This window comes from Leptidea sinapis, chromosome Z, assembly GCF_905404315.1.
Source record: "Leptidea sinapis chromosome Z, ilLepSina1.1, whole genome shotgun sequence".
NCBI lineage: Eukaryota > Metazoa > Arthropoda > Insecta > Lepidoptera > Pieridae > Leptidea > Leptidea sinapis.
This window is the reverse complement of record NC_066312.1, coordinates 21,326,631-21,903,346: the sequence shown is the minus strand read 5'-3', so window position 1 is coordinate 21,903,346 and position 576,716 is coordinate 21,326,631. Positions and strand designations below refer to the sequence as shown.

The window sequence follows — 576,716 nt, the reverse complement described above, 5'->3', positions numbered from 1 at the left end:
CGATTTTTTTTTTCAAGTTGGTCCCGGAGATGGTAACAAATTTTACAAACCAAGCGGACAATTGCAAGTCGACCAATGAGGCTTCCCTATGATTTTTTTATGATACTTACAAATGTATAGTTTTCAGATTTTGTACTTGAACGTTGACTTGTAGATTAAGACGGTATTACTTACCAAATTTCATAGTTCTAGGTCAACGGAAAATACCCTATAAATTTTGATTCCCTTGAGAGTCTCAAATGTAAGTATCTTTTTTTACGTTAATTTAGATGTATTGTAGACTTTTTTACACAGCTTAAAGAGATGTGTTTATTATTTGAATTTAAACTCGATACCTCCCGCGTTCTCGATATAAAGGTTATTGGCAGACACACAGTCGGACAGATGGACAAATAAGTGATCCAATAAGGGTTCCATTTTTTCTTTTGAGGCACAGAACCCTAACAAGGGTGTGTGATTAAGCCAGTGGTGCAAACTTCAACAAGGCAAGGCTAATAATACGAAATACAAAATTCTTTTCTACTAATTTGCAAAGTAATACATAATACTCACATTATCATAATTATTTACAAACGTTACAATCGTAGGTATATCTCACTGCCTGCTTGACGCTTGCTCTCGCCCCCACTCGCACCGCATGCCAATTACACCCGAGCTAAGACGAGTACCGAATCATCTTCCTAGTCGTTTCTTAGCTCGACGTTCTTGAATACGATATACCAGTAATCTACGTCATATAATACCAGTAGAGTGGTTACGGGTTATATGAATACGCGATATAGTAAATTCCCGTATAACGTTTTTATCACCTCGTAAATCGTAATAAGAATAAAAATAGTTAATCAAAATTAGAAACAAGTACTTCCAATTGTTTGCCTAATTTTTACTATTTTATTAAAATTTATAATATACAAATGAAAAAAAAATTACCATTGTTATAACGCATTTCACACATGTGCAAAGGTACACGAAGCTAATTATAAAATGTACAAATCATTGCAAATGTCACAGTTCAGAAATATGTATGCGGGAAATCCCCTGGTTATATAGCGATGTGCCGGTGTTATGGGGGCATTAAAATCGCGTAATAGGGGGCATTACTGTTATTAGTAGACCCGACTGACGTTGTCCTGTCCAATAAAAATAGTGACGATTGAGTTTCAAATGTATATTAATCGCGTATATAAAGCCAACTTTGATTCCAAAAATATTCCCAAACCCGTTTTACAACATTCCGAGAATCTTGAAAATAAAGAATAATTTTTTCCTTTAAAAAAAGCTAGCTATATTTCGCCTAAGTATATATATCTTTTAAGTCGTCACTATAAATATTTCATTTAAATTACTGAATATACCATAACAACAGGAAGAACATTGATACAAGAAACTCAACGGCAGCTCTTTTAAATCAAATATAATATTTTACAATGGATGTTATATAGATAACAGATTAGTTTGTAAGGCACTGCATTCAATATATATCTACGGTATAATAATAATAATATTGACACACTTTTTACACAATTTATCTTGCCCCAAGTTAAGCATAATATATAGCCTGTGTTATGGGTTACAAGACAATGATATATTTAATACAATATACTTACTTAAACATACATAAATACATTTAAACATCCATGACTCGGAAACAAACATCTATATTCATCATATAAATGCTTGCACCTACCGGGATTCGAACCCGGGAGCTTAGTAGATAGGATCGCTAACCACTCAGGTATACACGTTGTTAAAGTTAAAAGCGTGTTAAATATTTTATAAAAACATAAAAAATAAACTATATGGTTATAAATTATTCTTTATTGGATGCATCAATCTTTGGAGCTTCAATTCATTGTTTGTGTAAAGATGTGAACAAGTTGGTCATGATTACATAATTTAGTTGGACCAAACTGCACATAATTATACAAGTTTTTACATTTAAATAAACATAAATGAGGTTATAACTTTTTCCTCTCTGATTTTAAGCACGACAGTATAAAAAAAACTAGATATCGGGTATATGGTATATACAACAGTTCTACGTACGCAACGAAAATGGAACTAAGTCGAAAAGATTTTAGAGCGATGATTTTAAAAGTTCTCTTTCTCTCCGCAAGACTGTGCCGCTCGTCTTCAAAATGCTTTTGGGAGAGAAGCACCTTGCTTGAGCACAGTGAGGCGATGGTTTGCTGAATATGAGAAAGGTCAGGTTTCTTAACATGACAAATTTCGTGAAAGGCGGCCTTCAACTGCCGTCAACGAAAATAATGTGGCTACTGTTAAGCGGCTAATTGAAGTAAACCCGCGGATTACCTATGAGACAATTCATTACCTTTGAGACAATTCCAGGACTATTGGGGATTGGGTTGAGCCAAACTCAGAAAATTTTACACGAAGAATTGAAAGTTCGGAAATTTTGTTGTCTTTGGATCCCTCATGAACTGACAGCGGAGCAGAAGCGGGCTCGCAGATGCTAATGAAGTACGACCACGGACATTCTAATGCTGTTTATAACATTGTCATTGGAGACGAAACGTGGATTTATTGCTTTGAACCCGAAAAAAAACAGCAATCTTGTGAATGGGTATTTGAAAATGAGAACAGGCCAACAAAAGTGAGGCAGGCGAGAAACGTTGATAAAAAAATGATCGGTTTGAAAAAATGTATAAAATGTAAAGGAAAGTATTTTGAAAAGCAATAAACATAATATTTTCGTTATAACATGTTGTTTTTTTAAGTTACGCAAAACTTTAAGTTTGACGTACGTATGCGACGTAAAAGTATGATTTGATAAAAGAGCGAAAAAGAGCTATCTTTCGGACGGATAAAAAGATATCGATATACAACGGTAGCCGCAAATCAAATTATATTTGTTAAGTCACATACTTCCAGCTAGACATATTTATTACATCAGTTATTAATTAAATAATTTTATAATCACCGCGTTGCTTCGTTGCATAACGCCGGAAGCCTTCCGAAAAAGTGAATGTATCGCGCAATAGCCTCTCCAGTTATGTTTGTATATAGATATACTTGTATTTATATTATGAGAACTCCAGGCTATACGTTTTGTTTATTATATTGCTAAGTTCATTTAAAGTGACCTCAAATACAAATAGAATCTTCTATTGCCAATGACCTCTAAAGCATTCATTTCTGTTCATTCAAGTATCTGCCAATTTCAAGTGATCCAGCGATGCACTTTTCCGGTATGAGTGTGGCGTACAGAAAAATGGGGGTTAATTGCGCAGTGTGAACCCATCTAAAAATCATAAATACAACGCAAGATTCAAATACTTAGCTTATATATAAAAGATTATGCATAGACGCAAAAATTATACAAAATTTAAAACAAAATTCATACATTCCCTCGGTCCCAATAAAATACAACAAATTTAATAAACTCAATACAGATCAGTTGTAAAATAAAAGTATTTGAATTCCTTCAAAGTCTCGCCTGGCAAATGATGTAAATATTCGGGAATAATGTAGTCTAAAACCATTGGAAATGTGTAATCAAACTTAATGAGTTAAAATGAAACAAAAAACATAATTCTGAATGATTTTATAATATTTTGTAGTAATAAAATGATAAGAGTTAATATCGTATTTGTGTAAGCAGCTTTTACATTATTGCTTTATAATTGCCAATTTTTTAAAGCATTATAATGGATATAGTTTATGATCCTTAAGAGATAGACATATGACATCGCGGTCTTTTCTGTAGACCTCTATATGAGGTACAAAATTGAACCCTACTTTATTTATACCTATTAGAAAAGGTTTAGACAGCGTTTTCGTTGAAAGTTCCCAGACGGCTTATTTTTTTCCGAAAGCGACACCTCTAATAAATATCGTTAATGTACACAAAAATGTACCTTTCTCGAGAACCACGCTATCCATGAAAAGAGATTTATTTTTTATATACGTACCTATAAGAGGGCTCAGATGATGGGAAGTGGTAAGGATGAAGAAGCAACCGCCCTTACTACCTACCAACTTACAAACCTACTTAACCAACTTAAGTTCTACTCGAGTATACTCTAAGCTTGAAAGTCCTTATTGATTCGAGAAAACTGCACCAGGTAATTTATTCCACGCTTCAATTGTGGATTTAAAACTTTGATTGTGGAATGCCAGACGTCATTTTGACGTAACGTCCGGTGGTGGATTTATTCCTTGTTACACTCTATGTTTTCTACGTGAATAAGTATCAATTTAAAATCGTAACTTCTTGAATCAATATTCAGCAACACAAAAAAATAATCAGCACTTAGCTAAATCAATTGACTATCAATAGTTTTTATTTTTTTTAATATATATATATTTTTTTGACACACTTTTACACAAATTCTTGCCCCAAACTAGGCATAGCCTGTACTACGGGTACAAGACAACGATATATATATATATATATATATTTAAACAATATACTTACTTAAACATACATAAATACATATAAACAACCTTGACTCGGAAACAAACATTCATATTCATCATATAAATGAATGCACCTACCGGGATTCGAACCCGGGACCTCTAGCTTAGTAGTCAGGGTCACTAACCATTCGGCTATGTGGGTCGTCAATTATATTTGAATAAAATGTTTTCAACAGTGTACTGTACTTATATAAAGTCAGGCATAAAAAGGATCAAAGTATATAACCATGGAGTAATCGTATATGAATAGTTGATAGTAGTTTAAAGATTTACTCGTAAAAAAGTTGACCTACACAGGCGTCGAGAACGTCCATTTAAATATTAAAAAATATTCATAACTTTTACGCAAACATCTAACTACCTATATAAAAGAACATATACAGTTAAGCACGCGTTCTCATTATTGGGGAGAGTGGGAGGCTCCTTTGCACAGGAAGCCGGTAAGATTATGGGTACCACAACGGCGGCTATTTCTGCCGAGATGCAGTAATGTATAAACATTACTTTGTTTTGGTCTGATGGACGCCGTAGCTAGTGAAATTACTGGGCAAATGAGACTTAATATCTTATGCATCAAGGTGACGAGCGCAAATGTAGGGCCGCTCAGAGTATTTGGACTTTTCAAGAATCCTGAGCGGCACTGTATTGTAATGGGTAGAGCGTATCAATTACCATCAGCTGAACTTCCTGCTCGTCTCGTGCCTTATTTTCATAAAAAAAAAATTAAAATGTATTCGTGTTTATCAAAGCAAATACTATTACAAAAGATATTCTGAATAATAAAATAGATAAATAATAATTAGATAGACACACTTTTACATAAGTTAGATAGATAATGTATATGTGTGCATTTAATACAATATACGTACTTAAACATAAATAAATACATATAGACATCGATGACTCGGAAACAAACACACATAATCATCATATAAATGTTTGCACCTACTAATAATAATATTGAGATTTGCTCTATGCTTTGCAAAATTACACATTGCAATACACCGAATTCGGCCAGATATAAAAAATCCGATAGCACAGCCCTTGTTATAACTAGAAGGATATTCTGCGCCCGTGTAACGAGATGGCACTTATCCTCAAAGTCCAGCTAAGTAAGTATATCAGAGTCAAACTAGTAAGTACCCATTTCATCGCAAAAATATATAATTAAAAAATGGAATTACTGGAAGAATTTAAATTTCCATCAGAATTCACTTTTTCTCCAAAGGCATTTTGAACGTTATAGAAGTATCAGTGCAGCACGGATGAATTAATTAAAAAGGGAAAAAGTTGTGCATCCAGCAACCTGTATAGCCGAGTGGTTAGTGATCCTACCTACTAAGCTAGAGGTCCCGGGTTCGAATCCCGGTAGGTGCAAGGAAACAAACTTCTATATTCATCATATAAATGATATGATGAATATAGATGTTTGTTTCCGGGTCATGGATGTTTAAATGTATTTATATATGTTTATATGAATACTAGCTGACCCAGCAAACGTTGTATTGCCGATATTAAAATCGCGATACAAAAGTAACTGTTGATCGGAGATGGGTGAAAATTTGAAGTTGTATGTATTTTTTAATGCTGACTCATAATCAAACAAATTTAAAAAATATGTCAAAAAATTAAAAAAAAAATCGTGTGGACCATCTTAACATTTAGGGGTATGAAAAATAGATGTTGGCCGATTCTCAGACCTACTCAATATGCTCACAAAATTTCATGAGAATCGGTCAAGCCGTTTCGGAGGAGTACGGGAACGAACATTGTGACACGAGAATTTAATATGTATGTTTATATGAATAAATGTATGTTTGAGTAATTATATTGTATTAAATATATCATTGTCTTGTAACCCATAACACAGGCTATATATGCTTAACTTGGGGCAAGATAATTTGTGTAAAAAGTGTGTCAACTCAGCTGATCCAACATACAAAAAAGTAAAAAAAAAACAATATATCATATTATTATATAATATCAATTAAATATCAGTTATATCAACTTGTGGTTACAAGCAAGCCACAAAACCTCTACTAGAGCGTTATATAATGAAACATCTTTAGTAAATGATAGTCTACAAACCTTATTAAAACTGTGTTACGTGAAGATTTTATTTATTTTAAAAATTACTTTCAAATCTTGCAGGTCATATGAAGTAGTAAGTAAGTGTAGTTGAATATAGCTTGTATGAAATAACCAATACAAGCTATTTTAAAGTACACTCAAATCGACTTTAGGCCACTTGAGAAAGATTGCGTATCCTTATATTATAAATGTGAATGTTTGTTTCGTAGACACACATAGTCTAAGAATTTGACAATTTTATCTTCTTACAATAATATACATATCTCCATAAAGATCTCAAATACATAGAGAATTTTTTGACACTTTATTTGATAATGAACGACCTTGTTTAGTTTTCCAAACGTTTATGCAACAACTAACCCAATCGATTGGGAAAAATTATTTTCAAATTCATTATATTTTTCACGTGAATCAACTTTTTTTTTTAATAGCTTAAGGTAATTCTAATAATAGCTGTGATTAAAAGTCTCTTAAAATACGGTGCTGGTATTTTACAGGTAGACCAACATCAAAGACGTACAAATTTCTTATTCGCTTTTCTGTTTTGCATATCTGATTTATTCGTACAAAAATAAAATTTAAAATTAAAAAATATTAAGCGATACAAATCGAAATTAAAACCATCCAATCTCTCACTTTGAATCAAACTGCACAATGTGCAAAATTATCTTAAAATCAGTTTCAGTAGTTTTAGACATCAACGCGGACAAAAAACGTGACATGAAATTTTTGTAGGTACATAAAGAAGGGTATGGGAAGGTAATTACGTGAGCATGATACAAATTTATTATTGAATTATTATTATAAATACCCCTCGACTACTGTTTCGGGACCCAAATACACACAGTCGTCAAAGAGAGGATGTGAGTAATCAACTTATTGATTGTTAACTCTGCCTACCTTATTAGTAACAAAATATATACCTCTTTATATCTTACTTATCTACCAAGATGACAAGATGACAAACATAGTACGAGTCACCTGTTAATTGACCCTAAGTGATCACTCCGCCTAAACTCCCTGGCAACAGTGGAGGAATATATCTTACTTATCTACAATCTAAACGTAAAAGACGTAGACGCTTCTCAATGTTCGAAATAAAAATCTATCCATTACGCTACTATTATTTTATTTCTCCTAGTTTTGGAACATAAAATGTAAGAAAATGAATATTTTTTGGTTTTCCAAAGCCTAAGTTCGATGTCTCGCAAAGTGGCGGGATGAACCGAGCAACAATGCAGATGCAGCTTCAACGCTTCGGCCTCTGTGCGCGATTTGTTTTGGCCGGACATGGAGTCCGGCCTATGACATGGCCGGATTTAGTTGGTCCGGTGGGCGCCTCGCACCATTCGGTCCGGCGTCGTACTTGGTACGGTCAGGACGGTAATAATAATAATTGGTGCGATGGACAGCGCGATGTTTCGGCCGTACCAAATTTGATCATGTGCTTCGGCTATGAGACGTCACCTGATGGTAAGAGATCAGTTCGGCATCGCAATTACAGCCCTAACATTGAGATATAAGGTTGAGTTTTATTAACCCAGTAATATCACTAGTTACGGCGCCCTTGAAGACGAAAAACAATAAAATTTGCGTATCATTTATTACTCCACGGTACATAAAAAGGCGGCGCTGTCGTCCCTTACCAGTGAGCATACTGTGGAAAGAAGCCTCCCATTGTTAAAATGATTAATAAAATGAGACCAATAAAACTATTATAATATTTGTATATCTTATCAACAAATTTCATTGTTAGCATCGCTTGTGTGTATCTAAACTTTTTCCACAATGTGGTTTACAAGAAAATTTCTTCCACACACATTCAACTATAACAATAATTTTCTTGCGCGGTGTTTCAAGGACTATTCGACACGGGTTTGCCTTTTTATAAACGGCTGGCAACGCTTTTGTTATTTCTCCGCTCTTGTTTATGGAAAAGGAGAACAAACGCAGTACGCAACACCAGAGTTATCACAGAAGCGTTGCCTGCCTTTAAGGAAGGTGTAAGCGCTTTTTTTAGGTACCCATATCGTATTGTCCCGCAAACAACGCACAAGGAAGCTCATTTCATCCTAATTTGTGGCGTGTCGTGCGAAGGTGGAATTCAACGGCAGTAATCAGGTCAAACAGCTCTTTGGAACACTCCCCGTGATAAATGCGATAGAAGACACACAATGAAGCGTCGTCTTAGTTCATTGTAAAGAAAACAGAATACAAAATCAGGTATTAATTGGACCTTCTTTCATACAAAAAAGCTGTAGTTTTTTTGTTTTTGTAGCTGTAGAACATAACACAATTAATACTGTAAGTATCCAACTCTACTCTTTGTTAATACTTTTGTTTTAAATATTTTAAATAATCGATCAAATTAAAATACTAATTGTGCATGCAAATGTTAAGTATTTGTCTGAATAAAGGCTTATTTATTTATTCATGAATGTTCAAAAGTTAATTGTGTAATAGAGTATATTCATAAAATATTTCTGTAAAGTAAATATATTAATATGTTCATACTATTATTTACTTATCATATATTTGAGCGTGACAGCACTAACCATGCTACTCCAGTTGTATCATAATTATTCATCACACGAAAAAATTCCGCTACTTCAAAGTTATAACATGATATTCATATTTAATTTTGATGTGAGTCAGTTTCTCAATTTAAAGATGTGCAGACTTTTATATAACAAGTAAATTAATTATGCATTAGTTATTCTTCACATAAATATCTCGTCATTGTTTTAGTTTCTGTCTGATTCGTATTAATTTAGTGATATAACAGACGTTCGTCCACATTTATTTATTTATCTCTACATACTACCACCATCTGTACAACATAATCTTAAGGCTTTAGCTATCATTTAAATTTAGTTTTACATATTTTTTCTAAGTGATCATTACGTTTACAACTGACTGGCACAATCTTTATTTAAATATTATTATTATTTATCAAGATTAATCTTGATGAAAATTGCACAAATGAAAGGCTACATTTATCATAATTTGCTGCTTCCTGCCACGATGTACACCACTCCCTTGGAAACTCTTATAAACTTTAGATTAAATGTTCTACACTATATCATTTTCTTTATTCCTAACATCATATGTGTAAAATAAGTTGATTTAAACTTTTTATTAGAAATTATTTCACAATCACAGGTTTGATCTTCCTATCCTCGCCGGGATCATCATAAAGGGAATCCTATTATTATAACTCCGCTGTCGTTTTTTTATGTGAATATTATATTTGAATAAACATTTACAGCGTTTTGTGAATTAGAATTACTTCCAAGTAACTTGCTTACATATTAGTTTTACAAATTCTTTACTTTCTCGTGATCATACAATAATTAATAATCTTCATTGTGACCACAGTGGTCAAATAACAACATGTTAATATTTACTAGAACTTAAAATGACTGGGCACCTTCACTCTTACACCAAAGTACCCTCATAAAAGCCGCCACCGCATCTCTTGACCTCTGGTATCGCGGATTGAAGATTAACTTCCTGATACGTGAGCTCCAAACCTTTTTGCTTCTATTATAATTTAAAAAAAGGATTGTGTGGTTTTATGAAACCACGGTAAAAGTGAAACTTTTTTCACATTAAGACATTTAACTAAAATTATTTGGAATAATATTCCATTAAGTATGTGTATAAAAATCACTTTATCAATCTTAATTTTATACTTGGAAAATTGGAACGATAATGGGAAATAATAAAAGTAGACTAAGTCTCCATCTAATATTTTAATTGAACTCTGTGTCTTAGCCCTGTTTAAAAATATTGATTGAAAAGGATTAAAAATGATGAAATTTGAATACTTTTGAATACTTTTAATTCTTTTTCATCTATACTAATATTATAAAGCTGCAGTGTTTGTTTGTTTGTTTGAACGCGCTAATCTCTGGTACTACTGGTCCGATTTGAATGATTCTTTCAGTGTTGGGTAATCCATTTATCGAGGAAGGCTATAGGCTATGTTTTTTTTTCAAAATTAGGGATCCGTAATAAAATTGCTATTTTGTAACACAAGGTGTAAAATCGAAAACCTATTTTTGCGTGCGCTGCAAAAACTATTGACAATAGAACAAAATGATGTACAGGCTATAATATAGGCAATATTTTATTACTTATAAAACTATCGCGTGAATTATACTTTATATGGCAAAACAACGTGTGCCGGGTCAGCTAGTGTATATATAGATATACAGTTTACATGGGGTGACTGATTCCCAATACTTTTAAATCGACATTTTTAATCAGGGAGAGTACGACATACATAATACTTAACAATAATTTAGGTGGCACAAATGAGTAATAATCTATACACTACACGGTCAGCTGCTGCGAACTATAGGCGCCGCCCGACCGTCACGCGACATGCAACACACAGACGAAAAAGTTTAAGACGTTGTAATAAAAGTTTCACTTTAAAAAACTTACCCTTAAAATTCTTCTGACGAATTTGAAAAGGTTTTTACTTCTACCACTGTCGTGGTTACTTTACCTCATTATTACTGGTTACCGTGCTTACCACAGTAATAAAAACTGGCTTGAACGGTTAAACAACCACAAAAGTCGTATAAGCTTGTATGAGCTGTATTATGGTAAACAATATTATAAATTGTTCTTGTGACAGGTTCGTCATGCCCACTTAAACACATTTGCTTCAGCCTCAGGTGGTGTTTAGTGGGTATGTACGTAAGCTCTTGTGAGTCTCACGTATCCTGCGTTGGTACGCATGAGCATTCACCACCTCTATCCCATCATTTTTGCCTGGGCTCATAAAAAGAGTTAGTTGACAATAAAAAAAAAGGTAACTGAGGCTGGCTTTGGGCAAGTACCCGCTAAGTCTTTATGAAGCGATCTCTCTTGTGGAGACAGAGGCGCAAGTTTTCAACTTAATCGTATAGCTCATGACTTTTGAGTATTTCTGTTGCAATATTATGTCAAAAGAGTGGAAATGAGTTTCTTGTCACTTCTCATTCAAGCTCAAGAATGAGAAGAGACACACAAGAAGAGGTGGTAAATAGTAAATTAAAAATAAATTTATAACTTTTCAGCTTTTTGATTTGCCTTATGCGGAATAATTAGATATTGATCATTATTTTATAAGGATTTTTGAACGCGGTCCGTTTAAAAATCCTTTATACAATAGCGCGTATTATTTTTACTAACATTTTGAAGTGAATACTTCTTTTGGCGCACTAAGAAATATTATTTGTTGGTGATATGACTGAGTTATCCAAACAGGAACAGATAAAATGAGAGAGGTATAGCAGTACGAAGAAATAAGTATTTGTTACCCTATTGAGTACAAAATATACATGCTCGATGCTCAAGTGAGGTCTGTCAGTAACACAGTCGCAATAAAAATCTGCCTAATGGTAGGCTTTCCTCCATTATAAATTAAACATATGTAGGATATGTTTGTGTAAATATGCTGTAACATATTCTATTTCATATTTTGTCTCCTTCATATCTAAAAGATACCTTTACTAAATCTATTAGATCTGCCTACAATCTCATCTTACACTGTCATCCTCATAGTAATTCATTTTATGAGAAGTCTATTGCTGTAACTGGAGTAAAATTATGGAATAAATTCTTATACAATGATGCTTTCCAACCACTACTTCAAATGTCAGATATTATTTAGTTAACTTTCAGTACTTACACCATCATCAATTGAAATTATTGTATTTATAATATAGTATATTATTATATATTTATTAATGTAAGTGTAATACATTATCTAATATATAAAATTCTGATGTCGCGGTGTTTGTAGTTAAACTCCTTCGAAACGGCTTGACCGATTCTCATTCACCGAAATTTTGAGTGCATTTTGAGTGCTTGGGTAGGTCTGAGAATTGGACAACATCTATTTTTCATCCCCCTAAATGTTAAGGGTGGTCCACGCCAAATTTATTTTTTTAACTTTTTTGGCATTTTTTTTTAAATTTGTTTGATTATGAATTACATACAACGCATTATAAAATACATACAACTTCAAATTTTCACCCATCTACGACCAACAGATACTTTTGTATCGCGATTTTAATATCGGCAATACAACGTTTGCTGGGTCAGCTAGTTAATTAATTAATTTACATTTGTATTTCTTAGATTTAACGTAAGTATGTATGTATTAAATCAACACACCTTTTTTAATAACTTATTGTATCCATTATCTCTTTTGGGTTGTCTGGAAGAGATCGCTCCAATCGATACGACCACACATTGGATTCCTACGGCTGTAATTAGCTTCAGACATTTATTATAAATTTTTAATTTTACGTCTGTATGGTATTTAATAAAGTGTATATCTATATATCTATCTAAATACAAATAAAATGAAAACTCAATATGCTGCATACTTGTAAATTATGACAATTTTAGTAAAGGAACTAGGTACCAAAAAGTTACTTCTTTACACAAGATAATATGCAGTCGGCGTAATTATTAGTAATGCTGTAAATGCATATCTTCGTAAGTTAGTGAGTTTTATATTGGTCTTAATAGGCAAATCAGATATGCTGATATTTAAATTTCTATGACCCGCAATAATTTACATAAGCTAAAAGTTCTCACACTGTTCCTAAGATTTCTTTTAATAACTATATTCCAAGTTCAGATCAATTTTTGTTACGCTAGAGGGGTGAACATTCACTGCATTATAAAAGTCTCTCGGCTCGCGAATACTTCTCAAACTGTATAGAACGTTGTGAACAGAAGGCGAGGAAAGCTACTACACAACATGGCTTCCTATTTCGCCGTGAGTAATTTTCCTATTGATAAAACAGGAAATTATAGAATCTTACAACTGGATTTCAATAATTACTTTATCTAAAGTTGCTTTCAAAGTCAGTTTTGCATTTAAAACAAAGCTAAGAATATTCTTTTTTTGTAAATAGAATAAACATTATTATTATTATTGGGGAATAAGGCAGGGCTAAAGAATCGGCATGCCATTGATGAGATCAAACACACATTATTAAATATTATTATAAACGTTGATTATAACCATATACGTGGATTATTGATTCTGTGATGATTTTGAAAACAAATTTTTATTTTAATCGTCTTCAATATATTTAGAGAGATGTGTATTAAGATTTATTAAGTATATTTGTCATTATAAACTACGTTAAGAAAATATTAATAAAGTAGTTTCCAAATTAAATAATAGTAATTCAAAGTTTCATCTTTTAGTATCTGACTTGATAGCTAATGACAGTTGAATATAATAATAGCTATAATAAACATTTATTCTTGGGTTTTTGCAGAAAAAATTGTGATCGCGTAATTCGCGTGTCTTGCAATCAATATCAACTATTTGTCATTAAATTATTTGAATCTCATAAATCCCTTTCCAGGCCCGAAGAAACAGGCGTAGGATTAGCTGGAGTTTTTTTTTCTAGTACCTATTCGGATTATAGTACATATACATCTTTTTCATGAAGCCTGGTAGTATATTATATAGTCCTATCACTTACGTGTGCTATCAACTCAATTATGTTTTTTTAATACTGTAGATGTATGACTTATTACCAGCGTATAAGGTTTTACCTCTTATTATCATTCTTTTTGTACCGGACTCTCCACCGAATTCCGACGAAGGACAAAAGAGCATTAAGCTAATTACGCATAATAGTACCTACATAACTCATTTTATGTTCCATGAGAAATTCGCTTACGTCATCTGTGTTAACGGTTAATGTATCTCATGTTGCTTCGACCACTTTCGTTTTCAAAGGCGTAAGCAAGCTTAAGGGAGTTATTATATAATTATATTGTTTCAGTTCAGCTGTATATTCTTGGCAAGCGTTGGTATCTGCTCTGCAACATTTGGAAGCGAACAGTAAGTCAATGTTTTTTTTTATGGGATAAGATGATATGACAAATATAGTACGAGTCACCTGTTAATTGACCCTAAGTGATCACCCCGCCTAAACTCCCTAGCAACAGTGGAGGAATCACAGGAGTTGCCAGCTAATTAGATAGATGTACACGCTTTTTTAAGTCACTCATGGTCCATATTACTATGTCCATATAAATCTGCTTTGTGCGTCTTCTAATATTAAGGAGATATATTGTATCTCCGCGTGCATTGGATGTATGGGATGAGTTTGAGCGTGTAAATATCCAACATAATTTCATCTTTAAGTCTTAGGATTAAGCATAGTAATTTTTCGATATGATCTCATTACGCTACGCTTACCAGGTGACGAATGCAATCGTGAAGCTCCTCACTGTATTAGGTTTTCATGGGCGTATAACTCTAGTATGGGGAATATGGTTGATCTTGTCACTTTGTATCAAATAAAAGAAAGTTATCACCTTCATTCATTTTTTATGATACTCAGATACTTTTTGCGTAAGAGGGGGAAAGTTAAAATAGGCTCAAATGATGGTTAGTGAAAAACCGACTCCCCGTGGTTATCCGTCGTTATAGCCACTCTTGTCATCGGCCTTTTTAGGTAAGAAAAGAATTTATTTGATACCATCGATAAACTCGAAGTAGGATTATGTTCGGTTTATAACGTGTGACAAGAGAATACAAAAACAATACCGACACACGGATCAACAGCGAACGAAGCCAACATAATTTATTGTAATCATTAATTCCAATAAACTTAGCAGTATTAGTGGACAATACCAGGAAGACAGAGCCATTGTGTTTAAGATAGTTTTTGCTCTGTGACTCCATCCGGTCACAATTGTAATAGGTACCAATTTTAACAAACGAATGCGTTAATTTTATAAAGCAGGATTCATTATCTTTTATTGTAAGTTGCCATCAACCTTTTTCTCTTATAATATCTAGAAAACATCTAGAACATAAGATGCAAAAAATATAAATGTACATAAATTGCATAGCTTACATAATTTTATCACATATATTATATTGTCAGTGAGGTTGTAATGAATTAATTAATACTACATTAAATATTTTTTTTTTGTTTTCTCCTTTTTTCTCCACATAAGTAAGAAGGATAAGAATAATTTATTAGGGTACAATATTAGTTACATAGTTGTTATAAAAATATCTGTTACAAAGTATACATTGGTACAAAGTAAAATTTACTTTTACAAGTATTCTGGCCTCACACTAGGATTCCCTGTGTCGTGAGGTCCAGTTTCTACCCCTATCTTAGTTCAAAATAAAAATAAAAGAAATTCACGTGTGTGTATGGATGTGTGTGTATGTGTTTGTGTGTGCTTAGTAAGAAAAGACAATTGATAACGGTGGTCTAATAATTTTAATTGTTGTTTTTTAGTTTAGTACATTTATAAGTTTTTCTGTATCATCGTAGTTTAAAACTTTTAATAAGTAAAACCATAATATGAAATCTCATAGTCGTATTTGCGTGTAATGTGTAAAGATAAGGGGCCCCGGACTGGCTTGGCGTGGGCAGAATTTAATCGAAGAGCATTTTTGATACCCTGTGCTACTTTTACAATTTTCGCAAATTTTTTAACACCAAAAAGCCCTGTTACTCGCTGGTATATATAATGTAGCTTTCTAAAGGTGAAATATTTTTAAAGCGGCTAAATTGTATTTGAGTTTATTTATTAAAACATTCAATAATCTTTTCTCATTCATATAATAATAATATTAGTTTAGATTTATAATATTCTCAATTACTACATTGGAATTTTTCGGATCGATTTAAGAGATTCTTAGTTATTCAGTGTCTTGTTAAATAGTTAATATTGAACTTGGACTTGTAACTAGCGAAGTTCTCACCGATCGTCTTGTGTAAGTTAAATGGTGAAATCGCATTGTTTCACCATTAGTTTCACTGTATACCATTGTGATCTATCTGTTGTGTTGTTTTTTTAGAATCACAATAAGATTTCCGCGCGAAGAGTAATCAACAACCAGCCAAGTGCGAGTCGGACTCGAACACGAAGGATTCCGTACCATTGGGATTAGAAAAAATTATTTCTGAAGTGAAAACTTCTGTAGCTGTAACCTACTAATATTATAAATATGAAAGTTTGTATGTCTGGATGTATGTTTGAACTTCTTTAACGCAAAATCTACTGAATAGATTTTGATGAAACTTTACAATAATGTAGCTTACACACCAGAATAACAAATAAGCTGTGAATTATACAAAATATAAAAGAAGTGAGATTGTTACTAATGAATACAACTAGCGCCATCTCTTATCAACTAGCAAGCAAAAGATCAATACAATTTATATGGCAAAACAACGTTTGCCGGGTCAGCTAGTTTTTTATAAGTATTGAATGAGAATGAGCGGCCACGTACGGCTAAGTAACTTGTTGTTGCAAAGTGCGTAGGGTGCGCGATCAGTCATATTTACATTTAAAATTTACCGGAGTAATTTATAACTATGTGTAAACATTTATAAACTAAATAATAATACAAAAAAGGTGTATTTCATGAAGATTTCACCTCTGTCTTGGGGTCATCACACTTCACACAAGGTTAAGTAAACTTAGGCTTACCTGGCTACAACGAGTATTACCCAAGAACCTCTTTGGGTTAAATACGATAAAATAATTCAACTTCATTTTGTATTCGACATCTACTTGTAAACTATCTGTATATATCTAGAACTATCAACACTGGCTGGGCTTAGCTCCAGTTTTATATGAGCCTACTTAGCCTTTCAAGCAACGTCATTAGGTGTAATAACAATATAATATTAAATAATACTTTGTAATGAGAATAAATAGTTAATAAAACTTAAATTTTCGCAGTTTACCTAAATCGTTTGGGTTCTTCACTAGTTGTAGCCGGGTAAACCTAAATTAACTGAACCTTCTTGGAATTAACATATCTATGATAATAACATGGACATCTCATTGTTACAGTATTCATATCCGAGTACATATTCCTGATCATCATTCATCTCATGGGAGTGAACATCACGGCGGTGGTGGATTCACCGAACATCTCCACGGAGGATTCATTGACCACCTCAAAGGAAGCCATGGCGGTTACGGCGGAGGATTTGGGGGTGATATAGGTGGACATGGAGGATTCGGAGGCGGACATGGTGCTGACTTGGGAGGTCACGATATTGGCCATGGTCATGATTTTGGAGGCGATCATGGATACACATTAGGGCATGGTGGAATTGGGGGAGGCCACGGTGACATAGGAGGGGGGCATGGTGATATTGGAGGGGGACATGGAGGATATGATGCAGGTCACGGTGGATTTGGCGGAGGTCATATCGATATTGGAGGTGGGCATGGCGGATATGATGGAGGTCACGGTGGCTATGGTGGAGGTCATATCGATATTGGAGGTGGGCATGGTGGAATAGGAGGTGGTCATGATGATATCGGGGGAGGACATGGTGGATTTGGAGGTGGGCAAATCGATATTGGCGGAGGACATGGTGGGTTTGGAGGAGGGCATGGCGGAATCGGCGAAGGTCTTGGTGGTATAGGAGGAGGTCATGGAGGTGGTTTTGGAGGAGGTTATAGCAGCCATGATGATGGTCTATCTCACGGCAGTTTCGGGGGTGGACATGGTGGTTTTGAAGGTCAAGGAAGCTTAGGTGGTGGCTACGATAGTCATGGTAGTGGCTTCGGAGGTGGCAGTTTGGATATCGGTGGCTATGGAGGCCATGGTCATGGCTCTGGTGGATATTCCGGTCACAGTTCTGGTCATACAGTCGCTATACAACATCATGATAGCTCTGGTGGTCTAGGAGGCCTTGGTCACGCCAGCCACGGAGGCTTTAGCGGATCTTTTGGCCATGGTGGTCATGACAGTTATAGCGCTGGTGCTCTGGGTGGTCATGGAGGTTTTAATGGGGGTCACTCCGGCTCGGATACTGGAAATGCTCATGGAGATAGTTATAGTATAGGTGGCCAGGCAGATAGTTACAGTGTAGGTGGTCATTCAGACTTTGGCGGTCATGGTGATAGTTACACGAATGCAATAGGTGCCGGTCATGGCGGCGGGCCATATCATAGAAAATAGGAAACCTGTTTTGATTAAACTGCGTCAATGACAATTCCACAGTGAAATGAATCCAGTATTAAAGTACAGTCAACTCATTTGGTTTGTAGAGCACAATCGAACGATAAAAAATGTCAGTATGTGTAAAGATTTACAAGAATAAAGCAAAAATTGCCAATTGACTAAGATAATGTCGCCTGAAGATACCCACTAAAGTAATCTAGAACTTAATGTTTTGGAATACAGAGCACCCACTGAACGCATATAAAAAAACGAGGCACCCAAATGAGATTCTGGAATGGGCTGCAAATTAGAACTGTACACAAAAATGATGTTGTAAATAGGTATAGATATAAGTTATTGTTATGTTTGAAAGACTTAATTATATTATATTAATTTAAATTGTAGTTTTATTGAAATTATATGTATTTTAATCATGCTACACAGTTCTTTGGAACAAATCTAATCAGACTTATTTCAAAATGTGCTCGCGAATATTTTTTTTGTAAATGTACTTTGAATATAATTGCTTAGTATGCGAATAGATATGTTCTTTATCTCTTTTCTGATCTTTAATCATGATATTTTCAGTGATTTTATAATTTTGATCGAGTACATAATCACATGTTATATACTTGAAACATAAAGTCACACATGGGCATTTCTTGTATATATATTTTGCGAATCTCGGAATCGCCTCTAAGATTTTGAATGAAATGAATTCCAGGCGATTTTTGGGAAGACATATTTTTTCCAATTTTTATAAAAAAAAGAGTAGAGGCTCATCACTCAGTTCCTCTTATATATGTTGATACGAGCAATATATATCTTGTACATACATATAAATTTAGTAACTGTATTATGCGTATCTAAGAAAAGGCTCCAACGATTTGCAGTAAATTCGACCTTTTTGGGGTGAAAACGAATTGAAAATATCTAGACACGACCAGTCTATCGCCTATTTCTGCCGTGAAGCAGTAATGTGTAGGCATTACTGTGTTTCGGTCTGAAGGGTGCCGTTGCTAGTGAAATTACTGGGCAAATGAGACTTAACATCTTATGTCTCAAGGTAGCGAAAATTCGAATGGCACTACAACTACGTGTAGTGCCATTCAGAATTTTTGGGGTTTTTCAAGAATCCTCAGCGGCACTGCTTTGTAATGGGCAGGGCGTATCAATTACCTTCAGCTGAACGTCCTGCTCGTCTTGTCCCTTATTTTCATAAAAAAAAACAAAGATATGTTCAAGTCTCTGAGAATATGAGTTTTTCCCAGGTCTGATCAACTTATTTATATGAGTTTAAATCTTCCTTTCTGATGTTGCCAGTACCAAATAGAATAAGTTACATATGTAACGTATAATATCTATAGTATATAGCTCTTAATATATATAAATTACTTGACACCTTGTTTGTCCGCGATGGACTCCTAAACTAATGAACAGATTTTAATGGGGGAGTTTGGTCCAACTTGAGAGATAGGGTAGTTTTTATTTCGATTTGGGACCCATAAATATTTTTATTTGCAATATTTGTTTTGTATGGAAATATTTTCTATGAGAGAATATAGTGACGCATGGTTTGACAGTTCCGCTGTGAAACAATTTCATTATAACAACAGGGAGCATTTTCTACGAAATAATTCTTGATGTTTTGAAATATTATTGGCAAATTCCTATAAAACTGTTTTTTTTTACTATCTACAGAACAACGTCTGTTGGGGCAGCTAGTATAATATAATATAAAGGAAACAATAAAGCATCATAGAATGTTAATTTTGTATTAGTGTTGTATCTCATGTTATTACTGGTAATACAATTAGAACTATTTACTGAGGGTCACATTCACTTTTCGTGTGCACATTTAAAAGTTTATTCAAAGTCCATAGAATTTCGTGAAATAATATAGCTGGTGTCCATTCCTACCCAAAACCATATAATGTATAAATAGACCAATTTCTGCCAACAAGTGTAGATTATTGTTTTTTCATTGGAAAGGAACTCAAGGGTAAATTATTACCTTAATAATAATAGGAATAGTTCTTTGGTGTCAGTCTAATGACTGACATCAAAAAAACTATTCCAAAACAAAGTAATAAATTCACTAGTCTATATATATAAAAATTAATTGTTGTTCGTTAGTCTCGCTAAAACTCGAAAACGGCCGGACCGATTTGGCTAATTTTGGTCTTGAATTATTCGTGGAAGTCCAGGGAAGGTTTAAAAGGTGAATAGATATGAAAATTCTCGAAAATAAATAAATATGCACAAAAATTTTGTTCTTCCTTTGATGTGTCCCCGTCGTTCAGAAATCAATTTGAAAGAATAGTTTAAAATAAATAACTAATTAGAATCTTTCTATCTCTCAGAACTTAATTTTAGCTAACTATAGTTGGTAGAATAACTACAGTTTTAAATATCTATCAGATTATTTTCATATAGATTAATAAATCATAAGTTTTGTCACAAATTAAATTTCCGAACCTAATCATAATATTTGTCATTTGACAACCAATATGTCGTCTATGTCGATTGATACCTTTGACAAAGAGTGCATCCTTTTATCTTTGTGGGTGACGATTACTGCTACGTGCGCGAGAACTTTCTTTACTTGGGTTATCCGTTGTGATAGTGAAATTTCAAGTTATGTGCCTTTTTTATGGAATAGGAGGACAAACGAGCGTACGGGTCACCTGGTGTTAAGTGATCACCGCCGCCCACATTCTCTTGCAACACCAGAGGAATCACAAGAGCGTTGCCGGCCTTTAAGGGAGGTGTACGCGCTTTTTTTGAAGGTACCCATGTCGTATCGTCCCGGAAACACCGCACAAGGGAGCTCATTCCACAGCTTTGTAGTACGTCGAAGAAAGCTCCTTGAAAACTGCACTGTGGAGGACCGCCACACATCCAGATGGTGGGGATGACATCCAAATTTGTGGCGTGTCGTGCGAAGGTGGAATTCGGCGGCAGGAATCAGGTTAAACAGCTCTTCGGAACACTCCCCGTGATAAATGCGGTAGAAGACACACAATGAAGCGACGTCTCTACGCAACGCCAAGTGATCCAGCCGTTCACAGAGCACTGTCAAATGGATCGAGCTGATACTAGGGTGCGCCAGACCAGAGATGACAGCAATATTCCATGTGTGGCCGGACCTGCGCTTTGTAGCTTGAAGTATTGCCGTGCTCTATTGATGACGCCCAGCTTCTTCGAAGCCAATTTGGCTTTGCCCTCCAGATGGCCACGGAATTGGCAATCGCTCGAGGTTTCGAGACCCAGTATTCCGATACTAGGCAAGGCTTTTTTGTTGATCGTTGATTTTTTCTTATTACTTTATATAGCAATACAACGTTTGCTGGCTCAGCTAGTATGCAATATAAATAACATAATTGTGTATTCTTCTAGAACTTAATAATCAAATTAATGTAGTAACAATTATTGTTATTTTTGGAGTCGGTGTCAGCCAAAATCAGAGTTAAAGTCAAAAGTCAAATAAACTTTATTCAATAAGTTCTAAGCGCTTCTGAATATTCGGACCAAATGTTCGGAAATAGTTGAGCTCTTGAGAAGAACATACAAGAAACTCAACAGCCACTCATTTCAATCAAATAGAGTATTTTACAAAGGCTGTAATTTACATTACTAATTTGTTTGTATGGTGCTGCATCCAGTATATGAATCGTGTTTAAATATTATAAATTATTTTATAAAAAGTAATAAGAAGAGCTTGAATTGATTATTAAAGTGTGAGAAGAATACTTCTTCTTCTTCTTCTTCGCGTGTCTCTCCGACTAGCGAAGGTTGGTGGTCTTGGTGGTGGTTGGTGAGCTTTGTAGTTTCAATTGTTTGTCAACACTTTTTGAGAAGAATACGCAACTATTATTTACGTTTTACCAATTAAAGAAAGCTCAATTTAGGATTGCTATGAAATATAGTAATCAGCCGTTAATTTATCTTATAGGTGAATAATGATGAAGATTTTTTCAAATCCCTACTAATATTAAAAATGTGAATGTAAGTTTGTTACGCTTTTACGCCTACGTGGTGAAAAGGACATAGGTTACCTTTATACCTTTAATTGCGAATGGAAGTGTTGAAATAGGGTAAGGAAGATTGTATGAAAATTCGACATTATGGAAGATGACAGCATAAAACTTTGTTGCACTTGATAAGATATAAATACTTAATTATTTATTCTAGCGTTCTTAAAATTTCACCCTGTGTAGGGATGAAATAGGGGATGAAAATTCGTATGGAAGTACAATCAACGTCAGGCTTTCACACCTAACTCCAAATTAGATTTTGATTATATTTGGTACAAAAATAGACATAAGCTACCTAATTATATTAATTAAGGGCATGAACGGGTTGAAAGAACATTTCAGCTACATTTTCGGAGATAAAACTATGAACTTTGTATTTAGCACTTGATAAGAAGATTTTCGATATCCTCTTTACCATATAAGAGCAGCACTAGCACCGAAAAAGATTAATTTTCATGTGTATTATTTGAAAAGTATCCTAATAAATTAAAAAATGCTGCCCAATATAAGTATTGAACGCGGACGAAGTCGCGGGTAAAATCCCAATAAAAAAAGGCTGCATATTTTGAATTTAGAACCCAATTTGGACAGTGACATCAGTGGAGTAGCAGTATATAAATTAAAGGGGAGAAACAGACAAGAGGCTTATGTAATGTAAAGGGAAATCTATGTATGGAACATCATTGACGTATAAACTAAATGTTTGTACACGTGAATTTGAGATTTTTGAGTTACAAGATGAGATTTGAAAAAATATAAATTACAACAATCATCTGACATATTATATCATACACTATAATATATAATATGTAGAACTGTTCGTTATATTGATTTACGGCCGTTTTCAGTAACGTATCTCTAGTTACGGATACATTGCTGTCACCGCTTACTGACAGGATCTTATCTATCCATAGTTATGTCCAATATAGATACACGGCTGTTTTCAATAACCTATCTATCTTTAGTTTAACTTACTAGAGGTAGACAAATCTATTTTATACGCTTACTTACATTTCAATAACCGATCGACGTAAAGCATTGAACTATCGGCCGTTTTCAATAACCTATCTACCCTTAGTTTAACTTACGGATACATTTTTGTCACCGTTTAATGACAAGATCTTATCTATCCATAGTTATATCCAATATAGTTATAGTCCAATGCTATCTGTCAATAGGTAATTGGAATGTGAGTAAGCGTTAAAGGACAGATTTGTCTACGCCTATTAAGTTAAACTAAGGATAGATAGGTTATTGAAAACGGCCGTAAAACTATATTGGACATAACTATGGATAGATAAGATCTTGTTACTAAGCGGTGACAGCAATATATCCGTAACTAGAGATACTATAATGAAAACGGCCGATAATCCAATTGTTTATGTCGATAGGTTATTGAAATGTAAGTAAGCGTAAAAGGATAGACTTGTCTTACCTCTAGTAAATTAAACTAAGGATAGATAGGTTTTTGCAAATGGCCGTAATAAATGAATATTGTATTTAACCACATAAATGCTACTACTTATAATACACATATAAATAAAGCAATTCGTGCGAAATTATTTCCTAACCATTCAAAAATGCTCAAAGTTAATCTACAAGTGTTCACTTCACCGGCACTCCCGGAGTGCAACCCGTATTTTTTTTAAGTTTGTACTTCATCATGACTTGTACTAAGTAACCTATAAAATTTTGAATAGTGTTTAAGTGAGTAAATAAAGTTATTTTGAATTTTAATAACGTATACACTGCACTAAGGTTAAGCCTAACGTCTGGCACTTTAAAAAGCTCGCTGTAAAAGTATTTGTTAACTCGTAAGTAGAACGTAAAATACTAAGTATACACAGTGATATGTTATATAATCAGATACTTACTTCATATACCTACCAGTCCTCAGCCTGGTTACTGTTATATAATTTGTCTGAGCCAAGTGAAGGGAGACTGCGCTTCCGAGAACACCTCATCCGTTGCACGTGACCGGCCTGTGTGCTACATAACAACTTCCTCCTCCAAGAGCCTATAATTTCACTATTTGGTAGGCAAATCATCAATAAAAGTTCCCAAAGTAAATAATACAATTCTTCATTATTGTATATGTTACCATTATGGTGTAATCATAGTATTGTAAATATAGTTAAAAGATTTATTTTATTTGAATAAACATATTGCCAAGAATGTGTATAATCACAGAGTAGGGTTAGAGACTTAGTATAATCCTATAGCTTTAGGTAATCTATTGTATCAGAGTATATTTTATATTTGTATATTGTTTACTATACAAAACCGAACACGAAGCTAGTATATTAGTAGTCGGCTTGTATATTAAATCAATTTAGATGTACGTTTCAACTTTGTAATACAGTAAGCAGAAAAATTTACGCGGTCAACTCTTTAATAATTAAATCTTTCTCCGACACAAAATTAGTCAATTAAATTGATTTTAATCGGTTAGGACTTGCTAGAAACATGATTGAGATTAAGAAAATATTTTAAATATTTTGTACTTTAGCAACTACCATCTCTTTTTCTTATTGTTAGCCATGTCACTTTGTTACTAAATAAAACTTTTTTTCGTATGTAATGAAAAAAGAAAAAGCTGTCTTTGGGGACTACAGATAGAAGTAAAAATAAATAGGTATCTTGTGAATTGTATTTATAAGTACATCACGCTTTTTGTTCACCCAAAAAGTGCTAAACGAGCCCTAAGAATGTTTCACTTCATTAATATTAATTATTCAAACATAGCCTAGATGCCCTAATTATAACATAAATTGCCTATGTATTCTATAGAAATCCAAATTAATTATGTATGTGTACACTAAAACTTATAACCTTATTTTCAAACGCCTACAAATAAAATATTGCAATGTTAACTCTGTCATTCTATGGCCAATGCTTTCCTAGCAGGCGTTTTTTTTACGATTGTACCGATTATCTAAACTAAAAATGATTTATTTTTATACAGTTTGGGTTAGGAATTACGGTCATAAAAACTTCCAAATTTGGTTTTAGTTTTTTACTTTCTACGAATCCCTCAAATGCATGAATTCTCATTTGCAACATATTTACAACCACTTCGACAGTTTAATTACATCAACGAATTCACTAAACAATAGGCATAAGAAGATTAAGGCCTCATTCGCTCGAGAGCTTTATCAAAGTCCGGCAAAAAAGATATGAATTGAATGATAACAGGACCCAAATGATAAATTCGTATCCTACCAATTATAAGTAATTTTACAATTAATGGTATTTATATTCACATTCACTTCTAGAGTAAGCCCCCATATGAGCACTATTTTTTTTACTTGACGCAGTGAATGTGAACGCCTTTAAAACGCGACGCTATTATCGACCTGTGTTTTATTTTAAGCACTGAGACGTCTATTAAGATGTTGTTTATTTGACAGCGTATAATATTTCATGCAGTGGGTTTACACCTTACGCTTTTTTAACTCCCCAGCGAATAAGGCCTAAGAATTTACAATATCACAAGAGATTTTACTTCGAAAACACAATGGGATTAAATCGTCTATTAGTTAATCCTACAGATTAAACTAAAAAATAAATACTTCATTATGCTAAATTTTATCACCATATTTACGTTTACCTCTTAGAGATTGGTATTGAAAATGTCGTAACTGATCCGCCGTGAATCTCTGTAAGTATTGTCCATTTTTGTTCTCCTGGTTAAAGCTTTTACTTAAATCCTTCTCCTTCATGTCTTGCCTAGTATCGGGTACGTCTAAAGTCTGACTTTTAGATTCATCAGTGCTTTTGTTGTTGGATTCGGGGGTTTGCGTTGTTGCCATTGAAGAAACGTACTTATCAGTTAATTTCGTTGGGACCTCATTAAATTGATAGTTATTGTTTGACTCTTCTGTAATCATTGTCTCATCTTCTTTATGCTTACCGTCAGCCGAAGAGAAATATTGTGGAGCCGTTGATGACTTAGACGTGATTGCTGTAGGATTTTGTGAGTCAGTCATGGACTGATCATACTGATCCATGTCTCCTAAAGCTGTTGGACTATTATCATTAATTAAATCATCAATAAGAGCCTCGTTACCTAAATGGTCAACAAACGTTGCATGCTCCTGACCTTCAAAGTTTAAGTTTTGTGTAGATATGGATTTCTTACCATTTTTTGTGGCAAATGAAAAAGCATCATTTTTGTCTTCAGAAGTAAATAAGTTTGACGTGCCCGTGTAAGATTCATATGGATGATTACTAGCGTAAGTGTCCTTGAAGCTTTCGTACTGGTCTTTTTTATACTTAGGTGATGCATTTGATCCGGAGCCAGACGTCGGATAGTTGTTTCCTTTAAAGTCATGAAGGATTTTCGAGGTAACACTAAATGGCGAAGATGGGTTAGATGAAGTTGATCTATAATCATTAACAGATTTTCCATATAAAGCTGCTAGTTGGTTGCGTAGTTTAATATTTTCTTTCTTATAAGATAAATCCGACATTGATCTGTAACTGGCAGTGTCCTCTTCTGAGGCACCAAAAGCAGTTGGAGTTACAACTGGGCGCTGTGTTTTTTTCTGCCTATTGTCTGAATAAATACCTTCATAATAAGAAAAATCCGTATTTACTGGTTTAATGGGCTTTTTATAAGGATGAATTTTCCCTTTTTGTAGCTTTGAACCCAGATGAATACCCTGAACATTATATGAACCTTTAGGAGGTGAGCTCATTGTCTCCTTAGTTATTTCTACGCCAGAGGGAATTTCACCATGGTCATGAAAAATATGATCATGAGTAACTTCTCGCGGATTATAAGCTGCATATTCAAGTTGCGCTGGTGCTGTTAATGGCGCAACAGGTGCCAGACTAGTATAATGATTTGCAGGAATCAATAATGAATGAGCGCCTTTGTATGGAAATAGTTGTGTTTGCCTCCCAAGTGTTGGTATGATGGGAATTTGATTTAGTCCCACCAGGTTTCGAGTTGGATTATCGTTATACAACAGTTTATGTATATGTTCCTCAGTATATTCATGAATGTGTTCAGTATCTCCATCTATTATTTTCTCTACTCTTGGGGGTTTTTTAATTTTTCTAATAGTACCAGTTCCGTGCAAGTCTGAGTAGAACTGTTCATGAAACGTAGATACAGGATGTTCCACCTCACTTGCTGGAGGTGGAGGCGGTGGAGGTTGTCTATGACGACCTGGAACTCTTTTGGGTTTGCCTTTCTTGGCTATCTTTTTCCGTGGTTGATCGTTGACCTTGATAACTTTCACCTTCTTGTTGCGTTGACTATTGGGTCCAGGTGTTGAATAAACTGATGGCACGTAACTGTCTGATAAGTCATGCGTTATGTCGTATTCGTTGTCTTCCATTGTAGACTGCGTAGGCCCATAGTATCCTCGTGTATTATAAAGAGGTAAGAGTTGAGATGCGGTTGGTATTTTGTGATCACTATACATGTTGACAGCACTCAATGGCATTATGTTGGGCACCCCAGGTATGACACTACTTGATATAGCCATAGAACCCTCAGCACTCGGCATGTATGCCGGGGCATACTGTGAGGATGCAGGGTGGTTCGTTATGTATATCTTCTTATGATGGTGTATATGCTTCACTGTCTGTGGTAGGTGTATACGAATTTTTTTTCTGCAACAAAAAGAAATTAGTAATGAAGGAAACTCATTGTAATGCGCGTAACAATTAAAGTTTGATATTTAATATGCAATGTGTGTCATAAATACGGAAGGCACATATTATGTTAAGTTCGCATGTTGGCTAGCTCATTTTACGCACACTGTTCCGTCTAAAGTCAACGGACTGCAGCATTGCTTTCCCTGTCGGTAATGCAACGTCACTACAATGTGATCGCACGATTAACTTGTACGAGACAAAATATGTTTGTCACTTTCTATGATGCTTCATTATTATATCATTTCATTTCAACTATGTGAGGTTTCATGCATTATGGATCAAGGTGGATCAAGTTTTAAATGGAATGTTACTTATTAACAAAACCCACCCCAATAATTTTATTGAATTTATAAATTTGTATCCACAGATTTACACTAGTAATTGTACTCATATGTTCTATTCGCAAAAAAAATCTGTAAAAATTCGCATAGCACTATAATTTTCGCATGAATGTTATAAATTATGTAAAATTTTTAATAAAAATATAGATAGAGTTTAAGTGCTGGTATATTTTAAATACGGGGTTTGATGTATTATTTTACATCACTTTTTTTGTTACATTTTTTAATAAATGATATGGCCCGACGCCTATACTCAGAATTTTTGAAAAACCTAATATTGTTAGCGGCTGAAGTGCTTACACTTGGCAGCAAGACACGCCGCTATACAGCCATTTACACGGCATCCTGAGTTGAGAAACTCCCACAGATTATGGAATAGTAAAAAAAAAATTAAAGGAAACTCACTTAGGTACTTCTGCCTCCGTTGTTATCGATACCACAGCTACCAGAAGAGCGAGCTGTAACAATGAAATATAAATGTATTTTTATGTCAGGTAGTCAGTATTTGGTTCAATTTATGATAGGTATTCACTTTCGTTTATCATACCAATGACATTTTTTTTTATTTTTAAAGTAAAATCCCTCACTTCTGGTATTAATTAAATTAAATTTGTAATCAAAATATATATTACGTGCGGGACTCGCACTCGGTTTCCGTCCGAGCGCACTTCCACTGAGCCATCCGTTCGAGCCATAACCTGAGAGTTGAACAAGACATACTAGATTTACGAACGATTCGTCACTATAACGGTTGGCTCAGTGGAAGAGCGCGCGGACGGAACCTGAGAAGACGCGGGTTCGAGGCCCGCATCGTTCATATATTTCGATTACAAACATACCAATGACAAGGCGTGCTGGCGAGATTGATAAAATTATGTGCAGAGTAAAAATTTCTTACACCCGAAAAGAAGGAAGAAAATACCAATAAAAGCACCCGTGAGGCAACGTAAAGAGAAATCTTTGTTACATCAACTTAATAAGAAGGCTTTTAATGCACCTTACAGTGGAATCGTGAAAAGGCATAAAGGCATAAAAGGCATTTATTTTCTTAAAATTGATTTGAATATGCTAGATACTACTACCGCTTCGGAAACAAATGGCGCTCTGAGAGTGTGTGTCAACCCTGTGTCAACTATATCGTATAACGTCAAAAAAAAATATTTCACAACATGGATATTATTAATATTTTATTTAAATTAATTTGTTTTAACTTTGACCATAATTATAAAAAATATTTTAAAACGTGTACTACAACCGATGTTGGTAGAAATCTTACTAATATTCTAAATGATAAAAAAACAATACCCTTAAGTTAGCTGCAGGCAAGGGGTGGCAAAAATATTACAATAAATTTCTTGGCCACATTATTATCTTCTCATTATAATCTTCTTTCCTTTCGATACTTTATGGTTAGATCGCATCTTATTATAAGAAGTAGAGTCCAAAGTATTTTTCAGCATTGTTGTAAAATAATATTCCATAATATCATTAGGTATCTTATTTTGCAAATCTTAGCTTTAAATATCATTATTAGTTCTTAATACTGCGAATTTAGCTAGAATTCTAATATTTATAAAGATCTGTGAATAGTACTTTTTATATCGATTTTAGTATTTTTTAAAGGTTCTATAGAATATATTTCGGATACCTATTTACCTACAAATTTAATAAAATAATTGCCACAGTGAGTTAAATTTAACTAAAAGTTATTACTTGAAAAAATGTAATACAGTTCACAAAATCCTATGTTTTCCCTGAAAAAGTTGCTTTATTAAATAGTATTTTGTGCATAATAGAGTGGAAAAAGTAAAATTGTTAGTGAAACAGCACTAATATTTGTCAGATTAACCAGTTCCTGTAAGCCGGCACTCATAAGATCACGTCATCCCAGCTTATCACCAACACCAATTATCACTATCACTTTACACAGATGCAGTACCGACCAATTTGCACCAATCCATTGCCACCCTCTGTTGCCAACCAAGGGACGAATATCGAAATAAAAATATATGATTGAATCACTCTCCTATAACTGTGGTCGCAACTTGTATGATAATTGGTTTCGGTGCGCATGTGCATTTATAACATTACATTTCACGCCTGAAAGAGTCTACTTTTATGTGCACTATCCTAAATTGGCCCATATGTTGGACATTTTTATGATAAAAGATGAAGAAAATAGGACAACTGAGTGTATGTGATTACCGCCCATGCTATGTTGCTGCACCAGAAAAATGGTATTAGCGTAACCGGCAATTTAAGGAGTACGTGATTATTACACGCTATATATTAGATTAAGCTGCCTATCTTATCTAATGGAATTTTTAAATCGATTTTTCTCTATTTACTCAAAAATTAGCACACACACAATAAGCACTGACAATATAATATTCTACTACTACTAACCAGGATATTTAAAGATATGGTATTATATGATTTGAATAAAGTTCATAAGAAATAAGATAGTAAGTATTCTAAAAATCTAAACAATACGTTTTAGTAATAATATTAATAACTTCGTTTAAGTAGTTCGCTCTGTACATTTTAGTAGTCGCTTACTCTCGCTTAGTTAAACCTGATTTTAAATCTTTTATAATGTTTTATTAGGCTTTATTAGTGATTATTTAACCATACTTCTGGTGAAATAATTAAAAAATTGATAATTCATTTGTGAGTTAACAATAATTGGGCTTCCCGAGAGATAATGCAAGTGGACTACCAGCTTCCTGCCGGCGCTACATTCAGGTCGTTGTGAACGGTTATTACTCCAACCCGATGCTCATAAGTGCTGGAGTTCCCCAAGGCTGTGTTTTATATTCTACACTGTTTCTTCTGCATATCAATGATATGTTGGACACCTCCAACATACTTTGCTATCCAAAGACAGCACTGGTGTTGCCGTATACACGGGCCATGCCGGTCTCTCTAAGGACATCGGGTGCCGTAAGAAACCTCTGTCTTCTATCGAGTCTAGTCGAAAAGGTCGCAGAATGAACCTTGTCCAATTTAACCCCCAGGAGCCTGAAGTTTGCGCGTTTTGATCAGATGCTTCTTTATTACCTATGATCTATTGGTTCAGGGCCTTCATCGCATGCAAAGATCCCACTGTTGGATTCTTATGGTACGTATATTTTTGATAAAACTAATTTTAAATGAACGTTTAGGGAGTATGCTATGTATTAATGATATGTTGCCTATAAAAAATTGGCCACAAGTACCTGTAATTTATTTTAGTTTAATTAATTTTCTGATGTAAATTGCACCTATATGTTTTTTATAATAAATTGTATGTCATTTTAAAGGAAATTATGTCAAGAATTAAAAAAAATATGGTTGCCAGTTAACGCACAATAAAAGCTGATCATTCAATATTGAATTTGGTTAGGCACGAAATGTTGCATAAGTTAAATGTACACAGAGATATGAATTGATTCATCATTCACATTTTACAGACACGCAAGCAAAATCTAACATACAGATCTTCTGATTCTCTTTTTCTTAGGTACAATCAGATAGAGAGAGAAAGTATTTTAATTATTTAAAGTTTTATTCCATGTTTCTTTTGGCAACATTTGGAATTGGGGATAAAAACTATTAAAAATCAAGTAATTCACGATGACTCAGCGAAGCGTTTCGATTTTTCTACTCTAGCAAAATGTGTGAATCTGTATTTTTTTTAATTATTTATCAAATAACGGTGTCAGTTGTTAACACCAGGAAACTATGGTAACCAAGGCGTTACTGTCTTACTTAATACGTTAGTACTTCATAAGTACTTAAGGTTAATATCATTGCAAATATAGTCATAATTTAGTGAACATTCCTGTAGATAATAATTTATTTTGTTTTCTTTTTGTGTTTATTAATTATTGTATTTTAAATAAACTACAACTAGCCATAATTAAGAACATTGTTTATTTCTCTTTAATTTCGATTAGTATTGTATAAACACTTTTTCTATGTAATTAGCATTGAATACCTAAAAGTTTTACATATTAAGATGTGGATAGCGTATCTGACTACAATTTTATTAGTTTTATATGTACCTATTCTGTAAGTCGTAGTTGGTTGCTTTTCCTAATAAAATGAAATACTTACGTAAGTATACATCCTTACTGCGTGGTAGTTTTGTATTCAAAATTATTTTAACTTCTTACGGCCACATTATTACTATAATGCGAAGCTTGTCACTACTGTAGAGAGTATTCGCTATAACTTAAAAATTAATACTAAAAACTTTGATCAAATCGACATACTGCAATGATTGCCTTGCACAAAGAAGCTATGGAGTCGTCGGACATTTATAAGACACTTTAAAATACAGGTATCAGTCCTATTTTCGTATTTCGTAGTACTATTGATAGAAATACAAATACATCCTCTATCGAATACCATAAATTTAAAAATAGGCTGTATAATGCTATTACAGCCAGTTTTCCCGAGATCCTTCAAGGAAAAATATCGCAAGAAATGAAGATATTATTTTATGTTCAATTAAGATGATTTTTTATGTTAGTAATTATATTTAAAGGCCAGGTACGCTCCTGTGATGCCTCTGGTGTTGCAAGAGGATGTAGGCTGCGGTGATCACTTAACATCAGGTGACCCTCATTTGTCCTTCTCTTCCATAAAAAAACCGCTATGGCTCTTTCGCGTATCATCAAAGAAAACCGGAAGCATTGTTGCTTATCGCCGAAATCCTAAACACAAAATTTAACTAATTAGATTAAGGGATAAAAAAATAGGTGCATATTTATTTACAGCAGAATTTACAGCCAGACTAGGAACATTCACTGAAGCAGTGATAATTAAAATCTTAATTAAATATTATGTTGGCCTAATAGTAACTATAAATGCTTTTACAAATTGTTATAAAACAATATTACATAAATTGATTGAGTAAGAATTCGACCGGAAATGACACGTTCATTAGTTTTTTTGATAAATGAATGTGTATTAAATTTAGTTAATAGATCATTATATATTGTTGCATTGTGATATAATCAGTACATAATACATAATAAGGAACTAATTTCTGACGAAGTAAAGTCGTGTAATATCGATGCATTAGTCGCGTTTTTTTAAGTTGTGACACTCATTCTCACATTTTTTTATGTTTAAACTGGACACGCTTTGGTCTTTTTCTTTATGGATGAGGAGTAAATATCTACATGGAATACCAGAGAAATTCTAGCCAGCCTTTTAAGGACGCGTTTTTTTTGAAGGTACCATCGCCATATCGCCTTATCCTTGAAAGACGACGCAAGAAAGTTCATTAGACAATTTGGTAGGATGTGTTAAAAAGTTCCTTTAAAAATACACTGTGGAATATACGCTTATGGTGGTCCAGTTGGTATGAATGAATTCCAATTTATGGTATAGATCCAATTGGTGGACATTCAGTAGGAAGTCAGGATTCAGGTCAATTAATTATTCGGAACACTGACCGTGATATATGGAGCAGAGGACAAACAATGAAGAGACAACTCTACGCAAGTCTTCTTTCTTCTACTTGTGTTACTTCTATTATTTTAATAATTTGCTGCAACTCCAAAATTGTAGATCGCAATAATTTATTCTGTACTTAATTTAATGTCTTCCATTGCTTATGCCTCCAGTATACCAGTAACTGGCATTCTTACCAGATTATATGTATGGTCTTAGTCTTATAGTCTTAGTGGTCATGGTCTTATAAGACCATGATCATTGCAATTTAATCATTTTGTATGTAATACTGTTGGTGCGTCAGTAAATAAATAAATAAGTGTCATGCAGTCGAACTCAACTCATCTGTTTCAATAGTACCTACTGGATTCCCTACGATTCGAGAAACTCTGTCAAATGGATGGAACTGAAACTGGGTTACACCAGATCAGAGATGAGAACAACGCTATATATGTGCCTGGAATTGTGACTTTGAGAGCACTAGATTATCTTCAAGCCTGGTGTCAAAATTACCTTACTCTGTGACGACCAGTTGAATCAAATCGAATATAGCTGTGCCTTCTCTTAGAGTTCTTCTCTTTCTTCTTTCTCTTAACCTTAGAGTTGGCTATATTCTGATACTAGGCTAGACATCAAGGGGAATGTTATTAGATACCGTAAAGCTTCAGTCTCCTGGGGGTGAAATTGAACTTGATTATTTTACCCCATTTTATGCTTTTCAAGAGAGGACTTCATAGAAAAATAATATATAACAATTTTCTCCGGCGCTGCGTCGACAAATTCCCGTCATGGCCGGTATATGGCAACTTCAATACTGTCATTAGTATAACAATGCATGCTGGAAGTATCAACAATAGTATTGTTGATGTTTAGAATGTGTTGATAATAACATATTTTACCATAGAGTATATTATTTGGTATTTGAGAAGAGCGATGAAAATCACGTGTCCTCCGGTGACATGATTTCAAATTTAGTTGAAAGGCTTATGCCAAGCTTATATTCAAAGTAAAGAAAATCGTCACTGTACTACAGAGGTTTGTATTGAATATTGTTTTAATTCATGTTTATGAATAACCGATGTTAGTTTGTCGATCCTTCCAAGATACTCGTAACGTTATTTAAAACTTTTATAACTTTATCACCTTTTATTTTGGTTACGTATGTAACGATGATGATTTTACTGAAAAACAAAGCTAACTAACGAAAAGAAATTAGTGTTGGCGTATTGACTCAGAATATAATAGCGTATAAACTGTCAGCCAGCCTGATGATGCCTAGTGCTAAAAAACGGAGGAGCTAATGCCAAACGGAGCTGACTTTTTACGACTTGTCAATCAAAATCGGTTATAGTAACAATAAATTTGCTTACGTATCTTGCTGTATCTCCGTTATAGATGTTTTTCTTTCTTGCACGCTTTGTTCGTCTATGCGGCTTGGATAGGAGAGTGTAAAAAGCAACCATTCGCTGGATTTTGTCTTTGTATATGGACAGGACCTTTGAGCTCTTCCCGGGTACGATATATTGTTCTGCATTGTTTGAAATCCAACCTCTGCTATCATACTTAAAAAAAAGTTTGTAAGCTAAAAACAGAGTAGAAACTGATCTCTTATGACAACCGAATATCATGCTGTGAACCGCGGGTCTTTTCAATTTATTTCTTAGACGTCTATTTATAAACTGGTCATACGTATATTCAGATTTCACAATAGCTTTTTCAATTTATCATAGCAAATTTAAAAGTTAAGTAATGAATATAGGAAATATAATCAAATTATGAACATATGAAAATTATGCGCAGCTGATCAAGTTTTTTCTTAACTTCGAGTTCAAACAAAGCGCTTGTTTCGCCTTCAAATAACGCATTCATGTGAACGGTGTTTTTATTATTCGTTCTAATTAACTAATAACTCGTCCCTCCAACTTACCGCTCCGATTCACCGTTCGGGCACATTGGGCAGGTTAACAACATTGATTGGGCTACTATAAGGCTAATTATCTCTTTGGTTTTAAAGTTTATGTCTCTCGATAAGGTCAAATCCACCTGGATGATAATCAAAAAAGGAACTTTCGAGAAACCGTTGAGTAATTGAATATTTCACAATGTACAATTTAGTATGTGAGAGCTTCCATTACTAAAAATCCAAAAAAAGCAGATAGTAATTAGTCCGTTTATTAGCACAAATGTATTGGAATTCAAACAACACTTTCCTATCAATTTTATTGTAGGAGTTATAATTTACATTCATTCTCTAGTAAACTTTTATATACTTATATCAGTAACGCAAAATATTAAAACAAAAATTTGAATTTAAGATTTACAGAATGTAGATGTTAGACTTATATTAAAGCTAAAAAAATTAGTTCAATAATGAAAATAGCTTGTATTATATCCTTAATATTTTTCGAGTTAATTATTTTGCTATAGGAATAGGAATTTCAATTATTTGATGCTCATTTCAATACATTACTTAGAAATTAGGGTATTAACGGCGTCTGAGGGCAGGTTCGAAATTCTAATTATAATTTACTTTTTATTTTATAGAGACTGAAACCATTTTGAAAAGGTTTTAAGCTCTCAAGAGCTAGATTCAGGTAACCATAGAGTGGGTTTTAAAAAAATTATAAAATAAATAGCTGCGTTGTTTCGTTCATTAGGTGAACGCGACGCCGCATATGATGGTGCAAGTGAAACGGAAACCAATGCTCGCATTTAAAAAGTAACATACGCGCTGTTGTATCAGTAATAGTAATTTGTTGTTTTATTCACTTTCAACAGGACTATTAGCGCGACCACTATCATTAGTCTCTTCGATGCATTATTGTTAATGAGCAGAATTTATAACGTATGGTCACAGTACATATGTCTACTGTAGTATGGTTCCGCATTTACGACGTGGCAACTTATATATTTCTGACTGTCTATTGTCAATTTGTGATTGTCTACGACTTACAAAATATGATTTATTTTGAAAGTTTGAGCGATCAAATTTTACTATAAATTGATTATACAGTAATCATTCCCTTTTAAAGACGATTTTATCAATGGAGGCCCAACAACCAGCCCTGTTATTGCAACTACTGCAAGGTACAAAATATGTATTACTAAAAAATTGAGACATAGAGTCTCTCTTTGTCGTATCCTCTCAATTAGAGATCATTCCTCTAATTGCGACAACCTGTATCATAATACTTCGCTACGATATATCGAACGAAGTTAAGTTCCGTGGCCACTTGAAGGAGTAGGCTTAACTTCAATGGCTCAGTAAAGCGAGACAGTACTTCACTACAAGCCACCGCCTGTAACCATATAAGGCGGAAATTTAGCCGCACATGGAGTACTGCTCTCACTTCTGGGCGGGCGCTCTCCAGTACCAGGAGGTCTATTACCAAAAATCGAAAGCCGATGTTTCGGTCCGAAACGAAAGAATGACGAACTTCGAATTAAATCCTATTACCAAAGTTTATCGGATTCGAATAGTGTGGACGGATATCGTTTCGGAACCATAAAAAGTGATGTTGTAGTTACGATCATAATAATGTCAAACAACGAAAAAGTAAATTACAAGAGACAGACAATGTCATTTGGAAATAAGGCAAACGAAAGACAAAATGTCTAATCACGAACTTCGTATCGATCTTCGGATCCGAAACACTTTCGTAATAGGAAAATGTACGATCCGTCAACCGAAACATCGTATTACGATTTGGTAATAGGGCTCCAGCTTCTTCCATTTGACCGCAAACAACAAGGAGCTCGAATTCTCGACGATAATGTCGCCTCCGATCGTTTTGATTATTTAACGTTGCGTAGAGATGTGGGTCCTTCTACTGCACTTATCACGGGGAGATCTCAGAGGAGTTCTTCGGGTTAGTAACAATAGCCGAATTCCACCACCGGACATTACGTCATAATGCAATAAAAGCTTGTTTTCTTAGAAATAAACTTTACCCACGGTGGGCTTGGATTTTGAGTAATGGAAGGAAATCGTAAAAGTCAATTCTACAATTTTGAATTGTGTAGTTGGGCTTATCTAGTTTTCAAGGCTCGATCCGCAACCTATATTCAACTAATGTTTATTAACAATATAAAATATTGATAAACTAAATTAATAGAACATTTCAACATTTCATATTATTAACACTATTTCGATGTGCTGCTAGATAATCAATACATTAATACTTCAGGTGGATTAAACCTGTTGGGATACTTTCCATTGGCATTCGCATTGATATTACTTAGGCAGTAACTCTCAAGTAATCAATGGATTCGTAAATCGTTGTAAGGCTGTGTTCTATCTCCTACACTATTTCTACCAGTCCACTGATCAACCAATCCCTTATTTTCTCTATTGAAGCAACTAGCCGTTCTCGCCCGCTAGCTGGGCGAATTTTAAAAGGAAATAAATTAATGACGGAACGTTGGAATTCAAAAAATAAGTAGCCATAATCCACCATCTAGGATAAATTTCGCATCGAATGGTGGTAGTTTAATGTCGATACGATCAGTGGTTTAGGCGTGATTGATCCCCAAACAAAGAGCATTTTCATTATATATATAAGCTATATATATGTATATATGTGTTGCTGTCAGAATTTGAAGGGTTGAAATCCGCGTGGATTTACTCACGGGCGTCGGTAGTAAATGAAGACGTGCAAATGTAATTTTTGGTTGAATTCATAAATCACTTTCTCAATAGAATTTTCCTGATTGCGAGTATTTTCACAAGTTTCACCGTACTGCGGAAATGTGTTTCGTGCACGCAAGCTCCATTACACCTGTCCCCACCCTACACAGGATATTTCTCAGTCATCGTAAACGATTAACTCAATAGCTTGTCAAGTATATTTTGGCGAGTGGCTAATGTTCTGTTTAAATTAAATATAACTATTATTAATATATTTGTTAATGTGTTAAACTTTTTAGTATAATTCTTGGATGTTTCCAGATTTTTCACTAGACTAATAAATTAGGCTCACTCAGACTGAAAAAACTATGGCCACATAAATGAAAGATTATATGATATATAATCGGGACATGTAAATGCTAATTAACAATATGAAAGTAGACTGAGACTTGACGAAAGACAAATACAATATATATATATATATATAATATAGCCAGACTAACTAACTACGTTTAAGAAACCGACTTCAAAAACTGAGAAGTATCAAATAACTAAAAATTTAATTTAATACACCTTTAATGCAAACCTTTACTTTTAATATTAATAAAATACTATTCTTTGTATGTGCTACATATTAATAGCTTTGAAGTCGGTGCTGGGCCAAATGTAAAAGTAGGTACCTACACTCGCTACGCATGACTTTTAGCGAGATAGCTTAGTCCAGAACAAAACGACCCAAACGGACAGACACGCGTGGCTAGACAATCTCAATAATTACAGTAAGTAAGCTGTTTATAATATTAAGTTTTTTAGGGCTTGGCACCGACGTTTTAAGTCGGTCCTATCAATAGGTTTGCGTAAGAGGTGTATTAAATTAAATTTTTAAGTTATTTGATACTTTTCAGTTTTTGAAGCCGGTTTTTTTAAATGTATTTTTATATTATGCAATGTTCAAGGCAGAATCAGATGAAAGAAACATGGTAATATCATAGAATAGCATACAACGACTTCAGATATTTCTCGATGAATCAGGTCACTTTCGACCTTGATTGTAGACTATTTCCAAATTTTATATAAATACAATGTGGTCCCAGAATCTTGTACTAAAATTATTTAGAGAAAATTTTGGATTATTGGTATTCCTAATGTCATTTGATCACGTCTTTCAAATTATTGACATGTCTTAGAGTCAAACTCAAGTTTTAATGGGGGGTTTACCTGCTGCAAGAGTAACAACATCTACTTAATGCTTCCGCAATGTGGGGACTGATTTCACGGGTACAATCAGTACAGTTAAGGGGAGTACTACACGTAGCGCATGTACCTACTTGTAAGGTTTATGTGTGCGTTGTGGTATCTTTAGCAGTCAAGAACGTTCATTTAGATCCAGCCACTTAAATGTCTTCTTCAACCCTTTTGGCCACTTTATTAGTATATATAGATTTATTTATTACACGTACAGTTTAGTATCACGACGTCACCTTTGTTAATGAGACATAAATTTCGGCACTCAACGGTATTTAAATGAAATGTAAATTCTCGGTATAACTTTGCTGCTAAACCCTACAACTTGCAGTTAATTGGCGGTATTTTCGAGAGTGTCGTAAAAGTGTTGAAACATTATTACAAACTAGCTGTGGGATCTCAGCTATTGACGCTGGAGGAAAGGCTCACCGTACTCTACAAAGTTCAAGCTGTGTTAAATTTATGTCCACTTAGTGATTACCGGAAGGTCTCTACAAATCTTTACCCAAATCAGAAATTGCAGACACTTATGTGCGAACTTGCTCTCGCCGGCAAATGGTTCAAAAACTTATTCAGTCCTTGGTGCAACTGGTAATAAGAATATCTTCATTCCTTGTAGCAAAGGTCGAAGTGGTGCCTGGGTCAATCAAAATACGTTCAAATTGGAGACGTTGTTCTGATCGTGGAACAAAATCTTCCCATATTGCAATGGCGTACAGGAATGGTAACTTCAGTTCACCTTGGGGAAAGACGGAGATGTACATGTCGTCAAACTCTAAACTCCCAACTACCTATAAGACATCAAAACCCTATTTAAATATTAGAAATTGATAAGACTTAAGTTCCCTAGCTGATACATTTAAAATTCCTAACGTCAATCTTTATATTAATAAAGTTGTTTTACTTTACATTATCTTCCTACCGTTTCAATTTGAATGAAAATAAGATTTGAACCAACCGTTATGAAATATTGCATTTCTGATTCTGAGTTCCGAGTTAATTTTAATCTCTTTGTTTGAATCTGTGAAATCAACTGGGGAAAATGTAAGGACTTGTAAACTATCCTAGCCTCAATTTTTCACCATATTTGTTCCTTTCTTATAGTACCAGTGGCACAACCTGATGAACGGTGTGCTCCTACGTCTGGAAATTATGATGTTACTCAAACGCATGCGTCCTCCCGATGAAATATAAAAACTTACATAAGAAGGCCCGTACGGAGCTAAAACTTTGTGTACGATATTAATTATCTGTGACTTCCTTTTAGAATACCCAAGTACCTCTGTGCTTTTAGTGTTCGTTTAATTTTCACAAAGCTTAGAATCTTGTTTAAAGAAAAAAAAAATTAACATAAAAAACAACCGACTTCAAAAATTATTCCAAAACAATAGATATAATATGCACTAAAAAGTATAAAAATAATTGCGTATTTGTATTCAATCTCGTTAATTAATCTAATTCTAGTTACGATAAATGTTATTTTTGGAATCGGTGTCCTTCCGCCGCGACCCGCTCTCGCCTCCTCACGACTCAAGCACATCTCACCTATAACTGTATGTAGTATGTAGTAACAAACATATCTTGGATGACACCGACTCAAATTTAACCGAAAATTACAATAATCGTAACTAGAATTAACTAATTAGATTGTAAGTATACAAATACGCAATTATTTTTATACTTTTTAGTTCACATTATGTCTATTGTTTTGTATTAGTGTTTTGAATTCGGTTGTTTTTTTGTAATTTTTTTTTTATTTTATGATTTTTAGTGTATTTGAAGTACACTAACTAAGAATTTGTCTAAATATGTGTAGATATACTAAAATTTTCAATGCAGCAATGAACGTAAGTTCTTTGCAATTTGATTACAGACAGTTAGATATTCTGCCACAAATCGCACCCTTACTGTAAGTCGTTAAGGAGTCTTATTGATCATCATATTCGACTACGACAATTACTTGACCATAACTATGTTATGGTAGATGACTTAAATATCCGGATAGCATAAAAAAGATTTGGCCGAGTATCGATAATTTGCTCCAAAGAATTAAAGAGTTCCGTTACTTTGTCATGGATTCCGTAATCAGAACCTAACCAAACTATCTTTGAATTATATCCTTTCCAATAAAAAGAAAGTATCATCGAAATCGGTTGGCGCGATATTGAGTTATTCGTAAATTTATCATCCACTTTGCTATACGTATACTATGTATAGCAAATTAAAGACTTTTATGGTTTAAGATCGACATGACTTTAAGATCTGGACCAAATTACAAGGACCACACGGAAAGCACCGACTTCAAATAAAAAAAGAATTATCAAAATTGTTTCATCCAGTCGAAAGTTTTGAGGTAACAAACATAAAAAAAGAACATACCGACAAATTGAGAACCTCCTCCTTTTTTGAAGTCGGTTAGAAATCAATTTATCCCCACTAACGCGTGGTCTACTACCATTCCATCGGAAACAAACAGCGAGTGCAATGAGAAGAAACAGTGCAAGAAACACTCCCAGTACTGTATTATGTTGCATATTCCTCTGTTGCATAGTAATATTTATGGTATAGCCAGTTTAAAAAGAATTAGCTACTATTCAGATAACGCCTGGGACTTTATTATTAAAGTGTATACTTACGTTTACCCTTAATGCTATATTCTATCTTATGAATCGTACTAGAAAGAGTTACAAGTAATATAACGCGTGCCAGTAAAGAAACGATTTTAAAATGGCGGCCGCTAATGATGCTCTCTCATTCACATGTAATATCTGCCATCCCTATTTCCTTGAAAACCGCACTGTGGAAGAACGCCACACATCCACAGTTGATAACTTGCTCATAATTCATAATTGACTTGCGATGACGCGACGTCTCTATTTCAAATCTAAATAGATTGTTCTTTTAAAGTGTTATCTCTCACTTCTGGGATTATGTATACAAAACTAATTTGTACCAAATTTTAAAGAGGATACTGTATTTTGTGAATGAAACGCGTAAATTTGGCCAGTATAATCTTCGTACACTTCCCCAAAAGAATACTTTTAATTTTCTTCTGGAAGATTCTAGACTAGATATTTGTACTACAATAAAATAATTTTTATTTTCCATAACAAAACTTACCAGATGGTTAAAGTATACCAAATAAAATAATCAACACCATTCATAAAACCATCAAACGCGCTCGGCATTACGTTCCGTATCAGATTGTTCTTGAATATACCAGGCATAATAATTATAATATGTTATTTGATCAGTAATATGGAGCTAAGTACAACAAGATACATTATAGATCGCTGAAGCCCACCGACCCATTTTATATTCTTTTTACTCTTTCTGATTATTAGGCCACATTAAAATGTCTGACAATGGTTCTCAAACTTAAGCTGATATATTTGTTTAAGTCTTGCGCGAAATAATACCGTAAATAAGTATTTTATCGTTAATTACTGGATAATAATATACAATACCTACTTTACTTATTAGGTATACTTCGCTATTAATAATGCTCTGTCAGTCAGTAAATCTCAGTCTGCAATAAATCGCTTTACTATTGTCTCAATTTTCTAAGCTACCGACCACTTCTTCTCGATTGTGTTGCTCATTTCTGAAAATAGTAAAGTAGGGCTTAACCACTCCTTCCTGTCCTCGGGTTTCCTCAGGGCTGGGTTCACTCGGAGGCCAGTATGATTGTTAACTTAACGACGACCGGATAGGTTATCGAACATAATAATTATAATTTAATTACTAATAATTTAAATAGATTATCAAGTATTATTTTTGACTTCTATAGAGTCTAATATTAGGTTGAACATTAATTAAGAATTATCTTGTTATCTTGAACGCACTTCAATAAAAAAGTAACGACATCCAATATGAATAGGTTCTTTATAAACTGAATATTTCTTAGTAGGCAATTATTGCAGATTATTTATAAATGAGTTTTCTTCAGATACACTCATTATTATTTTTTAAATATTTTGTCATTATAAATTATTCTTGTTATTTTAAGTAAATTTTAGTTTTTTCACTAAAATGTTTATTTTGGTTATGTTAACTTTTTACGTGTTCAGCTCAGACTATTTAATGTAATATGTTAAGGGGATAACGGTACTGGCCATTTCCTATGAGTAAATTCTGTAATCCGTAACTTTAAGTGCTGTCATCCTAAATAAATAAATAACAAAATAACACGGTAGCTAAAAATTATAAAAATAATTAACATTTCTGGTGGACTCGCAGGTATTATACACTATCCCTACAGATTATAATATACATAATAAAATAAATAATAATTAAATCCTAGTTAAAGGATATAACGGACGAAAAAACTTAACCCCCTTATTCATAATAGTCTGCTTACTTAAATCATTGCTAATTCACACTCTGTCTTCTTCTATTGACCTAAGTCAGAATGAGAAAAAACACTTCTTAGCGGCTGTTTAAAGTTAGCGGACCATTATGAATAAGGGGGTATGTATTTACTTGAATAACAAAGTCTACATATTTTATTCTATAGTGATTAACTCTACAAAGCACATATCCTTTCAGACTCATGAATAATAGTTATAATATGAAAATATATACACGTTTTAGTACATTACTTCATTGATATTAAAATGTCATATCTTAAAATATAATTCATAATAGTATTTAATAATGTGCAATCTGTTTTTTATTTTGGTTTTAAATACAAGAATATTTAAAGTAATTATTTAATCTATCATTATGCATTATAGAATATATTAAATTAATTATATCATAAAAATGTACAATAATGATATTTGTAAAAGTTTGAGAAGCGCATCATTTGAGAAGTGGTCTCCTTAAGATTTATTATGTACAAGGAAAGAAGGGACGACCGTATAGCGATGTATTAGAAAGTCGGCTTATCTCATTTTTTTGGTTACGGTAAATCGGCTCTACTGACGTTGTAGGCGAAGAGATGAAATTTTGTTTTAAAATATATTTTACATTAATAATTATTCAAACTATAAAATTTGAACATTCACCAATGTCTGGCTGTAATGATGATTATATGACACGCTTACGTACGATGATGATGTAAGATGTACTCTAATCCATGGTTCGTTTTGTGTATTTATTTTCATTATTGTGTTTATTTATAATGCGTGAAATTCAAAAATACCACTCATGGTAGAATTGTAAAAAATGTTTTGAATGTTTGAATCTAGTGGCGAGTTACGATTTGGATTTATATTATAATTGATACGGTAGATGATAGAAGAGATAGAATAGGAACCTATCTTGATCTTACAAATTCGCATAAAAATATTAATGCGTATTACATTAATTATTAAGGTACAACTAGGTTGAATTAAAAATAATAACAATTAAATTTATATCTTTTAAAAATAGTGGAGCTTTAACGAGAGGGAATGAGATTTCCAATCAATTATAAGAATACTTAGCTTCAGCATTTTACATAATACAATACATGCAAAGTTTATAAGCAAAACTACTCAAACGTCTCGTGTTACTTGATAAGTCGAAAAAAAAAAGTTATGAGTACAGTAAATGCCTTAAAATACTCATAGTACAAACGAGTCGCAGTCGCAAGTGTCACAAGTTTGACGTTTGGATCATCCATATCTTCCATTTACACACGTCATTTGTTTCATGAGCAAAACTGGCTTTAATTCAACATTGTTGTATATTTCTTTTACAGGCCCATTTTCTATATTTAGATGTTATTGATTGATTGATTATGACTTGATTATGTCATATTGAACCGTTTACTGTGGCTACACAGTAAATGGAAATAAAAGTATTTATAATATATCATAGGTACCAATATACATTTACGTAATCATATCTACAAATTTCATAGCTTGGGCGGTTGGCTTAGTTGGAAGAGCACTGGGAACATAACGAGAGAGGCGTTGGTTTGAATTCCGCATCGTCCATTAATTTGTGTACAAATTAAATTAATTGTGGACTTTGCTCAGCTTATCCAAAAAAAATTTCGCTTTAGAAGGATGTAACGACGAGTCGAAGAGAGCTCAGACACGTAATAATGATTATTTTCATCATTTGCTGCGAACTATTTACACAAAGATTACTAAAATTCAAACTCCAAAATCTCTCTCGATATTCAAACTTGAAAATCTATTACGAGAAATTTAAATTAACATGTGTATAATAATTTACATATCAAATGTATGTTCTTTTGAGAAGGGCTGGTAAAAAGTAACTTAGTTTAAACTTACAATATTATCCAATAACATATTAAATCATTTATTATGTCTACTATGAGTGTACACATTACATACAGCTTAAATAATATGTGTGTTGTCCTATTTAATATTTAAATACTTTTCTACAATTTTTTAGTCAGTAGCTCCTGGTCTATAACCTGGGGCACAGAGCGGCCTACGCGTTGTTACTCATTTGCCGCACACGACATCCTCATATATTCCTGGTTTTCCATTAGATATGTTTATTATATGAGGCATCTTAATCACAGAGTACGTAGACCGTATCTTTGGAGTAAAATTACTCAAGGAATCTACTTTCTCCCTGAACAGTTTGACATGCGGTGTAGTTTATTATTATAATTAATTAAGAGAGATACTTTTAATGGACTGGGGGTCGTTGAACCTTTCTATTATTATTTATTGTATTGGTATCATATTTATGCGGAATACGTCTCATAACATATTAAGGCACGATTCTTGAAAAAGTTGTTAAACCTCTTAACAACACATTCCATAATCCAGAATAGTTGCTCCACTCCTTAGCACGTGGTCATATAGCTATTTCCACACAAGCGTAGTTGGACACGAACGTCTCTGACTTCATCTGAACATAATACTTGCTGTCATCTAGTCCTGATTATGCTGTGATAGTTTAAAGCCACTAAACCCACAACTAAAACAATCCATCAGATTGGCACTGAATAATTTTTCCAAGGAGAAGGTGAGTTTGTTTGGTTGTTTGGAGAGTGTGGCAATTGATAACTGGCCTCAAAATTGGACGTAAGTATAGTTTTAAGGCCATAAACGATAATTTTGAAGGAGCATCATAATATTTATTATATATTATGTAAAGTTTTCAAGAGTACCTATGCAATGCTCCATACGCCAAGATAATTTTGAGACCCTAAATAAATCCATAAGATTGGCAGTGAAGAATATTCTTATGGAGATTGTGAGTGGTTTAATTGATAGCTGGACTGAAAGTTAAAAGTATAGTACCTATTAAGATCAATAGGAAGATACTGATCTTTAGAAAATATAATGAAAGCTAATGAGAGCAAAGTTTTCAATATGTGCATGATATATGGATGTCAAACATGGACCATGTTAACAAAGAAAAATATGCAAGAGTTGAAAGTGTGCCAACAAAGCAATGAAAGGAGCATGTTAAAAAATAAAAGGCAAGACAAGTTAAGACCAACACAAATCAAGACGAAGACGAAATTATAAAGGATAGACACTATAAAAGGATTAAATTGGCGATGGGCAGGACATACCATGTGAAGCAATATAGAAAAATGGAGAAAAAATATATATATAAATAATATAAAAATATATATCAAATTATAGATTTGTGTCCAAGACAAGGGAAAAGAAAACAACCCATTAGATGGGAAGATGATTTTCAAAAAGAGAGTGGACCAACGTGCAGACGAGCTGCTCTGGACAGATCACAATGGCAAAACATGAAGGAGACCTGTGTCAAAAGACAAGAGAACGATGATGAAGATTTATAATATCACTTAGATTAGAATATTAGTTAGATTAGAATGTTTATTAGATTAGAATAATACTTAGATTACAATATATTATATTGTACTAATCTTTGCATTGTTTGCAATAAAGGCTTATTCATTCATTCAAGATCAATATTGATCATTTTGAATGTGCTTCACATAGCCTTACAATATACGAGAATATAGAAAACCTAAGCATGCGAGAGAAAAGAACATCTCTGACGGAGATACAGCAAGAAGGAAAGGGAAAGCGGAGGCGTGACCAATTTTGATTTGTCGATGTGTGCGTTAGCTAGTTTATATTCAAAATATTATGTTGATATTAAGAAACTAATTCCATGCGTAGCTGACGCTTTACGACATGTCAATCAAAATTGGTTACAGTTACAATAGTTTGGCTTACCTTTTCTATTTTGCTATATCTCCGTTAAAGAATAAAGAGCCATCTATATGAAGCTAATAAAATAGCGACATTATGTGTGTATTGTATGCTCGTGAAGATACCTTATGCTACAGCTGCATAGTGAAAGTATTGTATTGTCTGCATGTGTATGTAAATCGCAATATCATAGTTCTTTATTGTTTCGACAGATGTCGTTTACTACATACATATAACGACCGAACAGAATAGTTAGAAAACTAGGTTTTTCTATTCCGTGCATATAAATACTTATTTTGTGTATATTTAAGTATAATAAATAATATTATTAGAATTCAACATGATCAAACAAAGCCAAAACTCAGTAAAAGTAATACACGTTAATAGATGTCACTGTATTCGCACACATATGTAGTTTTAGTACCGCAGACTCTCTACATGGCCAACAGCGCCAAAATGGCGAATATCAAACAGGCACTAAAGCACTTTCGCAGCCGCCAGTCCAGTAGTATATAGTAGAGGTCAGTGAGATGGCATATAAAGGCTTTTTATATGGACTATATAAGCTAGACTGACAGCATAGTCTGTATGTAAATTGTAATCGACCACTATCGCGGTCTGTCAAAATCTATATATCTATATGTATATATAAAAATGAATTGCTGTTTGTTAGTCTCGCTAAAACTCGAGAACGGCTGTACCGATTTGGCTAATTTTGGTCTTGAATTATTTGTGGAAGTCCAGAGAAGGTTTAAAAGGTGAATAAATAGGAAAATGCTGCTAAATTAAATGAAAACAACAAATTTGTTTTTCCTTTGATGTGTCCATACATAATTTCTATGAGAAAACTTATTGACGCACGGTTTGACAGTTCTGCTGTGAAACAATTTCATTACGACAGCAGGCTGCATATTTTACGAAGTAATTTGATGTTATGATATATTATTGACAAATTCATATAAAAACACATTATTGCAGAATAATAAACACTTCTACAAAAATTAACAATTTTCTATGATCTTCCTTTATTAGCCGTTTAACTTAATAATTCGGATTTCAGTTTATGTAATAAAGTGGTCGATAAAACTTGAACATGCTGTAGATTATTTAGGTTTGAAACCAGTTTCGTCTTTGAGAAGCTGTGAGGCAATAATGAGGCTCCTAGACTAATTAATAGACATAGTTGAATTGAAACCGGATGTAATAACTTAAAAACTACTATTTACTCACAAAAATCTTAAAGACAAATCGGTACTCGGCTTTATTGAAACCCTCATCAACGTCTCATAAACAGCACCCTCGAATAAATCGCTAACATACTTCGCTTATTTAAACATATATTACTGAACGAACATTTTAACGACACATTTTAACCACCTGAAAAATAATATGGACTTGATTATCACTTTTAACTCAGATTGGAAATGTTTTCTGACCATCTGGGATTTAAAGCTGCGGTAGGGTAAGTTTAAATAATATCCGGTGCGAGAGATATGTACGTAGATATATGTACAAATCTGTATACTTTAGTACGTTATATATTAACTAGTTTTTGTCTGCGAGTTCGTCTATTTAGTATTCGGCTCATATATTTGTGTGCTCCAATGATTATTTTATTTTAACGGCGGCAATGTAACTGTTAGTTATTGTAGCTGTTAGCTGTAGCTGTTAGTTATTTTTAACTTAATTCCGCGTTTATAACTTCCGACTTCCCTCAGATGTCCTGGGAACTCGGAAGCTTATACACGACATATTTAAATCATATTGAGTACAATGGTGAAAGTTAATGTTTATGTATTAATATATATATCGTTTCCTTTATACACGTCTGATGTCTTTTATATGAGACTGCATTAGTGCGGTAACAAATAGTTTAGGATATCCAAACCAAATTAAGTTCTTCCCTCATAGCAAGGGTAGTTATGTAGCACATATATACACGAAGAGGTGCACAATATAAATTTTCTTAAATATATTATAACTTCTTGCTCTGCTCCCTTATGATAAATACCCAGTTAATTTTCACATCTATTAATATAAATATAATATGTAAATGGAATTCCACGAGTCTGTTGATAATAAAAATACTATTTTTGTAACTTAATGTAATGAATTCTAACCACATGAAGTTAGGCCGTGATCTAATGAGCTCTTAGCTTTTAAAATAGCATAGCTTTTAAAGTAATGGAGTCAATCATCAACCGCCAGCTCTTGGGATACCTAGAGGAGCACCAGCTGATCAGCGACTGCCAGTACGGTTTCTGTCAGGGTCGCTCAGCTGGTGATCTTCTTGCATACCTCACCCATAAATGGGCGCAAGCGGATGAGTCGAAGAGAGAGGCGTTGGCGGTGAGTTTTGACATAGGGAAGGCCTTCGATCGGGTGTGGCATAAAGCACTTATAGCGAAACTGCCATCCTATGAGCTTCCCGATCGTAGCATCAAGCTTGTTATCAACGGTGCATGCTCCGACTTAAAGAGCATAAACACTGGTGGCCCGCAAGGCTGTGTGCTATCCCTACACTGTTTCTTCTGCATATCAATGATATGGTGCAAATCAGCAGTATTCATTGCTGTGCAGACGACAGCACAGGGTATGCTTCCTACACCGGCCGTGCCAACATGTCTCGGGATAGCGTCGACGAGAACCGGAACAAACAAGATCAATTTTATAAGATTTGTCATATTATATTATTGATAATGTTACGACACTAATATTGCTAATACCTATTAAGTTTGTAGAGAAACGCATGTTTCCTCAGTGACCTTCTCAATTTCATTTCAAGTTGACTGAGTCGTCACGGTTCATGGCGTCATTAACCGATGGTAGTGCTGCTGATTTCAAAGACAAATCTTTAAGATATCAGAGCGTACTAAAACTTCTTGAATAAAACGATATACTTTACCAGTGGGAGGCTCCTTTGCACAGGATGCCAGCTAGATTATGGGTACGACAACGGCGCCTATTTCTGCCGTTAAGCAGTAATGTGTAAGCATTACTGTGTTACGGTCTGAAAGGCGCCGTAGCTAGTGAAATTACTGGGAAAATGAGACTCAACATCTTATGTCTCATGGTAACGAGCGCAGTTGTAGTGCCGCTAAGAATTTTTGGGGTTTCTCAAGAATCCTGAGCGACACTGCATTGTAATGGGCAGGGCGTTTCAATTACCATCAGCTGAACGTCATGCACAAAAAACAGTTATTTTAAGAAGTATTTATACAACTGTATACATTTGTATATAACAATAACTTAAAGGATTATTTACATGATAAGAAAGCTTGCCCTAAAGGTATTGAGCTTAAATTAATCTTAGTAAAAATATAGTGTCAATAATTATTACATGAATTATATTATATTTAAGCAAAATGTTAAAATTGTAAGTGGAGGTGTAGTGAGTAACATAATGTATAACTATATAATATTATGTCTAATTATTGATGAACATTCTTTTTTTGAGTTTTGACTTTTGGTTGAGTTCTCGTTTGTTTTTTGTATGCTCGCACTTCTTGTGGTCGAGGGAGGCCCATGCGTCATGCTCGCGTCAGGACAGGTCGCGTAACCTGATCGAAAATTCGTAAGACAGTCGTTAAATTTATGGATGAAATTTGGTTTTTCTGAGAGATAAACTTTTTAATGTGAAATAATTGTATTAATTCTGAAGTGTTTAATTTTTTATGTAGTAAAAATTGTCATTTTTGTGTACGACAGCGCAATAAAAATATTTTATTTAATTTTAACCATATAAATGCTATCACTTTTACACTGTTAACTCACTTCTGTCGCCACTCCCGAATTGCAACCCGTTATTTTTTTAATGGGACAGTATGGCCAACTTTGAAACCACCACCATCCTAGAATATTGTATCATTTAATAATCTTCATTCATTGTCTTGACTTTTGGATTAAACTGTTACTATTGTTAACATATTTTTACTGTAGCGTGTCGAAGTATCTGTATGATGACGACAGTGTAGTGGAAAATAAAATATTTATACTCCATACAAAAACTTGAAAATATCGTATGGATTGTTAAAGTAGCACTTAGCCTACTATAGTATCAACGTAACTATAAATAAGTGTAACTCTTTTCCGCATGTCCTACAAACTAACAATAGCTAGTTGCGTTATATGTAATCACTTCACCGATACTAACAGTGAGAGTGTTTCCGACATTCTCGTCTTAATGCAGGTTACACTTGCACGCATATCTTTTGTAGCAAGAATGTTCTAGATTTTTCAAGTTCGCGAACGCGTATATTATAACGATTGCATAGTTTTAATGAAAGTATGACCATTTAGGGTTTATTTGGTACTTTTATTATATTTAGATTATTTGGGATTTTCAAGGCTGCACCTATTTGTCTTTACTGAGAATCAACGCTCTAGTTATTGGTGCCGTATGCTGCGAATACCCTGGAGGCCTGTCGCACAAACATTTATATATAAAACAGCTTAAGTTATAAAATTCTCAGCGTCTCTGCATAGTCTGCTTACAGTGCATAATGTGTTAATTTGGCCATGTTGCACGCAGAGGAGCGGTCAACCTTGAGCGTTTAATAGTGGTAGGGTAAATAGAGGCTGAAATACCTAGAGGCCGTAGTCCTAAGCGGTGGTCGGATCAAATTTCCGAAAAGCTGATCGCCATAAGCACCGAATCCCACCAGGCTACGGAGGCACCAGGCATCTATGTCATATCGACTTGAAAACACAGGGCAAAGGTGAACGTGGAACAAAATTCCTTGATAGACGCTCTGTGGACGAAAATCACATGTGAACCGTGATGTTGATATTTAAGTTGGTTGTGTTGCTCTACAAATACTCCCCATGACAGATACATACAAGACACACAGTGTAGCAATGTATCTACCGGTCTTTGACTGCAGGGACTTTATATTTTGTCATAGCTAGTATTCACTCCTATTGAATCAAATTACTGTTGATAAATTTATTTCATTGTTGCTACATTTTATTTATGTAGAAGAACAGTTTATATATTATATTCCTCACTTAAAACGCCTTATTAATTACCATCACAATTAATCTTATTTTATAAGTCGTTAAAATTTTTATAATAACGCAAAAAAATGTTAAGCAGTTTGTTTTTGTTAAGTATTGTATACGAGAATGTTTCTTGAATTATTACTATTTCGTTTACTTAATTTTAGTTTTATTATTAGGTGTATTTTCTAGTCATCTAACTCCTTTTGGTCTTAGTAAAACCACGTGCAAGAATAAACTATTGTTTTCGTAACTAAGCTCTGCAGCATTTATTAAATGCAGTGCCTTGTTAACGAGGGTATATTGCAAATATCACTCGGAAGTCGGATGTACTTTCCAAGGTTACGGTTATTAGTGGGCCGCAATCGCAGAGGCGTTTCATTGACCTCAACGCAATACCTGCAAGTTTTTTCGTTACTGGTTCGGGCCTCAGAAGTTCTTGTCTAGGCGACAGTCCCCAGTCAGCATTCTATTGAGTATGCATAGGTTTATTCTGTTCAGTGATAGGGCTTCATTCGTATTTCTGCTGCTCGTTATCAGTGCTTTGGGATGGTTTCAGCCTGTTAATTTTCTCCAGCGTTTAATTGCTTTTGCCGACTGACTGGCAATGTCATTCATTATATTTCGAGCATGTCCGTGAGTCTCCATCTGAGAATCGCTCTGTTGTTGAAGCCTTTCTTGTTTCTCTGTTGAAGAAGTATTTCTTATATTTAGACGTTCACTGTAGTTATTAACGTTCACTGCTGGACAAAGGCCTCCCTCAAAGATCTACACGATGATTGATCCTCCGCTGCCCTTATCCAACGTATTCCGGCTATCTTGACCAGATCGTCAGTTCAACTTGTGGGGGGCCTTCTAATACTGCACTACACTACACCTATTATTTTTATTTGTTTGAAAATATTTTCCTTTACGTCTAATGTTTTGAGAAAGGATTTCTCGCCATTCCGTAGAACTTATGTGTCTTTTAGCACTACTTTAGCGGCAACTACTGCCAACTATAATTATTAATAGAAGTACTGGACCCAATCGCTCGTAGTAATTTTGGTCAACGGGAGCCGAGTTGTCCGTTGGACAGTAGGTATATATGATAATATCCATCAGTCCTCAATTTATTAAATTTGTAATATAAACATAAAACTGTTTAATTTTCTGCCTTGCAATTACTGTTAATAGCAAAATCTTTCTTCTCTTTTCTCTGCATAAATCAAAGCTACGACAAATCTCGTACTATTTCATTCACGTAACTAACAAATGGATCCGATGATTTCGCTTCACGTATATTACAAAATTATTATTTAATGTACTTATTATCATTCATCGCCACAAGAACTCATAAGACATTGTTACTTTTATTTTCAATATGAATGGTAATGGCATTTTGATTGTACCGACAATTTAATTGCACTCAGAATATTCACTTTCATTTTCATGGGAAAATACTTGCCATAAAGAACAATTGGCAAAGACAATGTGAGCGACAATCTTAGAAAATCTCAGTATGTTAGATTTACTTTTTCTAAAAGCTAAGTCGCTGACACAAATCAAAGTACCTTTGTGTTGATGCTTTTATATTTCTAACAGAACCTGTGACTAGACTAGGCTTGACTCTGAAAAACACGAAAAATATATTATTAGATAAACCTCGTCATGGAACAAGCTTGCAATATCTTTCTCAAGATGTCGAGACATAATGTTGAAATCATCTGTCATTAAACTTGGAATAAATGAGCGTATGGGCGACCCGACTGGGTGACCAATTTTGATATTAGTTGATTGGCTTCTTGGATTGAGCTTCACTTGGCTCTCTGAATGGCGATGAATTTTTGTGTCTTCCAGAGGATTTGTGATTGGTTTAGATTCTCAATCCCGCCCATATAATATAATTCTCCTGCTCATGTGTATGTTACCTAACGGCTGTACCGATTTTTCAAATTTAAGACATAAACTTATTAGGACTTTCCTGCGAACTGTTCTATTTCATCCCCATGTAGGTCAAAGATTAAAAACGTTAGAACTACCATTTTTTACATTGTATTTAGTGCCTTAATACATTTCATGATTTTATTTCAGAAAATGACGATTTCCTATGCAAATTTTCGTCCCTTATTTCATCCTGTTCATGTCCTTTTTTACAACAATAGTAGCTTATGTCTTTTCCCAAGGTATTGTCTATCGTTTGTACCAAATATAATCAAAACCGAATTCGGACTTAGGCGTGAAAGCGTGACTTTGTTTGGACTTCCATGCGAACTTTCATCCCCTATTTCATCCCCACACAAATCGAATTTTCAGAAACGCTAGAGCAAGCTTTCCTTTTCCAACCTCTTTTCTAATCTGTTGTATTAAATTCTGTGAGTGTAAGTATCTGCATTAAATTTAATCAAAATCGGTTCAGTGGTTTAGTCGTGAAAGCGTAACAGACAGATATAGTTCGCATTCATAATATTTATAATATATATATAAATTAATTTCAAAAGATAAATAACATTTAAGTTTTATTAAGATAAGATTACGTCATAAAAAATAAATAAATGCTTTTAAATTTCTAACAGAACCTATAGCTATACTAGGCTAGTCATGGAACTAGCTTGCAATATTTTCCTCAAAATATCGAGACATAACGCCTTACTCGTAGTATTCGCGTCCATTTCTGCCATGAAGCAGTAATGTGTAAACATTACTGTATCAGTCTGAAGGGCACGGTAGCTAGTGAAATTACTGGGCAAATGAGACTTTGCATCTTATGTCTCAAGGTGACGAGCGCAATTGTAGGGCCGCTCAGAATTTTTGGGTTATTCAAGAATCCTGAGCGGCACGGCATTGTAATGGGCATGGCGTATCAATTATCATCAACTGAACGTCCTGCTCGTCTCGTTCCTTATTTTCATAAAACAAAATCAAATCATCTGTCAGTAGACTTAGAATAAACGAGCGACCCGACTGCCTGTTAATGTGTATATTAGTAGATTTGTCAATATGTATCGTACACACTGACAAATCAACTAATATCAAGCTTCTTTCTTGCTGTATCTTCTTTAGTAGATGTTCTTTCTTTCTATTGCACGTCTTGTTAGTGTATTCGCTAGTATTACAATATACTCTATGGTAAGTAGTATTCTCATACGGATACGATTTCGGCACTTCCAAGCTTAAAGCTTGATTGTCCGTAGTCGGCGAGTTTGACTTCAGGCACTTTCCCGTCTTCCCCTTCTTATATTTAAAATATTCCCCCAAAAGCTTTTAGAAGTTAGAAGATCGCTTGACTCATTCAAAGATATGGAATGAAGCTGAAACTGGGAGAAATCATTTAAGATTGTACGTACCTCACGTTAAGGTCTCTTTTTCTTTGTTTCTAATGATTGTGATGGTCAACTTGAGAGCCAGTGTCGCGAAACGACTTGACGTTGCAATATAAATGGAAGTTAGTCTAAATTTCTTTATCATACTTTGTCCCACTTTAGTACTGTTTGGTCTTGTTCCGCTGTGCATAATGAACAACAAAATTTGGGTGAGTACCTAAAGTTACTATATTTCTTACGTGTAATTTCCTGTATATGAATATATTTCTTTAAAAATGTAACATAAATTGCCTTTAATTAATAACCGCAAACCTTTCTCACTTTTTATCCAATTTATATGACTGTCTTGTATTATTTCATATTCGTTTAGATGTCAACAGTTCTTCTATGAAATATGTTTTAACGTATATACGTAATTTATTAACAAAAGAGAATGTAGCTTTTTAATATGCAACTAAGACGTAACTATATCATTAAATTAATAATTCTAATAACAATTTGTGCGTGGTTAAATATACCAATAGTAAACGTCTGTATGTTGGTACTCCGGAACTATAACAAAAAACAATCTCAACGTTATGAAACAGAATAAGCAAAAGAATCACAACCAAGTGAGAGGCAAAACAAAGTTTTATTTTTTGTTGAAAGTGCTCGCTTACAACATTATTGGAGAAGTCAGACATACTAATAGTTTCTATTTTTTATGAGAATTATTCAAAAGTCGGGATGTCTTCAGTTTACACAATTTTTTATGACAAACAAATGGATTGGATTGGAAATGGAAACAGGTTTATACATCAATAAGTAGGTAGTTATATTACGCTATCATAAGGGTTGTGTCGACACGTAAGTAAATAAAATTAAATGTTAATTTATTACAATTAATGAAATACATATTGTTATGCCTCTTGGCTTTTATGAGTAGGTTTGTAATTTAAGCTTTTTGTTATTTTGATGTTATTTCATTGGTGCACTACTGAATGCTTAAAAAACCAAAACACTAAGCCTAAGTAGCGAATGTCTTTTCTCTTGCGAAGTACTTATTAAATTTTTAAAGATTTCATTACTAAAATTTTTCTCTAAGCTCTGACCGACGTTGAATAAATGATTTAGTTCAGAACGTGCTTTTAAATGGAGAGTTCATTAGGTCCAACATAAAATTCAGACATATTCTATACGATAGCAATATGGACATCATATTTGGAGGGTTTTGTATACAGTGTATGGAAATATATATTATTTATTTGCAAATATGTTTAGTGTATTACTTTATAAAAATTGTTTCATTATGTTTTTTTTGGAAACATGTAATTGTGATAGTTATTTCACAAAGTTTTCATGTTCACTTTGCAATTTTTTAACTAGCAGGCTGTTATGTGAAAATCGAGTTATTAAATTAATTATCTGCTTACTTTGCATAGTGAATACTAATTAAACGTTATATAAGATATTTTTTACAGTAAAATACTTACTATTTGTATCTATTTTGTTGTTTTTAACTTTAAATTAGAATCTGTTTCTGCTTACAATCTGCTTTGTGTTAGATATTGTCTGAACCCGCAGGCCGAAGCAGTGACTTACAAAAAAATCAGGTATAGAATAGGTATTGAATTCTGGTATGGATTTTAAGGTCGCAATATACTAAGAAAGATCGCATTCAGCGTCGCTCGCTGATACGCAATAAAATACATGAAAGTCCATGTGCCAAAACTTCCTAACGGGCGTTTTCAATAACCTATCTATCCTTAGTTTAACTTATTAGACGTAGACAAATCTATCCTTTTACGCTTACTTACATTTCAATAACCTATTGACAGATAGCATTGGACTATGACTATATTGGACATAACTATGGATAGATAAAATCTTGTCATTAAACGGTGACAGCAATGTATCCGTAAGTTAAACTAAGGGTAGATAAGTTATTGAAAACGGCCGTTAGTGATATTATACTCAGATAGTTACTCAGATACTATTACCTATTACAGATAGCTAATCTTAATATATTCTTTTTAGTTACTATTCGCGTGTGCGGCTGCAATTACGTCATTTGTCGAATGCGGCGGTCACGGGGGTGGACACAAGAAAGTCATAATCCATGTTCCACTGTACGTGAAGCATCATCACCACAAGCATACAATCGTGAAGCATGTTCACCACAAGAGTGGGGGCGGTGGTGATGACCACTACGAAGTGCTTGGCTATACCTACGGCGAGCCCAAGCCAGCCCCGCATTTTGGAGGAGGTTTGTTTATGATTTTCTTAGTCTCACTAGCTTCAAGAAAGATCATGTCATAAACGGCAGCGTACGAGAAAACTACGATCATTATTTATTCATCTTACATCACAGAACGGCACCCCAGCAATGATGCCAGCAATCACTTAAACATAATTTAGAATTTATGGCATACCTTCCAACCAAATAAAAATATTTTAAATTTACTGTACGTAGCCTATTGAACATCTAGAAAGGATAGGCGACTTAAACTCTAGCCACAGCTGTGTATAAACGCGAACTAAAGTTCTTCCAAATTTAAAACTTTTTGTCTTTTCTTACCGTTGTCACTACAGAATTACATGACAGGGAGAAGTAATTTTAAACTTTTCATCTCGTTTAATAATAATGCAGTAGCTAACTAATATGATAAACTGTAACATCGTCTAATTCACAGACATGGACCCAAATAGATGCCACGCATATGTCCTTCGCGTGTCAAAAAAGAACAAAAAGAGGAGCAATGCTCTTCCTTTGACGCTTTTATTTTATTTTTTATTATGATTTATGATACATTGCCGATTTTAGTAATAAGCAATACTGACTATTGATGTACTGAAAACGTCAACTAATGATGACGTGAGTGGCTAAACGTTAGGCTCGATGCACTGGCATTTTTAACGACGTCACAGTAGGTACAAAAAAAGGGCACGCTTGGTTTTCACACCGACGGAGGGATTTGCGTTATCTATTTGTCTATGATCTAATGAACTAATGTTTATCGTGGCGAATAAACAAATTACATAGCATTAAAATTATAGGAGACAGAAAGCTATAGTATGAACCAAGTAAGCAATTGTTATAAAGTATAATGACATAAAACAGTAGACTCCATGTTATTTTAACTATCAACTTTAGTTAAATAAAAAATAAAACTTAACCATGTACCTAATTTTTAAAATTGTTTGAAACAAATCATAGTGTTATATATAAATCCACAGTTTGGATGATATCTCTTACAAGTATAAAGATAAATAATTCCTGGTCTAAATCTAACCCTAAGACCATCGAAATTACTTAAGTACCACACTGGTCTAATGGAAATCGTATCTGCCTATCAACACATTACATAATACTTTTCCATGCCATATTCGTATGTGTGACATTTAAAAACACTTTATTTAATGTAAAACAATGCCTGAGACTATATTTACAATACTATGATTACATTATTTTTATGACAATATGAGCAGGACGATTAGCTCAGGATTCTTGAAAAACCCAAAAATTCTTAGCGGCACTGTAATGGTGCTCGTCATCTTAAGACATAAGATGATAAGTCTCATTTGGCCAGTAATTTCATTAGCAACGGCGCCCTTCAAACCAAAACACAATAATGCTTACAAATTACTGCTTCTCGGCAGAAATAGGCGCCGTTGTGGTACTCATAATCAAGCCGGCATCCTGTGCAAAGGAGGTCCAACTGGTAAATGAAAATTATCATTACGGGGAAGTGTACCAAGAACACTGGCAGCATTTCCGCGTTGGATATTTAGGCTGATCCTGTGACCGAAATAGCTGCAAGCACTTAGGTTACCAGTAGCCCTATTGCGGCTCGTAGATAGAACATTGTACAATTTTTTAATTTAATGCAGTTTTAACTGATGTACTCCAGGTTACTCAAATATCTACTTATATAATATGACCAGGCTTTGATCAATATCTATTAATCCTCCAGTGGCTAATAATGATAAGATTACACATAAATTATTTATAGAATGGAAAGTTCTTTTAAGATATTTTAAGAGAGTTTTTTTTCAACTTAGTTTTTAATACCAAAATTTAATTCAACATAAAGATAATGTTGCTAACTTTAAATAGATAAACTATTATACTTAATTGTTTTATGCAGATTATTTTGTTTTGTAATTAAACACTATTTACTCATCAGGTCACGGATGGAGTGCAGCTGAAGAGAGCCAGGATCACGACAGCCCAGTGAGCTTCGACGGTGGTAATCATGGGAGCTACTCCATTGACTCAGGAGATGACTATAGCCAACATGGGTACTGACTGAGTAACATTATCTGACCTCAGCCACCACTGATATATTGTAAATGCTCCATTCACTTGGCAATTAAGAAGGAAATGATTTATTCGGAGAAAGATTAAGAAGAATCATTAAAACGGTTGTGTTGTAAACGCACCAAGAGTTCCTTAGCCAATCAATATTATAAAATCTGTCTATCTCTTCCTTAGCCAATCAATATTATTAACAAAAGGAAATATTGAAGTTTTTAAGCACAAATCTTTGTTCAAACAATTGTTATATTGATTCATAATAACAGTAACCACAAGGTTTTTTGTAATTCTTCGAGTGCGGTAGTTTAGTGAAACCGAATACCGATTCGTTCAATCGAGTCCTTCAAATTCAAAGAAACTTAATTCAAATAGGCTTAAGCGCATTTGAAACCTCATTATAAATATTTTATTTAAATTACGGAATCTACCATATGTTCGGAAAAAGAAGAGCTCATGGGAAGAACATAAAAGAAACTCAACGACCGCTCTTTCAAATCAATGAGTACGAGTACTCGTATTTTACAGTATTTGTTAAGCTTTACAAATTAGTTCGTAGTATCTAATACTTAAATCTTGTTCAATAATTAAACATTCCTTATTCCTAAAATTATACTTATCCATCTAGAAAAGAAATAATTCCTCTAAGTTCTGACTGCGCAGTGAATTCCTAGGGCGTAATTTAAGATCGTAACTTAATACAAGGTAGAAAGTACGCTATCTGATGACATATTTGTTAGATAAATTAATATATAAAATATAACTTTTTCTAATAACTTTCGATACAAATCATGATTTAGTGCGCTGTAAATCATATGATATCTTCATCAAGCTTATTTCAATCGTCTATGCCGCGCAGTATTATCAAGTGTAAATATATAGGTTCGTTTGATTTAATGATTCGAAAATTTTATTTGATAGAAATGCATTTAATAATTTCAATTGCTAGGTACAGTGAAAGTTAATTATAATTTTGCAAATGGAAGAAGTATTATTAATTATAAACATAAAGTATTTTATATATATTGTTGTTTATAAACGCTATATTATGTAGAAATTAAGTAAATTGTTGTATAGTTTTAAGTGTTTTTAGTAAATTGTTGTTTTGTTAATCTGGATTTTTATTAAAGGGCCAAATTATTAAATGAACATTTATGTAAGTATTTAAGGCCGTTGGTGTGGAACGCACTTTGGGTTGACATTCTGACTCCTTCCCATGTCCGAACTACTTCAGATGGTATTAATGTTGCTTCGCAGCCAATGACAGCAAACATTTCAAATGTCCGATGTCCATCTCAGTTTTATCTGGTCAATCAGTATATAGTTTTGTCTGAGGACTACTGGAAACCAAAGTGCTGGCAGCTATTTCAGCCAACGGATTAGCCTAGCTATCCAACACGTAATTGCTGTCGGTATCCTTGGTCACTTCCTCGCAGTGATACTCTTAACATCATAGTAAGTATTGTACTTAGTTGTAAGCTTAGTTAAAGATTGGTCTCCGCTGCGCTCCCACTAGATGCTGCACTACTAAGGAACAATAGCATTTTTAATACAACAACTATTAGATGCTTGTGTGCGTGGTATCTTGAACTCAATGGCATCTTATAAATTTTGTAACATACGCTTCATGTATTTTAACATTGAAATAAATTAAATACAATATACTTACTGATGATATGTGATCCCAGTATCTTTCTTATTTCTTGTAGTATTATTATTACAAAGTTTTAATTATTAGCAAAGTTTAACAGAAAATGTAATACGTCAAGACTGGCTTGAGTAAGCCCACTTGGGCGTAGTATTAGTTGCCGCACTTTGCGACCACGCCTGCTTAATCGAAGGTTGTAAGCATTGTTTTGAATAAATGATAATCAGTATTTATGTAGGCAACAACTTCGATAAAAGGTATGGACAAACGCAATGACAACTATACAAAAATGACATCTGTCATTTTGCTTCGCACATACACATTCTGGCTGCATCATTCTACTTCTATCGTGTGGTCTTAAACACACCGTTTTTTAAACATTATTTTAACCAACCTCATTTAAAACACTATAACAGCTGAAACACGGTTCTGAAAGAAATTTTCTCGATATAAAATATACGAAAGTAAACCTTTGTGCGACGCCAATTTGAAGATTTTGATGACAAAATTATTTTTAAGTTCAATATGACCTGTACTGAATTTTACTGAAGCATTATAGGAACACAATTTTTTTAAATTGTATTATAACAAAAGAAAAAATAATCAGGTCATTACATCAACGCTTTTACAGTATTGGGGTGAAAGGGTAATCCCTTACTAAGCGTTAAGTCTTTTCACTTCAATATATTATTTTGAACGTATGCTTTTAAGATGGAATATTTCTTTTCGGTACCTTTACAATTTATAAAACACCAACACAAGTGCACCTCTATTTGCGAGAAAACTAGGTGTGGATTTTTTTTTGAGAAAAGTGAGGATGACCTTATGGTAAGTGATACGCCCTACCCATTATAATGACTCCATTCTTTAGGCCGCACACACACGCCGTTCAGGGTTCTCGATTGAACGTAAATTCCGATATAAGATGTTTTGTCTCATTAGGCCAGTTATTTCACTAGCTGCAGCACCATTCAAATCGTAGGAATACTGGCCCAAACAACACTATACAGTTTAGCTGGCTTTGAAACACCCATGGCCTAACAAACGCAGGCATGAATCAAAATTAAATTTGAATTTGAATTGAAATTGAATTTTTATATGTCTTCAGTCCATTTAATTCAACCCACTCTGGGCTTATCCAACTGGGCAACTCCAATATGGGCTTGGTAGAGTATTTTCCATTCACCTAAAATGATGGAATTCGGCCACCAACAAGGATATAGTTATAGCATATGTGAAAATAGAGTCCCAAAATGAGTATTTATGTTTGAAATAAAAATAAACAAATTCAAAAATCAAATATTATTCAAATTCAAATATTTTTGTTCAAATTATGACTAGACATCAGAACGGGCTCAAGAAACTCAGCGGGTTTTTCTTTTTTTAATATGATTTCGTTACAATCAAATCTAGAATTTAAATAGCCTGAGAGCGGTCGCTCCATTCCCAATCTGTGGTATCATTAACGAAGTCATTTAAGTTAGGCCTCAGGCCTCGAAAAAATTACAGGCGGAAGAATATCATGATCTTTAATATTCCACGCTATTGCCGTACGGTTAGCGCTTTATTACAATGGGAGTATGTAGCCAGAAGCGCCTAAATAAAACTGTAGGCTAAATGTAAATTGTAATATTTAATTGTTTTATCTATAGGGAAGTTCGTTTTATCAAATTCAAATTCAATCAATTGATCTTATTTAACTACCAGAAAACTCAAGTTTGCGGATTAATCCTAACAAATTATCACTATCGGAAGCAATGCTGCAATACTGCAAGCCAGCCACTAGAATGAGGGCTCTACAAGGCACAGGCTCAGTTACTTAGAGTAGAGTAGAACTGTTAACTCTAGGCTGGTACAGTACTAGTTCCAACCACTTAACAATATGCACCGCAGATCTGCTAGAATTTACAAGGTTTCAGTCACTAACCTGTATAACTACTACTGGACAGGCTGTTGCATATGTTTGACAGCAAAAAAATTTGTGCCTATTTGAAGCGCCACTAGCGAGCGTCCAGAGAACTAATTTTGTCGCATAATACAAATGGCTGCGAAGGAACGTACAATACTCTGAAGTATTTTTGAATTTGAATTCATTCATCATCAAGAATCAACGTAATAAAGTACACATTTTTTTTTTGTAAATAGTTTCCTACCATCTATCGATGTTTGCTGAGGTTGTCATGACTAGTTTTACTACCGCAGACTCTCGTTACATGGCCAACAGTGCCAAAATGGCGAATGTCAAACAGGCACAAAAGCATTTTGACAGCCGCCAGTCCAGTGGTTTAAAGTAGAGGTCAGTGATTTCAGTACTCTGTGAATCTCGTCTTGACGTTTGGTAGAAACGTAGCTTTATTGTTTGTTTTCTACCAAATTCACGGGGAGTGTTTCCAAGAGCTGTTCAAACCTAAATAACCCTGCCCAAGGGCAGGGCAATTGTTGTGCGACCATGTAATTCAATAATTACATGGTCGCACAACACTCCACAAACATTAATATCGTCACCAACAATCTGGATGTGTGGCATTCCTCCACAGTGCATTTCGAAGGAACTTTTGTGTATGTTATAAAGGGCTGGCAACGCTCTAGTGATTCCTCTAGTTATCTAGGAGAGGATGTTGGTCGTGACAACTAATGCCTATTTAATACGTCTTTTAAAAACATCTACACGAACAGCCAAGTCAACCGAATGAAGCTTCGTCCTGACACTCTGCGTTTATTTTTATAGCTTCTATGGTCAACTTGTTGTATCTGTTACAAAAATTATTGTAAAAACATGGCCACTGAGTTTCTTGTATTTTCTTGTTACGAGCTCTACTTATCCCAACAAAAATTAATAGGTTCAGTAAATTAAATAGCAAATATAATGATGAATTCAAATTTTCAAACGTGCCTTAGTTGAACTTGTTTCGTCTTTCCTCACCTACTCATTAGTTGTTACTTTAAAATAATATTGACTGTTCATTGTCAGTACATTTATGAATATGAAACGTTGTAATAATAAACAAGATGCAAACGTAAATTTTCTTCTTTTTGTGACTAAATTGCGCAATTTAATATTTCTTTGTTATTTAATGGTTACGTTTCAAGTTAACACTTGCGCAATGTCGGAACTTTGGTATTGGAGCGTGGTGAATTTGATTTTAGACTTTTTGGAGACCTACATAATAAATACGATACTTTGTGTGTGACTGAATACAATTCTATTATATTCGGAGTCTCTACCTATTGAAAAATCAATATTTAACTTTCCTTTTACATATTGTTCGAACAATCGTATTTTAAATATAGAATTGTGTTGACTCTAGCCAATTATATCAATTATCGATGGCGGATGGGCTGATTTGTAGCTACACTTACAGAAAAGAGCTCTTTGCTCAATCTTTATACAATTAGCGTTATACTAAGCACTGTTGATTTTTAATAGTGTTTCATTACATTTTTAATAAATTTAATTGTTGTATTTTGTATATATTTACAATCCATTAATGGATTATAAGTAAATTAATTATATTATTTAAGTATATCTTAATACAATTACTCCCAGTTGTACGCCTGTAAATCTGATGACGATACACTACATGATATTCAAAAATGTGTGACGGAAATAACAAACTCAAATAATATTTTATCAGTTTAATTTATCACTAATAACACCAAACAAAAACAACTTATCCTATACAATGGTTAAATATTTAATCTATCTAATCTTTGTCATTTATTTTTATTGTCATTTCGTCCCTTTGTCTATATTATTAGAACTCATACTTAGTATAAATGCTTAGAACTAAACTAAAGATGATTTAACTCCAAATTTTACCTAATATTCTACTGTTTCAAGACCCCCAGTCTTCACAGACTCCTGGAACCCTGCGACTCTTGAAAAAGAAACTGGTGTTTCATCATTTAAGCCACCAGATGTTGCCAACAGAGCCCTACTCCCCATATCGCTTCCGATGATAACATTTGCCACGTCATCGAAACCATTCGTACCCTCTATATGTCCTGAGAATTCTTCAGGTGCACTTGGTTCCTTAACATCATTGTTTGTAAATGTTTCTAAATTTGAAAATGCTGTTGGTACAATTGATGCAGCAAAAGGGTCATGATTATTAGAATTCTGGCTACCTTGGTGGGGGAGGTCTGTGAAATCATGCTGAGGTGCTGCAGCTGCATTTCTTATAAAACCATATGTACCAGAAAATGTTTGAGGCAATGTATTAACAGCTGTAAAAACATCATCTTCATCATCGTTCCCCTCTTCTGTTACTTGGTAGCCGTGACCTGTGTTCGGACCAGCACCTGGTATGGCACCTGGCAGTGAATCAAATACTTTCACTTGCTTGATTGTGTGGACAACGCCCCGAACTTGCGGAATGTTCTGACCGGATGTAAGAGAAGGAACATCATGGTTGTATGTTGGAGTGTACTCAAAATTCGTGGATGGCGGTTCGTAATTTACAGCTGGTGGTTCGTAATTTACAGCTGGTGGTTGGTAATTTACAGCTGGTGGTTGGTAATTTACAGTTGGTGATTCGTACTGAATAGTTGGTGGATCATAATTTACCACTGGAGGTTGGTAGTTGATGGAGGGATAGTCATGCTTTACGCCGTGACCGTGATGTCCCTGGTGACCGTGATGACCATGTCCACTAGAATGCCCTTTAGATACTGAATGCGTCGAAGTTTTTTTGTGATGATGGTGGTAATGATGACCGTGTGGGATATGTGGCTTATGATGGTGGTGGTGATGATGATGCTCCTTCTTTGGTTTGTGGTGATGATGATGAATCGTTATTACTTTTTTATGGTGATCATGGTGTATGAACTCCGGAAGATGTATTTTCAAATTGACACTGTAAAAAAAAATATAATAATAATTTATATTGCAATTTTATGACGGATACATACAGATAACACAAAAAACTTTCATATTATTGATGTATTCGTTCGCAAATTAATAAAAGCAATATAATTGGAAATTCATTCGCTATGCGTCAATTTTTCAACGATTCACATCATATTAATATAAATAACATATGAAGTTTGGGTCTTACTGGTGTTTTCCTCCGTGGCCTCCTGCCTCTCCCTCCACAAAGAATATCACTAACACCGACAAATATCTCAACACATCCATTTCAACTGTTCTTTCTTCAATCACAGAATATTCACATTGTCTTTAAGTAAAATAGTCTATCAGTTTTTATATACTTTGTAAGGTTATTGTAACAGCGCCAACGGGACCCGACTACGGTTTGATAGCAAAACACTCTGAAATGACCATTTATCTCATTTCACTTAAATAAACCAGTAATGTCTACAAAACGACCACATCAGCCTTTACCAATCAACCATGCCAACTGCCGCTATTATATTGCGCAAGATTCGCCCTTATTTTCATCGGTATTGATATCATATTGCATTGCATGAAAAGATAGTACAGACGAAGTCTTTTTTCACCCGTAATAGTATTTCGTTGGCGTTCCAAAACAACGCATTCGAAGGCTTGGTCGATGCTGTAACTATATTGCATGTTATTATTGCTTGAAATGCGTACTGACCATTTCCGTTAACAGCGCAACGCTTAGGTTATGAGATAATTAACTGGTAGATTCACAATGTAGATAAGTGATGATCATGCGATTCCTATTTTCAATTCGACCATATAATAATATACGAAGCTATGAGAAGTTGTAAGTACATATCCGGAGCTCAGAAGCATAAGAGCGGATGCATAAATCCACCTAAATGTTGTTTTGTAGTTTACGAAGATAAGCGATTCTAGCTCTTTCTAAAGCTCTTCAATACGCAAATGTATTTTCCTCCTCTCGAAAAAAAAAATCTGTCTAAAGCAGTAACACTTGTATTTCTAATTTCCATACTTATATTTGCAAGCGCATAATGTTGGTTGTGAATACTTTTTATGAATCTAATGATAAGCCGAAATACGCGTTGTTTTTTAAAATGTGGCATGGTGCTTCTTATCCAATGACGTTCTATACATAAACGGTGACAGCACGGTATCCGTAACTAGAGATACGTTATTGAAAACGGCCGATAGACAATGCACGTTATACAAAATTAAATCCGTAATATGGCCCATGCCACAAATGACACCGTAGTAAGCTTGGACTGCTGTCTATACATTTCTGCGTTTACTCCAGTTTTTTAAAATATTATTGGTCAATAGGCAGTAATGTAAACACTTTTTCAGTTTAAGCTGCGTATTTTGAATTTAGAACCCGATTTGGACAGCGACATCAGTGAAGTAGCAGTTAGGTATTTTTTTAAACCCCAGACGAAAAAGAGGGTTGCTATAAGTTTTACGTTTGTCAGTTTGTCCCTATTTTCTGATCATAACTTAGACAAACACTCAAATATAAAAAATTTATCTGCACAAAATAATTCGGGAAACCGGTTTTTAAAATGTTTAGTTCCCTCAAATAAGTTTAATTTGTTAAATTTTGTCTTTGAGACATAGAAATCTTTTCCAGGGTATCTGTTTGGCGTTTGTAGTGTAAGCGGACACCAACATATCTTGGTATGGCAACATTTGTCAAATTATAAATATGGCTCATTGGACTTTTGTATATGCGTCAACTTGACTAAATTGACAAAATATATTGACTTTCGAAAGAGATTTCAATACTATTAAAGTTAAAAAAGTTTTATCATACTTTATGGGTATGAATTTAAAAACGCTTAAATCTTTTAGTGGTGATATAAAAATCAAACTCGAGGAAATGATTCGAGCAAATGCAACTTATATAATTTGTAACATTCTTCACATCTCTCTTTTACTACCAACTGGCGCCAATTCTCTTTCACTATCTCGTGAACGGAAAACCTGAAAAAGATAAATAAGTTATTACTAGGTTACGATACGTCTGTGATACCATTTAAATAGCACTAGTTTCTAAATGTTCACGTTCTTGTAAGCCGTTCATATTCACTGCTAATGACTTTCTGTGCACAAAATACAATATTCTTCTAAGGCTAAGGGCCCATAAAAAAGACTCTATTGCCAATGACTTTCCCTACAAAAAATACAATAATATTACTAATCACTGTTCACTGGGCCTTTAAAAAAAGAGCGACTCTATAGTTTTCATTTCTGACTGTGTGCTTGTCGCATCCTTTCATATGTCATCTCCTGACAAGCGGAGAGAAAGGGATGTGAATACTTGTCAATAATTGTATTCTTTTAAACTGGTATTTTTTTAACTTGTCATATTTAATGAAAAAATATTTATTTTACTAAATTATTTACGCTTTTTGCCAACCCATCTTATAAGATGGGTTGGCAAACGTATACGAATAAAACAATCTTACCGGTGATAAGTTACACCATCTTTTTTTTTAAAGCATACTTAGACTTGGTGATTGACACACAGTTGACACATGACTAAAGAGAAAAGTGTGCTTAGATTGTCTTTGAGCACACTTTTGCGTTCCGCTATCAGACTGCGAATGAAATGCCCATATGTATTGAACTTGCGCCCGTTCTCCTCAAGCCTGAGGCAGTCTATTTTGAATGGGTTTTTGACGTTCCATAAGTGATTTTGAATAAAAATATTTGAATTTATATTTAATGTAGGATATTAATTAAGAATTAATCATATAAAAAAGTAAAATTAATTAAAGAAAATTTGGAAAATTCCTTCGTGAGCTATATTTTTATAGTATGTAAAATTAAATTGTATTAAATTCATTAAAATGTGAGATTCTTTATGCTTTTATGTGTTAAATTATGCAGTTATACATAGGCAAGCATCAATTAAGCGTGAAATTGTGATTTTCTTTTTTAAACACAACCTTTCTTTTTTACAGTATTAGGTGCCAATATTGCGTCCAAAGGTATCAAAAAATATGCGTGTAATCGTGTGCACTATTCATAAGTCGAGATACTAGAGATGCCTTGTCGTGTTCGTGCAGCCTACGAACACTGCGTCTTCCGGTACGTAGTCGCCATACGAGGACTTTACTGCCCCAACGGCCATCTGTCCATCGAGATATAAGGAGCGCCAAAGATTTGATGCGGAATATGTAGACGAAGTAGAACGAAGAAGATTCTGAATCACCTAATTATGCCAAAATAATTTTGTTCATACAAGTCGTTGTTTCAGACCAAATTCGTCCGCAAATGCTCACCTTCAGGACACAACAGTCGTGATACGAAGTGATGTGGAGAAGCTTTAAGACTGAGATCTATTCAGCTTACTTAGACTTTGCTCAGACTTTACTTACAAGAAACTTAACCAAGTGTGAGCTTAACATATACTTTGATTTCGTTTATAATACTCGTATATTCATTTGACAACTGAAATTATTCTGAGCTGAAGCTAAGACAGCCTAATGTAAAAGTCAAGTTCGCGTTTTATCACAATCAGCTAAGTTTTTCGTAAGTTAAGTCTGAGCAGTCTAAGTCCACTTTACAGATCTCAATGTAAGAGTTTTTCAAAGTCATGTTTATCATGCTGAGATAGCAACATAAACAAATTGATAGCATGACTAATACACACTCAGTCAAGATTATTTAAACAGCCTATTTCTGCCGTGAAGCAGTAACGTGTAAGCATTACTGTGTTTACTTAACATCTTATGTCACAAGGTGACGAGCGCATTATAGTACCGCTCAGAATTTTTGGGGTTTTTCAAGAATCCTGAGCGGCACTGCATTGTAATGGACAGGGCGTATCAATTAACATCAGCTGAACGACCTGCTCGTATCTTTCCTAATTTTCATTTAAAAAAAAGATGAGCCCGGTGATAGAGTCCTTAATTATAGTAGAGAGTAGGGATAGAGGTACTTAGTGATGTGGTTCCCGTTCGGGTACGGTACCCATAAAATGCTATTTTATTTCAAGAACAAAATATAAAATTGTAACATAATTAGGCAAGACCTATTACTATTCATAGTTAGGTACCTATTCTTGTCATTAAAAGAAAATTAACGAAAAGTATGTACACTTTACTTGATGAATTTTTTTAATTGATAAAATCCGTTAGAAAGAGCTCTGTGTCTATAATTTACAACTGCATTAAATGAACTTAAGGTGGGCGTTCTCACGTATTATGGGCCATAAAGCTATTATTAGTGGCTTCGATTAAAATAAGGGTGTAATAAAAATCCAAGTATCGACATGATAAAAAGAGTAAAATAAATTATTCCCGCACGATGTGATACAGCGTATCGAGTGTCTCGTGTATACAGGATGTAAGTAAATAATTATTTGAATAGCCTTTTTTAAAACTTCAATGGCCTTTTACGGGGATAGTTTTTAACCGACTTCCAAAAGGAGGAGGTTCTCAATTCGAACGGTATTTTTTTTATGTATGTACACCGATTGCTCTAAGATTTATAATCCGATTAACGTTATACTTCTTTAGTTGCACATACAAATAATATTAGTGGTAAAGGTTTGCATAAGAGGTGTATTAAATTAAATTTTTAGTAATTTGATACTTTTCAGTTTTTGAAGTCGGTTTTTTAACGTAATTCTCGTTTATTGAAGTGAAACTTTTATTACATCGTCTCACTTCTACACTCACTCGTCGGTAACTTTTTCGTCTGTGTGTTGCATGTCGCGTGACGGTCCGGCGGCTCCTATAGTTCGCAGCAGCTGGCCGTGTAGTGTATAGACTATTACTCATTTGTGCCAGTGCTCTACGCTATTTTCTTTGTTTTTGTCAGCGTTTAATGTAAATATTACTCCAAAAATTATTAGTTAAAATTCTATAATGTGAAAAAAAAGTTGCACTTTTACCGTGATTTCATAAAACCACACAATCCTTTTTTTCTACATAATATTAAAGTCAAAACAACGTTAGCCGCGTTGGGTATTTTTTGGTGGGGGAAAATCTTATGGGTTGGCGTCATGACATGTATAAAATAAAATATATACAAATATATATATTCTTATTATATAAGGCTACTGGAAACCCAAGTGCTGGCAGCTATTTCGGTCAACGGATCAGCCTTGCTACCCAACGGGGTAATGCTGCCAGTATTCTTGGTACGCTTCCACGTAATGATAGTTTTAATTTTATGTAGTCGTAGTATTGTAAATATAGTTATAAGATTTGTTTTGATTAAATAATGACCTTATTATATATTATATATATATATATCAATTTTTGTATGTATGATGAGTTCGGGTCACCGAAATGCTTATTATGCCGAACATTAGTGCTGTGTATGTCTTATAAGTGAAATTGAATGCTACTAGTGAAGTGTTCATTTTCTATGGAAGAGAGGACAAACGAGCGTACGGCTAACCTGGTGTAAAGTGATAACCGCCGCCAAAATTCAACAGCAGAGCAAATGCAAGAGCGTTGCCAGCCCTTAAAAAAATGTGTGTATACAATGTGTATTTACTGTGTATTGTTGGAATAGTGTTTGGTTTGATTAATCTATTACGCAATTAGAGGCAATTATGATAGGTATTTCAGCATGACAAATGAAGATAAGAATAACAGTAGTGTATCGTACTTGGTGAAACTCTCATTTTCAAGAATAAGTGTAAAATAAAGTATAAGCAAGCATACAATTGAAACCACTCAGCAAACATAATAATTAACTGATATAAAATTGATAATAAAAATAATAGGGCTGATCTTTACAAGAAAACAAGAATAGGCCAAGAAAATTTTTCTGTAAAAAAAATAGTGAGAGAAACCAAACTAACCACCAAAATTTGAACCAAATTTTTTTATGTCACGATTGATAAAAAAGTGCGAAAAGTCATAAACCTCTTAGATATAATAGTGTCTCTTCTACAATGACGTCTTCTATCGTAAAATTTTATTCACTTTTGCATATATTTCAACTTTGAATAAATTCTAAGTTGAATAATATATACAGCAGGCAGCAAGCAAAATAAATTAGGGGCCATCCATAAAGTACGTCACACGAATTTTAGGACTTTTGAACCCCTCCCCCCGTCCTTGTCACAGGTTGTCACATTTTTATAATACCCCCCCCCCCCTCCTGATGTGACGTCACACATTTTTTAAATTTATGTATGTATTTAAAAATAATCGAGAGAAAACAGCTATTTTAATTTTTAACGATAGAAAAGCGAGCGAGCACTCGCCGACGACTTAAACCTATTTAAATCCTTACCATTCAAAATCCTCGTGAATTTGAGTGTCTCACTTGCATTACAACGCCGCTCTAGAAGTTAAATGACGTTGCATGAGAGATTATCGCATAGCGAGAATGCTAAATTATTAATAAATATAGATCAAGTTCGTAAATTTTTAAAAATTTTAATTCACATCCAAAAAATACTAAAAGTATTTTAAATTTTAACATGTGACGTCACAAAAGTATTGACCCCCCCATGCCCCTTGTCACACGATGTCACACTTCGGTGATACCCTCCCTCCCCATTAACGTGTGCCGTACTTTATGGATGGCCCCTTATTAGCATACTTACATCTGAACCATGACTGAGGGAGTCAATGTTATAATGGTAGATTTTATTTGTAATAAATAATAATTAAAAACAATTAAAATATAACATGTTTATTAATTTTTTTTTGTTAACAAAAATCAAAATATTACCTTTAACAAAACTGTTTCATAATGTTATTGTCAAAGTGGCATTATTTATAGAAAATTAATAAAATACACGTAGTTAAGACACATTATGTATTAAAAATATTAACATTATTATATAAATATTTTAAGAGAAGAAAAAATATAGATTTATTTTTAGCATTAATATTTATAACCCCCTGTTATGATTTTAAAACTATTCTGCCATAGTCTCAAACATAACCGCAAAGTAACATATAGAGACTTTTTTTGAATTACATCGAAATCAATACAAAAGATCATATTAAGAAAATGAGTAAAAAGTTCCCGTTCATATATAAAATAAATCTTTGGCTCATCCTTATCAAATAAAAATGATTTACTTATTTAAAGTATATCTGTTTTTACCTTAATTATAATTTTGTACGATATTCTCAATAGAATTACACAATGTATTTCATTAATAAAATGATACCAATAATGGATAAATATTGAAGTCTTGATAAACAAAATATTTAACATAAACAATAAGTGAAAATTAATTCACATATTTTCCGTTTATTTTACTTGATTTAAAGTACAAATTACATTACTAAAATATCTTACTTAATTGTTATAATAATTATAAATTACATTTATTCTAGAGTAGACAATTTATGGCGTTAATTTTGAGTTGTAAAAGTTAAATGTTCGTTAATAATCTTCAGTTTTTTTTTCAATCTAATGAAATACTTCTTTCTCAATTGTATTGTCCGCCTTGTATTTGATTCTGTAAAAGAAAACAATGATTGAAGTAATAGTAATAACAACGATCACGATAAGTGATGCTTGTGACGATTTACACAATCAATAAAGTTATTGTAGTAAAATGCAAGATATGTGAGTGTTTATTATCTACTTATTTTTTAGTGTATGTAAAATTAATTATTATTGAAGACAAAAAATATATAGATAAATATATAATTAATAATTTTGAAGATCTGAATACTGGTTCAAGTTAGTAAGCAGACACATAGAATGCGTTTGAGAATGAAGTTATAGTTCCATATCCAGGGCTATCTGCAAGGCAAAGTCATATTGGCTTCGAAGTAACTGGTCAACGTTCTATTGCTGTTTAAAGTGCAGGTAATATGTAAGCACCACTGTGTTTCGGTCTGAAGGGCGCCGTTGCTGGTATGATTACTGGGCAAATGAGACTTAACATCTTATGTGTCCTGGTGACGAACGCAGTTGTAGTGCCGCTCAGAATTTTTGGGTCTTTCAAAAATTCTTAGCGGTACTGTATTAAAATGGGCAGGGTGTTTCAATGACCATCAGTTGAACGTCTTGCTCGTCTCTTCCCTTATTGTCATAAAAAAAAGGTCGAGTCACAAAGAGTAGGTATTGACGTCGTTTCCTGGTCTGGCATGGTTAATTAGTGTTTAATTAATTAATTAATCAGTCACCATTAATCCACCACCGCTAAACACGCACAATTTAAGATATAATCGTAACCATCCGAATGTGTGGGATGGAATGCGACATGATTATCTACAAAAAGAGCGCGTACACTAACTTAAAGGCTGTCAAACCTCATGTTATTTCGATTCTGTGAGTGTTAGCGTCGATGCTGACTCATCATCAGGTGGCAGTGAGGGTTAAAGATTCACAGCATCTCAAAACATGCATAAAATGGGGAATGAAATGGTCTTAATAGATTAACTTACTCTGGGCTCCGATCCATAGTCCCTTTTGTAATAAGGTGCTGGCCTTTGCTTCTGGAATAAAGGTATGTCGTTCAACTCTGGCAAGTCCAAGGGATCATTGATGGGTAAGTCTGGTAGGAACTCGGGGATTGTGAGAGTCGGAACTGGCTGGCTGTGGGATAGAACTGGCTCGTCATGGAGGTGCATGTGGTGAAAGTGCTCATGCTCTTCTGGTAGCAATCCTATGTCGTGATGCAAGCCCATGTCGTGATGTTTATGATGGTGATGGATAGTTTTGTACACTAGGTGTGTGTGTTTGATCTTCTTGACTTTATACGGGACGTGGATGATCACTTTCTTCGATCGGCTGCAACAATTATACAATATGAATAGGAAATCAAAATAAACTATTATGGAATATTTGTTAATCGGATTTAACATTGACACACAACCTATTATGATTCATGTTGTTATTCTCCAAGTAAGCCTTTTTTTAAGGAAATTACTGAGCATTGATTATAATAAAATAAAATGCTTTAATGACTACGGTGTAGCAGGTGGCAGTACATGAGTATCGTAAAAGAAAACGTGTGAAACTTTCTAAAGGGCAACGATCTTATTATTCCATTATTCCTCTGATGAATATGAATAAGTTTTTGCTCACCTGAGGCATCAAATGCCTCTTACAAAAACTTATTAATGGTAAAATTTCAATAATGGAGAGTTTATATATCTTAGGGTGCCGTCACATAGGATGCGGTCACACTTCGAGCGATCCGCGATCGCGTTTTAATAGAACAGGTTTTTGACTGAGTCGTGAGCAACCTTACCAATTAAGGTATTAGCCATATATGTATAAAGAACAAAGGCAAAAGAAATAGAAAGATGTCCCTACTCTTTCCCTTTTTCTCTTCCTTTCTTATCTGATAGGACTACTTAGTTAAGGTATCTAGGCTATGGCCAGGCAGGATAAAAAGACATCAAAAACAATTCTAAAGGAATCAATTTTGAGAAAATAAATACCTTTTCTGCATTTTATGTCTTTTATGAATACAACCTCACGCACAAATGGTCAACTTCCTTTAAAAAATTGTTTGTATAGGTATATAATATTTAAGATACGCAGAAGACCGGTCTTAATATAAAATGGTAACAGTAACGAAAATTTTCATAATGAATAGATCGTAACGAAGATATGGTCATAAAAATGTAACTGAATATCCATCAAACTTAGATTGATATCTTAAAGTTGAAACATTGCTAGGGTTGCCACTCCTACCTAATTGAATATATTTTACACTGCGTAAACTTGTGCTTTACAAAAGTTAATTATCACGAATTTATTCGATTGATAGAATTTCTAAATAAATAATAATATTAAATATAATAAAATAATATTCAAAAAACTAAGTAGCTAACTCCAAGCGTGGCTGACTCTCGCGTTAGTACGGTTTGCAATTTCAATACGATTACGTCATGTCATGATATTTTCGTGCTATCACTGCACTGATCTGTATAAATACCACTGGACAGGCTGTTCCATATATTTGACAGTAATTTTTTGTGTCTATTTGAAGCGCCACTCGCGAGCGTCCAGAGAACTAGTTTTGACGTATAATCTGTGTCGCTGTAATAGTTCTGTCAGGAAAAAAATTCTTCTTGTACCTACTTAATATATACTTAATTTATAATAATCAGTATCACAACACTTTAACATCAATCTATAACACTGAAAAAATAAATCATAGTTTATTTATTAATAATAATCTCCTAGTGATGCTTGTTTTGCACACCGTAACACAGCGACAATGTGACGTCATCGGGTCGGATCCAAAGAGAATTTAAACACTACGGTTACAACAGGATCCCAGAAAATGTTCAAAACAAAAGTATTACGTTATTCAAAAGAATTGTTGTCGTTTGTGTGGTAAAGGTTACTATAATATAAATGACTTTCTTAATGATACCACAAATTGGGAATGGAGCGACCGCCCTCGGGCTATTAAATAATAAGTTTAATTGTACAATATTACTTTGTAAATATTTTTTATGATGGAAAAAAAAGCCCGCTGAGTTTGTTGCGCCCGTTCTTCTCAGGCCTGAGGCATTCATCTTGGAATGGGTGTTAGTTTTTTTTTGACTTTCAATTAGTGATCTCACATCCTATTTTGAATAAAAATGTTTGATTTTGATTATGGTCCAGAGATAATTTAATCGTGTAGTAAAGTAAAATGAAAGTTGTCATCATGGGTACATAAATCTTCAAGCCACATATAACGTAGTACGGGCGAGCCTTTAGTAATAGCATCAAAAGCACGCATTTCCGTCACACTCCACTGGCTTTAGTTTTCTTCAAATTGCGTGCTATTACCACATTACTTCCTCCTTATGTTACGGTAAGTAATTGTATACGGTCTTTGTTACAGTATTCGTTGGTCGCATGTTCTATTTGAGTTGAACATTATTAACGTTATACTTATTTATTATGTCATCTATATACAATTGTAAAGAGAGAGTTCGAATTTTGTGTTTTATTAATACACAATGAATATGGTTTAATCACCGGAACGTCTTATGGAAAAAATCACTAGTTTAAATTTATGCTATATAAGTAAGCTTAAGTTATGGTGAATTATAGTTATTATTTGTAACACCCGATTTTTGTGAATCTCTCGCAATCTTTACCAGTGTCCGGGCCAATCCTTTGCACAGGCCGTTACAATACAAGTCTCTACGCCTTATGGTTCCAGAGTTATCATGATTAGTCAATATATAAGTGGAGATCTCTTATATATAGATACCACCATTTACTAGTGGGAGGCTCCTTTGCACAGGACGCCGACTTGGTTATGGGTACCACAACGGTGCGTATTTCTGCCGTGGAGCAGTAATGTGTAAACATTACTGTGTTTCGGTCTGAAGGGTGCCATAGTCAGTGAAATTACTAGGCAAATGAGACTTAAATCTTATGTCTCAAGATGACGAGCGCAATTGTAATGCCGCTCAGAATTGTAGGGTTTTTCAAGAATTCTGAGTGGCGCTGCATTGTAATGGGCAGGGTGTACCAAATACCATCAGCTGAACGTCATGCTCATCTCGTCCCTTATTGTCATAAAAAGAGCGAATAGATGGGATTTTAATAGGATTTCAGACTACTGTTATATTTTATGACGTTCCTCAGCCATAATCGCTTGTTATATTTTAGTAGCAATTTTTTTTTGTTTTTTATTTATTACTGTTAGGGGGGAGTGGCATAGATTTAAAAAAAATTGGCAAGGCTAACATCGTCATTCATCACTAAATCAATTCGACGATTCCATTGTCTAAGCCTTGTATCTCGTTATTTTCTATATATAAAATAATTCTACGGCTATTATTTTATGGTTTTATAATCAATTTAAGGCTCTATAAAAAATCTTAATTTTAGAATTCTCACTCCAGACGTCCACTGCTGGACAAAGGCGTCCCCCATAGATTTCCACGACGCGGACGATCGGTACTGCGCTGCCCTCATGCAACGTATTCTGGCGATATTGACCAGATTGTCGGTCCATCTTGTGGGAGGCCTAACAACACTGCGTCTACCAGTACGTGGTCGCAAGGACTTTACTGGCCATGTGTCCGTCGAACTGTGGTGGCCTGTCCACTGCGACTTCAGTTTGGACTAAGTCGGTGACTTTGGTTCTTCTGATTTCTGGATTCAATCTCGCAGGGAACTCCGAGCATAGCCCTCTCCATTGCCCTCTGAGCGACAACAAGCTTTCTCATAAGAGTTCCACTGATTAAATGCTAACATATAATTATCTACTATTTTATTTTCTATTGGTAACACTTTGGAGTGTTTATGTTGATGAATAGAATGGTATTAAAAAATGACATATTATTTTCTCTGTATTATGCGTCTTGCTTGGCTTGTTGTTTTGCTGGCATTTATAAATGCTGTTTTAATAAAGCTTTTATGATATAACCATGCTGCTACCCAGGCTTGGGTTTAAAAATCTAACCTGTTAACGTTTAAGTACCTACATAAATAACTTTATATTCAGTGTTGTTACACCTTTAACTTCTTGCCACAATGTTGCGGTTTTTGTTTAATTAAGATTATGATTTTTTTTATCGAAAGGATGATAAACGAGCGTACGGGTCACCTGGTGTTAAGTGATCGCCGTCGCCCTCTCTTGCCAAAGGAATCACAGGAGTGTTGCCGGCATTAAAGGAACGCTACGCTTTTATGTAAAATATAAATAAAAAATGGATATTAAATTTTAAAATTTAATAGAAATATATATACTCATTTATTTAAGATTATTAAAAATATTTAATTGAATCTATCTACAGTGATTTTTATTGAACACCAGACCATATGATTATATGATATGATATTTCGCTCTACCTTTTGTTAGGGGCGCTTATCGCATTTCAACCGACGATTAAAAACGGATGATAAAGCACTACTTTAACTTTAACTTTTTTGGGTCGAGTTAGTAAGTCTTTTGTTGGGCGATGTATATGCTTCTACAATATGATCCCAGAAAATATACAAAACAAATGTGTTACGAAATTTAAAAGAATTGTTAAAAACGTTTGTGTGGGAAAGGTTATTATAGCATAAACGATTTTCTTAATGACATCACGGATTGGGATTAAAGCGAACACCCTCAGGCTCTTTTATTATAAATTTTTATTGTAGGATATTACATTGTAATCCATATTTTATGTAAAAAAAAAGCCCGCTGAGTTTCTTGCGCCCATTCTTCTCAGGTCTGAGGCAGTCTCTTTTGAATGGGTGGTAGATTTTGAAGTTCAATAAGTGATTATAAATCCTATTTTGAATAAAAATATTTGAATTTGAATTTGAATTTTAAAAAAAAGATACGTTAACACTCTGAACAAAATGATAGACACAAACTGGTTCTGACAGTTAATAAAACGTTATATTTAAAACCAGGTCCCTAAAGTCTAAACCACTCCCATAACGTTAACACCGCAAACGAAATAATAGATACAAACCGATTTTAACCAGTAATGTCGTCAAGCAGATACGTCTTCTACTCACCATATCATAAGTAGTACTTAATAAAATAATTGAAAAACATATTTTTCTATATCATAAGTAGTTTATAAATTATATGTCCAATGTTACAATTTATTATGAGAGATCTTTATAAAATAAAATTAATTTAAATCAAATAAATGATGGACTCACCTTTCAACATGTGCTATTAGTATCGCAAGGAACATTGCTAAGCAGAAAAGGAGCTGAAAAATCAAAACAGAAATGAAACATGAAATTATGTTAGGATTTTCAAAGTTTGTCGAAGAAAGTAATCACTGGTAGGTACATGCATCAAGCATCTGTCATGTGCTGTCACCAAGAAGCCTGCTTTTGTTATTAAATTTAAACCTATTTTTTTTTAACCTTTTCAGTACTTGAAATATGTTTGATATGTTTGCATAAAACCATAATTTTTATACAGGGTGTTTTTAATAACGCATTCACTATAACTCAATATTTTTTTATAATTTACTAGATACTTAAATGTATTACTTAGATTGGAACGTATTTTGTTGTATACTAAGCATAGATTAAAATATTTGTAAGATGATGAAATTAGATTTTTAGCCCTTCTCTTCACTTAAGCACAACTTTACGAATATGGAATGATGTCTTCGTAAACTACAAAAATTAAATTTTATAGGCTTGAGCTCTGATAGAACATTAATCATATTCATGTACCATAGGAAGTGACAAAACATAACATATTGCAAGAACACTTCGTAAACGTTATAAAGCTACTTCAGTTCATAAAGGGGTTTTGACGAACTTGAACTGCACCTTTGCAAATGAGACTTAACATCTTATGTCTCAAAGTGACGAGCGCAATTGTAGTGCCGCTCAGAATTTTTGGGTTTTCCAAGAATCCTGACTGGCACTGCATTGTAATGGGCAGGGCGTACCAACTACCATCAGAACATCCTGCTCGTCTCGTACCTTATTTTAATAAAAAAAAACTGATAAGAAACTGATAAAAAATAAAATTGTTTAGCAGAACCACACAATAACCATGCATCATTATCCACTTTATAATCTACTATACTAAAGTAAGCCTTCCTTGTCAAAATCATCATCATCAGACGGATGTATATTTTTATTGAAAAGAGCGCAAAAAAAGAATGCTGTGCGCTCTCAGAGCGCCATTTGTTTCCGAAGCGGTAGTAGTATCTAGTAGTTATTAGAAATGACATCAAAAAGAATTCTAAAGGAATCAATTTTGAGAAAATAAATGCCTTTTATGCCTTTTTAAAAAAGCTTTATATATATATTTTCCAGAATCATCTCAGTGAGTCCTCGTAAAGATTAAATACCAAGATCCATGAAGGAGCCCTTAGCCAGAGCTAACCTAGTACACGGCACGTACATTTTATTATTTCTTCTTGAACTGAATAAATTCACTCACAATTTTTTTGAATTTAGTAATAATTTATTGGTAGCTTTAGTTCGCATATAAGAAATATAATTTAAAAGATGAAATTGACAAAATAATTGAGAATAGAGACAAATTAAATAGTTAAGTGAGAGTGATCGTCCTACAGTCGCAATTTAATTAAAGGCAAAATATTGTATTAAACTATTACTTAATGAAATAAAAAGCTACAAGAGAAGCAAACTGTTCTATTCTATGTGTGAGTAAAGGGCTCACATAATATGTATTTTGTAGAAAGAGTTTATTAACTTGATTGTTTTCCGAATTTCTTGGTCGCATATTATAGACTAGCTGACCTGGCAAACGTTGTTTTGCCATATAAATTATATATGTAAACCTTCCTTGAGCTTCAACAAATGTATTACAAAAGATTTCATTGAGATCGGTCGAATAGTTTAGGAGTTATTAGGAAACATACATTCTCTTTTATATATATAGATTATTACTTTAATAGCGAGATGTATTCACATCCATCAACTGTCTGATCATTATAACGACAAAAGCTGCACCAATTAATCTATTTGTAAAATTACTGATATGTGGGCCCCACTGTAGTTTATTATCTATTTCAGTGTTTTATTTTATATAGCATTACCTTAACTTCTGTTTGTTTGCATATTTGGTAGTTGAAATCGAATACTGTTTGATTTACTACTATTTAACGATAGGTTATTATTTGTGAACCAATTTAATACCCTTAACATACTATCATTAAGCATTTTTCTATCCACCGTATTGTCTTGCCGTTTTATTTTGAATAATTACATAAACATTCATCTCAGGGTAAGTGATCAGACATATTGTGTATTAAATGTTCAACATTCAATTATGTATGTTGCCTGTCCCATTTTTATTACGAGTATCATCAAAATTTGCATTTTTTTTTGAAAAACGCAGAAAAAGCATAAAGTGCTTGATGTCATTAATTGCTTTAAATATTTTATTGACAGATATTTGTAAAATTCTCTTTAGTTTTCCCTTCAGAAAAAATGTAAACTCGGATCGGCAATTTAAGGATTACGAATTAATGTAGAAATCTGCTGTTACATATTTTCTGCATCAATCTCCGTGGTGTATATTCAATTATCCATTTGTCAAAAAGTACATTTCGGATCTTAAAAATTATTTTACTTGTCTTGTATATTATCGAGTACCAAGTTATAAGCTCTGTTTTAGATTAGAAATAAGAGATCCCCACATGAATTGCAATAATGTAAAAATGTGCGAATATCGAAGTCAATGCTCTCAAAATAATATTATTTATTTACGGTGTACGTGGATGGGTGCATCAACTCTACTCAATAACTTTAATTTTTATTTATTAATTTATTTTAAGCATTACTCCTAAGTATATACATAATATATTTTAGTTGAAATGATTTTTAAAACGATGAAGCTGTATATCTATATATATAAAAATGAATTGCTGTTCGTTAGTCTCGCTAAAACTCGAGAACGGCTGGACCGATTAAGCTAATTTTGGTCTTGAATTATTTGTGGAAGTACAGGGAAGGTTTAAAAGGTGAATAAATAGGAAAATGCTCGGAAATAAATAAAAACAACAAATTTGTTTTTCCTTTGATGCGTACCCTGGCGAATTTATGGACGCAACGGTTTGACAGTTATGATGTGAAACAATTTTATTACAACAAGCATTTTTACGATCCATTCTTGATTTTATGATATATTATTGACAAATTCATAAAAAAACATTATTTTATTTATTATATACAGAACAACGTCTGTCGGGTCAGCTAGTTGTTGATATAAAAGAGAGACAATGAGTTTATTGCCACTTCTTCTTATTAAAGCTCAACCTTTTGCGAAGTGGCGGTAAATGTAAAAGGAAAAGGAAACTTGACTTTCATTAGTGTCGTTTCCTTGACCTACATAAATAAAGTGATTTTGATTTGATTTGATGGATATGTCGGGATGCAACACTTTTCTAACAAACAAAGCTCTTATGATATCAAATTAAGCCTGGAAGTTGTCGGTGAAATTCTAAACCATATCTTTAATCTAAAAGACACAGCATATAAGAAATACTCGCTATAAATTTAATTTCAACTTTACATGATTTCTCACTTTTAAAATTTGATTTCAAGACTTTAAGTTTTTCGCTTAGCAACGTCATAATAAGTCATTTAATTTCTCGAAATTGACTCCTTCATAATTCCTTTTGACATCAATAATTAATATACTATCACTGCTGCTCCTCTGTAACCTTCAACGAAACATGATTTACTATGTATGGTCATTGGCACCTTCCATATAGACTAGGCTATATCTTATCTTATACCGCACAGAATATTATTAATTACAGATAAGACGGACAGTAATTCCTACTGTTACAATCGCGTGAATTTCGTTTACAAGACTAAATAAATGTAGTCTGAAAACTTCTATAATACAAGCATTATATCAGTGAAAGTCCTGTCAAAATCAAAGATAAGCCGGAACACACAGATTGACAAATTAATTATTATAAAGCTGTGGTTTCACACTACAAACATAATTTTTATTAAATTTTAATCGACGCAGGCATACTAGACTATATTATAGATCGATATAGACTATATATACTTATGATTACTCTCGTTAAAGTGTTTTTATTCCACTAACCATTTGGCAACCGATAAACTCTTGCTAAATCACATAGGCCGCTAGCAAAAATTTTTTAATGAAAATCTCTTAATCTAAACAAATAGATTTAGAACTTGCATTGCGATATCAATAATTTGCAAATACTCACCACAGTTCTCGAATCCATATTCCAAGTGGATACGCAGTGGGGTAAAACCGCAAGTGGTAAACGCACGTTCTGCACTAGACAATCTATTAATGAAAGTGGATGCACCTTGTGATACTTTATATACCATCGGCTGGGAACTTGCGAACTATTATCCAGAACATACTATATTTTATGCAACATTCAACGAAACGCAAAGCTTACATAGGGATAACTTGAGTCAGTCTATATAATATGTAAGAGAGTAAGAGATTCTAGGCTATAAATTTGATAGAAATATTTCTTTCTTTGAGTACAATTTCTGGGTTTCCACGGAAGACCAGCGTTGTGGATTCTTTCGAAACCACAACTATGCTGAGTTGGGAGCCCATTGGCGTCATTAGATCATAATTAGATTAGTATAACTTTAAGAACTATTATCAGAATGTATAATGACGTCAGTAAACAATTTTTCTTTCTTTCTTTCTTTCTTTCTTTCTTTCTTTCTTTCAATTTGTCTGTCGGATTTTACGTCACCCGTTACGGGCTTTAATACATCTTAATATATATAAATTACGTGACACGTTGTTTGTTCGCGATGGACTCCTAAACTACTCAACGGATTTTAATGGGGATTACTTCATGGAGTGCAGTTTGTTCCAACTTGAGAGATAGGATAGTGTTTATTACGATTTGGGACCCATAATTATTTTTATTTTCAATATTTGTTTTGTATGGACATCTTTTCTATGAGAGAATTTAGTGACGCACGGTTTGACAGTTCCGCTGTGAAACAATTTCATTATAACAACAGGGAGCATTTATTACGGAATATTTCTTGATGTTTTGAAATATTATTGGCAAATTCCTATAAAAAAGTATTTTTTTAATATCTAAAGAACAACGTCCGTCAGCTAGTTATAATATATGGATCACTCAGTAATACGTGTTAACTTTTTTTTTCCTTTCATTTATTTATTGCTTTTGATTACAAATTAATTAGATTTTTTTATTATGAGAAAAGTTCTGTTGGGTCAGATCTAGTTTTTACTTTTAAGTTAAGATTTAAGTTTTAAGATCTTGTTAATTCTTTTTTAAGCATGAATTAAAATTATAACAAATAAGTATTGTATTAAACATTATAATAGTCATTATACTGTGATACCATTTTTTTATATAATGGAATAGTAAATATCTCTATTTACAAAAAACGGAATACGCAAATAACAATAATATTTAAAAATTACGAACTACCAAAAAGTTTATTTGGCTCGTAACAAAGTTTTGAATTTTGAATGTATTAAGTGTATTGTGCTTTGTCAAATCAAATAAAATCAAAATCAGTTTATTCACGTAGTTCACGGAAATGACAATAAGGAAAAAATTCAAATATTTTTCTTATTGAATCTACCGCTACTTCGTAAAGGGTTGAGCTAATGAGAAGAAGCAGCAAGAAACTCATTGCCACTCTTTTATATCAAGATTTACATTTAAGTACATCGATTTACAAATCATTTCATATTACATTATAATATGTAAAATGTAAAATGATGCAACACCATTCACATCACCAAAATTTTCAAGTAAATCGATCTTCTTGAGTGTTATAAATAAAAATATATAAAACGTACAGCTATGTAAATCAATGTTAAATTAAAGTATTTACAATCAATTTGTTTAAAAAAAACCTCTTGCCGATGGAATCTCTGCGAAAGAATATTCAAACCAAATTACAAGTCTCTAGGCCTTATGGTTCCAGAGTTATCATGATTAGTCAATATATAAGTGGAGATCTCTTATATATACATAGATACCACCATTTACTAGTGGGAGGCTCCTTTACACAGGATGCCGGCTAGGTTATGGGTAACACAACGGTGCGTATTTCTGCCGTGAAGCAGTAATGTGTAAACATTACTGTGTTTCGGTATGAAGGGTGCCGTAGTTAGTGAATTACTGGGCAAATGAGACTTAACATCTTATATCTCAAGGTGACGAGCGCAGTTGTTGTGCCGCTCAGAATTTTTCGGTTTTTCAAGAATCCTGAGCGGCACTACATTGTAATGGGCAGGTCGTATCAATTTCTATCAGCTGAACGTCTTGCTCGTCTCGTCCCTTTTTTCATAAAAAACAATATAAGTTTCAGATTATTATATTAAAAAATTGCAACTAATTAACTGCATCAACAAATAACTTACCCTGATTACCCATAGGCCTACTTTTACCTGGTCAGCGACTGTCAACAATGAAGTCCGTGAAAACAACTTTGGGAATGATTCTAACAATATCGAGATATTTTCAAATTGTTTTTATCGTCATCACAAATTAAGACATTTACGGCCGTTCCCAATATTCTGTCTATCTCTTACTTGAGATAAAAATCTTTACTATCGTTGACTTTTCTATCCCAATAAACTTATCGAGGGTAACTCACCTTATCCGTGCTCGCTGTCTGTCAATGAGACGAACGTATAGCTTACCAGCGATAAGAAGTTTGTATGGAAATTACAATGCACGCGTCCCAATATAAGGCGATAAGAATGACTTATCGGGTATATTGGGACAGCTTCAGATTATTGACAGCTAATTACTGACAGTAGCAGGTAGTAAGTTATCTCTATCTGTAGATAGTATACTATGGGAACGGCCGTTAATGAAGTTTGGAGATACACAGACGTTTATGTAATGTTGTAATTCTGCCAAAATTATCAGGATTTCTTTTATGCTTGTTTTTATTTAAAAAAAAGTAAGATTAAGTGTATTTTCTTGAGTCAAAGATAAGGTTCCTTTCGCTAGCATCAGTAATCAGGTGATTATTTCTGTCTGAAGGAGAATATGACGTAGGCAAACATTAATATTACGAGTGTTTAACAGTAAAAATTGAGTATTAGTGTGTGAATATGAAGAAAAAGTATGAAACTCGCTTTCAATGAGAGTGATATCTAAAGCCTGGCCACTAACTCCGCGATTCTGTATAAAGTCAAAGTCAAATAGATTTTATTCAATTAGATTTAAACTAAGCGTTTTTGTTTCGTCACAATAAATATTTCTTTTAAATTACTGAATTTACCATATGGTCGAAAATATTAAAACTCGTAAGAGGAATATCCAAGAATCTTATAGCCCACTCTTTTCAATCAAATAGAGTATCTTACAATAGTTGTAATCTAATATATAAAATTCTCGTGTCATGGTGTTAAACTTTGAACTCCTCCGAAACGGCTTGACCGATTCTCATGAAATTATGAGTGCATATTGGGTAGGTCTAAGAATCGGACAACATCTATTTTTCATCCCCCTAAATGTTAAGGGTTTTTTTTTTTTTTAATTTTTTTTTAATTTGTTTGATTGTGAGTCAGCATTAAAAAATACATACAACTTCAAATTTTCACCCATCTACGATCAACAGTTTCTTTTGTATCGCGATTTTAATATCGGCAATACAACGTTTGCTGGGTCAGCTAGTATATTTATATAAGGAATTAATTAGTAGGGTGTCGCATCTAATATATACATATAAATCATTTTCAAAGTTAAATGCGTTTTGAATATCAAATATTAAAAAAAAACTGTATCAAATATAAATTAATCGTATAAAAAATTATAGTCTTAAAATATATTTGAATATAGGCGACCTGGCAGAAATAGATAATGAGTGACAATGTCAATGTGTGAGGTAATGCCAAGCGTGGCTGACTGTTTAACACTTGTTAGTCAAAATCGGTTACATTAACAATGGATATTTTTACGTTTTCCGCCTTACTGTGTGTAGGTTAGAGTTGATCTTCTCTCTTGCAAGCTTTGTTTTTTAGAATTCTGTAAGTCTATGTAAAGAACATGTTGAATAAGTGAGATATGAAAATGTTTGTATTCTAGATTGTTTTTAAAACGCTGACTGAATCTATCTGTTATGGTATTTTTTTATGAAAATAAGGGACGAGACGAGCAGGACGTTCAGCTGATGGTAACTGATAAGCCCTGCCCATTACAATGCAGTGCCCCTCAGGATTCTTGAAAAACCCCAAAAATTCTAAGCGGCACAACAACTGCGCTCGTCACCTTGAGACGTAACATGTTAAGTCTCATTTGCCCAGTAATTTCACTAGCTACGGCGCCCTTCAGACTGAAACACAGTTATCCTTACACATTACTGCTTCACGGCAGATATAGGCGCCGTTGTGGTACCCATAATCTAGCCGGCTCCCGTGCAAAGGAGCCTCCCACTGGTAAAGTAACTTATTATACCACTGAGTAAGTGTGACTTATGTTATATATAATATTATATTATTAATAACCGTGTTATTAATAATCATTTAAGTTACTGTAACCCGTAGCCGCGGCAGATGGCATCCAGTGTTTTTAAAAATAAAATTAGTATAGATATTTAAACCATTATACTGATAGTAAATAATAGACAATACTTCGTACTTAACGTCTGTGTTGAACAATACGAGTCCATGGGAGCGTAGAATATCCGCTGATAACGTGGCCACAGTAGCAGGCTATGGTAATGAGTTAATACCGTAAATTAACATTTTGTTATTAAATTGGAATAACTTGCATTAATGTTAGTCGTAGTCATTCCCCTTAAATTTAATGCTTAAGGTTCTAATATGATTTAGGACATGTAAATCTGACTTTTTATTTTTTGAATTCTAGTTTTAATGACTATGTTGCAACAGACTGAGACTTATGAGACGTCTCTACGTCCGCATTTGCGATGCTGCTCACTTTTCATTTCAATCCTGAGCGACTTTGCATTGTGATGGCAACGAATATCATTAACCACTACATGAAGATATTGCTACTCTCGTCACTTTTTCACATAACAAATATATAATTTGAAATGAGCCCGATAGAATTTGAATATAAACAAAACAGATACCACAACAAATGTCTTGTTGTCGATCTGTGAATGAACTTCATTACTACGAGTATCATAATAATATGTTACGCTTTATTTCTTTAATTATTGGTGCAAAATTTACATTTTTCTGTTATGTAGGAAGTAAGTATATACGTTATGTACCACGTACGTGTAACGATTACTTATTAATATTAATGCGTCAAAACATGAACGTAATGTAAGCATAATACTAATATAACGCAAAGACATGCTATTTGCCTAATAGTATGAGCCTGACTCGCACGACCATTACATACTACTTATAATTTTTATAATATACTAGTTGTTACCAGTTGACATAAGCCCTCTGTATCACTTACAGCTAAGATATAGAATATTTGATTAATGTATCTTTGAGCACACTTAAGAGCTGTATGAGTAACATGGAAGAAAGTATCATCAACGCCAGATTAAAAGACAAAGTTAAAAAAAATCATATCGCAACACAAATTAACAGAAACTTAGAAGCATGCTTCCAAAGAGTCATTGCTGAAGCGAATACGGAGAGTTGTTTCTTGGAATTCTTGAAATACACAAAAATTCCGAGCTGCAATACAAAAGCGCTCGTCACCTCGAGACATAAGATATTAAATCTCATTTGCCAAGTAATTTCACTAGCTACGGCGCCCTTCAAACCGAAACACAGAAATGCTTATCACAGTTACTGCTTCACGGCAGAAATAGGCGCCGTTGTGGTACCCATAATCTAGCCGGCATCCTGTGCAAAAGAGCCACTGGTGTATGGATAGGGCTGGATTTCACCACACGTTAATTTCTGGAAATACACAAGCGCTCGTTTCCCTTGAAATTTATTGCGTAGCACAGCCACTTTGTGGAATCATATGCCGGAGGATGTATTTCCATGCCGATACTACTTATACGATACCTTCAAGCTTAGAGAATACTCCCACAAAGGCCTTCACCTCTAGCACAGTTGATATCAGGTGAGCTTGATATTTTTTTTGCATATAAAAAATATTATAAAGTTGTATTAACTACAATGCATATATTATGTATGTTTCAGCTTGTTTACAACAATAGAGAGTTTCATATAATTATTATTCAGGATAACTTGTCTGATTTTGTTAAAATATTACTTTACATATTTTCATATATTCAAGCTACCACAGCAAAAAGTATATTTGAATAAAGAGCTAGTGAATGATGAGGCCAAAATGTGTCTGTAAATTTTTTAATTTACAGCCACACACAAAAAGTGTAATTTTTTATATCACGTCCCTCAGCCATTATGTTAGTGACGGAGTTCCCACTAATGGGTTTCCTTATTGGCTAATTATAGTTAAAAACTTTGAATTTCTTAACTATGTTAATAAGCTGAACCACAAACAATCTTATCTAATTATCTTATATTGGATGCTAAAAATAAGTACTTATAAATCAAACGCGATTCTCAAAAACTCATTTATTGACCACACATAATACATCGTAATTCTATCAGTCTTATACATAATTATAAATATAGAAATAAATTATTATAATGAAGTAAGCGGTGGTTGGTAAATGTTTATTGCTTAACGGACTTTGAATTATCTGTGACGGTTACTTGTTGAGCTATAGGATAGTTCTGTGGATATGTTTGTGCCACATAAGGTCCCGGGCCAACTTGTTCCTGCAGCTTTTCTGCTTCTTCAGGAGCTACGGGGCACATGCATGGCACTAGTTGTACATGTTGAAGTGAAACTGGTGTTAGGCTTGCACCAGCTGGTATGCTTATTGGAATTGGTGATAAGTTTTGCTGCATCTGTACTTCGGGTTGCATGTACTGTTGTTGGGGCATTTGATACATCTTTCTGGACTCGTAGGGGTACACGTATTGGTAGCGGTATGGCGATACGTTTTGCGGTATTGATTGAACCCACTTTTGTGTTTGTTGGTTTCTGAAACAAAACATTTGGTTATAAAGGCGCTTCGGTGTATTTATCTTATTATTCCATCGGTTATTCCATGTCACGTTGATTGTATATTTGTACATTAAGTGCAGTTAAGTCTAACTTGAAAGATAGGATAGAGATAGTTTATACTTCGATGCGTGACCGTTTATCATTTTTATTTCAAATTTTATATTTATACTAGCTGACCCAGCAAACGTTGTATTGCCGATATTAAAATCGCGATACAAAAGTAACTGTTGATCGTAGATGGGTGAAAATTTGAAGTTGTATGTATTTTTTAATGCTGACTCATAATCAAAAAAATTAAAAAAAATATCGTGTGGACCATCCTTGACATTTAGGGGGATGAAAAATAGATGTTATCCGATTCTCAGACCTACCCAATATGCACTCGAAATTTCATGAGAATCGGTCAAGCCGTTTCGGAGGAGTTCAAAGTTTAACACGATGACATTTTTTTATTATATTTATATATTAGATGAGCATTTTTATGAAAGAACTTTTTGCTGTTAACAGTTCTGCTGTTTGATTTCATTGCAACAACAGAGACATAATTATTAATATTTTGATTAAGCGTCTACAAATTACATAAATAAAAGATTAGAATTGATAATCTTATAATAACATTAAATAAACATTAATTATACTAAGATATAGTAATATACTATAAAGTTTTAAACACTTTATATTCATAATCCAAGCTAATAGATAATAGGTATATGGACCCTTTGGTAGCTTGTTTTTGTTTGTAATCCTTTCACTGTTTAAGATTTTACAATGGCTTTTAACAAAACAAAACAGCATTGTTACTATGGACCCAAAAAAATATTTTAGTTCAGCTAGTATAAAATGACTTAAAGTTGCAAAACAAATAAATTACTCCATCTTAATTTAAAACCACTTAAAGTGGGTGGACTAGGGCAGTAACAGTAAACATTGTAAGCCTCTTTATATGTAACTACTGGAGTTGTTGACAATATAATTTTGGATAACTTAATAAGCTCTAAGATTACAAATCATACATTCAAATAATATTATGCAAACTATCCTACTAAAAAGTACTACAAACTAAACTACTATCTATTTTAGTGTTATGATATCTCATATCGTATGACAATTGAACGTAATTCCAGAAAAACGTTCCAAACCACAATCATGTCGAAATTGAGTTAAGAATACAATACTGGTCACGTGATTCATATTAACGGACTGACAAAAATGGCAGCCCTACTGTCACTGTTTAAATGACATCATGACTTAGTAGCCCAACTCACATGACGTCTACACTAATATTTATTAAACTTTAAACACGAATTCCTTAAAATGTTATGTTTGAGGCTTGAAACGTTTTTCAGGAACTACGTCCATTTATGGAATCAAATAAAAATAAATTTCAATTTTGATACTATGTGTAACTAAAATAATATTAGTGAATAACTTCATAACAATAGTAATGAAAAATATTAGAAGAAAAAAAAAGAAAAACAGGGCAAGAAAATTTCGCACACTGTCCAATAATTCGCAATATAATATAACAATACTTGAAACATAAATCACCTCATCCATAACTGTAGTGTAGAGTGTAGACATTCTATACAAAAAGTAATAAAATAAATTAACAATCGCGTAGCATATTTCAAAGTTTGTAATTATTTCGCTGCGTAGATCCTCTACTTTAATTCACATACTGGGATTTAAAAATTGGAAAGTAATTGGAAGTAAAACTAATTTTTAAGTAACTAGGTGTTATTAATTAAAACAAAAGCATTCCAGATTAATTAATTTCGAATTAAAACCATTACAAATTAAATCTTAAGCTGTATGAGTTATAGTAAGTTTCTTCTCTCTCGGAGCTTTTATGAAGCGGTGGTTGTTATTTAATTGACATCGAAAAGTAATCTCAAGGATTTAATTTTGAAAAATAATTCCCATTATACGTAACTGAGTATCTTGCCAGAAACATATCATAGCTGTATTATAAAGCTTTCATTGTTAAAAGATTAACAAGTAATATACAAAATTACTAGCTGACCCGATAGACGTTTTGCTGAACATAATAGAAAGAGTTCGTGCTTCTATTGATAACTGCGGGCCTACCATGAACTCAAATTGCGATTCAATTGACAACCTAAAATGGACTGCTCTGCTATTTCATACCACGACGTGATTAAAGCTATCTAATTAAGATTGACGTCAAATCAACTGATTAAATCGCAATGATGTCAATTGAATGGCAAACTGATTTAGTTCAATCATTCATTCGTACCATTAGCTTATATATTACACACTGCAAAAGAAATAAATGTCAATTTTTTTTCTTTATTTCAGTATTTATGGCAAGACTAGATTCGCCTGTATTAGAAGATCTATTATTAAAAACAACTCACCCGGTATCGGAGCCCCATTTCAGGAAAAATGCCTCCGATGAAGCGACGAGCACCAAACTTAATAATACACACATCTGTAAATAGAGAATCATTTTATCATGTAATCTCAAACTTTTTCAGTAAGCTGCGCACTTACAATGATACGATACATATAATATATAGATAGACGTAATATTAAAACATCCAGAGTAAAAACTATATTCGTGACAGACATCGTGAAATTGAATATATATCTCGCCAATTCTGCTAATGCTCTTTGTCTTCGTCTCAGTAATGACTTGTGTATCTGTGCGTTACCGCTATGGGACCTATTCAGGCATGCATAGATGCGGAGATGGTCATCGCATTCTACGGATGCATCAAATCAAAATCACTTTATTCATGGGAAAATGACTCAAAGTAATGACACTACTGAACATCAAAAGTTTTCTTTTCTTTTTATATCTACAGCCACTTCGTAAAGAAGTGGCAAGCAACTCATTTCCACTCTTTAAAATCAACATTTAAAGCTTCTACTTATTACAAATCATTTCAGTTATAATATATGTAAAATAATGCAAACGAAAATACTTTTACAACGCCTTTCAAATACGAAAAAAACCAAGTTATTGGGATACATGGAACAATATATATTATGCATCAATCCACACACACTGTATATAAATGAAGGTATTGGGCGAGCATTTTATATAAAAACTACTGCTACTACAACTTTTAATAAAAACTACTTACTCTAGTACTAAATTTCATCCGGTGAAATGAAATTTCTCTATTTTTATACATAATATGAAAGTCAATTTTTTTGCTATCGGTTCAACAGACTACCAGGAGGCATTGTTCTGAGAAGAAGCGGCAAGACTCTTTACAGTTTTCACATTATCCATACATTTTTATCATCTACCATAATACGCTTTCTTCATTAAAATTTGCTTAATATGAAGCTTAAATTTATATAACGGTAGTTCAGTTATATGTGGGAGTTTATTATATATTTGTATACATTTCGCCATGAATGAGTGACCAACTTTATGAAGTCTGAAAGTTGGAACAGCAAGTCCATTTCTATCTCTTGTTTTTATATTGTGATTATCACTGTTCTTTAAATATGTATGTAATTTATTATCAATATACATAATTTTATTATTTGATATATTATATATACTGGGCAAATAACTAAACAACTGTCAAAATATAGATTTTTTATAGAACTTTAAATAAATCTCGTAGCGGATCACGAGTTCTTTATTAATAAATGGCGTATGACTCTCTTTTGTAACAGAAACTCAACTGAAGATATAGAACAGAACAACAGCAGAATATCAACTGATGATCATCAGAAAACATACCATATAACTACAACTAACCTTTGCTGAAATATACAAGAGTTGCTGTCTCCATACTAGACAGACACACTAAACCTAGTTTTTTTATGGCACAAACAGCCAAGCTAAGTCTGCCTAATAAGGTAGTAATGTGAGGATTTCATCGCAGACATGAATCTACGGTTATATAAATTGTAATATTTGTAATGACCTGTTTTACATTTTGTATAGAAAATGTAATACATTTGGTTTTATTTGAATTTAATAATTTAATAATATTATTCACACCGTCAACATTTTCTGCTTGTCCATTTAGTTTATAAGTTAGTGATGTTTCATCTGCAAATAATATCGTCTCACATAATTTGTTTACATACAAAGGCCGGTCAAAGCAATAGACTCTAATATGGAACCCTACGACACGCCCATAACAATAGGGGCACCTGATGACTTGGTTTGATTTATAACCACTGTTTGTAATCGGTCACTCAAGCATGATTTTCCTAATTATTTTTATTGAGTTTATTGAGATGCCGTAATATTGCAATTTACACAATAAGGGTTTATGTTCTAATATACTCGGTGGTAGATTTTTCCATAATCAACATAGCCTTAAACGTAGAGTAAAAAAACATAATCATATTATTATTGCACTCTCAATAAGTTAATAATAATAATATAAAAAAAATAATAATAATAATCTTAATGTAAGCCCTGCCCATTATAATGAAGTGCCGTTATAATTCTTGAAAAACCCAATATTATGACAGCACTGCGATTGCCCTCAGCCGTCTAGTAATTTCCCTAGCACCAGCGCCCTTCAAACCGATACACAAATAGTCCTTAACATCATCTCTCGGCCGCATAACAGCGCAGTTGTGAAGACTGTGCCTGTTTTTAGCTACATCATCAGCCCCTGATTCATCAAGCAAGTATTTGTGATAAAATAAATAACTAAGAACTCGATGGGTTTCTTCTGGTTGGTTAGACGTTCTCCTAACCACCTTACGACTACCAGAGACTTATGTAGTACAAGACAAGTGAGCTCAAACTCAATGGGTTTATCTTGTTTTGAATACGAGTTCCCATGATCACATTTCAGCTCTATCATCATACACTGGAAATCATCCAGCACCAAAGTGTTTGCCAAGGCAGAACAAGTAAGCTCAAATTCAATGAGTTTATGTTGTTTTGCATACGAGTTCTCATGAACACATTCCGGCTCTAGCATTAGACACGGGAAAGCATCCAGCACCAAAGTGTTTGCCAAGACAGGACAAGGGAGCTAAAAATCAATGGGTTTATCTTCTCTCGAATAGGAGTTCCTAAAATACATTCCAGATCTGGAATCATGCAGCACCAAGAGTTTACCAAGACAGAACAAGGGAGCTCAAATTGAATGGGTTTGTCTTCTTCTGTGTAGGAGTTCCCATGAACATATTTATTACATTCCATTCAATTAAGTGACAAAGTTTAGAGCTTTGACACATTTCAGCGTTAGTGTTTTGGTGCATTTATATTATGTTACGGAAAACGCAGTATGAGTTATTCTATGTTTTTTTTTTTAAATATTCATACCTATTGACGACAAGTATAGACACAAGTATATCACAGACAAGGCTTAAAGAGCCTTAAAATCCCTAATTCAATGCCGTGTTTGGTTTACTGACTAACATTAAAGGAAATGATTTAACTTATTTTAAGTAGCATTCTGTTTCACATTTAATATTACCAAATCAATGTTTTAAGACATTTGATGCTCAATTTCTAAGTTTACATAAACGTCAAGATAAAAAATAATTATGCCGTCTCACTGAGTCAGTGTCGATGAAGAATTATTTGAGCGCAGCGGAACTAATAAATAAATACCATGAACATGGGAACAATAATTATTGCTTCAAAACTTTTATAATATTTTTCAAATTTATATCATCGTGTTGCTTTTAAACTTTGATACATTTATAAAGAAAATTAAGAATACATAATTCGTCGCTTTATGTTTTTGTGTTGATTTTTATTTATTGAAGCTAATGATAACGATTTTGAGGAGTACAATATAATGGAAAAAGAAAATGAATAGTAATTTTGTTTTAAAATTTTATTTGTGTAATAATAAATAGTAACTATGAGATTACTTTTTCACTTTTAATGCTCTGAAATTGCTTATTTGTGCACGATATAGACTGCACAAAATCGATTTTTGTGCACAAGTGCATAAACTTATCTAGTCATAAATGTATCTATATTAAGGCAAAGAAAATGAGCCATACAGCCAAACACAATAAAAAGTTCAGAGATACAATTTGTTATTTTATAATATTTACTTTAATTTATTTGCTTGTGTGTTTTTAAGACATAAAAGATATTAAAATTTAAATTAAAATACAGTAGGTTATTTAATTAATTAAAAAAATATATATTATATTGGGACGTGTTAAAAGGCAATTTCCATACAAACTTATAAATCGCTGGTAAGCTATAATCGTCCGATTGACAGACAGCGTGTAGTGTAAGGATAAGGTGAGTTACCGTCGATAAGGTTATTGGGACAGAAAAGTCAACGATAATTACGATTTTTATCTCAAGTAGACAGAATGTCTTATATACTTGTATTTACGCAGGCACCTACAGAATTTATGTGAGTTCTCACAACAGATCTCTGCGTTTATCAGCAGTTTAATATCAATAATAAATCATACCGAGTATTGCGTAAAATCGATATAAGATATTCATAAATCTAATAAAATTAAAGATTATTTTTAAATATTACCTACGGAAGATGATAACAATAGATTGACACTAATCTATGCAACTGCAAACTTAAAAAGCTACAAGAAACAAAATCACTTAAAATCCTTCTCTTCGCGTAGGGAAAACAAAATAACCACCATTAAACTAAACAATAAATTAAAATGTTTTTAAACATTGTTCATAAGTGAGCGCCTCAATAAAGGCGTTAACATCCATGTAACCCCTCAATGACTTGCGCAAGCGCATACCATTGAAGCGTCAAGGCTTCGTCAATCGGAAAGCTTTAACAAAAGACAATTCAATCTCCACAAAGGTAAACACATTATCGTACAATAGAAATTCAATAATCATTGTTATTCCAATACTAATCACAAATATTTCTTATCAAAACAGTTTCAAGTGGCTTTTATTTTTGGAACAGAAAATAGAGTCAGTATTACAGGCACAGCGCGATAGGATTGTCTATTATTTTGTAATTAAAATTACATTTCTTAAAATTTTCGATGTACTTAAGTTTAGTAAAACAGCCATTTAATTTTAAGCGATATTAGTCCCTAACTGCACGGTCTTTACAAATCAGAAAAGCCATTCTTTTTAAGTACAATTATTGGAGTCGTTAACTGCAACGGACCTTACAAATCACGAAAAGCCATTTTATTTTGAGCGAAATTAATCCGTAACTGCACGGTCCCTACAAATCACGAAAAGTAATTATTCACGTCGCTGAAAATTTGATTCGATAAATATTTCTCACTTGATTGATCTATTCAATTCATTCAACAGTCTTTTATTTTTAAATAAGCATTGGGAATGAAATATTTGAAAAAAAAAGGTGAATTAATTTTGTAGAGCCGGATTCGAATCCGATACCAATAGGTACTCTAATAGCCGGATTCGAACAAACAGATTCGGCTTACTCTTAAAGTCGTAGTAGATATTGGAATATATTCATACAGTCTCGGTTTTAAAACATTAAGTATTAAAGGTGAATTACCTTTAAGACGTCAATTCCCAATATAGTATTATTATACTTTAGATATCAATGTAAGATAAATAATTAAACAACTTTGATGATGCTGTGAATAGTAGTAAGGAACGCATGAAACTTTTAATTTTTATGCTCTTTATCAATTAGTTAACGTATTAGGAGATTGAGCTTCTAGATGAGCCGATGAATATTTTCTTAAATATTAAGGAATAGCATCGAAGCCTATTACATGTGTATCCCCAAATGGAAAGTACTTCACATTTTGTAATAAAATATACTAAACGAAAACCATGCAATACTTTAAGCTGATCAGATACCCATTCATTTATAAAAAAAACGTAAAAATGAATTATCTATTTTTTTTTATATTAATATTAATCCAATTAATTACAATACATTTAAATAGCAAATAACAGAAATATATTACGCAAAATAACGATAATATTATCTTACTCACCATTAAATTACTGCTGATTTTCAACATGGCACTTATTGTAATACTTAAATTAACACGAAAATGTGGAAACAAACTAAAATTAAGACACGTATAGGTCCCCACCCAATGTAACCACCGAATGACCGCTCCAATAGGACCTGTCGTTTTTTATACTCAAACATTCCTCTGAGAACCCGGTTGTCGGCCCTACTGTAATAATAATCTTATTAACTTATCTACTCCTATCTTTACGTAGAACGTACCGTTATAAAGCCCGAATTTCGTTAATATACGGGCCACTTAAGATAATGTTACGCTTTTTTCTCATGTATGAGTTTTGACGAAGGGCTGATCTCTTAGTGGCAAGGGAGGACATCCTGGCAATCGTGTCTAATCTGTATGGCTCAATATTAAGTTTCTTGACGCGTGAAATTCTAAATGGCTGTTCAACGAATCAACAAAAACTTTCTTCGGATTTGTAGACACTTAGTTATCTCTGATTGATATTGTGGTTGTTTTCATTATGATTTTATGAATTTCCGATGCTTAGTTTTTTAGTATAGTTTAGTTCACCCTGCTGGAGTTTTTATTATTTCATCTGTCAGATATTCACACCTAAAACGTGAAACGACAAATAGATCAACGTAGTTAATAGTGAAAGGTCAAAGGTATTATAATATTTGTTGCAAATTTTTATTTATATATTATACATTCTCACGTAACTAAGCTTTGCGTTGACTTGACTCAAGATTTTTGACCAGGGTGTCGAATTTGAGTGTCGGTGTACACAGGTATCGTAATAATTCACTCTAAAATTATCAGAGCCCCTAACGAAAACATTACCTTTTGGGTGCGTACATATGTATGTGCGTACACACACACACACGTTTTTGTAAGTTGTATATTTGCAGTTCAAGTTTCGATTAGAGTAGTATGAATTGGAATTTTTTGACGACAATCTCTAGCCACTGTTCTCTCTAACTCCACAGGGGCAAGAACGTTAACAAGTGAGGATTTTTTTTAAATAAAATGTACCCTGTCCTGATGACACTATAATCTATCTTATAGGTACCTAATACTTTTTATATTATTACAATTATACTTAAAAAATTAATTATTTACAACGACAATAATTGTTTAGAAATTTTAAATAGTTAAGAAATATCATACTTAATATTAGAATTCTTGTGTACTTATATATAAAATTCTCGTGTCACAATGTTCGTTCCCGTACTCCTCCGAAACGGCTTGACCGATTCTCATGAAATTTTGTGGGTATATTGAATAGGTCTGAAAATCGGCCAACATCTATTTTTCATACCCCTAAATGTTAAGGGTGGGTGGGTCCACACGAAATATTTTTTTTTTAATTTTTTTTACATTTTTTTTAAATTTGTTTGATTATGAGTCAGCATTAAAAAATACATACAACTTCAAATTTTCACCCATCTACGATCAACAGTTACTTTTGTATCGCGATTTTAATATCGGCAATACAACGTTTGCTGGGTCAGCTAGTATACAATAAAACTCTATACCAAATTATATCGTCGTACGTATTCATCAACATATTTTATTAGCTTTGTTTGCATATTTATATATTATCTGAGTAAACAAATATTTCTTCATAACTTCTACTGATATATCATCTTAAACTTTTTAAAATTCCAGCCTTATTCCCAACATCCTTAAAGGAAGTTGGTCATAAAAATAATTAGGTCAATGTGATCCCACGAATCCAAACATAACGGTACAAGAGTGTTTCTATAATAAAAAAAGTATATTAATGATATAGTGCAGTGAATAACTGAGATTATAAGCTATCGAATACCAGATGACCATCGAAATAGTGATAAGCTTACGGAACCATTAATGCACGCAAAGCCCTCACAGTTATGACGGCATTCCTTACTTTATAATAAGACAAATAAACGAAGAACCTATGCATGACTTTTTATAATCATCTGCTTTACATAGAAAAGCGATTAGAATTTCAACAGCTTAGATAAATGTTACCGTATACCCATTAACTTGTGGTTAGCCACATATCTTATATTCACGTTCGCTTATTTATTTAAATTGCTTCTAGCCTGAGCTTTTTATTTGATCGAGGTAATGTTTTATATTTAAGACTATTAATGTTATTCATTGGTTACTTAATGTTATGGAATGGAGCGCTGGGAGGTTTATTATCATTACGTATGCTAACTACTTAATTAGAGTGTTTGAAGCAACTTCATAAAAAGTTTAACTTGCATTGTTAGAATTCAAATAACTCGCCGCAGGGTTTACTTACGCTGTCGACGTATGGGGGTTATTAATCAAACCAACAATAGTGTTTACAAGTGGGCTTTAATATGTTTATATACAAAACAAACCAAAAATCATTTATTCACTCAGGTCAAAAATTTATATACGTAAAAATTTTGACAAAAATAAACCCGCTGAGTTTCTTGCACCCGTTCTTCTTAGGTCTGAGGCCCAGGGTCTAAAAATTTTAATATTTTCCATATTAAATCCACTGCAGGTCGGTATATTTACAAAACACGTATCAGCTTTTATCAAAAACGCTAATTTAACTTGTTTATACCAGTTCTGCAGGTGTCAGAGGATGAATATGTGGGCGCATTTTAATATTATAGCGGTCGTATCGAATTACGCAACGCCTTAGGTGCATTTTTATTTTATTAAACTATTATTGACACTGGTTACTGGCATCATACGCACCTTATTACCTCAATCATTTGCTCGATTCCATAAAAAGATGTTAAGATATAGCTGAAACAAAAACCAAGACAATATACATTTCGCCATTAATAAGAGGCCATGGATTCACACCAATTAATTTGTAACAAAAAGGTGTATGCTTAGAACACACCACAGAAGTGAAAACTTCATAAAACCGAGGTTAATATACGACCAATGACGTTCTATACATATGGACATATCATTCGCAGTCTGATAACGGAACGGCAAAAGTGTGCTTAAAGCCAATGTAAGCATACTTTTCTCTTTAGTCGTGTATCAACTGTGTGTCAATCAACAAGCCTAAGAGTGCTATAAATAGTGCTTAAATAATACATTAACGACTCAAAAAAAAGATGGTGTGACTTATCATCGGTAAGGTTATTTTATTATATAACATTGATATGCAAGTAGCGGGAGTAATTTAATAAAACGAGTATTTTTTCATTATTATGGTATAATATTATTTCATCTTTCATCTGTCCCATTCTGACTAGATCCGCTTGTCAGAATGGGACAGATGAAAGGACACAATCAGAAATGTATAGACATAGCAGTTCAAGGTTATTGTGGTGTCATTTGTGGCATGTGCCATATTTCGTCTTTGATTTCGTATGAGGTGCATTGTCTATGTGTATAGAACGTCATTTTATACAACTGTTTTTTGTACTACATCAATTCGAATGATATGTCCATATTTATAGAACGTCATTGTACTACATCTATATACATAAAAATGAATTGCTGTTCGTTAGTCTCACTAAAACTCGAGAACGGCTGGACCGATTTGGCATATTTTGGTCTTGAATTATTTGTGGAAGTCCAATGAAGGTTGAATAAATATGACAATACCCGGAATTAAATAAAAACAACAATTTTGATTTTCCTTTGATGTGTCCCCCGTCGTTCAGAAAATTAAATAAAAATAATAGTTTAAAATGAATAACTAATTAGAATTTTTATATCTTTCTAACTTTCTCAGGAGGTAAAAATTAAACTTCCTTAAAACACGGTTAAATAACACTTAAAAAAGGGTTCCTTTTGTTTGTTTTAAGTTTATTTTATACAAAAGTTTACGTCTTTTATATATCGATTGAGGCAGTACGAATGCTGCCAGGTCAGCTAGTTCATAATGACAAATCTTTGAGAGAATCGGTCTTTGATTGGTGTTCAAAGGACTTGTGTGGTCTTTTATGTTTTAAATTTTTAAAGTTGATAATTGTAAGTTATTTAGATTTAGGCCTTCCAATCTAGCTTTATTTGATGATTAAAATAATTTTAAACACCTGCGTTTTCACAAAAAAAAAATGAAAATTACTATCACTAATTTAGATATTTACTTAAAACTGTTATTATAATATGATCATTTTTTTAAGAATTCGATGAATTTATTGTTTCATTCAAAAATTGCATTCACTGGTATTTTTATGTTGCTGAAAATTAAAAAAATTAATTAAACCACACTTCATGCAAAAATGGGACATGTATTTTTCTTTTTGCTGCTGTGAACACTGCTCCATAGATATCGCATACATTAAATTAATGATAATAAATTTTATTTAAAATAAAATTAGTACATAATTTATAAAATATCCGGACGACCGATTCTTTCTCGGATTTTTAAGAATGTACAAAACTTGAACAAAAAAAATTAATAGGACATCTGGATAAGAACAGGGGTGTACTTTATTTATATATACTATAGTCTTTTATAGTTTATTTATATATAGTGGCTAAATTTAACTTTGTATTTTAATGTTATTGTAGCTGTTTCTCATTAAAACACGGATAAAACTACATTATTTAAATTAAAACCTAGCTAGATCGATTTATTGCCCCCGAACTCTCCTGTTTATAAAATTTTATGAAAATCGTTTCCGAGATTTATATTATATATATATATATATATTATCATGACGTACGGTATTTTAGTATGGGGTCATGCTGCTGACGTTGATATAGTGTTTGCTCTGCAAAAGAGAGCTGTTCGTGCTATATATCAGCTTGGTTATAGACAGTCTCTCAAAGAAAAATTTTAAGAAATAAATATACGTTCACAAAAATCGTCACCTTTTTGCTCTTAATAGTGATTTTCATTAATATACCTAACACTAGAAATAAGGGATTGCTTGTAACTAATTCTAGTAGGCTTCATAAGATACATAATAGCTTTAAGGGTAAATGTATACACTTCTATAATAAACTCCCAGCCACTGTTCAGGCATTATCTATAAATAAATTTAAATGTTTTATAAAAAAATGAATCCGTCGTAAATCCTATTACTCCACAGCTGAATATCTAAATGATCGGACAGCCTGGGACTAGATTGTGATTATTTTATAGCGATAGAAATGACTGTACAATATTGTATATTTTTATTGAAAATAGCGCAAAAAAAGAATGCTGGGAGAGTTTCTTGCACCGTTTCTTCTCTCTCATAGCGCCATTTGTTTCCGAAGCGGTAGTAGTATCTAGTATATTAGAAATGACATCAAAAAGAATTCTAAAGGAATCAATTTTGAGAAAATAAATGCCGTTTATTATATACAAGAATTGCTCGTTTAAAGATATAAGATATATTTCTAATCAGGAAAGAACGAGAATAGAAATTAATAGAAGAATTTAATAAAATTGAAACCAAAAAAATGCAATATTATAAGCTTTATTATTTAATCCAAATTCGTTTTAATCGTCAAAGTTGAATCGTCTACCACCATCAAAGCGGAACCCATAGGCTGCTGCGTTTTTCACGTCGACGAGAGCCGGGTTGCGGTGCTTGTAGAAGCTTCCGTGGCCATGTGCAGGTCGGGACGATCCATTGGGCACTCCGTGGGCCACACGAGGGTAAAACGCTTCAAATTGACCGCTAGATGGTAAGACCGTTTTCAAATCCATGTCTTCTGGATCGTATGGGAGGCACAGAACATGGAGTATGGTCAGCATAAAACATACCATGCGTAACATCTGTTAAAAAAAGATAATTAGGTAGTGATTACTTAAATAATGAAATCTTTGTTTCTCAAAATAGTAAGGGATAAAATAAACAAAGCAAATACGTGCGTACGTTCGTTATTTGGTTCGTCAGTTTTCATTGTAATAACAATCATAAACCTAATAAATCAATAACATAATCTGCAGATCTGTAAGGATGACACCATTCTTGCAGGAGTTTTACATCACAATTTTTTTTTCACAACGAATAAACTTAGCTGTTTCGTGATCCCAGCCTGTTACATAATTTATACGCCACTGATCGGGTGATTGTTACCTTTTGAGTACCGCAAAACTAACGCATTTTTGTAGTAAAGATAATTAACAGTGCGTCTACGCTAGATGAGTACAAGCGTAACGCAAGGACTTGTTCACATACAACGAAGAACGGCCAGCAAAACGCTTTCCTTCTCTTTTACTTGCCATCCCTCACACACTATCTCTTTCGGTCCATAGCTTTTCTTTGACGACAGTAGAACCTGACATCGTTGTGTCAGAAGATGAGCAGGCCAACGCTATTAAGTGCAATAAATCACCAGGTAAGGATGTCACAGCCAAAATATAAAAAGACCTCGGTCAGTAAGACACAAAGGCGAGCAACGAAATCTACAAATCTGGACTACTGGAAGATGGCCAAAGGGCTGGATAAAGTCAATATTTATACCGTGGCATAAAAAAGGCTTCTCAAAGACTGCGAATATTACACGACCCTTGCGTTAATATATCACGCACGTAAGAACCTTCTACATATTATTAATCGACGACTAAGATACTTTTCAAGCCGACACATACCTTAAGAGTAGGCAGGTTTCGTGAAGGGCAGGGCAACGCGGAAACAAATACTGAATCTCCGCAAATCATCGAGATGAGCAGGGAATTCCATTGTCCTGTCGTCCTTTGCTTTACTAACTACACAAAATCTTTTGACTACATGCCATGGGACAAGCTATTAAATGTTCTACTCAAAACGGGAGCTCGTGAACACCTCGTTACTTTGATCCTGAGTCTATACACTGAAAAACCATTTTTTCATCAGAATAGGCAATATATGCTCTAATATGTTCCAAAGTAAAACGACGACTTAAACATAAAGATGCAACATTTGTTTAGCAGTGAACAGAGCGAAAGTTAATGAGATGATAGTTATATTATAGAAACACAGCATCTGCGTCCCTGAGATAAAAAGGAGAATCGAGATAGCAAAATATCCTTTGTCCCCACTAAACAACAACATCTGGAGAAAAGAGGAATTGGTATCAAAACTAAAAAGATTGATAAGAGCACTAGTTTTCCCTATGCAGTAGAAATTTGGACAATCTTGGCTCTAGAAAGGCAAAGGGTTCATGTATTCGAGATGTGGTGTCGGCGAATGCTAAGAATATCTTGGACGGCATAACGCATCGATGCATTCAACTTATACACACAGCGTATTCCTTATTATTCAATGCATAGAGACGAAAAAATATTTGGAAAAACAAATTGTGCCTGAAAGTACCGAAGGCTAAAGAGCACATGGTCGTTCTTCAATAAGATAGACCGACCAAATAAAAGATTCGTCATTGAAATTCTTCACGTTTGAAAGAGACGTACTATACAGAATCCGATGGAGATGGATCAACCGCTCCAGATGAAACTCAAATGCTGACCGAGATCCTCAGACATGAGGGACTGACCCAAGAGACTGGAGCCGGTCTAAGCCAATCATTAATTCGTTAATGTGAATCAGCTTACGAGCCCCGAATAAACATACAGCGATCGTTTGACTCTTTTTCTGTTCTTTGATAAACACAAACTGATTTGTGTTCCGTTTAGCGACAACCGTGCTCACCGCGCATGCATCTTTTTAGATCCAATCCACATCCGTCTCATGATGGCTTCTAGCAGTCGGTGATCTTGCGGATGAACACAGAAGGCTGCCGAGAGCGAGCAGGACCGCACAGCACACGAGGGCTCTTTCACTATACAATACTCAGACAGCAGAACTTTTGCATTTTCGTGTGTGTTTATCCGGATGCCCTCAGATATTGTAGCTTAGCTTGCCTTTGACCTTACCTGCTTACCTGCTTGAGTCGATACGGGCTTCTTCGCCTCCGACCACGAAACTACAAATCTTGGTAAGTTGGCTTTAAGCTTCGGCTATATTAATTGCACCAGTCACAATTGCAAAATCAATCCAAATGTATGCAAGGACTTAAGAGGTCACTACAGAAAACTGTTTTCTAGCTCAGTTCGTTCTAGATCCACACTTAGCACCAAGCTGTTATTGAGTAGAGCGACTGTGCTCATCTAGGAATAAAACCACCTTTATTATGGGTTTGCCATGACTGCATAGTCTACACAACAAAATTGAAATATCGAATACAGGTACATTAATATCATGAGTATCCGTAATATTAATTCTATAGTTTTTTTTATAAAGCACGACTACAGGAGAATTCGAACGTAACGTAATATAATTTGGATTAAAAATTAATTGAATAGTTTCTGTATTTTCAATAAATAGGTAATAACTCCAATAACGTTAAAACCAAAAGACAAAAAAAAACTACGTTTAAAAAACCGACTTCAAAATCTGAAAAGTATCAAATAACTAAAAATTTAATTTAAAACACCTCTTTTGCAAACCTTTACCTTTAATATTAATAAAATACTATTATTTATATGTGCTACCTATTGATAGGTTTTAATTCAGTGCCAAGCCCGTAACAAAATAAAACTTAATATTATAAACAGCTTACTTACTGTACTTATTTAGGTTGTCTGGCCACGCGTGTCTGTCCGCTTGGGTTGTTTTGTTCTAGACGAAGGTATCCCGCTCAAAATCACGCGTGGGGCGTGTAGGTACCTTTATTGCATTTGGCTTGGCACCGACTTCAAAGCTATCAATATGTAGCACATACAAATAAGAGTATTTTATTAATATTCAAGGTAAAGGTTTGCATAAGAGGTGTTTTAAATTAAATTTTTAGTTATTTGATACTTTTCAGTTTTTGAAGTCGGTTTTTTTAAACGTAGTTTATTTTTAATTTTTACGTTTCAGTGTCAGTTAATAATAATATATAATCAACTTGAATGAAAACTCCAAAAAAAAGCCGTACGCAGAAAACAATTATGTCATCCAATTAGACCAAAATGTTTATATAAATGTTCATAAAATGAAAACTACTGGGCCAAACTATGTAAAATTTTATGGGACCAAATGGCATCTATTTCGCATCAAACAAACGAATAATTACGTAAATCCGATCATAAATCTCAGAGTAATAGGGGTACATACAAAAAAAATACCGATCGAATTGCTGGCCTCCTCCTTTTTGACGTCGGTTAAAAATACCATAAATCTGTGATTAAAAAATTTTAATTGAATAGATTATATTTTTCATCCTGCTCATAGATAAGAAAGTGTATACGAGATATATTTTTCTTCAATCCTAACCTAATCGATCCCACTAACCATCACTCAATAGATGGATGGATAGACTCAGATGTTCATAGTTCATAACCTCGTCAAATTATCACCAGCAAGGTGACGCTGACATGCGCTTCGAAAGTGTTATAATATTCACTTATCTTTTTTCAATTAAATTATAAGCATTAAATATGATTGAAAATTTACGCATTAAGTTTTAATTATAATAAATCATTAGTTAGATTTTCCGCCACAAGCCAATACTTACTCAATACACTTAAAAGACTACATTAAAAATGCATTTTATCACTCTACCCATAGTTCAAATACTTATTAAACTTTAAATATAAAAGTAAAGGTATAGGTCCCTTTCTTTTACCTTGTGTTCGGTAGCTTAAGAGTATTCTACAATACTATTTACAACATAATAATTATATTTCAGTGAAACTTAAGAGTCAAATACGAAAGATAGCTTAAATTCATACTTTGGAAACATACTCAAACCTTACTGAAATAAATATTTATATAAACGCTGTGCGTTAATCTTATGGTAAAATTGTAAGAGAGAGGTAAAAAAAAAGTAACTTTAGAAAATTTTGTTAGTATCGTAACAGTCTGAGCATTTTAAAGGATTTTAAAAATAAACGTACCTTCATGGTTGCAGATGTATGAGTGAAATGAGAATTGAGATAATATGTTCGATGCTTACGTAATGTAAGGTGTGGGCAACCTTGGAACAGTAACGCGTGCTAAACACGACTAACTTAAAGCAATCTTTCGCCAATACTTTCCCTTTACACACCAGTACAATGAACGATTTAGTCTGAGACTTGACTATTGGAAACTATTAGAAAAAGATAATATTTAACTACAGTACCAACTATATTTCATAGATTTGTAGTATACTGATGTAAATTTTTTTTTTCATAATACTGAACAGCCTTGATGGATATATCAAATTTCAAAATTATGCTGCAATATTCGGCGAAAAATGTGTCCGACGGTAGAAAATATCAAGCGCTCAGCAATCAAAGAATGCGAGAAAGAAGATCAAGTAGAAGAAGAGATAAAGCAAGATGGAAAAGGACGATTTTGATATACATTTCGGAAAAAATCAGCCACGCTTGGAATTAATTAGCGCCTTAGTATTTTGTATATTAAATTGCAATAAAACGCACACATTGACAAATAAAAATTGGTCACAAGTATCGGGCTGCTCGGTCGTGTATATGCTACTACAATCTAATGATTAATATTAAACAGTATTTGACGTTTGAGTATTTTTGTTGCGTCACTTTACATATTACATTGTAATTAACGTAATTTGTAAAACGTAGAAGTTGATTGTTTTTGATTTTTAAGAGGAAAAACTAGTTACTTGCCACTTCTTCTTCTTTTTATTGGAATGGATATACTTCAAAGGTACTTTGGTGATAGTTTGGTTATGTTCGGCTAATGGGATCCATATTTTTTTTATGTTAATAAAAATATAATATTTGAGTATTAGTTTCTCTCATTAAACGTTACCTTAACTTATTAAATCCAAATCCCTTTAGAACGTAGAGAAGTAAAAACTATAAACACAAGCGAATAAATAAACATACAAACTTTCCCCTTTATAATATAAGTGTGATTTTTGATTAAAACGTAAAAAACCTCTAACTGAACAGATCTTGATAGGAAAATAGGGACAGACTGACGAACGTAAAACTTATAGCAACCCTCTTTTTCGTCTGGGTTTAAATAAATACCTAAGTGCTACTCCATTGATGTCACTGTCCAAATCGGGTACTAAATTTAAAATATGCAGCTGAAACTGAAATAGTGTTTACATTGTTGCCTATTGACCAATAAAATTTTAAAATACTGGATTAAACGCAGAAATGTGTAGACATAGCAGTCGAAGGTTATTATGGTGTCATTTGTGGCATGTGCCTTATTTCGGCATTGATTTTGTATGGGGTGCATTGTCAGTGTCTTGTGCATAGAACGTCATTGAGTACAGTGACTGTGAGTGACAGTATCTGTATTTTTAGGTGTACTTTTAAAATAAATTTGAAAAATAAGCGCTAAAGGAACTTCCGACAATTCAATTTGGTATAGTAGTAGTTTATACATATCTAAGTATCCATTATTACTCTACGGTACTAGTCAGCTGTACCTACACCTTATTAGTATTCTTAAAGCTCCTAATCCATAAACGTGACGTACGTAAATTAAAAAAAATACCTAATTTTTACTTTAATATATATTTTCATTTTTCTGCCTTTATAATTACATTTTCACGTTACTTTTAAGGTTTCCTTTGAATTTGATAGCTTTTGTTAATTAAATTATTATTTCTTTTTCGTTTTCTAAATGCCTAGGCAGAGTAAATTTAATCTGATCTATCTAAGAATTATCAAGGGTAGCAAAAAATATTTATAATATAGTTTTTAAGAAGAATTCTGAAACTTTGTTTGAATGATAATTGACGACGCGGTCTCAAAAGAGTAGTTTATATTGATACCAGCAGCTGATTTTCCTTTTACTTTTTGGTTGGAAAAACTATTATATTTTGAACTATAATGTTATCTAATACAATTAAAAGTAAAACAAACTTATGTTTAGAAAATGCGAAATCTGAAAGATACATTTTAATGCTCTCTATTGATTATGACCGGCGCGATGCTTAACTTCGACTACTTCGACGAGGAGGCAACGAACTACAGTTTAATAATGTAAAAACAGTGACGTATGCCCACCATTTGAACATAAAATAAAAAACTGTGTTCGCTTGAGATCGTATGACGAACTTTACGCAAACCATCACGAGCAAGCATGATTCCCTCATCCCAGTCTCGTTCAATACCCACGAAATAATGTTTTTTTTATGACATTAAGGGACAAGACAAGCTGGACGTTCAGCTGATGGTTACTGATACGTCCTGCCCATTATAATGAAGTGCCGCTCAGGGTCTTGAGTCATAAGATGTTAAGACTCATTTGCCCAGTAATTGGTAGGTAAAACTTATAGGTTACTCCTAGTTTCTCCGTGTCACGTAATTCTGTAGTGACAAAGGTAAGATAAAGACAAAAATTTTAAAGTTGGAGTAACTTTTATAAGATAGTTACAGATTTTACAGAGTATCTAAAAGTTCAAGTTTTACAGTTACTTTCTCATTAATAAACGCAGTGTATAGTTACTCCAAGTTTAAAATTATTTCTCTGTCATGTAGTTCTGTAGTGATAAAGGTAAGATAAAGACAAAAAGTTTTAAATTTGGAATAACTTTACTTCGCGTTTATTAATAACACAGCTAAAAAATTTAGCCTGCCGCCAATGAGAGAAAATGTTTAAATTAGTGTAATTTTCTTAAAATTTAACTACTCATTGTTAAATTAATGTAGGTTAGAATATTCTTTGTGTAAAAGACTTGATACACTGGAAGTATAAATGAAAACGAAATAGTATAATCACCATTTATTTACTAAACTACCAATAACGACCGATAAAAATACACAGCGACCTGAAAATAAATAACTTACAGAAAATATTAAGCACTAACTGAGTTTCAGCATCTTATCTTAATACCTCTACTTATCAATAATAAATACATTTTTAAGTATTTAAAAATAATTTTCAACTCTATAACACTTAGGGCCTTATGATAATGCTCTTTACACACTGAATGATATCTTATATCACTAGGAAAAATAATACAAAAAATATATAAAAATCAACTACTGGATGACAGAATATGAAGCCTGTCTTTAGGTAATTAGATTGCAATCCAAATGTATACCAGAATATGAATAATTTCGCAACCATCTAAAAAAATGGTTGAGAAACTGAAGTGGAAGTGGGCAGGGCAAGTACCTCGACGGACTGGTGCCCGTGGGGGCAGTTAAGTCCTCGAATGGCGATACCGGAAGACTTAGTGTTTGTATGCCCCTCACAAGATGGACCGATGATTTGGTCAAGGTTGCCGGAAAACGTTGGATAAGGGCAGCGCAGGACCGATCGTCATGGCGATCTCTGGGGGAGGCCTTTGTCCAGCAGTGTGCGGCTGAAATGATAACGATGATAAATAATTACTTGACAGCTAAATTAATATTTATCGTTGAATGCTGGATGCTTCGCCAGGTAATTTATTTGTTTTATAATATATATTGCTTGAAAGTGAAATTAAAGAAAAATAAACGATCTGTTTGGTAGGCGAGTACTGGTTATCTTGTGATAAAAAGTGATGGATCATGGTAGCAGAAATGAAATAAGATTTGTCAGGCCAATTTCTCAGCATTAAAATTTTGTTGGTCAAAATAATGTTGTAATAAAATACTGGTTTGAACAGCTGATTATTAGAAATTAAATTGACTAGGCCAGCTGTTAAAAATAACATTAATATTGCATTGACCAGGTTGTTTAAAAATTAAATTTTATTGCACAAGCCAGCTGTTTAGAAGTAAAAATTTTATTGATCAGGCTGGCTGTTTGATAATATTATATGATTGGTCAAGACAAGAATTTGTTAGAAATGTAAAATGATTTCCTAAAATTTTGTTTGTTAAGCAATAAAATTTAATTGTCTAGCTTGGTAATGAAATTTAACTGTGTAGCCCAGCTGTCTTCTAGTAATGTCTTTGGTCAGTCAGACTGTTTTTTTTATAATATTCATTAGTCAGTCCAACTGTTTTTTTTTTTTATGGAATAGGAGGACAAACGAGCGTACGGGTCACTTGGTGTTAAGTGATCACCGCCGCCCACATTCTCCTGCAACACCAGAGGAATCACAAGAGCGTTGCCGGCCTTTAAGGAAGGTGTACGCGCTTTTCTTGAAGGTACCCATGTCGTATCGTCCCGGAAACAAGGAAGCTCATTCCACAGCTTCGTGGTACGTGGAAGAAAGCTCCTTGAAAACCGCACTGTGGAGGACCGCCACACATCCAGATGGTGGGGATGATATCGTAACTTGTGCGTGTCATGCGAAGGTGAAATTCGGCGGCAGAAATCAGGTTGAACAGCTCTTCGGAACACTCCCCGTGATAAATGCGGTAGAAGACACACAATGAAGCGACGTCTCTACGCAACGCCAAGTGATCCAGCCGTTCACAGAGTACTGGGTCCCCGACAATTCGAGCTGCTCTGCATTGCACGCGGTCAAATGGATCGAGCTGATACTGGGGGGCGCCACACCACAGATGACAGCAATACTCCATGTGAGGCCGGACCTGCGCTTTGTAGAGCGCTAGAATGTGGGCCGGCTTGAAGTATTCCCGTGCTCTATTTATGACGCCCAGTTTCTTTGAAGCCTTTGCCCTCCTGATGGCCACGGAATTGGCAATTGCTCGAGATTTCGAGACCCAGTATTCCGATACTAGGCGAGGCTTTAAGGGAAGTGTTCTCGAAGAGCGGTGATACGGCAAATGGGGTTTTTTTAGTGGTAAACGCGCAAACTTGAGTCTTCTGGGGGTTAAATTGGACAAGGTTCAACTTACCCCATTCCGCGACCTTCTCGAGAGAAGACTCGATAGAAGACACAAGTTTCTCCCGGCACTGGTCGACGTTTTCCCGAGAGAGACCTGCATGGCCCGTGTATACGGCATCACCAGTGCTGTCGTCTGCATAGCAATGCATGTTGGCGGTGTCCAACATATCATTGATATATAGAAGAAACAGCGTGGGAGATAGCACACAGCCTTGGGGCACTCCAGCGTTCACGGGCTTGGGATTCGAGCAATAACCGTCGATAACGACCTGTATGCTGCGCCTAGTGAGGAAGCTGGAGGTCCACTTGCATAAGCTCTCAGGAAGCCCAAATGATGGAAGTTTTGCGAGGAGCGCCTTGTGCCATACACGATCAAAGGCCTTCGCTATATCCAGACCAACTGCCAGGCCTTCCCCCTTGCTTTCAATAGCCGCCGCCCATCTATGTGTTAGGTATACCAGAAGATCGCCAGTCGAGCGACCATGGCGAAAGCCGTACTGCCGGTCGTTGATCAACTGGTGACCCTCAAGGTATACCAAGAGCTGGCGGTTAATTATGCTCTCCATGATTTTGGAGAGTAGGGAGGCAATAGCAATAGGCCTGTAGTTTGCCGGATCCGAACTGTCTCCTTTTTTTGGGATCGGATGGACAAGGGCTGACTTCCATGAATCAGGGACTACGCCTTTTGAATAAGAGTGCCGGAATAAACGCGTTAGCACCGGCGTCAACTCAGGGGCACACGTTCTAAGCACGATTGGAGAAATGCCATCCGGCCCGCTCGACTTCCTGACGTCCAACGAAAACAGAGCTCGCCTAACAGTTTTCTGTCGGAACTGTACTTCAGGCATGGAGCTCTGACACCGCGGGATGGTCGGCGGTGTTTTTCCGTTGTCGTCAAGAGTCAAGTTGGAGGAAAAAAAGAGTGCACAGGAGATCGGCTTTCTCTTTTGCCGTATGGGCCAGGGTGTCATTCCTCATGTGCAACGGCGGCATGGACGGCTGGTTGAAGTTACCAAGAGCAGCTTTCGACAACGACCAGAACTTGCGTGTTCCGGTCGGGTAACTGGAAAGCTGCTCGCCAATTTTGACGACGTGCTTCGATTTCGCACGGGCGATTTGCCGCTTAAAAAATCTGGAGGCACGGTTATATTTCCTCTTCAGAACTTTGCAGTTCGGATCCGCAACCCAAGTTCGATACGCCTGTTTTTTGCAGTCAGATGCTGCTTTAACTGACGCATCTGTGCCACTGTGATCTGCCACCGATCGGTACTACAGAGCTTGGTATAAAAATATCCATGCCCTGCAGCATCACATCGGCTACTGCAACGGCGCAGGCACTAGGATCATCCGAAGGGAAACAAACCCCGCCCCAAGGGTAGGATGCAAAAAAGGAACGCATGTATAGTAGTAATATTTTAACGATCGGATTGGCTATTCGGTTGTAGGTTAGACCAGCCGTTTGGTTTAATTTTATTGGTTAAACCAGCTATTTGCGAAAAATTTCATTACAAAAACCAGCTGATTGTTGAAGTCATTAAATAAAATGTTAAGGGATTGCAATCTATCCTATTATTTTATGAATAGTAAAACCATTTGATGACGATATTTGAATAAAGTGAAATTTCTTACGAGTATGGAATAAAATGCGTGCAAAGAAGTTACAAATATTTAAAACGTTACGATCACAATCTCTGGAATTATAACTGTTATATATATTATGTCAAAAACTACATATTTAAATGTTATAATATTTGTAAGTAGAGATAATGTTATACTATCCTTATTGAGAGCCATAGTACATAAGTCGATACTCATACAAGGCGTAATACCATTTGAGAATAATACATTGATTTCTCTAAGCGGGTATTTCATAAGTATTCGAGTAGCGACGATATATTTAGAATTTTACAATAAGATTATATTTTGATTTGGGCGATGACATTTTCGATATATTTGTTGACTATAAAATATCACATCAACGAATATCTTATAATGGTATATAATACAAAAATACGTCGAAGCCAGTCTTGTAGATACTGGGAAAGTATATATCTATTCACTCTATATAAGATTTATACAAATAAATATCATTAGACACAATATGGTGACATGCATCAACAAATCGGGCTATCTGTTGTTGAACGTTAGTTACCTAATAAGTAAAGCCGTTGTTCTTATTTTAAAATAATCAGTTCAATAAAACAATGAACTATCCAGCCTCTAAAACATCAAAGCTATGATTATTGCCCAGCGAGCTTAAACATTAAATAATAAGTATTTATTGCTATTAAACCACTGACCTGTATAAATACCACTGACAGGCTGTTCCATATGTTTGACAGCAAAATTTTGTCCCTATTTGAAGCGCCACTCGCGAGCGTCCTGAGAACTAATTTTGACATACAATACTCTTTATTTCTACATTTTGAATTAACTTCGCTCTTTTTCCGTGTAATTTATACATCAAGAATCAACATAATAAAGTACACATACACACAAATAAATAAATAAATAAATGTTTTTTTGTAAATAGTTTCCCACCATCTATAAATGTTTGCTGAGGTTGTTTGTCATCACCAGTTTTAGTACCGCAGACTCTCGCTATATGGCCATTAGCGCCAAAATGGCGAATATCAAACTGGCACATAAGCACTTTGGCAACCGCCAGTGCAGTGGTATTTAATAGAGGTCAAAGTATCAAACAGAATGCGCTCATAGACCCCCCAACCCTCCCCCTCTATCTCAATCCTATCACGTACGAGAAAACCAAAAGGTTAGTCAATGTGCTACAATTTTCATTATTTGTGACAGCCATTGGTAAGTGGAAAAATATGTTTTAAAACCAATTAAGTTATTTCGAATGCTTGTCGAAGTATGTTAAGGCTACTTTAAAGTTGCTAGTATCAACCACGGCTTAACAATAATTGTCACTCACATATTCATATGCCGTTCATTTACAACATCACTACTTTAATTATCTACTGTAAACCAACGGTCCTTACAATTATACAACAAAATATATCCATTATTGTTATATTTCTCTCTTAAATATATAGATATATGTATTTATATTTTGACAACCTATTCGCTATTTTTGTGACACTTAATAACTATGATTGAACTACACATGGGTAACATACTAGCAACACATCTATGAAAAATAAGTTGCCTATTGATAACAACCTTGTAACTATATTAGGCCTATTAACAACTATAAAATGTGGAATAACCCAAAAAACTACTACGAAAAATGAATATTGTAAAAGCTACATTTGTTAACATCACATCAAATTTTATATACAAGTTAGCTGATCCGACATATGTTGTTCTGTATATAATGAATATAATACTGTTTTGTATGAATATGTCCATAATATTTACATCAAGATTTATTTCGTAAAATATGCTCCCTGTTGTTATAATGAAATTGTTTCACAGCAGAACTGTCAAACCGTGCATCAATAAATTCTCTCATAGAAAATATGTCCATACAAAACAAATATGGGAAATAAAAACTGTCATAACTCTCAAGTTAGACTAAACTGCACTCCATAAATTAATCCCCATTAAAATCCATAAATTAGTTGAGGAGTTCACTGGGAACAAACATCAGGACACTGGATTTATATATATTAAGATGTTTTATAACCAATAACATTGTCAAACGATTTGAGCTTATGGATTCAGTTAACTGAACTTTTTGCGAAAGCGTTTTTTTCTGAAACACTCCTATCAGTTTGTTTGAAGCTACATGAGAACCATACTGCTATTCTAGTTATTCTAATTCAGTTTAAGTGAGCTTGCTTTGAATAGTAATTCTAAAATTTTTCCTATTTTTTCACGACAAACAAACCTTAACTAAATAAATTATTTGATGTCATGCTAACAAATGTGGTGTGTAAATATAAGACAAAGTGAAGCATATACATTGAATGCTTTAAATTTGTTCCGATTACTACCATTTTACAAGTAGATACAAGTAAGAATTCATTATATATCATACACAGAGCAGTGATGGAATCTTATACAAATTAAATTTATTTCAAATTAAATTCTCATGTACTGTGTTTCTACAAAGAGTTAGTAATATACGCTAGAAAGAGATAGAAAATGTCATCAATCCTCATTTGGATGTCCTAAAAAAATACTTTTATTGACTTACGGCCGTTCCCAATATTCAGTCTATCTCCGGTTGTGGCCTACTTGAGATAAAAATCGTAACTATCGATGACTTTTCTATACCAATAAACTTATCGACAGTAACTAACCTTACCGTACACGCTGTCTGTCAATGGAAGGACGTACAGCTTAACAGTGATAGAAGTTTGTATGGAAAATTGCAATTCACGCGTCCCAATATAAGGCGATAAGAATGACTTATCGGGTATATTGGGACAGCTTCAGATTATTGACAACTAATTACTGACAGTAGAAGTTAGTAATTTATCTCAATCTGTAGATAGTATATTGGGAACGGCCGAAAATGGACAAAAATTTCTAGCTAGTTCCAAGGGCCCCTGTACTAGGTATGGAACCTGTGTGGTATATTACTGGGTGCCCCCGCACATACACCAAGACTAGAAAGTCAACAAACAGAGTGGGGATAAATTTAAATTACACGATTGTGTGTGTAAAAATAAACATAAAGAAAATTTAAAAGAAAGTAAAAAGAATAAAATAAAAACATGTGTAAGAAACTGCGTGTGTGTGTGTGTGTGTGTTTGAAGCTAATAATTAGACTATTCTGTGATGTATTCTATAATTTTATGTAAAGAATATATAATATTATATTTATATGATTCCATTCAAATTCTTAACGCGTGATAATAACGCGGTTAGAAAGATCTAGGTGACGTCAGTTGGCAGTTAAAAGTTTACAAGCAGTCTGCTTTCATATCAAGATACATATATATTATATATGCATATTTTAAACTTTAAAATTAATACATTACTATAAAATACATAAGGACTAATGCTATAATATATTTTCTTTTTAAATATTTAATGTTTAATGAAATTTTGGTGTTATTAAGTCATATTTTAAAGATATTTTTTCTAAAACACAAACTTTTTTGTGTTAACAACAAGGACCTCATTATAGATCCTATTTATAAATATATTCGTATCTATATCACAAAACTTTTTTGTTGCTCATTGCCTATATAATAACAGAAAAGGCTACTTAATTATCATTACTTATCATATAAATATTTTGTTCGTTTTAAAATATTGCAATGACTATTATATAGGTACGTTTTAAATAAAACAATTAAAGGTCTAACTTCAAAAATATCGATCAACTTTTGCTATAATATTTCCATATAATATTATTTTGGCCAATAATTTTTAAATATTGCCAGAGCCGAAACACGATCACAATAAATTCTCTCTATGGAAAATAGCTCCAAAATAGACGTCTGCGCAAGTACCAGTAAACGACACAATATTTGAATTTAAAACGGTTTGGTAAACTTGTACTGTGATGTACAAGATCTTTATTTCTACAAAATCGAATCACATCATCAAATCTTGAAACAATGTCAAATGGCGCTAATACAGATAATTTTATACGCATTTGCCAACTTACTATCCCTTTTACTTTGTACAGAGATAAAAAGAATTTTGTATTTGCAAAACTAATATTATGTCCTCTGTACATAATTGTAGAAAATCAATGTTTACAATAAGACAACCTCGAACTTATAAATAAAGTCATAAGCGATTCTTATATTAAAATACTATATGTTGTATATTTCTGTGTTTATAAAAATATAATTTTGACTTATTTCGTGCCTTACAGAAAGTCTAGTGCCTTGAAGTAAGTCTGATACTGGATTGTCGCTTAGTTGAACAACTGACTGATTCACTTACATTAATAATCTATATGGATTCAAAAGACATTGATATGACGTAATATTTCACACATGGCACACTAAAATAATGATTTACGATCTTTTTCAATAACCTATCCATCGTTAGTTTAACTTACTAGACGTAGACGAAACTATCCTTTTACGCTTACCTACATTTCAACAACCTATTGACAGATAGCATTGGACTATAACTTCCAACTTCCTTTAAATGTCTCCTCTCCCTAGTTTTCACTCCATTTGTATATATTTTGTGTAAATATATTAAAATAAATAAGATTAAGTTGTAAATAGCACTAAGTACTTATATCAAATAATTTAAGTAATTATATTTGTGTATGTCCCTTATAGTCCTAACAGCATGTATATTTGTTTCAGGTATAAGAAAATAAAACTTCTTTCAATCTTAAGCACCGATCACTACCATTAAAATTAGTAAAAGAATACTCTAAGCTTGGTGGTCTACCTTAACGTGACATTGGCAAACTTGTGGTATACCTTCCACAGGAGCCATAGTAGGAAGAATAGAATAGAATAGAACTATGGATAGATAAGATGTGGTCATTAAATGGTGACAGCAATGTATCTGTAAGTTAAACTAAGGGTAGATAGGTTAATGAAGACGGCCGTAGATGATTAGAAAAAGAGTATTGTAGTAGGCCCTAGTTCAGTGTGTTTTTGCGAAACATATCTGTTCTAACGTGGTTTTTATACAAGTTGTCTTCGATTTTAACAAATATAGTGATAGTATAAGCCTTGAATGAAGTAAATAAACAAAATTATACAACAACGGACAATCAGAAGGTAAAGTTTATGTGCAATCGATCAATTGTAATGATTAATATAAAATGAATGGATAAAATTAATATAATTTAATTTAAACAGTGTTTTCAAGTTTTAATAAGGACATAATTACGTCAAACTATGGTGTTAAGATTGATTAATGACACAAAGCAAAATATAAGCAGTATACTTCCACCCCTTAAATACACATGATATTTCCATTAGACAATAAAAAATCTGTACCCCAAGACACGTATTCAAAATTTATTTCTTAATTTTTTTTTTCAGCCAAGAGATGATGAGAAAACGCGCATAAGTGACCATCGTAATTCTAATAGTACAAAGCGTAATTAAGTGTAAATGATATGAAAAGCATTCGCAAAAAACGCCTTAATAAAAATTGCTTAATAATATCAGTTCGCCAGACAATCTTACATCAAACAATATGTTTTAATGAAATAATGAATTCATTTGTCAAACAATAAATAAATTGCAAGAGTCTGTGCTAAAGTATAGTACACAATATTTACATTAAATCACAATAAATTAAATTAAACAAAAACGAGTTGCACTCCGGGAGTGCCAGCAGATGTGAAAACTTGAACATTAACGTTGTGCATTTTTTAAAATTTTGGAATGGTTAAAGAATATTTTCGCACTAATTGCTTTATTTATTATTATAAAACTACTAGCATTTCTGTGGTTAAATACAATATTCCTTTATTGCGCAATCGCACACAAAAATGCCATTTTTTATTATATGAAAAATTTATCTCATCAAAACTATTATAATTATTTTACATTAAAAGTTTATCTCTCAGAAAAATCAAATTTCATCCATAATTTCAACGACTGTCTTACGAATCTTCGATCAGGTCAGGTGTCCTGACGCGAGTTTATCATTTTATACCCATTCCAAGGAAAGTGCTCAACGACGCTGAAGTTTTCACTTTAAAGCTTATCCAAATCAAACCAGACCTATATGTACGATACAAGAATAAAAAACCCATATATCAAATATAATAATATAAGGAGGTACAGGTAATATTTGATACTAGTATATGAGATAATGCCATTTAAACACTGTACAGGTAGCTTTCCAGTTTGGATTTACGCGAAGGCTGGGTGAACGGTGAAAACCACAGAATAGAAAACCTCCCAAATACGGACTGAATGCTCTTCCAGCGGGACTTGCGGATCCAGCGAGCTTGTTCCTTCTTGAGTTGCTCGATACCCTGAATATAAAAAAAACTTTAAAAATGATGTGTGATTCAACGAGTTAATCTATAAATAAATATGTGCAATAATTTGTTTGTTTCGGCTAATCTCTGAAACGGCTGGTGTAGTGTTTTCACTAGCAGACAGCACATGTTAAAATGAGTAAAGTAAGGCTACACATGATTAACTCGTTAGGAATTTGGGACCATAATATTCTGTTGCAATGCTTTCAACAATATCTACGCAACATACTTCTCTAAGCATACTACATTGAATAAGTGGTAGTTTGACTTTCAATTATTGATTTTAAATCCTATGTTGACAAAGATATTTGACTTTAAAGCCACTAGTAATCACTCGTTTGTAGTGTGTGTGAAATGTTTGAAGTTATTAGCTGTCACCGTAAAGTCTGTAATACACCAAAAAAAATCATTCCTTATGAGAAGAAGTAACAAGACGAACAAGATGTATACCTGATTGTAAGTAATGCACCCTGCCTTTTACAATACATATAAGTTATTTTGTCTCAGAAAAACCTTTTGCACAAAAAGAAAAGAAAAAGTGTGTTGTAGGTACCGTTTCATCATTCCAAATTGCATGCAGCTGCGTTACAAGCATAACAGCGGTGAAAATAGCAAACAGGAGGGCTTCAGCGATCAGGAACAATAAGAGCACCACAGTGGCAGGCGGTGAGTACGCACTGCAGTCGCGCCATTCATGTCGGATGCAAGTCACAAATTGGTACACAGAGAGGGTCAACGAGTGGATCGAAATGGCAGCTATGTAGAACTGAAATCATAATAATCTTATATAAGTCGCACAGTTTGATATTGATTAGTTAAAATAATAATAATAAAATAAGTATACACCATAGTAGTTTCTTAGAAAATGCAGAGCAATGCGATATATCTTTTCCATAGATTAATAATAAGTTTCAACATTTTAAAAAACCATCTGTCTAGAGCAAAAACAACACATGGTGCTAAACATCACAAAGACAGCTCTGACAAGTACTATCTCGACTCCTGTCAACCGCAGTCCACCTGAAAACATGGTCTGCATAGGTCACGGAGCATCAGTTTAAATGAAATAATATTAATAATGTAAAAATACAGTTACAATAACACGCGTTTTAATTTTATTTAAATGTGTAACACTCGCAGTAATCTAAGAAGATACAATGAAATGAATGATACTTTATTGATGTGAAACATCTATAGGTAAACCCGATTGTTGGCGTGGCGATACAGGCCGTGGCGACGCTTCGCCACGCTATATTATTGTTACCGCCATCTATACGTATTAGGTAGTACTTTCTCTTGTGGTAACTTCTAATTTCAAAAGTTCTGTTTATTGTGGTAAAACAGAACTTACACAATTATTATAACAATGTAATACTAATAATTATTATACTTTCATTTGTGGAGTAAATGCTTAAACAGTGATTCTAACCTAGTAACCTACATTATTAATATTTGTCCTTATTATAACCCGAATTTCACAAGTTTTGTTTCTTGTGGTAAAACCGAATTTACATAATTATTTTAACTCGTATTACTTACATCAATTTTCTGTTATCTTTACTTTTGTGCCTATTGCTTGTATAAAATTTTTTTTTCGATTCATTTCGATTTTCATATTTATTATTTAACATCAATGTTAAAACATTTACAACTTTGTTGATTTCTGCTAAGGTTTAAACAACCTTATTAGATTATGATCTATCTGATGCGACTATACATATATATATATATATTACATGACACAATATATATATACATATATGACATAATATATATTATGTCATGTGAATAGGTATAGGTTCGAGTTTTTATGAAAGAAAATATAACTCGAACCTATTTTATTGTAACATAATATATTAATATATAATATACTAGCTGACCCGGCGAACATTGTTCCGCCTAATAGGCAATAAATGAGCAGATTTTGGATTTAATTAATTTCAATATTTTAATAGGACAATAAATATAAGGAAATAAAAAAAAATCAAGTTCGTTAATGATTCTTTATTGGCTGTGTATTTTGGTGCTTGGGTTACACTCTTCAGTGAAGCACCTCCGTGATAGACGACATTTACCGTTTTATTAACATGCGCACAGACATAACAGATAACGTAGATGGTCTACCATCCCATGAATATGCCACTTATAATTAATTGAACATGGGAAATGGATTCTAGATTCAGACCACAAACTTTGAAGGATTGGGTTTAACATTTGAATGGTCACGGCGAATGCGAGACGGATCGGAAAGGAAAGATTTGCGTGCTAACTCGACATGCAAAATGTTCATGAAGTAGTTGCTGCAGATCTTGAAGAATTGATATTTTCATTGCTGCATTGATCTCTTGACATCGATCAAGTTATTCCTCCATGTTGCCCATGTAGTATAATTGTAAAAATTTATGCTGTCCATCTTCGAGAGGTTGCAATGATCCAATCCGATGGTGAATCTGTCCTTATATCTACAATATCTAAAGCAAAGTCCGTATTACTGATTTATAAACACTTTTTTTTAGAATTAGCATACATAATACACAAGAATAAGTATAGGAAGTATGTTATTCTTTTACTGTACTGTGTGTAAGTATATAAATAAATAAATACCTTGAATGTCCTCGTTATTAGATAATGTCTGCCCCAAATGGGGTCATTCAGAAACAAACATTGTATTTTTGAGTGTTTGCTAGAAAATGTCGTGATTCGGTAGTTTCCCACTCTCAAACAATAATAAGTACTGCAATCGTATCGAAATGCTCCTCGATTCAAATCAGTACTTCATAAATTTCTTCTTGTGCGTCGAAAATTATCTAGTTGTTGATCTCTGAGGTTTTACTGGACGATTTCGTATTGCCAGCCGATCCGTTTACCGGGCTGCCTTGCATTGCTCTTGTGATTCATAGCACGAAGTCGATCCATACTAACACGGTTCTATTCACCTGCAATTTCTTGTTCTTCTTCAGTCCTTTCATTCGCAATGTTTCGAATCCTAGTTGCATTACGTCTTTGTCGGGAATAATTTGACGGTCGTGACCAAGACGATCAAATGTTAACATTGTTAATGATAATATCGGCACAATAAGCTAATAGAAACTCGAAACAAACACACAACCCGTCAACTTGAATAACATGATGTGCACTGTCAGTTGTATTTTATTAAGCATGTAGCGTGAAACTAACAAAAAACTTCATTGAATTCTTCCTATTCTCGAGATGTCATCAAAATGTCAATCCATACAAAATGTATCAGATTATTTTTATATAAAAATATTTTTTCGTGATTTTTTTGATATTTTATTACTTATTATCCTATTCCAGACTAAGAGAAATCCAAAAAATCTAACAACAGAAAAATTGATCTAGCCGTTCTTGAGTTATAAACGGTGTAACTAACACAACTTTATATATATATAAAACAATATATCTATATATACATAGATACATATAGATTAGATTGTAACAAGTATAACCTGCTTTAACTGCCATCTAGCAACAACATTTTATTCAAATTCAACACTTTATTCACGTAGGTCACAAAAATGACACTTATGAATGTCAAAAAAAATATAAATATTGTTTCTTATTGAATTTACCGCTACTTCGTAAAGGGTTGCGCTAATGAGAAGAAGTAGCAAGAAACTCATTGCCACTCTTTTAAGTCAAGATTTACATTTTAGTTGTTTTACAAATAATTTCAATTACAATATATGCAAATAACGCAACAAAAATACTCAAAAGTCAAAAACTGAAAGGCTTGCAAGAGTAAGTCAAAAAAAGGAAATTAATACTTATAAACACAAGAGTTATTGAGTATAGTAGATGCATCAATCCACACATACCGTAAATAAATAGAGGCATTATGTGAGCATTTCATAAAATAAAATATATAATAACTTTAACTTTAAAGGAAATAATAATAATAAAAAAACACATCAAGCAGACCTCCCGGTAACAAGATCATCCAGCCCCCACGAGTAGCGCCCGTTCACGAGCATGACGCATGGACCAGCCATCGCCTCCCTCGACCATATTTTAGGGAAGGGAACGACCCACCCCACGTCGCCGCCACAAGCAGAGGCATTTAAGCGAGCATGACGATACCTGCCACGAGAAATCTACCGAATAACAAAACAATTCTAGTTCATCTACATAATTTGCAATACTTACTAAATGCCTCTACTTACAATTTTGTTTCAAATTACATAACTCATGATAATGATTATTAAAATTGATTAAAAAACAGAAACAATATTAATATTTAAATTATATAACTATAATGACATTTATCAAACTAGGACAGACATGTAACAGCCCAGCAGCTCAGTCCCAAGGGTTCTTTAGATCCAGATATTCAGATATTTTATAGTACCCTTTTGTATACAACTTTTTCTTTAGCACTGATTTATATTCATTTAAAGGTAAGTTCTGAATGTCAATAGGGACCTTATTATAAAAACGTATATACAGACCTCTGAATGAAGTTGTGACTTTTTGGAGTCGACTTACATGAACAGCAAGCCTATCCCTATTTCTAGTATTGACATTATGAGCGTCACTAATTTTTTTAAACGAATTTATATTTTTTTTTACACAAACAAGGTTTTCATATATGTATTGCGATGTCAAAGTCAAAACTTTTATTTTCTTAAATTTTTCCCTTAGTGACACTCTTGGTCCTAATTTATAGATGGCACGAATAGCTCGCTTCTGCAGTGTGAAGATGGTGTTAACATCGGCAGCATGTCCCCAAAGTAAAATACCGTATGTCATCAGACTATGAAAATAGCTGAAGTAGACCAACCTCGCGGTATTTTCATCCGTAAGTTACCGAATTTTGTTAACTGCGTATGCTGCAGAACTAAGCTTTTTCGCCAAATTCATAATATGAGGACCCCACTGAAGTTTGGTATCTAAGGTAATCCCTAAAAATACGGTTGTATCTACAGGTTTCAACTCATCGTCTTTTACTACAATATGTGTGTCAACCTGTCTAACATTAGGCAGGGAAAATTTAATACATTTGGTTTTTTTTTCATTAAGAAGGAGATTATTCGTAGTGAACCATTTCACTACTTTGGAGATAGCATTGTTCACGTCATCAAAAGCAGTATGCTGTCTATGTAGTTTAAAAAGTAAAGAAGTATCATCTGCAAACAATACTATCTCATGTTTATTTTGTACAAAGTATGGTAAATCATTTATATATACAAGGAATAGGAATGGCCCAAGAATCGAACCCTGTGGAACGCCCATGGTAATGGGAGATCCAGCTGACCTCTTACTGTTCACTTCAACCATCTGAAACCTGTTGCCCAAATAAGACTTCAGAAGGCCAAGTGCTTCTCCCTTGATACCATAATGATGTAGTTTCCTGATTAAGATTTCATGATGAACACAGTCAAATGCCTTGGATAAATCACAGAAAATACCAACGGCATCCTGACAACTATCCCAGGCTTCAAAAATTTGCTGAATAAGCTCAACACCAGCATCTGTTGTTGAGAGACCCCTTAAAATCAAATTGTTTAGTGCTCATTAAGTTTAAATTGTAAGTTGTTGTTAAGTCAATAGTGACACTGGGGGAATCAGAATTACTAGGTAAGTTAGCAGAACACATTGTAGGTGAATTGCAGATTAGTTCTTCAAACAGTGACTGTGTGTGGGACATATTCCTGTTATTTTTTTGTGAGTCCAAGATAGTAATTTGCTTATGAGCATCCCTTAGCTCCCATTCTAAGTCAGCAATGCGTTTGAGGGCAACATCAAAAGCATCACTGCTTTGGTCAAAACCAGCCAACACTGTCTGAAGTTCATCTCTATGACTTTGTATAATAAGCATTTCAGAGTGCAATTCTACCAACTCACGGTTGTCTGTACCGATTTGGCTAATTTTGGTTTAAAATTTTGATGTTTCACATCTACCAGGCGTCCCGTGACGGCTTATTTTTTTTTTAAATATCACCATTTTATATTTATGGAGCATCGATGTATGGAATTTATGGTCACCTGCTGGAAGACGATCTACACCACCCTGTTTCTTCACAACGCTAACGGAATTACAACCTTCAAGTATGAAAAGAAATGGGTTTCGGAAATCTATTGTTGGGCGATGTATATGCTTTTGCAACATGCTCGCAGAAAATGCATAAACCAAGTTTTATGAAAATCAATACAAAATCAATAAATTTTACTGTAACAAAATTTTATAAAAAAAAAAAAGCTCGCTCTGTTTTTTTGTGCCGTTTCTACTTAAGTCTGAGGCATCCCTTTATAGGCGATATAAAAATATTTAATTAAAATATTTGAGTTTGAATAAACAGTAGGTGAAGAAAGGTTGCACAAGAAGTCAACTTACAGTAAACAGCACGAAGAATTTCTGGTTATTTTCGCCAACACAATTGTTGACCCAGGGACAGTGGTGGTCCATTTTCCTGATACAGCGCTGGCACACAGAGCAATGGTGGGCTCTATCTGGCTTGATACTGCAGCATTTAGTACATTTGTATACAAGCTGACCTTCGCGAAAAGTCATATGTTTAATCATTTCGTTGGTAGCATTTCCTTTCGGTACAGCGCCCTGAAATATTAAAGTGGAATTTTAAATGTTAATTAACATTTTAGCTTGTTTATGTATAAATTGTTTGAAAAGTTGACCAAAAATATTATATGCGTTATCTGTGTTAAATGCATATAATTTTTGTGTCAAAGAAACTAACGTGACACTTGAGGATAAATAATTACCAATATTTTTTAGATGACATAACAAATTAAGCGCATAGTTCTTGAGAGCGACATTGCGAATTACGATACGATAAAACTGTTAATTGGAGACTAGAATATGCCTATACAATTCTTCAGGAATCTATCCATTTGCACTTCAGGCCCGAACTATCGTCGTGTTTCGGTATAACTTACCATAAGAAAATATTGTTAAAAATAAATCTTAGGAACAGTTTTGCGTTACTAAGTTTCATTCAATTAAACGACAGTGCATACATAATTATGTAAGCAGGTGTTGAGCAAAAATTTTTGAGGAGTGACAAAATGGATTTGGTATCTTCTGTGATTTATCTAAAGCTTTTAATTGTGTTCGACAGTCAACGCTGGTCTAAAAAGCTATGTCAATAGGGCATAAAATATATTGCGCTCGATCTACTGCTTTCATGTGTAAAGAATATAATTCCAAAACAAATAAATGACGCGATACCTTCTTGGACTCCTCTCAATAACTAATGTTCCACAAGGGTCTATTGTTGGACCGTACCTATTTTTATTTTACATTGATGATCTACCTGATCTACCGGAAAAAATATAATGTATATATGGAAGGCTTATTCAAAGTGAAAAGAAACCAAGATAACGAAGGAAACAATGCTCTATCCGACATTCTGTTCTGGTTGAGTTTTAATGCTATAACTTAATGTGTAAGTAGCGCGAAAACCAAATATATAAAATTTACTGCATCCCTCAATGACTTTTTTGTTAAACAATAAAGAGGTAACCTGTGTAATCGGCTATATTGCGTGGCATTACTCTTGATTCCAAAATATTATGATGGGGCTCTAATATTGGAAGAACTGGCTAGATTAAAGGTATACCTTTTTTTTTCATTACAAATATATACTAGATTCAGTGATGTAGCATACGCGATTAAAAAAATAAAACAATCAACTGACAGTGTTACTTCTGTAGTGTTATGTCCCATGGTAAATTATTTGTAAAAACTGTGATAAACTGTTAGCACAAGGAACAAACATAAATGTGTTATGCCTTCAACTCGATTATTCAAATTAAAATATTTTTATCAAAATAGGATTCAAAATCACTTATTGAACGTCAATAACTACCACCCATTCAAAATAGACTGCCTCAGACCTGAGAAGAACGGGCGCAAGAAACTCAGCGGGCTTCCTTTTTAAATATAAAAATATGGATTACAACGAGATATCGTACAATAAACATTTATAATTAAAGAGCCTGAGGGTGTTCGCTTAATGACACCATAGACTTCCCAGTCTGTGGTGTCATTAAGAAAATCGTTTATGCTATAGACAATTCTTATATATTCTTATAAATATAACAATTCTTTTAAATATCGCAACACATTTTTTCGGTACATTTTCTGGGTTCATATTGTAGAAGCATATACATCGCCCAATAAATAAGAGACTTACTAACTCAACTTAACCGAGTAGTAGGCATAACAAGTTAATGTAATGTAATGCCAAGAAATTTAGCAATTTCCACTTTTTACCACCTCTATGTTTAATAAAATATTCGCATATACATTTTTGACATTTGGCGCGGTAAATTTAATATATTTAGTTTTATGACTATTAAACAATAACTTACTGGCGCTAAACCAGTACACGATCTCAGATAGAGCATTATTTACTTCGTCAAATAAAACTTGGCTTCTTTTCACTTTGAATATGAGTGAATCCGCAAACAATACCACCTTGTGTTTTTTTTCTACAAGATCTACCTAAGATCAATTATATAAATTAGGAAGAGGAAGGGACAGACCCTTATGGTACCCCCATAACGAGAGGAGTCCCAGGAGATATCCTGCCATTCACATCGACCCTCTGAATCCTATTTTCTAAATATGAGATCAGAAGATCGAGCGCAGAGCCTCCTATACCGTAGTGACATAGCTTCCTGACCAGAGCTGAATGTTGAACATAATCAAAAGCCTTAGATAAATCACAGAAGATACCAAGTGCATTCTGTGATTCCTCCCAGGCCTCAAAAATATTCCTGATGAGTACAATGCCTAGTCGAGCGTCCCCTAGTAAATAAAAATTGTTTTATATGAAGTAACTTAAAAGGCTTAAAATTATTTTTTTAAATATTTTACTAAGGGTTCGGCAACACCGAAACAGGCCGATAGTTATTCGGGTCAGAAGTGAGTCCCAATTACAAATTTGTGTAATTTTACTATATTTCAGAAGGTCAGGAAACACGCCATGTTCAATACAGCTATTAAAAACTAGTGCTAGATATGGTGCTATGACATCAATAACTCAACTTATTATTTTTACAGATATGCCTCATATCCTATCAGCAGTTTTTTTCATTTCTAAAGATCTGAAATTTATAATTACTTTTGCTAGGCTAACAACACTGAATTTAAAATTTTGTATTAATATTCTTTAACATTTTTCTAAAGAAGTGACTCAGCAACACTGGTGGAGGAGACAAGGGTGCTTGTGATAGAAACTGGAATGACGATGAAGACGAGCGGCACAGTCTTGTGGAGAGAGAGAACTTTTAAATTCATAAATAATAATCGCTCCAAAATCTTTTCGACTTAATTTTGGTGTGCCCCATGAATATTATATCGAAGAAAATTCAATTGATTGAAGATTTGATAAAAATATTTTGCGTAATTATTTATGCTATAGTAACATATAGGTTTCTAATGATATCACATCTTGGGAATGTAGCGACCACCCCCAGGGAAATTATTGACGAAATTTTATGGCAATGCAATGCTATAAAAAGGCCTTTTCCGCGCCAAATATTTACAGATCTGCAGCATATCTGTATCATTTCAACGGGATCCGTTGTGTGAGCCTTACAGTTCTTCCAATAGGAAGGACTTCCAAAAGGAAAAAAATTAAGAACGTCGGTTGCGTAATAACGCAACCGACGTTCTTAATTTTTTTCAACTTTATAATCTTATATATTAAATTCTCGTGTCCCGGTGTTTCTTACCAAACTCCTCCGAAACGGCTAAAGCAATCTGTTTAAAAATTTTGTGTCGATATACACATAGGTCTGCGAATCGGCCAACATCTATTTTTCATATAAATATATTTTTGATATACTTTTGACAATTTTTTTTATTTTTATTTTATTATGATTCAGTATTGAAAAATACATTCAAGCTCAAATTTTCGCCCTTCTACGACACCTATTTTTGTATAACGATTTTTATATTATTCTACTATATGGATTCCATCCACAAATCCTCTATAGGTATGCAAGATGGCAACCGAATACTAATAATTGTCGTAAAATATATTTGGTAGGTCTAAAAATCGGTTGCATAAATTTATTATACCTCAATTTTTTTTAATTACTTTATATGGCAATACAACGTTTGCTGGGTCAGCTAGTTATAATATATAAGACCTTATAATAATAATAAAAAGCCTTTTATAGTTTAAAAGTTGATTGTATTAAGCGTTTAAGTCACTTTGATACGAGTAAATAATCAACTTAGTTCAGCATGCACTGGGTTGGAATGAAATGATTAAATTCCTCACTGGCTCACGAGAGTTGATAGGATTTTCAAATGAATTTCCAGTCCTGTTGCGGATATTACATTTTACGAGCGAGAATTTTATTGATGCCTGTGTTTGTAAGCTATGTATAGTGTAGCTGTTGTATTTGTGATTTGGATCGTAAGTTTATTAAAAAAATACTGTTCAGGATATTGCATATCGAGCTGCATTAAAATTAATGTGCATTCGTGGTTGAAAAATTTAAATAATACATTCTGCAGACAGAAATGAACTACTTTCCACAAATCAATAAGAGGTACGAACTCTTACGCAATTATTATTACTTTCGTAAGCAATGAAAAGTTGCCCATAAGAAGGGTCGTAGGTCGCAGAAAAAAGGCTTGGCTGGCCAACATCTGAGAGTGGACAGGAATATCGAGTGCACCAAAACTATTTCGCCTCGCAAAGAATAAAGTAGAATTTGCAAAGCTGACTGCCATCCTTCGCCAGTATACACATTTCTACATAATCCTATTCCCGAAATTAAATAAATTTGGTACCCCAGACTTGACATTAAGCAAATAATATAAGCAAGTAAATCACTAACAACTCAGTAGTAAGTACTGGCAGCTTCAGAAGTTCTTTTTTTATGATAGTTATACAGATACTTTTTTGGTTTTACTTGTGGTCATTTGGTATATTTGTTTAGCTAACACAGCTAGTGTTACTTAATTATTGTTCATGTCCATCTGTTTAGATAAAACTTTATTGTATGTGGAACATTATTATCTCCATACAATGACATTCTATATACAAATGGACACATCATTCGCAGCCTGATAGCAAGGCAGCAAAAGTGTGCAAGACAATCTAACCACACTTTTCTCCTTAGTTGTGTGTCAATCAGCAAGTCTAAGTGTGCTTTAAAAAAGTGCACAAATAATATGTCAACGACACAAAAACAATGGTGTGACTTATCACCAGAAACTTAATTTTATTTATCTAAGATATAAGATGGGTAGGCAAAAACCTTAAGTAATTTAGTAAAACTAATATTTCTTTCATTGAATATGGTAGAATTATTGACAAGTATTCACATCCCTTTCTCTCCCTCTCATCAGAATGAGACAGATGAAAAGACATGACCAGCACACAGTCAGAAATGAAAACTATACAGACACTCTTTTTTTTAAATGCCCAGTGGACAATGATTAGCAATATTGTATTTTGTGTACAGAAAGTCATTGCCGGTGAATGTGAATGGCTTACAACAGTGAACAATTACAACCTAGTACTATTTTCACAGTATCATAGAAGTATAAGTGTGTTTTATTTTTCACCTTTCCCATACATGAGATTATGATAGAGAATTGATGCCAGTGGATAACAAGAGAGAGATGTAAAGGGTTTTACAAACCAAATAAATTGTGTGTCATTTGCTCGGATAATTTCCTTGAGGCTGATTTATATTTCACCACTAAAGGAAATAAGCGTTTAAAAATTTGATGCTCAAAAAGTATGATAAAACTGTTGTACCATTGAAGGTGACAATTTTTGAGAACATATATTAAATTTTCTTAAATGTACCAACAATGAACACTCATAATGTTTTTCTCTTTCATTACTTTATAGAGCAGAAGAAAACTTTTTTTAAATTGTATTGCACATAACTAAAGTAAATGATTGTTTACATTATTATAACAATGTTAAACAAGGGTCAGAATGTCAGATAAATGGATGATAACATCATGATCCCTTCTATTGATTAATAAAATATCTTCAAATTGTTTTTGAATTATAGTTTAACGAGATGATCTCTAAATGCAACAATGTATGTATTAAGTGATTAAGTGATACATAGTTTGAATCAATACTTACAGGATCAGTGAACATAGCTCGAAGGTGTGATGCAAAAGCAAGGAATGCTAATGTTTGGTAGATGATGATATTGACATAGCTGTATATTGGATATTTAGATATTCCAGGCACAAGCATCACCATCATTACAACAAACTCTGCATAAAATATTAGAAGCCATGTCAGTATTGCACATATTATCCCACAGATATCCTGCAAAATTACAAATTTTTTAATATGTTAGACCATACTTATCGTAAATACAATTGTTTTTAAGCCAAGCAATTAGCTAGTCTAGTACTGTAATTTATTGACAACACTGTTAGTGACCCCTACTGATCTAGAGGTACCGGGTTTGTTTTATTGTATTAAATATATTGTTGTCTTGTGCTCATAGTTACAGGCTTTGCCTAGTTTGGGTCAAGATAATTTATGTCAAAGTGGGTCAAATCCTGCTTACCAGCGATATACTATATAAGGTGTAATAAGCACAAAAAGACAATGTTGAGTCCTGGACAGAGCACTTAAAATATATAGTACTTACTCTAATACACCATGCCTTGCCCCCACAGCACCTGTTTTGTGTATCACGATCAGGGCGGACAAGGACATGGCTATCCATCTCATCTTCATCAGAACTGTCAAAGTACTCTCGTGACATTTAGTAATAGCCACCTAAAATAGCACAAAGAAATAAAGATTCTCAAGACTTACACTTCTGAATCTACCTCTACCTATTTAAATAGATAGTGTAGCAATTAATACATTTATTAATGTCTCAACATCCAACAAAAACAAAAAATATTTTAATGAAAGCTCATTTTAGATGTAAATAACATCAAGTTAACAAACATATATATTTTTTTTTAAAATACAATTGAAGAAATCAATTTTCATCTTTGTACTAAACCACTTTCGCTTTGCACGATCCTAATAACTATTATTTCATTAATAACATTCACAGTACATTTTCACACAAAACAAATGAGTATGAAATAAAAGTTAATGTCTAATAACCGCAATATTACAGGTTACCGTTATAACATGTAAAAAGAAATAAGAATGTACCTACCTAGGCACCCTACGAAATTGAACCTTACACGATTTAATAATTAAGTAGGAAATAGAACTATGATAAGGGTTTGATAACATATATTTTTAAGAGTTCCATAATTAGTTTTGTAAATCCATTTGGTAAACAACTAAAACAATTATTATCAATGATATTACACAGCCACAAGTTGATCGTACACTTCTTCTTCTTTGGCTGAATGGCGAATGCAAAAAAGATGTAGGTTTAGGTAGATACCTACTGGGATAGCCGATAAAAATCAATACAAATTTCAAAGAGTACCTTTATACTACAAACTTCTTATGACCCACAGAAAATCATTACCACAAAATATTAGCGACTCTGTTGGGTGTTTTAAATTTATTTCTTTTTGCTAAGTTGATGGCAATGCTTGCTTTTGCAATTTACCCTATTATTAAAAAAAAAATAACTGAAAAAGTATATTAATTATTGAAATACAATAACTCTTTAAAATAATAAAAAACGTGTGGTGTCGTTTACTAAAAAAATTAAGCAGTTTCCACTAAATTCCACTGTTTAAAATTAAAAAAAGTGTGTGTATACTTATGTGTGCACGCAAGAAGTTATACTTCTTTGGCGTAACAAAACAATTCCTTAAAATTATTTATTTGTTGTGCTATTCTACGTTTGTAGAAAGAACGATATTGTAAAAATCATGAAATAAATTATTGAATATCAACGAATACGGCTGTATAGGCTTGAACCCTTTGCGTCAGAAAATGTCTGAAAACTTTTATTTTTAGATGTCGTTGTGCGCGCGCAATGCAAGAAGTTTAACTTCAATAACATCAAAAAGGTAGGTACTGTAAACGTCAGTTTTGCTTTTATGTCAATGTAATTTTGCAGCTATAAACCCAATGACGTTCTATACGTCATATGAACATATTATTCGCAGTCTGATACGGAACCGCAAAAGTGTGCTAGACAATTACGCACAGTTTTCTCCTTAGTCGTGTGTCAATCAACAAGACTAAATGTGCTATAAAAAGTGCTGAAATAATACATTAAAGACAAAAAAAAATATGTGCCTTATCATCGGTAAGGTTATTTTATTTATATAAGATTGATAAGCAAAAAGCGGAAATAATTTAATAAAACGAATATTTTTTCATTAAATATGGTCAATATTATTGACAAGCCCCAGACAAGACCCGCTTGTCGGAATGGGACAGATGAAAGCACACAGTCAGAAATGAAAACAATAGAGTCGCTCTTTTTAACCGACTTCAAAAAAGGAGGATGTTCTCAATTCGTCGATATGTTTTTTATGTTTGTTACCTCAGAACTTTTGACTGGGTGAACCGATTTTGATAATTCTTTTTTAACCGACTTCAAAAAAAGATGAGGTTCTCAATTCGTTGGTATGTATTTTTTATGTTTGTTACCTCAGAACTTTAGACTGATTGAACCGATTTTGATAATTATTTTTTATTTGAAAGCTGGTGCTTCCCGTGAAGTATAAATATATCCCTTTGCAATTTGGTCCAGATCTCACAATGGCAACAGAGAAAACCATAAAAGTCTTAAATTATATATAAGCTATAAGTATGTGCGCAATAAATTTACGAATAACTCAATATCGCGCCAGCCGATTAATAATTTTCGTTTTTATTGAAAAGAATATACTTCAAATATAGTTTGGTGATAGTTTGGTTAGGTTCTGCTTATGGGATCCATAAAAAAGTTACGGAAGATTTCAAAGCTTAGGAGCAAATTAACGATACTAGGCAGAATCTTATATGCTATCCGGATATTTGAGTCACCTACCGTCACGTCGTTATGGTCAAGTGATTGTCGTAATCAAATATGGTGATGATCAATGAAATTTCTTAACGACTTACTGCAAGGGTGTGATCTGTGGCAGAATTTCTAATTGTCTGTAATAAAATTGCAATGTGCTAACGTTAATTGCTGCATTGCAAAAGTTCATAGATCTACACAAATTTAGACAAATTATTAGTGAGTGCAGTACAGATTCAATAAAAATCTAAAAATAAAAATAAATTAAAAAAAAATTATAATAATAGACGATAATTGGCGCCAGTTGGTAGCAAGAGAGATGTGAAGAAATTTACAAACCAAATAAGCATATTTATATTTCACCGCTTACACTACATATACCCAAAAGATACCGTGGAAAAGATATCTAATGATAAAAAAAAACAATTTTATTTAATTCAAGGAACTTAACATTTATGTAACCTGTTTAACTAATTATTTTGTGTAAATAAAAATATTATATTTGAGTATTAGTTTCTCTCATTAAAGGTTACCTTAACTTATTAAATCCAAATCCCTCTAGAACGTAAAGAAGTAACAAATGCAAATACATGCCAATAAATAAACATACAAACTTTCCTCTTTATAATATGAGTGTGATTTTTGATGAACAACGTAAAACTTATAGCAACCCTATTTTTCGTCTGGTTTAAAAAAATACCAAACTGCTACTCCACTGATGTCACTGTCCAATACGGGTTCTAAATTCAAAATACGCAGCTGAAACTGAAATAGTGTTTACATTGATGCCTATTGACCACTAAAATTTAAAAAAAATCGGAGTAAACGCAGAAATGTATAGACATAGCAGTTGAAGCTTCTTATGATGTCATTTGTGGCATGTGCCATATTTCGGCTTTGATTTTGTATGAGGTGCATAGTCTATATGTATAGACCGTCATTGTACAAACCTATTTAAATATTCGTTTATTCTATTTTGGTTTGATTAGGCCTTGTTACCAAAGGCGACTTCCAAACAATGTCAGCAAAGCAAAAATCAAATATCCCGAGGTGTTTCCGAAGTACCTCACTCTGCTACTTAGGTACTTCAGTCTGCAAATAGTGATCATCCAGTCGTCGTCAAAATTATATTATACAAGTGGGCGGCAATGATATCTAAGCAAATACCACGAGCATGTGCTCATCAGATATTTTTCGAATTCTTGTTAAAATAAGACAATAGGTTACAAATTATACCTATTCCATATTATATCCATCCAAGTGTAAAAGAAAATGAAAATTGTAGAAAAATAATAAATAGTACCAAAAAATTACCCATCCAGTTATGCTACTTTGTATTTGAAAAAAGCTTGTCTAGTGTATAAATTGTAAGCTGTCATTTTGTTATTATATTAGTTAATTATACCCATTCTAAGTAATAACCGCAATAAGTATATTCATCCAGATAATTACCTTAATCGGAAATAACGTGATCTATTTACGTTTTAGGCTACCTGTCACCCATTCATAGCTATCAAAGATTCTTCACGATATTTCACTGTCTCACAAAAACGTGAAATAGAGTTTCGAAAAGCATTTTTTCGTAGTCATTTGCTTTTTTCCGTTCCCGTTTCTTGGGATGAATATTGCAAGAAGCGCGGCACCTTTCGTAGGATTACCCAAAGCTAAATATATCACAATGAAAAGCAACTAAATGTTGTAGTTTACCTGAAGTTATCTAGAAAAATCTTACTGTAGTTTACAGAACAACCTACTACAGATACTAAGAAGTTAAAAATAAAAAAACCGACTTCAAAAAGTAAAAAGTATAAAATAACATAATAAAGATCTAATTTAATACACCTCTTATGCAAAACCAATACCTTTAATGTTGAAGTCGGTGCCAAGTCCTAAACAGTTCAGTTTCCATTCTCGATAATTCATTCTAAATGTTCCATCTCTATAGCGAAACGTCAAAAGCTTATGTTGTGTTATCTGTGAAAGTTTGCTCTGTCATTTTTCAATTTTAGCAAAAATAATACATTTTAAAACTTTGATTCACAGCTTTATTATTATTGCATTAGAGTAATTCATTGCATGTGTGTGTGTTCCTGAAATACTTATAAATGATGAAGACAAATCTAAAATTCATCCTTGTTTACGTTTTAGGACAAGTAAGGTGAAATAGACTATGAAGGTCATATGAAGTTCTAATAAAGGTCGGTACTCTTTGACATTTGTATTTACTTTTATCAGCTAAAGACCCAACCTTACGCAATAGTACCTACACCTATATTTTTATTATAACATATATTTTATTTTTTCTACGAAAAAAAAATCCAAAAGCGAATAAGCCTCCTGAACTACAATGATTTTTTACTATTATATCTTGTTTTAATGTAACCTATTTTTTAATATATATATATGTTGCAAGAACATCAAGTGAACCATGCTTGTTAGTCCTTCTTTTCCATAAAAAAATAGGTTACATTAAAACAAGATATAATAGTAAAAAATCATTGTGGTTCAGGAGGCTTATTCCCTTTAGATTTTTTTTTCGTAGAAAAAATAAAGTATATGTTATAATAAAAATATAGGTGGAGGTACTATCGCGTAAGGTTATATATATATTATATTATATAGTATAGGATATAAAATGGAAGAGTTCTTGACTTTCGGACGTACACAATTTGTAAATATTGGCCACTTGGCTTGTCAAGAGACAAACCTCTATCATGGGGTTCCGCAAGGTAGTGTCCCTCTTGTAATTTCAATACATATGACAGTGTTGCTTTTACATGGAAAAAACTAGAACGAAACCCGAACACATACTGAAAATGTGCTTTGAGAGAAGTCCTTTGCTGCCTAAATAATTGTAAACTAACGTTAAATGTAGAAGAAAAAAAGAACTAAGTAGAAAAGATAAAATTTATTACATTTAATTATTACAATTCATCGTCAAAATACTCAACCTGAACAAAATCATTGTATAAAATTGCATACATATAATACTAATAGTTATATTATTTGTAATCGCCGATCTCTACATTCTGTAACAAAGAAAAAAGAGAGAACTCTAAAGATCGTTTTCTTAATTGGAAATAATCTATCCAAAACTTTACACCAGATAAAAATAATTCCCAGTTTTCGTAAGCTTAGAAATCGAGCTGATATTGAAACACTAATCACAGTATACTATGCTCTAGTTCAAAGCCTACTCAAATATTGTGTCACACTATGGGGAGGTGTCCGTTAGCACATTAATGCAGCTAGAATGCGGAAACAGAGGAATTCTAAAAATCTTATATAGAAAGCATCTCAGATATAGCACTAATTGCATCTATTCAGTATCGGATTTATTTTGGCCCGCCAACTTTATTTGCAAATGAATATCCTTAGGAAACATTAATATTTTACTTTCGAACCTATGCTAAAACGAAATTAAAGTGAAATTTGTACGACAATTCTATGTTTACATTACCCAAATATATAATGCAACTAATACAGGATTAAATATGTACCCACAGACTTTAATACAACGGACTAAATTTCTATGAGACCGAGAATTTGGTTCAATAAAATCTCTTAACAAGCAATGTAGGCAGTTTTTTGATACCTTTACTAAAAAACCATTCGGACGGGAATCAATAAGATGTATCAGGATAAATGTAAGCTTTTCTATGTTTCACTTTGAAAAAAACTTTTTGTTAAATGTAAACAATTATATTTCATATATTACAAATGCTGTATTTGCGATTTTTTTGCGATATTGAGTTATATACACCAAACGATTCAGAAAAAAAACTGCATCGTTCAGTCTCACTCTCATGCTTCTATGACGACTTTTGATGTCGCTTATGTATTCGAATCTTTGGTGATTTTTTATAGTTTTCGGCGACTAAACCACAACTTTCTAACCTTTTTATAAAAAATGCCATATACTCGTAGACAATTTTTCTATATAGGATATTGTACATAGTAAATTTTACCTGATTTTTATTTTTACTTTGGCTTTTAGTTTTTTTACTTTAGTACTTTGGCTTTTAGTTTTTTTTACACGGACCCAAAAAATTAAAAAAACACACTAAGACATTTTTGCCCTCTTGCTTAAGTTTTATTTTTGTGACTTAGATATTTTTACCATACCGTAAGTTATTGTAATTTGGCGGTTAGTGAATAATTGCCCTTTCTGACTATTTAAAATATGTCGTTTAGTAATTTTTTCTTTTTTTTCTTTTATGTAAAAAACATGACCTGCCTACTTTATAAACATTTTTGTCGCTTAGATATATGTCACGTGATTTGATTTTTATATGAATACGGCGGTTGTCAGATTTGTAAGGGATGCGTTTTAGTCGTCGTTTAGTATCATCGCGGAATGAGCTTAATAGGGCTGTTAGGAACAAAAACACATTCTGGGCGCGACGCACCGTCGCTTGGTTATCCCATGAGACTGCACTCACGCCAGTCAGACTGCTTTCAAAAGTAAGTAAATTTCATTAAAATAATTTTTTCACCTTTCGATGTAACTAAGTTTATAGATAATGAATTATGTAATAATAAATTTTACACCTACTTACATGAGCAAGGTTATTAAAATTATTTTCTATTTGTTTAATGGAAGAGGTAAAGGAATTGGAAGGCTTAATTACTAAATCTACTTCGTATGTTTTTTTTTTAATTTATTTCTTGTAACACGTACATAGATTTCATTTTAAGCATTTTAGTCTTATTGATTCATAAATCTTCGGTGAAAAAGCCTATATATGGCTGGTTGTAAAAACGAAACTCAGTTCTGATTTTGGATTTTAGTAGTTAAGTTTAGATTTTGTGATTTTGTCTTTCCATTTGTTTCCAAGAATTTAAGAAAGGGATTTTTTATTATTACTGTTTTGTTAAAACTATTACGAAAGACATTATTTATGTTACAAAATAAAAGTGAGTCGATTTTTAAATGTTTTCTTTATTTTGTCTTAATTTAAGCTTTATGTACTCATTTTTTTCGAGCCCCAAATTAAAATATTTCAGTCAACATTCACAAACATATTGTTACTTGGTTAAATTTATCTTGTTGTTAACAGCTTATTGGAAGGTTTTTGACCAATTTTACCCAGATCATGAAAACATTGGATTCAAGCTTAGGATTTTTTACCGGTCTTAAAAAATACAAAAAGAAGTATAAACGATTTATTTCCTGCATTTAATAATTTGTTTCTTGTCGGTTGGTAATTTTTTCCGGTTTCCAATTTTTGTTAAAAATTTACTAAGCGACACTAACTCGTATAAAATACAACATTACGTTCAATGAAGATAATAAAAGGTATTATTACCAATTATATTTCGTTGAAATCAAGTTATTCCAATAAATCGATATTTTTTTATTCATTATTTTCTGAAATCACGAATCTTTTGGCTCTCCTATAAAGTTACCTCCATGTCGCTTAGTTAATTTTCCACCGTCGATATTGTGACTCGGGTAAAACTATTAGTGTTTAAATTCTCTTTAACTATATCTTTGTTATGGCAGTATTTTGGTTGTCACTGTTTTAAGTTATGTTTATTTTGATTACGACAAATTAAAAAAAAGGTGACTATGGATAAAAAATCAATACCTTTGGAAAGAATATTTCATATAAAATTTATTTGATACGAGTTTGTTACAAATTATATTGAAAAAGTTAGGTGAAAAGCAATTTTTACATCTGGAAGCTAGCTCCTGTAGATTCACTACGGCTTTGGCAACCAAACACACAACACCCAACCATGGCCTTATCTTTTATAAGTTGAAAGGCATTCGTATCTCACACCAAATATGTTTAAAAACAATAAAGTCACAAAAATTCTATCCGCAAGCTCGATGTCATGACAAATCTTTGTTTATTTGTCCCAAAATTGACATTAGGCCAAACAAATAAATGGGTTACGCGATGGAGATGCAAGATCAATAGCTTTGTCCCGCTTTTTCTTAGCCTTAGTTCTAAATCACTTGTCTTTTCTATTTGTAATGAAGTTACTGATGCTACTTCTGTAGCGTTAATATTCTAAGTCTTTATAATATGAAACGCCATTGACCTCGACTCAATAGCACATTCAACAAAGAGTTATGGTCGATTTTTCCTTACTTCACTTTTCCTTAAGAGATAAATCATAGAGATGGGGATCATCGAACGAATGAACGACTGGGCACCTATTACGAAAATCGAAATACGTAGTTTCGGTCCGAAACGAAAGAACGACGAACTTCGATTTAAATCCTATTACCAAAGTACTGCGGATCCGTATAGTGCGGACGTAATTCGTTTCGGAACTATAGACATAAAAAAATTGTACAAAGATGATATGAATGTACATACTTATATTACCGGTAAATCGTGCCAAAACCGATAACAAATTAGAAATTTACAAATAAGTTTTTCGTTATGTTAACATGTATTTAAATAATGGAATTGCTTTATATTCCGTTTAAGTTATCTATTTAAAAAATAATCCTATTTTACTGCAAGAAATTATGCTTTATTAGTTAAATTAAATTTGACGTATCATGTCATCTACTGCATTATATTTTTATTTAGTCTGTGGTAGTATACTTTCGCGGTTTTTTAGTTTAAATTTTTTCAGAAGTAAAGTGAAAGTTATATGCGAGTAAGTATTATTTAGAATAGAATAGAATAGAAACATTTATAGTGGCTTTATTAGTATAATCTCTTCACAAAGTTTTTCAAATAAAGTATGATTATGGCGATAATTCATAACAATTTAGGGAATCAACCATCGGGAATTTGTTTATTTAATAAATATTGCCGGAGTTGACGTCGCTCTCTTGCTCTTTCAAGGTTTTCTTCGTACAAGAAGACCTCTTCGTACATTAAAAAACGTGCCATTTTATAATAAAATAAATATGTTTTATCTAAAACGAAACATATAAGTCTGTCGTTAAAAGTGACGTTGTTGTTACGACCATAACAATGTCAAACAACGAAAACGTATGTGTCGAGTGAATTTAGGAATAAGCTAAACGAAAGACAAAATGTCTAATCTCGAACTTCGTTTCGATCTTCGGATTCGAAACACTTTCGTAATAGAAAAATGTACGATCCGTCAACCGAAACTTCGTAATTCGATTTTCGTAATAGGGCTCCTGAATTTAATGGTTATTATGCAGTGAATGAAAAGTATCAGGTAGAAGGGTAAAAATAATACGACAAGTTATTTTATTAGTTTTATTAAGCTAGAGGTCCCGGGTTCGAATCCCGGTAGATGCAATCATTTATATGATGAGTATGGTTGTTTGTTTCCGAGTCATGGATGTTTAAATGTATTTATGTATGTTTATAATATGTATTTATGTATGTTTAAGTAAGTATATTGTATTAAATATGTCGTTGTCTTGCAACCCATAACACAGGCTATATATGCTTAATTTGGGGCACGAGAATTTGTGTAAAAAGTGTGTCAATATTATATTATATTATTCTGATTCCGACGAAAACAACTTTACCTATCTTATAATATTGGTACCTACAACAAAAAAGCAAATAATTAATCGGGAGATTTCCGTTAGGAGCCTCTAAGAGTCACCTTTAATGTATTAATAAAATTCCTCTGGATGGCTCCCTAGGAAACCTTGTGCAAAGCAAACCAGTGATTTCGGTCCGTTTTGTAATTTAATGTAAGACTATACAATTATATATTATCTATAAGAATATGCCTTATCTTATACTATTATTTTAAAATAAAAAACTAATAAGCGATCGGGAAATTTCCGTCGAATATAATAAACTGTTCAGTAAGTTACGAAATGATAATAATTACAATATCAAATGAACTCAAAAAATACGTGTAAGCTTATCAAAGGTATTTAACTCGTACCAAAGAATTACCAACCCTGTTATGCTACTTTGTATTTGAAAAAAGCTCGTCTAGTGTATTAATTGTAAGCTGTCATTTTGTTATTGTATTAGTTAGTTATACCAATTCTCAGTAATAACCACAATATATTCATCCAGATAATTATCTTAATCGGAAATAACGTAATCTATTCACTTTTTAAGATACCTGTCATCATTATGATGTCAATATATTCATCCAGATAATTATTTAAATCGGAAATAACCTGTCATTCACAGCTATCAAACATTTTTCAAGATATTTCACTGTCTCACAAAAACGTGAAATAGAGTTTCGAAAAGCATTTTTTCGGAGTCTTTTGCTTTTTTCCATTCCCGTTTCTTGGGATGAATATTGCAAGAAGCGCGGCACCTTTCTTAGGCTTACCCAAAGCTACTTAAAATAATTACTATTTAATATATCACAATAAAAAGCAACTAAATGTTGTAGTTTACTTGAAGTTATCTAGAAAAATCCTACTGTAGTTTACAGAACAACCTACTACAGACACTAAGAAGAAAAAATAAAAAAAACCGACTTCAAAAACTAAATAGTATAATAGAACATAATAAAGATCTAATTTAATACACCTCTTTTGCAGAACAACAAAATAATGTTTAAGTCGATGCCAAGTCCTAAATAAAATGAAAGTTCAGTTTCCATTCTCGATAATTCATTCTAAATGTTCCATCTCTATAGCCAAACGTCAATATCTTATGCTGTATTATCTGTGAAAGTTTGCTCTGCCATTTTTCAATTTAAGCAAAAATAATGCGTTTTAAAACATTGATTCACAGCTTTTATTAGAGTAATTTGTTGCGTGTGTGTTCCTGAAATACTTATAAATGTTGAAGACAAATCTAAAATTCATCTTTGTTTACGGTAAGGAAAAATAGACTAAAGAAAGGATATATATTGTGATCTAAAGAAGATTATTATTCTATGCTACCAAACGTCAGTTAAGAGTTAATCCCAAATCGTCATTAGCGATGACATGTCTGAGTCATGACGTCTATATTCAATTGTCAGAGCAGGGACCGATCAAGAAATACACGAAAGTACCTACTCCATCGTACTACAAAGTACAACTTGTAGGTACCCACGGTACCTACCAAAACGCTTTCGTAATTCGTATAGAAGTAGAACTATAGAATAAAAGGAATTCGGGAGTACTTAAAATTTATATGTTAATTGATATTTTATTGTAATCGTCACAGTAATTTTAATTTTTGGATTGGTCTATGAAATGACATTTATTAATCTATAATACACTTAATTTAGTTACTTACTAAAATAATGCATCAAATAGTTATGAACTAGACAACGTGAACTTGAGTTATTTACTTTATTTTTCTACGAAGAAAAAATCTATAGCCAATATGCCTCCTGTGAGTATTATTTGACACCACAATGAATATTAACTATTAAGTCTTGTTTTAATTGAACCAATTTTTTAATGGAAAAGGACTAACAAGCATGGTTCACTTGATATTCTTGCAACACCAGATTTATGCCATAGGAGCATTTATACAGTCTGAGGTCATCTTCCTATGGAAGAAAGTACCTTGAGAATAACACTTAGTGCCATACAAAGATGGTGAGGATGTATTTGTGATCTTGGTGTTGTTTTTTATTTCGGTTAGAAGACTACCAAAGTCCAGAATAATCAATCAAGGTGTTTAAAGATATGATATAATTCTGATGTTTAAATTTTAGTTCAATCAAGTATACTTATTCATAGACGAAACCTGTATATTCTATGCAAAACTTTTTACTAAAATATTCTATATGTATAGAAATATTATCTGTTTGTTTATATATATTATAACAACTTCATTCTTTGAGGATTTATGGCACATAATAATTTTAACCTAATGATTGTCACTGTAATTTGAACATTCACTTTTTGAATGTTAATATCTTTGTTGTAGATTGAACTTTTCAATATATTGTTATATCATAGTGAGTACAAATTTATGCACTCCTTTGAATAAAATAGATAAGATTACATCACATGCTATTCTAAAAACATATGATTCTTTAATTTATATTATAATTTAGTTTGGTACTAAGTGCTAATAATAATAATATCTTTATTTAAAGGTATAAACCCAGCTAAAATTACAATAATATAAACAGTTCAATTTCAAAAATTAAATAAATTAACTCTGCTTGTGTTTCTACCACCTAAGAGTGATCCTTTGTTGCCTCATATTTTAGGACTAGCTGAACCGGCAAAAGCATTGCCTATATTATAGCCTGTACATCATTTTGTTCTATTGTCAATAGTTTTTGCAGCGCACGCAAAAATTGGTTTTCGATTTTACATGTTGTGTTACAAAATAGCAATGTTATTACGGATCCCTAATTTTGAAAAAAAAACATAGCCTATAGCCTTCCTCGATAAATGGACTACCCAACACTGAAAGAATCATTCAAATCGGACCAGTAGTACCAGAGATTAGCGCGTTCAAACAAACAAACACTGCAGCTTTATAATATTAGTATAGATTTATTATTTTCATAATTATAATATAAAACAAACCTTGTAACTATCTTTACAATACTATGATTATATTAAAATAAAAACAAAAATACTGAATGCTCTGTTGGATGGCTATGTAGACTGAAATAGCTGCCAGGGTTACCAGTATATTGGGGCACACAGATAGTACAAAATCAATAAATTGTTATTGTCATTATTTTATATTTAATGCTAGGATGTGTAACAACATTGCAACCTCAAGTTTCTGCATTATTATATATATTTTTTAATGTTACAGCAACCAAAGAAAGCGCCCACAAAAGGAGCAAAGCAAGTAGTTGTTGAAAATGAGGCAACCATTAACTTTTATCGCAATATGGCTGGAGCAGTAGCACTCCTCTATTCTGCAATTATGTTTGGCTTTTACAATGATCAAATCACATCTGGACTTGTGGTAAGCATAATTTAAATAATGCTCCAACTTACAGGTGTGATCTTAAATTAAAGTCCCATTCTACAAAAATTCTGTGGCAATTTCACATGTACTTCAAGGTACTCTAGTAAATGTACACTTATTAAACTTATTGTACTTAATAATTATTGTGTGCTTATGTGTAATGCCATCTTGAAGAGCTGATTTGTGTAAATTTATTTATATTATTACACAGCTGAAGCCAAAGTTAAACAAATATGAAGTATGATAAATGTATTCTCAATACTCCTGGATCTGATCATTGAAGTAAAAATACCAAAAGTATTCAAACAGTAAATGAATAAAAATTTAATTTCAGTTTCTTAATGTTATGGTCATGATTGTCTATGTTGGATGCTATCAAATGATGAGATACATGAGCCAGGCTTTATATACTGATGAAGGTGTGCTTGTTGATGCAGGCCTCGACCTCAATATGGAAGGTGGAATTGGCGAGTAAGTATACCAATCATACTCCAATATGTAATATCTACAATGGAAATGAAAAGGCTATGGTGTATTATGTGTATTATAATCATTATTAAAGTCCGTTTTCAATAACTTAACTACCCTTAGTTTAACTTACGAATATATTGCTGTCACCGTTTAATGACATGATCTTATCTATCCATAGTTATGTCCAATACAGTTATACTCCAATGCTGTCTGTCAATAGGTAATTGAAATTTAAGTAATCGTAAAAGGATAGATTTGTCTATGTCTAGTAAGTTAAACTAAGGATAGATAGGTTATTGAAAAATGCTGTAAATCAACTTTACTTACTGACATACCTGAACTCTTTCATATTATATATTTCTAGACTACTGTTGAAAGTATGATTGGATAGAACTATTTGAACTAATTTTTTTTATCTAAATAGGACTTTAAATTCACTTACATATTATCAACATGTTTTTCAGACAAGGATATACTTAGATGTGAAAAAAACAGGCCCCTATAAAAAAATAATATTGTATTACAATTAAATTTATTTAATTGAATAACTCAGTGCTGGTTACTCCATTGCCAAGGTGATATCATAGAGAAAGTCATATATAAGTATGCATTGCCACACAAATGTACATTACTATTTCATTTGAAATTCACAAGATAATATGTATTTTTTCTTTTCATGGATCCTATTGTAAAAAGCATATACAATGCCCAACAAAAGATTTACTGACTCGAAAAGGTGGACAACAAAACAAACACAAACATCCTCTCTTGTTTCTGCAATGTGCAAATAAATAACATATGCAAACATGGAAACACATGTTATTGGATGTCTAATGATAAAATATTTCTTTTTCAGACATATAAAGGACATTGTCATTTTGACTTCAATTACACATGCATTAGCAATAATATCAAATTACTTCTGGTTGCTTCTACTTTTCATTCCTGTCAGAGGGTTTTGGCTTGTGTGGAAGAATTTCCTTGGACCTTGGTTCTTCCAGGAAGCCCCCCAAGATGCTGAAATGGATGAGAAGAAACGAAAGAAAATGGAAAGAAGAATGCGCCGGCACCAATAATATATACATTTGTAAAAATACTGTTAGCTTATAAGCAGAACGGTATGAGTGTGGTTAGAAGGTGATCTTGTGTCTCTATTACTTTATTCCAATTGAATGAGTCTTAGAATTAATACCATTATCAGAATCTTAAGAATTGCTATTCAAATTTATACACAATATTTGCGTATTATATTTATAGTACATAGCACTTGTAAGTCATAAATAAAAAGTAACATAGAATGTCAGACTACAGAACAAATCATCGCCACGCTAAATTAAGTCTGTGTAAACTTATTAATGGTTGACCGCTTACTGTTTACAACTGATTACAGTTATCAATTTTTTAATAATCACACCGTTGTGTGTCACAACATTGTGTTTCACTTGTTAAAATGCTACCAATGAAGAAATTGAATGGGATTACATTTCATCTGTAAAGAGCACATTTTCAATTCCTTCTATTAAAATATTGTTTTTTTTTTGTAATAAGTCCCTAAAAGCGTTCATGTATGGGGTGTTAGGTGTGGGCAGGGAGATTTTTATGGCACAATGCACTGTGTAGAGTTGTGATTAAATATACCTTCTGGTATGTTCTGTATTTTGACTGTAAAATATTATATTATATATAATAATATATTATTGAAGACCATTTTTTTATTCGCATTAAAATGAGAATATGGAACGTAAGCAGGCATTATTTATATGCTTAGTATAAGTTTACAAATTAATAATTCGGATTTGGGTTCATTTAATGAATTACTACAGGATTTTTGTCAAATATTTTGTTATTTCTTTGACAACACAGCATTTGTCATTGCTTATATATTACCATATTAAATTTTTCAGTCTTGTAACCAAAGACTTATTGAACCAGGCGCACTTATAATTACAATCACGTAAATTACATATCATATTATTAGGAAATTGTTGAAAGTTATGGTACCAGCATGCATATGGATTACCATTACCTACGTTTAAAAACTACTCTGTGGGAAATAAGTCAAAGCTGTCACTTACTTCACGTTACGTTCACTCACCTAGTGCCGAGGTGACATTGACAGGAACGAAATAATCATAATATTGACAAGAATCACTAGTGTAGTGTGCTCAATTTTAGTCTTTAATACAATTTTCAAAAATATTAATATTGTAGGTACTTGAACAAATAGTTGTTCAAATGAGTGCTTAACATATCATAGTAATTTTGTAGTTCTTTTATTTAAATATGAATATAATATATGTATAAAAAAGTACTTCAGTAGTAGTTATTGTACCAAATTATTACTATAATAATATGAGGTGGAATAGAAAGATAGGTGTAAAATACAATGTTTTTCCTTTATATACAATAATTGATTATTTGTTCTTGTTTTGTCCATTTTGTTCTTGGGACTGGGAATTTTTAGGAAATCGGATGTTAAAAATATGCATTAATTTTTTTTTTATTTTTACATTGAAGAAGTTTTCGGCGGAACATTTTTTCAAATATTATATTTTCCCGTATTCGATCTTTTATTTACCAATGGCCTTAAATTGTGATGTAGGTACATAATATCGATTTTGGACTATAGTATAATGTAAAACCGCGAGCAAAATAGAGTTTTGTTTAAGCAACAGAAAATGTTGATTGTCTTTAAAGATTTGATGCTGGAAAAGATATTAAGTAGCGTGATGATAAGTGATCATCTCCATACTACTTACTAATTTTGTCAGCTTTTACATTTATTGAAAGATACACATGACAAGTTGAAAACACCAGTGAAGTACCTACCTTAGATAATTTATATGTCTAGATAGTCTTGTGCAGTTAGACAACCGATAAAAACAGGCCAGGAATATAAGTTTAGTGTCCGACAAGCTACGCCTTACACCCCCGATTTGTATGACATCAATGCACGCACACTAACAGTACCTACATGCATTGCTCAAAATAGAGGTTATGTCTAAACTTTTTTCGTCGTTTTAACGCTTAAAGCTTTCTTTTTGTAACATGTGTTATGAAGATACAGTAAGACAGAAGTTGAAGTTGTGGCTGTAACCGATTTTTTAAAGTGATCCCTGCGGTCCACATACCCTTGCAACCAGCCCAGCGAAACTGCGATTGTATGAAACGTGCTGTCATTGGTAGATTGACAGGTGACGGCTATAATCTTGTAAAAAACGGAGATAGATGAGATCCACTACGTTTTAAGCAACTGTTGTCATTCAAACTTAGACGGATTAGCTTATTGTACAGCTTGGTTGTACGAAGAAGAAAGTTCCTTGAAAGCCGCTCTGTGGAGGACCGCAACACATCTAGATTGAAGGGATGATTGCTTAATTTGTGGCGTGGTGTGCGAAGGTGGAGTTCAGCGGCAGGAATCAGGTTATAAAGCTCTTCGGAACACTCCCCGCGATGAATGCGATAGCCCCCGAATTTTTGGAGGGTCCGTAGCTAGTACGTAAGTCTGTCCTGGCTTAGGAGCCGATCTAATTCCTAGCCAGCAGATATGTATGAGCAAAAAGCAATCATATATCATGACGCGACGTCTCCACGCAAACGCCAAGAGATCTGAGAGAAAGCCGCACATTAATCAGATGCTCAAGCACTACAATATGATCTGTCTTGTTTGGAGAATTATTGTGATATGAATTGTTTGGATCTTAACCCTACCAAATGTAATTTGGTAACTTTTAGCCGTAAGCGCAACCCCATTCTCTTCAATTATAAGCTGAAAGGTCATGTACTGAAAAGAGAGAATGTCATACGAGATCTTGGAGTGCACCATGATAGTAAATTAATATTCGACAGTCATATTGATATCATCACAGCCAAGGCGCTAAAGGCACTAGGGTTTATATTGCGTAATTCTAAAGATTTTAAACGCTTACGACATTTAAAATCTTGAACTGCACATTTGTGCGCAGCCATATGGAATATGGCTCTGAGGTTTGGAATCCAGTGTACTTATGTTAGCCGTTTACAAAAACATTCAGAGAAGGTTTGTGCGGCATTTATGCTTCCGCACTGGTCAATCCTATGACTCATCTGAATATATTAATATTTGCAAAAGGCACCATCTACTTCCTCTTGAAAAAACATCGCGAAATCAAGTTCAATCCACTTTTATATCTTCCTCATACTAGTACCAACTATAGACAAAATACATTCCTTTGGCGAGCAAGTAATAATTTTAGTAAATTATCTAGGGATAATACAATCGATCTTTTCCAGACTAACTTTATATCAGCGAGGAGCATGTTAAACCGGCGTTTCTTTAATAAGTATTAAGATAGTAGTTAAAAGTAGTACTGTAATGTCACTGAATCTTTACTTGTGTATTAACTGTTTTAATTATTTAATTGATTTAAATTGTGCATTGTATTTTATTAGTTTACTTTAGTGTTCATTAGTATCGTTGAAATTAATTATTCTGTAATATGACCTATAATTGGCTCACAGTTATGTAAATTAACATTTAAGGTAGCTAATAGCTGTTGGTCTTCCTAATAAATAAATAAATACATAGAGCACTGGATCCTCGACAATTCAAGCAGATCTGCGTTGCACGCAGTCAAATGGTTCGAGCTGATACTGAGGTGCGCTAGACCAGAGATGAAAACGCATTTATTTTCATTATAAAAGGCATTTATTTTCTCAAAAGTAATTCCGAATTATTCTTGATGTCATTTCTGATATAATAGATACTTCTACCGCTTAGGAAACAAATGGCGGTCTGAGAGAAGAAGCGGCACAACTGTTCCAGCATTCTTCTTTTTTACGCTCTTTTGAATTGAATATACAATATTGTACTATCATTGCTATTGCTATAAAATAATCATAATCTAGTCCCAGGCTGTCCCATCACTTATATATTCAGCTGTGGAGTAGTAAGATTTACGACACAGCCATTTATTAATAAAACATTTAAATTTATTGATAGATAATGCCTGAACAGTGGCTGGCACTTTATTATAGAAGTGTATACATTTACCCTTAAAGCTATAATGTACCTATATTATGAAGCCTACAAGAATTAGCTACAAGCCAATCCCTTATTTCTATTGTTATCATAATGAAAATCCCTATTAAGAGCAAAAAGTTGACGATTTTTGTGAACGTAGGTATATATTAAATTTTCGTAAATGTCAATGGCAATGAACAGTCACAATATTTATTTATTTCAATTTTTCTTTGAGTGACTGTCTATAACCAAGCTGATATACCTATATATACCACGAATAGCTCACTTTTGCACAACAAACACTATATCACCCGTAATCATGATGCTGTTAAAATAACTGAACTACACTAATCTAGCGGTAGCAACAATCTTAAACTCTCTCTAATGTTTCTAACGGCATATGCCGCAGAGCTGAGTCTATCTGCTAGTTGGGCAATATTCGGACCCCACTGAAGCTTTTTATCTACCGTGATACCCAAGAAGTTGCCGTTTACGTCGAATATCTGAACTCTTACGCTTAATTTTAGGAGTAAAGTTTCAATGTGGACTCAGTCAAATGCTTTGTATAAATCACAAAAAATACTCAATGCATCCTTTGACTCTTCCCAGGCGTCAAAGATGTGTTCAATGAGTCTAACCGGCATTAATTGTTGATAAGCCCCTAGTGAAGCCAGATTGATTGTTGTTGAATAATAATTCAATTTTTTATATCCGAATTTATTACGCGATTATTAATATTTAAACAGTATTACTTAGTTAGATACTTATAATTCTTATAACTTAAAATTTAGCGGCGCTGATACATAGGTACTTCTACTAGGTACATATAATAAATGAGGTTTGACTAATGAGTTATCGATATAAATACCTAATAAAAATAGTAATATTTGTACGTAAATTTGTATTCCGATACTAGGCCAGGCTTTACGGACAGTATTGTCGAAGGGTGGTGATACCAAATGGAGTTGTTTAAAATCTGTCTAATTAACCACTGGAGATAAAAAATAGATATATTTTTTATAATTATATATAATTATCTAATTATTTTATTTTATTTTTTGTTTATTTAAGAATTAAGATGTACCAACAATAACTCAACATTAACAATTGATTTGCACTTACATACTAATTCTTGGTTGGTTATTCTAATTAGGTACATTTGTACATAATTATGAAAAAATTAAGTAAGTTAGCAATAAATCTTAATTCTAGAAACTACACAATGTAAATAATTATACAAAAAATAAAAGTAAGAATTAATAAGTCATTAACAATCTAATACAAACTATTATCTATCGTGGTCGTATCTTCTGTTGGAGTACTGTCAAATTAAAAATATTTTAATTAATATTCTAGGCACTCGAGTGGTTTTGGCTGATCACGTGATCAAAGTACTGCGAGTACCTGAACTTGAAAACGCCAGTGCTCACAATAGAATGTTTATGACGTCATATAGGTCCCTAGGGTACTGCGGCAGTATACTGGCAGTCCATAACGGAACGAATTTTTCTACAGTGATATCACTGTGCAGTGCATATCGGAACATACCCTTAATCTGTTACAGTAACGTGATCGATTTGAGAGGCATCTTTGAATGACAAGAATTTTGTAAATGATTTTTGAATTTTTTCCATGCGTTTTATGTGGCATTAACCACTGTAGATAAAAACTCTGTTTAAATAACCAATGTAGATACTATCGGTCTAATCAACCACCTTAGATAAAAAATCTGTCTAATTATGCGTTGTAGTTACATAAAAACTATCTTTCTAACTAACCACTGTTGCACAGACCATATTTTTATTGAAACTTCTTTCAGGTGACATACTCTATAATCTAGTGGCCTTACAAATAAACTTGGTATAATGTTATACAAGAGAATAACCCAAGAAGATGCAAAATGTTTACAAAAAGACATTTTGCTTACGATTGGTTTATTCGGACGTATAACGTTTCCCGCGTTTATTTTACAAGGCTGCCCGTCATTCGGAAATCTTCAGAATTATTATTGTATTGACAGTATTGTCAGCGATATAGTCAACATTTTGCTTATTCTTGGTTTATTCTCAGGTATAACTTTATACCAAGGTTATTTGTAAGGCCGTTTATCTTGGCTTTGCATAGCTGTATGCTCTGTGGGAACCTTACTTCTTCACCTTGACTAAATAAATTAAGTGCTCACCTCAAATGGTTCTTCTAGGTTCTTTCTTATCTAAAATGATATATCCTCTATGATGCGAAAGTTATTTCTTTCAGGGCGCTTGCCAGTTCAATACTCGTTCAGGTTTTTAAAGATGGCATCACCATCACCAATGCGGTGAAAGTACTAATGGTACATCGCATCTTTTTTGTCTATTCTTGAAGCATTCTTTACACGAGTCCAGTACCTAAGTACTCAATAAGTTCACAAGAATCATTAGGAATTTCCAAGAGGAACATATAAGTGTATAGATATGTACAATTATTAATAATTCATTTTTATCATGAATATGGATGATTGTGTCCGAGTCATGAATGTTGATAATTGATATGAAATTATACATAGGAATATGTTTAAGTGTGAATATCGTATTAAATATATCGTTGTCTTGCACCCATAGTACAGACTCGGTACGTTTGATCTAGGTACGTGCTTTGTACACAATGGCGTGATCACTGTTGACAATACAGTACCTATAAACGAGTCGCATAGCTCAGTACTTAGTGACTGATGATTTTGCTATAAGATATGGGTTCGAATACCGGTAGCTGCAATCATTAATGTAATGAAAATTAATGTTTGTTTCGAAGTCTACTTATGTGTAATTATTGTATTTATGTTAGTATGTTTCAGTGTCTTTATCATTGTGGTAAATATAAATAAGTATTATAAATAAAATGATGGTACTTTGGTTGGTGAAGTGGACCCTGTTTTAGATAATTTGAAAATTTTAGCTCAATCGGCCAATTTGAATTTTCCAAATTTACGTGAAGTGATTGGTATTTCACTTAAAAATATTTGCGCGTTTACAGATCATGCATGGTCTCAAGCCTATTTACCGATACGGTTTGGTGGTTTGGGTAGGTACTTGTAAAGTTTCGGTCGTTGCCTCACCAGCATTTCTATCTTCAGTTCATAGTACGCATTCTTTGGTTACTAGAATTGTAAATCATGTACCAGGTAACCCAGAGATTGCGTATTTGAACGAAGCTAAAAATACTTGGCTAAATATTTAAAAATTTTCAGACGACTTAAAATGTCAAAAAGAATGGGACGAACTTCTCTTTGTAAGTAAGCACATCAATGTAGATGTGGCGTTAATGGAGGCTATCCTGCCTAAAATCGGCGGGCCGTATCAGTCGTCACGCCAGCTTTATTGAAGTCATCCGCAGTCCTGATGGATTGACCCTGACGGCTTGGGCACGGGGAAGGGTAGCGTCGACACTCTGGCTCCTTCTTATATTCAAGTTACGTCAGTTGGTGCTGATATAAAATATCAGTGATATAAATATGATGATAAATATCAGTGAGTCTTACATCTTTAGTCTTACAGCCGTTTGGTGCCGAGGCACTTGGCCCGTAGAGCCCAGAGGCGCAGAGAATGTACAAAATTCTATCTTCGCGCCTCAAAAGGGCACTGGAAACCCAAGCGCAGTTATTTCGATCAACGGATCAGCCTAGCTATCCAACACGGAAATGCAACCAGTATTCATGGTACGCTTCCCCGTAATGATAGTTTTATTACAATACAATCATATATTGTATGTATGTGTATTGTAAATATAGTTATGAGATTTGTCTAGTATTATTTAATAACACATCTGCTTTGGCATTTTATCCTGAACAGAACCAACCACCAAGAAAATAATAACAAATATCGCTACAACTTAAGAACAAACCGAGACTCTTTATAAGCAGGTACTAAGGTAGACACTAAAAGTAAGCCACTTACTACTTACCATTATACCACCGAACTACTGATTTTTAACTAGCCAACGGTTAATGGCACGTCAGCTTTATATCCTACAGTGGTAGAAAATCATAACATACCCTTATCAACAGATAAGTTACATAAGGACATTTACTTTAATATACCTCTTTTAATACTATAATATCATTGACGCGGACGATGTCGCTAGCAGAAGCTAGCATACTGTAGGTTAGTAAGATCTTATATGTGAGGAGATATAAACTGATATATTACATTAAATATGCCCGTGGACTTCATATATTTTTTAATTATTATTTCATCAATGCTAGATAGGTATAAGGCTAGCAGATATTAAAGAATCAAGGTACTGTATTTTAATGTTATTAAGTATTCATTTTTATACGAAAAATATTAAAATAGCGGTTTGTATCACTTCGAATGCCTCAATGACGTGTTCAATGTCGACAGGCAACTTGGTAAGTCATAAAATATTGTTATTATGAGTTCTCCTTTCTAGATAGACTTAGTTATTCCATAAGACATCACAATACTTTCCGTCATCAAGTCTCATTTAAAATATATTATTTCAATTTTTCGTTCAACGAGCGATCAACACTTTTGAATGTGTATTTGACACATGAGCGTGCGCGTGGAATTTCATTTAACAAAAAAATATATCTTATATATAAAATTCTCATGTCGTTTGTAGCTAAACTCCTTCGAAACGGCTTGACCGATTCCCATGAAATTTTGAGTGCATATTTTGTAGGTCTGAGAATCGGACAACATCTATTTTTCATCCCCCTAAATGTTAAGGGTGGTCCACGCCAATTTTTTTTTTTTAATTTTTTCGACATTTTTTTTTAAATTTGTTTGATTATGAGTCAGCATTAAAAAATACATACAACTTCAAATTTTCATCTACGATCAACAGTTGCTTTTGTATCGCGATTTTAATATCGGCAATACAACGTTTGCTGGCTCAGCTAGTTTCATATAAAAATTTTCTTTCACATAAGTATACCTATGAGATGTGGTAGATTAGATTACATTATGACGACATTATGATGACATTATGGTAAATGACGTTATTATACATAATATATTATAGTTCTTTATTATGTATTTCATTGATTGTGGCAATTACGAGTAGAAGAGCGCCGACCAACAAGGTCAGCAATACATTTTGATCGATTCAAAGATTCGATTCAAAATAAGTAATAGGTAGGTAAGTTATAATACAAGCTTAAAAATATAATTTTAAGTTTTTAAGCTATTGCATAGCTACTATCGCGGGCCTTGAGCGTGGAGACCCAATCCAGAAATTCTGTAACGAAGATAAACACTTACTAGTTGTATATAGATATTTCGCAACGGTCAATACAGTTGCTGTGGAACAGCGGTTATCACTTATGCTTTTTGTGCTTTGCTATATATATATATAAGGTTCGAGCCTGGGGTACGTCTTGATTTTTAATTTAATTTCTTTATTTTTTTATCACGTTTTTTTAATTTTTATTATTATGACAAGCATTTTTATTTAGTTTCACCTGTCCCGTTGTCTGTCTGTAATCAAATATTGCAGGTTAAATTTTACTCACTACCCGTTATCATTTTTTTAAATTAATATTATCAAAAAAAAAAAAACTGCGTAAATAAAATACATAAATAATTATAATTGCATAAGTTGATAAAAAATGCTATGCAATAGCTTTACCGCGGCAGTCCCCGAGTGCCACACGTCTTTTTTTTACAATATGATTTAGGTATTGCGCACAAGCAAAGTCAAACAAACTTTATTCAATTAGGATTAAACTAAGCTTTTGATAATCACTAAATATTTCTTTTAAAATACTGATTCTACCATAATATGTTCTGAAAAAGTAGAGCTCGTGAAAAGAAGCTACAAGAAACTCAACGGCCACTCTTTTCAATCAATAGAGTATTTTAGAATAGCTGTCCTTTATACTATACAAAACAAATTAGTTTGTAAGGTGCTGCATCCAATATATGAATCGTGTTCAAAGCTAAAAGCGTTTTAAATATCAAATATGTTTTCAAAAGTATAAAAATAACAAACAGTATAAAAATAAATTATTGTCCAATATTGGATGCATCAACCTTTAGAGCTTGAATTCATTGTTTGTGAAAGGATGCTGCGTGAACATGGTGGTCATGATTACTGTCATAATTGCATCAATGAAGTTCTATAAATATTTATTTATTTAGAAATACCAACATTTGTTTACATTGATGCGTTATATATTTATAATACAGACTAAATATAATGTACTAAATGTAATAAACAAATACAGGTATCTACCACATGCTTTAATAGTTTTCACAAAGTAAATATTAGTAGAGAAAAAAAAATATATGCTAACAAGTAATAATGGTATTAATAATAATGTGGACAATTCACGTCATACTAAAACATGACACATAATAAGCTTCGTCTGCCATATCTATACATTTCTGCGTTTACTGCAGTTGCTTAAGATATTATTGGTCAATGGCAAGCAATGTATACATTTTTTCACTTTAAGGTGCGTATTTTGAATTTAGAAACCGATTTGAACAGTGACATCAGTGGAGTAGCAGTTAAGTCTGCTATTCGTTTTACGTTTGTCAGTCTGTCCCTATTTTCTGATCAAGATCTGTTCAGTCGGAAGTTTTTTACATTTTTAATCAATAATCACACTCATTTAATTAAGGCAAAAGTTTGTATGTTTATTTATAGGGTTGTGCGTATATATTACTATGCGCGAATACTTACTGCTTAACGCTCTAAATGTATTTGGAGCTAATAAGTTAAGGTAGCTGAGGTAAGTAAGGTAAGAGAGACAAACACTCAAATATAATATTTTTATTAACATAAAATAATTCCCTGAAATAAATTTAATTTGTTCAATTTTGTCTTTTAGACTTACACATCTATTCCAGTGTATCTTTTTTGGCATTTGTAGTTTGAGCGGATACCGACATATCATTGTATGATAGCTTTTCTCAAATTTTAAATGTGGCTTATTGGACTTTTGAGTGTGCATCAATTTGACTAAATTGATAATATATATTGCTTTCGAAAGAGATTTCAATAGTTTTAATGTTAAGAAAGTTTATCATACTTTATGGTCATGAATTTTTAAACGCTTAAATCCTTTAGTGGTGTAATATAATCGACGGTTTTTTGATGTTAAGAGCTGATTAGGGGAGCTGTTTTTTGGTATAGATCGGCAAAGTAGTTTAAGACTTATTCCAAAAAAAACATATATGAAGAAAATGTTTTCGTAGATTTTTAAGATTTCTTAAAATCCACCGGTTTGAGACGATCTGAATTGTATTCGAAATCTAAGTATGGTCAAGCCCTTTCGAGTGGCGCCAACCGCGATGAAATCGGTCGAGCTGTTTAGAAAATATAAGAGGTTTTTTTTTTGGAATTGGAGGACAAACGAGCGTACGGGTCACCTGATGTTAAGTGATCACCGTTGCCCACATTCTTTTGCAACACCAGTGGAATCACAAGAGCGTTGACGGCGTTTAAAGAAGGTGTACGCGCTTTTTTTGAAGGTACCCATGTCGTATCGTCCCGGAAACACCGCACAAGGAAGCTCATTCCACAGCTTTGTAGTACGAGGGAGAAAGCTCCTTGAAAACCGCACTGTGGAGGACCGCCACACATCCAGATGGTGGGGATGATATCCTAACTTGTGGCGTGTCGTGCGAAGGTGGAATTCGGCGGCAGGAATCAGGTTAAACAGCTCTTCGGAACACTCCCCGTGATAAATGCTGTAGAAGACACACAATGAAGCGGCGTCTCTACGCAACGCCAAGTGATCCAGCCGTTCACAGAGCACTGAGTCCCCGACAATTCGAGATGCTCTACGTTGCACGCGGTCAAATGGATCGAGCAGATACTGGGGTGCACCAGACCAGAGTTGACAGCAATACTCCATGTGTGGCCGGACCTGCGCTTTGTAGAGCGCTAGAATGTGGGCCGGCTTGAAGTATTGCCGTGCTCTATTGATGACGCCCAGCTTCTTCCAATCCAATTTGGCTTTGCCCTCCAGATGACCACGGAATTGGCAATCGCTCGAGATTTCGAGACCCAGTATTCCGATACTAGGCGAGGCTTTAAGAGAAGTGTTCTCGAAGAGCGGTGATACGACAAATGGGGTTTTTTTTAGTGGTAAACGCGCAAACTTGAGTCTTCTGGGGGTTAAATTGGACAAGGTTCAATTTACCCCATTCCGCGACCTTCTCGAGAGAGGACTCGATAGAAGACACAAGTTGCTTCCGGCACTGGTCGACGATTCCCCGAGAGAGACCTGCATGGCCCGTGTATATGGCATCACCAGTACTGTCATCTGCATAGCAATGTATGTTGGAGATGTCGAACATATCAGTGATATGCAGAAGAAACAGCGTAGGAGATAGCACACAGTCTTGGGGCACTCCAGCATTCACGGGCTTCGGGTTCGAGCAATATCCATCGACAACGACCTGTATGCTACGCCCAGTGAGGAAGCTGGGCTGGTTTACAAGGTTTACGTTAAAAATATCGTTTTGTACGTCTGTATGTGTGTATACACATACAGATGTAAGAACACTATCGCGGGAATAGTCAAGGATGCTACCTAGGACCTTAAAACGTCAAGATCTGATAAAAACTCGATTTTCGAAAAACGGGGTAAAACCAATAACATCCCGAAATTTCAATATTTTCAATTTTGTTAGTAGGACGTTAAAATAGCAACCCTATCGGCAATGACTTTCCGTATACGAATTACAATTTTGGTAATCACTGTTCACTGGGAGTTTAAAAAAAGAGCGACTATAGTTTTCATTTCTGACTGTGTGCTTGTCGCGTCCCTTCATCTGTCATCTCATATAAATAAAATAAATTTACCGGTTATAACTCACACCATCTTATTTTGCGTCGTTATCGTATTATTTGAGCCCTTTTTTAAGGCTCACTTCGACTTCTTGATTGACACACGACTAAGGAGAAATGGATGCTTACATTGTCTTTAAGCACACTTTTGCCGTTTTGCTACAACTAAAGCTCAACTTTTCTAAAGTGGTAATAATACCTTAGACATTATTGAGTCTCATTATCAAAGAATTCCGACGTGATAATCAAAAAGAAGGTGGTATTGCAGAGACGAGAGGGAGAGAGAATGGACAGGTCCCTTAATTTTTTTTATTTTTTTTAAGTACTTTGTACTGTACTGTAAATAGTAAGTACTTTTTTATTTACACTACCATGTAGGGACCTGAGTATCAAATGTCCTTAATTTGTATAATTCTATTGCAAATTCAACTTTGGACTTCTAAGTCAAGGTTGGCTCAAATTATTAAATCTAGTTGACCGCGATATTAATTATAAATATAATAAGATTGCTGTACTGGAATAGTTTGTATGTTTAAAATTTCTAGTATCAAATAATCTATCTATATATATAACAAGGAATTGCTGTTCGTTAGTTTCTAATATTTGTTTTATATGGAAATACTTTCTATGAGAGAATTTATTGACGCATGGTTAAACAGTTCTGTTGTGAAATAATTTTATTTTAACAACAGGGAGGATATCTTACGAAATAATTCTTGATATATTATTGACAAATTCATAAAAAAAAAAACATAATTTTATTTATTATATACAGAATAACGTCTGTCGGGTTAGCTTACTAGCTTGTTATATAAAACTAGCCTATCCCGCCCGCTTAGCTGGCCGAATTTTAAAAGAAAATAAATTAATGAAGGAGTGATGGAATTCGACAAATAAACAATCTAGGATAAATTTTGTATCGAATGGTGGTAGTTCATGTCGATACGATCATAGGTTTAGGCGTGATTGAGTCTCAAACAATGAACATTTTCATTATATACTGGGTGGCCGAGAAGTTGACGTCCAAAGCTAAAATTTGAATTTGGTTCATTTTATTGGCCTATGTTCTGTGAAGTTTCTAAAAATAGTTAGAAGCCATAGGCGGGGAGCCTATGGCTTCTAACTATTTTTTTTTGATACCTTGAACATTTTCATGAATTTAGCTGGAGCAGTTATCTTGAACTTACGAGTCAATTCTAAACTAGTTCCGCATTGTCTAAACTATTCATAGTTTCTTATGTGGTTATTGCAACTGTAGGTAATAGTTATCAACAATAAAATTAACAAAAAGCGTTCAAAAAAAATTGATAAAGTCCAATACCACAATTAGGTGATAAAAGCGGATAAAAGGGGAAGAAAATTATTATCTCATAAACTACGCAAAATCGTAGAACATACATAGGGGTGATTCGGATACTCATCACTATGAGGCTTTCAAATTTTAGCTTTGGACGTCAACTTCTCGGCCTGTATACAGATTGTCTGATAATAATAAGTCTCTTCGTGTGTAGTAAGAGATTTCAATAGTTTTAATGTTAAGAAAGTTTATCATACTTTATGGTCATGAATTTTTAAACGCTTAAATCCTTTAGTGGTGTAATATAATCGACGGTTTTTTGATGTTAAGAGCTGATTAGGGGAGCTGTTTTTTGGTATAGATCGGCAAAGTAGTTTAAGACTTATTCCAAAAAAAACATATATGAAGAAAATGTTTTCGTAGATTTTTAAGATTTCTTAAAATCCACCGGTTTGAGACGATCTGAATTGTATTCGAAATCTAAGTATGGTCAAGCCCTTTCGAGTGGCGCCAACCGCGATGAAATCGGTCGAGCTGTTTAGAAAATATAAGAGGTTTTTTTTTTGGAATTGGAGGACAAACGAGCGTACGGGTCACCTGATGTTAAGTGATCACCGTTGCCCACATTCTTTTGCAACACCAGTGGAATCACAAGAGCGTTGACGGCGTTTAAAGAAGGTGTACGCGCTTTTTTTGAAGGTACCCATGTCGTATCGTCCCGGAAACACCGCACAAGGAAGCTCATTCCACAGCTTTGTAGTACGAGGGAGAAAGCTCCTTGAAAACCGCACTGTGGAGGACCGCCACACATCCAGATGGTGGGGATGATATCCTAACTTGTGGCGTGTCGTGCGAAGGTGGAATTCGGCGGCAGGAATCAGGTTAAACAGCTCTTCGGAACACTCCCCGTGATAAATGCTGTAGAAGACACACAATGAAGCGGCGTCTCTACGCAACGCCAAGTGATCCAGCCGTTCACAGAGCACTGAGTCCCCGACAATTCGAGATGCTCTACGTTGCACGCGGTCAAATGGATCGAGCAGATACTGGGGTGCACCAGACCAGAGTTGACAGCAATACTCCATGTGTGGCCGGACCTGCGCTTTGTAGAGCGCTAGAATGTGGGCCGGCTTGAAGTATTGCCGTGCTCTATTGATGACGCCCAGCTTCTTCCAATCCAATTTGGCTTTGCCCTCCAGATGACCACGGAATTGGCAATCGCTCGAGATTTCGAGACCCAGTATTCCGATACTAGGCGAGGCTTTAAGAGAAGTGTTCTCGAAGAGCGGTGATACGACAAATGGGGTTTTTTTTAGTGGTAAACGCGCAAACTTGAGTCTTCTGGGGGTTAAATTGGACAAGGTTCAATTTACCCCATTCCGCGACCTTCTCGAGAGAGGACTCGATAGAAGACACAAGTTGCTTCCGGCACTGGTCGACGATTCCCCGAGAGAGACCTGCATGGCCCGTGTATATGGCATCACCAGTACTGTCATCTGCATAGCAATGTATGTTGGAGATGTCGAACATATCAGTGATATGCAGAAGAAACAGCGTAGGAGATAGCACACAGTCTTGGGGCACTCCAGCATTCACGGGCTTCGGGTTCGAGCAATATCCATCGACAACGACCTGTATGCTACGCCCAGTGAGGAAGCTGGGCTGGTTTACAAGGTTTACGTTAAAAATATAGTTTTGTACGTCTGTATGTGTGTATACACATACAGATGTAAGAACACTATCGCGGGAATAGTCAAGGATGCTACCTAGGACCTTAAAACGTCAAGATCTGATAAAAACTCGATTTTCGAAAAACGGGGTAAAACCAATAACATCCCGAAATTTCAATATTTTCAATTTTGTTAGTAGGACGTTAAAATAGCAACCCTATCGGCAATGACTTTCCGTATACGAATTACAATTTTGGTAATCACTGTTCACTGGGAGTTTAAAAAAAGAGCGACTATAGTTTTCATTTCTGACTGTGTGCTTGTCGCGTCCCTTCATCTGTCATCTCATATAAATAAAATAAATTTACCGGTTATAACTCACACCATCTTATTTTGCGTCGTTATCGTATTATTTGAGCCCTTTTTTAAGGCTCACTTCGACTTCTTGATTGACACACGACTAAGGAGAAATGGATGCTTACATTGTCTTTAAGCACACTTTTGCCGTTTTGCTACAACTAAAGCTCAACTTTTCTAAAGTGGTAATAATACCTTAGACATTATTGAGTCTCATTATCAAAGAATTCCGACGTGATAATCAAAAAGAAGGTGGTATTGCAGAGACGAGAGGGAGAGAGAATGGACAGGTCCCTTAATTTTTTTTATTTTTTTTAAGTACTTTGTACTGTACTGTAAATAGTAAGTACTTTTTTATTTACACTACCATGTAGGGACCTGAGTATCAAATGTCCTTAATTTGTATAATTCTATTGCAAATTCAACTTTGGACTTCTAAGTCAAGGTTGGCTCAAATTATTAAATCTAGTTGACCGCGATATTAATTATAAATATAATAAGATTGCTGTACTGGAATAGTTTGTATGTTTAAAATTTCTAGTATCAAATAATCTATCTATATATATAACAAGGAATTGCTGTTCGTTAGTTTCTAATATTTGTTTTATATGGAAATACTTTCTATGAGAGAATTTATTGACGCATGGTTAAACAGTTCTGTTGTGAAATAATTTTATTTTAACAACAGGGAGGATATCTTACGAAATAATTCTTGATATATTATTGACAAATTCATAAAAAAAAAAACATAATTTTATTTATTATATACAGAATAACGTCTGTCGGGTTAGCTTACTAGCTTGTTATATAAAACTAGCCTATCCCGCCCGCTTAGCTGGCCGAATTTTAAAAGAAAATAAATTAATGAAGGAGTGATGGAATTCGACAAATAAACAATCTAGGATAAATTTTGTATCGAATGGTGGTAGTTCATGTCGATACGATCATAGGTTTAGGCGTGATTGAGTCTCAAACAATGAACATTTTCATTATATACTGGGTGGCCGAGAAGTTGACGTCCAAAGCTAAAATTTGAATTTGGTTCATTTTATTGGCCTATGTTCTGTGAAGTTTCTAAAAATAGTTAGAAGCCATAGGCGGGGAGCCTATGGCTTCTAACTATTTTTTTTTGATACCTTGAACATTTTCATGAATTTAGCTGGAGCAGTTATCTTGAACTTACGAGTCAATTCTAAACTAGTTCCGCATTGTCTAAACTATTCATAGTTTCTTATGTGGTTATTGCAACTGTAGGTAATAGTTATCAACAATAAAATTAACAAAAAGCGTTCAAAAAAAATTGATAAAGTCCAATACCACAATTAGGTGATAAAAGCGGATAAAAGGGGAAGAAAATTATTATCTCATAAACTACGCAAAATCGTAGAACATACATAGGGGTGATTCGGATACTCATCACTATGAGGCTTTCAAATTTTAGCTTTGGACGTCAACTTCTCGGCCTGTATACAGATTGTCTGATAATAATAAGTCTCTTCGTGTGTAGTATGAGTTTCTCAAGGTGGATTTAGAAAATAATTATTCTTCTATTTTTCACAAGGTTATAATTGAGCAGCAGAATTGGTGCGATAATTTTTAAAACGTGATTAATTCTATTATTGCTACATGAATGTTGCGAACTTGTGTGGTGAGAACGGTTGCGTGCGCGCCTTCTTTGGGTTTCCGACTCACATTATAGGCTTGTGCGTGGAGAAGTGAGCATCATTTTACGGCAATTCGGATTTAATTCTGTACTCGGTAAGTTTTCATCATTAATTCACTATGCGACTGTGTATTTAGATTTTGTGTTTAATTTTAATGTGTAAAAAAAATAAAAATATTATTTATTTAAACAGCACAGACTATGAGAGTAGAAATTGCAATAAATCATATTTTTATTAATCTTTTCAATTTACTTCTGTGTCTTAAAACTAAAACAACTTTATGCTGTGGACTAAGCTGTTTTCATTATTTTTATTAAGTAGTTTAGACTCTAGCTATGAACGGCAATTCTGGCGTAATATAATCAAATCTTGATTTAGCTTTGATATGAACGGAATCTCGATTATTTTTTAATCAACAATAATTTCACTCAATAAGCGTACGATGCGTTCTTCGGATCTCATTTATAATTAAATTTTTCCAAATTTTCAGTTAGTTTTTTCAGGTAAATTCAGGAAGTAACGTCATGCAATTCTCACTTCTCAGCATGAAAAAAAAATCGAGAGTAATGAATAAAATGAACATATTATTTCACTTATTTTTTTCATAAAATAAGTCGTGAACTGAGTTTATCATGATATTATGAAATTTATAATTAGGATATGAAAATTATTTCTTATTAATAAAATTAACTCAACCAAACTAAATACGTTTGCAATAAACAAACAAAATGTTTTTTTACTAAATATTCAATTTAATTCTACTCCGCCTTATTACCTTATTAATTAATGGGTGTGTCAAATTAATTTATGCATTTGGTGCTACAGTAAAAAGATTCGAATAAATCAGTACTAAGAAATGCGTGTGCCCTGAGCGACCGCGACGTCAGGCATAAAAACTAGGCAAAACGCGTTATGCCAGAGATCAGGCAAGTTAGATATGTGTTTCGTCCCCAAAAACCCCCTTGAACTAAATTGAATTTAAAAAGTGCCGATTCTGTGACAGCTACGTATAGATATAAAAATAATTAAATATATGCACAAGAACTGCCCGTTGAAATATACGATGTGATACAATATTGTTACGAATTACGATGTCGAAATTAATTGACTCTGAAATTGCTTGAATAACAGACAGATATGGCGAAATATTAGCTAGATCCCAATGGGGTCGAATTATTATACTAAAAATTATTCTTTTATTATTGTAGAACAGTTACGACCACACAATTAGAATATTTTTGTTTTCGGATATTCAAATTAATTGGATATTATTGAAGTTTTCAAAATTATTTAACTTTAAGTATGTAGGTATAAGTTAATAGATATAATATAATAGTAATATTGACACACTTTTTACACAAATTATCTTGCCCCAAGTTAAGCATATATAGCCTGTGTTATGGGTTACAAGACAACGATATATTTAATACAATATACTTACTTAAACATACATAAATTCATATTAACATAAATAAATACATTTAAACATCCATGACTCGGAAACAAACATCCATATTCGTCATATAACTGCTTGCACCTACCGGGATTCGAACTCGGGACCTCTAGCTTAGTAGGTAGGATCGCTAACCACTCGGCTATACAGGTCGTCAAGATATACGAGTAACTTAGCAATATTTTTATATCAGATGGTTAGTAAGATAGACTTCGGAAAAATCCAGAAATAGCTTTAAACAAAATACCTCATGCTCACAATCCGGTTATATGACTTAACTACGTATCACTTTTGTGGTTGATAATAATCTAATATCATAGTTGTCTGTTATTTAAATGGTCGGTGTAAAACACTCATATAGATTTAAATCAAGACCATTGCCTTGACAAACAGCGTTTAAATGCAAGCCAATTACATCGTTATGATATGCTATTTAATTAAGGCCATATTAATTATTAATTTACACAACGATTTATATGTTTTCATCATAGTAAAGTAAAATAATAGTTACGGCTGAAAGCAGACTTTTATAAATATAGAATTAGTAGCACAATTCATAGATGTTTTTTAACAAGGAAGCGAATAGTTTTTTTAATATTATGTACTAGCTGACCCGACAGACAGTTATTCTGTCAATAAACGGTTCGAGAGATATGGTAAATGCGTGGGTGAGAGCGTGGGTGGGATCGTGACACGACAAACTATGTATGTAAACCTTCCTTGAGCTTCAACTCAATCTCAGCTTCGAATCTATTACAAAAGATTTCATTGAGATCGGTCGAATAGTTTAGGAGTTATTAGGGAACTTACAAACATACATTCTCTTTTATATATATAGATAAAGTATTCACATTTTATTCTTTGTTCCACTTTATATGTAAATTTCTTTCCCTATTCTGTATCTCTAGTTATAACAGTTTCCCTATCTTCAACTAAAAGTTTATTTAATTAACTCCGACAGTGTGTCGAAACAATTAAAAGACGTGCAGTATATTTGCAAGGTGCTCTACCTTCTCAATGTTTGTAAACACCTCGCATAAATTATCTAGCCCAAAACTAGGCATAGCTAAAACTTACCTATTTAAATTTTATATATATTAATATGACAATGAAAGAAAACGTTATTTATTAATTATTTCTAATTGATTATAAAATATATTTTATTTTAAGTAACAATTCTTGGATATGTATTTTTAATAAGATTTTTATTTAATCCTATAAACCGAACTGCCATGAGAAAAGGGAAGCCAGACACACTGACACGTACTAAATTATATTCATTAAACAAATACACTTTCATGTTTTGTCAAACAGAGTCAATGAGAGTTGCACAAAACCATGCGTGTTATATATCTACAAAATATAATAATAAGGTGAACCATTTAGGTTATGTCATATAACTCGAGACAATTCTGTTCTAGGTCATTAGTACGTGCACTCATGCAGTATTATGGGCTTGTTTTATGGAGTTTTACGAACTTTTCTATTACATTTATGTAACAGCAATTTTGTAATGCCATTTCGTATTTCCGTTGTCATTATTATGCTTTTCGACTACATTTATACGAGCTCGCATTCCTTTTTGAATATTTGAAAGAATACTTATTGTTTGCCTGTATATCCACAATAAAAACAAATGCTTACATTTATAAGATTTAGTCTGCGGGTGATTGAGAAATAAATGCCTACAGTTTATATAGATAGTGTTTCATAATATTATCATAGTATTATTCTCAAAACTTACTTTCATGCACCACGTAACTGTAATTTCACAAATCAGATCTGGTGCCAGAAACCTCGCAACACGGTGCGTGAAAGCACGAAGTCTGAATGATGAAATGAATATAACTAACTCTCCTGTGATTCCTCTGGTGTTGCAAGAGAATGTGGGCGGCGGTGATCACTTAACACCAGGTGACCCGCTCGTTTGTTCCCCTTTTCCATAGTACTAGAATAAATGGAGAGGAGCAGGAGCATGTTAAGCCGGCGTTTCTTTAATAAGTATTAAGATAGTAGTTAAAAGTAGAAATGTAATGACGAGTCTTTACTTGTGTATTAACTGTTTTAATTATTTTAAATTGTGCATTGTATTTTAGTAGTATACTTTAGTGTTTATTAGTATCGTTGAATTTAATTATTTTGTCACTACTGGTGGAGACCTATAATTGGCTCACAGTTATGTAAATTAACATATAAGGTAGCTAATAGCTGTTGGTCTTCCTAATAAATAAATAAACTCTTTAATCGTCCTAGTTGTGATACTGTTATCTCATTCTCATCCATTTTAGTCTGAATTTTATCGCGATGTGTATCGTGTCAACTCCACAGATGTTTCTTATTTTTATACTAGCTGACCCGGCAAACGTTGTGATATTGCATATAAATTATTTTTAGAGTTAAACCGTTTCTTGGACATTACAACATTACTTTATTATTCTAAAATAAAAGAATTTTTCTAAAATAAACGTAGCCTAAGTTATTACTTATTACATGAGCTACCTGCCAATAAAAGTACCGTCAAAATCGGGTCCAGCCATTCCAGGACAGACAGACAAAAATTGTAAAAAAAATTATTTTGGTATATGTACCGTATATATATTCATTTACATGTAGTAAAAAGTGGTTATTACAATATAACAAACAGACACTCCAATTTTATTTATGTGTAGATATTTGTATAGATTGGGTAATATGACTTATCGAAGACAGCTCCTGTCCAAACCCAAATCTATGCCCAATGGTGTCACATCTTGGTTCCAACTAATTACAAGACTATTACTATACAAGCCTAAAATATTTCTGCTCTCCAAAATGCTGGAAAAACTAGTGTCTTCTATTGAGACCGCCCTTATAAAGATTGAGATATGGGGTAAGATGAACCTTTTTCAGCTTAAACTCCAGAAGACTCAAATAAGACAGTGATTATCACTTGCAATATAGTTGATTTTTGGAGTTGTAGCAAGCGGATGTGGACTTTATCAGAGTCGTAAAATACCACTCTCATCTTGATTTAAGTGTTAGAGAAAAATAATTATGTATTGAATATTGAAACAATGGATGATTTGAATGTGTAGTGGTAATAAAAATAATATAATAATATCTAATATAGCGTACAATAGTAATGCACACTCAATCAAAATTTCAGCTGTCTAATTATTTTGGTTTGGTTTGTAATAATACTACCGTTGGATTATCTTGGGCACGGAACTCTACCGGCCGTTCCCAGTATTCAGTCTATCTCTTACTTGAGATAAAAATCGTTACTATCGTTAACTTTTCTGTTCCAATAAACTTATCGACGGTAATTCACCTTATCCGTGCACGCTGTCTGTCAATGGGACGACGTAGAGCTTACCAGTGATATAAAGTTGACTTATCGGGTATCGATGGTTACGATTTTTATCTCAAGTAAGAGATAGACTGATTATTGATGGCCGTAAAAAGCAAACAAGGCCGACTCTGACTCACATACCGAGGGGTTTCATCGAAAAACCAGATCAAATAAAAGAATATAATTAATAAAAACTGTATTAACAACCAAACCACACAAAAAAATACAGAAGCAAAATATTTACAAAATGCCGTCCTGTACTGTGCGGTAGTCATTGCTATCAATATTCTACTTTTTTGGAAAAAAAAAAAATAAATATTAAAATAATAATAAAATTCTCATAACATTAATTATTAAATATATATCGAGAACGTAAACAATTAATATAAAGATAAAATAAACAAAAACAAAATAGCTATAATTTATAGAAGCAACTAAATACTACAATGGACACACGATGGACACCTATCAATACTTTTTTAATACACGCATCTTAATAATATAAGATAATACATAAAAGTCACTTAAAAATAACTAACAATATTTGAACTTTATCAAGTTTACGCTTAATTCTATATTTTTGCTGTGCAGGCTTTCATACCATTAGTTAGTGAGAAATGTAGGTTTTTATTTATTTTGAAACAAAACAATAATAATAATAAATTGTGCATATCGTTTGGTCCTGATATTGATGCTGACAGACAAAAGACGGACGACGAAATAATCTTAAACGAGAATGTTTTTTTAGAATACCTTAACAGAAACTTAAAGAGGGAAAACAGATATGAATGAAAGGCCTTGTCGGCAATTTAACAAGGTAGTCCAGTAATAGTTGTCTTTTTTGTAACTGCCCGTTGAAAACCTGGCTTTAAGATTAACTATTTCTAAGTCTGAGGGTCGCCATACATTGAATTAGTATTTTATGGCAAAATGAAGCCTGCAATTAAGAACTGCAACAGTAAAGGAACAGAACAAGCAGTTTGTCAGCTGTTGATAGAACGCTGTGAACGAAACCACTGTATCTGCAGACGTGGACGAAAATCTAAACAGAGCAGATAAGTTAAAAATTCAAACTGCGGCAACGTAAACACCATAGTAATATATACCTACATATAAAACACATCGTCGTCCTAAGGTATTATGCTCTTTGCCATTCAATTTCTGGATACAAAACAAAAAGCGACGTGGGGTGTTCACTACAGTGTATCGCTCATTTGAGATATCTCCTTTATATCAAGTGTTTCAGTTAATGTAAAGTCTCCTAATGTTGCAATCAGGTGTCAATGATGACATTTTACTCTTTATTGGCAAGCAATGACCCTATAGAACGTCATTGGTGGCAAGGTATTTTTGTTCCATTTCTTTTTGCGAAGTGTTTCTAAGCCTTCCCCAGAACACGACAGGTAACTCAAGACGGGAGTGGTATTTTACGACTCTGATAAAGTCTACATCCGCCTGCAACAACTTCAAAAATCAAGTATATTGCAAGTGATAATCACTGTCTTATTTGACTCTTCTGGAGTATGAAGAAGGTTCATCTTACAATAGAATACATTAGAATATCTAATACATATTTATTTTTGAGAATCATGCAATATGAAAGAATGAATAGTTTCCGGACTTAAAAGACCTTGATGAACATTATGTCATCGTGTTTATTTATAATAAAGTAAAAAAAGCAGTTTAACTAACGTTGTAGCCTCTAGGTAACTATATAATATTATGTTTGATGTGTGAAAATTATCATGGCCATTAAAGCATTAAACATACGGAGAACCATAACGAAAGATGATGTAACTAACTCATAACTTATCGACTAGTGAATAATAAATGTTTCTTAATCTTCAAATACAAATATTGTTATACATAAATTATTTTACTTTCAAAGGTTTCCTGCACAAATACAAATGAAAAAGTCATCAGTCATGCACCTGAATTCACAATTAATAAGATGCATTGTTACGGAAACCAAGTTTTGGCGGCTACAAACTATTATAATGTATTAATAGGGCCTACCGTTTATTTTTCTTGATTTAATAATACATCTATAAAAATGTTTTCTTTATTATTATTTTTATTTTGTCTATTACTAGAATTATTGAGTCTATGGAAAGTATTTGCAGTGCAAGATAAATGTGACATGTTGAATTACTACTCTTTGTACTTATCGGGCTTTTGTGGAGTGCCCCAATGTTTGTAACATTGGAAGTTCTCTTTAAATGAGATTACCAATTCATTTGATAGGTCATTAATCTTGTCGATGGGATCAATAAAACGGACTTTGTTTAACTTGGCTAACCCAATACCTGTTGTAGTGCACCTTTTTTTGCATGTCTGTTAGAATTCATAACACGTATATTTATGACTGTCATTAAACAATTAATGCAATTACGTGTTCTTTTCTTATCATCTCCGGGAGTGCCGGTAGAAGTGAAAAATTGAACATTAATGTGGTGCATTTTTGGATATTTTGGAAAATTATTTATCAGTGTAAAAGTAATAGTGTTTATGTGGTTAAATACAATAATCGTTTCTTGCGCTATCGTACACAAAAATGATAATTTATATAACATAAAAAATTAAACTCATAAGTTTTTAAAAGTTCATCTCGCAAAAAAATCAACTTTCATCCACAATTTCAAAGACTGTCTAACGAATTTTCGATTTTCGGGTACGCACGGCGTAGTATTAGGTGCCGCACTGTACGACTTCGCCTGCGATATCTAGTTAGAGCGGAGACGAATGCTTAATCTTATGTTTTAAATATCAAAAATATCTCTACATATTCTTCCTGGTGTCAAATGACGTAATTAATGTCTGCTGTTATTATTATTATTAATACGGCCTATTTCTGCCGTGAAGCAGTAAGGTGTAAACATTACTGTGTTTCGGTCTGAAGGGCGCCGTAGCTAGTGAAATTACTGGGCAAATGTGACTTGACATCTTATGTCTCAGAATTTTTGGGTTTTTCAATAATCCTGAGCGGCACTGCATTGTAATGGGCAGGGCGTATCAATTACCATCAGCTGAACGTCCTGCTCGTCTCTTTCCATATATTTATAAAAAAAGTGTTCGTTTGGAAGTTTCCCATAATAGCTATTTCGAATAAAAATACATTCAAAGGATCAACATGATTAGATCTATTCATTTAATAATTGCTATGACCAACACAATTTATAACTTGATTACGAGGGTTTTTCCTCTCGACAAACATTATCCTTTCAAGGATATTACAATAAAGATGATTAATATGTTATAACCGTTTATCACGTTATAACTCAACTTTATTTTTTATTTAAATACTTACTCTACGTACTTATTTCTTTTATTTAAACATTTATAGCGGAATTTTTTAACGTAATTTGTGTAAGTTGCTCGAAAATAAGGGAGAAGAAGTTTAGATTCTGTTTGAGATTAAACAGAAGGAATTTAAAAATAAGCTTCAAAATATAGTACAAAATAGAAAATAACGGGTTGCACTCCGGGAGTGCCGGCAGAAGTGACAACTTGAATATTAACGTTGTGCATTTTTAAATATTTTCAAATGCTTGTCTCTCACGAATTTTCGACCAGGGCACGTGTCCTGACGCAAGTTTAACATTTTATACCCATCCCAAGAAAAGTGCTCGACGCCGCTAAAGAAGTTGATTATAATAAAAAAAAACTTGACTATAGTCAATTATAAACTTCTATAGAACAAAGGAGTTCTCTATTTAGTTTGGCTTACTATTCAAGTGTTTATTTTAGTTCTTTAAGTATTAATTTAATAATTATATAGTTTTAGACTGTCTTTTGACAGTTTTATAGAATATTGTTTAATTATAATAACGTAAGTCATTCATTCTCAGTATAGTTCTTATAGAACTTTATTTTAACAAAATAAAACGACCATTTGGAACGAAGTATTTCCCAGATAGTTCTTGATTATTTCAAAGCTATATCACACAAACCGGCAATTATTTTTATTATGCACTCTAGTGTTGTCATCAAGTGACCCCATAATCTTATTTTAACTTCCTACTTCATAAAAAATAAGTTGTTTTTCTCATCTCATCATGTTGATTTTTATCATTTAACGTCGAAAAATTCTTTGGTGACTTTAATTTGTGTTCACTAGTTTGATTTTATCAGCAAGAACGTTCACAAAGAATGAATATTTAATTTAATTAAATATATTTATATAAAAGAATGTAGATACATGCCCTTGTCCTTAATATACACAATACATTTATATAATACTTGCTATGCCAAGCTTTGCCTTTGATCTGTAAACACAATAATATTATATTTATTAGATTTATACTAGGTGGCACGGCAAGCGTTGTTTTGCCATATAAATTATTTTTAGAGTTAGACCGTTTCTTTTCCGAACATTGCAACATTAGAAAGAATTTTTCTAAAATAAACGTTGCCTAAGTTTCTCCTTATTAAAGTCCCGTTAAAATCGGATCAGCCATTTAAGAGATTAGCCGGAACAAACAGACAGACAGACAGACAAAAATTGTAAAAAAAATAGTTTGGTGTATGTACCATATATATATATATTCCATATACATGTAGTAAAAATGGTTATGTCAATATTACAAACAGACACTCCAATTTTATTTATATGTATGTACAGATTAGTTAAATGATTCATACATATTTCACGAACGTTCGCCAAGTGATTGGTCTTACACCGAACATTGTTTTGCTAACAAAATTTTTACGCTCTAATTTTTGAGGTACATTACATAATCATGGTGGATAGTGTAACAGTTGCTTAAGTCACGCGTTTTGTTCGACGAACTCTTATTAGGGGATTTGCTCAAATTGAATAAATACTGTATAACAGGTTGTTAGAGATGCATGATGTGATATTAATTAGAGGTGGCCAGAGATATTGTCATTTTGGCTTAGATTATAAACTTAAATGAGGTCCGAGAGACCGGAGATTTATGCAAGTTTTCGGACAGACTTAAATAAATTCGTTATCTAACAGACGCAGACGTGAAAATCGCCGATTTCGTTCACAGCATCATGTCATGTGGCCTGTTATTGTGGGATAATGCCGCATGTTATATTGACTACAACATTATGTTAAAAGTAAATTGAGTTATAATAACCTTTTATAGTTTCGAAGTAAGGCTACTTGGCAGTGAAATATCTTGGTCTAGAGGTAATAGCTGAGGCATTTCTCAAATTAAATAATTCTAAAACTTTTAATGAAACACTTAAGAAAGATTAAAACGCGTATAATTATAACTTTGTTATTATATTAGATTTTTGCGTAAAAGTTACAATTTTATTATTATTTTAGTTAACCCGACAACACATAGCTAAACGCGTTTCAGAAACTTTATTTATGTCAAAAATATTTACAAAATTCACTTACTGAGATAATACTATTCTAGTTACAGACGAAACAAAACATTAATAATAGTACATAAATTAAAAATAATAACAAAATAACATCTACTATTTAAGTGATTGAAAGTACCTACTTAAATAGAACATTTAAATGTGTAACACTCACGTTAATCAAAGAAAATAGTATAATTCTAAAACTACTACAAATCAGCGAAAAGGAGAACTTCAGCACCGATTAAAAATCGTCAGAAATAAACTCAAAAGTCAGGGTTTCGTTCTTGGCAATTTTCTTCTACAAAATTTAAACAATCGAAACGAAATTTCGGAAAGTGAATGGTGAGGAAATTTTCTGTGTCGGTTCGTTTCAATTTTTTTATGAAAATAAGGGACGAGACGAGCAGGACGTTCAGCTGATGGTAATTGTAAACGCCCTGCCCATTACAATGCAGTGCCGATTAGGATTCTTGAAATACTCAATAATTCTGAGGGATACTGCAACTGCGCTCGTCACCTTCAGACATTAGATGTTAAGTCTCATTTGCCCAGTATTTTCACTAGCAACGGCGCCCTTCCGACCGAAACACGGTAATGCTTACACATTACTGCTTCATGGTAGAAATAGGCGCCGTTGTGGTACCCATAATATAGCCGGCATTCTGTTCAAATTAGCCTTCCACTTGTTTTGTCCCATTTTGTCGCTATTTTTTGTTGGAATTGTACACTAAGCTTCTGTTTCCGGGTTGTATGATTAAATCGTTTAAAGCACTTTTTGAAGTACTTGAAAAAAATACTTTCCCTAAAATATGGTCGAGGGAGGTCGCTGGCCGATGCGTCATGTTCGTGAACGGCCGCTACTGGTGGCAATATGATCCCGTTATCAGAAACTCTGCTTCATGTTCTTAAAATTACCTTTTACGAAATGGCGGTAGATGTAAAAAGAAAAGAAAACTTTTAAAATTCAAAAGTGTCATTTCCTTAACGAATAAAGCGATTTTGATTTGATTTTATTGAAAAAAACCAAATCAAATAATGTTTATCTCATTTAAAATAAATTATGATCTAACTATTAAAAACCACGGAGAATAGAGTCGGGAACTTTTGAAGAGAACAATGGCTATTAATCTTAATCACAAAAATATTACGTAAGCACAAAAAAAATATTCACTGACTTTCTTGTGGTTTCTCCTCAGCTGAATGGCGATAGTGAATCCATAGTAAAATTCGCGTACCTATATGCCACACGACTCAAATTGACTCCTTTGATGCTCAATAGGATCAATACTTTTGTATTTAAATTTTTCGTAGAAACGATCTTTTCCAAAAAAATAAGTAGGTAAGGTACTTTAAAATTAATTCAAATCCATATTCGACATTTTGAAGTATTTCTATGAAAAAAACACAGTACTGTGTCTATCCATTATAATATGTATATTTCATTATTTACGGTATTAAAAGACTAGTACGGTTAAATAACACTTTATCGTTTTACAAATAAGTATAAATAAAATAAAAATAGCCTTTATTTCTCCGAAAATTTACAAAAATGCAATCTAAATTATATCTCTAATTTCGGAGTGCCTATTGGCAAAGGCCTCCTCTAATTCTCTCCAATGTACTCGATCAAGTGCCACCCTAGTCAAGTATGTACCAAGAGTATAGCAGAGCTCGTCTTCCCAGCGTCTTGTGGGTCGTCCTCGGTTACGCTTACCATCCCGTGGGTACCAAAGGGTAACTTACTTGGACCATTTTCGACATTACAGCGTAGCATGTGGCCTGTCCATCTCCATTTTTGTTGATCCATTCGAGTAAGTATGTCAGGGATTTTGGTATTTTCTCTGATCAGCAAGCGATCTTTAATTTTTATCCCCAACATACTTCTCTCCATTGCCCGCTGGCACACTGCTAGTTTGTTCCTATGTTGTTCAGTGAGGGCCCAAGTTTCCAAACAAATAAGTATATCGTGTTAAGATTATAATATCAGGTTCTTGAATGTCAGAGAGCTATTGCAATGCCGTGAGAGCTTCGACTGGTTAGCTAATAATAATTAACTATTATGAAACAATAGCGAAATAATGAAAGACTCGTGCAATTCGGTCTAGTTTTTGTACTTCATTATTAACACACAGGTGCCTATCTATCAGAGGGCTATACGTCGTTTACGGATTATCATGTATCCAGAAAAGTATATCCTAGTCTTGCAATACTATCGAGGCCTCTTATAATCATGTCTGCCATATTATAAAGACTCTTAACTGGCCCTTTTAAAAAACATCCCTCACTTAATCGTGTATGTACACATAGGCCTCGACTTTCCAAAAATTTCCAGCTGCATTTGCACAATAAATTCGTAGAGTCAATATAAGTTTACGACAATGGATATTTCTCCATATGATATTTTTGATGAAAATTACAACATATTCACTAACCAAGTGAACTTTCAAACCTATTCAGAATATTATGTAGATTTGACTTTTAATAACTTATATTAAAATTTCCAAAGTTGAGTAAATATATCTGACATACAATAAACACACATTATATTCCTCGTATCAAGTATAAAATATGACGTGTGCTTGAATCATAATATTTTTTTATTTCAGTGAATTCCTCTTAAATCGCTAAATGTCATATTGTGTACATAAAAACTGGTCGTTATTTATGTATATCGACAACGAAACAACAAGGATTTCCCTGTGGATTTCCCCATGACTATTACTATAGAATAGTTTCCTGAACATTTGTGGTTATATAACAGTATCGATATAATCGATATTAAATAAAAATCAAGTAATACTTACTGGTAATACCTACAAAGAGTAAGTAAGCAGATAATGTTTATTATCTTTCTACAATTACTATGTACATCTAACTCTATTTAATTGAAAATAGTGGCCGTTGAGTTTCTTCTTATTTAAATTTGTATGTTGTATGCAAATCGTATGAGGCGTAAAACCTACTGTAGACCGCAAGTGGGTAAACAAAAAGTGAAATCGTAATATTTCAACGCAGATATGTCCAAATAACTAAAGCATTAATAGTAGAGAAGCCACGAATATTCGGCTTCCATTCACTATTCGAGTTATTAAATATTCGATCATGTTGAAATTCCACTACTTACATGATTGGCGTAATTTCCGCGCGTACAGAATGAGACAGGCCACCTTAGTGACGTCATATTGTTAAGATAGACAATTAAAAATCACCTGTCAAGCTACCTACCGTCCGCATTCTGCTGACGCTGGAGACGGAGCAGACGTTAACAAAGAGAATTTAAACACTACGTTGAGACGTTAGTATAATAATCTCATTTGTAAAAAAACGGACGGTTTTGTCGCTTTAGAAAATACAATATCTAAAGAGGTTTTAAGCAATTGAGAATATTACTGGCACATTTATGAAGTGTAGTAGTGCATAAAAAAGTTTATTCCAAATTCAAATATAGGACATTAACAAAAAATGCAGTTAATTGCGTATCGTGGCGAGAATCGTCGATAGTTCGTATTAACTCATTTCTTATTCATTTTTAGATAATCTTTATCAAATTGTCCTATTTTCTTGATATTTTTAAGTCATGATAGCATTTAGCGGTCTCTAAAAAGCTTAATAGAACGATTAAATTATATTAATATTTAAATTACAATTAATTTTAATCCCAATATCACAAATTATTACATTTAATAATTTTTGAAGTTATTCTTCGGCGTGCTATGGAAAACTTATCAGATTGAACTTTTACGATGCGCGCGCACACCGTTACGCAAATTCGACACCCTGACGTTAGTTGATCATTACTAGACAATTTTTATCATACTTCAATTACCAAGCCTCTTGTAACTCATATGTCTACTGAACCATAATTAATGGACGAGAATTAATTAAATTTCGAATGTATAAGTTGTAAATAGAAAAAATAAATAATTTAATAATATTTAAAACAAACGTTATTTAACTAAATTATGCTGTATAATAATATTGTCATTGGTTGTATATAATATGTATGATATATTATCTTAATTATAATATTGTCCTTACGACATTAATAAAATAGCGCGAGATTTTTTTTTAAGAATTTTTCTTTTGTTACGTTCAAGAATTATAACTGTTTGCGTGCGTACATAATTACATATCTACATACTTTTTTCAGTTTTTTTTTAATAGTTATTTCTTGTGTTTGGTGGTCACCACTTGAAAGGCTCTATTGTTCGATTTCATATAGTTTGAAACAACACTTCTTCACAAACTTTTGCATGTTATTTTAGTACGCAAAATGTAAGTAGGACGGAAACTAAAGTTTCACAAGTTTTGCGTATACCTTTGTTTAGTCTAAAACTTTTCTCAATATTCGGTACAATTACGCAGTTCTTGAAGGCTGACAATTTATTACCATAAAACCTAAGCGTGCCCTTTTTGATCAACCCAAATACATGAAGGTTGAATCGATAATTCGTGTTATGTAATCAACTTTGAAACTAGCTTTTATAAACGATCATCGGATTAATTTATAATGACATAAGTATGCCCTTTGCCAGACAAACTAAATAATATGTTGTAAGTATAATCAATGATTACTCCTAGAGGAAAAAAATAGTCCATAGTCCAAAATAGTCCATCCAAACTCAATAGAAACCTTGAGATTAATATCTCAAGGTTTCTATTGAGTTTAATTTAGATAGTCACGCCGAAAGTACACAAGCGATTAACATGGAATTTTGTAGATAAATTGTCAGGGATACCGAACTTTTTTTTATCAGTAAATACAAAATTCTGTCTGTCTGTCTGGCATATTTATTCAGGCGTCCGAATGTTTGAGTAATTTTAATGAACATTTCTCATGTAGTGTTCCGAGTACATTAAACAAAGAGGCTAAAGTTATATAATAATAATAATTTTTAATTCAGCCACAGGAATCTATACAAGAACTGTTAGTAAAATATCTTAAATTGATGTTAATACATATACATAATAATAATTAAAACTGGGCATAAATACCACTATTAATATACTACAATATATCTCCCGCCGCGGCCCCACACTCGCCTCTCGCCTTGTCACCTTACCTCAGCTACAAACCTACCAAGGTAGCCAAGGCTGACACCCACTCCAAAAATAACAATAATTGTAACAAGAATTAAATAAATTAATAAGATTATATAAAATACGCAATTATTATTTAACTTTCTTGTGCATATTATATATGTATATTGTTCTGAAATATTATGAAGTCGGTTTTTTTTTTATTTATATATTTTTTTTTATTTTTAGTTTTATCTGAAGTACAATAACTAATAATGTGCCTAAATATGTGTTGAGCTAATTAATTTTGCAATGCAGCAATTTTATTACAGACATTAAAAAAATATGCCACAGATCGCACCGTTACTGTAAGTCGTTAAGGAGTTCCATTGATCATCCTTTACGACAATTACTTACGTCAACATAACGATGGTACGGCAGGCGACTCAAATATTCGGACAGCAAATAAAAGATTCGGCCGATTATCGTTCATAAGAATGGAAGAATTCCGTTACTTTGTAATGGATCCCATAGTCACAACCAAACTACCTTTGAAGTATTTATATCCTTTCCAAAACAAAGAATCATCGGAATCGGTTGGCGCGATATTGAGTTATGCGTTCATTTGTCGCACACATACCTAAAGCAAATTTAAGACATATGATTTTCTCATGGCATGTTGGATGCCATCGTCAGATCTGGACCAAATTGAATTTAGAACCTCCTTTTTGAAGACGGTTAAAAAGCAATAAATTAACAGAAAGTTAATGATTTCAGAGAAATAAATATTAGTTTTATTTTTCTTCAGTTATTTTATATTTATGTATTTAGTCTCCATATTATTTACGTTTTATTAACATTCATAATTGCGTAATAAGCGACATCTAGATTTTCAATAACTAATAATAATAAGTGCAATTTAAGTACTAGTGATCGCCCAGTTACGTTCATCAAAGAGAGGTCAAAAAGAGGTACAAAGTTTTCGCTTTTTCGAAATGTAACTGGAAGGAAAACATCGTATTTATTAGTAGTTTGAATTTGCCTACCTACTGGAATATTCACGTGATGTTCGCGATACAAACCCATAAACAGAAAAAAAAATTGTTTTGTGTTATGTCCTATTTCTCCCTCTCCCAAGCTAATAATACGCAAAAAACTTAAAAGAGGGAAAACATATTATGGGTACGATAAAAATATATATTTTGAATAAACACTTTCATATAACTTGATAACAAAGTCAAAACCAAAGTGAGATAAGAGTTCACCTACATAACGCGTTACACTTACTCATTATTAAAGAATTTGTGGATGTTGCATAAAACTGAAAGGAAATCGCAACCTTTAAGTATAACAGCGGCCTGAATCCGATTGATAAGCTGATTGGACCTGATGGCTGTGATTTGATTTTTTTATGACAGTTAGGGACGACACGTGGAGCAAGACGTTCAGCTGATGGTAATTAATATGCCCTGCCCATAATAATGCAATGCCGCACAGGATTCTTGAAAAATCTAATAATTCTGAGCGGCACTACAATTGCGCTCATCACCTTGAGACATAAGGTGTTAAATCTCATTTTCCAAATAATTTCACTAGCTACGGCGCTAATTACTTAATTACTTGATGTCTTCAAGTAGTCTGGATTGACCTTTAGAACTAATAATAATAAAACTAAGGATTTTACATGTGTGTTGACTGGTTTTTGTTTTTTGTAGATTATAAATATAAGATGACGACGGCGAGCGTGCTGCTCACAGTTGGGACCACCTGGGGTTCCAACAACGACCGTTGCGATAATGATGAGAAACTGGGAAATAACGCTTGTAACCCAGCCGCCGTGGCTGCCAAGGAACTTCGAGAGACACCTGCTATAAGAGAACAGGCCCTCAGAATTATGAGAGAGTGGATTCAACAAAATCCGGACATCAAAAACGTACGACAAGGTAGGATGCTCCTGAATGTCTATTATGAGATTTTTAACTATCAGAAACGGTTCCTTTGTCAGGATTTGAATAATGCAAGTTACTCGATGTAATCATAGTCTGATTGAAACGTAAACCGTCTCGTAGGGTGAAAACTTATACGGCCTTACAAATAAAATTGGCATAAAGGTATAACTAAGCATAAACCAAGAATATATAAAATGTTAACAAATAGACATATTGCTTACGAATGGTTTGTTCGGACGTATAACGTTTCCCGCGTTTATTTGCAAGGCAGATTGTCATTCGGAAAACTTCAGAATTATCATTGTATTGACAGTGTTGTCAACGATATTGTAAACATTTTGCATTTTCTTTGTTTATCATCAGTTATAACTTTATACCAAGTTTATTTGTAAGGCCGATAATCTAAGCGACTTGCAAATGTTAGATAAAATGCAAAATGGCCTTTTGTCCGTTGTTGTCTGGCAATTGTTTTGGCGTCTAATAATTGAGCATGTTGTTAGAGTTAAAATAGAAAGACAAACAGACAGAAAGACAGGAATTATTAGTTAATTATTATCAGTATGTTATTGTAAAACGTTTATTTGTAACAACATTTCAAAAAATTGTAATTAAAAGTAGACAGAGACTACAGATTTATATAAGTGTGAATAGTATAGATAAAAATATAGTTACGCAATGTCTAGACGAGGGGATCTTAAAGCGAAAAAAATAGAATCAACTTCGAATAAAAAAGATAATAAATTACTGATGGTTTATAAATACTCAAACGATGCGCATAAAAACTTGCCTGACGTCAATACTAAAACAAATTTGGTATCGTAAAATATTTTTGTTAAGTCATTTTTGCTATAATAAATACCTATAATAATATGCTAAAATAATATTGGCTTGTATGTTTAAACACACCGCAAACAACAACAGTTAATCGTAATTTTTTCTTTTTAAAACATAAAGGATTTATTTTCACAAAAAATGTATAGATATTACTCGTATGTCGACAAGAGAACATGATTTACTAAATATCTTGCTTTAACTAAAGTTTCATCAATTGTAGCACTATTATCTATCTATCTTTATCATAAAATAGTATAAAATAAAGACGCACTCCGATCCGTTGTTTGTTTATATAATAATAATAATATTGACACACTTTTTACACAAATTATCTTGCTCCAAATTAGGCATATATAGCCTGTGTTATGGGTTGCAAGACAACGATATATTTAATACAATATACTTACTTAAACATACATAAATACATATAAACATCCATGACTCGGAAACAAACATCCATATTCATCATATAAATGCTTGCACCTACCGGGATTCGAACCCGCTACTATATATCCGCTTACTGTCGTCATTTGCTATATTCCTGCATCTGCTTAGAACATACTCTCATCTCAAAGGCCAGTAACGCAACTCCTCACCTCTGGTATTGGTATAGGTGGTTGGTATTGAACTTGGCATCTGGTGATCCATTTGCCCGTTTTCCCCCACGAATATAAAATGGTGCATGTACACCGAAACAAGATATAAAATCATAAAAAAAAAGATATGCAAAGTAATATTATGTAAATTGTTACGGTTTCAAGCATTAACTAATAAAGTAAAAAATTATCACACTCAGCTAAGTTTTACGTAAGTGAAGTCTGAGCAAAGTCTAAGCTACGCTTCATAATTAGTATTAATATAATTTCTAATCATAACTATTTTTACAGACGATTTATTCTTGTTACGATTTCTTCGTCACAAGAAATTCAGTGTTCCAATGGCGCAGCAGACTCTACTCAAGTACCTGAGCTTACGGAAGTACTATTCCAACTGCTTCACGAATCTAGACTGTGAAGATCCCAGACTAAAAGAAATCTTGGGCAACGGGTAAGTCAGAAACTTATGACCAATCTTTATATACATATATAATTCATCTGTACGTGTGTTGACTGTGAACTCCTAAAGGTCTGGAGCATTTAAATGAAATTTTCTGTATGTGTTCAAGTGGATTCGAGGATGGTTTAGATTCACAATTGAACTACCTCCCAAATGGCTTGACCGATTTTGATGATTTTTAGAGTGTTCCAGTGAATTTGAGATTAGCATTGAGTATTAATATAAATATTTGTTGTTTTTATTGACATTCTATACATATAGACAAATCACGTCGTATAAAAAGAAGTCGCAATATGGAACATGCCACAAATTACACCATGATAAGCTTCGACTGCCTTGTATATACATTGCCTTGTATTTCGGAAGCTGGTTTTTCAGTTTCCCTCAGGTGATGCACTCCTCTTATATAAAAAAAAAACTACGTGATAGAACTGAAACCTTTGACAAGGCGAGGGTAATGATATGAATTTGGAACAACTGATTTATTGTTTTATATATACAGTAATTATATTTACACTATATTATGGAAGTACTGATTTGGTACTCTGGTTTCTGTGACTGATCACGATCTTTTAGTCGACTCGAGTCAACTTTACCAAAACGAACGTAACATTGCTGAGCGTTACAGCTTAGTAACATTAAATAAAGTGCTCAGTGCGCCCAAACAAGTTTTCACTTCAAAATATTGACAATGCGCAGGAACCTTATCAAGTCAACGTCCACATGACGTCAGCAGGCAGCTGTACAGTCAGCATCTAATATTCCTAACTGCTGACTAATATATAAATAATAAATGCGACTGTTAGTTTGTTACGCTTTCACGCTTAAACTTCTCAACCGATCATGATGGAATTTTGTACACACTCGGTTAGGAGTACAGAAAATTCCATATAACACGTCTTTATCAAGATAAATTTTGGCCCGAGATGACAAAAATATTGGTAAGCTATATGGTCAACTCACACGTGCCCGATCTGTTGGTGCAATTTGAATGACCATTCATATAACTATTAGGAATTTAGACGCTACTTAGCGTTCCAGGTATATAAAACAAAGAGGTTAAATAATATATTGTATACTTCTGGTTATTTTCGCTATTCTGTTGAGTAGTAATAGCTATTATCAAAATGTGTTTTTTTTTTAATTAAACTTGAAATATGAGCACTAAAGCAAAATTAAAATATTATGAATACTAAGTTATTTAATTTCATTTATACTATTCACTTATTATATTTATATTCTTCTCCAACGCTATTTAGTATTCCATCCAGCATTCTAATAAATACAGTCGGGAAAGTTCTTTTTTTCACGTTTCGAATAAAAAATATATAAAAATAAATAAGCGCCGAGAAGACGAAAAAATTTTATTATCATTTCAATGATATTTGACACTTGGACAAAACGCGAGCAAAGCCGTGTATTAAACCTGGTTTAATATATGTTTAGAATTCATTATACAAAAACTTTACACTTATAAATGTTGTCGGACAGCTTTGCTAACGGTACCAACTGGCCTCTTGCCTACTGATTTTTTGAAGAAATGGCCATGCGCATTAGCAATTTTCGGGCATTATATTAATATAATAGTAAAGGTAACTGAATATTTATATAAAGCCTCCTTGATAAAGATTTTGATATAATTAGTTTAGCTGAATAATTTATTTTTATATACCTGTATTCTTGTTTGGCATTCGACTAAGGCTGTAATGATCGGATTATGAATATTAAGCAGTTCCCACTTAGACACGTCAAGCTGTTGAGGTTAAATAACTCTCTACAATTATTAAACATTATTATAATATAATAGTTGCATGATATATTATACTTTATACGCCGATTTTATAGATTGTTTTTTGTCGGTTATCAACGGACGATCACACAGTTCACTCGATGTTAGTTACCCTCACCCAAATCATTGAACTTAGCTATATAAATAATTGTGGGAAGTTATTAATATATTTTACTACTTCAAGTTTGCATGTACATAAGTCTCAACGTTCAATTCAATTTCAAATTCAAATATTTTCATTCAAAATAGAATGTGACATCACTTATTGAAAGTCAAAAACTACCACCCATTCCTAAATGAATGCCTCAGACCTGAGAAGAACGGGCGCAACAAACTCAGCGGGCTTTTTTTTCATCGAAAAAATATGTTTACAAACGTAATATTGTACAATTAAACTTATTATTTAATAGCCTGAGGGCGGTCACTCCATTCCCAATCTGTGGTATCATTAAGAAAGTCATTTATGTTATAATAACCTTTACCACACAAATGTTTTTAACAATTATTTTGAATAGCGTAAGTAATACTTTTGTTTTGAACATTTTCTGGGATCTTGTTGTAAAAGCATATACATCGCCTCCACAAAACACTTACTAAGCCGACTAGTAGGCATTATAAGTTTATGTCTGTTCATGGTGTTAACATTATGGTTATGAAAGTTTCTAGCAAATTCACTTATGTGCCTATGAATGCAGATTTGATCTGCTTTCTTGACCCTGAGTTTTGAGCACAAAACTTGAAAGACTCTCAGAGCCCCATTACGGAAGAGATCTAAGCGTCTGGTATGTAAAGTTGGCCTCGATCTTGCGAAAAATTCATTAAAACCCACTGGCTTGATTACAAAATGACGTTCATATTACGACATTGACTTGCCCAATCTATATTCTTTAGTTTTAGCGCACCTACTTGAAACGGGTTATTCGAAAGTTCTCACAAACCTTGAACTCGCCACATTGCGTGTTACATCATAACAATTCTTATATTTTGAGTGTTAATATTACTTAATTCTAGGTTCATTGCTGTGTCACCAGTGCGCGACAGTCTCGGCCGTCGTGTCATTATCTATAACATGGGTATGTAGTAATAAATACCTAGTTATCTAGATACACCACACTACTGCTACTACGTCATTAGAACAACCAATTAAAAATTATTAACTAGTAATGGTTCTCCAGTCAAGGAATTGCTGTGATTCCATCCTAATAGCAAGAAATAACATTAAATTGAACTAACTAATCCTTAGGTGGACATATACACCTATTAAATATAAGGTATCCTCAATATTCCGCAATGCGAATTCAATATTCTTCTAAGTCGTAATATCAAATAAAACAGTAAAACAAATTTATCTGTAAAACATAATAATATGTATGACCTTTGTATTAGTTGTCTCTTGTACACCTTTAGCCTTGATATTAAGGTCTAGAGGAATATTGTCAGTTGTTGTCAATACATTGAACTTGCGATGGTAATGACTTTGACATTAAAGTCTGCAATGCGAATATGATTATCACATGAAGCACCTCCGATCAAAATAAACAAAAGGTGCGAATTGTGAGTAATGCTTATTATCTATACATTTATGACTATTAATTATTAAGATGATTTAGTAAACATAGAAATGGTATTTTCTCTAATAAAACTACTGTTACGATTGATCAAGTTTTAATAAAATATTGGGATTTTTTTAAAGTACAATAAACGATGTTACGTAATTGTTATAAAAGCTGTATCAGACTGAACTACTTTAAAAATTTTAGTCAACTTGATACAGTTAACGTAATTGAGATTGTCCACAAACTGGTTTCGTTTCCCAGAAAGTCGTGTCAGCCAACTCTTATAAATATATTTACATAACCTCTTTATGATGTTCAATCTCTGTAGGTATAATTGGTCTTCAATCATTCTACCAGTGGGAGGCTTCTTTGCACAGGAAACCGGCTAGATTGTGGGTACCACAACGGCGCCAATTTCTGCCGTGAAGCAGTAATGTGTAATCATAACTGACTGTCTGAAGGGCGCCGTAGCTAGTGAAATTACTGGGCAAATGAGACTTAACATCTTATGTCTCAAGGTGACTTGAATTGTGCCGCTCAGAATTTTTGGGTTTTTCAAAAACCCTGAGTGGCACTGCATTGTAATGGGTAGGGCGTATCAATTACCGTCAGCTGAACGTCCTGCTCATCTCGTCCCTTATTTTCATTTAAAAAAATTCTCACTTAAGATTGTTTGATGTCAAAGTATATAGAGAGGAAATACAATTTCTATTTGTTTCATGCGATCCATCTAGTTAGTACTCGACGTCGCTATAGAGATATAGCGACGTTGATGATACGATGAATCTTTTTGTAAAATTGTCATTTTTTAAGTTTAATTACATATAAATTATTCTCAGCTAAATTTGACGCCACAAAATACACGTGCTGGGACATGGTCCGCGCCTACGTCATCATTTACGAGGCATTGATGGATGACCCGACTGACCAAGTCTTCGGTTTCGTCCATGTTGGTGATGGAAGCGGCTCCTCGAAATCCCACGTCACTGTCTGGAACCCAGTGGACTTCGCCAGATTTATTAAATGGGGAGAGGTGAATATCATTTACAATTTCCGAACAAAAAGGATTGGAGAAAACTGACACCCCTTTTGTAAACATCAGGAAAGTTTTTGTATTGTATTTGATTTACTAATTTAGGACAAAAATTACACATAATATCCATATTGGCCACGTTTACATCAATTTACAGGTTAATTATACAAATTACTGTAAAATACAATGCATTGTGCAGTGACGCAAGATAATACTCAAACGCTACGATTTACTTGAGTAGGTATAAAATAAAATAAATAATAATTATAAAAATGTAAATAAATAAAGTTGCGAGTATTATATCAACATTATGAAGTTCTCGATACCAGCGTTGACTAACCAGCGCACGTACCAGTAGCGTCCGTTCACGAGCATGACACATGGACCAGCCATCGCCTCCCTCGACCATATTATAGGGAAGAGAATTATTCGTCCCATGAGGCTATCACAAGTAGAAATTAAATGAGCAAGACGAAGCCTGCCACTAGAACTCAACCAAACAACAATAAACAAAGAATAATGCGTATAATAAATGCAATATATGGTTCACAATTTTCTTACGGACCACAAGATTCTTTTAATAATCACGAATTGAACCCAACCTGAGAGTGATAAGTACCTACTAGTGATTTTAGACAAAAACATTCAGTTTTTTGAAATTAAAGACATGTAGGTACTGGAAAAATGGAAACATGTTTGGTTTAGTCTTTGTCTGAGCCCATATCAACTAAAAACACGAACTAATTTATAATAGATTTTAAAATATTGTTTGAGAATAGAAAGAATGAAATATACTAAATAGCAAAATACAAGCGACAGAAAAAAAATCACGAACGAAGACGTGTATTTAAAATGGTTTCAATTCTTGTTTGCAAACGAACACACTAATCCGCCGATCAAACAACGGAACCGGTTCAGTGCGCAATTTTACAAGCCATCTACAGTTGTTTAAAAATATATTTTCAATTTGTGTTTCAAATTTGCATCTGTAATGCTATCAATAAAAGAGGTGTTTAAATAATTTAATAGCCTCGGAACAATATATCGAGTGGTTTATTCTCCATATGTATTCCTAGCACCAACTGTCTGTAGTCTCTTGTTAGGTTTAAGACGAGTTTGAATGTTGTATGAATGTGAATTTGTATGTTTTTATTAAATAATCTCTTTTAGCCAGCAAAATGGTAGTTTAGAGTGAACTGAAAGTACTTAACAGTACCGAAATAGTGTGTTGTCTTTGTTTCTTTCTTATTGTTCAATCATAATTACTGCAAAATCAAATATATTTTATAACTATACTTCAGTAGGAGAATATAATTTCCATATTGACGTTTTAAAATTCAAATGACACCTAAAATTACCTCCTACTCAAAGCTAAGACTTAAATTTTCATACACGTTAACAATAAAAATAAATAATTCAGCTTAGATGATAATGCTAGTCTTACATAATATATTGCCTTCACATAATGCTAAGTTGTGTTTGCATCCCACCTGAGTGTTCAAAATCAAATATTTTTATTCAAAATAGAATTTAAAATCACTTATGGAACCTCAAAAACCAAACCAAAGCCCATTCGAAATAGTATACATCAGACTTGATAAGAACTGGCGCAAGAAACTCAGCTTCAATTGTGAAGTCTTTGACCTGATCGGCGTTCTGAAGTACTTTCTACTCTTACCCTTTCTCGACATTCAAAGATCTTTCCCTCGCTCGTTTACTAAAAAAATTTGGAGTTCTTCTCATTTGGCAGTATTCCAGTAAGGTAATTATGTCATATCATAATAAAATACATGAAAGAATAACAGTAAGGACTCGTTCATGCTTTGGATAACATTTATTGTTAATTAGGTTCCAATAAGCAAATTTGTTAATATCGTGTTCTATTTTAAAACAATACCTCTCTCTGTTTTTTTATTTTATTATCTCTTACTTTCATTTATCATACAAAAGACCTTATTAAAATCTGTAGGAACTATTGAAAAGTTGATAAGGCTCTTGTTACAACTTGTTTGCGTTCTAATGAAAAATTAACCCATTCGTCATTAAGCACACTAATTTAGTAATAAACATACCAGTGCCTTCAATTATTGGAAATCTTGTAAATAAGAGAAAATCAGCATAATAACAGATGATAACGGATCGCGTGAATACCATTAATTACTAATAATCTACGTTCTACACGTCTTGACTTTTAGCAATTACTGTAACTCTTATTAAAATTTGAATCATAAAGGAATTGTTTGGCCTTTAGCCTTGGTATTGCAAAATTTAAATTTATTGAAGTAAAATATTCTTTAGAAACATTGAGTGCATTCTAGAGGGGGTAAACTTACGAGGTTGCGACACCGACATGCTTATAAAAAGTATTCTTGATAAATCTTTTTTTGAACAACCAAGTAAGTAGTTTTTTTGTAATCCAAGACCTACGCTGCGTCATATAAATCTTCCACTCGTTCTCTTTGGTACACTTTCACTGTGTTTCCCTTCCAAACAAAGACGCATTAACTACATTAAAAGAGTCGTCTTAAAAAATTTCTTGAACCGCCATGGCAGCCATCCAACCACTAAAATATAAATATGTTGTTTACAATACAATGATGTTTTACAAACAATCGAAACTCGCTTTACAAAATACAGCACAAAGTCAAATTTCGGTTGTCACCTTTGAATCAATCTAGAACATTCGATCAACGCATACCTTTATCAAGGAACTGGATGTAGACTTGTCGTAATCGAAACAATATTTAATCGTAGTGGCATTTATATAAGTTGCATTCACGAAATAATAAGTCTTTGTAATTTGTTGTTAGTTGATACAATAATTGTCACTTCCTGTAAAAATTTCTGTTGAAAGGCACAAAACGCATTATTTTCTCAAAATTGATTCCTTTAGAATTCTTTTTGATGTCATTTCTGATAACTACTAGATACTACTACCGCTCCGGAAACAAATGTTACGATGACAACTGTGTTTTTAAGAAGTAGAAGTATACCAACTTTTACAAATTTTTTTTCAGCAATCGTTCCCCATGCGCCACAAGGAGTTTCAATTATTCAATGTGCCGGCAGCCCTAAAGTACATAATCGACTTCGCCGCAACCAAGGTTTCGACTAAAATGAGTGACAGATTACGTGTAAGTATATTAATTAATAAATCAATGTACTTAAATAAAAATAAACCCCTTTTCTCGTGATCACGCTATAACTTGAGAACGGCTTTACCGATTTCATTCATCTTTTTTTTAAAGTTTTCTAATACAAAATACTTCGTGGAAGGTTCTTGCGTGTAATATAAATTCAGGAAATTGGGCAGAAACTTTTTTAATGTAACCTTAGCCCCAGTGTTATTTGAAATAAATTTCAGTTGTTTGGCAGGAAGAGATAGATCACACACCGACAAGTTTAGATAATAAATTAGTTCGTTTTTTTTAACAGAATGTCTGTTGGGTCAGCTAGTACATAATAGATAAAATTCAATACAACTCTCCAAGATCTCGAATAGATTACAATAGATTCACTTACATTTTCTATCTTGCTGTATCTTCTCTCTCGCAAATTTGTTTGTCTAAGCGCTAGTATATTTGATAATGTAGTTGCCAATCTATAGAGACAGTGTATACACTTTACACATTATATATAATTAATAATGACAATTATGTTATCTATAAAGCCTGAAAACGTGAAAACCTTATTTAAAAAATACATCCACATGCTGTACCTACTCATTTTCTTTTAAGTAATATCATTGTAATGTAAAATCGTGCACTGTTGTTCAATAACTTTTTGAATGTCCTGTGCTTTTGATTTTAAAGACACTTTCAGGTCTGTTTTGCTTATCCAAGAATCACGATTATTTTTAAGTAACATATTTTAATGTGGTGTTATGGTGTGTAAGTTGTTTTAATGTTTTTCGAAGTCAAATCCATTTCAAAAGAGAATACATTTAATATTTGAGAAGACTACTGGTTAACTTAAAAATCTGCAGTAGCAATTTTTTTAACCTCGTAGGTAATAAATAGGTGTCAAACGAATATTTTTTGTCCACTTCTGCTCTTCTTTGCTTTTCTACGATCGGGTTCATGATACTATATCCTATAACATCACATGCAAAGTTTATCTGTAGTTCTAATGTTCGTTTAAGACGTTGAACTTGATTCAAACTAATGCCTGAAGTTGTCTTAATTTGTTGATATATGTTATTATATTTAATGCAATATGCTTACTTTAATATACATAAATACTTATAAACGTCCAACAAACATCCATATTCATCAATTATTATAAATGGGCGCTGATTCGAACCCGGGCCCTCTAGCTCAGTAGGCAGGCTAACCTAATCACTAGGCTATATAGGTCGTATTGCAAAGTAAACTTTATCATCCTCGTCTATGCTTCGCCTCGAAATTATCAGGCCAATGACAATTAAATGTCGTTGTCACCATATACCTACAGTCACGGACCAGTAAAAAAATAAGGACTCCGTGTCACGTTACATAACAGTGTAGCACCAAAAGAAGCCGATTAACGTGTAAATACATAGCCCCACGCACACACTTACACTACTACAGGCCGATAGGCGGCCATTATGAGAATTGTCATCGTCTGTGACAGATCAGTTTGCGTCTCAATATAATATTTTTAAAATGCCGTCGTGCGTTGTGAACAAGTGGAAAAACGATACTATATAAGTATTTGTGGTCATATATGTATTGATTAACTAGTATCCCCTGTAACCGCACACACACTAGTTATGCTAGTTGTGCTTCACTTGCAAATATCACGCCGCGGAGTCCTTCTTTTTTTACTCGTCCGTGACTTACAGTATCCCAGCGTACAAACAGATAAAGCGTGCGAGAAAGAAGTACCTACATCTTTAACAGAGCAAGATCGAAAAGGTAAGCGAATCTATTGTAGGTAACTGGTTTTGATTACCAAGTCTAACAGTCATCTGCTCCTTAGTATATTGAATATAAACCCACTAGCTACTGTATTCTCGTGCTGTCGGGTCGTCTATAAGTCTATGTTTGTTACTATGACTGCAACGAGTCTAATAGAACATTTTATTTAGTCAAACTTGTCTCGACGCACCACAGACGCGTCTTATTTTTTTGTAGATGAGGACAAACCTGATGGCTAGTAATCATCGCCCCTCAAACTCTCTTCATACATTTTTTGAAGGAAGAAGAATGTTCGTGTATCGTTCTGGAAACAACGCGCAAGAAATTTCATTCTATAGTATACCTACGTGTTTGTAAAGTTCCTAGAAGACCATACTGAGAAAATACCGCACAGCTAATAATGACTAGATATTTTGTGACGTGTTCCAACGACGTATCTGGCATTTAACCAGTTCCTCATGGTATCTGATATCGATTCTATTTTGTAGCTCTGTTTTAAGAAGTATGTTTTCTAAGTATATTAACATTTGAAATAAAATTTTCAGCTCCACACTACTCACAAAGGTATGTACAAAGAAGTGGATCTTTCTTGTCTCCCTGTTGAGTTCGGTGGCGACATACCCTTACAAGAAATGGTGAAATATACGCGCGAATTATTATTGGAGAAACGTCAGACAATTCTCGATTTAGACAAGATGGAAATATTAAGTACGAAAGGTATTATTTCTTCAAGGAATAGTGGAAACTCTTTACGGGAAGGAGTCACATCCGTCGAGGGAAGTTTTAGAAAACTCGAAATAGACTAGTTTTGTGTTTAGTTACACAAATATGGCAGGTGCTGTTTTGTGTAACCTTGAGAATAAATATTAAAGTATGTTCAATTGAAAATTATGTGAACATTTTCTCATCTGTATCATTATAAAGTATAAATAAAGTAAAAAATATATACCTTTCTAGGGCAAGTAGTGTTAAAACATCCCTACTGTATTTTTTTAAAAAAAGAACCATGAATTTTTGATGACAAGACCGATAAAAAAACTTTCTTTATTGTAGTAGACAATTATCTTTTCTTGCCAGACATAAATTTAGCCAGTTCATAACATTTATTCAATTTTAAGGATTTCGTTTCGTTATTTATTAAGAGTTTTTTTTATATAAAGTCAATAGGCCTGGGTTCTCCTTAGATTCGCTTTTATCGGTTGAATCTTCGCTGAAAATCTATCCCTAAAGGTTGTGCTTAAACAATGTGAGCATTTATGGATTATTATTTAAGTCAACTTCTGGATATGGATTCATTTTGATGGGTACTTGGGTACTTGTTGAAATTAGTTTGGGCACCGCGGGCATTAGAAAGTAAACTTAGCTAAGAGTGACAACAACATTCTGCAATTATGTTTACTTATAGCAGACAGTATTGTATACATATACCTTCACTTAATTTAGGTTTTTAGAATGTAAGTGTACAAGCTTGAAGCACGAATTTATATGGAAATAATTTCGTATGAAAACAAGCTTACTACAAGTCAACATAGTGTTATCTGCTGACAAATCAGCAAGGCCAAAACACCTGATAAAAATTTCAGGATTTGTTCGAGTTAGAACAATTTGAATAAATCCTTCAAACATTCGACATGCGAACTAGGTTGCGACATTCAAGCTGTATAAAAGTTTTTAGTTAAGGAGGTTACTTGGCTTTCTGCTATTGTGACTTAGTATATTATGTACTCCGTATTGAAAATGTGATAAGTTTTTAAGATTAAATTTTAATTGAAAATAATATCAAATACTCCCTTATTGTAATATAGCATGTAATACGATAATAATAAATGTTTTAATAATTTGTGCTCTTATCATTTTAATATTATAATTTTCCATAAAATTCTTTTTTTCATTCATAGACTCACGCCTTGTTCCCGTCGGGGTAGGCAGAGACAATAGAATGCCATTTGCTTCTATCCTTACAGACCTCACGCGCTTCCACTACATTCATTACTCTTTTCATACATGCTCGCCGGTTGCGGGTGCTTCGGACATTTCCTTTTCTCAAAACTTTTCCTATTTGGTCGACGAATGTTCTACGAGGTCTCCCGCGACCGACTTGCCCACACACACTTGCCTTATATATTTGATGCGTCATTCTTTCTTCACTCATTCGCTCCACGTGTCCAAACCATTACAGCATTCCTTTTTCAGTCCTTGTCACAACATCCTCATTCAAACCACAACGCGCTCGTTCGCATTCGGAATTCTATCAGTCAGTCTTACCCCACACATACTACGCAGTGATCGCATCTCAGCTGCGTTAATTATGCTTTTATGCGTCTTCTGCCACTTCTGCCTGCGTAATATTACACTCAGTCAACCTTTTATCCTTCTCAAATACCATTACTTTCGTCTTTCTTGCATTCACTTTCAAACCTCTCGCTTTTAAGCTCTCGTTCAAGCAGTCCATCATTTGTTGCAACTCATTTACCGATGATAAAAAAAAAACTTGATCATCGGCGTACAAGAGGCACTTAACAAACAACCCTTCCATATTGATTCCACATTGCATTTCTCTCACATCATTCATGCATCTATCCATGAATAGGTTGAACAACCAAGGCGAGGCTACACAACCTTGTCTGACACCTTTGGAGATATCAAACCAGCCCGTATAGGCACAATTAATACGAACACAGGCTTGAGAATCCCTGTACAGAGATATCAGAGCCATTATCAGAAAATTGTCCATACATAGATTAAACCTTCCATAATTCCTTTCTATTCACCCTATCATATGCCTTTTCCAAGTCTGTGAACGCGCAATATTCTTTCTGGTTTTTTGCCAGACAATTTTCAGTGATGCAGCGTAAGGAAAAGACTTAATCCGTACATCCTATTCCCTTCCGAAATCCCGCTTGCACATTCCATACCCTGTCATAAGTCACATTCATTACTCTTTCAATCAATATTCTGGCATACACTTTTACAACAACACTAAGAAGGCTGATCCCGCGATAATTATTTTGACATTCCTGCGAACCTTTGCCTTTATAAATTGGGATAATCACTGCCTTCGTCCAATCGTCTGGAACTTGGCCCTGTTTCCTACATAAATTAAATAGGCGATGCAGCAGGCTCACTATTAGTCCATCGCCAGCCTTCACCATTTCAGTCGTCACTCGATCATACCCAGCAGACTTTCCTGACCTCTTAACGCTTTCATAATTTCATCCATTCCAATTTCATCACTTCATCCATTCCAATTTCATCACTCGGGTCCACAAACATATCTATTAACTCTTCTTGCTCTTTTTCACTTGCATCTTTCTCGAATAAGCTCTCAAACTAATTCTTCCAGCACTCTAATATCATACTTTCTTCATTCATGACCTCACCTCGTTCATTCCTAATCAGTTTCATAGATGAATTTATATTTTTGCCTTTAAACTTTGAAGATTAATCGAGGACCGATGAAAATACACACGTTTGATAAGATTATTCCATCAATTTGCAAACTAAGAATTTTGCCAATTTATATAATTTTTAAATAAATAAATAACTAATAAGCGCCATCTAGCAATTTATAGTAAAACTAGAAAAACTACAAAGGAACTGCGCGACATGTCAAGACAGTTCCACAAAATTATAGTATCTAATTCGTTTAGAAGCGAATAGATGGCGGTGAATTTGTATTTCACGCCATCTAGCAGCATTTTCATAAACTCTTAAAGCAATTATTAAACGCGTATACAAATGATGAAGTAATGTTTTTATTTACGAAAAGATGGCGCTGTTTAAGTAATCTGTTTCCGTTATAAATTATTAATGCGTGATTATTATAAGAGCTAGCTCGGTGATCTCCGGCTAGCTGAATTAAGTGATCTTTCAATAAAACTAAAATATTTTTATACGCAAATATTAAATTCCTTCATTCAATCTTAAAAAAAAATAATAGTTTAAAAAAACAAAAAAAACACGTTTTATATAAAATTCAACTAAAAAATAGAAAATAAATAATTGAAAAAAGTTAAAAAATATATATTTCATTATAAAAAAGCATGGGCTGCTTTTAAAGATAATATTAAAATAATAATTCTTCCACACCCCACGCTTTTTTATAATGAAATATATTTTTTTAAACTATTTTCAATTTAAATTTAAGCGTACAGAGAACTTATTTTGACGTATTATACCAGCCTGGCGCAACTCTCTAATAAACTCGAATATGTATGGCACTGCGCTAAAAATAATGGCGGCAAACGCTGTCTCATACATACATAAATAAATATAATCACGCCTCGTTCTCGTAGGGGTAGACAGAGACCAATTCTTTCCACTTGCTACAATCCTAACATACTTGTTTCGCTGCGTCAACTTTCATTATTCCTTTCATACATGCTCTTCGGTTTAGGGTACTCTTGACCTGGCCTTTTTCCAAGACGTCCCTGATTTGATCTTGAAACGTCCTCCTAGGTCTTCCCCTTCTAACACTTTCATTCCATTGGCCTTATACACTTTCTTCGTCAATCGTTCTTCATTCATTCTCTCGACATGTCCAAACCATCTCGGCATGCCTTTCTCATTTTTTGTCACAACATCTTTCAGACCACAACGTTTCCTAACTCACTATTTCTTATCGTGTCACGAATTTTAACTCCTATCATACATCTCAACACTCTCATCTCAACTGCATTAATTCTGCTTTCATATTTCTTCTGCCATACCCAACTTTCACATCCGTACATGAGTTTTGGAACCAACACCCCCTCATGCACAGCCAAACTAGCCTTATTAGACACCTTCTGCCTGTTCATAAAGGAGTGCAAAGCTCCATTTACCATGTTTCCTGCATTCACTCTTCTTTCAATATCACTCTCATACTTTCCATCTCTTGTAAACTTAGAACCCAGATACACAAACTCATTCACCTGTTCAATTCTTTCATCTCCAATCACAATATTGCAGTCTGTCACTACCTCATCTCTTTCAAACACCATCACTTTCGTCTTCTTTACATTCATCTTCATTCCATTTCTGCCAAAAGTTCCATTCATAGCAGTTACCATCTCCTTCAACTCATCGGCCGAAGATGCAAGTAATAATCCATCTTGGTTTTTTTGTGTACGTTAGCCTCCGTTAAAATCAAAGTTTTAAATTATAAATATAGTGAAATTATTACCTCAGTGTTTAAAAAGTTAATTAGTATCCTAATTCGAAGATAAATTGGTGTTGCACCAAAATTTCCAGTGGATCCGGCACAAATCACTGTCAACATTTTACTGTACTATCGCGTCTATTGAATAATAAGCAGAACACAACAACACAAAAACAAGAACAAGAATATTTAAAACAGTGTACAGAGAAACAATTGAATCAACACGCTGCAGTTTATAAAGTGTAACTATCCTTCACTGTGTTCAATCTAATCTAACTGTAACGGTATTGTGTATAATTGTGTTGGGTATTACAAAAATACATTTTTTCTTTTTATGCGTGAGGGTACTTTTAAAACTACAATTAAACTTTACGTTGAGACACCTGAACTGCTTGAACTTTAAATTTTACAGTTTTCAGACCGTGCCTCAAATACCGCGTAGCTCTGTAATAAGACGGTGGACTGATACAGTGACGACCCCAGTTCTAATCCCAAGTGAAATACAGATTTTTTTTATCTCAATTTTTATTTATTTTATATTACTTTGGAATTCTTGGTTTGCCGAAGCTAGTGCTCGTGTCCAACCAGACATTATTTGCTGTACTAAGACTTTTCCCAGGGGTTAACAATATCACACCAGTTCGTTGAACTATGTCTCAAAACGTAACATTACGTAATACTACTAAGAAAGTGCCTACAGATCGGTGTGAAAAATGTATAACTAGGGAAGAGATGGTGGAGCTGATTCGCGACGGGATTAACTCAACTTTTGAGGCTATATTTAAAGAATTTAAAGATGAGATTAAGGCTGATCTCAATAAATCAATAGCCTCTGAATTAAAGAAACAGATAAAATCGCTGCTAGTTGATATGGAACGAATGAAAGAATCTCAGGCTGGGCTACAAAATGATTTGGAAGATGCTAAGCAGCTTAATATGCAAACTTAAATCAGAAATTAAAAATAATGTGGAGCAAATTGAGGAAATAAAATCACAGATGGGAAAACAACAGCAATGGGGACGTTTAAACAATTTGGAAATTGTGGGTTTACCTGAAAAATCTAACGAATCTTTACCGGATATTATAAGAAAAAATGCGCTTCATGCAGGCGTAGCTCTTACTAGTGAACAAATTGAATTTATACACAGAGTACAACCGAGACAACATATATCGGGAAGACCTAAGCCGTTAGTTGTCAAACTAAGCAACCGTGATTTAAAGGATCATATCCTATCAGGGCTACGTAGAAAAAGAGGCATACAGACTTCTGATATAGGAATAAGTGGCAGCTCACAAAAATTCTTCGTTAACGAACATCTTACTCCTGTAAACAAAAATATTTTTAATGAAGCTAAGAAACTAGCCTTGGAAAAGGGATATAAATTTATATGGATAAGAAACTGCAACATTTTTTTAAGAAGAAGCGAACAACAGCCTGTTATATCCATCAATTCAATGAAAGATTTAGCGAAGATTGTGTAGTTGTCGTTGATTGTTTTACTTTTATTGTTTTTTTATATTCAGCCTTACACATATTATTAACACACAATTACCTACTAATCAAGTACACATCACACTTCAAAATTTGTCACCTCACTGTACACAATTTTTATTTTATTTGGAAAAAAGGCCCTTTTTTTTATAAAATTAGTACCAACTTATTTCACAATTGAAGAATACTTAAAAGTCTGTACTTTACTCTGCATTTATACATTTCATAATAGTGGGGACTAATATACTTAATATTTTCTATCAAAATGTTCGTGGCCTTCGCACAAAATTAGACCAGTTTAAGGGAAATTTATCACTGCAAAATTTTGAGATAGTTCTGGTCACAGAAACGTGGCTAAATAGTGAATTTTACAACGGAGAACTAGGCAATAGCTACTATGATATATTTCGCTGTGACCGTTCCACCAATACATCAAACAAAAGGCATGGAGGCGGTGTTATGGTATGTATATCATCTAAATTGCAAGCGTTTGAGAGACACGACTGGGAAAGCAGCGGAGTAGAATCTTTATGGATTACAGTCCCACACACATCTTTTAGGACCAAAGGTAAGAAAAATCTTCATATAATAATTGCCTATATTCCTCCTGACTTAATGCAACCTAAACGCCTTGAAGCGTTTTCAATGTCAGTCGCAAAAGCCATAACATCTAACACAGATGACAATTTTTTAATAATAGGAGATTTCAATCTACCAAACATAGAATGGTCCACCAACTCTGGACCTTCTATATTAAGGAAAGGAAGTACAGAACTACAAAAGGTATCTGAGCTCTTTATAGAACAAATAAATGTTTCAGGACTCAAACAATATAACCTTACTTGCAATCATAGTAATAATATATTAGATTTAATATTCAGTAATTTTTTCTTAAGTGTTACTAAATCTAACACATCTTTAGTGAATGTAGATAAATATCATCCATGTTTAGAAATCGACGCATCCGAACTAATGCTACGCAATTTTCCGAAAACACATCCTGAAAAACACAATTTTTTCCGGGCTAACTATGACGAAATTAACAAAGCTTTAATCGAAATCAATTGGCATCTGGTTCTTAGAGGTGTAAATATTGACGATATTGTTAAAACATTTTATACAACATTGTTTAAAATAATAGAGACATTTGTGCCAAAAAGTAAAAGAAGATTGCAGAAATATCCTCTTTGGTATTCAAAATCACTTATTCATATAATAAAAGATAAAAAGAAGGCTCATAAAAGATGGAAAACTTATAAAAATCCAAGAGATTACGATGAATTTTCTTTACTGCGAGCTCGTGAAAAAAGTTATTAGAAAATGTTACGATTCTCACATAGAGCACTTACAAAATAATGTCATAAAAAATCCAAAACATTTATGGACGCATATAAAGAATTCAAGACAGAACAATTTGGGATATCCTAATCCAATTAGCCAAGGAAATCAAGTTTTTTCAACAGAACAGGATGCATGTGAAGGTTTCAGTAAGTTTTTTGAAAGTGTGTTTCAAAGTCCCGCGACAAGATACAATCTCCCGCTCTTACCAGAATCTGATGATATTTGCAATGGTATAAATGTAACTAAAGAAGAAGTTTATAAGATACTTAATACATTAGACGTAAGTAAAGGCCCAGGGAGTGATGGATTGCCAAATATATTTTTACAAAAGTGTTCAAAAACTCTGACTGAACCTCTGACCCATATTTTCAATTTATCTCTTAATACATTTGGAATATTCCCGACTATTTGGAAGGAGGCCCTTATTGTACCTATCCATAAAAACGGCCCCAGAAATAAAATTGAACAGTATCGTCCTATTTCAATACTGAATTCATTTGGAAAGCTATTTGAAAAATTAGTATTTAATAAAATCAGTCCAATTATTATGAAACAAATTCCCTCAGCACAACATAGATTTATACCAAAACGCTCGACAGTAACAAACTTGGCTCTTTTTTCCGATTTCATTTTAAACAGTATGGATGATGAATACCAAGTAGATGTAATTTATACAGATTTCCAAAAAGCATTTGACCGCGTGGCTCATATAATACTACTTCACAAACTGCATGCTCTAGGAATTCGGGGAGATCTCTATAGATGGATAAAATCGTACATTACCAAACGAAGGCAAGCAGTAGTTACAGGTAGTTTCAAGAGTAGTTATACAGAAATTCTGTCGGGTGTACTACAAGGATCTATTTTAGGGCCTCTCTTGTATAACGCTTACCTATTCGATATTGATTTGTGGATAAAAAATTCAAAATATTTACTATTTGCCGATGACAAAAAAATTTTCATAAAAGTTGGTTGCCTTAATGACTGCGTTCGATTACAGGGAGACTTAAATAACTTGTCAGAGTATTATAAACTAAATAGAATATCGATAAATGCAGATAAATGCTTGCACGTATCTTTTACACGTAAAAAACAAATATATAACTATGAGTATAAAATAGATAATCATTTAATAAAATCAGTTACAACAGTAAGAGATTTGGGAATATACTTAGATTATAAAATGACTTTAACTCATCATATGGACATAATTAAAGATAAGGCCCTTAAGCAATTGGGCTTTGTTAAACGTACCTGTAAAACTTTTTATAATATCAAATGCATAAAAATGTTATATTTCGCACTTGTTAGAAGTCTACTAGAATATGCATCCAATATCTGGTCTCCACACTATACAACTTACATACAAAAAATTGAAACTGTACAAAAAAAATTCCTAAAATATTTATGTTACAAAGCATATCATCCCTACACGTCATACGATGAAGCATGTAGATTTTTTAATATAGACCCACTGGAACTCCGCCGAAACCAACAAGATGTAATGTTTCTACATTCTGTATTACTATATTATAAACTGTTCTGAATTATTAAGTGCCCTATCGTTTAATGTACCACAATATAGAACACGTCATACGAAACTCCTGGTTGCACCACGTACCAAAACGAACTATTATAAAAACTCAATTATTTGCAGGATTCAAAATAATTACAATAATAACTATGATATTCTAGATATCTTCATGTTAGAAAAGGATAAATTGAAGCGTGAAATTATTAAATTACACCAGTCTAAAGCAGTGCCATACTCATTTGTTTAAAATATATACATATTGTTATCTACTAACCACACACATACCCTTTCACACCCACACACATACGTTTTCACACCCACACACAAACATACACACAGTAAATAAGAAACACAAGAGGCAGTTGTTCTGTAATATATCTTGTTGTAAAACTGTTGTAAAATAATATTGTCAATATGAGTAATCTATAATGGCCTTAAGAATTATGTTATACATTATTGTTTATTAACGTTTACTGTAACGCTGTTGATTACCAATAAATAAATAAAAAATAAATACTTGGTCATCAGCATAGAGAAAACATTTGACGAGTAACTCATTCATTCTCAGCCCACTGTCATTCTCTTTTAAATCAAGCAATTGTTCATGAACAGATTAAACACCCACGGTGACGCTACACATCCCTGTCTAACACCTTTTTCGATATTAAACTATTCACTGTATGCCCCGTTTATCCTTACGCAAGCACTCGAATCTCTATAAAGAGACTGCAATGCTCGTATGAGGACACTGCTCACACCGTTCGCGGACAATGCTAAACACAATTCATTCCTCACCACTCTATCATAGGCCTTTTCTAGATCCACGAAATCGCAATAAACCTTCTGGTATTTGGCCAAAAACTTTTCGGCTATGCACCGCAAGGAAAAGACCTGATCCGTACATCCCATTCCCTTTCTAAATCCCGCTTGTACGTCCCATACTTTATCGTCTGTTTCAGTCACAACTCTTTCGCATACAATTTACCGACGACGATGAGAAGGCTTACAGCGCGGTAATTCCTGCAGTCCTGCCGTGACCCTTTTCTCTTATACAATGGCACAATTACAGCTTTGCACCAGTCTCCTGGTACTTGCCCATTTCGCCAGCACAGATTGAAAAGGCGGTACAGCTGGCTAGCCACTATGCCCTGTCCAGCCCTCAGCATCTAGACGGTAATCCTGTCATACCCTGCAGCCTTACCTAATCTCATACTTTTCAATGCTTTCACTATTTCATCCATCCTTATCTCACTTTCATCAACATTTATATTACTTTCAATAGAAGATGCCGAATGTTGTTCATGCACTTCCTCTCTTTCAAACAAACTTTCAAAATACTCTTTCCATCTCTTTAGCACACATTACATCTCAACACTCTCATCTCAACTGCATTAATTCTGCTTTCATATTTCTTCTGCCATACCCAACTTTCACATCCGTACATGAGTTTTGGAACCAACACCCCCTCATGCACAGCCAAACTAGCCTTATTAGACACCTTCTGCCTGTTCATAAAGGAGTGCAAAGCTCCATTTACCATGTTTCCTGCATTCACTCTTCTTTCAATATCACTCTCATACTTTCCATCTCTTGTAAACTTAGAACCCAGATACACAAACTCATTCACCTGTTCAATTCTTTCATCTCCAATCACAATATTGCAGTCTGTCACTACCTCATCTCTTTCAAACACCATCACTTTCGTCTTCTTTACATTCATCTTCATTCCATTTCTGCCAAAAGTTCCATTCATAGCAGTTACCATCTCCTTCAACTCATCGGCCGAAGATGCAAGTAATAATCCATCTTGGTTTTTTTGTGTACGTTAGCCTCCGTTAAAATCAAAGTTTTAAATTATAAATATAGTGAAATTATTACCTCAGTGTTTAAAAAGTTAATTAGTATCCTAATTCGAAGATAAATTGGTGTTGCACCAAAATTTCCAGTGGATCCGGCACAAATCACTGTCAACATTTTACTGTACTATCGCGTCTATTGAATAATAAGCAGAACACAACAACACAAAAACAAGAACAAGAATATTTAAAACAGTGTACAGAGAAACAATTGAATCAACACGCTGCAGTTTATAAAGTGTAACTATCCTTCACTGTGTTCAATCTAATCTAACTGTAACGGTATTGTGTATAATTGTGTTGGGTATTACAAAAATACATTTTTTCTTTTTATGCGTGAGGGTACTTTTAAAACTACAATTAAACTTTACGTTGAGACACCTGAACTGCTTGAACTTTAAATTTTACAGTTTTCAGACCGTGCCTCAAATACCGCGTAGCTCTGTAATAAGACGGTGGACTGATACAGTGACGACCCCAGTTCTAATCCCAAGTGAAATACAGATTTTTTTTATCTCAATTTTTATTTATTTTATATTACTTTGGAATTCTTGGTTTGCCGAAGCTAGTGCTCGTGTCCAACCAGACATTATTTGCTGTACTAAGACTTTTCCCAGGGGTTAACAATATCACACCAGTTCGTTGAACTATGTCTCAAAACGTAACATTACGTAATACTACTAAGAAAGTGCCTACAGATCGGTGTGAAAAATGTATAACTAGGGAAGAGATGGTGGAGCTGATTCGCGACGGGATTAACTCAACTTTTGAGGCTATATTTAAAGAATTTAAAGATGAGATTAAGGCTGATCTCAATAAATCAATAGCCTCTGAATTAAAGAAACAGATAAAATCGCTGCTAGTTGATATGGAACGAATGAAAGAATCTCAGGCTGGGCTACAAAATGATTTGGAAGATGCTAAGCAGCTTAATATGCAAACTTAAATCAGAAATTAAAAATAATGTGGAGCAAATTGAGGAAATAAAATCACAGATGGGAAAACAACAGCAATGGGGACGTTTAAACAATTTGGAAATTGTGGGTTTACCTGAAAAATCTAACGAATCTTTACCGGATATTATAAGAAAAAATGCGCTTCATGCAGGCGTAGCTCTTACTAGTGAACAAATTGAATTTATACACAGAGTACAACCGAGACAACATATATCGGGAAGACCTAAGCCGTTAGTTGTCAAACTAAGCAACCGTGATTTAAAGGATCATATCCTATCAGGGCTACGTAGAAAAAGAGGCATACAGACTTCTGATATAGGAATAAGTGGCAGCTCACAAAAATTCTTCGTTAACGAACATCTTACTCCTGTAAACAAAAATATTTTTAATGAAGCTAAGAAACTAGCCTTGGAAAAGGGATATAAATTTATATGGATAAGAAACTGCAACATTTTTTTAAGAAGAAGCGAACAACAGCCTGTTATATCCATCAATTCAATGAAAGATTTAGCGAAGATTGTGTAGTTGTCGTTGATTGTTTTACTTTTATTGTTTTTTTATATTCAGCCTTACACATATTATTAACACACAATTACCTACTAATCAAGTACACATCACACTTCAAAATTTGTCACCTCACTGTACACAATTTTTATTTTATTTGGAAAAAAGGCCCTTTTTTTTATAAAATTAGTACCAACTTATTTCACAATTGAAGAATACTTAAAAGTCTGTACTTTACTCTGCATTTATACATTTCATAATAGTGGGGACTAATATACTTAATATTTTCTATCAAAATGTTCGTGGCCTTCGCACAAAATTAGACCAGTTTAAGGGAAATTTATCACTGCAAAATTTTGAGATAGTTCTGGTCACAGAAACGTGGCTAAATAGTGAATTTTACAACGGAGAACTAGGCAATAGCTACTATGATATATTTCGCTGTGACCGTTCCACCAATACATCAAACAAAAGGCATGGAGGCGGTGTTATGGTATGTATATCATCTAAATTGCAAGCGTTTGAGAGACACGACTGGGAAAGCAGCGGAGTAGAATCTTTATGGATTACAGTCCCACACACATCTTTTAGGACCAAAGGTAAGAAAAATCTTCATATAATAATTGCCTATATTCCTCCTGACTTAATGCAACCTAAACGCCTTGAAGCGTTTTCAATGTCAGTCGCAAAAGCCATAACATCTAACACAGATGACAATTTTTTAATAATAGGAGATTTCAATCTACCAAACATAGAATGGTCCACCAACTCTGGACCTTCTATATTAAGGAAAGGAAGTACAGAACTACAAAAGGTATCTGAGCTCTTTATAGAACAAATAAATGTTTCAGGACTCAAACAATATAACCTTACTTGCAATCATAGTAATAATATATTAGATTTAATATTCAGTAATTTTTTCTTAAGTGTTACTAAATCTAACACATCTTTAGTGAATGTAGATAAATATCATCCATGTTTAGAAATCGACGCATCCGAACTAATGCTACGCAATTTTCCGAAAACACATCCTGAAAAACACAATTTTTTCCGGGCTAACTATGACGAAATTAACAAAGCTTTAATCGAAATCAATTGGCATCTGGTTCTTAGAGGTGTAAATATTGACGATATTGTTAAAACATTTTATACAACATTGTTTAAAATAATAGAGACATTTGTGCCAAAAAGTAAAAGAAGATTGCAGAAATATCCTCTTTGGTATTCAAAATCACTTATTCATATAATAAAAGATAAAAAGAAGGCTCATAAAAGATGGAAAACTTATAAAAATCCAAGAGATTACGATGAATTTTCTTTACTGCGAGCTCGTGAAAAAAGTTATTAGAAAATGTTACGATTCTCACATAGAGCACTTACAAAATAATGTCATAAAAAATCCAAAACATTTATGGACGCATATAAAGAATTCAAGACAGAACAATTTGGGATATCCTAATCCAATTAGCCAAGGAAATCAAGTTTTTTCAACAGAACAGGATGCATGTGAAGGTTTCAGTAAGTTTTTTGAAAGTGTGTTTCAAAGTCCCGCGACAAGATACAATCTCCCGCTCTTACCAGAATCTGATGATATTTGCAATGGTATAAATGTAACTAAAGAAGAAGTTTATAAGATACTTAATACATTAGACGTAAGTAAAGGCCCAGGGAGTGATGGATTGCCAAATATATTTTTACAAAAGTGTTCAAAAACTCTGACTGAACCTCTGACCCATATTTTCAATTTATCTCTTAATACATTTGGAATATTCCCGACTATTTGGAAGGAGGCCCTTATTGTACCTATCCATAAAAACGGCCCCAGAAATAAAATTGAACAGTATCGTCCTATTTCAATACTGAATTCATTTGGAAAGCTATTTGAAAAATTAGTATTTAATAAAATCAGTCCAATTATTATGAAACAAATTCCCTCAGCACAACATAGATTTATACCAAAACGCTCGACAGTAACAAACTTGGCTCTTTTTTCCGATTTCATTTTAAACAGTATGGATGATGAATACCAAGTAGATGTAATTTATACAGATTTCCAAAAAGCATTTGACCGCGTGGCTCATATAATACTACTTCACAAACTGCATGCTCTAGGAATTCGGGGAGATCTCTATAGATGGATAAAATCGTACATTACCAAACGAAGGCAAGCAGTAGTTACAGGTAGTTTCAAGAGTAGTTATACAGAAATTCTGTCGGGTGTACTACAAGGATCTATTTTAGGGCCTCTCTTGTATAACGCTTACCTATTCGATATTGATTTGTGGATAAAAAATTCAAAATATTTACTATTTGCCGATGACAAAAAAATTTTCATAAAAGTTGGTTGCCTTAATGACTGCGTTCGATTACAGGGAGACTTAAATAACTTGTCAGAGTATTATAAACTAAATAGAATATCGATAAATGCAGATAAATGCTTGCACGTATCTTTTACACGTAAAAAACAAATATATAACTATGAGTATAAAATAGATAATCATTTAATAAAATCAGTTACAACAGTAAGAGATTTGGGAATATACTTAGATTATAAAATGACTTTAACTCATCATATGGACATAATTAAAGATAAGGCCCTTAAGCAATTGGGCTTTGTTAAACGTACCTGTAAAACTTTTTATAATATCAAATGCATAAAAATGTTATATTTCGCACTTGTTAGAAGTCTACTAGAATATGCATCCAATATCTGGTCTCCACACTATACAACTTACATACAAAAAATTGAAACTGTACAAAAAAAATTCCTAAAATATTTATGTTACAAAGCATATCATCCCTACACGTCATACGATGAAGCATGTAGATTTTTTAATATAGACCCACTGGAACTCCGCCGAAACCAACAAGATGTAATGTTTCTACCTTCTGTATTACTATATTATAAACTGTTCTGAATTATTAAGTGCCCTATCGTTTAATGTACCACAATATAGAACACGTCATACGAAACTCCTGGTTGCACCACGTACCAAAACGAACTATTATAAAAACTCAATTATTTGCAGGATTCAAAATAATTACAATAATAACTATGATATTCTAGATATCTTCATGTTAGAAAAGGATAAATTGAAGCGTGAAATTATTAAATTACACCAGTCTAAAGCAGTGCCATACTCATTTGTTTAAAATATATACATATTGTTATCTACTAACCACACACATACCCTTTCACACCCACACACATACGTTTTCACACCCACACACAAACATACACACAGTAAATAAGAAACACAAGAGGCAGTTGTTCTGTAATATATCTTGTTGTAAAACTGTTGTAAAATAATATTGTCAATATGAGTAATCTATAATGGCCTTAAGAATTATGTTATACATTATTGTTTATTAACGTTTACTGTAACGCTGTTGATTACCAATAAATAAATAAAAAATAAATACTTGGTCATCAGCATAGAGAAAACATTTGACGAGTAACTCATTCATTCTCAGCCCACTGTCATTCTCTTTTAAATCAAGCAATTGTTCATGAACAGATTAAACACCCACGGTGACGCTACACATCCCTGTCTAACACCTTTTTCGATATTAAACTATTCACTGTATGCCCCGTTTATCCTTACGCAAGCACTCGAATCTCTATAAAGAGACTGCAATGCTCGTATGAGGACACTGCTCACACCGTTCGCGGACAATGCTAAACACAATTCATTCCTCACCACTCTATCATAGGCCTTTTCTAGATCCACGAAATCGCAATAAACCTTCTGGTATTTGGCCAAAAACTTTTCGGCTATGCACCGCAAGGAAAAGACCTGATCCGTACATCCCATTCCCTTTCTAAATCCCGCTTGTACGTCCCATACTTTATCGTCTGTTTCAGTCACAACTCTTTCGCATACAATTTACCGACGACGATGAGAAGGCTTACAGCGCGGTAATTCCTGCAGTCCTGCCGTGACCCTTTTCTCTTATACAATGGCACAATTACAGCTTTGCACCAGTCTCCTGGTACTTGCCCATTTCGCCAGCACAGATTGAAAAGGCGGTACAGCTGGCTAGCCACTATGCCCTGTCCAGCCCTCAGCATCTAGACGGTAATCCTGTCATACCCTGCAGCCTTACCTAATCTCATACTTTTCAATGCTTTCACTATTTCATCCATCCTTATCTCACTTTCATCAACATTTATATTACTTTCAATAGAAGATGCCGAATGTTGTTCATGCACTTCCTCTCTTTCAAACAAACTTTCAAAATACTCTTTCCATCTCTTTAGCACACATTCTTCTCCTCTTATAATGCTCCCATCTCGACTCCTGATTATGCTGAGCTCCGAGGTAGAAGTTTTTCCTCTGGCTGTTTTGATGGATTTCCAGAAGAATATTTTCCAGAATTATGTTTGACTGGAAATCTTCAGTGAGCCTCCTATCAAAATCATCCTTTCGTTCTTCTATAAAGAATTCTAGACACAATTTCTTTCGCTGATGATTTCAATCTTTAATACTTCGTTCTTGCTTCCTTTATCTCGTCATCCATTGCCTTTTGAAACCTTTTGGTTAGCTTTTGTTGCTAACCAATCAAACCACGCTTTCTTCTTTTCTTGCACCGCAATTTATACCTCTTTACACATCCACATATTATAGTTCTTTCTTCCTTTCCTTCTTTTAGCTACCCCGCATACCTCAACATCAACATTCACGACCCCTTTCTTAAATGTCTCCCACAAATCTTCAATTACACCTAGCTCTTCTATGCCTTTTAAATTTCCTTTCAGTTTCTCTACATACTCATCTTTCCTTTATTTTTACAAAACACTCGTAAGCTCAGCTCGTCGGTGTCGCCACCGTTTTAAAATACCACGCATTCGGGCTATGACCAGGAAGTGGTCTGTATCGAGGCCTACACCGCGGTATGCCCGAGCATCTAGCACTTTCTTCCTCAGTCTTTCATCCACAATTACAAAATCAATCATACTTCTAGACCCACTCTCATCTCTTGTATACAAATGGATCTTTATTAGGTTAAATATTGTGCTGGCCACGCAAAGATTCCATTCCAAACATACTTCAAGCAGGCTTTTCCCATTTTCATTCAATCACTCATCCCCAAACGTACCCAGAACTCCTTCATACCCATCACGCTTTACTCCAACCCACCCATTAAAATCCCCTAACATCACGACCCGTTCATTTTCTCCGCATTTATTCAAGACCTCTCTCATGCTGTCCCAAAATTCCTCTCTCTCTTTTTTAGCTTTTAATGATCCACCTCCACGCAGATCCGTCGGTGCATAGACCCCAAGGATAAACAAGCGAGTGAATCCGACTTTTAACCCAATCCAGAGGAGTCTTGGGCTAACACATTCATGCTCACATTCTACTATTCGAGCGGAAAGAATCACACCAACTCCCTGACAGCCTCGGCTGGTTTGGGGGACTCCGGACCACTATACCGTGTAGGGACTAGGGACCATGGTGTCACATCCTTTCCTCTTCGTTTCGTTCACGCACAGAATATCTATCGTTCATCCATCATCTGACATACTTCATCTACCTTATCATCCACTCCTCTTACATTTAACGTAGCAAAGCGGCTCGCCATGGGCCGCTTTTCACCCCCGCGAGAAAGAGAGATGGGTGGCGAACCACATCGCCGCTTGTTTGTTTTGGTTTGAGTGTCATGTGACATGTCATTCATTCAAAATAAAAGTTAACAGTCACTTTCATTTTACAATTCGAATATTCGTTTTCTTTTATTTTATTCGTGTATTATTCAGGGTAATGTGCTTAATTATTTATAGAATAAATGAGTAAGACTTTCTAAGCTATACTACTCGTATATAATAAAAAATTCTGTAAAATATATGCTTTAAAATCTGACTGGTCAGATGGGAGTAAGAGAATTTTTATGGCTAAATTCTTTTTGGATAAAGAAAGGTAAGCACTTATGAACAAATAATAAGGTAATAAAGAATGCTTAAAGTGATAGATTTAATTCATCTACAGTAAAAATTATAATATTATTATAATCTATATGTAGTGTTTGAAACTTTTTTATCGATTGTCGATATTTTATTATAAATTATAATTAAATTTATCTTTATGGTATCTATATTTATGATTAATAATAATTGACAAATAAAATTTTATGAACGATGCGGGATTCGATCTCACGACTTCCGGCGTTCCGTGCCGGTACTCTAACCAACTGAGCTAACCGTTCGAGTACCGCCTCGTTATAAAATTCTGTTTGCTTTGTTCAACTCTCAGGTTGTGGCTTCATCTACAGGATCTACTTTACAGTTGATAACCTGCTCAACCCCAATATTTGCATATTAGGAAATTGACTTGAGATGTCGCTCTTGTAAATCGAAACAATATGTTATGTTTATAAAGTGATAACCCTCACTTCTAGGATTAATTCACAAATAAAATTTGAAAAACAACATTTTATGTACCTGAGAGTTGAACAAAGAAAACAGAATTTTATAAACAGATATGTTTGAAGCGTTTAAGCAAAAAGCAATAATATATCGTGAACTATAACGAGGCGGTACTCGAACGGTTATCTCAGTTGGTTAGAGCACCGGCACGGAACGCCGGTTTATTCCATAGATTGGTTGCAAATGGCAGAAAGCTTCATGAAAAAGAGAATGGTGGAGAAACACTACACATCCCGGATAGTGCGATGGTGGAATTAAGCAGCATGGTTTAGCTCAAACAGGTTAATTACGATCATACTTAGGCTGAGATCTATAGAGCGTACTTATACTAAGTTTTACGTAAGTAGAGACTTGCGTAAAACTTATCTGAGTGTAAGCATATAAAAATATGTACTCTTTGATTTCGTTTTTATAGTCATTTGACAGCTGAAATCATGCTGAGCTTGCGCAAAGACAGCACAATGCAAAAAGCATGTTCGCGTTTGATCACTATCAGCTAAGTTTTACGCAAGTAAAGCCTGAGACTTATATAGATCTCAGCCTAAAATATGATAACTGGAACGGCCACATCTATATATTATATAAAAATGAATTGCTGTTCGTTAGTCTCGCTTAATCTCGAGAATGGCTGGACCGATTTGGCTTATTTTAGTCTTGAATCATTAGTGGATGTCCAGGGAAGGTTTAAAAGGTGAATAAATAAGAAAATCTCGGAAAAAAAAATTTGTTTTTTCCTTTGATGTGTCCCCCGTCGTTCAGAAATCAAATTGAAAGAATAATTTAAAATAAATAACTAATTAGATTTTATATATTTTTCTTGGTGATACTAAGCACTTCTTGGCCAACATTCAGAAATATAACAGCTGTTTCCAGATCACATCTATTTCGCATACCCGTAAATGATTAGCCTAGATAATTATAAGATAATTATATAACCTTAACATATAGTCTGAGAATCGGTAGTCATCTATTTTTTATGCCCCAAAAATTTTAACTGTTAATTTTCTTATTACATATATGGCAATACAACGTTTGCTGGGTCAACTAGTTACTTATTATTATTATATATTAAATAGGAATTGAAATTAAACACGAATTTACATTTAACATTTATTTTTCACTACGAATCACATCGAAACAGAATGCATCGACATTAGAGTGATACAAAAATGGGCCTACAATACGCAAAATGAAACTGATTTATGGAGTGAGAAAAAAAGGCCACAGAAAGCGCTTTTATAGTGAACGAGAGTGATCGAACATAGGGTCTAATCCTCCATCTCCAGCATCGCTCCCGGATGAAAAGGCGGCTTAAACTATAGAATCAAGATGTTCATTAAAGTGTCGCACAAATTGACACCATTAACGGCCGCATTCTATAAACAATCGCAATCCGAAACTGACATACAATCCATTTCCTGGATTACCCAATTTTTGGATCTTTATGTTGAAATTTTTTTAAATAATCTATGGAAGCACGAAATTTAGTTTATTTTTGAGAGAAGGACAAACGAGCATACGGGTCACGTGACGGTAAGTGATCACCGCAGCCCACACTCTTGTAATACTAGACGAAATTACACGAGAGTTGCCGATCTCATAGTGTCATCGTCGTTATTACAATCCAGTATATAACTTGAGCATTCAATAAACGATCTTTGGATCTTCATGTTGAACTTTTTAAAGCCTCTATGGAAGCACGCGTTGCATATTTATTGTGCCAAAGAGGAGGACCAATTGAGCATACGGGTCACGTGATGGGAAGTGATCACCGCAGCCCACACTCTTGTAACACTAGCGGAAATTACAAATATTATTATTATATTGTCCTCATAAAGCATCGAATAAACGTACATATGAATTGAGATTGAATGAATGTGGCGGATAAGGATTTTATTATATTTTATATTATTTGATTCAGGATAAATATAGAAAATAAAATATCGAATCAAAATAACCAGTAACGATCGAATACTGAATGCGCCCGTTAGAGGTGCGTATGCGCGTCGCATCCTAGATAGCAAATTATATAAAATCTTTCACATGGAATGAGCGAACGAGTAATTCTGAGACAATTGTGACATAAATGTGCGTCCTCTAATGTCGAGCAGATATTTGACACAAGTTAGAGTATAATCCTCAAAGCAATCAAACAATAAAGATAGAAGTAGGGTATACCACTTAATATTACATAAAGGACCCGATCTTATAATAGAGAAAATGCATATATTTTTAAAGTACTATCATTCCATAGTTTATGTCGTTTTCAGTTCATAAAAATAATTTACTGCAAAAAAACTGAAAGTATTTGAAAAAATATGTTAATAATAACCAACCTACGCGGACACCTAAAAGGGGCGCACTGCATGGGCACGTTATATGTTCACGTCATAGTTCATACAGAACATGCGAAGATGGTTTGGATGAAATATGGTATTTGTCCCAAAATTTATTTATTTTACTTCTCCTTCTAAAAGTTTTATTGCTTTAAATTCGTTCTTAAAATATGAATTCCGAAAAATAATTGCACTTTTAAAAAATTATTTCATTTAAATAAAATAGGTCTTATTAAAGGATTAAAACGCGTGTAATTGTAACTGTGTTTTTATTCGATTTTGCGTAAAAGTGACATTTTTATAATTATTTTGCCAAAAAAACCATCAGTCTACAGCAAATACCATCACCGAGGCGAATCAAAGACGCAGGCAAACTTCATAATGACAACTATGACAATTACTATCGTCACTCATTTCAACAGCAATCCTCCTAAAACGTGATCTCGTAACGTCGGGCTAACTAAAATAATAATAAAAATGTGACTTTCACGCAAAATCAAACGTTTTAAAAACACAGTTACAATAACACGCGTTTTAATGCTTTCAAAGTGTTTTATTGAAATGTGTAACACTCGGGTTAATCAACGTAAATTTATTTCTTACTCAAATAAAATATTGATGTAGGCAAAATTGTGAAGTAATACTTTTTTTAATCTATTAAAATCATATGCATATACCCTATTATTTTACAAATTCAATTTTATCATATCAGTTCACATTTCCATTTATTCTTATAAAACACACAAAACTGAAAGCTACAAAGTGCAAATGAAAACTATTTGGAAATCAAAAATACTTTTAATACTTATAACTTCAAGTTAAATTTCATGTTCATTTTAAATAAACAATGAATATAATTAATTTTTGTATAATCAGTCCTGTGGATAATAAAGAATGTTCACCTCTATGAGTATACCATAACCATACATACACGTCCTTTAGCCTCACTTATAAACGAAATCAAAAAAATTATAATGAGGGAGTCGTAAGTGTTAAGTTATTGATTAATCTCTACAAAACACACATAATATTATGGCTTGACATACTTTTATGTTTGCCTTAAGCTATTGTCAAACAGTCAGCGAGCCGAAAGCGTGACGAAGCGTTTTTATTTTGTTATGTATGGTATTATGGATTGAATCTAGTCACATGGAAAAACGAAAGCAAACCGAATATAAGACGAACCGTGTGTCGTGCCACGCCAGGCCAAACCATAGGCGAACGCGCGAAGCGAGCTGTGAGCGAGATAGTGGTAAGCTCCTTTGCACAGAATGCCGTCTAGAAAATGGCTACCACAACGGCGCCTATTACTGCCGTGAAGCAATAATGTGTAAACATTACTGTGTTTCGGTCTGAAGGGCGCAGTTGCAGTGCCGCTCAGAATTTTAGGGTTTTTTCAAGAATCCTGAGCGGCACTGCATTGTAATGGGCATGACGTATCAATTACCATCAGTTGAACGTCATGCTCGTCTCGTCCCTTATCTTCATGAGAAAAAAGAGATTAGATATTAGCTGGCTTTGAATACACGACGTCAAACAACAGAGAGCGAATGCGAGACGGGAAGGAAGAGCGTAGCGCTACGGTTGTGTTTATTTACAAAGGAGAATGGCGAGAATGGACCCACATAATTTAAATTTATTTATTAATTATAACAACATAAGTTTATACGATGATTATATAAAAATTATTGAGGCGCTGAATTATTAAGATATGGGTCAAAAGAAATAAATTATTATAATTTATTAAATAATAAGTCATCTTGTACTAACGGAACGTTTTACGCAATTTACATCCACATTATTTTGACATGACAGTCCTTGTTATTATTATTCCGACACCATCGAACTATCAATTATACTCAAATCAGCAGTAATTCACAATTAAATTCAATAAGATTATTATCGGTTTTTTATATTAAAATGAGTAGGTAACTTCTTTTAAAAGTGTCGATACCTGCTTGAAAAAAGAATGAGAATTCTTACTAATAACCTTAACTATCCCACTGCTGGCCAACCTTCCACATGTAGATATGTATAAATATATATTTCTTTAACCAGGCAGTTTTAATAGGCATAGACATAACATACAAATTATTGATTTAACAATAGATATCGTTTAATAATTTTAGGTTATATTTTACTTTTAGGTATATCTTTTTTCCCTAACTTTTTTAGTCTCACTTACGATTTTTTTTTTATGGAATAGGAGGACAAACGAGCGTACGGGTCACCTGGTGTTAAGTGATCACCGCCGCCCACATTCTCTTGCAACACCAGAGGAATCACAAGAGCGTTGCCGGCCTTGTGTTATGTTCTACAATTATTAATAGGTTTCCATGATGTAGTCAACTTCTTTCAGTGGGTCTCAAAATAAATGCATACTCGCCATCCCCCTTTGAATTGAGTGGCGTCTCGCAACGTTTCCATTTCGGTTTGTTCCGCCTACTTTATTTTTTGTTTGACGTCTCCACTTCGGTTCGCATTCTCGATGCTTCCAGATCGGCTCGGTTCGCATTTATGTTTGACAATACCTTTAGACAACGAGTATGACACTATCACGAGAACAACACAAAAAGCATTATTTAATATGCTTATATATTGATATAGTGGCTTATGTTTCTACAACATTCAGAAATTTATTCGAAAGTTCCAATATAGACACAGAGACATCACATATAGGAATGTAACGATAATTATGCCCATACCTTACGGATAATTGCAGTAAATAATCAACGGTACCGAGTAAATAACGAATAAAAAAGTTATAAAAGATATAACTTATTGATTGAATCATTATATCATAAAAGGTTAGTACTAATACTAGTAAGGAAAGTCATAAAATAAACCTATACATAGTCAGTCAGTAAAGTATACTGTTGACAACTGTTCAAAATAATAATACCAAAATAAGCATATATTTTTTTACAATACATACAATGATGTATGATTGCGGCATTGAAATTGATATCGTTACATCCTTAATCAAATTACAACAGGAACTATACCTAACTATAACTAACAGTACTTAGAAGACTCAAAAACAATTATAACATAAAGTTGTTGTGAATCTTAAGCAAAAATAAGATTGTAAATATCGATTGACTGAAAATACACATAAGAAAGGTGTACCAAGCTTAAAAAATTAGAAAATCACTAAGTATCTACAGGAATATAGTGACTAGCACTTAATGTACTTGGCTCACACAGGAGCTACGTTGTAATGATAATCGCCGAAGCAATACATATGTACTAATAGACATTATATATGTTTTTAACAATATATATGTCGCAATTTTTTTAAAGATTATAAAACAATATGCAATGAAATCAACCTTGAATTCTTACTTAATCACAACTTGAGTGTTACTTAAATAAACAATAAAAAAATAAATACAAATCCAAACATATATATATATATTTTAAGTTGTAAGTAAAACAATGTTTTGAGTAAACTCAAAAGATCACAACTTTTACAGTTGTGTTCTTGTGATAACGAAACTTAGTCCAGTTAAGAACAGAATGTATGTTTAATTTCCAGAAAAGATTTGGAAATAAAAACAGACTCGTTTCGTTATTTTGTTAGTAACCGGCCATTATCACAGGTAGTGTACGTTAAAATGATTTAGATATAAACAACAATAACGTACACTAAATCCTTGTGCAATAATCATGGGAGCATCCTCAAGATTGTGCAGTTTCTTTCTAGTGTTATCGAAACTTAGTTCCGTAAGTAAACCCTGTTCTTTTTACCTTGAAAGTAAAGAACTCTTACTTAGTAAGCGGGCATTCTCGCACGTAGTGTACGTTAAAAGTATTTTCAACACACTTGCTCGGAAAGTGACCCTTATTACATCGTCTTTAGGGCTATAAACCGAACAATAACATACACGTGATTATATTACACACTCATTATTGAATTATTCCTAAAAAGTTAAGTACCTATCTGGAAATTATATAAAAGTAAACAGAGTATTTTCAATTTCCAAATCTATAAATTTACATTAATGGAATAAATTAACGTGTCCGTAATTAAGACGAACAAAAGTTCATTATTATCAAATTATTTATAATTCACAATAATTTGTTATAAAATATATGCATTTCATCCAATGACGTTCTATAAATTTAGACAATTCACGTCATACGAAACAAGGTCGAATATGGCACATGAGAAAAGTGTTGTCTTTAAGCACACATTTGCCGTTGCGCTATCAGACTGCGATTGAAATGTCCACATGTATAAGGAACGTCATTGATTTGTATCTCTAAAATTTAATTTTGAAGAAGGCGTATGGCTACATGTAATTATCTTACGCGCAAAAAACAATTCGCCAATTCCCATAATTTTCATATTTTTTCAATCGTTTTTTTGAAATCGGTTGTTTTTTGTGAAAATTTCGTTTGAACGAGTCATGCAATACATGTTTGTTTTTCCCCGCAAGTATGTTGAAAGAGAGCAAGTATGAAACCTGCGAGCAACTTGATCACTACACTCAGGGCTGACTTGCGCCCTCACCTACGGCTCGGGTGCAAGCAGCAATTGCACAGCCTCGAGTATAATGAGCTTCTTTTCAGCCATGTATCATAATAATTCTATTATATATTTACAATAATAACGTACACTGAATCGTTTTGCAATAGTCATGGGACCACCCTGAAGATGGTCCAGCCTAATGTAGGGATATTGTTGCAATGCAGTACACTGGGCTGTTCAAATTTTGTTTGAACGATTTATGCAAAACATGTTTGTTTTTTTCCTCGCAAGTGTGTTGAAAAGGTGCGTAGGTAACTCGTGAGCAACTTGCTCACTAGACACTCAGCTGACTTCCGGCCTCGCGTACGGCTCGGGTGCAAGCAGCAATGCACAGCCATGTGTATAATGAGCAAACCTTGAACACATCCTTTCTTTTCAGCCTTATATCATAATATACTATTATATATTTACAATAAAAACGTACACTGAATCCTTGTGCAATAGTCATTGGACCATACTGAAGATGGTCCAGTCTAATGTAGGGATATCGAAACTCAGTCCTTTATATATTTCCCTGTTTTATTTTCAGCCTGGTACAGTAGACCGTACACTGGGCTTTTGCGCAAAAATCAAATGACCATCCCGTTCCGCAATGAGTCAATGTTTTAATTCCAATTCCATTTCACTACTCGGAAATAAAACAAAGACCCGTTATTTTGATAGTAAGGGCAAGTTCCCACGCGTAGTGTATGTTTAAACTAGTGATATATTTACAATAATATACATACACTTACCGCTTAAGAACAAACCCTACCTTTAAGCAAACTCCAATTGACCGTGCTCCAGATAGCGCAGTTTCATTGTAGTGCTAACAAAACTTGAGTCTAGAATACAGTCCATGTTTTATATCCAAGAATTTGTTGGACATAAAACAAGGAAGACCCGATTCGTTATTTTGATAGCGTGCGGTGATTTTCGCACGCAGACTACCGCTATATTAATTATATATTTACAATAATATGCAGAACATTTGTGCGGAAATCACGGAACCTATCTTCGAGATACTACTATGAGAACACTAGTTCTCATAGTAGTATATACTAATATAAAACTTAGTCCAGTTATAATTGATTACTGTCAGTTATGATTTAGAAATATAATATGGAACACTTGTTTCGTTATTTACATAGTAAGTGGCCATTGTTGTACGCAGTGTATTTTATTATTAATTATATATTTACAATAATAAATTACACCGATGAGTTGTACAATAATCATGGAACCATTCTGTGCTATCTGGATCACTAGAACGCGCCTTGTATATACCCGTTTTAATGATATCAAAACATGTACACATACAATTGACGCACTTTTTATACAAATTATCTTATAATATAGTATGTGTTACGGTTAATATACTTAAACATACATAAATACATTTAAACAAATATGTCTCGGAAACAACCATATTCATCATAAAAATGCATGCACATACATACCGGGATTCGAACCCGCTAGGTGCTATATATAATATAGAACATACTCTCATCTCAAAGGCCAGTAACGCAACTCCTCAACTCTTTCTTTCATTGAATTAATTAAACAATTGAAGTTTTATTGCCAGTAGTTATGTGGAAATAAAACAAAGAGGACCCGTTTCGATATCCTGATAGTATACTTAATCATAATTATATAAGTACAATGTTATATACTCTTGCAATGCACTTGTATACTGAACATTTGTACGGAAACCACGGTTTTTCGAGATAGTATTATCTTGCTCATTAAGCTCAGAGGCGTACTTCTACACACACTAGTACAGAACTTATGTTTTATTTCCAGTAAATATTTGGAAATAAAACAAGAAAGTCCAGTCTCCCTGAATCTTGAAAGCAATTTTCACACACACTACAACTATTATATTATTTACAAAATGTATACTGAATTTGTATTTATACTTACAAAAATGTATACTGAATTTGTGCGAAAACCACGGAAGATAGTACTATCTCGCTTACTAGTTAGTAGTACCGCGACTTCCGTAAATGAAAATTAATAATATAATGTAGGCCAACTTTTCACTTCAACACAGTATCAGGATCACTTTGTGTCCCTCCCCTCCTTTTAGTAGTCCTGGAAGTCCTCCCAGATTCTGTAAAAACCGTAATAATTGATTTAATGATTCATTCATTCTCTTGTCATAATATTAAAGTAGAAACTAAAATTTTAAACCTACCAGGGTTTTCCAAGATTACTATAGTATCTTCAGCTGTTTCACCTCTAGCATCTGTCTAGGTCTGCAATTCGTCGAAAAAACTCAACAGACCCTGTATCACTTCCTTCGTCCGAGTTTTCTGTAAATACGTATAAAGATAATATATATATATAGCTAATCTAATAAAGCCATAAAAAATCTAACAGCTTAAAAATTTCTACTATTGTATTGTTTTTGTATTTTGATTTTACAAAATCACAACATCTCTATGCAACACCAAAAATCAAGATAGATTGGAGATGACTCGATCGTCGATGATTCGAGCAGCTCTACGTTGTATGCGGTCAAATGAAAGAAACTGGTACAGGGAAGCGGTGAACGCATAAACTTGAAAAAAATTCCGTTCCCCATGCGAGACTGCATAGCATAGTCTCGATTTCAGACACAAGTTGTTATCCGGTTTTCGTCTATGCTATCCCGATAGATGTTGGCGCGCCCGCTGTAAGAAACAAACCCTTGGCATAGCAATTAAATCTGCTGATCATTCATATTATTTAGGTAAGAAGAGTGCAAAAGAGCTTACGGGTCACCTGATGTTAAGTGATCACCACTGCCAACACATTCTCTTGCAAAACGAGAGGCATCATAGGAGCGTTGCCTGCCTTTAAGAAAGGTGTCCGCGTATCGTCCTACAAACACCGGACTAGGAAGCTCATTCCACACCTTGGTTGTATGAGGAAGAAAGTTCCTTGAAACCCGAATTCTGGCGGAACCCGTTACATTCAGATGATGGGGGTGATTTCTTAATTTGTGGCGTGTCGTGCGAAAGTGGGGTTCGGCGGCAGGAAACAGGTCAAACAGCTTTTTGGAATGCGATATTGCGGTAGACGGTAGATGGAACATAATGAAGCGACCTCCCTACACAACGCCAAGCGATCTAGCCGTTCACAGAGCACTAGATAATAATAAACTATACATATGGGGCAATGATTTTAATGTTTTGATCCAGAGCTCGAACTATCGATTTTTTGGGTGGAGCGAAGCGTACCGGAATATAGATATTTACCAGTATCATCGGACGATTCTGAGTTTGGTTCAGACTGTGCAGTACCATCTAAATAAAAATCACTCAAATCATTGTCCATTGGCCCCTCTAAAACCTCAGTTGCAACTTCACGGACATTCTCCGGCGCCGGCGTTGGGACCTTAAATAACAACAATTATTATGAATTGAATGACAGTCATTGATCACAACGACCAACATTGATAGGCTCGGAAAATAACATGATAAATCAAATCAAAGTTTATTCACATAGGTCACGGAAGTGACACTTATGAATGTCAAAAAAAAATTAAATATTTTTCTTATTGAATCTACCGCTACTTCGTAAAGAGAAGGTTGAGCGAATGAGAAGCAGTAGCAAGAATCTCATTGCCACTCTTTTATATCAAGATTTACAGATCATTTCAATTACAATATGTAAAATGATGCAACAAACACACTCAAACGTCAAATAGTCAATGTCTTACACGAGTAAGTCAAAAAAGTAAATGTAAATTAATACAAAAGTTATTGAGTACAGTAGCTGCATCATCCACATACACCATAAATCAATAAAGGTATTCTGTGAGCATTTTATAAGCGACTAGTTGACCCGACAGACGTTGTTCTGTTTATAATAAGTAAAATAATGTTTTTTTATTAATTTGTCAATAATATATCATAACACCAAGAAAATTTTTCGTAAAATATGCTCCCTGTTGTTGTAATGAAATTGTTTCACAGCAGAACTGTCAAACCGTGCGTCAATAAATTCTCTCATAGAAATTATGTATGGACACATCAAAGGAAATCAAATTTGTTGTTTTTATTTAATTTAGCAGCATTTTTTACCATTTATTCACCTTTTAAACCTTCCCTGGACTTCCACAAATAATTGAAGACCTAAATTTGCCAAATCGGTCCAGGCGTTCTCGAGTTTTAGCGAGACTAACGAACAGCAATTCATTTTTATATATATATATAGATTATAAATAAATAAACATGTATATATCCATACATATATATATATATATATATACACAATAACTTTTAAGAATCTGAAACCGAGTCTCCGGCAACAGGGTCATCCTGCCACCAGCGCCCGTTCACAAGCATGACGCATGAGCCAGCCATCGCCTCCCTCAACCATATTTTAGGGAAGGGGACGACTCGTCCCATGTCGCCCCAGTGACAATTAAACACACACAACACATTGACACAAGCAGTGACATTTAAACGAGCATGATGAAACCTGTTACGAGAACTCAGCAAACAACAATAAAATAATCCTAATTTACGTATCATCAATACTCACCAAATACCTCTACTTACAATTTGACAATTCTGCTTAAAATTGTAATTAATATTATATTTATTAACAGTAATCAAAAGCTCAATCCTTTAGGGTAATCAAATCAAAATACCCTTATTCAGGCAGGTCAAGGAAATGACTTTTCTTTTTATATCCACCTCCTTTGAGGGTTGAGCTTTAATAAGAAGTGGCAAGAAACTCTTTGTGGCAATCACTCACCAATAATTTCAGTTACAATATAATATGTAAAGTGATGCAGCAATAATACTCAAAAAAAAATATAGTAAGTATATATTATCCCAGTGGGAGCCTCCATTGCACAAGATGCCGGCTAGATTTATAGATACCACAATGGTACAACCTTTTTCTGCCGTGAAGCAGTAACGTTAAAGGATTATAGTCTTCAATCATCTTATGTCTCAAGTTGATGAGCGCAACACTCCAAACAAGACACAACAAAACCGTGTTCATTTTCGTCTTATCAAAAAAAATTGTTTCAGTTAAAATTTACATACAAATAATATTATGAATATAACTTACGAGCATTTCATCTGATGACGTAATTGATTCCATACCCACAAGATTTGACTCCTGCGAGAAGACTTGCCTGTAAATAAGATGTACCATATATTTAATTAACATCTTCCCGCTATTAATGAACTATTTTAAATGTATAATAATAGGACGGGGAAAGCCTTTTCGTATACGAGGGGCACACTGAAATGATCGGGAATAGAATATTTCTGATTGAGTTACAATAAAACCTTTTTTAGAATTTGAATACTGGCCTCTTAGAATCTTAATGACAATCATACAATTAAAAAAGAATCAAAAACCAAAAACTATGTTGATTTAAAGTTGACATGTCGTTAACAGAAATGGAGCTCACGCGTGAACATTTCCGTGCCCTAATTTATCACAATTTTCGTCGCGGCTTATTTTAAGATAAATGTCTCAGCGAACTTGTTTCGATTTATGATGGTGAAACACCGAGTCAAACCACAATATACCGCTGGTATGCCGAAATCCGACGCGGTCATGTGTCGCTCAGCACTCTTTCTTCTGCAGGTCGACCAAGAACAGCGGTCACGCCTGAAAACATTGCAGCTGTTCGAACTATTATATGAGATGACCGTTATGTGACATACGAGCAGATTCAGGCTGTTATCAGAATCGTAATGAGTGCAATTCAGTCGATATTACATAACGAGCTGTGTGTAAGAAAGCTAGTTTCCCGCTGGGTTCCCCACAATTTGTCCGAAGAGCAAAAGGCGGCTCGTGTAGATTGGTGCCGGAATACTCTGCAACGCTTCAACAGAGGGAAGTCAAATGCCGTTTATAATATCGTCTCAAGTGACGAATCACGGATTTATTCATACGAACCTGAAAGAAAACATCAGTCAGCAGTTTGGGTCTTCGAAGACGAGGTCAAACCAACGAAAGTGGTTCGCTCCCGCAACGTGTCAAAGAAAATGGTCGCTACGTTTGTCTCCAAAAAGGGGCATGTTGCTACAATTCCTTTACAGGAACGCAGAACGGTTATTGCTGAGTGGTATATCACGGTTTGTTTGCCACAAATGATAGCTGAACTCCGAAAAAATAACCCGAAACGTCGCATCATCTTACATCACGATGATGCGAGCTCCCATTCGACTCGGAAGACAAATGATTTTTGGAAGCAGGAAAACGTTGAGCTGATGGGCCATCCTCCGTACAGTCCTGACCTGAGCCCAAACGATTTCTTTACATTTATTACGCGGTCAACGGTTTGAAGACCCCGAAGCAGCTGTGGAGAGTACAAATCAGCCATTTTGTCAACATCAACTTCAAACTGGAATTACTGTTTTAATGATTGGTTTGCACGAATGGAAAAGTGCATTAAGTTGAACGGAGAATACTTCGAAAAACAATAAAATACAATTTAGCTATACCGTGCGTGTGGTTTTTCTTATTCCCGATCATTTCAGTGTGTCCCTCGTATCAACTTGTAATATTAGTAAAATGTTGTTTCAAAGCATCTTTTAATCTGTGTTTATTTTTGTCAAAAAAGTGATTTCGAATGAATTGAATTCGACACATTTTAAAAGGACTTGTGCGGTTTTTCATATTTTCCTATTTTAAAAATTTTAATCGAAAGATTTTTAGATTTAGGCGTTCTCTCTCATTTTATATGATTACTAGCTGACCCAGTAAACGTTGTATTGCTTTATAAAGTAATAAAAAAAGCAATAAAATTATTAGGGTATAAAAAAATTGATGACGACCGATTCTCAGACCTACAAAATATATAAAATATATCGTACTACAATTATATTCGTATGCCATCTTGTAATAACGTAACAAAAATAGGTGTTGATCGTAGATGGGTGAATATTTGAAGTTGTATGTATTTTTAATGCTTAATCATAAAATAAAATAAAAATAAATATAATTGTCAAAAAATAATATATAAATATTTTTTTTTAGGGGTTTTAGGGTTACAGTTATCATTTAGGGGTATGAAAAATAGATGTTGGCCGATTCTCAAACCTACACGATATGCACACAAAATTTCATACATATCGGTAATGATTCGATGAATTTATTATTTAATGTTTAATTGTTAAAACAATTTTAATAGTTAAGTAATTCGACGAAAATCTCAAAATCCAACTATAGTTAAAGTTTATACGAACCTTTCCACTGGGGGCGAATCATCTTCATCTTCATCCATTCCAGGTACCCTTGGCAGATGTGTAAATCTTCTGTACAATAAAAAATAAATACTGTAATACATAACTTCAATGTGCTGTTTCATGCTACTTATAATAATAACTAGAGATGTTTCCGTAAACGGTCTTTTGGCAATGAGACCGCACCATCATCTCAAAAGTGTCTAGCTTTATAAGTTGATTAAGGATCAGTAACAGAAAGCAGCTGTTTTGTGAACGACACGCATCGTGCGGAAGTTCCTCAGTCTGTCCTCTTAACCATCGGCGTAATTGTGAACCAATGTCGGCGAGACTCTATTCTATATTTCTATTCTTGATATTGTTTTTTATAAATATGTTATATACACTACACAAGTTAGGATATCATCCCCACCATCTGGATGTGTGGAGGTCTTCCACAATGCGGTTTTCAAGGAGCTTTCTTCCTCGTACTACTAAGCTGTGGAATGAATTTCCTTGTGCGGTGTTTCCGGGACGATACGACATGGGTACCTTCAAAAAAAGCGCGTACACCTTCCTTAAAGGCTGGCAACACTCCTGTGTTTCCTCCAGTGTTGCAAGAGATTGTGGGCGGCGGTGATCACTTAACAACAGGTGACCCGTACGCTCGTTTGTCCCCGGGGTTAAAAAACAGGGTGTCCCATAAATAATGGATAGTCCTTGAACCCCGCACGGGACAGTTCTCCAGGTGTGATATCCAAAATATGATTATTTTAGAAAACATACGTTTTTTTACTTTACTTCACATTCATGTGCACAACGCCTACAAAGTAATGAAATTTAAAAAAAAGTATCATAGATACTTATATTATTTAATGTATTTCTAGTAGTACAGTCTATCAGGAATAAGATGACACCAAAAACGCCACAAATTTTATTACTTTGTGGGCGTTGTGCACATGAATTTGAAGTAAAGTAAAAAAAAAACGTATATTTTTCTAAAAAAAAAACATATTTTGGGCTGGAGAGCCGTCCCGTGCGGGGTTCAAGGATTATCCATTCTTCCTGGGACATCCTGTATATAAATGTAGAAAATAAGATGAAATGATAATAATAAAGAGTAAAATAATACAGACTTTGAATATACATACTACCGAATTGGCATCTACCTGGCAGCCCGATAAAACGTGCGTGACCAAATTTGATTTTTCAACGTATGCGTTACCTTGTTGTGGTTTTATATTGAAAATACTAAGGAGCTAATGCCAAAGGCTATGTATGGTCTTAAATAATATTATTACCTTTGTCGGCGGCGTCGTGGCCTTCGCATTGTAGCATACATTTCACCTCCATCATCGCGCTCGGAATTGTATGGCGAAGAGTCTGGGGGCTGAAATAATAATATAATATTCATGATTACAGATCATTTTACAGATTTCTTTTTATTACATAATACAAATACAAACAGAATAAAATATTGTTGTCAAGATTCACTTCGGTCTTGTTGTTTATACAACGTGAATCAAAAATCGTATACTATGCTTTGGACCCGACATTCCTTAGGTCATCTCTAATGACTATGTGAAGTCAGAAATGAATTAGCGTTATATTTAAATACAATATTTAAAGTACACAGTTTTGGCAAAAACTATGCATCCCGCAACCCTTATCAGCTGTTTTTCTGAACTCTCTTTGACCTAAAACAGATGAATAACGTAGATGTGACATAATATCAGATAATAGTAAAATGCCTACTGCTCATTGCACCTGTGAGGAAAATTATAATCTCATTTTGCCATGAAGACGAAGTTATTTTGTATGTGCATTTTCTATCGCTGACATTGAAAATCATTCTAAATTTGTATTTACTTTAATCACCAATAAAGATAGGTAATTCTAATCCAATTATGAAACTCTGTAATGCATATTTTTAGGTTAAAAAGTTCGGCCTATCGGCATTTTTACTCTTTGAATTGTGTGAATGTGAATATCATGATTCAAATTTACTGCTCTGTTATTGGAGAATGTTTATGTGTTTGTAAAATCAAAGGGATTGCCGATTGTAAAGGAACCTACACACCGGACCATTTTTAATTTAATTTTATTTTTGTTATGTTGGAAATTAAATGAGTTCTCATTTTTGATAAGTTATTACCTAAGCACTTTAATGTAGGATTATTTGAATGATTGATGTCTCAAGGTGACGAGCGCAATTGTAGTTCAGCACGCGTTTTTGGGTTTTTCTTAACTCTTGATCGGCACTGCATTGTAATGGGCAGGGCGTATCAATTACCATTCGCTGAATGTCCAGCTCGTCTTGTCCCTTCTTAACACAAAAAAATTTATTATCCAATAAAGATAATTCTAATAGGCTCCTATTATGAAATTGTTCTTCACGGATAACTTTAGTCAAAATGGATGTCTTTGACCATTCTCGTATTAATAATAGATAGGTAGGTATTTAATTCCCGGGCCGGGCATTGGGGTTTTAGTAAGAAATTTCTGAGTCGCAGCCCAGAGTTTAGAAATGTAGAGGCTTGCCCCTATTATGTGGGTAAATATGAACCTTGTCCAATTTAACTCCCAGAAGACTCAAGTTTGCGTGTATACCACTAATAAAACCCCATTGACAAATGGGGTTTTATTATTACCGCTCTTTGACAACATTTCCTTTACATCCTCGCCTAGTATCGGAATACTGGGTCTCGAAATCTTGAGTGATTGTCATTTCGAGGCCATCTGGAGAGCAAAGCCAAATAGGCTGTCATCTCTGGTCTGGCCCACCCCACTAAGCTCGATCCATTTGACCGCGCGCAACGCAGAGCAGCTCGAATTGTCGGAGACCCAGTGCTCTGTGAACGGCTGGATCACTTGGCGTTGCGTAGAGACATCGCCTCATTGTGTGTCTTCTACCGCATTTATCATGGGGAGTGTTCCGAAGAGCTGTTTCACCTGATTCCTGCCGCCGAATTCGGTCCTCCACAGTGCGGTATTCAAGGAGCTTTCTTATGAATGAACTTCCTTGTGCGGTGTTTCCGGGATGATACGACATGGGTACCTTCAATAAAAGCGCATACATCTTCCTTAAAGGCCGGCAACGCTCCTGTGATTCCTCTGGTGTTGCAAGAGAATGTGAGCGGCGGTGATCACTTAACACCAGGTGACCCGTACGTTCGTTTGTCTTCCCTTTCCATAAAAAATACAAGCCGCGTGTTATTTCGGCGAGGGTGCATACCTCTTAATCATAATACCAAATTCAATGGACATTTTATTTAATAATTTTTATACTTTAGTTATGTTCCGACATTCATGTTTGTTAGATCGTCGCGTTGGACTTTTGGATTGCAGTATTTTCGTATGATAATCATGGCAGATTATGGGAACAATGAATATTACGACATGATATTGTGTGTTGGTGCGGTGACAAATAACAATCGTGATGAAATAACTAGGTAACTACTTAGGTACCTAACTACCTAAAACATAATCAACAAGACGTGATGTGGTGTTTTCTGTGTATTTATTGTGAAACTCAAGGAGTGTTAAAAAGCTGCGCAGCAAGATTGGTATGTACTATTATTATCGAATACCTAATGTTTAAGTCCGTAGGTAGGTTACCTAATTTTGTTTACAAACAACGGCTCCGCCCATATTAAATGGCGGTCTCTTTAAAAGTTAGGGTTGTCTGAGAAAAGAAATTGAAAAATAATATTTTTATTTTGTAGGGGCTTTTTTTATTCTTATTTATTTTATTTATTCAAATTTAAACATCACAATACATGCATGCATATGACTTATATAACGTAGCATTGAAGGGATATTATACCCTTTTTGATTCACGTTGTATAATTATCTGAATTGTTATAGGCACAGTGATCCATAATCTTTGGTGGAGCACCTCGTTTATCGAAATAAACACTACATTACTAAGAGTGACTTGCACCAACCCGCGTTATCGTTAAATATCGAACGTTAAATTTAAATCTTTCTTCAAATACAAATAAATACAAAAAAATACAAACGGTTCAGCTAAAAATGAGTTGCACCATCTTACCAACGTTAAAATGACGTCATTTGGACGTTACCAATAACCCCTGGATTGAGTAAAGTGGTTAGTGTTAAAGTTATTGTCAAACACCTAAGTATATATTATTATGTCTGTGATCTGTCGGTTGAATGGAAATTTGTGTTCTTGAATTTTATTTTGCATAATTTTGTCTGAAATAAAATTATTCTGATTTTTGGGTAATTAAAATTTTAGAGTCCTATAAAGTCGTTGCTCCAAGAAATCTTGTGTGATACTCGTCCGATACTTCCGATACGGAGGACGAAATTCACCAATATGTCAATAATTCGTTGCGGAGATGGAACTAAGTTGAATTTATTTAAGGACTTTTGCTTTTCCATCATAATTTTCTATTAAACTGAAAATGTGCACTATTTCAATAAATAATAATAATAATTCCATAGATACAAAACAAAAAATAAGACTTACCAAATACGAAACAACGAAAACAGCCAATGAACCAACAAATCTCGCCAAATACACATTTTCTGTCATTTTCTCGTATTTATTGCCATATAAGAAAATACTCCATATTTTTAGTCAGATGCGTGCCTCATTTCTCTAGCAAACCTAATAACCTGAACGATAACGAATTTAATGTTGATGCAACGCAATTCGTCGAACTAACGCTCGTTAAGATTATTTAACGGATTACCGGATTAACGGGTTACCCGTTAGCGCCAGTGTTAACTGGAATTTTTGTGCAATCCACCCTAAGAATCGATTAAATATGATAATATTTCACCAATTCATTTTGAAGCGAAAATTGTTTTTACGTGTCACATGTAATAAGTGATCCTAAATCATGGTATTATCAATTATGAAATCCTGAATGAATCTATAATAATAAAAAAATATGGTTGGAGGAGCTTACCGCATACAGATGATACCGCACATAGTTCGATGGCAAATGGGTATCGTTAAGCAAACTCCTGGCCACGGCATGCCTAATATTATGAAATATGGAGAATGCGAGATCACAAAATGTCTCACTAGTATCTGATAAAATCTCGATCTGCAAAAAATAAAATAAAATTAAGTAATACTTTTAAATTAAATATTTTAAGGCCTTAATTAATTGAGAAACTATAAATTTTGAAAACCCACTCTCAACTCGATAAAGTGAAAGTGAGCTCGTTAGTTTTGTGTCACACGTATCTTAATAGGAGTTTATTTAATATGGGATTACTATTTGATGTTGAATTATAATCCATATTTTTGCTGCTACGAAATAACATGTACGAATTCTCTATGAAACGCCTTTTGATGGGCTTAAATTTTCCTATGACGAAAAGAAAACAGACCAATATTTTGAAAATAACTGATATTTTGACGGGTAAAATTTCGATATAAAATAAGAGTTCTTTTTCGATATTTGAGTCAAAATAGGATGAAAAAAATAATAATTTGAGTTCTAAGAAATTACAGTGTATTTGAGACATAAAAACAGGTATATTTTCAACAAATTCAGAGACAAAAAAATTGATTTTGTAAAGGATAAAAATAAACCCAAAAACTTGGTTTTTTGAAGTTTTCACATAAATTTTGAGGTCATGTGGAAAAATTTAAAATACTTAAGTTTTAATCTTTTTATTACCTACAACTTTGCCAATTGACTTATTTCCATATGTCTTGCAGTTTTGACAGCAATCGAGATATAAACCATTTTTACCCTTAATCACGCCCCCCCTTCCACTTCCCGACCTCAGATCGCCCGTATTTTAATTTTCCTTTCATTTTTGTTATATTCTCTTCCATTTCTAATGGGTTTCATCCTACTATTTTTTTTTGGTTTCAAAAATTATCGACACCGGTCTTTATGCAGTTAATCTTAATGACTTAACAGCAATAAAACCAAAACTGTTGCAATTGAAGTAAAAATCAAGACCTCTCATTAGTTAACAATAGGTTAATAGTAAGAACAGTAACTCACCACAAACGCTTTACATATTTTGATGAAGTCTTCCAAACCTCGATAACATAAATTGATTAGTAGAAGGCCAATCTCGTACAGCAGTCGGGTCATTGCGACGCAATCTTCTGCACGCCGCATTTCGTGCCTTAACAAAGAACGAACAACCGGCTGGAAGAACGCGTTCAGTACCGCGAGGAACGAGGCAACTAGATTAACATTTGGAAGCAAGACACCCATACGTTCCTGTCGAAAATATATGTACGTCAGAAATTTCAACAATACATTTACATAAAAATTATTTAAATAAAAAAAACTGTTTACTCACTACGCGGTCGAAGAAGCCTCTGAGTCTGTTAAAGAGTTGATCAAGTATTGGACGAATAGTTCGTTGGGTAGCAAATGGAACTGTGGATAAAGCGTTCAAAAAGTGACGCTGAATACGGCGCCGCAGTGACATCAACTGATTGTCGGTTAGCTCCCGACGCGTGTGTACCACCACCGCATCATGCTGTGATCATTCAAAAATGTTAACACGTTTACATAAATAAACAATTAAAAGGTGTAGTTACTTAATTTGGACATGACGCTGACATGCACTTTTTTAGAAATAGACCTAGGAAAACACGAGAAATTAAATGTATAGTTTAACAGCTTAAGTTTAAATTTGTAGTTTCTATAAGTTCCTTTCAATATTTTGTTTGTTAAGACCTTAACCTTGTATTAAGCTGGCAACTCTCTCTATCGGCTGTACTATCGCTGTGCAAATAAATCCTTAATTAATTTACGTGGCTTAATTCCAAAATGTAACAAAAAGGCATTTATCTACAGGGAATTTTTCTAAAGCTGCGTACGGATAGCGCGTTCCTGTGTTACGCGTAGTTGGAAAACACTGTCCACGCGTACATTGGATAAGTGTACAGCTCCTGTACGGACCGCCGCGAACCTTTACGCAAGGTCAGTCGATCCAGAGCGCTCCGCGAGCTCCAGTCATTGGCCATAAGTCCGGACAAACTTAGCGGTTCCATGAACCACCACTCCTGCGTCAATCGTTATATCGATAATCAGTGTGCTATCCCACAAGAGCCGGTGAAATTCATAAAGTTGCATCAATCTGATAGTATTTTCATTATTGTAACTCGAAGAACGCTCGTACCGTACCCGGTCGTGTGCGTCCTCTTTGACTCGCGACCAAAACCGACTGGCGGCGCTGTGAGCTAGCTCGCGCGACACGCGTTCCCCAAGAGTGTACGCGTAGCTGCATGTATGGAGATAACGTTCCGGACACGCGTAAACTACCTACGCGTACCTACTAGTGTACGCGCTATCCGTCCGCACCTTCATAAAGACAATTAGAATTATTACAGGAAAGGAGATTGCCCAAGTGACTATGGAACTCATTATCGTTATCAAATTTATTGCGCCATTATGTATTTGTGCATAATGTTTAGTATGACTTTAGCACTTTAACAGCAATTGGTACTAAATAACCAATAAAATAGAATTTCGAATTTGTTACCACGCTGTTTAGTGCTAGATAAGTTATGTTTTTCTGAAATATTTCACTATATAAGGTGCCTAATAAAATAGACAATCAACATTAAATGATTACCTGTCCAACTTATTTAGAATTGCACATGACATTAGGCCACTAATCCACAATGTTGACCACACTGAATCAACAACTTATATTTTGTCACTTTGACAGGTATGTGAGGGATATAGTATGATAAAATATATAAGAATTACATACATTTGAATAAATTGCAAAACGTGCTCATAAAACAAATTAGATAATCATATTATATTGAACTCAATATCTTATATAGCTATTGGTTTTTGCACAGTATAGGATATATTATCAACGTTGTTTAGCGGGCAGAAAAGGTGTATGAAAATAAATTTCTAAGGAGATTTTCAATATTTTCTTTTTTGTGTATTGAATATTTTGATTAGCTACGATTACAGAAAATGTACGTTCATCGTCCAATAAAAGACTTACTAACTCCATTTAACCGAGCAGTAGGCAATAGAAGTTTATGATGATCCTCATGTTAACATTATGACTGTCGCAGTTTCTACCAAATTTCAATGTGCTTATGAACATAAATAACAATTATTAACAAGATATTGAGATGCAACAGTCAAAATCTTTATTTCTTAATGATACATACAAAGCAAGTATCAGCTCAAAAATTTTCTTCATCTTCAGTCCAAATAGGAAATGAGCTCGGCGTATAATTTAATAATTTACAATTTCAAATGTTATACGTACCCATAGTAGAAGCAGAGCCATCATTATTTGATCATCACCAGGTAAGTTTCTTTCGAAACGAACGTACAAAATTCGAATGATAATCTGCAGAACAAAATTACTGTTATATAATTTAAAGTAGGAAAATTTTTCGAATAGCTGAAGGTAACAGATAAATTAAGACCCTACCCCCTTGCATTACTGCAGATATTCTGCTAGACTTTAAAGTGAGTAGACGTCCAACGAAAAAGGAAGTTATAGTTTAAAATTAAAAGTACACTAACTAACAATTTATCTAAATATGTGTAGATATACTAAATTTTTCAATACAGCAATGAACATAAGCGCATTGGCCATTTGATTACAGACAGAAATGCTACCACAGATAGCACCCTTACTGTTAGTCGTTAAAGAGTTCCATTTATCATCATATTCGACTACGACAATTACTATTAATTTGCTTCTTTTCAATTTGAATATGAGTAAAGTGTCATCGGCAAACATTTCTACCGTATGTTTTTTATTCTACAAGATCAGTCAGATATATAAATTAGGAAGAGGATCCGTAGATCCGTAGACGAGCGTTCCCTAGTAAAGACAAATTGTTTTATATAACTGTTATATAAATGCTTACATGAGTAAGCATTTGGCTTAAAATAAGCATTTTGCAAAAAATTACTAAGGGTCGGCAACGCCCAAACAGGACGATAGTTATTCGGGTCAGAAGTGATCCCGATTTAAATATGGGTGTGTTTACCATATTTCAGAAGGTCAAGAAAAACAGTCAGGTAGGTCTATTCACAAAAGCAGAAGCTACTTGACTACTTTACTAGAAATTAATCTTAGACGTCGGTGTCATCCAAGGTAGGTTTGTAACTACATAAATAGTTATAGTTAGATGTGCTTGAGTCGTGAGGAGGGGAGAGTCGAGGGAGAAAAATAACAATAATAGTAACTTAGATTAATTAATTACATTGTATAAAAATACGCAATTATTTTTATACTTTTTAGTGCATACTATATCTATTATTTTAGAATAGTGTTTTTGAAGTCGGTTGTTATTTTTGTTAATTTTTTATCTTATTTGATACATTTTTATTATTTCTCTTATATGCATTGACTTAGCAATAGTACATACTTTCTTAAATAATTTAGAGTAATTTTTCACACACTCGAGAAAAGATTAAATGATTGATGATCTCTCACTATATAGTTCATATAGCCGTTGTCTGCTATTAAATGACAAGAGACCACCAGCTGAGTTGACTGTCTTTGAAGTAATATAGAAAGAAGCAAACTCTGTTTTAATTATTTTAAATAACATACCATACATCTCATTTGGAGTATTGTTATAATTCAAATACAAATTTGAGTCTTTCCGAAACACTGCCTCTAAATTTCTCCATTCGCCTATTATTTAACGGAACAAAGAAACATTTTAATTGAAGTACATTTGTTTATTTCAATATTAAAAGAGGCTAATTGACCAAAATGGTCTGATCTAAGTTTACTAATTATTGTCTGAGAAATAGGTTTATAATTAATAAAAATATCAATACAACTTTTAGATGGGCTGGTTATTCTAGTAGTTTCTAAGAAAATATTTGATAAATTATATGATTTTGACAAAGATCTGAATCTAATACTTGTGATTATCAGCACAAGGCATAATATACTTCTAAGATTCTGATAATTTTAATAGAACTTCCTTTAATACACTCTCAAATAACTCATATAATGCATCGGAGGGTCCGTATATACATACAACAATGGCACGCTCAAGCAATAAATAGCAATATTGCTGATTAAAAATGTTTATTGATTAAAATGTTTACATCATACCTGCATATCTCTCTTCGTGAGATCGGAGAAGAAGCGTGGAGGCACTGGGTGATAGCTGAAAAAATATACAATTGAATAAAGCATACATTGACCTTTCGCATCTTTTATGATTCTGTATCTAAAGGTATGTCATGGCAGGTCATGCGTATAACAATAATGTTGGTAACGAGAATTATGACGATAAATCTTCGATGTAGCAGCGCAGTAAAGTTGGTGCAACGCGTTTTGTAAAATTGTGTTATTTAATTCACTAAATCCCATATGATTATGTAGTAAGTATAATCTTACATAATAAGCATACTGTTACAGTTAAACATAAACAAAATAATATAACATTTGAATTTGGAATCTGTCATTTTTATATGATTGTTCATTGAGTTTTCTCATTTTGGCGACAATACATTGTACAATATTTTGCAATATTAAAATAGAGTGGGGTGATAAAGAGAACCGAATCTCTGTGATTGCATTACACAAAGTAGGTGTGGAGCCAAATACAATTTTTAAAACTCTCCATACGATTGGTTAACACCAATCAGTAAATTTTTCTAATGAAAAATGTTTGTGTACAGGGCTATTAATAGGTACAATGAGACCTCCTCTGTTTGTGATAGAAAAAGTTCTGGCCGTCCACGTAGTCTTCGTATGAAAAAGTTGGTCAAAGCAGTAAGGGAAATAATTCGAAGAAATCATGTCCGAAAGCAAAATATTTAATCTCGGGAGATGAAGATAGCACCTAGAACCATGTCGCGTATTTTAAAAGATGACTTAGGACTTGCAGCCTATAAGAGACATACTGTTCATTTCTTAACAGATAATTTAAAAAAGAATAGGGTGGTAAAATCGAAAAAACTTTGTTAAAAGGCCAAATGCCGGCAACGCTCGTGAGATTCCTCACCTGAGGTGCTCACTTAAAACCAGGTGACCCCTACGCTCTCGTTCGTCCTACTTTTCAATAAAAAAATAACTTACTATGAAATGCTCTCAAAATCAGCAAAAATGCTGTTGCATGGCAAGAATCTGTCAAAATCAGGAACAGGATGGTTTCCATAGGGGCCCATTGCACTCAATTCATCTGGGGACAAATGTAATTATATTATGTAAATGTTTAATTATGCCATACTAACGAGTTGGAAACACGTTTTATGTGAATAGTAACATGCGAAAATAAATAATAGTTTTATATAACCACTTTATATAAATAAATTGTTAAATTTCAAATCAAATCAAATTCTTCATAATATGGGGGGAAATTTTTAAGTTTGCAGAATGGGAAGGTGTCGGTAGATTAGATACAAATTGAGCAACTCATTACGGGCATAAATGTCGGGTTTTGTCATAATTAGGTGGTTAGCCGATGGGCTGTTGTCGACCATACAAGTCAAATTGTGAAATATGGAGAAAATCAGGAGGAGGAGTTGCGCGCTGTTATATAGTACCTTACCATGCAGGAAAATCAGTTCAAACCATACTGGAAGAGATGTCGTGCGTTTACGGGGACTTCTGTCCAAGTAAAATTAAGGTTTACAAGTGGCATGCCCTCATAAAACAAGAGAGGGAGTCACTTGAACACGACCCACGGTCAGGAATGCCGATCGAGGTGACGGATCCGGAAATAACTAAAAAGCCAAATATATATATATATGTTTAATTTGGATTTATAATTCCCCTCCCCCCATTCCGCGAAATTAAAAACTAAAAACTTCCCCGTTGCTTGAATCTTAGATCATTTATACGTCTAGATAGACTATGACAGCTGTGAAAACGTCGAAATAAATTGAGTTTAGAACTATCCTCTATGTTGAGCAATGCACGCACATAAACACAAAATGTCATACAAATTGAGAGTGTAAGACGTAGCTTGTCACGAATACTACACTAATATTCCTCGCCTCTATCTAGACGTATAAGTTATCTAAGGTTTTTTGAATAGTTAAATAAACAATCAAATTAATTATCTTGATGTGTACATTTTGATTCTAGTACAAGAAGCAAGCCATACCTTCTATAATGTTATGTGGATTGATGTTATGTGGATTGATGTTATGTAAGATGTTCCGTATGAAATTAAAATTGGGTTGAGCTCCGCCAGGTAATTCTCTGACCAGTACTGTAACAAATTTATCAATGATAAAAAATATTTTGTACTATTAAATTAATTATGTAGTACTATTATGTTATGTAAAGTTTGTTCCAATTAAAACAATAACTGGGTTCTATTAGATATAAGCATACTTTTTTGTTTGCTAGGTTATTAACAACATTTAATTGAAACCAACCATTACATATTATATTCTTATGACACTTATGAATGTCAGTTTAAACACATTTTACCATGTACCAACAATTCGGAAAAGTTACTATAACGAGAGGAAGTGAACCCGTAGCTACTCTCTTAAACCAATATTACAGCTTCATCATTTTACAATTTTTTATGAAAATGAATTTATTATAAAAACTAAAATGATTTACCAAAGTACCCTATTTTTCAATTTAAAAAAGGAAGAGTTATTAAATGAAATTTGAGGAAAAAAAGGAAAATTGCTTAACCTATTATATTGTCCTGATGAAAGGATCGTCAAATTAAATACCTCATAACTCATATCTTATGCTAGCAATGAAAATCTCGTCAAGTGGGACGGATACTCTAAACTTTTTATACAGAACTGTTTTATCTGATATTTATATTTGCCACAATAATTGCCACTTTATACAACTCTCAACATTTATAGCAATATTGTTTCAATATAAAAAACTCGAAGTATAAGTATATCAATTTACTTATATATCCTATCCCATAGTGCAACAGCGCCTTAAGCTCTCAGGCTGCGGTGGAGCCTAACGCAGCACTTCTCTTATCAGTCGGATTCTGCGCGACTTGTTATTATAACAGCAGCTGGTAAGATAGTTTTTAGTTACATTCAGCATTTATATTTTAATTATTAAGTACAGTCTTGCATTAAACTCTTTAAGTTCTGGTCGTAAATGATAAACTCTTATTTCGATTCTAAGATATTTTAATTTAAGTTAAATTTCTATTTTTAAAAACCAAATTGCTCGCTCCCGAAATCCAACTGGCGCACCCGGTAGGATTGCTGGTTGTTGCCTCCGCGAAAGTTACGTGTGTGAAAAACTGTGAAAAGTGTTTCGCGAGCGGTGGCTATACATAGAGTTGTTGTTACTTAACATCAGTACGGCGCTCTATCAAGGCAATCCTCGAACCAAATATATTAGTTTAGATATCGCGTAAAATAATGCAAGTGAGCAGAGATGGTGCTACTATATAAGCCGGTTGGACAGTGAGAGTACTACCTTCTACTTCCTTCCCAATTTCCTTTCACATTTTTGTTGATAGAATTTTAACTCGTGTGTGCTCTTGTTTAATATTTAAGATTAAAGTGAATAGCATCTTTACTTCATTAAAGGCATAAAAGGCATTTTTATCAAAATTGATTCCTTTAGAATTCTTTTTGATGTCATTTCTAATATACTAGATACTACTACCGCTTCGGAAACAAATGGCGCTCTGAGAGAGAAGAAGCGGCGCAAAAAACTCTCCCAGTATTCTTTTTTTGCGCTCTTTTCAATAAAAATATACAATATTGTACAGTCATTTCTAACGCTATAAAATAATCACAATCTAGTCCCAGGCTGTCCGTTCATTTAAATATTCAGCTGTGGAGTAATAGGATTTACGACAGAGCCATTTTTTTAATAAAATATTTAAATTTATTTATAGATAAATAAATTTAAATGTTGGGTGGGCCTTTATTCTATAAGTGTATACATTTACTACTAGAATTAGTTACAAGCAATCCCTTATTTCTAGTGTTATAATAATGAAAATCACTATTAAGAGCAAAAAGGTGACGATTTTTGTGAACGTATATTAAATTTTCATAAATGTAGTGAAAATAAACAGTCATAACATTTATTTCTATAAATTATTTTTTGGGAGACTGTCTATAACCAAGCTGATATAGAGCACGAACAGCTCTCTTTTGCAGAGCAAACACTATATCAATGTCAGCAGCGTGACCCCATAGTAAAATACCGTACGTCTTGATGCTGTGAAAATAACTGAAGTACACCAATCTAGCGGTCGCAACATTTGTGTACTCTCTAATCTTTCTAACGGCATATGACACAGAGCAGAGTCTATCTGCTTGATGGGCAATATGTGGACCCCACTGAAGCTTTTTATCTAACGTGATACCCGTATGAAGACCGTAGTGTCCGTGTGTGTTCTACATTTTCTTATAAGTTTTTCATATGATTAGTGTTTAAACTTGGAATTTTAATTTATTTCTGGATTGAAATCTTAATTAATTAATTAAATTATTAATAAGTAACTATAACGTGCTTTTATATTTTATTTTATATAACAAAAAAAGTGAGTCAAGGTCTACGGCGGAGGCGGCAGCAGCTGTGCCTGTTTGCTCCCTTTATTTCTCATTTAATTCCTGATTATAGCGGTGAAACTAACTTACTAAGCTTATTCTTACGTAAGTGCAAAGAAGTTATCTTATGATTTCAACCGTAGAGCGGTATGAATTTTTAATGCAAATAATTACGAGTAAATTAAAAGGAAAAGCGGCAGCCCTGGACCCCAGACCTACGTTATTTTATAAGAGCTGAAAGTTAGGTAAGGTAAGAACGATGGACCATTATGGAGTTTGGGTTACAGTGGCTTTGGCAGGTAAACGGTACTAAAGGTGTGTAAAAAACCGACCTAAATACATCAAATAATAAAGTGCGATTTTTCGGTATTACCTTCAGAATATTATTAAAAATCACGTTATTCATTGCCAGACACTCAGCATCGTGGCAACCCCTTGCCAGACACCCTTAATGTTCATGAAATTAAAATTTTACTTACATCATAGTATGAAAGCTTTTTTTTATATATAATACTTGGGTAATTAGTAGATGATGTTCCCTCATTAGCCAGACACTTTTGATAGTTCCAGCAGCCCCTTGCCAGACAGACATTGTATAGTCGGAAATATAATTCGAGACCAAAAATGTAACCAATGGTGCAACACCATTGTTTACGAACAAATAATAACCTTTTCCATTGTGCGTGTTAGAATATACTAAAATATCATTTTAAAATTATAAATGTAGTCGTTATACATATAATTAAATACTGCACAACGTTTTCTTTTTGTAATTTAGCATAAAATACATCCACAAATTAAAATGTAAATTTATTGTTCAAACTTTGCTTTGACACTGGCAATAAGATAGAAGCTCTAAACATATGACTCGTCTACAGAAAAAATACGTAAATAATGTTACAAAAATCTCGGTCGTAGTGACAGGTATGAATGGTCGCCATATCGATATGTTCATTCGGTTTCATCGATCATCGTGATTGGATGTTCTCTTCTCGCTTTCCCGTTATAGTTGTTAGGTTTTCTTTATTTTGTTTTATTTTGTTGTTGTCATAACATAACGAATAACGAATTTGTCAAATTCAAATATTTTTATAAATAACTGATTAATAATTATAGGAATATGTTATTATTGTCATTATAATGCATATTGTAGGGATCCATCATCCAACATTGATATGTAGAAGAAATAGTTTCCGAGTTAAGCTAGCTTTGGCGAGCTTAAGGATTGAACAAGAAACGTCGACTACTACCTAACTGCTGCACCCTATAGGGAAGTTGGTGTACGTTTTCACCCTTAATTTCAATAGCCGTCACCCTACTATGTGTTAGGTAAACAAAATATCACCAACCGTACAACCAAGCCGAACTAAAAGCATAGGCATACCACGAGCTTGTGTATTATAATGGTCTCCTAGATTTTGGTTAGCAAGTAAATAAGCCTTTACTTAGTTGGTTTCGAGCTGTCACCTTTTTTAGAGATCGGATGGACAATGGCTGTCTTCCATATTTCTGTGACTATGTCGTTGAAGTAAGAGTGCTATGATAAACTTGTTAAAATCGCACAGGTCGAAGAAGATCAGACGCAAGAAACGCAATGTGCAACTTTTTTTTATTCAAATTTTATTTGCTAGATACAAATAATATAGTTAATTAAAAACATCCCTATCCTAAACTTTGGTTTCGCTTGTAAAATCATTTATGTTTTACTTGGCAATTTAACCATATTTGGAGAAAACGTTATTAAGTATTTTTTCCTGTACATGTAGGTAAATAGAATTTAAATGCAAACAGGCATAACAGATGTATTAGAGAGCAGTTTGTGACAATCTCACTGTTTTTAGGCCCACATGGGTTACAAAATGAAAGGTCATATTGAATATCACGCAAAATCTTACATTAACTATATTATTTTTACCGAACGGGTGATATTTTATAACATCTTTTTTCCTCATTATAATCACTTTGGTATGCAGCCTGTCTTATAGAACGAAATCGAAAAGTGAAGAATTAATACGTCAAACTTATATATACACAGAGTAGACAAAGATACATTTTTTGCCTCTTTGGTTGCGCTGTTGCCGAACCGTGCATTTTGACGTGAGAAGAGAGAAGGCAATATTAGGTTTAATTGTCAACAACTTTCTTGTTCTATTTTCATATTACACCAAGTATAACCATACTCAGTATAACAGTGGAATATAGCTGTTATAACACCTTTTTATTTGTAAGGCCGTTAATATATTCCAAATATTTTATATTGCTAATTAAGAATGAATATTAAATTAATATTATTCGAAGATAGTATGTAATATTATTTTAGCTGATGTAAACAAGTACTGAGTACTAAACAATACATGCGCAGTAGAAATAACAACTGCGCAGTGAAGGACCGCGGTAGACTTAACTAGCCATCTCACTCGCACTCACCCATATGCATACTGCCTCGCGCTCTCCAACAGCTACCCTACATGCTTGTCTGGCAAGGGGTTGGAACTATCAAAAGTGTCTGGCTAATGAGGAAACATCATCTTCTTATTACCCAAGTATTATATATTTAAAAAAAAGCTTTTATACTATGACGTAAGTAAAATTATAATTTCATGAACATTAAGGGTGTCTAAGAACGAATAACGTGATTTTTAATAATATTCTGAAGGTAATACCGAAAAATCGCACTTTATTATTTGATGTATTTAGATCGGAAATTTGCACACCTTTAGTACCGCTTACCTGCCAAGCCACTGTAACCAAAACTCCATAATGGTCCATCGTTCTTACATGTGTTGGGACCATGCGCTTACAAACCTTCAGCTTTTATAAAATAAAGCAGGTCTGGGGTCCACGGGCTCTTAGACCAAAGAAAAGTAAAGGAAGCGACTTTGATACTTATTATTATCTACATTCCTTGTCAAGACATGTCGGAGATCCCAGGGGTGACGAGTGCGTGTCGATACAATTGGAAACCCTAAAAATTAAACAAAATGAGTCATATTTAGAGTTTGGAAGTCGTATACAGGATATTAGTGCGATATTAATGTCGAAAGGTAATCAGAATAGTTGCACGACATTAAGAGAAACTAAATCTATTATTTACAATAAAACTTCGCTTACTGTTTTCATGCATAATTTACCAGAATATATGGTACGGCTTGTTCGAATTAAGACCCAGATTCATTGGAGGATGCGCTAAAATATGTCCTTAAAGAGGTTAATTTTCAGGAAAAATACAATTTGCAGAAATATGTTGCAACATCGTTCGCAAAGTACGTTATTGCCATCACGCGATAACGACTGCTTTTCATACACCAAATCCGAAACTTATTTTAACACAGCCTCCATTGCAATACAAAAATAATCTCAGGCCTCTCACAAATCAACCTCAATTTAAATTCGGCATACCTAATCAAAATGTTGTGCGCCCAAATATTATACTAAATCAGCAGAATGGATTCGGACCTCAGTTGAATCCATTTGGATACAGGCCTTCGGTTTTTTTTTAAATGAAAATAAGGGACGATACAAGCAGGACGTTCAGCTGATGGTAATTGATACGCCCTCCCCATTTCAATGCAGTGCCGCTCAGGATTCTTGAAAAACCCCAAAAATTCTGAGCGGCACTACAACTGCGCTCGTCACCTTGAGACATAAGATGTTAAGTCTCATTTGCCCAGTAATTTCACTAGGTACGGCGCCCTTCAGACCGAAACACAGTAATGCTTACACATTGCTGCTTCACGGCAAAAATAGGCACCTTTGTGGTACCCATAATCTAGCCGGCATCCTGTGCAAAGGAGCCTCCCACTGGTACAGACTCCCTCAACAATTTGGCTTTAGACCCCAGGTAGGACAGTTTGGTTACAGCCACCCTCAACCTTCATGATACCAGCCACAATAGGCTTTTTTGAACGATCGCGACGTGACCATGAGAACTGCTCCAACACTGGCAAAACCACAATAAGGATTCCCTGTAAACAAGCTTGATTTAGGTGATGATATATATACAATGCTTACAATGATAATACGTATTATAATATGACGACCGACTATGACTACGATTATACGAACATGTAGGTATTCTAGCGATGGTTGTGCAGATCAGTGCCCCGACGCACAATACTGGAAAAACGTTGATGTTCTGCAATCTATTGAAAATAATAAGGATTCAAATGATGTGCAAAATTTTCAAATAAATTCGATACCAGAAATGATAGAGCTTAATTATGACGCTAACATAAGACATCCTAATATATATGTCCCTGATATAAATGGTAAATTTATGCTACATACATGAAGCACAAGGTCTTTCATAAGCCCCGAAAAGGCGGAAGCATATTTCGCTGATGCAAAACAATATGAACCATTTACGAGTACCATTACGAGTACACATGTTCATTGTGTTCATCATGAAGTGGCTAATATTCCTCTTTTTTCGATTTTGAACGATAGTGGCTATCATAAATTTTATAAAATAACGTTGACTATTGGTATGGCGGACTGATTGGAATGGATTATTTCTCGACATAGCGCTGACATATGTTTGAAGGACAAGACACTAAAAACTAACTGCGCAAACATTCCCATAGCTTACAATACTGACCACGAACTTCTATTAGATCCACGTACGGAACATCGAGTGAGACTTCCTGTAAATCAAAAAGATGGCCTTGCAATTTTAGATTACAAGCAGTTTCGAGATGGGGTCCGAATGCCACCTGCAATAGTTAAATGCGAAAACTATTTTGCACTCACTGTCATACAGAACACCACTGACCTTCAAATGAAGCTGACCATTACAGCCCCTTTCAAGGTTACTGAATTCTATAACGAATAGTGTATCGTAAATACTACAACTGACTTGACAGACGTTTAGATTGACGCTCTATTGACAGATAACTTATCAAAATTACGACTAGAACATTTAAACCACGAGGAGCGAGACACCCTACAAAAATTGTTCATAGAATAAGACATATTTTATTGTGAAGAGTTGCCCTTGACCTTTAGAAATCAGGTAAAACACCATATTAGGACCACTAACGAAGACCCAATTTATATTAAACCATACAGACAACAACCACCAGCACAAGCTGAGGATATCAAACGTCAGGTTGAAAAACTTCTCAAGAACAACGTAATTCAGGAATCATATTCGCCATGGAGTGCCCCTGTTTATTTGGTTCCCAAAAAGGCAGATGCTTCTGGTAAGGTGAAATATAGAATAGTAATAGACTATCGCCGACTAAATGTCATAACGATTGACGATAAGTACTCACTTGACACTTCCCAACATATGCGATTTGTTTGACAAAAGGTTTCCGCTCAATTGAAATTTTTGACACTGAGAAAACAGCCTTCTCTACCCAAAACGGTCATTATGATTTTTCCTCCGAATGCCTTTTGGCCAAAAAACAGCACCGGCGACCTTCCCACGCACGATGGATAACGTGTAAAGAGAGTTGCAAGGTATACATTGCCTAGTATACCTAGACGATATACTTATATATTCAAACGGATTAATAGAGCGTATTCAAAAGTTGCGTACCGTGTTCGACTTCGTCAAACGAATTTAAAAGTTCAATTGAACAAGTCTGCATTTTTACGTTGGGAAGTGCAGTACTTTCGTATTTCAATACGAAGAAACACTGACGACCCCAAGACCATTTCAAAAGAATTATATAAAGCTAAAAACGAAATATTTTATTTACTTTGAGAATCCTGAACACAGAAAAGATTTCAGCATTATCGTTTCATTATTTATAAAGGGTATAGTTAACTTTTACGAATGTACTGGGCGCGTGGTTTATATTGAGTATGAACAGAAACAAAGAGCTATAGTGATTATATTACACGAGCGCAAAACTTGCCACCGCGGTATTACAGAAACTATCAAACGAATACGACGTACTTATTATTGGCAAAATTTGAATGAAACCGTTTCCATAATAGATACTTGCGAACACTGTAAAATTCTAAATAAGATAGAAAACCCATCAAACCGGCTTTTCAACTAACACAAATGCAGAATGCAACTTTAAATTAGTTCTAATCCTGGAACCGAGTTCAATAACGAATTATTCAGAGAACTGGCAGAATTTATATAAAATTAAACTACACATAGGCACACACCCAACAACCCGAATTCTATGGGTTTGATAGAACGGTTTCATTCCACAATAATAGAAATTTACCGATTGGTTAAATATAAAAGAGAATACACAGATGCAGCATTTGTAATGACGTATTCCGTTATGGCCTACAATAATATAATACACAGCGCCACAGACTTATCACCATTCGAAGTTGTATTTGGTCACACTGCATACCACCAATAAACACCATTAATTAATAATTAAATTCAAATTCAAATTTTTTTATTCAAAATAGGATTTAAAATCACTTATTGAACGTCAAAATCTACCACCCATTCAAAAGAGACTGCCTCAGACCTGAGAAGAATGGGCGCAAGAAACTCAGCGGGCATTTTTTTAAATATAAAATATTATGGATTACAATGTAATATCGTACAATAAACATTTATAATTAAAGAGCCTGAGGGTGTTCACTTTATTCCCAAATCTTTTAAATTTCGTAACACATTTGTTTTGTACATTTTCTGGGATCATATTTTTAGAAGCATATACATCGCCCAACAAAAGACTTCTAGAAAATTCCTCAATGTGCTTATGAACATACAAAACATTATCAAAAATGTATTGAGAAGCAACAGTCAAAATGTTTATTTCTTTAAAGACCATAAGAAAATAACTCAATCACTTCAATCAACAAAACCCAAAGGAAAACATTAAAAACAAGCGAGGTGGGGAAGCTGGACCATCGTTAGTATCAGGACAAAAGACAAGCTAAAGATAAACCTAGGTTCCAAAAAGCTGTCGTAACGGGGAAGATAGATCGCAATATTGTTCCAATAAAAATTAGAGATAAAATCACAAAAGTTCCAATTAAAAATATTAAACGTCCTCCACAGGTGGTGTCTACTCTCGGCGATATGGATAACGACGATTCAGGCCCTTTCAACCCAGCATCTCCCAAACCAGGCCCTTCAAGATCAATCAAAACTCTGGTATTCTCTCCCGATGAAGTTAGGTCAAGCTTTTATACAGAACGATTTTTAAAATTTACTGTGATATCTGAAATGTTGGATCACTTTCTGAACTCTACCAAAACAATTGATGAAAACAAGAAGATAATGAATGCACGCATAAAATTAGTTGAAAATCTTGTAAAAGATCTTACAGGCAAGGTCAATCATCAATCATTCCATCTATATGACTCTTGTATCTGGATTACTTAATCAGTTAATAGTAAACCTAAGAACCATCTATCTAAAAGTTTGTGAAATAGAAACAGCCTTAGCATTTAGTAAAGTGTCTATTTTTCACAAGTCTGTTTTAAATTCTGCTGAATTATAAAGTGAAAGAAGTGATCAAATAGTGTCACTATTTCCTCGTTGTACGCGATCGTCATCTTATTGACATTAATTTTCTCTCTGAAATAAAAACGAAGCTTTGTTGATTTTCAGGATTTTCATTCGAAAGAAACTGAAAACAATCCGGCACATCAGGAGAAAAATATAGTTAATCAGAGGCCCTTATTATAAATGGGTTAACTCCATTATTCTTAATAATTATAGTATATTTAGTATGTAACATTTCGTTAAAAGAACTTTCCAAAGTTCTCGAAAAGCTGCATTTCCGATAACATCGGTCCAAGGGGGGAGGAGTTATTTATCCTATCCTATAGTGCAAGAGCCTTAAGCTCTCACGCTGCGGTAGAGCCTAACGCAGCACTTCTCTTATCAGTCGGCCCTTCTGGGCGACTTTTTATTATAACAGTAGCTGGTAAGATAGTTTTTAGTTATATTCTGCATTTATATTTTTCAGTCTTGCATCAAACTCTGTAAGCTCGGGTCGTAAATAATCTCTTATTTCGATTCTAAGATATTAATTTTAATTTCTATTTTTAAACACCCAAATAATGCTCCTGAAATCTAACTATGTGTATTTTCTGTGTTTGTTGTAAACATAATATGATGCCACGATAACCTTGTCACTCAAAACACCGACTCGAACCACGACGGCGTCACAAACAATGACATTATTACACAATTACAGCATTATATATTATAGAAAATAAGAATACTCACCGCGGCCTTGATTAACTTCGTTATTAAGGATGGGGCCCGAGTTAGGAGGAGGATTGTCTGCACCCAGTGGTAGTGGAATTTCTCCAATATTCACTATTATATCCATTTCTTCAGGTTGAGGTATGTTAGGGATATCTATATGAAAAAAGTAATCAGAATTACATAATTTTAACTCGGCTAATTAATGCATAAAAATGTTATTTTACATTTATTGTAATGTGTGATGATGTTTTTTCAGTCAAATTATGATAAACATGATGATATGATAAAAATGGATATACTGCAATACACGTTTCGGATTGGAAGAAATCGTACTATCGTTGGTCTTATTTTTTTGTTCCAACATTGTTGTAACTAAGTGATCTTTTAAATTTGATTTTATAGAAGTAATTTGGGTTGCATATTATAAACGATTCTTCTAAGGTATAATTACAGAGCTAAACCTGTACCGGTGTTTCAACTTGAGGGCCTGTATTAGTGATCAATTGACATCATATTGGTGTTGTCAGTTGACTGTCTATATTTTATATTTTAAAAGAATGTAGCAACAAAATTGAGAGTTAAATAAATCATGCTATTATATAAAATCAACCAAATATAAAAATTTATATAAATTAAAATAATAAATATATTGGTAACACTAACAGAAATAATATATTTTTTTTAATATTTCCTTAAGTATGGGAAGTATTCCCACTAACTAAAAATACTACGTGTCGTTATGTTAGTTAATAAGGTAGCAAGGAAGCTGGGTTACGAGCGTCCTGGGCGCGAGTTTAAGAATTGTGAATTGTATTAAAATATGTCAATTTGCTATTGTAGTATTTTCTTTGATTAACGCGAGTGTTACACATTTAAATAAAACACTTTTAAAGGATTAAAAAGGGGGTCTCCCCCTGAAAACGAGATCAGAAAAGGTCTTGAACGTCGGGTTAACTAAACTAAAATGTAACTTTTACGCAAACATCTAATGTAAAACCGTTACAATTACACGCGTTTTATTCCTTTAAAAATTTGCTATTGTCATAAAAAAAACATTCTACCTATTTAAATAAAGTACTGTTTATTTTATTAAAACGTGAGGCAAGGAGATAAAAACATTAAAATGATCTCATTTAAATACTTGCAAAAGTGTTTCATTCACCCGCAACCAACAATAAAATCTATTTTATCTACACCTATGCTTCAACTATTAAAGATTCTAAAACAGTTAGCTTATAACCATTTTATCATACAAACGAGAGATGTAATGAAATTCAGTACAATATTATGTCATGCGTTTTTATAATAACACTATTTTGGATGTTGTTATGGTTACTAGGACTAACTTTCTTAATATTAGCATTAAGCTAACTGTTTCAGAACCCACGTTCGTGTTTTAATACCCCTTATAACACAACAGTTGCATAATAATATTACACACTAGTGCTTAATAGTTACCTGCCTACAAAGTTAACTTAGTACCTAACTACAAATTATATGAGAGTATCCGACCATTTTCAATTTAACCACTTAATACAGTTTTTTGCAACAACAAAGAGGTTTATTGCCGCTCCAAATCCAAATCCAGTTATATCATAATAAACTTTTATTATGATATCATAAGAATCTCAACTTAGCTCATTTGTATCATAATAAACTTTTATTGTGATATCATTAGGATCTCAACTTAGCTCATTTGTATCATAATAAACTATTATTGTGATATCATTAGGATCTCAACTTAGCTCATTTGTATCAAAATAAACTATTATTGTGATATCATTAGGATCTCAACTTAGCTCATTTGTATCATAATAAACTATTATTGTGATATCATTAGGATCTCAACTTAGCTCATTTGTATCAAAATAAACTATTATTGTGATATCATTAGGATCTCAACTTAGCTCATTTGTATTATAATAAACTTTTATTGTGATATCATTAGGATCTCAACTTAGCTCATTTGTATCATAATAAACTATTATTGTGATATCATTAGGATCTCAACTTAGCTCATTTGTATCATAATAAACTATTATTGTGATATCATTAGGATCTCAACTTAGCTCATTTGTATCATAATAAACTATTATTGTGATATCATTAGGATCTCAACTTAGCTCATTTGTATCAAAATAAACTATTATTGTGATATCATTAGGATCTCAACTTAGCTCATTTGTATCATAATAAACTATTATTGTGATATCATTAGGATCTCAACTTAGCTCATTTGTATCATAATAAACTATTATTGTGATATCATTAGGATCTCAACTTAGCTCATTTGTATCAAAATAAACTATTATTGTGATATCATTAGGATCTCAACTTAGCTCATTTGTATCATAATAAACTATTATTGTGATGTCATTAGGATCTCAACTTAGCTCATATGTATCATAATATACTATTATAGTGATACCATTAGGATCTCAACTTAGCACATTTGTATCATAATAAACTATTATTGTGATATCATTAGGATCTCAACTTAGCACATTTGTATTATAATAAACTATTATTGTGATATCATTAGGATCTCAACTTAGCTCATTTGTATCATAATAAACTATTATTGTGATATCATTATGATCTCAACTTAGCTCATATGTATCATAATATACTATTATAGTGATACCATTAGGATCTCAACTTAGCACATTTGTATCATAATAAACTATTATTGTGATATCATTAGGATCTCAACTTAGCACATATGTATCATAATATACTATTATTGTGATATCATTAGGATCTCAACTTAGCTCATTTGTATCATAATAAACTATTATTGTGATATCATTATGATCTCAACTTAGCTCATATGTATCATAATATACTATTATAGTGATACCATTAGGATCTCAACTTAGCACATTTGTATCATAATAAACTATTATTGTGATATCATTAGGATCTCAACTTAGCTCATTTGTATCATAATAAACTATTATTGTGATATCATTATGATCTCAACTTAGCTCATATGTATCATAATATACTATTATAGTGATACCATTAGGATCTCAACTTAGCACATTTGTATCATAATAAACTATTATTGTGATATCATTAGGATCTCAACTTAGCACATTTGTATCATAATAAACTATTATTGTGATATCATTATGATCTCAACTTAGCTCATATGTATCATAATATACTATTATAGTGATACCATTAGGATCTCAACTTAGCACATTTGTATCATAATAAACTATTATTGTGATATCATTAGGATCTCAACTTAGCACATTTGTATCATAATAAACTATTATTGTGATATCATTATGATCTCAACTTAGCTCATATGTATCATAATATACTATTATAGTGATATCATTAGGATCTCAACTTAGCACATTTGTATCATAATAAACTATTATTGTGATATCATTAGGATCTCAACTTAGCTCATTTGTATCATAATAAACTATTATTGTGATATCATTAGGATCTCAACTTAGCTCATTTGTATCAAAATAAACTATTATTGTGATATCATTAGGATCTCAACTTAGCACATTTGTATCATAATAAACTATTATTGTGATATCATTATGATCTCAACTTAGCTCATATGTATCATAATATACTATTATAGTGATACCATTAGGATCTCAACTTAGCACATTTGTATCATAATAAACTATTATTGTGATATCATTAGGATCTCAACTTAGCACATTTGTATCATAATAAACTATTATTGTGATATCATTAGGATCTCAACTTAGCACATTTGTAACATAATAAACTATTATTGTGATGACATGAGGATCTCAACTTAGCTCATATGTATCATAATATACTATTATAGTGATACCATTAGGATCTCAACTTAGCACATTTGTATCATAATAAACTATTATTGTGATATCATTAGGATCTCAACTTAGCACATTTGTAACATAATAAACTATTATTGTGATGACATGAGGATCTCAACTTAGCACATTTGTATCATAATAAACTATTATTGTGATATCATTAGGATCTCAACTTAGCACATTTGTAACATAATAAACTATTATAGTGATGACATGAGGATCTCAACTTAGCTCATATGTATCATAATATACTATTATTGTGATACCATTAGGATCTCAACTTAGCACATTTGTATCATAATAAACTATTATTGTGATATCATTAGGATCTAAACTTAGCTCATTTGTATCATAATATACTAATATTGGGATATCATTAGGATCTCAACTTAGCTCAATTGTATCATAGTGTGCACCCAAATAATTACATTAAAAACCATAGTGCAAAAATTGCAATACATTTATGAGGACTTTGTTTTTTGTAATAAGAGTGACGTGACATGATTATTTTAACCAAAATTTTTGTGTGACAGTTCTATATTTTTATTAAATAATAGTATTTTTAAATATTTAAACATGAATATCATTATTTATTCGTTAAAACATTTTTGTTAAATTACTGTCGTCGTTGGTTTCTTCTCCATCTGAAGTGGAAGCAGCACTTGAATATTTGGTAGCACTAATTATTAAGGCCCTCTTTCACCACCTTCAAGTAAACTATAAAGTAAGCTAATCACTGAGTAAAGTCAATAGTAACATTATATACGAATTTCACTACCTTAAAGTAACACTAATCTTAAGATTAACTGTCCCGTAACTAACTTGCCGCATCTTCTGCCAATTAGCACGGTTACTTGACAGTTGCATTATACATATTATGTGCCTACTATTATTATCAGTTGTTGTTTTATGCATCTTTCAACTAATTTAAGAGCAAGCATAAAAATCAATTATAAGATATGGATTTATTTGATTTGATGGATCATCAATTGGATGAGTTAGATTATTCTTCCATGGAACAAATACCAAGTATGCGTATATAAATTCCAAGATATCACCATATTTATATTTAATAATACCAAAATATCCCTCTCGTGTAAAGTATGCACTTCTCTCTCTCTTTTAATTTTATCCATAATAATGATATACACACAAGTAACCACTAAATAACAATAACTATATTATACAATTTCCAGATGCTTTCTAGTTTCAAAGGTAAACAAACAGCGATCGCTAAACAGTGAAATGAACGCTCAATATTCAACAAAATCATAGATGACATCTGCAATGACGTTTGACAATTGATATTTGTAAAATTGAATGAATATGACAAGTGACAGATTCATTACTTCACTTAACCAATCAGTAGTTACTCAAAACATAATTTTCGTAATACTCATTACATGTAGCTTCCAAATAACGTTCATTGAGAAGTTACTAATCACAGCTTTACTTGGACATGGTGAATGAGGCTAAGTCTTGCATAGTTATCCGAGATAAATCATTAATTGGATGAAAAGTATAAAGGTGAAAATTGCTTCCTCCCCGAATCTGGAACAACTCCGTGGAATTTTTTACCGAAAGAAATTTTGAGTCAAACACGTGTATATATGTATATGGGTTTATATATATGGGTTTCTCATAATTTCATAACCGACTTTTTTTTTAATTCTTGACTTTTGTATTTACTCCTACTACACGGCATTATCTCTGGACCTCGCTGGAACGTAATGCCCCCTTCCCTTTCACCCCCTCGCACTCGTCCAGTTGCGACAGTGCGGTTTGTAGTTTCGTTAGCGTTAGGTACATTTCGTGATATTTTCGTGCTAAGACTGCTTTGTTTTTTGATGTTCTTTAATGTTACGTTTTGACTTTTATTGTTAATAGTAGTTGTAGTTTCTGTTACTCTGTCTTGCCATAATAGTTCTATCAGAAAAATAAATTATTTTTGTACATACTAAATGCTTTCATTTTAATTATAATCAGAATCACAACGGACGCAGTTTATATATTAAAAAAAATATTCGGATATTATTTAGTTGTAGATATTTTGCACACAGTAACAAAGCGACGATATGATGTCATAGACGTCCAGAGATAATCTAACCGAATATAGTACAGAAATCCATAATAACAAACCAGTGGTTAGTGACCACGCCCACTGAGCTAGAACTCCCGGGGTTGTATACCGTTAAGTGGAAACATTTATATGATAAATATCAATGTTTGTTTCTGAGTCATTGATGTTTATTTATAAGTAATAGGCTGCGGATAATGCTCCGCATTTTAAATGAAAACTAAAGACATGTATTTTTTTTTCCAAAGTTTATTTACATTTAGTTACAGTGTATGTGCAATTATTTTAGGATAGTTAGGATTTCATCCCCACCATCTGGATGTGTGGCGGTCCTCCACAGTGCGGTTTTCAAGGAGCTTTCTCCCTCGTAATACAAAGCTATGGAATGAGCATCTTTGTGCGGTGTTTCCGGGACAATACGACATGGGTACCTTCAAAAAAAGCGCGTACACCTTCCTTAAAGGCCGGAAACGCTCTTGTGATTCCTCTGGTGTTGCAAGATAATGTGGGCGGCGGTGATCACTTAACACCAGGTGACCCGTACGCTCGTTTGTCCTCCTATTCCATAAAAAAAAACGGATGAACTATGTAATGATTCAACAAAATTTGTAATTACCATTGTTAAGTGGGACCTGAGTGATGAGCAGGCTCTGTTCCATGTGATGAAATCCAATGGGCATTTCTGCTGAATCCACCTCAAATTCAAAGGTATATGGGTCACCCGCCATATGCTGTTCAAAGTCATCTTCTTGTTCCATTTCTCGGGAAAATTCCTACAAAAAAAATTGTAGAGGTCGTGATAACACAGTCAAAAGGTAAGAAACTTATACAAACGACACCAAAAGTCAAGTTCCAATGCTTGGAAATCGAAAAAAAACAAGCCCGTCAAGATATCGATTGGTACATAGAGAACTTTATTATATAGTTTAGTTCTATTTTGTAGAACTATTTTATTTACCTCTTAGTTACATTTATAATATAATACAAATCACAGGTACACCCTCTCTCGTTTTGACCCTCCTGGAATTAACCAGTAATAAAATACTAAACAATATAACGTCTCCATTCCGAAATAATAGATACAAAACGGTGTCAACCGTTAATAATAACTGTTAATTTATAACCGGTTCCAAGCCTTGCCAAGTTCCGACATATTAAGGTCCATAACTTTTTTGTCAGTGGAGATCTTAAGTTTCCTCTGTACTTTACTTTTTTCCTATTTTCTATAATACGGGTAATTTTTCACATCAAGAGCTCTGTAACATTTATTTCACAAAAACCACATTCAGAATGATTGTAAGCAGGACATTCAGTATAACATTACCCAGCGTGACGGTTCAGTATCATTCAATTAACACATAATTAAGTGCTCAGTATGCCCAGAGAAGATTTCGCTTCACAAATTGCAAATACATAGTTTTTAAACCTAATTTAAAAAACAAAACTTACACATTTGCTTCATACACAATCAATAAATAATAAACAAAGTTATATTTTAGTGATAATACACACCTGCATAGCACTGACTTGCAGCGTAGACGTAAGTCTTGTCTGTGTTGGGGTTGATAGTAGGTTTATGTCACTAACGATGTGAAATGCATGCGCCATGTGATGATACACAGTGCGGATGAGATCGATAATACGTTGCCGCGGTTCTATGTTTGCTTCTGTCAACTGAAATATTTATTTATATTATATATTTACAGCCCTTTTCAATATCTCTTACGGATAGTTAGTTACGGATACATTGCAGTCGCCGTTTAGGGCCGATTTTTCAATCCTCAGATAAATCACTAGATAACTATCGAGAGAATAAAATTAACTTACTGTTTATCTAACGATTAAAAGTTTTGAATTTTTCAATCGCTTTTTATCCAAAGAATAGTTGTCTGTGGTATTGTCGAAGCAACTTCACACTTCAGACGAGCAAGCGAGATGGACATATATATTATTTAACGCATAAGACAGAGAAAGGTCAAAAGATGCTTGTTTGACATTAGACATTTATCACAACAATTAATAACAACAAACCTTTAATTCACTCGTTTATTTGTTCAGTTTATTTCAATTTCAAATTGTTTTCGTTGTTGCTGAGGAAATGGATTTCTTCTTCAATCGCGAAGTCGTCAATTGTCTCAAAAATATTCATTATATTATAATTTCTACTATATTAGATAGTTATAACATAAATTACGTGTGTAGTCGTTAAAAGATGATAGTTATTAGATCTTTTGACATGAGCATAGATAATACACTTATAACTAGAGTATCCGTCGAATTTCTCTTATCTAGTTGTTTAACTGAGGATTGAAAAATCGGACCTTAATGAGAAGATCTTATCTATCCATAGTTATGTCCAATATAGTTTAACGGCCGTTTTCAATAACCTATCTATTTTTAGTTTAACTTACGGACACATTGCTGTCACCTTTTAATGACAAGATCTTATCTATCCATAGTTATGTCCAATATAGTTATAGTCCAATACTATCTGTCAATAGGTTATTGAAATGTAAGTAAGCGTAAAAAGATAGATTTGTCTATCTCTGGTAAGTTAAACTAAGGCTAGATAGGTTATTGAAAACGGCCGTTAATAGGCATAGGTACACTATGTTTAGTATGAATTTGTAATGTGTTTCTCTGAGAAGAAAATAGTATTAGGAATTTACGAAATACTACCATGTGTAGTCTGCGGATTTGCTTCACAGTAAGAAGATGATATACTTGATACTTACCTACTTCCTTAATGGGCTCTTTTTCTATGAACCCGACTGTATATTATTTTCTATGGCTGAATATAATGAATTCTTACCTGGCTGTCATCTGACCGTATCCAACGGAGATAGAATTTCCTCATAGGAATAAAGGCTGTCTCTATTTCGTGTAGGAATCCGACCAATCGGGCAAATTCCTCTGGCCTGTATAATTTAGATAACATATATTTTTTTATAATGTCTTACGTTACACAAAACATTATATAATTTCAACCTTAATGAATCTGGAGAATCAGGAGAACGTTATTCTCAGTGTTGCGTCGAGGAAACTGATGCTTATGGAGGAGGATCTGTAATGATCTGGGGCGGATTTTCGTTAATCGCGTATACAGCGTTAGTTTTCATTGAACCGACGGCCCGTGGCCATGCACGTGGTTTAACTTCTCATCGCTACATTACTGAAATCCTCGCAGACCATGTATATAATGCACGGCCTCATGTGGCTCGCATGGTGACCCAGTATCTACGCGATGTTGGCATTCATACAATGGATTGGCCAGCTCGAAGCCCGGACTTGAATCCGATAGAACACTTATGGGATAAGCTGAAACGTCGGGTTCGAGCCGGGTACCTACTGCAACAAGTGTTCCAGAACTGCGAATAACAATTGAAGAGGAGTGGAATGCATTTCCTCAAGATTACATCGTCAGACTCTTGAAGTTGATGAATACAAGGATGCTGGCAGTTATCCGCGCAAGAGGAGAGAATACTGAATAATAACTGTAATACTTTTTCCCCAATTTCATACGTATGTTTAAGTAGGTTTAATCACTAAGAGCTTAATTTTACTTGAATTTAATGAACGAACCTTTGCCTCACAGTTTCGACGTTACCATCTTGTACCTGCAATAAATATAGTACATGATTAAAGATAATGTCTTGTTAACACAGATTTCCGCTCCAGTTACTACAACCAACAATCAACCTACAGAGTAGGTAGAGGTCGGTCGAATATGACCCAATCGTAGGTTTTTTAATGAGATAAGCAGAGCTTATAAAGAGCGGGTAAAGGCTACATCTGACATTAAAAGATCACAGTCACCCATGTGCCTCAACAACACCTGAGTATTTAGAAAGCATATAATTCCGCGAAATCGTATCCTTCAGAATTTTATTGATGACTACCAGCACTTCAGAATGAAATGGCGCTGTGAGAGAGAAGAAACGGAACTTTTTTATTTATTAAAAATACAATTAACTCAATACTTATGTTATTGCTACAATCGAATCAAATTCTAGTCCTAGCCTGTATGAGTATTTAAATATCCTACAGATAAAGCTAAGTTAGATTCATAGCATAGACTTCATAAAATTTATATCTAGATGATGTGTGAACAGTGGCTCGAATTATAATATTGTATCTTATGTAGCATTTCTGCTGAATGTGATGGAATAGGATAGAAAATAGCATGGACTTCTTTATCCGGAAGTACTTTTTAAGAATCTGTGGGCTGTATAGAAGTATTATGAATTTATGATGAAGGTTATGAATTTATAAGCTCTCTTTGTTCTGTATTAAAACTTGTCTTATTTAAAAAAGAATATACCGGCAACTTATCTTGTAGACTTGGTTCTGCTGCATATGCAGTAAAAAAGATTTGGTCCCCAACACACATAGAAACAGCAAGATTGGAGTTACTTTCACAGAATTATGTCATATGGTATATTATAATGGGGTAATGCTGCTGATATTTATTCTATTTTTGTGATTATTAACTCTAGTGGATTTACTCATTAATTTACATTCAATTGTTTTGACTTACTCATGTAAAGCATTTAGTATTTGATAGTGGAGTGGGATTTGTAAAATGATGAAGCTGTAAATGTTAATTTAAAAGATTGGTAATGAGTTTCTTGCCACTTCTTCTCATTAAAGCTCAACCTTTAATAAATAAAAAAGTGTCATTTCCTTGAACTGCATGAATTGAGTGATTTTGATGTGATTTGAATTAAAAATATTATACAAGTTTAAATATACATTTCTTATCAAATATTATAAGATATCAAATATTATAATGATTCTTAAATATGTTTAACTTCATACTACCTCATTTGGATCTTCTGGGTTGTTGTCATCATCGTCAGTTCCAAGGCCCTGAAGGAATCCATCATCTTCAATATTATCAAATTCATCTGATGAACTGTCATTAACATGTGCCACCTTTAAAATAAGAATTATTAAATGTGGGCATTAAAATGCAGAATGACTTAATTGTAATCAATATGATTAACTTTATAAAAAGCAAGAATGGCTGCTAAAATATTAAATCCAAATATATTCTTTAAAAAAATGCTACTCACTGTTGGAAAATGTGGTTGTAAACATCCAAAAATAGTCCGCATAGTTTTGATGAGTTTGCGGAGTGTTTTAAGGCGTGCAGCTGTTGGTGATTGCTGTAACAACCTTTCAGGATACAATGTATTTGAAGAATTCTCCTAAAATGAATAAAAAAAAAATATATTATCAATAGACCTCTTAATACATATTAACCAATATTTACTGAACATTGAGATAAGCTATAGAGTTGGGTGGTAAAAGTTAAATCAGTTAATTGAACATGTTAACCGGAAAAAAAACAGTGACATTGCAAAATGAAAACTTGAGCAATGATAATATGTGTAATTTTTAAAAACCCATCAAGTATTTTATTGTGCAGGAAATACTGTTGAATGAAGTGTTTGTGGTTCAAAGGTTATTTCCTATTTTAAAAAAACCCCAACATGCCTAAAGAAGTTATCATGTCAAAAACATTAGTAAATGCTCCTAAATAATATTTTTCACTTACATAGATAACAATAATTTTTATTATGGTTAGTTAAATAGAAATTTGGTGTTGCAAGGATCCGTGCTTTCTATCAAAAATCTTTCATCTTGTAGTATATCAATCATTCAAGGTGCAAAAACTCAAATTATATATGAAATAACACTAGATGGGAAATACGAGGGGTCGCGGGTTGGAGTCCCGCATTGTTGGTAAATTTTGTTTACAAATTTAATTTATTAGTATAGAGCCTACTTATAATTCCTGGGAAAAAAACTCGTTATTTAAAAAACAAATGAATGGTATGAAATCTTATTTTTAACCTCTTTTCTTTCCACCACTTTTCCTTTTTAGACTCTCTCAGTATCGGAACACTGTTTCAAAATTAATTGATTTCAAAGAAACTGGCTGGCCTACATTGTATTACAATGACCACTTCAAGTAGTAAAATTTTCACCATGCACTTCTCAGAAGGTAATTTTACAATTTTATAAACTTTTTAAAAAAAACTCTTATAGTCAACCTAAATTAATATAAGATAACTATCATAATAACTAAAAGATAACACACAAAAAACCTAGCACTCACCGAACTTGGTCCTGGACTATTCGGACTAGACTGTGATGATGATGTCGAAGGTACCCCCCCAGGAGCATCTGGGTTTCTGTTTCGCTCATCAGGAGGCAATGTTGTAACCATGTGAATTACTTTGTCGTCAACATCTGAAGTACACACACACACTTTTACTTAAGCAATTGGTTGATATGAAGTTAGTGTTCCGAGAGTTATAACAATGCATATACTTACTATAGTCAGCTAACAGGTTTTCATCATGAAGAACTCTTCCACAGTATATGAATCGTAGTGTATCATACCTAAGCCCCACCTTTTCCTCAACTAACATTTTGAGTTGTTCAACGGTGATCTGCGGAATAACAAACAGGGATAAAAATAATTAGTTGTACACAAAAATTTTAACCAAATATTCTTTTAGAGATACCTTAATATATGAAAATTAGAATTGATACACTTTATTATGCTACAAACAAATTGTCATAGCCCTAGCTGTAAAGAAGTAAGAGCAGAGTACACCAATTATTTTTGAAATAATATGAGAAGTGAAATATATGTATATATATATTTGGCAATTCTCTAGAGAACCAAAAAAAATTTGTTGCATTAAGTTCACAAATTAGTGATATAATACTACTTAGTTGTATTCATAATAATTAGACAGTAAATAATTATTCGCCAAAGTAAATTTCATAAAATAAGTAGATACTTGAATTATTTGCATTAATCGTATTTTTTAAAGAAACCAATTGAAAATCGCATTGCAAAAAAAACTGTTAGCTCAGCTTTAATTTTGATTGGGTACAAATTATACTTAGCATAACACACGCTAGCCAATAATTGATCTTTTCACTAATCAGTAAATGCATTCAATTTCACAATTCTTTATCTGTATAGGTACTGATATACCTGCTATAAGCATTTCCGTGACGATGAGATTTCATCATAAAGTGTCTAAATAAATATGTATGTATATATTTTTTATTATTTATTTATCGCATGCGCCAGTCATGAGCATTTCGGTGACGCGAACCCATAAGCGTTTCTCCTAAGAAAAAGTGCCCAACGCTGCTTAACAAGTTCTCACTTCAATATTATTTTATAACTTAAGATATACATGTGATAGCACTTTAGAATCAAGATGACCACTATCGACCACCTCTTAATAATACCGGCCTATTCAACTTAGTGGATAAATTTTTAGTACAAGAAGTCAAGTTAAGGGATAGTAAAGAAAACACATTTAAAGATAATATTTACTTATTTTCTTAAAAAAACATTTGTTTCCAATCCGTTTGATTTCACAACAACTTTCTTGCGAGTTCGCAACAGCATTGAAACCTACAAACAATTCAAAACTCTTGTCGCAATGCCGAAAATTTCCAGTCCGCGTAGTATATTTTTAATTATTCAGCAAAATGATTGGTACTTAAGTACTACTGTATGTAGAACACTGATTTTTTTAACAGGCTCATCACACAAGGACCATTCCCCGATGCTGATGAACTTAATAAATTCATTGATATAGTTGTATATTGTGTAAAAGTTACTACTGACATACACCATAATATATATACTCATTGTTTCATGCCGCCCTTCCGATTAATACTAAATCACTACTTACTTCGCTGGTGGCCTGTGAGGCGACATGTTCTACGCGGCTACGTCATTTCTACTACATTCATATTTAGATTTCTAAAAATTTACGTAACATACTACATACATACTCTGTTTATTATTCATAATGAATTTATGTTAGGGCTCAAAGGAAATTTTGCCGATATTTAATGCCCTTATGTTTGTTTGACTCTAGCGATTGAGGTCTTTAAAATGACATAGTGATAGGCAATAGCCACATCTTCAATTATTAATTGCTTAAGCATGCTTATTTGCTACGCTGCGGCTGAGGAAACAGTAGTAAAGTTAAATGAAATCGCTTATTAGTTGCGTGATTTATTAATTTTTTAAAAGAAACATTAATTTATATTGTCTTTAGAAATGTTAAAGGAAATTCAAATGTGTTGGAATGATGTATGTGTGTTTTAAGCTAACTGTAACAATTTTTTTTAATTGATGGTATTCGTTGAGATAGCGAACACATTGAAGGAAGTATGAACGATTAACAATTGATACATTACCCACTTTGGCTGGTAATTCTTTTAAAATCATAAAAACAGTTAGGTCTTTATTTACACTGCAGAAAAATGATTTAAGGTGGGTCATGAATCAATATTGCCAATAGTACATTGTTATCTTAACACTAATTTGAATTCTGGGAAGCACTTGGAACAAATGAACAGGTTCTTATACTTATCAGCAGAAGCCTATAAAATACTACTAACTATAAAGCTCAGAAATCTTTATCATTACGAGCCAGGTATATGATAAGGTATCACATGATAGCCTTATTTAAAAACAAAAAAAAAACACTTCCATGCTATTCATACCTGGACAAAAGGACCTATCATGCCAAGTATAATGAGGAATGCTTGGAGGTCTGAGCGTCAATCAGTGGTCCTACATTATCTTTACAGCATACACACCAACAATCAATTATTTGTCAATCACAATGTATGCTGATGATAGTTTTGCTATCTAGGTAGACTATATTAGTATAGGTAAAATAACTCAGAAACAATTTCACTTTTGTTAAAATCATCATTATCACCTCCATGAAAGAGAAAATTTGGAGAAGGAATACTAAAATTAAGTGTACACATGTTACATTTCCTCTCTGGAGAGACTTGCCCCCATTACATTAATTGACAAAATTATACTGCAAGAAGATAATGCAAGGTATCTGAGAATTCACTTGGACAGAGGGAAACACATCTGCAGCATACATACAGTCATGGTCAACTAATTAGGGACACTCTCTAGTGAAACCAAATTGTGAATTTACTTTTTATTTTCCAACGAGTCTAAACAAGATTCCATATCCCTTGCATGTAAGTATAATTAGTTGTTTATGTGCCCGACTATACAAACAATAACAAGTTCCTAAACATGAAACCTATTTACAGTATAGCTGATAGATTATCACAGAGTTATTTGTTCAAAAAATGCTGGCTGGTCATTTAATTAGGGAGAGATATTGCGTTCTATTTTCAAAATCTGAATCTCAATATTTTTTTATTTCTTCTCCTATTATTTTGTGGTAGTTTTGGCGGCAATTAAGATTATTAATTTTAAGTTTTAGAGAACTATATTAAAGAAAATTGGGCAAAAATCAAAGTAACAATGCAACACTACGAAAAATCATGAAGTTTGTCAAGTGTTGGTAATACCGAATGATAGCAGATTTATAGTGAAATAATACCCACCATCACCATGAAAAAGCCTTGGTGGCCTGATAGGGTGAACCGATCACTCTCACCATGGAGCACCTAGTTTGATCCTTGCCCATAAATATTGCCACATATCAATGTGATTTCCGTTTTTGAATCCCTAGGTATGTTTATTTGACCACTTAAAAGATTGGCATCTTATAATTGGTCTTACAGTAGAGTATGGCAGTTATCACAAACCATCAAATGAACCATATGCTAGTTTGTCCTCCTCTTCCATAACTTAGAACATTTGCAACTATTTGAACACCAAAACCAATTCCTAAGTAGAAAAAAAAGGTAAATAGTCTATAATACTAAAAAACAGTACAATAGACTCAGAAACCCAGAAAGAAAAGTTTGTATTTTAACATTACTAGGTACACATTCAAATATCTAAGTTTTTATATTGTTTACTAATTACATTTTTCTGAGTAAAATCAAGTATTGCCTAAAAGTCTCTCATTCCTTTGGTTCAAATGCAAAATAGCTGCTTATTAAAATAATTGAAACAATATGGATAGTCTTGATGTTTCTCGGGTGGCAAATAACTAATTTTGGGATCAGTTTGAAAACAATGAAAGCCGCCAAGAAAAATTATCATAGTAACAATATGGATATTGTTTCCTCAGTTCTTCGGGTGAGAGAGAAATATATAAGTAGGTATATTTAGAGGTAACAATGAGGAACCATATTGTTCAATGATGCCGAATTTGTAATTTATTGTTAAAAAATACTGATTTTAGTTTTTTTTAAACAAATAATAAGCAATTCGACATTTACGCCTTCGAATAATATTATAAATAATGCTAATTAGGTTCTAGACTAAGTCGGAGACAATATGTTTTAATGGTTCAAACGACATCTTAATGTATTGTTAAGTTTGCAAATATACAACTGTATACTTACATCATCTTCTACGGAGAAGGGATGATCGCTGGAATCCAAAGTTCTTATGGTGAGATTAATCATCTTGACGGCGTAGTTCGCCAGGCGAACTTCGCCCTTCCACACTTCACCTACTGACAAAATGGCGTCGTTAAGAAATAAGTATAGAATAGAATATCGATCGAGTTTCGAGGTAATACACTTTATTTCATTAGGATAGTAGACAAAAAAAAGTAAGTCAAACATTTACCAAATCAGATGATTTGTTTCTTCCTGTACTGCTAAAGATGAAATCTTCAGTTTTAAATGCAAATAAAAACACAATAATATTATTACGCCGCAACTAACCGGTTACACCAAATGATTAAATCCAAGTGACAAACTGACAAAGCCAGACAGACGCGCAGCACACACCCGCCCGCCCACAAAGAGTATAAAAATCAATATATTTTTTTTTAAGTTGGCACGGGATGCAGGTTCATAGGCTAAATGTCGTTTTGTACTGAGAAATTCAAAAATGGTTTTTATACGGTAAATAAATTTTTAATTGAAGTATTTTTCCTCTCTATTTAACCTGGAACGTCAATTCTAGCCATTGCAGCAAAACTCTGGTGGTTCTGGGCTAAACAAACTCTGTAAAGGCATTTCTTAGCATGCACAAAAATTGTTTCTTTACAAGCCAAACAGCAAATACTCAAAAGTTCAAATGAGGAGTGTGTCACTGAACCGTAATCTACCAGCCTCGTATATGCCTGCTGTATCTCCCGTCATGAGCATACATGATGAGTCTGTCTAGATGCTTAGACCCTACTTGCGATGCCGGCTCAAATGCACCACAATGATACCCTGAAGGACCTGACCTTACAATAAAGCTTTACGGCCACAACTTCCATGGAGGGTAGAGCTTCTACAGAGATTTGACCGCGTTCCATGGACTTTATCAGCATTGTGGTACGGGTTGTAGACCAACATAAGGACCTCATTTTGAATTGAGAAATTAAAAACTGAAATATTAAAATCATTCAGTCCAATCTTCAGCAAAGTTAAACCGCAATAGCAAAAGTTAAAAGGATGTGGACAGATACCAAGACTGTAGCTGCAATCCAGGATCAATGGATTATGATTGCCAGAATAAGTGGGCTTAGGTGAACCATCATGTTCGGATCATAGAAGGTACAGCCTTAGAACCATGCACAGCAAAGCAAAATCCACGTTAAGCGGACTGCACCAAATATTGCGAAAAAGGTTGTGCATGAATAAATGCTCTTCATGCTATAGCCTTGCCAAGTATATAATAAAACGATACTGCAGGTATTGCATCACAAAATATAATCAATAACACTCATACTTTGATAATCAAACTATGAACAAATGTGTCTTCGTGTTTTGTCAAAGGCAATAGATGCACGAAGTGGGGCTGGAGAAAGCTTTCTAAAGGAGCCTAAGCCAACACACTAACCCAGAAGTCTAGGTTGCCTACAAGTAAGCTGTACAACACACATATTGTGTAGTGTGCGCTCTCGGAAATCTCAGAATAAAATGTTAGAATTAATGAAATGGGTACCTAATTGTAATATTGTATTTTCAACAATATTTCTGTAATTCTGAATCAAAAGTTTTTTTGTTATATTTTATTATAAACAATACAAAAAAAAGCTTATAAGCAAAATTAACATTTCTCTTTAAGTAAATAAAAAAACACTATCACCGTTATAGTACATTATTAAACAAATCAAACCGACTTCAAAAAAAACTATTCTAGGCAGGGAGTTGTCGTTTGATGATTTCTTGATGTCGTTTAAAAATTAATCCATATCTTCTCCATTACTAGACATGTCTTCAATTTCCATATCCTCCTCAAAATATAATTCGTTTCCTACATTTATGATCAAGTCGTCTATCACATTGTCAAACCTCATGCCGTGGTTCCAGTATTGGCTCTCAATTTTTTGTACGTGGTCGTCCCACTTTTGCCATTTTTCGGGAGTGAAGAAAACAATTTTGTGATGATTGTAATTTTGTCGTGCAATGAAGAATTTATATAATTTAAAGCTAAATTATTTTTAATATCGGCCCACACAAGCTCAATGGGATTGAGATCGGCATGATACGGTTTCACAATCTTGCATGATTCTATTTAAACTTGACATTGTAGTTATGTTTTCTACATGTACACAATGGTAGGAGGCCATATCCATTAGGACCACTGAATTAGGGGCTAGTTTATTCATCAATTTATGGTTAACCCAGCTATGAAAATTTGTGGCATTCATATCTACGTGGTAGTCCCCGCTTTTTATTTCAGATTTGAAAATTAAGGCCCCGTCAACTAATCCGTCACGGCTTCCCCTATGAATTTAAACGACGACCTTTGCCAATATCAGTTTAAATTCTGGGCTCAGATTTAGATTGCCAACACTTATTGGAATTTTGGCTACTGTTAACGCATGTTTCGTCCAGAAAATATATTCTTCGGTTTTCATTTCTATATTTCCGTATAGCTCTTAAATATCTAAAGCACCATTCAGCAATACTGGGTCTTTCAGTTAAAATGTGTCCTTAAGATTTACATTTTTAAAGAAATATCCCATCTTGCGCAAAAGCTCTCGTAAACAGGTACAGACGCAATGCAGGATGCCATCTTCTTTTAAAACTGCAAGCAGCTTACGAATACTTCGGATTTTTAAGTGAAACTTCTTTAGGCGCACGAGGGATTTTTTTTACAAATGAAACGGAAACGGAAGTGTCACGGAAAGGAGACTATTATGCTAGTAAAATTGAAACTAATTTATTATTGTCAACAGGCCATATTTTATAGTAAAGTCTAACGGGATTCATGAAATTATAATCAAAAGGCAAACACTTGTTACATTTCCTGTATCCAGTCATGGTCACCATGGCAAAAAAATGCGTATAAGGAAACATTATTTTGTTACATTCATGCGAGAAAATAAAAATATTACTGAAAAACGTGGTAGTAGCAGCGATTATCGGCTTTTGAAAAGTAAAAAATATATATTTGATCCATGAACCTTATTTCAATTATTGAAGTAAAACTCCTTTAGGCGCGACTTGGGGGTAACTCAGAATATTTTTCTGACGTAAGTAACGCTCAGTACAAAAGTAAATTGAAATATTTTTCTAAGCCGTTATAATTTAATGGTTTTAAAAAATATTTCAAATTGCTCAGTAATATTAATAATAAAAATCTCCAAGTGTCTTATTGTGTATTTATTACTACTATTGCAATAAATAATAATATATAAGTTTTCAGAAATTTTCTGACATTCGTTAATTTGATCTTGGTTTTTTTTTTCGTTTCCATTATTAAGATAGGCAAAGGGTTTGCTTCAATTTCTTATTATCAATTATTTTATTATTGAATGAAAATTTTAAAATATGCGAATGGACAATGAACTGAATTATATATAGAATATTTATATTGAAAATAATAATCAGTCAAATAAATGGCGGAATCCCAGGAACATTTGACTCTTTCATCAATAAATAAGAATAAAAGAGAAAATCAAGAACAAAGTAAAAAGTGTAAGTGTTTATATTCCGATAAATAATAATATTAAATTATAACATTATATCATTATTTGTAAAATATTTAAAATCTCACTTGATAAAATAATATTAATTATATTATATAGGTAGAGAAAATGCCAACTTTGCTCAAAAGATGAAGCTTTTCCGATAAAAAAAATAGCAAAAAATCTAAAAATGTTAGATTAGCTCTTCAGTAATACGTGAGTGCTGAATTGGTAACATGGCCTTATTTAATGTAATATATTAATGCGTCTGTTAATTATTCCTAAAGTTAATTATTATTAAGTTTTACTTCAATCGCGAGTAAAGATTACACGCATACACAATAATACCGTGCAATGGAATAAAGGGTATGTTCCGATATGCACTGCGACTACTTACAGTGTGACGTCAATTCTGCCAACATAACGAAAAAAGACGTATCTACCAAATTCTAAAATTGGAGAAAATAATTATAATTACACAGAAACGTAATGTAGGAAATTATATTTATTATTTTATGAAAAAGGACTCTAACAACTTTTTTCAAGAGACCTTTTTGGTAAGTTTTTGTTACAGACTTCTTTAGTAAAATTTGATTTTGTAATAGAAAATTTTTTATAATTTAATTTAGAAACTTTAACTTCTAACTATAACTTCTTTTAAAAACAGTAAATCAAAATATGTTCTGAAAAATATCCCTTATTGAAACATAAATGAGACCAGTAAATTATGTACTTATTCCTAACATTCAAAGTAAAAACACAATTACAAATAAACATTTGGACCGCTTTGTCGCTCTATATTAGTTAAAATTATTTTTTTGTACAATTTTGATACATTATCAAACAAAATAGCGACTCCGCTAAGTCGATGACATCAAAAACTTCGTCTGTTTGCCCAACATTAGCAAAGGCCTCCACCATTTCTTTCCACTCTTCTCGGTTTAGAGCTTTCCTTGTCCATAGTTTTCCTGGTATCGTTTATATCTCATCTTCACACGTCCGTTCCCTTTCTCAATTTGAAGGGAACCTAAAACACTATTCTTTTGTTTAATTTTTTGATGCCTCTTTACTGTATGGCCTGTCTATTGCCATTCTGTATTCTATTACTATATTCCGTATTCTAGTTGTAATATTTTGTATCTTAGTGTTACTTCAGGTGACGTTGGTTCGTACTCTGTCTGATTTTCTTAAAATCATCATGCTTCTCTTCATAGCTGTCTGGCAAGTCTCTAACTATTTGCTTTGCGCTTTGGTGACAGCCCAAAACAAGGAAATATTGCAGTTTAAAATAATTCAGATATATAAATAAATAATCTACTACTACTCAATCTACTTTAAAGCAAGAGAATACTTAAATCTGAAAACAATGATAGTCAGATTTCTTCTTCTTCTCCTTTATCAGCCGGAAAACGTCCACTGTTGGACAAAGGCCTCCCCCAAAGATCTCCATTACGATCGGTCCTGTGCTGCTCTCATCCAATTTATTCCGGCGATCTTGACCAGTTCGTCCATACATCTTGTCGGGCCTACCAACACTGCGTCTTCCGGTACGTGGTCGCCATTCGAGGACTTTTCTGCCCCACCGGCCATCTGTCCGTCAACCTATGTGCCCACAATTAATTACATTTACTTAGTTTTACATCAGTCTTCTTTATAATGGATGAGATCAATACTTTTACTATTAGTAGGTAGATTATAACAAAATGATTTTCAACTGTCTGGCATCAAAGGAGTCAGTTGTCGTAATATCAGTGCATGTGATACCTCTGCATTTTGAACTCACTTTTGGTGGCGGTATTCTGCTGTTTATATTTTTTACCCTTAAAAAGTCAACAGAGTATTCTGTTTCACTAGTGAAGTACTCTTATAAAGAATGATATAGGTGCTATGTGAAATGTTACACATATCTTATCAGAGTTTTGCAATTTTTAAGAAGAAGAACAGTCCTTGAATTGATAAAAATCGTTAAAATTCATCACTTTCACATTGATGTTTGTTCTTTGAGTGCTCGCAACTGCTTGATGAAAATCCTCTAAATTTTAGTTTTTAATCTCTTTTAACAAGTAAAAGTGCTTTAAATAGCTTGCTCATTTTATGACATGATAAGGCTTAGTGCCATATTATAGCAGAAAAGCTGGTTTAAGCTATGGTTTTTATCTTAGAGTTACTATTATTTTATGAAAATGAGTATATTTGTTTATCTCCGACCTTACACAGACTGTTAAAATATATACAATATGTATAAATAAAATTAACTCAAAGAAATGCATTGACTGTAATATAATTAATTAGTTAAATTATAGTAAGCATGAAAATTAAAAAAAGTTGATATAAATATAAAATACAATAGCTTCGTACGTAAACTATAAATTAGCATGCGCAAACGTGACGTAGTAGTCCTTATCCGATGTTAAGAGCTTAGACATGGTGTACACGCAACTGCGGAGTAGATTCACGACTCCGACCCCCACTTCCTTCCGCATAAACACCGGTGCTAAGTAAAAAAAACGCAACTACCACTTGCGCCTGACAATTTTTCTTTATACTACGATGAAAAGACGTATCTACACAGAAGTTTCTTTTTTTCTTAGTATAATCCAGAAACGATTTTTCATTGTACGATCAATTTAATATTTCGTAAGAGACTAAGACGTTTCTAAGTAAATGCGCTTTTTCAACGTCGTTAAGACCCGAAGCGGTTTTTCATTTTAGTGATAGCTCCCATGATACTACAGATGTGCGGTAAGGTGCTTGTTTAGGCGACAGTGCCCGGTTAGCATCCTAGTGAGTATGCATAGATTTTTCCTGTTCAAAGATAGGGCTTCATTCGCATAACTGCTGTTGAATGCCCTTATCAGTGCTTTAGAGTGGTTTAAACCTGAAGAGTTGTTCCAGCGTTTAAGTGCTTCTTGTTTACATTGGTTACTCAGGGTGTGTCGGATGGCGCTCTTAGGCAGTCCACAAATGGGTTCCGGACCATATTGGACTGCTTTAGCCCCAGCTCTTGCGAGCTCATCGGCCATTTCATTGCCTATGATTCCGGCATGCCCTGGGACCCATCTGAGAATCAGTCTGTTTTTCATGCCTAATGAATTCAGGCATTCAACGCAATTATTGACTAACTTAGACGTCGTCAAATCAGCGTCTAAAGCCAACAATGCTGCCTGACTATCAGAGTGAATGTATATGTTATGATTGAAGTAGCCTTTTTGGATATTGGTTTCCGCGCATTCCAAGATGGCATACACCTCTGCTTGAAATATGGAGGTAAAGTTCCCAAGGCTTGTGCTAGATTTAAACCTGGGGCGTTCTCCATAGACCCCACAGCCAACTTCATTTTCCATTTTGGACCCATCGGTGAACCACATGAGGCTCCCGTCCTTCCACGTGACTTTGTTGTTCATCCAGTGGTCCCTGGAAGGTAGTTCCACGATATAGTGTTTAACAGAGATTAATTGTGGAATCATCTGATCAGGTAACATGCCTAATATGTGGTCTCGCAGAACTGAGTCATCCAAAGTCCTAAGCGTTTGCGACATCCAGTTACATGTATCCCCCTGGGCGATTGCCCTCAGCATGCTTGCCTTCCCCTCTTGCTGTATGAACAGTGGAAGAGGCGGAAGGTTTAGCATTGCTTCAATGGCCGCACCAGGAGTAGACGTCATGGCCCCGGTTACCAACATACAGGCAAGTCTCTGCAGGCTATTTAGTCTGTCTGCAGTTGTTTTCTGGCTGGCTTTGTTCCACCACACAATGGAGGCGTATGTGATTGTTGGTCTCACAATTGCTGTGAATAGCCATAGGAGGATCTTTGGGCGTATTCCCCAATGACTCCCTACCAGACGTCGACATACACCCAAGGTTGTTTTGGCCTTTTTTACGGCTTTGTCGATGTGAGAATTCCATGTGAGTTTCTGGTCGAATATAACTCCCAGATAGTTAACCTCAGCTGAGAATTCTAAAGTAGAGCCACTTCTATGGACACTAGCAGTAGACGAACTACTTAGTAAGCTGGCAGAACTCAGGATTGATGCACTAGGGTACGCAGACGACCTAGTTATTATCGTCAGAGGTTTCATCCAAAGCCTACTAAGCTCTATATTGCAAAAGGCGCTAAACACCATCTCACAGTGGTGTACAGCCAACAAACTGTCAGTCAACGCAGGAAAGACTGTTATTGTGCCATTCACGGACACTTAACAAACTGAAGTTTGAAAAAATCGGGAAATTGTTAAAAATTTCAATTTATTCTGTCAATAACAGGTTTAAAAAAAAACAAAATAAAATATTCCCAATAAATCATTATAAAGGATAAAAACATTTATTGGTGACTGTACATATTATTTTAAAATTGATTCACATTTTTTCAATGTCTCTATTTTAATTTTATCACTAATTTTGTTGCAAATAACACAAATAATTAATGTATCACCCATGACTTGTTTTTTTTAAACAAACTCACTTTTATTTACAAAGTCACATAAACAAATAGTAAACATATAATCTACGTATCATACACCAATTATATTGAATTTACTTTGTAGTCTGTATATATTCGAAATATTTTATATCATTAATTAATAACGAATATTAAATTAATAGTACTTGAAGATAGTTTATTATAATATTATTTTGGCTGATGTTACCAAGTACTGAGTACTAAACTATACATGCGCAGTAGAAATATCAACTGCGCGGTGAGGGATCGCGGTAGACTTAACTCGCTATCTCACTCGCACTCATCCATATGCATACTGCTTCGCGATCTCCTACAGCTACCCTACATGCTTGTCTGGCAAGGGTTTGGAACTATCAAAAGTGTCTGGCTAATGAGGAAACATCATCTACTTATTACCCAAGTATTATATATGAAAATCAGCTTATATACTATGACGTAAGTAAAATTATAATTTCATGAACTTTAAGGGTGTCTGGCAAGGGGTTCCCACGATTTTAAGTGTCTGGCAATGAATAACATGATTTTAATAATATTCTGTAGGTAATACCGAAAAAATTTATTATTTCATATATTAAGATCAATATTTTACACACCTTTAGTACCGTTTCCGTGCCAAAGCCACTGTAACGCAAACTCCATAATGGTCCATCGTTCTTACCTGTGTTGGGAACATGGGCTGACAAACTTTCAGCTTTTATAAAATAACGTAGGTCTGGGGTTCACGGGCATAAGTCGAGTTATACTCTACTACCGAGTCGAGTCGAGTGCCATAAATTAACATACAGAAGTGCCAAGTGAAATATTGATGCTCTGTCACGGAATGATCCAGGTATTATACGAAACGTATAAATTTAATAATTTTTACTAAACAAGTACGCTTTTAGGTAGCTGAATTCTTAAACTAAAGAAAAAAGTTTTGGGGAGTTGGGGGCGTAGATCGTGCTATTTGACTTACTTTGGAGTTTTTGCAGCAACTCTGTTTCTATCGGTATATTTTTTGCTAAGTGCAGAAGACCTACCACTACTTTTTTTTTTATGGAATAGGAGGACTAACGAGCGTACGGGTCACCTGTTGTTAAGTGATCACCGCCGCCACAATCTCTATTTAATTATGGCCGTTTCTGTTTTCTCAAGATATTACGTAATAGCTTATTATTAACATTTGTATATGAGTTTAAGGTTATTTAGACGTAGGGGGAGTCCGGGAGAGCATACCCGCCTTCGACTAAAATACTCATAATTCTTTCTTACTTACAAATCACTATTTTCCATAAGTTTTATCTTAAGCTGCATTATTTAGCTACATTTTATCTAAATAAAGCTTGACATATCATTAAAAGATTAAGAGAAATTAACGATTTATACCAAAGTGACATTCGGCTAATATCTCCCGCTTGGGTGTGAGACTTTACCCCCCAAGTAGGGAGCCTTTACCCGGGTTTAATAATAGGTAAAATAATAGAACAAAAATTGAATCTACATCACCTCCTTTTCTTAATTGGAGCTATTAGGACAAATAAACTGTTTCTTATCAGCTTTGGAGACTCCAACAAATTTCATAGACATATTTGCCACAAAAAGCACAAATTCTCATGTCTATAACTTTCTCTTCTCCGAACACATGAATCAAAGTAAATCACATCTAGCATTTCATCCAATTTAGTATCAGAGCTATTATCATTCGTGGGTCCATCACTTGACTGCAAAACTTATCTTTTTCTTTGTTTACCTTTCTATTTTTTTTTAGTTAAATAATATTAGTTCTAGTTTTAGTGTTATCGAGACGTCTACCATGATGAAGATTTGAAGAAGAAGTTGCAGCTTTTGGAAATGGACGAATCATTTGTGGTAAAACTACAAACATTGGCGTGACTCAGAATCTACCTTTGTCATTTGACTATTCTGGATATCCAGATCTTGAGATTGTAGAAGCTTCCTCTGCTGATTGTCTGAATATTACAATTGCTTGCTCCGAATCCTCCTTAACCTTTAAAGATGTCGGCTAAAAGCCTGCGACATAATTGTACTTACAAATGGCTGTATTGTAGATCTTAATAGTTCGTACTGGGTTTATAACCATTCAATTGCTAATGGCTGAATTATATCTAGCCTTGCGAGGTGAATAAATGGCAACATCTACTGGCTTTAAATTAATTCTGCAGGGGGTTGGCTGCAGCAAAGTTACTCCATTTAAATTTGCGTATTTGACAACTTGAACTTCTTTGAGTTTTCGAAGAAATCAGAAACATTTTTTTCTATTAAACCTGGTTGATCTAGATAAATTGGTTGTTTCTGGGGTTCTTTAACTAAGTTCAGAGTTTCTTATCTTAAATCCTCTGATCCAATCATTCCTTACGCAGTTGTTGAAAGTCCAAGAATTATATGAAAATAAATATTATTGCGGGAGAAGGGGAGAGATTACCCTGGGTAAAGTCTCCTCCCGCCGGCAGGGTAATGTCTCCCACCCCATGCCAAGCTGTCCTTTAGTACATTTTTATAAAAACTATGACACATAAGTAAAAGCTGCCTACCGTAAATGTTACTAGGATAATTACACTTACGGTGTTTATAAATGACATGCTGGAATCTATTCACAGTAAGCAGCAGAAATCAAATATCGAAAATTGAAAAAATTTACAAACCGAGCACGAAATTGTGTCGTCACTACTCACTCATAAATCAAGCTGCCGATAGCAACGGCGTCGCGTTAGTAAGATGGGAGGCATCTAAGGAGTCTAAGAAGTGTGGTAATGTCACAATATCCAGTTCCACAAAGATTCTATGAGCAGTGGCTATTGTCTCCCACCTGCTAAACTCTCCCGGACTCCCCCTACACATTATTGTCGTATTTCAAAAAATTCCCGTTAGACAACTTATAACTAAATATACCGTTGTAATCTAGAGATTATAAGTAATAAATCAATATATTATGTTTCAATACTATACACCACATTTCGAGGTGGGCCTAATCGTCGAACAAAAAAAACTGTCTCCTTTGAGACGTTTTTGTTCCACAAGAGGAGGAGGTTTTCGTTCAAGGGAGAGAGAGATTGACACCAATTGAGGAAGAGTGTTTCTTACTCTCGGGCTTCCCCACTAGCATTGTATTGTGCAGGTTTAGCGCGCGGCCGCTAGTAAGTAGAACATCTTCCCTACTAGCCTTGTATCGTGCAGATTTTTTTTAAAATCCAAAATGGCCGCCGCGCAAAATTATGATTCAACATTATGGATATCGTATGCGAGGTTGCAGAGAACGAATTAAGGATAATTTTTTAAATCCAAGATGGCCGGCGCGCAAATTTATGATTTTAACAATATGAATATCGTATCCGAGGATCTCGAGGGTGCAGAAAACGAATTTGGGATAGATTTTTAAATCCAAGATGGCCTCCGCGCAAATTCATGATTTGAGCAAAATGGATATCGAATCCGAGGTTCTCGAGGGTTCGGAGAACGAATATGGGACCATTTTTGAAATCCAAGATGTCCGCCGCGCAAAATATTATTTCAACAATATGGATATCGCATCCGAGGTTCTCGAGGGTGCAGAGAACGAATTTAGGATAATTTTTGAAATCCAAGATGGCCGCCGCTCAAATTTATGATTTCAACAATATTATGGATATCGAATCCGAGGTTCTCGAGGGTGCAGAGAAGGAATTTGGGATCATTTATTAAAGTGCAGTCCAGTATGTGCCAATAAAGTGTCACGAATATGTGGGACGTTTTTATCCACGAAGAGGGAGAGAGACATTGAGACCGATTGAGATAGAGTGAGAAAGGGCGAACGTAGCATGAAGCACATGGCACCGCTAGTAAGTGGAACAATTTCCCTACTAGAGTTATATCGTACAGGTTCAGTGCGCGGCCGCGAAAACGTAGAACATCTTCCCTACTAGCGTTGTATCGTGCTAGTTTAGCGCACGGCTGCGAGTAAGTATAACATCTTCTATTTAGCGTTGTATCGTGCAGGTTTAGCGCGTGGCCGCGTAAGTATAATAATAATAATTTCTAATATTGACAAAATCATTTGGTTTAGAGAACAGATTAGGATAATTGATATAAACGAGATTTAAAAATTAGTTTTACAAAGAAGTTTCACTTCTGACATGTGTACTTTGTACGCACGCCATTTTTTTTATTAACAGTATATAACTGATGAATTTTTCTTCGTTACACCCCCATGTCGAAATCATTAATGTGGATTCTCTTTAATATTTCTTTAGGTTTTCGTGGACAAGTAAATTTTGGTTTTTCTAATGTTTACCGATTTGAATTTCCTTCAGCTAGAGTTCTCATTACGCTGCGAGTTGACACATAGTAGGCTCTGCTTCTAATATCATATTTGTGTTCAATACTTTCCTTGTCACCCTTTCGTCTGAGAAAAAAACTGTGCACATTGTAAAGGAGACGGGGATTTCTGGGCCAAAATGTAATAAGTTGTGATATGGTTTAAAAAAAACCGTCATTTTTTTCTATTATAAAATATTAAAAATTAGCCTAATTACAATCTAGAAGAGGAGAAAACTTTAAATTAAGTTTTCACTAACTTAAAATTCACGATTAAATTGGTATGTAGATTACTATAATCGATTAATGGGAATGAGTATAAACAATTGAACCCAAAACCACTTGCACTAGATCAAGCTAATAAAAGCGTATTAATTAAAAAAAATATAGATAATAAAAAAATAAAATAATAGGTTAAGTTAAAAATTGTCTATTTGGCGTGAAATGCGCTATATATACTCTCAATATTCAATTAAACATTTAATTATGTGCATAGCTCAATATATAAATATATATGAACTATATTGATAATTAAATATTTAATAAATACAAAGCACACATGTTTTTAAAATACAATACATGTCATATTAATGTATGAATTGTAACTTAGTACCCACGTTCTTATCAGATTTTCCGGCACTATTATTTACACCACTTTCTTCCATAATTTATAGAATTTTCACATAACTTTATGAAAGTATAATAATAAGTCAATTTGAATAATATAATAAAGCTTCAAAATACAAGAAAAGAAAAACGATGTTTGCCATCCGTATCAATGCAATACAACTAATATAGGGACTGAGCGTCTAGACTATCACGTCAACTGAAAAGTGTAAGGTTCGCGAGAAACGATGCGCACCAAAAACGTTACTATCCCATATGATGAGTAGGTTTTACTCTCCATATCTTTCTCATACCGGGCGCCTTATATGAAAATAGATTCTTAAGGAGAAAACTCCAAATTCCAAAAAGTCGATTCTTAACTCGATCTGTATTTTTAATCTGTGCTGACAGTGACAGCCAAAGAATACGTTTAGAAATATTCTTTATAGACTCTATACTCTAGAATGCTAATCACTCATTTCGTAGTATCGTTTAGTTGCTAACGCGTTTTTTGTTTTTTCCTTTGTTTTATTGATTATATTAAGTAGGCTAAGTTGTTATATAGATGCAGAGAGGAGTTATACAGGGAGATACACTCTCTCCAAAAATGTTCACCCTATTACTGGAGGACATTTTCAAGAAGTTGGATTGGGAAGAACGTGGCATTAATATAGAGGGCAAGAGACTGACTAATCTACGATTTGCGGATGACATAGTATTGCTTGCGGACAACCCGGACGACCTTCAAGCTATGATAAAGGATAAAAACTGGTAGGAGTTACACTGAGAGACCGTAAAAGAAACGAATGGGTCAGAGAGCAGAGCAAAGTGAGCTATGTTACCAAACGTCTTGCGAAATTGAAATGGGAGTGGGCTGGCCATGTCTCCCGCAAGCCTGGCTCGTGGTGCAAGGCCTATAATGCCCTAATAGAATGGAGACCGTGGGGTGGGAAACGCCCGAGAGGAAGACCACAGATGCGTTGGTACAAAGATATCAAAAGACTGGCGGGAACAAAGTGGTTGGAAACTGCTCAAGACCGTAAAATATGGCATAAACTGAAGGTTCTACACCTTAGAGGTTGAGAACGACTAAAGAAGAAGAAGTTGTTACATAATTTAAAAGATGGGGTGGGAGTTTCTATCAGTTCTTCTCCCCATGTCAAAGTCCTTTGACGAACTGATGTAGCTTCATGACGTTTACCAAGTGTTGTTGCAATATGTTGTTATTGTCACTCCCTATGGTAAATAAATATTCTTATTTCTATTTCAATATTGTAAACAACCTGTCCATTAAAACAAAATAACAATCGCATTTCAAAAATCACCTTTGTAGTATAGGTTGTTGCCAATATATTGCATAACCTCACTTTTACAAAACCTCCTATAACTCTGCTTTCAGATTGCCGAAGTTCCTCAAATTTTCAGTGATGTTTTGTTAATATATGTAATGTACTGACGTCTAGACAGAGTCTTAACAGAGTATGTGTTAACTATCATTGTCACTGTCACGACATCGACAGTGACATTAACCGTGTGACGTTAAGTGCTATATAAGGAATGCACGGTACAGCGGAAGGGCGATATCTCACCGGATACTCCATAGGGAGTGCCGCTTGCGCCTCTCTCTCCCCAAGAGAAGGTCGCCTTCGATGAAGGCTTAGAGGGACCTTCCCAAAGCCAACTGCAAGTGGTGTTTAGTGGGTAGGCACCTAGGTTTTCACGTGAGTCCCACATAACCAATGCAGACTTAGGCTGCGTTGGTATGCATGAGCATTCACCACCTCCCTCCCGTCGTTATCCCGGAGGGTAGCCCTTTCCCTTTGCTTGGGCGCAAAAAAAAAAGCAGAAGGGCAGTTCTAATCGGCTATGGGTTGCGTGCGGACGTGTCCGGGTGTAGTGCTACATAGTAAAGATTTGTTGTTTCACTCGTGAGCAAAAGAGAAACATTACAATATATAAGCTATTAATTGACACTAATTTCATCCTTTTACATCTAGCCCCAATAATATTGTATGAAAGGGTAACCGTCTCCTTTTTCACTGGTCGTGTAATTGGTGGACCCATCATAGGATATTTTATCTCGTGTATCTTTGGAACAAACTGGAGAGAACAACTGAATCGTGTTACCGTCGCGGTGGTCGACGACAAACTGAGTTAGCTTGACCTTTGTCTACCTCCCCCGCCCTGCCGCTCAAATACCTCAGGTTCAGGCGGTGACTAGCGCTTCCGCGCACACTATAATACATCCGTGACAGGAATAAATAATACTGGATGAGCAATTTGAACCACTATAAAATCAACAAACCATGCGTCTAGAAATATCTTCTCCTGTATGTAGAGCGGAATCCAAGTTGCGTTAAAAATGTGGTGGCATACACTAAATTCGACAGTGAGACCTATGACTAGCTTTTGCACTCTCACTTCTGTATGACTGCCGCATCGCCAACAACCAGTCATGGGATAAGTGCATTGCCTCATAAGCATGTCAGCGTATCAGACGGATTGTACTACAGCACACAAGTTCCATTAATCTGGGAAATTATCAGCTTATTACCATTTAAGCCAGCAGGGCTCGATGTGACTACATCCAGCTTGCTACAATGGAGTGGCACGAGCATCTCTATCTAATCTCTATTTAAGGTCACAAACTACCATCATTTTGAAAATTTATCCTCAGATCTGAAAAGAACCGGCGGAAGAACCACAGAAAGCTTCTTCTTTTTTTATATAAAATTTAGTAAACATAAAATTTATAATTTAAACAACCTGAGGGCGGTAAAATTCATAACAGGAAGTTAACACGTTGAGCATACATACCACGTGACCCTCAAAAAATATTTTAAGTGGATAATTAAGGCTAAAAACAGTGTTTGAACTTATATCTGTTGCAAAGATATTTTTGCTTTCACGATCCCGCATTCAAATCTGACTTTGACGAATTTTATGAAAATATTATATTTTTACCTATTTAAATTAATAAAATAAATAATCGTGCGGTTCAAGCGGTCATATCTTTAAAAATTCTACGAAACAATAATAATACACAAAAAGAAAAGAAAGGTTTTATATTTATTTCTGAAGATATATAATATATGTATATAAAATGTATTCTGAAGATATCTATTTATGAAAATACGGGACGAGACGAGCAGTTCGTTCAGCTGATGGCAATTGATACGTCATGCCCATTACAAAGCAGTGCCGCTCAGGATTCTTGAAAAGCCCAAATATTCTGAGCGGTACTACAATTGCGCTCGTCACCTTAAGACATAAGGTGTTAAGTCTCATTTGCCATGTAATTTCACTAGCTACGGCGCCCTTAATACTGAATCACAGTAAAGTTTACACATTACTGCTTCACGGTAGAAATAAGCACCGTTGTGATACCCCTAATCTAGCCGGCATCCTGTGCAAAGTAGCCTCCCACTGCTTAAATTTCGTAATATAAAAATAGCATATAATACTTTTTAGAGAATGATATAAATGAAAAAAATCAACAATACGTAATACTGCGCTGTTGCCAAATCGAATATCTAGGCAAAAACGGCAGCTTAGTTATAGGTATATTGCAGTCTTATCAGAGTAATACTGCGTTTATTTGTCACGAAAATTTCTTGTCTTATTCTCAATTTATACAGAATAAAACTATACTTTGCAATGACCTTCTATATAGAACGTCTTTGATACTTTTTATAATTGTGGAATAAACGTTTATGCAAGGCCGCACACCAGACATAAACTTGTGTCAAGCTAACTATGGCACCATATTTAAGGCGGCACATTTAGCACTACTGTTTTTCAAATTCAAATATTTTTATAAATAACTGATTTATAATTATAAGAACATCTGTTGTTATCGTCATTATAATGCATATTGTAGGGATCCATCATCCAACATTGATATGTAGAAGAAATAGTTTTCGAGTTAATGATTGACAAGCTTGAGCATTGAACGAGAATCGGCGACTACTACCTAAATGCTGCACCCAGTATGGAAGTTGGTGTTCCACTTCTCCTTTGCTTTGTGTGTGCGCACCGTCCACGGCACCACGCGGCCGGCCCTTACATAGCCTTGATGCGTCAAGATTCCTCATTAACAGGATCAAAACTTTCAGCCTCAACTTATGGGACGGCACTCTTGGTAATAATAAGTAGTTGAAAAACTCTATAGGGTACGACGTGTTGAGTGTCAATAACATTGTCTAGTGAGAAGTACTCGATATCATCTTAGAAGAGCAGCAGCCCTGCTTGAGAATCATTGTGTAGCATACCTACTAGCATATTTATAGTCAGAAAAACTTTTTATGGTATTTAAAGTTAGGCCTGAAAGAGTGACTTTGTTTGGATCCCATAGAAACTTTCATCCCCACACAGGTCAAAATGTAAAAGAAAATATTTATTGGTTTGGTTATCAAGTACCTAAATGCAAAGTTTCATGGTGTCATATTTGATAATGACGAACTTCCATACAAACTTCCACCCATATTTCAACCCCTCATTCGCGATCTAGTCTGTGTTTCTGTGGCTTAGGCGTGAAGGCATTACAAAGAAACTTTCATTTATAATATTAGTAGGGATTACTTATTTGCTTAAAAGGGGTTCATATTTAGAGAAAAATAATTTATTGAGAAATTATTCATCTTGCAGTATTAATTTATGCAGTGACACCCCTAGTTCTTCTGTACCTATGAAACTTTTAGAGGGAATTTAGTTCTCAAGGCTGCCAAAAGCCTCTTTCAGTCAATTTTCTGGCTAAGGTTAGGTTATACAACTATACACTCGGTCGCCAGAGCCACGTCTGTTGTCTAGCAATATAAATGTGGATAATGGGATAATATAATAATAATGGAAAATCACTGGATCTACAGAAACCATTTTTGAAATTATGTTACTAATAGTAAACCACATTATGTGTGTCATAGGCTATAATATAACCGCTATAGAATATTAAACCGAAAAATTAAAATACTTTTTGGTGGTAGCCGGATATGCAAAGTGATTCGGAGAAGAAAACGGTCGAGACTTTGCTCACCCTTTACACACGTAAAAGTTTAGTCTAAACTTAGCATAATCACTTTTTAGTCATTTTACAGTTGAAATTATTATTTTAATTAGTCAAGTTTGCGTTTCATTACACAAAGCTGAGTTTTACGTAAGAATAGTCTGAGCAAAGTCTAAGTACGCTCTATTCTAGATCTCAGCCTTATAGTCACTCGCGATACAGCAGCCAATTCTGGCTTCACTCGAGCACTGGGAGTTGGAACCGTAGCTAATTTATTCAGTACGGTCCGACTACATAGTACATACATAGTCCCTCTACACTCGTCGTTACACTGTTAAACTTCATCAATCCGTTTGATCGTGCAGACGTGGTTGTTACAAAGCGTAGTTTGCTGAATCTGTGGTATGTTATTTCATTTTTAATTACGTACTTTTTAAATATATTATGATCGTTTATAAATATTAAACAATATATTTACTTGTTAGATATATATACTGTAAATTAAAATGGGGATAATAAAATATTATATTTTCATTTAATATAAATAATACTCGTACAATCTATCGTTGCTACGAATAGATTTTCGTAGCGGAATATTTGTATATATCATAGTATCTCCAAAGCTCATAAGAAAAACTAACCATTCTATGTTTGTAGTACCACTATACTGAACTAGATTGTGGTCCAAAACGTAACTATTTTCAGGATATAAAACTAACTCGCAAAGTCTCAGGATTACATTTTTACTTGCCGTTTGCTCAATATAAAAAAAAATATTAGTAAGTTTACACAAGTGATTTACCTTGTTTTCATAAAACATTTTTTATTTTTTGATCGAGTATGTGGATTTTAGTTTTTCAATTGTAAAATTTTATACTACTGTCTTAAAACGGAGTTTTAAATTATGAATGCAGTGGTAAGTTTTTACTGAATTAACTCCTGTTATTATTACTATTATACTTATTATAATTATTATTTATAATATTATTACTGAAATAATTTTATGCGTGAAATTTTCTATTTTTCTGGCATTTCATTTCTGATTCATTATTTTTCAAGTGTTATTTTGAATACTAATTCTATGGTCAACCCAGAATTCACATATTATATTGTTGAGATGGCGCACAGGAACGACAAAGCGTTTATTTGCAATGTAATAAAAAACATTAACTATATTATTAGCCTCATGGCCTATATCGTTCAAAGCCTTGGAGAACGGTTTAATTGTTTCAATGTCCCTGAGTATGTATAGCTTCTAAGGCTGGGCTCAAACAATCGATAATAGTTTTATTCTAACGATGTAAAGATGAATATCTACAGGAATTTTATTACTAAGACTACGATACCATAGACAGAATATACTAGCATTAAACAATGTGACAGACGTTTGGTGAACAATTTTGATTTGTCAATGTGTCGGTTAGTGGTTTTAAATTCAAAATACTAGGGAGGTAATGCCAAGCGTGGCTGACTGTTTGCGACTTGTCAATCAAAATCGGTTACAATAAGAATAGATTCGCTTACCTATTATATTTTAATGTATCTCTGTAAGTTTGTTTGTTTGTCTATACCTACGCTATACTATATTGTAAGCCAGGATTACGCTGACCTGTCGCCTTTCTCTTACAGAACTGTAATCGGTTATAGGTTGGCTTTACCGGTTGGAATTTTGTCAGAGTACATAACAACAAATAATAAAAACTATTATGGCCAATTCCAAACGGTTGCTGTGCAAATAAAAAAAGAAGCTGACCAAGCAATACTAGAAGTCAAACGATGCGTTGCCGGCCTTTGAGATTAGAGTACCTACACCTTAGTATTTTCTTAGATTAACACGAGTGTTACACATCTAAATAAAACACACTTTAAAGGATTAAAACGCGTAAATTTGTAACAACACAGTTACAATTACACGCGTTTTCATTTTTTTTAAAGTGTTTTATTTAAGGAGTATATATACCACACAATGTAGCTGGCCGATTTTAATCGACCGAGTTAAAGTCGACTGCTGTTACTAACTTAAACAACACCACTGAGACAATCTTAATTTGTTTGCGGTCAAATAGAAAAAGCTGGTGCCGGGAAGCCCCATGCACAGAACATAAATGCCGAATTTTCCTCCTCCGACTCCAACTTCGAAAGTTCCTTACGTAACTACAGGCGGTGACTTGAAGTAAAATAATATCTGTCTGAGGCTAATACGGCATTTCTTTATGTGCATTCTAAGCTGTGGCACTTATTGGAGTATTGTCAAATTGAAGAGACACGATAAAGAATTTTTAACAGTTAACACACAATCATGTGTCTTCTTAAAGTTAAACTGGACTAAGTTTAGTCAATTAATGAATCTCACAATGACTAGCACCTTAACAACGTTGCTATGCCAAAATACTACCTCGGGCATGGATTAGTCCTATAAGCGGTGGTGAAGAACTTTGACCATCCAGGGTCGAATTTGACGCGAAAATGGAGTCCACGAGATCGGCTTTCTTTTTTGCGGCGTGGGCCAACAAGAGATCGGCCATGTGTGTAACCAGATTACAAGCGTGTTACGCTTATAATCTGGTTGAACTAACCAAAAGTTCAATGTGTGCGTCGCGTTCAAAATAAACATAGATGCATTTAAAACGCGACGCAAATACTTATGCATAACTCAACCTAGTTTAATCTCATTCCACAAGTTACGGCGCCAAAATTTTTATTACTATTGAAGTAATTCTTTCGTATTCTGTTCAAAAGATATTTTACACTGGTTTTCTATCGAATGTTCTGTTTTCTTTGTCATTCTATTCAATATTTATATTCCCAAATAATGACACATAAATTAATCATATTAATATATAAATTTAGTCTCGAGTGTTTGTCTATTACACTAGTATATTAAGGCGAAGAGTAAGCAGGAAACACGCAAACATGGTGTTTTTAGACAATTATTGAGGTGAAAGTAGCATTTCGAGCTATGAACACTACTTAATCCTGTTACACATATCCTTAAGTCTTATTTGTAGGTTGCTCATGCTTGCTGTTGGTTATAGTTAACACTGCCGAGCCTTTTTGAACTACCACTTTTCTTTGAAGTTAAACAACTTTTTTGGCATGGCGTGACGCATTTTTTTGGTACTTCTCTCAGAAAAGTTATTCTTATACCTTGTACTTTTTTGTGTAGGCTCATTTATTCAGATTAGAAGTGAATAACGAGGATTGTAAGCATATAAACTGTTTTCCACGCAAGAATTTTAAAAATATTGGCTTTGTTACATAGATGGCGGGCCGGCAGCAGTGAACTCATATCGCTCAAGGTCGCTGGCATTTAGTGTCGCCTTAAGTTTATGATCACAACTACCGCCGCAATTTTTTTTGATATAAATTTAATAATCACAGCTTTTTTACATATAGCAATTTATACATCTCGATATATAAATTATCTAAGCTCTGATTATTAAAATAAAACTGCTTACTTGGTATTTGATATTGCTATAAAAATTAATATGATAATTGCAAAAAAAAATGGTGCTATAAAAAAATAGATTACGACCGATTTTAGAACCTACCAAATATGTATATAAAATTTAATAAAAAACAATCAAGCCGTTTCGGAGGAGTATGGAAACAAACTCTGTGACACGAGTATCTATACCTACATATAAGTAAATAAAATTGGAGTGTCTGTTTGTTATATTGAAATAACCGTTTTTTACTACATATAAATGAACATATATGGTACATATGCCAAAATACTTTTTTTTTCAATTTTTGTCTATCTGTCTGTCTGGTTGTTCCGGCTAATCTCTGAAATGGCTGGACCGATTTTGACAGGACTTTTATTGGCAGGTAGCTTATGTAATAAGGAATAACATAGGCATATTATATTTTTGAAAAATAAAGTAATATAATGTCCAAGAAACGGTCTAACTCTAAAAATAATTTATATGGCGAAACAACGTTTGCCGGGTCAGCTAGTTTTATGTATAAATAGATAAAGATGAACATGAATTGCCTTTTACTGCGAAAATAAACAAGCTAATATGATATTAATCTGGCACAGTATTAACCAGGTTACCTATATGACTTCCAAATCAGTCTGAAGAAAAATTCTTTGCTAATTTCCATAGAACATTATAAACGTAGGTATATGAGCGGAACAATCACTACGCAGTTAAATAAAAGATTTTTATCACTATTAACCTGGTTTTATCACAATGGCTTACAAGCCTACTTTATACCACATTTATACATTTCATATATATAAGACTCTGGCCGGGATTTTTGGCGTATATTTCCATACCAAGGTCTGTAGTACCAATTCAAATATTTTTATTCAAAACTAGCTGATCCGACAGACGTTGTTTTGTATATAATAAATAAAATAATGTTTTATATGAATTTATCAATAATATATCACAACATCAAAAATTACTTCGTAAAATATGCACCCTGCTGTCGTAATGAAATTGTTTCACAGCAGAACTGTCAAACCGTGCGTCAATAAATTCTCTCATAGAAATTATGTATGGACACATCAAAGGAAAAACAAATTTGTTGCTTTTATTTAATTTTGCAGCATTATCCTATTTATTCACCTTTTAAACCTTCCCTGGACTTCCACAAATAATTCAAGACCAAAATTAGCCACATCGGTCCAGCCGTTCTCAAGTTTTAGCGAGACTAACGAACAGCAATTCATTTTTATATATATAGATAAAAGATATATAGATAGGATGTGACATCACTTATTGAAAGTCAAAAACTACCATCCATTCCAAAACGAATGCCTGACCTGACCGAGACCTGAGAAGAATGAACGCAACAAACTCAGCGGGCTTTTTTTCATCATAAAATATGTTTCAAAGTAATATTGTACAATCAAACTTATTATTTAATAGCCTGAGGGCGGTTACTCGATTCGAATTTGTGGTATCATTGAGAAAGTCATTTACGTTGTAGTAACCTTTACCACACAAACGTTTTTAACAATTCTTTTGAATAACTTGATACTTTTGATTTGAACATTTTCTGGGATCTTGTTGCAAAAGCATATACATCGCCCCATGAATCGGTGGCATAACACAGCCCTGGGTCTATGCATCGTTAGTCAAAGCAGGTATAGCTTACACCTGAAAATCTATATATGTAAATAATTATATAGTACAGACACTACTCATAATAATACCGACTTCTATTAAATCAAAATTAATGGATAATAGAAGGAAATATATTAGTCGCACTGAAACTTGTTGGAAAATACCTGGTTGTTTTTTATTCAACTAAGACAAGAAACCTCCTAAACTCTGAACTGTAAATGCAATGCAGCTCTAATTTTTTTTAATTATAATTAACATCATCCGTTAAGTTATTTCATCTACCTCAACATCTTTTAAAGCGAGTCGCGCTTGGAGTCAATGATGTTCTATACAAAGAAGATTAAGCCATCCAGCCTAACCCATTGCAACACGGGCTTGACGAACATCTAGATCAAATTGAAGGCTTCCATATACATATGATAACTATTATGACTAATGCAGGGGCGTGCATTGGTTTTCTAGCCTTCTAGTCGTAGTTGAGCTTTAGTCCGACACTACGACATAAGATGTATGAAACGCTGCTTGCTTTGTATATGTAATCTGTATACTGCCTACCGTAAATTACCTTTAACACTAGTGCTATATTTATTTAGGTTCATAATGAGGAAGCCATTGCCTCATTGCCTATATGATTTGCACGCCCCTGGACCAATGAACCTTTGATTAAATACACTGTAACCTAAGTATCTATCTGTGCTTTAAACGTTTAATATGTACTGTTTCGAGTTTGTATAGTTCTTTTCTTGTATCCACAGACATATGACATTTTCAAACATTAAACCGAGGTACTTAATTGAATATACCCGCACTGCAGTAATTGTTTGCTATTGGTACAGCAAACATATAATTAGGAATAATAATATTTTTATAATATGTTAATGTTTATTCAATACAGCTCATGTTTGTTGCAGGTAATTAATGCAAACAATGGCAGAAGAGGCAAAAGGACCGATTGAACGTAAGTCTTATAAGATCGAAGATAATTCTGTTTTAGTTCTATACACAAAACCGTTACCGTTACTAAAAATATGACTGATGATTATCAAAATCAAAATGATAATCTGTCACTGAAAATGAGATGCAATCCGTCAAAATTTAACGAAAATCAGTCAATATAAATGAATAAGCACTGGTGGTGATAAAAACACTATTTCATCTGCATGTCAATGATATTCTGAAAATCAGCAGCATTCATTGCCACACGATGGGGTTATGCTTCTTACACCCTGCCATACCAACATCTCTCGGTAAAGCGTCGACGAGTACCCGAACAAACTTGTGTATAAAATCAGAAGGCCAGGGAATAAAAATTAAAAACCTTAACTAAGTCCAGGTTAACCCTAAGAAGGTTGTGCGTTCACTGCTAAAAGCCTTCCCACTATTTCGTCTCTTTTATTTGCGAAAACTTCTTTAATTGCAACAGCCCGTATTGGCAATATTGGTATCGTTATATCGAGCAACATTCACTTTTGGTGGCACTTAGAAGAGTACAAATTATATCGTATATACGTGAAGAAATTTTAACAACAATAAATTTTCATGAGATTATTTTATTATTTCCATCTTATAAGATAACAACAACTAACCACAAGAATAGTATTTCAATACCCTTTTGTGCTCACATGTTGGTTTTGTGGTAATTATTATGAACGTATCAAGTTACTACAGTTGACGTTTTTGTAAGAGTGTTCCATTAGCGACATTTGAGACCTTTAGAAATAATAACCATTAGATATTTATACGTGATACGAACTTAATATCCTTTTGTATGAACAACAGAATGGCGACACGAGTCTTCAACTTAGTAATAATGGATACATTGATAAAATAAAAGATATTAATGGAAATTGTTGAACATTAAGTAGCAAAAATATTGTAATAACGCGCAGACAATCTATTGAATTATTGACAAAGTCAAACAACAGTCTCTTTCACAAGGTCACTGTTAAAGATGAAGAGAAAGAAAGTTTAAAAAAATTACATGGTTAATAGTGATAACCTTAATGTTTCCCATACAATCTATAGCTGCCAGAATAATGTATTTAAATCATTTATATTATGTTTTCATCGTCAGGCCTGAGCCCTGTACTGATTCCATAGTGCTACGAACACACCGGCCAAACAATTAGTAATTATGTACGGGAATATCAGAGTTTTTGTTTAGGTAGACAGTTACACTAATTTTCTTAATTGGATACAACAAAGTCTGCCAGGTCAGCTAGTATTAAATATTTAAAGATAACATTAGAGTGGGATTTGTTTGTTATAAAACAGCGGTTTATCTTACAGTCTTATAGTATTCTCTGATGTACTCATTCAGTCGTAGTATAAACAACAAAAATCCGTAATTTAGGAAAAGCATTTAAAGCTCTTTGGTGAATAAAATTCAAATACAGAAAAAGCCCCCGTGGAACATCTTGTACACAGATGACTTAGCCCTCATTAGTGAAGATGGAGGATTGAGAGTCAGCAGACAGAAGACTGTGTATGTGCACTGTAACTTCTCCAACTCAACACAGGGCACCATACAACTCCAGAACACCCCACTCAGAAGGGTAGAGTTCTTTAAATACCTTGGCTCTCTCCTGACGAGCGACGGCACCATAGAGCTCGACGTCTCCAAACGCATTAACACTGGCTGGATGAAATGGAGGGAGCTTAAAGGTGTGCTGTGTGACTCTAAAATGCCCATACCAATAAAAGGCAAAGTCTACAAAACTGCCGTAAGTCCAGCACTAATGTACGGCTCGGAATGCTGGCCGCACATAAAGCAGCAGGAACACAGGATGCATGTCGCCGAGATGAGAATGCTCGGATGGTCTGGTGGCGTCACTTGCTTGGACAAAGTGAGGAATGAGCACGCGGCATGAGACTCAGGCCAATTCCAGAAAAGCTGTTGGAGACTAGATTGAGGTGGTATGGGCATGTCATGAGGCGTCCAAAAGATCATATCACTAAGAGAGTGCTTGATATTAACACCGGACCAAGAGGACGCGGAAGAGCTCGATTAACATGGAAATCAGTAATAGACAAAGATCTACAAAATGCCCAAATAGAACCGCAGACGACCCAGGATAGAAAGTCCTGGCGAAGACTGATTAGGAGAGCCAACCCCAACTTATGGGATAGTGCGAGGATAAAGAAGAAAGAAGAAGGTGAATAATAGTCTAATAATCCTCTTGTTTCAGATAATCCGAAAATTCTCTCAGGTCCAGTGTTGGCCAATTCACCAAACGCTTTTCTGTCGAAGAGTGTTCTAACAAGATACAATGATCTACCAATACCTAAAGACAACATCCTGGCTACATACATCTGGATAGACGGTACCGGAGAACATGTGCGCTGCAAAGACCGCACTGTGAACTTCGTCCCCAAGACTCCGAAAGGTAAACTTCGAAAAATAAAATTCTGTTTACGTACAAATTAAATATCGATATGGAATTTTCATTTAAAGATTCGTTAAAAAATATTATTATAATTAAGTAACAGTTTTGTTAGTCGCTCATGGTCGCTCAGAGGGCAATGGAGGGAAATCCGTAGGAGAACCAAAGTTACTTACTAGCCCAAATGATTGCGAAACTGAAGTGGCAGTGGGCACATAGTTCGACGGACAGATGACCGGTAGGGCAGCTAAGTCCTCGAATGGCGACCACCCCCCACAAGATGGACCGACGATCTGGTCAAGTAGCAGCAGTACAAATCGTCGTGGAAATCTTTGGGGAGGCCTTTGTCCAGCAGTGGACGTCTTCCGGCTGATGATGATGATGATGATGATGAAGTAACAGTTTAATATTGGTCTAAATGTGGTATATATGTAAAATATTTGTGTTTATTCCCTTTTAATGCGCTGCCGTTGATGCGATTGCGATGAAACTTTATTACCATTGGCAAAGTTAAATTCCAAGTATTATTGCTTGCATGTGTGCGATGGAAGTTAATTTAAGTTCAAATAAAAATAAATTAACATATTGAAGATTTAAAAAATACTTAAAATATGAATTCTATTTTCACAACCCACATGTATACAAATAGGTAATAATGGTTGTGTTTGTGCAAAGTTTTGGGCATAGATAACGTAACTAAAGTCTAAGTAAAATAAAAAAATAATATTGACACACTTTTACACAAATTATCTTGCCCCAAACTAGGCATAGCCTGTACTATGGGTACAAAGACAACGATATATTTAATACAATATCCTTACTTAAACATACATAAATGCTTATAAACATCCATGACTCGGAAACAAAAAATCATATTTATTATAATATAAATGGTTCCGGGATAATGGTACCGGGATTCGAACCCGGGAGCTCAATAGGCAGGAACTCACTAACCCCTAATAATAATAATGACTCGTAATCTACTTATTGAGTAGATAGATATTTTATGGCGAATATTTATATGGAGATGAGCTTTTATATTCGTTCAAATTAATTTTGTTGAAACTGGCTTAACCTTCAACCCTTAATTTGCTTCAAAATTGCCACGGTGAAGCTTGGTAGTTAAACATAAAAAACACAATATCAGTACCTATTACTTCGCTAATTAAAGGTACATGTTGATCTCGAAAAGTTATTGTAAACAGAATAAAATTAGGTACTTGTGCGGTTTATGTAATTTAACACAATCAAGTAAACAATGGCCTTTGATTATCGCACAATGAATCAACACAAAGTTACACTATATTGCGCGTTATGGTGCTCAGAGTCTTGATAATGCTGTTTGAAGTTTCACCCTATTTCCTATTTTTATTTACTTTAGAATACTTTATATCTTTACTATAATAGTCATTCATTTCCATGCGCGCCCAAGTGCCCCTACATTTCATTAATTAACAGCACGGTTGATGTAACTACTCGATATATATCAATATAAGAGTTATAAATACTGGCATGACTTAACCGCATTTCATATACTTTATCGTAATTAATAAAGAGATAAGGTTTGGCAATTTATTTTGAAAGCGTTATCGTCGTGTTAATTACTTTGCAACAATGAATTCTGCGATGTTGAACCTCATTAAGCATCATTCTGTATTCAACTAAAACATTTTTAAGCATAGAAAATCGAATTTTATTCAAATTACAGATAGATATTACTGGATATATAGTGAATATAACATTAATTAGTTTTAGTTACCTACCTAATAGAGTTTCTGAGAGAAATTTGAATAGTAACAAACAGTTATTTATTATTAAAGGCACGGACTAGTAAAAAAAGAAGGACTCCGCGCTGTGATATTAGCAAGTGAAGCACCTTTATGCTAGTGTGTATGTGGTTACGGGGTATACATAAGATACATAATTTTTTCTCCCTTAAATAATCATATATCCACAAATACTTTTATAGTATTGTTTTTACACTTTTTTCATAACACACGACGGCTACTGTGCATTGTTCTCCGCAGATAGACATAGTGATATGCAGTAGCAGATTTAAAAAAAAACATTTCTGAAGAAAAACCCAGTGCAGTGAAGCAATCATTTAATTGTTGAAAAGTTAAGCAAAGTTGGGTAAATTTAAATTGATTATCACATGAAGTAATTAGTTTTAAAAGTAACAAAAGAATCGTTAACAAATATATATTATATCTTCTACAGTCTAAGTAATGGAGTTATTTCATTATACACAATGGCCTCAACTGAGAGAAACCTTATGTAACGATTGCTTTCCATCTATTGACATCATCCCCCATTATTTTTGATCAATCATTCTAGTCTCATTTATTCGTTCATTTGTTCTATTTTTATCACAATATATATATATATATATTTAAAATCAAATCAAAATATTCTTTCTAATCAGAATTGAGAAAAGTATTGAAGGACCATGAGCGATACACATTTAAAACTACCCACCATTTTTTATGTAGGCGTTCCCAGCTATACATAACTCGTCCAGGCCGTGCATGTTATGATCATAAAACTCATATTTCGGCTGACGGATTTGTCATGAAATAGACTCCACAGTAAGCACACGCAGTCATTTAATCAGAGAGTCACTTGGAAGAGAAGAAAAGCTTATCTGCTGGCTATGTACTAAGCCGAAAACAGGTTTCATCATAATGTTATTAATGTACAACTTTTAGGCTACGCGTATGCTGAGACGCAGACTACTCAAATCCACGCAGCGTAGAGCAGATTTTGTAATATAATATGTTCGTACTAAAAGCTGGGTACGTTGCGGTGCAGCCACGTAGGGTGTAGACATGCGTCCTGTAGGTCTACTCTTATTCAACGAAAATCGAAGTTTCGTGTGTTTCTCACTACGATTCCATTCGTTTCGAAGTTTCATCCCGAACGTCATTGTTAGACATTTCGAATTTCTAAGTTAATAAAATAATTTCTACTCTGATTCATTTACGTTGCGAACGAAAATTTGAATATGACAGCTGTTTGTTCGGAATTTTCAGCTCAAATTGACAAAACCAAAGATAATAATATGTTACCTTTTGATTTGTATGGCTTATGGTGTAAATTTGCATGTAATGGTTTCAAGAATGATTTTAATAGAGGCTGCTCTACGTGAAGAACTTTAAGAACGTAGAAAGAACCGGCGTCTTTAATATATTTATATTACGTAGTGGAATTGCCAAGAAACTGCCCCCTGTGTATTAAAATAATAAAATCAATAAATAATTTTTAAAGTCTCGTACTGTAAAAGCATATTATCTCGGTATCTCGCTGACGTCATCCTAATTCTACGAACTCTTTATACTAGTCAACTCGAACTATTCTGTATACTAGAGAACAGAAAAGTGTTCTTGCTGTGTCAAAGCATACGTTCCTGGCGTATGTCTGCCTCTTCTGCCCTACCCTGCAAAAACTGTACTGTTCTGTGCTGCGTCATCTGCGTCTCAGAATACACTTATCCTTAGTATTGAAACAACCTGTAGGGCCAATTAATACTTTTTTTTTTGCACATATCCATAAAATTCACACAACTCTGCATTAAAATCTATCCGTGAAAAAAATACCTTTTTTTTGCACGCTAGGAAATTATTTTCCATAATTTATTAAAATAATGTTTCAGGGTATTTAGCATTTTAAATAAAAAATAATTATCAAATCGGACTACATATGCGTGGTGCCAAACACAAAAAAAATTTACGTGTCGACTTGAGAACCTCCTCCGTTTCATTGGTCGGTTAATTATTATAGACACTTTTCTCTCTGACAATTTCTACGTTATTATATCTAGCTAACAAAACATGAATGTCAAGGATATTATTCTTACGGTCTTATAGGTATAAAGTGGTCGTGTGGGCGCGGACCCCATCGATCGATACGCTTCGGGGTCAAATTATCACGTAGAAATATACCTACAAAATAACGACGGTCGTATTATTAGCCTAATTTTCTGATACCCGCAGTGAGTCCCTGGTTATCTTTATTAGTGATGATTATTATGAGTTCGTTTGTAATGTCAAGACCCCTTTTTTGGAAAAGTGAAAAGATGTACTTAGAAGAAGACATACTAGCTAATATTATATATTAAGCGAATGTGAGTTTGTTGTAACCTCAAAATCATGAAATTTTTAACGCACGTTACTTTTTATTAGGACTTTATCAAGAAAAAGAAAATTATCCTTTACGCAAATTATAATGAACTAGTCGAGATGCGATTGTCTTAAATTGAATTAAACCACCGACTCGATCTTTACTTATGCTTATGCGTTTGCACTCGTGAATATTAACAGAAGTAAGTTTATCAACGTGACTTATCTATATATATAAAAATGAATTGCTGTTCGTTAGTCTCGCTAAAACTCGAGAACGGCTGGACAGATTTGGCTACTATTGGTCTTGAATTATTTGTGGAAGTCCAGGGAAGGTTTAAAAGGTGAATAAATATGAAAGTGCTCGGAATTAAATAAAAACAACAATTTTGTTTTTCCTTTGATGATTGGTATGGACATATTTTCTATGCGAGAATTTATTGACACACGGTTTGACAGTTCTGCTGTAAAACAATTTCATTACAACAACGGGGAGCATATTTTACGAAATAATTCTGGATGTTATGATAAATTACTGACAAATTCATAAAAAACATTATTTTATATATACAGAACAACGTCTGTCGGGTCAACTAGTTAGTTATAATTTATATGTATAATGCAAGTTAAAGCCTATATCACTCGCGGCACATATTATGTCTACTGTCATGTGCTCGCGGGTAAAATGTTAGCGTCTCTCTTCGCCACTCGCGTCCTTTGTTGTCAAGTGTCTGGCGTCTATATCTGTCTCCCTCTCTCTTATGTGATCAGTCGGCACTCCAAACATTACTGGGTTGCCAACTTATGTGGATGCAATCGCCACACGATATTTAAATCGATATTACTGAAATTTCAATAACCGATCTAAAGAATCTTTTGGTGTTTTTTTTAAAAGTGAAAACTTCTTTAGCGGGGCTGAGTTGATTTTTCTGAGAGATAAACTTTTTAATGTAAAATAATTATAATAGTTCTGAAGTGTTAAATTTATGTAATATAAATTATCAAATAAAGCAATTCGTGCAGAAATTACTCCCTAACCATTTCAAAATATTCGAAAATGCACAACGTTAATGTTCAACTTATCACTTCTGCCGGCACTCCCGGAGTGCATACCGTTATTCACCGACATAGCCCAAATGATTGTGAAACTGAAGTGGCAGTGGGTAGGGCGCATAGTTGACGGATAGATAGGCGTTGGGACAGTAAAGTCCTTGAATGGTGACCACCTACCGAAAAACGATTTGTCAGAAGTCCCCCCCCCCCAGAAGATGGACTGATGGTCTGGTCAAAACTGCCGCAGTACGTTGGATGACGGTAGCACAGGAGCGATCACAGTGGAGATCTTTGGGGGAGGTATTTCTCCAGCCGTGGACGTCTTCCGGCTGATGATGATGATTTATCAATGTGACAAACATGCTAATGTAGTAAAGATTCGATATCGATTATTGGAATTACATGTGGAATATAAATAATCTTAAACTGAAAAATATATTGACGATGTCCGTCCGATCTACAGAAGCAGAGAAATTATTTTATTATCGTTCCATTTTAGAACTCAAGTAAACAAAAACAGTCCATTCGTATAACCGTTACTAAAATAGTCTGTAGAAACTGTCTGACAGAAAGCGTGACTTTCATTTGATCTTTCGTAGCTGTGGGAACGTATACGTCAATATTTACGATACTGCTGTGGTATTTTTCCTTCGCAAATGCCAATCTTCCACGGGTAACACGTGAATGAGATAAGCTATATTGCTGTTTACAAACTTTTGATAATATTATTAGGGAATAATATTTATATTTAGCTGCCAATCATGTTGACGTCAGCACCCAAATATTGTAATTGCCAAAGAAATCAAACGATAGCCACGTCATAATAAATATAGCTATGTATGTATTATGGCAACGGGAGTATCTCAAATATAAAGAAAATACTTAATAAAATATAAACAAATACCTTATATTAATTTGATGAAATAACTAATACAAAGTAAATTAATAAATTATATTTATAAAATTATTACTCAGTTTTAATCCTTTCTAAAAATATTTGATTTGAATATTGCTGTTGCTAAAATGATATATCTATATGATCTTACATTCTTCACCAACATTAAAAAAGGAGGAGGTTCTCAATAATTCGTCGGCATGTATTTCTTTATGTATGGTACTGGTGGACTGGATGAACTGATTTTAATCATTCTTTTTTATTTGAAAGCTGATGCTTCCGAAGTGGTCCAATTTGGTCCAGAACTAATAATAGCATCCATGAGAAAACCACAAAAGTCTTATAATTGCTATAAGAATGGGTGCGACAAATGGATGAATAATTCTATATTGCGCCAACCGATTTCGATGATTCTTTTTTTATTGCAAAGGGTATACTTCAAGATAGTTAAGTGAGAGTTTGGTAAAGTTCTGGTTATGAGATCTGTGACAAAGTAACGGAACTCTTCAATTCTTAGGAGCAGATTATAGCTACTCAGCCGAATCTTTTTTTATGCTATCTGGATATTTGAGTACAGGCTACTCAAATATCCAGATAGCATACCGTAACGTCTTTATGGTCATATAGTTGTCATAGTCGAATATGTTGATCAATGGAAATCCTTAACAACTTACAGTAAGGGTGCGATCTGTGGCAGAATTTCGGTCTGTAATCAAATTTCAATGCGATTACGTTCATTGCTGCATTGCAAAATAAATCATAGTAGATCTACAAATATTTAGACAAATTATTAGTAAGAAATATTAACTATTCCAAAACTATAGATGTATCCTTATCCTGCCCGTCGGTATTTTTAAAGTACATTTTAAACTTCACGGTTCCTGCCCAAGTAAATTATTCTTAAGTTTAATTTTATGTCCAGCAAAAATGACATAATTTTATTTCATACACACGATTTGAAATTGCCGCTAAATAGCTAAATTAATGTTGTTTAATGATTGATTATTTTGAGTGACAAGATGTGATCTAAAGCATAGACAAAATATTTTCTGACACTCAAACATCCAAGATGTTGCCATGCCAGAGATAAGGTAAGTTTAAATCTATTTTTTTTACATAATCCTTTGTGTTTTCTTTAAATGAATGTATTTAACAGTTAGTTTAATCTATAACTTGTTTGATTTTAGCATTATTTTTGAAAAATTTATGTCATTTAAAAATCACATTAGGTATTTTATCCACAGAATCGAGGTTAACGGACATTGAAATAGAAGAACTCTGGAGATGATGACCCGGAGTTTATTCCGGAGCGCGACCTCAACTTGGATAGTTGTACTAAATGATTACGATTGATCATCATGGTTGGTCCCCGACAATTCACGCTGCTCTGCGTTGCACGAGGTCAAATGGTTCGAGCAGATACTGGGGTGTGCCAGACTCCAATACTCCATATGTGGCTGGACCTGCGCTTTGTAGAGCTCTAGAATGTGGGGAAATATTGCGGTGATCTATGTATGATGCCCAGCTTCTTCGAAGCCAATTTGGCTTTGCCAGATGACCGCTGAATTGGCAATCGCCCGAGATTTCGAGATCCAATTTAAATTTAAGTTTTTAGTTTTTTTAAGTAGTTGAAAATTTACAAGCTTTTTGAAACTGATTTTGAGAATAAAGGATGATTTAAATAAGTATCCTTTTATTTAAATGTACCCTATGTCTTTCAAAAAGGACAAATACAGCTTAGGTAATTTATGTAATTGTACCCAATGTGCTTATAAAGGGACAAAATATATCAGACTTTGGTATTACCCCAATGCATTTTGAATAGTCCAAGGGTATCCCAAAAAATAGTACAATAAATCTACATACTTATATGACACCAGGCAAATTTACAAGGCATTTGGTTGGCAAATGCCTGGGCAGGAGGAGGATACTATGCACTAAAAAGTAAAAAATAACTGCGTGTTTTATAAAATCTAATATTTTTTTTTATTTAATCTAATTCTAGTTACAATTATTGTTATCAAAGACGGGGTCAGCCAAAGTAGGTTTGTAACTACATATGCATAGTTGTAGATGAGATGTGCTTGTGTGGCACGCAACGTGGCAAAACGATAGGCGAGGGTGGGGCCGCGGCGGGAGGACATCGATTCCAAAAATAGCAATAATTGTAACTAGAATTATGGTTATTAATTACATTAATTGTATTGTATAAAATACGCAATTATTTTATTTAGTGCATATTATATGTATTGATTTGGAATAGTTTTTTTTTTGTTAAAATGTTTTTTAGCTGCTATTATCGAGAAGAGCATTTTTATGAGGCTTGGTGATAATCACTGCTAAAGAGCACTTGGACAAAGTAACTTGATAACATATTTATTTGTATTACTAAAAGGGAGTGCGTAATATCAAATTTTTGGATAGTACTCGTTTGATTTTTAAAACGATATTTATGTAATTTTACCGATTTGTAACATACTTTGATATGAGTTTAAAGTTTTTTGTTATCTGTAATAGTTACGCAATAATCGCCTGGTCACACTTAACTATAACACCATGTATGTCTAAAGTATTGATATGCAAAATAATGTCAATCCTTTCAAAGCCCATTGACAGCATGCAGGAATGTAAGGTTTCTAATTGCGATATATGGAGACGAGAAGAAAGTTGAAATAGATGACACTGTTTATATATTCAAACATTAAGAAATTATTAACGCTCTTTTTAAAAACATCAAACAAGAGTCTATATGTAAGACAAATAAACAATAAATTCTGTGTTATTAATTATCTAAAATCATTTCGGCTTTTTCTATACTTTTCAGGAATAATTAAACCACTTATAATATTTTTTAAGCGATAACCTCCACTTCTGGAATTAATTACACAATATAATTTGAAAACAAAATTAGAGAGTGGAACATATCAAGTAGGTACATCTATATATATAAAAATGAATTGCTGTTCGTTGAAACATCTATATATATAAAAATGAATTGTTGTCTCGCTAAAACTCGAGAACGGCTGGACCGATTTGTCTAATTTTGGTCTTGAATTATTTATGGAATTCCAGGGAAGGTTTAAAAGGTGAATAAATAGGAAAATGCTCGGAGTTAAATAAGAACAACAAATTTGTTTTTCCTTTGATGTGTCCATACAAAGTTCCTATGAGAGAATTTATTGACGCACGGTTTGACATTTCTGACTGTGAAACAATTTCATTACGACAGCATATTTTACGAAGTAATTCTTGATGTTATGATATATTATTGACAAATTCATAAGAAAACATTAAGTATTTTATTTATTATATATACAGAACAGCGTCTGTCGGGTCAGCTAGTAATATATATTTTTATGAACTTCACGTCACTCGAACCGTTGACTCAGTGGAAGAGCGCTCGCACAGAACGCGAGAGGTCGCGGGTTCAAGTCCTGCATCGTCCATAAATTTTGCTGTCAAATTAATATGTGTACCTCATATAATGTTAAATATAATAATATATAATAATGGTATATTTTTTTAACTACGACTACATAAATACATAAAAGGCGACATACTAGTAACTCTAAAGTTAATAATATCTAAAAAAAAAGAGTGCCATCTATCATGCCCGAAAGAAGCGAAGCCTTCTAGTTTAAAACGCTGGAGCTCAGAATTTTCGTAATATGTAGATACTAGATAGTATAGGAATCTCATAACAAATCACACAGATCGATTCGTCTGTCTGGCGGTAGCGGTCACTTACCGCCTACCCCCGATAAGGACAACTTTATACGTTAGAGCGAGACCATATTATTCTGATTAAAAACGGGATACAACAGCACGGTACAAAACTAGGTATTTATCGGAAACGACCCGATGCTCTCGTTTTTCATTTCGTGCAGTTTCGGTGTTCGCGTGCATACCAGCTTCCGAGTGCGTATCGAACGATGATTATTTTTACAGTACCCAATGATATCATAGTATTAAAAGACATTGAGTATCCAAAGATATTATAGAATGTTTAAATATCATTGACAGTTCCTAGTACTAATTATTAGTACCTAATTACGACATCAATATGAACAGATCGGAGATAAGAAAATCTAATTTACTCTTATGTTGCCTTTATATTGCCATGTGTCTGATTTTTATGTTATTCGAGTGTTTTATAGTCTTTGTTTGGGTGACGGGCGCAGTGTGATTTTATCGAGGTCAATATATTATACATTAACTGTCTTATTCATAATGACTTAGCGGAGATTTAAAACATCGCTAATATACGTTTGTTAAAAAATGGTATTTATTATCGCATATTAGACCTAGACCTAAAACGCTCATCATCTCTTCGATAAAGCTGACGTGACGTATAGTAGCTAGGACCCTTCTATTCTATTTTAAGCACTATAACGCAAAAAAACATGGCTGATATCGATCAGCTGTTCGTTAAATAATGTGATAGCTTCCCGCTCAAAGTTGTTGGATATCCGTCATAGATTGACAACCGACAGACTTCTAAACTTTGATTTTTGAAGTTTGAAATAATTTTGACAGTGACTTTTAACCTCTGACAAACCATTGACATTGAAAAGATGTCTGTTTCCATTGACAGTTCCTCATTATATTAGTTGTAATCATGCTTTTTTGTATGAAATGGCAACATTGCGTACTATACAGACGTTTTAGTTATGGGAGATTTATCTAACGAAAATGAATAAGGAATTTTATCGAACATTCGATAGGCTTAAAACACGTTTTAATTAATATAGCTTTATACCTTCGAAAAGCAATTTTTGTGAATAAGGCAGTAAGTCGTATTGTATTGTGTTACGAAACTGCTATGGGTAGGCTATGATGCTTGACATTATTTTGAATTTATTGAACCATCTTCCCGTAGGTACACATTCATTGCCATAAAAAAATAAACTAAAATACATATATTATTGGGGTGATAGAAAAGTTTAAATAATAAACAAATGTATATTATTAAAATACCATAACGGCAACCAACCTCCGCTTGTATTGCAAACGATAATATATTCTCGTTAGGAAATCATTTTCGTTTGTATCGTTTTAGTAACGTTCGGGCCGCCCGCCGCGCCTTGTTGTGAATTTGCCATTAATGTTGCTTGAACTATTAATTTAAATCTACCAAGTGAATTTGTTTTACATTTTAATTAATATGCAAAGTACCCTATAACGAATGTTTATTAACATGATTTTCAGACCTTCCCATATGGAATTTCGACGGGAGCTCAACAGGACAGGCTGACAGAAAGAATGCTGACACATACCTGATACCCCAGGCGATATATAAAGACCCCTTCCGACGCGGGAACCATATTCTTGCGATGTGTGACACTTACACATACAAAATGCAACCAACTGGTATGTATTATCAGTTTCTTGTTAGACTCAAAAGAGATTAAAGTATATGTTAGACTCCCATATTCAATACTAAAATGGCTCAATAATTACTACAGATAACGCGCAAGTCAAATGCAGAACTCAGGAATGCGATAGTGATGTGTATAATGCCTAATTATATTTCATGACCATAATCATGAGTGTGTCGATAAATTTAAACAAAGCTTAATTTATACCATTAAAAACTAGTTTGAAATAATAAAAAAAAAATTTCATAATTTTAACCTAATAATCAAATTTAAAATTTTTGAAATTATACTTGTTTAGGTATGAAAAAATTATGAGAGTAAAATTTTAAGATGCGTGCGTGAGTTGATGTTACACAAAAGTAACAGGTTGTAGTTGGTAAAATATATCTTTTAAACTATATAATATATGTATACTTATGTGTGCACGCAAGAAGTTATACTTCTTTGGCGTAATAAAACAAATCCTTTAAAATATTTATTCAATATATTTGTCAGAAATGTGTCAATTGTCAATAATTGTTAATTGTCATTGCTTAAAAGATATTATGTCGTGATATTCTACGTTTGTACAAAGAACAATATTGTAAAAATTGTGAAATTAATTATTAAATATTAACGAATACGGCTGTATTGGCTTGAACCCTTTGCCTGTCCTACAAATAGACGATGAAACCAAAAAATAATTAATATCGCAAACGTCACAAAATTTCTGAAAACTTTTATTTTTAGATGTCGTTGTGCGCGCGCAACGTATAATAGTCAAAGTTTATCTTCAATAACATCAAATAAGGTACTGTAAACGTCACTATGTTTTGCTTTTATATCAATGAAATTTTGCAGTTATAAACCTATTTAAATATTCGTTTATTGTATTTTGGTTGGATTTGGCCTTGTTATCAATGCTCTAAATAAATGAAAAAGAAATGTAATTTGTCAGAAATATGTCAAATGACAATAATTGTTACTTGTCAATTATTTATATATAAATAATCACTGATCTATATAAATACCACTGGACAGGCTGTTCCATGTGTTTGACAGCATAAAAATTGAAGTGCCTATTTGAAGCGCCGCTCGCGAGCGTCCAGAGAACTACTTTTGACGTATAATACAAATAAAAAGGCTGCGACACAAGCTCTAAATACTCTGAAGTATTTTTTCATTTTGAATTAATTTCGTTCGTTTTCATTGATATTTACACTTCAGGAATCAACGTAATGGCGTACACTTTTTTTTTGCAAATAGTTTCCCCACCATCTATGTTGTTTAGTTGTTTTAGTACCGCAGACTCTCGCTACATGGCCAACAGCGCCAAAATGGCGAATATCAAACTGTCACAAAAGCACTTTGACAGCCGCCAGTCCAGTGGTAAATGGTAGAGGTCAGTGTAAATAATAATCAGCTAGATATTGTCGCGTAGCAACGCTTCGACGTACACGAAGAAAGTTACGTTCCGGACGTTTTTTTCCGGTTAGGGTACCCCTCCGCATCGTACCATAAGGAACTTCGTTCCAAAAAATAACACGGGATCGCAATTTTAGTATTAACACGATAACACGGTAAGCTAGGACAATGGCACATCACTACACTGTAGGCGCGCGACATAAGGGGTGCGGACATCGGGGAAAGATGCTCTCGCCATTTACCCCAGGCCCAGACTGCAATCAACTCGCAAGATAACTGTAGGTTCTTAATCAATCATCAATGACTGTTGTTAGCATTTCGCAATTTGTAACATTTGATCTTTAGAGTATAAGCACATAAAAATATCATTATCAGTTTAGGAAACCACTATATATTTGTATAATTTATGTTGCCTCTAAAACATTACAGAATCGAATCACCGAATAAAGTGTCAGGAAGCGTACGACCAATGCAAGGATGAAGAGCCCTGGTTCGGTATAGAGCAGGAGTACATTCTGCTCGATGCTGACTTGAGGCCGTTCGGCTGGCCCCCTGGCGGATGTCCACCACCGCAGGGGCCCTACTACTGCGGAGTCGGAGCTAACAAAGTTTTCGCAAGAGATCTTGTTGAAGCCCATTACAGGTAAAAACATTAAATTAATACGTACTCTTACAGTCAAAATCAAAACTTAATATTAAAAAGCTTGTGATTTATACATTTATGGAAGCGATCTTTAGTGTAAAGGTACCTTTACAGAATGTTTTGTTTCGTAATCGTATTTTTCTATATAAAAAATACATTTACTAAGCCAAATCCCAAGTAAAATTATGTTTATTTCGGCATAACGTGACATTGACTTTAGGGAACCACACAACACAAGTTACAAGTCGTATCATCAAATAAATAAATTGAAATTTGAATCTCTTACGTGTAACGGGTTACAAACCTTATAAGGGTAACAGAATTCTAAATATTATAGTTTCATTATATTTATGCGAATGTGAGTTTTGTTACGACTTAACCATTTATTTAAACTGCACACGCCTTGTCATGGCGCATGGGTACAGAAAACGGAAAACTATTAATAGTATATCTATCATGAAATGTTACGTTTCTACACAAACATGGTATGATGGAAATTATGAAAATAAATTACTATAGGATGTACCACCATTATCACGTGTTCCTAGTTCAATATATATAATATTCAAAGATGTTGGATTTTATTTCTTATTATTACGATAAGTAACGACCACAGCAGCTAGTTGTTATACGCGTAAAGATGATAAAAAAAAATAGTTTAAAAAAAACCAAAGAACAAGCGTGGGGTGCTTTTTAAGATATTATTCTTCTACATCCCACGTTTTTTTTATAATGAAATATATAATTTTTTTTACACTATTTTCAATTTAAATTTATTTTCTATTTTTTAGTTGAATTTTATATCAAGCGTGTTCTTTAGTTTTTTTTTAAACTATTATTTATTTTTCATTTTTTAGTTAATTTTTTTAGATTGAATGAAGGGATCTTAATATTTGTGAATAAAAATATTTTAGTTATATTGAATGATCACTTAATTCAGCTAGCCCGAGATCCCCGAATCCCCTCTTATAATATTTAGCTCAGTTAAATCACGCATTAATAATTTATAATGGAAATATAAATTCACCGCCATCTATTCGCTTCTAAACGAATTAGATACTTTAATTTTGTGGAACTGTCTTGACATGTCGTGCGTTTCCTTTGTAGTTAACAATAAATTACTAGATGGCGCTTATTAGTGATTTATTTATTTAAAAATTATATAAATTAAAAAAAATCCAATTTTGCTTTTGAAAAATTTAGTAATTTTATCAAATTAGTGTAATGTCATCGGTTCTCGATAAAACTACAAAGTTTGAACGAAATGTAGCCGTTTAAAGTGGGTCTAAATCGCGCCCAAAGAAGTCGGTTACCAATATACAAACATACAAATATATAAACATACAAGTGAAGCTAATATAAAGCGTGTAAAAACAAAAAAAATAATATTACATAATTTTGATAGTTTGTTATGCGTTCATGCCTTAGCTGTACTTAAGTAAGTCACGAACGTAAAATTTTTGACACACCTCGGATAGGAAAGGACATAGAGTAGGTACATTTAATTTTTTTAAGAATTCCAGAAAATGCGTAAATACGAATATAATGCGCACGAAATCGAGGGAAGAATATAATCATCATATTATATAGCCTACTCAATAAGCAATAACATGAATTAATACACCTTCTTGTGATAGCTCAAAATACCTTGATATCGGTGGCACTAAGTCGTCTAATTTATTAATTATCTGTAATTAAAATGCTAAATACGTCTCGCTTATATGAAAACGCTGTGCAGCTAGCTGTCAAAGTTATTATTCTTTATCTTTCAGATGTTGCCTGTACGCTGGAATACCAATATCAGGCACCAATGCTGAAGCCATGCCTTCACAATGGGAGTTCCAAGTCGGCCCCTCATTGGGAGTGAATGGTGGAGATGATCTCTGGGTAGCACGATACATACTTCATAGATTAGCCGAAGAATTTGGAGTAATCGTTTCTTTCGACCCCAAGCCAGTGAAAGATTGGAATGGTTCAGGCGCTCATATGAATTTCTCTACAAAAACAATGCGTGCAGAAAATGGTATTGAGTAAGTAGTTCTGGTTTGCCATTCACACTCGTTTTCCAAATGTATTTTGGATAGTGATAGTTTAGTATGCTAGATAGGAGTCATGATTTTCTATACATGTAAACCACTTTTTTTTAAAGAGAACGACAAAAAAAGAGTGATTGATGATAAGAAACCAAAGTCGCCCGTACTCTCTTGCAACTCTGTAATATCTTGACTAATTACACCAATAAGGTCAGCCCTAAAGAGTTTTGAAAGTTGCCTTTGAGACTCATCAATCAATCTGAAACACTGTGCAAGAAAGCTCATTTCACAATAATCAAAGTTGTAAATTGAAAAGTGATGGAATGACACACATCCAGATGGTTAGGCTTAGTTTTTTGTGGCGTATTTGCAATGATAGAATTCGGTGGCAGTGATCAAGTTAAACAACACAACAAGACTGGAATATAAAAAGTCATTTCATTTTATCATCGGGGAAACACCGCGCAAACGTTCTTTACGTTTGTTGTTACTGCAATATGATAAGTCACTTTAATATTTATAGTGACAGTAAGAAGGATGAGAGAATAATTATGTGAAATTTAGTTTTGTGGCACATGGTGTCGGTGTCAGGATGGGAGTAAGGGAGATTTCAGTGGCAAGAAATCTCAGCTGCTGAATTATTCGCGTTAGTGAATTTCTGACCTAATCTTATTCTTAATTTTTCAAAATGAAAAGAAGCCAAGTTTTATATGACGAAGTAAGCAATGCCCTAAATAAACGACATCGTGTAGGTACCGTTTAAGCGCTACTAACCGCGCTACTAATATATAAAATCGTGGGTGGTGGGTGGTTTCAATAAACTACAGGGTTGTGATTTGCCAGCGGTACTACAGAGCTTGGTATGAAAATAGCCTTGCCCCTGTGTAGTATCAAATCAGCTAATGCAACGGCTCAAGCACTAGGAACATCAGAAGGAAAACAAACCCTGCCCCAAGGATAATAGCTCTATACACGACAGATCGCTAGTGCTCTGCGACATTGCCAAGACAATTATCCTACATCCCAAGAGGGGCATCGACGTAGACCTGATAACTGTCAGGATGCATGGTCTGCAGAAGAGGCAGGCCGTCATCCACATCTGGGATCCACGTGACTCAACTAATTGCAAAAAGCTATACACATTATGTACATATCACATAGCTATTCCGCATTATGTCCCTTGAAGTCACAATATTTCAGCGTTTGGGATCTGTGCAAGCGTTTTGCCGACTAAACGCAGTCAAAGAGACAATTTGTCTCTGAAATACCACTTTCAGACCTATAGTCACACGCGTTGATGCGGTTTTGTAAAAAGATACATAGAAATGTCACGCTATCGTTTCATAAAAACAGCATTACTCCACTTCTTCGTCTCACCAAATTATATTCATTAAATTACTCTCTCACTAAATTATATACCTTAGCCTTTATCTTCGATTTTCAAAGAAATAATGGTACTATGTTAATAGTTTGCCCTAAGCGTTTCAAGTTCTTTGAGAAGAATTGGCCGGGAAACAGTAACAAAAGCCTTGGCTAGATCCAAGAAAACACCAGTGCGCTTGTATTTTTATACATTTTATTTCTCACAAAATCAGTAAAGTCACTCTCTGCGTCCACTTCAGAAACCATACTTAGCCAATATCTCATTAGACTCCTAATATTTAACCAGTCCTAAAATTACTACTTTACCTATTATTTTAGAAATAGTAGCCAGCAGCGATGGTCTATAGTTGCTTGGTTGAGTTGTATCGTTAGCTTTAAATATCGGCACTACATTTGCTATTTTTAATTTTTTTTCGGATTCATTTTACTATTCAACAAGTACTGTTTCTCTTAATTTTCTTTTTTAGCATGCGTGCTGTTGTAACAAACTCATCACGGCGTCTTATACATTTCAATAATTTTTATTTTATTTTATAAGCCTGTTGTAATCGAGGATCTTATAATATGTAATACAAATATAAGTCTACAGCAATTTTAACTTTGGAGAGAAAATAATTGGTTGCATCATAACATCAGAAATATTATAAAGTTCAGTCCAATCGGTTGCTTTCAAATATTCAAGGAAATTCTTTATACTTATTGATGACTAAGTTGCAGGTTTCTTCTTATGAATTGGCACGTCTGTCCTACACAATACTTGTATTAGTGTCCTTTATTCCCGACTGACAAACTATGGTAATAGAATCAAGTTTCGACTTGATCATACAGTGGTCTAGGCTGTTCGGTCCCCTAGTTGAGACGTGTGAATTCAAATCCAAATATTCTTCAACTCTCTTATAATAATGTATAAGTTGCTTTTATTCAATTTTATTCTTATTTTGTGCACAGAGAGATAGAGAGAGCAATTGACAAGCTTTCGAAGGCGCATATGAAGCACATAAAAGTATACGACCCTCGCGGTGGGAAGGACAACGAGAGACGTCTCACTGGACTCCACGAGACTGCCAGTATTAACGACTTTAGTGCAGGTATATACTACATAAATTGTATATTAGATTAGCTATCGAAGTCGTACAAAAAATTATATGACTCTCGCGGCGGGAAGGACAACGAGAGACGTCGCACTGGACTCTTTCAGACTGCCAGCATTAACGACTTTAGTGCAGGTATATACTATATAAATTATATATTAGATTAGCTATCAAAGGACAAGTAGAGGCGTTTCACTGGACTCCACGAGACTGCCAGCATAATCGACTTTAGTGCAGGTATATACTATATAAATTATATATTAGATTAGCTATCAAAGGACAAGTAGAGGCGTCTCACTGGACTCCACGAGACTGCCAGCATAATCGACTTTAGTGCAGGTATATACTATATAAATTATATATTAGATTAGCTATCAAAGGACAAGTAGAGGCGTCTCACTGGACTCCACGAGACTGCCAGCATAATCGACTTTAGTGCAGGTATATACTATATAAATTATATATTAGATTAGCTATCAAAGGACAAGTAGAGGCGTCTCACTGGACTCCACGAGACTGCCAGCATAATCGACTTTAGTGCAGGTATATATTATATAAATTATATATTAGATTAGCTATCAAAGAACAAGTAGAGGCGTCTCACTGGACTCCACGAGACTGCCAGCATAATCGACTTTAGTGCAGGTATATACTATATAAATTATATATTAGATTAGCTATCAAAAGACAAGTAGAGGCGTCTCACTGGACTCCACGAGACTGCCAGCATAATCGACTTTAGTGCAGGTATATACTATATAAATTATATATTAGATTAGCTATCAAAGGACAAGTAGAGGCGTCTCACTGGACTCCACGAGACTGCCAGCATAATCGACTTTAGTGCAGGTATATACTATATAAATTATATATTAGATTAGCTATCAAAGGACAAGTAGAGGCGTCTCACTGGACTCCACGAGACTGCCAGCATAATCGACTTTAGTGCAGGTATATACTATATAAATTATATATTAGATTAGCTATCAAAGAACAAGTAGAGGCGTCTCACTGGACTCCACGAGACTGCCAGCATAATCGACTTTATTGCAGGTATATACTATATAAATTATATATTAGATTAGCTATCAAAAGACAAGTAGAGGCGTCTCACTGGACTCCACGAGACTGCCAGCATAATCGACTTTAGTGCAGGTATATACTATATAAATTATATATTAGATTAGCTATCAAAGGACAAGTAGAGGCGTCTCACTGGACTCCACGAGACTGCCAGCATAATCGACTTTAGTGCAGGTATATACTATTTAAATTATATATTAGATTAGCCATCAAAGAACAAGTAGAGGCGTCTCACTGGACTCCACGAGACTGCCAGCATAATCGACTTTAGTGCAGGTATATACTATATAAATTATATATTAGATTAGCTATCAAAGGACAAGTAGAGGCGTCTCACTGGACTCCACGAGACTGCCAGCATAATCGACTTTAGTGCAGGTATATACTATATAAATTATATATTAGATTAGCTATCAAAGGACAATTAGAGGCGTCTCACTGGACTCCACGAGACTGCCAGCATAATCGACTTTGGTGCAGGTATATACTATATAAATTATATATTAGATTAGCTATCAAAGGACAAGTAGAGGCGTCTCACTGGACTCCACGAGACTGCCAGCATAATCGACTTTAGTGCAGGTATATACTATATAAATTATATATTAGATTAGCTATCAAAGGACAAGTAGAGGCGTCTCACTGGACTCCACGAGACTGCCAGCATAATCGACTTTAGTGCAGGTATATTCTATATAAATTTTACATTAACTAGTTCCCTAGTAGAGCTAATCGCTGATAGAACAGACAACAAACAGAAGACACTTTTGTGTATGGATTTATAAATTACAAATGGAACAATTCAATCATTATCATTCAAGTCTCTTGCATTAAGGCTTAAACCCGCTTAATACTTTGTAAAATACGTCCGATAGCTCGTTGAAAATTAACTTGCTTTATGGTGTATTTATTACTATTTCAGGTGTTGCCAACCGTGGGTGCAGCATCAGGATTCCGCGATCGGTCGCTTTCGAAAAGCGAGGCTACTTCGAGGATCGAAGACCAGCTTCTAACTGCGATCCATACGCTGTCATCAATGCGCTTATTCGTACTTGTATCTTGAATGAATAAACCCTTCTAATTGTACTTTTTTATATTTTTTTTTTTTGGAGAATTATACTATGATTATATTCATTCGGGTCACCCGTCGATTTATACAAAGAGTACAGATTTGTTGGTCGCCGAGGACATATGAAGCTACTGTATGGCGACCAACACTTTCACTTAGACTTGCTTATATAATATGAGGAGATTAACTTGAACAGCGTTCATTCCAGCTTGACGTGGCGCAGCATCTCTTATTATTTCGGACGGAGACGGATCTCTCCGTCTTTAGTTGAAAGGTGTATGGCATCCGGTACCGGTATCAAACTTATCCCGGATGAAATATTTAGCATAACTTTGTAATATTATTAACAAATTAATGACTTAAATCTATTAGCAAGATCCTGTGTGTTTTTTTATTATTAATATATATAGATATATATATTTTTATTATTATATATATATTTTTTGTAATGTTTATATGTGACGAGAATAGCAACGCGTTCAGCTGATGGTTATTAATAGGCCCTGCCCATTACAATGTAGTGCCGCTCAGGATTCTTTAAAAATCCAAAAATTCTGAGCGGGACTGCAATTGCGCTCGTTAGCTTGGGACATAAGATGTTAAGTCTAATTTGCCCAGTAATTTCACTACCTACGGCTAAGAAGGGCTTCTTACCGAAACCCAATAATTCTTACACATTACTTCTTCATGGCAGATAATGGCGGCATCCTGTGCCAAGAAGCCTCCCACTGGTTAATGGCCTTAGTCACCTCTTGCGGCACCCTTTGGTCTGAGACTTTCCTATTCTTTTTATGCCCTGGGAAACCACAGGGCAAAGCCATTTAATTCTATTATAACTGGAAAACTTACAGCAGAATACAATTAATTAAAGTTAGGAAAATATTTAAATTAAATGCTAATTACAAGGTCACATATATAGTTACTAGCTAATGACAAAATAAAGATATTATACACAACAGTGGATCATAAGTCAGTCATGTCCCGTTTTACAATTTTAACAACTTACTAATAGAAAACTCGTTTATGCAAATGTTTATCCCTTACTAGCTGATATGACAGGCACTGTCAATAGAAAAAAAATGATGTAAGCATTCAGTAATGATGTAGCCTTAAGGCGCCGGAAATATGTCATCGAAGTTATTGAGTTAAAAATGAAAAGGATTGTTAAGGTATTTGTGTGAACAGCTTTTAAATTAACGCTTTATAATTGCCCATCTTTTAAAGTATTAAAGTGGACATAGTATGTTATCTTTAGGAGATATACATATACTACCGCCATTTTGTTATATCTCAAAGGGTTTGGACAGCGTTTTCGGTTAAAGCCCGGACGCCTTATTTTTTCCAACACCTTCAACAAATATCGCTAATGTATACAAAAACGTAAACAAAAAAACAACAAATTATATACTAAAACATTACTCGAAACCCACGTTATCCATGGGTGGGTTAAACAGCATATAAATCGGTGCAGTAGTTTTCGAGTTTATCGCGAACAGACAGACAGACCGACGCGGCGGAGGACTTTGTTTCTATAATATTATGTATTGATGAAATGCCGTATTACGTAACTGCAATATCAAAATATTCACAAATGTTAGTTTCTTGCCCCGCGCTGGTAGGATTCTAAAATTTCGTATAGTGTACACGCTTTAATAAGTATTGTCTCTATAATTTTAGTCAGGCTTTTTAAAAAGTTTAATATGTAATAAATAATTCTGTTATTATCCAATAAAAAAGACTGCATAGTGCACGACGCCCGACTTTTCTTGTAAATAATTATTGAAAGTTCTGATTTTTGTGTTGAATATGAAATTTTGTATAGCACACACTTCCAGCTGTTCTAGATCAATATTTACATTTTCCTTTTTAGTAATCTTGTTCTGTAAAAACAAAAAATGAAATCTATAAACTATGGTCGATTGAGGAACCTATGGGGCCGACCTCTAATATAAATAAATATTTCGAGACGAGTAACACACTAAATATTTTTTTTATTAATACAGCTTACCTCTTGCTTACCTTTGCTGCTATAGCGTAGCTTTGAAGATCTAAGATATAGGTTCCCGTTGCCACGGAACTATAATATTAAATAAATATATTGGGTATAGTATCCTTTCGATTGCATTTGATTGAGGAAGCCAGTAATTCAGACCAAAGTACCGCGTAGCCCTGGCAATTATTCAGTTATCGGTATGTGTAGGGGATATCGTGTAGGGGATATCGCGGAACAAAATAAGGAACTTAGTTTTGACCTTGTGCATAAAATTTTATAATAATAATAATAATATTGACACACTTTTACACAAATTATCTTGCCCCAAACTTGGCATATGCCAAGTTGTAGGCTATATAGCCTGTACCATGGGTACAAGACAACGATATATTTAATACAATATACTTACTTAAACATACATAAATACATATAAACATCCATGACTCGGAAACAAACATCCATATCCATCATATAAATGATTCGAACCCGGTAGGTGCAATCTTATATCAGCCGAATGATGTCCACTGCTGTACAAACGCCCACCTTCTATATCCTATAAATGTATAAGACTTAATTATTTTATGTAAAACATTGCTGTGCCCTTGCAGAGCGTCACATAATGCCTACCCATTTAATGTACCACCCTTATGTAAAATGTGACTTGCAATAAAATATTTTGATTTAATTTGATAATAACAAGAATTCAAATTGATGCAGAATGATGCAAATAATAAAATATATTTACTTTTTATTTTGGAACTATTGGTCTTCAGGAGTCCTAGTTTTTTTTGTAATAAACTTGCCACTTTATCTATGTATAAAAATGTTGTATAACTATAAACCATGCTGTTTCGATAATATTATGTTTATATCGTGGATATATCCGACCATACGTTATTAGGCTAGCTTACGTTGCTACGGCCAGTGTTTCAGTTAATGGCATCATGACGTGCGGCATTTTTCTATGTATCTATCCTACTTTAATATTGCTTTTGCGCTGTAGAAAAGAGCTACTATTTCTGAATTTCAGGAAATTTTAAAAGACTCACTATATGTGCATAGAGGCATAGACGGAGACGATTAGACATTTAGCTTAAATTATTTATGTATGTGTCTAAGTCGAGAATCTTGCTGTTACACAATGTTAATTGCAATCCTAAATTGACGACCCGAGATTGATATTGCAATCCATATTCTAATTTTAGTATTATAAAACCGATTTAAACAACAGTATGGTGATAAGTTGCAAGCCATGTATGGATCGACATATATGCCAACCATTATGGTTAAGCCATAATATGGATATTTTTAGATTGGCATTTGTTTAAATGTGACGTATAATTATTGTTTTCTATAGTAACTTCATTTGTAAATTAAGATATGGCATTTCAGATTGCATCGATTGATTGATGATAAAAAACCTGGATTCCAAATAATCTTACACTAGATATCGGATATTGAAATGGGCCGTAAAATATTATACTGTTGCAGATGTATTTGTGAATAAAAAAATTTATATCCTTGAGGACTCTATTGGAATTGAAACGAAAATTGTAACATATCTTTTACAACTACAATCAAAAATTTAGTTCTATGAAGTACATAATGTGAAAAAAGTATTTTTTTTTCAAAACACGATAACACTGACACAGGATTGTTAAATTTACAGATAATTTATTTGCATTTGTAAATTTTTTATTGAGTTCTAAAAAAATTTCAGAACTCGACTAGTTGCATACTCGATAATTATTTTGGAATAAGATTTACGTCATTGAATAGCGAATTTTATTTTCTAGACACTTTTTGTTTTGCCATATGAATCCTCTTAACGGAATATTCCATATTCATGATCCGGTTTGATCTTTTGAAGTGAGAAGTTTATTTAGTTTATTTTCATCATTACCACTTCGCAAATTGCTTTATCAAGTCATCTTTATAGCATGAGCCAATTGCGTGACTTCGCTAATGTCAATGTTCGATAATAACAAATGTTGTACTCGTATACCGAGTTTGACTTTTACTTAAGATCGCAATGTGAACAAATATTTTTTCATGCACTAAAATCAAATTAACAGCAAGGAGAGGGCTATGCTCGGAGTTTCCGTGCGAGATCGAATCAGAAATGAGGTGATCCGTAGGAGAACCAAAGTCATCGACATAGCGCAGATGGTTGCGAAACCGAAGTGTCAGTGGGCAGGGCACATAGCTCGACGGACAGATGGCCTTTGGACCATTAAAGTCCTACCGGAAGACGTAGTGTTGGCAGGCCCCCACAAGATAGACCGATGATCTGGTCAAGGTGGCTATAGGTTAGATGAGGGCAGCGCAGGACCGATCGTCATGGCGATCTTTGCAGCAGGCCCTTGTCCAGCAGTGGATGTCGATGATGATGATGATGAATAGCTAGGTTTGTTTATTTTCACTAAAAGAAACTTTAAATTCAAACAAACTTCGAGAAAGGATGGAGATTACAATATGGTACACTCCCAGATTGGTGCCCATTGGTTCAGGATGATTGCGAACAAAGATCTTAATCAGATCTAAATCACACAATGAAGCGATGTCTCTACGCAATGCCCGTCCATGGAGCACTGGAACCCTGACAATGTAACACGGCGCGGTCAAATGGTTTGAACTGGTCTGTTCCTTATTTTACGTACAGATATTAATTACCTAGTCTTGCTATAGTCTGGTCAAATTACTAAATCTATTCCTTAATTTCCGTACCTATATTAATTACCTAGTCTTACCATAAATACTGAAACCATGAATGACAGTTTACAATTGTGTTTTAAAAATCTTCGTTGAAGTCTCCAAAAAGTACTCCATGGACCATGCTTCAACTGATAACTATTATTTTTTTCGAAATTTAGATAACTTTTTGCAAGTGGAAAAATTCAACTCCGATGGGACAGTCCAAACCGCCTTCAAACATTAACTGATTCCCATCCGAATGGCTTTTTTAGTAAAGGTATCAAGGTTGAATATATAAAATAGCAATAGTGCATAGAAGTGAATAGCAATGGTAGGGGAGCGGGGGCACGTTGTTACAATTTTTAGATAGTTGTTAATATGACAAAAGCTATCAAATAAATTATACATTTGATTACTTGTAATGTTAGTATGTCTATTTAGCTATTAAAATATGACTGAAATATTATTAAAATTTACGTAATTTTTTCACAGTGGAGAATTTATCAAAACAAGTAGATTGTAACATCTTACCCCGGAATTGGGGCTAGTCGTTACATCATCGGGGCACGATGTTACGGTAGATAAATAAACAAAATCATCAGTGATACATACTTTTTTATTAGTATTTCAAAACGATATAAACAATAGAGATCACTTTATACAGTCTTCTAACATTTATGAGTAATTATAATATCTATTACGGTAATAATTATTTAAGTTGTTTGTCACTTTGGCAGGAATATTTTTAAATCTATATATATATATATAAATGAATTGCTGTTCGTTAGTCTCGCTAAACCTCGAGAACGGCTGGACCTATTTGGCTAATTTTGGTCCTGAATTATTTGTGGAAGTCCAGAGAAGGTTTAAAAGGTGAATAAATAGGAAAATACTGCTAAATTAAATAAACACAACAAATTTGTTTTTCCTTTGATGTGTCCATACATAATTTCTATGAGAGAATCTATTGACGTACGGTTTGACAGTTCTGCTGTGAAACAATTTCATTACGACAGCAGGGTGCATATTTTACGAAGTAATTTTTGATGTTATGATATATTATTGACAAATTCATATAAATACATTATTTTATTTATTATATACAGAACAACGTCTGTCGGGTCAGCTAGTCTTATATAAAAATTCTACTTCTGTCATCCATCCCGAAGAATTGCCCGCTCCAATCGCTGGTCCAGTACAAAGAAAAAGATCCGTGTATCTCATTTTGGGGAGCACGAACATCGGCGGAACTGAATTCCCAGCAGTATTTATGGCACATACATGCAAGAGTAATAAGTGCCCCTCTTTCGGCAGATATGATCGCACCGACCTGTTTTTGACCCCGGGCAGCAACTATTTTAGGCTTCTGTACCGTCGTGACACTTGTTTCGTCAACGTTCCATATTCTTGAAGCAGTGAATTCATATTTTTGGAACAAGCCTTGCAGTTTGTCAAAAAAAATCTTTAATGTTGGTTTTGTTGAACGATGTTGCTCTACTCAAAGATGTAGCTTCTGGTGTTCGTAGAGATAGTTGAGGATTTCTATCCATAAAACTTTTAAACCAGTCCGGCTCAGCCGTATTATTTTTATGCCCGCTTGAATATTTTTTAAGTCGAGTTTTAGAGCACATTGATAAGCTAGTTTGCTTACTTCTGTTAGTAGTAAACCAAAATATATTTCTGAACTTTTGAGTAGATAAGAAGCTAATTTATGTTCTGTTTCTTCTGAGAATACCAATGTAGGTATAACGGAACCCAATGAACAATTATTGTTGTTTTTGGTTTTTCTGGCATACCTGGATAAGGACATCGGACACAAATCAAACATCTCGCTTCCTTTACGAATGCTCGTTTTATCCTGCAGTACTTCTGCTGCAGCAGATTCATAAACTTCTTAACTAGTTGTACCTCTTACTGTTTTTCTTTTATAGTTTCTCATTCTGGAAAAAACAAAGAATATGCAGAATTTTTAAAATGAGAAAACGAACGGTACAATATCAGATATGGTAATATTTTTGTTACATGTAACAACTTACCCCAAACAATTGTAACTACTTGCCCCATGGCACGTTTTTTAATACAAATTGAAGTCATTATTAATCGATATTGATAGTAGAATAAAACAAAATTATGAACGTTCAAGGTTAAAAAATTTGTGACAAAATAAAAAATATAGTTATCAGGAATCAAAAATTTCGTAAAGGATTTTTGTACTTACTTGGTCGAAATTGGGACACACGCCAACCGGGACAACCTAGCAGCTCAGCGCTTGGCGGGTCACTGATTGTTTTTATCTAACGCACGATGTTATAAGAAAACGAATGAGTCCAATTATGTCCATAAAAGAGTTTAAAATCCCGGTAAAAAACGCGTATAACTTCTAATAATAATATCTTCCTATCACATACGTTATATATATATATATATATATATATATATACGATACTCATTGTAACTAAAAGGTACTGATACCGTTCCTATTATTTATATGATTACTATTTTATCTACTACACTATTTTATTGTTTGTATTGAAATGGCTGATTTTGTTGGGGTCATCATTTGCAGGTCATGGATTTTTTTTGTGCGTAACCAACCATCGTGTACCTCCGGATGATTCCTCTGTTATCATCATACTATGTGGTCAACCACTATAACAGTATTACTGTGTTATTATTACAACATAAGGTCAATGAATATTTAGCATGATTCCATGATATAACAATACTTATCACTATAGGGACGTCATTATTTTTTTATATTAGAGAAGTGAGAGTACGCTCTATGCTAAAAGGTATCTAAATCGCATAGGTTACACTTACCAGAGGCTCCATTGCACAGGAAGCCGGCTAGATTATGGGTACCACAACGGTGCCTATTACTGCCGTGAAGCAGTAATGTGTAAACATGTGTTTAGGGCAAGGGGCGCCGTAGCTAGTGAAATTACTGGGCAAATGAGACATATAACATCTTTTGTATCAAGGTGACGAGCGCAATTGTAGTGCCGCTCAGAGTTTTTGGGTTTTTCAAGAATCCTGAGCGGCACTGCATTGTAATGGGTAGGACTTATCAATTACCTTTAGCTGAACGTCCTGCACGTCTCGTCCCTTATTTTCATAAAAATAATGTCGCTATATCGGTTTACGCACGCAGATAAGTAAACAAACTGGATATTGCGAGGTGGCAAAAAGTTTGGAAGTGAGGAACGGGCAATGGTAAAATGCCAGACAGAAACGGTGCGAATGAATCTCAGCAGAGATTAAGAGTATTAATTCAAACACGTACGCAACGCCAAATAGTCCTGTCCTGAGATGACATGATATTCCTTGATTGAAGACGCTTTTCAAAGAGCATTACTCTAAATGATGGAAAATTGGTGCGTTTAAGTGCTGCAGGAAGCTGTGATAAGTGAAATATGACATGTCTTACTGACACTACCCAGCGTTCTCGACTTGATTACGGATCTGAACTGTTGCGCTGTACATTGATACCATATACCACTTACTACCACTCCGTAGATTAGGCGGTCGTGAAGTGCTGTGGTCATACAGCATTGTACGCGACAAGTGTGCCGAGTGGATCAACATTATCTTTCGCGACGTGAGCCACAGAGTCGTGTAATCTGCGCAGTGCTGGAAATACAGACTGATAGAAGTGTCCTTGGCAAACCTTGGCGAATGTCAAGAATGCACTAGTCGCAGTTATCGCAATTATCAATAATTATTTCCCTTCACCCCTGAGAATCTTGACACATATTTCCAAAAAAAGGCCGGTAATTCTGCTGTGATTCTTCTGATGCTGCAAAAGAGTAGGTATGCACAGTATTATTACTTTAACCAAAGAATATAAATTATTACGATTAACAATAAAAATATACGGATGACCAAGCCTTGCACGGATTTTTAAGAAAATACATTACTTGAACAAATAAAAACTAATAGGACATCTGGATTCGTACCGGGGTCTTCTGTTTTCCAGATCACCCAATATCCCATCTGAGCTATTCAAGTCTTGTATATCGCACCCTGGAAAGGTGCGCAAACTGCCGCCAAATGTTTGTATGCTTCCATTTCAAAAAACACAATGAAATTCCACTCCCGCCCTTAACTTTTAAATTGTATTCTCGATTTCCCTACACATACACTAAAAGTGCCTTACATATCGATATCACCATGACAAAGCAATACTATTATCCTACTATTTTAATTGTATGTGTTCATCATAATGTGGTTTGTACAGTGGCTTGTTGACTTTGTTTCACAGAAATTATAATGACGTTGCATAGCAAATAACTAATGCTAGGCTCATTTGAAGTCTTAATTATGGTCTGATTGTACCAAATGAAGCAATAAACTCATATAATTAACATTATGTCTTCCATGAATGTAATAAACTTTCTAAATAATACTGAAAGATGTGATTTTTATGACAGTAGGGGACGAGACGAGCATGATGTTCAGCTGATGGTCATTGATACGCTCTGCCCACTACAATGTAGTGCCCAACTTGAAAAACCCAAAAATTTAGCAGCACTACAATAGCGCTCGTCACCTTGAGACATAAGATGTTAAGTCTCATTTGCCCGGTAGTTTCACTTGCTACGGTACTAATAATGCTTAAACATTACTGCTTCCAGGCAGATAAAGGTACCCAAAATGCCGACTAGGCATACCACAGATATGCATTGTATATCTTGGGCACTGGTGGTATGGACAGGTATTCCTTAAATCTTTATGGTAGGCGAACAAGTAATCATGCAGGTAACCTGGGTATATTTTGATGAGAAAGGCAGTTTATTTTTACAATAACAGAGAATAATTTATTTAGTTCCATAATTACGTCCTTAGATATTCAATTCTCGAGTGATTTTATGATTGGCAGGTTTGTAAATGCCAAACAATACGTGACACACTCAGAGATAGACAGCTATGAAATCGTATAGAATTCTAGTATTCTATACAAAATATGTGGTTCATGAATACGACCGTAACTTCCATATAATATGTTATGCTTTATTTTATTAAATATTTTTTAATAAATTTCAAATGAAAACGTGAGAAAAAATATTATTGTTCGTTGTTCGTCATTGATTTTGAAAACTAATTATATTTGACAAAATGTGTCCAATTGAAGACAATGAATGTTATGAACTTATTTTAACGCCACTTGAAATTAAAGAGGCAGCAAGTTTTAATTGCCGCTCATTATTTGATAAAAGTACTATACAAGCCTTTGTCAGAACTAGGCATTGATAGACTTCTACGTCTACTACGTCTATCAAAGCCTGTTTTTCTGGACGCTGCAGTAATGTACTAATATGACTTTATGGCCATAACGGATCACTTACTTCTTCATAGCATTATCAAATTTTATTTCATTTACGTCTAAAATACTAAGTTTCGGTCATATAAGTTGACGACGGTGCGTGCGATGAACACACAATGGATGTGGCTTTGGAAGTGTTTGAAGGACTTCATATTTAAAGGATATCACATTTACTAATGACTTATTTTATAAAATGACATTAGCCGCATGACATTATTGTGAATATCCAACAATGGTAAATGTTTCATAATCACCATAACGTTCTACTTTTATTTCTAGTCACGCTGACCTTGTAAATATCATTAAATTGATTTCGAGCAATGTAAATAATCATGCTATGTACATTGGTCTATTATTACCGGCACGCAAGAGACATTGCTTTAAGTGTGCTCATAAAATAAGATAATCAGGAGAAATAAATGTTCCATTTATTTACCCATAAAACTTTTGTAAGATGTGGACAATATGTCATTTGCATAACGTCGCCATCAGGCATCGGTCGGGACAGGATAGTTTAAGGTAGTAACTACCTTAATATTGTAATTTTATATTTAGAGTAGCGAAAGTCTAAAAGAAAAAAGTTATGTTTGACATCGTCTCAGATGTATCTTCACCGGACCACACACAGAAGGCCACATGAGTAATGGCGGACGTATGTTACAATAAAACAAACGTATTTATGATGCCTATAAATTTTAAAATGGACACTTTTATCATTTTGAATTCAATCTCAGTCACCCCAAGAACATTGGAAACGATACTCATACTGTAGAAATGATATCTAATACTATGCGACTGCAATTTTTGATTCCAAAAATAATCCTTAAATCCAAATAATAATTAAAATTACATACACATTTCACTTGAAAACAGTATAGAAAGAAGAAATAAAAAAAATATTTATTCAATTAGGCCATAATGATAAGGATCATTCAAATGTCAAAGATTTTGTCACCGCTTCGGAAAAGTTGAGCCTTCTTTCTACTTCTTCTCATTTAGAAATGGCAAGAAACTTATTGCCAATATTTATTTAAAATTTACAGTTTCAGCATTTTACATTATATTTTATACAATGTATGTAAAGTAATGCATCAAAATATTGAAATATTTTGACTTACTTGTGTAAGTTCTAGAAAAAGATGAAGTAAAATATAAAAAAAAATGTGTCACTCTGTACTGTAAATAAGTAAATGTCGCGAGCAATTATATATTTGATTTGATTTAAAACGGTTTATAATAAATATCTCCATCAACAAAGACGAATATCATTAAATAAAACACGGCCATTACAACAACACAGCCTTATGCCGTTTTTTTTTTATTTATCGTAAGCTCTTTTGTGACGTTGGCACGTTGATAGAATATTAAATAGGCTAATTATAGTTTAGTATAATGGTTTTGTTTCAATTTAAGGTAGTAATTAATTTAATCATTATAGTCAAACGTGATTGGTTGGTCAGAACATAAATCTTTCAGCGGTTTGTTTATACTTTTTGCATACGTTATAAATCTATGATTATATTATAATTACTTGTAATACCTGACTGATTCATCAACGCAGATCGGTTATTTCCTAAATTTGTTTAACTTGTTTATATAAATAAAAGTTAGGTTATAATTTTCTGTATTAGACACCAGTTACAATCTAGTCTTGTTTTCCAGCATAGGCCTCCCCAAGTGTTCTCCACAAAGATCTATCTCTTGCTTTCCTCATCCAAGTGGCACCTATAAGTTGATTGCCATTTCCAAATTTATGTTTTCATTTGAAAATCAGTTTGGCCTTTTGCATAGACAGTACACTTATATAGCCTTTTGGAAGACTTTTGAAATACGTGGGTAATACTCAAAATGTTTAGAACTGGCCATTTAGAAACATTGCTAATGAATACTTTTTTTAAATTTCAATTTTAGAACTTTTTGGTAACCTAATGTAGTATATTGCATTCATTTGTCATTTGTTTTTATGCGGCAAATCTAAAACTCTAGTTACACGTGAAAATGAGCCTAACGCGAGAAAATTTTAGGTCAATGATTTCTTATAACTTTCGTTGTGGGCTTACTCAACAATAAAGCTATGATAGGCTGCTATTAGCATTTCTTAATGAAGCCCTGAAGATTCGGTGAAAGCGTACGAAAATGCCATATTAGAGACCCCTAAGGAAGAATGGGCCCAATGCCCAATGAAGTGGTTAATGGTAGAGAGGAACCGAGATTACTTCGAAAAACAATAAAAGTCTTGGCAACTTTCTACATTAAGCCGTATTTCATTTTCTAAACATTTTCAGTGTTACCAAGGTAATGTCATAGCAGAACTGTCGAACAGTGCATAAAAAGGAATATCAAAAAAATATCGAAGTTTTTAAACCATAGAACCATAGAAATAAAACTTCCAACTAAAAATATTAAGGGTTTTGAACTAAAAACTTTTCTTACTCTGATGTTTGATCAAACTGTACAGTGTGCAAATTTTGAATAAAATCGGTTAAGTACAACAAACAACGTGACACGAAACTTTTATATATACTATATGTATATAAAAATAAAACTGGAGTGTCCGTTTGTAGTATTGAAATAACCGTCTTTTACTACATGTATATAAATTTATAAATAAATAACATACATACACCAAAATAACATTTTTTACATATTTTGTCTGTCTGTCTATCCGTCTGTTTGTTGCGGCTAATCTCTGAAATAGTTTAACCAATTTTGACGGCACTTTTAATGACAGGTAGCTGATGTAATAAGGAGTAACTGAGGCTTCGTTTATTTCTGAAAAAATCTTTTAGGATAGTAATGTTAAAATGGCCAAGAAACGGTCTAGCACTAAAAATAATTTATATGGCGAAAAAATGTTTGCCGGGTCAGCTAGTGATATATATAGCTCTACAACTTATGACGTATATAGAATAATAGGCCTATTTGTACAAGCTGGATGTAAACTGTATTGTTTGCTATTTAGATACCCTTTGCCCCTCACAAACGAGCAGTCAAGGCACCACACTATCTCTACAACATGATAATTGGTCACCAAGCTAATTAATTTTCTATTGTCATATTCAACCTCGATATCCTTAGCACTTATCCGATAGAGAGCCTCTTTATCATTATTTAGATAAATGCTGTTGTAGTGGAACTCGTATTTGACTTCACTTCGTAAATCTTCGATCTGTGTACCACGTTTTAATGTTGATCAAACAATAGGTCTTAATAATATCCTAAATAATGCAACTCATGAAAAATTATTATTCCGAAATTTTACATTTCAATTCAAGTTAACTCATTTTATTGCAGAGATTTGCCTCATACTCACCATGCGAATATCAATAAAATATGCCAATAAAACATTACGTATTGCCATTTTTTTTAAATAGCATTTGTCGTTTGTTGTTAATATTATATTCACTTCTAGCTTAAGTTAACCTTTATTCTTTGTTTAAAAAGTCAATGAAATACTTCAACCATTTTCAAGAAGTCATTAAAGCAAAATTTCAATCTACAAAAAATTACGCATATTCTATAGCAAAACACACGACCTTTTTAAATGAACAATTTATAGTTCGATCAAACGTAAGTAGATATAAAACTTGCATTGAATCTTAAATGCAAAAAGAAACTTCGATGACGCCAAACCCGTTTAAGTTACGAGCTATAACTTCTGAGGTAAGAAACGTAAATAAACATATCCAAAGGAATTTTCGAATTTGGTTAAATACCATATTGGAGAGATGGCTTGTTTGTACGTCATGATGGTGATACGGGCGCAGGGTTGACTGGTCAGGTCATTGCGAAATCTCTGATTTTATTGGTAATAGAGAAATAAATTAAAAACATAAAGTGTTTAAATATTGTTTCCAAAATTTATCTTATTTCGTTTTAACCGTAACTGAGTGCCTGAGCTCTGTTTGTTGTGAAAACTCTAATATCCCCAGGGTTGATGTCTGTCGGTTCTCAAGCTTCAGAGATCCTTTGTAGTAAAGTTAATCCAAATCGTTAGAGCCGATTCCAATATCTTCATTTATATGGATAGAAATATACAGGAAGACCATGCCGATGTTCCATGCAAGCGGCAAATGATTTTCGGGTCTTTGGTACGTCGAGGTACCGCATAGCAATATTCCGTTTCATATTTGAATTACCTTTAGTGAGGTTCAGAAAGGGACGAGGTAAACAATGCGCTCTTAAGTTTCGGCGATTTATTTGAAATGAACTACCTGCAAAGGAGCCTCCCACTAGTGAAAACTGGCAGCTTTTAATAGAATAAATAAAAAATAGATAACCTAAAATTAATATGTAGTTGAAATCAAATAATAATACAAGCTTTATTAAGTAGGAAATAATTTTAGTAAGATATACAGAATTCATTGTAAAATGATATAAAGTACACTGGTTATTATAATTTAAAAGTTCCTAGTGCCCTTTTTTTGAAACTACACTGAGTAGTATGCAGTGAACGTAATTAATGCGTTCACTGGCCCGCGCGGATTTACCTGACTAAGCAAAGAATATAACAGGAAAAATATTACCGGCTTTAAACTTATTTTCCAATTTTGTATTGGTTGTATTCGTTGGTGAGGATGGTATGTTCCAACTTATATCACCGCATTTCCGTGGCCATACATTGAGCTAAGAAATGTTCAGGATTTTGTAGTAACAGTCCCAAAGAAGCTCGAGAAATGTTTTTGTGCATTCAACTAACCTAGCGCGCAGAATCTTTATTATACCTTTAGTGTTTGTGTTAACTGCTATGCACCAAAAACTTTGTTTCTTGGGCTCGAGTGTCAGCTAAAATATTTTAATCTACTTTTCAAACCATCATCATCAGACGGATGACGTCCACTACTGGACAAAGGAATCCACCAAAGATCTCCACGACGGTCGGTCCTGCGCTGCTCTCATCCAATGTATTCCGGCGATCTTGGCCAGATCATCGGTCTATCTTGTGGGGGGCTTACCAACACTACGTCTTCCGGTACGTGGTCGTCATTCAAGGATTTTAATGCTCCACTGGCCATCTATCCGTCGAGGTTTGTGCCCTGCCCATCGCTACTTCAGTTTCGCAACTATTCTTATCATGTATACCGTGAAAACCATTGTTGGCTTTCACGGTTGTCCGAGAGAGGGTCATAAATGGTTGATGTTCTTCCACATTTAAATTATATATATAAAAAGATCATGATTATATATTAGCAATGGCTAATTGAAAGTGGTCCGAGCGATGTTTACTTACTATTGACTGGGAAATAGGTTTATAATTTGTAAATATATTAGCGACAAGTTAGGATATCATCCCCGCCATCTGGATGTGTGACGGGCGGTCCCCTACAGTGCGGTTTTCAAGGAGCTTTCTTCCACGTACTACAAAGCTGTGGAATGAGCTTCCTTAAAGGCCGGCAACGCTCCTGTGATTCCTCTGGTGTTACAAGAGATTGTGGGCGGCGGTGATCACTTAACAACAGGTGACCCGTACGCTCGTTTGTCCTCCTATTCCATAAAAAAAAATATATTATCAATACGATCGACGATCAATAAGAGGTGGTGTTTATTCTGGGTTGCTAAAAGAATAAACATAGCCTAGAGATTTTATGAATTGAATAAATTAACTAAATCTAAGACTGTTCTAATAAATTTATATTAAAGTTAATTTTTAAGTATAAAAAACTTATCATAATTTACTTATAAAATTCAGATATCTTTTGTTAAAAAAATCATACACTCAAATAATTCATATAATGGAGGGTATAAGTCTGGGGTTAGTATGCTATAAACTGATCAACAATGGGACGCTTCAGCTAAGAACATGTTATTTGAATGTTACATATTTCAATAAGATAATAGATCCGACAAGATGAACAGTGAAAAACAATATTATGAAAATGATACCACTAACAATCCCTCTATAAGATCAGTTGTTACAATATATATATATGTATATGTATGTAGCCATAATCTAAAAAACCATTAAAATTTTCTTACCCACGCATCTATTTAGCAATCTATACCTCAGTATCGCTACATGTTAAATTTGAAGGTTATATATTAATAAATAATATATAGAGGTATCACATTTTAGGTAGGTCTATGATTTGAAGGATACCGATTGAACGAATACTCAGCGATGTTACACTAATTGGTAAGTCGCGTACGGGTTTTGCATATCGTTGGTTTATTCACAGGTATAATTTTATACCACTAGACTTTCCACTAAATGCCTTCGTAGGGTGCTGGAATTCTTGGTACATATTGCACGTCACAATCTTGAACAGCTGATGGTGACAGACAGGGTAGATAGTAAACGTCCTAGAGGACGCAGTCCCACGAGATGGTCGGACCAAATACGATCTCTGAACATCAACTTCCACAATGCCCTTCATGAAGCTAAGGATCGCAGCAGGAGAAATCGTACGGGAGAAACTGATGCAGCGGGGGAGTCACGACCTTCAGTTATGAGGAAAACGACGCGAGGACGAGAATAACTCTAAACGTTAATATAAGATTATTGGTAAGGCCGTTAGTGTATTGCGGGAAATATATATTATGTACTTTCTTAAAAAGATGTGCATGACATTTCCTTCACGTAATTTTAAATATCTATTATTATTTTCTTACGTATCTATTTACATCTATCTATTTGCGTGCGCCACTAAGTCAGTAATTCTCGATTTTATCATTTACAGCCGTGATATTTCAAGCTGAGCTTTTATAACATTATATCTACATCGATAGCTAATCATTGGCTGTTGTCTTTATTTTTTATTTACTCAGTTATTATTTATTGTCTACAGTTTCTCATCATGCAAGATACACGTGAAGGTCAATTTAAAAAAATTCCACTATATGGTCCGGTTCCAACCGGTGTAGTGTTTGAAAACTAATTTACACAATTTATCAGAAAAATCGTGATCGTGCTATACGTTGTTTAAATAGCATTTATCTCCGTAAAATTGTGAAGATAATGTTGTCTAGAATAGTGCCTCACAACTATTTACAATGTTTTATGTACTTAGGAAAGTCTTCATTAAAAAATATGTAAAGTGACACATTTTTTGTAATGAAAATAAGGGATGAGACGAGCATATCCTTCAGCTGATGGTAGTTCATTACAATGCCATGCCGATCAGGATTCTTGAAAGACCAAGAAATTCTGAGCGGCACTATATCTGCGCTCGTCACTTTGAGACATAAAATGCTAAACCTCATTTGCCCATACGATCGTAAAACCAATATAAAATAATAATGACTGTATATTTCCAATATTTTGACGCTTTGATGGCTTTTTGATGTTTTGTCTGTGTAAGACGCCCGTGAACTGAAAATTTAACGAAACGTCAGGATAAATATAATACAATCTAAGAAAACGTGAAAATTTGAATAATATAAGTTAAATCGTTAAAAATTATTTTACATTAATACAAGGTGCCAAAATTTCTTAAATATTAATCACCTTGATTATATAATATATAATATTGACACACTTTTTACACAAATAATCTTGCCCCAAATTAAGCATATATAGCCTGTGTTATGGGTTGCAAGACAATGATATATTTAATACAATATACTTACTTAAACATACATAAATACATATAAACATACATAAATACGTTTAAACATCCATGACTCGAAAACAAACATCCATATTCATCATATAAATGCTGTCACCTACCGGGAATCGAACCCGGGACCTCTAGCTTAGTAGGTAGGATCGCTAACCACTCGGCTATACAGGTCGTCAAGATTGACCGTTACAATAAAAAGAAAATACATTACTAATCCCAATGTGAAACAACATTTATGTATGTAGCGTCGAAGAATGTATTTGTTTATAGTAATTTCAGAAAGGTTGAGATTTAATAAGGAGAAACTAATTGCCCCATTTTAAATCATCATAATTTTAACGAGAAATTCAGAACTGCAATTCTCAAACAGGTCTAACAAGAGTAAGTTAACACAAAAACTAATAAAAAATAATTATTTTGGACAGATCTTTAGATATTACGTGGTAATAAGATTGTTTAACACTTATTTATAATAAAACATTTTAGTCGCTTAAATATTACAGTTCCTCGTTGCTGTACCTAATTAGTTATACGAGTATTTCAGCTTATATTTCAAACAAATTTATATCACACAAGTTCTATCAAATGATTTTCATAGGAAACAATTACAATAAAACAAAATTAAAGGCTGGAGGTCCTTTGAAGTGTATATACATACTTCGGCTTGTAGACCCAACTAGCAATACCCATTAACAAAATTTAATATAATTCATAAAACTGTTGTGGAGTTTATGTTTATCCCCTAATACAATTTGAAACTGTATTAAGGTCTGATTGAAACCCCAACCAAATAAGTATGAGAAATTAATCAAACACCAGTGAGAGGCTCCTTTGCACCGGATGCCGGCTAGATTATGGGTACCACAACGGCGCCTATTTCTGCCATGAAGCAGTAATTTGTAAGCAATACTGTGTTTCGGTCTGAAGGGCGCCGTAGCTAGTGAAATTACTGGGCAAATGAGACATAACCTCTTATGTCTCAAGGTGACGAGCGCAGTTGTAGTGCCGCTCAGAATTTTTGGGGTTTTTTTAAGAATCCTGAGCGGAACTACATTGTAATGGGCAGGGCGTATCAATTACCATCAGCTGAACGTCCTGTTCGACTCATCCCCTATTTTAATAAAAAAATATATATACAGAGTAAGAGAGAGTAAGAGATATAAGAAAAGAAAAATGTAAGAAACATAAAGATTACTTTTAACTTGTACGTACGACTGCTGTTTTCTTCGTTTCAAGTATTTGCAATCATTGCTTATGCATTTACGCAAAGATATACAATAATGGTGAATTATGATAATCGCGAGTTTCAAAGACGTCTGAAGTGAACACAAATAAATAAATGATTTTGTTTTGAATTTACTTCATTAGAATTCCATTGGCGCAGCACCGTTGACGTAGGGCAGGGATGAAACAGTTCAAAAGTACCAAAAGTAATTCTGAGTTTTTATAAAGATGTAGATGAAATCATGACATAACAAAGCCCGATAAATACGCGCCCTGTCTCGGTAGAGTGCTATTTTTTATGAAAATAAGGGACGAGACGAGCAGGACGTCCAGCTCAGATAGTAATTGATGCGCCCTACCCATAAAAATTCAGTGCCGCTCAGGATTCTTGAAAAACCTTTAGTTATGAGCGGCACTACAATGCGCTTGTCACCTTGAGACATAAGATGTTAAGTCTCATTTGCTCAGTAATTTCACTAGCTACATATAATATATAGTTATTTATATATTTTGTAATGTTAATAATTATCTCTCTTTTTGTTTATTGCTCTGTAACTAACGTATCCGTGTAATGAAAATATCCGGCTTATAACAGCATGATTGCCCATTCTGGCGTGAGTTAGTCAGATATAACAAACCTTAAAATATAATAAAACAAACATTCTTCTGATAAATTCTCCGCAGTATGCTATCGCGATGCTAAAGATAGTGTCATTGGTAAATTATAACACACTAAAGCAATTTTATAATGATTGAGTTTCTTATCAAGATGTTTATTTTTATTTACAGCACTTTCAGGTGGCAACGTAGATAACTGTTATTGTCAAGTGTTTAAATCATTTATCGTTGTCATGGAAACTTTGTTGATAAGTTTTAATTTTATTTTTAGTCACAAATCATTTTAAACAAATATTTATGGTGGATTTTGACAATGTCACAACGAGTCCATTCGATGATCAGGCATTTTGAAAAATGACTAATTTGATAGGACAGTGTTATAATAAGCCCTATAATACTAAGAACTAACTAACAATAACTTAATTAAATTGACCAGGCATTACACGTAATGTCATTCACTGATCGTTCGTCTATCATCTATATATACATATCATCTATAATATCAGTACATTGCCTATTTTGACGCACTGGACACTATCAGCGTGTATTTATTTTATCTTTCTACCTACATACTTGTTGGTATAATATAATAACATTATTATTAATTGTTTTAATAACAACTCTTTTAACTCGTTTTTCTGGATAAATTTAATAATATTTTTTAAACTGCTTTTGTAATTTGTTTGTGTTGTTTAATTCGTTGTAATATCTAACGCTTATAATTTACACCAACACAAAGAGAAAAGTAAACATTTAATTTCCTAAAATCACTTCACCGGAGCTTCTTACTAATATTCCGACGTATGGCTGTTTCTAAAAATGCCTCGTGTATACGCGAAGTACATCTCTCTCACAAATAATTTATAATATTAATTCAAAATTGCATTGGAGTTCCGCAAATTATGTGTGATAATTGAAGTAAAAACATCTTTAGCGGCGTTGAGCAATTTTCTAGGGATGTGTATAAAATGTTTAGTTCGCGTCAGGACACGTGATCGTAAATTCGTAAGACAATCGCAGAAATTATTGATGAAAGTTGATTTTTCTGAGGGATAAACACTTTTAATGTAAAATAATTTTTTTATGTAATATCAATTGTAATTTTTGTGTACGATAACGCAGTAAATGAATATTTTATTCAACCTCATAAACTTTATACTGATAAATAAATATAAAGCAATTCGAAATTATTCCCTAACCATATTCAAAAATGCACAACGTTCAAGTTTTCACTTCAGTCGGCACTAGCAGAGTGCAACCTGTTTTTTATTATTATCGAATTTTCGGCTTTATTCAGATCAAAACACATTCGGCCCATCACTAGTCCATTATCCTTTGTGAACGACGGAGATGCAAATTGTAATCCTTGCCCTAAATTCGTTGCATCAGATTATGGAAATTGGACATCATATATTGATAAACAGACACGAAAGGACTTCAGAATAATAATGATAAATAAATAGTGAGACAATCTTTATAATATATATATATATATATATATATATATATATATATATATATATATATATATATAAATACTTCGAAGTATTTTTGTAGAAGAAAAACATGTAAAGAAGACTTCAAAAACTGGACCTCTAATTCTGATGATCAATTATTGTGAGACTAAACTGCTGCTTAGATTAACTGCACAAGCCGTGCAAGATGTTTGACCATTATATAAGCGTGACAAAATATCATATTAAATTTTTATGTTTACCTTATCTTAATGTTGCAGATTTTTTTCTATTATCATTAAATATTAATTTTCTTGCTGCTATGAAGCTTGACTTAAATCGATATTATAGGTAGCATTGTGATTAAGAATTTTTGCTAAAACGGTCTCAAATAATGACGAAAACTTGAATCGAAAGTAATTTTTGTAAGGAAATAATCGTAGCTTTGGGTTTTTGTTGGGAATTATTACATTTTTAGTATATTTAATTCTGCATATTCAATTCCCAGCGTGGTCTAAATAAGCTGTTACATAAATAAACTATAAACAGATGACACATTTTAAATTATAGTAATTAACTATGTAATTTAGCACAATAACGTTAATTGTCTGAGTCAAATAGGAAATTGCATATAAACCATTATGTGTTTTTCCATGAATGGTTAAAATTTCTGGTAAACATACTTTAAGTAATTAATTTTATGGACTGGACGGACTCTATAATTTGCCTTTTCTTATACAATCTGGCCCATGAACGTCCACAGCACCAGGAATCAGGAGATGCATTGCCAGACTTTAAGGTGGGCGTATGCTCCATTCTTGGAGATGGGGAAGTCGTATCGGTTCGAGAATACAGCAGCAGGGAATTGATTCAACAAAGTAGCGAAGCGAGGCAAGAATTTTCTCGCTAAGCGAAGCTCCTCTGAGCACTCCCCGTGATATATGAGGTAGATAATGCTGAGAGATTCCACATCTCTAAATCATATCGTCAAAGAATTAAGCCGATCAGAAATGACTTGATCGCCGATCGAGTATCTTCGTTGAATGCGGTAAATGAAGGATGCTAGTACTGGATAGCTTCCACCCAGAGGTGAAAACTGTACTCCATGTGAGACCGAATTTGCGCCTTATATAGTTGCAGGCAGTGGCTGAAATGAAGTACTGTCTCGCCTTATAAAGCTATTAGAGGCCAATCTGGCCTCCTCTTTCAAGTGGCCACGGAACTGAATGCCGCTCGATATATCAACGCGAAGAATGCTGTGGTAGTTAGAGAAGTGATTTCAATCCGAGGGGTACGACAAAGAGAGATTTTTTAGCAGTGTAGGGATATCCTTGTTTTGTTTTAGTGTTAAACTGGACTTGCCGGCTCCATACCGACACTTTCAATAACATGTTCTTGATTTCAGACAAAAGCTTGTTTGGGTTCTCGTCAACGCTATCCCGACAATGTGGTCACGGCAGGTGAAAGAAGCATTGCTGTCGTTTGCGTAGCAATGATTGCCCCTGATTTGCCGTATATCATTGATATGTAGAAAAGTACTTTGTAAGGGATAGCACGCAGCCTTGCGGGATACCCGCGTTAGTGGGTTTTAAGTCTGTTGCACTGTTGATAGCAACCTTGATGACTGGAAATTGCTGATCTGGCGGTGCTCCTCTTGGTATTCGAAAAGCTAGTGGTTGATAATCGAATCCATAAATTTTGAGCAAATTAAGGATAGGTTTTTGGGGTGGTAATTGGACGGATCCGAGGGTACACCTTTCTTAGGGATCTGGTGCATGAATCTCCACGGGTAACAAGTAAAATAATTCTGCATCTCCTCCAGTCTGCTGGCCTACATGTGGTGGCAACCTAAAAAGCTTGGTCGTATCAAGCGTGTGATCGGCACGGTAATTTGGTTCAGGCAGTAGTACCTAGCCGTCGTGATGTGAGATCAGCAGGAGGTCAAGAACAGTTCTCCTTGCAAATCATCAAAAACAATTACCTCTAGGGTGAGGACCTACTCCAACACGGAATCTGTAGCCATTTGGATGTGCTCGAGAAGCCGATTAGTCTCTTAGTGGGTGAGGGTGGTACTTCTCCGGGCGTTTCAGGCCCATTTGGTTGTGTTCTTTAGGATGCAACAAGATATTACCACTCATAATCTCTGATCAACTTCAACCTCTATAAAAAACTCTTAATAAAATTTGTACCATTATGTTCTAAAAGCCAATTCCCGAGCATCACACAACGACTGTCGACACGACATGGGTGTCAAGTGCTGAGGAAGGAACTAGACCCGAAAATGGTATAGTGGTTATTAAGGCACATTCCCCCGGGTTTTTATAGTGCTCAGGAAGGCACTATCTGCTTATAATTCGGCGTTAAGCGCAAAAACATACAAACAAAACGACAAACACACAAGGTTTCGACATATTATTTTAAGTTCTGTGTTTCAGTTCGCTGCAGTTTTTAATGAACATTGAAATTATACTATTTTATTATATCTATTGATAGGACAAACATATAGGACAAGCGTTCAATAAATATGACCGCGAGTTTCAATTTCAGCCCCAATTTTAGTAACTGACGGATGAGGGGACTTGATCAGAGTTGTTATATCTAATCAACATTTTAACATACATTATTTCTTGTCACTATGTTGACTATTATATTTGTAGCATTAACATTGTCTATAGTTTAAACATAACGTAAATAAAATATATATAAACATTAAATATTTTTTCAAAAATTTTACTCATTTTAATTATGTAATCAGGGCCAAGAAAATATTTTTTTGAATTATTGTCGCTTTTTATGTTTGTCTGTCCACGCAAATTTGAGAAAAGGCAAAACTCATTTGAATTACAGATTTTGTGGAGAGTTCCCTGTGACATTTATTTCAGTTATTTTTATTTTAGTAAAAGGTAAATTTGTTGGTAAAATACGCTGAATCTACGCGGCAAATGTTGCAGGAGTCCGCTAATGCTAAAACCTTTATAGCGATATTATCTTAAGTCCAGTTTTGACCTATTTACGAAGATAGAGTGTTGATAAATATTTGTATGCATTGATAACACTAAACAATATAAACATAGTAACATATCTTATAAATGGTCAATAATTGAAAGTGGTAACCCGGAGGTTAATTGTGTTAATTTTATTTACATTGGATACTTATAATTTAACTTCACACATAAAATCAGCAACAAGATCATATTCATGTATTGATCTAATAATAAGCAATGTAAGAGACATAAAAAGAAGTGTTGAAAATTTACAACTGTCAGACCACAGTACTGCACGAATTGTCCGCTTTCCCGTAAAAAATACAGAAATTATGAGGCGTTGGTATATTAATTATGTTAGTTATGTATTTAAAAAAATATTTCTTATGTAAGAATCAAAACAGGTTTTGTGTTTGCAAAGATTGAGTTTTTCTGATATATCTTATATTTATATAAGAAATATCTATATATACTTCTGTACCAGCAATGATTCCCCAAAAATTCGTAAAAGTTTGAGTGCGTTTAGAGAATCCAACAATTTTTTTATTTGAATACAACCAACCTGAGGAATGAGCATCTTTGTACGGTGTTTCCAGGACTAGATTTCAAAAAAAGCGTATACATCTTTTTAAAGACCGGCAACGCTTCTGCGATTCCTCTGGTGTCGCAGGAGAATGTGTGCCGCGGTGTTCACTTAACATTAGAGGACCGGTATGCTTCCACATAATACTTGTTCAGTATATTCAGTCCCGTCTATAAAGTGTTCATGGAGTACAACCACAAAATAGAGATTAGTTATAAACTTTTTGTCGCTGTCTTAATCTGTTACTACGTTCCATACACTTATATTTATTAAAGTTGAATAATTGAAGAATTGTTAAAAAATACACCCGTAAAATGTTGTAGGCTATTGTTTTATATTTTCTAACCATTCTCTTGTTTTATAAGGTGTTTTTTGGAGCCTATGGCCTCGTTGCCAATGCTCTAAAAATTAATATATGAATATATATCTATTTGCTATTATTATAATATGTAAAAACCTTATTATTTTTAGAGTTAGTATGCTATGCATAAACTTAACAAAGTCAAATTAACTAAAACTGACAGCAATTTCTATGGAGTACCTATAGATATTGTGGTTTTTGTCTGCAGATTTTAAAACCATGAATTGTTATAAAAGCAAAAAACCACAGAATTCTCGTGTCGCGATGATTGTATTCAAACTCCTGCGATACGGCTTGACCGATTCTCAAGAAATTTTGTGTGCATATTGGGTAGGTATGAGAATCGGCCAACATCTAATGTTATTTTCATCCCCCTAAACGTTAAGGGTAGTCCACCCCTATTTTTAGATAAATGATTTATTTTTTATTTTTTTTTACATTAAAAAATTCATTCAACTTCAAACTTTCACCCGTCTACAATCAGCACCTATTTTCGTATAGCGATTTATATATTATTCTGTTCCATTCCAGAAATAGGGTTGCAAGATGGCATTCGAATATAATAATTATTGCAATATTTGGTAGATCTGAGAATCGGTCGTCCGATTCCAAAAATTTTAATTTATATTATATGGCAATACAACGTTTGCTGGGTCAGCTCATCACTGCTATTTATATATACAATTAATTAACCATTCATTCAACGCAAACGCAAACTGCTCTATCCATGAAGGCAGTGTGTGGATGAACAATTACATATCAAAGCTGGCTTCTTGATATCTTAAGAAAAGTCCCAGGATGTATTTCTGTTTCTTAGAGAACATGATTTGGTATTTTGTCTATTTTATACAAAGTTATGAAGACAATGATAAAATACGTTTGATCACAGATTATATACTATACGGGCTACTATAGGGGCCCTAGTAAAAATAATAAGCAGCACTTCTCTCTTGTAATTTATCTTCCCTTTGAAAATTGTGGTTTTTAATCGCTGTGAGTGCGTAAGGTCGTATAGCGGGTAACCGCTTACTTAAAAGTATCGTATTACAATATAAGCTTGACACTATCGTAATGTATAGATAATTCGATACCAGGCTGAGAGGAGCTTTATAACTCCAAAAACAATAGAGAGCTGCCGTGATCGTAAATCAAAATTAAATTCATCATAGCAGTACAGGACCCAAGCCTTTATGGAAGTATCACCTAATAGAGCCAAAAGACCTATGATGGTTAAAGGCAAGGGTCTCACTGCGTTCTTCTACAATTTTTGGTCAGTGTGAACCATTGTCAGGCACTTCTGAAGATATAATTTATGTGGTATTATTACTGAAGGATGGAACCTTGCTATATTCATTATTAGGGTACCAACCAATACAAGAAGTGCTACTAGTAAAAAAATAAGATAACCTTTACTTTTAATTAATAGATATCACAGCACCAGAATCCTCATCTGACGATGAGATCCTTTGTCATGAAGGAACGACCGCAGGGAGAGAATATGAGACAATGAATCATCTAATCAATACGTCTGTAAGAATCCTAATAACGCTCATATAGACGTTAAGTTATATAAAATTAAAGTATTTAAAACAACATCTAACACCCACTTATTATAATTACTGATAAAGCTTTATTTATTTCTATATTTTATTGATAGACTCCTTTATTTCCAAGGTAAACTGAAAATCTTTCAGGCTCTATCGATACCTTAAAGGTACATCACTATTTTTGTGCTACTAACGTCATTAGAATTGATATCATAACATCAAATGGTAGGATATAATTGACAAAAAAATTACCTCTTACACGATCAGTTCACACTGTTAGGAAACAAACGTTTTAATCACATCACTTAAAGTTTTTGGTTTTCAGGCAATCAATACTAAACCCTAATAATAAACTCATTCACAACAAATTGATCGCATCCATTGTTCTTAATATTATGGAACTTCTAGAAGCACCTTGCTGGATGCTGAGTGGTGATGATAACCATACAGTGATCGACGCGGATGTTTCAAGACACAGTATGCTCTCTATAAGTGAGTTTGCATATCATTGTGTGGTGCGCTGTACAAACTCCCACCACACGAGCAATGTGATGCGCGCGCATAAATTCAACCGACCAACCTTCTCATGATCAGTCAATCGTTGGAACGCGATTTGTGCGGAAGTTCCCCGTAACGTAACATAAGTGTATACATCGCGAGACTTTTGGATTCCCAAAGGTAATAATTATTATTATTTTAATGTTCCTGTTACGTGGTTATAATGGTTTTATATTCGGGTACGTCCTCGACTGTATGCAAGAAGACTGCAATGCGAATTACGACAATCCGTAAACGTACTCATCTGTGGATACCGCGTATGCCTTGCGAACTTTTTTGACACTCTCAAAAGTTGAAATATTGAAAGAAAGTACCAATGGTTTAATATCGAATGAAATCGTATTCGTATGACCGGCGGCCCTTTGCCGCGTAACTTCATTTTATAACTTGTTTTACTTGAACTGCTTTTTGTATACCTACCTACCTTCGTCTAAAGTTAGTACGGTATTGAAACAGCGTTTATATATTTGCCTATTCAAATGAAATAAGAATAATAAACAAATACAGAGTATCAACATTAAATTTATTTAAATTTTTATTCCTAGAATAGGCGTCAATACTTGTTAAGTAGTTTTGTATTTGGGACTGTTCTATCAGCAACAGTTTTAAATTTAACTAAGATTCTGGACATTCAACACCCGTAAATAAAAAAGTCATTAGCGGATAATATAAGATAGATATCTGATTATAATAAACCTTCCAAAGTTAACTTTTACGAGATTTACAAATGAAGTAATAGGTATCATTTGACCTGAATCGTTTCCGTAAAAAAGTTAATGTTGAATAAATATATTTTCCTAATAGAATCAATATATCAAGGTAAAATAGTTCTTATTTAATTTAAAATTCATTTATACCCATATACTTATATTATAAAGCTCTATAAAGAAATAGTGATAAAAATGACGCCAATATTTACTACTGCACTAGCAGGCTCATCAAATAAATATTAAAATAACTGGTAACTATAATTACTAAATTATAAACCAGTCTAATTGAGATGAATACTAAAGTAGCGAGCTCTGAGTGAGTGCAGCAAATGCTTTTAGTAGGTGGCTGTTATAACCAAAGTACCTAACTTACTAATTAGTAATAATTAATAGTTAACACTTTCGAAACTTTTCAGTTTTTTTTTTATTATTTTTATCCTAGAGCCTACAAATTATTCTTACTCACTGAATTACCTCGTTAATCAAATCAAGCAGAGTCTATTCATATTCAAGGCAAAATATGTACCAAAAGCGTTAATTTATTCCTAATTTTACAATATCAGTTATAAAATCCAATATCTCTTTTAAATGGTATCGAACTTTCGTGTTGCCACACATTATGTTTATGTGTCAAGTACATCGTTTGACTGTTAAACAATCGACAAGTGCATGCCAGTACTTATATCAATGTACTAATATCGTAATATCTGTGGTTATATTGTTGTACAAAGCGGTATGTCCTATATAGACGACACTGTCTTTATAGGCTACTGTTTTTATTTTTATGTATTTGTGTTAGTCCCAATTATGGTCCAGTTAAAAAAAACACGAGAAAGAGACATGGTCATATTTATTTGACATCTTTATAAAACGCACAAAATACGGCATTAGTTAATTATGAAAAAATATTTCATACAAAACTGTATACCATCTCTTTAGACATTAAATAATATATTTTTACTAAAACAACTTTATCTGCAACTAAAAAAGTATATATGTTTGTTTTTAAAAAAAATAAAACTGTTTCTTTTGTTCCCTCACGATTTTCAATTGCTGATATTAAATCGCGTTTATAATCGTAGCTCTTAAAAGGTGCTCATAGATAATGGGAAGTACTTGAAATCCCTAGAGATTGCTTCAAATTGCCTTCACTTAACTAGGCTATCCTGGGAGTAACCTACATTCGTTAATTCTACGAGTATATACACTTTACATACCATCAGCGTAAAGTTGAATCACTTCTCTAATAAAAAATTAAATGTTTTCTGGAGAAGATTTATTAATTATTAGATATATATCTAACAAACTTATACTTCAGCAACGGATTAATTATCCAGACCCAATGAACCGGAATCTAAAATCTATTGCGGATTTTCCGCAACAGATTTTAGATTCCGGCATTGATTTTCTTAATTTATTATTTCTCTGTACAAATAGATAAAAAATTATCTTACAAATTCTCCCAAATTACTGGAACGTCTTCAATAAATGTTAAATGCAGTTTGACAATATAAGAAATAATTTGAACAACTTTTTAGTTATAAAATGTTACTCCGCGCAATAAAATACGCTAAAACTCCTAAATAAATTAAAATGAAACGATCTCCTAAATAGAAGGCTCTTTTCCGATAGCAGCCATCACATCGAAATGCTGAAGGATGCTTATTCTACAGGGGTTCGACAAAAAATAAACTCAATCCTAAATATTATATTCGTGATTGTTCAAATCATCTTTACATTCACAATAATATCTTAACTATATGTCATGTTTTTAAATTACTCACTTTTAGGATTAATACACAAATAAAATTTGAAAAACAAAATTTTATGAACGATGCGGGATTCGAACCCGAACGATTCGAATACGACCTCCGGCCTTCCGTGCCGGTGCTCTAACCAACTGAGCTAACCGTTCGAGTACCGCCTCGCTACAAAATTCTGTTGGCTTTGTCCAACTCTTAGGTATATCAATAATATCTTACTTGTAGTTTCAACTAATATTCTGGTTCTACTCATTTTGACAAGACCTTCGGCTTATTTGATTTGTATCGTATTAAATTATAATTAATAAAAATGTACAATTTTATTTCCAAAACAGAATTTCAATAAGTAAATATTAGTAGCCGAGAGTCGCCTAAAAATTGATACGGTTCATTAGTGTGTAGAAAAATATAAGTTTATAATCTGGGTTTTGACCAATTCAGCGCCTTTTAAAATTGATTTTACATATAATCATCGTACAATATAGATTCAACAACTTTATTACAAACATACATAGTCTAACTTTTAATCTCATATGTAATATCTACCTAATATTATATATTAGAACTATTTTAGTAAAACAACGAAGTAATGTATGATCGACACTTGATATTAGTGTAACTGTTATTGAAGTCAAATCACGGAAAAACTACACAAACAATGATATATATATATATATATATCAAGTTATGTATATTCGTTTGTTATGTATATTAAAGTCTTATCATGGTTGACGGTAAAATTTTCCACATGATTTCATTGTAACAACGACATTAAGGAAATATTCTAAGCGAGCCACTAATAGGTATATCGATTTGAAATGATAGAATGAATTACTTTATGGGCGCTGACGTCAGAGTCACGCTTAAATCACTCTATTCATATCCACTATTAATGCAAAATTGGATCTAAATGGACACACGTCAAACTCAAATAAACTTTATTAAATTAAGCTTAAAATTATAGCTTTTGAATCGTTATTTAAATATTTAAGTAATTTTAATTATTGAATATACTATATGTTTGGAAAAAGTGGAGCTTGTGAGAAGTACATAAAAGAAACTTAACTCTGTTCAATCTACTAGGGTATTTTATAATGCTTGTATTATACATAATAAATTAATCTGTAAGGTCCATTGTGCAGCCAATATGTGAATCGTGTTAAAAGTTAAAAGTGTTTTAAATATCTAATATTTCACAAGCGGAAAAAAAATCTACAAACACTACACACACGACTACTCTATTTGTAGAACAGACACCAAGTATTCTTATAAAATAATATTCATCTTACGATTTTAAAATCAATGATAGCGACATAATTCTAGTTATATTTAGGACCTATACAAGTGGGAGGGTCCTTTGCACAGGATGCCGGCTAGATTATGGGGTACCACATCGGCGCCTATTTCTGCCGTGAAGCAGTAATGTGTAAGCATTACTGTGTTTCGGTCTGAAGGGCGCCGTAGCCAGTGAAATTACTGGGCAAATGAGACTTGACATCTTATTTCTTAAGGTGACGAGCGCAGTTGTAGCGCCACTCAGAATTTTTGGGGTTTACAAGTATACTGAGCGGCACGGCATTGTAATGGGCAGGGCGCATCAATTATCATCAGCTGAATATCCTGCTCGTCTCGTCCCTTATTTTCATAAAAAAAACCTCTTTAAGCAAAGTATAAAGATCACTACATTGTCCATTGGTCTAGTTTCAGGGGAAAAGTGAAGGAAACCAGTTGAAAGTAACATTAAATACTAACATATATCTTCACTTGAAGCGGTTAAACCCAAATTTATTTAGAGCCAATAAAAAAGTTACGTTTTAGCAGGTCGCAAGTAAATGATAATTCAAAACCTACAGGTTATTTTATTGGCCTGGAATCATGAAATTTGGTGAGTTAATACGTCATACCATAAAATCTTTTTTAATTATACGTATTTCAATTCTCCTTTAACCTAAAACGTTTATTTAATTATCTTTTTGAAAATACTGTGGAACGTATCTGTTGAAAAGTAATTTGTTTTGTCGTTGCTAATGAGACAATTATTCTAATGGAAAATAATTAAAAATATATTTGGTCGGTGTTGTTGTTATGTACTCACAATGCAGTTCATTAGAATTAATGATTTTTTCTCGAAGGTCGTTTTATTGTTAAGTTGAAAAATATACAAGTTGTTATTATGATTCAATGTTACATTTATTTTTTGATTATCTGCTTTGTATTTGAATGCACCATTCAAACAAGCCTTAATTTATATAAAAGGAAAAAGTGTTTCAAAAACATATATTAAATTTAATTAAATTTAAGAATTCTTCACTAAGCTGATAATACACAGCCATTTAATATAATAGAAAGAGATTGGAAGAGAAGAGATCATAATAACTTGATTTAAACACTTCAGTAAAAGGTAATAAAATTTATTTAATAAAGATAATCTATTTTTTTTATGAAAATAAGGGACGAGACGGGCAAGACGGTAAGCTGATTGGAATTGATAAGCCCTACCCATTGCAATGCAGTGCCGCTCAGGATTCTTGAAAAACCAAAAAAAATCTGAGCCGAACTACAATTGCGCTCGTCACCTTGAGACATAAGGTGTTAAGTTTCATTTGCCCAGTAATTTCACTAGCTACAGCGCTAATTAATTAATTACTTGATGTCTTCAAGTAGGTAGTCTGGATTGACCTTTAGAACTAATAAAGGATTATACATGTGTGCCCATTAATTTCACTAGCTACGGCGCCCTTCAGACTGAAACACAGCAATGTTTACACGTTACTGCTTCACGGCAGAAATAGGTGCCGTTGTGGTACCCATAATCTAGCTGGTTTCCAGTGCAAAGGATAGGATAAGGATCCTTCTACTGATAGGTTTTATCTAGCTACTTTTCTTTCGCATTCCAGATTCCTTGGAAATACTTTTTGATGTCAATTAGTTTATTACCACCGCTTCGGAGTTATAAATTAGTAAGAATGTAAATGTGATGTATTTTTTGGTTTTATAAGATTATTTCAAATAAAAATAAAGTTACGGAATACTAACTAATATAGACAAAAACATTATGTATCAAATTGTAAATGTTCGATCACCAGACGTAACAGAATAATAAGATTGATTATATACGAAAAATGGTCGAGAAAAGGATTTGTCCATAACCATGAGCTAGCAGAGAAAAAAATAAGGCCACAATACTTTTTAAGTATAATTAAGTAGTAAACATACCAAGCAGGTTTTAATAAAGTCAATGTTCCAACTTTCTCATGCCCTTGTAATTTTGCATTTTCAATGAAGACATTATATTATAATAGGGGTTAAAGTATTAAGTACTTCGAATTGACATAGAACCTTCATGGTATGAGATTTTTGAGTGAATTTTTTTTCACATGGTACCTATGTAGTTCTTCTTTTAGAACTATACATTTGACTTAATGTTATTGTATACGAATTCCGACGCCGAACCGTTTGGTGGTCTCAGCATGGTGTAATTCACTATAGCTTTCTTCGATCTGGTCAAGCAATGACGGCAGATGTCTACTGTGCCGAACTCCGAATAATGATAGCAAATCTAGCAGTGAAACAGATCCGACTCATGAAGCGATCTTCACCTTTATTGCTCTATGATAACGCGAGACCTCGCTACAGCACGAGAAACCGTTTTAATTCTACAGGAACTGCAATTAGAAACCATTCGTCACCCTCCGAATCTGCCAGACCTTGCTCCAACGGTCTACCATTTTTTCGTGATTTGGACCATTTTGTACGTGATAAAACGTTTTCTTCTCAGGAGGCAAAAAAAAATGCTTTCACACAGTTAATCGAATCTAGATCACCACAGTCCTATCGTAAAGGCAAAAATGATCTTCCTATTAGATGACAGCAATATATAGATAATAATTGTAATTATTTTGATTAAATATATATGTTAAATATTAATAATAATATACAAATCGGCAATTTCATTCTTTAACCCCTAATATTACAATTATCTTTTTAACCGAAATTCTTCTAAATTACAACAACAACTATTTTCTTTTAACCTGTAATGAAATAACAAAATATATTGAAATTTGAATGGAAGCATCATTTACATTCAATGACGTTTTAAATACGTACTAGCTGACCCAACAGACGTTGTTCTGTTCTTATTAAAAAAAAAACTCTTGCGGGTGGAATTTCGTAATATCCGTTCTTAAATTATCTCTACTCGGTGAAAGGAATATTCCTACCCAATTTCAGGTCTGTACGCCTAATGGTTCCAGAGTTATCGTTTGTCTATAATATGTATAGAATCTCATTGTTTACGTTACATTTTATGTACGACCGCTAGTCTACGCCGCTCAGACTTTTGGTCTTTTTATTTTAATAATGTACAAATGCAACTCTTGTTCGTCATTTTCACACGTCACACATTGTTCGAGACTGGCTTGAGTACGCCCAGTTGTACGTAGAAATTGTTGCCGCACTTTGCAACTACGCCTGTGGTACCTAGTTGGAGCGCAGCAGAGACCAATCCTTAATCTAACCTTTTCCTGTCCTCATTATGTTAAATAATTGATTTTATCTAACATTTACATTTTACATAATTTTATTTGTATACAAAGCTGCATTGGCAGTCTTTGTGTAGCTTAAATGATGTCTGAAATCACGCACTGAACACATGGCAGTGACGTTGGCGAATGAGGTCGACGCGTGACGCGTTTTATTGCATTTGTATATGAACACACACGTGAATCACGCCGCGCTTCGGTCAGACACCTCTTTTCGTGAATGTTGCGTAAACAAAGCAAATTTATTTATAAACTGGCGGCTGACCGCGACTTTCCCGCGTCCGTGTTCTACGTTCAAATTACTCGTGTATTCGGATTTAGTACATACATAATTCCCTAGGTTTTACTTCTCTTTGGATTTTGATTTTGATCTCTATAGGCACTTTAACATAAAAAGAACTGCAAATAAACTCCACAACTTACTCCCTTATTCATAATAGTCTGCTAACTTAAAGCATTGCTAACTCTCACTCTGTCTTCTTCTATTGACCTAAGTCAGAATGAGAAAAAACACTCCTAAGCGGCTATTTTAAGTTAGCGGAGCAGTATGAATAAGGGGGTTAGTGTACTTAATATATAAACTATACAATTTTAGTGGCCTGCACAGAACCAGACGAGAACCACGCATTATTATCTTTTATATAATCTACTATACGAAAGCCTTATTGTTGATTCGTTTTCTTTAATAATAAGTATCAAAATCCTTCTTACATTTCATCATTCTAGTTCAATCATTCTAGTTACTTCTGACAGTGATATTTTGTCAAAATCCGTCCTACCGTTGCATAGACTGAGACATTTTTAATAAATCATTATGTGGTATTATCACAGTAGAAATATATTATTATGATTATTTTGTCATTACAGACCGATATTGAAATGTTATTTAAAACTAAATACACTTAAAACGAAATTAATTTCATTTAATATATGCAATGCCACCAAAGAACATGATATTGGTATACTTTACTGGCCGATTTATTTTCAATCATAAAAATAATAAGATTCATTGGCAGAACTTCAAAACAACGTCCTAATTTCACTCATATATATGCACATAATATGAGACTTACAATTGGATGTAGTTCCTGAAAAACGTTCCAAGCCACAAACATCACATTTTAAGGGATTCGTGTTTAAAGTTTAATAAGTATTTGTGTATTCCATATATGTGGGTTGGGCTTCTAAGTCATAATGTCATTAATAGAGTGACAGTAGGGCTGCAATCAGTCCGTTAATATGAATCACGTGACCAGTTTTGTTTTCTTAACTCTAATTCGACATGATTGTGGCTTGGAACGTTTTTCTGGAATTACGTCCAATTTTTCTTTCAATTTGGAAGGCCGATTTGCTTAGAATATCAAATGGAATGTTAAATAAGGATTGCTCGTTTCCTAAAGCGTGCGTACATTATGGTTGAGTTAGATCTACTTACTACATAGTTTTCCTTGACTGGAGAATGTACTAGACGTGTGCTAAATAATAAATTCGTGTTATCCCTGTACTAAAACGCCTTTTAGTGCTGTTAGTTACATGTTTTACTTGAGAATGTATTTCTTATTATATAATAAAACTAAATATAAACGTACACAAGAAACTACCTACAAAATTAGTATGAAATACCTACTAACTAATTTATAAGTATAATAAAAACGTCAGCAGTCCGTTCTGTACATTTTGAATTAAACAGATTGTAACCAAGGCCCTTAAAGATTTCTTAAAACATGCTAACAGCTCATAAATGTAGTATTACAGTAGCAATGTTTAATTGTATTGTTTATACATTTTAAGATAGTAAATTTAAAAATGTTTTCTTTTATAATTTAATTTCTTTTTTGTACCGGCCGCGGCGTATCGTTGTTTTACTGGTATCCTGTCCTTTCTGTCTTTGATAATTATTCTTTTCCAGATTCTTCCTACAATATTTCTATTTCCTTCCTATGCATGGTCGATCTCGTTCTTTTTAATATTTGAACTTAAAATGAAAAGTTTTTATGTAAATAATATTATATTTACGTACATGAATTGCTTACATCTCTGTTAGCTTTATAGCCTTTTTATCTTATTTAACGACATTTGAAGGTTTCATGAATCATGTTTAGCTTAAAATGTCAATGACCCAAAATATTTAAGGTCTTAACAAAGAACAGTTCGATGTCCTTTTATCATTATTGCAGTAATTTAGCACATTTTTAATTACAAAAATCAAGCATTTGTAATCACAAAACAATTATAAGAGATATTCTCTTAACTGTTCTGTGTTCGTAATAATATATTTTATTGTATAAATTATATTGGTCTTAATTACATTGGTCTTGTCATCAGTTTTTTAAAGTGAAAAACACAAATTGGTTCTGTGTCTGTCTGCCTGATTTCGATGTGGCAAGGTCAAAAATCATTTAGTCGACCAAAATATGACGACAAACACTCATTTACCGCTTACCACTTTAAAAAAGTTAATTATCGTCAAAAGCCGGCAACGCTCCTGTGATTTCTCTGGTATTGCAAGAGATTGTGGGCGGCGGTGATCACTTAACTACAGGTGACCCGTACGCTCGTTCGTCCTCGTATACCATTAAAAAAAACATAAAAAAAGGTGGCAAGTATCTACTACGCTTTTAAATTTAAAACAGTTTGGTTCCGAAAAATACTTCCGTATATTTTCATTAAGAAATACGCTTCCGTTTATTTTCAACTAATTCGAAAGTTAAGAATTTATTACGCTACCGAACCGTTGAATTATTTATCAATTCCTGAAATAGAAAAGTGAGATCGATCGATTCTTCAGTGAGCATCGTTGGAACTTTTCGTCGGAATTACAAATTTATATGTATGGCTCACACATTCAATGTAATTATAAGACCATTTATGAACTGCTCGTGTTTTAACGGCATTATTTGGAGCGACTTTGATTCTCATATTCTACTCGTGAGCAATGTCACGTTATACACCCAGATTACTCTGTAACTCAATAGTTGCAACATTGTTACTTAAAATATCATCTAATCAACAACTTTTTGCATGCTTCAAAATGTTACGAAACATTGAATAGACTTGACTGTGAATTAATTCGAATAAACTTCCTAGGAACTAGGGTCACTACAATTTGAAAGGATTATAAATCTATTTATTATTGAAATCCATTTATTTGCTAAATTGACTATTTCAAGACTGTTACCATTCAATCCCATTTTTTTAGAATCCTTTGACTCCTTGTCATTTCCAGTTGGAGGTATATTTTTACCCACTAAAAGCAGTGCCGGATTAAACAAGTGCGGGGCCCGTAGCTAATTCTGTGAGGTCTTGGCCCTTGTTCTGCTGTTAGACTAAAGTTGTCAAAAACTTAATATTCAATACTTAAGTACGCTACTTACTGCAACACTTCCTGTTTGCATTTGCCTGTTTGGGTTATTTTTTTATGTTAATTACTTAAATACAAGATAAGTATTTTAATAGGCAAGTAAATTACTATAAGCAATGTTTAAAAATTAAATGTTTCATCGAACTTGAAAAGTCACTTTTCATCACTATGTGTTGCAGGTTTTGTTTGCAAACTTATAAGAAAAGTATAAATAATACAATGAAATCTTTTAAAAGTTGCTATTTCATTCACCGATATCAAGTATAATTTACATTAATTTAGATTTTTAATTGCTTTTCGCTTTGAAGAAAGACGTTTTGTCGAGTGGACTAACTGGATCTCCAACTTCCTGTAGTAATTGCAACTTTTGCTATGTGGTAAATCCGGAACTAAGTGGGAGGCACAGAATACAGGCTAGGTGGGTACTTTTCTGCCGGTTAGCATTTCGAGTTTTGAGCACAATAGCAGTGCCGATCAGATTTTGAGTTTTTCAAGAATCCTGAGCAGCACTGCATTGCAAGGAGCGACCTATCATTATGTGCATTTAAGCTACAAATGTGCTCGGGATAAGCTAGTTATTGTCTAGTCCGCTATATAGTATAGACATGGGTATTGTAAAGAAAACCGAAAAGGGTTACCAAGTTATCTTTTCTTCGTGCGTGTACTATTATTCCTTTTATGTACCTTAATACTATCTTTATTAAATAAGTCAGAATAACAGTATAAAAAAAAGTTTTTGGAATATATTTGTACTAATACCAGACGCGAATACAACTAATAATATTTGCCTGTAGTGAAGTGTTAAATTAAATAATCTCTCAGTCAATTATTTATTATAATACGTGGGGAAAAAGGAGGACAATGGAAATAATGTATTAGTGTGAATATTTTATTATAAGTACTGAATATTTTATATTAATAATATTCAATTTTCTTGATACAATATCAAGAGTTATTACCAAACGTCAAACACATTCAAAGTGTTGAATATAATATTATATTTTTATTGTTGGCATAACTGTAGACTTTTTGGCACCTGCCAACGTTGAAACTTTATGTGTGCATATATCAAAATGCAATCACTATTTAAGCTGATGCATAAATAAAGATGGTTCCTATTTCTTTTAAGTGTAGCTTAAGCCGCGTGACTTCTCCTGTGTAAGTAGTTAAAGTAAGCAAAAGGGGAACAGTAAATTTAAAGATACGCGCAATTCTAGACCCTTTTATTACAGTAAAAAAATAATTTGAATGACTTAGCGTACTATAATTACCTTAAAATACACTCATCAATAGTTTATAAGTGCCTTTTTAACAATCATTGCCTATTAACTTTTAAGCCGCTTAAATACTTTTTCATCTACCCGCTATCTATAACTCAATCCATTTAAAATGAGTTTAACAGCATTATCTAAGTAGGCACTTCAGATAAACTGATATAACTCCATCAGTTCATTGCTTGTTAACAGGATTGTCACTCTGCATTTTCAATATATATTAACTTTCTTCGCATGAATCTTCTTCTATGTCTCTGTAACTTTTGTATGCATTAGTAAACCTATTGATCCTATCCTAGTAACACGGGGCTTACTGTGTGATAGAAGCTGTTCTTTCAGCATTCTCAGCCAGGAATATACTCGAGTAAACTGTATCAAACTCGTTTATAGGCAGACGCAATATGGCACTCAACTATGTCGTAATGAAGATTCATGAATAAATTTTATTTCTTAATATAAGACAGTGATTTGGCTTAGTTTCTATATAAGGCTTTGTTTGTTAACTATTTTTCTATATCAGTAAAGTCTAAGTCAGATTATTATCAAAACGCTCTTGAGACGTCAATGTCGAAACGATTATCTAAAAGGAATCGGAATGAAACTCAACTTCTCTTTGTTGTCCTTTACCTTTCTTGCAATTGTTCTTTTAAATTTCGGAGGAGAAAGATGGCGGGCCTCACATTCTTGCCTGGCTACTTAAAGTACATCTGTTTCTTGTACTCTAGAACTCAGTTCCAGATGAAGCAAGCGCGGGCCTCGAAGCAAATTCGTCAATGAGCCCTCTATAGTATATATTGGAAGTAATCGGTTACCGAATGTATGAAGTGGATTGTCTTAGTAGGAAAAGTAGTAATGTTTCACGTACCACATCTTAATAAGTTTCACTCAAAAAATTACGCTCAGGCAGAGATGAGTGGGTTTAAATGTGCGGAGACCTCTTACGAACGGGGCCCGTAGCATTTATTAAATCCTACTCTTGTATGTGGTTAATCCAGCACTGCTAGACCTAGGCCCTTTTTAATACATCCCGGACCTAATCGTGGAATGTAGGCCTAATTCAACCATTTCCGTTCACATTATCTCTGCAATATAGTGGTGTAGTAAATCTACTTCCACCGATCTTATGGACATCAACAGACAACAACAAACAACTTCTTACCAATGTCTATCTCATCGTTTACTTCACACTGCTTTCTTGAGTCATTGCTAAAAATAACTCCTCGTATAACGCTTTTACTTACTCTGCTTCCATTCTTCTTAGCCCTCAACATTGAACAAGCCTCGATGAGAGACAGAGGTGCTTAAAAATAAAAATTAAGTAACAATATAATAAGTAATAAAAGCTATGCAACACATTTAATGTCAGGGAAAAATAATTAAGAATGGTATTATTATTCACTTTACCAAACAGTGTCATCGCTAGTGTACAAAACAGTATACTATGTTTTTTGAGAATAATTTGCCTATTAAGACTTAAGCTCATTTCCGTAACGGGTTTCGCAAGGTCATTGTGAATCCTCACACACTGAGGGCATGCTCATTGATTGTACAAGATTCGGTCGTATGGTCCTATATATTTATCGTTATATAGTAAATTATATAGCTAAATTATGATGAACTGTATTAGAAATTATATTATTATGATAATTAGTTTATTTGTGCCAGCCAACTTATATTATACAATACGCGTTCGGAAACTTATAAATTTCGATGACTTTGAAATTCTGACAAAGTAAAGTAAGTCTGTTAAGGAAAAATGTAACAAACAAACTGACGTTACGTTTATTTACATATACATTACCTCAGGATATCCTAATATTCTAACGCATTAAGGATTACTGGATTCCACCAGAAATAACGTGTTTTCCGTTCGCAATATGCCTTAAAACTTGATCACAATCTCGAGACTCGTGAGAGAAGGAATTCTTATATTCGTTGCTCAAAAAAATCATAGGTACTTAGGTCATAATATTATTTTCGTAATAAAAACTCAGACTACCATTAGGATTAAGAATAGCATCTCAACAACAATGGCTCTTTAGTTAACCCTTAAATACTTATATGATTGTTGAATTTGTTAATATAAATTGTTCTCTAATGTTGGTCGTTGGCCTGCCATATAACGTTTCTATATAATAATGCATAACGTTTCAAAAATAAATTGGATATCGTTTATATTTTATTCCAAGGAATATTCTATCAAGAGTGTCAACCCTACCGAATATGCGTATTGTGTTTGTTTCATATTATTATCTATTTAGGTTAGTCATCAACACGTGCCTACTAAATAATTATGAAATATTATTCTGATAACATTGGATTGAGCTGATTCTAAATTGATGTTGGGGAATGGTGAAATGACACGATCTCGTCTAGGATCGGACAATCTGATTGTGAAAAAGGCATTTCATAAATTAAATAATATCTTGAGTTTTTAGATAAATACGGAGACAGTATTACTGGAAACTCTGATAAATAGTACTTGCACTATTATATATTCTTTGTACTATAACAGTAACAATTCAAATCAAAGTAGGTAGGTACCTTAACGTGAATTTCATGCAACGTTCAAATGATAGACTAGTGAAAACTCGTTTATTTTAAAGGCAATGTTTTATTACAAAGAAATTCGCAGAAAAGAGAGAAATATGCATTGAATTATTCTCTCAAACTTACATTTTATATTTATTCATATAAATAAGTAGTATTTCAATAGTCGTAAAAAGTTATACCAATCAAGTTATTCTGAATTAATTAATTTAATGAGCATGGTTTTCCAGTCGAAACATATATCCATACCATTACTTTTACGCACTCTAGATAACCAATCAAATATTCTCAATTTTTAAATTCACTCTTTAAAAAAATAAACTTCATAAGCGCGTTCGATAGTCAAAAGTTAGACACATTAATTTTGTTATTAATCCATACCATTACTTTTACGCGCTCTAGATAACCAATCAAATATTCTCAATTTTAAAATTCACTCTTTTAAAAAAAAACTTCATAAGCGCGTTCGATAGTCAAAAGTAAGACACATTAATTTTGTAATGTTCCACAGTTGTTGTATGTCACGTGCATCACATGTTAGTTAAGAAATAATATAATCACAAATGCTTAGGCCTATAAATTCTAGTATAAAACTCAGTAACAACCCTTGCAACTCAACTCTTTCACACCAATGAGGCCCTAGTAACAACACTCCTGCAATTAAATTTCAACCACTATGTTTAATTGATTTATCAATTTTTTTAATACCAAAATTTTCGAATACCAAAGAGAATATTGTGCTTCTTAGCGTGTTTGTTAGTTTATTTAAACTATTAGGATTTGTTTCAGTATTTATTACTTTGTACATTACCTTTATTTACAATATAAGGTGGCACGACTATGTTATTTATATTATTTCTGTGATCACTACTTAAAACAGCTCACGTAAAGTAAATGCAGAGTACCCCTCATTCGCTTCGGTTGATGCATGTTCATTGTGGTAATCACGTAATATATATGTATAGCTCGTAAGCAGCTTGTACTCCATACTAACATCATTAACATATACCTGGCTAAAGCAGTTATTAATCTGGTTTCTCGGTATGCATCTCTTGCTTTTTCTTGGATTACGTAATTGAGGGTACTACAACATTATATTTCATCTTTAGGATTTAGGAGAACATAAGTTATTTATATAAAACATACTTCGTACCATCTTACAACAAGTAAGTACTTACCTACTCAATTTTGAACACTACTTGATCTGTAAGCTAATTGAAGAAATCATAAATTCGGAAATTAGAACTAATTGTGTCTATTTATTCCTACATGAATTTAGATTTATTCTATTATCAGCTTTACTTTTGGGGATAATTTATTACATATAAGACTAAAACCTTCCTCATGAATCTTTACGTCTATTGGTCAATGTCGTATTAAAAACGATTCAGTAGTTCTGAGCTTATCGCCTTCAGATAGACGGAGGCGACGCGGTGGAGCAATTTATTTTATAAAAGTTAAATGCAGTTTGATATAAATAATCTATTAACATGTACATTACAATATAATAAATGTCAGGGGTGAAGTAGCCTGTAACAGTTACTTACGCAGTTAAAATACTTAATTCTCAAGGCTAAATTATAATCATTTATCTTGATTCGAATGATCATTACAGATTTTAAGTTTTACAAATTCTTGCGGTGCTGCTAAAGAGCTTATACTAGCTGACCTGGCAAACGTTGTTTTGCCATATAAATTATATATATAAACCTTCCTTGAGCTTCAACGAATCTATTACAAAAGATTTCATTGAGATCGGTCGAATAGTTTAGGAGTTATTAGGGAACATACAAATATACATTCTCTTTTATATATATAGATTTGGATTCGGAAAGAAATGTTTGTTAAGAACATCATATGTTCTTAACAAACATTTAAAATTTAAGTTTCTTATTATTTATAGATTGTTATTGTTAGAGTGCCCAAATAAAGACGTAATTTCGAGCTCGATTGCAAAATCTCTTATCACCATAGGTCATGAACATGTCGTTTCGTTTTGGTGTTAAGTGACGCAACGAGACCAAGAATTGATCAATTTTATTACTTTATATCGGTGGTAAGCGGCGTAAGTTGTATAATTTACGGGTTAAGAATGTTTTAATATGATTTTCGTAGTGTCACTGACATACTTTATACATTTATTATCATTATATAATAATCTTTTATTTCAATGTGAATAATTTGTTGCTATTTATACAAATATAAAAATAACATAATGTTTAATGTTTATACTCCTTTTAGTTATGGATGTGAATAGGAAACGACCTTCAGCCAACCTTTTAAATGGATTAATACAATTTTTCATCAAATTAAGTATTATTTTAAAATAATATCAATATATTTTCGAAGGCTTTGGGCGGTTACCACATATGTGAAGAAGTCATTGGACTATATCTGGTGTTTATTGACGTATTGTTCAACATTAGTGCTGTGTATATCTTATAAGTGAAATTGAATGGATTTAGTAAAAAGTTGAATGTGCATAGTTGAAATAGTATTTTTGTTTGATTTATTATATTATTGAAAATAAGTTTTAAAATAAAATGGAAATTAATAATTTAATTATTTTATAAACACTGTGAAATTTCAAATTTCATTAACGTTGTTTTACCATATAAAGTATTTGTAGTGATGGAGCGTTTTTTCTCAGACTTATTTTTTAAATCAAACTATCGAAAAATTCTTTTCATCTTTCGGGTTAATATTGACACTCATAAAAATGTGGCTTTCTATAGGGATAATCGTGGCCTCCGACGCGCTATTTATAGGCACGCTCCCGCCGTCCCGGCCGGCCGGAACCGCCGCAAACGCTAAATATTTAAATCTGTAATATCTTCGAAAATATTCATTTAAATCATATGCTGTAAAGGGCCATATAGATCTATATCAAATCAACAATGTTTTTAAGGTATTTAATTAGATAAGGATTAATGCTGTATTGGTTAAAATCGCTTCGAAAATAAGCCATTATTTGTCGTAAAAAGTAAATGACAAAAAATGTTATTGTGGGATATCTTCATAAATTTTGTAGGGTTCAGCGTGCGTTTGCCTGCCTGCTGCCTGCTTTCATTTTATACTATGTAGTGATAAGTTATTACTTGCATTAGCAGTCTCTACAACGGCCAATTTTTTTTTATAAATCACATTATTAATCTCATGTTTTGGGTGACGGTTGGTTGCGTCTGGCGCGAGCGACTTATCTGTTTTACGTCAATGACACCTAGTCTTATCTGTAGTCACGCCGTCTCTGTGTGATGCGGCGCGTGCTAATATTTTTATTGTTGCTTTGATGCCTAGTAGTAGATAGGAACTGCTAATTGTCCAGGCGTGTGAAACTAAAACGATTTATTGATAAATTATATAATGTTTTTAGGCTAGAAAGTAATTGAACTTTTTTATTAAGTATATAAATTTTATCTATCGATCACGGATAAGATGTGCTTGTTTGACGACATTTCTTATTGTATTTATAGTAATAAAAGGCATAAAAGGCATTTATTTTCACAAAATTGATTCCTTTAGAATTCTTTTTGATGTAATTTTTAATATACTACTACCGCTTCGGAAACAAATGGCGCTCTGAAAGAAAAGAAGCGGCGCAAGAAACTAATATCATAATCATGCATTCCTATAACAAGAATCAAACTTGATAATACAAAACACCATATCCTAGAAAAATTGCATCCATTGCAATGGGTACCTATACAAAACCAACTAACAAGATATACTGCCATAAGCATTTCGGTGACGAATTCACCAGATTACACCCATCCAAAAAGTGTGTAACTAACCTAACCAAAATCTTATATAACTATATATATTTATATTTACTTTTTTAATTATTTATATATCACGCCAGTCATGAGCATGTCGGTGACACGAACCCGTAAAATACTTCGAAAAAAAAATATATTCTATAATTTTAGTAAATGAAAATTGACAGGTCACATGATTAGAAACCAGAAAAATAAATGAGCGTTAAAAATAAAGAATAAAATATTAATATTTTATTGCAGACATTCTTTATGCCCATGTAACAGATATATAATAATAAATATAAAATAATAAAGATCAAATCACATTCTACATGGAAAGATGATGGTAAATAGAGATGTTACTGTGGTAAAAGTTTAAGCCTGTACCGAAGCGTTTCTGTCATAGTAACTAGAATAAAATGAGATTGTAAATAAATGATAATTTTTTAACTTGAGAAAACTTTGAGAATTTTTTCTATAAAGCAACTGCTACGATATTCATGACTGTATCAAATTCCTGGAATCAGTCTGAAATCACTTGAATAACGGATTTTTACCCTTACCTCGTGTGATTTACTTTGTATACCAAAAAAAAAAGATCGGTTTATTAAGTAACGGATACACTTATTGTCTTCTTCGCATGTGAGTTTAAAAAGCGGGACGTTCAAACACAATGCTTGGAATGCCACTTAGTAATTTCAACCCAAAATCAACCGCCTAGCGCTTTATTATGCTATTGCTAACAGCTTGTTTAAAAGCGTAGCATTGTGAAATGCCTGATATTTAAATGAATAATTACTCGAGTGTCGATTCTTTTATATCAAAGCCTTTTCAACGGACGTTGAAATGGCTCTCGAGTGAATGAGGCCTACCTTAACCAGAAGTATACAGACAGCTTGAAAATATTTATGCATGCAACTACGTGTAAATTTAGCATGAATTTTTAACTGGAAATTCACAGCAACAAAATGTGAATACTATTGTGAATCGGCACAACAATGGTGAGCATTTTCCTATGAATATTTAACAATATTTGAGTGCTGCTTTGTAAATTGTATATCACAATTTTTTACAAATATACTCATACCATGTTATGGGAATTGTTATAGTCATGTCCGCGTCTGTCATGAGAAGTTGATATGATTCTGACTGACGCCGTCTCCCCGCATTCTCATGGAATTATCTAAATATTTGTAGGAAAAGAGATGACAAATGAAAAAAAAAAACAAAATTCTACTCCACGCATCCAGAATCCAGATGTTGTGAGATCAGAGAGCTTCAAATTGTATGCTCGATTATATCAAGAGTTGTTAAACTGATACAGAACCAATGTAATCTCGTTGAATTTAATCTATCTTAACCGGTTTGAGTATCTTTATGTGCTAACGTCACATACCAACCAATTTATATTACGTGACGATGCAGTTATAACCAGTCTTTTTTTATCCGATATTTTTATCATTAGCTATGTAGGTACATATTCTAATTGTAAAATTTAAATTTGTGGAGTCATGGACTAACATACGACTCACAGAGCAGACTCTTTCTGTATTCGGTGATACGACTGCAGATGGACATATAAAAGAATGCCATAAATGTTATGCCATTGTATTAAATGTGAATACTTTTACGGCCTTACAAATAAACTTGGTATAAATTTATAACTGTGAATAAACCAAGAATATGCAAAATGTTTACAAATAGACATTTTGCCTATGATTAACTTATAAGGTTACCCTTTATTTGCAACGCTGCCTGACAGTTGGAAAACCTCAGAATTTTCATTGTATTGTCAATGTGTTGGTTTATCCTCAGGTATGACTTTATATCAATTTATTTGTAAGGCCGCTAGGATTTAATTCGAATCCTATCAGCTGTATGTTTCTATGTAATTTAATTTTCTTCTGAAGCACGCTTACGCATTTCCTCACATTATATTACTATCTTATTGTAATATGAACTACCATTTGCTACTTCCATCATATAATTTCACTCTAGCTTTCTTCCACCATAGATATAAATGAATACAATAGCGACATTAAATAAACACACACGTTACTTAACCGTTATAAATGAAAATAAATAATTGAAATTTTTATCATCACCTACTAGATATTTTTTTAACTTATTCTTTTATGATTACCCTTGTGTTCATTTAATGTTGCGTATATACATACACACACACATTTCAATCCTCGTTTTTAAAAGTCTGATGATGGTGTTATGTAATTGTATGTAAATATGAGTTATAAAATAGCAGTTATTGAGTTAAGAGTGTGCCGGGCCGCTTTTTGAATCAAAGTGATGCGAAAAAATGTTATTAAATTATTTCAATGTATTTCAAAAAATATCAATTGAGTTTCGTCTTATTCATTTATATATCTGAAGACAATTATATACTAACATACGTAAAAGCAAAATATATCAATATTATTATCTCAACACAACAAATGTGAAACGTGACAAAATTAGAATCAGTTTGTATGAATAAACATAAAATGCATTGGATAATCTAAAGCAGACAGGCTATTCTTGAACTAGTCCGGAATAATCAATATATTGAACAAAAGGCTACTCATAGAACAAGTCTCACAGTAACAAACTATTGTGTTCTATTTGATTGACGCGAGTATTTTGTGAATAAATATATTTTAGCTATAAATATAGTTATTAAAACTAGTTCAGTATAATTATAAAGAAAACTTTCTAATTTTTGATTTTGTAATTTAAAGGGACATCAATCGTAACTTTTACAATTTAAAGAGATATTTTTTTAATAATAGTGACATACTTTTAAACATATTATTGTGGACATAACCTGCAAGACAACGATATTTTTAATATGATATAAATACTTTAACTTACATAAATAGATTTAAACATCCTAGACTGAGAAACAAACAACCAAATCCATCAAATAAATGTTTGCACCTACCGGTATTCGATTCTGGGACCTTTAGCTGAGTGGGCAAGGCCAAACACTGGGCTATATGGGTCGTCATAATTAATTATAAGATTCATTATAATTGACAATGCTAATTGCGTGTTACTAACCGAGTTATTAAACATTTGATTAATCCTCTCCGACGCTATTGAATCGAATTTATGATTTTTTATTGTAAGTAGTTTTTAAAGGCAGAAGAGGAAAATGAGTTACATTAACATACACAATATAAATTAGCCAGTCATTTTTACTAATAAGTACCGGTATTCCTTCACACATATTGCGAGCTACGAATCAACGTAGACATAAATTTATTCAATTATGATAAATTATTCAAAGAAGTGAAGCAAAAACTTGGAATCATTTTAAAAAATATTACACGCAGCAGTGTGACGCTTTTAATTATATTAATAAATTTAAATTAGTAATGTATAGTTACTTTCTTATAGGCTGACAATACCAAAATAGAAGAAACTAGACTTTGAGACTATCGCCTAAGAACCTAAAAAGGCCTTACAAATAAACTTGGCATAAAGTTATACCTGAGATTAAACCAAGAATATGCAAAAGGCTTACTCCATCGCTGACAACACTGTACAATGATAATTCTCAAGTTTTCCGAATGACAAGTAGCCTTGCAAATGCCGGAATAAACCAATCATAAGCGTAATTGTCTATTTGTAAACATTTTGCATATTCTTGCCTTATTCGCTATAACTTTATACGAAGTTTATTTATAACGCCGAAAGTGCTTATCCAAAAATTCCATCACTGGTACATTTCCTGGTCAGGTGTCAATAACCTTAATAACATTTAACATAATTAAAATAAAGCTAAAGCTATTTTAGATTGTTATAATCGTAACGTTTTGAGATCCACTTAACAGTTGTTACTCTGGCCCACAACATAAAAACGTCATCGACAATTTTAATAATTGAGCATACATTCTAATAAAATTAAACGGCACGGGCGTGGCTTAACTGGGATAGCATGAAAGAGCGCAAAAACTTCCATAAACAATTTACGGAAGCTACATATTGTAATATTTTTTCAATCTGTTTTATAAAATTAATTAATTAGCTGAAGCGCTAGCAGCTATTTCGGCTAACGGATGCTGCCAGAATTCTTGGTACACTTCTTCGAAGTGATACTTCATACTTCATGTATCATGTAAAGCATTGTAAATATTCAGTTATAAACATTGTTTTATTTTTATTAATAATATTAATTGAAAATATTTATTAGTAATGTTTCAGTTGAACACAATAGATCAAGCAAACATAGTTTTAACTAGCAAATTCCAATAATAGGTTATTTTACATTAAAACAATGAAAAGTAATAACGTAATCGTTAACTTTGTTGCTGTCTTCTATGGAGAGAATTTATTTATGTCTAATTTCAGTTATGTTATATTTTAAATAATATAATCAAATCTGAAATAAGAGAGAGAAAACATTATTTTTTGAAGGTAGTTGTTTAAGTTATTATGAGAAGTAGTGGTTATGTGATTCTATAAAAGTAAATATAATGTATACTGATAGTTAACTTGTTGATATTCTTCCGTACTAGAACCAGATTTGTTGCGTTGAAGTTATACGACCGCATTATTAGTATGTCAGATAACTAACACATCTGTTAAGTCCGCCGCACACAAATAAAACAACATTTTATATAGTTAATTCTATTTTAACGACTTTCGATTCACATAAAACGTGATGCAATATGTTTGATGCTAGCTATAACTAATTCCGGGATGCAGTTATTTTTAACGATAAACATTATAACAATATTTATAATATTGAATATCTAAAAATATAATAGTTGAGTATTCCTTCTATTTTTAATGTATTGTTAATTCAAATCCATGTATGTAGTTATTTTTCTGACAAATACTTGGAATTTCTGAAACTGAAATTCTCCATTATTACTACTTAAGTATCTACGATATTTGGTAGTCTGTAGTATAATATATGTTTTTTAAATTAATATTTTAATTATTGTCTGATTGACATTTTAAATTTGGTTTAAGATATATATCTTTTTTATTATCTTTTAATTTTGTTATATCTACTAATAATATAATAACAATGTAACCTTGAGTGTCCGACTAAAATAAATCTATTATAGATTTCAGAATCAAAATAAAACAGTGATATTTTTTTTTAATACACGAGAACAACTACTATAACTATATTTTTATATTAAACACAAGTTTCCTTTAATTTCAGATCCATACAAATAAGTGAAAATGGCCGATTCTACAAAAATTGAACGTAAGTTAATAGATAATAATTAACAAAGTATTTAGATACTTGAACTATAAAATAATTGTTAATAATTTATAATTGAATAATTGTTTGTACATCATTAATCCTGCCGGCTTGACCAAATACTACTATTACAATGGTTAGCTCTTTATGAGCTAAGGATGTATATGGGAACTACCACTAACTATTTATGTCACGATGTCAAAACATATAATTAAGTATTATTATATTATTACTATTGAGTACCTATTTAGAAATTAGTTTGTTTGTGCACACTTATCTCAGAAACAGCTAAACCTACCTGAATGCGGTATTCTGCAGTGTTGTATTGTGACAAGCTCTCCGTAACATTTTGTGTTTGTTTAATTCGGTCACAAACGATCTAGACTAGGTAAGACTAGGTTTACACACAAAAGAGTTAGATTAACGCGTCAAAAATTGCACATTAGTATCAAATAAAAATCTAAAATGGTGCACACTATTTATATAAAGATATGAAACGATTGTACATTGGCTAAGCTCCTTAAACTCACCCAGAATCGACTTATGGCTCATCTATTGAAAAGTACCAATGTGAAGAATATGAAAATAGTTTTCAATCTGAGAACCATAGAGATCGAGAAATATTTCCCTTGCTGTTAGTCTAAAGAAAGTAACCTACAGACTGTCTATCATGATCACCTATCAACGAATGAACTAAATGCGCATTCTTAAACAGGTGGCATTAGTATATAGTTTCTAAACTCATGCTATTGAAATATCATAATAATAATTGTTCTTATTTATGGATGATCCTCGTTGTACTCCGAAGTCACATGAACTCCTTGCTGTGTTACTCCGGAAAGTAAAACCAATAGGGACATCCCAATCCCGTGGGTGTCATAAGGTGTTTTATATGGGAGAGTAACATAAATCTGTTGCATTTGATTGATACCTCCATGCTTTGCTCCCTCAGGAATCGTCGACCAGTTCGAGATGGAGCTTTGGTGAATGCGATGTTCTAGAGAGTCACGTAATTACTATCGCCAATAGACTCAAATTTGCGCGCATTAACTTCTATGCCCATTTATTGTGTTACCGTTCCTAGACAATTCTATCAGTGCCTCGCCTAGTATCATTGCTCAATTGGAAAGTCAAGCTAAAACATTCAGTTATATCCAAGTGATTTTACTGACTACTGGGGTTAAGCCCTGTCACATTGGCGTTGAGGTAATAGATGTTCGTCAATTGAAAAAGCGAAAAAAAATCCATACTTATTTACCGCTTTATGATGACTCGTAAACGACTTGCCGGTCCGGCCACATATGGGGATATTGATCTCTGTTATTTTTATACACCCCAGTATCCGTTCGAACTGTTTTATCAAGTACAATTCAGAACGGTTCGATATGTGGCATAGCGTTGCATGGATATGTTGAGTCTCTGTGCATCGCGTATCGCTTTTATGCAAAGAGCTGTTTGACCTAATTTTTACCGCAGATTTGTAATACACATCAAACTACACTAACTAAAATATATTCGTCACAATCTGAGTATGTAGCGTTACTTTGTAGGTAGTGTGATTTAAGAAAATTCTATCCACATACAACTAAACAGTGGAATGAACTTCGATACAATATTACGAATAGAGGATACGATATGGGTGCCTCAAAATGTCCTTAAAGGTCTTTACCACTTAAAAGTCTGTCAAACCTCATGTGAGTCCTCTGGCCTTGCAAGAGATTACAGGCGACGGTAATCACTTAATATCACGTGACCTATTGTATAAATCTCTCGATTGTCATGTCATAAACTTATGGACAGCATTTGATAAGTAGACTTCTCCGTACTCCAGAAAAATTTAGGTTTCGCGTGCTGTTTAGAATTTGAATTTATTTTAAACTATTTGGATAATAAAATATGTGTCCTATATCCGTAAGCGAAATCAGACACGCTATTAGAGATAAAAATATTGCGATAATTCTAATCAGGTTTTCTTTTTACAAATTCTTTGGCAAGGCACGAGTGTGTAGTTTTTTTCCAATACGATACGCAAACGATCTAAGCCAAACAGCCAATTGGCAAGAGATACTCGTATTGTTGTTATTTTTACTTATAGCGGGAGGTTATATAGAGGTATATGTTGTGGGTGAACGTTTAATTCTTTTAATTTTTTTTTCTTACCTAGGGCCTACTAAGCACAATAAACTATTAAGTCTTATTAAAACTAAATAGTGAATGTAATTGGATCATACTCTTTGTTACGTGTCAGTCATACCTTGTCATATCTTATTTATTTTTATAGGCATTTTGTCATTATATTGACATGGATCGGATATTTTATTTGTATTAAATTATAGTAGACCTTCCATAGATATATTAGCTCTAAATCATTTTATTATTTTATTTAATGAAAAAATATCAACATTAAAACGAAATATAAATAATAATCTATTGTTTGACAGAAATCTATCGATGGAAATCATAAATAAACTACTCTAAAATGTCAATTGTGACAGACCATCGCAAATGTAATAAAGGTAACTTTATGGATTTAACAGACAATTGCTCTTAAATATGTAGGCATATAAATAGGCAGAAGTTGATTATTTTCTATAAAATGCACTGATCATGTATTAAGTTAACTTCTGAAAAGATTTTTCTCTTATTCTAATTAAGATGAACTTCTCTGTTGCTTAGAGAAAAGAATAACGTAAATCTACAAGATTAGTGGACTTGCCATTTCTAGCATAACCACTAAAATGTACTACGTTGTGATAATGTATTGAAATATGTTTTTCAAGGATTCATTTATTCGGATTCATCTAACGGAAACCTGCAAGGATTATAATATGAATCATACGAAGAATTAATGATCTAATCATTAATTTTTAATTTATTAATTTTTATTTTCTAAAAAAAATATAAATTATGACAGTGAAAATCTATTAACCTTCTTTTGATGACCTTGATTTTGATGTTATAGTTTAAAATTTATCGAGAAAAGAGCTTCTCAAATGACAAAGAGACTGGATCTTTATAAATGATATTTAGATTGCTCCTATTCACGTCTTCTTATCACTTAAATCGCCTGAGCTTTTACTTTTAAATATTTAGAATTTAATAAAGATATGTTTGTTTAGCTTTCCTCCTCCCGAATTACCACAAAAATATTGAAGTCTATCTGTTAAAGATTAGCTTAACATGCCTTGTTGTTACAGATAACCCAAAAATTCTCTCTGGGCCCGTGTTGACCAACTCTCCGAATGCGGTTCTGTCAAAAACTTTGTTGAGTAGATACCAGGACCTTCCCCTGGATGCTGACCAGATTCTCGCCACCTATATCTGGATCGACGGGACTGGTGAACATCTGCGTTGTAAAGACAGAACTATCAACTTTTTACCAAAAGTGCCTAAAGGTTTGTAAATTTATTATATAATATTATCTCTTTATTTCTCTATTCTTAGATAACATTAGAAGGTTAATGAAACATAACTGGGCATATTGAAGAAGCAAACTGCATTTACTTATTCATTCGTGTAGATCATAACTATCTCACTATTGGTTCCTACCTACTATGTTTTGCCTTTTCTTTTGAGAGGAGGAAAATACATTTACGTATTGAAGACCCCGAAAACGGGGCCCATATGTCGGACTCGGGTCGGACACTGACTAAAAACCATCTCTATGCTGTCAGCCCTCAAGGCTGTTACAGCGACATAGGATGTGGGCCGTGGAGGCTGCAAATACTACACAACAACAGTCGTGAGGCGTTGATCACCGCCCATCTAAGACGATTAACGATTAAAATAATCATAACTTCTTTTTAACCCGATACCTTATTATGGTTAATACACTGCCTATATCTGCCGGGATCTTCGTCCCAAATATACCCTACTCATCTCAGAATGATCAAACTTAGATTGTTCTTTTCCGTTATACATTTCATATATGTACAAATAAATCTAATAAAAAGCAAAGCAGATTTATTCTAGGCCAAAAATAGTACTTATAATGTGAAGAGTCATACATTTTTCGGTTTTACCATTTATCAACAAAATCGAACAATGTTGATATAGGTACAATATACTAATAATTAAAATATAATAGTGTAATATTGTTTCTGTTTCAATAATCACTGTTATATAATTATTTTAGATTACGAAACTGACTGAAAATATTATAACATTTAATCATAATCTCGTGGGCAATATCCTTTGTCCATTGGCTAAGCTCATGTTAAACCTAGGTTAAGCTCTCCGGCAAACTGTTTCGCAAGTAGTGAACTATAGTTAAGATAACATTTTGCCCATTTTGAATACTCTAGTTTTATTATGCATTAGCATTCCGTGTGTTATTACTTCCGACAATTTGATCCTCATTACAGACGCTATCAAATGGAGTAATAATATCAATTATAGTGTGTGTTTTTTATATTGAAAGTGAAATAATTATAATAATTAATTACTCGCTTGTCCTCCACTTCCATAAAAAAATAATTAAATTTGGTGGAATTACGACCGCATGTTAAATTAAATTCACATCTATATATCTCGCTCAACTAATTAATTAACCTTTCCAACTTTACACGAGAATCTATTTTGGAATCATGAAAAGCAATTACATAATTAGTGTTCAACAAAGGGCTTCCGTTCTGCTTGTTTGAAGGAAAATTTTGAGCGCTGAACATTGGGTCTGTGTAATATTCATGAGACCGTGACAGGGTCGATATGTAAATTGGTTTGGCACAGCAAACAGTGGGCCTTTCAGAGCGAGTCTTTGTTGTTTTAATGCTTCACTCGATTTGCAATGTATAATATACGTGCTGTAACTAGTGTTCTGTTGACCAGAAACTCATGTTGATCCTTGCTATGTGTAGAACAAAAACGGATCTATCCCACGGGAACCTAATAAAATAACTGTTGCTTTTTTAACATTTACTTTGAACGGCTGTTGTTAATTTTTCAAAAACTATACTTCAGAAACCAAACAGAAAAAAGATATATAACATTTTTTAAGGTATGCCCTTAACAATCTATTATTAATGTCAAGGTAAGTTCTGAAGCTACTTGTTAATTCATAACACTGCAGTTGTCATCCTGCAGTATGCAATTAACTAATCCTTACAGAATACAAATAGATTAGTCGTGTTTATAATAATAATATATACATTTAAATTAGATTCTATTAGGAATTACCTTAAGTACTAGCCTTGATTGCGAATGTTACCAATGAAACAACCTATTAATAAATACGCATAGTGGTATGAATCACAATAATAACGATGTTTTTTTTTTAATTAAAATAAGGGACGAGACGAGCAGGACGTTCAGCTGATGGTGATTGATACGCCCTGCCCATTACAATGCGTGCCGCTCAGGATTATTGAAAAACCCAAAAATTCTGAGCGGCACTACAACTGCACTCGTCACCTTTAGACATAAGATGTCAAGTCTCATTTGCCCAGTAATTTCGCGCCCTTCAGACCGAAACACAGTAATATTTACACATTACTGCTTCACGGCAGAAATAGGCGCCGTTGTGGTACCCATAATCTAGCCGGCATCCAGTGCAAAAGAGCCTCCCACTGTTATTGTAATACATAAAAGATTTGCTTAAAAATAGATTAAATATTAGATTTAATTCAATAATAGATTTATAAAATTACATATTAACTTCTACATAATTAGTTATTATTTACTTTACAAGAGGATCAAGCGAAGAAGGACTACAAAGTATTATTATATAAAAATACGTTTAAAAAATAGGACCGCTATCAAAGTACTTTACCTTTGGATTAGTGAGGTTTTCATGTAAAAAAAAACCCTAATGCAGTGTTTTTACTTTTTATATATTTTTCTATTAAATACGCAATTTTCGAAGTTAAAAATTTGTTTCAAAAAATATATTGAATTGATGTATTGATCTTGAGTCTTACTGGATTTATCCTTAATGAAAAACTGGTTTTAATGCTTTCAAATGTTATTGTGTTGGAAAAATAAATATCACGCAAAGGTATACAGGGATAATCAATATGTCCTTTATCGTTTTACTCCTCATCATCTGTCAAATGGTCTTTATTACGTTAGATTTAAAGAACTATTTTCAAAAGGTGCGTTCTTGACAAGACAGTTTTAATCATATTCATAGTGCAGGTTTAAGTCAAACTAACGTTAACAGTCACGCGTTTTCCTATTCGTATTCCTTGGCATAGTTAAAAAGTGAAATATCAAGTACATATCGAATATTTATTTGAAACTTTTGACCGGTCGCTATTTAACATTAACAATACCTTTAACCGGCGAAGATTGGACGGTTACGGTAAACAGTTAAAGTTATGACGTCATCTTAAAATTGTCAAATGATGCAACACTTTTATTGTTTAACCGGTAGTTTAACATGTTTGTTATTGCTAAAGTGATTTGGTGCAACCCAGCCTTAGAATATACTAGCGTTCAAACTTCTTGACAGCCCGATAATACGCAACCAATTATATTTGTCATTGTGTGACCTAGGTAGTGGTTTAATATAGAAAATACTAAGGACTAAGGAGCTATAAATGCCAAGCGTGGCTGAATGTTTACGACTTGTCAATCAAAATTGGTTGCAATAACAATAGATTCGCTTACCTTTTCTATCTTGCTGTATCTCCGTAAGAGATGTCCTTCTCTTTCGCACGCTTTGTTGATATTAAGGTGACACTAAATGCCAGCGACCTTGAGCGATATAAGTACACAGTACACAGAAAACGTAACATTTTAACAGTTTATATGACTACAATCCTACACAAAAATGTACAAGCTATAAGAATAACTTTTCTGAGAGTAGTGCTAAACAAATGCGTCATGCCATGCGAAAAAACTTATTTAACTGCAAACAAAAGTGGTAGTTCAAAAATGCTGTGGAGTGTTAACTATAACCAACAGCAAGCATTAGTAACCTACAAATAAGACTAATGGGTATTTATAACAGGATTAAGTAGTGTTCATAGCTCCAAATGCTATATTTTAACCATCAAATTTGTCTAAAAACACCTTGTTTGCGTGTTTAATGCTTACCCTTCGCCTTAATTATGTAATAGGGGTCGGAAGCATGAACCATACATATACTTGTATAGGTCCGTACTACAATTACACACATCCGTATTAAGTTCGACAATTAGCATAGATGTATCGCAACTGTGACCTTGGCGTTAGTAAATTCTTTATAATTAGCCATCTAACAATAATAATAAGGAACCCTGCTCACTAACCATCGTACTCTGCCGTTACGCAATCTGTATCTAGAAATTACTCAGGTTGTACTCGATTTTTATGTCGTATTGCATTTTCCGCACGCGAACGGATAACCTATTATCGGCAAGGCTACATTACATCCGGATTCTGGGCTCGCAAAATTAATAGCTAATTTAGATTTGTACTAACAAACAAAATTTAGCTTTTTTGTTTATTTATTTTTAATCACGCTTACACTATTACAGTAATTTTTAAATTATCTTGACAAAATCTTATTGTGCACGAATTATAAATAGTAGTGCTACTTGTCAGCTCACCGACTTCAAAGCTATCAATATGTAGCACATACAAATAATAGTATTTCATTAATATTAAGGGTTTAGGTTTGCATAAGAGGTGTATTAAATTAAATTTTTAGTTATTTGATACTGTTCAGTTTTTGAAGTCGGTTTTTTAAACGTAGTTTTCTTGTTTATTTTTTACTTTTTTGTGTCAGTTTATAATAATAATATATAATCAACCGGAATGAAAACTTTTAAAAAAGCCATACACAAAAAACAATTATATCATCTAGGTAGAAAAAAAATGCATAAATATGTGCATAAAATGAAAACTGGTGGTGATCATTACTGTTATCATAATTATTAAAAATCAATGAATGAATCTGGTTCTTCTGTCGAAAGTTATTACGTAATTAGCTATCCTAGCAACATCTCATAGTGACCATATCAATTATAATAATCCTTGTTTTAAAGCTATTTTTTAAATAAATAAATAAAACCCTCTGCGGTGACAATGGTAGCAAATCGTGGGGGACCACCGACGAACAATTGGGCCCCGCGCTCGTCTTAATTACTGAAAAAAATATACAAATATAATTTGAAAACAAAATTTTATGAGCGATGCGGGACTAGAACCCACGACCTATCGCGTTCCGTGAAGGACTCCGTGTTACTTTACATAACATTGAAGCACCAAAACAAGCCGGTAAACGTGTAAATACATAGCCCCACGCACACACACTAATATAAGCCGATCGGCCGCCATTATGAGATTTGTGATCGTCTGTGATAGATCAGTTTGCGTCTCAATACGAGTAATATATTTTAAAAATGCCGTCGTGTGCTGGGAAAAAGTGTAAAAACAATACAAAAAAGTATTTGCGGCCATATATGATTATTTAAGGGAGAAAAAATTGTGTAACTTCTATCCCCCGTAACCGCACACACACTAGCATAAAGGTGCTTCAGTTGTTAATATCACGGCGCGGAGTCCTTCTTTTTTTACTCGTCCGTGTATATACTGTAATGAATGCTATTTCCTTTAATTATGTTACTTATATGAAAACTGGTGCAAAAATATTGCACATTGTAAGTTTTATAAAAAGCGATAAAATTTGTACATTGTATTTATTGTATATTGTAGATAAATTGACCACGATTCTGGAAGCAATGACAGAAAATTGTCTGGTAGAAGCACGCAAGCAAAGTTTCGGAAACTTTGCTAAAAAGTACGAGCCACCATATTTCTTCCCGAAGGATATAGATAGTGAATTCAATATTGAATGCTATTGGCGGGAACGGCCGAATAAGGACACGTTTGATGAGAATTTAAAAGGTTTCATTTTATTTGCACCCAGCAGTCGTATAAATGTCAGTTGATAAAATATAGTTATTGCAGCGTTGGATGTATTTTAAATTAATTAAACTTACATATGTGTGAGTGTATAGACGTACTTTATAGCTGCTTATATATTATTATACATTTGCGTAGCTATTCGGTAGATATTGGTGAAAATTTCAATTATTAGATTACTTTGATGTACTTCTAGTAATAATAGTACTTAGTTCATATCAATATAGGAATGTGCTTACCAATTCAGGTCTGATATAGGTAATATAATATAACAAAAAATATTGATTCCTTTAGAATTTTTTTTGAAGTAATTTCTAACACTACCTTAGGAAACAAATGGCGCGCGAGAGATACGATGCGGCGGAGAATTTTTATATTATTTATAATAAAACAGATCCAATTTTAAATGTTTTATGGTACTATCATTACATGTATCTGCTATTGTGTCGGTTAGGACTGCCGCTTAAGCCGTTGCGTTTGTTTGACAGTGCCAATCAAATTTTGATTTTAAGTCGGCAAAGAAGCTATTAACAAATTGAAATGTATGTCAGACTTATAATCGCCAACAATAAAACCCTATTCACTCCATTTTGTATAAACTAATGATATCGACTTTGAAGTATAAACTGAGTCATATTTCGGAAAGTGGTGTACTGTTAGAACAAGTGAGATGAAAATAACGCTATTAGAATCATTTCTATTAACACCGCTAGCCAGATTGCATTACGTTTCCGTATTCACATGAATGCACAGCTAATATGAGTAGGTTTATGTGTAAACAGTCAACTAATAATAGACCTTTGGTCAGCTCCTAAATGTTTTGGCGGAAAATCAATGAGTTCGCTATTATATATTCTATATATTGCTGCTTATTTCGAAATTTAGAATAGAATAGCATAGAATAGTCTTAAATCAAAAATTATATACTTTGGTATATGTTTCTTAGTAATTCAAAATGTTGATGTTAATATAATATTTTGTTACTTTTATAATTTGCTTTTACTACTATATAAGTACTATATGATTTTTATTCATTTCTAAATTAACGTGACCTAACCTAAAACCTAACCTAAAATTGTAGACGTTGTCGAGCTAAGCGAATGAATAATTCAGTGCTTTTAATGAAGCTACATTGCATGGGAATTCATGGTAATCTGCACAGATGGTTCACATGTCATTTATCGTACGAAAGTTGCGTTGAGTGCCTTGGAGACAGTTCCGTTTCTCGCTAGCTCTGGCGCGCCTCAAGGCTCAAATCTTGGTCCTCTGCTATTTTGGCATTTATAAATGATTTATTATCCTAAATCTGATCCGAGTGCCCGGCTTATGTCGTTGATTTAAAAATCTTCCATAAAATTAAATGGAATGCTCATTCCTGCAAAGTGACATCGGCACTATTTGGCAGTGGTGTGAAAATAACCGCATGATGCTAAAGATACAAGTGCCAACTGATCACATTCACTCGTAAAAAATTCATTAATCTATGTTATTGATGGTAATGTTCTAGATCGTGTGGATGCGATAAGGGATTGGGCATCATTTTTGACTCGGACTTATCCTTCAAAAGTCATTATAATTATTATATTTGTTCGAAGGCAAATAAGTTTTGTTATTAGAATTTCGATATTTAAACAGGAAATCTCCTGAATGACTTAGTGTGAAGTTTCTTTGAGTATTGTTTAGTGATTTGGTCTCCAATTTATAATATTTACTGTGATAGAATAGAGCAGTGGTTTGTAAGTGTTCTTTGACCCAGGTTGGGTCTTCGGCGTAAAATTGCCAAATACTCTCGGCGCTAGCGTAACTTGCATAGTCTCAAAAAGCGATGAATGTATCTGTAATGTGCATCATACATGTCATTTTGAATTGTGATATTGATAGTCATCTATTAAGTTTGATAAACTTTAAAGTGCCAACACGATCTGTGCGTATTTCACACCTATTTTCGATGGATTCCTCAAATAATATTGAATCGCATAACAAATCCATTATGAGAATTTGTAGAGAATGTAATAAGTAGGTATGTACTGATGTTGATATTTTCTTTAAAATATACATTTGTTTGAAAATAGTCTTTATTAAATTAGCTAGGTTAACTTAAATCTTATTATTACGTAATATATGTTTTGTTTCTTCACCTTTCTTTTCTTGCTGTATCTGATGAATGCTGTGTACAACTTTAAATTAGGTCTCAGGATCACGTAAAGTATCCTGTACTTGTTATTGAATTATAGTTTTATCCTGTTATCTGTTATTGTTAGTTATAAATAAGTAAATATAATTATATCTGATAATAAGAATAAGTTAAATTTGTTTAATGCCACACTTATTTAATTGCAGTTTACTTTAATATACGACGGATCATTATTAGAGTCCCGAATGTTACTAATTGTCTTCTGAATATCTCAACAAATGATATACCTATACATCTTCAGTTGCATTCTTGTCTGTATGATATCACGGTATTACATATGTTCCAGCACCGGACCGCGTCCGATGGTTCGGCCGAACCAAGTCCGATTATGTGTTAAGGTTGTTAGATTCAGCGGAACTGTATTGTATTATAGCATTTCTTTCAGTTCTTAGCCAAATTGTCACTTCTTATCATTATAATAAACTTTCTGATAAATTTTAAATCATTTTCATGTTATTTAGATCTCCCCGTTTGGAACTACGATGGCAGTTCGACCGGGCAGGCAGAAGGGCACAATGCTGACACGTACTTGGTGCCCCGCGCTATTTATAAAGACCCATTCAGACGGGGTAATCACATCCTCGTCATGTGTGACACATTCAAATACAATATGGAACCAACAGGTACGTTTTCAGTATACAGGCTTTTTAAAATTATTTAATAATAATAGGCCCAAATGTGGCTCACCGTGCACGTTGGCTTTGATATGTATTCGTATATTATATATTTAAGATATATTGTATACTTATGCATATTTAAGATATATAATAGTATCAGGAAAGTTTCATTTCGTGAGAGTTTAAGTTATTTAGTGCAATTTGTATTTATTTTAAATTCAAAATATTTTAGAGTTCGACGGACATTATACCATAATATCATAATTTAAAAACAAATTATGCTTGGACCGATTTCTATGTGCAATCGCTATCTTATAATAGCGGTCTGAAATTATTATTTTAATCCATTTCATGTCATTTCAAGAACCGATCTATGCTTATGGAACGTCAAATTCAATCCATCTTCAATATTCATCCATGTGTTAACATATTTGTTTAAAGGTGCTAGATTTGCGTTTTCTATAGGTACTTTATGGATTGAGAAATTAAGATTGACAAAACAGAAGTGATAAAGTGGAGGATTAACCTACTTATATTTTTTTTTTTGCCCATAAACCTAAGGGCGTGTCTTGTTATCCAGTATATTGAAAAAATATTCAAATATTCTTCTTTTATAGTATTTTGGTTTGAGCTGATGGTCTTATTACTATTGCTCTAAATTAATAAAACAACAAAAAAAAATTACGTTGACATTTTATTGGATTAAATTACAGAATCAAACAACCGAATAAAGTGTCAGGAAGCGTACGACCAATGCAAGGATGAAGAGCCCTGGTTCGGTATAGAGCAGGAGTACATTTTGCTCGATGCTGACTTGAGGCCGTTCGGCTGGCCCCCTGGCGGATGTCCACCACCGCAGGGGCCCTACTACTGCGGAGTCGGAGCTAACAAAGTCTTCGCAAGAGATCTTGTTCAGGCCCATTATATGTAAGTATTGATGGAAGGGATCTCGGAAATTGCTTAAACAATTTTGTTAAATTTTACTACATCGGTGTTTTTGGGAGCGGACACCAATCTAGTCAAACTTGAATTCGGGACGAAGGCTTTTTACGTAGTTGTTATACCCGTTGTTTTTCACATCTCTATCTCGTTTTTCATCGAGGCTCATCTGACTTTCATTGGTTTGGGTCCGAGCTGTTTAATTGTTATTATGTATTTATCTAACTAACCTGGGTCATAACTGATTACAAAACTTTCTATTCTTTTGAGTGGCCACCCTTTCAAATTTATAGGCAGCATCAGTTATGTTACCTGTATTAATATTTTAGACGAAGGTTAAAGTTTAAGCTGAATCCGAGATGATGATTTATGATTTTTCATTGACGACATGTGATTTGAAAAAATAAACAGTACAACAATCGTTCACAGTATTTTAATGACACACTATAGTATTTTTTAGAACGGTTACAACTAGAGTGAATTTTCGGTATCCAAATTCAATTATGGCCTTAGGCTATCACTACGACTCTGACAGACCTGCATTTACTTTAATTGGTGTTATATTGCAAACTGCCACCATTTACTTACTGTATCAAACCTACTCTTCATATACAAGTATAGCTCTGTCTCCCAGATGCTATTCATATACATATGTAGCTTAGATGCTGGCAATGATTTTTCGAAACATCTGGTGTTACAGATGTTTATTAGGAGCGGTATTGACTTTTTAAGTTTGCCCGCACCTGTAATGTTTAAATGTAAGCAATGGTAGAGAATTAATATGTTCATTTTGCATAGCTGTTGCCTGTATGCCGGAGTTCCAGTATCTGGCACGAACGCTGAAGTGATGCCTTCTCAATGGGAGTTTCAAGTCGGTCCCTCAGTGGGAGTGACTGCTGGCGACGATTTGTGGGTAGCTAGATACATCTTGCATCGACTGGCCGAGGAGTACGGAGTTATCGTCACCTTTGATCCAAAACCAGTAGACGATTGGAACGGCTCTGGTGCTCACACCAACTTTTCGACAAAGAAGATGAGGGAAGACAACGGTATTATGTGAGTCTCATTTGATATTTGAATTGATTCTGCAATAAAGTTTAACCCCCTCGAATAAGAAAAAAAAATATTGAATGAAAATTACCTATTTACAAATTTTATCTTGTTTAGATCAGGAACACTGCAAGTTTGTTTTGATTATTTTTTCCTGTGTTTCTTGTGTACTTACGTATAATAATAAAGTGTTTATAGTTTGACTCTTAACTCTAAAACTTATAAATAGTAAATGCAAGTAATATTATCACTATCCTGTCAGTTTTCATCTTCAGTCTTAGCCAATATTATATCATTATTTGAACAGATTACTCGTTAATTCCAAAAAAAATAATAACTTTATCTAGAAATTTGTTTAACCCACCTGTTAATGATCAAAGTTCCGCCTAACATAGGATATAAACACTTGGTCGCTTTTTGTGAGTGTAGATTTATATGCACGTGAAACGTGAATTAATTACATACAATCAACATAATGAATGTTTGTTATTTTTGCAGTGAAATAGAGAAAGCCATCGATAAGTTATCGAAGGCGCACATGAAGCACATAAAAGTATACGACCCTCGCGGTGGGAAGGACAACGAGAGACGTCTCACTGGACTCCACGAGACTGCCAGCATTAACGACTTTAGTGCAGGTATATACTACATAAATTGTATATTAGATTAGCTATCGAAGGCGCACGTACATGAAGTACATCATACTGTTCGACCCTTGCGGCGGAAAGGACAATAAGAGACAACAGCTTCTATTTATAGACGACTATATTAATTAAGGGTTTATTTTAAGAAAGAAAATATTGAGTTTGACCACTTAAAATAATTTTCTATAATTAGTTAGTGTAAAGTATCTATTTCTTATTGTTACAGGTGTTGCTAATCGTGGTTGCAGTATCAGGATTCCTCGTAATGTTGCTGCAGATAAGAAGGGTTACTTGGAGGACCGGCGTCCGGCGTCAAACTGTGATCCGTACTCTGTAATCAACGCACTCATGCGCACCTGCGTATTGAACGAATAACAAAAATTACGGTGACCAAAGTGTTAGCTAGCCCATGCTATTACTGTGACATCTGTCATATCAAGTCTTATTCACCTGTCATAGCTGTGTCACCATATCACATCTACAGTCAAACGTGTTGAGTCTTTTTACGAGATATTCGTTTTTATACATTTATATTAGGTATACCGTAAAATTAATATTAAAAATAACTAGAATCCACTTTACGACGCTTTAAATATAATATTAGCGTAGATGCTACATCCTGCCTTGAAAACATTTTAAATGGAATTTTTTAATAATAGGAAGCCTGTATTTGCATAAAATTGGTAGTTTGATGTGAGCTCTGTTTAAAATAATACATGAAAGCTAGCACAAAGGACCACATTTTAATCTATTATAATTATTAATTGATATACCTAGAGATATTTCTACGAATATTATGTGATATTTAAACTTTAATCGTTATTTTCGTGTTATAGTTTATTCATAAAGAAATAACCGCATATCATGATTCGGATAGATAGATAGATAAATTGGTTATTCATATATCAAATAAAATATTAAATATTAAAACTACTAACATGTATACGATGATTTTGTTAATTTACACTCACTCATTATGGGTCACTCACTATTCTTTCTACAATCATTTTAAATTGTAATAAATTTAAATTGTAATAAATATATATCCTGGATATCTTGTGTACGGTTTGGCATAATATGTAGTATAAATTGTTTCAATTGACAGATAGTTCACAGTACCTACTGATAATGTTTGCGATCATCACACAATTATGAATTATAATTATGTAAGATGATTATCTCTCGCTTTCGACTCATTCAGATAATTCTACGTAATATTTGATAAGGTTAGTTTCCATAGAGCTTTTTTCTAACAAAGTCATCGAGTAGTGATATTTACACATTGTCAAATTATTTTAGTTAGTAATGAGATGTTAATTATATTAGAGTTTTGACCAGAGATTTTCAAATCTAAGTATTAATTATCTCTTAATTAAAACCTGGTTAAAACTCGCATAGTCTAAGGCACAATATGGCGCAATAATTTAGATTTAATAATATTCTAGGGCTATATATTATGGATTGACAGCTAGAATTGTTTTAAAATGGAATGTTTCATAGGTTGAACTCCTGAAACTCAAACAGTAGGTAGTTGCTGTAAAAATTGGCAACAAAAAGCTGCCGTATTTTGAGAATTTTTCTTAATCAATTAACTGGATTCCTAGCAACTCTGATTACCATCCAACTCCTTAAATTTGACTAGAATGTAACGTAGTTTTGGTCTTATTTTTTAACTAAATAAATATTATGTAATACTTCGATTAAATATAGATATTCGCGTTTTAATTACTTGGATGGAATATAGGTACCCAATAATGAAATTTCACTTTAATGTCAGACGGTCAGACCTAGAAATGGAATTGAAAATGTTTTATTCGATTAAATTTTTATGAGCATGTTATTATGAAATGTTAAACAAATAAATATTGTTGTATGAAATTTTCGTTTGATTTTATTCATGATTTTGAATAATTGGAAACCTCCGGTCCGCGACCGATGTAGTCTTTAGACATTTCTCGGAGAAACCTTTGCCATTTGTCACATATTTTTTTATTTATAAAATCTAAATGTTTTAATGATAACTTATGATATTCAATACGTAAATAATACGTAGTGCGTCACACTAGGTAAATGTATGTAATGCATTAGCCCGTAAGGCCCGTAGTGTCCTTTATTTTGGGATGGGCAGCGTTCGGGAAGCTCCGTAAAATCTTCTCGTCCCAAATACCGCAGTGTCCTTAGACGAAGGTTACGCAGGCGTGGCCGATAACTGTGGGCCTGATGAGAAAGCTCATGGTCGCTCGGAGGGCAAAACTCGACGTTTCCCTGCGAGATCGAATCAGAAATAGGAGATCCATAGGAGGACCAAAGTCATCGACAAAGACCAAATGATTGCGAAACTGAAGTGGAAGTGGGCAGGGCACACAGGTTCGATGGGCAGATGACCGGTGGGGCAGAAAAGTCCTAGAATGGCGACCACGTACCGGAAGACGCAGTGTTGGTAGTCGCCCCGCAAGATGGACCGACGATCTGGCCAAGATCGCCATTTTACAAATATCCAATTCACACTACAATATACTTTATGCCGTAATAAAAAAGCTATTGTCTTTAGGTAGTACGGTATCTAGTTGGAGCGCAGCGGAGACCAATCCTTAATCTAAATTTAAAAAGTTATTCTTAATAGTTGTCAAACTTCTTTGCTGTCCCATAGAGGGTGTGAATTTTAAGATGTAATGTTGTGATAACGCCATCTCATGAATAATAAAGGTGCTACTTCTTTTGTTCTCACTATTGGAAGTTAAGCTCAGATTTGCACAATCTACATTATGTACCATCGAAAAAATAGTATAATGACCTTAGAATTTTGACACTTTAGAACTAGTCCACGTTCTTTCATAAGTCTGTTTTTAAAATATGTATAAAAACTATGTATTATATTCTTAGATAGACACAAAAACAAAATATCATAAACTTGGAGTGCCTCCGGCAGCGGATTCATCCTCAAGGACTGAGCTATCGGTGGCAGGGCCGCAGACAGAGGCATCTGTATATTTTGATCTTTGAGTCAACCGCTTAGCGAGAACCTTTTGATATATTGATCGAGGCTCTTCGCTATAAGGCCGCCGTAAAGACTATCCGGGCTATGATGGTCGAGTCAATGTCTCTTCGGTCGTATCTTTAGCCATGTGAAAGTACTTGCTGAACGTGTCCTTCTCAGCTTTTATGAGGTAGTCTTCATATGGGATAGTAATTTCGACGAGGACAGCCTCGCAACGGGAACGGTTTACCACCACATCACCATGCTTATATAGGCGACAATAATCCTGCCCGTGGTGATAGACCATTCCGAAGAACCAACGCTGGTATGTACTTTATAGGACGAATTATTATTAGTACCAACCGCATTTTTAACAGACTTCAAAAAAACTGTTCCAAAACTATATAATATGCAATAGAAAGTAAAAAAATAATAATGTTTTCTTCTACAAATTAAAAATCTTATCTTAAATTTTTTTTCTATTAAAATGTAGATAAGTAAAATGAAATGATAAATATTAAACTACCTAAATGTCAATCTAATTATTACTACGGCAAATTTTTACTGCACCTTCAATGAGCAGTTTGATTATATTTTTTTTTATTATTTGTGTCGAATCGAAGTGGACTGAAGAAATTCTTGCAGGTTTTTTTGGTTTCCATAAATCTGTTCGCGCTGTTGCATTAATTCATTTTTTTTAGTATTGGATCTAATGGAAACCTGAAATAGATTGTTTTTTTTTTTTATTATTTTACTACACATCCTTACATCATGTTCCGTGTTTTATTATCAATCACAAGAAAACGTAAAAATGTCGTTCTAATTTCCTTACTCCAAACAAATATACCGTTGTAAATTATTAATATTATATTCTAGCCCTCTACAAAGCAAAAGTCCGGCTACATAAGGAGTGCTGCTTTCCTATCTACTCTCTAGTCTGGGGCACCGCAGTATCAACTTGACTGATTGCAACGCTTTAGAGACGTCGCTTCATTGTGTCTTCCTACCGCATTTATCAATCATTGTTTCGAAGAGCTTATTCACCTGATTCCTGCCTCCGACTTCCGCCTACGAACGACACGCCACAATTCAGGATATCATCCATACCATCTGGATGTGTGGCATTCCTCCACAGCGCAGCTTTTAAGGAACTTTCTTCTACGTACAACCAAACTATGGAATGAACTTATTTTTGTTGTTACATTCGAAAAAAGCGCGTATACTATCAAGGCCGGCAATGCTCCTGTGATTCCTCTGGTGATAAAAGAGAATATGGATGCCAGTGATAACTTAACATCAGGTGACCCGCCTGCTTGTTCTGTTCTTTCATTAAAAACGAAAAAATAAAACGAAGTCTGCTAATAAGTATAGAGGTATATTTATTAGCAGACTTCGTTTTTTTTTTCGTTTTACGATATGACAAGGACCAAGTATCACTTGATACACAAGATTTTTAGAATCTCTTGTATTCATAGAGTTTAAACAACCCATTGAAGGATTTAAAACCCCAACCTTATAAATATTTATTTTACTAATTAGCCCATTATTACTTATTAAAATAATGATTAAAAGAATATTTAATTTTATAAGACATTTATTAAATAACTTGAATGTTATAATATGTTATTTTATGATTAATGTTACATCTATTTTATATTTTATTTTGTTTTAATACAGAAGAACCCCTTAGAGGAATAAGAAGAGAGACTGTTTATTATTTAAATATTCGGCTTGCAGATATACTTAATATTGACTAAGTTTTTTTTTAATTTAATTATTCGAGTTGTGATGGGAAAGCATTAAGTAAAATTGCATGTTAGGAATCACACTTATTCTGCGTTATTAATAAATGCAATATAAAGTTACTCCAAATTTAAAACTTTTTGTCATTATAAGATAATTTGTCACTACAGAATTACATGACACGTAGGACACAGATTTACAATTAAGAGTACCTAATGGAGGCTATCAGGAATTAAAATAGCAAAACATGATGCAGTATTAATTTCTTAGTCTTTTGTATAGACTAGTTAGTTTAAGTATATATCGAAATATCGGGAGGGATACAGTATACATGAATTTATAATTTACTGGGTTTTTCTACTTGTCAAAATGTTGTCCTTAAAAAGGTTCTACTGTGATTAAATACACTATTATATTAGATATAATAATAATATTATTAATTCAAAGTTTTACTCAGAATCGCTCCGCAACAAAGACATGAAGACCATTAATTTTCAAGTGACAGGGGTATTCGACTTGTCAAAGTTATTGACCTTTAAAGGTTCTACTGTGATTAAATACACTATTATATAAGATATAATTATAATATTATTAATTAAAAGTACTACACAGAATCTACTGAGCGCTCCACAACAAAGACATGAAATCCATTAATTTTCAAGTGACAGGGGTATTCGACTTGTCAAACTTTATGACCTTTAAAGGTTCTACTGTGATTAAATACACTATTATATAAGATATAATTATATTATTAATTTAAAGTACTACACAGAATCTACTGAGCGCTCCACAACAAAGACATGAAATCCATTAATTTTCAAGTGACAGTCGTTTGCGACTTGTCAAAGTTTATGACCTTAAAAGGTTCTACTATGATTAAATACACTATTATATTAGATATAATTATATTATTAATTTAAAGTACTACACAGAATCTACTGAGCGCTCCACAACAAAGACATGAAATCCATTAATTTTCAAGTGACAGGGGTATTCGACTTGTCAAACTTTATGACCTTTAAAGGTTCTACTGTTATTAAATACACTATTATATAAGATATAATTATATTATTAATTTAAAGTACTACACAGAATCTACTGAGCGCTCCACGACAAAGACGAAGTCCATTGATTTTCAAATGACAGTCGTTTTCGACTTGTCAAAGTTTATGACCTTAAAAGGTTCTACTATGATTAAATACATTATTATATAAGATATAATTTTAATATTATTAATTCAAAGTACTACTCAGAATCTTCTGAGCGATCCACGAGAAAGACATGAAGACCATTAATTTTCAATTTGTCGAAGTTTATGACCTTAAAAGGTTTTACTATGATTAAATACACTATTATATTAGATATAATTATAATATTATTAATTAAAAGTACTACACAGAATCTACTGAGCGCTCGACGACATAGACATGAAGACAGAAGCACATTGTGCTTGAGAACTCTCAAAATGTCCACTACAATCAGTTTGACTGAATTAGGCTTAAACAATAATTAAACCTACAACCCAAGCGCACTAGATGCATATAAACTTGGGATATATAACATATAACACTGATAATATAATGTTCAGGAACGAGGCGCGAACAGGCGAACATGCAAGTAGCTCCACTAGCTAAGCCTCCAGTCGGGACAAAGATCAGCTAGTCCTACGGGTCGCATTACATCATTGTGCTGTTAATGTCAATTTTCAATTAGATTTGCAAACATCAATTCGAAATTTTAAAAGTTTTTACATAATCTTTCTGAAATTTCTCAGAACAAGAGTCATAATTAGTAAAATAGGTCAATGCCCGGTCTAATTAGTACCTATGTTTGGGATGTGGCTTGAAAACAATATAATAATATGTGAACACATATATATTTAATCACAATAAGGCTGCCAGCGTTATTCTTTAAATGTAGTTTAGTTGCTAGCTGTAGTAAATTCTGAGATAGGTTTGTTTATTGTTCAATTTAATAAAGGCAATATTGAAAACCTTTGCTCGCGACTGGAGTGTGGTAGATGCTCGCCTGCGCGCTTCGTACCGGTATAATTTGGTACTCTTACACTACACTTACATTAAAGATTTGTAGAGTAATCCGCTAACACCAATAAGCCTGTTATGGCATAATATATCTTAAACTTAAATATAGAACAATATATAATGAATTAGGCGACATAACATTTGATTATTAATATTTGGTATAAATCAAAATATTTAAGTATCTTCATAATTTAGCTTGAAGGTTCATCTATAAATGTGATTGTATATAATATTAGACCTTGATACATCCATATAACATTTCATAAGAAAATAAAACTTAAACTTAGACTTATAACCTGTACGTCATAACTGACTTGACTTACTGAACCGGTAGTCAAAGCTCAAACACATTAGACTTAAAACCGTCAGTACCTCATGACTGACTTGATTTAAACGGTAGTCAGTGCTCAAAGACTTTAGACCGCCAATACCCCATGACTGACTTGACTTACTTAGCCGTGGGTCAACGCTCAAAGGGTGCTCCTTCGATTATTCTCGATTTGAACTTTAGCATTCATCTCTCAAAAGTCGCCTTCCAGGTTGATAACGTTTCCCATAATTACTTTGGCAAAAGTAAAAAAGTCCAAGATGATGAAAAGACACTTGTAGCATTAGTGCTTGTTCACGCTGAAACGTGCGGGCGCGGTGGAACATGGCTAGCTCGTTTTCACTCTGACCACTAAACATTTGTGCATTTGTGACGTATCGTCAGTGGTTTGAAAAGATGGAAGTACTGATCAACTCTTCTGTATTTCACCACATGCAGAAAACGTGCTATCCTTTCCAACAACTACGTGCGTAGCCGTCCGTACAACTGGTTGAAACAGATGTCGCAAGTGAATCGCGCGCTCCGATTATAAACCACATATAAGAATATAACCATGCACTTAAATCTAGTTTGCCGACATTTATACATATATGGCAAATATTATAAGTTCCTTATATTATTATTCATTCAAAAATGAACATCTCTGTCACAGAGTTCCGATAGAATTTTAATCATATCATTTAACTTTAACACTTCACTTGTGTTCACTTTAACATTGTTCATATCACATATTCCAAGAATATAAGTGATTGTTGCGAATCAATTCAAACGGTTAGTTTTTACATTACTTTTACAAGATGTCGCTGATTTCATTAACATTCCCATTGGCTGCACTGTTCAGCTATGAATAAATAAACCCATATGTGACAATGAAACAAACAACTGAAAAAATATATACTATTTTATATCAACCGACTCCCAAGCCCAAAGAGAAGCTCTGTTGTGAAGTGGTTAATTTGTTTGATTTTAAACATGACAATCGACGGTAGGTATTTAACTCACACCAATACTTCGAATGTATCTCAACCAATACAATTTTTAGTTATTTATGCAACTGTTGTGTAATAAGGGGTATTAGAACACGAATGTGGATTTATCACACGAGGCCAAGCATCGTGTGATAATAGTATCACACGTTTAATACCTAATTATCAACAGTTGCATACAAGACTTTAACTACACCCAGAATATGACTCCTCTAAAAGATTCTGAAACAGTTAGCTTACTGCTAACATTAAAACACCAGTCCTAGTAGTAACCTAATATCATTAATTACTGCTTATATAGAAATAAACTAAGTATTAATGAAACAATTATTTATTTTAGTAGTAATATACATTTTGTATAGTGCAATAATTAAAGTTCACTCGAATATAATGTTCTTTTGCAGCGTTTAAAATGAATCGCTCATTTTTTGTAAACAAAACAATAAAATTGGCGGGGATTCGAATAATCTACTTTTTTACGGCGCGCGATTTCTGGTAGTGTGGAACGCGCGTACACGAAAATGTTCTTTTTTTGATATTCATACAGATACCACGCATCGAGCAATAAGAATGTGGCTGTCTATTGAAACTCTCGCATGAGCGGATCGAAAAAAAAACATAGGAGTGTTATGAAATTCAGTACAATATTACAGCACTCGTTTGGATGATGTAATGGTTATTAGAACATTGGGTGTTTTAATGTTGGCAATAAGCTAACTGTCTTTAATAGAGGATTTAAAGCCTGGGTGTAGATAAAAAAATTAAATATCGTGACATTTTGTTTACATTTTTAAGTTTTAATTATAAATCAGACTTTATGTTAATGTAATTGCGACATCTTTGAGCAAAACCGTTTACAATCGATTCGGTAGGACGAGTTCAATACCCTCGAGGTACTCTATGGGCTATATATCCATATTCTCCTCTTCCGGCTCCTCAATTACAGCTTGTACCATGTAGCTGCTGCAGTTCTGGACAAGAATACGCGAATGCAGGAGCACGTCCACATTCTGAACTGATTGAAGAACTTGATGGACTATGTCCAAGCCACCCTCGTCAATAAATAACTTGCAGTACTTATTCGCTGAAATTTAAATAATGATATTATTAAAAGTAACTACTATTCTATATATAAAATGAAAATAATCTTTGTTTGAGGCTCAATCACGCCTAAACCACTGATCGTTTCGACATAAAACTGCCATCATTCGATGCGAAATTTATCCTAGATGGTTTATGTCTAATTATTTTTCAAATTTCATCCTTCCTTTTAAATATCGCCCAGCGAAGTGGGCGGGAACGGATAGTTATATTATAAATGTGAATGTAAGTTAGTTTATGCTTTCACGCTTAGTCGCTGATTCGATTTCGATGAAATTTAGTACAGATAGAATAGACTTGGAATTTAATTGCGAAAAAATAAATGGAGGGGACGAAAGTTTGTTTGGATATTTGTCACCATCGAACGTGACACCATAAATTTTTGTATGTTACCTACATACAAAAATATAAAAGGTAAAAACAAGTACAACGGGTAACATAATGGAATGGAAAAAATTCCAATATTAGTATTCTTATTCAAATAGGCTAAACGATTTTTTATTGTGATTATGTTTTTTGTTTAATTTACTGAATATAAAATGTGTTCGGAAAAAGTAGAACAAGTGAGTAGAACTACTAGCGTATAGACTACCTTACAGCCGATAGTGTGAGAACAATTTGTGCGTTAGTTAGTGGTTAGCTATATTCAAAATACTAAGAGCTAATTCTAAGCGTGGCTCTCTGTTTACGACTTGTCAAACAAAATCGGTTGCAAGAAACTCAATCGCCGCTTTTTTAAACCAAAAAGTATCTTACAGTAATTGTAGACAATATATCAAATTACCCTGTATGGCATCCAATATAATTATTATGAATCGATCATAAACATTACATTAATAAACAAATAAAACTAATGAAGATATCGCAGAGTGGCGGCATCAAACTTTAATCACACTGTTTATGTCAGGATTCTTAGTAAACAACTGTTTTAAACTTATTAATAACAAAACTCTTATCTTAAGATAGCACTGGTTGTTACTTATACACACCAACAATTAATTAATAAATACTTATATCACAGAATATAAAGTGCTAGTAAAGAAGTCTCACTTACTCAAACCTTTTAAACAAATACCTACTTTAACTTCCCGACAGTAAGGTGCTTATATATTTATAAATTAGGTGACGCACACTGTGGTCTACCCGTAAGTATTTCTTGAGTTCCTACTCAAGGGTGACGCCCCCAACAGTAACTTTCACGTTAAGTTTTACTAGTTAGTTACCGAATACTCCATTGCCTACCGTGTGTGTTGTGTATTCCATAATACTAAGCAAGTGCGGAATCTACCTCAGAACAAAATGAATAGACATTATATTAGAACATATACTTCTTAGGCGCGTTATGAAAATGTGATGAGAGTGAAATTTTAAGATTGCCGCGCATCACTGTAACACAAAAGTAAAAGGGTGAAGTTGGTTCCTAAAATTGTCTGACGTTTGCGACATTCATTTTTTTTTTGGTTTCTTCGTGCATTATTAGGATAGGGTTCAAGCCCGTACAGCCGTATTCGGTTTTTAAGGGTTTTTGCTTTGTTAGGCCAAAGAAGTATAACTTCATGCGTGCATACATAAGTACACACACACAATTTTTATTCATTGCATATATAGGAACATACTTATTTAGTTATGTTCTTCTAGGTGTAAGATTTATGACCAATCTGATAAAGCCAAAGCGAACATACATAATGTGGTCAATGTTACGTCTCACACCGGTTAAACGCAAGTCAATCAACCGTCGAAAAAACCATAACTCAAGACAGACATTAAGAGACCAAGAGACAGGTATCGTGTAGAGAAGGCTAGGTATCAAACTTAGCTATACTGGGAATTGGACATGGCATGCATATTGACGGTTGTGTAAAATAACTTGCTTAGAAAAAATCTAGAAACTGAAAGAATTTTAAGATGTTATTTTACTTCCTACAATATTTTTCACTTGTGATGGCAACATAGGGAGCGGCAATTTTCCAGTTAATCCCGGATGGCGAAAAATCCACGCTACGCACCCTACTCGTGCATGTATCACTATTAGTATTTATTACACTAATGATAATAATTAAAGAATTAATAATATTGATATACATACTTGGTCGATCACCCAGTTTAAGAAATATATTAAGAGTATATTTTTATATACAATTTCATTTAAGTTTTTTTTCCTTCTAAAGTTTTATAGCCTATTTTTTGACTGTTCACATGATATGCATATTAGTGGAAACTTTATTGGCGTGTGTAGAATTTATGTGTATTTTTATAAATGATTTAAGTACTGTTTGTTTCCCAAAAATAAATAACTAAAAATAATTTAAGTCATAATCATTTATACGTTTACGAAATTTACACCCACTGTTTCGACATGGAACGGTGACGTCATACTAAACCTGAGATTAGATGATTACCACCGCCCATTTACTTGCAATTGCCTTTTAGGTTGGAGTATACTCTTTTTGAAGATTCCCATTTGTATAAAAAAAATTTAATGATATTAAGGGATGAGACGTGCAGTCGCCATTACAATGCAGTGCCGCTCAGGATTCTTGAAAAGACCAAAAACTCTACAATTGCGCTCGTCACCTTGAGACATAAGATTTTAAGTCTCATTTGCCCAGTAATTTCACTAGCTACGGCGCCCTTCAGACCCAACACAGTAATGCTCACACATTACTGCTCCACGGCAGAAAAAGTGTGGCACCCAACATCGAGCCGGTATCCTGTGAAAAGGACCCTCCCATTGGTGAAAAAAAGAAATACTGAGGATTAGGATCTCTAGGTTATATATAACTTATACTCTAAAGTAAATGGAATAAAAAGTAATAGCATAATATTTTGAACCATTTGAAACCTATACCTGATGTGGGAAGGAAATTAAGGTGGTTAGGAATAAATTAAAGGACTCACGGCTGACGAATGTAAGGTTGGCAAGCGCGAAAGATGCCCAGATTTGGCATAGTGGTGTATGAGTCACTCGTAGGAGCGCCAGTATTGGCCGCAAGGAACGGTAATTAATGTTCCGCTCGTTCCTCAAATTCCAGCCTTCGATTACGTCATAAAGTAAATTCAGCATTCTTGGACGGGATGGCCTGGAAACCGTCCACGCTTCGGGACCATCAGCCAACATGTTCGCTAGTACGCCAGCTGCGTTGTACAATATCTAAAACAACAGTTGATTGATAAGTTTACAATTATAATTGTAAATAAGTTAGGACATTTTACAATCAAATTGGGAACGTTTTGAAATAAGGATAGGTCCAAAGCGATCGCAACCGGCTGCATGTATGAAAAGAGTAGTAAATGTAGAGGAAGCGAGTGAAGTTTGTAAGGATAGAAGCAAGTGGCGTTATGTTGTCTCTGCCTACTCCGACGGCACAAAGGATTGACTATTATATAAAAGATAGGTTTAATGTTCATCATCATCAGCCTGAAGACGTCCACTGCTTCACAAAGGTCTCCCCTAAAGATCTACACGACGATCGGACCTGCGCTGCCCTCATCCAAGGCATTCCGGCGCTCTTGATCAAATCGTGGGTCCACCTTGTGGGGAGGGGGGGGGGGGGGCTACCAACGTAGTCGCCATTCGAGGACTTTTCTGCTCCACAGGACATCTGTCCATCTAACTATGTGCCCCGCCCGCTGCCGATTTCAGCAAATATTTGGGCTACATCGGTAACTTTGGTTGTCCTACGGATCTCCTTGTTCCGATTCCATCTCGCAGGGAAACTCTGAGCAAAGCCCTCTCCATTACCCTCTGAGCGACCATGAGCTTCCTCATAGTTAGCGACCACGTCTGCGTACCGTTAGTCATCTCTGCAGGCAACACACACTGGTTGAAATCCTTCGTCTTGAGAGACTTGTGGAATTTGGGACGAGAAGATTTTACGGAGCTTCCCGAACGCTGCCCATCCGAGTTGGATTCGGCGAGTGACCTCTTTCGCGAAATTCGACCTGCCTAACTGGATTGTTTGTCCAAGGTAGACGTACTCGTAAACAATTTCGAAAGTACAGTTCCCAATTGTTACGGGAGTAGGTGCGATAAGAATATTTGACATGATCTTTGTCCCTGCTATGTTCATTTTGAGATCTACTTCTCAGGAAACTGTATTGAGGCTATCGAGCATATGGCATAAGTCTTCCATGGTCTCTACCATGATTACGATATCGTCTGCGAATCGAAGGTGATTGATGTATTGGATGATATTGCCCAGTCCGTTCCAGTTCAGAAGCTTAATAACAACTTTCAACGCAGTGGCGAACAGCTTGGACTGACATGGTGGCGTTTCCATACAAACACGTCAACGCTTCGATATATCGATAATCAATGTAGCAACTCTGGAGTGACTGAAGCACCGTCCAGGTCTCGATTCAATCAGAGGCTTTTTCATAGTCCACGAACGTTAGTACATAGTGGCTGGTTATACTTCTCCGTCTTCTGTATAACCTGCCGCAGCGTACGTATGTGGTATATGGTCAAAGCCTTTTCGGAATCCAGCTTGTTCGGGAGGCTGGAAATCGTCGAACCTGCGCTCGAGACGATTCGTGATAACCCTAGAAAACAGCTTATATATAAGGCTCAGAAGTGATATGGGCCTAAATTTCTTCAAAAGCATTTTATCTCTCTTTTTGTATAGCAGCACCACTATACTTCTGTGCCATGCTTGCGGCGTTTTGCCCTCGAGGATGGCAGAATTGAAGAGCTTCTGTAAGATTCTTAGGTACAGGAGTACCACCAGCTTTCGGCTGTAATTCTATCATCATCCTGCGCCTTGACAGTGTCGACTTGATAGTTTCGGATTAATGTGGCTCTTGCGTCTTCAGCCTTGTTGGTAACAGGGGCGCGTGCGGTCGTGTATAACTGTACGTAGAGCTTCTCAACTTCCTTCAAAAGTTCGGGTTTCGACGAAACGACCTTGCCGTCACCAGTCGTCAATTTGCTCTGCCCAATAGACAAATCTCGTGCGAATACTTCTGAGCCTTAGTTACGCTCTTTGGCCGCCTTCACATAATCTGTATTATGACGGCGTATATCGCGGGTCAAAGACTTGGACATCTATTTATTTAACTGCCTATACTCGGAACCATCGTCCGGGGACTGAACCGAACTGGCTGATTTTGGCGTCTTACATCCATTAATTTGAGGGATTGACTGAGATTTTTCCGGTTCTTTTTGAACGGCTGGCTTAGAAGAACATAGACCCAGCCGTTTCGACAGATGTCACGAACCAATTATTATTATTCTCGTCCACGTCAACGCAGTCACCGAGGTGGTTTCGAAGCGGTTTTGCAATTCGAGTTGATAGTTTTCGGGGTATTGTATCTGGATGGGTGTGGGTCGGAGCGTAGACTTCACCAGTCGAGACCGCTCCAGTTCTGGATTGATATTCAATGTGCCTCTTACTTACTATGTGGTGATCACTCGCAGTTTTCACTGAGTTGATCACTGAGACATCATTGAATATGTCTTTTGGTCGACATAATGAAGTCAATCTCATTTTTGGTGGCACCATCGGGGCTGATCCAAGTCAATTTGCGATGTTTTGGTTTCCTAAAAAGGAGTTCTTCTACTTCATCAAGAGGAGCTTCTGAAAGAAGTCCATCATATAGAGATTCCCCTTTACCATGAAGTCAGCCAGAATCTGGCCTCGGTCGTTCCGATTTCCGTAACCAAATTGCCCCACTCTCAACTCATTTTTCTGCTCGAACTCAGTTTCCTGTTTGAAGTTATCATAATATACTTTTCAACCAACAATACTAACGTATATCGCAAGTATTATAGTCAAAGCCGTAATATTACGGAATAGCCACGAGAATGTGCGGTGTAAACGGCGAAGCGGTGGGAGGGGCGACAATCCTCGCGGCACTGTTTGAGGGCCACGGGCAGTCACCTTCGCCGCAATGTCTTTATCAAAGTTATATCTTGCTTTGCTTAGTAACTAATAGTTTTTTGGTTCAAAACATAATATTTGGAATAAAATGTGGAGTATATGATTTGACTAGAAATAAGGGTTTACATCGAGAATTCCACAAGAAATACGAGAAATACTGAATGTATCTAGAATAATTTTTCGAGTATACCGGAATGAGTATCGAAACCTTCGATTATAATCTAATACGAGGGGTGCACTAAAAGTATCGGGAATCAAGGAAGTGACACAACATTACTATTTAAAAATGTATTTATTGCTTTTCGAAGTATTCTACGCGATATTTGACACATTTTTCCATACGATGGAACCAATCATTAAAGCAACCATTCCATTCGGAAGTTGGGGTCTCCAAAATCGCCATTTTGTAGGCGTCCACAGCTTCTTCAGGTTATGAAAATCTCTGACCACGCAATTTATTCTTTATTTTAGGGAAAGTATAGAAATCATTAGGGCTTAGGTGGGGGCTGTACGGCGGATGGTCTAATAATTCTATGTTTTCTTGCTCTAAAAACTCTTTTGTTCTGTGCGCGGTGTGAGAACTCGCATTGTCGTGATGAAGGATAATGCGGCGGTTGCAGTTCTCTTTACGGAGTTCAGAAACGACCTGTGGCAAACAAATGCTAGCCATTCCAATGCTATACCATTCTGCATTAACCGTTCTTTGTCCCTCAAGAGGAATAGTTGCAACATGGCCGGTTTTGGAGACAAACGTGGCCACATTTTTTTTGCAACACTCCGTGAACGAACAATTTTTGTTGGCTTTAACTCATTTTCGAACACCCAAACTCGTGACTGGTTTTTTTTTCGGGTTCGTACGCGTATATCCAGGATTCGCCACCTGATACGATGTTGTATACAGCATTTGAGGATCCTGCGTGAAATCTTTCGAGAGTTCTGACGCACCAAGTAACGCGAGCCGCTTTTTGCTCTTCACAGAGTAAATGCGGCATCCATCGGGAAAACAACTTTTTTATGCCTAATTGTTCATGCCAGATTATTTGTATTTGACTCATGCCAATGTCTAAAGTTGCCTGAATTTCGCGTATGTCACATGTCGATCTTCCTCAATCAGCTTACGCACAGCATCAACGTTTTCTTTGGTGACTGCAGTTTTTGGACGACCTTGACGGGGATCATCACTGAGCTTGACACGTCAACGTTGAAATTCAGCAAACCAGCTTCATCACCAAATGCAGACATCATCCGGTCAAACACTGTTTTTGTGTTAAACCACTTCGAAAGTCATACTAAATTATCGCTCTAGAATTTTCTCGACTCAATTCCATTTTCTCAACGACTAAACAAGTTTGAAAAGACCTTGTGACACGACCGAGAATGTTTTTTTAAATAAACAAATGCTATTCGATTTTTAAAACCAAGGAGTTTTCAATTAAAAGGATTTTAATATAACAGGAACAGTGGAAATATTCCATTCCCGATACTTTAAGTGCAGCCCTCGTATATAAAATTCTCGTGTAGCGGTGTTTGTTACTAAACTCCTCCAAAACGGCTGAACCGATGTGTATGAAATTTTGTGTGCACATCGGGTAGGTCTGAGAATCGGTCAACATCTATTTTTATACCCTTAAATGATAGCCCCTAAATAATTTATTTTTTGTCAATTGTTTTATTTTTATTCAGCATTGAAAAATACATACAAATTCAAATTTTCGCCTCTCTACGATCTACAAGTATTTTTGTATCGTGATTTTTTTATTCTTCTGTTCCATCCACAGATCTGCAATACAGTTGCAAGATGGCAATCGAATATAATAATTATTGTAGTACAATAAATTTTAGTATATATATATTTTATACCCCAAAAATTTTAATTATTGAATTTTTTTGATTACTTTATATGGCGATACAGCGTTTACTGGGTTAGCTAGTATTCTTATTCAGCCAGAAAAAAAGTATAACAATTCATTTTATTCGCCGCGAAAATAACTAAACTTGTTTGGTTTACGTAGTATTCGCCGTATCTACCGCTGGACTCCATGGGTTGCGCCATACTTGTTCATGCACTTGTTTCAGTCGCACGCGCGGTCCACTCAGTATATTTCGCCGATCGCTTAGCCATTCGCTGCAGCGCGTGGCTTAATCAGTACATTTCGATACATTTATTCTAGTCGCTTTGTTCGTACCGCGCAAATATTCGCTATAGCGTCTGTCCCGTGGCCAGGCCATTACAATATCACTAGTCATATTATAATATAAAACGGAACATTGTTAATCAACTTCTTTTCTTACAAATATAGCGCATTCCTTTAGTGATATTGTAATGTCACGGGGACAGTAAATTGATATTACAATAAATCTAGGTACATCATCAATGAAGTTAGCAGGGGGTCGAGCGTTCTGATTTGTACCTAAATCTGTCACCCAACAAAAGATGACTTGAAAAGGTGTCTTACAAACTCTAAAAATGCAGTTCTATACCAAATATCAGACTTACCTCAAAGCCATCATCATAATCACTGTATTTCAGTATTCTGTGCAGTGCGTATACAAATGGTCTGTACATAAGTACTGGCCTCAACTGGGCAACCTCTGCAACATTTCCCATCAGACCCAACATGCTACGTAGCAAATCTTCACAGTATGGGAAATACTGAAACAAATTTTACGCGTCAACCTATTAATTATTGTAATCTAATCTGAATAGAATTAAGCTTAGATAATTTATACGTCGAAACAGAGCCTGTTGCTGCTCGGCAACCAATTAAAATAGTGACAAGCTACCTCTTCCACTCGCAATTTGTGGGTCTCTTTGTGTTAGCGTGCGTGCATTGCTCAAAATAAAGGTCTAGTGTCAATCTCATTTTTTTACAACTATTTCACAGCTGGTTTACCTAGACATATGAATGATCTAAGGAATTAAGTTTAAGGTTTCCATTTGTGATCAACAAGCAAAAGATTGCATGAGTAAGAATCCTTATGAATACTCATATATAGACTCTACGATAGTGCAGTTCGGGGAAAATTGCGGCTTCATAATTATTCAGCTGAAACTGTCCTTTAATAGGTTAATTACCGTTTTCCTATGTTATTGAAGAATATTGTATCATTTCGTGTAATATTCTGCAAGAATCTGATATATTTGGGTTGTTAATAACTTTACCGTATTAACAGGGTTGACGGGTTGTTCTGGCCTGCTCGCGCGCTTGCTCGAGTTTACTGAACCGGTTCGCAATTCTCGCTGTTTCTTGTCACAACGCAACATCACCTGTGTGTATGTTACTAATCCTAATAATTACAATTTTGTTTATAAATAAATTGCTGCCACTAAAGCTTTCATAATGTAAATCTACTTGACTTTGTTTGTTACTTTAAATGTCTTTTATGTAACTTTATTATCATAATTTCCTTTTATAAATTTTAAATGAGTCTTGGCACTTTTAAAAAATATGTATTTTAAAATATTATTATATTTATTAACTAGGTTACATACTAGCTAATAAGTCTGTAATTAATCTTATTTGTAATAAAGAATATTTGAAATTGAAAAAATTTAATAACTTTACTACCATTTGAGATGTTTGTTTAGAAGTTGAATAGTGATGTGAAGTGCATACGACAGAATCTATTCCGTGATTATCTTCTTTCTATTTATTTCATTAGTATATACATCTTATGTATTAAATCAAAACTTATCACAATAAGAAAATAGTACAACTAGTAATATTAAAGGTATACGGTTTCCTTTTTTTTTTATATGAGAGGGGGCAAACGGGGAAGAGGCTCACGGGATGGGGAGAGGTGAGGCAACCGCCCATGGACATCCGCAACAACAGGTGTGTCAAGAAATGCGTTACCGGCCTGTAAGATCGGAGTATACTTTTTTTTGAAGGTCCCTAAGTCGTATCTGTTCGGGAAGACCGCTGCCGGTAGTTGATTCCGCAAAGTGGCTGTGCGAGGCAAGAAATTTCGAACAAAACGCGCGGTTGTGGAATGCACGACGTCTACGTGATGTGGATGGTACTTTGCACGTAATGTCCGGTGGTGGAATTCGGCCGCTGGAATCAACCCGAACAGCTCCTCTGAGCACTCCCCGTGATAAATGCGGTAGAAGATGCAGAGAGATCCCACATCTCTACGCAATGCTAGAGAATCAAGCCGATCGGAGATGACTTGATCGTCGATGATTCGAGCCGCTCTTCGTTGTATGCGGTCAAATGGAAGAAGCTGGTACTGGGGAGCACCCGCCCAGAGGTGAGAACAGTACTCCATGTGAGGCCGAATTTGCGCCTTAAGAGGTGTATTAACTTAAATCTATTAAGTTATTTTACACTTTTGAGTTTTTGAACTTAGTTTTTTTAAACATAGTTTTTTTTTTACTTTTTAATGTCATTAAGATTTCGTTGCTTTTTATTGTCATATAGGTATATTAAATAGTATTTTTTTAAGTAGATATGGGTAGGCCTACGGATCGGATCATAAATCTCTTCCTAATTGGTGTAAATACATAAAAAGAATATTAATGAATTGAGAACCTCCTCCTTTTCGAAGTCGGTCCAAAAAAAATATAGAGAATGATCCTATGTGGGTTTAAGCCTCCTCCATCATGTTCTATTCTCTTTATCCGGCGCTGTTTCCATATTACTGTTCGATCTATTTCGTCACTTGCAATATTCACCATTATTCTTACCTGTAAATGTGTCCTGCCCACTGCCATTTTAACTTTAATGTGAGTTGAAGTGAATCATTGAAATTTCTTTATTTATTAGTTAAATTTATTGAAGAAATGAATTTATAAATATATTAAGGAAAAAACCTCTATTAATCTTCTTAAAATAATTAGGTTAACAATAAATAACAATAATTCAGCATATGTCACTATATCTTAAACAAAGAAATTTAAACATAAAAACTTGACGTTGACGATTAGAAAAAGATCAATAGTGTGACAGAATTCAATAATCGATAACATAAATCTAAACGCCCGCAAGGTCACATCACTAGAAGAGGCTATATTTCGTTAGGTACCAAAAACTACACACGTTATTTTTATATTTTCTCGCAGATCCGATATATTTCATTTATTGTTGATTTTATATTAATCTGACGAATGGTATCGCAACAATTGCAAAATAAAATTATCATATTAATATTGATTTAGATTAATACTTACTCAGGTAAAAATATTATATTAAAAAAATTGACTCTTATATGAATTTTTCCTATGCCCCATTACAAACAAATTGCAGTAAAAGACGTGCAACAATATAACGAAGTATATATTATTCAATGGCAATAGTAACCAGTCATAGTAATATCAAACTGTAATTATCCAATAGCTACCTTCATACAATATAGGAAGTAACGAATACCCCCACGGTCAAGGAATTGTTTACAGTTCTTCGGAGTCTCATCAGTCATGTTCCACAAGGTGGACCAGGCAATTTCCAGTATGTTATCATACTCTGTACTATCTATGCGCTGCTCAATTAGCCACAGCATTGTCTGGAACAAAAACAAAAGTAAAGATATCCTTTATACAAAGAAGATATTGCAGATCTTTGGAAAAACACTAAAACTAATGAGGCATACAATATAGACTCATAGTTAAAAGCAGTAGTCCCAGATTAATGTAACTTGTCCATCCGAACCCAAAAAAATGTGACAGATCAAATTTAGCTACCAACAGGTCTTTTGCTAGTACATCCCTGTATTCCCAAAACATGGAATTCATAAGAAAACACCAGCTCTAAGTATTCAAGGCCACAGTCATATTAATGATATGGTGGATGCCTCCAAAATTAATTTTTTTCGCATTGCTCTCAATAATTAAAAAAACTATGTGAAAATTAAATTGTGATCACAAACTATGCTAAAGCAAAGGTAACTCAATAAGTTTTGAATTTGCAAAGAGCTATACACAATATTGCATCAGTGGAAAATGATATTGGTGAATAGAAAAAAATCACGTTTTTAAAAAATATATTTTATATGTCCTAGAACACACATCAAAAAAGTCTAAGCAACATGTACTAATATGAATTTTAGGATGGTTTATCACATTATAATGTTGTATTTTATTTTTAAAATAATATTTTTAGGGTCCTATGATGTAAATTAACAGTTGTTGTCTTTATAAGTTCTTTTAATAACAGTAATTAACAATATTAGAATATACTGCAGAAACTAAGGTACATAAGCAACTAAACATTTTTTTTAACAAAATGAAATATCTAAAGAAAATGAATTTATTGTGAAAGAATAGGATAACTTAATACAAAGTATGGCCTCCTCTGCTATTCAGAACTTGCGGGCAACGATTTTTCATTGAATTAATGAGACTGTTTATGCCATCTTGCGGTATTCGCTCCCAATAGAATTGTAGCAAATCCTTCAGCTGTTGGGTTGTTGTCACTCCATCCAAGTCCTTCAAAACACGTCTCTGGAGCATGTCCCATGCGTGCTCGATGGGGTTGAGGTCTGGCGATTGTGCAGGCCAGAGCAATACCCGGAAGTTCTCCGTTGCCAAGTATTGACTGGTTCGCCGAGCTGTATGTGAACGCGCATTGTCATGCATTAACGTAAAATCGGAGGCAAAGGTTTGTGCAAATGGATGGACATAAGGTCTGAGAATATCCTCCACATAATTTGCAGCGTTCATGTTTCCATTTACAAAAACGAGCTCAGTTAGCCTGTTCTTCATAATACCCACCCATACCATAACTGTTGAGCCACTGTGTGGATGAACTTCCTGAATGCACCGGAGCCTTTCAGTATTTCCGGGCCGACGGGGCATTAGCACCCTTCTTGTATTAGGCCTAAACCCGAATCGCGACTCATCGGAAAACATAATTTTATCCCATTGTACCTGGGTCCATGTTCTGCGTTCTCTACACCATTCATTTCGACGAGCGCGATTTCCGTGACGTATCGGTGGGCACCTAATTGGGCGTCGAGCTCGTAGGCCATACTCATGCAGTCGATTTCGAACAGTTTGGGGACTTACATCAACACGACTTGAATTTTGTAGCCTCAAACTTATCTTTCGAGCGGTTAACATCGGCTGGCGTCTTGCAGTCAGTTGTATGTATCGGTCTTGCCGAGTGGTTGTACTCCTGTTACGGCCTGTATGCTGTTCAGCTGGTTCCGTTGTATTATTGTAGCGCTGCCAAAGACGACAAATAACACTTCTATGAATGCCACAATGCCGAGATACCTGAGATTGATTACTTCCCGCTTGCAACATCCCTACACCTCTTTGCATTTCATTTGCCGTCAAATGACGTCGCTCCATTACGTAAAGAACAATTCAAGTTTATTTAAATTGTTGGTAAAATTATAAAATCATGACTAAACGCAGCAATAAAAACGCTCTTAAATTTAAACAAATTACCTTTCATTTAATTTTATGAAAAAAAAAAAAACAAAACATTATCGAAACTTTTTTTTACAACCAGCCAGTATGTCATCAATAACAAAAAAGTTTACATACACTTTGAGTGAATAAAGACTTAGAAAATAAATATAAATGGTAAATTTGTAATATAATGCATGTTGCTTAGACTTTTTTGAAGTGTGTATATTTAAATATATATATATATATATACCAAATACTGCATTATTTTTTTATCAAATTCAACATTTTGAGCTATCGAGTTTTCAACTTAACAATAATTTCAATTATATATTATCAATTATATAAGCATAATATTTCAACAAATAAAGGAACAAATTCTACATATATATGCTTTAACATCCAACATAAATGTCTTGCATAAATATTTAAGCACAAGATTTACTACAGAGATCAATAAAGTTGAATCTAAAACATACCTATATAGATCGCACATTTCAAGAAATTTAAATGTTTTTCCAATCGCAGAGCAGATCATTATCAGATAGTAATTGTTCTTTCACAATAAGTTTTAAACAAAATTATAATAACTTACGCTAAGACCTTCCTCCTCTCCTAAAAATTGTTTCATGGTGCCACTGACATGGCATGCTAAAGAGTTGAGAAGAGCCACAGCAGTTTTTTGTGTATTCCTTTCATCACAAGTTGTGATTGTATCAAGGAGAATTTGAACCATTCGTTCGTATTCATGGAGCTGTGAAAATCAGAAAACAAATTTAATTTGAAACAACATGTAATAACATATATATTGATTTTTTTTTCTACATAAATATGTCTTTTGTGACATTTTATTAACCTATGAATTTGGAGACAATAATTACTAAAAAGAATACAATTGTTTTGACATGAAACCTCAGAAAAGGAAACTGCCCAGCTGCATATTATCTAGATCGTAATAAGCTGCCTACTAGCAACTGTGTAGAAAATATGGGACCTGATCAATGCCGGCGCCATATATTGAATAATTACACCAAGTTGTGGTCTCGGAGTCAGTACACTCACATTAGTATTGGTTTTAGTCTTGCACAAATAATGGAAAAAATGTGAACCTGCATCCAATAGCTAAGAATCGATCCGCGCTGAGTATGTTATCTGTAAATAAACAAAGGTGAGGGGAATGAGGGGTGTTGGGGGATTCACATATTTTGTCCTAAAGTTCAACATAGACTCATTGTTCAAACAATCAAATGTTAGAGTTTATAGAGCTGCATTGAGGCGGCGAATCATTGTGTAATCCTGTAAGACAAACCTACAAATGCATTAGTAGATACATGGGAGAGAATATATAGAATACTGAGTATAGAAGACATTATTTAATTTGAAGTGTAATTCATTCAATATGGCCAGTGCTAATAAAGAGATATGATTCATTAATGGAGGACATATCAAATGATATTGAATTATAATGGATAATAATTAAGAAAGGATTATCCAAACTATTTATACTTTTACGTGTTATCTTAAATATGTGTATAAAATAGTTGGATGATATTCAATGGAATAACCAGATAAATGAGAATAATGATTTCATCTGATACTGGCTGGAGAGCCAACCACAAATAAAATTAATAAGAAATAAAATTATATTTAACTGAAATATCATCAGACATTAAAAACATTATTATATAATAAATTGAGCAATATGTACCACATCTTTGGGAAATTTGAACTGAGTAAGTGTAAGGAAGCCGTTCCGCAAAACGGGTGAATCTTGTTCATGGGCTTCCATTCCATCCATTATTACTTTTATGATTCTTCGCTTCAGATGTAAACCAACATTGGTTTTCTCAATATGTCTTACTATGTAGTACAGGGCAGCACTGGAAAAACAGTATAATTCATAATCCTGTAAAACTTTTTAAGAGTAATAAAAATAAATCAAATTATAAAATTTTTAAATAACTCACTTTCCAACAATATGTATATGTTTATTATTTTTATAGGTCTCCATGGCATTGAGGACAATTCTTAATACTCGGCCCATATATGGGACTCTCTCCTGTTTTAGTATTAAGTATATAATATCATTAATGACGTGATGTAAAAGAGATGGTCTCCAAAAGTATGCAGAAGCAGCTATCAAAATCTGCTTTTCATTTCCATCACCAGATATCTAAAAATGCAATGAATTACATAATGAGTAGAGTGGATAAGAGTATCTAGGTTTATCTCTTATAAGCTAGAAAAAATAAATGCATATGTACAAAATTTCATATAAATTCAACCTATTAGTGAAAAGTTTCAATTCAATTGGGGAACTGGTCTTCCAGTGTTTATAAAACTAGTCTGGCCATAAATACTGAATCAAAGAAAAAAAAATTCTGATGCAAATAACATCACTTTTTCAGTGTGTTAGTTTAATACATAAATACAAAGCAATTTAAAATATCAAAAGCTAATTCGATGTGGTCTCCATTGGCTGTAATACAGTCCTTTACATGTTGACGCCAGTTATCAATAGAAGCACACACTCTTTCCATGGGAAAATTCTTCACGCCCAATTGTACGGACTGTTTTAGGGACTCCAAATTATCATGGTGTTTAGAGCAAGCCATACTCTCTTAAACTGACCATAAATCATCCAGCGGATTAAGATCGGGACAAGATGATGGCCAGTCTGCAGCTCTGATGAAGTGCGAAACATTCATTTCCAACCAAGACTGTGTAGACCTAGCTCGGTTAGTTATGGCTCGGTGCCGAGTCTTGCTGGAAGGGCCATTCTTAGTCATAAAACATGGTTAAGGGGCTTCACTACCTTTTCAAGAATGATATCTTGATACATTTGTGCTGATGTTTTGATACCTTTTTCACAATGGCTCAGTCACTCCAAAACATCACTGAAGTTGAATAGTGCCCAAGTTGCACTCTGTCAACTTATTGGGTAGCTTCCTTAGAGCTTTGAGCATAAATATGGTCATTTTGTTTGTTAAAATATTGCTCAATTGTAAAAAGTAATCTCATCCATAAACAAAATTTTTCTGTGACCTCCCTTTGCATACTGCTTCAGTAGTTGTATCGATTTAACCACCCTATTCTTTTCTAAATTATCAGTTAAGAAATGACCAGTATGCCTCTTATAAGCTGCAAGTCCTAGATCATCATTTAAAATACATGCCATGGTTCTAGGTTCTATCTTCATCTTCCAAGATATTCGTTTTGGAATGGGTGGTTGGTTTAGACTTTCAATAAGTGATGCCACATCCTATTTTGAATAAAAATATTTGAATTTGAGATAAAATATTTTGCTTTTGGACATGATTTCTTCAAATTCTTTCCACTACTTCTTTGACCACCTTTTTCGTGAAAACATTATGTGGGCAGCCATATCACAAACAGAGGCGGTCTTATTGAACCTATTAATAGCCCAGAACACAAACATTTTACCAATACCAAGCCTATGGAGTTTTAAAAATTACATTTGGCTACATACCTACTTTGTGTAATAGAATCACAGCAATTCCATTATCTTTATCACCCCACTCTCTTTTAATATCTCAGAATATTTTACAATGTATTTATTGGCCCCAAAAAGACAGACTCCAAATTCAAATGTAATATTTTGTTTATTTTTAATTGTAACTGTATTTATGGCCAGACTAAGTATATAGTTACTATTATAGATAGCTTTTTTTTAGCTATTATGACTAAATGTCTAGCTTGTATAATCTAGGTTTGGTTGTTGAGAATCCACTAAAAATCCTTACTCAAGGAATGAATAAAGTATACTTACCTCTCTAGCGGGAATATCATGACGAGTGCAGGCTGATTGAGATGTTTTATATAGACCTAAGAATTCCAATGGTCTTTTTACACGAGTCACAAGACCTGGTATGTCACATACGTTTCCTCCATCTATAACAGATGCTCCACTACCTGCTAGGTTTGTCCCAGATATATCCAAATGTGTAAGATGTGGAAGACTTGTAACCAATCTTGATAACACATCATTTGGATTCACATAGGCACCACTAGATTCATTTGAATGAGACAAATCTAATTTTTTTAGTGTGCGCATTTGGCAAATCCATTCAATTATATCTTTACAGGGTTGAACATTAAACAGAATTAATGTATCCAGACTGTGTAATCTTTTAATCAGTGTAATATGTTTAGGTGCATAATAAGACATATCAAGACAGGTTAAATTTAAACTGTGTTTTGGTATAAATAAGGGTAATGTAACCATCCCCCTTGGATGACTAATTTCAATACTATTAATATTGTACCAGTCATTTTGTCGACTTAATTTCATGCGATCGGTGGCATGTTGAAAATGAATATTCAAAAATTTCAAGTATTTTAAATTCTCACAATGCTGATATATAACATTCATTGTTTTTTTAGTTACAAAATTACAGTTTTTTAGTTCCAGGTAAACAGGCTTATGTTGCATCAGGCAAAGAAAGCCTGCATTTGTCAATTTACAATTGAAGATTTTTATTTTGGTGAGGCCGGTGCGGTCAACATCATTAAACAAGAAACAGATATCGTCGGTAAGACGTTTAGTTTTTTGATACACCTCCAGAAATTGTTCACAGATTGTGCTAGGGAGGTGAATGTCATCATTCAATATTCTTCTTTTGCTCACTTGATCTTCAGTTGAAATCACATTTATATTGTCCACTAGCAAGTGAATACATTGATTAAATAGCAAATCAGGTGCCTTTTTGTTCAAATTAATTAGAGTTTCGTCGCTCTCCATCTCCAACTTAAACAGTGATGCTGTTAACAAATTTACATCCCAATGCAATTCACGCGGATAGATTTAGAGCCACAAAAAATAATTTTTGGTACTCAGATTACTGTGAAATTTTACGGTTCGTAGAAATCCGTGTAGCCAGGTTTGACTATAATTCCTGAAAACAACAAAAAACTCATCACAAGACACAATGAAATAGTGCAATTTGCATTGGGCACGATCAGTCGTGCGTAATTCCATTTCCTTCCACTTAACAAATACCACAGTACCTATGTAATAAGTATTGATATTATTTCACCTCCAACTTTGAACTTATGATAAAAAATCAATAACTTGTGTTTTGCATTTTTGCATGTTTGCTTTTGGTACTAGAGATGACAGCGACAAGTGACAACTGACAACCGATAAAGAACGACCACAGATGTCAAATTATGTTTGAGCTTACTAAGCCTAAAGCCGATGGAGTTGTTGGAACCTCCTTTGCACCGGATGCCGGCTAGATTATGGGTACTACAACTGCACCTATTTCTGCCGTGGAGCAGTAATGTGTAAGCATTACTGTGTTTCGGTCTGATGGGCGCCATAGTGAAATTACTGGGCAAATGAGACTTAACATGTTACACAAGGTGACGAGCGCAGTTGTAGTGCCGCTCAGAATTGATGATTTTTCAATAATCCTAAGCGGCACTGCATTTTTATGGGAAGCACTCGTCTCGTCCCTTATTTTCATTAAAACAAAAGGTCTTGCAAACTATAGAATTATAAATAACCGCAACCCCGAGAGAGAAAACTTGCGCTTTAAAGAAGGGTGTCCACTAGACACGATGTGGATGTCGCACGGCAACAGCGAGGTGTCTGGCGAGCTTTTTTGGGTAAGCACAGCTATCGCGCGAATTCAATGCAGCCAGGGTCTAGGAAGCATCTCCCCTTGCTGTCCGCACGCCTCGCCTAGCGCGCATACTGTGTAGTGCTGTGCCGTAGTCATAGCTTCCTTGTTACCATGATAAATTCTAAAGTTGCCATCCCGCAGGACCGTGCATATCATAAATGCCTTTAGGCATTGCCTACCTCGTTAAATAAATAAATGCAGTTAATAAATAATAAAAAAAAAATTTAAAATATAAAAAAATTTATTAAGTTTAATTTGGTTCCGTTATTCTATAACCAAACTTCTATTGAACACCAACTCATTAAATTTTTCCATACGGTAGATACTTAATTCATCTTATTTAGGGTAGTATTGGTCACAGTTATACGTCTTTGGAAAGCGCTAGGGCTGCTGGGTAGGCTAGCTTATTAACGAATTATAGCGAGATAAGCCGATTACTCCGAGTCCCGACCCCACATCCGTCTCACTCGCTCCATATTAGGAGTTTATGGCTATTTCGATTTTTTGCCTTCTTTGTATTATAAGAGTAAAAGGGTATATTTATTGATCAATAATTAGTTTTTTATTTTGATTATAGTTCATTCCGTCATCCGTGACCCGTGTATAGTTTTACTGTGAAAAAAGTAACTGTGTGATTTGTGTTTAAAATAGGTATTGGGTAATAAAAATATAATAGAGAAATTAAATTAGTGTGCCGGTTATGACATAGGTACAGTTTTCAATAGTAAAAAATTTTTTTTTTTTTTTAATAGACTAGTACTAAATATAAACTTTACGAGTAATGTTCAAGAATTTTTGAGATATTTGTGTTGGTGAATATTACCATTCGACCGCCCATTTCTAATGTGATTGTAATTAATACAAGTTGCTGCCCGAAAGACTAGGTTATATTAGCTTGTTTAGCCATCACAAGCCTATATGGGCTCGCGTATAGTTAGATCTAAATGCCATCATTAAGGTACCCAATTATAATGTTTACTTATCAATAACTTAATTAAAAAAAATACACTATTTTTAAAATATAGATCAAAGTTACAACGAATAAGAGATGAGAAGAAGAACGAACTTTTATTTTATTTGACTTGCTGCTACGAAACCCTTAATGGGCGAGTCCGACTCGCACAATCAATCTCAATCTATCAATGACTGCACGTTTCATATAATCGAGTGAATCGCTTTATTATTAGAGAGTTTCGCTAGGCTGAATAGTTAAAAGTATTAAAAGCTATCGCGGAAGATGTTGTTTGCATGATTTCAAAGTTTAAAGGAAAGATACCCAATTCACTCAAAACAAGATTGCTTACGTATGGTTCTTGATTTCCTCGTTCTTGTTATATTACATTCTTGTTGATTTCTTAGTTTGGTATGTACGGAATTATTTTGTTACTTTGTTTTTTATTATTTAGTTTATATTTATCAAGTTTCAATCATATTTATAATAGGCCCAGTAAACACCACAATTATAGTGCACCAGCACCTTCTTTATATAGAGTAGACAGAATTATACGTAGGTAGGCAATGATATTTAAAAGTATAGATAGGTTACGTAGACAACATTCGGTGTTTGAAAATGATACACTAACGCACACATGAATAATTTAACATTGCAATAGCACACTACATTGCGATTACACGTCAAAGAAGGATAGTAAATACAATTATCGCAAGCGAAAAAGAGATAAATCTATTTTGCTAATAGCTTCGTATATAGGAAAATACAGTTAATTCCTCAGATATGATTTTTTACCGAACACCGTGATTTATGCCTAAATTACGATTCATTCATGTTCATGTAGTAAAAGCTATAAAGTAGTAAAACTGCATTGAAATTAGGTAGGTAATGTGTCATTGATTTAATTAAAAATATTTTGATATTGATAATGAGACATGGCCACATTGATGATATCAATTATTTATACATAAATAATAAGAAACATACAGACACCAAAACAAAACCGAAAGGTATCTACAGTAAGGGTCCCTTCTACAATTTAACTAACGACGGCTCCCAAAAAGTTTTGAGATTACAATTAAATATCATTTTTTGTATCTTATATTATTTATGAATTTATTTGTTTGGAAGTCTTTTTGTTGAGGGCTTATTACAATCAGGTAATGGGAGAAGAAGAAAACGATCCATTGAGTCTTCTGCAGATAGCAAGGGATATACTGAAAGGGACAGTGTTTCTGAAAAAACTCCTACGTAAACAAATAGCACTTACTGTCTACGTCCGCTACCAACCCTTAAACTTGTTTTAGTAGCTAGCAAACTAGTTCAGCTACCTATATACGCACTTGTTTATTAAAAATTATTACATTTCATATTACATTCACTGCAACTACGACTTTATTACACCATTTCCTAAAAAATTCTACCTCGATCATCCCGCAACAGACAGCATCAATATTTTGTCATTTCTGTACGTTAATCTATGATCGGCTTGTCGGTGATCGGCATTGTCATGGCGACGTATTTATTTAACGTAAGAAAGAGCTATTTAATTTTTAGCACTGACAGTTTTCTTAATCAGAAAATCTGCAGGATACACCAGTTGTCGATGAAATAGTGAATGAGCTAAGCAGTATTAATAAAAGGTACTCTGCGATTTAGATTTTAGCGATGCACGAGAGCATCAGATATTATAGTGTTGTCAGTGACAGCTCGACATGGTGAAGACGTTTATAAAAGGCGACGTCTCCCTATCTTCGACACATTTCCGCTGCAACCGTTAATGAGTTAAGGCGTTACTATGCCCGATTTCTGTTCGAATATTAGTTATTGTGTTATTTGAAATTTATTCTTAGAAGAATATCAAATTGATCTATTCCATTCCAGTATTAAAATTTGTTAATTGTTATAAAAAAAAACCCTTTTGATCTTGTTTCCTAGATCAGAAGTGGGATCCTTCTTTCTCCCACCTTTTTTATTATTACATTTTTTTGTGTTATACAGCAATTTTGTAGTGAATAATTGTGATTCTGTCGTTGGTTAGTGGTGTTCTTTTTTTGACGCAGGTAGACAAATTTTTCTTTAGTTTGCGTTTTATTAGATGCTTGTTGCTTTTATTTCGAAATGTTAGTGTGATCATAGTGTTGATTGATCAAGTCGTAGTCCTGATTGTGGTAGTCAAAACATTAGACGGCGTAAGGAATCGCCTGACAAAAATATAAGTTTACGGCTCTAAATGCGGTCAAGTTTCGCTCGTTTTAAGGCATCAGAAGACTTCTATGGCTTCGTCTAGGCCAGGGCGTTCGGATCATTGTGATACGAGGGTACGAGAAAATTTAAGTCTTAATAGATCGTTATCGCGATCACCGGATCAGGTCAAGTCACGTGATGTGTTCCGATTGCCACCACCAATATATGCGAAGATTAGAGTCCTCTGGTAGGCATAGGGTATCACGATCGGGAGGTCGGTATGCGGCACCTATACCCGATGGTAGACAACGTTCACGTTCTCGGTTTAAGTAGCTGCTACGTCATTCGGAACCAGCTGTGTTTATACGGCACCGGAGCATTTCGAAATTGCCGATCGTATTGTTGAAGCCATCCGTTCAATTAATAATGCAAATAGGTCAAACCAAAATTTTTACGTTTCTAATTTTGACCCGAATTTATGTAATTTGATAATACTTCAATTTATCAAATTACATGATTCGGAAGGGCAAAGCCAAATTGGCTTCGAAGAAGCTGGGCGTCATCAATAGAGCACGGCAATACTTCAAGCCGGCCCACATTCGCGCTCTACAAAGCGCAGGTCTGGCCACACATGGAGTATTGCTGTCATCTCTGGTCTGGCGCACCCCAGTATCTGCTCGATCCATTTGACCGCGTGCAACGTAGAGCAGCTCGAATTGTCGGAGACTCAGTGCCCTGTGAACGGCTGGATCACTTGGCGTTGCGTAGAGACGTCGCTTCATTGTGTGTCTTCTGCCGCATTTATCACGGGGAGTGTTCCGAACAGCTGTTTAACCTGATTCCTGCCGCCGAATTCCACCTTGGCACGACACGCCACAAGTTAGGATATCATCCCCACCATCTGTATGTGTGGCGGTCCTCCACAGTGCGGTTTTCTCTTCTTACAAAGCTGTGGAATGAGTTTCCTTGTGCGGTGTTTCCGGGACGATACGACATGGGTACCTTCAAAAAAAGCGCGTACACCTTCCTCTTGTGATTCGTCTGGTGTTGCAAGAGAATGTGGGCGGCGGTGATCACTTAACACCAGGTGACCCGTACGCTCGTTTGTCCTCCTATTCCATAAAAAAAGTACCAGTTTCTTTCAAACTAGAACTAATTTTAATTATTAACGCACAGAACAGTTTAGCTATTCTGTGAGCCTACGATTGTGAAGTACAAGAGATCAGCTAATTAATGCAAAAATAATATTCAATGTAGCTCTCAATAGCCGTGCTATGTGGAATTTGTTCTATATATTGGTCGTGTCTGTGGATGTTAAAAAGAGGTAACAAAAATTGGTACTAATTTAATCCAATAAAATTATCTTCACTAATAAAGTAAACAATCGTAAACTTTTGTGGATTTACGTTTCTGTTTTCAGTTTTACCGTGTTGAAAGCAATGATATTATATGAAATGAAATGAAATGAAATGATTTATTTGTATGAATCGTGGTAACATAGTTGTTAACAATTAATTGGTGTACAGCACAATTCGCCAATATATCGGCATACAAATATTTGATTGTCAATATTGGAATATCATATTTAATTTATACTTATACGTTCTTAATACACATTACATAGCTTTAATTCAATGAGATTATATAAAATAAACATTAGTTTGTAGGTACCTCTCAAAAATTACATTTGAATACTATTATTTTTGGCTAAAGAATTCTTTTAAACTATAAAAGCATTTATCTATTAGCCATAATTTTAATTTTTTATGCATTAATGTTTTAGACATCTCTCTAATATTCTTTGGAAGGTGGTTAAATACCCTAATACACATAACATTTGCGTTATTTTGATGAAGCGCTGTTCTACAGTATGGCATCAGAAGGCGAGTTGGATCTCTTAATCCTAATATGGAATAGTCCTTTGCTGGTTTAAAAAGTTCACCATGTTTTTTAATGAACATACAAATTTCTAATATATATAGACCAGTAAGCGTTAACAGACGGTGCTTTTTGAATAATGGTCTACACGATTCTAGAGGACTGACATTGCATAAAGCTCTTATACATTTTTTTTGTGCCAGAAAAACATTTGAAATATTAGTGGAGTTTCCCCATAGTATTAACCCGTACCGTAAAACTGACGAAATATAACCGTGGTATGCAGTAAGTGCAGCATTAAAGGATACAGTTTGTCTGAGCCTTCTTAAAGCGAAAACGAACTTATAGTATTAAAAGAGGTAGATATGTCACTAGCGCGCCGAAAATCAATCGCCTAAATTGAGTCAATTGGTTCCTTTTGTCGTAGTCGCTCTCTCGATACGAAAACGGTACACACGCGTTTGTTGTTGACAGAATTGCTTACAATTAGATATAGGCACAACATTAAAATGCCGTATTGTGTTATGGGAAGATGCACTAATTACGAAAGTAAAAAATAAACAAAGAATTACATACCACAGTTAAGAAATCATGAATTATAACATTTTAATTGATTTAATTATTTATCTAACAAAATAAATATGTTGCCATGACAACGCCGATCGCCGCCAAGCCGATCAAAGATTAACGTACAGAAATGACAAAATATTGATGTTGTCTGTTGCGGGATGATCGAGGTAGAATATTTTAGGAAATGATGTAAAAAAGTCATTGTTGCAGTGAATGTAATAATTTTTAATAAACAAGTGCGTATATAGGTGCGTATATAGGTAGCTAAACTATCAAACACTAAAACAAGTTTTAGGGTAGGTAGCGGATGTAGACAGTGAGTGCTATTTGGTTTCGTAAGAGTTTTTTCAGTATATCCCTTGGTAACTGCAGAAGAATCAATGGACCATTTTCTTCATCTCCCATTACCTTATTGCAATAAACCCTCAACAAAAGATATTCATAAATAATATAAAATAATAATTGTAATTTTAAAACTTTTTGGGAGCCGTTGTAAGTAAAATTGTAAAAATGGGACCCTTACTGTAGATACCTTTCAGTTTTGTTGTGGTCTGTATATTTTATTATTATGTTATATATAAATAATTAATATCATCAATGTGGCTATATATTATAATCAATATTAAATTATTTTTTTATAACATCAATGATTTATTATCTACCTAATTTCAATGCAGTTTTACTACTTTATAGATTTTACTACATGAACTCATGAATGAATCGTAATTTAGGCATACATCACGGTGTACGGTAAAAAATCATATCTGATGAATTAACTGTATTTTTCCTATATACGAAGCTATTAGATTATATTATAATCTATCTGTAGTGCTTAACACTTTCTTATCGATTGTCGATATTTTATTTGAAATTATTATTAAATTTATTTTTATTTATTTAATTTTTTATTTAATTTTTATGGTATCTATATTTTTGATTAATAAGTTTATTTACCTTTGAAATCCTTTTTTTATATTATATTGTGGTTATGATGTGCAAGAAAAAAATTAAGGCCTAAAAATTAGGGTTAACTAACTTCTGCTAATATGTATTCTGTTATAATTTCAGTTTCTGTAATAATTATATAATTATATATATATATATATTAGTTAATTATCGATATAAATTATGTATTGATTCCAACCCTATATATTGGCAGCTTTGATATTACGTCATTAGTTAATTATGTTGGTTTCAACACTTAGTGCAATACAATACAAGCGACATTTCTCATTATTTTGTATGGCACTCCCGTCTCTTAAACGTAGTGTTTAATTTCTCTTTGGGTTACCGTAACCAGGAAAAAACGTCCGTAACGTAAGACATGAAGTTTGACAACTCTCTTCATGTACGTCGAAGCGTTGCTACGCGACAATATTTTGCTGACTATTTAATGCAACATATAATAATACATTTCATAAAAAAAAAAAAAAACGTAAATGAATTATGCACATGCAACCACAAAAATAAAACACGTGGTAATCATACATATAACCAAACGAAAAGCACATGTTGCTTATAATGTGAAATGTTTTAAATAATTTTTCATTTTTTACTAACATAGTATTTGGTGACTTCATACAATTATCAATCACCAATTCTGTCACTGTATCACTTTCTATCACTATATTCAATTCACTTTCCATTACTTAAAATGTTTTCTATGAAATTAATTCACAAAATAACTTAACACGAACAAGCCACGCTTAGATCATGAAACGTTAGTGTGTGTGTGTGCACAACACAACACAGATAGTGTAAGCATACACCTATACATAGCATCTATCCGTTTAACTAACGTAGTAATAATGATCGGATGGTTCCACTTTTGACCACCAGATGGGGTAATTATCGAATGATATAATAATAATAACAGTCATCACGTAGACTATACATTAGATACTGTATAGCAAACAAAGATATACATAAAAAATAGTAATCTTACGTTACGGACGTCTTTTCCCGGTTAGGGTTCCCCTAATAATTTATTAAAACATTATTAGGCTTAATTATTATATATTCATATTATAAATAGCTGTTTCTTTGTATATTATTATTATTATATATTTTTTTATAACTCATTTTAATAAAATAAAGTTCATTACTTTGTAAAGTAGTTTTATTTTTATCTATAAAAAAGTAAAAAAATTAGGATGTCATTGCATTTATGAAATAAGTTTTAATGATTTTTTTTATTTTCAAGTGTAAATGATCCATCGGGTGTGTCACTGGCTCCTGGTGCTACAAAACGGTGGCACCTGCATTAGCTGCTTCACCTGGCATGAGGTGCACTATCTATGGAAGAGACGTGGTGCCACGTATGGCGCAATTTGTGCTAATTTTTACATGACGAGAGATTTTAACTACAGTCGCGAGCAAAAGTTTGGAATCACTTACGTCGTTAGTCCTTCACTTAATCCGGGATAGTTTCTTAAATACTGGCTTGATTTTTATGAATTCGGTATCAGTTTAAAGTTAAGAGTTGAACCTTTAAAATGATGTCATTTTAATGATAGTTAAATTTTTTTTTTATGGTAAGCAAGATTGTGCGGAACCAATTTCAAGTAAGTGATTCCAAAGTTTTTCTCGCGACTGTATATGGCACTCAAACAATTCTAGTAAAATGTGGTGGGGCATCTGCTGTTTTATTTTGAGTTTTGGTTTGGAAACGGAAGGAAGTTTGGTTCCGGTAGGTGGATTGTATTTCGGTACATATATTTTGAAGAAGCCTTTTTTTATCACGACGACAAGCCGCTTGAATTTGGCAACTTAGGCGGTTCTGCTGCGTAATGTCAGCCCCAGTAACTTTTAAAACACGTCTTTTTTGACTAGCGCGAGCGTCTCGTCCGTCATCCAACGTTGGCGTTTTGTCGTCACGTCCTTCGGTCGGTTGCGGAATCTATTATAATCGATTTGGCTTGAGACCAGACCTCATCTACTGTACATTCATCAGGATTCTGGTTTACCCAGTTGTGTTTCTGTTCCTCTACACTTTTGGAGAATTTTTCGCGGTTTACACTTATGCGAGCGCGTTTCTCAGTGGATCTCGCGGCCTTTAGTTTAACCTTAACTTCTGCCTCCAGCAACTGGTGATTTGTACCACAATCTGCGCCCGGCCTAGTTATGGTGTTTTTAACTGATGATTTCCATCTTGACTTGATCAGTATATAGTCGATTTGATTTCGGTAATGCCTGTCTGGTGAAATCCACGTGTAAAGTCTTCTGTGATGGTGTTTAAACATACTATTCGTAATGGTAAGACCATTATCTGCCGCGAATCGTATAAACCTTGTGCCACGCTCATTTCGTTGACCAAGGCCATATCTTCCTACCATCTCTCGCAATTCATCATCCGCTGTCGTTGCTCCAATTTTTGCGTTAAAGTCATCTGATACCATCAATAGTTCCCTATTAGAAGTCTCATTGATCGCGATTTCTTAGGTGCGATAGAAATTTTCGACCTCGTCATCCTCTGCGGCACAAGTAGGTGTTTAGATTGACCGGATTAGATCTTATTTTAATTGATATGATTCTGTCGCTATAAGACTTATATCCCATTACGCAGTTGCTGATGTTTTTCGGTAGTACAATTGCTACTCCATTTATACTTTTTGTGTCATGACCAGAATAGTATACGATGTTTTATGTAGTTTCAAACTGCCCATTTCCCTTCAGATGTGTTTCACTTTGGCCACAGATATCGATGCTATACCGTGTGAGTTGCTGTTCTGCAATGTCCAGCTTACCCGGTTGAACTATCCCACGTACTCGTACATTCCAGTTCCCGATCTTAATGCCTCTTCTAATTTTAATGGCTGGTTTTCCAGTAGCATTTTTTCCATGTGATGCCTGGTCGCCTTCAAACACATGGCCGGTACATTTCACACTGTCTGCCCCGGACGCAGTGCAGCGCCAGGTGCTATTCGGGTCGCATGGCTTCCTGATTCGTCTCTTTGGTTGTCTATTCATATTCATACGTGACTATCATGTGAAAATAGTGCAGTGGATTCCCCTTGCCTTCTGCCCCAGTAATTTCAGAAGTTATTTAGTCTTCAAGGCCGCTGTAGCCTCTTCCAACCGGTTTCCCAGTCAGGTGTATGGTTATACCGCCATTGACTCGGTCGCCATATCCTCGTCTGTTGTCTAGCAGGGAGCACCACGGAGCGGTAAAACGCCATACGGCTCGTGCAGGTGAGGTTGACAATTGGGTCGGATAAGGTGTTAGTTCAGTTCTCCCCTTACTCCCCGACGAGGGTGTTACTCTGCCCACGGGGAGTAAGCACTAATTTTGCGCAACAGCGCAAAATACTGTGCATCGATGAAAAAGTGTTTTAGTCTGATTAATATATTATTAAAAAAGATATAAAAATAAATTGAAATCACTATTTTAATTGTTTTAAAACATTATGAAATTCCAAATTTTAATGTTAAAAGTTGTAAGTTTTCACTTGTATCAGCAGTCCCTACAACTGCCTTTTTTTAATTTGCCGCCGTTTCTCAGGGACAGCTGTCATTAGCTAAATCTTAGCTGTGACTAAGACCGTGTAATAGAGTTTGATGTGATATTTCTGTTAAAAGAATTATATACCTTAAGGTACAAGCCCTAGGCTTGGTCAGGAACCTGATCAGGAAGCTATGCCACTATGGTATAAGAGGATCTGCACTCGATCTTCTGATCTCATATTTAAATAATAGGATTCTGAATCATAGGGTCGAGGTGAATGGCAGGAGATCTCCTGGGACTCCTCTCGGTATGGGGGTACCACAAGGGTCTATTCTTGGACCCTTCCTCTTCCTAATTTATATAAATGATCTACCTAACCTTGTAGAAAAAAAACACAAGGTGGTATTGTTTGCGGATGACACTTCACTTATATTCAAAGTGAAACGAAGCCAAGTATTGAATGACGAAGTAAACAATGCTCTATCTGAATCGTGTACTGGTTTAGCGCCAATAACTTATTATTAAATAATCATAAAACCATGTATATTAAATTCACCGCGCCAAATGTCAAAAATGTAGATGCGAATATTTTAGTAAATGGAGAGGTGGTAAAACCAGTGGAATCTGCTATATTTCTTGGCATTACTCTTGATTCCAAACTGCAGTGGGGAAGAAGTGCCCCATATTGAAGGATTGGCGAATAGGCTTAGTTCTGCAGCATATGCGGTTAAGAAAATTAGACGGTTAACTGATACGGCGAGATTAGTATACTTTAGTTATTTTCATAGTATTATGTCCTATGGTATATTGTTATGGGGCAGTGCGGCCGATATTAATACTATCTTTGTGCTGCAGAAGAGGGCTATTCGCGCGATTTATAACCTAGGTCCTAAAGAATCATTAAGAAAAAAAATTAAAGAAATAAACATTTTGACTGTTGCTTCTCAATACATTTTCGATAATGTTTTGTATGTTCATAAGCACATTGAGGAATTTTCTAGAAACTGTGACATTCATAATGTTAACACGAGGAACAAACATAAACTTGTTATGCCTACTACTGGGTTGGGTCGAGTTAGTAAGTCTTTTGTTGGGCGATGTATATGCTTCTACAATATGATCCCAGAAAATGTACAAAACAAATGTGTTACGAAATTTAAAAGAATTGTTAAAAAACGTTTGTGTGGGAAAGGTTATTATAGCATAAACGATTTTCTTAATGCCACCACGGACTGGGAATAAAGCGAACACCCTCAGGCTCTTTAATTATTAATGTTTATTGTACGATATTACATTGTAATCCATATTTTATATAAAAAAAAGCCCGCTGAGTTTCTTGCGCCCATTCTTCTCAGGTCTGAGGCAGTCTCTTTTGAATGGGTGGTAGATTTTGACGTTCAATAAGTGATTTGAAATCCTATTTTGAATAAAAATATTTGAATTAGAATTTGAGCCATTATGTTTCTTAAAAAGTCACGTTGCGTCTGTTGAAGGTGGGGCGGGTTGGTAATCATAAGAACCATATTATCAAGTTCAAATATATACCTACTTCTGGTAAAATTGTAGGATAGCATCAACTTGAATCTTATCATTGGACAAAGCAATATTTTTCACGAACATTTGAGCTATCATTATTTTTGAGCATTAAAATATCCTTACAAAATATTCAGTGTCGTAACAGATTCTGTAGTATTTATTTTTGAATTAGAAGTCTCGTCGATGGAGCGAACACTGTTTAAAAGAAGAATTGTTAATGGAATTATCGAAGAGTACTTGTAATCAAAAATAATGTTTGTCACAAGAGACGCCCTGTCATTGTTTGCTCTTAAATCAATATGTTAGATTTACGCAGCTGGACGCTTGCTAGACGCATGCCCAATAAACATGGATGAAAACGGTCTCTCAAATATCTAAATATAGCAGTATCACAGCAATCGATCAGAGCGCTCACCTATGACGTCGTTCTCACGAAATACATTTTCATTTTGAAGAATTCCATAATATATATTGGGTTGTTCGAAAAAAGTAACTTAATAGGCATAAGCTTCACACGTATTACTATTTATGGATGTTTGATTGCAGAATTTTAAAAACAAAACTAGCGTCGCAATAACTTGTTCGTTCCATCGATCGCAACACGCCATTAACTTTGTTTCAAGCGCCAGCCAATACGTTGGTCGTAAGCTGTTGATTTTTTTGCAACGATGATAAATAACAGAGAACTCAACCACTCAGCTATAGATAAAGAAGCTTACGCCATAGCACTGTCACGTAGAAAATGGTGACATTATCTTATAATAGGCAATCAATTTCGTCTCATTACTAAAAGTAAAGTTTTATTTTGTTCTTTCTTCAGTAAAGTATTTGTTGTTGTAGGTATTTTTATATGAAGTGCAACGTAGAGTTTTTACGGGCCTTGTATTTATTCAAAGTCCTTAAATATGTAAAGCACATCGATCGGTTCAGTGTAAGAAACAAACTCGTGTTTTGATATTATAAATAATTTACTTTTCAAGAATATATAATATCAATATTATTTTTATACTTTTTAGTGCATATTATCTGTTGTTTTTGAAGTCAGTTGTTTTGTTATTTTTTTTTATTCTTTTTTTAGTTAATAATGAAGTACACTAACTAACAATTTGTCTAAATATGTGTAGGATTTACTAAATTTTTCAATGCAACTCATTATATGTGTAAGGATCCTTAGTGAACATGGCGGTCGTGATCACTGTCACAATTAGTAATTGCACCCAAGGAAACAATGATTCATTAACTTATAACAGGTAGACTTGGCACCACAAGCACCTCCTGTTCACGCATGGACCAGCCATCGTTCCCTTCGCACATATTTGAAAAAAGGAGTCGATCCAGCACACAAAGCCGCCGCAAAAAAATGTCTAAAAGCATGACGATTGAATTCTAAGAATTTATTCAGAACAATACAATTTAACAACAACACTGATTTAACTTCACGCAAAAGAAAATATACTGATAACGCACAAACAATACACTGACAATAACTACCCTGATTCATTGCACTTAACACTCACTAACAATTCATCACTTGTCACAATATTCGCACTCTTATCTCTTCCAAGTTATTCGATGACCGCTTGTTTTTGTTGAGTGGAGGAATATATAGTTACAAGATCTTTCAAGCCTAGTCGTTGTTCTATTTGAACACATCACTGTTTAGAATGTTCGATCTTCCATCTCTTTCCAGGATCCATTCCGTCCTTGTCGCACAATCTACGAGCTTCGCTCCAGCTTCTAGAAAGTTTTTATCTTCGTTCCCTCTCGCACATCATGCCGTCCTTGTCTTGCATTCTAGAGTGTTCCTTGTGTAAAGCGGTATAAAGAGTCCTCCAAAATGTCTGAAAACGGATTACCGGAGTTGGACCATGTAAATAGTCTTGCTCTGAAGCTGTCTGAATATCATTTTCAGGTACCTAAAAATGAGGCCAACTAAGAACAGTTTCCAATTTTTGAATCCGTATTAGACCATATCTTTTGGAACCGCCTGAAAACTTGTTTCAACTTGCTGGAATCGTCTCGTAGTTCTAGAAGTGTCTTGAAGATATTTTCTTAATCCGTTTTATTTTGTTAATCCGTTTTCGTAACAATAAAAATATTTGTGCATTTACTGCAATCGTTAATCTTTTGAGGTAAGCATACGTTCGCATACTTTTTAAGAAGCTCTAGTTATTTTGTGAATACTTAATAAATTTGCATTATTAGGGAACAACGATAACGCTATTTTTGCAGTAATATATACTTTATTGTTACTTATGCAAATTCTCGTAAGTATGTGTCTCAAATTTTGGAATGCCGACACTTTTAAAAGAGTGCATCCTCTCGTTGATCTCAACTACAAATAATTAATAAATTTTAAACATGAATCCCCTAAAAATAAATTGCTCATAACCACTACATGTAGGTAGAAATAATTTAAATAATATTTTCCAATACCTACCTAAACAAAATGAAGTCCTGAATAAAACTATGTGCTATAATTCATTATGCTTACTAGTGACAGAATTTTTCGAATCGTCTACCACTACTCAGTTCTTGAGTATATTCGTCTTTTCTCTTTATAAGAATATTATTTAGGTAATAAAAAATTCTTACCTTTGTTCCTCGAACAAAAGCACAAACAGCGTAAGCACAGTATGGAATACCGGACAAGACTGACGAGTCCACACGGCTGCCGATAAGTGACAATTTTATAGCACGCAATATCTACTGCGCAGAAATGTCACAGTACAGAGAGCGCCCTTAATACCTTCAGTAGGACGGCGCTATCAATTATCATTGCAATTAATAATACTTCTCACCGAACGAGTTTCCCCTTACCGGCTCCAACTGACTTTACCCGAATAAACATGACATAGCCAAGCACGACGGCTTAGTCTAATCAACCCACAAAATAACGTTCTTAGCACGCTACAAGAAGTTTTCACTTTAATAATTTATCTTATGTACAATAAAAGATTTAATCCACTGACAAATTGATAGACATCACCATCGTACTACACGCCAAAAATTAGGATACCACCATCCGGTAGGTGATGGATGAGTGACGCTATCGTGTATGGCGTTCGTCTACATTGCGGTTTTCCATGAACTTTCTTCCACTTCCTTGTACGGTATTTCCGGGACGATACGACATGGTTACCTACAAAAAAAGCATGTACTCCTTTCTGAAAAGCCGGCAACGCTCCTGTAGTGAGTCTGGTGTTGGAAGAGAATGTGGGCGGCGGGGATCACTTAACACCGGTACGCTCATTTGTTTTCCTTTTCCATAAAAAAACAACGTTGACAAACAATAGCTCACAGATTTTAAGTGTAAATATATATTAGGGATAACAGATTAGGGTACGGTTTTCTCGTGAAGTCGGTTAAAAATAATTTGAAAATATAAAATTCACACATTTTCCACCCTCGCCGTATGTATATGTTTATATTTATGATAATTTAAAATGCTTTGTTAATGAACAATACGACAAAAACTAAGCTGAAATAACTCTTTCTCGATTACTTCGGACCTCTTTATGAATTAATATCCTTACACTGTGGTACTGCCGCGCGTGGAATATAAATAGAAATCGATCATTTCAGATTATAATATTGTATATTGTACCAGCGTTAATAAAATGTACCCATGATACATAAAAGTAATATTGTATTATTGAGCGAAGCGAAGCTGAGCGGAGCCCCACCGGGATACTCCAATTGATTTCTGTGTAAAATTGTTTCTCGACCATTTCTGGACCGATTTAAAAAAAATTTGAAGTCATAGAAAGCTTTCGAAATTTTCTAGGTTATTGTCGAGACAGAATTTTGAATTTCGACTTGATTGAATTATTATAATTAAAAACAAACATGATTTACAAATTATCGTAAATTAGCACGCGCTATTTATATTTATTTGTTCATATATGTATGTATATTTACTTGTTAAAAAAATAATCAAAAAATTTTTATTGCTCTCGTACACAGACTTAGTTTAACTCGCTTCGTTCAAATATACGCCCCCGCGAAGCGGTACTACGAGTGACAGCGGCATCCTAAGTCCTAGTCCAAGTAGCTGCCCTGGTGTGCGTACTGAATTATTTCATATAAATTATTTAGAAAAAATTCAGGCGCTGCATCAAAACACAAAGCTGCTCCGGTCAATCGGTAATGCCTGCGCACACCTGCGACCTTGAACACTATTTGCGCCGTATTTTGTCTCTCGAAGCGCTAGCTGTGTTGTATATGCAGTTTAATCTGAAAATACTATTATTAATCAATAGTATTTTTTAAGACTGGTGATATACTAATAAGTTTTGCACCTATATTTGAGAATGAATACTAGGCCTATACGAACACAATTAAGATATTGTAAAAATAAATCATTGAACGAACTCGTCGAAGAGAGAGAAAAAACGGTAGTGGAAGTGAGCACCGCCAGTAGCCAATAACCTCTTGCAACACCAGAGGAATGGAAAGGACACGAGCGTTGCCGGCCTTATAGCAAGATGTTCGCTCTTTTCTTGAAGGTATTACACCTCCCTTCGTCGTATCATCTTGATCGCAAGAAAGCTCTCTGTACAGTTTGGTTTTTCAAGTGCAAACATAGCTAACGGAGTTTTTTCTCAGAATTGTACTTCAAAGAATAATGCACCGCGAGACGGTCAGCGATGTCTTTCCATTCTTAAAGATCTGTGCCTAGAATATCGACCTTCTCTCTTGCTCTGTTTGCTTGCTAAGGGAGTACTATGCCGTGAGCAGTAGCGGCAACGATGGCTCGATGAAGTAACCAGTGGCAGATCATAGATTCATCATCATCATCAGCTGGAAGACATCCACTGCTGGAAAAAGGTCTCCCCCAAAGATTTCCACGACGATCGGTCCTACGCTGCCCTCATCCAACGTATTCCGGCGATCTTGACCAGATCGTCGGTCCATGTTGTAGGGAGCCTACGAACACTGCGTGTTCCGGTACGTGGTCGCCATTCGAGAACTTTATTGCCCCAACGGCCATCCTTCCGTCGAACAATGTGACCTGCCCACTGCCACTTCAGTTTCGCAATAATTTGGACTATGTCGGTAACTTTGGTGCTCCTATGGATCTCCTCATTTCTGATTTGAGCCCTCTGCATTGCCCTCTGAGCGACCAAAGGCCCATAATAAGCGATCATAGATTACGCACGGGCAACTTGTCCTTTGAAGTATATGGAGCCACGTTCTTAATTTTCTGTTTAAAAGTTTGCACCAAGGATCCTTTTTATTGCAGCTAGTCGCTGCTATCACGGAAACAACGAACTGGGATGTGTGAATGTGACCTTCCACTGATCATTACAACAGAATTTGATTTGAAAATTTCTACGCTCTGTAGTATCCACATATCAATGAGTCCTGCCCCAAAAGTAGGATGCATAATTTATATTAATTATATATAATATTGGCTTCAGGCTTCGTCATGGTCGCTTAAATGTCACTGCTGTGGCGGCGACATGGGACCTAAAAATTGATCGAGGGAGGCGATGGCTGGCCCATGTGTCATGCTCTCGTGTACCGGCGCTACTTATGGTGGCAGGATGACCTTTTTTTATAATCTTAAATGCACGCAGAATGCCTTTATTTGTCTATGGTGTGGATGATGCAGCTACTGTACGTACTACTGTATGTACTCAATAGCTTTGTATTAATTTACATTTACTTTTTTGACTTACTCGTGTAAGGCATTGACTATTTGACGTTTGAGTATGTTTGTTACATCACTTTACATATTATATTGCAATTGAAATTATTTGTAAAATGATGAAAATGTAAATTTTGATTTAAAAGAGTATCAATTAGTTTCTTGCTAGTAGTAGTAGAAGTAGCGGTTGATTCAATAAGAAAAAAATTTTTTTTGGCATTCATAAGTGTCATTTCCGTGACCTACATGAAGGAAATGATTTACATTTGATTTGATTTGGAATTATAATATAACAAGTTTGTAAGAGAAGGGAAATGATTGAATATATTTCATTTTTCTATGTGCGATTGAAGCTGCCACGGCTCCCCAAACCGAACCTTGTGTCTTCTGTGGAGTACTCTTTGGAGAAGGTTGCGGGATGGGGTACCACATCCAATGTAACCCCAGTTGACTTTGCGCGTTTACCACAAAAAAAAACCGCTCTTCGATAACACCTCCCTTAAAGCCTCGCCCAGTATCGGTATTCTGGGTCTCGAAATCTCGTGTGATTGCGAATTCGGCGGTCATATGGAGGGTAAGGCCAAATTGGCTTCGAAGCAGCTAGACGTCATAAATAGAACACGGCACTACTTCAAACCGGCACACAATCTATCGCTCTACAGAGGTCGCAGGTCCGGCCACATATGGGGTATGTGGATGTATTTGTATGGGGTACCTATTGCTGTCATCTCTTGACTGACGCACTCCAGTATCAGCTCGATACTGGAGTGCGTCCTTATTTATATTATGTGCATAGCTCATATAAATTTGTATCAACTATATTGATAATTCAATATTTAATAAATACAAAGCACACATGTTTATATATACAATATATATTGTCATATTAATGTATGAATTGTAACTTACTTAGTACCCACGTGCTTATCAAATTTTCCGGCACTATTATTTACACCACTTTCTTCCAAAATTGATAGAATTTTCACTTAACTTTATGAAAGTATAATAATAAATCAAATTCAATAATATAATAAAGCTTCTAAATACAAGAAAGTGAATGATGCGCACCAAAAACGTTACTATACCATTTGATGAGTAGGTTTTACTCTCCATATTTTTCTCATACCGGGTGCCTTATATGAAAATCAATTCTTTAGGAGTAAACTCAAATAAACTCCAAAAAGCAATCAAAGCGACGTCTCCACGCAACGCCAGGTGATCGAGCCGTTGACAGAGAACCGAATCCCCAACAATTCGAGGAGCTTTGCGTTGCACGCGGTCAAATGGATCGAGCTGATACAGGGGTGCTCCAGAGTAGAGATGACAGCAATACTCCACGTGTGACCGGACCTGCACTTTGTAGAGTTCTGGAATGTGGGCCAGCTTGAAGTATTGCCGTGCTCTATTTATAACGCCTATTTTCTTCGAAGCCAATTTGGCCTTGCTCTCCAGATGGACGCAGAATTGGCAATTGCTCGAGATTTCGAGACCCAGAATTCGGATACTAAGCGAGGCTTTAAGGGAAGTGTTGTCGAAGAGCAGTGATACGACAAATGGAGTTTTTTTTAGTGGTAAACGCGCAAACTTGAGTCCTGGTTCAATTTACCCCATTCCGCGACCTTCTCGAGAGAAGACTCGATAAGTTTCTTCCGGCACTGGTCGACGATTTCCCGAGAGAGACCTGCATGGCCCGTGAATACGGCATCACCAGTGCTCTCATCTGCATATCTGATTAAAATGCAGAAGAAACAGCGTGGGAGATAGCACACAGCCTTGGGGCACTCCAGCGTTCACGAGCTTGGAATTCGAGCAATAACGGTCGATTACGACCTGTATGCTGCGCCCAGTAAGGAAGCTGGAGGTCCACTTGCAAAAGCTCTCGGGAAGCCCAAATGATGGAAGTTTTCTGTGAAGCACCTTATGCCATACACGATCAAATACCTTCGCTATATCCAGGCTAACTGCCAGGCCTTTCCCCTTGCTTTCGATAGCCGCCGCCCATCTTTGTGTTAGGTAAACCATAAGATCACCTGCCGATTGACCATGACGAAAGCAGTACTGTCAGTCGTTCATCAACTGGTGACCCTCTAGGTATACCAAGAGATGGCGGTTAATAATGCTCTCCGTGATTTTGGAGAGCAGGGAGGTAATAGCTATAGACCTGTAGTTTGCTGGATCCGAACTGTCTCCTTATTTTGTGATCGTATGGACATGGGCTTACTTCCATGAGTCAGGGACTACGCCTTTTGTAAAAGACTGTCGGAATAAACGCGTTAGCACCGGCGTAAATTAAGGGGCATTAATTAATTTTATTTTATTATATTTTATTTTATGATAATATCAAATGTATTTGAGCCTGTTTTTAAAATAAGATCATATAAATATGTTATTTATTTTTGACAATGTGTTGGTGTGCAATAAAAAATGTTAGATAAGAATTAATATTTATTCGGAAAAACAATTACAATCGTTATCTTTCGTAAATTTTCGCGTACAGCTTATAACTTAAATAGTTTCTCTTCTATTGTATTGAGTATTAATTCTAGGCCTCTAAATCAAATTATTTTAGTTTTTAATTTAAACCCATGTGACGTACACATAACTATTCCTTTAAAATAATTGCAATTAACTTAAACATGAAATGCTTCGATGTATAAATATGGTAAAAGTAAGAATATAGGTACGGTCTGCTACAAGATTACACTATATAATAATATTTTATAGTTATTGCATTAATCATAGTATTGTGAATTATATTATAGCATGCTTATTAATACTCTCTAGAATTGCTCACATATTATAAAAAAAATTTGGAGGCCATAATATGATTTCTCTAGTCTATAATAAAAGCTAATATATATATATTTTTCATCTTTAACGAACCGCTAAAGACGGACGCATGAAGTATTTCACTGAGTTTGCTATAAAAGGTTAATGATCTTTTTAATTTTTTAAATTTTTCGCAATATTTATGGCTTAGCTCAATCGCCTTTCCTCACTACCAGGCGAAAGAGATTTCAAGTACCTGAAATCGCCCAAAAGTGAATAACGTCAGCGTAACAAAGCAAAAACATAATTTTACCCTCAAATAGGTCAATTAATTTAATTATTATTATTAAATATCTTATATAAATAAGATCTAGTTTGTTAATTTTTCTACCGAGATATTATTTGTGAGTTCGACCTTTGTAATATTGTTAATAAATTAGTCAGTTTTCGTATTGGAAATATTTATAATCATTATAATTTTGAATAAATAATCCGATATATAGTCCTAAATGATACGTACATCTTAAAACCAGAACGACTAGACCAGACTTTGAATTTTGATAGAAATTTAACGATACTTGGTATATTTATTAAGATAAAAGTAGATTTTCAATATTCTATCAGTACTGTAAACCACGTAACCGGGTTCCCTTTATCTTTTTCAAAACAAATGTATTCTGACATACTTACTAAATTGTGTCTACCTTGCATACATATTCAATATTTTGCTTTTATGATACTTTGATTTAAGAATTTTGAGGGTAGACACACCTACTTTTAAATTGTTAAACCCAAGCAGAAGCGATAAAGTACCTACGTATTATATTTTAGATAACACTAAGGCAAGAGTGTAAAGGTTAAATTACAGTGGACTTGGTGAGGTGTTTAACTTTAATAAATAAGATGAACCTACCATACATTATGTACAGGCATATGATCAAGCCTTCAATCGTGCCATCAAACCATAAAATATGAAGCCATGAACATATTGTTATAATGCATGTAGTAACATGGCTTTCCACCCTTTTTAGTAGAGCAAAAGTGGTTTAAATAATCTTTCAAAATACAGGTAACATCGATTTTCTAATACAAACTTATGACTATGCGTCCCTTTTATGCAAAACTACATGAAAATAATTTAATTCATCAATTGAAATGCAATAACTATAACAATAGTTCTTATACTTTTTCGATTTTTCGCAAAGTAACATTTGTAAAACACAATCACACATACCGATACATAAACAGACGTCTAAAAGATAATATGCGTTGATAACATTACAATATTTATATGTTGGCATGTCATGTACAATACCTATAAAGATAGCTTTGGTATAGTTAGTATCGTTTATGTACTCTAACTCTTATAATAATTCGGGCCGACCGAATCTAAAAGTTTCGTTGCTGGTTGAAAGAAATTTTTGCTATCACGAAGCACTTAGTTAGTTGGCATATTTGCCACGCATTGATTAGTCACTGCGGTGATGCATTGAGATCGCGCAGACGAAGGTGATCAGAGAGTGGATGAGACTGTTCTCTTCGTTCGTCTGGCCATTTCACGACTACGTTTGAGCTCGCGGACGGAAGCGTCACTGGTGGCTCGACCAGAACTGGCAGACCTCCTTCTCGTTCAGGCAAAACATGTCCAATTAGGGCTCCCACACGTCGGTATGTCAAGTGTCCTGGTTGAGAATCTCTGTTATCTAGTATTTTCACACCATTATTCATACGTGTGACTACTATCACAGGGGTATCAGGGAGAATGTCGTTGAGAGCTGGTGCTAGAACTGGTGCAGTCGTCTGCGGGGCGACACACGTAGCCTCTCCGCTAACTCGGGTGTTAAGACTCTCCAAAACAGCAACAAGCTCGTATAAGTGATCATCGCAAAGCACGGGATTATCTGGAAAAATCAATCAAATCTTAGGAATAACAAATTATAAAAAGATCACTATGAAGTACTTCAATAACTTTCTACGCATAACTTGTACTTTAGTTGAATATTCGCATGATAATGAAATTTGCATATGCATATTATACCATCGCAGTACCATCAGAATAATAATGAATTCGCTTCTATCTCAAATATAACTAAATTTTAAGCTAGAAACAGAATGACATGTAAGGAAGATAAAAGAGAAGGAGATATTTATAAGCTGACCTTGTAGGTAGACCTTTAAAATACTTGGAACGCCGTTTATGCTACATCGAGATTTTGACACCACTTCATAGTTGACTGATTGTATTTTGTTGTATGACAAGTCGGCAATACAAAGCGAGGGCAACCCATGAAAGTCCTTATCCAGGGTCGTAATATTATTATGATGAGCTATCAATTCTTCTAAATAAGGCAGGAACGTCTGTAAGGACAACAAAAGATTAATAAAAGAAAGAAGTACTGAGTTGATAAGTAGAATGTATTTCGCATATGCACGCACAGATCCTTTCCGATTCACTAACAAACCTTCGATGTTTCTTCCAGCGACGTGATGTGGTTGTACGATATATCAAGTAATCTTAGATCTTCTAAGCCTATCAAATCGTCTGCTGAAATCTGTTGCAACCGGTTGTAGCTTAAGTTGAGTCGTAATAGACCATGAAGTCCCATCAGAGCTCCGCCAAGATTGAGCAGATTGTTATGATCTAAGCGAAGCTCTAGCGCCCTTGTTTCAACATCGACAAGGTTCTGAAACAGCATCATTCATTTAAATAAACATAAATCAATCCCGGGGTGAGATTAGCCATTATCATATGTATATATAAAAATAATTGTAGTGCATATTTGTTAAATAGCATCATTTCATTAAAGTGTATGCATTTTTGAAGTTATACCTACTTCTTTAGGCGCGTTATGAAAAAACGATGAGAGTGAAATTTTATGATGCGCGTGCATCACTGTAACACAAAATTAAATCAAAATTAAATTTCTGATGTGTTTGGAATTGTCAGAACATTGTCTGTATATATAATGTTCAGACAATCTACGAGAATCTTAATTGGCTGGGTTCAGGTCACCTAGGTTGTAATTTTCTATGGAAATTAGAGCGCATGATTTTCAGTTAGTCCTGCCGCCAATTTTTTTTATTTCTTTGCCATATATGCTAAGTAATTAACCATTCCCAATAATAGCATTTGACAAGCTCTAGTAAATAATAGATTTAAAGTTTACTCGTATTAAACTTAAACTTGTTTTATTCAATATTATTGGTTTTATTCAGTAATTTTTTAAATATATACACACATATATATATAAACATAAACGTATTATTGGATATTATGATGTGTATTTTTAAAACTCACCTCCATATTCCCAGTTATAATATTGATTTTATTATGCGAAAGATCTATGACAGACAAGCGTTTCAGTCCCTTTATTTCTTGCAGTGAAAACTCCGTGAGAAAATTGTGCGTTAAATTAAGGTATCTTAGTGCCTTGAGACTCCTTAGTGAACCGTTTAGCGATCTTAACTGGTTGTATCCTATATCTAAATCGGCTAATTTTTCTGCCTCAGCAAAATCATCCTCAGCCAACTATAAATAGAACAATATTTCTTATGTCAAACAGTGTCTTATTTGCATATGATTGCTCAATGGACTGTTTACACAAGAATTTACTGTAACAACAAAGTCGACGTTGTCTCTATCTTCCTTTGGGGACCTGTTAACCGATTGTTACGTAATCGGTTGTTGCTAACAAATTCAAGTGTAATCATTGTTTGATCAATACGGTAAATGTTTCCTTCAAATAATTTATAAAGTTAATACATTTATATACTTATTTTTACATTATTATTAATTTTTAACCCAAATAAAGAACCTTGAGCTGCATAAACACGTACACAATTTTATGTTTTATCAAATTTACATAATAATAATCAAATCGGCAAGTGCCGCCGCGCCGCGGTATGCCTTAGATCGGCGTAATTTTGGCGCGCGCGCAACGCCTTGTCAATGCGAATTATTTTCCGTGTATTAATACATTGCTTATAATAATGATGATTTGAGTAAATTCATAAGAAAGCTATTAAAACAAGCTATAAGACCAATGAAAATAAACCATTTAATAAACCGAAAAAGGTACAGATGTTTTTCAGGGCGTAGTGTGCCGAATGGCACTTCCGATTTTGGTGTATCTGAAATATTTAGTAGTATATTGCCCTTCCCGATTTAGGAACGTTTAAAATTTGAAATTAACATATCTATTTTACTTTCTAATAATATTATCCTAAAACAATAATATCAATATAACTTACGGTTTCAATTTTGTTGAAAGACAGACTAACAGTCATTAATTTTCTTGATTTCTGCAGTGAACCATCTAATGATTTGATGTTATTTGTATAAAAGTACAAAGATTCTAGTGAATGCAATTGTTTTAAATCCTTTGGCAGGCTTTGCAGGTCGTTTTTAGCAGCGTGTATAAGTGTTAACCTCTTAGCTCTCTGAAACATAATAACAATGTTGAGAAACGTAATAAATGCGCAAAACAATATGTTAATATCAAAATAAATATTTTATTTCAAACTGAATAAAAGTGCGTTTATTTATTATTTTTGACAGCCACGTAATAAAGTAACGACGATCGAATTAATCGCAGATCTTTTAATGGTCGTTAAAAAATTTAGAATACCATAAAAAAAAATACAATTCCAACAATATCGCCGAGTCTGTATAATCACTGGTTATATATATCGCTTGGTATCGTTTCCAAACTAGGAGTGGATCGCCGACGTTGCTTGCCCGTATTAACTTAACTCGGAAAAGTTAGCAACACATCGAGAAACATCTAAAAGTACAGTAGCGACAAAAATGTTAATTAAAGTAAAACGTAAACAAGATGAGGGTTTATAAACAATATTTGACCTTATACCAAATAGTACAAAGGTTGAAGTTCCCTTGTCATTATTATAACTATCTAAATACGTCGATGACTTTCTCGCATTGCTTTTTTGTAAGAATGTACTACGCAAACGTAAGTGTAATACGCAATTTTCACGAAAGTTAAAAAGTAAAAGCGCAGATTTAAAATTTTTTTTTTTTAAATGCGCTCGGACGGAACCCGAAAGGTCGCGGGTTCGAGTCCCGCATCGTTCATAAATTTTAGTTACATTTGTACTATAAGCAGATATATCGACAGCAAGTAGTTAATTAGTGATCTTTTAAAGGCCTGTCAGTATGTGCCTTCAGTGTGGCATTACTATGATGGCGTTCTGTCACAATTTCAAGTTGCGGAGATTTTGTCATCGAAATTACGGCCTCTCGTATATCTAATAATTCTAATATAAGAAGGGCAACCGTCTCACTTGATGGAATATATAAAAACGTCTTTGAAATAGAACTCTTAGAACACTTTGAACTAAGCTTACCCCTGTAAACGAATTTACCAATTCAATTCTAATTCCACCAAGACAAACTAACCCAGTTACACCACTAAAAAAACCCCATTTGTCGTATCACCGCTCTTCGACAACACTTCCCGTAAAGCCTCGCCTATCGTATCGCCGTATCGGAATACTGGGTCTCGAAATCTCTAGCGATTGCTAATTTCGTGGCCATCTGGAGGGCAAAGCCAAATTGGCTTCAAAGAAACTGGGCGACATTAATAGAGCACGGCAATACTTCAAGCCAGCCCACATTCTAGCGCTGTACAAAGCGCAGGTCCGGCCACACATGGAGTATTGCTGTCATCTCTGGTCTGGCGCACCCCAGTATCAGCTCGATCCAATTGTCCGCGTGCAACGCAGAGCAGCTCGAATTGTCGGGGACCCAGTGCTCTGTGAACGGCTGGATCACTTGGCGTTGCGTAGAGACGTCGCTTTATTGTGTGTCTTCTACCGCATTTATCACTGGGAGTGTTCCGAAGAGCTGTTTAACTTGATTCGTGCCGCCGAATTCCACCTTTGCACGATACGCGACAAGTTAGGATATTATCCCCACCACCTTCTTTCACTTTTCACTTTCTTTCACGCACCACAAAGCTGTGGAATGAACTTCCTTGTGCGGTGTTTCCAGGGCGATACGACATGGGTACCTTCAAAAAAAGCGCGTACACCTTCCTTAAAGGCCGGCAACGCTCCTGTGATTCCTCTGGTGTTGCAAGAGATTGTGGGCGGTGGTGATCACTTGACAAAAAGGTACGCTCGTTTGTCCTCCTATTCCATAAAAAAAAATATAGCCTAATCGCATTTAAATGCTGACCGCCGAATTTTGGGATTATTGATCAACATATTTGATCGCGTTTAAGAGCTGTTATTGCCGCTAACGTAATAGAAACATTGACATTTAACAATTTTCATTTTATTCATTCTTATTGATGACAGTTTTGACAGGTATTTGATACATTCTATTGTTTATGACAAGTAAACTCAGCTTACGTCAACACGTTCAACAGTATTGGTGAAATCTCTTCGTGTTCAATCGAGATCAAGACTGGTATTTGAACAAGTTTACGTAAAACTCAGTTTTATTGAACTCATTTTGAAGAGTCAGTGGTGAAATCTGATCTTAGTCGTATTGTTTCGGGAATACAGTAGCCGGCAGGGTGAGAATAATTCCCAATACAGTGGCGTTGTAAGGTAAAAAGTTCCGGTTGCGGAAAGTGCCAGAAAATGTTTGGACATTTGATACGGAATATAGACTCTATGCAGCGTTCGATAATACAAGGTCGAATAAGAGGCCAGCGCTCTCGAGGTCGGTCACCTAGTTGCACTGATTAAAAATTACAGTCTTCGAGTCCTATCGAATGATGTCGCAATGCAACTAACTGAGAGAGATAGAAATCCATAGGGATGAGAGCACCTATCAGAGATATTAAGTCCATGGCTACAATATTTTTGCCAAGAGTTTTCAATTAAATAAATAAATAAGAGGGTATTTATTTCAGGCATAATAAAACCTACAGTTACATAAAATTTGAGACACTGTAAAAGGCTGCCAAGTTAAAAGTAAAATTAGAGTAACTAAAACTATATACATATTGCACATATTTGTGCAGTCATTTTTTGTTCTTGTCCATGTGAACAGGGATCCAGCGCTTAAGAACTGGATTCCTGATGTCGTCAGAGACAGCCACGAGTATTTTGTTGTCGGAACGTCGCAGTCTCCGCCAGAAAGAGGCAACGCAATACCGGATTATCGCGAAAAAGTCGGGGACCCCAGCGTCTGCGAACATGCCCGACGCGCTGCAGCACCGCGGGAGCCGCATAAGAGCCCGGAACGCATCATGAATTAAGAACAGAGAACTGTGAAAAGCATAGGCATCAACTATCATTAGATGTATGTGGTGAGGAGATGCTAAGATCAACTAGGAAGCGTTATACCGAATTGTGAGTTATAAGTGCCACCCATGACAACTTGAAACTTCAGAAGATTTAAAAGAGTGTTGCTAGCCTAATTTATAACGTAAAACAATACAAAAGATTTTAAGTTGTTGTAATTACGATTTCACGTTTTTAATACTATACTCGTATATAGTCCTGACTTGTTCCAACACGGCCATGGGCGTTCCCCTATTGCTATTATATCTAACTCTACCTAAAAAAATCATATAACTCACCACAGGTAGTTCATTCTCGATTGTCTTCAAATTGTTTGCATTTATAAATATCCATTCCAACTCATCTAAATCCTGTAAGGCCCCGTTCAAACTATGAAGTTTGTTGATTCCTAAATGTACGTGCTTTAACCGTTTTGGCATAGCGTGTCTTTCGATCTTGGATATTTGATTGTCGGCAACTAGAAGGTGCTCTAACTTTTGTATATCCTGGGAACAAACAAAAGTAATTTTATTTTGTGACTTAATTAATTTTTTTTTATTGTTTTAAGTTATTGTCATACTGGGCATTTGATTATTTGCAGCCTAGAGCTTTCTTCTAACGTAGTTGTAATTTTTTCTCCAAGAGAGGAAGGTTATCAGCATCATCACCATTTCAGCCGAAATACGTCCACTACTGGAAAAAGCCTTCCCCAAAGATCACCAAGACGATCGGTCCTGCGCTGCCCTAATCCAACCCCTTCCGGCGATCTTAACCAGATAGTCCATCTAGTGGGAGTCTACCAACACTACGGCTTAAGAAACATGATCGCCATTTGAGGACTTTACTGCCCCAACGAAATTGTAGGTACGAGACGAAGTTGAGGGGCTCAGTACGCTGAGTAGTGGATTTGCACTTGTGAAACATAGTGATTTACATAATATATATATTAATATTTATGTACGTATGCACAATTAATTTTTCTCTCTCTAACTCTTTCGGCCCAGTTTTCACAAAGATACGTGTTGATATGCATAGATATGTGTAGAAGAGTAACATGACATGTGTATTTAAAACTAGATTAAGGTATCTGGGAAACTTGAGCACGATTGCTATTTGCAAACTTATGTATTTACGTATGTATGTATGTATAAATTTTATATTGAAAACAATCTCACCTTAAAATCGTCCTCTGTCAGTTTGGTGATCTTGTTCCGGCATAGGTCAAGGGTTTTGACATGCGGAAGATGGCGCAACACCCGTCGCGGCATCTCGTCTAAGGAGTTGTCAGATAAACTGAAGTAGTCCAGTAAATCCAGCTTCGTGAATACACTTTCTCGGAGCTCACTGGAATTCAAATTTTATTATATGAATACACACCCATCTAATTACAAATCCAATTTAAAACTGACTTAATAAGACTTTGATGAAAGCATCTAACTCATAAGAAACTATGTAAGGTAATAAATATATAAGGCATTTTGGCTAAGAGGCCTTACAAAGATTTAAAAGCAGTGAACGCATATGTTTTACAATCGTTCATTGTTTAAAAGCATTAGTTTATTATTCAAAAACGAACAAAGCTATTATAGTTTTATAAAAATTACTCATGTGAGTTGTCGCTGGTCTTCAGTTTCGGATTTTACCAGATGGTCGGTATATAATTCCTCTAGTTTAATGGCCAGTATTAATTACTCCCAATATGTCCTAAGTGAGTTTATAATAGAAATACAACGATAAATATTATTTCTGTTAGCCTTATTGACGCATAAAGAAATAATTTACATACCATCTCGCACATTTTAGAAATTTTCAAGGGATAAATCTCAACCATACTCTTTAGACAAGCCATGGAAATTGTTAGCGAAAAATGTTATCAACTTAAATAGAAATAGTATTATAAATTTAGCCAGTTTATCTATGTAAATAAAATGCAAAATATTGAAAGGATTTTTCAATAAGAGGCTGTGTATTCCAAACAATTGCCCCCAGAGGAATCGTTTCCATATCTGAATGACTTCAGTAGATTTTATCAAGTATTTGAAAACATCAGAATTACAAAAGAATATATCAGAATTACGAAAGGTGAAAAAAATGTTAATGTTTTAAATTAAGCGTTTTTATCTTAGTTTTATGTATTATGTGCCTATGTTATTTATAAACATTGTGTTTTGAGCTCTTCAGATAAACTCGTGTCAACAATAAAAAGTTTAGTCACACGTATTAGAGCAATTGTCTTTATGTATATATTTATGTTTTATATCAATGCTTTGGATGATGCATTTCCATTTTTTTTCGAGTGAATTTTGAGAAAAAGTACTTGTAATAAGATAGCAATTCCGCCAATGGAATCAATCTATACTTGCACCCGTCTGATATGTAAGAAAATATGTATTCAATGATAAGTGTTGAAGGGTTTAATCGCAAAAAATATTTTTTCTTAAATAAAACTGAGACCAAAAAATAATTTATAATAAAACTGTAGAGGATAAAACTGCAAGGAGTAAAATTTATATATTTGACACCTTATATTGCCGATCTTATCTATTTATCTAATATCTTAGATGCATTTCATCCCGGAAAATTAGAGTTCCCGTGGGATAATTAAAAAACCATAGCAACAAACTAATTCAGTATTGTATGGCATGGTATGGTATAATCGGACTAATTTCCGTAAATCGACGACTGCGCGCCTATTTTGCGTGTGTGGGAATATATTAATGTATTTGTTATTCCTGCCACCCCAATTCTTCCAAACCTTAGCAACATTCTCTCCTTCCTAAAGACTTCTGGGAGTGTGTTTGGGGCACCAAGATGTTGAGCTCGGTAAGTTGCTACACCTGGACAATGCAGAAGTACACGTGCAGCAGTTTCCCCTACCACCATGCAGGCCCTTCACAGGCTGTCAGTTATGCCTATATTAAAAAGATGTTAATTATAAGGACCGTGCCCGGTTATTGCCGCCGTTATCTAAGTTGGATTCTATTGAGCTTAATATGGCGATTTGCCATACTGGCATCAATGTTGGGGAGTGTCTCCCGTGTTTGTCTGCAGTCCTCTAATGATAACCATAGATTTTTGTGTTAATTTCTTGTGCGTTTCCGAATTTGGCTTTTGTGCCAGCCAGAAGGTAGAGGTATGATGGCTTCTGGCCCTATGGCAGTAATATTTGAGCTTCTTCTAGCTAACTGATCTGCCATATCATTTCCGCATGATTTGCTATGAACTTTAATGCTATACAATATAGTAACTTCGGTATGGTTACACACATCTGATTAAGTAAAATATCTCATGCTGACACCTTATATAGCAATATTTTTAGATACTTATCATTCGGGAAAATTAAATAGTTGGAATAGTTCAAAAGCAATAGTAACTTATATAGCTTAGATAACATTTTATGCAGATAATTAAAAAAAAATCATGTTAGTACCTCATATTGCGGGTCATTGTATATTATAAAATTGATATTATATTGGGTGATAAAAGACCAAATTCCTGTTATAAGCATTACACAAAGAAAGTATGAAGCCAATCGCAATTTTTTACACTCCCATCCGTTCGGTATTGAGCTAATGATAAGCACAATGAAACCCTCTATATGTGATGGAAAATTATCTGATAATCAGGTTGTACTCGTACTAAAATAGCGATTAATGCAGTGTAAGAAAGAGTTCGAAGAAATTTTATCCGAATGCAAAAGATTTTATTCTAGAAAATCAGTATAACACCAGGTCGCACCTGTAAGGTCGATCAATGTATAAACGTTAATTTAAAAATGAAAATTAAAAACAATGAAATAGTGCTTGTAAAGTAAGAATTTTATTATTTTATAATGACGTGGAGCTGATGTAATTTGCATGCCCTTTTTGACTAATGTGTTGATTCGTATTGTATTTTTTGCTAACTTTTATACACACATTATGCAAATAAAGAATTATTAATATTATTATTAAAAGGGTATTGATCAACTATAAAAGAGCAAAAGAAAGGTTGGTAAAAATTATCAATTATTTCTCGCAGATTATTTTTTACTATCAAGCAATATTTTAACAAGCAGAGTAATCATGCTCAAAGTTCTATAGAAGTTTTAGAGTTAGCACTATCCATCTTCAGTGATGATTTAGGGGGGTATCGTCTACGTGGGAGTGACTGAGCCAATTGTGAATATATAATCGTAATATTGGCTTCTGCAATTGATACACCTCTATGTGGTTGTAAACAGATACGACTTTTGATAAGATGGTTAATATATTTTCTACAATCAAGAATTAACCCTTTCAGCAAAATTCAGCATGTGGTTTCAAGCGATTGTTTCTGACTTCATCAAAGCTGAAGACTTAGCATCAATTATCCGATCCCCACGACTATGATTTATTGTCAGTTTTAAAGAGCACGCTTTATGCGCCATGATAATTTGGAGTTACTAAAACAATCCAATATTGGCCGTGCATATTTTTCTAAGGAGATTTCAATTAATAACTGGCCTCAAAGTTCAATGGATTGTTTTAAGGCGAATGTAGATCGTTTTGAATGAGCTTTGCGTTTTTATTTTGTTATTTAAATGTATAAACTGAGGGACACTATAGTAATAAATGTATCATGCTATTAAAAATATAATTTCTTACGTATTTAAACATAATATATGGAAGTACATATGTATTACGGTATGTTATTGGTACCAATATATGAACGATAATTTTTCGATTATTTGTATTCCTATCATAGAATAAAGAATAGAGAATATAGAAGATGCAAGAAGATTTGTATGACTTTGTTTGTCTGCGATGACCTTCAACACGAAATTCAGTTTTACCTACCTTAAGAAATTGGCCATTTTCTTATTTCTAAAATTTAATTATAATTTTTTTTTTTGCTTTTTATTCAAAGTTTTGTTGCAGTGAAACAAACTTCTCAACAAAATTCCTACTGATATGAAATTAATATTACGTGTTTAAGTGGAGATAGTCAGGTTCAACGATTCCACTTCACATCTTATATAAACATTTTGTTATCCTGGCTAGGTATGCTGTTTAGTATAAAAAGTAATGAAAATACTGTGTTGTCATCGGTTCTTGATATCGGTACGAATTTTTAAATTATTTGAATGACTTTTATTGGGTGTTATATCACATTCAAAGAGACAATATACGTAGACACATATAGGCCAAGCTAAAAAAGGGCATGTGAAAATAATTAATTTAAAATGGTTAATATTACGATATAAACAAGAGAGAATAAGACCAACTTCAATTTGAATTACGCAACTATTATCTAATCAGATATGTTCCATAGATGAGAAAATAACTCAGCTTATAATATTTCCTTATAAATTTAATACCTTCATATGAATAATATAATTTTGATATATTTGGGCAATGATACATCTAATGTTTACGTTTTTCCGTAAGGTTGTTATGTGCAAACGAGAGCAGAGCTTTGGTATTAGCTTTTACCCGGGTGAGATACGACCCTAAAGCAAAAGAAAGTTACTCATCAATATATCTTTTTTTTTTAAGTTTACAGAGACAAGGTTTCAAGTAAGTAGTCGTAATGTCGTTCATATGTAAGCGGTTGGCGCCAAGTCTTGTCAGATAACCCTGGAACGTTGACCCTTCACGTTACTGTACTAGACTATGAGCATGCGTATTGTTTACAGGAATAAAGAAAAGAAGTTCTTTGCACTTTCTTCTATATATTCGAAAATGATTAGGATTTACCTTCAAAATTATTTGATACACATAACCACTTTAAAAATATATAGATATTCAATTTTTATTTAAATAGTTAATGCGCAAGTTGGGATTATTTTCTTGGAAAGTTTGACAATCTTCACAAATCTAATATCACTTTTAACGACCTTCACTTTCTGTTTGGTTGGTGCTCCACCCAAATGTATTCTTTACTACTTGGAATAAGCGCCAATATAATTTAAAAACACACAAGTTTATGATCCGGATTTTAGGTGAAGTGAAAATGATAAGAGTGGGAGGAGATAGGCTGTGAGTCATTGTAGTGTGTTAGTATGGAACCGGCTAATACATCAGTGCATTAGGAAAGCGGCACCGAACCAAATTATGTTTTTTTATGATAATAAGGGACGTGACGAGGTCGTTCAGCTGATGGTAATTGATACACCCTGCCCATTATAATCTCAGCTCAGGATTCTTGAAAAACCCCAATAATTCTGAGTGGCACTACAACTGCGCTCAGCAGCTTGATTGATACATAAGATGTTAAGCCTCATTTGCCCAGTAACTTCACTAGCTACGGCGCCCTTCAGACCGAAACACAGTAATGCTTACACATTTCTTCTTCACGACAGAAAAACGCGCCGTTATGGTACCCATAATCTAGCTGGAATCCTGTGCAAGGGATCCTCCTATATTTACGATGTCAGATTTTTTAAATAGAAAATAATTTTATTAAATGGTAGGTGATCATAATTTCTTTTATTTATTGAAGTAATAATTACTACATGGTACTACGGGGAGTAATTATTACCCCCGTAATAAAATGTAGAAAAATGAACTTTTCCCTTTAGTAATAAACTCGGTCACAAAAACTACTTAATATATAGGAATTAGTGATGATTTCAAAAAACATTAGGATACTAATTTTAAAGATACGGCTAAGTTTCTTTCACATTGCTATGGGTCAAGGCAGCCAATATTAATACAATATTTATACTGCAAATAATATATTGACCGTTAGCAGTATAGTAATGAAAAGTAACTTAATTTACATATAAGTAAGCACATTCGTTTATTTCTCAGTAAATGTGATGTTCATATTTAATACCAGGAACAACAATATAAACATTTATGCTTAATCGGCTACGACGAGTAAGTCCTTTGCTTACGATACCACATCTAGAATTAGGTAAATTTATTAATTATTGTAATATTAGAAGAAACATAAGTAATCCCGATCAGTTTCTTATGTCCATTGTGCTCAAGCCTGAGGCATTTTTTTCTAAATGGGTGTTAAATTCTTACATTCAACTATGATTGGAGAATTCACTGTTGTATAAAAATATTTGAATTTTAGGATTACCGCCCATATCTACCAGGATTTTCACTCGAATCGTCTGGTCTGAGTTGCTTTTATAAGAAGGATATCACTTGTTGTTATTTGGACAATTTTAATAATTATTATTATGTAAGCCGGAAAATGTCATCCTTTATAAATTTGCGTTCTGCCAAAGTGAATCAATACCAGTACTTGAGTATCCCAAGTAGTTCAACATAAGTCGACTCAATTCATAATTGCCGTCGTGGGCTGGGCCAAAGGGCAATTAAATTACAAAATGAGACCAATTACTCGACGCTGTTCGGCCGTGACGACACACGACGGCTGTTTGACATTCATTATTTGTATATTCCATGGATATTGTGAAAATCTCATTGTTACATCCCTACTAATATATTAATGTGAATGAATGTTTGTTTGTTACGCTTACGCGCCTGAACCACTGATCCGGATTTGATCAGAGATCAGAGATAGACAAAAGCTTGGGAAAGGACATAGGCTAACTTCTTTATCGCGAATAAAAGGCTTAGCGGTGTTGACATAAGGGTGGAAGTTCGTCATTATCAAAGACAGCGTCATGAAACTTTGAATTTGAGCACTTGATAAAAAATTATTAATATTTGTTCTATCGTTTTAAAAATTGACACCTGTGTGAGGATGAACGTTCTAAAGTTAGTAGTTTATAAAATGTATTAACCACATCAGTTTCTATGTGTATTATAAAAAATGCTGCCGAAAGTATCTATTGCACGCGGACGAAGTCGCGGGAAAAACCTAGTAATATTATATATATACTAGCAGCAAAATGATGATCAAGACGTGTTACGTGCGATCGCAAATTGCACATTTTTATTCATAAACGCCGTATTGAATTTTTATATTGTTAGTGTGTATTACGTCCATAGTTTGAGCACGATTTAAGAAATGTTAAAAAGACATGTAATAATTCTATTATTGTCTAGTATAAAAAAAGACTGCATATTTACGATCTTTATACTATTCCACACAACCCAAGTTTTTGGTAATTAAAAACTTGTGGTGTATATTATGTCGTATTCGCAATGTTTCATTATATCTTTTCATCGATCGAATATATCTTGTGAGAAATAATGTGGGCGTACTTATGAGTAATTAATATTATAAATAAACGATTACGTAACTCAAAAACCGTATGAAGACACAACTTTTTAGCGAATCCGTAATTTTGTTCTCCATGACAAACGACCAGAAATTGCAGTTACACAATCAAATATTGAAAATGCTTTCTTTGTTTTCGATTTCGTTTGAAGACAAACGGATAATTAGTGACAGCAAATTGGAATAACAAAATCTCTAAATTAAGTTATTAATTTACACTAATATTACTGAAAACGATACTCTGAAACTCCAATATTAAATGCCTTTATCGCATGTGATTCAGTCTGAGATCTATAGACCTTACTTAGACTTTGCTGAGACTTTACTTACGTAAAACTTAATGATGACTCACTGAATGAAAGCTTCACATTATCTTTCATTTCGTTTTTATAGTCAATTGACAGTTGAAATTATACTAAGCTTAAGCTAAGACAGTCCAATGCAAAAGTATATATATCTTCTTAATATATATAAATTACGTGACACGTTGTTTGTCCGCGATGGACTCCGCGATGGATTTAAATGGGGATTACTTCATCGAGTGCAGTTTTGCAGACCCATAATTATTTTTATTTCCAACTAGCTGACCCAGCAAACGTTGTATTGCCATATAAAGTAATGAGAAAAAATCAATAATCAAATTAAAGTTTGTTTTTTTACCTCCTGAGAAAGTTAGGAAGATGTAAAGATTCTAATTAGTTATTCATATTGACCTATTCTTTCAATTTGATTTCTGCACGACAAAGGCACACCAAAGGAAAAACAAAGTTGTTGTTTTTATTTACTTTCGAGCATTTTCATATTTATTCACCTTTTAAACCTTCTCTGGACCTCCTCAAATAATTCAAGACCAAAATTTGCCAAATCGGTCTAGCCGTTATCGAGTTTTAGCGAGACTAAAGAACAGCAATTCATTTTTATATATATAGAAGATTGTTTTGTATGGTCATATTTTCTGTGAGAGAATTTATTGACGCACGGTTTGACGGTTCTGCAGTGAAACAATTTTATTATAATAACAAGGAATTTTTTTTAACGCATGCTACGAAAAAATTCCTGATGTTATGAAAAGTTATTGACAAATTCATAAAAAACAATATTTTGTCTATTATTATGTACAGAACAACGTCTGTAGGGTCAGCTAGTATAAATATATATATAAATTAACACACTCAGCCAGGTTTAACGTAAATAAAGTCTCAGCAATATCTAAGTACACTCTGTATATCAACTCAAGCAAAGTCGAGAATCTGTAAGTATCTTCTTTAACATTAGCGTATGAAGCTTCTAGTTTTATTTAATTTCTATAATAATTACGACAATACCCAGGCTTACTTAAACATAATCTATGTCTAAATAGCCTGACAGAACAATATTGTATATTTTATTGAAAAGAGAAAGAACAAATAAATGTCTTGCGCCGTTTTTCTCTCGTCATTTGCCTTTATATATAACTAGCGGACCCGACAGACGTTGTCCTAAAATTGATAAATCGGTCCAGACGTTAGGAGGAGATCACTAACATACGTAGAAGAATTAAATGTCGACTGTATTGAGAAGCTAAACCAATCTCAAATTCACTTGAACACTCCAAACAAATCATCATAATCGGTCCAGCCATGTAGTTCAATTGTCAATCTATCGTACAGAAGAATTATATATATAAAGATAAATCACAGAAGCCTATGACAAATAATTGTAAGCTTCAAAATAGCTAAGTCAATAAGTCAATAAAACTCATTTACTAGAAAGTACCTTAACCTGTGTACATGCGATTATTACACATTTATCAATCTACCCACGTGTAGAGTGAATGTACGCCATTTACCCTTCAAAAATAATCACAGTAAATATTTTTCTCAACAATGTAATCATTCAAACAAAAATAACTGTGATTGTGCTATTTTTATAAGGTAATAAAAATATACTGATTCAAATAAAGTGAATTCAAATATAAATTAAAATGAAATATCTTTTTGTAATGATACAATAACAACTTCAATGCTGCATACACAATGCATATATGAACATTTACATGGTATACCAGGATTTTTATATTTTTTTATCTATTATAAAGCAATGGTTATTTTTAAGGAGTAACTTAAAGTATTCAATTATAAAAAACATATAGGGTTACGCTACAAAATTATTAAGCCCATACAGTTATGAACATAATCCAATTCAATGGTTGAATTGAAAATGGAGGACGGAAGGAAATGGAAGATGCGGCAATTTGGAAGCGTGAATAATGTACTGTGTGAGTACTGTTATAATTGTAAATACTTCGAGTACTACCTCGTCTTACTGAGTACACCAAGCTGGTGGTACGGCCGGTATAAGAAGCTACCCTGTGTTGTCTACAATGAATTCTGTTGATGCGAAAGAAACAGAGTAAGAAAACAGAAAAAACCACAGCCGACTATCATATATTTGGGACTGTGCCTGGTGTGCAGAAGAGCAGGAAAATACAGGTGTGGAGAAGACTGTCTCTGATTCAATAGCAAATGCCCGCATCATCGGAAAACGCTATCGGTCCCGTTGGGTTTATGGCAGTCGAAGGTTAAAAGCACCTTAAGCACGGCGCTATGCCGGGATATTACATGCAGCATACGCAGGATGTATGAGTTTTAGTGCCACGGAATAGGTGGTATTGTAGCTAGCTTGCTACCTTACTAGCTGCCTGGAAAAGACAGCCAAGGAGATCAGCTTTTTATTTGCGTCATGAGCCGGCGATTCGTCGTCCCTGTAGTCGTCGCTGGGAGGAGGAGAATCAAAACCATCCATTCCAACCATAGTTCAGACCTGCGAATTATAGGCAAAGAAGGAATGGAATGAAGACGTTCATACCCTGCTATTCCTCATCAGGAACAGAAACAGACATCGACATCTAGATACATAAGTGCAATGTGAAGAGCCTCTAACAGTAGGTAGCAGAAAAGGCCACATCCAGTCAGCAGACTTATAGTGTGACTGAGGCGTACCGCACCTGAGCCGCATGGTACTCTGGATCAGGTAGTAATTCGATTACCGCAAAGGAGGGTTAGTGAAAATCGGGTTGTTGTCGAGATGAAGGTATATGATTTTCAACATCTGCAATCTGCATCAGCGAACGTCGCTGTGTCGAACGTGCTGGGAACCCGACCATCAAGTCCTTCCATCGTGGACGTCCAAAGGTGGATTCTCTAGTACTGTTATGGATTATTCAGGTACAAATCTGGAGTACTCTATTTGAAACTGGTGCAGTCTTTGGATTGGGCCTCCAGATAGCTTACAGACCCAAAGAAACACAGCGGCAAAGCCGCTATTTCACAACGTTTCTCAATAGGATAGTGGTAATTCCCCGGCTATATTCATCAAATTTAGAATTTAAATTCTTTTGCAACATCCGAGATATCACAGGAGCATTTCTGACCTTTTAGAAAGGTGTGCGCGCTTTACTTAGAGAAAGTTTCTTGAAAACCGCACTGTGGAGGAAGCGGACATCTCGAGCTGACGTAACCAGTCTCTAGAAATTGTTGCCAAATCCTCTGGACAGTCGAACGACTCTCATTTACTCTCTAGGACACAACATTGACTACATCCTTCAAGTAGCGCTATAATTTTGCTCGCTGTTATCGTGCTATCAACCATTTTAAAGTCCGCTACATAATGGTGTCAAAACTTAAAATTATCAAGGAAATAGGACAATCCCATAATAATAATTATGTAAAAATGATTTATCAGTTAATACGAACTATCAACGATTCCTGCCACGATACTTATATTAGACGCAATTTTTGTTAAACTCAAACTATTTATTGAATTTCGAATAAACTTATTTTGCACCACAACACTTCATAATTGTGCCATTATTATTCTCAAATTATTAAAACCTCTTTTGTTATTGTATTTTCTAAAGGGATGGGAAAATTAAAACCGTGCTTTTGCAAATAAGTTTATATAAACAAATAATGTAGTGAATGTAGCAGCTAAGCTTAAAGCTCTTCATTTCTTTTCTTCATTATTAAATTGAACTAACCATAACTTGACAGTTCACTGATTAGAGTAGCCAGTTAGTCTCCACGACGCTTGCCGATTATAGTGTGGTACCCAGGGAAAGGAAAAGGAAAAGAGAAAAGAAGGGATGACGATATCAGAGAAGTGGCAGGAGTAACGTGAAACAGAGTGAGTCATCTACTTTTCTCAAGTCATCGACTAGACCTCAACAAAAGTAGTTGGTTCAAATATATATATGTGCTATTTAGAGGTAATATAATTCAAACAGTTAAACGCAAATAAATCAGGAAATTAAGATATGATTACATAGCTAGACATAACATTACAATTTGTTCAAAACACGAGTCTTATCAGGCGCTAGGAAGAGCTTGACTAGATCTATTGCGCTAACTTAATTGCTTAGTTTATGCATTTTATAATTATTATACAAACATTTTCATATTGTGTATCGCATTAACAGCAAAATATATTGTAACGTAAAGTTTTCACATCGATTCGCGTGTCACTTGTTTATTTTTGATCAACAGTGCACTTTTCAATTTCAGATCATTTATACGTCTAGATAGATAGTGATCGCTGTTAAAACGTCGGAAATAATTGAGGTTGATAGTTGACCTCTATTTTGAGCAATTCACGCACTCTAACACAAAGTGACATTCAAATCGCGAGTCCAAGGCGTAGCTTGTCACGCACACTAAAGTTTTCATCGGTTGTCTAGATGGATGGTCTATATAAACATTTAATCTCTTAATCTTTCAATATACAAGAAATAACGACGCCTAAGGTTAATATAAAATTCATCTAAAAATATATGTCTCAGTCTATTGATAATGAATATAAATTGGAACAATTTTTTGTATAATATTTTATGGATAACCTATCACAGAGTCCCTCTGATTAATATGAATGAAATGATTAATGAATCTGGTTTCCATAAAATATAAAAAGAAAATGGTGGTCACCGCTAAAAGATTCATTTTCTTCGATTTTAGTTTAGATATTTCCAATCAATCTAAAGTCTTATGCTGATATATTATTACAATTAAATCAAATAACAGCAACATTAAACTATGACTGTCCATCCAATCTAAGCATTGTTACTGAAAAATTGGACATAAATAATGAGATATTCATATTTACATTTATTCTTAAGTTCTTAGGATGTGTTATGGAGAAGATGGTGTAGTTCATAATATGAAAATTTCTGCAAGTGCACAGAAATTAAAGTTAAGTTTGAAATTCTAGACACCAATAAGAAGCAGAACTTAGACATTTCTAGATGTTGTGACCTTACGCTTGAATAGCGCTATAGAAACATATGAGCATTAATTGCTGTCGTCTCTGTTACTAGGTGATATTATGTCGATTCGATTTTTGGGAAACAATGGGTTCACAGCAAGCAACCCATTTCTAGCGGATTTGAGAGTCATTCTAATCATCACTTTTAATGTCGGATTTTACTTTTACTCAATATTTAATTTCACCTCCCAATTTCTTTTTAAAATTTCATTTTATTTTATTTATTCCCTTATTTTGAATTTCATTTTTGCCATGAAATATTTTCTCTTCGGATGCTTATTGCTAGGAAGTAGAAAGTAGCGGTTGGTTCCTCATCTTTTTTTTCAGGTACATTAAAATTATCTATAACTTCAATTCCATTCAAATTTATGAAATTAATATGATAAGAATCATTGGTCAGCACTGTAGTATTACTATTTCCTCGCGGCTCTGCAAAATGTGCAACTGTTGTGAATGTCAAATTGTACGCACGTATTTTCCGAATTACTAATTTCAGTTCGATATCGTTGCGCTCGGGAACCAAAGCATTATATTTTTATATATTATAAGTGGTTTATACAACTCTTTAACAATAATATTCCTCACTATGTCTTGCTTTCTCAGTGCATAGTTTGAAATTTTCTGTATTGTTTTATTTTCCCTGAAAATAATTAATGGCCTTTATTATTTTTGAAGCGGAGCTTTTATATGCACTTTGCACACCTTGCAAATCGTCGGATTTTAACAGACACGAGATCGTCAGATTTATAATCGTTACACGTCTAATATATAGTATACAATGTGGCAGCTGCCGTACGCTTCCCACCTCAGTGTATATAGCCTCTGTCTTGCTTTCACGTTAGTGTACGTGACTGGCGTGCCTTTCTAATCTCTTTCTCTACTCTATATTCATCCACTCTATTGAATTACAGGTATATCGGTGTGCGTTTCTCAAATTCCAAAATGTATTCAGTTTTTGGTATGGAATCGGTTTCAAAAACTGTTGATTTTAAAAATTCTTGTTTCTTCACGTAACAGACAACGCCTTTTTGAGTTATAGTGTTAGCTGTGAAAGGAATGTATCAAGGAAAAATTGGATCTCAATAAAACTATATGTTGTTGCCGCGTCATTTTTTTTTATTAAAACGAACTTTTCTTTCACCGATATAATATAGGTAAGTTTCTTTTTTATGGCAATAAACATACAATACAATAAAATACAACAAGATGATCCAATAAATCCATAATGTCAGGCTTCATAGCCTACCCATAACATTGTCATAGCACAATCCAAAACGACCTAAGGTATATTATTATGATATGACATAACAAACATAACACTGCGCCCGTCACCCCAAGACAGCAATACTCAAATAACATAAAAATCAGACTAAATGTGTTTGTATGTATGTATATAAAGGCAATATAAGAGTAGACCATATTTTTATATCTTCTCTCTTCTTCTTCTCGAATTCTTAACATTAATCTCGTAAATAGTTAGGCACTTCAAAAATAATCATTATTCAATACCTACGTATTTTTGATTTCTTCAAGTTAATTAAGATACGATATGAATAAGTGCATAAATTTTTTATATTTTAATCAATAATCATACTCATTTACTTGGTTGGTATACTTAGTCAAGTAATACAAGTAAAATACTGTTTAAATGTCTAAAACGTGAGCAAAGAAAGAGTTAGATAAATATTAAAAATGTAGTTTGGGTATGAAGATAAATGGTAGTTTTTGACGTTCAATAAGTGATTTTAAATCCTATTGGAATAAAAATATTTGAATTTGAATTTGAGTAACATCATATATAAAAATACAATAACATCAAATATTCCTTCAAAAAGTATCTTATTTAAATATTCACACAATAAAATAATACAGGTGTATGAGACACTCGCAACCAAGCCCAAAAACAAATCTATTATATGATACTGCTAGGGACATTTTTTTTTTATGGAATAGAACAAACGAGCGTACGGGTCACCTGATGTTAAGTGATCACCGCCGCCCACACTCTCTTGCAACACCAGACGAGTCACACGCGCTTTTCTTGAAGGTACCCATGTCGTATCGTCCCGGAAACACCGCACAGGAAAGCTCATTCCACAGCTTCGTAGTGTGAGGAAGAAAGCTCCTTGAAAACCGCACTGTGGAGGACCGCCACACATCCAGATGGTGGGGTTGATATCGTAACTTGTGGCGTGTCGTGCGAAGGTGAAATTCGGCGGCAGGAATCAGGTTGAACAGCTCATCGGAACACTCCCCGTGATAAAATCGGTAGAAGACATACAATAAAGCGACGTCTCTACGCAACGCCAAGTGATCCAGCCGTTCACAGAGCGCTAGGTCCCCGACAATTCGAGCTGCTGTGCGTTGCACGCGGTCAAATGGATCAAGCTGATACTGGGGTGCGCCAGACCAGAGATGACAGCAATACTCCATGTGAGGCCGGACCTGCGCTTTGTAGAGCGCTAGAATGTGGGCCGGCTTGAAGTATTGCCGTGCTCTATTTATGACGCCCAGTTTCTTCGAAGCCAATTTGGCTTTGCCCTCCAGATCGCCACGGAATTGGCAATCGCTCGAGATTTCGAGACCCAGTATTCCGATACTAGGCGAGGCTTTAAGGGAAGTGTTCTCGAAGAGCGGTGATACGGCAAATGGGGTTTTTTTAGTGGTAAACGCGCAAACTTGAGTCTTCTGGGGGTTAAATTGGACAAGGTTCAACTTACTTCCATTTCGCGACCTTCTCGAGAGAGGACTCGATAGAAGACACAAGTTTCTCCCGGCACTGCTGGACGTTTTCCCGAGAGAGACCTGCATGGCCCGTGTATACGGCATCACCAGTGCTGTCGTCTGCATAGCAATGCATGTTGGCGGTGTCCAACATATCATTGATATGCAGAAGAAACAGCGTGGGAGATAGCACACAGCCTTCACGGGCTTGGGATTCGAGCAATAACTGTCGACAACGACCTGTATGCTGCGCCCAGTGAGGAAGCTGGAGGTCCACTTGCATAAGCTCTCGGGAAGCCCAAATGATGGAAGTTTTGCGAGGAGCGCCTTGTGCCATACACGATCAAAGGCCTTCGCTATATCCAGACCAACTGCCAGGCCTTCCCCCTTGCTTTCAATAGCCGCCGCCCATCTATGTGTTAGGTATACCAGAAGATCACCAGTCGACCGACCATGGCGTAAGCCGTACTGCCGGTCGTTGATCAACTGGTGACCCTCAAGGTATACCAAGAGCTGGCGGTTAATTATGCTCTCCATGATTTTGGAGAATAGGGAAGTAATAGCAATAGGCCTGTAGTTTGCCGGATCCGAACTGTCTCCTTTTTTTGGGATCGGATGGACAAAGGGCTGACTTCCATGAATCAGGGACTACGCCTATCGAATAAGAGTGCCGGAATAAACGCATTAGCACCGGCGTCAACTCAGGGGCACACGTTCTAAGCACGATTGGAGAAATGTCATCCGGCCCGCTCGACTTCCTGACGTCCAACGAAAAAAACATTAACGCAAGGTAAAATTGCAGAAAACACCTCGTCGACGGATAACTTATCATACAGAAGCCACTGCGATATTTTTTAACTTGAACTTTATATGCTATACTCTATATGTGTGCAGATCGACACGTACCAAATATAATAATTTACAGCTTCCGCGATGCGGGTAATCTAGTTAATTAAATTAAATAATTAAGTTAGTATATTTAATTTAAATAGTAAAGTGTTGGAAATTTTATTCTTCAACAACCACAATAGGTGCCACACGGAAAGGTCTTAATGAGAAAAGCTATCAAAAGCTATTCAGGTTCAAACATTACCCATAGAGTTACATTTAAAATGAGGTTTGCTCCCTAAAATGTGCCAATTTGAATTGGTATGTTTACATTGTAAGTCACGTGTTTTTTGAAAAAATTGGAGTATTTTTTCTAAGTTTTAAGCATATGCTTAGCCCGGCTTGAATACACGAGCAGGAGACACGCGAGGGACGAGCGGGTCTTCACTAGAAAGAAATAATTTTGAAAATAATGATTTTGTATTTCTTTTTGTCAAAAGATCTATCTATAAATATATTTAAAAATAGAGGTGTGTGTCCCTATATTTCACATTGCAGCTAAATCTGTACGTCGCAGACCAAAAGTGTTTGTATGTCGCAATATATCATCGTTCAAGTGGTGGTTGCAAGTTGATGCCTATAAGCAATGACGTTCTATACATATAATGGTGTAGAATTTACGGTGGATGAAACATGTGATTTCTTAAAATGTGTGAATGAATTTTTCAAATGTTTATTCTATATTTGTTGTAGAAAATTTAACAATGATCTAGAAATTTTTGAAGTGAACTCTTCTTAAGCGGCGTTGAGCACTTTTCTGGTGGATATAAAATATTGAAGTCAGGACACGTGGTCTGATCGAAAATATGTAAGACAGTCGTTGAAATTATGGATGTTAAAATACTTCTAGCTAATTATTGTTCGGCTATTTCAACTTAATGATCATACGTTCATGGGACCAGTGGTTGAATCATTGTGATTGCGAACCCGAAACACTGCGAGGTCGAGGGAACGAATCTCAACCGTGAAATATCTTTACAGTTTACTGTAAGAGATAATAATTAATTATTGAAGTGAAAACTTCTTTAGTGGCGTTGAGCACTTCTCTTGGAATGGGTTTAAAATGTTAAAGTCGCATCTAGTACACGTGACCTGATCGAAATTTCGAAAGAAAGTCGTTGAAATTATGGGCGAAAGTTAATTTTTCTAAAAGATAAACTTTTTAATGTAAAAAAATTATAATAGTTATAATTATATAAGTGTAATAGTAACGATAGAGCAATAAATTAATATTGTATTACCCACATAAATGCTTTTATACTGATAAATAAAGTAATTTGTGCGAAATTATTCCCTAACCATTCAAAAATGCACAACGTTAATGTTCAAGTTTTCACTTCTGCCGGCACTCTCGGAGCGCAACCCGTATTTTTAGTAAGTTGTGATGGATTATTAACATTAACAAATAACTATACAATTAAAAATGACCCAGCGAAGAGGGTATTCATAGCAAGTATTCTATATAATAAAACAGGTATACCTAGTATTGACATAAATACTGAAACAAAGAAAATAAAATTTTCTGTTGCAAATAACATTATCACTTCGACAGATGTTGGTTTAATACAAAACAATTGGAAATATAAGTACGCTCTCTTTTCATGGGAAAATTCTTCACTGCCAATCGTACGGATTGTTTTAGGGACTCCAAATTATCATGGCGTTTAGTTCAAGTCGTACTCTCTAAAACTGACCATAATCCAGCGTATTAAGATCGGGCCTAGAAAACCTCCAGTCTTCAGCTCTGATGAAGTCCGAAACGTTCGTTTCCAACCAAGACTGCGTAATCCGGGGCTGAGTCTTGCTCGAAGGATCATTCTTGGTTATTGAACTTGGTGTTGTTAAGGTGCTTCACAACCTTCTCAAGAATGGTATCTTGATACACTTGTGCCGATGTCTTATTCACAAAAGTAAAGTATCAGTCACTTCTTCATAGTTAATACCCCACCAAACTATCACTGAAGTCGGATAGTGCCCACGTTTCACTCTGTCGACTAATTGGGAAGCTTCCTTAGATCTTTGAGCATAAATATGGTCATTGAGTTTGTTAAAAGGTTGCTCAATTGTAAAAAAAAACTAATCCGTAAACAAAAATTTTCTGTGACCTCCCTTTGCGTAGTTTTCAGTAGCTGTTTCTATTTTACCAGCCTATTCTTTTTTAAATTTGCATTTAAGAAATGACCAATACGTCTCGTATAGGATGCAAGTCCTAAGTCAGCTTTTGAAATTCGCGACATGGTTCTAGGTGCTATCTTCATCTTCGAAGATAAAATCTTTTGCTTTCGGACAGGATTTCTTCGAATTCTTTCCTTTACTGCTTAGACCACCTTTTTCGTACGAACACTTCGTCTACGTCCAGACATTTTTCTGTCACAAACAGAGGAGGTCTCAATGTACATATTAATAGCCCGGTACAGAAACATTTTACTAATACCAAGCGTATGGAGAGTTTTAAAATTGCATTTGGCTCCATGCCTACTTCGTGTAATGCAATGACAGCGATTCGGTACTCTTTATCACCCCACTCCATTTTAATATCGCAAAATATTGTACAATTTATTGGCGCCAAAATGAGAAAACTCAATGAAAATTCATATAAAAACGACAGATTCCAAATTCATTTAGATTCCATATTCTGTTTACTTTTAACTATAATAGTATTTAACTGTGAGTTTAACTTCATTAAGCTATTGTAAAAATAACCTCTTCTGTCTATTTCGTATAATTCCAACTGGGCCTCGATCATTTAATTTTGTAAAGCGTTGTAATGTTAAGAAATCATTAGTGCAAGCACATAATTTTTAACCGACCTCAAAAAAGGAGGAGGTTCTCAATTTGTCGGGATATTTTTGGACAGATTTACGAATAACTCAATATTGCCTCAAAGATTTCTTCTTTTATTGGAAATGATTTACTTCAAAACTATTTTGGTTAGAGTTTGGTTAGGTTCTGATTATGAGAACCATGACATAGAAATGGAATTCTTAGGAGCAAATTGTCGATATTCGGCCGAATCTTTTTTATGCTATCCTAATAATATTTATACATATTTGAGCGGTCCATTGGAGCGGTCCGTAAAAAGATATTACCCCAGGAGGGTACCAGCTCTACCAGAGCCGGAGAATCCCTCCCCGAGCACTCTCGCTCGGGCCGCCCTTCGTATTCTGGGGTGGGCACAGAACCGCGCATGACCGAGGACAAACGAGGCAGTAACACCACGGCACCCCGCTCCACGCTCAACGTGGACTTTTGCAATATCAGGGGAATTCACTCCAATTTAATCGCCGTCCACCACCACCTTGAGACGGCGCAGCCGGCCTTGTGTTTCCTTACGGAGACGCAGATATCTCGACCTAGCGATACGTCATATTTAACGTACCCCGGGTACAAATTGAGCACAACTTTTTGCCTCATGCCGGGGTATGTGTGTACGTTAGGGAGGATATCTGCTGTCGCCGTCTCGGCAATTTTGAGGGTAGGGACCTGTCTACTCTCTGGCTCCGCGTAGATTTAGACGACCGCGTCCGTATCTATGCGTGTGTCTACAGGTCCCATAGTGGTAACGCAGAAACCGATCATCTCATGGGCTGCGTTCAAGCTGCAATTGACGTCGTGCTTGCACAGATCCCCTCCGCTGAAATCGTGGTCTTGGGTGATTTCAACGGGCACAATGCCGAATGGCTTGGATCACGTACCACAGACTACGCAGGGCAATCTGTGCATAATTTTGCATTGGCGTATGGTCTGTCCCAATTGGTTGAGTCGCCAACACGGCTCCCGGATGTGGATAGCCACATGCCGTCCTTATTAGATCTTCTGCTGACTACACATCCCGATGGTTACCAGGTCTTTGTCGACGCCCCTCTTGGAACGTCCGACCATTGCCTGGTCAGGAGTGTAGTGCCTATCCGACGCCAACGTCGCAGACCACCAGCGACCCGCCGCGTTTGGCACTACAAGTCAGCAGATTGGGATAGGATGCGTTCCTTTTTTGCATCCTACCCTTGGGGCAAGGTTTGTTTCTCTTCGGGTGATCCTAGTGCCTGCGCCATTGCAGTAGGCGATGTGATACTGCAGGGCATGGATATTTTTATACCAAGCTCTGTAGTACCGATCGGTGGCAGATCACAGCCCTGGTTCGATGCGTCAGTTAAAGCAGCATCTGACTGCAAAAAACAGGCGTATCGAACTTGGGTTGCGGCGCTGGGCACAAAGGATCCGAACTGCAAAGTTCTTAAGAGGAAATATAACCGTGCCTCCAGATTTTTTAAGCGGCAAATCGCCCGTGCGAAGTCTAAGCACGTCGTCAAAATCGGCGAGCAGCTCTCCAGTTACCCGACCGGAACACGCAAGTTCTGGTCGTTGTCGAAAGCTGCTCTTGGTAACTTCAACCAGCCGTCCATGCCGCCGTTGCACATGAGGAATGACACCCTGGCCCATACGGCAAAAGAGAAAGCCGAGCTCCTGTGCGCTCTTTTCGCCTCCAACTCGACTCTTGACGACAACGGAAAAACACCGCCGACCATCCCGCGGTGTCAGAGCTCTATGCCTGAAGTACAGTTCAGACAGAAAACTGTTAGGCGAGCTCTGTTTTCGTTGGACGTCAGGAAGTCGAGCGGGCCGGATGGCATTTCTCCAATCGTGCTTAGAACGTGTGCCCCTGAGTTGACGCCGGTGCTAACGCGTTTATTCCGGCACTCTTATTCCAAAGGCGTAGTCCCTGACTCATGGAAGTCAGCCCTTGTCCATCCGATCCAAAAAAAAGGAGACAGTTCGGATCCGGCGAACTACAGGCCTATTGCTATCACCTCCCTGCTCTCCAAAATCATGGAGAGCATAATTAGCCACCAGCTTTTAGTATACCTAGAGGGTCACCAGTTGATTAACGACCGACAGTACGGGTTTCACCATGGACGGTCGGCAGGTGATCTTCTGGTATACCTAACACATAGATGGGCGGTGGCTATTGAAAGCAAGGGGGAAGGCCTGGCAGTTAGCCTGAATATAGCGAAGGCCTTTGATCGTGTATGGCACAAGGCGCTCCTCTCAAAACTTCCATCATTTGGGCTTCCCGAGAGCTTGTGCAAGTGGACCTCCAGCTTCCTCACTGGGCGTAGCATACAGGTCGTTGTCGACGGATATTGCTCGAACCCGAAGCCCGTGAATGCTGGAGTGCCCCAAGGCTGTGTGCTATCTCCTACGTTGTTTCTTCTGCATATCAATGATATGTTGGACACCTCCAACATGCATTGCTATGCAGATGACAGCACTGGTGATGCCGTATACACGGGCCATGCAGGTCTCTCTCGGGAAATCGTCGACCAGTGCCGGGAGAAACTTGTGTCTTCTATCGAGTCCTCTCTCGAGAAGGTCGCGGAATGGGGTAAATTGAACCTTGTCCAATTTAACCCCCAGAAGACTCAAGTTTGCGCGTTTACCACTAAAAAAACCCCATTTGTCGTATCACCGCTCTTCGAGAACACTTCTCTTAAAGCCGCGCCTAGTATCGGAATACTGGGTCTCGAAATCTCGAGCGATTGCCAATTCCGTGGCCATCTGGAGGGCAAAGCCAAATTGGCTTCGAAGAAGCTGGGCGTCATCAATAGAGCACGGCAATACTTCAAGCCGGCCCACATTCTAGCGCTCTACAAAGCGCAGGTCCGGCCACACATGAAGTATTGCTGTCATCTCTGGTCTGGTGCACCCCAGTATCTGCTCGATCCATTTGACCGCGTGCAACGTAGAGCAGCTCGAATTGTCGGGGACTCAGTGCTCTGTGAACGGCTGGATCACTTGGCGTTGCGTAGAGACGTCGCTTCATTGTGTGTCTTCTACCGCATTTATCACGGGGAGTGTTCCGAAGAGCTGTTTAACCTGATTCCTGCCGCCGAATTTCACCGTCGCATGACACGCCACAAGTTAGGATATCATCCCCACCATCTGGATGTGTGGCGGTCCTCCACAGTGCGGTTTTCAAGAAGCTTTCTCCCTCGTACTACAAAGCTGTGGAATGAGCTTCCTTGTGCGGTGTTTCGGGGACGATACGACATGGGTACCTTCAAAAAAAGCGCGTACACCTTCCTTAAAGGCCGGCAACGCTCTTGTGATTCCTCTGGTGTTGCAAGAGAATGTGGGCGGCGGTGATCACTTAACACCGGGTGACCCGTACGCTCGTTTGTCCTCCTATTCCATAAAAAAAAAAAAAAAAATTTGAGTCACCTACCGTACCGTCGTTATTGTCAAGAAATTGTCTCAGTCGAAAATGATGATCAATGGAACCCCTTAACGACTTAAATACAGTAATACTGTGGCAGAATTTCTGTCTGTAATCAAATCGCAATGAGTTTGCTCTATTGCAAAGTTTAGTAGATCTACGTACATGTTTAGACAATTTATTAGTTAATGTAGTTCAGATTCACGAAAACTAAAAATTAACAAAAAAGCAACCGACTTCAAAAACACTATTCTAGAACAATAGATATAATATAATTTTTAGTGCAAGAAACTTTTATTATATTACATTATATGCGTATTTTTACACAATCTAATTCTAGTTACCATTATTGTTATTTTTGGAGTCGATGTCAGCCAAGGCAACCTACCTGTAACCACATACATAGTTATAGGTGAGATGTGCTTGAGTCGCACGCGCGATTTGAGGAGGCGAGAGGCGAGAGCGGAGGCGAGGCGGGAGGACACTGATTCCAAAAATAATAGTAATCGTCACTAGAATTAGATTAATTATTTAGAATGTATAAAAATACGCAATTATTTGTATACCTTTTAGTGCATAATATATATATTATTTTGGAATAGTGTTTTTGTAGTCGGTTGTTTTTTGTTAATATTTTTAGATGACAAATTTGAGTCTTCTTGAACAATCGATCAAAACAACGACGTCTACAATTTGTTAGCTACCATTAATGAGTAAATATAATGAATACAGCACGGCCAATGTGATATCATTCAATTTTACTGCTTTAGAAGCGACCTGCGATAACCCGATAAATATCACGCTGCCCCCTCCAAGATGTGTTCTTCTACTTAACTACTTCGCTACACATAAATAAAACAATAATCCCTTTAAATACCTGAACTACTGAGAGATATCATTGAAAAAAAAAACCCGGTTTTGTCATAAGTATTTATGCTTTTTGAATTTTTGCCTCTGTGATATTTTAAATTAGATATGTACCAGGGCATGAAAATATTCATACAGTGTTATTGTAGAGGTTGAAAAAACTTTGAGCTTCAACAACTGGCAAAAATAATCACAACAATTAATATCAATTAACGAGAATGACCTGATATCTTTCTGATGATTCACTGTTAGCTGGAAATGATTAGGTTTTATGTTATCGCTCGACCAGGATAAATTTTGCTGGTGCATTCATAAAAATTGTAACCTTGCAACTCAAAACATTAAGGTTTCAAAAGAAATAAAATGTATTTTTATTTATAATATTGAACATAAAACATCTGCAATTCCTGACAAAGTAGGGTTTATTTGCTGTTTCATTTATTAATATCTTTGTAAACACATATTACATTTCAGAAGTTACTTTAATCTCAATTCTTGTACTGTGATGTAACTTTTGACAAGATACTTGGAATAACATTTTGAAACACTACCTTTTAGTGAACTTATACGTCTCTTGCTGTTAGACAACCGATAAAAACAGGCCAGGAATATCACTATATGACACTTTGTGTTAGTATGCGTGAATTGCTCAAAATAGAGGTTAGTTCTAAACTATATTTTTTTCGACGTTTTCACAGCTGTCATAGTCAATCTAGACGTATTAATGATTGAAGCACTACCTCTTGTTTGTAATATAATTTAGATAGTAGAAAAAGAAATTGTAATATAAATAAACAAAACATTTCGCCAATATCATTGTAATGTATTTATATAAGTAATTATAGTAATAACGTTGATAAGCAATGCTACTGTACGATATATGATGCCGAGGGGAAAGTTACTGAGAAAAAATAAGTGTTCACTCATTGTTTGTCATATATGTTTAGTGGTCAGCTGTGTTAACTGAAGATCAGCTGGTAAACCCTGGGTAACAAGCCGCCCACGCTACTGATAAGGGACCAATGCTCGTCGTCAAAGTGTCTTATCACAGACCTGTTGTTTCTGTTTTAACTCGCTCACTGTTATGATGTATCATTATCACATTTTAATGTGTCGATCATTTTACACAACAAAGACCTTACACAAGACATTCTCTCTAAGTTTCACAAGAGGATCTCATTATAACTTGCCTTAAATTGTCGAAGTTGAGCTTGAGCCGGGTAATCGAGAGTCCGAGATCTCTAATGCTGTGGTCCTCGAAGTCGGGTAGCTGGCAGTTGGAGATGTCCAGGCTGATCTTGGTCTCCGGGCTGAACTTTTTGGTCAGGGCATTGGCGATGTCTTGGTAGGTGTCGATGCGTTGGCAGATGACGATGATGATTCCGGTGCCGGTGTCCTCTCGGCGGCAGGTGCAAGGAGAGATCTCTCGTCGCATGGCACAGTGTAGGCTGGCTCCGGCTCCCGAGTGGGACGCGAGTGCCCACAGCGAAACAGTGACAAGCGCGAGCGCAATCATCGTGCGAGTCGCTCGGAGCTGGGCGCGCTACTGAGTACTGACACTTACACGCTACGTCTCGCTCGACTCTCTCCGGCTACGGCTAGTTCAGTCACTAGCTCACAGCTCACTACTGACTACTGTCCACTACTGCGGACCAAACGCCATTCTCCTACTCGATGAGCATTATGCACATTATATTATGATCTTTCGCTGCTCGTCAACAATCAACCCCGCCTCTTTGGGTTTCGGACTTTAGAGCTTTCAAGCGAATAATCATTAATCACTGTAGGTTTCCGGCACTTGAAATGCTTTCAAAACAACCCAATTGAATGTTATTATCATTGCTACTTTGGGTACTGTTTCTCGAATTGTATTGCGATGTATGTAGGTACGATGTTATGATTTGGGAAAATATCCAGTAGAGGGAACCTGTGTTGTCAGATATTTATGTCACTGAGCTATCTATAAAAAGTACGCTTAAGTCATCAATTAAATTTTTAGTTGCATAAATATCTTACTTTTTTCTCGAATCTATTAAAGGTATATATTCAAGCTATTAATGTGCAAATCAAAGGCTACCAAAGTGAGAATATTCAGGATGAATAAGTTTATTCATGTTATATGTAAGTACACAAATAAAATTTGAAAACAAAATTTTATGAACGATGCGGGACTCGAACCCACGACCTCTCGCGTTGCGTGCGCTTGCTCTTCCAACTGAGCTAACCGTTCGAGTGGCGTATCATCATAATTTGTTTTTTCAAGTTTTATTTGTGTATTGATCGTAGAAATGAGGGTTATCACTTTAAAAACATAAAATATTGTTGAGATATGTTATATGTATATAATAGAGAGATACCAATTCAACTTTAAGAGAACAAGTAATTTATTCAGGACTTACTAAATTAATTTTTATGAGATAATTATTTATTATAAGAACATGGGAAGGTGTCTTGTATTAAGCTTTAGCACATAGTGACCATTTTTCTAAAAATAACAAGTAGGCTAATCACAAATATTATGTACTAGTGACGACCTGTAAGTCCCTCGCGTATCTCCTGCGATTGTAGGCACCATCTTGTGAATAAACCACATTTACACTGTAACTCTAGCGGAAATGTTTGAACTTGAATAGCATTTACAGTGCAATCACGAATACCTTGAAAACCAAATTCAATGGATTTTTAGCTTTTCTCATGAAGACACATGTAATATTTTTGTTTGTCCAGTACAGAAAAAAATCAACTGATTGCATTTGGAACCTCGTAGCTAACCTTTCTTTTGGTAATAAAAAGCTACTTTGAACACTTAGGTGACCTTTACCCTTCCATCATCATTAGTAATTTGTACAGTTAATCTTGATTCATCCAACATATTCTTCTCAATAGTCTTCTTATTAATTTTTTTGTGATAAAGGATGTTCAACAAGCGTACGGTTCACTAGATGGCTTTACCACCACACACTCTCTTGCATCCCAGGAACTTTACTTGCCTTCGAATCTGTTGAACATATCTACACATATGGAATTGTGCTGAAAATACTGACAGTGAAACAATAACTTTAATTCTATAGTTTGATTATATATGCGTCGTAGAATGGAAGCCCTTTAAAATTTGCCGGTAGGGATCAGATCATACAGCTCTAAGGAACACATCTCCTGATAAAACATACATAATGAAGTGATTTCTCTACCTACCCAACTACAAACGATAGAGCCGTAAACATAGTGTTCGATAGCTCGACACGGTCAAAGATTTTTAACTGATGCTGAAGTGATCTAGTAGCAGAGATGAGAGCAATACTTCCCCATTAAAAAGTGCATTAATGTGGAAAGGATTGAAGAATAGCATCGCTCTATTCTAACCCCTACTTCTTGACTTGAATTGCCACTCGCTGAAATGCAAGATTTTTATACTTGGCGAGGCTCTAAGAGGAATATCGTTGAAGAACCACAAAATCCCATATTTTGTTGGTTTAAAGTATTAATTGTCTGATGGTTTAACGGAATAATGTACATTTTAACGCATTCTAAGCACTTTACAAGGGAGGTTTGGATAGGAGATACCATTTTGCAGCATCATCATCATTTCAGCCGGAAGACGTCCAATGCTGGACAAAGGCCTCCCCCAAAGATCGCCTTGACGATCGGTCCTGCGCTGTCCTCATCCAACCTATTCCGGCGATCTTGACCAGATCGTCGTTCCGTGTTGTGGGGTGCCTACACAACGCCTTCCGAAACGTGGTTGCCATTCGAGGACCGATATCGATATATCAATGATATGTTGAAGGCAGGCAACATGTCATTGTGTATGAGATAGCACATAGCTTTGGGAACATCTGCGTACACGGGACAAACCGTGGACAACCTGTACGCTGCGCCTAATGGTAAAAATGGTGATTTACTTGCAAAACTTTCAGACAGCACAAATTATGGAAATTAAACAACCAGCGCCTTATGACTCATACAGTTGAACGCGTCCACCATATCCAAACTAATTGTCAAACCTTCTCCGTTTCCATAACCGTCGCCCATCTATGTGTAAAAATATAACAGTCGGTCGTTGGCCAATTATAATGCTCTCCATGATTTTGGAGAGCAGGTTATTGAAATTGTCCTGGAGTTAGCCGGAACTGAGCCCATGACTCTGAGACTCTTAAAATACGAGTATCGGAATAAATGGATCAGCACCGGAGTGAACTTAAGGGAACACAATTTGTATATTTGAATATTCTTGTACAGAACACTTACCTAAGGATGGGTTTGCTTCCAAACTCACAATTAAACTTGTTTGAGAACAATGAGAAAATAAATATATTAGGGGTCATTACTTGGAATATATAATAAGTTGTTTTGTTAATACATAACACATTAAATTTAAAAATTTGATGTCACAAGCTTAACTTAACTTATTATTATAATTATTAAAGTACTTAGTTATTATATTACTGACCTACTTGCGCTAATTATAAATTTGCAGTTTAGTATATCAACAGAGATTGCGTTCTCTGAAACTTGCTTCTTCTGTGAAAACACACAATTTTATATTATTGTTTAATAGAAAAATATAATGATTATTAATCTGAATTAAAACTTCTTAAGGCGCGACCTGAGAGTAACTCAGGCTTTTTTAACCGTTGAAATTGAACGGTTATAAAAAATAATTGTATCAAATTTCTCAGTAATATTTTTATAAAGTATTCAGAAATTATCTAACCTTCGCGACATTCTTTAATATTCAATAACAACATCTTGATGATATGGGTTAATAATCTTCTAAGATTAAACCTTCAATTTATAACTGTCAATTATTTGAAAATTTGTAATTTATAAAATCTGAAAGAGGTATTAATGAATTTTATATAGAATACTAGCTGACCCAGCAAACGTTGTATTGCCGATATTAAAATCGCGATACAAAAGTAACTGTTGATCGTAGATGGGTGAAAATTATAGTATATATATATATATACAAAGTTGCATGTATTTTTTAATGGTGACTCATATTCAAACAAATTAAAAAAAAAATGTCAAAAAAATTAAAAAAAAAAATTGGCGTGGACCACCCTTAACATTTAGGGGGATGACAAATAGATGTTGTCCGATTCTCAGACCTACCCAATATGCACTCAAAAATTCATTAGAATCGGTCAAGCCGTTTCGAAGGAGTTTAACTACAAACGCCGCGACATGAGAATTTTATATATAGAAAATGAAATGAAATAATAATCAGTTAAATGAAATGGCGGAGTACCAGGAACATTTTACTCTTTCATCAATAAATAAGAATAAAGGAGAAAATCAAGAACCTGATTGACTGATTTTCCTATTCTAGGTAGAAAACCCAACGCTGAAAAGAAATAGCTAACAAATCTAACATAATAGCAATCGTCCAAATATAGAAACAAATCCAGTCATTTGAGTAAAATAAGTTAGAGCGAAGTTTATATTGTTAAAAATATATAGAAATCACAGAACAAGTAAAAGACATTAAACTGGATTGAATGGTACTTAATCCAATTAGAGAGAGACAGTCACACCATGATTGATCAATAGAATCAACTATCTTTTGATTAATCTTTTCTGCTCGGCTTACGACCGTTTTCAATAACGTATCTCGAGTTACGGATACATTGCTGTCATCGTTTAATGACATGATCTTATCTATCCATAGTAATTTCTAATATAGTTATAGACCAATGCTTTATGTCCATAGGTTATTGAAATGTATGTAAGCGTAAAAGGATAGATTTGGCTACCACTAGTAACTTAAACTGAGGATAGATAGCTTATTGAAAACGACAGATAATCCAATGCTACCTGTCGATACGGTATTGAAATGTAAGTATGCGTAAAAGGATAGATTTGTCTACCTCTAATTTGGTTACCTCTAGATAGGTTAATGAAAACGGCCGCTAGTGTATTATTTGTTTTAGTACGGGTAGTCAAAGTTAAGGCATATTCGATGATTAAAAATATATCTACTTAATTGATTTTGTTTCTTTGGTCTCCCAACAACTAGTTTGGCTTCTTGCAAGGCCGCAGCAGCATTTAATCCTACTAACAATTCAAAACTCTAATTAGAATGCTGTACTATTCCACTCCGAGTACTATATTCCTAACCTAAAAAAAGAAAACTAAAGGTAGTAGTAGACACTTCACTGATACTCAAGGTTAAAAGATACAAACTTGTGTATGACGAAGTAAACGATATTCTATCTGACATCGTGTACTGGTTTAGTATAATAAATACGTAAGTATCTATCCCTACTCTGTGCTATAACATTAATTACTTTCATCATGATACCACAGATTGGGAATGGAGCGACCGCGCTCTCATTAAATAATAAGTTTTATTGTACGTAATAACATTTTTACCATAATCTTACGAATAAAAACGATTTTGAATAAAAGTATTTTAATTTGAATATATTTTTAATTTTCCAAAAATGCTTGCAAACTTCAGTACCTACTGTTGCGTGTAGAACACTGTTTTTTTTACTGGCTTATCATAACAGGACCTATTTCCGGATAAACCCAGGTTAATGTTACGCATTCCCGGAATGCGTTATAACATTTATATATACTTTATATTCACATATATATATTCATATATATGTGAATTATTTCTCAAGTTCATTATAATTAAGTTTGACTTCAATAGCGGGTAAAGATGACACGCACAGGCAATTTTTATTTACCGTAGGTAACAAGCCACAAGTTAGGATATCATCCCCACCATCTGGATGTGTGGCGGTCGTCCACAGTGCGGTTTTCAAGGCGCTTTCTTCCAAGTACTACAAAGCTGTGGAAAGAGCTTCCTTGTGCGGTGTTTCCGAGACAATACGACATTGGTACCTTCAATAAGAGCGCGTACACCTTCCTAAAAGGCCGACAACGGTGCTGTGATTCATCTGGTGTTGCGAGAGAATATGGGTGGCATGAACTTAACACCAGGTGGCCCTCGTTTGTCTTCCTTTTTCAAAAAAAAAAACAAGCGCGAGACTTTTGGATATTAATTTAAACTCTTTGCCGAAGACATTTACGGATATGACTATTACAACTGAAGCACAGGCACACACACAGACACAGTTAAAATTTATGAAGTGTCGGGTTATAAACCAAACAAATTGGATAAGGCCACCTTTGCGCTGACCTAGTCAATCCTTTAATAAAAAAAAACAAATAAACAGATATAATAATGCACTAAATCGTAAAAAAATAATTGCGTCTTTTACTCAATTACTACAATACTCTACTACAGTCAAATGATTCTAATTAATAAATCTTATTCTAGTTATAATTATTCATATTTTTGGAAACAGCCACGGTAGGTTTGTAGCCACGGAACAGAAAAAATCAGTGGAACTGGCATATGGGCGTTACCCTGTCGCCACTATTGTGTACAAATGTACCTACCTACTCGAGCCTCAAGTGAGGCCAGTCGTTTCATGTCAAGTGAAGCATAATCTTAATATATATAAATCTCGTGTCACAATGTTTGTCCTCAATGGACTCCTAAACTAATGAATGGATTTTAATGGGGATTACTTCATGGAGTGCAGTTTGGTCCAACTTGAGAGATAGGATAGTTTTTATTTCGATTGGGGACCCATAATTATTTTTATTTTCAATATTTGTTTTGTATGGACAAATTTTCTGTGAGAGAATTTATTGACGCACGGTTTGACAGTTCTGCTGTGAAACAATTTCATTATAACAACAAGGAGCATATTATGTAACAATGAAATGAGATTATTGACAAAAATCATCAAAAACAGTATTTTATTTATTATGTACAGAACAACGTCTGTCGGGTCAGCTAATTATCTTTTAAAAAAATACAAATATGCCTTAATGTGCTATTTTTGACTGTAGAAAACATAGCCGCAATAAAAATATGTCCAACGGAGGGATTTCCTATCATTGGTAATCATAATTTTTCGATTTAAATACAATTAATAATTTTTATGAGTTGTGCAAAATATACAATTAAAAATCCTATCAATATTATAAATGTGAAAGTTTGTTTGTCTAGATGTATGTTTGAACTTCTTTAACGCAAAAACTACTGATTGGATTTTGATGAAACTTTACAATAATATAGCTTACACACCAGAATAACACATAGGCTATTAATTATTGATAAAACTTTCGCGTGAATTATACTTTATATGGCAAAACAACGTTTGCCGGGTCAGCTAGTGATCCATAATATTACGACGTATGGTTCATTTACGTTTACGTTTAGTCGATGTGACTTATGTTAGAATAATTAATGTAAACAATAAAAATTACTTGCTGTTCAACAAGTGCATGCATATATCGATATAATTTTATCGAAATGAATTTTATCTTTATCAATTGTATTCAAGTATTGCTCTTTTCCATGCATCATGCGATAAGAGTGTAAGTAAGCAAAATGTTATGGTTATGGTAATTGTGGACAAGAGAGACTACGATGAATTCAAATTAATAGTTTTAATTGTCTCTCACGTACAGCTAATTATTTTTAAACAAATATGTGTAAGATTTCAGTTATTTCAACAAAATAAGCGTTAATTTTTAAATAAAGGCAAACATTTTTTTTAAATTAAATTCTAATATTTGTTAATTAAATTCCTAGTTATATGTCGATTCCACCGATCAGGTTGAGTCGAGGTTGAGTGGAAAAAAAACCTCATCACATCATGGAGCAGAGAAAATTTGTCATAGAATTGTAAAAAATACATCAAAACCATGAATTCTAGGAATGTTTGCCATCATTGTAGCACATGTTACATCCATAATATGATTAATTATATTGTATCAAAATACGAAATTTTTATTTTACTTTTTATTGCATTATTGTATCTATTGTTACTGAATAGTTCTTTTTAAAGTTGGTCGTTTTTAGTTATTTTTATTTGTAGTGAATCTAAACTTCGGCATCGCGATTTGCACTCGTCGCTATAGCGAATATTTGCGCGGTGCAAACGGCGAGCGTCTAGCGACTAGAATAAATGTATCGAAATGTAGGTACTGTTCAAGCCACGCGCTGCAGCGAAGGATGATGCGGCGAGCTACTGAAACAAATAAATGAAACGGAGTCGAGCGGTAGACGTGCCGAACGCGGCGAATAGTACACAAACTATATTATAATAAATAAATAATATAAACTCCTACTTCTTGTGAAATTCTCCATCTATACCCCGAGTCCTTTTCAAATTGTACTCAAAAAATGTCTTCCAAATTTTACGTTTTGAACCAAAAAACTATTAGTTGCTAAGCAATATCGAGATAACTTTGATAAAGACCTCGCTCTCGGACTATGTGGTCGCGGCGGCGAACGCGACTACACACCGCTTCGCCGTTCGCACCACACATCCCCGTGGTCAGGCCGCGCCGTAAGAGACATAAGACCCAATACGACATATTATGACAGTAATTTCACGGCGCCCTTCAAACCGCTACAGGTCTTGCACATCCCTATATCCAAGTAGGTACTCGGTCAATTTATGCAACTCGGCTTCAACGAGTATATCATCACACGGGATGGTGCAGAATAACAAATGCCCGACGCTCCGACCATAATTCAGCCTAATATAGATTAGTCCCAGTAGTTCATGACATCATGCCATGATAGCTATTCAGATCTATCCCGGAGCATACTCAATGTTACGAGCACATCCATTATTTGAGACGTAAAAAACTTTATACAAGAAATAAACAGTTTTCTAACAAGTATATAATTAAGTTTGACTTATATATATGTAGTATTAAACAGCCCTCCACTATTCTTCCCCGGGGCGAAAAATTTATTATTTAACAGCCTGAGGGCGGTCGTTCCATTTCCAATCGGTGGCATTATTAAGAAAGTCATTTATGTTATAGTAACCTTTACCACACAAACGATTTTTAAAAAAATCTTTTGAATTTCGTAATACATTTTACTTATTTTAAACATTTTCTTGCATCTTGTTATAAATGCATATACATCGCCCTACAATAATCTTACTAACTCAACTTAACAATATGGTTATAACAGTTTCTAGCAAATTCAATTATGCGCCTATGTACATACATAACATTTTCAAGAATATATTGTGAGGCAAAAGTAAAGATGTTAATTGTTTTAAATTTTGCTCTTAATGATTCATTTCGGACCTAGATTATAAATAGCGCGAATAGCCCTCTTCTGTAGCATAAATTTTGCGATACCCCAAAGCAATATACCATAGGACATAATACTATGAAAATAACTAAAGTAAACTAGTCGCGCCTTTTCTATGTCAGTTAATCGTCTAATCTATTTAACCGTGAATGCAGCAGAACTAAGTCTGTTCGCCAATCTTTCAATATCCATCTCACAAAACAATCTATCTCCTATACTGTTTCTTCCACATTTCAACATACATATGTTGGAGGTGTCTAACATAGGAGGTGTGTGTGTGTTATTATGTAGCTATACAGACGGCAGTACTGGTGGTGCCGTAAATACGGACTATGCAGGTCTCTTTCGGGAAATCGTCGACCAGTGCCGGAAGAAACTTGTGTCTTGTATCGAGCCCTCTCTTGAGAATGTCACGGAATGGGGTAAAATGATCCTTGACCAATTTAGCCCCCAGAATACTCTCAAAGTTAAGAATAAGTATCCGCGTTTACAACTAAAAATAACCCCATTTGTTGCTTACCGCTCTCTCTGACAACACCTCTCTCGCCTAGAATCGGAATACTGTCTGATATAATGACCTAATATAATGTCAAAATAAAATACATTGATCTCAGGTAGTAATTATCACCTATTTCAAAATATCTTCGAGCAATTCTGTTACATTTTAGTTACCTTTTTTAAAGTATGTGAATTTTTGAAGTCGGTATGTTTTCTATAAGATGGTTTTTAGTTAATACTCTTAACGGTCACAATTCGGCAATAGATTAATGATAGTGAAATCCAAACGTATAAATATTTGCATACATAGTAATACTCCATAAATTATCATTCCAAACTAAAGCATGGGAATTGATGTATGAAAAGTGTAGGTACATCGTATGAGAATGCGCATGAGGCAGTAGCGTTTTATAGGCAAAACTTTCCCTTTTCTAACCAGGACCCTTATCACTGCAGAATAAACAAACACCTCTCAATCCAAGGTTCTCAATGCAATACATAACTTTGGTTGCATGAAAACGAGGCTACCCCGAACTGTATAAAAGCCGCTTAACAAAACTTTACCAATAATAACTCAACAACTTCAACATTAATTTACTTTCAAGTATATTACCTATGAATTACCACAGAGTAGAGACAGATGTGTATAAAGTGTTACTCAAAAATAATAATTTTTTACAAGAATAACTTACCACAATATTAACGCCTCACAACATGACTTGGCAATAATAGCTTTATTAATAATTAGTAATCCATTTTAAATCAGGTGGTTTTCTTATTTTCTTCCACAATCGTTCCAATATTTATACGCTATTAAATTTAAATATTAATTTTGTGTAATTTTAATATTAATATTGAGATACAATCTTTGTCCACTTAAAATAATATTACAATATAATGATATCTACTATTGTAAGTATCAAAGCCTCGTTGTCCGCGTTCATATAATTCATCGGCGCGCTAAGTCACTCATCGCACAATGTGGTCTTTACGGAACTGCACTGAACTTCGTTAAAGACATTGACAATTGTCCACACAACATTTTTATTTATTTAGGCATGAGTCTCTATTATTTTTACTTCATCATCGTCATCATCAGTCGAAAATCTTCACGACACTCGGTCCCACATTCAAAGTATTACGGCAATCTTGACCAGTACTTCGGTCCGTCTTGTGGAGGGCCTACCAACACTAAGTTTTCCGGTACGTGGTCGCCAATCGATCGCCATCGAACTATATACCTTATCCACTGCCACCACAGTTTTATCAATCATTTGGGCTATGTTAGTGACTTTGGTTTTCCTACAGATCTCCTTATATCTGATTAGATCTCGCAGGGAAAGCACTTTAATATTTCTACTTATTTACTTTTAAATTTGCAAAAAGAATGACGAAGTAATAAAATTATTTGCTAATATCTTACAAGGAACACAAAGTATAATTAATGGTTTATCATATTATGATTAATATATCGTAAATATAACATCCAAATTATATATATATATATCTTATTTATGGTCTTGATGGAAGTGTTGATGTTGTTAAAAATTAAATGATCCTTCTAAGTTTTTAAAATTTCAAATACTTTTTTAAAACTTCATTAATAGATTTCAAAACAAAGAGAATTAGTAAAGAATTTTTATTACATTGGTAAAGAAGTTGTAAACTGCAAAGATATCTAGGTAACACTGAAAATGATTAGAAAATGAAAAGCGGCTTAATTTAGACATTTGCCAATACTTTTATTGTTTTTCGAAGTAATCTCCGTTCTTCTCTAGACATCGTCGCATTCGATGGAACCACTGAGAAAAGCAGTGGGCCCATTTTTCCTTGGGGGTCACTTCTATGGCATTTTCGTACGCTTTCACCGCATCTTCAGGGCTCGTAAAGGGAATACCTCGAATTTCATCTTTAGTTCTTGGGAATAAAAGTCGCAGGGCGCCAGGTCAGGACTGTATGGCGGATGTCTCATTATCTCGACACCTGCCATAGTCAAATATTCAACTGTCCGTCCGTTTTGCGGAGTGTGCTGAAGCATTGTCGTGGTGAAGGAGGATCCTGCTTCGGGGGCGTTGCTGTCGAATTTTTTCCAAGACAACAGGTAAACAGCGATTGACATACCAGTCTGCAGTAGCTGTCCTTCCATCTTCCAGCACAACTGTCGCGAAATGACCTTTCCGACGAAAGAATGAGGCAATCATCTTTTTTCCTTGACTTCTTCCTTTCTTTACCTTAGTTGACCGATCCTCGAAAGGAAACACCCACTAAGCCGATTGTCTTTTCGTTTCGGGTTCGTAGCAATATATCCAGGTTTCATCACCTGTGACGATGTCAAATACAGCATTTGAATCACCGCCGTTGAACTTATCTAACATTTGGCGACACTAGTCCATGCGAAGGTGTTTCTGGTCGTCGGCTAAAGTATGGGGAATCCATCTGGTACAAAGCTTCCTGACGCCTAAATGTTCGTGTAACATTTTTTGAACTTGACTCATACCAATGCCTAGGCTTGCCCATATCAACTGATAGGTCACTCTCTTATCTTCCTCTATCATGCGTCGCACAGCACTGATGTTATCTTCAGTAGTCGCTGTTAAAAGACGTCCGCGTGGCGGATCATCATTGAGATTGCTACGTCCACGCTTAAACTCGTTAAACCAATTGTAAATAGTGGCACGAGATGAGGCTTCATTAAAAAATGCTAATCGCTAGCTACAACAAAGCTATGATAGCCTATCATAGCTTTGTTGTTGAGTAAGCCCACAACGAAAGTCATAATAAATCATTGACCGAAAATTTTCTCGCATTAGGTTCATTTTCACGTGTAACAAGAGTTTTAGATTCACAAAAACAAATCACAAATGAATTTTAAAGTGTCACTTCTAAAACCCTCACTTCTGGGATTAATTACACAAATCAAATTTAAAAACACAATTTAATTACCTTTATATCAACATTTGCAACTATACTACAGTAAGTTCAACGCAATTCACAACAAGTCATTTGCTAAATGGTTGCAACTCTTATTTATTTAATCTGCGAGGGCGGCAGTTCCAATTGTCTATGACAGCCCAATAAAATTATTCTGATTCTATATTCTTATTTTTTTTCTTATATATATTTTATTTTTCTTTAATTATTAAATTAAAAATAATAATATTCTTTATTTCCATATATTATATATATTAATGTAATGTTAACTCGGAAAACATTAACTCGACAGGAATAAGGGAAAACTACAAACGGCATTACTAGAGTTACATAAAAGCCAAGACCTATGTGCCATATTAATTGCTGAAAGGGATGACAACGAAAGGGAATTTATGAATGTTCTTGATACAATTCAAAAACTAAAAAATAAATAGGGTATATGCATGTAACTTATATTTAGTTGAAGTATTATTTTTTGTAATCTTTATTATTATTTTATTTTATTAAATTTGTGCTGTATAATATATATTAAATATACAAAAGTGCAATAAATACGCGCGAAATATAAAATATCGAACCGCAATGCTATTGGTTGAAGTGCAGTGTGACGTCAAGATAAACTTGCAATGGTATGGTTCCTAGATATTATTTTCGGTGGTTAGCGATATATTAAATTAATATGTTGGTTTGTTTGTTATTCAATGATCTGTATAATTATTATTTTGAATGACTGAAAGTCGATTTGTTAAAACGCAATCAGATAATCTTCCAAAAAGAGATGCGTTTATGATGCTGTTTGATGACGTGTTTTTGTGTTTCGAACCTAGATTTTATTTCTTCTGAATTTAAAAGAGTGAAAGTTACAAGATAATTATGTGATAATTAATTTAATTTTTATGTTTTCTCAATTCTTATTTTCTCACATTAATTTGTAAAACTATACAATATATAAATGCAGAAAAAATATTTTTAATATGAATTACCACATCAATTGTTTTTGTCTGTTATTAAGTTAAGATTCTGTTTTAAGTTTTTGGATTTTTAAAGTAAATAAATAATAGTTTAAAATAACTAAAAAACACGATTTATATAAAATTTTATATTAGCGCTTCATATAGAATTTTATATAAAGCGTGTTTTATAGTTTCTTTTTTAACTTTATTTAACTTTATTTAAATTCTCTATAAAAGTGTATTTTTAAAAGTATTGAGTACTTTAACATCAATTCCTGCCTTATCGACTATAGATAAAAATTATTTAAATTGACAAAAATCTTAGTTTGCAAATTGAATAATGGAATAATCTTATCAAATTAGTGTATAGTCATCGGTCCTCGATAAATCTACAAAGTTTGATTGAAATCTGGCCGTTTAAAGTGGGTCAAAAAAGCGTGTAAAGGAGTCATTTACTAACATACATACAAACGTACAAGTGAAGCTAACATAAAGCGTATAAAAACTATCAAACTATAAACTAAATAAAAAATTACATATTCATTAAACTCACTTCAAAATTGGTAGATAGCTTGAATATATACCACAGCAATATAAGCAAGTTGTTGGATATACTTTATCTCTTCTCATTGTTTTTTTTTTGTATGGAAGAGAGGACAAACGAGAGTACGGGTCGTCTGATGTTAAATGATCACTGCAACCCACATTCTCCTGCAATACCAGAGGAATCGCAAGAGTGTTGCCGGCCCTTTAAAAAAGTGTATACGCTTTTTTTGAAGGTACCCATGTCGTATCGTCCTGGAAACACCGCACAAGGAAGCTCAATTCAAACTCTTACAGTAAGTGCATGCTAGCCGCCTCCACTTCTTCTTCTGCCGCCTTTTTTTAAGAATAAAGGACATTCATTTTCCCAGGAAATACAACTTAAATTAAAATCTCCAATGACTAGATAATATGAATTTGTATGTAAATTATTAACAAACAAGACTTGTTCTAGTATAGCTATATATATTATCGGACATTAATCGTGGTTCAGATGGTATATAAACAGTGCAAATTATTAAATCCAAATGATAATCGCAGACGCACATAGACAGCGATACCCATATCATCTCGATGGCGACAGGTTTACTGGGGCTGCATGAGTCGAGTTCCAACAGTTTAACACCTAAAAATTTTTCTTTCACTTCGAATTCTTACATGAACAATTCTGTCGCAAGCGGGGGGTGGTAGCGACTGCAGCTGCGACTCGTGATTCGTCTAGCTCCTAAACAACTTCTAGGCCCATTATGAAAATTAGCAAAGATTATCTGTACACTAATACCTGTTTTGAGCAAAAAATAAATAAAAAAAAAAACAAAACGGTCATACTTTGAAAAATGAAGTTTTAAAAATAATATAAGTTTTTTTAAATTTCCAAAAATACAGTGAGAAGTTTATTAAATCAATTATATATTCCACTATTTCGTTTATTTGATTATATTTATATTATAACACTTGGTACTTGGGTTTGAACAAGCGTATACTTGTAAGTTAGTCAAAATTTCAGTACCTCTTAACTCGCTAACATATGAACTCCCTAAAATTAAGGCTTTTTCGGGATTTTTAGCTGATTGTTTATAATTGATGATCATAACGCACATTTCCGTTAAATATGAGAGTCGCAATCTTTGGGGGCTTCACTTACACAATTTATCTAGTAAATTGAGTTCAGCAGCTTTTGCTGTAAAAAGGATACGGGAACTTACTGACATAGATATAGCAAGAATTGTCTATTTTAGTTATTTTCATAGCGTTATGTCGTATGGCATTATACTATGGGGTAGTGCAGCGGAAGTCAATAATAACTTCATACTTCAAAAAAGAACTGTACGTGCCATATACCAAATGAGCCCACGAGAATCTCTAAGGGATAAATTCAAGGATATTCATATTATGACCATGTACGGCCAATATATTTATAGCAATCTCCTGCACGTACATAAACATTATAATTTATACAGTAAAATAAGCGACAAACATAATTTGAACATTAGAAATAACTACAAGCTTATAGTGCTACTAGGCTCAATAAAATAAACAATTCTTTTGCATGCGATAGTATTAAATTTTACAATAAATTACCAAAAAGTGTATCTGAATTATCAATAAATAAATTTAAATCTTTTATTAAACGCCGACTTATGTCGAAGGCTTATTACAGTATGGCTGGCTATTACAATATGGAAGGAAGGCTATTACAATATGGAATTAAATAGTATTATAGTTGTTTTTTATGGATTATATGGTTCACCCTTGTGTTGTTTCACTGGTTTGCATTGTTTTGAAAATATGTTTAAACTTTTATGTAATTAATATGCATGTATCTGAATTGTATTTTTTGTGATTGACATTGACGAGCAATCTTTTGATTTTATGTCAATAAAATATTTTGACTTGACTTGACTTTCCCGCGGCACTGCATTGTCATGGGTAAGGCGTATCAATTAACATCAGATGGACGTCCTGCTCTTCTCATCCCTTATTTCCATAAATAAAAATATAAACGATACTGGAAAAGACAATTTTTGTGTCGACAAATGAGACCGTAGGCCAGATAAACGAACAAATAATGTTAAATGTGGAGGAGCATGTTGTGGAATACCCCTCAGTAGACAATGTTATTGACACTGAATAAATGACATCGTATCTTGTAATTTCTCAACTGTTAAGAATTATCTGGAGTTCGTTCCCGTAAGTTGAGGCTAAAAGTTGGTGGTAAAACATAGCCTTGGCTATAATCATGACTGGAATGGCAAAAGAAGAAATTTTTTAATTCCCCGTATTCCAATAATTCCTACCAATTTACCATTTCTTTTTTTATTTTAAACTCAAAAGAGTGCAGTTTACACTGAAAGGAGCAATTGCAATGAACTTTGTATAAACAAAACTCAAGGAACAAGCAGGAAAACAAATAAATTATCCTTCCATGGGCAACTTCACCTAAATGGCGTGCGTGAGTATCAAACTTGCTTAATCTTTTGGCCTTACAATTAAAGTTGGTATAAAGTTATAACTGATGATAAACAAAGAATATGCAAAATGTTGAGAATATTGTTGACAACACTGTCAATACAATGATAGTTCTGAAATTTTTCCGAATGACAAACTGCCTTGCAAAAAAACGCGGGAAACGTTATATGTCCGAATAAACCATTCGATAGCAAAATTTCTGTTTGTAAACATTTTACATATTCTTTCTTGGTTTATGCTTAGTTATAATTGTTTGTCAATTTTATTTGTTAGACCGTTTATGTTTTAGCTAATGATGAAAAAACATAAAATCATTGTTTATAAAAATGTATTAAAACATTTTTTGTATACAAGCATTTGTTCCTTAGCTACAGCAGTTTATATGTGTATTATTTCCCAAGTAAGTATCCTAAGAAATAAAATATGCTGCTCAAAGTATACCACACGGACGAAGTTACGGGTGAAAGCTAGTATTTTTTTGGGTAAATCTTCTACTTAATGATGTAAGAGTAGGTAACGCTACCTGCATAAGATAGATACGCAATTTACCAGTCCAACTTTCTCTAAACAATGTCCGACGATACTCTTACAAAAATTACAATACAGCTTTTGTTCAAGCCTGATAACCGTGTGAAAGTGCTCACGTTCTGAGATAGTTTTGTCAGGGAAACAATATCACATTATCGACGTTGGACAGGAGAGGCTTCCAAGTACCTAAGACTCTTACAAAGTAATGTCTCGTTTTATAAATATGATCTCCATTGTTATTATGAAAACTGACATATGACATCGCCCCTATTACGTTACACATTAGATCGTACGTAGGTATCAATGTTATTGTTAAGTCACTGAATGACGTCTTAGGTAATACTTTAATCAATCTTGAAATGTAAATCGTCACCCAGGGGACCAGGGGAGTATTTTACAAGCGTGGTGCTCGTGATGGGCATATTTGCGGCGGCTGGTTGATTCTTATATTTATGTGTTGGTTGGTAATATAACATTTAAAGTTATAAGTATATTACTTTTTTTTTCTTATTTACAGTGCATGCCTTGAAAGTAATATTGTAGTATAGTACTATAGTATAGTTAGTACACTACACTGGTAATTTTTTGGGGTTTTCTTTGTCTAATTTTGGTTTTTATCTTACACACGTAAGTACCGTATATTAAGTATCTTTGTTACATCACTTATTAGGTACACTTTCAAGCCTTAAGTTATTTAAACTTATCATCATGATTTTTTTTACATACGTTTGCATGTTAACCAATATTTTGCACGGTTCTCGAAATATTGTAAAACGAATTTGGAACTATTTGTGAAATTCGAAATTGCCGCATTCATAATATGGATGATATCATTTCCAAGGTTCTTCAGGTAAAGATTGTTCATGATGATTTTGATGTCCTGTGGGGCAGTAAAGTCCTAGAATGGCGACCACGTACCGGGTGACGCAATGTTGGTACACACCCCACAAGATGGATCGATGATCTGGTTAAAATCGCCGCAAAAGGTTACGACCGATCATCATGTAGATCTTTGGGGTAGGCCTTGTCTAGCAGTGGACATCTTCCGCCTGATATGATTTTGATGAAAGATTGTTCTGAAAACATTTCTTGATATTTGAGATTTAATATAAATATTTCTTTGCTGAGCCGCCTCAAATCCACCCGCATCTTTAGCTAGCTTACTATGGGTGTAGCTAAAAAATTGAAAAAATTTCTCAACCATAGATCAAGTGGATAGAATTTCCAATATTATAGAAAACAAAGAAAACTGCACCACAACATACATGGATGTGGCGCAGGCTTTCGATAAAGTTTGGCATGAAGACCTTATTTACAAGCTAAGAATGGCTTTGTCAAAATCATTTGCAGATATTCTTGAATCTTATATTACTAGTAGATATTGTATGATACGACAAGAAGATGTCCGTTCAGAAATTAAGGAGCTGGAGTGCCTCAGTGAAGTGTTTTAGGTCCGGTTCTGTACTTACTATAGACAAATGACATTCCTGAAATAGAAAATAACGCTGTTGCGACCTTTGCTGATGATACTGCTCTAATGGGCGTGGGTAGTAACCATAAAGAGGCAGCAGAGAAAGTTCAAATACTAATTCAGTAAACACAGTAAGTAGTTAAGTGGACTAAAAAATGGAAAATTAAATTTAATAAAAGTAAATTTGTTCATGAAAACATTAGTAATAAGAAACCAGATTACGAGGCAGCTTACATTAATAAGAAAATAGTATACCATTCCATACGAAAATACAGCTTAATATATGGGCATAACTCTTGACGCCAAGATCCGCTCGAAGGCTCACGTCAAGAAAAAAGAGAAAAATTAGAACTTCTATTTTAAAAATATGTACTGGCTTCTAGGAAGACACTCTAAGATGCCAGTACAAAATAAACTTTTATTGTACAAGCAAGACCTTATGCCTGTATAGACCAATGGGATCCAGCTGTGGAGCTGCACCAAACAAACGAATACTCAAATCATACAATGCTTCCAGAATAAAGCATTAAGGGAAAGTGTGAACGCACCTTGGTAGATTCGAAACAGCGAACTACATAGGGACCTTAACATTGCGTTATCAAAAAATACGCTGAAGCTCATCAACATAGACTTCACCAGCACATGAATGTCGAGGCAATTCAGCTCCTTGACAACACTGATATAGTAAGAAGTCTCTTCGGTGTAGCAGTTTAAGTTAAATTACTCATTAGTCTAAGTTAAGGCTAGATTGTAATGTAAGTGGGGCAACAATATAATAACTGTATTATTATATTCACTAATGGAACGAAAAAAAAATGTGTAATATTATCATTATTCTCCAAAATAGGTTTAATAACGTAATTATTATTTAAGTTGCCAATTATTTAAAATACCCCGCCCAAATAGCTTTAATTAATGAACCATAAAAAAGTACAATGACCTTTTCCTATAAGAAATGACATAACATTTTGGTAGGTAGACGCTTGTTAATTTAATCTTCATAAGTTAATAAGTTGATGACACACTCAGATATTAATATTGTTATACAATATTTTTGAAGTGAAAACTTCTCCACAAAAATTTGAGCACTTCTTGGTATGGGTATAAAACGTCAGGGCACGTGATTTGATCGAAAATTTGTAAGACAGTCATTGAAATTATGGATGATAGTTGATTTTTCTGAAAGATAAACTTTTAAATGTAAAATAATTGTGATAGTTCTGAAGTGTTATATTTTTTATGTAATATTAATTGTCATTTTTGTGTGGAGCAAATTCTTCGTCGGCAAATTCTACAATTTTTTTTACATTTAATTGATTATGCTTAGTGGTTGGTATACGCTTTTTATTGGCTTATAGGTATATTGTGTCTCCATATATTATCGGACTTACTTAACATATAAAAAATACAAAACAACGTACACTTGAAGTAGAAAGTAATTTTAATTATACATTTTCATTTTAGTAATTTGTTCTTTATTGATATAAGTATGTCCATTGCTTATTAAAGTTCAATAAATCTCTTTATACATTTTATTCTTAACTTCTAACTTTTATTTCATACAAGTACCTATATAAAAAAAAAATTTCTTTTTTCATTATCGACGAATGTAATAATTTAGACCCTTAAGACATTTAACGTTCCATTTTTTTCCTAATAAATCTTCTAATCAAAGTAATAAACTTCTAGAAATATTTAGGTTCACAAATACTTTATAAATTGTTCTGTAAGATGTCGGTGCATTTATTTCAAAGTCCTGAAATTTTTACACGATAATATTAAAAATACTAGTCATCAAGGTTATTCAATTAATCACTATTACATCGTACTTATATTATAGTATATATTTTAATTTGAGCGAGGGCTATGTGTATATCATGCCTTATCTAGCAACAGATCCACCCGGATACTAAACAAGTTTCATCGAAAAATATCGAGAGTGGCGAATAAATTATTAAAAAAAAAAACAAATGGTTCCATATTTCAAATAATCTCATACAACTATCGAGTTTTATGAAATCAACAAGGAACATTTAAATTAATTCTCATTTTCTAAGCGCTCTAGAAATATCCTTATCTATGAGAATATTATTGAAATGTTTTTTATAATGTTTATATGTAATGCAAACATGTTATCGAAACAAGAACTTGTTATCGACTTATAAAATACTATTATTAAAATATTCAAATATTTTTAAGGGTTTTACACACGACTAATTCCACCTTCGCACGGCACGCCACAAGAAAGGTAATCATCCTCACCATCTGGATGTGTGGCGGTCCTCCACAAGGTGTGCGGTGTTCAAGGAGCTTTCTTCCACGTACTACAAAGCTGTGGAATGAGCTTCCTCGTGCGGTGTTTCCGGGATGATACGACATGGGTACCTTCAAAAAAGCGCGTACATCTTCCTTAAAGTCCGGTAACGCTTCTGTGATTCCTCTGGTGTTGCAAGAGAATGTGGGCGGCGGTGATCACCTAACACCAGGTGACCCGTACGCTCGTTTGTCCTCCTTTTACATAAAAAAAGACTAATACATCTAGCTTCGATTAACGCTTATTTGCGGACCTCTATACCTACTGGCAATGCTTACAATTTGGCGTTCAAATGTTGTATAACGGAGTGTACACAAAGCTAGCAATATAATGCAATACAGCACTTCAAAATTGCCAATTAATAATCTCCCAAGAAATAGTCTGGAAAACGATAGAATAAGCATCATATATAAGCATATAATTTCGCTTATATACAAAAAAATAAGGAATTGGACCTCAAACAATTGCCTCAGGTACGTCATGCGAGCACGTCGGAAGATGACAAAGAAAGTCGCTCTCAGTGTAAAGCTGGCCTTATACTATTCAGGTAACTAATATTTATATTTAAAAATAAAGGCAGCTTTCTGTAAAACTTATCACCAAACATTAACCGGATTAACCTCCTCTCTGCTGAGAGACCACCGTTCAGTACTCTGTTATTTGTTTAGCACAGAAGACATTAAATTAACAAAAACTACTTTTTGAAAATATTTAAAAAGAACCACAAAAACATCGCCACGTTTCTGGGGTTCAGAACTTTCTAATGTTGAGTTACGTTTTCATCAATATTGATAAGTCACGCATAAATATTTACTGTTGAAGTCTTGACTTTGCGTGGATAAATATGTCAATAAAATAAGTGTAACATTAATCTCCGAAGTGACAGATATCACTTTAAAAATAACAAATTGTTTAAATTTAACTACATATATTATAATACAACACAATTATATATAATTAATTCTATGCTGTAACAGTTACTACCTTAAAGACGTTATAACTGAGATTCTGAGATTCTTCACCTATTTTGAAGCATAAGAATTAATTTAATATTATGAAACTATGTTCCTTCCCATCTGTATAATTATATAATCGTAAACAAAATAAAACACTTAAACTTGTTTTCAAATCAACGCCAATTTCATTACCTTACTAATAACCCAACTCAGGGACACGGTATTAACATAAATTCTCATTAGTCGAATAATTAAAAGCTAGATTGATTCTAATGTTGTAAGGAAGTTTCGAGACTATCTTTTTTACTTAATTTTATCTAGTTGGGCCCATTTATATTTGAATAAAACAGTATAATCTAAAACTTATAATATTATATATTTATTTTTTAATATTAAAGGAAGCAAACGGGCGAGTGGGCTATCAGGTGATGGTAATATATAAAAAACCTGCCGCAGATGAAAGAGTTAGGGGTATGCCTCCCGTAATCCGGCTTCTCGGAGGTCTGAGTCGGAGGATGGTTTGAGGTCGGGAGTTCTGGTGATGTGTAGTTCATGTTGACAGGACGTTCACACTAAGCCTAATATCAAAGTCAAAGTCAAAAAATCTTTATTCATTGTAAAACTTTATAAGTTATTTAGTGCAAGTCAGGATGAAGTACAAAAGTTACAATAGCATTCAAATGAGTATAACAATATTCATTAACAAAATTTAGAACATTAATTTCAACTATCTTTATCATTCAAATAATCTTTCACATTAATTATAATAAGCCTATTAAGGCTTTAGATGTTAATTTATTTTTTACGATACATTTAAATTTTTTCATAGGTAATATTTTGATTTCATTTGGGAGTTTATTATAAAATATAACACAATCCACTTTAAAAGACTTAACAATTTTACGGAGCCTAGTAGATGGAATTGCGAGTTTATGTTTGTTTCGAGTATTGACACTGTGTACATCACTATTCTTTTTAAATTGGCTAATATTTTTATGAGCGTATAAGAGATTCTCGTATATGTACTGGTAGTGTACTGTCATAATATTTATTTCACTAAACTTTTCACTCAATGAATCCCTTGAACGCATTGTATAGACTGCTCGAATTGCTCTTTTCTGCAGCACAAATATGTTTTCAATATCTGCAGCCCTACCCCACAATATTTTCCGTAATTCCGTATTCCGTAAATTTCGTAAGACATGACACTATGAAAGTAGCTGAAATATACAAGTCTAGCCGTTTCAACATCTGTCAGCTGCCTAATTTTTTTTATTGCAAATACTGCAGAGCTAAGTCGATTACATAAGTGTTTTATGTGAGCATCGCATTGTAGCTTAAAGTCTAATGTAATGCCTAGGAATGTTGTCGTTTCTATATATTAATATGAACCCCCTGGAGAAGTCTGGGGGGTGCAGGTTAACTATGGAGGGGCGAACCGGGCCAGGGGGGCCAAAACAAAGGTTATTTAGTACAGTAGTAGTAAGGTCCTACACACACCGTAAGTAAATAAAGGTATTTTGTGAGCACTTTAATAGACAAATTACATCAATAAATGTATATCACATCGAGCCCAAGGGAGATTTAAAAAATCAGGCTAAAGACAATGTTTTGTTTATTTTTCAATCGAAATGTAATGTTAAATTACAACTATTCGACAAGTATTGTGATGACCAACGAAATGACTTAAGTGATGATTTACTGTACGATATTATATGTGACTCAATTTTATAAAAAAAAAAGCCCCCTGAGTTTTTTCTCAGGACTGAGGCACCCTGCCGGTAGCAGTTTGTGACATTCAATAAGTGATTTTAAATCATATTTTGAACAAAAATATTTGAAAAATAAAATTTGAAAAACAAAAAATAAATTATGAACGATGCGGGTATACCCACGACCTCCGGCGTTCCGTGCTGGTGCTCTAACCAACTGAGCTAACCGTTCGAGTGTCGCATCGTTATAAAATCTTGTATGCTTTGTTCAACTCTCAGGTTGTGGCTTCATCTATAGGATCTACTTTACAGTTGATAACCTGCTCAACCCCAATATTTTTTATTAGGTAATTAACTCCACCTTCGCACGAAACGCCACAAATTAGGATATCATCCCCACCATCCGGATGTGTGGCGGTCCTCCACAGTGCGGTTTTCAAGGAGCTTTCTTCCTCGTACTACTAAGCTGTGGAATGAGCTTCCTATTCCGGGACTATTTCCGGGACGATACGACATGGGTACGTTCAAAAAAAGCGTGTACACCGTCCTTAAAGGTCGGCAACGCTCTTGTGATTCCTCTGGTGTTGCAAGAGAATGTGGGCGGCGGTGATCACTTAACACCAGGTGACCCGTCCGCTTGTTTGTCCTCCTATTCCATAAAAAAAAATAAAAAAATGACTTGAGATGTCGCTCTTGTAAATCTACACAATTTGTTATGTTTTTAAAGTGATAACCCTCACTTCTGGGATTAATACACAAAGTTGAGCAGGTTATCAACTATAAAGTAGATCCTGTAGATCAAGCCACAACCTGAGAGTTGAACAAAGCAATCAAAATTATATAACGAGGCGGTACTCGAACGGTTAGCTCAGTTGGTTAGAGCACCGGCACGGAACGCCGGAGGTCCTGGGAACAAGTCCCGCAAAGTTCATAAAATTTTGTTATTTTTCAAATTTTATTTGTGTATTAATCCCAGAAGTGAGGGTTATCACTTTACATTTGAATCCCCCTATATGATTCCGTACAATATGTAAGTACTTCACCTAAAACGCCTGTTTGCAGAAGTCTTTGAAAGTGATGGGCCTCCGTTATTACATTCTACTATAAAAGAGTATATGCATGATAAAGTAACCAAATACAACTGGTATTTTTAATTATTATAAATAGGTTTCTTTACTATTTTGCTTGCAAAGATGTCAATGCTTGTCATGGTGTTGTGGGTCAAGCATCGTAGGAAATGAGCCTACATTTCCTACATTTCTGGGCTGGTCCATGCGATGAATGAGGTTTAATTACTACTGATAAGCATTAAGAACTTTATTGTACAGTTATTTTTTATTATATAGGAGCAAGGATTATATTTATCTCCAACACGGGCGCATTATCCCTGGACCTCACTGGAAAGTCTCCCTACCGTTTCCCTTTAACCCCCTCGCGCTCGCCCTGTTGCATCAGTACGGATTGCAGTTTCATTACCATTAAGTACCTACGTGTCGTGGTATTTTCGTGCTATCACTGTCTTGTTTTTGAAGTTTTCTTACGTTTTTACTTTTGTTGTTAATAATTCTGTAGTTTTTATGTTGTTCTGTGTCGCTATAATAGTTTTGACAGAAAAATAATTACTCTTTGTAAATACACAAAGCTAAATAGCCTAGATGGTTTCATTGATTTTTCATCATTATAATAATAATAATCAACATCACAACCCAACACCTTTACATGAATCTATAACACTGATAAAATAAATTGTAGTTTATTTGCTAATATTGGATATTATATCCAAGTGATGCTTGTTTTGCACACCGTAACAAAGCGACGATGTTACGTCATCGACGTTAGATTATATAACCGGGTAGTATGAAAAATGATGATGACATGATATCTTTGACACCATAATGGTTCAACATTTAACAGTCGACTAAAAACGTCCAGTTCATTTCAATCTAACTTACAGCCGTTTTCAATAACCTATCTTTCCGTTATATATATGTAGTATAGTAATTATGTCTAATATAGTTATAGTCCAATGCTTTATGTCGATAGGTTATTGAAATGTAAGTAAGCGTAAAAGGATAGATTTGCCTAGCTCTAGTAAGTAAACTAAGGATGGACATAACTATGGATAGATAAGATCTTGTCATTAAACGGTGACACCAATGTATCCGTAACTAGAGATACGTTATGGAAAACGACCGTAAATAAAAGTGATAACGAGTATGTATTTCACTTTTGTGTGGAAGAGAGAATAATATAGTCCAATGCTTTATGCCGATAGGTTATTGAAATGTAAGTAAGCGTAAAAGGATAGATTTGCCTAGCTCTAGTAAGTAAACTAAGGATAGATAGGTTATTGAAAACGGCCGTATAACAATACTGGACATAACTATGGATAGATAAGATCTTGTCATTAAACGGTGGCACCAATGTATCCGTAACTTGAGATACGTTATGGAAAACGACCGTAAATAAAAGTGATGACGAGTATGTATTTCACTTTTGTATGGAAGAGAGAATAATTATACTACAGTCTTGCTGGTTGTTTATTCCGTACGTTTATAAATAAACATAACTTCGTAACCTTTACTTCACATTAATACCATATGAATTCATCTTAATGAAATGCACGACTAATGAATATTAAGTCTATTCTATCTTATTAACAATTTAATTACCTATAATTTATTCTAGATATCAAGACAAATACATCAATGAAGTAATAAAATTATAAAGGTTTAAGTGGAATATTTTGTTACATTTTTTAAGGATAAAGACTGCTGAAAATAAATTTTGTTCACGCCATTAATATGTAAAAGCGAGTGGCCCGCGACTTTCAAACTATTAGACGACTTATAAAATCTCTCACAAATAAAATAAAGAAAACGGAACGAAAAATCATTCCAATTTTGTAAATATTGTTTAACCTAGAATAATATAAATAAAATAGGTACCAACTTGCGACCCTGAAGATTAGCTATCTGATTTAAATATCTTAAAATTACCTTGAAACGGCGGCACGGGTTAATAACCGAAAAATAAAAAGATTTATAGCCAATAATAAAACTAGATACAGGAACCAGACAATTAATGTCATAGGTAACATTGAACAATAAATATTATTAATAATTATAATAATCTCCACTGATTGCTTACTTCGCGGTCACGTAGAAGGCAAAGCCAAATTGACTTCGAGGAAACCGGGGGGTTGTCAATAGAGCGACATACTTCTAACTACTTCTACAGAGCTGATGGAAAAATTGGAAATCCAGTAATCTGTGTACTGCTCGATATCATGGCGTTGGGTATCGACATCGCGTCGTTGTGTATATTTTACAGCATTAATCACGTGAGTATTGTTACAGTAGACAAATATGTACTGTGGTATTGAGCTGTTTGACCGCACGTCAGAATGCAAAATTCCAGCCGTATCATATTGACGTCTGGCATTCTACAACCGCACGTTTTACAAGAAATTCCATGCCTCGAACAGCTTCTTTGTGGAATTAATTACCGGTTGCAATTTGCCTGAACCGATACGATTTAAGGACCTTCAAGATTATAGCATACTCATAACTTAAAGGCTGGCACTGCATCTCTTGAAGCCTCGTATTAAGGATGTCTATAGGAGGTTGCCTCACCACATTGAGCCTTTTGCCAAAAAAACCACCACCTGCCACCCATACCTTCTACCTTCGCACCATTTGTCGCAAACTAAATTATTATCCTCCCCATCTGTTTTGTGATGTTCCTTCACAGCGCGATTTTCAAAGAATTTTCTACCACGTACTTTGGAATTATCTTCCTTGCTTGGTATTTCTAGGACGTTACGACATGGACCCACAAAGACCGGCGGCAACCCTCCTGTTATTCCTCTTGTGTTACAATACAGTATGGATTGCGGTGATCACTTGCGAGAAATCAGCCATTGAATATGATACTTTAAATATATACTGTATTTTTCAACATAGTTAACTACATAGCTATCACTATCACAAGCAAATTTACGTAGTTATCCAACTCAGAAATGCCTCGTAGTGGTAGTTTTTAATTCATTTAATTATTGATAACATTATATATTGTAAATATCAAACAGGAGTGGGCCTGTCACCATTTAAAGGATTTATGCTACTTCAAAGTCAAATACTTTTTTTAAACAGGCTCAAACCACCTTAAACTAAGCTTCGTCTGTCAGTTTGAAGGTTTCTGGTTGGAATTTAAAGAAATTACACAAACTGGCACATTAATCGGTGATTCTATGTTTAAACAAACCTTAATTAAAAACTAAAATTAAAATATGGTAAATAACATATGCGGATATGTGTTTTGTTATATATATTGTCAACATATCTCGAAGTTTTAGACGCCTCCAACATGCATTGCTATATATACCCGATATGGGTGGTAGTTTTTGACGTTCAATAAGTGATTTTAATTAAAAATATTTGAAATTTAATTTATGCAGATAGTACTTGAGTACCAGTGCCAGGAGAGTAGACCAATACCGAGTAAAACTTTTGGCTTTTTTCGAGTCTTTATAGAGATAGTTGTGGAATGGGGTAAAGAAATAATTTGTTATATCACCGCTCTTCGCCAATACTCTCCTTAATGCCTCACCTAGTATTGGAATTCTGGGTCTCGAAATCTCAAGAGAAACTGGGGGCAATATATAGAGTAGACCAAAACTTCAAGCCGGGCCACATTGTCAGCCCCTTGCCCTATCAGGCTTTGTAGAGCACTAGAACTCATCTTCTGATCTGGTGCACCCAGTATCAGCTCAAATGATTTGATGGTCCTGAAATTGTCGAGTACTTCGTATCTTTGAACGGCTAGATCACCTAGCGTTGCGTAGAGATGTCGCTTCATTATATATCTCCATTTTTCACAGAGAGAGTTCCAAAGAGCTGATTGATTCTGAACTAATTCCACCACACTCTCCTAAAATAGCAATGGTTGCAAGACAATGTGGGCAGCGGTGATCACTTAACATCAGGTGATCCGTACGCTTGCTTGTGGAGTACAAGTCCATAAAAAAATAGAATTGCAAGCATTAAATATAAGTCGAGTTAGTAAGTCTTTTGTGGATGGATGTAATGCTTTTACAACAAGATCCCAGAAAATGTCCAAAACAAAATGTATTAATTCAAAAGAATTGCTAAAAACGTTTTTGTGGTAAATGTTATTATAACATAAATTACTTTCTGATACCACAGATTAGAAATGGAGCGATGGCCTCAGACTATTAAATAATAAGTTTTATTGTACGATATTACATTGCAACCATATTTTTATGAAAAAAAGGAAGCCCACTGAGCTTCTTGCGCCTGTTCTTCTGAGGTCTGGTCAGGCCTTCATTTGCGAATGGGTGGTAGTTTTTGACTTTCGTTTATTGATATTATATTCTATTTTCAATAAAAATATTTGAATTTTCTTATGTATATGTGTACAGTCAACTCGTAGACGTTGGTTAAAACCATCGAAGAAAAGCAATATTGAGAATTATTATCTGTTAATCTGTTTGTATATTCACACAAATGTATGTAATGCATTACAGAACACCGCATTGTCAAAAGCGGCTTCTAGTAGTAAATAAAAGGAAATTTCCTATACATACTTCATCAATTAAAAAAATCAAAATTTAATTTTATTTAGACTCGAACGTTGTTTTAATTACAAATATAACATACATTTGATATACGTCGCTTAACGCGTAACAAAATTTAGCGAGATGATGTAAAATAAACAAAGTTTTTATATCATTTTTAAACTTCAACATTTATGTCAAGGTTCATTTTCATCTACATGATAATTTTTTGGTTAATTTGAAATTAAAACGTTACGCTTGAGTTGCTGTTGTGATTTGTATTAATTAACCCCAAGCATTGCTCGTAAAGGCTAATGATTGAAGACTGAATAAATTGTATAAAAACCATATTAATACAGTGGTGAGTGGCGGTCCTCCGCAATGCGGTTTTCAAGGAGTTTTCTTCGACGTACTACAAAGGTGTGGAATGAGCTTCCTTGTGCGGTGTTTCCGGGACGATACGACATGGGTACCTTCAAAAAAAGCGCGTACACCTTCCTTAAAGGCCGGCAACTCTCTTGTGATTCCTATGGTGTTGCAAGAGAATGTGGGCGGCGGTGATCACATAACACCAGGTGACCCGTACGCTTGTTTGTCCTCCTATTCCATAAAAAAAGTGAGCTACTGATGTGATAAATTGGAATTTATTAAGGCTGAATATTTTTTCCTCACTCAGTACATTCTGGTTCTGTGGGGTACCAGGGAAGCCAATGTTACTAAGATTTGATCATCTGCAAGTGAAATACTTAAAACTATGAAATACCGAAAGACGTCCACAGCTGGACACTGGCTTTCCTATACCTATGGCCTATCGCAGACGACAGACTATCCGTGACGCACTTTTTAGTCTATGATATTAAAACATAATATAGAACTATAAGCTTAACTAATATTCTAAGGCAAACGCAAAAAGTCTGGCACATAAAATATCCTCGTAGACGTGACAGACCACGCCGTACAAAAAAAGCGCAAAAAATATAACGTTCGCGTCAATACGTGCTGACGCAGACGACGCTCACTTAATTAGGGATGGCAATTCTTTCCAAAAAAGATTGATTTTTAAATCGATTCGAATCATTAGCTGACTAATCGATTCACAAATAAAACTAAGGTCTAAAGGATCAACATCGAAACAATCGATTTAATTTCCAAGCTTGCATTTATTATAATGTAAATAAATATAAATCTACTTTATGAAAACTACAAATGATCTCTTATTTATAATTCGATCATATATATTTTCATAATGTATTTATTTCACGAAATAGTTAAATTTCGCAATGCTTTTTATCTTATCTTTTTAAAGTAGGTTTCAAAATAAAATTCTCGTTAAATTTAGTAACAGACGTTTTATAAAATTTCAAAAACTTATTTAGATATAGTTTTAGATTTGAATGTTTATGAAACGGCCCCTTTAATAATCTTTGTAAAAGAATAGGATGAAGCCAAAAGTCTCTATTTCGTCTTTTTTTTTGTATCTCAAGTACGAAATAATACACCGCAACCTCTGTACTTCCATTGCGTGTACATCTCGACAGTTCTGCCGATAAAATGCCCCTACAATGCGTTGAGTCTGTGAAATATCTGCCATTGCCAAAGACATTTTGCGCGCAATTCAGAATTTTTGTGTACCGCAGACTCGATAGCACAATAAGTGCGTAGTCTGCGATAGGCCTCTACGACGATTGGTTCTACGTGTTCTCATCCTCTATTCCTAAAACAACAAAAAAATTTAAACTAACCAATACTTTAATTTTATTTTTCATGTGTACTTAAAATCAATATTTAAATCTCCATATATTAAAGATTAAAACATAATCAAATACTTTCATTGCCAGCCACTCAGTACTCGCGTACTCATAGCTGTAGATATGTACTCATAGCTATGAACGTTAGCATATTTATTATCATGCAACCCGGTGTCAATGACTAGGCCGGTTTTGTAAAAATTGATTTATGCACCTAAATAAGTATTCATTGAAATAAATTACATCGGTGACATATCAATATATTAAATAAAGTAATGGGAGAAGAACAAATGATCCTTCAATTAACATTTATAGGTAATTCTCAGTCTTTATTGTCGTTGATTGATATTGTTTCACTTGAATTTTTGCCATTTTTTGACTTATTATTATTTCTTAACTGTTTAGTCTATGGCAAATTCACGTAAACAACGAAAAATTGTGCTATTCTTCAAATCGAGTACCAGTGCCTTGACCACAGTTTTAGTAAAATATTTAAAATTAATCTGTAATCAATTACTCCATAATTTCTGTAGTAATAATTTAAAACAGGGGCAACTATCGATGAATAATTAATATATAATATATTTAATACCTGGAAGGAATCGTGGAATGCTCTTCGCGTTTTCTGTGATTTATGAAAAGCTTTTGATTGTGTTGAACAATATGGTTAGAATTTTTCACCATTCGGGAATGAGCAATTTAACATTGGACATAATGATTCCCTATCTAGACTGAAGATTACAAAAGGTATAAATCGTTGATTCGCATAAGTGTCAAACGCTCCTTCTATTGCATTCCTTAGTCTGAAACATCAACGTAAATATGAAATAATATTGCATATGAATCAGTTAACAGTTGTTTGCCAAAGTTCACGGATTTTTGTTGTAAGTTTAAGACAGTTTTATGCCTGTATAAATAAAAATCCGGCTGCAGTTTGAATACTTTGAACAAACCTGTTACTATTAATATATCTGTATAGCAATCCAACTAATCTTTGTTGAAATATATAATGTTATTTATTCTAACAAATCATCACAGTCTTACGTAAAATTGAATTTTTGCTTTTGTTGCTTTCATTCAGTTCATAATTCGTGTTTGTAAAAATGATCGCAATATTGTTATGGTATTGATAAAGGATACAAAAATGTCTTCGGGCATTGTACTGTCTTAATATGTGGAAGAATTATTAAAATTATTAATATGCCACGAAAAAAATAAATCTAATATTATACTGAATAATATGCGTGTGCAAGTAAATGGAATGTATTGACAAAAAGACACTTACTGAAGCTGCTCTTGTCAAGTTTGCGTATTTTTAATTACCTCTAACACGCTTGCCAAGAATGTCTTTTATCTTTTTCTTATTAATCTTAATCTATGTTATAGGTATAAGTGTATATAGTGCTCTTGCAATTGCAAAACTGGTAGGTAATTATATTTATAAGCGCTCCTAATGTTTTCACTGGTCTGATGTTTTTTCATCGATATCCTCGGTATATAATATATATGCTTTATAAAGAACATGATATAATTTGTGGTCGCCGAGTGGTCGAAATTCAATTGTGTTTGTGATTTGTAACATAAATATGATTTGTTATCAGATTTATTGTTGTATAATACTATTGACACACTTTTACACAAATTATCTTGCCCCATGCTAGGCATAGCCTGTACTATGAGTACAATACAAGACAATGATATATTTAATACAATAAACTTACTTAAACATACATACGTATAAACATCCATTACTCAGAAATAAATATCTATATTAATCATATAAAAGATTGCATCTACCGGGAGTCGAACCCGGGACCTCTAACTTAGTAGTCAGAGTCACTAACCAGTCTAAAAATTGCATAATATTATTTAATAGTTCCAAACCCATTCAGTAGCAATTTAAATACTCTCCGTGTAGTCGTAAGCCAACATTAGAATTTATAATGAAAAAAATCTGAATCACCTAAAATCTTTAAGTTTTGACAATTTTTTAGGAAATTACATTTATTATTAGATTTATTAGCAATTATTTCGTAGCGATGTTTTATTCTATTGTTTGGATAGATACTGACAAATTACACACGAGCGTAGACTTATCAGTTTAGCTTCGAGCTATATATAAATAATAGCTTTCTACACTCCTATTTCACTTGATAGGAATACCAATAAGATTTAATAAAATCAAAACTTTTTAGGCTTTGCTTGTTACATTTCCAATAGCTTTTAACAGATTCATGAAATCATCATCAACCTTTTTTCATTGGACAGAACATCTCTCTCAGAATGTCTCCTCGTGAACGTCTCTTTTGTATGTACTAGTCAGATATTACTGTGACAGTTTACAGCTGATTCATGAAAGAGCCGTGCGAGGCAATACGTTATTGTAAATCCTGTGGTTGTGGACTTATTGCATCTAATATCTATGCATATAATAAAATTGTTGGCGTTCTGTGTCTGTTCATTGAATGTTGATTCAAAGTAACAATTTACATACCTTGTGCTTCTGTTACCGATTCCAAAATATTAGGTTTGATGCTAAAACAACTGAATAGATTCAATTCAAATTTTACATCAATATCACAAGGACCTTTTGGCAGCATATGCGCAGCAAAAGTCAGTTGAGAACAGGTATTTGGAAATACACGTTTCGGGGAGAACCCCGTTAAAATGGGAAATTCCCTGTTTAATATACTGATGGGGTTAAGATAATTTAAACGTATAGATACAACCTCTTGCTGTTTGACAACCGATGAAAACAGGCTTACTTTAGTGTGCGTGTTAAGCTACGTCTTACATTTGTATGCCAATTTGTGTTAGTGTGCGTGCATTGCTCAAGATAATGGTTTACCGTCAACCTCATCTGTCAACCTTTTCGTCGTTCTCATCTGTCATCTAGAATTATAAAAAAAATCAAAGTGGTGGGATCATAGATATTAAATTTAGTATATTATTATTATATTTTTTTAAATAGCAGAAATAAGAATTCTGGACCAAAATTTCTTGTCTGTTCTAGTCCTGATTGGGTCCTAATAACACCGCGTACAGAATTAAACTATTGTGTATTTACGAACTGCAGTATCTTCTTCAGACGCAAGTATTGCGAACAGCATCTGAGAGTAGGGTATGGTCGCCAAGGATATGATAGGGCTTTAATTGACATATTAACAATGCCTCCTCTATATTTTGTTGTATCTTGTACTTTTTCAGAATAGTTTTCAATAAACTCAAGTCCATGAACTACCAAACGTTGTAATGAACATTCTAACCCCCTTATTCATAATAGTCTGCTAACTTCTATTGACCTAAGTCAGAATCAGAAAAAACACTCCTTAGCGGCTGTTTTAAGTTAGCGGACCATTATGAATAAGGGGGTAAGTGGATACCAATAAATCAAGCTCAACCTTGTAGTTAGAGAGATTTCCATAATATTAGTAATAAACTATACTAACAGTTTACTATTATAAGCACAAACGCTATTATCCGATTAAAATTGCAAAGAGCGTAAAGAGAGTCGCTTTGAGGAAACCAATAAGATACCCGAAGCACGATTAATTTTACTAAGAAGCTGATGTGTTCGATTTTTGAAAACTCTACTTGATAAGAACGGCATTTATGTTCAGATTAGTTAACAACAGAGTCAACAGAGTGGAACATCTTACATAAAAACAGCCTATATCAACTTAAATTACTCTCAATCTTCGAGGCAAAGGATCTTCTATCTAATTTTTTTAATACACTATAGTATGTGGAAACTACAAACTTTCTTAAGGAAAAGTGCCTTATAAGAAAACATTCACAAAACGTTGAAATTAAGACTAAGTAAAATTTGTTTTAATTATGAGTTAGTTGTCTGCCGCATGTGTTTGTTGTTAATGTTTCTATTTCCCCCATGAGGCTGGCAACGCACAGTGTGAAGATCGGTATAAACTGCGATCTAAAAATATTCATAAAAATCATTTTATTTTTGTAGTTAAATGTAAGAAATGGAAAGAACCAGAAGCTGAACTCTTAAATAATAAGTTGCATCAATTTCGGGCAGCGATAGCGATAGCTTTCGGTCTGTCGTTAGTCATTACCGGTACCGGTTCATAGAGTGACCTTGTACTTGGAGCGACTCAAAGCGGCTCATCACTATATAAGTTAGATTTCGACATCTCGACGACACTGTGGCCCTCAAGATGTTCACAACTTGGGTGCGTAGCCTCTGCCTCTATACCACGTTAAATATTATCTGTGCTTCTTTTTACTCTGTGTCATTAGCATGTATGTGTGCATTGTGTAATTACACGTTAAACCGAGCTTAAATATGTGAGTTATTGGTGGAAAGTTTCTGGATTTTTTTGGCGCAGATAATATTTATCGTGAATTTATATATATCTATCTAGTAATTAGAAAATTGACCATTTTCCTTTCTTTTTCGTTAGTCCTTTTTTTTCGTTAATAATATCCAAAATTCCAAAAATGGTCAATTTTTATGTATTTCATTGTAACTGCTAAGAATGTTTCTATTATTTTATATCAGTTACATTAATATTGTGCTTAGCGAAAAATCTTTTAAAAATTCTCAATTTTATAAAAATCTATGCTCAATATTTTCCAGTTTAATTTCATTAACTCATGTTACCTAAAAAACTACAAATACCTAACCATTATATAAATATTATTGTCTAAATTAAAAACTATTAAGAATCGGTTATGTATGAGTATATAGAAATTTAATGTAGGCCTTTAGGCCTTCCATGTTACTTTAGATTAATAAGAAGAATACAGTACGTTATAATGTAAATAAAATAAACGGCAAGCTCAAGCTTGCAAATATTCGTTAAATTTAGTTCGTTAAAGTTACATTCGCAATTTTAGACGTATTTTTTTGTTTGTATATTAATTCAAAAACATTAAAACGTGAACTTTGATTTAGTAACATTTATTTGTTTTTAATATTCTTATGGAAATTTTCCGGTCATTCCCAAGATACCAAACTTACATACAACAACAAATAATACTAATAACCCCAAACTACCAAATTAATCTAAACTCTCTCATTAATGTATCAAAAGTTTAAGTTTAATAAAAACTAGTCGCCGAGTAAATAATTTATGAGTTATGTGTACCTTAAACTTGCCTTCAGAGTGTTATAATAAAACTTGGAATATCCACGAGCTTTAAAGCTTCTTACGTCATAGATTTGATTATCAGTTTACTGTTCTCTTAAGCTTAAAAACATATAAATTTTATTAATTTAACGATTAAATCACTGGAAGTGCTAACTTCTTACCTAAATATCAATCAATCACTGTATATTTCGTATTTTCTAATTAATAGATAAATTTTATAACATCTAAATGGTAAGAACTAGATTTAATTTCAATAAAATCAAAATAATTCATTAAAATACAATAATTAGATGAAATGTTAAAATTAAACAGAATATTATTCTGCTATTTGTATATTTCTGATATATGAAATATACTGGCCGTTCCCGCCCGCTTCCCTGGGCGAATTTAAAAAAAAAATTAAACAATAAAAAAAATAAGTATCCATAAACCATCTAGGATAAATTTCGCATCGAATGGTGGTAGTTTCATGACATATATAATTTTGGAATTCGCCAGAAACTGTCATAACCATAATGGTAACACCAGGAACAGACATAATCTTATGATGCCTACTACTCGGCTAAGTCGAGTTAGTAAGTCTTTTGTGGGGCGATGTATATGCTTTTACAACAAGATCCCAGAAAATGTTCAAAACAAATGTATTACGTTATTCAAAATAATTGTTAAAAACGTTTGTGTGGTAAAGGTTACTATAACATAAATGACTTTCTTAATGATACCACTGATTGGGAATGGAGTGACCGCCCTCAGGCTATTAAATTGTACAATATTACTTTGTAAACATATTTATTCGATGAAAAAAAAAAGCCCGCTGAGTTTGTTGCGCCCATTCTTCTCGGGTTTGAGGTATTCATTATGGAATGGGTGGTAGTTTTTGACTTTCAATTGATGTCACATCCTATTTTGAATAAAAATATTTGAATTTGGTATTTTTTGAGGCTCTTAAATAACCAATAATATGAAGACCTAGACTAAAAATTCGTTTCAATATATTTCTCAGAATATTCTTACCTTAATGTCATAAAATGCAAACAATCATAATGTTATGTAAATTAGTTTGTGGTTAAGCTAGGTTTAAGTAAATAATAGATTATCAGCGAAACGAGTATAAAAAGATTCAAATACAACACGTTGTGGCTTTTTTTACTTAAATATTGGATCGTTGCATGATGTAACTGTCGGTATTAGTACGGGATGTTTATCATTGATTTATCGGCTGACATAAATTTTAATCTGACTATAAGGATAATTCTTTATTATAACTCGCTAGGCGCGTTGAACAACTTCTGGTAGGGGAATACGTCATCAACATGTATTGACTTAAGTACATATTCAATATAAATGTATGTTAATTGTATCAGTTTTTGAGATATGTTTATGATAAGTATTTAGATCTGATTTTTTTTTAATTATTTGACCAGTGAAACGGTCTATTATTCTAAAGGGGCTGTATTATTGTGGTCCCTACGTAAATTCGCTATTGAACAACGCAAGACGTTACATATTTTACTTTGTATAAATTTTATAAAAAATAAATAAATAAATATAAACTTATTTATTTTGCCATGATCGAGTTACGTTCGTAAATAAAAACTGCAGTAGCGACATTCATTAAGTCCGACGAAGTAAAAGACAGACGATGAGGGTAGACCGATATACATGCCAACCCGCTATTGACATGAGTCATTCGAAATTCAGCCAATTAAAAAATACAGAATTTTTCAGGTGAAAAATACACGTCCTATAGGTATTTTTCGTCGTATAAAGAGTTTCGATTATTAGGGCTACGTTGCACTGGGACACCACTGGCTCAACCGTCGCCGCTACCAACAAAATGTGTACAACTCTATAGAGAGTTATTCATCTGGTGCCCGTTCAGTTACGCAACCAATTTGGAGGCGCAAACAGCTCGGACGGGTCATGATTCTGGTGTCGGTATGGTGTCTAGCTTGGTAGCTTTTTGCTCGTGGGGTCTAAGTGAAATATAGCCCTTATTGCCAAATGACAATTTGTTTGATACTATTTAATGATATGCAAAATAATACTGAAGCACTTGCCAATCATACACAGCAGGGTTCGTTTTTCCTTACGCCTTTGTTTTAAATATAGTTCTAGATAGTTCCTTATATCTAATATATAAAATTCTCGTGTCACGGTGTGCGGGACCGAACTCCTCCGAAACGGCTTGACCGATTTTTATGTAATTTTGAGTGCATATTGGGTAGGTTTGAGAATCGGACAACATCTATTTTTCATCCCCCTAATTGTTAAGGGTGGTCCCGAACGACACGAATTTTTTTTTTTTTTTGATTTTTTTTTTAATTTGTTTGATTATGAGTCAGCATTAAAAAATACATACAAGTTCAAATTTTCACCCATCTACTGGGTCAGCTAGTATTATATATAACTAGGGCCACGTCTAGATAGCACGTTTCGGCTTCTCTTTACAAACTTTTACAGTGCTGGCTATCAATATAAAATGTTTTGAGAGTAAATCATTATATTATCTAGTTCTCACATCAAATATGAAATCAACATTATATTATCAATATACTGTACTTTCGAAGCAAATAAACGTATCCAAATCGACCCAATATTTTGGTAGTTACTATCCCACAGAAAGATATACGTGAAATTTATAACATGACAAAAAATATGTATTTGCAATAGATTTGAATAACATATTACATGATCATTATCAAATCAATAGAAATCAATCAATAAAAGGCGTACACTTTTTTGAAGTGCCAGCAATCCTCTTGTGATTCCTCTGCTAATTGGCAGGAGAATGTGGGTGGCGGTTATCACTTAACATCAGGTGTCGCTCGTTTGTTCTCTCTTTTATAAAAAAAAAGTGAACCGAACCCTCTGATTCTTAATAACGCCTATTTTACTTTCACAAAAAAATGTAGAGAAAAAATAAAATATGTCATAAACATTCAATCAAGAAAGGCTGGCAACGCTCCTGTGATTCCTCTGGTGTTGCAATAGATTGTGGGCGGCGGTGATCACTTAACAACAGGTGACCCGTACGGTCGTTTGTCCTCCTATTCCATTAAAAAAAAAAAACTACATCTCAGATTATTAAGTTAAGTAGGCATCTATTCCTCCTTTCACTACTGTAAGTAATTGCTTCGAAGTAATGCACCTTGAAAGTTCATCCTGTTGAAATTCCACATTTGATTAACACATACGAGAAGTGACACATCGCACGTATAACTTCGGCCATAACCTATCTATCTATCTATATATATAAAAATGAATTGCTGTTCGTTAGTCACGCTAAAACTCGAGAACGGCTGGACCGATTAGGCAAATTTAGGTCTTGAATTATTTGTGGAAGTCCAGAGAAGGTTTAAAAGGAAGGAATAAATAAGAAAATGCTGCTAAATTAAATAAAAACAACAAATTTGTTTTTCCTGTGTAAATGTGTCCATACATAATTTCTATGAGATAATTTATTGACGCACGGTTTGACAGTTCTGCTGTGAAACAATTTCATTACGGCAGCAGGGTGCATATTTTACAAATTCATATAAAAACATTATTTTATTTATTATATACAGAACAACGTCTGTCGGGTCAGCTAGTTTAATATATTTTTTTATGTTAATAGCAGAAAAACACAAATCAATAATTGTCGAATTATGGTGATGAATGCTGATGATACGAGATCACAATTTAAAGAGTCATTATATAGAATCTCTTTTAAAGTTTTGAAATATCTGTGCTTAAATGCTTTTTTTTCGTCGGTTAGACCAATATAATATGATAAGAGAGCTTAAGGCGACACTAAATGCCGGCGACCTTGAGCGATATGAGTTCACGGCTCCTATGTAACAAAGCCAATATTTTCAAAATTCTTGCGTCGAAAATTTAATATTTTAACAGGCGCAAACAGTTTAATTGCTTACAATCCTCATTATTGATTACTAATCTTAATAAATGTACCAACACAAAAAAGTAAAAGCTATAAGAACAACTTTTATGAGAGCAGTATACTAAACAAATGCATCATGCCGAGAAAAAACTTGTTTAACTGCAAACAAAACTGGTAATTCATAATTGCTCTGGAGTGTTAAGTTTAACTAACAGCAAGCATTAGCAACCTACAAGTAAGACTTAAGGGTATGTGTAACAGGATAAAGTAGTGTTCATAGCTCCAAGTGTTATATTTTCACCACAAAACTTGTCTAAAAACACCTTGTTTGCGTGTTTTCTGCTTACTCTTCGCCTTAAGGTCTTTACATTTTATGATTTCAAAAAGTGATTTTTATGATTTTCACAGCGATTTTATTTCTAAGCGGCTATTCTCAACAAAAACTTTTTTGGTTATTTAAAACCGTTCCTAAAAATCAACACCATTAAATTATTTGACTCATTATAATTACAAGAATGATTAAGTTTTAGAACTTAGTTACATCATGTAGAGCCATATTGCCCAGTGGTTATCAACATTATAACCACTGAGCTACAAGTCCGGGGCCCGAATCCCGGCACGTGCAAATATTTATATGGTGAATATAAATGTATATGAAAATATTTACGTATGTACGTATTTATGTAACGTATTTCATCTATTGTATATACCTACCTAAGTATCTATCCCTATCATTGCATTGTTAGTTATTGGCAGTGCCTATTATTTAAGGGGCTAGATAATTTGTGTACAAAATGTATCATTTTTATTATAATATAATATAATACTAAAATAAATTTCAAATTATGTCTGCAAAACCAAAATTAAAAATGTTCAAAACCTCCAATGTCTGTATCATCTTTATCATTTGTGCTTCTAAAGCAAATAAACGTATGCAAACGTCACAGAAAGATACGCGTGAAACTTATAACATGACAAAAAATATATTATATTTGCAATAAATTCGAATGATAAATGGTCGGACTTACCAACGCCCTTTATATTTAATAAAATGTTGTATTGATAACATCTTATTGTGTATTCGCATAGTTCAATAATACCAGTATTCTATTTTTGCAAAACAAGTTTCCTTATTCGGGGAATCTAAGAAAATAATTTATATACATTCTTTAAATTGGTTGTGTTATAAATTTATAAATGGTTTTTGTTACGTTGTTTGAATTATAATATTGATTACTTGAATTTAAAATAATATTAAGGCTTTTATATCTTGTGAAATAATTAAATGACACAGTTTATAGAAATATACTTACTGGTAACAATAATTGTATGAGAGGTTGGAATCTACTGTGATATAGACAGCACCAAGATGCCCGACATGCACGGCCTTACAAATAAACGTGGTTTAAAGTTATAACTGAGAATAAAGCAAGAATATGCAAAATGTTGACTATATAGCTGACAAAAATGTAAATACAACGATAATTCTGTAGTTTTTCGAATGTCAAGCAACCTTCCATATACACGTTGATGAATATAAAAAGAAACGCTATGCGTCCGTATAAGCCAATCATAAGCAAGATGTATTTTTGTAAATATTTACCATATTCTTGGTTAATTCTCAGATTTAAATTTATTCCAATGTTATTAAGTGTAAGGCCGGCAGATCATATTAGGGCATTCGAACGTATAAACAACTACATTAAGACAGTTACAGGTGTGTGCAATGATTATTTGTCAACAATTGGCTTATCGCATAAAAATGTCATACATTTTTTCACGGACGAGTAAAAAATAAGGACTCGGTGTCACCTTACATAACAGTGAGGCACCAAAACAAGCCGGTAAATACATAGCCCCACGCATACACTTACACTAATACAAACCGATTGGCCGCCATTATGAGATTTGCCATCGTCTGTGACAGATCAGTTTGCGTCGCAGTAAAATATTTTAAAAATGCCGCCGTGCGTTGTAAAAAAGTGTAAAAACAATACTATAAAAATATTTTTGTGGATATATGATTATTTAAGGGAGATAAAATTGTGAACTGGTTTACCCCGTAACCGCACACACACTAGCATAAATGTGCTTCACTTGCTAATATCACGGCGCGGAGTCCTTCTTTTTTTACTAGTCCGTGACATTTGGTTTTATTTATACCAAAGTTCAAAATGTTATTTATTATCTAGCCCATTGCAAACAAGATTAAAGCCCCATTTATATTATTATTATTATGGGATATATTTTATTGATAATTAATAAAGCATACAGAACGGACTCATTGTTCACTATTTAGCTGTGAAGTAAATAAACTAGCAGGAATGTTTTATATAAATATATTGAACTTCCATCCATTTATTTTCTCTTTCTAGTCTTATTATAGTATTCGGATTAACCCACGCGCCAACATCGCTGTCATTCATGTCAAATGTTTGCTTTCGGGCACTTATAGACACAGCTACTTAGTACTTAGGATAGAGTCAATATTATATTTCATAAGGTTTCATTAAGTCATGAATTAACTTTGAATAACGACAATTCTCTCTAGTTATAACCCTATATAAATAATTTAAAAAATATATAATGTTAACTCAAATGAAATCGAAGATATTTTAATTCATATGTAATTTACACATTACACTTGAAATATTTTTTTTTCATATATTAAGAAAGCAGTTTTCCTTAGAAAAGAACTGGCAAGAAACTCTAATGTTGCTCTTTTCAAAACATATTAGGTATTACAAGTTCTTATTTTTAATTTCAATTACAATATATTATGCAAAGTGATGCAACAGATAGGCTCAAACGTCAAATACTAAATGGCTTACATGAGTAAGTCAAAGAAAAAGTAAATTAATAATTAAAAACACAAGAGTTGTTGAGTCCGTAGATGTATCAATCCACACATACCGTAAATAAATAAAGGCATTATGTGAGCCTTTTATTAGCTATTATTAAATAGATATATAATAAATTTTATCTTAAAAATTCTAACTAAATAAAAGAAAAAAAAACATTAAGCAGACCCGGTTACAAGATCATCCAGCCACCACAAGTAGCGCCCGTTCACGTGCATATCGTATGGACCAGCCATCGCCTCCTTCGATGATATTTTAGGGAAGGGAATGACCCACCCCGCGAATTTTTTCAAATCTAAGTGAACTAAAAAACCTTAAATTGAACTTGGAATATTTAGTCTAAACCAAAAATGTTAAACAGTCTTGAAAATAAACACGGGAAATGTCTATTTGTAAACATTTTGCATATTCTTGGATTATTCCCAGGTGCAACTTTATACCAAGTTTATTTTTAAGGCAGTTAAATTTTGATTTTGTGCAAAACCATTTCTGAATTTTATGAAATAAGTACCAATACGGGCAATGGCAATTTTACAATTATATATTTTTAAGATCGCAGATTTAAACTGTACTATACTAATATGGGCACAATGTACGTCTTTGAGACATGTTTTGTTTTAATAAATTAGCAATAATGTCGGAATAAGACAAAATAGCTACGCTGTATTTAATGCAGTTTTCTCTTATGTATTTTGATAAAATATCCGTAGCAAAATTCGTAACTTACTGATAACAACGTCAACGAAATCTACGTGGGCATAGACGGGGCGCCCGCATGTAATAAATATATAAAATGCATTTTGAATTTATCTACCCATACCCTACCGATTCATGTTATAAAAGTATAGGGTTTACTTTATCTTCCGGCTTTACAATTTCTACTTCAACGCTGATTATAGGTACTTTTATAAAATACTAGCTGACCCGACAGACGTTGTTCTAAACATCATAAATAAAATACTGTTTTTTATGAATTTGTCAAGAATATATTTCATAACATCAAGAATTATTTCGAAAAATAAGCTCCATATTTTTATAGTGACTAGCTAACCCAGCAAACGTTGTATTGCCGATATTAAAATCGCGATACAAAAGTAACTGTTGATCTAGATGGGTGAAAATTTGAAGTGGTATGTATTTTTTAATGCTGACTCATAATCAAACTTAAACTAAATTAAAAAAAAATGTCAAAAAAATTAAAAAAAAATCGTGTGGACCACCCTTAACATTTAGGGGGATGAAAAATAGATGCTTTCCGATTCTCAGACCTACCTAATATGCACTCAAAATTTCATGGGAATCGGTCAAGCCGTTTCGGAGGAGTTCCAAGTTTAACACCATGACACGAGGATTTTATATATTAGATAAACTTCAGACATTTAACCACGTATTTATTTGCAGAGAGTTTTTTATAATTAAATTATTTGAAAAATATGCACTACTTGATAGTTTTTTATTACGGTTAAAAAGCATTGTTGGATGTTATCATTACGCAAGTTGGCTGGGCTACATTAGGTCAATGAACTTACTGGTTATTCAAATTTCTCCATAAGTGCATATTGGGCAACTGCAGCAATGACCTGTGATATGAGACGAAGCTAGTTCAATCACAACGTGAGCTTAAATAAATCAAATCACAGTAGACCTTCAAAGGAAATAGATATTTTTAATTGATGTTGATGTACTGAATTTTACACACACGCAAATTATTATCGAGATTAGCGCAAAAGTAGAATGTTTTATTAATTATTGTAGTTTATTAATCTCAGCGCGACACGGCGAAATTGCGGATAACAGCTAGTACTAATACTAATATAAATAAGATAATAGCTCTGTTACTCTTTCATAACAAAACTACAAACCCAATATTGATGAAACTTATAGTTATCGTATGGTATGGAGAATGACTATATGTAGGCATTTTTTATTTTCTCAAAATTGATTCCTTTAGAATTCTTTTTGATGTCATTTCTAATAACTACTAGATACTACTACCGCTTCGGAAACAATTGGCGCCTCTGAGAGAGAAGAACCGGCGCAAGAAACTCTCCCAGCATTCTTTTTTTGCGCCCTTTTCAATAAAAATATTCAATATTGTACAATCATTTCAATCGCTATAAAATAATCACAATCTGGTCCCAGGCTGTCCGATCATTTAGATATTCAACAGTGGAGTAATAGGATGTAAATTTTAATACTGAACTTTGATTAATTTCCTGAGACGAAGATGAAGAAAGGAATATAACCATACTCTACAGAGGTGGATGAAGTCGTAGGCGAGAGTTTAGTATTGAATGTTTCTCTTTGAGCTGTTCACATGGCTCAACACTGAAATATTTTATATCAAAATAGCTAAAGTAATTTAAGTAGCAATACAGGGTTTCAACAGTTTACGAGTGAAACATGTTGAACTTTATTATTTTTGTTGTTCGCTGTTATTAGCGATGTTATGAAAGAACGTGTTTTCTACCCTCGTGTTACGCGTTGTCGCGTGTGCTAGCGGTGGCAGGGATTCCCGACTGCACAATAAACAAATTAATTACAATATTCAATGAGTTGTAATATAATAAGGACATCTATCTTGGAATTTCTTATTATTCTTACTTATTGATGTAATTACTCGTATTAATTAATAAACACACTACAGATTTTATTTTATTGTCTACAGGTATTTGCTATTGCTCTCGGAACAGCGGTGACCGCTGATCTTGGCTATGAGTACAAAGCTCCAACAACATCCTTTGGTACTTACCAATATGGAGGTAACAGATACAGCACCGGCTATGGCAGTAGTTTGAACCCTGGCTACGGTTCCTATAAAGTATTTAGCCAAGTACCTGCAGTAACACCAGCAACTGGATCAAGTGGATCGTACTTCAACAATCGTGGAACTAAGACTGTGTCTAGCTACAACACATTTGGATCAGGATTTCCTACTGGTTCTAGCTCATTTGGAACAGGCAATAAATACGCGTTTGGTACAGGATCTAATCGCTACAATACTGGTTACTACACTGGCCAAAATACTGGTTACAACTCTGGCGCAGCTAGCAGTGCTACTGGATCAAACTACGGGTCCAGCTCTGGATCAAATTACAATACATTTGCGACTCAGGGAACGACCGGTTCCAACTACAACACGGGTTCCAATTCCAATTATAACACTGCTGGTAGTTCAGCTGGGTCTAACTACAATGTAGCCTCACAAGGTGTTGGCTCAAACTACAATGTAGCCTCAACAGGTATTGGCTCAAACTACAACGGATTTGGATCCGGTGTGGGTACTGCGAGCCAGAGCTCTTCTGGACACCAGCTGACTGAGTACGAAACCACTTTCCAAAACACATATGACACAAGTGGTTTGGACAAAATAGGTAGCTATTACGAGACCATCAGTGCTGCCAATCATTTCCAGTCCTCAGGACAGTCGTCAGGTACACAGCAAGAGTATTATGTCCAACAATCACAGCAGCCAGCCCAAGTTTTTAAGCACTTTTACTATTTAGCTGCTCCCGAAGAACCTGAGCCAGTCAAACAACGCCAACCAATAGTCTTGCCTCCACCACAGAAACACTACAAGGTTATTTTCATAAAGGCACCAACTCAACCCGCTCCAGCTCCTCAGATCATTCCAGTGTCACCACAAAATGAAGAGAAGACTATTGTCTACGTTCTTGTCAAGAAACCAGAGGATGTAAAGAATGTTGTTCTTCCTAAATTCGAAACAAAGGCGCCAACAAAGCCTGAAGTATTCTTTATTAAATACAACGATAAACTCGATTCTCAATCGTTAATTAACAACATCGTGAGTGACTACAACAAGGGAGGTATCCAAGCATCTTTTTCTGATTTAAACCTTGGAAATGATAAGGGATCTCCTTATATTGCTTCTTCTTCTAGCTCTTCTGGTATAGACTCGCAGAATGCAGGAGCTATTAATACAGTTGTAGGAGCTTCACCCAGTTCTTCTTTTACCAGCATCGGTAATGATGGCTCTGCTGGAAGTATCATTGATGATAGCTCAAGCACATTTCTTACGTCAACGTCAAACGGAGGCGCCGGACCAATTTCTGCAAACCCATTAAGCACAAACACTGGCAGTACTGTATTTTCGTCTAGTTCTGTAAATTCCTTTGATAAAGACTCAAATGTTAATGATGGAACTAGCAGTCTCTCTCAAACATCTTCAGTAAATGAATACTCTTCTAGTTCAAACAGCAACTCGGACAATACTCAAACAGTATCAAGTTCTTCTAGTTCAAGCTCTGACAGTCAAAGTTCTCAACAGGGTGCCATTGATTCCATTTTCAATAACAGATTTGGATCGGAATCTAACAGTAACGTTGCATCCGTCAGTTCAGAAAGCGACGAGTCTAACGCTTCAGATAACGCCGCTATAGGTGAAGAAAAGGTTGAAAATGGGGACAAAACTGAATATACCATTGAAAAAGTTTCAGATGAAGTAGCTACCGTATCTACTGGACCAGCAGTAGGATCCGTACAATTTGATGAATTAAATTCAGATAAGACAAATACGGCATCAGGCTTCAACACTGTTACAATTGCATCAGTCAACAAGGAATCAGCGGCTTCAACTTTTGATAACAAACCAAGCACAAGTTTTGGATTTGGCAGCAAACCAAGTGTAAGTTTCGGAACCAACTATAACACTTTAAACACTGGCAACCAAATAAATAATAATGCTCAAACACTGAACTCTGCAACTGGTTACAACACTGAGTTCAACAAAGTTAGTGAATCTGGATCCTCGGGTTTAAGTACAGGGGGTTCGTCCTCAGGCAGCTCATTCAGCACAAGTAATTTATCTGGAAATTCCGGCTACAGTTCTGACTCCGTCAACAAGAACTTTGTTGATGCAAACAAACAAACAGTTAGTTTTGGAACAAACTACAATAGATACGGCTATCCTCAACCATTAGGAATTGGAAATGGTTACAACACATACAACAAATACAGTCAGTATGGAAGTTCATACTCAGGCAAACCCACTGTTAGTTTCGGCACTAACTATTCTAAGTTTGGCTCCGGATTCAACCAAGTATATAATAACGGCCTTACGTCGTCTGGTTCTTCTGGATCATCATCTGGAAGCACTTTTGGTACTGGATCTTCTAGCGGTACTACTGTCTCCACCGATGGTAATGGTTCCTCCGGAAACTCGGGGCTCGCGAAATATGGATCAACATCGACAAGATACGAAGGAAGCTCCCTCTCCACAAGTCAAGGTGTTCCTTATCAAACCTACGGACCACCTCAATTTAAAGTATTGTAGATTGTAATGAAATAGTTTTGTGACGAAAACGAGAAATGCTTGTAATGTGTAATAAATGTAAGAAGTCCCGTTTTAATTGTTTTATTTTATCATATAATTTGCCCGAAGGCTTCATCGACCTTTTGCGGTTGTTGGATACTACGATTTTCACATTAAGATCTCAATCAAGTACTTAAGTTATTAATTCTAATATTTTTATCAAAATATATAATAATATATATTATATTTTGGTGTGTGTATATAAATATGAATTACGTGAATGTCCTCCTAAAGTCAATTATTGTGAAAGAGGTAATATTAAATACCGGAAATGGATAAAGAATGGAGACATCACTTCTATCACTTAAAAATAAATAATTAATTAAAATAAAGTATCATAAGTACAAGTGTAGCTTATAGATCCATTATTAGCTGTAGCTTGCCATACATAATTTGTAGTTTGATATAAAAAGAATTTAAATCTATTGTTAATTAATTGTACAATACAAAATTACTTTATGATAATTTTAATTTAATATTAGATGTAAAAACATTCAATAAATAAATGTGTAATGTGTCTCTGGTCTTTTTTAATTCAAGCAAAGCGAAATTTTTGATCGTGATAGTTGTAACACTTTGCAAAGATTGTTTAAATATTATATAAAAAACTAAAACTGTAAATATTGATCGACTTATGAGACATAGAGTTCCCTAACTTTTCCATCGACGATTGCAGAAGGAGGCAGAAGTGAAAACGTGTCAGGACGAAGAAGAAAGTAGGAAATGCAATTATTATTCTATATTTATAAAGTTGTAACAAGTCGAATCAAAATTGGTTTATTATATTAAAAAATTACACTTTTGAATATCAAAATTTATATTTAATGAATTATTTATCACCACATTGGAAAAGGTTGAGCTTTAAATAGAAGTTGTAACAAACACATTAAATATTTTTTTAAATCTTGTCTGTGTAAAGTGGTGCAATAGAAATACTGAAACTCACACAAGTAAATAAACCATATTAGCAAAAGGTACACGATCCGATATTATCAAACCATACTAAATATCATCACCTTATGGAGTTTCTCTCTAAATAAGTAAACTCTATTTACGAAAAGAATAAGAGACAACTCAATCTTGGAAAAGAAAAAAATTTAACTTGACGGTATATCGGTCCACTTAATACTTTTGGTCAACGAGTGCAATATTAAAAAACTAATATTCACTTAGTTACTTAAGCTTGGTTGCTATTGAAATAAAAGTTATGGTATTATGTAAGAAAAACATGTATTTTCTTATATTCTTATAAATAATAATATAGGTATTAGGCTAAAGTGTTTATCACCAGCAATAATCAGCATAATTTGTTGACGTAAATATGTCTACCAACATATATATTTCTACTCAATTCTACGAGTTATGCAGCCGTTATAAGATGAATAATTGCGATGTATTTCCAGAATGCATGCGGAAAGAATTCACCTTGAACTTGTAGTAAATACGCATGCAACTCAAAAACAATGATAAACCAGAGATAATAATATTACATTCGAAAAAAAAACACACCACTTAAAATTATCTTTGGGGCATACGTAATAACAGATTTTTAAATGCATATGACTACATGGTAAGAAATACCGGAAAAACAGTCTTTAAATTTTTCACTATTTCGTCCACCTTTCAAAGTTATACCTGAGAATAAACCAAGAATATGCAAAATGTTTACGAATAGACATTTGCATTATTCGGACGGATACTATTTATTTGCAAAGCTGCTCCACATTCGGAAAACTTGCGAATTATCATTGTATTGACAGTGCTTTCAACGATATAGACAACATTTTAAAGCTAAACTTCAATCGGTTTTGAATGAAACCTTCAATTAAGATAAAATATTGGCACGATTCAGAAACTTACTAGAAACATAAGGATCCATACAATCTGTATGGCAACGTGTCATGTACACCTATGATAGTCGTTAGTATTTTCCGTTGAAAATTAACGATGCATTCCAACATCAATAAAAACTACACTAAATTCATTCAGAAAGCATTCCAATTGATTACAATTTTCAAGCTATTTACAGCATGCGTAGTTCATAACGCTGTCCGACGTCAGAGGGATATATCGGAACCATTGCTTGCAATTGTATTTGGCACCTCACCGGTATTTTAATGGCTAATAATTGCTCATCCGCATACTTGTGTGGCATATCTTGATTTATCGAGCCTGATCGCGCAAATTTAATTTTAACTGGTAATGCGCTTAGACAGTGCCGCACTTAGACAGAGGCACCGTATAAAATTTAAAAAGTTGACATGGACGTTTGCAAGATGACGGCAACTTACTGTCTCCATGCATACCTTTCAGTTCCTTTCCTTGCTACCATTTCGCTGAAGTAAAAATATTGATTAAATACACGCGTCCTACTGAACTAGCATGCGCAGTACGAGTAAATTATCTCTACCCATTATCTCATGTTATCTCTACGTATCTTATTGAAGCTAACATGGTTGCATTTTAAGAAATTTATTTTGACATATGCGTGGTGTTTCTCTCTACGAACACTAACATGACAACGTAATTTTCTTAGATTATACCGAATCATGACAATTAATATAGAGTTATTAGTCGTCCTACAATCTTGTGGACGAGATCGTTTAAAGAAGATATTTTAAAGTAACTACGATGGCAGTCCCTTATTATAACAATATCTTATGCGTATACGAAGAGATAGAGTCGTGTAAAATACAACGTAGAAGTATAAAAGATGTGGGCGATCCCTTTGATTTAGGCGATGGAGAACTCCAGTCGCTCTGGCGGATCTCTAACGGCCGTTCCCAATATTCAGTCTATGTCTTACTTGAGATAAAAATCGTAACCATCGTTGGCTTTTCTGTCCCAATAAACTTATCGACGGTAACTCACCTTATCCGTACACGCTGTCTCTCAATTTGACGACGTATAGCTTACCAGCGATAGAAGTTTGTATGGAAATTTCAATTCACGCGTACTATAATATAAGGCGATAAGAATGACTTTTCGGGTATATTGGGTCAGCTTCAGATTATTGAAAGATTAGTACTGACAGTAGAAGGTAGTAATTTATCTCTATCTGTAGATAGTATATTGGGAACGGCCATAAGACGAGGATTTGGAGCCTAAGACATTCGACTGCCTGCCTATCCCCCATATGAAATTAGAATAAATATATATTGATGAAGAAATCCTATTTTGATGATTAAATGCTTTTCAGAAAGTATTTGACATACGTATATCGATATAATCTATAAAGATTTCTTTTTCTTTAAGAGGTACGGAATGTATGTGTATATGAATATTCACATAAAACTTAAGAACCGTTAGCCGAATTGCAATGAAACTTTCCACACACATAAAGGACAAAATGACCACTCTGATGTTAGTGGCGGATATGTGTCGCTGGTAGTAGTCATTTTTAACCATAGGTCTCATGGTTATATATGGTTACACTGGTAAATGCGGACGAAATCGCGAGTAACAGCTAGTCATACTTTAAATTTAAGCCGTTATGTGTATCCGGTTACAGCTATTATTATAATATATTAATTACTTAAATATTTGTCACCTTTAGTCGTCCATCTTTGAACGTCGTCCGCTATGTCAATAAGTAATTAAAATTGCACTAAAATAATGTAGGACTGCAATACTGCGTACATTCCACGCTTAAGTAGGGAATATAACGTGGCTTACAGACCCAGCGATCCCTGCATATCCCTATGTTGCCCCCTCAGTATATTATGTAGGCACCTATGCATAATTCACAAATGTCAAATTTTAACCGGAATGTCAGATCAAGTTATTATTATAAGTGAATATTGAATATCCCGGCGGCCTTGTCTCGTTCGATTCCCATCCTGTACTGCTTCTGATAGTAAGTTTGATAGCCCGCATCGTTTGTGAATGGGATGTATATATAGAGGCAGTTGGACGTGATGGTTTAATCTGCCAAGATGTACTGATGCACTTTCATCGGAATGTCTGGAATGCCGCGCTGGCGCCGGATAAGCTTTATTCATATTGAGACTAAACAATATGTTATTTTTTTTAAAGTGATAATGAAACACAATAAATGATAATTCTCATATTTGGGACCAATTACACAAATTAAATATTTTATACACAAAATTATGAACGATGCGGTTGGGACTGATTGATATTCGGTTATTGCAGGTTATCAACTGTAAAGTAGTTCATGCATACATGTATAAAGCCACAACCTGAGAGCTGAACAACACATATACAAGATTTATCAACGATACGTCACTCGAACGGTTTTTTTGAATGAAAATAAGGGTTGAGCCGAGCGTACTGCTCGGCTCAACCCTTATTCTACCTATATCAGCTGATGCTAATCAATACGCCCTTCCCATTACAATATTAACTAGGGCGATTCCCCTTTATTATAAACAAGGCAACTTTAGGTCTATTGTTCAGCAAACAACACAATATTTAAGAATGTCACTAGTGTGAACACGGCATTGTATCGTGCTATTAGCAAGCGTCATGATCAATGGCATGTTGTCAGGGGTATTTGATGATCTAAAATTAGCACATTGATCCATGTCAGTTAATTGAAACACTTCTTAAATGGATAGAAGCATTATGAGGAAATAGCTCGCGTGATAACGGTTATTATCTTCTATAAAATTTATACGATATAGGTATAGTCCGGATGTATTTTGATGTTATTCTTACAAATTACAAAGTAACAAATAAAAATACGGTTATTTTGGATGAAGTAATGTAATCTTAACATTTATGTAAGTACCTAAATCCCAATAAATATTTATTAAAGTCTCGGCAATAACTATAAGAATAATTACCTCTGGAATTGCCAGGAATCTATCGATTATCTCACTGTTTCCATGGGAACCTTAGGACATGCATCGGTAATAGGATCCTACATGAACTAATACGATCTCTTAATTGACCTACTACGCATGATGACGACCGCATACAAAGCTTCTTTAGATCTTAGTCAGTATGTTGTTGTGTTCATTAACAATAAAGAGTACATTTTTGTCCATCACGGGGTATCAAGATAGCAAGCGTGTTGATCGATTCCCTCAGGATGAAAGCGCTTTCCAGATTCCATGGCGATCTCCATATTATTTGGATTTTTACGCATTGAGTAAAATATAAACACTGTAGAGTTTTAGCTTAGTGAAATTTGTAGGATAAATAGCTGATACAATAAGCAAGTTTTTAAAAAAATTACTGAGATGGAGGAATCTGGATTCTACTTTTTATGAATTTAGGGTAGCATATCCGACCATAATAAATATAACCAAAGTTTATGTCATTAATAATATTGACTTTAGTTCGGATTCGACAAACAAATACCATAAATTATTTATTACAAAAAAATTGTGAAACATACATGGAATTCGGGTAGCCCTAGGTATGTTCTACCTGTGGAGTGGATATATGCTTGACACTATTGTAGGGACAGTGGGTTTTATTTTTAAGGATTCACAAGCTACAAGAACTGCAGTGGCAATCTGATAGTCGAATTAGATTTTGTTCACAATATTATTGGATTTAATTTTTTAGACCAACGTCATAGAATCGAATCCAAATCGAGTAAGCGAGACAAATTACTAAAGACTAGGTATTTATTGGCCAATGTAACATAAGTACCTACAACGTGTATCAATTGTTCTTGTGAACAAAATTTTATTGTGCAGAAACAGCACGCTTACAATTTTGTTTTTTTCTGTCTTTATAGGAAGATATAATCGTTCAACTAAAATATCCGGATTATTTACAATAATTGGATCCTTGTAGTCCAGAATGTGGAAAGCTATGCCACTACGGCATAAAAGGGACTGATGTTCGTAGTATTATGTGTGTCTTGTGCAATAAAAATTGATACCATCTTTGTGCTTTTAATATTGATTAATATTTTTTTTTAAACTCAAAACTCACACTCACCCACTTTTACCTCTAAATACAATCTTTGTGCTATTAATATTGGCAAATATTTTTTTTTATTCAAAACTCACACTCACACACTTTTGCCTCTAAATACAATCTTGTTAGTATAATTAATGAATACATATGTACCTACATAGGCACATAAACGTTGTATTACTAACTTCGAAAAAATATTTTTATTCGATTCCAAAGCGAGGCTTTTGTACCTAGTAAGAACAGCCAGGTATCCATCGCAACACAAAACTATGAGGAGAAAATTACATAGCATTATTACATTTTATATCTACATTCTAGTAGATTAGGACAGATAGTTTTGCATCCATTGGTTAATTAGTTCACTCACTTTCATAGCAAGTCATTAAAACCGATGAGTTGGTATCTACCACATTACTACTACTAGTTACTACTTACGACCCACATACCTACTAATAGTTTACCTATCCATTCGACCAACTAGTATATTTACGTACACAAATCAATCGCGATTCAATTGTGAAAAACCTATAAAAAACTATAACTGCCAATAAGGTATAAAAACTGGTAAAATGATATTTCATAAAGTAGCAATTCTGAATTTGTGTTTAGTACTAGTAGTTTGTTCCAGTTTAGACACATTAATACGTTTCAGATGTAAGAAATTAAATCTTAAATTGAATCGTTGCTATGGCACTGCCATTACTCCCAATTTCATTTTAACCACAAGTTTTTGTGCGGCATCGTGTGACGCAATTCTTATAAAGCAAAAGATAATTGATATTCATAAAATATTTATATATCCTAGTTATATGATACCCGCAAATATTAAAAACAATGACAGTGTAGCGTTAGTTAAAATCAAACTCCATTATTTTCATAACATCGCAAGTATTGTTAACAGAAATACAAAAGTTAGTATCGGATTGCCAGTTAAAATGCCTGTGTTTACAGTTTCGCCTAAAATAGATAACACAAACATTAAAAAGTGTAATGATTACTTTAAGTATGACGGAGAATATTATTTATGTGTTGAAGTTGTAATGAGCAATGATTGCAAAGACCAAGGGATTCCTGCTTTTTTGGATGATAAAATAGCGGCGGTGTCAGTTAAAAAAGGATTGTGTAATACGCAAAGAGTATTTATTTCAATTATTCCAGCAATTTCATGGATAGTTAAAACATTACGGAAAGATATATACCAAGATTCCCGGGAAGAAGATATAAGAAGAAATGATCAGATACTATTGATGCCAAAAATAAAGCAAACAAAACCTTTAGTAAGCAATAAAAAACCACGCATAAAATTCAAAACAAATATGAAAATAAAACAAAACTTAAAGATCAACACAATAAAAGATGTGAAAAAAATGGGCAAAGTTTTGTTATTTGGCATTAAATCAAAAAATAATATTACGACAACTACTATTCAAAAACAATTTTTGAGTACTTGTAATAATTGCTCAAAATATACAGCACAGTTAAATTCGTCGACGCCAAAGGGCTCTCAAAATAAAAATCTTCAGTCAGTAAACAAGGCAGTGTCATTACAAAATACGACTAAGAATATCCATGTTAGTTTTCCACAGTTGAAATTGAAAGCCTCACAAAATAATCATGGTCTTTCGAGAAACGAGATAAAATCTAATTCAGCAAAATATAGGTATAAACACAAGAAAATAGTTAACCCAAATGCAACCAAAACTCCAGAATCAAAAGTGAAACCTTCATCAACAGTCTCAAAAATCAAAACCTCAATAACGACCACCAGCCGGATTCATTTCATTTCTAGTTTGACTCCAAAATATCACAAATTTAAAATAAGCGTGCATAAAAACCTAAAAACCGAAAATCCAGTCGCAATGTTAAAAATATCTACAGTGCCAAAAATCAAAACATCATCAGCGACTCCTATTCTCTTGAATATTGTCAATATATCAAAATCTAATAACAGAAACACAAGTCTTACACCAACATTACTAAATTTTTCTTATCTAACTTCGATGAAGACAAAAGTATCCGAAGACATAAATACCATATCCTCTACGATTCACTTAGAAAAAGTTACTACACTTCTCTCAAAGACAGCAACAACAGAAACGTCAACTTTAAAGACTATCACCGTTTCCACCACTAATGTTTTAGATTGGTTCAAAAAACGAATGGCTGATAAAATAAAAGAAGGTCCCGCACCTGTTTTGATTCTAACAACGAGTGATACACCAACAGCTTTTATAGATCTGACATAGTAAAAATAGTGATTAATACCATCCGTCAATAAATTGAGATCGTTATTTTTATTTGCCTCTCATTATTACTATATACAGGATGATAGTCACCTACACTAACATATACATCTGAATCTGCAAGTGCAATTCCAACCTACATTCTCCTACATAACCAAAGGAATAACAATAACGTGCTTTTTAAAAGTTAATTTAGTGTAATGAATGAATGTAATTAAGGCACTGAAAAGATTGATTCAATAACAGTTATGGATTGGTGAGGTTGTAAAGTAAAAAGTTATTCTTATCTTTATATGTAGGTACTTTAACGAATGTTGGCCCGCAATTGTTAATTAAACTTCTCGGCCAAAAAAACACTAGAGCACTTTTGATTTATTCGAGTACCTTTAGTATTATCACCTACTTTTAGTATTTATTTACTTAAAGTTACAAACAATTAAAATAAAAATTTAAATTACAGTGTGGCCTCCACTGCCTGAAATATCTGATGCAATTCTTTGTGGCATGCTTTGGACGAGGTATTTTATGAGTTTTTAGGGAATGGGGGAAAAGGGAGTACTCGGGCATTGCCATCCATAAACACAGCACCACTCCTGTAACAACTCGAGCTGGTTGGACATTAGGAATAAAGAGTTCCGTGTTGTAGCGTTGTGCATTAAGAGAGAGAAGTCTCCTGACAGGGCTTAACTTACATTTCTAACATCGTCATTTTGATTTGATTTGTAAGCTCTTAGCTCACAATAGAAAACAAGAACTCTGACAGAAAGTAAATATTGTCATCCAGTGAACACATCTAAAACATGGAAGCAGTCTTGTCATACTATCTACCGTTGATACTATTAGCTCCGTGTTCGTTAGTGTTATTGGTGTTGAATCTAGGTCGATATTAGGATGTACTTAGTTATGCGCAGCCGGGCGCAACTCTCTAATAAACTCGAATATGTATGGCATTGCACTAAAACGGCATACGCTGTCTCGCTCTAACATATATTCGACTCTTTTGTTTGTTTTGGTTTGAGTGTCATGTGACATGTCATTCATTCAAAATAAAAGTGACTGTTAACGATTTTTGTTACGAATTTTCGTTTTCTTTTACTTTATTCGTGTATTATTCAGGGTAATGGGCTTAATTATTTATATAATAAATGCGTAAGACTTACTAAGTTATACCATGTAATAAAAAATGTTTAAAATATGTGGTTTAAAATCTGGCTGGTCAGATGGGAGTTAGAGAATTTTCATGGCTAAATTATTTTTGGATAAAGAAAGGTAAGCACTTATGAACAAATAATAACCTAATAAAGAATGCTTAAAGTGATTAAAAGTGATAGAGTATTGATTTAATTCATATAGAATAAAAATTATAATATTATAATCTATCTGTAGTGTTTGACACTTTTTTATCGATTGTCGATATTTTATTTTAAATTATTAACTATTTAATTTATTTTTATTTATTTCATTTTTATGGTATCTATATTTTTCATTAATAAGTTTATTGATCTTAAAATATTTGATAAGTTTATTAACCCGTAAAATCATTTTTATTATATTATATTATGGTTATGATGTGCAAAAAAATGTTAAAAGCCAAAAAATTAGGGTTAACTAACTTCTGCTAATATGTATTCTGTTCTTATTGCAACATCTGAAAAACGAATACCACACCCTGTCTAAACCGAAACTATACCGCAAAACATAACTATTAATAAAATATTAATTATGTTAATTGTTTTTTTCTTTGAGATAACTAAATCGTATCCCTTAGTTTAAACTAGCTAGACTTTGCTAATGTCAATATTAAAATTAACATAAGAGAACCTTAAAATAAGCCATTATTTATATTAATTTATATATATAAATATATATGTATATATTATTAGTTAATTATCTATAAAAATGATGTAATGACTCCAACCCTATATATTTATTATATTGGCAGCTCTGATATTTCGTCATTAGTTGATTATGTTTGTATCAAGACTTAGTGCAATACATTACAAGCGACATTTCTCATTATTTTGTATGGCACTCCCGTCTCTTGAACGTAGTGTTTAAATTCTCTTTGGTTATGCGCCCAATATGATTTACGTGATTAGCTCTCGGCATGACATGATTACGGTAACTATGGGTAACTGGTTCGCGCGCTTGGCATATTGTCACTTTTTATCAGATATGTGCGTTAGATATGAGGGGCTCAGTTATAGTAAAAGAAATGGATTTCTGAATCATACATACACATGCAAAAAAGGCGTACACTTTTCTAAAATGCCGGCAACGTATCTATGATTCCTCACGGACGAGTAAAGAAAAGTATTTTTTTTACTAGTCCGTGTGATTCCTGCGGTGTGTTGTTTTTTAAGGCTAAGGGTCACTTGCTAAGCGTAAATTCACAAAATGCTGCCAGATCCAGGTGGAGCTCGTCAAAAAAATTTTTGGTCGTTATCTCGGAAAGGAGATTGAAGCGCTTCCATATATTCCTGGGCCCAGGTGATAATAAGATAAAGGTAGCACCATTTAAAAGGTTACATTTATATAAACCATATTTGAAAATTTAGCAAGATTTGTCAATCTAGGAGCCGAGTACCTAATCGAAGATATAAAAATGAGGTTATGTCTTAAATTATATGTTGACAGCTGATCTATAGTAGGTTTATTATATGTCTATCTGCTAAGGATTTATCACACACTTATATTAGCTGGGTACCAACCTTGTTTTTTTTTAGATAAATAATACATACCTACCTATCTACTACTGTAACGACATTTTTTTGCATTATAATATAAGGCATTTGGTAATTAGATATAATATAGTATACCTAAAATAAAAGATAGTTTTATTAGCTCAGATAAGAATAATATATACTCATTAGCTCATACATGAACTGTAAAACAGGCTGCTAGAGACAACTTACTTTTACTATAAAATTACTTACTTTTTTACTTTTTTTATGAAAATAAGGGACGAGACGAGCAGGACGTTCAGCTGATGGCAATTGATACACCCTACCCATTACAATGCAGTGCCGCTCCGGATTCTTGAAAAACCCGATAATTCTGAGCGGCAATATAATAATTGCTAGAAATAACACGTGAAGACTCATTTGCCCACTATTTTCACTAGCTACGGCGCCCTTCAGACCTAAACACAGTAATGTGTACACATTACACACTGCTTCACGGCAAAAATAGGCAATATGACATTTAATGTCGGACTACCGGACGTAAAGTCAAAAATTTTGAGGTACGCATACAAATTCAACAAACCAATTTAAAAAATATCACGATTGTTCGTCCTCGAAAATTAATAGTTTATCTCCTTACCTTTGATAGTAATGAACTTTTTCATATTTTATTTTATAGCCTAACTTAAAAATGTTTAGTAATTATTATTATTCAGATGCTAGAATAACATGTAAGAATTCGAGCTTAACAGTATAATAATGGATAATAATCTACGGGTGTTTATTGTGCTAAGCTGCTAACAGTACTAACAGGCTACTAATTCTATAATAAAAAGTTAGTAAAACTGCTACTGCATACACTATGCATAATGCCATCCCTCAAATAAAATACATTTTATTGTATTTTTATATAATTATTCTACTTTCACGTGAACAGTGATTCATTTCCTCTTGGGGCGACGATCCGTACAATTTCTGCAGCACTTTATAATACATGAAGTTACTTTATATCCTTGTTTTATCTGTTTTTAAATCCGATCGTACTCACTTGCCTAACTGAACTGATCCGCGTGTCGGTACAGTTTGTAAGCCCCGGCCCACTAACGGTATAGTTGTAGTTGCGGTATTCTAAAGTGTCAGAAATGCTTCCATGTTTTATATGCATTCACCATTTTCATCCATTTTATTCCTAACAATGTAAGCTGAGATCTTGTTCATGTGCGATTTTATTATTTGCTTATCACATCCGGGTTTATACTTGACCCTAACCGATATGACGCTACAGTAGGAAATAGTTAAATGTGAAAAGGGAGCGCGAAACTTAAATTTATATTTTTTTGTTATAAAAAAATTTGACAGTTTATCCTATTCACTTCATCCACTTTTGTTACTCTTAACGCCATTCGGGGGAGAACTATTTGGGTGAGGTTAGAGTTGTATTTTCGTTTACTGAATGGTTAAGTACCTAACAAGCATATGACCTAGCCTTGTAGCATTTTATTTAAACATTAAAGTTGATCACGGAATTAATATAGCTTACTTTACAATTTCAAATAGCTTATCAAAAAATAGACGTATATTAAGGACACACAAAGCCACTAATGGTATAACAGGTTTGAAATAAAACACATAAGAATTACATGCTTATATAATAACCACAAATATAACCAATTTAAGTACAGAAGAAAAACAATTTTTGGCAAGGTTGGTAGGCTTTATCTGACTCAATTTTCCGTCATTTGCGTTTGAAAGGGCATGCACGAAACAGTAACTGTTTTAGTCTAAATAGCATGCTCTTGTATAAAGTTAAGCAATTATAAACCATACGGTTTATAATTGCTCACCTGACACCTTGAGTCTGACAGAACCTTACCAGATAATATGTCGAGAATTTGAAATACTCTACATACAGATTTTACACCAATAATATAACTAAGAGATCGTTATAAACAGCACCACTTTCTTTGGGAATTATACGTATTTTTGGTGAATTTTGCACTTAATTTTTATGAATTGTAAATTATTTCACTAAGGGCCCTATTTCTTCATACCATACCGTCGGAACGTAGCTTTCACGTTACCAAATAATATACTTTCGACATTAACACTGTTTACAACACTAACGTGTTTATAGTTACTTGAATGAAATACAATGCTTAGGATAAAATTATTACATAATATAAAAATTTAAATTCGAAAGTAAATGTTTTATAACAAAAATACTCAGCTCACGAACAGTAGAATTTCTAAACGCTCTGACAATTTGGGACAGTATTATCATAATTATTATTTTATAGCAATAGCAATGACAAAGTACAAAATGGTATATTTTAAGAGAGCGCAATAAAATATATTGAGGTTCTTGGGCTGTTTCGTAGTCGAATCAAATTTAAGAATATAAATGCCTTTTATGCCTTTAGGGAGTGTATCCTATCAGTTGCGCAACCAATTAACGGAGTGACACTTGCTAGGGTCTTGACCAAATTATGTGCCGATAACGTGCGAATTGAACGCAGAGCTCAGGAATATGATAATTCTGTGACATAATTATAATTAACGACCATAATCATGAGTGTGTCGATAAATTTAAAAAATGCATTAAGTTTACCATTATAAACTAATAATTCAAACACAAATTTTTGTTCTGGCTTTCTTCAACACAAATGTCTAAAACAACTTTCGCCATTTCTCTTGCTTGGCGATGAATAAAAACTCGTTTTTTCGGAACGGAATCTGACGGACTCGGATCAGTCAATATTAATATTTAAAGAAAAAAACGGGTCGCAACTTTAGTATTAACGCGATAATACGGTAAGTGTACGATAACTCAACCATCGATCAACGAAGGCACAGCACTACATTGAAGGCGTGCTGACAACGAGGGGAGACCCTCCCGCTATTTACCTCAGGCCCCGATAAAATTCAACTGGGGGGGTAACTATACATCAATTGTTTTTTCAACAAGTATAAACCTTTGATACAAGCGGTCTCATTCTTGGGTTTTACTTTATACTTCCGACCTGATCGTAGAATGGCCTAGGTGGATGGATCTTTTATATCAAAATGTGGTAATTTTTATAGATTTATAATATGTATTAATTGTATTCAACCGAGGCGACATAAAGTATACTTATCAAAACAAATAACCACAGTTGAAATACTGTAGGACGTTAGTAATAATTCAAATTGTTTCACACATCAAAAATGAGATCATTTCCTTGAGATACTTCAGTTATTTTAACTAAGCATTTGATCAATTAAAAAAATCTAAACGATTTATTTTCAGCGTTCTATTGACGGTGTTTTATGGTGCTACTTATAAAACTTAGTAAACTATCATGATTATTTAGAAATAATATTGAAATTGAATGTTCAATCATCATATCAAACATGTGCCAATATTTTACTTTTATAAAAAAATAGAATAAAACTCAGTCTTGTCTGTATAATAAGATGGCCAAATTAGTTTGTGCAGCCAATCTGCTTTCATGCATCCTCTCTAGAAGACCAAACAAACTCAACATCTCTCTCCATCATAATCACCTCTTCTTTAACTTCCCATCGTTTCATATGTTTCAGTAACTAAATATTACTCGATTACTCCCTCAAACAACTGTTTTGTAGACCGCGTTCACTTCCTGTGACGTCATTCTCCGCAATACGCTCACTTGTTTGCATATACATTACAACTACCGACATGTACTATGAAAGCCATAATGGCATAAGCACTCTTCGCAACCTGGTCTCCCAGTGAGGTGAGTACACTCACAGTGACAAAGTAGTACAATACTTTGACACCAAACATAACTTATATAACGTTTAACAGTTACACTACACGACAAGTAATGAAACATAATGTAGTACAATTAAAATTAAACAGGAATAACATATTTGTCAATCAATATGAAGTAATCATAGAACAATTATGTGTGCAATTATGTGTCAATATTATTATTATAGTGCGCGCGGCAGCGCTAGTCACCTTCTGAGGTATGTGGGGGAGTGAAACGGGGGAGGGCGCGATTGACAAGACGCACACAATATATAATATGGTCGACGACAGAATGAGTTATCTTGACGTTTGTGTACCTCCTCCGCCCTGCCGCTCACATACCTCAGGCGGTGACTAGCGCTTCCGCACACACTATAGTGCTAATGCACTAATAATAATAATATTGACACGCATTGACAAATTATCTTAAACATATCATCAAAATATCTTAAACATGTCATCAAAATATCTTAAACATGTCATCAAAATATCTTAAACATACCATCAAAATATCTTAAACATATCATCTAAATATCTTAAACATGTCATCAAAATATCTTAAACATACCATCAAAATATCTTAAACATATCATCAAAATATCTTAAACATGTCATACTTTTATCCCAAACTTGGAATCATAAATTACTCACTTAAAAAAACCGTTTTGTAGGCCGCGTTCACTTCCTGTGACGTCATTCTCCGCAATACCCTCACGTGTTTGCATTTACATCACAATTACCGACATGTACTATGAAATTCATAATGGCACACACACTCTTCGTAAAGTGGTCTCCCAGTGAAGTGAGTAAACTTACAGTGACAAAATAGTACAATACTTTCAAATCATACATAACTTATATAACCTTAAACAGTTACACTGCACGTCAAATAATAAAACATAATGTAGTACAATTAAAATTAAACAAGAATAACATATTTGTCATTCAATATGAAGTAATGATAGAACACTTATGTGTTAATATTATATAATATTGACACGCATTGACAAATTATCTTAAACATATCATATTATATCATTAACATGTCTTACTTTTATCCCAAACTTGGCATAGCCATAGCATATGGGTGCAAGAGAGCGATACATTTAATACATACATCGATACACACATACTTAAACATCCATAACTTGGAAACAAACATCCATATTCTTCATATAAATGTTTGCTCCTACCGGGATTCGAACCCGGGACCTCTAGCTCAGTGGCAGGGTCACTAAACAATCACGCTATGTCATCATCACTGGGGCAAGCAACTCTGCTTCATTCTATTGCTCTGCCTTCACTAGAGCGAGCGACTCCTTGTCATTATCTTTATCATCGTCGTAAAACTCGTTCTTAGCCACAACCATCTTATCTGCTTCCTCTTGGCTTATTCGAACGTCAGGATCCGGTTCTTCTTTAACCCTTGCATCTTCTGGGAGAAAATCAGCTGGAAACAAATTATTTAATTAATGATGACTTAATTGTTAATTGTGAATTCATATCAAAAATTGGCGAAATCTTTTCATTTATTCTGACCTAATTTATATAATAATAACAAAACCTTTTTTCCCAGATAAGAATGAATATAAAAATTAGATAACTAAAAAACAGATTTGATAGATAAAATTCCCTGTATAAAATTTCCCGCAGCTTCTAGTATCATTTGTCTTAGACCTACTCAAACTGTGACCATAAAATTTTACCCCAATCTAACCCTTATCCACTATACATATACACTTAATAGTTTACTGGCAAGTTGGTAAAAGTTGGTGGTACCAGAGAAGTGAGGAAATTTCGGTCTATAAAAATTCGAATTTATATTGTTTACTATGGTTATGACGGAATAGATATGTCCACAACATTGCTTGGCTTTGAAGAAGTATGTCTGCAAAATATAAAACTTACCATAGGTCTCACGCTGAGGAAAATAGTAAAAATATGAGAATTATCACATATTTTTACTATTTTCGTTAGGATCTCTAATTTTTATTAATAATATAACAGCACATGTTACTCAGTGACAAGATATCATTCTACATGTAAAATAATTTCAAAAATTGGTCATTCGTGAGTTTATTGATTACAAAACAAAAATACAAATATTTATAACAGATTAGGGCGAATAAGGACATACCTGGAACATGTGTCATTTGTACTGCAGGTGAATTTTGACACATCTTGAGATTGTCGTACACGAACTTTGTGATAGTCTCCAGATATTGTTTCGTATTCGCGTTTGGAGAGCTACAAGATGGAATTAGTGATAATTAAAGCATGTACACATAAAAATACCAAAATTCTTTTAAAAATTTGAAACCAACAACACTGGATTTTAATAAGATGGTCCTCTCTTTTTTTCTATAACCAATTGTTTAAACAGCGATCGCCATTCGATCGGTAATTTTAAGAACCAATTAATTAAACTGACGAGGTATGTACAAAGGGTATGACTTCGTTCGTCCCAGCCACTAATGCCACCATACCTATTTCTGTATTAGCAGTAGAACTAGCAGTATGTGCAATGTTCGTCCCAACCACTTATGTCACCACACCGATTTCTGCAGTTCCGATCTGAACGGTGCGAATGTCAGTGAGTGTGGTAGTATTATAGACATATGAGAAATTCAACCATCAAGTCTCAGGGTTGCAGGCGCAATGCCATGTGATGCATGCAGGTCATACCACGTTTGCTTTACCTCATATTATTATATAAGAAGTCACTTATCATCAGATGGCTCATTTACTCGTACTTTTAACAAAAAGCATAATGAGTTGATTTCACCATAGATTTTTATAAAACAACTAGCTGACCCAGCAAACGTTGTATTGCCATATAAAGTAATTAGAAAGTTTTTGGGGTATAAAAAGTAGATGCAACCGATTCTCAGACCTACCAAATTTATCGTACTACAATTATTGTATTCGATTGCCATCTTGCAACCCTATAGCGGATTTGTGGATGGAACAGAATAACATAAAAATCGCGATACAAAAATAGTTTAGATCGTGGAAGGGCGAAAATTTGAAGTTGTATCTACTTTAAATGCTGAATCATAATAAAATTAATTAAAAAATTGTCAAGAAAATAAAAAAAATTGGGGTGGACTACTCTTAACATTTAGGGGGATGAAAGATCTCATACCTACCTAAAAACCTAAAATTTCATGAGAATCGGTCAAGCCGATTCGGAGGAGTTTAACTACAAACACCGCGACACGAGAATTTTATATATTAGATTTGAATTCGCATGAAAAGATGTGCCTCCGACGTGAAGAAAGGGCCCTAAAAATTCAGCTAGCCTATAAATTTCTTTTTAATTTTAAGGAATAGCTGCATTGTATTGACTATTAATTTCATGAAAAATGAGAAATGAATACCCTATACACGACGTGGACCATATATTTCAGTATCAGTTTATATAATATCTTTATTACCAGAAATAAAATTAAATCATAATATATATCATATATAATATCATAAAATAAAATTAAAGTTGCTTTCATTTAAAAATAACTAAACGCATACCCGGCAACATCAGGGTGTAACTGGAAGTCCGGTGCGAAGAACTCAACATACTCAGTGTACGGCAGTTCATTAGATATTTCCTCGTCAATGAGCAAGGATGTCTCATAGGTCCAGCACCGTGCCACGTTACGAAGGGTATATCTGGAATTAATAAAAACTTCTCTCATATTTTATTATTAAACAGATTGTAAAACTAAAATCTAATTAAGATATTATGAATTCAAGCAAAAGTTATACAAGAGAAAGCAATTATTAATAGAATGTGTCAGTGACTTTATACACCTACCCGCCACCACCAACAACTAGTGTCGGTAAGTTGAGGCTTTTCACAAACTTGACACATTCGCCGTGTCCCCGCGTGGACAGCGAAAAGCATCCGAGCCTGTCCCCGGCGAGGGAATCGGCTCCACACTGAAGCACTATTGCGGTGGGACGGTAGAACTCCATCACATTCGATATTACCGGCTTGAAAACCTGGAAATATTGATGATATTAATTTAGTGGACTTTTGTGAACGAGCTTTCCTGTGAATTTAGAAATTTCATATTTTACTCAAGTTAACATGATACCTTCGGTCAGATAAGTCTTTAAAAACAGTGCCAGTAAACACTTATCACCAAAAATATTCCATTCTTGTGTAGTCGGTCGCTTTAACTAGATCGGTTTTTACCACTAAACATCTTCGTGTAGTAAATTTGATCCAATCTGCCGTGAAGCAGTAATGTGTAAGCATTACTGTGTTTCGGTCTGAAGGGTGCTATGGCTAGCTAGCTAGTAAAATTACTGGGCAAATAGGACTTGACAGCTTATGTCTCAATCTGAGGAGCAGTTGTAGTGCAGCTCAGAATTTTTGAGATTTTGAGCGGCGCTGCATTGTAATGGGCAGGGCGTATCAATTACCATCAGCTGAACGTCCTTCTCGTCTCGTCCCTTTTCATAAAAAAATGTAACTGCCCATTTCGAGATACAAAAAATACCTGGGTCGTCCTGAAAATTGTTATCCACATAATAAATATAGTACCACATACCTGTACATAGCTTTGGTCATCAATCCCTTCCTTGAGTGGCACATTAACAGAAAAGTATCTTCCACTTTCTGCTCCAATTTCATACATATCACCAGTGCCAGGAAAGAAGTAGCTGCCATATTTGTGAAAGCTAACTGTCATAACTCTATCAGTCAGATAGAATGCTTCTTGGACACCATCACCGTGGTGGACATCAATGTCTATGTACAGCACTCTAGGGTGATATTTGAGTAATTCCAAAATGGCAATTACAATATCATTTACATAGCAGAAACCTGAGAAATAAAGATATTTAAGTGCTTGTCATTATATATACAGTATGGAACTAGCATATATGAAATACATGTAGGTACTTACATACTTGTTAGCATGTTTGCTACCAAAAATAAATAGAATCCGTGCATTAATTTTGTCAAAAGTATAGTTTCATTTTGAGCAAATTTGAAAGTACTGGAGAATTGGGTCACTAGGCCAGAGATTCAATGAACTTGAATATTTCAATATCATAAGGCCGCTCAAAAGTTGAATAGCAGCGCCGCGGCCGTACCAAATCCGACCATATGTTTAGGCTAGAATACACATGCTAGCGGTTTCTCATTGACGGCCAGCGGCGCTATTCAAAGGCAACGGTCGAACTTCGTGCGGCGTAGGGTAAACCCATCTTCTATCGATAATGAGCTTTAAAGGGAGTTGTAATCGATAAACAAGAAGCTGTTTGAGTTTAATTTGAAATAGTTCTGTAATGATTATTGTAAGAATACTACACCCTAAGTATTTAAAATTAAACGGCTTCGTAAGTTTGTTTTTATAAATTATGAAGTAGTTTAGAGATAATTATTGTGCATAAGGAAGAACTAAACAATAACAATTTATCAGGTACTTGTTTTGTAATTTGAAAGCAACCTATCAAAAATCGTACCAACTTACTTGTTCGCTGCTCAAGAAGTCACTCAGAAAACAGTGATTTCGTAAGTATTGAATATACAAAAATAAATTCTATTTTTACAAAGCTTTATCCATTCATTCATTAATCGTAAAAAATATAAAAACATTCAAATACACAAAAATAATAGTTTACCTAGTTTAGGTTGTTGGTAAGTAATTGAAAATAAAGTATCGATAAACAAGAATTATGGGGTATTACGAGTACACCTGCTCCTACATTTGTTGATTTAGTTTTCCCCACGAGCTTCCGGGATATATGTCCAATCTCTGGAGTGTCCGTGATTACAAGCGGGTGCCTTCCGCAGCGCGCGATTGTTTCAAGTGATTCACTCATCAATGAATTTATTAATTGGACTTTCTTAAAGTTCAAGTGAAATGTTTAAATCTTGAAATGAAGTTTAATTTTGATATTTATTTTCTTTGAAAATTTCACTTTTATAATTTAGGGATTTTAATTTAAAATTAATTGCACAATACTTCTGTGAAATAGTATGACAATCCATTCTGTATAATACAGAAACACTGCACCACATTGGAGTGACAAAATCCCGCCGCGGCCCCGCTTTCGCGTCCTTACGTGGCGCGTGCCACTCAAGCACATCTCACATATAACAATGTATGTAGTTACAAACCAAGTTATTTTTTATACTTTTAAGTGCATTTTATATCTATTGTTTTGGAGGTCGGTTGTTTTATTGTTATTTGTTCATACAAATGATTTAAGTTTTCTTTAGTGTTAATTCCGCCAATATATGTTTTTTAAAAACAATTCGACACGTGTTTCGCCTCTACACGAGGCATCCTCAGGACGTGTTGTCTCGCCAAAATCTGGCACGAGACTGAATCAAATGAGCCGGAAGCCGCTCTTTTATACCCTCGTCCCATGATATGACGCGCTGTGATTGATCGGCTGTTGTGACGTATTACCCCCGGAAGAGACACGTAACAAAGGTGATGGGACTAAATTCGTTTGTTCATTCAACAATGTAAACATGTTATTTTTGTGTTTTATTATTAATTTATTGATTTAAGCGAAATCCTTTTTCACATGTATGTAAAATATTAAAATTATTATTGTTTCCGAGTGAGTGACCTTTATCAATTAAATGTTTCGCGAAGTGTGATTTTTCGGGATGATTATTCCTAAATGCGGCAATATGTTCCTTTAATCTTATTTCGAAATTTCGACCTGTTTGACCTATATATACCCCGTTACAAGAGTCACAACTTAGTTTATAAACGCCGGATTTTTCGAAATTGTTTTTAAAAACAAATATTGGCGGAATTAACACTAAAGAAAACTTAAATCATTTGTATAATTATGGATTTCCGCAAAGTAACGCCTAATTCAATATTTTTTTTTTGTTATTTGTTTTTTTATTCTCGTCCATTGGTTGTGATTCAGTAGGCATATTAGTTACAAGAGGCTCGGTAGCTGAATGATACAAATGGTCTAGTTGACCAGCTAACGTCAGGATGTCCAATTTGCGTGACGAAGTACGAGCGCATCGTAAAAATTCACTCTGATAATTTTTTCCTAGGCGTTAGGGTGCTTTAGTTATTCCGAACATATATTTATAATGATGATTCAAAACAGCTCAGTCTGAGTGTATTTAAAGAATGTTTGTTCGACTTTGGCTTTGAAAATAAAATAACATCAGCCTTTTTAGAAGTTTTTAAATATAGCACATAATGTGAAATTACATAAGTACTAACCAGATGGTTCAAACTTCTTGGCATGGTGCAATCCACCAGACCAATTGATTGCTATATCACAAGCATTACTATTCAGTTTCATTGCCCCTTCTAGAGAAGCACCAGTATACATTGAGCAGAATTCAAACAGCCCTTCAAACACTGGGCAATCGTCTCCTACATTATAATGTAGTAAGTCTTTTGAAAAACCTGAAAATAAAATTACTTTTATACTAAATTTATACAATATTTTTTGTTGGTTCTTCCCTGATTCCCTTCCCTAAAACTTTATTTGATAATATTTTATGAGTGGGTTCTTGTATGGGTTTTATTTTAGATTAACAATTAAAAGAGGCCTATTCCTCATTTAAAATTACATTAATGTTCGTTTGATAATACAGATTTAAATAAAAAGTAAAAAACTAAGTAGTTTTCATTTGACAATACAGCAATAAAACTTTTAACTATTAATATGAATGTTTACAGTGATATTCAAATAAAATTTGTTTCTATACTTAGTCACTTTTGTCATATTATAAACAATACAAATATAAGTATTTGCTAAATAGCAGCATTGTGTTACAATAAGTATACTGATGTAAGGATTAACTACAACAGAATTTCATGTATGATAGTTTCTTGCACCATCAAGTGTTCACCAACAAAGGAGATTGCCCAAAAATGTATGGACCGCTGCCTAGACTTGCATCAAATTCAAAGTTCTTTTAGATGATACGTAAACATAAACTGATTGCCCCCCAATTATCATTTTTTAAATCAAAACCCGGCTTTTGATATTATTTGATAAAACGTGACAACCTCAAAATCAAAGCAATTCATATGACGTCCAGGTTATGTACATTGATTGACATAACAGAACCTATAAACTTCGAAATTCTCTTAATTAAATTAATTTCATTACATTAATAAAACTTTCGTGAGACATTGTCAACTTATTTATTAATACGACTTAACTCACGATTCATTGGTGTGTGTACCGACTAGTTTCGGACCATTCGGAGAATCGGAAGTCCTTCATTTCATTACGTTTCGGAAAGAGGACCTACTACTTGACCTACCAAACCAAGGACGGCCTAATTACATATTTTTTACCTACTTACTTAGCAGACTTGCAGATTTTTATTAGACTTTCCTTGTGTAAATATTTACAAATAAACTACACTACACTAAACTGTGGAATAAAACACATAGTTTATAAAATAATAATATATTTATTAATCAAAGGATTTACATTTTAAAGTGCAACAACATTTATGTACATTAATATAAAACGCTTATAAGGACAAAAAATGTTTTGGGTTACACTATTACGCAGGTAGTAAGTGCAACTAAGTATTTCAACTTTTGGAGATTTTATTGATCATTTTCACAGTCATATATTATATAAGTACAGTCAGTATTACACAACCACACAAACTAAAGAAAATTAAAAGTCCTATCCTATTCCTAAAGTATGCAAATTAGTCATTAAGTAAACATGTTAAACTGTAATTAAGTAGTTCACCATAAAAAAGGTATGTGATCACTCTATAAATATTTACAATATATTATTTACAATTATGAAGTTTGAGCTGAGAGTAAAAACCTGATGGACACAACAAAGATTAACAAACTGTTATGGCTCTGGCGGCCGGGCGACAGCGATGGCCTATGGTAGACCTAAATGTCAGTCATGTCATGTTGCGAGGTAGTAGAGATGGCGGTCTGAAATCGATCATTGGACCGATTTTTGACTATGAATGTCTTTTTTTCATCCTACTAAAAATATAAAATAAAAATAAGTCTCCAACACTACATAATCGAGGCTCAATTTTTATAGTTTCTCAATGTTTATTTCAAGAATAATGCAAAATGTAAATCATTTACCAGTGGGAATTGAAAATATGGTTTGTTCACTAGACCAGGCAGAAGACACACGATGGACGAGCGTCGAGGTCACTAGTATTAAATAATCATCACAAAGTTATATTAAAATAGACTGGAATTCTAAAAGTGGGAGGCTCTCTGCACAGGCTAGATTATGGGTACCACAACGGCGCCTATTTCTGCCGTGAATCAGTAATATTTTAGCATTATTATTGAAATTATTTGACATATGAAACTTATCTCAAGGTGACGAGCCCAATTGTAGTGTCACTCTGAATTTTTGAGTTTTTCAAGAATCCTGAGTGGTACTGCATTGAAATGGGCAGGGCATATCAATTACCATCAGCTGAACATCCTGCTTGTCTCATATCTTACTACTATCTACCAGTGGGAGGCTCTTTGCACAGACTAGATTATGGATACCACAACGGCACCTATTTCTGCCGTGAATCAGTAATGTTTTAACATTATTGTTGAAATTATTGAACAAATGAGACTTAACATCTTGTCTCAAGGTGACGAGCGCAATTGAATTTTTATTTATCATAATGAGAGATGAGACAAGCAGGATGTTCGGCTGATAGTAATTGATATGCCCTGCCCATTTCAATGCAGTGCCACTCTTCAAGAATCCTGAGTGTTACTGCATTGAAATGGGCAGGGCATATCAATTACTATCAGCTGAACATCCTGCTTGTCTCATCTCTAAATATCATAAATAAAAATTCAATATTATAATATTGAGTCACAACTGGAGTGCCGACTCCATAATGTGGGATAAAGGCTTATAAGGATTAAAATTAGGATTTTTAGTTAGTTTTGATAACCAAAAAAATACTTTTACAACACTGGTTTCAGATTATGTAATCTTTATGTTGATTACGTGAAAAGATTTGAAAAAACATTTTATCATAATAATGCTTGAAACAATTTCTTGTCAATGAAAAACAAAATAATTTTTTTTTTTTATCAAACACAATGTGGATTGGTTTGATAAATTTTGGAACAACTTGCTACACATAAGTCGGGCTGCATACAAAAGAAGATATTGTTCACTTTTTATTTCTGGTGCAAACACAGAAAAGATTAGCGGAACAGCCTTTTTAACTGTATCGGAAATCTTTCTCAATAATGGAATTGCGTAAAAACAATACTTACAGGAGGTATTACAATGCCGACAAGGATGGCTAATGAGCTCAAAATACTCAGTGCCAAAATTATGTGTTAATGTGAATTTGTAAAATTGTGTATACTTGCAATTGCAATATTACTTTTGATATATTTCATATTTTGTATGGTGGCCACAGATTTCTGTTCAGTGGTCCTTATTGGCATTCAATGTGTCAAGAAACGTGTATGACACACCTTTCTAGAAGCTTACCAACACTCCTGTGGCTCCTGTGGTGATGAATATGCTAATTTGTTCTTCAATCACATATAAAATATATTCAACACGCTATTGGAGAATTTGTTATTATAATCAATTTAAATTAACACAAATTGATACAAGAATTACTTACTTTGTATGTTTTGTGGAGTAACGTTCTGGAGGAACTCTATGTAATCCTCACTATGAAATCGGCACATATCATGTGCACTAGCTTTGTAAGGTCGATATATCTGCATTTTCTTATGGAGACCATAGTTCATAACTAAGCTATGGGTAACAGACAGTCTATGAGGCTTCATTGGATGTCCGGGTCCATAGTGGAAATTTCCAACATCGGAGTTATAAAAATACGCCACCCTGTGCTGCGTCATAGCGGCAGTACAAAAATGTTTGCCTAAAAAGTAAAATAATTTCAAGCAGAACAGCAATAGCAACCAAATGCTTGGTGTTTAACTATATAAAATTGACCATACTTAAATTTTTAGGTGTTTATTAACTTGAATTGATATCCCTTAGTGATGGCGCACTGCAATTGAAAAAAAACATGTTGTAACATTTACATGAAATATTATTAGCCTTTTAATGAAATATTAACGTGGTTCAAGAGATTAGTACACTTCTAAGTTCTTACCTCGGTTCCTAGTTTAGCGAGTTCACCTAGCGACAAAAAGTTTCCTCTGTACTGTATACTGCGTAGTGCGTACTGTATCAACAGATAACGACCACAAATTACCAAGCCAAAATATGTAAATAAAAATATTGTTCATGTTATTTTTTATATTTACTGGCAAGGGCTGCAAGCCCAAATGTATTACAAACTAACACGGGTTTTTGTTACAAGGTTTATAGAGCAACGTTATTATCTTATTTTCAACACATTCTTGTATGAAATGATGTTGAACATCTATGTGTTTGGTTCGACGATAGCACTGATTTTGTATTATTTTTAAAATGTCTTATTGACATTATAAATAACTTTAAATAGACTCATGTGGTAAGTTGAACAATTTAAGCTCAATAAGAAAATTTTTTGAGAAACTTTGCCTCTTTGACGGTTGTTCCAACTCCAAGAGCGTGACTCGGCTTCCGTACTTAAACACGCTACTTTGTTTATCATACGACTATGCTAATTAATTTTGCCACAAATGTTAGGACTGAAATCTCTACGGCTAGTAATGAAAAGATTTAAATAGAAGGCGTAGGTAATAATGTAGCGTAAGTAACAAAATATCAGCGAATATTTTTTCAGTAAGCGAGATTGCAACAAAAGGGCATGTTTTAGTCTATATATTTGGGTATAACTCTAGATGAGAAGCTTCAGTGGGGTGACCATATATCTGCCTTAGCAAACAGATTAAGCTCTGCAGCATATGCGGTTAAGAAGATAAGAGAACTGACTGACATAGATACGGCCAGAATAGTATATTTTAGTTACTTCCACAGCATTATGAGCTATGGTATCCTTTTATGGGGTAATGCTGCTGAGATCAATACGATATTTGTGCTGCAGAAGAGAGCCGTTAGAGCCATTTATAACATGGGATCTAGAATTTCGTTAAAGAATAAGTTTAAAGAAATAGGTATTATGACAGTGGCCTCACAATACATTTACGAGAATTTGATGTTTGTACAAAAGAATAAAAATAAGTTCACAAAACTAAGTGACTTACATAGTATTAATACTAGAAATAGGGGTAGACTTGTCATGCCTGCCACAAGACTCCATAAAGTCAGTAATTCCTTTAGGTGTCAGTGTGTTCGCTTCTATAATAAACTCCCCGAACATATAGCAAATATGTCTATAAATAAATTCAAAGCCTACACAAAAAGTAAATTAAGCAGCAAAGGCTATTACAATATCCAAGATTATTTAAATGATAAAGCAGCCTGGAATTGAATTGATCTACTTAAAGTGTGATTTTAATTGTTTGATGTTATTTATATTACTTATTTGATTTGTTTGATTTTAATTTTATCTGTTTGATATTATTTATTTATTATTATGAAATTTAGTGTATGACTGAACTTAAGCCATTGTAAATCAATGTTATGAGTTCAATAAACGTTTTGATTTTGATTTTGATTTTGATTTTATACAGGGTGTCCCAAAACTCAACGATAACCTGGTACCGGGCGAGAGGCCAAGATATACCAGTTATGAAAAAAATAAGAAAAAAAATCTATGTCACTTAGTCAAGCGATGACAGACATTTTTCGAAAATGTTAAAAATTTGACACCCTTTGTCGCATTTTTAGGTACTGTGATCGCAATTTTCACAATTTTACAGTGATTTTTTAATAATGTTATCTCAAATAACAGTACTATTAAGAGTAACCACAAATGAAAGTAATAATCATTGTTAACTAAGTAAAATAAATTAAATTTTGACGAGTTATGGTTTATAAAATTAATGTCAGTCAACTTTGACACTCTACGTTGGAAAAAAAATGTAACACACTACCTATGGCAACTTTTTTTAAAAGATGGCCCATTTAGTCTAGCTTTCAAAATAGTACAACACTTGCCACTTTTCTTGCCAATAAAACTGCTATTTCGTATGCTATGCGTAGGGATCACCCTCAGTAAAAAAAAATACCTGATATTCTTTTGTTTGAAAAGTTCGAAGTCTCCATTGTTTGTAATGAACAAAAGTGATAAAAAGAAATGGATAGTAGTTATGGTATTTGTCAAAACGAGACGTCACTATCCGTCTCACTCACAACGACTCATCAGTCGTTCATAATAAAATTTAAACAATAACATTTAGTACGCATCGTTTCTTCGTTTACTGCGCATCTCTCGTAATCGTGCTACTTTCGTACTATCGACTTTGGCTTGTATTACCCTGGACTTGATACTCTATCCGTACTTGACGACTCTGGCTTTGTTTTTTGGACTTTGTGCTGTGCAAACTGTGTGTGAACAACATGCCGCATTTGTACACACCGCAAGAATATGCAAATATGCATCTTATCTACGGTGAGTGCCATTGTAATGCCTCTGCGGCAGCTCGACTGTATCGGGAGAGGTACCCGAATGTGGAGCGGCACCCAGATTATCGGAAGGACGATTACCCAGTGCTCGTACATCTGGTGGGAGACCTAAAGGAAACTACGACGCTGAACTTGAAAATGACCCCAGTACCTCAGTACGTGCGATTGAAATTGCAACGGGTGTGGCGAAGAGTACCGCACATCGAATTTTAAAACGATACGATTTTCATCCTTACCATGTACAACGTGTGCAGAGCTTGTTACCACGTGATCACGCACCCAGAGTTGATTTCTGCAGAACCATGTTAGCGAAAATTCGTGAAGATCCAGATTTTCTAAATAAAGTTTTGTGGACTGACGAATCGACATTTAAAAGAGATGGTTATTTAAACTTACATAACCTTCATAGTCGGCATACGGAAAACCCGCATTTGATGCGTGAGGATCGATCCCAATACCAATTTAAAGTCAACATGTGGACAGGAATATTAAATGGTCAAATAATTGGACCATTTGAATTCACTGAAAATTTAGATGGCGCCACCTACTTGCATTTTCTTCAAAATGATTTGCCGACATTGCTAGAAGATGTACCACTCAACATCTACAGAGAAATGTGGTATCAACAAGATGGTTGCCCAGCACATTATGCCCGGCCTGTAAAAGAATATTTAAACGAATTATATCCCGGTAAATGGATCGGACGCCTTGGACCAATTTCATGGCCCCTCGGTCCCCAGACCTGAATCCAGTAGATTTTTTTTACTGGGGATGCATAAAAGAAAAGGTCTACTCAAAACCAATTCAAAATGTAACAGAATTGCGCCAAAAATTGATGCAGCATCAGAAGAAATCAATGCGAGGAGATTTGCAAGACTGGTGAACAGGTCATTTCTGAGGCGATGCAGAGCTTGTATTCGTGCTGGAGGGAAACAATTTGAGCATCTGCTTTAATTTTAGGATAATAAAGTGTTACGATAATTTACCGTTTTATTTTGATTAAATTTCAATGAGTTTCTTTCGCAAAAAATACGAAATAGCAGTTTTATTGGCAAGAAACGTGGCAAGCGTTGTACTATTTTGAAATCTCGACTAAATGGGCCATCTTTTAAAAAAACTTGCCATAGGTAGTGTAGTATATTTTTTTTCCAACGTAGAGTGTCAAAGTTGACTGACATAAATTTTATAAACCATAACTCGTCAAAATTTAATTTATTTTATTTAGTTAACAATGATTATTACTTTCATTTGTGGTTACCATTAATAGTACTGTTATTTGAGATAACATTATTAAAAAAATCACTGTAAAATTGTGAAAATTGCGATCACAGCTATACGTTCAGCTATACGCACTTGTTTATTAAAAAATATTTAATTTCGTATTACATTCACTGCAACAATGCCTTTTTTACATCATTTCCAAAATTGTCCTAAAATATACTACCTCGATCATCCCGCAGCAGACAGGGTAGTTGCGGTATATTCGGAGTATTATCGTATCGTTCCAAATGTGTCGATGTCGATTCTACGAGTAGACCTCCTGGTACGTTCCATACATTCCAAGATAAATTACTAATTAAATACCAAATAGCCTGCTATTACTAATCTCATTATATACCACCTTAGTATAAGACTTTGAAAGCCAGAACTTATCATAATCATCATAATATTATTTAAGAAAGACGCTCACTAACTAACAAGAAAACTCAAGTTCCGCTATCAAGTGGTTACGAACGTTATGTATTTCGCCTACGATTTTACTTCTGGTTGATTAATCTATGACACATACTATTGTCATTGCGCGCTGCAGTTGACATCATATTCTCTCTCTTGCTCGAACCACCACGTTAATAATTCGAGATTTATTTGTAAATAAGATATAAAATCGTGATAAAATAGAAATACGACGATCTTTTTATAATTTCGTATGGTATGAAATACCTTCACTCTTATATATCTTGCAAATATAGTTTTTACATTTTCTTAACACACAGATTGGCATTTTAGATTATTATTGTCACGCCATGAAAACGTTCTGCTTAGCTCGCTGCTATTAGCCGACTAAATGAAATTACGAAAATTGTCTAAATTTGTCTGCAACAGTTTGCGCGCGCTAGTGTGATATCTACCTCCTTATTGTATATAATATCATTGTAACAATCTATTAAAAAACTTGCAAATTATTTGATTTGTAGTTTTGTCTTATTTTACACAGACCTTTCTTTCGACAAAAGTTGAATCGATTATATTTTGGAATAAACGAGGATTTTCAAGGAAAACAATTGGTTTTATTTGTAACTATATTTGGTTTTATAATCGACTTTATTTGTTCTTTATTTGCTAATATGCTTCATTGTAATAATTTAAGAAATTTCTGCAGAAGGATAACCGCGAAACTGGTGATGAACAGATATTGCACGCGTGGCAATACATTCATAACCCTTTTATATTAATAAATGATTTTTTTTTTTGTTATATTCATTATATTTTTTTAAATATATTTAAATAGATGTTCAGTATCTAGGTGTTATATTTATATACTGAACTGTAGGAAATTTAATTTACTTTTTATTGAATATTAATACTTTGGATAATTTATAAAACCAAATATCATATGAAACAAAATATTCAGTAAGGTAGGAAATTCACAACAATAATCCGAAGATTTTTACCCTTTATATTATGTCGTGATATTCTAGGTTTTCTGTTCAAAAAATAAGGCTGGAAAGGCAGAATAGCCTCGCCGTCACTATTATAAAACAATCATACTTAAACCGTTTGTACTTCTTTTTACTGCTTGTTGTCAATTTTAGAGTGCGCCAGGAAGATAGCTACGATGAATAGTGTTATAATGCCGCGGTGTGCTATTATTACTTGTTAGATAAAAATTCAGACTTCGAGAAACGACCGATGATAACAATCTCCCTTATCATCAGTAAGTCAAAAATAATGAATAATATCTCTTTATTTTCTAAAGCAACGGTTACAAAATTTAAAATACTTGTCAATTTGCAAAACGCTAGATAGCATATACCTAATGAAAAACTAAAACATAAATAATTTCTAAAATGCTTATATTTATGCCATTTAACAAAGTAATTCAAGACAGATAGCCTTGAATAGACCAGAATATACCTTTAATTGACATTAGACACAGGAAAATTTTATATCTGTCTAAAGATATGAATCGAGTCTGTAAAATATCAGAATGTGTCAAATAAAAAATAAACTACGTTTAAAAAAACTGACTTCAAGAACGGAAGAGTATCAAATAACTAAATATTTAATTTAATACACCCGTTATGCAAACCATTACCTTTAATATTATTAAAATACTATTATACGAGTATACATATATGTGCTACCTATTGATAGCTTTCAAGTCAGTGCCAAGCCCTAAACAAAATAAAACTTAATATTATAAACAGCTTACTTACTGTATTTATTTAGGTTGTCTGGCCTTCGTGTGTCCGCTTGGGTTGTTTTTTTCTAGACGAAGCTATCCCGCTCAAAGTCACCTGTGGCGAGCGTAGGTACTTGTGATGGCCATTCTAATGTATTTTACCTGTTCTGTGATTATAATTATTACAATGTGATGTCTCACATAATAAAATTGTGTAATAGCAACTCACCGAATATTGAGTATAAATCTACAAAAAAAACAAAAACTCACCGCACTCATGGAAACAAATGTAATTGGGTGTTTATGTAAAAATAAATCCAAATGGGAGTTAATCCAATCCTTTAGTAGCAAAAGAATTTACTCAAAAATATGGTGTTGATACTTGAACAAAATCGTATTATCATCAAACCAAATAAAAACGCATCGTACAAATTGGTACAACGCTTTTAGAAGGCATCGTGATTTTCTTCTTTGGAGTAGAAATCTTCATTTTTAAAACGAAATGAACACATTTTAGATGTCTTGTTAGGTATCCAATCATTTTCCTGCCTCTGATTGAACCGCTTTTATTCATATTCATAAATCTCTAACATACCTTTGTCGATGGGTGCATAGCTCTGTCTTTGACTTTCTCATTTTATGGCGAGAAAATAAAATAAAAGAAAAAAACATTATAAATCAAGATTTTGTTCTTTGTAATTTATTGTTATATTTTTAACTATAGTATTATTTAATTTTAGGCAGCCTAACGAAACTGTAAGAAAAAAGCGATTCACTGGATTGTATGAAACGTGCAGGCAATGATAGATTGACAGATGACGGCTATAATTTACGACGGATAGCTGAAATGTACTACGTTTTAAGCAAAAGTTCACTTTCAAACAGCCGGATTTTACTTCGTCACCAATCGCCATACTGTAATTACTACTATTTCAAACTTATGTCAAATCACTGCACGTTTCATACGAAACTATATTTTTACTAGCAGTCCCGCCTGTTTTACGTACCTAGTATTTACATCCTCTTTAACGCAAGCCTAAAGAAATTTAGCTCAGGGTCAGTAGTCAGTACCATACTAATTGACCATTACATATTCCTTGACCAAACACCGTAGACAAAATTATTTGTAGTTTGCATAAGGCGGCTTCCTATATATACTCAGTGTTTCATATCTACCAGCGCGTATCAACTATCATTGTGATTGTCGACGATTGTGCTAAAGAAGACCCTGGATTTGAAATATTTTATCATACATAAATCGAATTTATCACAAGTCACAATAGAAAGTCTGAACTAGTTACTAGACATTGGGGCAACATAAATTATTAGGGTAAGTAGAATTTAACTGTAGTTACTGGAAAATTTAAAACAGTAATAAAATATATATTTGAATTCCTTCCTGTTACAAAAGTCATACATTTTTTTTTATAAATATAGACTTATATTTATATCCTAAGTCAATAGCCGTAAGTATTGAATGTCGTAATTTTTATGTTTAACTTGGCAACAAATTCAAAATGTAGTAGATAATATTTAAATTTTAGTTACCTTGTTAAGTATATAAATATGATGTCAGTTTTTGTTTATTTATATCATGTAAATGTATAAACTTTTAGCATAGTATGTTTTAAAACAATAAGAGGTCTACAAACAAATTAACAACATCTGTGATTGATGTGTTTTTAACTTTTGCATAATAATTATGACATAAAAATAGATATCCTACAATTTAGTTCTGCAAAGTAACAGCTGAAACAAATTGTTATCTATTCATAATTCTATGCACCATCAACACAATAATAACTACATGCAACTAAAACTTGTTCTATCAAAGCAATATAGCAATCAAACATTCACCATAAAATACCATAAAATATATGGAATGGTCTTACTGATTTCACTAACTATTTTTATACGGAATATTTAGTTTAAATTTGTAATTATGAATGTTTATATTACATACCCCCCTACTATAATGATAATATTACATACCTATGAAACAAAATATAATAAGTATATTACTACAAATTTTGGCACAGCCAGAATGTAGAAACAAGTTAGGTAGTATTCCCATGTCAATATGGAAGTTGCAAGGAATGAGGGTTGTGATCATTACTTGTCATGAGGTTGTACTTATTTTGTACTTCTGTTCTAGAGGAATTATTCTTGAAAAGCTAAATCTTGTTCAAGTATTAATATGGCAACATCATTAAGCAGTACACATAACTTCAAAGTTGTTCTACTTGGAGAAGGGTGTGTTGGAAAGACTTCAATTTTACTACGCTATATTGAAGATAAATTTAATGATAAGCATTTAACAACATTACAGGTAAAAATATAGCTATTATACATACATATTTATATTTGATCCAGTTTCTCCTGTTTTAATTTAATTTTTATTTTACCTTGATTAAATTTTTTATAAATTACAGAAAATTGTTTATTGTTGTGTTAGTGCTTCTTATAAATAATTAATATCGAAAATAAAAGAGATATGTTTATTTTGAATGTAGCATTTATTTTTAGTTAGCTAATAAATATATTTTTTCGCCCTAAAAACTATTTTCTTACATTATTTAGGCACAAACACCTAAAAAAAGTTGTCCAGGGGTTTGACAGCTGAAGATTTGAAGTGAATTTGTTTGATCCTTTATCAAGTGATAACATTACCAGCATCTGATGCAACTTAAGTACTTATAATTTATCAGATGATTGTGTTACTCTTATAAGTAGTTATAATAATTGAAACACTTTCATGCAAATAACCTAGCCACAAACATTTATCAAGCACCAACTATTATGGGTGCCATACTTACACATACATATTATCCTCATTTCTCCATGACTGGGAAACAAAAATTATCATAAATCACAGATTTTTGGTTTTTATTGGGGGGTTTTGCCATAATCACCAAGCTTGGCAGGTGGACTGGTGATCACAGTTGATGATGGTGTTCTCTCGGAAGGATGCTGCTGCCCATCTTCCATTCTATGTGTCCCTTAGTTGCCTCTTATGATACCCACAGGAGATGGGGTGGTGCTAGTCCAGTGTGATACCACACGCGGAAGGTCCAGGAGTGGTGACCACATACCGGTAGACATAGTGTTGATAGGCCCCCCAATAAGATGGATCTACGATCTGGTCAAGATCGCTGGAGTAGGTTTGATGAGGACAGGTCAAGATCAATTGTCATGGCGACCTTTGGGGGGTCTTTGTCCAGCATTGGACATTTTTCGGCTGGAATGGATAAAACCATTTGCACATAGCCTACTAGTAGTCAGGATCACTCACTACCGGGATATATGAGTAGTTGAAATATGATATTCAGTCATCTATACATATAATAAAGTTGTAATAAAGTCGAGACACTGTACATTGAATATTCTTAAAATAATACATGATGTGTGTGCAATATATACTGTCTCAAAAAGTACTAGTTATATTGAATTTTTCTCTGATTATCTTTATACAATATCTCCAGGCTAAATGCAAAAACTACTAAATTAATTTAAATGATAAAATTGTACATGAAATTCAACAAGAGTTTGGGAGTTGTCCCAACCTGTTACATGTTAATATAGGCTATATATATATTGTCATGTTAGATGTACTTTCGCTGATTTATACGATCCATGTTGACAATGTGGTGTTAGTAATTATTATTTACATATATATAGAATAACATTTTATATATCCAATTAGAGTATTGATGTGTGATGTCATAATCCCTACCCACTTGTTGTGCAAAGTTCTTACATGTGATAATCTTATTATAATATCTATATAAAAATTCGCTCGAGTCCCATGTGTGGAAAATATACTGTGTTTGACTATTTCAATTTGATATAATATATTATATTTTAATGATACTTGACTATATTTCATCTGGTATGAATAGATTTTGATTTAATTCTGATAGTCAACATGTTAGGTGCATAGTAGTAGTAGTGTAGTGTGTATGTATATCATATGTATGTTAGACTATAAGGTATTTATTTTATGGGCCATGTAGCCTGAAATAAAGGAATATTATTATTATAGAAAACAAGCCAATCATACACAATGGTATTGATTCACATTCACAATCAAAACTTTTACATTGAGTTTATTATTATAGAATATTATGTGTCATAAAGCCTAAATAGTTATGGTTTCCAAATTTTTCAATTATATGTTTCAGGCCACATTTTTAAACAAAAAGTTGAATATAAACGGAAAAAGGATAAATCTTTCAATATGGGACACAGCCGGTCAGGAGAAGTTTCACGCTTTGGGTCCGATATATTATAGAAACTCCAATGGTGCTATTCTTGTCTATGACATAACAGATGAAGACTCTTTTATAAAGGTAAATTACTTTTTTTGTAACTGTATCAAACTTAAAAGAGATATTAGAGTTGATTCATGACTTTTGATGATGGCCTTTATTGACTTCCATATTTTAAATAATGTAATCAAAAATGATTTATCTTAACCCGTCCTGTAAGAATACCTTGTCTTGTTAAATGGAGAGAAATAAGCATAATAGAAAATATTATTTGACAGTGGGTTAAGGACCTTTTATAAGGCAAAATATACATACTCCTAGTTTTTATGATAAAATTTTTCACAACTAATAATATTGGGTCCAATTCATCCAATCCAATTTGAGAGAGAGGATTTTCTTTAAAGTGATAGTCATAAATACTTAAATACATCTTATTTCTACATCAGGAATTGAAAAAACTGAAAAAAGGAGAACTGTTTGTATTTATACAGAACTCTAGTTAGTCTCACCCTGCTAAAATAATAATTATTATTTGAGTTTAATGAAGTTAATATTTTTTGAGCTTCAGTTTTATGTTTATCAATACAGTACCACCAAGCGTGAATATATAATTAATTTGTCCAACATGAGAACAGGCAATGCGGCATTGAGAAAAAATTTTGCTGTCTCCTCCATTCCTCGTTCTAACTTATATTACGAACAAGCTGATGTTCTGTAGATAATAAAAAAATACTGTTTTAAAGGAATTTGCCAATAATATTTCAAAGCATCAAGAATTATTTCATTTAAAATGCTCCCTGTTGTTATAATGAAATTGTTTCATAGCGGAAACTGTCAAACCGTGCGTCACTAAATTCTCTCATAGAAAATATGTGCATACAAAACAAATATTGAAAATAAAAATAATTATGGGTCCCAAATCGAAATAAAAACTATCCTATCTCTCAAGTTGCACGAAACTGCACTCCATTTAGTAATCTATATATATAAAAATGAATTGCTGTTCGTTAGTCTCGCTAAAACTCGAGAACGACTGAACCGATTTGGCTAATTTTGGTCTTGAATTATTTGTGGAAGTCCAGGGAAGGTTTAAAAGGTGAATAAATATGAAAATGCTCGGAATTAAATAAAAACAACAATTTTGTTTTTCCTTTCATATGTCCCCCGTTGTTCAGAAATCAAAGTGAAAGAATAATATAACTTAATTTTAATTAACTTTAGTTAGATTAACTACAGTTGTTTATAAATGTTAAGTTTTGTCACAAGTTAAATTTCTGAACGCAACCATTCAATTAAATTTTTGTGATATGGCGTGTTGGGCGCAAATTGAAAAATGAATCAGCATTAAAAAATACATACAACTTCAAATTTCCATCCGTCTACAATCAACACCTATTTTTATATTATTCTGTTTCATCCACAGAAATAGGGTTTCAAGATGGCAATGGAATATAATAATTATTGTAGCACGATACATTTTATGTACGATTTAATATTTCGTAGGTCTGAGAATCGTTCGTCATCAATTTTAGTACCCCAAAAATTTTAATTATTGATTTTTTTTCTTATTACTTTATACGGCAATACAACGTTTGCTAGGTCATCTAGTCCCCATTAAAATACGTTAATTAGTTTAGGAGTCCATCGCGGACAAACAACGTGTCATGTAATTTATATATATTAAGAAGATGTGAATGTGAGTATGTTCCTTTGTTACGCTTTCTCGCGTGGGTATAGAAGCTTGCGTGTTACATTAAATCACGAAATTTTAAGATCTTGACGATTGTAGACGAACTCGGGGGCAGAAGCTATATTAAAATATTCTAAATTGGTTCAAATGAAATATATGGTCCTATACTTTGTTGATAAATGATTACTTCTCGGCCTAACGTATAGGTAACAGTGAACACATTGCATGCATTCAGATTAACAGGAAATGTTCAATTGAGTATTGAGTTGTTGACTGTGATCTGATATTATTTTGTTTGCAGGCATGTTGTTACTTGGGCTTCAATTTGTTAGATGAATATTTAAGGTAACGCAAATAGATTTGATACGGTGATACTGCTGAAGTACAAATTCACAAAACCATAAATTAATTATTTATCAGTTGTGTCCATAATTAGTAACAATACAATAGTAGGTATATATTTTCATATTCTGAAGTACATTAGCAGTGGGAGGCTCCTTTGCACAGGATGCCGGTTAGATTATAGGTACCACAACTGCGCCTATTATTGCCGTGTGTAAACATTACTGTGTTTGGGTCTGAAGGGCGTCGTAGCTAGTGAAATTAATAGGCAAATGAGACTTAACATCGTACGTCTCAAGGCGACGAACGCCATTGTAGTGCCGCTCAGAATTTTTGGGTCTTTCAAGAATCCTGAAAGGCACTACATTGTAATGGGCAGGGCGTATCGATTATCATCAGCTGAACGTGCTGCTCATCTCGTCCCTTATTGTCATTAAAAAAAATCACCACATGAAATGGAAAAGTACTCATTTCCATTCTTTGAAATCATGAAATATTTGCAGCTTCAGCTCACTTATTGAGTGATTCTCAATTTCTTCCGTTTGTTTAATTTTTTTGGGAAACAGGCGTAAGTATTTGTATGAAATATATGAAACCCACTAGAAGACTGAGGGATGATTTACCGTTGATGTAAAATATAAATTCCAACTACTGTAGCTATGCCACTATAACTACTTTTTTATATTTTAAAAGTTCATATAAGTACCGACATTAATCAAACCATACTAATCATACCTCTGCATTAAATCCTTATACCATTAAATAATGATGTAATGAATGACGTAAAATACTCTTTAAATTATTAAAATCGGCCATTTCATTTAAAATATATAAGTAACTAATTTAAAGAATATAATGCAATAATAAAATAATAAGTGAAATAAAACTTTTATGTTAACAAAAATAAATCTATAGTTAGACTTTCCACTACCACGAGATCGCTATCTAAGCGAGTGATACCGCGGGACATTGCTGTAAAAAGTAGTCTTGCCTATTTTTTTGAGAAACAGGTGTTAGTATTGTATGTAATACGCCGATCACACTAAAAGTTTTGCGTAACTTAAAAAAAAACTTGTTATAACCAAAATATTATGCTTATTTCCTTTCAATATACTCTTCTTTACAATTTAAACATTTTTTCGTGCGATGAACCATTTTTTTAAACTCCTGTTTTTGGAGGAGGACCACAGATCTAAAGGCATGTTTTCTCCGTGCTGATTGAACGCTATCACTGCCACTTCGGAATTGGTAAAAGTGAAACCGTTCATCAAATCTTTGATTTTGGGAAAAATACAGAAATCACAGGTCGGGGTTATGTGTAGGATGGTTGAAGAGTTGTGCTTTTTTGGAAGCTAAAAATTACTTAGTTTTGTTGGCCGTGTGTGAAGAAGCGTTGTCATGATGTGGGAGAACGCGGCTTTTTGGTCGTCTTTCGCGAACTTTTTAAACACCCTGGGTAAACAAATGGTAGAATACCACTCGGCATTAACATTCTTTTCTTTGATCTTCAAGTGGAATTTTGCAGATGGGACCTACGGGTCCTACGGGCTGAGAAAAAAAAGCGGTCATTTTTTACCAACGTTTCTCGCCTGCCTCACTTTTGTTGGCCTGTTCTCATTTTCGAACACCCATTCACAAGATTGCTGTTTTTTTTCGGGTTCAAAACAATAAATACACGTTTCGTCTCCTGCGACAATGTCATACACAGCATTAGAATGTCTGTGGTCGTACTTCATTAGCATCTGTGAGCACCATTCCACGCGAGCCCGCTTCTGCTCCACTGTGAGTTCATGAGGGATAACAGCAACGACAACAAAAAATCCTAACTTTCAATTCTTCGTGTAAAATTTTCTGATTTTGGCATGAGCCAATGGTATGAACCAATCCTCAATAGTCCTCGAATTGTCTCATAGGTAATCCGCGGGTTTTCTTCAATAAGCCGTTTAACAGTAGCCATATTATTTTCGTTGACGGCAGTTGAAGGCCGCCCTTCACGAAATTCGTCATGTAAAGAACCTGACCTCTCACAAATTCAGAAAACCATTTTGAAGACGAGCGGCACAGTCAAGCGAGAGAGAGAACTTTTAAAATCATAAAAAATCATCGCTCTAAAATCTTTTCGACTCGTTGACTTTTCTGTCCCAATAAACATATGAACGGTAACTCACCTTATCCGTACACGTCTGTCAATGGGACGACGTTTAGCGACGTATTTCAGAAAAAACAAGATCGTAAAAAGTTCATAACTTAGTCTTAACAAAATGTCAGTTGATAATGTGTGGCCACAGGCCCACACTAAAATTCGAATATTTTTATTTAAAATATATATTATCACTTATTATAAGTCAAACACACAATCCATTCGAAAAAGTATGCCTCAGCCCCTGAGAACAACGGGCGCAAGATACTCAGCGGGCTTCATTTTTTTTTACTAAAAGTACCTAAACTTATAAACTGTAAATAAAGTAACTAAAGTTTGAAAAAAAATATATCTTGAGTTTTCATATTAAATACGACAATTTTTTTTCCAACCTTATTATAATATTATAATGATATTTAATATAGTTCGTAATGCCTTTAATAATTTTAACCTTAGGTTAAGAATTGGGTGAAGGAGTTAAAGAAAATGCTGGGATCGGAGATAGTGCTGGTTATAGCTGGAAACAAATGTGACTTGGAACATGAACGGTCGGTGGAGAGGATAGAAGCCGAACGGTATATATTTTCTTATTGTTACGCTATATATTATGATGATTAGTTATATGGATAACTAAAGTCGATCTATTTTTGATGCAACATAAACACAACAGTTTCAAAAAACGTGTACACCTTAGATAATTTATATTAACACGAGAGTGGGTCAGGGATTGGAAATAATACTCCACTTATAGGAACGAGTCTTTATTTGCGCTCACTTTTTCTGAACATGCACTTCGCCGGTCTGCCGCTGTTCCTCTTCTGGGCGGCGGTACCTTCAACGCGTCGCATCGCACCGAACACTAAGTCTCTTCTATCTTCTTCGTCTTGGAACACTTCCACTCTTCACTACTTCTTCTTTTTTTCTTCTTCTTCACACTTTCGAGTCAGAACTAGAACTGCCGTAGGCCACGCTTAGTACGGCTAATATACCCCCGGATCTGTTCTATTTTCAAAATGATTCTCCCATTCCATCTCTAAATTTAGATTGTACTAGAAAATTCTTTTAACTATTTTTATACTGCTTACACATTTTCCATCCCTTTTTTTCTGTTCGATTTGATCCTGAACTTACTAGAAAATTCCATTAAATGTACAAAACCCAAAAAATTCCATACACTGGTAGGTGTATCGAACCCGGGTCTACAGCGTCTAAAGAAAACACTTACGCTAAAGCTACGAGTATTGCTGACGGAGCTGTTGAAATTATCAATGTCTTGAAGTTTGACAACTCTCCTAGTGTACGTCGAAGCATTGCTACGAGACAATATGTCTAGATAGAGGCTCTTGCTGTAAGGCAACGCATTACAACAGGCCAATTTTATTACAATAGTGTGCATGACAGCTACGTCTTACACTCGCGATACGTATTCCACTTTGTGTTAGTGTGCGTGCGCGTGATGAAAATATATGCTAACTGTTTACCGCAACTTCTTGTACGTGTTCACAGCTGTCACACTCTCTCTAGACATATAATTTATCTAAGGTGTACCTTGTTGAAGCACCGGTAACGCTCGAGTGGTTTATCTGGTCAGTGACCATTTGCCGTCACATCCGTACACTGTTCTGTCCTTAATAAAAGCGACATATTATTGAATGAAATAAGGGGCGGGAGTGGTTTCGAATTTCCCTTTATCTCAATTAATTTGCAAAAAGGATCAGTTTATTATTTGTATAATTTAAATCCCTCAGATACGCAGGCATGGTAGGCGCTAAACACTACTACACATCTGCAAAGCTCAATCAAGGAGTTGAGGAGTTGTTCCTGGATTTAACCAGAGAATTGGTGGAGAGATTCGAACAGAACGCCCAAGCTGACGTTACCAGGACATCCAGAGTCCTCGTGGTCGAGGACGAAGCGCCGGCACCATCCTCGTGTTGTTCAGGTTCTAGGAGTTCGTAGAACCTGAATTATTTTACCTGTAAATAAAACTCTTAAACATCTTAATCTTGCTATGTAGATCAATAATATTTTTCAAAATTGCAACTTAACTTAAATCTTTACACCGACTTCAAATTTCAATATAAATAATTACCGCTTAATTATTTAAATTAGTAAACCACCCACTTGTTCATATAAAACCGAAAATATTTTATTATCCTTAGATTGTCACCAATTTTATGTTTTTTTTATGATATGAGTAAGATAGTAGGAAAAATACGATTTTACGTTTTCCTGTTTCCAAATTTTATAACAGTTTTAAAACTGTTTAATTAAAATAAGACAAAAATTAAATTAACAAATCGTGGACATTGAAATGTATTTTTTTAGATAAACAGGCAAAAACAAAACGTAAAAGCCTAGATATATTCGTTCCAAGCCACTGCCATCAAAATATTTAAAATGTAAAAGTTTTCTCCTAGACTGCCAATTTCACCAAAAAATATACGGGCTGCAACTGTCCCTTTCGCACGTTTGGGAGCCGCCGAGATAGCACTATATAGCCAAATTGTTCGGTATGTTATTACAATCTCTATACGTTTACAGTATAGATATGAAGATATATGAACCTCCTCCCCTTTTTGTAGTCGGTTGATATAAGTGTAGATCGTCCAACTTTATTTTAGTTTCAAAAATATTGTATTTGAACGGTAACATTATGTAAAATAAAATAATTTTGACCAAGATAATAATCGAAGAGCTCTTCTTCAGAATAGGTTATGGTTTTTGAGATGATACTCTAAAACTGTCTGATGTAACCTAACGAAGAATATACTTTGAGAGTCATTATTATATAGTTAGTATAATATATTATGTTATTCTGACAAAGATAATATGTATATGTTGACATTATGTTTGTACAGTCATTTTCAATTACATATCAAAATTATTGTTATAACGAAATGAGTGAAATGAATTTATTTACGAGTTCGTTGTATTTTTATCTTAATGCAATAAATGAACGCTTCTGGGGCCTCCACATGATAAGTGATAGCTGGAGTAAATTCGGATTTACCAAATGTATGGTGTTGTTTTTTATATATATAAAGAGATAACAAACTGTCAAGAGGCTCACGTGATAAGAAGTGGCGAGGTAACCGCTCATGGACATCTGCAACATCAGATGACACGACCTTTAAGGTGAGAGTATGCTATATTTTTGAAGGTCCCTAAGTAGTATTGGTTCGGGAAACCAGCAGCCTGTGATTGATTCCACAAAGTGGCTGTGCGAGGCAAGAAATATCATGCAACGCGGTTGTGTAATGTCAGACGTAAACGTGATGCCGCTTGAATTTAGCATTTTGACGTAATGTCCGATGGTGGAATTTGGCTGCTGGTATCAACCCGAACAACTCAGATCTCTCCCCGTGATCAATGCGGTAAAAGATGCAGAGAGAACCCACATCTCTACGCAACGCCTAAGAATGAAGCCGATCGGACACATACACAGTACACAGTACTCCATGTGAGACCGAATTTGGGCCTTATATAGTTGCAGCCGGCGACTTGTGTTGTGAAGTACTGTCTCGCCTTACTGAGTACAGCAAGCATTTTATAGACCAGTTTGACCTTCCATTCTAAGTGTCCTCGGAACTGGACGTCGCTCGATATATCGACGATATATGGCGATACAAGCTGTGGCAGTTAGAGGACTGTTATCAAATCGATTGGATACGATAACGGGAGACTTGTGTCTTCTTAGGGTTGAATTGGACACATTTTTCTCGGCCCATTTTGAGATATTCATAGCGTAGTCTCGATTTCAGACACAAGTTGGTCGCTGGTACTTTGACTCTCAGATACAACCGCATTGACCCAAGCCTGATAGCACTTCTGCTTTCGGAATATTCGAAACTTAGATAAATTAGTTTCGCACTGGAGTTTATGATATAATAACTCCAGACACTTAGTGCCTTTTCATACCTAAGGAATGTCAGGTATCAAAACACACCGGATATCCGCCAGTAGAGGCGAACAAAACGGCAATAGCACTGACAATATATGATAATAAATAAATGTTTATCGTGCTTCTAAATGGACAATATTTTGCTACTACAAGCTGTTTTTGTGGCTGATGTATTTTTGAAAGGTGCCAGTGTAGTCACTTATGTTAGCCATCTTTTTGAACGCTTCTGTATGATGTTTTTTATAATGAGTGAGTTGATAAGTATCATTTTTGTGATCTGATAATAATGCTGAGATATATATCAACATCGTTCAGAATATTGTAGGCACATATTGCCCTTTCGAAGCGCTGATAATCGATAACATTAAAATTAGGTAGCTATATTTTGTGGTTTTCATCCTCGATCAATTTTAATGTATAAATTGTTGTTATAGATAATAGATTAAAAAATGTTTTTATCAACTTGAGATTTTATATTTTACACACTATAATTATTGTAATAAGGTATAAAAAGGCGTATATCTTATCAAAATGCTGTTGTGATTTCACTGGTGTTAGTGTTGGTTATACACAGGATTGTTGAATGAAGCTTGTTGTTCATAATCTTAGATTAAGAATTGGTCTCCTCTGCGCTCCATATAGATACCGCAGGCGTAGTCGCAAAGTGCGTGTCAACGAATACTACGCTCAATTGGGCTTACTCGAGCCAGTCTCGAACAATGTGTGACGTTGACGTACATCTGTTAAATTTTGCTAATAATTGAAATTATAATGCCGGGCTAGTTAGTAAAACTTTGTAAAAATAACAGTACACAAAATCAAAAAGACACGGGGGTATATTGTATTTTATTAATTTCAATGTAAAATAACACGAAGCGTATGTTACAAAATTTGAAAGATGCCACGCACACAAGCATCTAATAGTTGCCGTAATATAAAAGCTATTGTCCTTAGGTAGTGCGGTATCTAGTAGGAGAGCAGCGGAGACCACTCTTAATCTAAGTTAATAAGAATATTAACTAAAATGCGAGTTTGTTGATGTCTTATATATTCGCTCAACGAATGCAGCCATTTTACATAAATATCAGCAGATCTGTGTGGCTACTTCTGAGCGGTCTTGAGTATGTTTTAAAAAACTATTAATCGTCATATGTGTGCTCTAAAGATTTATCATGCGGTTACATCACCGTTGTTCATTCCCTTCACTTTTGTGCAAGTTAGAGCTATGGTTTATAGTACAATAATATACTCTGATATTCTCTTCCCACCATGGCCTAAGACTACGACACGATATAATATATATGCCATACTGACAGCTAGCCATTTCGTCGCTATTGTCGTGTCGCTCACATCTATAGCGTTGTTTCACTCGAAAATAGTATGAGAACAGTCATCGCATGATGTCCCACTAATGACGTATTCTTAGGCCAATCACGTTAACCTGCTGTCACGGGAAGAGTATCAGGCGGAGTATATTATTATACCATGATAACTTATATTAACCGTCATAGGTAGCACAGCACACCTATAAGAAAGACTTGTCATGTGTTTACATAATCGTTGTACATGTGGCTAAAGTAAACATTGATAAGACTATCGAGTTCCGGGAGCGCGGTACATATGTGCATGTTTTATATATGCGCTCTTAGAGAACGACAAACTTGTTAAGCGGATAATTTCAACTAATTGCTGAATCAACACATTGTCATATTTTCTAAACATTTCAAACGTTTAGGGGATGGTGGGGGAATTGTGAACACTTCAAACGCTCAAAAATAGTAGAAATAAGTCAATGAGAAAATCAACTTTTTTGCAACCTAAACTTCACTAATTTATCTACTTGTAGGTGACAAAAAATTTAAAAATTAACGTTATCTATATATATAAAAATGAATTACTGCAGTCTCGCTAAAACTCGAGAACGGCTGGACCGATTTGGCTAATTTTGGTCTTGAATTATTTGTGGAAATCCAGAGAAGGTTTAAAAGGTGAATAAATATGAAAATGCTCGGAATTAAATAAAAACAACAAATTTGTTTTTACTTTCATGTGTCCATTGACGCACGGTTTGACAGTTCTGCTGTGAAACATACATATAACATATTTTACGAAGTAATTTTTGATGTTATGATATATTATTGACCAATTCATATAAAAACATTATTTCATTTATTATATACAGAACAAAGTCTTTCGGGTCATCTAGTTAGAAATATAAATAAAAACATTGTTATTCCTCTTTCCCCGATATCCTATGGGGTAATTGAGATCATCCCGCGGGGTAAATGAGAACAGTATGGGGTAATTAGAAACACTCGTTAAAATCTTAATTTATACACTACAGTTGTTTTGGTTAACGCATTGTATTTATTTATTGACCTTCACTAATATCGCCAGCAGTGCATTTGTCATGTGCCAAGAGTTAACAGATGGCGCATATGATTCAATCCTCTGTCGGAATGAATTCATAGTTTTCGTTGCACAATATACAATAAAAATGTTTATTGTTTTCATTGTAAAGCTTTCTTCAAATATGCTGCTGCACCCTTGACTTGTGGCTTAATTTGCATTGTTTTTAGTTTTTTTTTGGTTCTTTATTCGGAATTTTTTCTTTTGTAGATTTAGATTTTCACTCACTTTGTCTTTTTCCACGAGTTGATTTTGGAGTGGTGGAAAAAAGCTGAGAACGTCAAAATGAAAATTACGTCACATAGAAGTGGTTGAAACATTTATACAAAATCAACCAACAGCTCTAGGGGTAATTAAGAACGCTAGGAGTTATTAGGTTCGTTCCCAATTACCCACCGTACGCCATTCCCAATTCCGCATAAATAATATAAAAGTTACAGCTATTATAACAATCGTCAAAAATTATAACAGAAACGCAAAAAAAAATTGTTCGACTCGGCAGTGAAAGCGCCTGCGGTTTTTCGCTCACACTATTGCGTACACACCAAGGGAACTGGATTCGTCCGATAAACGAATGCGGGTATTGTGCTGGGGGAAGTATTACTTATCTAACTGTTCCCAATTACCCGCCGTTCTCTATTCTCCCACTCTCCCCTACACGTAAACTATGCTATTGTATAATTGCTACCTAAGTATTAACTATATTATTTTATTTTATTGTTAATGTAATTAATAAATGATTTTCGTTAAACTTATGCGACTGTTTTATTAAATCCTGAGCCTTTGGAAAATCTTTGTACAAAGTAATAGCGGTTAAAGTAGAAATTGCCGTTTTGTTGTGATACGTACTTCGAATTGATATAGAACCTTCCTGGTTTGAAATTTTTGTGTGGAACTTTTTTCACACATGGTACCAATAGCCGACAAGAAAGATGGATACTTCGAAAACTCGAGTGATTTTTGAGTACGAGTTGCGACGCGGAAGTAACGCGGCAAAAACAGCTCGTAATATCAAGAAGTTGCGTTTGAAGAGGTGACTGCTAATGAACGCACCGTGCGATTGGTTTTAACGCTTTTGTGGTGGAAACTTTAATTTGAAGAACGAACTACGTGGAAGACAATGAATTGAAAGAGATTTTGGAAGCCGATCCGAGCCAAACTACCCAGAAATTAGCGGCATGGTTTAACGTTTCCTTACGAACAATGTTGATTCATTTGCGTCAAATCAATAATTTTTTTTTTAAATGGGTACCTCATGATTTGACTGATCTGCAGAAAGAAATGCGTGTTGAAACTTGTGTTGTGTTGCCTCGTTGAATCGATACAGAAATAAAAGAATATTGAATTGAATTGTGACATGCGGTGAAAAGTGGATTCTTTGCGATAACCGTAAGCGAAAAATACAATGGCCTACCCCAAGACAATCGCCGCAACAGAGTCCTAAAGCAAAGCTTACCAATAAAAAGGTAATGGTAACTGTTTGGTGGTCTCAGCATGGTGCTATGCACTTCTTTCTTTCTCCGATCTGGTCAAGCAATAATGCCAAACTCCGAATAATGATAGCAAAACTAGCAGTGAAACAGCGCCGACCCATGAATCGATCTTCACCATTATTGCTCCATGATAACGCGAGACCTCATACAGCAGTAAAAACTGTTTTAGCCCTACAGGAACTGCAATTAGAAACCATTCGCCACCTTCCGCATTCACCAGACCTTGCTCCAACGGACTACCATTTTTTTCGTGATTTGGACAATTTTGAAAAAGTTTTCTTCTCAGGAGGTAGTGCAAAATGTTTTCACACAGTTTGTCGAATCTAGATCACCACAGATCTATCGCAAAGGCATAAATGATCTTAATATTATATGGCAGCAATGTATAGATAATAATATTTTGATTTAATAAATATGTTAAATTAAAAAAGAAACTAATTTCAATTTTTCAGTACAAATAGGCAATTACATACTTTAACCCCTAATAGTTGTCGAAGCAATGTCTTTATTAAGCTTTTACTATAATATGTATCTAACTATTTAACGAAATCTTTGAAAGCGTTTGCAAATCATAGATAGACTATGACTTATGAATTAATTTCTTATGATTAGATACTATAAATAGGAAGCACAGCAGTAACATGTTGTAATTCAGAGGAGGTTGTTATTAGCTTACAATATATCACTGCAAATAGGAACTCAACATAATTAACCTAACTATCTTAATAAATCCAGTTTCCTGATGTTTGTTCCCAGTGAACTTCTAAACTAATGAACGGATTTGAATGTGGATTACTTCATGGAGTGCAGTTTGGTCCAACTTGAGAGATAGTATAGGTAGATTTATTTCGATTTGGGACCCATAATTATTTTTATTTCCAATATTTGTTTTGTTTTCTATGAGAGAATTTACTGACGCACAGTTTGAGAGTTCTGTGAAACAATTTCATTATAACAACCGGAGCATATTTACGAAATAATTAGATAGACAAATTCATGAAAACCGGTATTTTATTTATTATGTACAGAACAACGTCTTTCGGGTGAGCTAGTAATATTATAAATTTGCATGTGTGTTTGTCTGTTATGCTGTCACCCATTAACATTTACAACCAATAATGAAATTTTGCACACGCATCAAACCCTTAACTTAGAGTTGTCACTAAGTTTCTTTAAACTTCGATTATACTTTCTTTTATATTTCTTTGAACCAAATCCCCCATTGTCTAAATTTTAATCCATGTGTTCCATAATTATTTTCGTCACAAAAGAGTGATGTTAACATTCAGGTATGGTATTAGGATTTTCTAATTCAGAATATTTTTTTTGGGATGTGTAATATTTAACACAGTGACTTTTTCTTGCTTATTTTAGCCTATTAAAGCTTCCTACAATGGAAACTTATCTGGACATGACTTCTGGAACTGATGATGATGAGCAATAGGTACATGCTCAAACCGTCAGCTAGCTCGGATGGCACCAGCAGTCCTAGCAGCTCAGAAAGTTCTTGAAAACGCTGAATAATTTTAGTCAGTAATATACTTCTTTAAAAACTGGTATGGTTAAAGCAGCTTGAATTGTTCAAGTAATGCCGAGTGTGATGTTCATCGAAATTTTCAACAATACTTACTTACAGTACTTTACTAAGTACCTATATGATCCAAGAAACTAACGAGGCACTGCCGATCAAACAATCACCTCTCAATATAAGGTTTCAGAGATTGCAGAGCGTGTAGATTCTGAAATTGTGCAGATGAAAACCCGTTACACATTCTCTCAGAATGTGGTCTTGTAATGCGTAAAAGTAGCATCTCTTGGGGAAATCCAATTCTTTAACCACTTGAGATACGTCAATTCATTGCAAAAGACACAATAAGATTCATTAAAAGAGTCAATGTTAGCAGTGAGCTATAGTTTACAGCGGCTATCACAATAGATCACACTGGTCGCAGTGAAAGACGACAGCATTGAACTGCACTAAAGCCGTTTTACACACCACAACCATAGCCAAAGTATTTAACGCTTATTGGCAGTTAGGCCACTTACAAAGACAGTGATTACTTACAAACCAAATACGGATTTTTATTTGTTCAATGAAGGACGTGAAATACGATAGTAAGACATTTTTTAATAAATACTTTGGGTATCACCGTGAGAATTTGACGAACAATTACGAAAGAAGAGGAAGACATGGCTATCAAATCAGATTGGGCGAAGAAATAAAACAATCTGTGAGAGATCATATTACCTCGATCCCAAAGATAGCCATTAAATATAAGAGTAATAAGTACTATATAAAACAAAAAGCATTAAGAATGCTTGAATTGTTATGAACTAGTGCAGTTCGGTACAATAAAGCGTAATTTTTAAAAAAACTTTTCCTAATAAATGTATAGCAAACTTTCTCATAAGTCTGATTACTAAAGCATAAGAAATTATGTATCATTTTGTTTGATTTTTGCATAGGTACCGTTTATTTAAATTAAATTTTGATTATTTTTATCCACTGAAAAAGTTGTGTGTGTGTTGTTTTTTAATCAGGAGTTTGATTGTTTATTTAGTTCAGTTTATATGTCATTAATACACAACAAAGTTCTACTTTTAATTAAACTTTCTGCGCAACAACGTCATAAATGTAGATACATACTGTAATTAAAAATATGGCACTTAACATCATTTTTATTTCTGTAACAACTTAACAGAGTATAAACTATTGAATATAAAAAATGTGTGCGTGTAATCTTAACGCACGATTGAAGTAAAACTTAATAATAATTAACAGACGCATTAATATATTACATAATATTAGGAGCATTGTTAGATTTTTTGCTATTTTTTTTCTCGGAAAAGTCTGACGATGCAACTTCATATTTTGACCAAAGTTGGCATTTTCTCTACCTAAAATAAAAAAAATCCCTTTATTAATATATAATATATTAATATTATTTTATCAAGTAAGATTTTATGTATTTTACAAAAAAATATATAATGTAATAATTTGAAATTATTATTAATCAGAATATAAACACTTTCACTTTTTACAGGTCAGGTCATTATCAGGTTCTTGATTTTCTCTTTTATTCTTATAATATATTGATGACAGAGCAAAAAGTTCCTGGGATTCCGCCATTTTATTTGACTGATTATTATATATTACTATTTATAATTCAGTCCATTAGCACATTTAAAAATTTTCACTCATTAATAAAATAATTGATAATAGGAAATTGAAGGTTATATTATTATTAGCACATATAAATATGACGTTGTTATTGAATATTAACAAATATGGCTGTATGGGCTCGAACCCTTCACCTATCCTAATGGAAACGAATAAAAAAAACCAAGAACAAATAAACGAATGTCAGAAAATTTCTGAAAACATATATATTATTTGTTGCAATAGTAGTTATAAATAAACCATAAAAAAAACATTTAGATTTTTAAAAATATTACTACTACTATTAGCAATTTGATATATTTTTTAAAACCATTAAATTATAACGGCTTAAAATGTTCTTTCAATTGACTTTTGTACTGAGCGTTACTTCCGTCAGAAAAAAGACAACTTTTGAACCGATTTACTGCAAAAGGCAAAAACGTAATTTGTAACTTATGATGAATGTTAATAATTTAATATGTTATTGCGCCCAGAGGTCAGAGTGCACTTATTAATTTATTATAATATTTTACATTAAATAAGGGACACATGTCTGTAAGGACACATCTCCCTGGTTCCAAAAATTATCACTGTTCAGAAGCTATCATCCTCTCGGAGGTGCAATGAGAGGACGACCACCTCTATCGATTCATACACAGGATATAGCCTTCAACAACCGTACACCGACTGCGAAAAGAGATTGAAATTATCAATGATACGGAATAAATTCTAATAGCGCGTTGTAATTTCTACAGAAGAATTACATAGCGCCATCTAGTGATTTTTATGGTTATTACATTAAAGTATATTTGACTCGATTTAATTATTATTTTAGAGTATAATATTATTAGTAATACTACTGAGATTGCGAGTAGACCTATTTATTATTCAAAGTATGACTGCCCATTTATAAAATAATGCTGCTAATAGCGACATTTGGAAAGTCGTGGGGACCTTCTTTCTTTGAATGATTAAATGTGAAAACAAAGAGATTATATTACGCTTTCACCGGTGAGGTGTGTGGTGAGGAGACAAGCTTACACAAAAATAATAATAAAACTGCTACAGGGTCTATGATTATTTATATCACGTTTATAGCGTTTTTCAAAATAATTTTTTTCTTATTTATAAAAACGATTCGACACTGATCAAATTTATCAATTTCAAAACAACAACCATCGGTACAAATTTAAAAATTAGGGGCGAAAAACGATATAATTTTATTATTTTTACTCTAAAATGAATAGATAATATATGATAAAACATATTATGAAATATGGCTTGCAGATTATTATAAAAACAACCGTTTTCTTAGCTCTCCAAACAATCCATAACAACTAGTAACATCACAAAGGAAGCAGGCGGAAAGTCGTATTCGAACTACACTTAAAATCGCTGTTTGAATATCTTGCAGAGTGCCGATGATCACCTGATGTTTGGTGATCACCGCCGCCCACATTCTCATGCAACACCAGAGCATCACAGAAGCATTGCCGGCAAGCATTTTAGAAAGGTGTACGCGTGTTTTTGAAATTCTTCCTGGAAACACTGCACAAGGAAATTCATTCCATACCTTGAACGCGAAGAAAGCTATATATACACATAGGTCTGTCACATATACCACATTCTTAGTGTAAATTAATCACAATAGCTCCCGTTCAAGACTAAACGTTTTAATGCAAAAATATCTCGCCATTTTATAGATAATGCTCTGATAGATTGTAATTGTTTTTTTTTTCATAAAGGTTAAATAAAACAAAGTAATACTTAACAATTTTCTAATCACTATTTATTTGCACATTTATAAGCAATCCGAACACACTTAAAACAACTTATTATATACAATACCACATACATTCCCCTTAAAGTACGATAAATACATTCTCCGATGAATACCACAGTACAGAAAATTTAGCGCTGACCTTAAAGGCAGTCCATAATTGTGTCGGTTCAGATAATATGATAAAAATTAAGTTAGATTGTTAAATTGCAAATTCGCATATGCACAAACTACATAAAATTCCACTCAGATACAACCAAATAAACCAACTCTATGAGTTCTAATAAATTCAAAGAATTCAAAAATATTTGTGTATTAAGACAGGCAAGTTAGATGTGAATATATCTTGAGATGAATGAATTATGACAATTCATGGATTACATTTTTCCATAACTGGTTCCAATCTTTTATTAAACACAGACTTTTGTCGAAGGCTTATTACAGTGTTGAAGATTACGTAAATGATATTACAGTGTTGAATTGAATATTATTATTATAGTTGTTATTTTTTATGGATTTTATGGTTCAGCCTTGTATTGTTTGTGTGGTGATTTACGTTGACGAGCAATCTTTTGATTTTTTATGTCAATAAAATATTTTTGACTTTGACTTTTTTGAAATCGACAAGGAACATTATTGTACGTATTTCACAGTACCTTATGGAGAACCGCACCTCCAGAAGGGGCCATGACATAATATCTAAAGCAGGGTTTTCACTTTACGAGAACACTGGAAACGTGTTAACATTGATATCTACTAAGGAGCTACTCTAATATGCTAATTTTAAACACGTGTTAAAACGATGCGGGCGTGATAAATCAGAATCCAAAATGGCGTCACCTATGAAAATATGCACCAAATACGATGTAGTAAGATTTGTAAAACAAACGAGACTTAGGGAGTGTTATATTCAAATTTAAAATTATTTTTTTTAATGTTGGATACTTTTTCGAAAGTAAGAATCTGAGAAGAACGGACGCAAGAATAAATGCCGATTTTTTTAAAGATGAAATTTAAACGTCGCTGTCAAACTGATTGTGAAGAACTAGTAGGTATGTGTACACGTGATCCTTCCATGAAAGAATCCTTTCGTATTTTTAACCGCCCAGTTACAGCATGCTAAGCCACTATCGAGCAGCAATACACTTTTGGGACATGCCATGACGTCATCACGAATTCAAACTACACTCTAAATTTGCCACTTTACTGCTTAGCACACATATTGCAATCTAATATACCGGCAATATTTATTAGCTCAAAATATTTTATGAAACTTTGCGAAAATTAATAATTTAAATCTCCTGTAATTGTCACTATCAATGTGGTTGCGAATTAGCAAAATATCCTTAATAATAAATTGTAGCAGATAAGGCAATAATATTTTGGAATACGCTGAAATTATAATACAGTTTTAACTCTTATTATGTAATATGATCTTAAAATTAATCCGTTCTTGAAAATATGGCGGAAAGGGGTAAATTGAACCTTGTTTGATTCTTAAGTTTGTGTGTTTGCCCCAAAAGCACCATTTGTCATATCATTACTATTTGACAATATTCCTCTTAGTATCACTGGACTTTGGCTTTGTATGCACCTAGTCTATTGATTGGACCATTCTGCTGGATCGTTTATCTTCTTTTCCAACTAGCCAAGTCAGTATCACTAAGTTTTAAAGCAGCCTTTTCGGACTAGTAAATTCCACTGTATCGGAATACTGGCGAGCTTGCCAATTTCGTGGTTGAATTAGGTAGACAAAGCCTAATTTGATAGATATTTTTGAGGATTGTCAATAAAGAGAGACACTACAAAGCCGGCTCACAGTTAAGCACTCTACAATCAATGTCTGGACAGCTATGGAGTATTGGTCTCATCTCTGATCTGGTGCGTAGTGGGATGCAGTACTCCAGTGAACTGAGCTTCCTTTCGATGTGTTTTTATGATGATATGACACGGCTAGCTTCAAAAACGCGCCCACACTTTCCTAAGAGGCCAGCAACACTGTGATGTTGGGTGTTGTTATTTATGAAAATAAAAATAGTGATTATATCAAAACAATGTTAATATAATGTACCTGAGAATTTAATAATTAATGCATTTATACTTTGTATTTTTGTGCTTAGGACCAGGAGATTCATAAAGAAAAAAAATAAATTAATTATTTTCTTGACCATTGCTTCACAATATATTTTAGATAATGAAATGCACAATATATGTAAGCACATTAATGAATTTCCTATTAACTATATTTAAGATAATATTAACACCAGAAACAGATAAAGTGTTTTTTGCTGGGTTTTTCCCCATGTGTATGTTTTTAAAACAGAATTCCACAAATGTATTACAAAGTATAAACTTAGAACACATGAAAGTATAAACATATGTTCAAAATTAAGTAATTAAATGTAATTTCTTTGCGCCCGTTCTTCTCAGTCTGAGGCATATCTGTTCGAATAAGTGATAAAATCAATACATACATAGATACAAAAGTCCAAGATTAATTTGAATGTTAATTTTTATAAATAAACTCTCTTTTTTTGCCCTGCTCTTATTTGATACATATGTATTGGTAGTATCAAATAGATTTCCTTACAATTATACCATCACTCTAAAAAATTTAGCAATGAAAACACTCGGTCCCTATTTTTGTCATTACGAGTTTGATAAAGAGTTAACACTGTATGTAAAACATTCTCGGAATTTGGGGAACTGCTGGTGATTGAGCATATTGTACTTATCATAACAAGAGCTATATAACGAGATTTAAAAAGTTTTTCTATTCAGAATATAATATCAAGTGTTTCACTCTATTTGTTGGCATCACAGTATTTTCATTGTTTAACTAAATTGTAGCAATACTTGCTAAAACAAGTTTTTCACTTTGATAAATAAATTTATACTATCACTATCATTAATTTATATATAATGGGGTAGATAGGATTACCACATGTTAAGTTACGTCAATACAATATACTTAAACAGCTCTTAGGAACATTCTCTGTTAATTAATGAGGTAAGACACAATTAGAGGAGCGACAGCATATATCCCTTCCAACGAACACATAACATGAGGCAATAAATTCTGGTCAATTTTGTACCCAGAGTATGTTTCATAAAACAAACTGTGCCGTCTCAATGTAGTGTTGGAGTATATTCAGTAAACTCATTCATTATCATTTTAAGATGTAACCCGCACCTTGTTGCAACTGACCTTTTGATTATCAGAACACATTACATGTGAAAATAAATGCCCCAGCCCTAAGGAATATTACCTTTATAGTAACTATTACAAAATATTAAAGAAAGCCATGATTTCTTACTAACATTTTCAATGTTTAATATTTGACTGAAGCAAACAGCTTACAAATTCACTCACTTCCTAATCCGAGCAGACAGTTTTCGCAACACATTCATTTGCTCATCTGTCAAAGTGACACATCTATTGAACCTGGCAACACTGAAATCGAATGATTTATCACAGTCTATATAATGTGTGTGAACGGATGCTTTATGGTATACATTTCGTCACTTATCCACTTGCATATCCTTCTTTTTCTCCACTTTTGTCTTTGGTTTGTTGGCTGATGGTTCGATGGCATTTTCTTCTGCTTTTACGTCTAATGGTGGTAAATCCAGGAGATATGGCATCATAGTGCGTGACTTCTCTTCAGCGGATAACCATTCCATCTGTAAATCAATGTTTCTGATAAGTAAGAATTTCAAATACTCATGTAAGTATACATAAAGGGAGATTGAGTAAATTTCTTGTAAGAAGTCTTATTGTGTTTTAACTGTAAGAGTTCTATGCTAATGGAACATTGAACCATAATAATTTTTTTCGTTTAATTTCTGTGATATACTTTTTGCCACGGCATTAAATTAGAAACCAATTTTACCTACTAAAGGACTATCTACCCCAGGAATAAATACAATTTTTATGAAAATAAGTGACGGTACGAACAGATAAGAAACCTAGGACGCGACAAGACTCTGATCAGATCACATGTAAACAATAAAGGTATTTGAAACACGTGTGATGGTATGTCCTTACCTTTTGGCGATGGTCCCGTGCAGCATCGTCACAGATGTCCAAACACATTTGCTCAGTGAGTCTGCCGTCATCGGACGCGTACGCCGCGGCTTGCCAAGCCACGCCCAGTTTAGAAAGGGCCCGCCCCGACATGCCCGCAGTACGTTCCGCCAGTTTGCAGCAGAGGGCGCCATAGTCGAACTGTTCCACGCTCAATCGCCTGTTTACAATGTAATTAAAATCAACAAACATTTATATTAAAAAGATCTTTAAGGAAAGTAAGTAAGTTTATTTTTATTTATCTATATATATAAAAATTAATTGCTGTTCGTTAGTCTCGCTAAAACTTGAGAACGGTTGGCCGATTTGGCTAATTTTGGTCTTGAATTATTTGTGGAAGTCCAGAGAAGGTTCAAAAGATGAATAAATATGAAAATGTTCGGAATTAAAAAAAAATAACAATTTTGTTTTTCCTTAGATGTGTCCATTGTTGTTCAGAAATCAAATTGAAAGAATAGTTTAAAACGAATAACTAATTAGAATCTTTGTATCTTTCTAACTTTTTCACGAGGTAAGAAACAAACTTAATTTTAGCTATAGTTGGTAGAATAACTACAGATGTTAATTATGATGGCAATACAACGTTTGCTGGGTCAGCTAGTTTATTAATAAAAATAAAAAAAATTACATGTCGGTTTCAAAGCTATAAAAACTACTGAGGTTTGTACAATTGCTAAATTTAGTCTACACCAACTAAAGTTAAATCAACAAAAGAAAAAATACGTTGATGTACCCTGAGTACAAATCACTTTATAACATACAACAATGTCAGTGGATAAATTATGGAAATTCATTACTATAATCTGTTCAATTAGATTTTTAGTTTTAATAGCTTACGCCAATGAAGTTTCCTATTTTTTTAATTAAATTGAACGAGTACTTTGCCGATTGATTGTGTTATCAGTAAGTACTTCATTGGTGGGTACCGCCCACACGTGATGTGCAACGCATGATGACCAATTACAAGTCTAAACAATTTGTTATTTTAAAGTTATATCCCTCACTTCTAAGATTAACTTAGATTTGTCGGGACACGAACCCGCGACCTCTCGGGTTCCGTCCGACCGCTCTTCCAACTGAGCCAACCGTTCGAGGGACGTAAGTGGAACGCACAATCTGAGAGTAGAACAAGACATACTAAGATTTAAGAACCGTTCGAATCCCGCGTCATTCATAAATTTTGGTTACAAATTTAATTTGTAAAACTACAATACAATCTGTTTACTATAATTGTTTTGCAAATTGTTAATCAGAACGCTGAAAATCTCACTCGGCTAACACTAATACCAGGCTGTTAATTTGTAAGAAATGAAGTCTATTGACAATCTACTGTTAAATTATAATAACACTAGTGAAATTTTAATATCACTGTCTGTCTATCTGTTCGGTATTACTTTGCTATATAGTCACTCACCTCTTCCCTTCCGTTGCTGGTTGCAGCACGAATTTATCAAAGTACAACCGAATCAACCGTTCCCGTTCCTCCAGGCCCGGCAAACCAAACTCTATCATGGTGTCAAGTCTGTCGTTGATTGCAGAGTCGAACTGTTGCGGCGTGTTTGACGCAAGTACCAGCATTATTCGACTGCTCTGGTCAGAGGTGCGGTAAAGGAATGCGTTAAGAGCAGCCCGAAGATCTTCACTGATGTGTACAGAGGAACGTTTGCGCAAGAATGCGTCTGCTTCGTCAATGAAAAGTAGTACACCTGGAGCATGACACAAATATATTAAATTAAATGATTTCATGGAACAATGTGGTATTTAAATCATTTCTTCAATAAGGACAATCTTATAGTATGATAGTCAAACTGTCATCATATACCAATTATATGCGAACACAAAAGTATTTTAATTGTTCTATAAAGTATCTCAAATAAAATTTATAAGATCAATAATCATTTAAATACGATTTTTAGTGTATAGTTTTTGTGTTTTCATTCAACTCCCGACATATACAAGTCGGGGTTTGCTGTTATACATTACCATTAGTCTTTATTCTTCTTTTAAGGTAAGAAAAAAAAATCTTCAAAAATTTAATATATACTGAGTAATAATTTTTAATATAATACTACCGCGCGTTTTACAAGGACACAACCACTTTGTGGAATCAATTACCGGCTGCTGTTTTCCCGAACCGTTCTTACCTTCAAGAATACTCCCACCTGAAAGACCGGTAGCACATCTCTTGCCTTTTTATATAATCCAGTTAAGTTATATTATAAAAAAATGTTACCTTTCCTGCTAGTATTGGCCCAGTCGAACACCTTGTGTATGGCTGCAACCGCGTCTTTGCCCATTGGGGCCACATCACCTCCCGTCATTATGGCGTATTCCATCCCGGAGTGCTTCGCCAGTTTCTGACAAAAGCATAATAACAATTCAATTTTAAGGTATTACCCCCAGAAAAGCTTTTTACTTCTTCTCTAATCATCATTGTGTTCCCTACTATTATGTTATTGTAATACAAAATATGACTATGAAGTTAAAATAGCAAAAATGGCCTATCACAAAGTTTTTTTTCTCGTTTTACAAACAAATATATTTGTATTGTAAAATATGTGAAGATTTTCATATTTGACTTATGACAAATTAGAGAAATAAAATTGTGTTACTAATTAATTGCTTACATAATAGTTCTAGACATTTTTGCACTACATAATATGAGACCATATTTTCCTGATATCTTTAACTAACCTTCGAAAACAATGTCTTTCCAGTACCCGGAGGTCCGTACATGAGTAAATTTCTGTAGAATCCCTGGTTTAGTCTTGTATTCTTGGTAGCAATAGCAATGTCTCTGAGACGGCTCTCTAACGTCGGTGCTAATACTACGCCAGCTAAAGCGTCTGACGGTTTCTTGAAGAACGCTATAGCTTTTGATGCTGTTAGTATTGGGTGCTTCACGGCTTCTAAGAGTGAGAATCTGGATGTTTCATTTACAAGTGTTGGCTTTCCTGAAATTATTATGAATTATATTAAATCATTGATTAAACACTTGAGTCTTTAAATGTAATCTAAAAATAAGTTTTTCATAGCATAGAAGTCCTATACAAGTTTATTTACCAACATCACATCTACAAAAATATGATACTGTACTTGTTATTATAACAATATTATAATATCTAGAACATACTTCAATAATTATAATTAATAACTACAATTTTTTTATAAAAATATCGCGAAGCTTGCTACATAAGGTACAAACAATAATAAATACAGTTTATATTAATTGGAGCTTCTATTGCACCAGTATTTGATTTACTCGCTCTATAATAAACCCATTAAGTAAACAAAATTTCTCTTATCTTTTCCGCCAAATATGTACGATGGGGAGAATGGGTGGCCCAGTGCCTCCTGTGATGATGATTAAGCCTCAAGCTCTAAAGTTTAATGCTATTGGAATGTGATAATTCATATTTATATAGTTTTGTTTTGTTTCCATGAAACATTTGATACTTAAAACACTTTAAAGTTTAAACATTGAATATGTTTTGTATATCTGATGCAGCACATATCAGTGGCTAGTTAGTATCTTATATGCTCATTGTCATATATTGTGTATATACTTTGGACCAGCAGAAGCAGGAATTAGCAGTACTACAGAAATATTTCAGGCATCCAAGAATAGCGAAGTAGAATCACTGGCAAGAGCATAAAATATTATAGTTGAACTTTCTAATTGCATAGCATTTATTGCTCAGCATAAAACACAGAACAATAGGTAAAACAGTATTTATTAGAAATGAAAACAGAGATGGATTACTGTAACAATAAATTAAAAAATGAATAATATTGTCGCTTTAACCTTCACATTCACATACAAGGGAATTAGCAAGTGCTGCCAAATGCTATATGTCATATATAAGTTAAACCATACTTAATAGAATAACTAAACATCTTTTATTCATATGGAATCCTCGAACCCGCCTCGGGGAAAACCTCTTCAATTTGAGTCTTCTTCTCTCTGTCCCCTGTCAAACTGGATTTTTCCAGCACCTTAGACAATATTGTCTTTCCATTGTCTAAGTTGAACATTTAACAATAACTATAAAGGGTCTCACAGATAGTCATGTATATATTTAACACTTGTCAGAGCTCTACTTTTTTTTAAAACACTACACTATTAATCACACAAAATAATTAAAAAAAAATAGCATTTGCATGTGGCAAATATTTAATCTGAGATCTATCTCAAATAATAATCAGTATTACATCACATTGTTAGGTTATGTATTATTATAATCTTAGCATAACATAATAATTATTTTTAAATTGAAGTGGAAGATGTATATGTGTATATAGGTATGCTGATGGTAAGTGATACCACTGCCTACACCTTCTAGCAAAACCAGAGTAATCACAGGGACTAACACAGTTTTAAGTAGATGTGCGCAAGGACCCATGCCTTATTGTCCTGCCGAAGCAAGCTCATTTCATAGTTTGGTTGTAGGAGCAAGAAATTTATAAAAAATATTTGTATTTTATCAAAATATCAGATCCAAAAAATATTTGGCAGTCTGTTTGTTCTGGATGAGCTTTATCTTTCACAAGGTTCATATTTTCTGATTCCTAGATAATATTGTAAGTAAAATAGGCTTTTGTTTTTATAGACATTGAATTACGAATGAAAAAATGAGACATTGAATTACGAATGAAAAAATGATTTTATCAAAACTCTGTTCTATTATCAGATTACTAATTGGTTGTCTGCTCGTAATAAATACATAAAATGCGTAAAAAGGCATTAATTTTCTCAAAATTGATCCTTTCGAATTATTTGTGATATAATTTCCAATATACCAAATGCTACTACCTCTTCGGAAACAAATGCCGCTCTGAGAGAGAAAGTATATTATAAATTACCTATTCTGGCTTCAATGAATCGCGCTGTAACAGATGTGGCACCCTTGGCGGTGTACACCCCCAGTGCAAGCAATGAGAGTCCACCCACAGCTGTCAATGTCTTGTCCCAATCCGTAAGTAGTGCATTCACACCAGTCCCAATAACACTTCCAGCTGTCCTGGTAAATTAACGATTGGTATAAATTATTTGCGTTTATACTTGTGAATGCAAAACTTTTGATTACACATTAATAGCCCTGAAAGTATCTGTCAATAATATTGAATGTAATTTAATATTGTTGGATTAGGAGCCATCCATACATTTCGTCACATGCTATGGGGGAGAGAGGGGGGTCGACGAAGTGTGACAAGGGGCAGGGATGTGTCCTGAACTATGTGACATCACATTTTTCAAAATAAAATATTTTTTATCAAAGTATTACAATAAAGTAATAATTATAATAAACTTGCAAATATAAAAGTATTATAGTTTTAATTTTTTTAATTTTCATGCTTTTGTTTGGTTTAATATTGGTTTTATTGAAAAAGAATTTAAGTGGAAAAAACAATAATTACGAAACAGTGCTGTTTTAATAATATAATAAATTTCTAAAAATGTAAAATTGCGAAATATGTGACATCACAAGTGAGACTAGCTGTGACAAAGCTGGGAGAGGGGTCACAAAATCATGAAATTCGTATGACATAATTTATTTATTAATTTAATTTTTTTTTTAAAGTCAGAATCTATATAACTTATTCGAAAAAATATACATTATGACATATTCATCGTAATACCATCAGATTAAGGTTATATTGATTTGAATAAAAAAATGGATGAATAGAAAAATTATCCAATCTCCGCTTCTACCCATTATTAAAAGTGAAGTCTTCCTTTTAAAAGTTCATATTCCTGCACTTTAAACAACAAACTAAAAATTTTACTTACTTAATACTTTCTAATATAGTAACTCTATTTTCAGTAGCTTTCAATCTAATTTGCTCTAATTTAACATCTCTGTTCTCTCGGTCCGCCTTAGCCCGAGCCCTGGCTTCTGCTTCAATAGCTTTTAGTTTGTTTTTCTCACGTAACTCCATCTCATGTTCGATAGTAGCGCGCCTTAGAGCTTCCTGCTTTGCTACACTCTCTTCTTGTCTATAAAGGGAAAAATATAATGTTTAGCAAAATATAATTATGGTATTTAGTTTCAATTACATTCTAATACACTTTCCATCTCCTACTTTTCTATATTTTTGGCTTATCAGGGTGAACTGAGCAGAGGTATATGGGTCTATCTGCATCTTCTACCACATAATATATTAAGGGGAGCACAGAGAAGTTGTTCAGGACCACTACTGAATATCAAAACAAAAAAAAAGTTGATGTCAGGCATTCCACAACCATGTGTTGCTCACACAACCACTGTGTGCAATCACTTTCAATTAATGACTAACGGCCGTTCCTAATATACTATCTACAGATAGAGATAAATTACTACCTCCTACAGTCAGTAATTAGCTTTCAATAATCTGAAGCTGTCCCAATAAACCCGATAAGTCATTCTTATCACCTTATATTGGGACGTGTCAATTGCAATTTCCATACAAACTTCTATCGCTGGCAAGCTATATGTCCTCCCATTGACAGACAGTGTGTACGGACAAGGTGATTACCGTTGATAAGTTTATTGGGACAGAAAAGTCAACGATTTTTATCTCAAGTAAGAGATAGACTGAATATTCCGAACGGCTGTTAGTGACTTTCAAATAGAGCCTCTTGCTGATATGTTCCGAAATATAAAATATTAAAAAAAACTATTTCCTAAATAAATACAATTCACAAGAAACTTTCATTTAACCTCCTGAAAATTAACCTAACTTTGTTTTAACCTAAAAATTCCCATTTGTCTCACTGCAAAACTATGGTTTAAGGATGCAGTCTTTCCAGCACAATTTGAGATGGGTTCCTTCAAAAACAGCACATACTCTGTCCTAAATGGCAGGCAATGATTCTGTGATTTCACTGATATGCAAGATAATGTGGGTGGCATGGGTCACATAACATCAGGTAACCTATACACCTCTACTCTTCTTGAAGAAAAAACATCACCCATTGATAGATCATATAATGTTGAGAATTTCTTTTAAAAGCATGAAAAACTAGGCAAAACTGATGATTAGATTACTGCAGCTAAAGATGAAATTTTAACAAATATATACTGAGGATGTAATAAATGTGAGACATACTTTCTGAGTATCTCTTCCTGGGATCTCTGTTGTTGCACCAACTGCTCTTCATATCTCTTCTTTGCGAGCTGATCTTGATACTGAGCCCGTAATTGATGCTGCTTTGTTTCTTCCTGGAATTTTTTTACTTTTATTTCAAATCACTAATTGAACCTTAAAAACTCCTTTAGAAGAGATATGTCTCAAGACATAAACACTGTAATGCATGTGTATTCAGGAAATCTGCCCTGGATGATTATTTTTAAGTATACACATAATATTATATTATAAAGCTATTGTTTGTTTGAAGATTCTAACATATCTACCAGTTGGTTTACAATTAATCTATAGTATATGATAGTTAGTTTAATGAGTACTACAATTGGTTATCCTGCCTTACACCTCTCAACTAGCATTTAAAATTAATTACTGTGAAATAAGTCAGAAGAGAAATTGCCACTAAGCTGTTCGAAACGGCCAATTTAATTCAATGAGAAGAAATAGCAAGAAACTCATTTCCACTCTTTTATATTAATATTCATAGCTTGATAATACAATGTATGTATGTATTAAATAAAAAGAAAATCAGAATAAAACATATAACATTAAAAGAATAATGTGTGCAGTTGTTGTGTCAAACCACATCCTATTATCGTATTAATATTATAAATGTGAAAGTTTGTATGTCTGGATGTATGTTTGAATTTCTTTAACGCCAAAAACTACTGAATGGCTTTTGATGAAACTTTACAATAATATAGCTTACACACCAGAATAACACATAGGCTATTATTTATAAAACTATCGCGTGAATTATACTTTATATGGCAAAACAATGTTTGCCGGGTCAGCTACACACACAGTACACTATAAAAAAGTAGTGTTTGTTAAATTAATTAGTTCTGCTGTTTTAATAAAAAGGATTTTTTTAAGTAAGGTGTAGATTTGGTAAGGTTTTAGACTTCATTCATAGTTTTTCACTATCAAAAATTCAATAATTTACTTTACCTGCAATGTTTTTCTTCTCTCCTCATGATCAATTCTCCTTTGCTCTACTTTTAATTGTTCAATTGATGCTTCATACTCCTTTATCTTAGCAAGCTGTTCTTGTTGTCTCGTTGCCTCTTGTAATTTACTTAGTTCAAGAGCTTCTTTTGCATGTTCTTTGTAAATAATATAGATAATTAATTAATCAATTTAAATCTATGCAATACTACAAAAATATGACCATGAATAATATTGACTGGTATAAATTAAACTATAGTGAGAATTTGTTTTAGATATTGACTTATATGTGTCAAGTTTATTAGTATTTTACCAAATACTAGAAGACTATAGTAAAGCTATTTCAGTTTAAAAAAAAAAGTGTCCTGAGTTTGCAAATATATCTATGATATATATGCTCATGTAAAGGTAGATACTAATTTGTTGTTTGTTCAAGTCATCTCATTTAAGTATTCAGATTTTAGCTACAATCTGCAGACTCAAGGCAAATATATAATTTCATTTAGAAGATTCATATATACCTTGGTGGAACATTGGCAATTAAGTTAGCAATAAATCTGTCAGTATCTGAATACCAAAAAAAAAACACAATCAATATATTTTTATTATATTACAAGATTATTTATGCAGCATTATGTACCCCTTGGCCCGACCAAGGATATCAAACATATAATATATATTAACCATAAGATACCAGAATATAGGTTATATCTCAGCATTATGCAATACCTTAAAATGTGACCGATAAAACTGAGAGAAATACTTACTTGACTTCTCTAGTTCTCGAGCAGCCTGCGCAGCTCTTTCTAAAGCTCCCGAATCAAACCTATAGGCTTCCATGGCCTTTTTCTCGGCTTTAGTAAGATTTGCAGGCGGTGGAACTTCGGCACCACCATCAGGTGGAATATCTGAAGGTGGCTGAGGGGGTCGACTGTATCCAAATAACCACGACATTTTCAAACAACTTAATCCATCAAATAATTATTGAAAGGTTAGATTTATATTTTGTAGTATTATAAAACACGACCGCGCACGATTAAAAAAATTACCACAGAACCAGCACTGAGCACACAACAGTAAAACTGAATAGCGAAGTGGGAACTGAGCGTAGTGTTTAAATTCTCTTTGGTGTGAATACTATTGAGTAATTTAGTATTGGCTAATGACAAATGACAACTCACCATACCTACGCACCCGTCCCAATGTGTGCTCTAAATTTTAAAAGTCGAGAAATAATGACAGTTGACACTTAACAGCCATCAAGTTCATTTGCCTCTAGTTCTACGGCCCGTCATAGAATCCTTTACGCCATATTTTCTCTAAATAACGAGGCGGGGAGGTCAATTTTATTATATTTCATTTATTTCACTTACAAGAACTACCCATTGCAAATTTCATCTTCATATCGCAGTGCCAGGGCAATTGCGTCAGTATTGCATTAGCTCTAACATAAATAAGGCTTCCAAGCAATGCAACTTTGACCAAATAAAAGTAGTACAAGGGTAGCGTAACTCAGCGGTCTCCTAGAAATTTATATATATTTAAAGACTGAGCGTTTGGCGATTAAATAAAACAACTGCTTGACTGTGGGGGAACATGTGGAAGATATGATTAATTTGAAAGTTACATGATATATATACAAAATCCTTAAAACTAGTTACCCAATTACAATTGTTACTTAAAAAATATTTACAAGTTCAGAAAATACACACCAATACTAAAGCTTACATTTTAACCAATAGTAAAACGTTTCATTCAATAAGAATTGAGAACAATATTATGTATTCTATCTCGCTCTAAAACTAATGCTATCGCAGTAAGCCGACCAGCGAACGCGATTTGTGTAAACTCGCGCCGAACCTCGATCATACGATGTCAATGAGCATTCAGCACCTACTCTGTCGCTCATTGATTAAAATTGCATGAATAGCGATCGACGAGAACGCTCGGCCTTGCTGTGCGGTTGTGTAACGCGAAGCATATGACTGATCACGTGACTATATCTGCGGTCGTCGAGAGAACGTGCGATGCTTGTACTACGAAGAGCTGACTACTGGTGATCTGTATGATTACATGAGTTGATGTATAGCATTATGAAATGGTTCTTATCAGAGCTAATATTACGTTATATAAAATAAAATGTTCTTTTCAGAACGAATCTTTCGGCATACGCTTATTACAGTTATTACACGATGTGACAGTTATGCACGATTACTATTTCTACGATCTATAATGCTACGAAGGTATTACGTTACAAGTTAGATATTAGACATTTGTATTAATTGATATTATTGGTTGTAGGTACAGCTACATATACGTCTGGGCGGAGCGCTAGGCTTGGTACATACATAAAGATTGACGATGCGGACGGTGTGACGCAGCTAATTTAACCCGGTTATGGTGGGTACAGATTGGTGAAATGCAACATGCAATGCAAGAATTTGAGGTCCACATTGCTGCAATGTCTCAGAATTCCCATAGTGTGGACGCCTCGCGCGTACGAACTGCGCGTGGGACGAAATCGGAAATGTATTGAAAATAACAGCAGAAAAGTGCAATAACAAAATGACAAGTCTACTCTCTTCTTACCGCCGTGAAAAAGGAAAGGAATAAAAATTGGGACTGGGGACTGGAAAAGGTAAGAATAACGCATTTTATTTGTTTTTATATAGGTATTTATTACAATTTAAGTCATCAAAAAATTAAGGTACCTACATAGATAATAAAATCAAATTACAAAAAAAGTACAATTTATAAATCTTAAAAAATATTTTTTTTGCATAAACTTTTTATACCTAGTTACCTAGCGAATAAAAACATTTGTATCTTCAATTTATACAGGATGTTTTAAGTCGATTAAATAATAAATAGTTGATATTTAAACGTGACTGCCAAGGGATTTATTTTTAATTTATTTGTTTAAATTCAATATTGACGACGTTTTGTATGAGCTAGAATAGTATTGTTATTATGAATTAAATAACATAGTTTATTATTAAAAGAATTATGTGCAGTAACTAACTATATGTCAATAATTAAAGTAGAACTAGTAAATAAATAAAAGTGTATTAATGTATGTGTGTTTTATTGCAGGTACTTCGGACACATACACAAGCATTGGTTTCGTCTAGCTCTGCTTAATCTATAATTAAATATTCTCTTCGATGAAACCTTTGGATGTATCCCAGCATATGGCTTCATCAAGTATTCACTAAAAGCAAACGCACTATCGCCTAAAAAAAATATGGTATAGAAACATTTAGACGTGACTCTGGCAGGTCTAATATTCGATTCACTATATTATCATATAATTGGGTATCTTTGAAAACTCCGCCATCAGAAATCCTCCCTTGACAACCTACGTCTACGAATAGAAAATTATAGTCTGCATCAACTAGAGCAAACAAAACGATGCTAAAATTTCGTTTATAATTATAAAACTCGGTTCCGCTTTTAATAGGGGCTTGAAGTAAAACGTGCTTCCCGTCCAACGCCCCTATACAGTGTGGGAAGTTCCACCGGTCTTCAAACTCCTTGCTTATCTTCAACCAGGCGTTGGCAGTAGTGGGTACCTTAAAAAAATACTTTAATCATTAAGTATAATTATTTCCAGGAGTCCATTATACACTCAGTCTCCAAAAACAATGCCACCGAAGCCACGCAACATGAGTTCACCCCTCCAGCACCACCAAATGAGCATGGTCTAAAAGGAAGCGAAACGATCCAGAAGAGACGAAAACAATGTTCTTACCGATGTAGTGGGGATATTGAAAACAACTGCACAGAAATTGGACAGTTCATCAAGCATTCCTGACTTAACAAAAAGTTTTGTTTCATTTATAGGAGCTAAAATGAGTAACTATTCCTCTCAGACTAGGACTTCGGTTGAACACGCAATATTTGAAATTATTATGAAAGCCAACAGGGGATATTATGAATCTTGGCAACATCCACCAAATGCATATACAGAACCATACTCCAATCGTCCCTCAACTTCAGTATCCTATGGTTATACCACAGCAGAAAATGTAGACGCTGCTAACTACTCAATCAACCAGCAGCCTTTGTCGGTCTCTTCACAAGACTCACAGCACTCTTCTATAGATGATTTTACTGATTTAATTTAGCTAACAAATAAAAATAAAGATTTTTATTAAACGTACCTTAATGTTTTATTTTAATTCTTCAATTATAGCAGAGCACACTTCAGGAACAATTCCACTTATAGATTGTTTAGATACTCTAAATGTATACTGTAGACTTGTGCAAGAGTCCCCGGAGCTTAAAAATCCAAAAGTAATCGCTAGTCTATCTTGGGCTGAAATTGGAGCTCTTAAATTAAAATATTTTCGACTTATTCTTGGTGCGACTATCGCGAGTAAATTTTCAAAGTCTGTTGGCGTCATCCTCGTAAAACTTTTGTATTGGCCACTTATATGCTGGAAATTCATATCTGTAAGCAGTTCTCTGCCTTCTCTCCGTTTACATAATTCTGTACGCCACCAACGTCGAGTTCATTGGCATTTTTTTAAAAGTTTATGAATGATTAACAATGAAGCACTGATAATCATCAGAGCAAGAAGGCTGTCTTCAGACTCCATGATTCGTGAGTATATCGACTTAAGTAGAGTAATGTGGGCAAAGAAAAAAACACGTGTGACGAGGGCTAGTGTTTATAACGAAATGCGGGAACAGATGTTCTCGTTCTGATTCGTAGTCAATGCGCGTACCGCGCGCTCCACACGTCCAAGGTAGCAGGGAACATGCAATGTAAGGCAGAATATTACAGTACATGTTGCATTGCACCAATCTGTACCCACCTTTAAGACTCGTACGGCGTGGCACTCACTAGTTTTGTCTTCCCATGGTTGCTTAGCGGCCATGTACATAGTGTGGCGTGCGTGCGTCGAATCGGGCGTTCTAGTATGAAGTTAAATGTTATGTTCTTTAAAAATTATGGGCATTAAACAAAAAAAGCAGATTTCCTCCATTCTTAACAATTTTTTGGTGATTGTGGTTAATGTTGGTTATTTTTGTTCATTTTCAAACATGTCGCCATAACCCTAAATAACATATCTTTAATCACAATAAAAACACGGTTGCCCGCCCCCATTTTTCTTAGAAATAATACTTTTTGCCGAGTAATGAATTGAACATTCATCTATAACAAGAAATGTCAACATATTTTAGGGTTATCTTATGCTCTTTAGACACTTAGCATGTTAGCTGTTTGTCACACAAAAAAGTATAACATAATATAATTATGATGATGGGCAACATGCCATAC

The 576,716-nt window shown here is 34.0% G+C and overlaps 21 protein-coding genes and 1 pseudogene across 29 annotated transcripts; 11 read left to right on the top strand and 11 right to left on the bottom strand.

Moving 5' to 3' along the window:
* Positions 1-13,263: 13,263 nt before the first annotated feature.
* Positions 13,264-18,898, top strand: LOC126978508 (uncharacterized). The gene is made up of 3 exons (XM_050827350.1): positions 13,264-13,318; positions 14,346-14,404; positions 17,395-18,898. Exons 1-3 carry the CDS (start codon positions 13,301-13,303, stop codon positions 18,515-18,517), a joined length of 1,200 nt encoding a protein of 399 aa, XP_050683307.1. The 5' UTR covers positions 13,264-13,300; the 3' UTR covers positions 18,518-18,898.
* Positions 18,899-26,117: 7,219 nt separating this feature from the next.
* LOC126978979 (uncharacterized) lies at positions 26,118-29,242 on the bottom strand. Its single transcript, XM_050828118.1, has 3 exons — positions 29,180-29,242; positions 28,953-29,005; positions 26,118-28,161 (listed from the first exon to the last, which is right to left on the bottom strand). Exons 1-3 carry the CDS (start codon positions 29,240-29,242, stop codon positions 26,118-26,120), a joined length of 2,160 nt encoding a protein of 719 aa, XP_050684075.1.
* A 27,193-nt stretch (positions 29,243-56,435) lies between these two features.
* Positions 56,436-61,681, top strand: LOC126978521 (uncharacterized). The gene is made up of 3 exons (XM_050827377.1): positions 56,436-56,484; positions 58,292-58,520; positions 60,442-61,681. The coding sequence occupies exons 1-3, from the start codon at positions 56,467-56,469 to the stop codon at positions 60,561-60,563; spliced, it is 369 nt and encodes a 122-aa protein (XP_050683334.1). The 5' UTR covers positions 56,436-56,466; the 3' UTR covers positions 60,564-61,681.
* Positions 61,682-65,838: 4,157 nt separating this feature from the next.
* LOC126978512 (uncharacterized) lies at positions 65,839-67,429 on the bottom strand. The gene is made up of 2 exons (XM_050827356.1): positions 67,275-67,429; positions 65,839-67,073 (listed from the first exon to the last, which is right to left on the bottom strand). The coding sequence occupies exons 1-2, from the start codon at positions 67,352-67,354 to the stop codon at positions 66,038-66,040; spliced, it is 1,116 nt and encodes a 371-aa protein (XP_050683313.1). The 5' UTR covers positions 67,355-67,429; the 3' UTR covers positions 65,839-66,037.
* A 6,978-nt stretch (positions 67,430-74,407) lies between these two features.
* LOC126978520 (uncharacterized) lies at positions 74,408-84,749 on the bottom strand. Its single transcript, XM_050827376.1, has 4 exons — positions 84,682-84,749; positions 80,651-80,703; positions 75,466-75,811; positions 74,408-74,528 (listed from the first exon to the last, which is right to left on the bottom strand). The coding sequence occupies exons 1-4, from the start codon at positions 84,697-84,699 to the stop codon at positions 74,499-74,501; spliced, it is 447 nt and encodes a 148-aa protein (XP_050683333.1). The 5' UTR covers positions 84,700-84,749; the 3' UTR covers positions 74,408-74,498.
* A 6,222-nt stretch (positions 84,750-90,971) lies between these two features.
* Positions 90,972-99,488, bottom strand: LOC126978519 (uncharacterized). The gene is made up of 3 exons (XM_050827375.1): positions 99,382-99,488; positions 93,864-93,937; positions 90,972-91,461 (listed from the first exon to the last, which is right to left on the bottom strand). Exons 1-3 carry the CDS (start codon positions 99,406-99,408, stop codon positions 91,089-91,091), a joined length of 474 nt encoding a protein of 157 aa, XP_050683332.1. The 5' UTR covers positions 99,409-99,488; the 3' UTR covers positions 90,972-91,088.
* A 5,264-nt stretch (positions 99,489-104,752) lies between these two features.
* LOC126978522 (uncharacterized) lies at positions 104,753-109,251 on the bottom strand. The gene is made up of 2 exons (XM_050827378.1): positions 109,157-109,251; positions 104,753-105,070 (listed from the first exon to the last, which is right to left on the bottom strand). Exons 1-2 carry the CDS (start codon positions 109,160-109,162, stop codon positions 104,792-104,794), a joined length of 285 nt encoding a protein of 94 aa, XP_050683335.1. The 5' UTR covers positions 109,163-109,251; the 3' UTR covers positions 104,753-104,791.
* A 2,704-nt stretch (positions 109,252-111,955) lies between these two features.
* Positions 111,956-135,285, bottom strand: LOC126978514 (palmitoyltransferase ZDHHC3). Its single transcript, XM_050827358.1, has 6 exons — positions 135,026-135,285; positions 134,498-134,628; positions 133,975-134,166; positions 128,220-128,441; positions 122,421-122,633; positions 111,956-121,861 (listed from the first exon to the last, which is right to left on the bottom strand). The coding sequence occupies exons 2-6, from the start codon at positions 134,612-134,614 to the stop codon at positions 121,703-121,705; spliced, it is 903 nt and encodes a 300-aa protein (XP_050683315.1). The 5' UTR covers positions 134,615-134,628; positions 135,026-135,285; the 3' UTR covers positions 111,956-121,702.
* A 3,586-nt stretch (positions 135,286-138,871) lies between these two features.
* Positions 138,872-150,626, top strand: LOC126978517 (transmembrane protein 208). Of its 3 annotated transcripts, none has more exons than XM_050827371.1 (4): positions 138,872-138,984; positions 147,436-147,591; positions 147,929-148,065; positions 148,922-150,626. In XM_050827371.1, exons 2-4 carry the CDS (start codon positions 147,514-147,516, stop codon positions 149,139-149,141), a joined length of 435 nt encoding a protein of 144 aa, XP_050683328.1. In that variant the 5' UTR covers positions 138,872-138,984; positions 147,436-147,513; the 3' UTR covers positions 149,142-150,626. The 3 variants fall into 3 exon arrangements, with proteins under 3 accessions (XP_050683328.1, XP_050683326.1, XP_050683327.1); XM_050827369.1 differs by lacking the exon at positions 138,872-138,984 and adding an exon at positions 145,627-145,743; XM_050827370.1 differs by lacking the exon at positions 138,872-138,984 and adding an exon at positions 145,750-146,040.
* Positions 148,254-459,245, bottom strand: LOC126978499 (chaoptin). The gene is made up of 9 exons (XM_050827337.1): positions 458,762-459,245; positions 434,597-434,761; positions 433,721-433,927; positions 430,419-430,607; positions 429,466-429,696; positions 428,630-428,851; positions 428,327-428,525; positions 427,524-428,068; positions 148,254-148,263 (listed from the first exon to the last, which is right to left on the bottom strand). The coding sequence occupies exons 1-8, from the start codon at positions 459,089-459,091 to the stop codon at positions 427,641-427,643; spliced, it is 1,971 nt and encodes a 656-aa protein (XP_050683294.1). The 5' UTR covers positions 459,092-459,245; the 3' UTR covers positions 148,254-148,263; positions 427,524-427,640.
* LOC126978513 (clavesin-2) lies at positions 166,848-196,958 on the top strand. Its single transcript, XM_050827357.1, has 7 exons — positions 166,848-166,951; positions 183,719-183,946; positions 185,674-185,833; positions 188,643-188,704; positions 190,027-190,220; positions 193,238-193,354; positions 195,664-196,958. Exons 2-7 carry the CDS (start codon positions 183,733-183,735, stop codon positions 195,922-195,924), a joined length of 1,008 nt encoding a protein of 335 aa, XP_050683314.1. The 5' UTR covers positions 166,848-166,951; positions 183,719-183,732; the 3' UTR covers positions 195,925-196,958.
* On the top strand, positions 201,256-201,741 carry LOC126978977 (uncharacterized). The gene has a single exon (XM_050828113.1). The coding sequence runs from the start codon at positions 201,256-201,258 to the stop codon at positions 201,739-201,741; it is 486 nt and encodes a 161-aa protein (XP_050684070.1).
* Positions 207,478-207,963, top strand: LOC126978976 (uncharacterized). Its single transcript, XM_050828112.1, has one exon. The coding sequence runs from the start codon at positions 207,478-207,480 to the stop codon at positions 207,961-207,963; it is 486 nt and encodes a 161-aa protein (XP_050684069.1).
* LOC126978496 (uncharacterized) lies at positions 215,466-267,638 on the bottom strand. Of its 3 annotated transcripts, none has more exons than XM_050827329.1 (25): positions 267,506-267,638; positions 267,277-267,386; positions 263,276-263,393; positions 263,057-263,190; positions 262,008-262,142; positions 261,754-261,867; positions 260,515-260,549; positions 259,745-259,850; positions 258,445-258,606; positions 257,549-257,705; positions 251,038-251,172; positions 245,764-245,838; positions 240,476-240,580; positions 239,446-239,548; positions 238,474-238,528; positions 236,653-236,736; positions 234,706-234,888; positions 234,399-234,623; positions 233,340-233,480; positions 229,701-229,789; positions 228,424-228,492; positions 226,289-226,355; positions 224,461-224,599; positions 223,416-223,533; positions 215,466-223,331 (listed from the first exon to the last, which is right to left on the bottom strand). In XM_050827329.1, the coding sequence occupies exons 2-24, from the start codon at positions 267,337-267,339 to the stop codon at positions 223,460-223,462; spliced, it is 2,568 nt and encodes an 855-aa protein (XP_050683286.1). In that variant the 5' UTR covers positions 267,340-267,386; positions 267,506-267,638; the 3' UTR covers positions 215,466-223,331; positions 223,416-223,459. The 3 variants fall into 3 exon arrangements, with proteins under 3 accessions (XP_050683286.1, XP_050683285.1, XP_050683288.1); XM_050827328.1 differs by having other exon boundaries at positions 267,277-267,389; positions 267,506-267,637; XM_050827331.1 differs by lacking the exon at positions 245,764-245,838 and having other exon boundaries at positions 240,476-240,583; positions 267,277-267,389; positions 267,506-267,637.
* Positions 285,430-313,787, top strand: LOC126978509 (glutamine synthetase 2 cytoplasmic-like). Of its 2 annotated transcripts, XM_050827351.1 has the most exons (8): positions 285,430-285,550; positions 291,141-291,187; positions 293,418-293,615; positions 304,887-305,048; positions 306,890-307,103; positions 308,876-309,133; positions 311,468-311,607; positions 313,616-313,787. In XM_050827351.1, the coding sequence occupies exons 2-8, from the start codon at positions 291,148-291,150 to the stop codon at positions 313,762-313,764; spliced, it is 1,161 nt and encodes a 386-aa protein (XP_050683308.1). In that variant the 5' UTR covers positions 285,430-285,550; positions 291,141-291,147; the 3' UTR covers positions 313,765-313,787. The 2 variants fall into 2 exon arrangements, with proteins under 2 accessions (XP_050683308.1, XP_050683309.1); XM_050827352.1 differs by lacking the exon at positions 293,418-293,615 and having other exon boundaries at positions 285,466-285,550.
* LOC126978510 (glutamine synthetase 2 cytoplasmic-like) lies at positions 340,657-379,998 on the top strand. The gene is made up of 8 exons (XM_050827353.1): positions 340,657-340,780; positions 363,788-363,832; positions 367,027-367,224; positions 375,332-375,493; positions 376,201-376,414; positions 377,225-377,482; positions 377,975-378,114; positions 378,347-379,998. The coding sequence occupies exons 2-8, from the start codon at positions 363,808-363,810 to the stop codon at positions 378,493-378,495; spliced, it is 1,146 nt and encodes a 381-aa protein (XP_050683310.1). The 5' UTR covers positions 340,657-340,780; positions 363,788-363,807; the 3' UTR covers positions 378,496-379,998.
* LOC126978497 (protein zer-1 homolog) lies at positions 382,684-420,413 on the bottom strand. 3 transcript variants are annotated; one of them, XR_007732630.1, is made up of 10 exons: positions 405,559-405,668; positions 404,321-405,446; positions 402,498-402,703; positions 402,239-402,410; positions 401,126-401,284; positions 398,520-398,681; positions 395,674-395,829; positions 390,196-390,448; positions 383,857-387,280; positions 382,684-383,696 (listed from the first exon to the last, which is right to left on the bottom strand). XR_007732630.1 is itself a non-coding variant. In XM_050827333.1 (9 exons), the coding sequence occupies exons 2-9, from the start codon at positions 405,290-405,292 to the stop codon at positions 387,102-387,104; spliced, it is 2,259 nt and encodes a 752-aa protein (XP_050683290.1). In that variant the 5' UTR covers positions 405,293-405,446; positions 420,341-420,413; the 3' UTR covers positions 382,684-387,101. The 3 variants fall into 3 exon arrangements, 2 of the variants coding, with proteins under 2 accessions (XP_050683290.1, XP_050683289.1); XM_050827333.1 differs by lacking the exon at positions 405,559-405,668 and adding an exon at positions 420,341-420,413 and having other exon boundaries at positions 382,684-387,280; XM_050827332.1 differs by having other exon boundaries at positions 382,684-387,280.
* A 34,227-nt stretch (positions 459,246-493,472) lies between the features above and the next one.
* Positions 493,473-506,649, top strand: LOC126978872 (uncharacterized protein DDB_G0283357-like). The gene is made up of 2 exons (XM_050827987.1): positions 493,473-493,619; positions 503,953-506,649. Exons 1-2 carry the CDS (start codon positions 493,605-493,607, stop codon positions 506,575-506,577), a joined length of 2,640 nt encoding a protein of 879 aa, XP_050683944.1. The 5' UTR covers positions 493,473-493,604; the 3' UTR covers positions 506,578-506,649.
* A 12,426-nt stretch (positions 506,650-519,075) lies between these two features.
* LOC126978962 (histone deacetylase 3-like) lies at positions 519,076-532,418 on the bottom strand. Of its 2 annotated transcripts, XR_007732732.1 has the most exons (10): positions 532,318-532,418; positions 532,160-532,212; positions 531,817-532,080; positions 528,431-528,619; positions 525,770-526,044; positions 525,028-525,215; positions 524,742-524,882; positions 523,351-523,460; positions 520,230-522,663; positions 519,076-520,182 (listed from the first exon to the last, which is right to left on the bottom strand). XR_007732732.1 is itself a non-coding variant. In XM_050828092.1 (9 exons), exons 3-9 carry the CDS (start codon positions 532,055-532,057, stop codon positions 522,500-522,502), a joined length of 1,308 nt encoding a protein of 435 aa, XP_050684049.1. In that variant the 5' UTR covers positions 532,058-532,080; positions 532,160-532,212; positions 532,318-532,418; the 3' UTR covers positions 519,076-522,499. The 2 variants fall into 2 exon arrangements, 1 of the variants encoding a protein (XP_050684049.1); XM_050828092.1 differs by having other exon boundaries at positions 519,076-522,663.
* A 6,841-nt stretch (positions 532,419-539,259) lies between these two features.
* LOC126978929 (ras-related protein Rab-21-like) lies at positions 539,260-553,591 on the top strand. The gene is made up of 5 exons (XM_050828056.1): positions 539,260-539,413; positions 540,239-540,412; positions 542,265-542,432; positions 546,980-547,098; positions 548,272-553,591. The coding sequence occupies exons 2-5, from the start codon at positions 540,281-540,283 to the stop codon at positions 548,480-548,482; spliced, it is 630 nt and encodes a 209-aa protein (XP_050684013.1). The 5' UTR covers positions 539,260-539,413; positions 540,239-540,280; the 3' UTR covers positions 548,483-553,591.
* A 5,662-nt stretch (positions 553,592-559,253) lies between these two features.
* LOC126978687 (ATPase family AAA domain-containing protein 3A homolog) lies at positions 559,254-572,509 on the bottom strand. Its single transcript, XM_050827688.1, has 10 exons — positions 572,197-572,509; positions 571,433-571,587; positions 570,446-570,558; positions 569,148-569,354; positions 568,220-568,377; positions 566,051-566,310; positions 565,590-565,713; positions 564,771-565,062; positions 563,318-563,516; positions 559,254-562,953 (listed from the first exon to the last, which is right to left on the bottom strand). The coding sequence occupies exons 1-10, from the start codon at positions 572,381-572,383 to the stop codon at positions 562,792-562,794; spliced, it is 1,857 nt and encodes a 618-aa protein (XP_050683645.1). The 5' UTR covers positions 572,384-572,509; the 3' UTR covers positions 559,254-562,791.
* A 1,470-nt stretch (positions 572,510-573,979) lies between these two features.
* Positions 573,980-575,556, top strand: LOC126978975 (uncharacterized; annotated as a pseudogene).
* Positions 575,557-576,716: the final 1,160 nt, after the last annotated feature.

Bases quoted from the DNA above. Each gene is read 5' to 3' on its own strand.
- LOC126978979 (XM_050828118.1), bottom strand. From the start codon at position 29,242: ATGGCTCGAACGGATGGCTCAGTGGAAGTGCGCTCGGACGGAAACCGA. The intron at 29,006-29,179 runs GTAATATATATT...TCATTGTTACAG, and splicing joins ACCGAGTGCGAGTCCCGCAC to CTCGCTCTTCTGGTAGCTGT. The intron at 28,162-28,952 runs GTGAGTTTCCTT...TTTTTGTTGCAG, and splicing joins ACGGAGGCAGAAGTACCTAA to AAAAAAAATTCGTATACACC.
- LOC126978496 (XM_050827329.1), bottom strand. From the start codon at position 267,339: ATGATTAATCTCACCATAAGAACTTTGGATTCCAGCGATCATCCCTTC. The intron at 261,868-262,007 runs GTGAGTAGCATT...CTTATTTTAAAG, and splicing joins TACAACCACATTTTCCAACA to GTGGCACATGTTAATGACAG. The intron at 223,534-224,460 runs GTAAATATCTAT...ACGTATTTACAG, and splicing joins AGAATCGTCCGATGATACTG to AAAACTCGGACGAAGGAAGT.
- LOC126978508 (XM_050827350.1), top strand. The intron at 14,405-17,394 runs GTAAGTCAATGT...TCATTGTTACAG, and splicing joins GCAACATTTGGAAGCGAACA to TATTCATATCCGAGTACATA.
- LOC126978509 (XM_050827351.1), top strand. From the start codon at position 291,148: ATGCAAACAATGGCAGAAGAGGCAAAAGGACCGATTGAAC. The intron at 291,188-293,417 runs GTAAGTCTTATA...CTCTTGTTTCAG, and splicing joins GGCAAAAGGACCGATTGAAC to ATAATCCGAAAATTCTCTCA. The intron at 293,616-304,886 runs GTAAACTTCGAA...CATGATTTTCAG, and splicing joins CGTCCCCAAGACTCCGAAAG to ACCTTCCCATATGGAATTTC.
- LOC126978512 (XM_050827356.1), bottom strand. From the start codon at position 67,354: ATGGATGTGTTGAGATATTTGTCGGTGTTAGTGATATTCTTTGTGGAG. The intron at 67,074-67,274 runs GTAAGACCCAAA...TTTTTTTTACAG, and splicing joins GGCCACGGAGGAAAACACCA to TGTCAATTTGAAAATACATC.
- LOC126978929 (XM_050828056.1), top strand. From the start codon at position 540,281: ATGGCAACATCATTAAGCAGTACACATAACTTCAAAGTTGTTCTACTT. The intron at 540,413-542,264 runs GTAAAAATATAG...TATATGTTTCAG, and splicing joins AGCATTTAACAACATTACAG to GCCACATTTTTAAACAAAAA. The intron at 542,433-546,979 runs GTAAATTACTTT...TTTTAACCTTAG, and splicing joins ATGAAGACTCTTTTATAAAG to GTTAAGAATTGGGTGAAGGA.
- LOC126978687 (XM_050827688.1), bottom strand. From the start codon at position 572,383: ATGTCGTGGTTATTTGGATACAGTCGACCCCCTCAGCCACCTTCAGAT. The intron at 566,311-568,219 runs GTAATTTATAAT...TAATAATTTCAG, and splicing joins ATTCATTGAAGCCAGAATAG to GAAAGCCAACACTTGTAAAT. The intron at 562,954-563,317 runs GTAAGGACATAC...ATTGATTTACAG, and splicing joins CACGGGACCATCGCCAAAAG to ATGGAATGGTTATCCGCTGA.
- LOC126978519 (XM_050827375.1), bottom strand. From the start codon at position 99,408: ATGTTGAAAATCAGCAGTAATTTAATG. The intron at 93,938-99,381 runs GTGAGTAAGATA...CTCTATTTACAG, and splicing joins AAATCAGCAGTAATTTAATG to ATGTGTGTATTATTAAGTTT. The intron at 91,462-93,863 runs GTGAGTTGTTTT...GTTTTGTTTCAG, and splicing joins AAATGGGGCTCCGATACCGG to AAACCAACAAACACAAAAGT.
- LOC126978517 (XM_050827369.1), top strand. From the start codon at position 145,642: ATGACATGTCTGAGTCATGACGTCTATATTCAATTGTCAGAGCAGGGA. The intron at 145,744-147,435 runs GTAGGTACCCAC...TTAATGTTACAG, and splicing joins CGTACTACAAAGTACAACTT to CAACCAAAGAAAGCGCCCAC. The intron at 147,592-147,928 runs GTAAGCATAATT...ATTTAATTTCAG, and splicing joins AAATCACATCTGGACTTGTG to TTTCTTAATGTTATGGTCAT.
- LOC126978976 (XM_050828112.1), top strand. From the start codon at position 207,478: ATGGGAAAACAACAGCAATGGGGACGTTTAAACAATTTGGAAATTGTG.
- LOC126978962 (XM_050828092.1), bottom strand. From the start codon at position 532,057: ATGACGCAGCACAGGGTGGCGTATTTTTATAACTCCGATGTTGGAAAT. The intron at 523,461-524,741 runs GTATGCGTTTAG...TCCATCTTGTAG, and splicing joins TTACACCCTGATGTTGCCGG to CTCTCCAAACGCGAATACGA. The intron at 522,664-523,350 runs GTATGTCCTTAT...ATTTGTTTCCAG, and splicing joins ACAAATGACACATGTTCCAG to CTGATTTTCTCCCAGAAGAT.
- LOC126978497 (XM_050827333.1), bottom strand. From the start codon at position 405,292: ATGGAGAGCGACGAAACTCTAATTAATTTGAACAAAAAGGCACCTGAT. The intron at 398,682-401,125 runs GTAAGTTATTAT...TTTTTGTTCCAG, and splicing joins GAGAGGAGGAAGGTCTTAGC to ACAATGCTGTGGCTAATTGA. The intron at 395,830-398,519 runs GTAGCTATTGGA...AATTTGTTTCAG, and splicing joins ACTTCCTATATTGTATGAAG to TATTTCCCATACTGTGAAGA.
- LOC126978520 (XM_050827376.1), bottom strand. The intron at 75,812-80,650 runs GTGAGTCCATCA...TAATTGTTGCAG, and splicing joins CTAATAGCACATGTTGAAAG to CCGATCGAAGAAAGTGATCA. The intron at 74,529-75,465 runs GTAAGTTAATCT...TTTCTTTTACAG, and splicing joins ACTATGGATCGGAGCCCAGA to AATCAAATACAAGGCGGACA.
- LOC126978499 (XM_050827337.1), bottom strand. From the start codon at position 459,091: ATGATTGCGCTCGCGCTTGTCACTGTTTCGCTGTGGGCACTCGCGTCC. The intron at 429,697-430,418 runs GTAAGTTATATT...TTCTATTTATAG, and splicing joins CTTTCAACAAAATTGAAACC to TTGGCTGAGGATGATTTTGC. The intron at 428,069-428,326 runs GTCAGCTTATAA...TGATTTTTCCAG, and splicing joins TTTAAAGGTCTACCTACAAG to ATAATCCCGTGCTTTGCGAT.
- LOC126978510 (XM_050827353.1), top strand. From the start codon at position 363,808: ATGGCCGATTCTACAAAAATTGAAC. The intron at 367,225-375,331 runs GTTTGTAAATTT...CATGTTATTTAG, and splicing joins TTTACCAAAAGTGCCTAAAG to ATCTCCCCGTTTGGAACTAC. The intron at 377,483-377,974 runs GTGAGTCTCATT...TTATTTTTGCAG, and splicing joins AGGGAAGACAACGGTATTAT to TGAAATAGAGAAAGCCATCG.
- LOC126978977 (XM_050828113.1), top strand. From the start codon at position 201,256: ATGGGAAAACAACAGCAATGGGGACGTTTAAACAATTTGGAAATTGTG.
- LOC126978513 (XM_050827357.1), top strand. From the start codon at position 183,733: ATGACGACGGCGAGCGTGCTGCTCACAGTTGGGACCACCTGGGGTTCC. The intron at 188,705-190,026 runs GTATGTAGTAAT...AATTATTCTCAG, and splicing joins TGTCATTATCTATAACATGG to CTAAATTTGACGCCACAAAA. The intron at 193,355-195,663 runs GTAAGTATATTA...TAAAATTTTCAG, and splicing joins AAATGAGTGACAGATTACGT to CTCCACACTACTCACAAAGG.
- LOC126978521 (XM_050827377.1), top strand. The intron at 58,521-60,441 runs GTTTGTTTATGA...TTTACTCATCAG, and splicing joins AGCCCCGCATTTTGGAGGAG to GTCACGGATGGAGTGCAGCT.
- LOC126978514 (XM_050827358.1), bottom strand. From the start codon at position 134,614: ATGTCACGAGAGTACTTTGACAGTTCTGATGAAGATGAGATGGATAGC. The intron at 134,167-134,497 runs GTAAGTACTATA...GTAATTTTGCAG, and splicing joins GCAAGGCATGGTGTATTAGA to GATATCTGTGGGATAATATG. The intron at 128,442-133,974 runs GTAAGTATTGAT...TTAATATTTCAG, and splicing joins GAGCTATGTTCACTGATCCT to GGCGCTGTACCGAAAGGAAA.